The sequence below is a fragment of the Vulpes vulpes genome, chromosome 5 (genome assembly GCF_048418805.1).
Source record: "Vulpes vulpes isolate BD-2025 chromosome 5, VulVul3, whole genome shotgun sequence".
NCBI lineage: Eukaryota > Metazoa > Chordata > Mammalia > Carnivora > Canidae > Vulpes > Vulpes vulpes.
In genome coordinates, this window is record NC_132784.1 from 65723173 (window position 1) to 66239763 (window position 516591).

The following is a 516591-nucleotide window of genomic DNA, read 5'->3' on the forward strand; positions in this document are numbered from 1 at the left end:
GGTACCCCCCCCCCATCTCTTACTGGAAAAAATCCCAGGACCTTAATACTGCTTTCTAAATACAAAGTGGTGGAGTAAAGTCCAGTTTGTCCTCACCCTGCTGTGCACTTGAAATGCCAGCGTCCCTCTATTTGCATCTCCTGAGAAGTTCAAGCTCTTGCACACCTCGGAAACCTCACACTGCTCTTCCCTCCGCCCACTTCCCAGACACCTTTCAGTTCACAGTTTAGAGGACACCCCCCCAGAAAAACCATCCCTTACCCACCCCCACTGACCCTGGCTGGGCTAGCTGCCACTGCTGCTATACTCCTAGATGCCTGGCTCCTGAACTTCCTCTCACACTGGGCTGCAATTTCCTTTTCACTTGTGGCTGTCTTCCAGTAAGCCAGGAACTGGTCAGGGCAGGGATCCTATTGTCCTGCTCGCTGTCACTTCCTCGGCACCTAGCACAGTGCCCTGCTACACGTAATACCTACTTAATAGGTGTTTGTTGAATGACTTAATGACTCCTTTGGCATGCCCTGGCTTGGGCGTGATGTCACCCAACTTTCATTTAATGCATAACATCACTTTCTAGAATGATAAATAGTATGACTATGGCCAGTCATGGTCATGGCAGAAGAATCTTAGAAATGTCTGCTGTGGTTGACCCAAGCCCCCTACCTATGTCTATGGGAGGTCACATACCCATGCTCCCACATGCATTTCATCTCCTGAAAGGTCTGAGGCTGAATGAATTAAAAATAGGGATTTCTATCAGCAAAGGCAGTGGACTTTTCTTAGATTCGGGTTTCCAGAGATCCACACTGGCCTTTGTGGGAAATAATCATCTTCCTCAAAGTTTGCTCTCTGGACCCTGGAGTCACCTGAAAAGTGTCTAGGGAAGAGGGTGACTAGTTTTCTCAGCAGAGTGAGGCAAGAGAGCATAATTATAATTAATGGTGCAGGGCGGGGGGAGGAGAGAGGAATATTTAAGGCATACCTTTGTTACCTTGGGCAATTCTCACAACCCTGGAAAACAAATATTCCAAGTGAGGAAATTGAAACCAAGACAGAGGAATTGAGAGGACCCCATGAGAGAAAAAGCTGATTTTTTTTTCTTTTCTCCTTTCCATACTTCTATGCATGCACCCCTGCCTGACACTGCCTTTTGTATGTCCTCTGGGTGAAGATCAAGGAGTCAATGATAATATCTTTGGAGTCTTCCAGCACAATAGATAATATCTAAGGAGTTACTGGGTAAGGTCATAAACTTCTCCAAGACCCCTGACTCTAAACACCTTGCCACCTAGATCCCTGGCTCCAGGGCATATGTGACTTATAGAGGACACCTGAGCACTCATCCTTGTTCTACCAGTTCCTGGATACCTGAGAGGACGTGTACACCAAACCACCATCAATAAAAACTCCAGACCCCTAAACAAAGATTCATGCTTCTTTCCTTTCAGAGTCTCATGGACACTCCATTTGTATCTGTTCTCTCTGTATCTTCAGTGAACTCTGCCTTCACCTCTTGCTGGCTCATGTTTGATTTCCATTCTATGTGAAGTCAAGGACTCACTTGGCTGGTCCTGCAGGAGCCCGCCTTTGGGTCCTTGGACCTGGTCTATCTGCATCAAAACCAGGGGCATGCCAACATTCAGAAGCTGAATAGGAAAGAAGGAGGCAGCTGTGGAGACTGGGAAGAAGTGGACATTGAGCAGGGAGGAAGGCTGAGAAGATGATGTCAAAGAAGAGAGTGTATTTCAAGGAAGAGGAAGTGGCTGACTGTGTCGAATGCCACAGGACCTTTGGATTGGGTGACATGTAAGTCATTGGAGACCTCACTGAGTGGTAAGTTGAGGGAGGATATGAAAAATGTGGACAATGGCTGGAGACAAGGATGTCAAGAAGTTTTGCCATGGAGGAGTAGAGAAACAAGGTGATAACTAGCCAGAGAACAGGCATTGGGACAGTAATTTTTAAGATGGCAAATACTAGAGCATGCTTATGGGTTGGTGTGAATGGCCAAATGGAAAGGAATATATTGAAGATTCAGGAGAAAGAGGAGAGAATTGCAGGAGCAAAGAGATTGGAAGGTGAGGGGTAACAAATACTTGTTATCTGTTACTGTGTGAAACATTACTGCAAAATGAATGGCCCAGGCTACAGTGTCCTGGGAGGCTGGCCTGGGGAAGATCTGCTTGGAAACTCAGTGTTCAGGTCCAGGCTGAGGCCTCAGTTGTTTGCTGTCTGATGGCTATGAGTTGCCCTCAAGGTTTGACAATGTTGGGCTTTACCAACATGACCACTTGCTTCCTCCAAAGCCAGCAAGGGAAAGTGAGGATGTTACAATCTTGTGTGAAATAACCACGTACACATAGTCACATATCACCTCTGCCATGCTCCGTGGTATACTCCATTGGTTTTAGAAGCAAGCCACAGATCCCTCTCACACCCAAGGGGAGGGGGGAATGTGGTGTCTCTCCCTATCAAATAGGGCCCCCAAGTGTGGGGCAACTAATGGTGTAGAAGCCAGGGTGCACAGTAAAAGAATTCAACCCAAGGCTGAACAAAGGAGATAACACTTTATTGAATATGGCAAGGGAGTGGAGGAGAGGACAGCAAAGCAGAGACAGCCACGAGGCAGTGGTTGATGGTCGCATTTAAAGGACGCAGGTGAGGAGGTATGGGGACTTTCTCTCTTGGTAACTGTGTCTGATTGTAAGTAGCCCATTGGTCAGTTGAAGCCTATGGATATTTTGAGGTAGGTCGCCTATAGAGCCAGTTCTTATTCAGCTCATTGGTTGGTCGGTGGGGGTCGCGGTGGGCCCTTTCTACATTCTTTTGCTTAAGCCTCTTGCCTAAAAGTGGCCTCTACAAGGGAGACTACACCAAGATGTGGATACCAGGAGGTTGGGATCATGGGGGTCACCTTAGTGTCTGCCTGCCACAGGCATTTCCCAGAAGAGTGCCTGGTGCACAAAAATATTAACCACAGTAAAAATAATGGCTAACATTTAGCAAGCACTAACTACATGTGAGGCCTCAATGTCCTTGCCACATTCGTGCATTAGCACAACAGCCCCATGAGACAGGAAATACAGGCAACAAGAGAATCCGTAACTTCCCCAAGTTGCAGAAATAGTAACTAAGGGAAGCAGAGTTTGAATCCAGTTCTTTTTTTTTTCCCCAGAGATTTTATTTATTTATTCATTCATTCATTCATGACACAGAGAGAAGGCAGAGACATAGGCAGGGTCCTCACAGGGAACCCGATGTGGGACTCAATGCCAGAACTCTGGGATCACACCCAGAGCCAAAGGCAGATGCTCAACCGCTGAGGCACCCAGGAGTCCCTGAATCCAGTTATTTTTTTTTTTTTTAAGATTTATTTATTTATTCAGAGAGAGAGGCAGAGACACAGGCAGAGGGAGAAGCAGGCTCCATGCAGGCAGCCTGACGTGGGACTCCATCCCAGGCCTCCAGGATCACACCCCGGGCTGCAGGCGGCGCTAAACCGCTGCGCCACCGGGGCTGCCCCCTGAATCCAGTTCTAATACCAACAAAGATTCTCCTTCTCAAACTGGCCTCTGCGGATCCCCCAGGGCCATTGAAAGCCGGAGCCAAAAGGGAAGCATTGTTCATCCAAGCCAGCCAAATAGACTAAGGTCTTGGTCACCAGGAGACAGAGTAGTGGGGGAGAGAGGGGGAAGAGTTGACAGAGCAAGATCCCAGGTTGTGCTTCAGGAAGTCCAGGTAAGGAGTTTGGAATATGGTGAATTTTAGGAGTACTCATGTTTGAAAAAGTCTGCCTTTGTACATCACTTTCTACACTAAGATGAAGTTCATTTTAAATTTATGTTTTAAATAAATAAATAAATAAATTTATGTTTTATTGGGTATGCCCCCAAAATATTTGAGATGGTGTGTAATATTTGCAGCACCTTTTAGGACCTGAGTTTTCAGTGAAATAGCAGCTGCTAAAAAAAAAGAAAAGGAAGGAAGGAAAGAAAGGAAGGAAGGAAGGAAGGAAAAGAAAAGAGAAAGAAGGAAGAAAGAAAGAAAGAAGAGAGAAAAGAAAGAAGGAAAAGAACAGAAAAGAACAGAAAGAAAGAAGAAAGAAAGAAAGAAGAAAGAAAAGAAAGAAAGAGAAGAAAGAAAGAAAGAAAGAAGAAAGAAAGAAAAGAAAGAGAAAGAAAGAAAGAAAGAAAGAAAAAGAAAGAAAGAAAGAAAGAAAGAAAGAAAGAAAGAAAGAAAGAAAGAAAGAAAGAAAGAAAGAAATAGCAGCTACTTGCAGCTCATTCCTAAATACCAGCCTAAGGAGTTTATTTCACTCTCTCCTGCCACTGGGGTCTGAGAAGGTCTGCACCATTTACACTGAAGCAAGTGCTGCCTAGAAATGAAAATATCTAGGAGACGGAGCAATATCTAAGTCATGGCCGGATGGAACTGACCTTTCTGGGGACAAGGGAGCAAACAGCAGGGTTTCCTTCTGCAAATGCTGACCTGATTTATGAGAATGATGATTAACAGCTCTATGGTCTGAATACATTCCAGAACCCTCAGACCCATCTCCTGACTTTTGAGAATGGAGGACGCCTCATAAAAATTTTACCTAGTAAAGTGAGACATTTCAGCTTTTAAAGCCTCGGTTCTCCATGGTAACAGAATCTTCTGGGACTGGGAGACAGAAGACAGTGACACGGGATTAGAAGAGAGGACAGGATCCCAGGCTGTAGAGTCAGATTGACTTATGTGGATCCATTCTAATTCCGGTTCTGCCACTTCAGACTGGCTCTGTGACTACGAGCAAGTTACTTCACCTCTCTGAGTCTTTTTGTAAAAATAGGAAGATAGAAATACACCTCATTTATGATGAGGAAGCAGAAGGCAGACTGAGGGCAAAGATCAAACTGACACCCCACCCACCACCCACCCCCAGGTAGGATATGTGGGACACCTCTCAGGCGCTCCTGGCTGTCCTAATGCTAAGGGATGGAAAAACATGGTTAACCAATAGAAATCATAGTCCAGCAAGACCTTTGTCTCCCTCAGTTTACAAATGTAGTGATTTACAAGAAAAAAACATTTTTATCAATAAACTAACTTCCAGGGGCACTGGGTGGCTCAGTGGTTTGAGCGTCTGCCTTTGGCTCAGGTTGTGATCCGAGAGTCTTGGGATTGAGTCCTGCATCAGGTTCCCCATGGGAAGCCTGCTTCTCCCTCTGCCTATGTCTCTGCCTCTCTCTGTGTGTCTTTCATGAGTAAATAAATAAAATCTAAAACAAACAAAAAAAACTAACTTCCAGAAGGAAACTCCCAACTGTCTTAACACTAATGCTTTGCCTGAGGGAGAAACAACCTTAACTTGACAATGGCAAGACCTCCAATATTTTGTAGCATACAAAAATTCTTTTGAAAATCTCCCTTTTTAGGGCACCTGGGTGGCTCAGTCAGTTAAGCATCTGCCTTCAGCTCAATCCCAGGATTCTAAGTTAGAGCCTTGAATCTGGCTTCCCGCTCATCAGAGAGCCTGCTTCTCATTCTCCCTCTGCCCCTGCTCATGTGCTCTCACTCACTCTCTCTTAAATAAATCAATAAAATTAAGAAAGAAAAGAAAACCTCACTTTTTCCCTACCCCCAACTCCCAAGTATATAATCAGTCACCCCTCACAACCCTGGGGCAGCAGCTCTTTCTGCCCACAGGCCCTATCCCTGTGCTTTAATCAAACCACCATTTTGCATCAAAGACATCTCAAGACTTCTTTTCCTGGCCATGGGCCCAGGACCTCACCCCACCAAACCTCACCTATATTTCATTTTTTTTAATGATTTTTTATTTATTTAAAACCACACATAGAAAATAAATCTTGAATTATTGAATATCAGAAATAGTTATAAGCTCTGAAGATAACATAGAAAACAAGATAGAAAATAGATAATTCATAGTCTTCTCACCTATATTTCAAAACTATATTATCTATCACATCAGTTCTAACCTTCCAGAAAACAAAAACAAAAACAAAAACCACTTGCAGAATCTTAAAGGGAGGGATGAGAAGTTAAGAGTGTGGAAACCCAAGTGTTTGGGAGGGGCCCTGAAAAAGGTAGACCAACAAAGCAAAGCGTGGGCATTTGGGCTTTTACCATACCAGAGGTCTCAGAGGGAAATCTACTGTCCCTGGAAATTTGGAGTTGGAAATTTGTAGGGGTGTTTTTGGTTATCACATTGATGGGGCTCATCTTGTCCTTAGCAGACAGGGATCAGAGATTCCTAATGTCCTTTAATGTTTGGGACAGACCCACATCACCAAGAATTGTCCCATGTCCTTTTTTTTTTTTTTTTAAGATTTTATTTATTTATTCACGAGAATACAGAGAGAGAGAGAGAGACAGGCAGAGACAAAGGCAGAGGGAGAAGCAAGCTCCATGCAGGGAGCCTGACGTGGGACTCGATCCTGGGTCTCCAGGATCACCCCTCGGCTGTAGGAGGCGCTAAACCGCTGAGCCACCGGGGCTGCCCGAATTGTCCCATGTCCTATGCAACTTCCTAATGTCCCACTGGTCATTTATGTAAGTGGAAAAAATTGTTTATAATTACCTGCACGAAGTACCTTAACTCTGTTATATGTGTAAACACAGTTTTAGTATATACTGAATTATTCAAGAATGCTACTGAAGTGTAAATCAAGAGAATTTTCCTAGCACAAGTACGGAGCTTTACAAGGAGCATATACCATTTCAGGAGATTGTGTCTCTGTAGGCAACAAGCCTGAATCAGTCTATTTGGAGCCACTCAGTCCACAATGATGGCTTCAGTTATATCTTCTCACGTGATCTGGACTGAGCATGTACATGTGGAAATGCAGATTTCTATAGCACAAATTACTTTCACTTTATTTTCCCTTGATTTTTAAAATTACGTGGGTAGGTGGGATACTATCTATTTCATTTCACCCCTCCCCTGCTTGTGCACATGCTCTCTCTGACACCTGGGTGGCTCAGCGGTTGAGCCTCTGCCTTTGGCTCGGGGCATGTTCCCGGGGTGCGGAGATCGAGTTCTGCATCTGGTTTCCTGCATGGGGCCTGCTTCTCCCTCTGCCTGTGTATCTGCCTCTCTCTGTGTGTATCTTTCATAAATAAATAAATAAATAAATAAATAAATAAATAAATAAATTTCATTCATTTAACAAACATAGACCAAATGCCTGTCATGCATTAGGCAGTATATAGATGCCAGGGATGTCGACGGGGCATTGCAAAATATTTGTTGTTAAATGGCCTGTTGGTTCTGACACAGTTGAGATTCACTGGTCGTCTAAGCTGACTCCTACACACATCTGAGACACATCTTTTCACCTCTCTGAGCCTCGGCGTCCTTGCCGACTGAATGAGATGATGCAGCCTCTCACATGTGCCTGCTGAATGGTAGCTGTGGAACACAGTCACTATGTAAATCTATTTCTGTATGGCACAGGTATACTAAAAGCCTTTTATATTTCTTAAATAAATCCTCAAACCCCATTGTCTAGATCTATCTGTATTTTGAGGCTTCTCCTCTCCCTCTCAGCTCTAAGATGTCTAGAATCCTCAGGGATTTATTCAGTCCGAAAAAGCGAGTGATAGGGACCGCGTGCGAGGCCCTGGCTATGGGCGGACCTCACCCCACACCACTGAGGGGCCTGGAGTCTCGGGCTGCCGTTGTGACTCACCACCGCCACACGATGGCGCTGTTGGAGTTTGGTCCTGGACATTCCGAGTGTCGAGATCCCAAGAGACGCTATCCTTATGCTGGCTCACCTCCTACGCAGCCACTGTCTTCCAAAGCATAATCGCTAAGCCAGGGAGGCAAAAACCAAAGAAACAAGTGCCTTTGCATTGTCTGCTCCCTCAGGAGAGATTTGTGCTCTGTAGAGGTCACACTCTTTCCCAACTGTCCAGTCTCTGCCTAAATGCTATTTCTTCAGAGTAGGACCACTGCATCTAAAGGAGCCCCCTCTGTCTCAGAACATTCTACACCTTTCAGCACTTGTCATAACTTGTCAGCACTCCTTATTTGTTTATTCCCACTGGACTGCAAACTTCTGAGAGCAGGGATCTTGACTGTCTCATTCCCTTCTGTTTGTTTGTTTTAAAGATTTTGTTTATTCATGAGAGACAGAGAAAGGCAGAGACATAGGCAGAGGGAGAAGCAGGCTCCCTGTGGGGAGCCTGATGCAGGACTTGATCCCAGGACCTTAGGATCATGACCTGAGAGGAAGGCAGACGCTGAACCATCGAGCTACCCAGGTGTCCCTCCCCTCTGTTTTTTATCCCCGATGTTTCTGACCCTTGGGGCCATTTTCCCCATCAGACACCATAGGCTTCTGAGCTGTCCAGGGCCTGTGAAAATGTTAAAGTCTAGAAAAAAATTTTTACTGAATCCAAAGTTTTTTTTTAATAAAAAAATTGCTATCTATTTAACTAAATGCCTATAGAATAAGTCATTGTTGAACTTGCTATTCATAAATATTTTGGTATAACTGAGAAGGATTTTTGAGTTATAATTTCTCAACCCAAGACCATTTGGAGTATACAGGATGACTGCTTAAAAACGTCACAGCAAATTGTAATTTAAACAAGCTAATTGAAGTCAGAAAATTTCAAAAGCAAAACTGTAACACTCCTTTCAGAAAATTTTTGCAGCAAAGTATTATTTAATATGGGACATAGGTACATTTGGTCATATGTGACAAGATATAAGGTGGGAAACTAAGACCAACAAGGGTCTTGGGTCAAAACGATGATGAAGCCTTGACTCAGTGGATTTGCCCTAGTATTTGTTGAATGCCTGGATGGACGGACAGATGGATGGATGGAGATTCTGAGCTCCAGGTCTTGAGCCCAAACTCTTTACCTGGAGGTGAATTTATCTCAGAGACCATCTCTCAGCCTCAAGTGAGCAGCTATGATCCACCTCCAGGTCTCCCTGGTTGAATCATCAGGCTGAGGGTTAGGGTACTGACCTTTCATGCCTCCACCCCTAAGTGCTCCAAATCTTCATGCATAAATTAATTCATATCCTCCCTGCTTTGTGGCCCAAATCTCAGCAGCTTTGGAGAGAATCTCAAAAGATTCCTGTTACACCCTAATCCCTGAATCACCTTAACTCACTGTTGTGTAACTACAGTCATCCAATCACAGTGATAATAATGCATAGCTAGTGCTTACTCTGTGCCCTGTGCTACATCCTTCAAAGGAATTACTTTTTAACTTAAAAAGGTCATCTCCAGGTGATCTGGGGCCTTCAGACCTAGAAGGAGAGGCTGGCATCTTAAGGACTTCCTCAACAGAAACCACTTAAATCTCTGCTTTAGTTAGCCAGCCAGCAAGTTGTTATTTTGGAGGATCTGGTCAAATGAGGTATAGCAATTTAAAATGTGAAACTAGACCCAAGTCTAGGCCAGTACCACCATTTGGGGGGGGGGGGGAGCAAGCATGGGAGTCTGTGTGCAAGGGCTGTAAGAAACCAGTTTGTCCAAGGAAACCCAGCATCTGACAGCATGGTAGGATCATAGGCCCAGCTGTCCAGAGGTGGTGTGGGGTTGGCTGGCGTAGAGACTCTCCTGGGGTGGGTGAATACAGACTTGTGGGAAATGACAGTCACTTGGCCTCCATCTGCTGGGGAGAAGCACAGAGCACACCCATCCCCTAGATGGTCCAGACTCTGGTCCAGAGCCTTGGGGTTGGGTTCCCTTGCATGCCCATGGTGTACCCCTCACCCCTCCCTGGGAAGTGCTCTCCTGCCATACTCTTCCCTGTCCCAGTCCTCAGGGTGGCTCCAAACTCCAGGCAGCAATCTCCTTCCCCAGGGGCCAAATCTTGGTCCTCAGCAGGTATCATTCTATAAACATTTCCAAATAACACCTAAGCCAGTCCTGTGCTCCAGGGAGAGCTCTGTTGTCATCAGAGCCTAGCTCCTCTGAGCTCGTGGACTCTGAGATTCTGAGAGATTAATTTGTCTAAGGTCTCTAGCAAAGCTCCCCTAGAGCCTCTGTTCTCTTTCTTTTTTCTAAGATTTTATTTATTCATTCATTCATGAGAGATACACAGAGAGATGCAGAGACACAGGCAGAGGGAGAAGCAGGCTCCCTGCAGGGAACCTGATGCGGGACTCCATCCCAGGACCCCGGGGATCATGACCTGAGCCAAAGGCAGATGCTCAACCACTGAGGTGCCCCTAGAGCCTGTGTTCTTGCCCTGAATCATGCTATCTACCCTGGAACCCAACTGTGGGTGCCTCTATGCATCTCTAAAGCAGGGACTGATGTTGATGTGACAGGGATTATTGTGAAGAACAAAAGAGTTCATGCCTGTAACACCAGAACAGAGCCTGGCATGTAATAAACCCTTCAAAACATTAATTGTTGTTTTGTGACTCCCTCACACTTTTGTAACTTTTTTTTTAGATTTATTTATTTGAGAGAGAGAGAGAGAGAGAGAGAGAGAGAGAGTTCACAAGCAGGGGAAGGGGCAGAGGGAGAAGGAGAAGCAAGCTCCCTGTTAATCAGGGAGCCTGACACTGGGCTCCATCCCAGGACCCTGGGATCATGACCTGAGTCAAAGATAGAAGCTTAGGGACGCCTGGGTGGCTCAGCAGTTGAGTGTCTGCCTTTGGCTCAGAGCATGGTACTGGTCCCGGTCCCGGGAACGAGTCCCATGTTGGGCTCCCTGTGGGGATCCTGCTTCTCTCTCTGTCTGTGTCTCTGCCTCTCTCTGTGTGTCTCTCATGAATAAATAAATAAAATCTAAAAAAACAAAAAACAGAAGCTTAACTGACTGAGCCACCCAGGTGCCCTTGTGAGCAGCTTTTATTGACTTGTTTACAGAGATGGAGCAGGTCAAGCTGGAGCGGACCTTGGAGATGATCCACAACCACCCTTTCAGTTGACATGTAAACCAAGAGAAGGGATCTGCCGACGTTCTGAAATAGCAGACCTAGAAATAAGATGCAGGTCACTGCCTTCAAGGAAGGTTGGCTATGCAAAAAGAGTATGAGCCCTAAATTTAGGGGATCCTTGTGAGCATTAAAGGAGAGGATTATGGGAAACTCCCTACTTGGCACAGTGACTTATCCAGCACATAGTTGATACTCCGTAAGGTTGGTTTTTCTTCTTCCCTCAAACACCAGTACTCTAATCTTTTCACAGAGTTCAGAGGTAAGAGCTGACATAAATTAGGAGACTGGAGAACAGCTGGGAGGGGAGGCACAGTGGGTAGTGGGGGCCTCTGGACAGCCAATAGGTACTAGGCCCTGGCAAAGGTAAGTGGGCACCAATGTCAAAAAAAACCTTCTGGTGTCTCGTTCTCCCCCCACTCCCTCATGTAGTAACAGAAGGACACAGGCTCTGGGGTCATCCAATCTCTACCAGTTTTTTTTTGTTACAACTTTACTGAGATATAATTCACATACCATATGAGTCATCCACTTAAAGTATATAACTTGGGCCACGTGGGTGGCTTAGTTGGATAAATATCTGCCTTCTGCTCAGGTCATCATCCCGAGTCAGGCTCCCTGCTCAGCAGGGAACCTGCTTGCCCTTTCCCTCTGCCCTTTACCCTCACTCATGCTCTCTTTCTTTTGCTCTGCTCTCTCTCTCAAATAAATAAAATCTTTGGGGTGCCTGGGTAGCTCAGTCAGTTAAGCATCTTTCTTAGACTCAGGTCATGATCCCAGGGTCCTGATTGAGCTCCACATCAAGCTCCCTGCTCAGCGTGCTTCTCCCTCTCCTGCTCACCCTGCTTGTGCTCCCTCTTTCTCTGTCAAATAAATAAATAAAATATTTTAAAAAGTATATAATTCAATGGTTTTTAGGATATTCTCAGAATTGTGCAACCATCATCACAATCCATTTTAGAACATTTCCATCATTCCAAAATTAGCCCATTAGTAGTCATTCCCCACTTTCTCTGTCTTCCCCTAGCCCTCAGCTAATACTAATCTACTTTTTCTCTCTATGAATTTGCTCATTCTGGATATTTCATGTAAGTGGAATTATACAATATGTGTCCTTTTGTGCCTGGCTCCTTTCGCTGATCATCATGTCTTCCAGGTTCATCCATTATATAGTATGTATCAGTCGCCATGGCTTTTTATTGCTGGATAGCATTTGATTGCATAGAGACACTCCATTATGGATAATGCTGCCATGAACATTCATGTGCAAATTTTTGTGCAGACGTATATTTTCATTTCCCTTGGGTGTATCCCTACAAGTTGGAATTGCTGGGTCATGTGATAACTCCGTGTTTAACAGTTTGGGGAACTGCCAGATAATTTTCCACAGCGACTGCCCAGCTTTACATTCCCACCCGCAGTGTATGAGGGTTCCAGTTTCTTCACATTTTTGTCAACACTTGCTGTTGTCTCTTTATTATTGTAGCCATCCTGTTTGTGAAATAGTTTCTCTCTTTTTAAATTTTTAATTAAAAATTAAAAAAAAAGATTTTATTTATTCATGAGAGACACACAGAGAGAGGCAGAGACATGGGCCAGCCCCATGGGCAGGCCTGGGGCTGCAGGGACATGGGCCGCAGCTTTGAGGTCCCGGCGTGAGCCGCAGCTTTGAGGTCCCCGCGTGGTGGCCCGCGGGGTGGGGGCGGGCGCTCTGGAACACTCTGGGATTCTGCGCTGGCGTGACTTTGTGAGTTTCTTTTTTTATTTACTTATTTTTATTTTTTTAAATTTATGATAGTTACACAGAGAGAGAGAGAGGCAGAGACACAGACAGAGGGAGAAGCAGGCTCCATGCATCGGGAGCCTGACGTGGTACTCGATCCCAGGTCTCCAGGATCGCGCCCTGGACCAAAGGCAGGTGCCAAACTGCTGTGCCACCCAGGGATCCCCACCTTGTGAGTTTCTGATGATGGTTTTGTCGTTTCCACGTTTCTCATTTCCCCTCTGCTCCCCTGGTTCCCGTTCCACTGTGGGGCTTGTTGGCAAAGTCCTGTGGGCCCAGGCTCCCCATGTGGTGCCCGCCGAAGACACCGTCACCTGCAAGCTGCTCCATTGCACCTGCCTGCCTGGGGCCTGCGTCGGCAGGTGCCAGCTTCTGGGGGCTGTGCAGACACCATCCCCACCTCGACCTAGGAAAGGTCAGGGCTGAGCCATCACTAACTTTGGAGAAAATGTGGGTTTGCTTTTTAAAGAAGTCCTATATCTAGTCCTATATATCAGACCTCTAATGCATTTCTTTCCGAGGAAGCGGTTTGTTGGGTGCAGGAGGGCTGAGGCCCACGGAGGACCCCGCACCAGCCCCGCCAGCTCAGCGATGCTGGCGCCTTCTTGTTGATTTTTAAACCACATGCTATGATGATGAATAAACTGATTTATTTTCTACCATTATTGAACATTAGGACAAATAAAAACACAAAACACAGACAAAAAAAAAAAAAAAAAAAGGGAGCCCGATGTGAGACTCGATCCAGGGTCTCCCGGATCATGCCCTGAGCCAAAGGCAGACGCTCAACTGCTGAGCCACCCAGGCGTCCCTTCTCTTTCTCTTTTTAAAAAATATTTATTTATTTATTCATGAGAGACACAGAGAGAGGTAGAGATACAGGCAGAGGGAGAAGCAGGCTCCCTGCAGGGAACCTGATGTGGGACTTGATCCCAGGATCCCAGGATCCCAGGATCCCAGGATCACGCGCTGAGCCAAAGGCAGATGCTCAACCTCTGAGCCACCCAGGCATCTGGTGAAATGGTTTCTCATTGTAATTTTGATTTGCATTTCTCAAATGAATAATGACACTGAACATCATTTTATGTGTTTATTGGCCACTTGTATCTCTTCTTTGGAGAAATTTTCTCAAACTGCTTTACCTATTTAAAACTTGGGTTGTCAGGCAGCCCCGGTGGCGCAGTGGTTTAGCGCCGCCTGCAGCCCAGGGTGTGATCCGGAAGACCCTGGATTGAGTCCCACATCGGGCTCCCGGCATGGAGCCTGCTTCTCCCTCTGCCTGTGTCTCTGCCTCTCTCTCTGTCTCTATGAATGAATAAATAAAATCTTAAAAAAAAAAAAAAAACTTGGGTTGTATATTTATTATTGAGTTGTAAGAGGTTTTTTTTTTTTTAAGATTTATTTACTTATTTTTATTTATGTTAGAGAGAGAGAGAAAGAGGCAGAGACACAGGCAGAGGGAGAAGCAGGCTCCATGCTGGGAGCCCGACGTGGGACTCCGGGATCGCGCCCTGGGCCAAAGGCAGGCGCCAAACCGCTGAGCCACCCAGGGATCCCGTTTTTTGTTTTTTAAAAATATATTCTAGATACAATTCCTTTAGCAGGTATGTAATTTGCAAATATTCCCTATTCTGTAAGTTTTGTTTCACTCATCACCCCATCTTACCCTAATTACCTCCCAAGGCCCCACCTCCAAATATGAGCACATTGAGGGTTAGAGCTTCAATATGAGTCTGAGGAGAACATAAACATTTAATGTACAGCAATGTCTAACTCAGTGGTATTAGGTATTAAGTGAACTTCATATTTAGTAATTAATAGTGTTTAAAAAGTGCAGCCTTGGTAAAATTTTAAATCAATCATTTTTCTAGACATTTTAGGTCCCAGATTGATACTTTCAGTCTAAAATAGCCTAGAAAGTTACAGTTTGGGGTGTGAGGAGCTACAGAAGACATATGTGGATAAGCACACTATTTAAAGAGGATTCCTATGTTTAGCAAAATCTGTCAGTGTATGAAAAAAATATTTGCCTCTGGATCTCCACTCAGATGCCCGAAGGCACCTCAAACTTAACCTTTTGAGGGCTCAACTCATCATCTTCCCTCATTCTTGTTCCACCCCACTCCCACAAAACCCTCCATCCTCCCATTTCAAGAAGGGCTCCACCAGAGGCCCAAGCTAGAAACATTTAACTGACTTGAGCCACCCAAGGACACCACCTGTCTATATTGTTTTTGTGGTATCATGGAGATGGTCAGGGGGCATTTGCTGAGGAATACATGGCTTCCCACCACCTACACAATAAAGCCCAAACTCCACCTGGCCCTGCCTCCCCCTCCAGCCTCACTCTTTTCCAGGAATTTTATTTTTTTTTAAAGATTTTATTTATTCATGAGAATACACAGAGAGGGGAGAGAGGCAGAGACACAGGCAGAGGGAGAGGGAGAAGCAGGCTCCACACGGGGAACCTGATGCGGGACTCGATCCCGGGTCTCCAGGATCAGGCCCTGGGCTGAAGGCAGTGCTAAACTGCTGAGCCACTCGGGCTGCCCCCCTCCCCTTTTTTAAAGATTTTATTTTCCAGGAACTTTAAAGGCTGTTAATACCAATGTTCTTGTGCTTCCTCCACATACATCACGCTTATGATCCATACTTTTGTTCATTCTAGACTTAGAAAGTTCTCTTCTCCTTTGCTACCATGTGCCTGACAACTCCTGCTCAACTTTATAGAAACTAGATCCTGTGTAGGTGTGGCTCTCCCTTACCACTATTCTCCCAGGTCTGTTGAATGCCCTTTTTGTGGGATCCCACTGTGCCTTTACTTGCTACATTATTGAAATTATCTTCCCCACTAAGCTTTAAACTCCTCAGCAACGGGACTGGGGCTCTCTGTTTTCCTTCCATTTCCTACCTCCCTCCACAGACAGAGCACCGGCCCTTGGGAGAGGCTTAGGCAAAGTGCTCTAGATCTGAAAGAATAATGCCAAGAGCCTCAGAGTCACTTCTGGAATCAAGGTGGCTGAGAGCCTGATTTCCTCAGGGCACAGGCAATAATGAAAGTCAAAAATTTGATCATATATGGCTTCATCCTGCAGGCCTTAACTGGGCAGACTTGTTTTCTGTATTTTATGATAAGAAACAGTACAGTGGTTAAGAGCGTGTACTTCAGAGTCACACCACTGGGTCTGAATTCAGACTACCATGTTCCTAGTTGTGTGACCTTGGGCAAGTCATATAACCACTCTGTGCCTCGGTTTCCTCATCTGGACCTTGAAATGATAGTCATACCTATCTCATTGCATTGCCATGAGGATTAAGTGAATTACTGTGTGTAAAGTGTTTAGAACTGAGTCTAGTGCTTAATAATCACTACATGGATATTAGCTAATCTGATTTAAATTGGCTTTTTTTTTCTTTTTTAAAGATTTATTTATCCATTTTGGAGAGAGAGAGAGAGCACAGCAAGGAGGGTCAAAGGGAAAGGAGAGAATCCCAAACAGACTCCCTGCTGACCTCAGAGCCCAGTGCAGGGCTTGATCCCACAACCATGAGATCATGACTGGAGCTAAAATCAAGACTTGGGGGGATCCCTGGGTGGCTCAGAGGTTTGGCATCTGCCTTCGGCCCAGAGCGTGGTCCTGGAGTCCCAGGATTGAGTCCCGAGTCCCGCATCAGGCTCCCTGCAGGGGCCTGCTTCTCCCACTACCTGTGTCTCTGCCTCTCTCTCTCTCTCTGTCTCTCATGAGTAAATAAATAAAATCGTTAAAAAAAAAAAATCAAGATTTAGATGCTTAACCAACTGAGTCACCCAGGTGCCCTTCTTTCTTTTTTTAAGTAGACTCCATGCACAGGGTGGAGCCCTTTAAACTGCCTTTTAAAATAAGCTTTAACAGCAAGTCAACATGAAGGAAAGTGTTTGGTAAATGATAGGACAAGGAAAAGGTGGACCAAACGCCCAAAGCCTCAGGACGAAGAGGAGTGGGGCTGTAGGCTTAGCGGAAACACCTGCGCTCAAATCTGGTCCCCAGCAACACCTGTAGTCTTCAGCCCTTGGTTTCAGCTCTCAGCTTCTCAGCTTCCCAGTGTGGCCAGATCACCCAAAAGCCAATCTGTCTATCCAGAACATAGATGATCAATTTTTTTCTTTTAAGCTGCAGTTTTACCTCTGGCTTTATCCTTGACATTTTATAAACAGATATTACTGATAAAACAACCCTTCCCCCACTTCTACTGCCCTTGCCCCAGCAACTGCCCAGTTCCCTGATCCAACATGTCCCCCAGCCCCTACCATCCTTACGACTGCCTTTGTCCTCATGTCTGCCCCTTTTCTGCTTCAAACAAACCAAAAATACAAATAGGGACTTGAGACACTTTCTGCTAAGACATTATTTGCCTTTTCTACCCTCACTCTTTCCTTAGTAGTTTTCCAGAGGCTACATGACCTCTGATATTGTCACAGATGTAAGCAGAAACAGGTAGGAGAATCCAGCTATCTCTCATTAAGCCAGACATTTAAAACATTTGCAAAACAGTAAAACTGCTTCACTATGTTTTTTGTTTTGGAAGAGTTACATCTCATAAAAATACGTTATTTCGGTTTATAGTGAGATTGTTAATTTAGATAATAAATATATATTTAAAAATGCAAATGATGAGCCATCCTTTTAATGTAACAAAGAGATGAGATTTTTCAGCTTTCATGGGCTTGGTCCCTGCTGCTGCCTGGGCAGCAAAAGGGCTGCAGCAAATCATCCCAGCCAAATTGAAAGTATTTATATGTCTGATGGCTTCTGGCAGGCACAAAACTAAAATGTCTACAAAAATTCTCAGAAATTTAGATAACTGATTTTCATCCCGTTACCCTAGAGTCCAGTTTCCCTAGAAGGAGGTAATATAATAATGCCTTCTCTTGCTTTGCAAGATTGGTGTGAGGCTTAAATTCTTTTTTTTTTTTTTTTTTTTTAATTTATTTTATTTATTTTTTTTTTAATTTATTTATGATAGTCACAGAGAGAGAAAGAGAGGCAGAGACACAGGCGGAGGGAGAAGCAGGCTCCATGCACCGGGAGCCCGATGTGGGATTCGATCCCGGGTCTCCAGGATCGCGCCCTGGGCCAAAGGCAGGCGCCAAACCGCTGCGCCACCCAGGGATCCCTGGTGTGAGGCTTAAATGAAATAACACCCTGGGGTGTCTAAGTGGCTCAGTTGGTTAAGCATCCAACTCTTGATTTCAGCTCAGGTCATGATCCCAGGGTCCTGGGATCAAGCCCCACGTTGGGCTCCATACTGAGTGTGTAGTCTGCTTGTGATTATCTCTGTCTCTGCCTCCACTCACGCTCACTCTCTCAAATAAGATCTTTTAAAACAATGAAATAATATCCTTAAAGCACCTGAGCATAACACTTGGCAAATGGTTCTCAGCACAGATGAGTTTGCCAAAATGGAGTCAGTAGCCTCTGGCTGCTGCATGGAGGCTTGGCAAGGAGCAAGGACCCCCACTGCAGCCAGATAGCTAGGGCCAAGGATTTGAAGTCCCCAGACCTGAGTTTAAGTCGGGAATCCACCACTTCAGGAGCAAGTTATATTCAACTGATTCTCACCTGAATGAATGTGAAAAGCACTTTATAGGGGATGCCTGGGTAGTTCAGCGGTTGAGTGTCTGCCTTCAGCTCGGGGGATGATACTGGAGTCTTGGGATAGAGTCCCGCATCAGGCTCCCTGCATGAAGCCTGCTTCTCCCTCTGCCTGGGTCTCTGCCTCTCTCTGTCTCTCATGAATAAATAAAATCTTAAAAAAAAAAAAGCACTTCATAAACTTCACCTCTTCCCCTTGCTTTGCCCCACCCGCACTGTCCACCTTGCTTTTCTGGAACACTCCAGGCACCTGCCTTCCATAGGGCTTTATAGCAGGTGTCAAGGAAGGAATCCCCACTGCCCACGGGTCTTGCTTCTTTCCTCCATCAAGCCTTTGCTCAAACCTTCCCTTCTCAGAGAGGCCTGCACTGACCATCCTAATTAAAACGATATCCCTCAGCCTTTGTTTCCTTTCCCTACTCTTTTTGTCTGCAGTACTTATTACCTTCTAACATTTTATTATTCAGCATGCTTAGGTACTATGTCTATGGTTTATGGTCTGTTTCTCCTGAGTAATGAAGATGTTTATGAGGGGTAGAGATCTTTGTTTTGTTCAGTGATATAAATCAAACATAATTCACGTAGTAGGTGTTCAATTAAGTATTTGCTGAATTAGGGAATGGAAAATACACAAGAACTGGTGACAATTGCTTCCCCCAGGGAGAGGAACTGGGATGTGTGAGGTAGAGATGGGAAGAAGACTTCCTTTTCAGTATACATCCTTGTATTCTTTGTACCATGTGCTTATGTTAACTCGTAAAAATATAATACAAATTTTTAGCTCTACCAACAGGATCCAAGAAGCGGAAGTGAGAGCCTGGACCTAACCCCTTCATCTTATGATGGTCCAGGTACAAAGCAGTTAGGTAATTTGTCTGAGGTTACAAAGCCAGGATTTAAATCTGTATCTCCTAACTCCAGAGCCTTAGCTTTTTTTTTTTTTTTTTAATGAGAGAGAGAGAGAGACAGAGACAGAGACACAGAGACGCAGGCAGTGGGAGCAGGCTCCATGCAGGGAGCCCGATGCGGGACTTGATCCTGGGACCTCAGGACCACGCCCTGGGCCGAAGGCAGGCGCTAAACCGCTGAGTCACCCAGGTGTCCCTAGAGCCTTAGCTCTTAAGCATCATGCCATAGAACCTCTTGATTTGGGACTCTAATCAGCCAATTTAAATGTAGTTGATAAATGCTAAACTGAGGTGTTTCAAAGGTGAAGGTTTGCCTCTGACATTTCCCATTACAATAAACTCCTACAGATGGTCTCAGTTTTTTGGATGTATGAGATTTTGGCTACATTGTGCATGGCTTGAAATAAATGGCAATATTGGGCTTCTGAGCTTGGAGATTCTTTTATGAGAACTTTACAGTCAAAATAAAGTATTAATCTTAGTCGTTGGTAGTTGGAGGCACAATGTTCCTGAATCCTGCAATCCCAGATAATTTGTCTTCTAAAGTAGTCAAGAGGTCTGAAGGATCTGCTAGGTGTTTGGGGGTGAGGGAGGGATTTGAGGGCACAGAGTAATAGGAGTATTCCCAGGAGTTATTGAAGGCTGGATGCTGAGCTTCTTGAACAGCCCTGGCTGGTGGGAGGCCTTCTGACCCTGTGTCAGGTGGTGGACCCGTTGCTGCTGCTGTAGCCAGTACAGCATCTCCACCTTGTCATGCTTCATCTTATCCAGGTATCGCCTCCCCTTGAAGGTCACTGGCTCACCAAAGATTAATTCAATTTCCTTCAGGAGGGAAACCAAAGGAGCCTGCACCAGATTGATCTTCCTGTGTAGACGGTTGCGGAACTGATTCTCCTCCAGGAAGCTACCCAGGCCCATGTTAGTCTTTTGGAAGAAGCGGTTGGGGTCAGAGGCTTGTCGCTCAAACAATTCTAGTCTCCCCAGCAACATTTCCCGCAGCTGAATGGGCTTCAGGACTTGCTCCCAGGCACTCACTAATGAAGGCAGCTGACTCAGACGGGCATTGGAGCTGTACTTGATGACCATGTCTAGCCGGTCCTTGTCAGGGACCTCAAGCATGGACCACAAGTGCTCCAGACGCTTCTGCAGGTTCAGGATTTTGTAAGGTTCTCCCAGGAGGCTGGTCCTCTTAATTCCTAGCCTGTGCCTTAGCACTGTGTTCCAATCCCACTCTCCTGGCACAAAGTCTGGCTCTTCATCTTCCAGCAAGGGAGGTGGGTATTGAATCTTTAGGGACTCTTTGACAGGGCCTATGGCCTCCCCAGGACCTTCCTCTTCATACATTTGGAAGATGACATGAAGAAAATCTGTCTCCTGGTTGGTGAGGTACTTGAAATAGTCACCCACAGACAGGGTGGTTTTCCACCAGTTCATCCATGAGGCTTTGTTTGACCACTTCTCCCAGCCTTTGTTTGCTTGGAGTGATGTGAGGGAGATTATCTTCTCAGAGGAGGGCTGTAAAATGTTTGTTCTCTGGGAATAAAATCCTGCTAACTTGGGATTGATGACGCGATACTGTTTTTCTTGATGTAGAAAGGCTGAGGACAGGAAGGTCGACCAGTCTTTATTGGCTGCAGGCTCAACCAGGGGTCCCTGGTCAAAAGAGAAGTGGTCAGCAGAGACACGGCTCATCAGCTCCTTGTAGACCTCACTGATGTTATTGCTAACAAAGCAACCAATATCCATTTCCTCGATAAGTTTGGGTTCTAGTTCACCAGCCAGGTGGTTGTATAGGACTCCAGCCCCATCAACATGGAAGGAATCCAAAAAGTTTCTCTCAGAGACCTGCACAGCAGCTGCCTGAACCACAGCCTGATTCTTTAGCTTCAAACTAACAGTCACTGGCTGTGGTTGAAGAGGAATGGATTTGAGGCATTGGGGGCCCCACTGCCCAGTGGCTTCTTCCTCTTCAAGGCTTTTTAACGTTCTCTGCAGTTCCAGCATGTGATGTGCTGCAGCTGGGCGGCGGGTCAGGGCTCCCAGGAGCAGGGGCAGGCCCGAATCCAATGGTAAGTATTGAGTCCTCTCCAATTTCGTGTTCTTTATCATCTGCTTCAGGTCTTCAGCCACCATGTCCCCTGCCAGCTCTGTTTTGTTTCCTGGAACCAGAACCAACGGGGTTATGGGGCGAGAGGGGAGTGGAGGAAGGCCCAGCTCATCTGCCAGCTTCCAGCCCTCACGTAGGGAGGGCATGGATTGGCCTCTCTGTTGTTGGGAGTAGAAGGGCAAGTGGGAAGAGGTGGAAGGAGCCTGGCTGGTGGGAGTCACCGAGTATTTGGGCAGTGACACAATCTGTGTGGAGCTGAAGTCGCTTTCTCTCTTCTTCTGCATGGAGGACAGCCACTGGAGAGGCTTTTTCCTCTTCAGCTGGGGGGTAGACTTCACTTCCTTCACTGGATCCAGTTCAGGCTCATTGAGAAACTCCCGTGGGCGGCTAAGTTGGATGAGGTAGTTTAGGTTGAGGCTGCAGCTTGGTGCTTGGGCGAAGCTGGTGCTGTGAAGCCATTGAAAAGGGAAAAGCTTGAAAGCCCCAGGAGGGCCTACTGGGCGCAGCTTATGCTTGCCACCGTGGGCCTGTTCTATCTTCAGTAGGGTGAGGAAGTCGGCAAACAGGGAACGGTAGACCTCAGGACTGGTAAGAAAGATTGTGCAGTCCCTGGCGAGGCCAGCGGTCAAACGCGTGAATGTGGCTGACTCAGTGAAGACTCCGCTGGTGGTGGACATGGTCTTCAGGAGGTGCAGGTATCGTAAGAAGAGCTGCTCGCTGCTGAGCAGTACGTATACCTGGAGCCGCTTCCGCAGTCTCTGGTTGTCCAAATGGCTCAGACTAGGTTCAGTGGGAGGCTCCTGCCAGCTGCACTTTAACTCGTTCAGGATGACCTCAATGAAACGGAGTCGGCCTTTGGTAGGCACCGGCACCGACAGCCCACTGTTGGCCAGCCGCTTGGCCACTTGACGGCACAGCGACGCCACCGTCAGCCGTGAGACTGGCAACGGCAACAGCATCGGGACCTCCGGCGGGAGGGGCTTCTGAGATTCTGGGCACGTCGCCTTGCGGGGGAAGAGCGACAGCGGACACAGCAACCGGTGGTAAAACCGCTGGAGGTCGGGTTCCGGTTTGGTAGGCTCCATCTTAGCGCGGCGCGGGAGGGCTGAGTCAAAGACGCCAAGAGGTTACTAAGGCAACCAGGCGCCGGATGGTCCGAGTGCGCCTGCGCAGCCAGTGCCTCCCAAAGAGTGACGTAAGAGGGGAGGGCGTGACGTGCGCGCGCACCAGGAGGCTGAGCAAAGTGTGGCTTTCGAAGCTCCGCCTCCCCGCGACGGAGTTAGGGGTTTGCCCCACACTACCTCAGCGCCGCGGCAGTTCAGGTCCTCGGGCTGGTGACGGGGTCCGGGATGGCTTCGGACTCCGAGGACCGCGGGACCGCCTGCACGGTGAGGGTCGAGGCCTCGTGTGGGAGCCTCTCTGGGCAGAGAGCCTCGGCCCCTAGGATGATTGTTAACGCAGGAAAAAGGGAAGGAGTAGGCACCTGGGGCGGGGCCTGGGGCCTCCGCGGGAAAGGGTGCGAGATTAGCAGAGTCCTTGGCGTTACTTTGGGGAGTTGGGGGATTGGACCTGAAACGATCACGACTGATAATGAGGGCACTTGAGAATGGGTCACATGAGAGAGAGAGAGATTTGCCCTCTCCAGGCTTTTTGGGGTGGTCATAGGGGAGGTGAAACAGGGTCACGCAAGGTAGGGGGTCCCCTAGACTCTCATCAGCCTGTCCCTGCCGGCCTTGCAGCTGGAGTTCACAGTGCAGATGACCTGTCAGAGCTGCGTGGACGCGGTGCGCACGTCCCTGCAAGGGGTGGCAGGTAAGAGCCAAAAACTTGTGCAGACAGTCTGGAAGCCTCTAGAAGGAGCGGCAAATCTCTTAGAACAACACCACTGTCATTTACAGATGTAGAAATTGAAACCCAGAGATAGAAAGGAAATGTCCTCAGAATCACACAGGGACCCAGAGACAGAGTCTAGATCTGAAGCCTGCCTTGCCAGCGCTCTCTACAGGCTCTGACACACTGGGACCTCTCCGGCACCCAGGGAGTGAGGAGCTAGGCTGAGTATAGAAAGCCCCACCTACGGAGGGAGTTCCCGGATAGCAAGCAGCTTTTGCTTGCGAAACAGCATAATCTTGACAAAGCAAACAGCAGCCCTGGCCATGTTCCATCCTAGGCAGCTCCCAATTCTTATAAGCCAGCTAACTGGTCTGGAGGTGACCTTGCACAATCAGAAATAACTGAGAAGGCAGAACTACCAGCATGGCACTGGGAATTGGCCTCCTTTGATTCCGTTAAATATTTGTCCAGGCCTTCAGCAGGTATGGACTATAGACTGAGGGCTTTTTAGGGAGAAGGGTTCACAGGTGTTTCCGACACAGTCCCTGCCCTCAGGTGACGATGAGCATGCAAGCATTGCTCATGGAAGAGCAGTTCTTGAAGGATATGAGATGAGATAGGTTCTAAGGACAGAACCTTAGATCAGGACAGTGGTGGCACTTGTCCCGTACAAGGGAGCAGTAGTGAATAAGGGTATGTGCCCTAGAGTCAGACTGCATTGAAATCCCTTCTTTGCCGCTTAATGGTGCTTAGATTTCTTTCTCTCTCTCTCTCTCTCTCTCTCTCTTTTTTTTTTTTTTTTTTGTGCTTAGATTTCATGCATGTTGCTATTTTTGCCTTTTTCTTCAGTGTTTAAATGGGCATGATAATGGAAGCTACTCTGGAGGATTGTCATGAAGCGTGAGTTGGTTAATATGTGTGTAAAGCACTTTAGAAACTTCTTTGGCATGTAGTGAGAGCTCACTAAATTTTAGAAATTATGAGGAAGGACTATAGGTAGCAGTCTGGGCAGAGGCATTTGGGGACAGATATTGAAGCAGAGAGAGACAGACAGAGATTTGCCCTCTCCAGGAGGCCTGGGACTTTGGGGAAGAGGGTTCCTACTCTTCTAGGAATAAATGGGAGGAGCTCCCAGCCCAAGGCCAACTTCGTTGAACTCTTATCACTCAGCTTAGAGTTCCCTGTGGCCTTATGTTTTCTTTCTTACCGGGCTTTGAGCTAAGCAAGGGCTGGCCTGACCACACTCTGCACAAGCCACCCTGAACCTTGCTCACCTGGGCAGAGCCAGCCTTTTTCTTGGTTCAGATGCTGTTCTAGAGTTCAGGAAGTGCACAGTTACAAGGAGCTGCCCCCTGGGTCCCTCTCACTGGAGGAGCAAAGAATCAGCTCCTAGGAGACCCTAGAACAGGAACCCACCTGTGTGGAAATCAGTCCATCAGAAAGTCTTGTCTTATATGCTGTATATATAAAATATACTCAGAATTTAGCCTCTCTTTTTCCATACTTTGGCCTTCACATAAATCCAAGCCACCTTACTTCTTCCTGACCCACACGAGAACCTCATCTGTGGGCTTCCCATTGCCTCTGTTGCCTCCTCCAATGGTTTTTCCATATAAAAGCTAATGTGATTTTTAAAATCATACCTTAGATTATATCACTGCTCTGCTCATTTAAGGTTTTAATAACCCTCTGAAGTAGGTAGTATTATCTCCATTTACAGATGAGGTAACTGAATAGAAAACTCAACAGAAAGATTGAGTAGCTTGTCTAAGGCTATACAGCTTGTATGTAACAGACTCTGTGTGACAGACTCATGATTTCAACTCCAGAGTCCACACTATACATTGTGCCTTTTCCCAGTGGCCTCCCATTGCATTAAAATTAAAATGCAGATTCTTTCCCTTTGGGCTTTGTTTGCCTAGTCTCCGTTTATAGCTTCCTCTCTTACTATTCTGTTTACTCCCTGCTTTAGTCACACTGGCCTTCTCTTAGAACATGTCAGTGCTGTTCCCTCTGCTGGAATGCCCTTACCTTACATTCAGGTCTTTGCTTAGAAGCTCAGAGAGACCTTCTTTGACCAGCCTACGTGGGGGCCCCATTTGTTTCCTAATCCTATTTCATCGATCACACCTTTCAGTATTTGAACCTTTTTTTTTTTTTCCTTTTTAAAGATTTTATATATTTATTCATGAGAGACAGAGGCAGAGACATAGGCAGAGGGAAAAGCAGGCTCTTCTGGGGAGCCTGAACCCAGAATCATGACCTGAGCCAAAGGCAGATGCTCAACCACTGAGCCACCCAGGTGCCCCTTTGAACCTCTCTTGTGTGTGTATTTGACTTTTGTATTTCTACATCAGAGTACATACTATTTCATAGGACAGGGATGTTGCCTGACTTGTCTACTCTGCTTCCACTGCCTGGAACATGGCATGTGATGGGTACTTAGTGTATGCTTGTTAAATGAGGTGAGCAAGCAAAGTTTCTCATACTATGTGGTTCACTGGGCCTTGGGAGCCCCTGAAAATCAGCCTTGGGGGTTCAAGCTTACTTTCTTGGGGCAAAAGTACTGAGTGTCAGTTTTTGGGTTGGACAGGCTGCCTTCCAAACTTTGTGACCTCAAGCCAGGTGTGTCACCCTCTCACCTCATTTCTGGCAGCCCTCTAGGATAGACAGAGGCATTTGTCTGCCAGATGAGAACCATATCATCACCCTGATGTGTGTAAGGCAGAGCACAGCTCTTGGCATCTCCTGGAGGGTCAGACCAACAAGAGTTCCCCCATCATCCTCCCTTTATCCTTTTTGCAGCCACCAACATCCAGAGGTATCCCTATGTTGACCCAGAGCTCCCAATGCTCCATAGGTTGCCTGGTGGCTCAAGATAAAATTTTGTGTGAAGTGAGGACCGATTGGATAACATGGAGGGTTTTCGTCTCACAGAATCACCCTGTACTTGCCAGAGAGGGGCTATGTGTGTTTATCTGATGTCTTACAAATTCTGCCCCTCCCCCAACAGTATCACTGCTGCTACAGGGGATCTGACGAAACAAGCCTGTGGAAGCTTTTGTAACCATATACCAGATATTCCTGTCTTTCAGATGCCACCTGCCCCTAATAGCATTTCCCAGTTTTGCCTTGTTTTAAGCCAGAAGAAATCCGAACCTTTCCCATACCTTGGGGATTGTTATTCCAGTCTCTGCCTGGTGGTTAATCCAGGCATAGTCTGGCTTCTCTGTTGCTCTACAGGGTAAAGCCCAAGGGAGCCATGGGCAGTCTAGAAGGCAAAGGTAAGACCATTTCATGCTGTTGACATGGTGCCCTATAGAACGGAACACTACACTGACTGTTGGTGATGCCTTCATCTTTGGTTTCCCTCCCCTGTATTCTTTTTTTTTTTTTTTTTTTTTTAAGATTTATTTATTCATTCATGAGAGACACAGAGAGACAGAGAGGCAGAGACACAGGCAGAGGGAGAAGCAGGCTCTTTGCAGGAGCCCAATGTGGGACTTGATCCCGGGTCTCCCAGGATCAGGCCCTGGGCTGCAGGCGGCGCTAAACTGCTGAGCCACGGGGGCATCCCAAAGGCATGCTGGGCATGGAAGAGGTCAGGGTCATGGAGGAGGCCAGCGTCAGGAAAAGCACTGGTCCTTGTGCTCAGGGAGCTAGCAGGCTTGATGGCCCTCAAAGGTGAGCATGTGTCAGAATCATCCTGCCGTCTGTGTGCACACAGGTTGACACTGGGGATTTGGAGGGCAATTGAGACATGTAACTTTTTTTTTTTTTTTAAAGGTTTTATTTATTTATTCATGATAGACAGAGAGAGAGAGAGAGAGAGGCAGAGACACAGGCAGAGGAAGAAGCAGGCTCCATGCCCGGCAGCCCGATGTGGGATTCGATCCTGGGTCTCCAGGATCGCGCCCTGGGCCAAAGGCAGGCGCTAAACCGCTGCGCCACCCAGGGATCCCCGAGACATGTAACTTTTGAACCTGACCGTTGCAGAGCACACGGGGCCCCTGCACTCACAGAGGGTTGTCATTATTACAGCATGAGTTACTCGGGGAAGAGGAAGCTTCTATAGGAGGGCACAGGAGGGGTCCCAACCAGCCTGGAGGGTAGGGGCTGCTTTTCAGGGTGAGCAGGGTCTGGGTAGGCTCCAGAGCTAGGCTGCCTGAGATGATTTCCAGTTCCACAATTTACCACACTGTGCCTTTGAGCAAGGTTCTTAAATCTCTCTCTGCCTCAATTTTCTCATCTGTAATATAGGGACAGTAGTACCCACCTCACAGGTTTACTTGGGTGTCTAATGAGCTAATATGGGTAAAGTGCAAAAAAGCCCCCAGTGCACCAGCAGTAGATGTTAGCTCTCATGATGATGGGGATAGCTCACCCCTCCCTATTTTGGATGTGCGTAACAGCATTATTGGCATATAATTCAAATATAAAATATATCCTATTTAAGTGTAGAATTCAGTGGTGGTTAAAATGTTCAGAGTTGTGCAGCCATCACCCCTATCACTTGTACATTTCAGCCCCTCACCTGTGTTGGACATTGCATCCACAAAGGCATCATGTAATATGTGGTCTTTTGTGAGTGGCACTCACTTAAAATCATATTTTCAGAGTGCTTCCCTGTGGTAGCATCACGAGCAGTTCATTCCCTATCTTTTTATGGCTGAGAAATAATGGATACACATTTTCTTTATCCTTTTATCAGTTGAATTTGGGTTATTTTCACCTTTTGGCTATCATGAATAATGGACTGTTTTATTTTATTTTTTTAAAGACTTTATTTATTTGACAGAGAAAGATAGCATAAGCCGGGGGAACAGGAGAGGGAGAGAGAGAAGCAGGCTCCCCACTGAGCAGGGAGCCCAATGTGGGGCTCAATTCCAGGACCCTGGGATCATGACCTGAGCCAAGACGCTTCACTGACTGAGCCACCCAGGTGCCCCAATAATGGACTATTCATTGATGGCCCATTTTTATAAAAATATCTTAAAATAATTATCTATGTTTCTTAGTATGGGACATGATAAGGAAAAACAATAATCCTGGGGGTAAGGTGGCCTTCTCCTCCTTTTATTTATAAAGATACAGGCTCAGAGAGGTTGAGGGCCTCACACACCCAGAATGCGACTTCTGAGCTTGCCTCTAGCCACAGGAAGGTTGGCGAAGATGAGAATGGGAAATTAAACATTCTGTACCTCTCTTCTCTGCTCCCAGCACAGGGGTGTCGGCCCTCTGCTGCCTTTCCCCCTCTCTTTCCCTCCAGGCATCCAGAGTGTGAAAGTGCAGTTGGAAAACCAGATGGTCCTGGTGCAGACCACCCTGCCCAGCCAAGAGGTGCAGGCCCTTCTGGAAAGCACAGGGCGGCAGGCAGTACTCAAGGGCATGGGCAGTGGCCTCCTGCGTGAGTAGCTACTCTGGTCCTGGCCCGGGCCTCTCTGGGAGGGAGGTGGCCTGGAGCTGGTACACATCTAAACCATAGGATTTGGGGACTTGGAGTTTGAGTGGTTTTGGGGAAGGCATGAAAGTTATGCAGAGCTCTCTCCTTGCTCTTTCTGAGCTGATGAAGGTGTGGGGCTAGCTGAGGTGGCGAGCCAGCCTGGGTATCTGATACCTTGCAGAGAATCTGGGAGCAGCAGTTGCCATTCTGGAGGGCCCTGGTCCCGTGCAAGGGGTGGTGCGCTTCCTACAGCTGACCCCTGAACGCTGCCTCATCGAGGGGACTATCGATGGCCTGGAGCCTGGGCTGCATGGACTCCATGTCCATCAGTTTGGAGACCTCACCGGGAACTGCAACAGGTGAGTCATACGTAACTTCCCCTATGGCGTCTTCATCCCTGTACTCGTGCACCCAAGATTCAGCCACCTGCACACACTTTGATGCTTGGTCCTCATGGGTACTGTGATGCACAAATATGTTGGCCCTGCCTATAGACGAGGAAACTGAGGCTTAGAGGGTTCAATGACTTGTCAGAGGCCCCAAGGCATATGAATGGTGGGGTGGGATTTGAACTCAAATCTGACCTTCATGCTCCTGCTCATAGCCACTTTATTGCCTCTGAGGTGGAAGCAACTCATAGACACAGAAGGACTGGTCCCCGTGTCACAGTGTTTGTCGTGCTGTGATGCAGTTTGTTGCTTACTCATCTGTGTCTCCCCTGAAAGCTTATTGAGGGCAGGACCCACATCTGATTCTTCTTCATGCCCTCAACCTAAAGCCTGGTGCAGAGCGAGTCTGTTTGTTGAGTGAGTGAATGAAATAAATATAGTTAAAGTGAGAGAGTGGGTCGGCTGACCTAGGAGCCAGTGTCTTCCTGCCTACCTGCTACCTTTTCTTCTTAGCTGCGGGGATCACTTTAACCCTGATGGAGCATCTCACGGGGGCCCTAAGGACTCTGACCGGGTAAGTAACCATCTGGGTGAGGCGTAGGCTACTACAAGAGGGCCCCAAGCCTCAGGCAGGGGAGGCCATTCCTAGGGCCTTAGCATGAGATTCCTTTTCAGTGAGGTCCTCTCGCTTTATTTTGTTCTGTTTAGAAACATTAACCCTTTCTGTGGTCATGGCCTGCCCCCTAGGGGCTCACAGTCCTGTGGGGAAGATCCCTGAGAACCCTGTGGTTGCAGGGCAGTGAGATGATCCTTGCAGGAGCCTGCAGGGAGCCCAGAGTAAGCAGTGACCCAGCCTGAGCCCAAGCACATGGGCAGCGGGAGAAAGCTTCCTGGAGAAGCTGAAGGTGTGGAAGTGGAAGATCTTATCTGAACTAAAAAGGCAGTTCCTAAAAAAAAAAAAAAAAAAAAAAAAAAAAAAAAAAAAGGCAGTTCCTGATGGTACAGCTCCTGGCCTGGAGTTTCACTTTTCACCAGAGAATTGTTTCCCTGTCAGCAGTGAGTTGCATGCTGCCTTGGTTTTTTTTGCTTCTCTGAGTACTACTTGTTCTGTTACTTCACATTTTGCTGTACTGTAACTCAGTGCTTTCCTTAGGTAAAATTAGTTACTTTTAATGTTTTGATCCATCACAGAATGTTTCAAATGTTCCAAAGTACAGAAACTTGTCCCAAGCTCCTGTGTCCCTATCACCCACTTTCTTTCTTTTTTTTTTTTTTTTTTTTTTAAGATTTTATTTATTTATTCATGAGAGACTCACAGAGAGAGAGGCATAGACACAGGCAGAGGGAGAAGCAGGCTCCATGCAGGGAGCCCGATGTGGGACTCGATCCAAGGTCTCCAGGATCAGACCCCGGGCTGAACCACTATCACCCACTTTCAACAGTAACCCAACTTATGGCCAATCCTGTCTCATCTATACCTCCTGCCTTTCTCTACTATTATTTTAAAGCAAATAAAAAAAAAATAAAGCAAATCAAGATAACATTTCATGTAATTAAGGTAGAGGGTTTTTTGACAAGAAACCCAGTATTGCCACAGAGAATGGAAAACCAGGACTTGTAGCCATAAGAGCAGGCTCATTTTTAAAGTGGAGGCCAAATAAATGGTAGTAGAGTTCTGCTGGATTTTGGCCTGCAAGGTCTGGGGATTAAGGAAGGCCCTCATCGTCGTTGTCATTTTGTCATTGTCATTGTCATCGTCTTCTTCTCCTCCTCCTTCTCCTCCTTCTCCTTTTAAGATTTATTTATTTATTTGAGAGAGAGAGAGAGAATGAGCACAGGGGAGGGACAGAGGGAGAGGGAGAATCTCCAGCAGACTCCTTGCTGGGCACCGAACCCACGACCCTGAGATCATGACCTGAGCCCCCAAAACTGAGAGTCAGATGCTGAACTGACTCAGCCACCCAGGCGCCCCTGTGGTACATGTTTCTTACTTTATGTGCCTGATTTTTTTTTGGACTTTTGATAGCTCTGTCACATTGCCAATGGTCAGAAGTTTGACTCCTTTCCCCTCTCACCCTGGGAAGTTGGAGAAGGGTTTTTGTTGGGTCCCCTGTGCAGTGCTGTGTTTGTACTCAGTGTAGCAACAATTTATTGCTATGTGTCAAATTACTCCAACCTTGGGGTTTTAAAAAAATAAGAATTCATCATCTCAGTTTGCTCTGGAGCAGGAACCTGGATGCAGCATAGCTGGGGGCCCTTTGCTTAGGGTCACTGTAATCAAGGTGTTGGCTGGGGCTGCAGTCATCTCAAGGCTCATGTTGTGGTTGGCAGGCCTCAAGTCCTCTCTGGCTGTTGGCCAGGGACATCAGTCCTTTGGCACATGGGCCTCTTCATAGGGTGGCTCACAACATAGCAGCTAGTTTTCCCTCATAGCAAGTGCATGAGAGAGGGCATCTAAGACTGAGCCAAACTGTTCTCTTTTTGTAGCCTAGTCTAGCAAGTGACACTAGGTCCAGCCCACCCTCAGTGGAGGAGCACACAAGGATGTAAATACAGGGAAGGTGCATCATGGAGGCTGTTGTCCTCATGGAGCCCTGAAAGGTGCTGCACAGAAATTAAGCAGGTGAAGAACAGAGAGTGAGAATGTCAGGCACAGCAGAGAAAACTCCTTAGGCAGAGCCCCTGAGGCATGAACCAGCAAGGAGCATTCAGGAACTGGTAGCACTGTGTCTCTTATGCAGTAGAGATCAGAAAGGTAAGAGACTGCCTTGCCACCTGTGCCTTGGCCTGCTGTGGCCCGGGCCCCTCTCGGGGCAAGAAACTAGAAGGGGCTGGAGCCAGCTGCTCTACTGTACCCAAGTCCTTGACAGAGGTAGAGGAAGACTTGAGTAACATCTGGACTGTCAAGGCCACCTGTGATGGCTGACAAGTTCCTTTGGGATTTCTCCATCTGCTTTTGCCCAGTTGGAAGTGCATTCAGTGTGGGGATTTACGCCAGAGCTTGGTTGTCCCTTTGCACATCTAAATAGTCTCCAAGCCGCCTTCTCTTCTCTTGCCTCCCCCCCCCAGTCCTGCCTATTCATGCACTGTGCTAGAGGGATTGCTCCAAAGCACAGAGTAACCATGGGATGCCCCTGTCCACAGCCGTTTTTGGTTCTCCGGTGCCGGAGGGTATATAGGCCCAGCCCAGCCTCTTGGTGTGACATTCAGGGCCCTGCAGTCCAGTTCCATCTGTCCGAGTGCAGGGGAGGGAGTAGACCATGCTCCTGCGTCACTCCTCTGAGCCACACTGCCAGGCTGCTCACTCCCTCAGCACAGTCCTCAAGATGTTCCTCAAGGCTCAGTATCGCCTCCCCTGCCTTGATCTTTCTACCATAAAGGCTACCAATGCAGGGTAACAAAACGCCAGGTGTAAGCAACAGATTTCTCTCTGGAAAACAAGATAAAGTAGATGTGGCGCTTCTTGCCGCTTCTCAGCCCCATCACATAGGGGCATCACCCATGTGCATCAGCCCACACTGGTACAGGCACTTGTTTCTGCCTAAAATATCCAATCAGAGACTATTTATTTGCACAGATGTGGGTCTCTGTGACATTCCAGTAAGATCCAGTCATCAGAAAACCTACTTACTGCTATACTTAGTGTGCGTTTCATAATCACTGGTCTGTTCTATGTCTATCTCCCCACCATGCTCCCAGCTCCTTGAGGGTGGAGACTGCATGTGCTCCCGACCCCCGTGCCAGTGGAGTAGGTCTGATGTACAAGATGCTCAGTAGATGTGTTAGGACATTTTGTATTACTTTAAAAGGGGGAAGGGAGAACAGAGGCCGAGCCAGCTTCTAGGGGGTGGGACAGGTCCCTTGCTCCTTGTGTTTCTTTCTGTTCCTGGAGGCTAGGAGTCAGGGAGGGATGCTGGCTGCTTCCTGTGGTCAGGAAGCCAAGTCTAGCCAACTTAAGCCCAGGGGAATTGTAGATTGCCAAGGGCTTAGTGTCAACAAGAGGTTGGAGAACTGAGCTAGCTTCTGAGGCTGAGATGCAGGGAGGGCAATAGCCTTGCAGAGGAAACAGTCTGGTCCAGTGGGCATTATTTCCTAGGAAGGGTGTTTCTGTCCAGGATTTCAGTTCCTGGGCCCGTTCCTTGTGTCCTAGGCCATCCCTTTATCCTACCACACTGTACCCAGAGGAAGACATTGATATTTGGGGGAAGGGGAATTAGATCCTGGGAAGCTAGAAGTCAGCAGCTGTGTCTCACGTGGCCCTCTTCTCTCCCTTGGGTCTCATTGTAGCACCGTGGGGACCTGGGGAATGTCCATGCTGGCGCTGATGGCCGAGCCATCTTCAGGATAGAGGATGAGCAGCTAAAGGTAAGCTGGAAAAAAAAAAAGTGGGGACCTCTCCTAACAGATCTACTGTCTGAGGCTGTTTTCTGCCCTCATAGGTATGGGATGTGATTGGCCGAAGCCTGGTCATTGATGAAGGAGAAGATGATCTGGGCCTGGGTGGCCATCCCTTATCCAAGGTCACAGGAAACTCAGGAGAGAGGTACGTGATGCCACCTGCAGCAGGAGGCTCTGCTTTGCCAATGTGGTGCATGGGCAACTCCAGGGGAGCCCAAACCAGTGCCCAGAGCCCACTCCTGACCACATGTTCTTCCTCAGGTTGGCGTGTGGCATCATCGCACGCTCTGCTGGCCTTTTCCAGAACCCTAAGCAGATCTGCTCCTGTGATGGCCTTACCATCTGGGAGGAGCGAGGCCGGCCCATTGCTGGTGAGGGACGAAAGGAGCCAGCCAAGCCCCCTGCCCACCTCTGAACATGGCCTCAGCTTCGGGTTTGTTCTCCCAGCTGAGCACTGTCTACTTCCAGAGAGAGGGGAGGGAGGCCCTGCTTGCCCAGTCCTAGGAGGACTTGGGTACAGGGTGTGAAGGTTGCTGTGATGTTCCCTTGCAAATTAAAGTTTTATTTTCCTACAGAACTTTGGGTTTTGTCCGTGTCCCAATGTCTCTCTATGGGCTTTGTGAACACAGGCCTTCTGCTTCTCCTGTTCTTGTGAGCCACCTTTGGCTTTGGAGCCAAACAAAACTGGATTCAAATCTGTGTACCTACTGAGGGCAGCCTCCTCATCAAGATCACAGGCAGGGACACAGCACTCATATCTCTGCCAGAGAAGATCCTGTTTTAGTTTCTCCCCATGGTTGGGCTTGTAATATGGGAATATGGGAGGTGGCCCTCTTCTCCCTGCCTTGTCAACTGAGTCTCAGAAAACACCTGTCTGCTGAGAAGAGGGAAGAAGAGGCAGATGCTCAGGGGGAATCTAAGAGTTGTTTGATAATGTCAGACGCCCCAGAGAGCCCACTCTGGGCCTTTCCTGTGGCTAGCCACTCCCTGACCTGGGGTTTAAGAGGCACTCCTCGATTTTCCTAGTGCATCCCCTCCTCCTGCTTTTAAAATTAATTTGGCTTTAGTTGATTTTTTTTCTTATTCATAATAATCTTAATTAATCTAATATGTAAAGTGTTCAGTGCAGGACCTGGCACACAGGAAGTTAAGGGAACAGTGGCTCTGCTTCTGAGGCCAAATGGGGCTCCTGGAGGCTGCCCCAGCTAAGCCCCCCTCTCCAGGGATGGCTGGTATCCAGGGACTAATGTGTGGGGCCAGGGATTCTGGGCCTCCCCACTTACCATTTTGTGCCCCCGTCCTGACCCTCCGCTGGACTTTGTTATGCTTGCTCATCCATGACAAAACTGCTTTTATAACCCAGTGGGCTGTCAGAATACAAAGTTTGCCACTTACTTTGTCTGCTTGGAATCTGGCAGGTGATTTTACAGATAGCTGACCTTGCTAAGATGTGCCTGGCTCTGCTCCCATTCCATAAGCCTTGTCTGGGTCTCCCTGCAGGCTGCTGGCTCTGCATCTAGCCCTAGCCCTTGGACCCTGCTCTTTCTTGCCAAGCCTATACTGGTTGCTTTCCAGCTCCCTTGATTCCTGGGAACCAAACCCCTTTTAAGCATAGGGCCTGGGCTGTCTCCCCCAGATCAGTACAGGAACTCCTCTTGGACTCTGCCCAGAGCCAGCCCCTGACCTTCTGTCACCTGAGTCTGGAATGATAGCTGGGTTTAACCCTTTTATGGCCAAACCTCTTATCAAACCCCACCACTCTGTTTCCACATTCCCATTAGCTTTTCTCTCTTTTAAACTCTTGACTGTGTAATTTTTGTTTTTTAAGATTTTATTTTTAAGTTATTTCTCCACACAATGTTGGGCTTGAACTTACAGCCCCAAGATCAAGAGTCCCATGCTCCACCGATTGAGCCAGCCAGGTGCCCTTTAACTGTGTAGTTTTTAAACTTTGGTTTTAAACCACAGAACACTGTTCAAACATCTTGAAGGCCCAGCTGTGAACCAAATGTGGAACTGCAGCCAGAGATGTCTAGCCCTGATTAAGGACTTCCCAAAAGTCCTGGGCTCCTGGGAGCATAGTTCGAAAAGCTTTGCCAAGTTTAGTCATTTTTGTGTTATCTTTCAATCTCTGCCATGTCCACAAACCGATTTGTGCTGTCATTTACCAAATACTTAAAATTTATTCACTTTTAAAACTAATTAAAAATGAAATTTTTATGATATTAGCTAACCCATATAATGATTATTAGAGTGTGGGGCTCTTTTCTGAACACTGTGCAGTGATTTATGTAATCCTCAAGATAGGGGCAGCCTGGGTGGCTCAGCGGTTTAGTGCCGCCTTCAGCCAAGGGCCTGCCTGATCCTGGAGACCCGGGATCAAGTCCCATGTCAGGTTCCCTGAATGGAGCCTGCTTCTCCCTCTGCCTGTGTCTGCCTTTCTCTCTGTATGTCTCTCATGAATAAATAAATAAAATCTTAAAAAAAAATCCTTAAAATAATACTACACCAGGGATGGCTGGATGGCTCAGTGGTGAGCCCCTGCCTTTGGCTCAGGGCCTGATCCTGGATTCCCAGAATTGAGTCCTGCATCGGGCTCCTTGCATGGAGCCTGCCTCTACTCCCTCTGCCTGTGTCTCTGCCTCTCTTTCTGTGTCTCTCATGAATGAATAAATAAAATCTTAAAAAAATAATACTACACGGTAGCTTCTGTTATTATCCCATGTTACAGATGAGGAAGCTGAAGCACAAAGTGGTTATATAACTTCCCCAAGGTCACACAGCCAGTAATGTGGCAGCGTCTAAGTTCAGACCCATGTGGTCTGGCTCTGGTGTATACTCTTAACCACCCTATTGGTTCTCATTGTAAAATATAGAAAGTAAGATTCATTTGTCATAAATAGAAATTTGCTAGAAAAAGAACATACATACATAGCTATTAAAATAAAAATTACTCATCCACAAACTGCCCAAAAATGGTGTGTAACTCCTGGTTTTACATTGCACTTCAGGGAACCCAGACACTTTGTTTTGTTTCTCATTCTGTCCGCCCCCATTTGTTATTTTTCCTCTGCTGCAGATGCTTTTCCATTGGTGCCCAGCACCCAGCCTCATACCCATGTCTTAGGGACTTGTCTCTCCTTTCCCTCTCCTCTCTGGGTTTCCCCCTCCTGGCATTCCATTCTGCAATGCAGCCTGGGATTCCATACTGTGGGTTTGTAGAGCTGTGAACATTTGAGGAAACTTCTGTTTTCCCAAGTAGGAGACCTCCCTGGCTGAGTCCTGAAGGAGGGGCCCAACTGGAGTATCCTTTTCAGAGTAGTGGCAGAGCCTCTTAAGGACTCCTGGCTGCTGGTGGAGGTCCTTGGAAGAGATGGGACTGTTTCCAAAGGCAGGTGCAACTCTGACTCCTGAAAATCCTTTTCCCTGTTCCTGTACTCTATGTTCTTCAGTGGCTCTCAAGTGGGGACCCCTGTCCCTGGACCAGCAGCATGAGCATCACTTGGAAAGTTTTGCAAGGCAACTCCTTGGGCTTTGCTCCAGACTCATCGAATCAGAAACTTTGTGGGTAAAGCCTGGAAATCTGTTTTAAAAGCCTTCTAGGTGATTCTGAAGCACACTAAAGTTTGAGAACAACTGGTCTCATCTTTTAAAAAATGGTTAGCTCAGGGCCTGGTGCCCTCTCAGAGCATCGTGTCTGCCTGCCATTCCCTATCCTCGTGTAGGAGCAGAGTCCACGACCATCCTCCAGGCCCCAAAAACCTTTCCTAAAATTTATTTATTTGTTGTTATTTATTTATTTTGTATTTTAAAGATTTTAATTTATTCGTGAGAGACACAGAAAGAAAGGCAGAGACATAGGCAGAGGGAGAAGCAGGCTCCCTGTGGGGAGCCTGATGCGGGACTTGATCCCAGGACCCTGGGATCACAACCTGAGCCAAAGGCAGACGCTTAACCACTGACCCACCCAGGGGTCCCTAAAGTAACTCATTTAAATCTTAGTTGAATTTCCTTTAAATTCAAATGATAAAACTCATTATTCTGTTTACAAATCTAGTAAAGTAAGAACTATTATTTTTACCCTTTTTTTTTTTTTTTTGATAAAACTGAGGTTGGATACATCAGACTCCCTTATATAATCACATCCATTTGCAACTTAAGTTCCCTCAAAGTTTTAAAATTGTATTTGTATATCTAATTTTCTTTCTTTTTTTTTTTAAGATTTTATTTATTCATAAAAGACACACAGAGAGAGACAGAGAGACAGAGACATAGTCAGAGAGAAGCAGGCTCCATGCAGGGAGCCTGATATGGGACTCAATCCCAGGACTCCAGGATCATGCCCTGGGCCAAAGGCAGGTGCTCAACCACTGAGCCACCCAGGCATCCCTGTGTATCTAATTTTCTTAAATATCACAGATGCCTGGACTGAAGGTAAAGCTTCACAACATACTTTTATCTTAAATTCATAAATACAGTGAAGCTATTCTGTTGCTTATAGAATTTAAAAAAGTATATATTTTAGCTAAAAATCGCAACCCAAAAATCAGTTTTTAGAAACTTTTTCTTGGGCACCCTGGGTGGCTCAGCGGTTTAGTGCTGCCTTCAGCCCAGGACCTGATCCTGGAGACCCCGGATCGAGTCCCACGGTGGGCTACCTGCATGGAGCCTGCTTCTCCCTCTGCCTGTGTCTCTGCCTCTCTCTCTCTCTCTCTCTCTCTCTCTGTCGCTCATGACGTTATATAAAGTAGTCTACAAATTTTCCAAAAGATTCCAGGCCAATTATGATCCTTAAGCAATAACCTAATTAAAATGGATATCCACCATCCAAAAAAAAAGAAAGAAAGAAAGAAAGAAACTTTTTCTTTTGAAATTAACAAAAAAATTGCAATGTGGATGAACCTTAAACATTCTTCTAAGTGAAAGAAGCCATCTATTTGTATGGTTCTGTTTGAAATGTCTTGAAGAGGCAAATCTGGAGTCAGAAAGATTTGTGGTCACCAGGGTCTAGGGGAAGGAAGGAATGGGGAGCTAATGAGTACAGGGTTGCTTTTTTGGGGTGATTAAAATGTTCCAGAATTAAATGGTGGTCATGGTTGCCCAACATATGAATATACTAAAACCCATTGAATTGTACATTAAAAAGGTGAATTTTATGGTATATGAGTTATATCTCCATATTTAAAAATAATTTACAGGGCAGCCTGGTGGCTCAGCAGTTTAACGCCGCCTTCAGCCCAGGGCGTGATCCTGGAGACCTGGGATTGAGTCCCACGTTGGGCTCCCTGCATGGAGCCTACTTCTCCCTCTGCCTGTGTCTCTGCCTCTCTCTCTCTCTCTCTCTGTTTCTCATAAATAAATAAATAAATAAATAAATAAATAAATAAATAAATAAATAAATAAATATCATTTGCATAAGATAGAGAGCTCACCATCTCGTCACCAAGCTTTTTCTTTCTTTCTTCTTTCTCTTTCTTTCTTTCTTTCTTTCTTTCTTTCTTTCTTTCTTTCTTTCTTCCTTCCTTCCTTCCTTCCTTTCTTTTCTTTCTTTCCTTTCCTTTTCTTTTCTTTTCTTTTCTTTTCTTTTCTTCTTTCATCTTTCTTTCTTTCTTTCTTTCTTTCTTTCTTTCTTTCTTTCTTTCTTTCTTTCTTTCTTTCTTTCTTTCTTTCTAGGTTTTATTTATTATGAAAGACACACATAGGCAGAGACATAGGCAGAGGGAGAAGCAGGCTCCCCACTGGGAGCCTGATGTGGGGCTGGATCCCAGGATCCTGGGATCACAACCTGAGCCAAAGGCAGATGCTCAACTACTGAGCCACCCACATGCCCCACCAAGCTTTTTCTTTTTTTTTTTTAAGCTTTTTCTAATGTTAGTTTATGTAAGTATAGTGCAGTTATCAAGCCCAGTTAATTAACATTGACATAAGACTAGTAACTAAACTGCAGACCTTTCTCAAGTTTTGCCAGCTTTATTGCTAATGATCACTTTCTGGTTTTAGATCTAATCCTGGATGGTACATTGCTTTTAGCTGTCCCATCTCCCTGGTCTCCTATCTGCAGCAGTTTCTCAGACTTTGTCTTCACTTTCTTGGCTTGATACTTTAACGAGTCCTGGTCAGTATTTTGTAGGTTGTCCTGAATTGGGTTTGTCTACGTATTCTTGTGGTTAGGTTGAGGTTATGTCTTTTTGGCTTGAATACCACAGAAGTGAAGTTGTGCCTTTCTCAGTACATTGTGTTGATATATCTTATTACTGCTGGGGTTTAATGTAATCATTTGGTTAGGGTGGGGTCTTCTGAGTTTTTCCACTGTAATCATAACATTTTCCCCTTTGCAGCTAGTAAATATCTTGTGGATACCTGCTACCTGGAGACCAAGTAAATATTCTGTTTCTCATCAAACATTTGCCTGCTGGTTTTATTTTTTTTAAAAGATTTTATTTATTTATTCGTGACAGACACACACACACACACACACACACACAGGCAGAGACACAGGCAGAGGGAGAAGCAGACTCCATGCAGGGAGCCGGCATGGGACTCGATCCCGGGTCCCCAGGATCACCCCCTGGGCTGAAGGCGGCACTAAACCACTGGGCCACTGGGGCTGCCCTGCCTACTGGTTTTAGCATCTAAAGTAATTTTACTGGGGGTGGTGGTGGGCGCCTAGGTAGTGCAGTTGATTAGGCGTGCAACTCATGGTTTTGGCTCCAGTCATGATCTCAGGATCTTGAGATCGAGCCCCTCATTGGTTTCCACATTTAGTGCAGAGTCTGCTTTAGATTCTCTCTCTCCTTTCCCTTCTGCCCCTCCACCCACATTTTCACACTCTCTGAAATAAATAAAAACCAATAAAATTTTAAAAATTATTTTTTATTATGACAAAATATAAAATTTACTATTTTTTAAAAGATTTTATTTATTTATTCATAGAGATGCAGAGAGAGAGAGAGAGAGGCAGAGACACAGGCAGAGGGAGAAGCAGGCTCCATGCAGAGAGCCTGAGGTGGGACTCCATCCAGGGTCTCCAGATCACGCCCTGGGCTGCAGGTGGCAGTAAGCCGCTGCGCCACCGGGGCTGCCCTAAAATTTACTATTTTAATCTTTTTTTCTTTAAAGTGAGAGCGTGCGCCCCCCAGCAAGTGGTGGTGGGGGAGAGGGAGAGGGAGGGCTTGATCTCACGACCCTGAGATCATGACCTGAGCCAAAATCAAGAGTGGGACACTTAAGCCATTGAGCCTCCCAGGTACCCCTATTTTAACCATTTTTAAATGTATATTTTTGTGACTAACCTACAGTCATATTGTTGTGCAACCAACACCATCATTCATCTCCATCTTATCTTCCTAATCTGAACTCTGTTCCTGTTAGGGATGCCTGGGTGGCTCAGTTAGTTAAGCATCTGCCTTCAGTTCAGGTCATGATCCTAGTGTCCTGGGATCAAGCCCCTAGTGCCTTGCTTAGCCACAAAAATATACACTTGCTCCTGTTGTGGGGCATGGAGCCTGTATAAGATTCTCTTCTCTCCCCCTCCCTTTGCCCCTCCCCCTGCTCTTGCTTGTTCTAAGTCCCTCAAATAAATGAAACTCTGTCCATGTTAAACACCAACTTCCCCTCCCCCTCCCCCAGCACCTGGCAACTACCATTCTAGAGTCTTTCTCTATGAATTTGACTATTCTAGGGACCTCATGTAAATGGAATCATACAATATTTGTACTGCTGTGATTGGCCCATAAAATCAGTTTCTTAATTACACCTTCTAAATGAGAAAACTGAAACTGATCTGTCAGATTCTCCAATATGTCAACATTTCTTTAACATTACACATACTTTAAATGCCAAATATATTCAGATTTCCCCAAATATGACAAAAATCTACTTGTGAGCTTAAAAATATTACCACTATGGGTTTCATTTATTTCAGCATGGTTGTTTCTAATTCTGTATTTTCCCAGTATTGAGATAGATTACCCACTAAAGGGACACTTTTTTGGCTGAAAAGAAGTTGGGGTTACAGTCCCCAGGACAAGGGCTGCTCACCTCTGGAGCCGCAGGTGTCAAGGACAATTCTCCTTGTGCAATACATGTACCTGCTGTCTATTCTTCTTTGTAAGTATTGCTGTGGTAACAGGGAACTCCAAGGCCAATCCCTACAGATGGCATTGGCTTTACAAACTATGGTCCCTAATTTTAGATTGAGCCTGGAAGGTATGTTTTCATGATCTCTTAATTTTATTTTTATTTTTTTAAGATTTTATTTATTTATTCATGAGAGACACACAGAGAGAGAGAGAGAGCCAAGATCACACCCTAGGCTGAAGGTGGTGCTAAACCGCTGAGCCACCTGGGCTTCCCATGATCTCTTAATTTTATTACCTGATTTAAGCAATAAAAATTACATAAACTGCCTCCCCATCCCCACACTTGTAGTTTTTTTCTCAATTTCATAAAAAATTAAACCCAAGTAGGGATGCCTGGGTGGTTCAGCAGTTTGAGCACCTCCTTTCGGCCCAGGGCGTGATCCTGGAGTCCCGGGATCAAGTCCTATATTGGGCTCCCTGCATGGAGCCTGCTTCTCTCTCTGCCTGTGTCTCTGCCTCATTCTCTCATGAATAAATAAAATCTTAAAAAAAAAATTAAACCCAAGTAATCTATTACAAGTTGGCTTTTATTTTTCTTTCTTTTCTTTTCCCTTTTTTTTTTTTTTTGGCCATAATCCTAGAGACATTCTAAAGACAGATTTTTTTCTGGCTCTGAAAATGTATTTATCACAAAGAAGCGTCTTTACATAATGAATAAATTCTTTGCTAGTGTTATCAACACTGCATTTATGTTCTATATATGGCCATGCTTAATAATCATTCTTACTCATGCATATACCCAGGAAAATGTAATAGCAATGAGCTGGGCTTTGGGTCCAGATCCCAGGTCTACTGCTTTCTAGCTATGTGACTTTGTCTTCTCTGCGAAATGGGGATTATAATGGGCCAATCTCATGGGCCTACTATGATAATCAAGTAAGATTGCCTGAGCAAAGAACAGTACCTGGCAAATTTAGTAACTGTTCAGTGTTAACTATTACTATTTTGTTATTCACTCACTTGTTCATTCATTCATTCATTCATTCATTCATTCATTCAGGACTTAAGAACCTGCAACTATCTCAGGAAGCTTTCTGCTGCTGCTTAGCTACATAAGGAAGTAGAATTTAAGTAAGAACTTTCCCACATCTTTCTCATCACTTTATTCTGTGCTTTTTAGCACAAAATAGGTCAGCAGAATGTAAATGCTCTCCAACTTTATCCTATTTGATAACAAACTTAGTACTTTTTAAAAAAGATTTTATTTATTTATTTAAAAGAGGGAGAGAGGGATCCCTGGGTGGCGCAGCGGTTTGGCGCCTGCCTTTGGCCCAGGGCGCGGTCCTGGAGAGCCGGGATCGAATCCCACATCGGGCTCCCGGTGCATGGAGCCTGCTTCTCCCTCTGCCTGTGTCTCTGCCTCTCTCTCTCTCTCTCTCTCTCTGTGACTATCATAAATAAATAAAATTTAAAAAAAAAATTTAAAAGAGGGAGAGAGAGAGAGAGAGTGTGTGTGTGTGTGTGTAAAAGTGTGTTGGGGTTGGGGAGGGGCAGAGGCAGAGGGAGAAGCAGACTCCCTGCTGATCTGGGAGGGACTCCAGACTCCAACCCAGGACCCTGAGATCATGACCTGAGCCAAAGTCAGCAACTTAGCTGACTGTGCCACCCAGGCACCCCTTCACAAAAGGTACTTTAAATTTTATTTTATTTTTAATGTTATTTTTTACAGAGGGAGAGAGAGCGGGGAGGGACAGAGGGAAGAGAAGAGAGAAAGAGAGAGAGAGAGAGAGACTCTTAAGCAGGTTCCATGCCCAGTGCAGAGCCAACATGGGGCATGATCTCAAAACCCTGAGATCATGACCTGAGCTGAAATCAAGAGTCAGATGTTTAACTGACTGCACCACCCAGGCGCCCCTAACTTTTAGTTTTATTTTTATCTAAGTAATATATGTATACAATGTAAAAAGTCAAATAGTACTATTAGGTTTATGATGAAAACATCACCCCCTGTCTCATCTCTTCTGAAATCCAGTTCCTCGAGGCAACTGCATTCAACTCCCTTGGCCAGTTCTTTTGGGATTTACTTCCATATTTTTAGGCAACATGACGTATTGCTGTTTCTTATTTGCAATCTTGCTGTTGTCTGTTGTCTATATTAGGATGAATTCTGCAAGTGATGAGAGTTCTGACTAGTAGCGGCCAGAGCAATAAAGCTGTTCTAATTATCTCGTAAGACAAGTAGACTCTTTTGGTTGCATGGGTAAGCCTCCTTTCCTCACATGCTAACACATAACAAGGTCAGGGTGGATAGCAGGAAGAAGGAGGTGAAAGGGAAAAAGCTCTTGTCCTTTATTAGGGAAGAACATCTATGGAACACCATGTAAATCCATGCTGTGAAATTGCCTTCTGTGTTGTTAAGAAAATATAATTTATGATGATTAGATTTCTGTGGCTGCTGTAACAAATTACCACAAACTGGGTGGCTTAAGACAACAGAACTTCATCCTCTTATAGTTCTTGAGGTCAGAAGTTCAAAATTACTATCACTGAGCAGAAATTAAGGTGTCAGTGGGGCCACAGTCTCTCCAGAGGCTCTTGGAAAATACTCATTCCTTACCTCTTCCAATTTATGGTGATGGCTGGCATTCCTTGGCTGTGGCCACACCACTCCAATTTTCAAGGCCCAAATCTTCAGATCTCTCTCTGCTCTGTCTTCCCAATACTTTCTCTATTTATCTGTGCCAAATATCCCTCTGCTTCCCTCTTATAAGCATACATGTGCTTGTATTTAAGGCCTACTTGAATAATCCAGGATAATCTATCCATCTCAAGATCCTTAACTTAATCTGCAAAGACCACTTTTCCAAATAAGGTAACATTTCCAGAAGCCAGGAATTAGGACCTAATACCTTTGACCTATTAGAATGACCTATTAAACCAAAGAACTTTTGGGTTGTTAATATAATTAACAGAGGCAAAAGTCATGAGTAAATTTGGGCTCTTTTCTCTCCATTACAGAATTTCTAACATGTCCTTCCATTCACTCTAAAGAGATAGGGCTTTTGCTATCAGATTGCTTTATTACAGAAATGAATTTTTACCCAAACTTAGCTTGTTTGAGACTTTGAGAGCTTGAGGGAAATTATTCTGGTTGTGATGATACTGAGTGAGTGTGGGGGTAGATGGGGACAGAGGGTGTTCTGGCATTTAATGGGGGAAGGCTAGGTACCCTTGCCAACCTGCAATGTGCAGGATAGTCTGGCATAATGAAGAATTAACTGTCCCATAACCTGCACAACTTTCAAATGTCTTACCAGATATCCTTGTAGGTGAAAAACATGTTTATAATTAGAACCTAATTTATTTAGCATATTTATTATTGGATTTATAAACAAAGTATTTTAGGTACAGTCTTACTATACACTGATTTATCCTGTTCTTTGTTTGGTTTAGAATATTACTAAGAGTTGTTCACCATTTTGGAGAATGATATTGCCAGTGATGGTGGCACTAGTACTATTGGAGTTGCTGATGCAATAGCTCTGTATCAGTCTACATTTGCAGCTGACCAGAAGACATTTTGTTATAAATATTTCATATTATATATATTATTTTATTAGAAATGTCTTTCCTTTTGGTTCTCCTTTTTATTACAGTTAAGGTCATTTGGGGCAGCAGTGATGGGCTAGGTATATCACTGGTATTACCATGTGGGGAGAGATGACACAGCAGGGCAAGTCTAGCATTGTTAGCAGAGAAACAGGTCTATTTTTTTTTCAACTTTTTAAAGAAGATTTTATTTTTTTTTATTTGACAGACAGCAAGAGAGAGCACAAGCAGGAGGAGCAGCAGAGGGTAGAGGGAGAGGCAGGCTCTCTGCTAAGCAGGGAGCTCAATATGGGGCAGGGTCCCAGGACCCTGGGATCATGATCCAAGCCGCAGGTGCTTAACTGACTGAGCCACCCAGGCACCCCAGAGAAACAGATCTAATTGTGGGCTTGAAGCATGGCAAAAACAGAGGGAGGCAATTTTTATTTTTGCCTTTAAACACACAGGACATTATGACTCTAATTGAATGTTGTTCCAGAAACTAGAAGAACACCTGGCAGATGGTAGGTGCTTAATAAAATTCTAGTTGGGATACTATGAGTTCTTTTTATTTGACGTATCATAGAATTATATAACAAACTCTTCTAATTGCTCCATTTATTGAGCTTACTATATACTCATATTTTATCATACCCCATTTAATGCTCAGAATGACCTTGTGCTTCATAGGTCTTTACCAAGAGAAATTAAAGCTCTTGTTTGTACAAATACTTGTATGCCAGCTTTAGTCATAATTTCCAAAAATTGGAAGCAGTCCAGATGTCCTTCAACTTGGGAATAGAAAAACAAACTGTGGTACATCCAGACAATGTTGATCATTGATAAAAAGGAACTAACTACTGATACAGGCAAGGACATTTATGAATATCAGATGCATTAGGCTAAGTGAAAGAAGCTAGACTCAAAAAGCTGTATACCCTATGACTCCATTTGTGTAACAATTTGGAAAAGACAAAACTATAATGAAAGATGAACAGATCATTGTCTCCCAGGACCTGAGATTTGAGGGGAGGTTGACTGCAAAGGAACAGCATAAGAAAACTTCGAGATGATGTAACTGTCTTTATCTCAATTGTGGTAGTGTTTCTGTGACTTTATGTGTTGTCAAAACCCAACACAAAAGAGGTTGTCAGTATATGTAAAGTATACTTTAATTAAAACAAAAAAAAACCAAACCAAAACAAAACAAAACAAAAAACCCCCATAAAACCCAGCAATTTCCCTTTTGAATATACACCCAAAAGAAGTGAAAGCAGGGACTCAAATAGTTATTTGTATACCTGTTTTTATAGCAGCATTATTCACAGTACCCAAAGTTGGAAGAAACCCAAATGTCCACTGCCGGGTGAATGGAGAAACAAAATGTAGTATATACATACAATGAAACAGTATTCAGCATTAAAAAGGTAGTTCTAGGGCAGCCCGGGTGGCTCAGCCGTTTAACACCGCCGCCTTCCGCCCAGGGCCAGGCGATCCTGGAGACCCGGGATCGGGTGAGTCCCATGTCAGTCTCCCTGCATGAAGCCTGCTTCTCCCTTTGCCTCTCTGTCTCTCTGTCTCTCTGTCTCTCTCTCTCTCTCTCTCTCATGAATAAATAAATAAAATCTTAAAAAAAAATAAAAAGGAAGTTCTGATACATACTATAGCATGGATGAACCCAGAAGACGTTATGCTAAGTGAAATAAGCCAATCACAAAAGGACACATATGATTTCACTTATACGAGGAACTTAGGGCAGTCACATTCATACAGGTGGAAGGAGAATGGTGGTTGCTGGGTGTGGAGGGGAGGAGGGAATGGGAAATTAGAGTTTAATAAGTACCAATTTTCACTTGGGAAAGATGAAAAAGTTTTGGAGATAGTGTGGTGGTGGTTGCACAACAATGTGAATGTACTTTATGTCGCAGACTCTATCCTCAAAAAGAGTTATAATGGTAGATTTGATGTTATGTGTATTTTTACTGCAAACACACAACTTGTTCAAAGAGAAAACAAGGGGCACCTGGGTGGCTCAGTCAGTTAAGCATCTGACTCCATCTCAGCTCAGATCTTGATCTTTCAGGGTAGTGAGTTCAAGCCCTAGGGTGGGCATGGAGCCTACTAACTAACTGACCAAATAAATAAACAAATAAGGAAACAAAACCCCAAAATCCTTGTAGGAAAGCCAGCTTTTTAAGATTTTATTTATTTATTCATGAGAGACACAGAGTGAGAGAGGCAGAGACACAGGCAGAGGGAGAAGCAGGCTCCATGCAGGGAGGCCAACGTGGGACTCGATCCTGGGTCTCCAGGATCACACCCTGGGCAAAAGGCAGGTGCTAAACCTCTGAGCCACCCAGGCTGCCCAATGGTGGGCTATTTTAAAAAATCAGATACATCACCAACATTGAAGTTCTGCTTTTACAAAGGACATCTCTTCAGGATCTGAAGGCCATTTCAGGAGGAACGCTAAACCTGCAGTAGCCAATATGGCAGCCGCTGGCCACATGTGGCTACCAAACACTTGAAATGTAGCTAATCCAAACTGAGATGTAAGTGCCGTTATTGTACAATACACAATGAATTTCTTTCTTTCTTTCTTTCTTTTTTATAGAGATTTTATTTATTTATTCATCAGAGATACACAGAGCGAGAGAGAGAGGCGGAGACACAGGCAGAGGGAGAGGGAGAAGCAGGCTCCATGCACTGGGAGCCCGATGTGGGATTCGATCCCGGGTCTCCAGGATCGCGCCCTGGGCCAAAGGCAGGCGCCAAACCGCTGCGCCACCCAGGGATCCCCCCACAATGAATTTCAAAGACTTAGTACAAGAAAAATAATGTAAAATATTAATAATTTTATATATTGGTTATGTGTTGATAGTTTTTTAGCTAGGTTACAAATATTGTTAAAATTAATTTTACTTGTTTTTCTTTTTAAAGTGGATAGCAGGGGGGCATCTGGGTGGCTCAGTGGTTGAGCATCTGCCTTTGGCTCAGGTCATGATCCTAGGGTCCTGTGATTGAGTCCTGCACCGGGCTCCCTGTGGGGAGCCTACTTCTCTCTACCTGTCTCTGCCTCTCTTTCTGTGTCTCTCATAAATAAATAAATAAATAAAATCTTTAGAAAAAAATGAAGTGGATAGCAGAAAAATTAAAAGCACATATGGATTTTACATTATTTTTGTTTCACAGTGTTCTGACTCTACACCCTACCAGCAATATAGGAACAAACATGGAACTGCCCCACAATACCCTTAAAATGGCTGTGCTTGCTGGGTAGCCAGAGACCTGCTGAACCCAGTCTGGGAATACTGCCAGCAGTTAGGATTTGCAGAGATATTAGAGTACTATCAAAATGATGTCCCACTTTTCTTCCTTAAGATGCACTTTTTTAATTGTAAAAGAATTGGATTCTCACTGTTAAAAGTCTTATGATATGGAAAAGTGTAAAACAAATTAAACCCTATTTCATCCATAGCCAATGTTATTTCTCTGCTGAAAAAACATGCACCTATGTGGAGGATTTTTCCCCCTATAGCTTAGAAAGATGTAACATTATACAATTACATTGTATTTTTCCCTCTTAAATTATGGTCATCCTTCCATATCAATAAATTCTTTATTTTTAAGATTTTATTTATTTACTCATGAGACACACAGAGAGAGAGGCAGAGACACAGGAAGAGGGAGAAGCAGGCTCCATGCAAGGAGCCTGATGGTGAACTTGATCCCAGGATCACACCCTGAGCTGATGGCAGATGTTCAACCGCCAAGCCACCCAGATGTCCCCATATCAATAAATTCTGAACTGCTTTTAGTAGCAACATAATATTACATCTTTTTTAAGGTTTTGTTTTTATTATTTTTTAGGATTTTACTTTTAAGTAATCTCTGTACCCAACGTAGGACTCAAACCCACAACCCCGAGATCAAGAGTTGCATGCTCCACTAACTGAGCCAGCCAGATGCCCTCGTAATATTCCATCTTAAGGAATATTCCACCTTATTCCACCTTATTCCCTTATTTACAGACATTTAGGTTGCTTCCACTGCTTGGTACTACAACAATGCTACAATAAGTAAGTTTATATAAATATTCTTATTAATGAGTTTTTTTGTAGACTAGATTTCCAAAGTAGGATTACTATGTTAAGGAATCACCACACTGAAACTTTCAATATTGCCAAAATAGTTCCCAAGAAGGATGTAGAGTTTACACTGTCATCAGCATTATGCATGTGCTTCTCTCACACCCTTATCACCAATAGATATAAATCTGTTTTTTCCATTTTTTTCAAATTCAAGAGTGAAAAATGTTCTTATTTTCTTAGGAAATTGTATTTCCTTGGCTACCAATGAAGTTTCTTGTTTATTAGCCATTTACACTTCCTTTCCTATAAAATGGCCAGTTCGTATCATTGGCCCATTTATTTCATCTTTTTTATATCAATTTATAAGAGTTCTTTCTACAGTACAGATATTAACTTTTTAGACTCCCAAACTTCTATCTTCAGCTCAGACCTCTGTCTTGAACTCCACACACATATTTAATTGTCCATTGTATCTCCACTTGGGTGACTTAGAGGCATTTCAAACTTACCATATCCCAAACTGAATTTCTGATCTTTCACAGAAAATCTGTTTCTCCCACAATGTTCCCCATCTCACTAAATAGCAATTCCATACTTCCAAGTTGCTCACTGTCATCTTTCTTTTTCTCACAACTCACAACCAGTTGCATATTGTGTTAGCTCTAGTGTCCAAGTACATCCAGATCTGACTACTTCCTCTGAATTCTACTGGAGCCACCCTGATCCATGTTACTATCATCTTTCTCCTGGATTCTAGCTATAGTATTCTGAACAAACAACTGTTTTCCATTGGTTTTCACTCATTTTAATAGCAGCCAAAATGATTATTTATAAAACTGTGGAAGATAAGCCATATCAGATGAGCCCCCAGCCCTGCCCTCTGCCCTCCACAGATTTCCAGCCTCACTTAGAAGTAAAAGCCAGAGTTTTTTTCATGAATGTTGTACTTTGTCCAATGCTTTATCTGTCCCTCTTGAAATAATCATGTGCTTCTTATCTTTTATCTTTTTTTTAAATATTTATTTATTTATGATAGACACACACAGAGAGAGAGAGAGAGGCAGAGACACAGGAGGAGGGAGAAGCAGGCTCCATGCCGGGAGCCTGATGTGGGATTCGATCCCCGGACTCCTGGATCGCGGCCTGGGCCAAAGGCAGGCGCTAAACTGCTGAGCCACCCAGGGATCCCCTCTTATCCTTTATCTAACGGATGTGATGTATCACATTGACTGATTTGTGAATAGTGAACCAACCATTCATAGAAAACCCAGAAATAAACCCATAATCATATAGTGAATTAATCTTTGACAAATCAGGGAAGAATACCCAATGGAAAAAAGTCTCTTCAACAAATGGTGTTGGGAAAACTGAACTGCAACATGCAAAAGAATGAAACTGGGCCACTTTCTTACACCATACACAATAATAAATTCAAAATGGAGTTAAGACCTAAATGAGGCCTGAAGCCATGAAGATCCTAGAGGAGAACATAGGCAGTAACTTCTCTGGCATCAGCCAGAGCAACTTGTTACTAGATAGGTCCCCTGAGGCAATGGCTATAAAAGCAAAAATAAACTATTGGACTACATTTAAATAAAAAGCTTCTGCATAACAAAGTAAACATCAACAAGACTAAAAGGTAACCAATGGAATGGGAGATGTTTGCAAATGACATATATGATAAGGAGTTAGTATCCAACATATATAAAGAACTTACACAACTCAACACCCCAAAACCAATCTAATTAAAAAATGGGCAGGAGACATGAACAGACATTTCTCCAAAGAAGACATACAGATGGCCAATAGATGTGTGAAAAGATACTCATCATCACTTATCATCAGGCAAATGCAAATCAAAAACACCATCACCTCACACCTGTCAGAATGGCTAAAATCAACAATACAAGAAACAATAGGTGTTGGCAAGAATGTGAAGAGAGGGGAACCCTCTTGCACTGTTAGTGGGAATGCAAAGTGGGGCGGCCACTGTGGAAAGCAGAATGGACTTTCTTCAAAAACTTAAAAATAGGGGATCCCTGGGTGGTTCAGTGGTTTAGCACCTGATGATGGATAAAGAAATTGTGAGATAGATATATAAATCTGTCTATGGAGCCATACTGGCACTTTGCTGTTATATGCTATTACGTATATATATGTTCCAACATAATGTATATATAATGAAATATTATTCAGAATGAAATCTTGCCATTTGCAACATCATAGATGGATCTAGAGAGTATAAGGCTAAGCAAAATAAGCCAGTCAGAGGAAGACAAATACCATATGATTTCACTCGTGTGGAATTTAAGAAACAAAATGAAAGAGCAAAGGGAAAAAAAAAGACAAATCAAGAAACATTTTTGGGGCAGCTGGGTGGCTCAGTGGTTTAGCGCTGCCTTCGGCGCAGGGCGTGATCCCGGAGACCTGGGATTGAGTCTCACATCCGGCTCCCTGCGTGGAGCTTGCTTCTCCCTCTGCCTGTGTCTCTGCCTCTCTCTGTCTCTCATGAATAAATAAATTATTAAAAAAAAAAAAAACAACCCACACACACTTTTTTTTTTTTTTTTTTAAGAGGGAGAAAGAGAGAAGGGGGTGGGGAGGGGCAGAATCTTAAGCGGGCTCCATGCCATGGAACCCGATATGGGGCTCCATCTCTCACAATCCTGAGATCATGACCTAAGTTGAAATCAAGTTGGACACTTGACTGAGCCACCCAGGCACCCAAAGAAAAAAACTTAACTATAGAGAACAAACTGGTGGTTACCAGAGGGGAGGTAGGTGGGGAATTGGTTATATAGGTGAAGAGAATTAAGGAGTGCACTGATGTGATATGTACTTGGGTGAGGTATGGAATTGTTGAATAAAACAAACACTTAAAAAAAAGTGAAAGCCCGTCATTTCATTGATCCACAGTGTGCTACAACCTCACCCTACATCCTCATGCTCTTTATTTACTCTGTTATAGTTTCCAGCCATACTGGCACTTTGTTATTCCTTGAACAGGCAGACATACTCTTGCCCCAGGACTTTTTGACTTGTACTTTCTGGCTGGAATGATTCCCCTTAGGATGGCTTGCTTGCGCTGTCATTTCAAATCTTTAGCACCGTCTTTTAATTTTTACTTTTTAAATTTTTGATAAAATACCCACACCCAGCACGGATCCCAAAGCAGGGCTCCAACTCAACCCTGAGACCCAGATCTGAGCGGAGATCAACAGTCCGTAGCCCAAAAAATGAACCACCCAGGCTCCCCTAACACCATCGAATAGTCTATATGTTTTACTTGTTTGTTATGTTTCTCTTCACCATAGTATAAGCTACAAGGACAGGATTTTTGACATTTTTTGTTCACTGCTATATCTTTGGTGCTGCCCATTTGGTAGGTGCTCAATAGAACTAGTAGAATGAACATGTAGGTAAATATTTTCCTGAATTTGTCACATGTATTTATGTTTTTGATGTCTTCTGCCGTGCAAAATATTTTTATTTACGTACATCCGTTGGTTTTGATTTTTTTTTTTTTAAGGCTCAACATTTGATCCCTCAGAGACTGTTCTTCTGACCTAACATTGTTTCATTAAACTTTCTATTGTGTAAAATGTCAAATCCACACAAGAGTGATCTCATTATTCCTCTCTTGGAAATTCCATAAAAGCAAATATGAAACTCTGATTTTTCAGTCTCCATCCTCTGCCACGGATCTCAGCAACATCAGGGAATGTATTTCCAAAGAATGAATTAACAGCACGAAGGTGCTCCTGGGCAGATGCCTCTCAGGCCCTCAGACAGCCCAGCATGGTCCCGGGGGCGTCAGTTTGCTGACTGAAGGCGGCTGTTCTGGTTTCTTCCGTCAGGCCCGACCCTCCCACGGACGCGCTGCGCTCCCTGCTATCACCAGGTTTGGCTTAGGCTGCCAGGTGGGAGGAGTTCTGACTTCCGACTGAACAAAGTTTTTCCTTGGGCCCGCAGATCCCGGCCCCACCCGGGCCAGAGGCCGTCTCACCGACTAGGCCTCTCGGCCGCCGACACTCCCCGCGCTTGTTCCCCCCTCTCCAACCCTCCTCTTCCCCCTCCCCCCGGCAGTGGCGGTTGGTCGCGCGCCGTCGTCCCTTTCCCGCCCCCTCTGCTAACGAGCGGGCTCCAGACCCTCTGGGATTGGCTGCGCCTGAGTGCATCTTCCTTCAGCCTCTCTGATTGGCAGAAGGACGCGCGGGATATGGGCTCCGATTGGCTAGGCCAGAGCGCCTGCGCGGCGGGGTTCTCGGTCGCCAGCCATTCCTGGGGAGGACTGCCGGCCGGTCGGACGTCTCGCCTGTCGCTGGAGGAGAGGTCCTGGCTCTCCGGGAAGGCGGCTGCGGCGGCAAAATGAAGATATTCGTGGGAAACGTCGATGGGGCGGATACAACGCCAGAGGAGCTAGCAGCCCTTTTCGCGCCCTACGGCACGGTCATGAGCTGCGCCGTCATGAAACAGTTCGCCTTCGTGCACATGCGCGAGAACGCAGGCGCGCTGCGCGCCATCGAGGCCCTGCACGGCCACGAGCTGCGGCCGGGGCGCGCACTCGTGGTGGAGATGTCGCGCCCACGGCCTCTTAACACTTGGAAGATTTTCGTGGGCAATGTGTCGGCTGCGTGCACGAGCCAGGAATTGCGCAGCCTGTTCGAGCGCCGCGGACGCGTCATCGAGTGTGACGTGGTGAAAGGTAACGCGGGGGCGCGCGGGGGCGGGGGCGCGGGCGCGCTCTGGGCACTCAGCTTGTTAGCCACGCCCCTTTCCCGGGGGTCGGTCACCGCGCGGTTGGGGCGGGTGGGGAAGTCCGCGGGAGCGAGGCCGGAGGTGTTGGGGGCGCGTTGGGTAGTCACCCTCCTCCCCTGCGGTCCAGGCACTATTCTCCAGATGGGAGGAAGCGGCTCTGGGTGGGTTCGGCGGCCACTGTGAGCCGAGCTACGGGGCCGGGGACGCGCCTGAGAGACTTGCGAGTGTACCGGGGGCGCGCCTTCCACTGGTCTCCTGGGCCTGGCACCGAGCGGAAATTGGGAAGTGACGGGCACAAGCCGGATCATGGAACGGGGAAGATTTCGCCACTTCCCCCCTTCCTCTCCAGACGTCGGTCAGAGCAAGGGAAGAGGGAAAAGGTGGGGGCTGATGCCCCAAGGCCACCCTCGTGTTCCCTCCCGATGAATGCTCCCGAGCGGAAGGTAACGGGGCCCTTGGACATTTCTCGGGCTGGGATCTTCTAGCTTTGTGTGGCATGGGTCTACTCATGGGTATAGTTACTCGTGGGTATAGGAGGGGCCCCTTCCGAATCATTTTGGCCTTTAAGTATCGTTAGGTGGGTTAGGCGTGGCAACGCTGTTTTCCAAGTCCCACAAACTAGGCTCGATTTTACATCTATGAACTGGGAACCTGGACCTTTTGAATGTGGAAGGAGGCTTGTTTTATGAAAGCCTCTTTTCCATAACCTTTACTTGCCAGCCCATGTCCTTGGGGCAGTGTTCTTTTATAAGCTTGGTGATTTTGCAAGGGGGCATATACTCTGGCTGAGGGTGACATGGAGAGGCACGTGTGAGAGGTCTTGGTTAAACATGGGCAAAACAGGTTTACTTGCTAATCGTCTTTGCTGGAGTAGTCTAATCCTTAGGTAGATCCCTAGTTTGCCTTTTCTTGAAGAAATATGTATCACTGTGACTTAGGCCCAACTTCTTTTTGGGACCCAGTTGACCTTTTTTATAGTCTAGGTTTCTATCCTGTAAGCTCTTTTTCTTTTATGTTGTCAAGGTTCGGTGGGATAGCCCTTTTGTATATGTGGCCTTTTTCGGTTTCTCTTGGGAACAGATCAGAGTTAACTTTGCCATCTTCAAGGATGTAACCTGGGGGAGCATCTGATGTCCTACTCCTGGTGCTGGATTCATACCTGCTCTTACTCTGAAAAGTTTTGGTGATAGGAAATGGTGCAGGTGCTTATTTCCACCAAGACACTTGATTTGCTGTCCTGGATGAGCGTATCTTTTGAGCTATTCCTTGTCCTTTCTGAAACTGGGAAAGTGTAAGGGGTTGCAGGCTCCACTACTAGGAGCAATTCCTTGTTCTGCATTAATACTGCATTCTGTTTTCCTTAATTCAGGTTATACAAGTCTACGAATATCCAGAATGCAGGCTTTGCTCTGAGGCAGGCTATGTTGTACATTGATTTTTGCTTTTGTTTAGAGTTAGAATAGGAGGGACTTCAGATTGGGCATCTGGCCAGGAAATGGATAAGGGTACATGACTCACTATGAGAATTCTGTGTTTAATTGACTTACCACATTTTTTTTGTGGTTCTCAGGCATGATGACTACTAGATTGGGAATCTAGAAATTAGCACCTAAGGGGACAGTCTCCATGGAACTCATTGGTCAAGATGCTTGTTTTCAGCTGGTGGACAAACCAAAAATTTCCTTGGATTCGCTCTGGTCTGAGACCAAGTGACAGTGGTGGGAAGGGTGAAGTGTATAACTGCATGTGGTTTATAGAACTCCTGGCTGACACTTAGTGAGAAAGCGAAAGTTTTGACTATTTTATCCTTTTGTAAACATTCAGTTAGTGGAAATGTGTTAACTTCATCAGGGAGTAGTGGTTAGCTGTTATTTGTAGTTACCCTGATAAGTAACAGAAGTCCTGACACTCTGACGTCAGACTCTGGGAAAGATTTGACTGTCATTTCCTTCACTGATGCTTTTCTGTCTCTCTGGGGTGAAAGAAAGTGAGATTTTTAAGTTGGGAATGTAGCAGAAGAGACTGGCTCTGGCTTTATAAACACTCATTTCTTGGGTTGAGAATGGGCATTCGATAATCAAGTCTTCTGGTATTGGCTGTCAGGTCTTTGAAAAGCACAGAAGCTTGGGGTTGCACAGGACAACCAGTTCTGTTTTATTTCACAGTGGAAAAACATAGTTGCTTGGTTACCCCTGAGGTGTAGATATGATTTGATTTAAAGAGCAAAAATCTCCATAGCAACTGGATTGTAACTACTTTCCATGGTTACATTCTATTGGGTGTTCAAAGATGAAGTAGGAGAGTTGCTGACAGCTTTAGGAACCATTTAGGCTTCAGGAGAGGTCTGAAAGGCAGAAGAGGAAACTGTTTCCTCTATTTTTTGTAGGCGGCCGTTTTTCCCTGTTGTACACAAATCTGTAGTTTAGAGATTTCTACTTCCCTCAGGATAGGAAAACTCATTTTTCTGGATTCTCTTGATGCTAGAAGAATTGTGATGCTGCCAGACCAGTAGGTGATCTGTGTAAAACATTGCTTGCTTTTTTGCCTTTAAATGCAGGGGATTTCTCCCAGAGGTTACTGTTTCTTGAACTAGCTCTCCAGGCAGGTGGGTTTCTGGAGTCTCTAGATTTCTGGTTTTTCATCATCCTAGGATTAATTGGGTTCCTGGGCATCTTTGATAGGGCTAGGTCTTGGTTTGGCTGCTGGCTTAGCCCTGATGTGATTAGATTAGCTGGACAATCAAGTCATACTACTCTTTACTGTTTGGCTTAGGAACTCTTTGATGTAAATTGGTTATAATTGTATCTAATGGCTTTTTAAAAAGCCAGTTATAAAAATCAGTGATATAATTCATATGGGCAGTCAGTTGAATCATACATGTGAAATCTCCGTTTTCAAACTTCAACTTGGTTTCTTAACAAAACCTAGCTAAGTAGAGAGTAGACAGTGGGATGTCCTGTTGCTCTTACAAACCCTTTGAAGTTGTTGTTGGCTGTTTTTCCCTAGCTTGTTCTAGTCTCAGGAATCTGTGGATGGGTTAGCCAGGACTGTAATATCATTCATTAATACTCTCTCATAGTGTTTGAAGATTTTTTTTTTTTTCCATTTCCCTAATCTGCCGACAGGCTTCTGTTTTCTGCTTGGCACTGTATTCTCTGGAGGGTCAGCTCAGTCTCTTGCTTTTATTTTTTTAGTCTCTGCTTTTAAAGAGTCTCTGATCACTAGTATCTGTTTTTAGCTACCTCTACCCAAAGTGGTGGTGAGAGACCATAGGACAGTTCTAATATCCTGTGGCTAATCCAAAAGGAACACTTTGCCTTAATTGGTAGGTAAGAAATCAGATTCTGACCATGGAGGTATGAGGGCTGAGAGTTGGGATGGTTTATTTTGTTCTTTCATCATCTCTGGCAGGTTCTAAGCTTGCACATACAAATGGTATGGTAGCTGTTATTTTTTATTATTACGGATGAAGGATAATACTCTGTAGGGAGAGAAGCCTATGGTTATTCCTAGGATTGAGTAATCATAATTCTTTATCATTATTATATAGCTATTTATATTTAACGAGGCACTTTTATTTTCTTATTTGAACCTCCTAACTGAGGTGGGTAGGACAGATTTGGCAAGTCAGTAACATCTGGATCTGTAACAGGCTTTTAAGTGCCTAACTCAGTATTCTTTGGCTATATCATACTTATGATTTGTACCTGTTGATTATATTTTTATTTTCATTTGTATGAGAGGCAGGTTGATGGCATTGCCTCACACTGAGAAAAATAACTTGCTCTCAGAGCAGCTAGGGAGGGCATCCTGATAGGAAAATTTCTAGAAATTCAGACACTTATTTCAAGGCTATGTAAAAGGATTTCTTATCTTCAAGAATAGAATCTTAGTAATTTCATCCAGTTAGTTTTTTGTTTCCTAAACTGATGTGTGAGAGATGGGGTCCTGGTACTTGGTACTTAAATAGCCATGGGGTCGGATGGGTTAAAGTGCATGGCCTTATTTCCCATGAGCGTGATCTTGTCATTGTTTTTCAGATCCTGCTTGCACCATTGTGGTTTGTGAATTTGGACACGAATAAGAATTTCTTCCTACTCCTCCCCTTTCTAAAGTTGTCTCCTTCTGTATGGGAGATGAGTAGGACTTTGAGATCCCAGCATCCTATCTTAAGTCTGTATCCCACCACAGCTCATTCAGATCCTAAATGAGGACCTCAAGGGTAACCTGCTTAGCAGAACCTGCAATTGTAGCTTCTCATCTTGAAGCTAGGAAACCAGATCTTTCCTGTAAATAGTCTGCTCTGTGAACAGGAATCCAAGGGGTAAGGTATATATATTTCTGTCCCTTGAAGAGGAACAAGTAGAGGATATGACATAGCCTAGGGTAGGGGGCTTAGGCCTGAATTCAGCCAAGAGGCTCAGTTTCCATTCCCACACCTCAGTGACTTACGTGAGCTCCAGCTGCACCTGTTCTCAGTTTAAATTTCTAGTTATCTTACACAGTCATGCCTTATATATTGATTTCTCAGGGATAGACTGGTGTAGTGAAGGGGCACAGAAGAACTGGAATTCTGTTCCTGGCTCTAATAAGTTTTGATCTAGGGCCATATAAATCCTCTGAGCATGTTTGTACACCTGTAAAATGGAGATAATGATCCTTTGCTTTGCCTGTCTTAGGATTATTGTGAGGCCCAAATGAAGGCCTGTGCATGGAAATCCTTTGAAAATGAAAGTACTTAGAGAAAGGGAGATGACATTGGAAGCATTTAATGAACTGTGCATTTCAGTCTAGCTTTCTTGCTTTAATTGGACCCTGGGCTGAGACATGGGTCATGCCAAGACATAATTGGTCATTTCCAGTATTTCAGAGTTATGGTTCAAAGGTGAGCAGTAGTGTTTGGTGACCTTGGGCTAGAGAACACTAAGTAATCGAGTGATCCAAGAACCCTTTCTGTGTTTTGTCTGGTGGTTTACACTTACAGGAGCTGGGAAGATTTTTATCCTGTGTTAGAGTTCATCTTTGCTCTTCTCTCCAGAAAGTTGGGTGAGGTAGCAGGGGGAAGGGGAGAATGGGGAGAAGGCCATAGGGAAAGGTGATGCTTGGGACAGTTGGAAGCTTTGTTATGTGGGAACCATGTTTTATGACATACTCCTGGAGAGGAGGGTTTAGAGGCCTGGAGGTAGCTGGCAACAGCTGGGTGCTGTTGTGTGTCCAGTTTGGGACCCATCAGGTAGCATGCCCTGCCCCCCTAATTGCTAACCCTCTGTCTGCTGCTTTATCAGACTACGCGTTTGTTCACATGGAGAAGGAAGCAGATGCCAAAGCCGCCATCGCGCAGCTCAACGGCAAAGAAGTGAAGGGCAAGCGCATCAACGTGGAACTCTCAACCAAGGGTCAGAAGAAGGGGCCTGGCCTGGCTATCCAGTCTGGGGACAAGACCAAGAAACCAGGGGCTGGGGATACGGCATTCCCTGGAACTGGTGGCTTCTCTGCCACCTTCGACTACCAGCAGGCTTTTGGCAACAGCACTGGTGGCTTTGATGGGCAAGCCCGTCAGCCCACACCACCCTTCTTTGGTCGCGACCGCAGCCCCCTGCGCCGTTCACCTCCCCGAGCCTCCTATGTGGCTCCTCTGACGGCCCAGCCAGCCACCTACCGGGCCCAGCCCTCAGTGTCACTGGGAGCTGCCTACAGGGCCCAGCCTTCTGCCTCTTTGGGTGTCGGCTATCGGACTCAGCCCATGACAGCCCAGGCAGCCTCTTACCGCGCTCAGCCCTCTGTCTCCCTTGGGGCTCCATACAGGGGCCAGCTGGCTAGCCCTAGCTCCCAGTCTGCCGCAGCTTCCTCGCTTGGTCCATATGGTGGAGCCCAGCCCTCAGCCTCAGCTCTCTCCTCCTATGGGGGTCAGCCAGCTGCGGCTTCCTCGCTCAACTCCTATGGGGCTCAGGGTTCCTCCCTTGCCTCCTATGGTAACCAGCCATCATCTTATGGCGCGCAGGCTGCCTCTTCCTATGGGGTTCGTGCGGCTGCCTCCTCCTACAACACCCAGGGAGCAGCTTCCTCCCTAGGCTCTTATGGGGCCCAGGCAGCCTCCTATGGGGCCCAGTCTGCAGCCTCCTCACTAGCTTATGGGGCCCAGGCAGCTTCTTACAATGCCCAGCCCTCGGCCTCTTACAATGCCCAGTCTGCCCCATATGCTGCACAACAGGCTGCTTCTTACTCTTCCCAGCCGGCTGCCTATGTGGCGCAGCCAGCTACAGCTGCTGCCTATGCCAGCCAACCAGCCGCCTATGCTGCACAAGCCACTACCCCGATGGCTGGCTCCTATGGGGCCCAGCCGGTTGTTCAGACCCAGCTGAATAGTTATGGGGCTCAAGCATCAATGGGCCTGTCAGGCTCCTATGGGGCTCAGTCAGCTGCTGCGGCCACTGGCTCCTATGGTGCTGCAGCTGCCTACGGGGCCCAGCCTTCTGCCACCCTGGCAGCTCCATACCGCACTCAGTCGTCAGCCTCATTGGCTGCTTCCTATGCTGCCCAGCAGCATCCCCAGGCTGCTGCCTCCTACCGTGGCCAGCCGGGCAATGCCTACGATGGGGCAGGTCAGCCGTCTGCAGCCTACCTGTCCATGTCCCAGGGGGCCGTTGCCAACGCCAACAGCACCCCGCCGCCCTATGAGCGTACCCGCCTCTCCCCACCCCGGGCCAGCTACGACGATCCCTACAAAAAGGCTGTCGCCATGTCGAAAAGGTACTGTATGCCCCCCCGCCTCTGCCCCCAGCTGGGGCTTAGGGCAAGGGGCTGAGGTTGGCAGGGGAGGGAAACTGGAGCCATTGGCCCCTCCCTTGGTCTTCTCTACTCCCATGGGATGTCCAAAGGTCGAGGGGGTTGATGTCTGTGAACTTTTCTGGTCACCAGGGTTCAGGTGGAGCATTAGTGCTCAGCCTGGGGTGGTGCCAGCTAGTCAGGCTGGGAAAAGTGTCACCTGTCTAGGCTAGCCCAAGTGCCATTGGAGCTACTGCCTGCAGGATTGTGGCCCATAGCCTTTCCCACCGTCTCAAGGATCCTTAAGCCTGTCATGTGGTTGTCCTGGCTTTGGTGGGGTGGGTTTGAAAGAGTAGTCCCTTTGGCACTCACTGGCTGAAGGCAAGGTGTATGAGGTGCGTCCACTCTTTGGGGAAGTTGGGGACCTTGCTTTCGTCCGCCGTTCTGTTGATAAACAACCAAGGTCTTTCTGTGCGGGGCCCAGGGGGGATAGTTTGTTTGTGATTTGGGAATATAGACCAAAATCCACCTTGGCCAGTTGAGAAGGGAGGGCTTCAGTGGTGGGCTTGGTTTCCCACTGAGTTGAACCAGGCTTGATTTCTTGCCCTGGATAGGGTGATGAGCCTTCTGACAAAATCTTGTTTGTTGGAGACCAATCTGATCACACCCTCCCTATCCCCATTGGCATCTCCCCCATGCCCACCTGGAGCCCTCCCCTCAATTGTCTCATTCACCAACTGTCTTCTTCTCTCGACTAGGTATGGTTCCGACCGGCGTTTAGCCGAGCTCTCTGATTACCGCCGTTTATCAGAGTCGCAGCTTTCGTTCCGCCGCTCGCCGACAAAGTCCTCGCTGGATTACCGTCGCCTGCCCGATGCCCATTCCGATTACGCACGCTATTCGGGCTCCTATAATGATTACCTGCGGGCAGCTCAGATGCACTCTGGCTACCAGCGCCGCATGTAGGGCCATCCTGGGATGGGGCACCACGGGGGGGAAGGAGAGGAAAGGTGGGGTAGGGTGCAGACCCAGGTTATAACCACTGGCCCATACCTCTCCTGTTTGCGGTTTTTCATCCCCTCTACCCTGTGGGCCTTCCCCAGGAGATGATCCTTTTGAGTGTTCGGCAGTAACCTTTGTTCCTTCGCCTCAGCAGCAAATCTTGCTACTGGCTCTAGATCTGCGGTTTCCCCTCTCCCCTGCCTCCCATCTCCCAGGATGGGAATTTCTTTTATGTTTTTATTTTTTCCTGGCTCCCTTTTATTTTTGTGCGCGATATTTAAGGTCGTCTGGATGGGGAAGCAACCTGCAGCTGAGAGGTCGGCGGCGCCTTTTTCTTTTTAGATGTGAGGGAGGCCAGGAAAGGGTTAGCTTAACCATTTCCTATGCGCCAAGCTGTGCCAGCAGTCCAGGGGGCCCTGACTTTGTTCCTCTATAGACTGTGTTGAGACTGAGTTCCTGTCGGGACAGTCGGTTGGTATATGTCCAAATCCCTACTGACCCCCTGATGTTCTAGCTGATGCTGAGTGGCACAGTCCCACATCCCCATCTCCCCAAGTAGGTGGTGTTAGAAAACCTTGATTTTTTTTTTCCCTTTTGTATGGACTACAAATAAAACTTGGGGCAATTTGCAGTTTGGAAACCTGGTTGTCATTGTCTTGATTGCACTCAGTTTCAGAGGAGCCAGTTTGACATCCAGGAAGACATGACAGCTAAAAGGAAGGCAGCTGGAGAACCCCAGGGCAGATGAGGAAAGGGGTTTGAATGTGGGAATTAGTGATTTCCCTGCTGCCCAAAGGCATTTAGGTCATCGTTGTCCTACTAGTCTGCCATCTTTAGGACTGGAGAGTCCAGACCAAGTTGCTTGGACTTCTCAGCCCTTAACTTGAATTGATCACACCAAGTAAATTTATTGCCCATTTTCCCCTAACTTATCTCCAGTTCGAAAACAACCTGTGCTCCAGTAGGGTGGTCCTGGGGTATGGCTTCTCAAGTGAGAAGTGGGGAAATAGGCTGCTTTGGTGCTTACAGGCTAGTCTCCAGGCAGTGGGCTTGAGTGAGTGTTGGAGCTGGGACCCAGAGGGGAGCCAGTAATGGGGTAGGGGTGATTTCAGTGTCTGGTACTTCCCTGTGGTTAGAGAAAGGAGGAACAGGGACAGTTGGAAGCAGGTATGGGGGATCTGGCAATATACCTGGTATTTCGCCTGTTGAACATCACCATGGAGCGTCCTTCCTGTGTCCTGTCAACTTCTACCATCGTAGTGCCGAGACTCACTTCCCCTATCTCCATTTGTCAAGGTTTCCAGATGTTTTCTTGCTGGGTTTATATCTGAAGGTGACCTCACACTGGGAAAGGGGTGAGGTACAAGCATAACCCAAGTGGGGATGCTGGGTTAGAGGGAGGAATTGAAGAATCTTTCTATATTTTTATTCTGGGACTGGTGGGTGGGGTGGGTGTGTTGAGAGGACCTGGCAGGGGGGTGGGGTTCAGGCAATTCCAGGCAGGGACAAGATGGAGGCTTGGGCTTACTAATAGTGAATGGAAGAAGACTGGTTGGGTAGGAACATAATGATGTTCCTTTGGGCATGGGGACTTAACAGAGATTCGATTTGGGAGTTTGCTGGGGCAAGGTGATTTGGGGCAGTTATATGTGTCAATCAAGTGGAGTTCAGGTGGGTTTTTTTCTGCCTCTCTTACTGGCTTCTCGTGAATTTGCCTGATTCAGAGTAGCTTGCCCCAGATGTTTTCTTTCCTCTGCCCAGTGGGCAAAAGCCTATGATCTTTATAACCATGAACTCTTGTGGATGCTAATTGGGGTAATTTCAGAGGGTTACTGGGGTCATAGCTCTTTTCCTTGTTTCTCTTTCTGCTCACTGCTTTGCCTCCAGGTGCATTGCTGTTCCTTTTCATTTCTTTACAGGACTGTGGGGGGAGTTCGATAGGTTTCTTGTCACTTTTCTGCAGGGAGGGTGGGGTGATCTGAGGGCCAAGCTAACCAGCTTAGCTCTGGTTATTACTCTGGAAAATACAGGGTTGGTTGATTGCAGGGCTGTGATTGTGGCCTGTATATTTGTAATATTTGTCATGTGGCTTTCTCTCTTCCTTTTTCTCCAGTGAGGGTTCTGCCACTACTCCAATCCCACGGTTCCTGTGGAAAAAAAAAAAAACTTAATGTGCTCTTGAGGCCAGTGTTGATGTGCTTTATTGCAGCCCAAGTTCTTCAGAGTGACCTGGCCTAGATGATCACTAACTGCCTGTCATCCTTAGGTCCTGATACCCTTTCTGCCTCAGCCCTCAGGGTTTTCGTTGTTTAAGCAGAAGAGTCTACAAAGCGAAATCATTTGTCATTCTCTTCTTCTTGCAGATTGTTTTAAAATTCCCTTTGTCCTCTTTTATTTAAATTATGCCACCTGTGTTAATCCTGTAGCCCACTCCTTATACCTGGCTTTCTGTGGACTTCTAAGTTCTGGGTCCTGTAACCTGAGATGGTTGGGTTGAGTGAATGGGAAGACAGATATTTAATGTGTGTTTGGGGAGAAGAGGGTGGGGAATATGGGCTCCCAGTGTCCTTCAGATTTTTGCACTTCTGCATCTCTCACCTCTACAACTTGGCCTTCATTGGAGAAATTTAAGATGATTTATTCCTGGAACAAGATCACATAGAGGCTTCTAGCCTTGTCAGCCTGCTCTCTTCTGAGGTTTGGACTTTGTTTCAAATTCTGTCTGGGGTAAGCCTGGGGCTCGATCCCTTGTATTGGAGATAATGGGACTGGCACTGACTGGTCAGCCTCTGGGTAGGCTGCATTTCTAGTAATGCCCATCAGTTAAGCTCTGCCAATGTCTGTGCACAGACTGCTTATTCTCTAGTCATTTTGTCCCATCAAGCCATGTAAGCTGACCATAATAGGGGATGACTGAGGTCATAATGAAAATACATTTCTTAGATTTATGGACTATTATGTGATAGAAGGTTGGGTAATAGAGAAGGTAAGATGGAGAGCAGGTGATGGCAGCCTGGATTGCTCAGTTGGTTAAGTGTCTGCCTTTGGCTCTTTCATGATCCCGGGGTTCTGGGATTAAGCCCCAAGCCAGGCTCCCTGATGAGCGGGGAGTCTGCTTCTCTCTCTGTCTCTACCGCCCCCCCTTCTTCCTGCTCATGGTCTCGTTCTCTCAAATAAATAAAATCTTTAAAAACGTGTGGAAAGCAGGTGAAAAACTTTATAGTTACTTTTAGAGAGATCATAAGTGGTAGAACCTAGAGTTTTCCAGAAAAAAAGTTCTTAAAATTATTTCAAGTATAGCTCTAAGTCCTTTGAAATACTGTGTGTCAGTAATACTGGAAATATAGTGTTCAAGTAGCTGAGCCCTTGCGCTACTTATAATAGGCAGGACCTACTTCAATGAACTAGTTAGAGTTAATAAACAATGCTAGGGTAGTGGAAGATAAGGAAGAGGCAGCTCCACTAGTTAAAACTTTATGGAGATGGAATTTGTTTGGAAAATTGACTTGGCACAGAAAGAATGACTAGTGGTGTTGGCTCTAAAGTCACAGGTTTCCTGAGTTTGAATTGTCACTACTTAGCTGTGTGATTTTGGACATGTCAGGAACTTTCGTTTTTTATCTATAAAATGAAGGTAATTGCTAACATTTATTGAACACTTGCTAAATGACCACTGTTAAAAGTGCTTTTCACAAAGGAATTACATTTGCTCTTCATTGCAGCCCAAATGCCAATTATTTTGAAACCTCTTTTATAAATAGGGAAATTGAGGCTATAGGTTAAGTAACTTAAGATCATATGGTTAGAAAGTAGATCAAGGGATTGAAGCAGTATTTTGAATCGAATTATTCAGGACTTTGCTTGTAATCATTATAATACTGTGGAAGGATCAAATAAGAACACGGAACAAGTGTAGGACCTTATATATAGCCAGTGCTTATTAAAAATGCTAGCTATCTCATAGAGTTAGAACATTCTGAGGAGATTGGGGTGGCCTAGTGGAGCACATCCGAGCAAAGGACTTTGATGTAGCTGTGAGTGCAGCACATATGAATAACAATGAAGCAGTGTATTTTTAAATGAGTGGTACCTAGGAGTGAAGTTGGCCATGGACCACACCAGTTTTTGTAACCTCCAGTCTCCAGCAACACTTCAGTGTCCTGAGATCAGATTCTCCTTGAGTATAGAAAAGAAAGGTATGAGGATAGGGAAAAGACGGTAAGGGGAGGGTAAGCGAGTATAGCTGGCAGTGGGATTGGAGGTTTAGAAAGCCTGCTTGACTGGCCTAGTCAAGGCAGGCCAGTTTGAACATCCCTGGCAAATACTGGTTTTTAATTTGAACTCTTAACTAAAACAGTAACTCATTTCTGGACAGGAGCCAGAGTTATTAATGTGTATAAATTATATATATTCACCCACAAGGGTGTGAAAGTAATAGATTGTTTATTCACATTTGAATGGTTTTCACTGACATCAGTGTTTCCTTCCTAAATTTGGATTTTCCCCTCATTTCCCTTTCAAGAGTCCAGGCTTCAGGCACTTGTCTTTTCAAAATCTACAGTCAGAATGTATATTTATGCTTGGCTATGACATACAGCTTTCTAGATGACTTTGGACAAATCACTTTAACTTTTAGGTGCTTGGCAACCTGATCAACAAACTAAGAAATCTCCCAAATGACATCTAAAGTGTTCTGGACAAGGTGTTTTTAAAACACTGCATTCAATCCTATTTTGGATTGTTGGGTTGGTAAGGTTAGAGGTTTTGGACCATATGTCTTTAATTTATAAGCCTTAATGGTTTTTAAGAAACAAATATTAAGCTTCTTTAGTACTCAGTAAAATAGAGTTGGATAGGTGAACATCATGGAGGTGGTTGAACTACACAGATCTTTCTACGTAAAGCATTTTGCAGCATTTGTCAAGCTGGTAATCTTGGTAATCAAAAGCTGTAGTGTAGGTTACCCCCCTGGCTTTTGGGCACCTGCTTTTTCTGTTTAGGGAGACTGGAAAGTGTAATAGGTGATAAGGGTAAACATGTTTGATTTTAGAACTAAGTGTCCATGGTCTTAGCTGATATTGACTGAAAATCCAAAAGTATTTCTCCTTTTGGTTTCTAAGAAGTCTTGCATTCATTCCCCCCCCCATGTTAAGTCAACAAATAATTGAGTACCTACCATGTTCCAGGTGCAGTTCTAACACTGAGGATAGAGAAGGGAAGAAGAAAAAGTCCCTGCCCTTGCACAAGTATTGATGGGGGAGGGGGGTAAGAGGTAGGAGAACAAAATGGAATGAACACATAGGATTTCAAGTGGTGGTAAGTATTTGGAAAAATAACATGAAGTCATGGGATGAAGTTTCAAGGTAGGGTTGGAGTAGGAGGGATGTTTTTGGATGGGGTGGTCACCGAAGTACCTGGAGAAAGAATATTCCAGTCTAAATGAACTTGAACCAAAAGGCCAGTGTACTGGAGCATGGTTGGGGTTTGGAGTGTGTGGGGTGGAACAATGTGTTGGGGGTGGGTTTGTTTAAGAAATTGGGAGATTCTGGCAAGAACCAGATCAGATAGGGTGAGTTTGAAAATTCCAATTTTAGTGGGTTTTAAGGAGCAGGAGGGGATGATTGAATGCATTTATTCAGTTGGATGAGCTTGCAAAATGAAACAAATATAACTCCATCTTAAAGGCTTTCAGAAGGTAAATAATTAGATTGAGGGTGGGGTGGGGTGGGGTGGGGGCTGTGGTCTGCAAATCGGCATAGATTGTGATCCTGAGATTTATATTCCCAGTCCTCTCCCCTTTGGACCTGGAGAGATTCTTATAGAGTGAGTGGATCTCATCTGCTTTGGTATTTTGGAAGAAAGTTATCTCCAGGGCTGTTGGGACACACAAAATTTGGAAGATCAAACTGAAAGGAGCTGAGAGGATTTCTATACCAGATGCATTTCCCTGCAGATTGAGTGGTGACCCTCACCTGATGGCTGGCCACCTCAAAAGGGCACACACAGCTGACTAACATGGAATTGATTTTCATCACTGATTATATGGCCGTTACTCAGTCTCAGAGTATCAGCATCCACAATGAAAATGGACCAAGATTAGTGACCACCACATCTGTAAATCATATTTCGATGATTTTAGGTCCTTTGCTCTTCCCACCCTAGAATAAGTCTTGACCAGTTTTTTCACCATTTGATTCCTGAGTCCTGTCCGGTTTTAAAATTCATTTCCATAACTTTGACTCCTCCTCTTTATGGCCCCCACCCCCTTTTCTGGGGCTGCTTTGGACGGTCGTATATTATCTCTACTCATGATCCCTTCCTCATAGATAATTCACTGCTTTTTAAGTTCTTTAATCTATCCCCCCCCCCCCCAACTCCCTCCTCAAAAGCTGCCTCGCAGAAAAGGGTCATTGCTTTGCTCACTGAATATGGGATTACATGAAGATCCAAAGGATGAGAAAGAAAATGTGATGAGGGAAACACGCTCCGGAGAATGCTGTTTTGATTGTATTTTGTTTATAGATTGATGTGACTAGGCTTTTTTAAGGTCCGTTCTAGGAGTTTAAACCTACAGCTCTGGCTGATGGTGCCCAATAAAATAAAACAAAAAACTTTGCTGCTCCAGTTTTTTCTCAGGGCGGGGTGGGGGCGTTTTCAATATCCAAGGTCATACAGAGAAGCCGTTTCTTCATTTTGGACCCACCCCGGGAGGCTGGTTCCGCGCGGGAGCTGGTCTCAGCGCCTCCTGAGTAACGCAACTTCCAACCGGGCCAACTTCGGGGCCGTTATAACCTAGTTGAAGCTGCGCCCATTAACCGTTTCCAGAGATCCTTTCACCACCTATGACCGTAGTTTGATTTTGGGGGAGCTCCGGGACTCCTAGGGCTACGGTGTGGATTCTTGGGCAAAGGACGAGGTTGGTTTTTCAGGTGGGGACGCTTCGTTATTTTTCTTACCTGGCGTTGGGGTCTGCGTAAACTATCGTTCGTAGCATCCTGGCTGCGAGGGGGTGGTGGTTGGGGAGTGGAGAAATTCGGAGAAGGCAGAATGGAGCGGGGGATACTGTCAGAATATGCACGTGTCGGTGGCAAAACGTGGAAGCTTCACAAAATTGGCGCCATGAAACTAAAGACCGCCGCACCGGAGCTCCTGCCTGCTCCGCCTAATGGCGGGCCGCACCCCGCCGGCAAAGCCCACGTTTGTAGTTCCTCCCTCACGCCAATCTCTTGTCCAATCACTGGCTTCGGCTTCGCGAGATAGGCGCTCATTGGCATTCGTATAAAAGCTCCGGGGTTACTGACGTTTCCACCTCTTCCCGGCCTCTCAGGTAATTGGCGTTGGTGGTAACCAATCAGGAAGAGGATCTGCGGGAACGCCTGCCTTTAACTTAACTGAGCAGCCAATCCGGTGGTACACTCACCTCCCCTTCTACCCAGAGTCACTGCTGCGGCCGCCGCCATTTTAGCGTTTTGTCAGAAGCGTCTGCGCCGCGAGGAAGAGCCCCTGCTGATTTCGGTGCGGGTGAGAGACTGAGCCCCTCCACTGTTTTTTTTTTTTTTTTTTTCCCCGTTAAATCTTATCTCACTCCTTTGGGCTTCAGGGGTATCCTAGTGGGTTCGCGGCCTCTGCACCCGTCTCTCAGAGCCGACCTCGGTCCTGGGCATTGCGCGGTAAGCCTGAGGCGGCCCTTCCCCCACGACCTCCCCCGAGAATACCCTGCTTTCTCCCCACCTTGCCCTCTATCCGACTTGGCTCGGTTTCCTGCTTTTGAAGTTTCCATAGAGATAACCGCGCTTTCCTTAGACTCAGGAAAATTGAAACCCTTTTCGAGAATTTCTTGGGCACTGAGACGTTGTCTGGCTGATGAGTCTGAAGCCCCCTTTTTTGGCCACGCATTTCTCCGTTCTGCAGGAGCTCTTAGGATGGCACCTCGGGAGAGGCGTTCCCCACTCCTGCACTTCCTGTACTGCTCTCATGCCTTACTCTCTGTCCCGAATTGCCCGTTCACTGCTTCCAAAGAAAACCCTAAAACGTAGCTATTCCAAGGCCCACTTTTCCGGAAATGGTGGCCACTCGGTTGCGAGAGAAAGAGCTAATTGATAATTTCAGTAGTCAGTTCAGCCAGCCAGTAGTTAGACATTCGTTTTCTGACCTCCCAGTGGGTAGAGAAGCCCAGTATTCCTAGCCTTGCATGTATGTTCTTATTTTCGTTAGAAGCTTTTCAACTCTTCTCAAATCCTTTGTGTACTGAGGTGAGGACATTTCTGTTATAGACCTCATCTTATTCTTAGGGATTCTACAGCTGGTACTGTTGCAGGCCTCCTTATTCCCACCTCCCTTTGATTTTTGTGTGAAGGTGGGTGTGTAAGAGAGAAGGAAGACTGGAAATGTTTGCTAGAGTCAAAGGAGATTGTAGGTTTTGGGGTTTTTTTGTTTTGTTTTTAAGCTGATGTGAGCCTTAGGTCTTTTGTTAGAAAAAAATTTTTTTTCATGCAGGCTGCATCGAGATGGTTAAGCTGTTCATTGGAAACCTGCCCCGGGAGGCCACAGAGCAGGAGATCCGCTCACTCTTCGAGCAGTATGGGAAGGTGCTGGAGTGTGACATCATTAAGAACTACGGCTTTGTGCACATAGAGGACAAGACGGCAGCCGAGGATGCCATTCGCAACCTGCACCACTACAAGCTGCACGGGGTGAATATCAATGTGGAAGCCAGCAAGAATAAGAGCAAAACCTCCACAAAGTTACATGTGGGCAACATCAGTCCCACCTGTACCAACAAAGAGCTTCGGGCCAAGTTTGAGGAGTATGGTCCAGTCATCGAATGTGACATCGTGAAAGATTATGCCTTCGTACACATGGAGCGGGCAGAGGATGCAGTGGAGGCCATCAGGGGCCTTGACAACACAGAGTTTCAAGGTGAACCACCCTCTTTGGGAAGAGGGTTGAACACAGGCTATGTGCAGAAAATAGGTTGGATTAGTAAGGGTGGGGGTTTAGGGTATAGATGCAGCTGTTGGTGTTGATGGTGAAGCATTGTGGGTGATGGACTTAAAATGGAGAATTCATGGGATTTAAAGGCTTTACCTTAGGGCAGTGTCTGCACCACATGGCTTTAGTTTGGAACTCCTGAGGCTTTTATGCCTGTTAGCACAGAAATCTTTTCCTTTGATTTCCCTAGTTAGCTTTTTTTTTTTTTTCTCACCTTTTCTTATAAGTAGGTTCATTCTGAATTTATTGTCTCAGCCCAGTATCAGCATTATGCTTTATTTTACATTTGAAGAACCTGGCAGAAGAACTGTTCTAAGCAACACTTTTGGGAGCAGAATCCCTGTTAAGCTTCCCCTTAAACCTCATCCCAACTCATAATCTCCCAGTAAAGATAACTAGTCATTAAATAGCTAGTTTTTAGATAAATGGTGTCTTTAAAGGGCTATTGCTCTTATTATGCTTCTACCAAGATGTTCTGTTTTGACAGTAAGGCCACTCCAGAATAAAGGTCTGATTTTAGAAGTTTCTGAGGAGAAAGATACTGGGGGGCGATAATGGCAATGCCTTTTTACTATTTTAGAGGGTGGACTCTTAACATCTTTGGTGAATACAGCACTTAGATGGGTGTTAACCTTAGAGCCTTGGTTAGGTTATTAGTGTGTCTGGAGGGCAGCATGAATGATGGTATGGATTGTCACTTTATTTGGAAGGTTTTATGTTTTCTTGGTTTAAGATCTGAGCTCCTATGGCAAGAGTGGCAGTCGGGAAGGGTGAGTGTGGTAACCATGGTGAGTTGCTATCTATTCTCCCACCCCAACCCCTCCTTCCCCCTTTGTGTCCTCAGTATCAATAAAGCCTTTTCCCTTTGGTTGTTAACTGTATTCAGGTTAAGAGGTACTCCCACAACTCCTTGCTACATTTTTAAAGTATATTCCAACCTTTTTAGCCCAGACAAGGTAGTTATTGCTTCTTTTCCTGAATACTGCTCTTAAGAGTCATTGCTGCTGTTTCTCTTAAATTGAACCTTTCTTAGAGCTGGAGGTCCGATCATCATTCCCCCAAGTAATGGGTGCGTTGTGTCATGGGTATTGCTGCGCATTATTAAAGAAAAGTGTCCCCAGTCTCTCAGGTCTAGTTTGTTTTCCTTTTTTAATTGGTAAGTTGAGAATTATTTGCTGTCAGCAACTTAATTGGGGTCAAAGGCTGCTTTTGTGGAGGGTTTATGATGAGATACCTAATTTTTGGACACACTTCTCCACCTTAACCAAGTCATAGAATGGGTGCTGTGTCTTTTTGTAGCAGTTACATATGTAAGGGGAGGTCAGTGTGTACCGATTCAGGACAACTTGTCCTTATGGTGTAACTCAGGGCTATGAACCTTAGGGTCTCTGGTGCTATTTATGCTTATTTATATTTTCTTTTTTTTTTAATTTTTATTTATTTATGATAGTCACAGAGAGAGAGAGACAGAGACACAGGCAGAGGGAGAAGCAGGCTCCATGCACCGGGAGCCCGATGTGGGATTCGATCCCGTGTCTCCAGGATCGCGCCCTGGGCCAAAGGCGGGCGCCAAACCGCTGCGCCACCCAGGGATCCCGCTTATTTATATTTTCACTATATTTCTTATTATTAGTCGTTCTCCTTAGTTCTATTCAGTAGAGTTCTTTGTACGTGAAGTAGCAGAATTTATTAAAATGGTCTTCTATATCCTTTCGCTTTTCAGTGTTGGGTGTATTCTCCATTATTTGCTCATTTAAAAGACACCAGTTATATATGTTTTTAAAGACTTAGTTTCTTTTTCTAGCTTTGGAATAGATAATATCCTCAATCAGGGTGTTAATGACCTTATATCATGAATGTGCAAGGTTAAGTTCCTTGGTTGCACTTGTTTTGCTCTGGTTTCGTTAGGTGCCAAAATGGTCCCGTGGGCAAATGCCAGAGGGACATGTGAGCACTTTAAAATCTTTAAGTACTTAATTGTGAATCTTAGCTCCTAACCTGCAATCTATTTACACTTACCAGATGCAGTATTTACAAGAGATTTTTGGGGGTAGTTTGATCCTTCCAACCTCTTTTCCCTTTCCTAGCTTGCTAGGACTTTAATTTTGCTTGTGAAATTGTTTATTTACCGATTTCTGTAATGTTGGTTGAGTAGGTGACCTGTTGACTCTCTTGTACTTCTGACCATTCACTTTGATACCTGCATGTTTGGGTACATCATAGCCAATTGCCTTGGAAGTTTTTGCTGGAATTTTGCATACTGATAAATTGGTAGATCATGTTAGCTGGAAATTGTTCCTGTGAAAAGATTTAAACCTTAAACTTTTTTTTTTTTAAAGATTTTATTTATTCGTGAGAGACAGAGGTAGAGGGAGAAGCAGGCTCTCTGCAGAGACTCGATCCCGGACCCTGGGATCATGCCCTTGAATCAAAGGCAGACACTCAACTGTTGAGCCACCCAGGCATCCCAAACCTTAAACTTGCTGAAAAATTTCTTTTAAGTTTTTCGGAAGTAATACTTTTTATTTCCAGAATACAAACTAATTTTCAGCAGAAGATAATAGTAACTGTATTCTTAGGCTCTCTGGATCCCTAGTTTAAGGAGAAAAAGTACTTTAATCTTGTTAAAGTGAATGCTCTGATACCCTAATATTACTGGTTATTCTCCATTTTTCTCATATCCCTTCCCCTTTTTCTTCCATGATTTTCATAATCTTTCTAAAAATTCAGGCATCTTGTGAATTACCTGTCCTGTTCCTTAGGAGGTTACTAAAGTTAGCTCTCAGATTGAAAAGAATCTTTGGTGGATTGAATATCAAGACCAGCAATTTTAAGGACTCCATTAACAGGGGAGGCAGTCCTTCAATGAGTATTTATTGTCCCTTCCCCCATTTCATGAGTGTTTTTCCCAGAAATCTTGAAATTTGCCCATCACACTCAGTCACAGTTCATGTCTGGGTCATATTCTCCATCACTGGTAACTTTAGGGTCTTAACTCTCTTTGATTTTGGGGTGGGGAACTGAGGGATTGGCCTTTGCATTGTTCTGCTTAATGAAATCAGTCTTGGTAGTGAAGATGGGAAATGTCAGAATCTTGTGGAGCACTCTTAACTAGTTTCTTTTGACAGTGGGCCATTGTTAGGGGTAGTTTTTGTCTGCAGTTATCTGGCAAAAGATGAAGTTGCTGGTTTTGGGGCACAAGCATTAAACTAGTGTTAGAGCTGAAACATTTCATCTAATTGATCTTTGCCTGAAATCACGTCATTATAATGAATTTGCATAGTATTTTTTTTTTCTTTAATCTTTTGGCAATGAGTCCTGCATTAGAGTTGTCTAGGTAAAGCCATTGCTATGACCAGTGTCTGGGGTAGGGGCGGGGGCTATGACTAAGAGTGATAGCAACCCTTCTTGCGTCTGTTTCTTCAAGGCAAACGAATGCACGTGCAGTTGTCCACCAGCCGGCTTAGGACTGCGCCCGGGATGGGAGACCAGAGCGGCTGCTATCGGTGCGGGAAAGAGGGGCACTGGTCCAAAGAGTGTCCGATAGATCGTTCGGGCCGAGTGGCAGACTTTACCGAGCAATATAATGAGCAATATGGAGCAGTGCGTACACCTTACACCATGAGCTATGGGGATTCGTTGTATTACAACAACGCGTACGGAGCGCTCGATGCCTACTACAAGCGCTGCCGTGCTGCCCGGTCCTATGAGGCAGTGGCGGCTGCAGCTGCCTCTGCGTATAATTACGCAGAGCAGACCCTGTCCCAGCTGCCACAAGTCCAGAACACAGCCATGGCCAGTCACCTCACCTCCACCTCTCTCGATCCCTACGATAGACACCTGTTGCCGACCTCAGGAGCTGCTGCTGCTACAGCTGCTGCTGCTGCAGCAGCCGCTGCTGCTGTTACTGCAGCTTCCACTTCATATTACGGGCGGGATCGGAGCCCCCTGCGTCGCGCTACAGCCCCAGTCCCCACTGTTGGAGAGGGCTACGGTTACGGGCATGAGAGTGAGTTGTCCCAAGCTTCGGCGGCCGCGCGGAATTCCCTGTACGACATGGCCCGGTATGAGCGGGAGCAGTATGCGGATCGGGCGCGGTATTCAGCCTTTTAAGGCTTGAGGTGAGAGCGGTGGGGTGTCCCCTGTTCTGGTTTTGCCATCCCTCCTAAAGGCTCCAGTTAGGTTGCCCTGCTTGCTTGCTTTTGCTGGGTTAGGGTAGGGTTACTATCATGGTTCACAGGCTAGGGATAAGTCCTTAACTACCTAACTTTTTGAAATACATAAACATCCTTAGCCCTCATGGCTATTTTTCCAGGGCTCCTAGTAGTGGGAGTCAATCTGATGCTATTTATCCCTGGAAAAACAAAGAATGGTGTGATGAATCTTGGGTCACACTTATGTGCTGTAATTAAACTGAACCTGGGACCCATATATTCAGACTGAGGTGTGCTGTTTCTCAGAGCCTTTGTTGAAATTCCTAGGTGTGCGACATTATTAAGGTTTGCAGCTTACTGTTCTGCTTCGTGCCATATGAAAGGTCGGTTATGACCTATAGTAATATAAATTTGATAATTAGTTAACTAGTCATCACTGCTTGGGTCCCAGTTACTATGAAGACTACCCAGTGGCATCATCTTAATCTTGAAGCAGCGTTTTTCTCACGTTCCTGAACAATTCACTCCCTATGAGCTTTATAGAAAAACTCTTTGAAGTTAAGTTGGGACAGAGAGAAGAAAAGGTATCTTAATTTATAAAGCTTTCAACAAGGAGTCTGGGGCATAGACTCAAATTCAACTTCACTCAGCTCAGATTCATTCCCTGAATATAGAGTGTCCACTCCATTGCTCTGTCTTTGAATCTGTCCTATAAGAGCCTGTTTACTTTGTTCAATTTTTTTTTAAACTGTCCCACAGTGTTATGGTGGACATCTCTCCACTTCTTCAAGGTTTATGGTAATACAAATCTGCCATCAACAGCAGGGGTGAGAGATTTGCCTTAAGCAGATCACTCCCTTCATCTTCCCACTAATTACGGGCATTTAATACTCTTGAACCACCAGCTCTACCTTGAGTCCTCTGGCTTTTTCCTCTACTATACATTTTGAGCCTCATGATCCATTGGCTCTACCTGAGTATATTCTTTCTGATGCTTGCCAGCTTTGGGCTCCAGGTGTTTGAGTTTGCTGCTGTATTAAAGGGTGATTCTCAATGCCCTTTGTTTTGGGTAGACCCCAGTTTGTCCTAGACGTTACCTTTGATCCATAATTCAGTAGTGACAGTGTGAATGATACTCTGTTATCTTTCAGTTAAGGCAGAAGGTATGTGAGTTGCCCAGGATTATTGGGTAGGAAATCACTGATAGGGCTGGGAAAGTAACTTGAATGACTTGATATGTAGCTTACACAAGTCCTCCACTACATTCTTTTAATTTCTTCCCTAGGCAGAGTTGGATACCTGTTCAATTGATGCTGCTTTTTCCTAGACCTTTAATCATTTTTAACTTGGACCTTGGCAGTAAACCGAGTTTCAAACATGCTTTTGACTTTTAGACCAGAGAGCTAATTGGAACTTTTCTTTTTTTTCTGCCCTTCAGTGATAATTTGTGATGTGGAAATAACCTTTTCTGAGGAATGGTGATTTTAACATCAAGAGAAATGCATTATCTTTGGTTACTGTCATGAAAAAGTATTTGCTATTTAATTTAGAGAAAGGCCCCAGCCTGGGATTGCTTGACCTTCCCAGTTACTTTCTGACCTCCAAACTCTTTTCATTTTTAGAGGTTATTGTGTATACTGGGGATGGGTATAAGTAAACTTAAAAGGAGTGTCAAGTTACCAGACTTCATAAAGATATTCTTTGAAGTTTTAAGTAGGAAAGCCCTTTTGAGCTTTGCTGTAAAGCCCCTGTATTGTGCTCTCTTTCAGGTGGGATGTGTGTGGGCTGAAATTCCGAGCTGCGGTTGTGCATGAGAATACACCCTTCGTGGTACCCCGTCTCCGGGACGTTCTCGGCTCTGTACGTTCAGTCCCTCAGGAACCGTGGACCTTAATTTACCTTGCTAAGTTCAGACCACCTCTTCCTTTCCTCCCTCCTGCCCATTTTCCTGTTCTTCCTGTTCTTCAGTACTTCTGTAGTTTCCCATTTATGTTCTCTTCTCCCAGCAGGCCTCATTGTGTGCAGAAACTGGTGGGGGTTGTGCTGTCTCCCCGCCTCCTGCTTCCCGTGGGTATTGGACTTGGGAATGACCTTGATGAGAGTGTCACTGCTCCTGAGTCTTTTTGGCCCAAAGGCTTGTGGCGGGTAGACACATAGAGTTGGATAACTTTTTTTTTTTTTTCCAGTGAAATAAATGGTTTTTCAACTTAGGGTATGTGTGCTTTGAGAGAGTTCTTGCTTGGGCTTGTGTCTGGATTCTTTATTTGTCCCTGGAAGAGAAGGGGAATATAAAAAGTTTGACATTCAGCTCTGGGTGAACATCGCTGCAATTACTTTTATTGTAGATAGGACCTAACAGGCACCAAAGGAAAAAAAGATCGTGTGCGGAAGAACTCAGGCAGGTAGTCTTATTCCAGTAAAAACTACTTTTATTGTAGATAGGACTTAACAGGTGCCAGAGGGAAAAAAAGATCGTGTGTGGAAGAAGAACGCAGGCAGGTAGTCTTACTCCAGTAAAGTCTTCCCCCTGTTCGTACACCTTTGTAATAAAACCAACTTACTTACTAGTGGTTTTGAGATGGAAGTTTTTTCCTGTTTGTGAAGCCATTATCATGTACCTCTTATCATTCCAACCACCCAGTCAGTACATTTAGCTTGATTTATTGCCAAGATAGAGTTCTAGGAAAAGGAATCAGAGGATAGGAGGTCAGCTTCCATTTTTCATGCCATATGGAAAAATAAAGTTGTGGCTCTGTTAGTATTCTGCTGCTGCTTTAGGCCAGTAAAGTAACACTTTTTGATGCCGTTTACCATCTGTTTCTATACCTCTCCCCAAATACAAATCCGAAGTGCTCAATGGTAGCACTAGCACTTCATTAACTTGTACTTAGAGTCTTTAGAATGATAGGCACAGGAAGAGGACCCAGCAGCGAGCTTTTAGAGTATTTAATAATGAGCATAGGGATGAATACAAGGAAGAGCCCTGTCTCTTAGTTCCATGCTTCTATCAAAACAGACCGTCTTCCAGATCTTTTTTTTGTCTGTACCTTGTTTCCAGTTTTAACATTACATATAGTAGGGTATTTTCTAGAACCATTCATTCAACAAATAGCACCTACTGTGTATGCCTTTATGAAAGGTGGGTTATGGTAAAGGGAGATAAAAAGGATCTGGTTTTTAGTTGGGTGATTTCTCAGATTTTTCTTAAGGCTTCTATCTGACTGGTTCTAATTCATAGATGGCTAAGATGGGAATAGTTATGTATATAACTTGTAATTTACTGAATGTTCTGTTGAAACCCTGTGATTGGTTATGTATGTGTTATTTAATGCTCCAAGCAGCCATTTTTCTGTCCATTGCAAGTTTTATTCCTCTTATCCTCAAAATACAAATAATTGCTGAACATATAGGCTGTGTTTGATTGAGAAGTCTAGTGATGTAGAGTAGTTCCAGGAAAACTATTGGTGGAAATAAGGTGACTAAGGATGAAAAGTTATTAGCTCCTACAGATAGGAAGTGGTCAGTAATGAAGATTATGAGTAAAGTTTGGTTACTTTCCTTGCATTTGGCTTTATCTTCCTTGGCTGGGTTGGATTTCTGCCAGTGCCACTTCTTGGAGGGTGGTGCCTACTTTGATCCCCCTTTCTCTGAAAAGGTGGACCCATCACTCTTTGGCACTTTTCATTGGTACACCCCTTGGTCTAATAGGTGGAGTTGGCAAGTTTCAAAAGGTGGAGACTGACAGTATTCATTGCTTCAGCAAATGATTTGATACTCTGCAAGGTATTGTTGTAGGTGCTGGGTATAGTTGGGTATAGTTCTGGAGCCTAAGTGTGTGGGGAGGACAAAATAATGTCAAATAGAGACTTATTTAGATGAGAGTAGTGGGAGGAGGCTTTTCTGACGTGATGGTATGTCAGTAGATTAGATATGGAAATAATGTATTTTTGCTTTATAAAACAGGCTGGTTAAAATTTTTAAAAGGAGTCATTTCTGCTTTGAGAGCATGGTCTCCCTGTATGTAATAGATAACCTAAGCAGTTTTTCATGACTCAGAATCTGGGCTAGGTTAATGCTACATTCCTGCTGTGCTTTGTAATTATTGTTAAAAGGCAAAACACTATTAAAAACAGTGGAAAGTGGATTCTAAAACTATTTAAATTGGACTTGCTGATATTTCAACATTAAGATTTTGGAATTAGTGTTTAAGCTTCCGATCAAGTGTATCTTGAGTTGAGGCAACAGTCTGCTCTGTGTAACGGACAGAATTAGACTGTTGTTGGTTAGCTCAGGAGTTCTGGGGTAGTTTAAGAGTAATGCTTTCATATACTGATTTTTTTGTAGGCTTCCACCATTTCTTCTGTTCAGTAAAGGGTGCTTAGCATCCTCTTGAGAGCTGATTTTGTAGTTCATGAAGTATTTTTTTTTTTTATTTTTTTTCAATTTTTATTTATTTATGATAGTCACACAGAGAGAGAGAGAGAGAGAGAGAGAGAGAGGCAGAGACAGAGGCAGAGGGAGAAGCAGGCTCCATGCACCGGGAACCCGATGTGGGATTCGATTCCGGGTCTTCCGGATCGCGCCCTGGGCCAAAGGCAGACGCCAAACCGCTGCGCCACCCAGGGATCCCGTTCATGAAGTATTTAACTAGTTGCCTACTGTAAGTACACATGTGGAGAATACAAAGATAACTGTCCCCACCTTGCCTCTGCAAGCAGCTTTCTGTTTAGGCCTTGGATGTGTAGATGATTGGATCACTCACTGGAAGGTTGGAGTGGAATGGTCCCAGTATTCTGTAGTGTTGGCATCTGGCACAGATCTGACCCATCTAATTCTGGATGGGTCAGAGGACTTAGGAAAGCTGTTTTTAGGGTAATACTGGGGTTTGATTTGGTGTTATACCAAAAGTTTGTTAACTTAGAGTTCTTCCAGGCATCAAACTTGGAGTTGTTTTGGATGAATGCCAAATTAAGCCAGACTCCTTAGCCCAGAGCTACCTCAGTACTAAAAGGCTCTAGGTAGAGCATTAGCATTATGCTATTAAGTACTGTTGCAAACAACTGGAGTGAAGTGTACTCAGTACTGATGTTTTCTCTGTGGTCTCACGCTGAGTCAAAAAATTGCCAGAATAATGACAGTGGGAAGTCCCCTGAGTACTTTGCTGTGGGTTTGGAGAACAGTATAGTCTATATTGAAGCAAAGCAAAGTAGTTATAGAAGGGAATGTCTCCCAAGACAGAATTTAAGAATTCCTGTATTTTAATACTTATGAAATTTTTGGTTCATTTGAAGAGTGCAGAGCTGAATTCCTAAGTGCGTAGAAATTAAATGAAAAAACTTAAAGTGTTTTACCAAAACTTTAAAATGGAATTATGGGGCTCAACCTAGTCGAGATCATGGCAGCACTGAATATTTAGTAAAAGAATTGTCAACTAACTAAATTGGGAGAATGGGAAAGTATGGATGGGGGAGTGATGGGATGTGTAAGAGCAAAACTTATTACATAATAGAAATTAACAATTTTTTTAAAGTGGTAAATGGAGAATATTGACCAACTTGAGTCCCATAAAGGTAAGAACAGCTAAAAAGTTGTTATATCTGGGGAAGATGAAGCTAGAGACTTGAAAGCCTTATACTATTTGTTAAACCATGTTCACGGGTTATTTTGATAAAAAATAAAAGTTGGGGATGTCTGGGTGTTTCAGTGGTTGAGCGTCTGCCTTCTACTCAGGTCGTGATCCTGGGGTCCTGGGATCCTGCTTCTTTCTTTGCTAAGGTCTCTCTGCCTGCTCTGTCTCTCATGAATAAATAAAATCTTAAAGTTTTGTCATGCTAACAGCTCTTTTCTGTTTAAGCCTGAGATGATGTCTAATCAATCAGTGAACCTTTTAAACTAATAAGAACAGTTTACTGTTCTACAGTGATACGTAAAGTAATAAAGTAATATGACTTTATTAACAAGTAAATAGCATCTCTGAGATACGAGGTGGGGATGGTGCTAGCAGTCTATCAAGGAGGTAAGACACCAAAGAAGGAAGTGCTTAGCTGTTGGTAAGTAAACCTTAAAAGCTGAATTGAGCATTTTATTACTGCTCCTGTTTTGTCTAATTTGTCAGTGCCAACAGGGGAAAACTTAGTACTCTTTTTCTTTGTCCTCCAGGGCTCGTTCTTTAAGGGCTGAGCCTGCTGGTTTCATTCAGTCCTATCCAACATGTTGAATTGTTCCTACTCCATTTTGTAGTGAGATGAGAACTCTTAATTTCACTATGTAAGAAATGTTAAAACCAGATGTGAGAGTCTGGAGCTTCCTTATATAGAACTTCCAGACTTAACTATCATCCAGGCTGCTGCAAGAGGAAGGGAGATAGTTTTTACCTGCTGGCTTGAGCTGGAGTAGGGTCTTCTGATTTATTTATAGAGTTGAAATGGTTTGAAGAGCAGGTTTTAGTAGTGAACAAAGAGGTTTTTCCTGGAAAGCCTGGGAACTAAGATGCCAAAAAAAATGTTTACTGTAGAGTTTCCCTATGGTACCATCTATAAAATGCAAGGCCCGGTGAAGACTGGGAACTAGATTTCAAATATACACCTCAATTTCGAAAGAAAAAAGTTTTATGGAATGAAACTAATATGAGGTTTTAGGATTATGATTTAATCAATTCATTTTCCTCGTGTTTTTTAATATCTGAAATTTGCATTTTGATATCCATAGTTTAATTAGCACCTTGGTTTTAGTGATATGTAAAGTAATAATGCAACTTAAAGTCAGTGACATTTTGTATTAAATGAAATATGGTTATACTGCATGAACGCAAGTGTATCTGTAAGCTATATATATATATATATTTATATATATATTTTAAGACTTTATTCATGAGAGAGAGAGAGGCAGAGACACACAGGTAGAGGGAGAAGCAGGCTTCACCCTGGGAGCCCGATGTGGGACTTGATCCCGGGACTCCAGGATCACGCCCTGGGTTGAAGGCAGGCACTAAACCGCTGAGCCACCCAGGAATCCCCTGTAAGCTATATTCTTAAAGGTGGAATGGCATTTTGCGTTTTGGTACAGGTCAGATTGTTCTCAAAAGTTACTACAGTTGAGGAGCACCTTGGATGGCTCAGTCCATTAACGCATCTGGTTCTTGGTTTTGGCTCAGGTTATGATCCCGGGGTTCTGGGATTGAGCACGGCATTGGGCTCCATGCTGAACGAGTCTGCTCAGGATTCTTGCTCTCCTTCACCTTTTGCCCCTCCTTAGGGATCCCTGGGTGGCGCAGCGGTTTAGCGCCTGCCCTTGGCCCAGGGTGCGATCCTGGAGACCCGGGATCGAATCCCACGTCGGGCTCCCGGTGCATGGAGCCTGCTTCTCCCTCTGCCTATGTCTCTGCCTCCTTCTCTCTCCCTCTCCCTCTCCCTCTCTCTCTCTCTCTCTCTCATAAATAAATAAATAAAAAATTAAAAAAAAAAGAATCCTTAAAAAAAAGTTATTACGGTTTGTATCCCAACAAGTTATGAAAATCTTTCCTTAAATCCTAATCCAGTGTATGTGTTTGTCTTTTCCAACCTAATAGTGTAAAATGATAGCTTATAAATTTAGTATCTATTTATATGAGTGAGGTAGATCATCTTTATATTTTTAACAGTCATTTGTATTTCCGTTTTTTTTTTTTTAATTTTTTATTTATTTATGATAGTCACACACACAGAGAGAGAGAGAGAGGCAGAGACACAGGCAGAGGGAGAAGCAGGCTCCATGCACTGGGAGCCCGACGTGGGATTCGATCCCGGGTCTCCAGGATCGCGCCCTGGGCCAAAGGCAGGCAGGCGCTAAACCGCTGCGCCGCCCAGGGATCCCTATTTCCATTTTTTTGTATCCTTAGTCCTTACCTTTCTAAAATCCAGTATTGGTTTTATTTGTGGAAGCAATGTATAAATTAAGGAAATTAATTTGGTGATCTGAGTTGCTAGTGTTTTTTCCAGTTTGTCATTTCATGATGATTTTGCCATGTAGAAAAATTAAATGTGTGGTAATTGAATTTCCAGCCTTTTCTTCTAGCACTTGAGGATTTTGCATCATACTTGGGATTTCTGCACTTGAAGAAAGTAAGAAAATTCTTTTTTTTCCAGGTATTTTTATGGTTTCATTTTTTAAGTTTTGATTTTTTTTCTTTAAGATTTATTTATTTATTAATTCAGAGAGAGAGGCAGAGACACAGGCAGAGGGAGAAGCAGGCTCCATGCAGGGAGCCCGGCATGGGACTCGATCCTGGGTCTCCAGGATCACACCCTGGGCTGCAGGCGGTGCTAAACTGCTGCGCCACCGTGGCTGCCCTAAGTTTAGAATTTTAATCTACTTGGAATTTGTTATAAAGTGTGAGGTAAATCTCTAACCTTTTTTTTTTCTAGATGGTCACTCAGTTGGGGAACAAATAGAAACAAATCTCAATTTAATTGCAGTGGAACAAAAAGGGATGAAAATGATGCTATTTGAACATCATATCTCCTGTTCTGATTATAAGAAGGAAACAAATTTAGCACCCTTTTTGAAGAAAGCGGAATGAATAGGACATTGGATACCTCCTACCTACTCTTATAAGCCCCTGTTTATGCAGGGAGGAACTACTGCCTTAGATTAATTATTAAATCGTAGTCTCTAGGGGTTGGCCGGTGGCAAAATCAACTCTTGTGACTCTATGCTTAGAGTGCTTAAAGTATGTAGTCTTTACTTTATGGAGTGTTAATCAGATTGGTTGCAGTTGGCATGCCTGGCATGCCTGTCCTTCAGGATTCATTCAGTAGTAGTCAACCTACAGAACTTGATGAAGAACTGGTGTTGCTCCCCAGTCCATTTGTGGCAATGCCCAGGGGCTTCCCTATCAGATTTGGGCCTACAGGGACTTGCCTTGGCTTGTAATCATGATGGATGAGACTGATTTTTCTCTCGTAACTGTTTCTTCTGTTATTACACTGTTCGTAGCTCTGAGAGAAAGCCTGCATACCAATTTAGGGACAGACATGTAAGTTTTAACCCCTTAACTTTAGAAATTTTCTTTGGCAAATTATACTCACTGGCAATCTAAGAATTTACTTGGAGTATTTAAAATGTTCTCATATTTGGTGAAAGGGCTTATTTGATTTGGCTGCTCAAGTTCCACCTGTGTATTGGTATGTTTGGCTTAGTCTTCTATTCACTTTGTTAGGAGCCTGATGTGGGACTCAATCCCAGGACCACACTCTGAGCTTAAAGGCAGACACTCAACCACTGAGCCACCCAGGTGTCCCAATAAAACAGTTTCTTGAAAGAAATTTCCTTTTGGCTTTAGTGTTGGATATCTTTTAAGAAGTGGAAGTGAATAAGAAATCTGGCAATATTTTCCCCCTTCACCAAGGGGGAATGGGTAAATCACATCAGTGGTGTACCAACTGATGTGGAAGGGTGTCTTGGTTTTCTTTGGTTTGGAGACAGTCCTTCCAAAATGCCAGCCTCTTTAATTTTTAAAAATTCACTCACTTTTCTTATGTTAGCTATCTTGTGTCTTTCTTTTTTTTTTTTTTTTAATTTATTCATGAGAGAGACAGAGGCAGAGGGAGAAGCAGGCTCCATGCAGGGAGACTGATGTGGGACTCGATACCAGGACCACAGGATCAGGCCCTGAGCCAAAGGCAGATACCCAACTCCTGAGCCACCCAGGTGGTCCCATCTTGTGTCTTTCCAGATTGCTTTCTTCAAAGTTTCAATCCTCTGATCCCACTGGAACTTCTGATTCATTGATCCAACTTTTCATTGTCCCTCACCCTCTTATATTCTCACTTCTTTCCCCAACTTGAAAAACATACCAGTCATTATCATTTCTTTGTCTACATCATTTTCTTTACAAGCCCTGGGGCTCCTCAGTCCCCCAGCATCATCATACACACTTGGCAGTAAGTACTGCGTCCCAGGTCATATCCAGTTCATCTGTTCACAGTCATTTGATTGATGAGGCTGAAGGTGATGGAGGAAAACAGTTTCAGTGACTGATCCCACTTTGAATGATCATAAGCCTGACTTGTGTAGACTATGGTTCTGCCAAGAGATCAGGAGGAGTACAGTTCCCTAGTCCGTTGCTGTCTCTTTCACTTCCTCTCTTAGGCTCACTCAGCTACTGGCCTACTTCATTCTTACTGAGAAAACAATCAGAAGGGAATTCAGCCTTCTCATGACACCTGTTACTCTCTAGCATCTGCAGCCACATCACATTCCCTCTGGTTAGTTTTTTTACCTAGGGCCAGTGCCCTACTTAACACCTTAGGGCCAGCTTGCTGCTGCAGTTCTTTGCTTCTTATATCTGGTTTTCCTGTTTATTGAATCAGTCTTACTAGCATTATATTGTTATTCCCACTAAAAACTTTCCTTGCTCGTTAACACCACTTCATTTCTGCTGGTTTTTTTTTTTTTTTTTTTCTTTTAAGATTTATTCATGAGAGACAGGCAGAAGAGAGAAGCAGGCTCCCTGCGAGGAGCTGGATAGGGAACTCGATCCCAGGACCCCGGGATCACCACCTGAGCCAAAGGCAGATGCGCAGCCACTGGGACACCAAGGTACCCCTCTTCACTCTGTTTTGTAGCGAAACTCTTCAAAGGCATTTTCTATGGTTTCTGTCTCCAATTAATTGCCTTCCATTTTCTCTTAAGCCCTTTTTATTTATTTATTTTTTAAAAAGATTTTATCTGACATGGAGTGAGCAAGTGAGCAGTGGGCAGAGGGAGAAGGAGACGGACAAGTAGACTCCCTGCTGAGCAGGGAGCCCAACGCGGGGCTCCATCCCAAGATTCCAGGCAGATGTTAAACTGACTGAGCCACCCACGTGCCCTGTCTTAAACCCTCTTTAATCAGATGTTCACTTCTACCATTCCACAGAAAAATTGCTTGTGATTTTATGTTGCTAAGTCACGTGGTCAATTTTTTTTTTAACTGAAAAGATGAAGGCTTCTTGTTCATGTCACATGCCCATTGTGGTGGTGTGGTGGTTCCTCTTTGTATTAGTTCTCATGACTCAAGGATTAACAGTGAACATAGTGAATTGGGTGTTAGAAATAGCTTTGTATTAAAAAAAGGGAAGAGTTGAATATAGAGTGTTAGGAGAGCTAGAGTAATGTATGTATGTGCAGATTACTGTGATAAATAGGGCGCCAAGCTTTATTGAGAAACTTGAGATTTGAGCAGATTTGAATGAGATAAGAGCCAAACAGACTTCTAGTATTCTAAGCGGAGAGAACAGCTTGAGTAAGGGCCCCAAGGTGGGATTGTAGCTGGCCTGTTTTAACAGGCTGGTAGGGGGAAGAATGGAGTGACTGGGAGAGAGTAGTAGGAGAGGAGGTTAGATCCTTAAATGATGGGGTAGTTCACGTAGGTCTGTTTGGCCTTTACTCTTGAAATAGTATTGTTTTTAAGCAGGGGAGTATGGTGTGCTGCACCTTTTATAAAGAAGAAAAAAATGGCTTTACTGAGGTACTCTTTCCTTTTTTTTTTTTTTTTTTTAAGATTTTATTTATTCATGAGAGAGAGAGAGAGGCAGAGACACAGGCAGAGGGAGAAGCAGGCCATGCATGGAGCCTGATTGGGGACTCCATCCTGAGACTCCAGGATCACACCCTGGCCTGAAGGCAGCGCTAAACTGAGTACCAGGTGTCTCTAGGTACTCATGTCCATGAAATAAGAGTACAGGTTTTTTAAGAGTACAGTTTGACACATTGATAAATCACAAGATGAACATTTTTTGGGGTCCCAACAAGGCCCAGCAGCCCCAGGAGGTAGAGCCCCAGAGATGGGCCAGTCTGGCCTCCAAAAGGCCCTGTGCTGATTTGCAGTTAATCCCTTCAACCTCTGGTCCTTATCTACTTCTATCGTTGGTATTAGTATTTTGACAGAGTTGATTACTTTCTGTTCCTGAACAATTAATTTGACTTCCAGGACATAACACCTGGTTTTTCTACCTTTTCAATTTCCTCTGCTAGTTTTTTCTCTTTCTGACCTCTTGATGTTAGAGGCTCCATAGTTCAGCTCTGAGTCTTTAGTAATCCTGTGGATTCAGATGCCATGTGAATATTCCCAAGTTCAATCTCTGGTCCAAGGCTTCCAAATTTCAGATTAATATCCTGTTTGATATTTTGATATCAAAAATTTGATATTTTTGCTTGAGCATCTGATATTTCAAAACTTGTGTAAATTTGATCTTCTGACAGGTATCCTCTTCCACAATCACTCCTCTTATACCCTTCCCTCATCTCAGTTGATGGAGACTCCATCCTTCAGTTATCCTGGCCAAGCTGGATTATACTCAGATTCAGTCCATTAGGAATCTTGCTGGTTTTACTTTTCACAGTCTTCCAGACTTTTGGCCCTCTAGTAAGAGCCACTGTCCTCTCTTACCTGTATTTCTTAAAGTTCTTTCCCAGTTGGTCTCACTGCTTCTACATCATCTACTGTCTTCACAATACAGCAACCAGAATGCTCCTTTTTAAAATTTTATTATTGCCATTATTTGATTTTAAGTAGGCTCCATGCCCAATGTGGGGCTTGAACTTAAAACTCAGAGATCAAGAGTTCCATGCTCTATTGACTGAGCTATGCAAGTTCCCCTTAGAGTGATGCATTTATTTATTTACTTTATTTTAAAAAGATTTTTATTTGTTCATGAGAGAGAGAGGCAGAGACACAGGCAGAGAGACAAATAGGCTCCATGCTGGGAGCCCAACCATGGGACATGATCCTGGGACTCCAGAATCATGCCCTGAGCCAAAGGGAGGTACTCAACCACTGAGACACCCAGGTGTCCTGAGTGATGCTTTTAAAATGGAAATCACATAATGTCTTAGACCCCACCCCTTTAATCCCCCTACTGCAGCTAGAGGCTCTTCCTTTCTTTTTTTTTTTTCTTTTTTTTTTTTAATTTTTATTTATGATAGTCACAGAGAGAGAGAGAGAGAGAGAGGCAGAGACACAGCCAGAGGGAGAAGCAGGCTCCATGCACCGGGAGCCCGATGTGGGATTCGATCCTGGGTCTCCAGGATCGCGCCCTGGGCCAAAGGCAGGCGCCAAACCACTGCGCCACCCAGGGATCCCGAGGCTCTTCCTTTCAAATTTAGAATCCAGTGCAAAGCTTGTAAAGTCCTGCATGATCTGCCCTACTCATCTTTGAGTACTCTTTGTCCTACTCCTTGTCCTACTCCTTTGCTCCCTTGGCTTCATCCATACCATATGCTGAACATTTTACAGCCAGGCCCCTTCTCCCTTAGCGTTTACATTGGTGGTTCTCTAGATATTCCTTATAATCCTCCCATTTTTGTAAATGGCAGATTTGGGTTTTCAAGGTGAAAAGGAAGCTGGTAAGTTTTCAGGGCAGTAAAAATGAAGCTAGGGGCTGTATTCTCTCTTTTTCTCCATGCTCATTTTAGTGGTATTGCCAATTCCCTTGGCCTTACCTACCATCTGTATTCTGAAGATTCCCAAATGTTCATCTCCAGCTCCCTACTTTGTTCTCTGTGCTCAAGCAGGCTGTCCACAAGGCAATGGAAGTTTGAGATTTGAATTTATTCCTATGGTTTCCTATAATTTGGATAACTGCTGGTCTCTCCAGAAAGGTATATGGAATTTTTGAGGACAGTCAGTGGTCCTTAGTACATGCTTTTGAAATTCTGTGGCTATTCCTTGGTCTAGAGGGAAGGGATCAGAAAAGATGAGAAAAACTTAATTCTCACAAGTGGTGGTGGGGAAAGACTTCTTGATGTTGCTATTGAAACATTGGTTGGGTTTTTTTATGTGCCAGAAATGTGCTGAGGTCTTCATGTGAAGTCACCATACCCCTTCCTTTCTTTTTGTTTCTTTTAATTCTCTGTGTATATTACCTACGGTGGATGCCAAATCTGGAGGTCTCCAGAATTCTGGACCCTCTTCAATTTATACTCTTTCTGGGTCAGTAGTTCTCAATCACTGGTGATTTTCGCTCCTTGTTCCCCACCCTCTGCTGGGATGTTTGGTAGTGTGAAGTTTTTACTTGTCTCAACTGGGGGGATGCTACTGGCATGTAGTGTAGAGTCCAGGGATGCTGCCACGCATCCTACAATGCACAGGGAAGAATTCCAATTCCTTATCACAAAGAATTACCTAGCCCCAGATGTCAGAAGTGCCAAGGTTGAAACCCTGTTCTAGGCAATTTTAATCAATTCATTTCGTTTTGCATTTACTAACTAAAGTTGTGCTCTCCAGTAGGATAGCCACAGACCTATAGGGTTCTGTGAGTATGAAATTCCCATGGAGTTTCAAAAGCCTAGTACGAAAAATAATGTGAGACATTCATGTTTAAATGATCATTATATCAAATTATATGAAATAATATATTGGATCTATTGGGTTAAATAAAATAATTTTACCTGTTTCTTTTTACTTTTCTAAATGTGGCTATTAGAGTTTTTCAAATTACAGTTGACCCTTGAACAATATGCATTTGAACTGTGTGGATTCATCTATATGTGGGTTTCTTCCAGTAAATACAGTGTAATGCTATAAATGTGTTTTCTCGTCCATATGACTTTAATATTTTCCTAGCTTTATTGTAAGGATACAGTATATAATATGTAAAACATACAGTATGTATTAACTGTTTCATGTTATCAGGCTTCCAGTCAACAGTAAGCTATTAGTGAAGTTTTTTGGGAATCAAAAGTTATATGTGGCTTTTTGGCTACACTGAAGGTCGGTGCCCTGACCTCCATATTGTTCAATATGTAGGGTCAACTACATATGTAGCTTGCATTTGTGGCTCACATTATATTTTTGTTGGATTATGCTGATCTGGATGCTGAAGACTGAAATTTACTTCTCTTGTCCTAGACCTGTCTTCTGTGCTCAAAGTTCAAGGATCCAGAGACCCACATAGAGTTCTTTCTTGGCTGTCTTTTTTTAAGATTTATTTTTTAAGAATTTATTTGTTTTAAAGATTTTATTTATTTGAGAGCACAAATAGGGGAGCAGCAGGCAGAGGGAAAGGGAGCAGGTTCTTCACTGAGCAGGGAGCCTGATGGGGGGCTTGATCCCAGGACCCTGGGATCACAACCTGAGCCAAAGGCAGATGGTCAACCATTGAGCCACCCAGGTGTGTCGTCTCCCCCCCCCCCCCTTAAGATTTATTTTTAGGGAGAGCATGTGCAAGTTGGGGGAGGGGCAGATGGGGAGAGAATCTTCAAGCAGAATCCCCCCCACCCCATCATAGAGCCCAAAGGAGGGGACACCTTGATTCCAGGACCCCAAGATCATGACCTGAGCCAAAATCAACCAAAGCTCAACCAAGTTAGCCACCCAGATGCCCTTTCACCCATCTTTTTCTAACCACACTGCCCTGCCTTTCAGGTCCTAGTTCACCAAACACTCCCTCCCTCAGGTCCTTCTTCTATTTGGAAGGATTTTCCCCCTTGGCCACTTTTGGGCTAATTTCTTATCCTTAAGATCTTAGCTTCAAGTCCTCCTAGTAGACACCCCCTCCCATTTTTCCTTACCCATGTATTTGGTACTTAACCCACTATTTTGCTTATTTAACATTTTCTTCACAAAACTGAAAGGGGATCAAGGAATTTTCCCCCATGCCAGGCAACAGTGCCTGATACATAATAGGCATTTAATAATAAGTATATATGTAAACTATCATTTGAATTATGTGTTCCTCTGGAGAACATAATACCTTCTGCCCTTGCCCCCATCCATTCATTGCCTTAGCAGTCCTAGTCATTCAAGAAATGAGTGTCCTCATAGAACCAGGCCCTGGGGGTAGGATCAGAGGATTGGTGGATGAACACTTCTAGGGCTGGAGTTGTGCCCCATCTCATAAAACAGAGAAAGTAGAACTGTTAGATGTGGGCCCTTTGGCTTTGAGATTTGATGATCCCTAAGGGCTGAGTAAGTGGGTTTATCTTTAGGTCTTATAACTGGGTAAGAAAGAGCAGAAGTGGGGGATCCCTGGGTGGCACAGCGGTTTGACGCCTGCCTTTGGCCCAGGGCGCGGTCCTGGAGATCCGGGATCGAATCCCATGTCGGGCTCCCAGTGCACGGAGCCTGCTTCTCCCTCTGCTTGTGTCTCTGCCTCTCTCTCTCTCTCTCTGTGTGACTATCATAAATAAATAAAAATTAAAAAAAAAAAAAGAGCAGAAGTGGTAAGTTGGAATCCTTGAAGGACTAGAGAGTGTGATGTCCGCTCTCCTTCCTCTACCTTTTTTATTTTTTAAAGATTTTATTTATATATTCATAGAGACACACAGAGAGGCAGAGACACAGAGGGAGGAGAAGCAGGCTCCACACAGGGAGTTCGAAGTGGGACTCGATCCCAGGTCTCCAGGATCACGCCCCGGGCTGCAGGCAGCGCCAAACCGCTGCACCACCAGGGCTGCCCATTCCTTTACCTTTTGATAGTTTGTCATCATAGATTTGTGTCCTTGAGTCCATCTACTGTATTAATTGGTGAGCTCCAGAGGGTGGAAATCTTCTCTTGCTTGCCCAACATTACAGTTCATCGGTGATAGGAATGGCCAGTTGAGTGTTTTTTTTTTTTTTTTTTTTTTTTCGATTTTATTTGAGAGAGAGCGCATGAGCCTGAGCAGGGGGAGGGACAGAGGGAGAGGGAGAAGCAGACTCCTTGCTGAGCAGGGAGTCCAATGCGGGGCATGATCCCAGAACTCTAGGATCATGACCTGAGCCAACTGAACCACTCAGGTGCCCCTAGTTGAAGGCTTTACATTTACTTCAAACAGCTCTTAATAGAAAAGTTATTTTATGATGAAACAGGCTCAGAGAGGTTAAGTAGCATGCCCAAGGCACAGAAAAGGCTTGCTTTTCAGTTCTGGACTCCAGTTCCAGAGCCTGAATTTCAGCCTTTAGTAAGTGTGCTGAGGCTCATGGCAGCACGAGCTCTATCTCCCCTTGGGGTTCTGGCTTCCTTGTGGGGCCCAGGAATCTGTGCCTGTCTAATGAAGCCTGGCTTGCCCAGCCCTTTTTAATGCAGTGTGATTCCAGATGGGAAGCATACCAGCACCAGTGTGATTCCCACAGTATTGGCCAGTTGCCTTGGATGACCTTGTTTCAAATTCTTCATTGTGTGTGAGGAGAGGTACAGTTCACACAGCCACTGAAGTATCCTGGCCACACCTCAACATGGAGGGAGTATGATACCTTTGGTGGGGAAAGCCCCTTTCCCTAACCACTCATTTTCCTAATTCACATGGCCACTGCCCTGCTTCAGAGACACAAGAGCCAAGGGCAGTGCAGGACCACCATTACTGTGGCAGTCAGGTTCACCTTGCCAAATGAAGAAGCTTATTAAAAACCTTCCATTGAAAAAAAAAAAAAAAACCTTCCATTGTATCTCCTCCATGTAGATAGAGTTTTCCCTAAGACTGCTGGATCCCTTTGCCAGCTGCTCCTCTCCAGTAACTTCTTACTGTGGCTTTCTGCTGTAGAGAACAAGCACTAGGTATCAGAAAGCTTTCCCTCAGCATGTGTTTGTTGTTGGTGGGGGGTGTTGGGGAGGGGTGGCCCAAGTCATTTAAACTTTTAAACCTCTATTGCTTTAATTACCAGGGCAGCCAAGAATGCTACCTCGTGGGGTTCTTGTGGACTAGCAGAGATGTTGGATAAATCAGATCTGAAGGGCCCTTGTATAGTTTGAATTTGGCTGGGATCTTTAAAGGACTTGGAAAACTAAGGCACTACTGATTTAAATAATCTCACCAGACTTTAGCTTCTTCCTCTGTTCCTGGGGCTAATCTGACATTTCTGGTACTTCAGTTCTCTTCAGCAGGAGAACATAGCCCAGATCTTAAAAGCCCTGAAGACGGGTTATTCTGACAAGTTGACAGCTTTTCCTAGTAATGCATTTTTATCTCTCTTTTCCTCCGAAATCTCCTAGGGCAGGAGACTGTTTGAGGACTACATTTGTGAGACAAATCCTGACAAGCCATGAAGTCCATCCTGGGCAAGCTGCTTCCTCTCTTTTTGGGCTGCCTTGTAGCCTCACAACCCTTTTTTGCTTTTCAGGCAAGCTCTGCACAGTGCATTGAGTGCTGAAGACCTGGTATCTTTTGTGACACATTGTCTATCTCTACAAGGCTGCCACTGACCTAAAAGGTGGAACAAAGCTTGGGCTATAGTAGGACTTCTGCCAAGTAGAAGCTGTGGCAGGTCTGTGTCTCCCTTACCACCCCAGGGAAGATGTTGCAGTAGAACCCAGGGAGTTCTCAAATACCACCTAGGGGAATCTGGATGCTTTTTTTTCTGGGCATCAATATTTAAATCAGGCTAGGATTTATTTTGCTTTGTACTTGAAGTGTCTTACTGTGCTGCTGCTGTGTTTGGGTCTTGCTTGGGCGGATGCTCAGAATCCCACCTCAAATAGTGGACTGCTCAGGAAGAAATTCATGGAAATGGAAGACCTGGGATGTTCTTCATTCCCATCCCCCACCCTGAAGCTGGGCCAGGGATATCCCCTTGGCCTTCATTATCCCTCCATTTTCCCTGTCTCTGTAAACTGGAAAGTTTGTTTCAAAGGGGAGAGGTCTTTTCTTTCTTTCCTCCTTTTTTTTTTTTTAATTATTCATGAGAGAGACAGAGAGAGAGAGAGGGGCAGAGACATAGGTCAAGGGAGAAGCAGGCTCCTTGTGGGGAGCCCGATATGGGACTCAATCCCAGGACCCTGGGATCATGACTTGAACCACTGAGCCACTCAGGTGCTCCAAGGGGAGAGGTCTTAAGTAAGGCACAAAGAATAAGCAGTAAAGTTTTGGTAGAACCACATAAATAATTGCCCTTCTCTGAACTCACACAATGCTTTTACGTTTCTCCTAACAATTAACATTTTTGTCATACCATCCTCTCAGCTGAGACCTTATCTCATCTCCCCTGCCCCTCAGCGGTGCCTTGTGCAAAGCCCTTAGGGCCTGGCGAACAACAGGTGTTAAGCAAATGTTAGGGTAGGAGGGGTTCATGCAATTATTTATGGGTTGATTAATCTCAGGGATTTAAACCCTACCCCTTTGGACTATCCCTAGAATCACATGCCTTTATGAATGAATGATCCTTTTCTTGTCTATAGGGTATTTTTTTTTCCCTTTAAAAGGTCACTTTTTTTTTTTTTTGGCTTCATCATTAGGTGAGAGACCTCTGTTAAATATCCCATAAATTTCACATTTATATTGCTATTCATTTTTTTTTTCCTTTCCAGAGTGATCTTTTAAGTGAATTGGATTCTTAAAGAGGTTGATTCTGTTACCCCCAAACTTAAAACTGCTTAATGGCTTCCAGTTAGTCTTTTTTTTTTTTTTTTAATTTTTTTTAAAATTATTTATTTATGATAGTCACAGAGAGAGAGAGAGAGAGGCAGAGACACAGGCAGAGGGAGAAGCAGGCTCCATGCACCGGGAGCCCGATGTGGGATTCGATCCCGGGTCTCCAGGATCGCGCCCTGGGCCAAAGGCAGGCGCCGAACCGCTGCGCCACCCAGGGATCCCCTCCAGTTAGTCTTTTAAGGTGAAGGTGAAATTCCTAACACAGCCTTATAAGGCTCTAATGAACTGTCCCTGTAACTTAACCTCTTCACATGCCTACTGCAGTTTATTCCTGCCACAGAACTCCCTTTCTGGTTCCTCATGGATGCCATGGTCTTCTTGATCAGGGGCTTTCATTCTCACTTGGACTATAACTGCCCCATTCCCTGTCCACCAAAGTCAGTCACTACTGTTTTCATAGCATCCTGTACTTGACCCTCCATGGTACATATCAGAGATGTAATTAAGGTTTGTTTCTCTGTTAGGAACCACATAGGCCTTCGTTCATCACCCAAATCTTGGCTCATAGTAGGAATTCAAATCGTTGATGAATGAATTCAGGAGCTTCTAGCATTTTGAGAGGCCTCATGGGACTCTGAAATGGTCTATCATGAAACTTGGTCTTGCGAATAAAAGGGATTTATGCTCACAACATGCAATTTCTCATGGTATTTTTTAAAATAAATTTATTTATTCATGAGAGACACAGAGAGAGAGACAGGGAGAAAGAGGGAGAAGCAGGCTCCATGCAGGGAGCCCGATGTGGGACTCGATCCGGGGTCTCCAGGATCATGCCCTGGGCTGAAGGCGGTGCTAAACTGCTGAGCCACCCGGGCTGCCCAATTTCTCATGGTATTAATGGAGATTTAGAAATAAATACATTTGTTCCTACTCAACAGTTCTTTTTTTAAAGATTTTGTTTATTCTTGAGAGACATAGAAGCAGAGACACAGGCAGAGGGAGAAGCAGGCTCCATGCAGGGAGCCTGACATGGGACTCAATCCTGGGACTCCAGGATCCCGCACCTAGGCTGAAGGTGGTGCTAAACTGCTGAGCCACCGGGGTTGCCCTCCACAGTCCTCTTACATTGGCTGAAAATTAACCCCTTTCCCAGTGTTAACCTGTTTTTGGGGGGGAATGAAAGGATTTTTTTTTTTTGAAAGGGTTTCTTTTTTTTTTTTTTAAAGATTTGAGAGAGAATGAACAGGGGGAGAGGGTGAGGGAGAAGCAGACACCCTGGTGAGCAGGGAAGCTTATGTAGGGCTTGATTTAGGACCCTGTGATCATGACCTGAGCTGAAGGCAGACACTTAACCCACTGAGCCACCCACGTGCCCCATGTAAGTTTTTTTTTTTTTTTTAATTTTTTTTTTTTTTTTTTTTTTTTATGATAGTCACAGATTGAGAGAGAGAGAGAGAGAGAGAGGCAGAGACACAGGCAGAGGGAGAAACAGGCTCCATGCACCGGGAGCCCAACGTGGGATTCGATCCCGGGTCTCCAGGATCGCACCCTGGGCCAAAGGCAGGCGCCAAACCGCTGCGCCACCCAGGGATCCCCCCATGTAAGTTTTTAAGGGAAAAATATTTTGTAGGATTCTCTAAGGTTTTTTCCTTGCTCATAAGGGAACTTATTTTGCCATCTAAACTGCTGTCCAGTATAATAGCCACTAGCTACATACTGTGACTAAAAAAGTTTCTCAGCTTCACTAGCCACATATAAGTACTATTTAATTGCTACATGTAGCTAATAGCTATCAATTGAGGACAGCACATATCTAGAACTCTTCCAACATTGCCAAGTTTTATTGGAGAGAGCTGATGTGGAACTGTTCTGTAGACTACTTTATCTTGCCAGCAAGACAGGAATCAAAGTATGTTAAACTTACATTAAAAGTGCTCATGTGCCTGTGAGCATGAGCGTGCACACACCCCCACCGAAGAGGACTTGAGATTTTGGTGAGGCCAACAAAACATGTACATATTTCTTTATTCTGCCTGGTGCCTGGTACATCAATTATAAGGGAATCCCAGTACCTCTGCCTTTTCCTTCATGTAAAAGAGCCCTGCCTTTTTAGGGAATATTGAAGCTAACATGGGCCTTGTGTACTTTTAACCTCTTCAGACTGTTGTATCCTAATCCCCCAAAACCAGGAAAAATTTTGCTTCACTTGGGTTAGATTTTTTTTTTTAAGTGGGCTTCAAGCCCAGCATGGAACCCATTGTGGAGCTTGAACTCACGACCCTGAGATCAAGACCTGAGCTGAGATGGAGACTTGGATGCTTGACTGAGCCACCTAGAAACCCCTGTCAGGATTATTTTAAATAGAAAATATGTGAGGGAGGGGCATCTGGGTGGCTCAGTGGTTGAGCATCTATCTGCCTTTGGCTCAAGCTCCAGGGGAGTCCCACATTGGGCTCCCCACAGGGAGCCTACTTCTCCCTCTATGTCTCTCTCTCTCTCTCATGAATAAATAAATAAAATCTTTAAAAATAATTTAAAAAATACGAGGAAAATGCTAAAAAATTAGATTAAAATTCACAGTCAGAATTTACACATGAGCATTTCCACATAGGTTTCAATACAGAAAGCTTAAGTAGGATTGAGTCTGTCACTAATCTTGCTTTTATGGAGACCTAAGCCATGATAAAATATAATGTTCATTAATCTTAAAAAAAATTCCATTAGACACATTTAATTGCAGGATGTTGTTACTGCTAATCATTAATACCCCACTTTTCTGCTAAAAATATGACATGTTCTTCTTTGATGTCTCATAATGGTTATTCATTTTAGCCATAGTCTAAACCTAGCAAAATACTAGCACCACAGGAAGTGAGACCTCTTTAAGTAGTTCATAAGAGAATTTAATTGAACTTGTACTATGAAGTCATTGTTCATTGAATCAACCTGATAGGTCCATAGCAATATTGCAGTTTACCTTTTTCCTGATACCGGGGTTTTAACCTGGGTTTGCTAGCCTCTAAAGTGGAAAGAGTAGCTTTGATTATTTAGAAATTAACTAAGATTCTATTAATTAATAGAATTAAGGAACCTGACGAGCAGTAGCATACTTATCAATGTCTCAAGATTCTGGATAACTTTTCTCTACCCATTGTTGAGGCCATATTACTTAGACCTCACTAAATCCTTCCTATTACATCTAAATTTCAGGCATCTACTCATTTGAATTTTGTAGTTTGAGCACTACTAAGAATGAACCAGAAAATACTTGGTAAAGAACAGTCAACAAACCCAAAAAAAGGTACTTAAGTGTTAGAAACGTTTATTTGTCAAAATATTTAAAAAAAAAAAAGTGGGAGGAGTGAAGTTAAAACAAGGCTAAATTTCAGCTAATGCTGTACCACGATCACAGGTCAGACATAAAACAAAACAAACAAAACAACAACCCCCACCCCCAAAACCCCAATGGTCCTAGCAGTTTCAGAAGATTAGCTTCAATGTTAGAGTCCAGAGCTAACAGAAGAGTAAAAGGTCTCTTGCCACTACATGGTCATTTTAAAGGGAAAGGAGATGTTGCAGGTAGACAGGGAGAAGGGTTCAATTCCTAAGGAAAGCAAGATAAGAGGGGGTTCCACTGAACACGAAAAAGGGGATGCCAGCATAATCCTTACCTAGGGCTGCTCAGAGGCTGAGAATATAAGGAATGGAGTGAAAGGCTACAGAGACTAGTATCAAGAGGAAAGAAAAGTCAACTTAGAAGAATTAAATTAAGAAAGAAAACATAGTTGGTCACAAACTCCTTTGTTTACTGAAACATGAAGCAATGGAAACATCCCGGCAAGGGGGACCGCGCGGAGCAAGTTCTCATATATGACCGCAGCCCGAGGGTTCAGTCCGCAATTATCCTACCTGAAAGAGAGCACAACACAAGAGGCTTACACAATGCCTGGAGAGCAGCTTGGTTCCGAGTACAAGGGCCCTGGTCCCGTCCTGTATTCCAGGGGGAAAAGAACAAAGAACAAAACAAAACCAAGTCAGACTGGATCAAACTTATATCATATAATTACCAAGGAATCTACTTATAGCTACATATAAGAAGCAATCTATCTGCAAGACTGCTGTGTTGGTGATAAGATATATCTTTCTCATGTTCTAATCCATCTTTTAAGCAAGACAACCTCTGTCTTTTAGACAAGACAACCTCTGTGATACAAGGGTACTGTCCTTGCAACAAAGGGCAGACACATACTATAAAAAACCATAATTTAATTTTTTGCATCCAGAAAAAAGCAGATGATGTCAAGATCTCAAATATGGCCAACTGCACTACTCTAAATTTGTTTCATTTTATTCTTCCATAGTAAACAAGGTTTCAGAAATGACAATCAAAGGGTATCAGGGAACAGTTCAGTCACCCTCCAATATACCTACATGTCATACTGTCACAGATTTAGAGCCATAACTCCAGTAGTTCCCCTACTTGGTCAAACCTCCCTTACCAAATCAAAAGAAGAAATCCTAAAATTCTCTAATTCTTCCACTGATGATGGGAACTCCAGACACCAATGGCTGGGGGATAAAAGAAGTTAACTCACACCAAGTTCCTCTACTTATTACAGACAAAGGGCCAAATCTTGGTCTTGATCTGTACCAACCGACTTCAAAAGTTGTGACGTTCTTGAATCAGTTCTGCTAGGGTGAGACCCAAATTCAGATCCCCAACAGTTCTGGAGTATTTCATCCTGGCAGCCTCATTAACATCAGGCTCCTGGGACTGCAACCAACTCAGGGTTATTCAGTCCATTTGAGGTTCACACCTGGAAGGTAAGTTTCTTTAAAAGTCATCACTAAAAAGAGGTTAGTTGAACAACCACTGCTTGCAGTCAAAATTCACTTTAAAATACCTTAGTGATAAGCTACAATATACTAATTTAACTATAAAACACATTTGAGGAAAACAGAAGTTATCTGGTAGATACCACCTTTAGAGAAATATCCCACTTCGTGGTAGATCCAGCTGCATTAAAAATAAAAATTAAGGCAAACTACACAAGCTGATTAAGATTATGTACTTCATGCACATGAAGACACACTGCTACACAATGGTCTTAGGAGATCCGTTTTTGTCATAGTCATATAGGATATAATTTATCACAGGTTCAAACCATTATTTGCTTCTCACTACATATAAGGGCAAATTCCCATTGTTTCATTTTCTTCTATACGTATATACCAATGGGATAAGTTAGGAACCCTGGAAACTGTTCAACAGCCCTCCCAATTCAAGTGATGCTCAATTTCAAGATACAAGGAAAACCGTGAGAATAGAAAGTTGTCATGATGCCATTTCCACTGGGATGAAATTTATCTAGAAAATCCTACTAATTATTCTTGCCATTCCAACATCTTTGGTATACATTTTTCTGAAGTAGGAAAAATTAAATTTCTGGGGTTATCACCAGTGGGATTTTATACATTTGGAAATTACCTGTTTTATCTAGTTCCTTATGTGTTCCCCTTTAACAAAAACCAAAACAAAAGTTGCTGGAAGAAATGAGAAGTGTTTGGGGCTCTGAATGTTAGTAACAGGCTATGCAGAAATATGGCTTCAAGAGCTCATGCATAAGGTGTTCTGGACTACTAATAAGGAAAGGTCTCCATGGGATAGTGGCACCAAAACATTTTGCTTTCAAGTGTCTTAGAACCAAACACCTATAGCTTATTGGACTTTATTTGGCTTATAGATCTACTATATTAGTTTCCTCTGATAAAGGCTAATGACCTAAGTAGTTATATTAGCAAGTGAGAAGTCTAAAGTTGTAGTTAAAATTCTCACTGTGACATTCATTATTAACTCCAGGACCCGTATTCTTCTGCTTACATCGCGACTTTTCCAGTGAAGAGAGTTCTGGAGTCTGCCAAGGCTGAGTGAATTCTGACTACCTCTAAATTATCAGATGACTTCAAAGTACTTAACTCTCTAAGCCTTCATTCTTTTCTCTGTAAAAGAGAAAATATTTTAAAGGCTTACTGTGTAGATTAAATAATATAATGTACAAAGAGGGCACTCAACAAGTGTTCTCTTAACTATGTGTCTGTAACCCAAATTGCTTTATTAAATAATATCCTCACTAACTGAGTTTGTTGTTATTCTCTGAAGGAACAAGCTGGTTGGAGTCATAGACTAAAAAAACCTCAACAGGCCAAATGAACCTCTGGCCTAAGCTAGAGAAATACTTCACACTAATATGTAAATTTTTACTTCTTAGATACTGTCCTGACAGCAAACAGGTGGCTTTAGCCTCCTCTGTGCAGCACTGACCTCTTTCAAGGTAACTATAGAGTCTTAACCACACCCACCCCACTCTCACCTCCAGTTTTTAAAAGGCTGAGTACCGCGCTCGGTCCACATACTGCTCCCGCTCATACCGGGCCATGTCATACAGAGAATTCCGTGCAGCTGCTGAAGCCTGAGACAGCTCACTCTCTGGCCCATAACCGTAGCCCTCTCCAACTGTGGGGAGCACAGCTGCAGCACGACGCAGGGGGCTCCTGTCCCTTCCATAATAGGAGGAAGTGTTGGCAGCGGCAGCAGCCATAGCAGCCGAAGTGGCAGCAGCACCTGAGTTCGGCAACAGGTGTCTGTCGTAGGGATCAACAGAAGTGGAGTTGAGGTGACTGGTCACAGCTGTGCTCTGGACTTGAGGCAGATGGGACATGGACTGCTCCGCGTAGTTGTACGCAGAAGCTGCTGCTGCCGCTGCCACTGCCTCATAAGAGCGGACCCGGTAACGCTTATAGTAGTCGAGTGCTCCATATGCATCGTTGTAATACATGGATTCCCCGTAGCCCATGGTGTAAGGCGTGCGCACTGCTCCATACTGTTCGTTATACTGCTCGGTAAAGTCCGCCACACGACCTGTACGATCTACTGGACACTCTTTTGACCAGTGCCCCTCTTTCCCACACCGATAGCAGCCACTCTGGTCTCCCATCCCAGGGGCAGTCCGAAGTCGGCTTGTGGATAACTGCACGTGCATCCTTTTGCCTTGAGGAAATAGATGTAAGAAGACTTATTATAACTCGCTGGCATTCTTTAATCCTCCCAAAATCAAAGTTAACTAGTTAGCATAAGACACACATACATACACACACTCCTGCAACCTATTTCAGCAATCCCCTCCAAAAGAAGTCAGAGTGAAGGTTTAATACAGATGAGAGAAAATTTGAATCCTCAGAGACCAGTCAATACTTTCTACTTTTATCAGGTAGCTTGATTCCCTGCTACTTCTGTCTCCACAACTTTCCCTTCCTTCCTCTAGCCCCCAACACAGAAACTGAAAAACTTCCCACTGCTAATACTGATTATAACTGTAAAGATTCAAGACCTGCCAATTTTCCCAAATAGCCAACAAAACCTCAGTTATGCCAGATTTGAAAAGTATCTTACCGACCTCTCACTGATTTACTCAGGGCAATGATTATAACTGTAATGATTCAAGACCTGCCAATTTTCCCAAATAGCCAACAAAACCTCAGTTATGCCAGATTTGAAAAGTATCTTACCGACCTCTCACTGATTTACTCAGGGCAATATAGGGCCTCAGCAGTTACTGTAGCTTAAAAACCACGGCAATCTTCTGTTCATCTTGTTTCCTCCAGCCATTTTTGCAGGTGTCACCAAAAGGCTATGTTGGATACACAAATCCTACCTGGCTCATCATCTGCTTCACCTTAGTACCTCTAGGAGTTATGTGACTCTCCAGATTTCAACCCCCCACCCATGTTTTTCAGCAAGGGCGAATCCGTGCCTACTGTGGAAAGAAAACTTGACCAAGGTCTCTCAACAGCAAGAATTAGATATTGAAGCAGTACTGATTTCTTAGAGACAGTGTGTTCCCAAATCATTCAGCATTTCATCCAGCCATGTAGCTCACAATTCTTCATAGGGGATTATCTACTTGTTAGAAAAATGCATCATTTGCCTAAAAGCCTCTGGGCATCCATACAAACAACACCCATTCTTCAGGAAATGGCCAGCACTACAAACAGCTAAGAGAAGAAACAATCTTTGCCTTGGGCTTGTGTACCAGCAAGCCCAGGGGCCCTTACTGATGAAAGCATCCAAGGTCTTTAAAAGCAGTTTGAGGAAAGGAATATTCTTGGCAGTATTTAGTCCCAAACTGCCTAAGACTTTGGAGATCAAGTCAGTATTTCTCAAAATGTAGCCAAAAGGCAGCCATTACAGATGCAGAGAACAGGGGTTTCACATCACTCTTAAGGGCTGCTCAGAACAAATCCCCCCTCCGCAATCAGCAAGTTGCTCTCTCTTTAACAGACCTTGTTCTGGATGCAGCTATGCGATAGGAGGCCTCGTGCTCCACCATCCTGTTGGAAACAGCCCGATTCAGGACGGCAGCCAGAACAGCGCCATGCACTGACCCTGAGAGGGGAGTGGGTTAGTGCAGTAATATCACTTTAGTCAAACTCCGTTCTGCCCAATGTCTAAGATTCCTACCACCCCAGTTTCTAGTAGTTGTCACCTCCAACTTAAAACCCTTTCTTTAGCAGAACAAAGATGCTCAGGTTTTTACTTCCCAGCTGCGAGCAGAGAGGGAGCATCCACCATCACCACCGATAGTCAACAATACCAAATGGCAGTAATTCTCTGCAGCATTTAGCTACCCGTTGTTTTCAGAGATTTAAATACTCCTAACTCTAAGAAGTTATTAAGGACCACATGCTAACTATGCTTAGAACAGAAACACATTTTTTGCCCCAGTTTATATCCCAAATGTAGAGCTCCCTGATTTAGACTGGAAGACTAAGTTACTTGGTTTTCAAACATGCATGGTGACATTAACCTATGTGATAGACACAAACTGCTTCCATTCTGAAGTCGGAATAACCATGTCAATCTAAAAAGCCAATTCAGAGACCTAAAAGTACATTTTTTTTTTTTAAAGTACATTTTTTAAAAATTTCAATTTAATTTGCTTTTTACTTTTATAGATTCTGGCCCTGGTTTTTTCTTTTTTTGAGAAACAAAACCCAGTGATTTTTCCTTGATATTTGTTACTACATCCAATCTTCATTCCTGTTTTATTGAAAAAACTCTTAAGTTTATAAACATCTATGTTTATAAGATGTTTATAATCTACCTCTGTAGCAGCTGTAAAAAAGATTCAGGTAAAAAAAAATTTTTTTAAGTAGAACTAAAAATTAAGTAAATTCTTGGCAATAGAAGAAGTAATAGAAGTAATAGAAGTAATAGAAGTATTTTTGCCACACAAAAATTTCCAAAGATTGTAACTAGGTTTTTAATTTAAATCCCCTGAAGTTATTAGAACTGAAAAATACTGTGCTTCTATTACCTTAAGGAACCAGGGCAAAGAAAATTGAAAGGTTAAATTCTACCACTTTGCTACACTTGGAGAGGCCAAAAGCTTAAAGATTTTATGAGACCTCCAAAGTTACTGAAATACACTGCCAACATTTCCCAGAAAACTAGCCTAATAGAAGTGTTTTCTTTTGAAAGCTGGAACAGAAGAGATTATTAAAAATACTGAGAGATGGGCAGCTTGGGTCCTAAGTGCTGAGCTCCTCTCATGTGCCAGGATCCAGAGAAGGCTGGGGGTGTAGCTAATCCACAACAGCACTCCAGTTTAGTGCCCATTTACATATGGGGAGAAACAAGACACCTGAACTCTTATAACCATTCCCAACTCATTTGCTTGAACTGTTACTTAGGAACAGCTTTTTGAGTTAGGGTCTTCCAATGCAAACTGTTTGCTAATTCAACAGTGGTTCAGTTCACTGCTGCTTGTGGAGAGGAAACAGGTCTTGAAAGACCCAGGTTAACTCAGGTTCTGCTGCTTCCTTTTATAAGTCATAAATGCAGAAGCCTAAAGGCACTATTAATAAATGTTCAAAAGATGTTCAAAGTGGCACTCTTAAAGGCCACCTTTGGTAGGAACCGACTAAAAAGGCTTTATTGACAAATGTGATCAATTGGTATCTAGATTATATTTTCTGTAAAACTGCAATATATATCCCATGCTAAACTTTCTCTTGTCATCTGGAAAAAAACAGAGCTGGTTATAAAAATGTCTGTATGTGTAACTCAGAGTAGAGTGCTTTCTTCAGAGTAGATAGGCTAAAAACATGAAAACCAAATAAAGGATTCTTTTCCAATGATGACATTTTAAAGAATTTCATGGATCACTATTACTCAAACACCCACTCCTAGAATAATCAGACTTGCTTTATTAAAACACGCACTCTTCCCAAGCCAACTCCCCCAATTAAATGACTTATGCATGCATGCTTTTGCCCTTATCTTTTTATTCAATTGTATATTAAAAAGGTAAGGACGTGCAGTATTACATTACCAGGACATCTTTGCAGTTTGTACCCGACTTTAATTGCAAATCTTTTTACATTTTGTTACCTGTCAAGAGAAAATCCCTATTTTCCCTCCACACACTGTCCATTCATGATCCCATCTCTATCAAGTGAAAATTAAGAATATTCTTAAAGCTGTATGAAGTGCAACAGCTTTTCAAAATAATAAAAGAAAAATATAAGTAAGAGACGTAAGTGAGAAAAGCTATCACATTTTAAATAAACATCTAACCATAATAGAAACACACTCATTGTTCCAAACAACACTCACCTTTCATCATATAGTGCTTACTGTCAATACACTTTCACATCTATTACCTCATTCTAGCCTCACTACCATCCTGTAGGAGGTACTGCAGGGATCACTAATTCTATTTTATAAGTGGGGAAAATGAAGCACAGAGAGATTAAAACACTTGTCCAAAGTCACACAATTAGTTAATGGTAGCAAGTTATCTATGATTTTACCCTCTGCTTTAGAGAGGAGCTAAAGGTCAAGACGCCACTGGCTGAGGCCAGAGAGATCTGACACACTATTTGCAATCTACAGTACTTGCAAACTTTCTTACCCTTTTCTGTTCAACTTTTCTTCTTCTCCCATTTCTTTTGTTTTCTAGGTTTAGCAGAGAACACTTAAGTACTTCTCAATAAACCTTTTAGTGGCACTCAGAAAAAATAGTGTTAACTTATGAACCTGAGAAGTGGCTATAAACGTGTGGGTCAAGATGATACTGTCAGCAAAAAACCTGTAGAACAGCGCTGTCCAACAGAACTTTCTAAGATGATGGAAACGTTCTGTATCTATACTAATAAAGTCACAAATAGTCTCATGTAACTTCTGAGTGCTTCAAATGTGTACAATACAACTGGAAAACTCAAAATTTATTTAATAGCCACATGTTGTCTAAGGGCTAATATTACACAGTGGCAGAGTCTTCAGATAACCTTGAGGTATTAATGATAACCTTTGTACCTTTATAATTGGTAAAATTATACAATACACTCCATGCCACCTTTACTGGAACCTTTCAGAAGCAGGACCATCATTTCATTCAATATAGTCTTTAAATTTTTTTCTTTTTTTACATTAGGGTTAAATAATAGTAGGTGGAGAAGAGTCCAATGGCATGGGTTTTGGCCCTGCCTGTATAGTTCACAGACTGAACAAATTTGAGCATTCAAAAGTTACTTCCCCAAATTCAGGTTCACCATTCAGGTTTATAATATAGAGATCCCTCTAGATGTCTCTGTCCCTCTTTCCCACAACAACCTATCACACAAAGCAGTAAAGAGAGAGTATAAACCCTAATCATTTAAACTCTCAAATATAAAGCTTCCTGGTCATAACAAAAGCAGGAGGTAATCCACAGACTTTTATCCCCACTTCTTTGAGGTACTTATTTGCCCAGGCAGATTAAACTTCCCACAGCACTCAAATGAATGAAGACTATGGGATAAAGTAACCCAGTTTGTGACTCTACACAGTTGTTGAGGAACATTTTGGCAAATAAATCAGAAAAGGGAGTGTTTGCTTCTCCCAAGAGTAAACTGTGCTTAAATGTGGTAAACATGCAATCTTTCTATTATATCCAGTTAAAATAGAAAGGAAACCACCACCCTGACAGCCGCCTGGTCCTGTGTTCTTGTCTCTGTCTTGACGTAGACCCCACTACTCTGCCACCCAGACCCCAGAGCAGTTCACCTTGAAACTCTGTGTTGTCAAGGCCCCTGATGGCCTCCACTGCATCCTCTGCCCGCTCCATGTGTACGAAGGCATAATCTTTCACGATGTCACATTCGATGACTGGACCATACTCCTCAAACTTGGCCCGAAGCTCTTGGTTTGTACAGGTGGGACTGATGTTGCCCACATGTAACTTGGTTGAGGCTTTGCTCTTATTCTTGCTGGCCTCCACGTTGATGTTCACCCCGTGCAGCTTGTAGTGGTGCAGGTTGCGAATGGCATCCTCCGCGGCCGTCTTGTCCTCTATGTGCACAAAGCCATAGTTCTTAATGATGTCACACTCCAGCACCTTTCCATACTGCTCGAAGAGTGAGCGGATCTCCTGCTCTGTGGCCTCCCGGGGCAGGTTTCCGATGAACAGCTTCACCATCCTGATAAGCGCCTGGGAGAGAAGAAATAAGATTTCCAAAAGTTAAGGGTGGAGTGGGAAATTTCAGTGCATTGCATTTTGGTCTAATCCTCCAAAGAAGTTCTTGGCACCTTCAAGATTCAAGATCTCACATAAACGTTCTTATTTTTTTTTTTTTTCTTAATAGGAAGAAAAGGTTTGTACATAAGAGGCAGTGTGAGGTGTGTGACACCCAAACAGGAGGTCAGGGTCAGCATGCACTGCACCGTCTATTATCTCCGTGAAATGAGACGCATTTAAATAACAGAGTTGGCTGTTTTATGTCTTAAAATACTCTTTTTGGGGTGCAGGAAAGAGAAGAGCTCAAGAAGGGGGCAAGACACATATTTTGAATGTCCCTGATAACGAGGTTTTGGAGGGAAATCGCTGTACCTCTCCTCCGTGCGGTATTACCCTCAAAAATACTCCAAGAATAAAGAGGCTTCCTCGGCCCCATCCCAGACCCTCAACGACCCAACCTCCAGCTCTTTCGCCCCAACAAAGACTCGACCCGACCCCTGCCCCGCCCCCTCCGGAGACCCGGCCCCGCCTCCTCCCGTTGTCTTCAACGGACCTCCCGCAGCAAGAGAAACCCAAACCGTGGGCCGGCCCCGTCCGCTAGAGGCCCAGCCCGGCCGGCCCTCGGGCTCCCCGCACACCCCCACAAGACCCCCTCGCACCTCCGGGTGGCGGCGGCGGTGGCGGCGGCTCCCGCGTCAGAGAGAACCCTACAAAATGGCGACGGCCGCTCGAGCCTCGGCGCGACCGGGCCCTACCTCGCGCGCCAGCTCACGCACGCGCGAGTGCGCGCTGCCTCCTTCCCCTCCCCCTCGCGGGAGCCGGGCGACCAATCCCGCGGCCGCATACAAATGGCCGCCCCAGGCTAGGCTCCCAGCCGCCTCGGCACGGGGGCGGGGCCAGCTGGTGACGGCGCCGCGGAGCCGAGGTCAGCCCGCCCCCAGTCCCGGCTGGCCAATCAGTACCCTGGAAGCGGGGGTGTCGGGGCTCAAGCGTCATAAGGACTCCGGGCGCAACCACTACCGTGGTGTAATCAGAATCCCGGGGAGTTGCTAACCATCACAATGGATCGTGCTATTGGGCCAGTCAGGGCGGGAGGGTAGCTGATGACAAAGGGTTATCTCGCTGGGTCCTCTAAACGGGGGCTTTCTTAGCTGGCTGGCCAGCCTCTCTGGGAGCTTGGGTCAACATTTTAGAAACACAGAAGAGCCGCATTTTCAGCAAACGTAGTCAATTTTTGTAGAGCTTTAAATATAACGATATTTTTCGCTGCAAGCATGTTATTCACTGGTGAGAAAATAGAACCAAAGATGGCAGAGCTGGGATAGTTCTAAGAAGCATTGTATCCTGGCTACATTTATCGGTCACATCTTGTTTGTGCATGGATATATATGGGCTGTTTCTCTCTCTCTTGTTAGAGTATTAGCTCTAATTGTGTGTTCCTCACAGTTCCTGGTCCGTGGTGACTATCCCAAAGGAATACTTAGTGCAGACGCCCAGAGAAGTTCCTTGTTTAGGGCGGGGCGGGGGGACTGGGATGAGGAAGCGTCTCCAAATCCACACCAGCTGCTGGAGGTCTAGGCAACCTGGGCTCCAGGCACTTTCTAGCGTTCAAAATTCAGCTGTGGTCCACGGGCGCCTCCTAGTGGCAAAAGAAAAGCTATTAGATGGGTTACTGTCACCCTTGAACAAAGAAGGGACGTGTATAGAGATGGATGGACCCAGCTTATCTCTGAGTGGAGTATGCCAGGGTGGTTGTCAATCACCTTCTTCATTGTGGTGGCTCCATAGAAGCTTCTCTGATACCATCAGGCACAAATTCCCCAGGCTGCCCTCTTCCTCCCTAGCTACTTTGATATTTCTTTCACTGAATTTGTTTGGTTTCCCAGCCATTTCAGAAGAGGCACTGTCCTTGCAATTTTAATACAATTCATGATTTCTCCCACCTAATTCTATCTACCTCTCCCCTTCCTCCCCTTGGTCATTTCCAGTTTCTCTCTACACCTAGATTTTTAAAACACGTATAGGGACCTCCTCACCCATTTCTAAAAGAGCTTTCACTCATCGTCACTATTACTGTTTTCTATCTTGGGTTCCTTGCCTTTGTTCCAGGCCGGACTTCTTTGCAAAAGGAGTCTGAACCTGTGATGCCCACCTTCATACACTGTGTTTTGGGTTCTGCCCACCTCTCCCAATTCCCCAAATTTTCTGAGCTCATCAAAACTAATGTCCTTTTAACAGTTTTCACCCTTCTAAAGCTTTCATTTTGTTCACTATCCATTTTCTCCCCTGTGTTTTTATGCTGTTCCTTCTCATTGTTGACTGCATGGTTCCATCTCCTTCCTCCCATCTATTTCCCTACCCTTATCTATCCCCTTTGATCTCACCTCCCCTTATAGGCAACCATTCTGATAAGCTTAATGTGTATTATGCTTGTGTTCTTGCCAGACATTTCTTTTCAGTGTGCATTTGCTTTATCCATTTTTAAAAATGTTTTATTGTGGAAATTTTCAAAAAAGTCATATACAGAGAATGTCATGATAAACTTTTATGGACCCTTTACCCAGCATTGGCAGTTATCAACATTCTGCTGACCTTATTTATTCCCTGTACTTTTTTTTGGCTGGAGGCTTCTTTCTTTCTTTCTTCTTTCTTCTTTCTTTTCTTTTCTTTTCTTTCTTTCTTCTTTCTTTCTTTCTTTCTTTCTTTTTTTCTTTCTTTCTTTCTTTTCTTTCTTTTCTTCTTCTTTCTTTCTTTCTTTCTCTCTTTCTTTCTTTCTTTTCTTTCTTCTTTCTTTTCTTTCTTTTTCTTTCTTTTCTTCTTTCTTCTTTCTTTCTTTCTCTTTCTTTCTTTTTTTCTTTCTTTTCTTTCTTTCTTTCTTTCTTTCTTTCTTTCTTTCTTTCTTTCTTTCTTTCTTTCTTTTTTCTTCTTTCTTTCTGTCAGAGAGAGCACTAGCAGGGGGAGAGGCAGGCAGGAGAAGCCTGCTCCCCATGATCTGAGCTGAAGGTAGGCACTTAACCGACTGAGCCACCCAGGAGCCCCAACTGGAGTTTTTAAAAGCAAATCCCAGGCATAATGTCATTTCACCTATGAGGACTTCACCATCTACCTCTAATTAAAACATCAGGACTATGCTAATATTATCTAATCTATATTAAAATTTCCCCTAGATTGTTGCAAATGTGTCTTTTTGCAGTTTTTAAAAAAGACTTTATTTAATTATTTGATAGAGCATAAGCAAGGGGAGTGGCAGAGGGAGAGGGAAGAAGCCGACTCCTGGATGGGCAGGGAGACCAATGTAGGGCTCAATTCCAGGACCCGGAGGTTATGACCTGAGCCAAAGGCGGACGCTTAACTGACCAAGCCACTCAAGTGACCCTGTAGTTGGTTTCTTCTAATGCGGATCTAAACAAGGTTCATTGATTTCTTATATGGGTAAATTATCTAAATGTTTATGCAAATTGTGTTGCATGGCTCATTGTTTTAGTTTTTTCACTAAGCACCTGTGTTGCTGTGTGCTCTCTTACCACTGGGTAAACTCCCTACTGTGCAACCACCATATTTTACCTATCTGACTCTACGTATAGGAGACTCATGTTGCCTCCAACTCCCCACCACTATAAACAAATTTTATAAACAAATTTTAAATGCCATTAAAAACATCAACAAATTGTTGATGTTACAATTAACATCGTTGATTATATGTGCCCTACTGGATCCCTGTGAGAAACAGGGGTGGGGAGTGCATATAAATCCAGAGTGGAATTGCTAGGTTGCTGGATCATAGGGTATACGTGGAACTAACTTTAAGTAGTGCCAGAGTATTCTCTGGAGAAACCATACCCTCCCACCCACAGCACGTGAGGGGTTCTCTATATCAATGATTCTGCCACTGTTGGACGCTGTCCAGTTTTCTAATTTCTATGAGTCTAATAGGTATAAAGTGATATAGTGCTATTGCTTTAAGGATCTCTTCTCTGAATTTCCTGTTCATATCTTTTGTCATCTTTCTTAGTAGGTTGCAATCTCCTCTTTGTTGTTGATTTGCAGGATTTTCTTGTATATTCTACACATGGATCTTTTACTGGTTTCAAATATTTTGTCATTCCACTAAATTATTAACTTTGTCCATGGTGTCCTTCATTGGAAGAGAAATTCTTTTTTATGGAATCTAATATTTGTCTTAAAGTTTGTGCTTTTTCAGTTTTGTATAAGATAACCATTTCTACACCCCTGAATGACAAATATATTCTCCTACATTTTCCTCTATTAACAGTCATGTTTTTACTGTTCACATTTAGGTCTGTAGTCAATTTAAAGCACTGCCATCCTGGGGCACTTGACTAGCTCAGTAGATGGAACATGTGACTCTCAATCTTGGGGTTGCGAGTTTGATCCCCACACTGGGTATAGAGATGTTAAGAAGATAAACAAAAGCAGTGCTGTCCAAACAGAAATATAAAAGGTCATCCATCTATGTAATTTAAAATTTCCCAGTAAAGACATTTAAAAAGTAAAATGAAACAGCTAAAGTTCATTTTAATACTTTCAAAACCCAATAAAGCTAAAATATTTCAACATATAATCAATATAAAAAGTATTAATAAAATATTTTGAATTCTTTTTCTCCTCTTCAGTTTTTTTTTTAAAGATTTTATTTATTCATGAGAGACAGAGAGGCAGAAACACAGGCAGAGGGAGAAGCAGGCTCCCCGCAAGGAGCCTGATGCAGGACCCGATCCCAGATTCCGGAATCATGCCCTGAGCCAAAGGCAGACGCTCAACTGTTGAGCCACCCAGGCATCCAGTCCTCTTCAGTTTTTGAAGTTGGTGAGCATTTCACACTTAAAGCACTCTTCACTTTGGACTGGCCACATTTCAAGTGCTCAGTAGCCACATATGGCTCATGGCTACTGTCATGGACAGTGCAGATCTAGAGTTCACCCTCAGAGGCAGTGTTTGATAAGAAGGCAGATACATATTTGTCCAAATAATCTAAGTTTAGCTGTCCATATTTCTCATTACTGTGGTAACTGTGTATACTGTATTTTTGTGCTCTAATCTATCTTGTATCCCTCACTGCTCTATTTCATTAAGTTTCTTTCTGGAATTTTTCTTCCACTCATATCTGAAGGTGTCTCTTAAGATTTATTTCCTGATCTTATTTCTATTTATCCTTTCTGTCTTGCCACCTAGATGATGCTCAAACCACATCTTCATGACTTCCCCATTCACAGTGATTGACCGCATCCTGCAAGACTGCTGTATTTTGCTGCCCTATTTTCATTCAACTTTTACATGTTAAAACGAGCAGTTCTTCATTAATTTCTTACTCCCATATAAACTTCCTTTCTAAAATTTCCCATTATTGCTTCCCTTCCTAACTTCTGTGCTTGCCACATTGGAGTTGTAAATACCCTGCTTCCCTGAGGACTCTAAAATGTATGACTTTTTCTTCCTTCACACAGTGGAGATTTTACAGTTGTACCTGAGAGGAACAAGGGAAGGTTGTAGTGCTGATGTATTATTCTATTTAGTCCCACAACAGATTGTTCCAGTTAACATTTGTCCAACATGTTTACCATGTAACACTTCTAAAGTTGCTTTTCTTAAGAGAAAGAGAATTATTCTGTGGGCTGTTTGGTCTACCAGATCTCATGTTTGGAGACCATTCTGGGGCTGTGTTGTGCTACTCCCAGGCCTGCACATACCTGACCCTGCCTTAGTCATGGCTGATGATGGTCAGGGGTCTACTCAGCCAGGGCTCTTGGCCAATTATACTAAGGATAGGGCTGCTTAGGGAGGGATTGGGGAGGTGGGTAAAATAGGTGAATCAGATTAAGGTGTGCTCCTAAGGAGCACTGGGTGATGTATGGAAGTGTTGAATCACTATATTGTATGCCTAAAACTAATATAACACTGTATGCTAACTATACTGGAATTGAAAGCAAAAAAATTACAGATAGGGCTGTTTCTCTGGAAAGATCTTCTCTGAGCCTTGAAATGGTTGGTCGTGTATTTATGGGAAACAATGAAAGAACAAAGATTTTCTTGTAGGAGACCACCAAGGCAATACCCTGATGTTTCCAATTGCCAAGCCAGAGAAAAGGGAGAAAGCTACCCACCCCTTTTTTATACTTCACCAGATCTATAATATATTCTGTTGTGTTTGTGTGTGTTTATACACTTTGGATGTACCTTGTGGCTTTCCAGGTGATGCCATCTTATTGGTCGGTGGATCGGGGACCTTGCAACTTAACTGACCTCTGTCTGAACTCCCTTGATCCTCTCTATTCAGGAGGAGACAGAAGATGGGGTCAGTAATCACCCCCATGCGCTCCCTCCCTCTCCACTCTTGGGCTGAGCAGCGGCCGAGACTTGCTTGTGGCTTGAATTATTGAATTATCTTTCATTTTTGAAAATAGTCAAGAGAGTCATGAGTAAAGAAAGTTGTGTACCAGGGAAGTAGTTGTTCACTGCCTTTTAACATGAACAGTGCTTTTTAACATCATCCTGACCCATGGTGAACTTCTTTGGTCTAAAAAGAGGCTTGTCCTCTGTCAGCCCAGCAAACTGGAGGTCATTATCATGGGGAAATGAGACCAGGGGTAGGGAGGCTCTCAAAATAATATGGTTCTTTGAGGGCTTAGAGGCTGGAGGGGGAGGGAGGGTGCAGAGTGGAAACCTGACATACAGGAGGCCAGAGCCAGAGGCAAGAATGTGGGGATAGGCAGGGAGGCTTGTGGTCAGGAAAGCAAAAGACACCCAGAAGCAGTAAGAGAAGCTGAGCTGTTTAATCACCTCCTTGGCCAGACTCAAGGCTGTGGCTGCCCCTGAACAACTCACACCTGGAAGCCACTGAGCATCGCTAGAGATGGAGTGGCCACTTGAGTCAGAAGATGAGTTAGCATGGGAAGGGGAAACTTGGGCATCTCTGACTGGGTCATCTGGCAGTCCTGCCCCCGGGTCCTGCTTCAGCTCTTAGAGGTTCCTGGCTGGTCCCCAGGGGCAAGGAACCAAAGGGCGTGCCCTGGCTGTGGGGAGAGAATGACCTGAGGCAGGGCAGCCATTCCCACATGGACTATGTCGAGGTGCAGCGCTGTCCGCACCAGGGTGAGGGTTGGGGTGGAGGGCTCGGGGGGAGACGAAAGAAGTTGGGAGATGGGAGTGGAATTGGGGGTTGCCTGGGTCCCACCACCAGTCTGTAATTAAATAGCAGAAGAGGAGCATTGCCTTTGGGAACACTGACTTATCCCCCGAGACAGTTCCTGGTGATGGGCTGACCTTGGCAACAGACCCTAGCAGCAGGCAGTTGTCCTGCCAAGAGGGTGGTCCCTGTTGACAGTCCCTGGCAGTTTCCTGAATAGAGGGAAGAAGCTGGCCTGGGAGTCTTGCCCCCAACTACTTGCTCTTCTTGAAAAAGCTGAAGCGTTTTTCTCTCTCTCGTTCTCTGCCATCCTTGCTGCGAAGTACAACAGGCCCCTCAGCCCCGACCGGTGATACTGGGGGCATGGTCATGGCCCGGGTCATGCCCCGCGTGGCACTGGGCACCGCTGGCTCTTCAGGCTCTCCAGAGGCAGAGGACGCGGTGGCAATGGCAGCATTCACCACCCGCAGCCATGAGCTCATCTCTGCCTGCAGAGGGCACAGAGAGACAAGTGGTCAGCTTCATGGCAGCTGTACTGAAGCTGTACTGAAGCTGGAAAGCCTACGAGAACAGGCAGACAAGTGACTGGACTACTTCACCTCACTGGAGAAAAAGACCCCTTTTAAGATGGGGAACAGGTTTTTATGTGGCTTTCACAAACATCCAGGTGGCACATCATGAGCTATCTGATCACGAAGAATGAAACACTTCATCAAGGAAAAAGGAGAGGAAAGAAAGTGAATCTGTGACTGGAATGTTCTGGGAATGGCACAGAGAGATGGGAGCGTAGGAGGAGAAGGAGCCAGCTCACCTCATCCTTGGCCTGGAATAAATATTCTTTTCCATCCTGTAAGCTGTTGGGAGAAAGAGAAACCTCAGGGCAGGGCTGAGAAGCTGGAATGGCTATAGCAGAGCTGAGGAGAGCTCAGTTATCACCCTGAGACCAGGCTGCAGAACATGCCGCTCCAGCTCTCAGCGCCAGACCAGACATGTCCTGCACATTCTTCAGATTCCCAAACCCTTCCTGTTTGGCTGCTGAGGACCACAGCGAGCTCACCCCCACCTCAGGCCACGCCTCCTGCTCTGGCTGCTCACTAGCAGGTTGGGGCAGGCCCCTGGAGGTCTCCCAGCAGCAGGGGGGTACCAGCACCCCACCTTCAGGTTTTCTACCCAGGATAATTTTTTTGCTGGATGTTGTCAGCGGTCAGGCCTGCATCTGGGAGCCCCAGATCCCCTTACTGTGGATCCCAACCAAAACCCCTATACCTCTCCTTCATCTCTATCACTGGCCCCTCATGCCCAGCCCTCTAACTCTGTTCCCTCAGTTCCTAGCTCATGGCTCCCCCTACTTTGGGTGGCCTCTATCTCCCCTCCCATACCGAGGGCACCTTCCATTCCTACCCCAGCTTGAAGACATGTTTGCGCTTTCGATAATCAAAGGCGACGCTGCCTTGAGCCCTGGCCAGGCTGACAGGCACCTCTCCGTGGTATGGCACTCCCATGCTGGCTGCCTTTGAGTCCTTATAAAAGCCGAGGCTCCCACGCCGCAGGACGCAGTACACATTTTGCCAAGACCTGGGAGGGCCCATGGTGCCGGTGAGATGGGTGACTGGTCTTTGAGGTGCCTGGAGCCCTGGGAGTACCTCGGGTGTCCGAGGACTTCCAGGGCTGTTCCTGTTTCTGAGCTCGTCTTTACCCGTTGCTGACCCTCACCTGACGCCTACTCTTCTCCTGGGTCCTCCCCCTTTCCCAGAGGACCCTCCTCCTTACAGGGCACCTCTTCCCTGAGGTTCCAGGGAAGCCTCTTCAGAAGGCAGCAATGGGAGAGGCCACCAGTACTGTGTGGCCAGGACCAGTACCTGTTAGCAGCTTTCTTGCCAAAGGCCTCCATCTCCTGTTTGCGACACAGCATCCCCTCCATCTGCTCCTGGGCAGAGAGCTCAGGGCCTCGCGGGGGCAAAGTGGCAACACGGGCTGACTCGGAGGACCTGCTCTGGGGCATCACAGGAGGGGCTGGGCCCCGCGTCCGGGTCTGCTTCTCTCCTCGTGGCCCATTGGCTTCGTCTCCTGTGCCAGACCCCTGTGAGGAAAGTGAGGAATGGTGTCAGTGTCACAGGAGAAGATGGGAGATCCCTAGCCTGAATGTCATAAAGCCAAAAGTCCAAAAGCTGGTTTTCCCACCCCCACATTTCCTTTGGGCCCCTGCCCTCTCCTCTGCCTAGTATCACCACTACCTGGCTCCCACCCTCTTCATTCCTTCATCTCTGGGTTATTAACACCCACACCTCTGGGAGAAACTCACAGGTCCTTCTGGGAAGCTGCTCTGCTCAAGTCTCTGTTGTTCCAGCAGGGGCTACAAGGATAAGAAGCTGTAAGAAGATGTGCAAGGTGGGAGCTGAGATTCTGATGGGGGTGCACAGGGGAGCAGGGGGTGACCTGTGGGGACTCGGCATCTGTGCAGACTCCATTAACACTGGCCTGCTGCGTGGGTGGCCGGGGGTGGGTTCTGGAACAGCAGAGAGAGAGACACAGAATGTTAGGTCTGGGATTGCTCATACTCAGCCTCTTCCTCCTTCCCTGAGCGTCCCAGCTCTTACCTGTCCCAGGTGGCATCGGGGGCTGTCTGGCTGTCCACCAGGTCCCCTTCAGGCCGACAGGCTGTGGGCTCTGGAGCAGGGGGCTGTTTCCTCCGTTCCTCCTCCTCCTTCTTTCTTTTCCGTTCTTGCTCCTGCTCCTCCAGCTGTCAAAACATTCTGGGATCAGAGCATAGAAGGTCTCATTTAAGAGGACCAGGGCACTGGGGAAAGCTGAAATGCCTCAGCTCTAGCCTGATGAAACACAAAGGATGGAAAATATAATTCCAAAAGAAGGTGGGGATTTAGAGGCAATGGAGGAGATAGCGTCTCTTAGTGTCACCCAGGGCAGGTGGGGGGACTGATGGCTCCTGAAGCTGCGGTGACAATGGGTACTCTTGGCCCACATCTGGGAGATGTTGGCGCAGAGGGAAGAGAAGACACATCTTCTTCAAGCAGGAGTACCGGCCTGGGCAGTGGGAGGGAGCAGGCAGTCCTGCGGTCCTGTAGCCCTCACCGCTGTGAGCTTCTCCAGTGCGCTGAAACGCTCCTCCCAGGCCACTGCTGACTTCTGGAAGGCCTCATGCCGCTTGATGAGGCTCTCAACTTCATCGACTGTGCAACCCAGCTCAGCACTTCGCACCAGTGGCTCTTGGCTGCACAGCCAGGCCTCTGCCATACCTGCGTCTCTCCCAAATACAAGCACCTCCAAAACTGCAGGGGTTCGGGAGGGGTCACAGAGAAATGGCAGGTCAGAGCATCAGCAGGGCACTGTAGCCACAGTCCTTCAAGAACAGAGACATGGAGGAAGCTACTGCCCCAGAGCAGGAGCACAGGGCAGAGCCAGGCAGTGCCAAGGGTGGGCAACCTTGAGTTCCATGCCCAGGCTTCTTGGTCTTATGTACTCTGGAAACTCCAGTGTATGAGACCCCCAGCCCCTTCTCCCGAGGCCTGGTGCCCACAGCCAGCTCCCTGGCCCCCAGGGCAGCTCACCAAGCTGGAGCCAGTCCATCTTTTCCTGCCACTTGTCTGCTGTCTCCTGGCGCCGGGCCTGCAGCTGAGACAGCTTCTCTGATATCTGGGGGGCAGAGACGTGAGTTAGCACCCAGTGGGACCTTTCCAGGGTCCCTGGAGGACTCACACAAGGAACTGGTGACTTCTGATTTCAGGAGGCAGATGGTTCTGGAGAAGAGTTGGAATGGGGAAATCCCTGAACAGCACTGAGGGGGAAGAGGTTTCTACAAAGGAAGAAAGAAAGGAAGGAGGGAGACTCATCCTCCCCTGTGAGGATGGCCTGGCTGCACCCACACCTCACCCACCTCCTCAGCTGCATAGTGGTTCCTGGCAAGCAGCCCCTGCCCCATGTCGATGCATGAGGAGAAGCGGTCGGCCCTGGCCTCTATCTCTGCCTTGATGCCTTGATGATTCTTGATGACCAGGTCTGCGGAGGACACATCCCTGGGGGGGACAGAGACCATATTACTGCTGCTCACAACCCTGCCCCAGCCACCAGTCCACAACCCTTGGAGGCTGCTGAGCACCATGGGCCTCACCGGGGCCGCTCCTGAGCATCCATCTGCAGGTTCACCCCATCCATCCACAGCATCAGCTCCCGAACAGCTTTGAAGAAGCGGAACTTGTCCGTGGTGTCCAGTAGCAGCTGGCGGCGGGCAGCAGAGCTTCCTTGAAGCTGGGTCCAGGCCTCGGCCACAGCCTGCATGTGACGGCCGATCTCCTCAGCCTTGTCTCCAGCATAGGCCTTCTGGAGTCGGTGGCCATCATCCTGTACCTGCTGGACCTGCGGGGCCCCAGCTCAGAGTGAGGCACAGCTGGGGGGACTCCGAGGAGCTGGAGTCTCCCCAGTCCTGGTTTCTGTTCTCTATCTCCTGTCGGTTTCATCCATCAGAGAAGCAGGAGGCAGAGCAGGGGGTGGGGTGCTGGGAAAAATGAAGGCTGGTGGCCAGCCTAAGCCTTGTCATACCCTTCCCTGCTAGGTCTCAACATGGGGCCTGCAGAGTCTAGGGGAGCAAGCCTTTAAAGGGACTACTGGCCAGTTGAGCTTTCAGAGGACTGTCCAGGACACACGAGACCTCAAAGACTGCTGGAATGAGATTTTCAGCCAAGAAGGGGTAGTGGCTGATTGGGTTTAAATGATTGGAGGAAGAATCTACAATTGCTCAGTATAGGTCTAGAGCTAAGCTGGGTGGGACCGCAGGCAGATTTCAGTACAATTTGAAGACTCTAGTCATTAGGACCATCTGGAAATGTAGGGGGCCCTCGAGAAGTCTGGTCACTAAAGGTGTGGATGCTGTGGCTGGATATTCCTTGGCCAGAGATGTCACCCTGGAACCACTCTAACCTCATCCCTGAGTGTCCCTCCAGGATGGCATCCTCCTAGCATTTCTGAGTGCTCCCCCAAACTGTTTCCCGCAAAGTCTCCCCCTAGCCAGCCCCCATACCACCGTCTGTGGGTCAGACCTGGGCACTGAGGGCCTGGATGTCGTGCTCGAAGGCACAGTGTCGGCGCTGCAGGGCTTCGGCTGCATTGAGATCCCGGCCGGTCCCGTCTGGAAGTTGCTGCTGTTTGTGCTGCACCCGTGCCAGGGCTTGGCGGGCCCCGTGCAGGAAGCGCTGCAGCTCATGTGCCGCTGCCAGCACCTGACCCCGAGTGTCTAGCAGCTCAAGCAAGTCTGCCCAGGCCTCATTGAGACTGTCCTTCCATTCAGCCACAGTGGCCCGGGCGGCATGGCCCCCAGCAATGAGACCGTTGGCCAGGGTATTGGCACCATCCACACGCTCCTGACCGATGGTACTCGTGTCCCGGGAAAACTCTCGGAATTTGTCCCGGAGCATCTGGAGGAGGAAACAGTCACATGGACTGGATGGTGCTGTGATGCCGATGGATGCGGTCCCTGCCTGATGGGGGAGTCTTCTTGCCCCAGACCGAGAACCCACTTCTCTCCCTGGGCCATGTGGGCCAAAACAGGTTTCTTCCATTTACCCCAGATGTGACTGATGCCCCCGGCCCCTGGCCAAAACACTGGTCTTCAGACAAGGATACCCTAACTGTGGTTCATATATCTACACGAATAATGACAGTCCAAGCCCCCAAACTGTGCAAGGGAACCTTAAGTTCCCTGTGTTGGAAAAGAATGATTGGAAATTTTCTTTTTGCCCACGTCTCCAAGCAGCCCCATGACCTCCTTTCCGCACAGTTGTTCAAATACCCAAGGACAGCTCCCGCTCAGCCTGCTCTTGTGCCCCCCCTTGCCGGGGCCCTGGCCTCCCACTGGGTCCCCTACTCCTCCCAGAGCTGCTCTGCCCCTGGCGTCCACCCCACACTCACGGTCACGTGCTCGTAGTCCTGGCCTAGCTCATGGGATGCTGCCACCACCTCGCGCTCCTGGATCCACTGCTCCAGGTCGTCTAGCTCGCGTCGGAGCTGGCACAGCCGCAGGTGCTCCTGCAGGCGCTCCCGCCGCTCTCCAGCCAGCTCTTTGAGGCTGGCATATAGCTTGTCTACTTGGGCTTGGCGGATCGAAATCCGTGTGCTGCAGGAGCAGGGGAGGTACTGCAGGACTTAGGATGCCGTGCTGGGATCCCTAGCCTATTCCATAGAGTCCTGCCCCTCGGGCCCCGCAACTACTTGCCAGGTCTCTGCCTCTCCAGCTCTCTAGACATCTGTGTACAACGTGTTGTACCAAAGGCTCCACAGTCCCTGCACCACCCCAGAACCGGCTCCCATCTCCCCCAGGGGCTGTTCCACTCTCTGTTGCCTACTATATTCACCTCTCTGGGTGGTTGTGGTCAATCATGTCTTGGCTGCTGACTGCCAGCTGGTGGATGGTCTGAGCATAGTCAGCCAGGGCTTGCTCCAGCACCTGATGCTTCTTTACCTCTGCTTGGGCGCTGAGCTCGTCCTGGGGATGACAGTGGGCATTGGGCAGTAGGGCAGGGGTGGGGGTGGGGAGCAGCAGCCACACAGCCTGAGCTCTGCCCTGCCGCTCACCTTGGCTTTCTCCTGGCCCATCATGTGTAACTCCTGCTCGCCCATCCAGGCCTCTGCCTCGGCGGCATCGCGGTAGAACTGCTGGGCCCGCAGGGCCTCCTCCAGCCGCTTGCCTCGAAGCTCCAGCTCACGGCTCAGGTGTTTCCACATCTCTTGCAGCTCAGCCAGCTCCGGGCCTGCCGCTGCTGCGCCCACAGCACGCTGCCGCTCTGTTAGGTCTGCGATCCGAGGCTCATGGCCCTGTATCTCCTTCTGCAGGGTCTGTCCCCAACAGCAGATGAGGACAGTCTGACAGGGGACCCCTCATCCTACCCTCCCCCTTACACCCACTCAACATCCGGCCCCTCAGTTCACACTTCTCTTTCTTCCCTATTCCTCCTCCCATGTCCTTCCCTGGCCTAAGGTTGTCATGGTGACACCCCTTCGATCCACCTGATCTGCTACAATGGAAACCCACCCTCCAGCAGTGAGGGCAGGCCAACCACTGATGGGTAGGATCACACACAGCCTCAAGGGAAGCCAGAGAAACCTCAGGTTTTAAAAGAAAAAACAAACTTCTGAGTCTGGGAGGCTCTTGAGATCTTTTCTTTTGCCTTTAGCTTCAGCCTCACCTGGTTTTTCTTCATGAGAAGCTGGACACTGGGCAGGTCCTTGCCATGTTCCATGGAGCTAGCCATGGGTAGCCGCTCTGTCACCCACAACTGGATGAGAGAGAGGGGGGTCAGTGGAGATCCAGAGGGCAAAGCAAGAGTAGGAATAGACAATGGGGAGGCCTGGGGTGAGAGGTTTTCTAGGGCTCCTGGAACATGTGTGCTGGGAATAGTCATCTCTATTGATGGGGTGAAGGGACCTAGGGGGCATCCCCAAGAATCCCTTGAGGGTCTACTTTCAGTGCCAAAGGGAAGAGAAAACAGACCACTGCTGGCATCTCCCCAGCCTCCAGGAGGGAGACTGGAAAGCAAATGTCAGGGAGTGATTTGCCATGATCACAACTCTACCCCATCCTGATTGGTGACTCACAATCTCATCCTCCACATCCCGGTGGAACTGGTGCTGCTCACGAGAGGCTTGTAGGCGCTGACAGCGCTCCTTCATGGGCTGGCACAGGGCTCGGAACTTCTCCTCCACAGCCCTGGAGGTCCTCTCAACCTCCCCCGCACCCTGGTCCTCCTGGGCCAGTGCTGTCGCCTGGGCCTGGATAGCCTCCACCTCCTTCTCTCGCACAGCCATTTCCCGTTCCAGCATCTGTGACCCAGGAGGAAGGAGACGTCATCAGCGCGCAGCTGCCTTCGAACTCAGAGGAGACTCCAGTCTTTATGAGCCAATCAAGATTTCTTATCCCTGGGGTTTGCCTTAGGGAGAGCATATCCTCATGGCCTACCTCAGTGGATCTCAAACTTTAATATATATAAGAGTCCAGGGGGGTGTGATAGCCAGGCCAGTTATCAGTTTACTGTCTCTCGGTCCCAAATTCAGATGTACCTAGGTTCAGGTACATCTTAGCCTGTTTGAGACATTGCAACTGAACCCTGTCAAGGGTTCATTGCCAGCTGGTGCAATGCCAGGCCTTGTGAGTAGAGGACACTAGAAGGACACCACAATCCAGGAGAGTGGAAGGTGCTATTTATGGTTCCAGTGTGCCGTTCTTCCTGCTCCTGAGGTAAAACTGCCCATGGTGTGCAGGAAATCCAGTGGCTCTCACCCTCTGGCAAGTTTTGCTGACATCCCAGTGGCAACTTCCTACAGGTCAGTTTTGGCCTGCCAGCTTTAGACCTACTTGGTCCCATGATACCCCAGCAAAGTTCTATAGCATCCAGCAGGCCTCGGCCCTCTTCAGTGAGGTCCTGAAACTCAACCTTGGGGTTGGGTGGGGGGAGGGTATCTTGTTCCTCCTGGGGTACCCATCCTCAGCCCTAGAGGTAGTAGCTGATCCCTACATTTGCTATTTCTGTGCTCTTTACAGCAGGGATCAGCAAAGCCTGCTTGTTTTTGTAAATATAGTTTTATTAGCAATAGCCACACCTATTACATATAATTTTACACATCGCCTATGGCTGCTTTTACCCTACAAGAACAGAGTTGAATAGTTGTAACAGATTGTATGGCCTACAAAGGCTGAAATGCTACTGTCTGGCCCTTTGTAGAAAAATGTTTTCTGGTCTCTGCTTTCAATTTCTCTTTAGCCTTTTGGTAGTTAAACACCTTTTACTGATTGATACTTTTTATTAAATTTTCCTTGTTCAAGTTAAAGTATGGGTTCTGTCTCCTGACTACTTTGACTGATACACACTCCTAGAGGTGCTGCTACGGTGGCCCACGGACATGGCCTTGAGAAATACCAGTAAAGATGTTGTCTGGGAGACCTCAGAATGACCTCCCCAACCCTAAGAGCTACAGACCCCCTACTCCTTTCTGCTGCAGTTCAGCAGCCCCATCCCAGGCCCACCGGGCACCTGTTGCTTCTTGAGCAGGATGTTGACACTGGTGAGGTCCTTGCCATAGTCGTCAGAGTGTAGCTGGGCCTGCAGGCTCTCCAGCCAGCTCTCCAGGGCTGAGCAGCTCTGGGCAAACAGCTCAGCTCGGTTGGCATCGAAGAGGCTGCGGGCCTTGGCTTGAGTGGTGCTCTCCAGCCTGTCCCAGCGCTTGTGGAGGTCCTCTAGCTTCTCGGACACCAGGGCTTTCAGCTCAGGCTTCTCAAGGGTCAGTTCCCGCCCCTCCTGGGAGGTGGGATGAAGAAGGTGGCAGTGTCAGAATTAGGTACCACTGAATTTTACGGGTCAGTGGCAGACCAGGGGCTAAAAAGTGCCCTGCAGGAACCTGAGGTGTAGGCATTAATTCCAAGTTCTTGTGTACTCTCCACAGCACACTTTTCTCAAAGGTTCCCCCCTACTCTAAACTGACTCCCCCATCCCTCCAATGCAGAGTCCACCCTACTTGTTCAAGCCCCAGCTCAAATCTCATTTCAACCACAGAGAAGCCACAGAGACCTTTCCTATTTGGGGCTCCCTCACACCTATGGCTTCTGGGGTGATGCCACACATGGTCTTGTGTATTTGCCATCCTCTCTTGTTTTTCAGCAAGTCATCCCTCACCTGAGTTATGTACATACGCAAGTCCCACACGTTCTCCTCACTCCTGGCCTTTTGTTTGAGGGCTTTTGTTGCCAGGGAGATGAGGGAAGCATGGTCTCTTGACCTGTATGCCAGGCAGACTGGGAGTGCCTGACACTTACTGCCCCAGGAAGCAGCCCTCAACCAGTGACAGGCTGGGAGCTGGAGGACAAATGCTCTGTATCCTCATGCCTTGGTTGAGATGTCACTGATGCATGTTCTACACAGTCTCCCATGGTGCCTCATTAGGACTGAGTGCCAGTTGCTCACTGGGGTGCCTGGCATGGCAGTGTAACCATTATTGAACGCCTTGCCTTTCCATCCCAGCTTCCCACTTCCGTACTGGTGTTTTCTTTTTCTTTTTTCTTTTTTCTTTTTTTTTAAGATTTTATTTATTTATTCATGAGAGAGAGAGAGAGAGAGAGAGAGAGAGAGAGAAGGCACAGACACAGGCAGAGGGAGAAGCAGGCCCCGTGCAGGGAACCCAACGTGGGACTCGATCCTGGGTCTCTAGGATCAGGCCCTGGACCCAAGGCAGCGCTAAACCGCTGGGCCACCCGGGCTGCCCCGTACTGGTGTTTTCTATGGCCATCGCTCATAGGTAGGTGACCTGCACTGAAAACCTTGCTTCAGGGTCTGCTTCTAGGAGAACACAAGCCAAGGCGCTGCCTTGAGGCCATTTTGGGTATGGCTGCCAGGATGAAGAAGGTCAGAGTCTAACACTGCTTGGGTAACTTCAGGAACCTTTAGCACAATCCATGTGTCAATGTACAGTCCTTACATGTGATCAAGGCTTGTCCTGACCTGCCCGATCAGGCTTTTCCCACTATTCCTTCCTTTCCACATTCTGTGTTCCTGCCAGACTGACTTACCCCCTTGTTCCCATATAGGCACCTTGGGTTTCCTGTTTGCTCTGTTTGCCCTACCCAGAAACATCTTTCCTCTACTATCTCTGCTTGTCAAATCCTACTCATCCTCCATGGACTGCTCTGGAGGCTCCTGCCTCTAGGATTCCTGTACCTCCTCCTCTCATTGTAAAAAAGTTTTGTTGGCACATAGCTTTACTGGCACATACAGAGGAGGGCCCAGACTTTATCAAGCCCTCTCTTGCTGCATTTGTCATATTCTGCTTTGGATGTAATTTAGGTATTTGCAGATCTGTCTCATTCCCTGGCTGTCGTGTCTGTCATTCCTCAAGGGTGGAGCTCACAATGGAATTGCCTTCATTTCCCTCTCAGTGACTCATCCAATGCTTTCCATATAGTAGCACCAAGTAAGTATTTGCTGAACAAATGGAAACACTGGATATACCCTGGTCTCCTCCTCTCCTCAACTGTCATGCCCTTGAGGGAAGGAAAGTGTCTTTTTATGTGCCTCGCAGTACCTACCAGAGTGCTGAGCACACAGATTGTCACCTGGGGAATACTTACTGAGTTGAAATAAAGTTTCACCTATGCTCAGCTCCACAGGAAGTGGTGGGTTTGGTGACCAAGGACCAGGAACAATAAGACTCAAGAGCAAGGGTTGGCAAACTGTGCTCTGCGGAGCAAATACGGCCCCCACTTGTTTTTATAAATAAAGTTTTATTGGAACGCAGCTACACTCAATCATTATGTATTCTCTATGGCTGCTTTTGCACTACAATGGCAGAATTGAACAGTCATAGCAGAAACTGTATGGCCCATAAAGCTGAAAATATTTACCATCTGGCCCTTTGCAGAAGTTTGCTGATGCCTGCTGAAAAGTGTCCTTCTGCTCTGGACACAGGGATAATTATGGTGTTGGCCCAAAGCAGCAGTCTGGCGCCCTATTAATTTGTACTTGCCCAAGGTTCTGTAGTTACTGTCTCATAGTCCTAAGACTTTTGTTCCCCAGACTATAAGTTTCCATCTTGGAGGTTTGGCACTAAAGACTCCATGACCTCTAGCCCTGAAAGAACCAGAGCCTGAAGCCAGGGTCCTCCCCTGCACTGTGGCCAGGATCCTGTCCAGGGGAGCCTCTAGGGCTCTCTTTTTGCTGCTAATTTCACATCACTCACCTTATCTACCTTGTCCAACCAGTCTTTGTTGGCAGCCAGCTCAGCCATGAATGCCTGGTGCTTCTGCCACTTCGTGTGCAGGTTGCGGGCCTCATCGTAGGACACATCCTGGGCTGTCAGCATCTTCTCATCAATCCAGAGCTTCAGCTGAGTCAAGCATAGAGCAAGGATGAGAAGGGCAGAGAGCACTGCATATGCAGTGAAGCATAAGGGGGTGAAGCAAGCGAGGGGAATGGTGGATGTGGGGAGAAGCCATGCAAGGGTCCACTTAAGTAATACTACAACAGACTTATTCTATGCTCAGAAAGCTGGGGCATGTTAGTAAAGGGATGGCTAGGGAATGTCGAAGGGGACATGGAGGAACCAAGAGCCTCACCTCGTGACAGTCTTGTAGGAAATGTTGCTGCTCGCGGTTGTCCCGAAGACGGCCCAAAAGCTGCTGCACTGCTTCTTGATTCTTCTTGTGTCTGTAATGACAGTCCCTCGTGAGACCCGTGAACCTGCTGTCAAAGGGTTATTACCCTCTAACTAACCGAGAAAGCCACACAGGAATTCTGGTATCCAGCAATCAACTATGCCAGTGGACTTCGTCTCCCCTGGCATGGGGGAGGCTCAGCTCCCCAGCTCATGGCTTAGTCCCATTCTGACCACTAAGTTTTTCCTCTACTTTTTGTCAGTCCCCATCGCCATCCATCTGCCCATGCTGCACTATCCAGCTGCTTCATCAGTAAAACAGGCCACACTGTTCTCACTCACTTCCCTGTCGGAGCTCTCCTCTACCCGCTGTGTTTATCATACCTCCTCTCAATGGAGTCGGCCTTCTCCTGGATCTTCTCGGCATGGATGTTGCCCTCAGACACCAGCTGGCGTCCAGCCTCCAGCAGGCCGCGGATCCGCTCTCCATTGGCATCCATGGTGCTCATGAAATCTTCCAGTTTTTTTATGGCGGCATCAGCAGCTTGGAGTGTCCCCGGCATCTCCGTGTGGGACAAAACATATTCCTGTGTGGGAGGAGAGCACTTGTCCACCTTTCAGAAGGGATCTACCATATTGGACATGAAGGCCAGCTGAGGATGGGAGAATGGACGGTCTGGCTCTGAAGACAACATGTGGGGGGTGGGAATAGGGTAGGGGGGTGCTTGATTATCTGCAGGCTCACAAAGTAACAAGAGAGCTGGGCAAGAGGACCTTAACAGCCCAAACCCTGTTCCCTCTTCCTCCTGGGCACTGATTTGATTTAACAGTTATATGACAGGTCAGGTTTTCTATTTCTTCTCAAGTCAGTTATATTTACACCTCTTTAAAAAACATTCTGTTAAAAAAAAAAAAGGGCGAGGGGGATCCCTAGGTGGCTCAGTGGTTTAGCTCCTGCCTTCAGCCCAGGGCGTGATCCCGGAGTCCCAGAGTCCTGGGATTGAGTCCCACATCGGGCTCCCTGCATGGAGCCTGCTTCTCCCTCTGCCTGTGTCTCTGCCTCTCTCTCTCTCTCTCTGTCTCTTGTGAATAAATAAAATCTTTAAAAAATAAAAATAAAAATAAAAAAACATTCTGTTAAATCCATTTATTTTTTAAAGTAAGCTCTACACTCAACATGGACCTTAAATTCATGACCCTGAGATCAAGAGTCACATGTTCTACTGACTGAGCCAGGCACCTTTATCTTTTTTTTTTTTTACACCCTTATTTTTCTAATATGTTCTCCCAGTCCACCAGTCCATCTTGGTTCCTCAATTGCCCGCTGCCATTCCCTCCCCATCCATCTCTGTCCTCCACACTTCCCTGTCCCTGGTTCCCTCTTCTTCCTGGGTGGGACTGCGTGTCCCTGGGCTCTCACCTGGCTGCTGAGCACGCCCTCGGCCTGGCGAGCATCCCGCAGGAAGCCTTGGAAGCCGTGGGCCTGGGCCAGCCGGCCTTGCCGGCTCTCCCACATGCGGCCCAGCTCCTCCCAGCCGGTTCCCAGGGCTTCGAGTCGCTGCCTTAGGAAGAGGCACTGCGGATCAGCCTGGTCCCGGGTCACCTCCTCACCCAGGGCCCGCAGCCGGCTGTACTCGCCCCGGGCCCGCTCCACCTCTCCCCGCAGGGCTGCATGTTGGGCCAGGAGGGCCTCTGCCTCAGGCAGGGTGGCTGGCCCTTCTTCAGAGGCCACAGAGGTCTGCGTGCGACCGAGCCATGCCTGGAAGTCATCTAAGCTGCGCAGGAAGTCCTGCAGCCGCCGCGCCTCACCCAGTGACTCTTCTCGGCGTCGCATGGTGGCCCGTAGGTCTTCCCAGCCAGCTTGTACCTCTCCAAGCCGGGCATTGATGGCAGGGGCTTGGGCAGGGTGGCCAGTGGCCAGGGCATTTGCCTCTCGAGTCAGCTCGCCCACCCGGGCGGCGATGGCCTCCAGGTCCCTCTCGGTGCCGGCCAGCTTCCGCTGCAGTGCCAGCACCCCAGCTAGGTCGTTGCCCAGGCCCTGGGTGGACTCGATGACCTTGGTCTTCTCTCTCATCCAGGCCTGGGTCTCTGTGCACTCTAAGTGGTAGTTCTGGATGCTCAGGGCTGACATCAGGGCTGCCTTCTTGCCGTCTGCCAGGGTCCGAAACTGCTGCCACCTGAGAGTGGAGGGAGGGTCTGGTGTCCGGAGATGCTCAGTTTCCCTGCGCTGTCCAGGTATGTATGGAAGCTTCTTCCCTGCCTCCCCCTTCTCTGGTATATTCTACCACCTGCTTCTACTGTTAAAGAGGCTGCTCCCTGCTCATTCTCCCTTGACTCCTTGATTACTCCCTGTCTAGGTACAAGCCTTTTTGGACTACCCCCTTTTGTTTCTTTCCTCATTTCCCACCTTTGCCCCCATAACGTATTCCAGACAGCCTGCTTTCCCTGTTTTTAGTCTCCATACATGCCCTGGAAAACTTCCTTCTGGCTGCCATCCCTGCATCCTTTTTAGGTTACCCTCCCCAGCCCCACCTGTGGTTGAGCTGCTTCTGGGTATTGACAATGCTGTCCTTGCCCGGGGGGCTGGCTTTCAGCAACTGCTCTGCAATGTCATTTACAGCAGTAATCCGTGCTGCGAGGGCGTTCATCTCAGGCTCCAGGGTCTCGAACCTGAGCAGGTAGAAGAGGCGGCCATGAATCACAGGAGCCGTGATGCACCAGCCCTCCTCCCCTAGAGGCCTAGGGAAACACCTCTCTGTCAACGTGAGGCTGATTGGTAGGAGCCTCTGCACATCTTAAACTTGTAAGGTTTAAGATCCCTTGTAAGGTCTACGGGATCTTAAACCCTTAAATCCATTGGGAGCCCCAACTCCCCCCAGACAAGTAGAAAAACAACCATCTCTTGAGTTAACTCAAGAAGATGGTGGAAGTTTAATATTAGGAACAGTTCCACAAGCCAGACTCATTCCTGGCCCAGCGCCCTATTCTTTATCAGAACCTCCCTATTCCTCCTGGGATTGACCTCTTAGCTGCCTACCTGGGACCCATCCTACTACCATGTGCTAAAAATGAATTGGTGACCAAAAATATTTGAGCAATGAGCATGTGAAGTATAACTTCTGTGATATTCTCACAGTTGGCATATGCTTTCTGTAAGGGCCAGATAGCAAATATTTTAGGCTGTGTGGGCCATAAGGTCCCTGTCATGAGTATTTAGCTCTGCTGTTGTGGTGCAGAAGCAGCCAGGGATGATATGTAAATGAATGAGCCTGGCTCTGTCCCAATAAGGATTTAAAAAAAAAAAAAAAAAAAAAAGGCAGCAGACTGGATTTGCCCCAGAACTATAGTTTGTTGATGCCTGTCACAGTATATCTTGAAAACTTAAAAAAAAAAAAAAAACTTTATATTTTTAAAACCACCAGGAAATTTGACTGTAGAACGAGTAATAGATGATATCAAGGAATCAATGATATCAAGGAATCACTAATTTTGTTCTATGCGATAATTAATGGTATTGTGGTTCTATAAGAAAAATGTCCTTTCTAAGTGATTTTAATATGCTTCATTCTGTAAATAAAGCAACTTTATGAGGTTAATCAGCGTATCTGTCTAAAGGTTTATAACATCAAAGCCTCAGCTATTTTTTTTTTTAATTTTTTTTTTTTTTAATTTTTATTTATTTATGATAGTCACAGAGAGAGAGAGAGAGGCAGAGACACAGGCGGAGGGAGAAGCAGGCTCCATGCACCGGGAGCCGGATGTGGGATTCGATCCCGGGTCTCCAGGATCGCGCCCTGGGCCAAAGGCAGGCGCCAAACCGCTGCGCCACCCAGGGATCCCCAGCCTCAGCTATTTTAAGTCCACACACACAATTAAAAAATGATTTACTATACTTGAGAATACTTCATATTTCTTAGAGGATGCATCCTAGAGAATATAGAAGTTAGATGGTAATATGCTGGATTTGCTAATTTTTAAAATGAAAAATGATCAAATTATAGCAAAATACTGACAATTACTGAATCCAGATGCTGAGTATATAGGAGCTTGTTGTATCTTTTCTCCTTTTGAGTATGTTTAACATTTTTCATTAAAGCAAGAAAAAAAAAAACAACAACAGTCAACTGTTAAGACTCAAAGGGTTGTAGCAAGAGCAGGCAGGCAGTTGTTGGCAGGGCCCACCACCCATACAAAACTCCCCCATTCCTCCCCACCCCAGGGAGTCTGCAGGGCGCCTACCTTTGCTGCACCACCTCCAGATCTTCCAGGCGCTCAGGCAGGGCCAGCCCATTAAGCCACTGCTCCTTCTCCTCCACCCACAGCCCACAGGCCCCTGCCTCGCTGAGCATGGTGTAGAGTGCCAGGGCTGCTTCCAGGGCCCGTGCTCGTTCGCCTGCCCGGGCCTGCAGCTCCTTATAGTGCCGCTCCAGGGTAGGCACCCGGCCCTGCACCTCTGGTGTGCGGCTCAGTGCAGCAGGCAGGGCCACAGCCTGATCCCGCAGGGCATCCAGGGCTGGCCGGTGGCTTCGGATCTCCTCCTCCAGGGCCCGATGCTGTCGGGCCAGGGCCTGTGTGGAGAACTCATCATGCCCCAGTTCGGGGCTGGACACGAGGCGCAGTGCGTCCACCAGCCAGGCCTCCATGTCATTGGCATCTGCCTGGAACTGGTAGAGACTGGCGGCCTGGGCAAGCCGCTGGGCGCGTTCCTCTGCCAGAGCCTCCAACCGCTCCCACTGGGCCTGCAGCTCAGCCATGCGGGTGGCAGCCTGGCGGGCTCCTGGATGGCCCTCTGCGACTAACTGCTGGCCCTGTTCCAGTGTAAGCTTCAAGGGCCCCTGGCGGCCGCTCATCTCACCCCGCAGGGCTGTGTGTTTGTTGAGCAGGCGGAGGACGCCAGTCAGGTCCCGGCCAGTTTCTGCTGAAGCCAGCAGATGCTGCTGCTCCCGAACCCAGGCCTCGGCCTCACCCACCTCCCAGAGGAACCGCCAGAGGCGCCGGGACTCCTCCAAACGGGCCCGTCGGGCCGCTGCTAACTCACACAGTGCCTCATAGCTCTGCTCCAGGGAAGCCACCCGCTCTGTCACCAGCTGCGGGTCGCATGGTTTGTACTCTGAAAAGTTCAGGGTGGAGGGTTGAGCACCGTAACCCAGCCATCCTGCTGCCCCTTACCTACTCCTGGCAATGAATCTCCACCGGCTCCTTAGGCCTCCCTCCCTAATGCTGTCACCTACCATCCACCCATCATCCTTCCTGTCCTCAGTTTTCCCAGTCTGGCTGCTTCAGTTCTCAATGTTCTCCTTCCTAGCACCACCACCCACCCACCCCACCCCGCTCCCCAGCTCCTTCCCCCAGTGTTCACCTTTCCCTGGGTCACAGAAGCGTAGCGCAGAGGCACTGACAGCCCGCACCCTCTCAGCCTGCACAGCGATGTCTGCTTCTACCAGCTCGTGCAGCTGAAGCAGGTCCTCCACTCCAGCGAGATGCTTGCCCAGGTCCTGAGACTGCAGCCGGCCCTGCCAAGACAGCCGACATGCCTGTGTCCCTTGGAGGTCCCCCAGGTTCCCTCCTCACTGAGTTTCTTTCAGCCCCATCACACACCTGGGCTAACTTGGCTCCCTTTCCCTGGATCTGCTGCACCTTCCAATCTCCAGGTGCTGCACCTCCCAACCTCCAGATGAGCACACCTGCTCCTGTCTGGCAGCCTGCACTCACACGTGCAGTGACACCCCAGTTCTGTCCTGGCACCCCGGCCACTTTGTACTTAGCCCCTCCCCTCCTGTGGAACCACTGATTCTCTTACTAAATCTTGCTCCTGAAATCTCCATTCTGACTTATCTTCTCGGCCTCAGAATTACCACGGTTCAGTCTCCAGCATATCCAACGTCTCTCCTGACCCACCCCTACCCCCATTCTGGGCCGAGATCACCGCACAGACTCTAACTGGCCCCTCAACCTCTACTCTGGCTCTCCATGATTCTCCTTCACATCGTGGTCACATGTCTCTCCTTTCCAAACCTTCTGATCGCTCTCAGTGCTCCATGTGACTCTGAACAAGGACCCAAACCCCTGAGCAGGCCCAGAAGGCCCTGGGTGAGCTGGCTGCTCCCACCTTTACTTCATCCACTGCCTTTCCTGTTTGTGCAGTACTACTGGCCCTCCCGCCTATGCTGAACACAGCATGCCTATGCAGGCCCAGAGCTGTTCCTTCTTCCCGAGACATTCCCTGCTCACATCTCCCCACGCTGGCTCCCTGTGTTAGTCTGCATTTTCTCAGAGGCCTTCCTGGATCACTTCACCATGGGGCCCTGTTCAGTTTCTTGTAGGCTTTAAGTCTGTCTGCTATTTTGTTTTTTGATAAGCCCACGGGTTTCCTCGTCAGCGCCCTCCTGCTAGAATTTGAGCCCTGCAAGCACAGGGCCCTGTTTGCTCTGTGTATCTGAACTGGGATCAGGGCCCTGCACTGAGACTACTGCCACCAAGATGCGCCAAGGGAATGAAAATCCCCCCAGTTGCACTCCCACAGTCCTGTTTGTCTTCACCCCCTCATCCCGCGTTACCTTCATCTCTTCCATCCAGTCCATGAGGTAGAGCAGGTCCTGAAACACCTTCTGCAGCTCAAGGTTGAGGAGGAGCCGCTCCCGCCGGGCTGCCACCATCTGCCGCAGGAAGTCCCAGAGCCGCGCCACGTTGTGCTGGCGTGCCGCAATGCGCTTGATGTCATGATAGCGCTCAGCGGCCAGCTCTGCGGCCACCGCATCCACGGCTTGCACCCGGCCACTGTAGGCCACGATGTCCGTCTCAATGGCCTCGTGCTTCCGCACTGCTGCCTCGACGGCTGCCAGTTCCAGCCCAAAGTTGTCCTGGAGCAGAGAGCCGGCCAGGGAAGTGGAGGAGCTCAGGCACCCTCTCTGCCTGTTTGCCCCTTCTCTCCAGAGAGCTTCCGCTGCATGATGCCAACTCCACAAGGTGGCTCTGTTTCCTCTCTACCCTGTCCCATCCTGTCTCACTAACCCTTTCTCCTGTTCAAGCCTCTGGCCCCTGGTTCCAGGAACTCTTGGTCTTCTGATCTGTATGATGGAATTCTCATTTCATTAGCTTTCTGTCTTGCCAGGCACCTAATCTACCGCTCTCTCCTATTTCTCCTGCCTGTCCTGCACAGGCCAAGAGCCCCCCATGTTCTACCTGGGACACAAGGCGCTGGTTCTCGCTCAGCCAGGTCTCCCGCATGGCGGCTTTGCGGTCGAAGCGGGCGGCCAGCTGTTCCAGCTTCTCCTGGCGGATCAGCTCAGTGCGCAGGGCCAGCTCACGCTCATGCTCAGCTTTCTCCAGCCGCTCCCAAGCCTATGAGGTGAGGACAGGATTGGTACTAAAGAATTGGGCTCAGGAAGTGAGGGTGGGGAGGGGTCACGGGGACCGGGGCATGCGATTAGTCCCAGGGAAGTCTAGTGGATCTGTGGAATGTGGTCAGTTAAGACGCTAGTGCATGGAAGTATGAGACATGGACAGCATGAGGGCCATGGAGCCATGTGAAAGCACACCTGCTTCTAGGTGAGGACTGGAGGGGGACAGGGAATGATGGAAACCACTGGATTTGTTTGTTGGGGGGGGTGAACCCTATTACTTCTATTAATCTTCAAACATTGTGGAAAAATATAAAATATAAGCAGAGAGTGAATTGGGGGCGTGTTGTACAAGATAAAGAACTGGGCTATAACTTTATCATGTGCACTTGCATGGGGAGACAAATGGAGGAGGAAGGGGGAGGGCAGTGGGCAGCCAGGACAAGTGCTCCAGGTGGGGTGGCAGGGGCTGGGGCCAAGGACAGGACATTGGTAGGGCGGGAAGGGAGGCTGTGCACCTTGTTGATGTCAGAGATGAGCCGGCCCTCGCGAGGTGTGTAGACCTTCTGATTGTTGGCTCGCAGCTTGCTCTGGATGGTGAAGAGCAGAACTTCCAAGTTCCCCTTCTCGGTGAACCTGAGTCAGGAGGTCGGGTTTGGGTCAAAGTCAAAGGTCATAGAGGCACAGGGGCTCTACGTTTCAAAACGAAGCTTCCTGTGTTGCTTTTCTTCTCATCAAAGCAATATACATAGTCTCAGTGCAAAAGCCAGAAAATACTGGCAGGCATGAAGAATATACTTTTAAAACAAATGAAAACCAGACAGAAACAACCAGTTACACTTTGGCATGCATGTTGTTGTTGTTGTTCTTCTCCTTCTTTTTTTATTTTTTTATTTTTATTTTTACACAGATGGGATTATTTCAGAACCACAGCTGACATTTGCCAAGGACTCACCCATCACGAGCCAGGCCCTGCTCTCATTTGGTTCTCTGTTATCTGCATTCTCTTATTACCTCATTTTCCAGATAAGAAAACGGAGGCTTGGAGCGGCTAAATAAGATGCCCAATGCTTACAACTGCTTGATGGCAGAGCAAGGATTTGAACTCAGGTACTTTGAATCTGAACACTTAGTCATTTGCTCCCTGCTGTCTACAAATAAGCAATTTTTAAGACTGCTTTTTCATTTCTGTTTCATGAACATCTTTTTTATGTCAGTAAGTGTAGTTCTTCAACATTATTTTCAGCGGCTCTCCTGTGACTTATTTTTCTTTTACCAAGGTCAGGTTAGGGAACATCCTGGAAGCTATGTTTTCGTTCAGTGCCCAGAAGAGGGCTTTCTGGATCAAAGGGCACACCTCAAATCATTCTTGGAATATGTAGGAACAGATGTTTTCTGGATTAGTATTACTTTTGGAGCTGAAACATATTAACTCCAAAAGAGCTCAATAATAAGCAAACAGAAGTTTTAGCATGTACTATATAGAACTGCCTACTGGCAATTCCAGACTTGAAAAAAGTCCACTTCTAAAACAGGTGAACAGTGAGAACCTTGGCAGTGCGCACATCACCAGCCATGCTCCCGAGTCACTGATTGTGACCTGCCTGTCAGATCCAATCCCCCTGTCCCTAAGCTGGGATTGGGTTCTGGGACGCCCGGCCAGTAATCTTGTCTGAGTGAATTGCACTGACCCTACATACCATAGTAAGCATTTCCACACGATGAATTTTTTTTTTTTTTTTTATGATAGTCACAGAGAGAGAGAGAGAGAGGTGTAGAGACATAGGCAGAGGGAGAAGCAGGCTCCATGCACCGGGAGCCTGACGTGGGATTCGATCCCGGGTCTCCAGGATCACGCCCTGGGCCAAAGGCAGGCGCTAAACCGCTGCGCCACCCAGGGATCCCCATGAATTTTTTTTTTTTAATGGATCATCATTTAAAAAGTTTATCTTGGGATTGCTTCTGGCACTTTGAGCTGGGGGAAATGAGCGTTCACTGCATTTACATACTGCCAAATTTCCCTCCCCAAAGGCCACTCTAATTTAGGCTGCTTCTCCCACAAGCATGGCTCAGGGCAGGCATGCCGCAGCAGGAAGTGGTCCAAGGGCACCTACTTGGGTGGCTTCTCTACCGTGCGATAGGAATTGAAGGACTGCAGCTGGTTCTGGACCCCGCTCAGAGAGTTGGCCAGCTGCCGGTCATTGAGGGTCACAATTGTTTGCTCAATCCACTGCAACAGCTCTGAGGCCAGGGACTCATACTTTTCCACTAGGCGCTCTGCCTCCATGGCATGGTCCAGCACCTGCAAGACAGAGACAAGGGGGTCCTGCCATGGGGTCCCTGGCCCACCCTACAGCTCTACCCTGTCTCTGCTTTTGGGGGGGGGAAGACCCCACCAGGCCAGATCTTTGCTTCAACCACCCCACAGTGGGGAGTACCTTGCCAATCCTTTTGCCTTCCACAGCCAGGGCCTTCATCTTGGAGAAGTAGTGATAATAAGTAGCCACATAAGTAATGATTGATTTCTCATCTGGTTGGTCCACATTCACATCTGAGAAAAAGGGCCACTCGGGTCAGGCATTTATGTTTGGAGATTTGAAACCTGCCTCCCAGGAATACACCTGCAACTTGAATCACTCACCCCGAATCCCAGGGCCTCCCACCTCTGCCCTCCAAGATTGACATCTTTCAACTCTTAGTGCAAAATGACAAATAAATCATTTGGACTAAAAGGACATGAAAAAGCTATGTTTTTTATTCCCTTAGAAACAAGCAGAAGACAAAATGCAGAAGCCCAAAGAGGCTTTTTACCAGTGTTTCCAATGGAGACCAAAATTTGCTATTTAGGGGAAGAAAGGCAAAAAAAGAAACAGTATTCCCATTTGGGGATAGATCTTGTACTTATGGGCTGGGTAGATGTCTAAGAAATCAGTGGATTAAGGGTCAGCAAGATGGAAGATACAAACTAAGCTTCCTAACACCAGGATGTTCAGAGGGACGGGCCCAGTGAGCCCTAGCAATTCTCAGGGCTGTGTCAGGGCAACGGTCATGGCTGTTGCTGACCTCAATCCCAAAGTTCAGGTATGAGTCCAAGGAGGTGAGGGTCCTTCAGGCAAGTCAGCTTCTACCACAAAGACCAAGGCTGGAGCTCTATATGCCTTGGGTTCTCTTAATTAGGCAGATTCCATCCTACCTACAGGGGAGACTATGGGACTGGAAGCCCTTGTGACCACTTCACAAAGCCCACAGGCAAGGAGGACCCATTGAAATCCCTTCATGAAGCTACAGGATACTTCACTTTACTTAAATGTTCTTCATCAGAGCTGTGCTTCTCAAATGCTTTCCCAGGAACCTATGTCTACCCTGCTTCCACCACTAGTTAACTAATATTTGTTACTCTGGACTGAGATGGTGCTACGGTAGGATGGAAAACAGATAACTGAGACCCAAGTCTGCCCAGTGAGCTTAGGAAGAAGCATTTCCCATGCGGAAGCCCCATGGCCCTTCTCCGCCTCCCTTTTGTGGTAGCTCCAAGTCTTGTCTGTCAGAGACGTGGCTAAGGACACAGGTCTGGAGTTTGGATTTCTGCTCCACCAGCTGTATGACCTTGGGACAGTCACTTAACCCCGTGATAGGTACCCATCTCCTCTTCCATAAACTGAAGACAACGATGGCACCGATTTCAAGGGGGTGTTGTGAGGATTCGGAGCATGTCGAGTGCAGCTCCAGGTACAAAATAAGAGCCCAGCGGCCACTGCCAGTCTTACCAGCATTAAGATCAGAACCCCAGAAGCCAGTCAGCAGGGCTCTGCTGACCATAAGGCCAGAGCTGGGTGAGAGCTCAGGATCATGCAGCTTATTTAGGACCCTAGAATTTTAGAATAAGAAGGGCTCTTAGAGGGATGCCTGGGTGGCTCAGCGGTTGAGCGTCTGCCTTTGGCCCAGAGCATGATCCTGGGGTCCTGGGATGGAGTCCCACATCGGGCTCCCTGTGAGGAGCCTGCTTCTCTCTCTGCCTGTGTCTCTGCCTTTCTCTCTGTGTCTCTCATGAATAAATAAATAAAATCTTTAAAAAAAAGGGGGGGGGCTCCTAGAGACCACATAGACCAATCTTCTCATTTTAGAGATAAGGAAAATGAGCCACAGAGAGGCTAAGTAACTGGGTTTAAGTCAGAGAGCTGCTCCATGATGGGGCTGGCATAGAACCACATTTCAGGGCTCTCTCTGCCACAGGGCTGCCCCCTTCCTAATTTTTTTGGGGACCGATATAATTTTTGTACCATAAAATTCACCCTGTAAAGCATACTATTCATCAGTTTTAAGTATATTAACAAGGCTGTATAGCACTTATCATGATCTATTCCAGAACATTGTCATCAGCCCCAAAGGAAACCCCCTACCCATTAGCAGTCCAGTCACCTCTCCGCCCTCCACCCTCAGCCCCTGGCACCTACTCATCTCCCTTCTGTCTCTATCCCACAGCAGCTTCTTTACATCACTTTGCCCCACCTTCAGGATCCAGCAGCTTCGTGAGCCCCAGCTCCTTCTCAGCCAGATTGAAAGCATTTTGCAGATTGTAGTGTGCGTTGCACTTCTTCAGCGACTCAAAATCCAGCAGATCTGGCCTGTACAGAGGGAATATAGAAAGTATCAACAGCACATAAGCTCCTAAAGAAGAAAAGTAAAGTCACCCCTGTGTTTATCCCTGTCACCAGCTCCATTTTGTCTAGAACCAGGCAATCCAAACCCACACCCACTGCTCCCCAACCCTCTGGCTCCCATCACTGTCCTTTATGTAGCGTGGTGCCCCCACATCCCAACTCTTGTCTGGATGTTCACTCCTCATAACTGCTGTGTAGTCCATCTCATGGCTCGTCTATGCATCTATGCACCCCTAGGCCATGAACCCATCCAGCAGGAGCTCAGGCAGGCTCGCTAACCCAGCTCACCGGTGCTTATGCACAATGGCATTAAAGGCCAGCCCATCTCTCCAGCTGGTGGTGAAGTTGTGCACGTTGACATTGGGATACCTATAAATAGAGACCAGGAAAAATAGTGAGTAGGGCCCAGCCCTGGTCTGCGACTCAAGGATGGATCCCCAGCTGGTGCTTCTGGGAGACCATCCCTCCTTTACCGCACAGCTTTGGTGCCTCCAACCCTCCAAGGCCACGGTCCCTGGGCAGCCTCACCCTGCGGTCTTCATCTGGCACCACAGCAGTAGGGCATCCTTGGCTGACTTCTTCTCCTTGTTGTCTTCTGTTTCCACACTGATGTCTTGGATCTAAGAAGGAAAGATGGAAGGTCCTCACTCGCTAAACAGGGGCTTCTGGAGTTACTGAACATACTCAGCAGTACACAGCAGGAACTTTAGGTTCCTGTAATAGGGGTGCAGGGGTGCAGGGTCTGGAATAGTGACCACAAAACATCAGTTCAAAAGGATTTGAGGCAGCAGAATGGGTCAGAAGTCAGAAGAGTGGAAGTGTCTCAAAGCAAAGGATGATGGATGGCTCCTTGGAGTGGGGAACTGTGTGGAGGGGTGAGTGCTTCCTGAGAGCTGGGTTTCAAAGGGGGCGCTGATGGAGCTCTCTCAGGGCTGGGAGGAGCAGAAGAGGTTACACCCAGGGAGTCAGGGGACAACTGGAATGTGATGGTATCAGGACGTTGGGTTGCCTATGCTCAGAGCGTAAGAAGCAGTAGGGGGACTGTTTTAGGGAGGCAAGCAGAGTTTGAGGCAGAGGAGTGGAGCAATGAGCAGGCGGTGAAGGTCCAATGTGTAATATCTCCAGTCCCCTGTGGACCAACATGCGGCCCTACTACATGTGGCCAGGTAACAGACCAGGCCACAGGGAACCTGCCACAGAAGTGTGACAATACCCACACTGATCTCTATCCCATTTAAGGAGGAGGGTCCCCTGATCTGGTGCCTGGATATCACAGCAACCACAAACTGCTATACCATGTATAGCATGTTTTTATCGATCATGACGTGTACAGCACTGAGGCATGAAGCACTTGCACTGAGGTGTGAAGCACACTCTGCATGGCGCTGTGCCAGGTACCTGGAATCGAAGGATGATGGTCCAGACCAGCCCAAGGGTCAGACGGTGGTTTCCGTCCACGATGTCATGGGAGCCCATATTTTCCAAGTGTACTTTCTGCTCCTTCAGGAACTGCAGAGCCTTGTCCACATTCTCCAGGCAGTGGATCCGCATGCGGCCTTTTGTGGGCTTTGGCTGTTGAGGGATAGGAGACATGACAACATGGGGCCCTGTGGGCCCCCTCCTCCTTCCCTCTCAGCCTTCCCAGGGCCCTGCTTTGCACACCTTCCCCATCTCCTCCACCCCCATCCCCACCTGCAGGAGCACAGAAGCAGCCCTCAAGGCTGGGCCAAAGTTCACACAGCCAAAGCTGAGGTTCCAGAGGTGGCTTGGGCAGATTAAGATTCCCAAGGGAATTAATTGCACCCTGAGTGGGTGGGAAAGGAAATGTTTTGAATGGGGCCACTGTTTCTGTCTCCGTGAAGCAATGCTCCTATTTAATCCACGCAGCAAAACCTCTCAGAATGAAACCATCCTCTGACTAGAGGGCAGCCAACTACTTTCCGCTCTGTGCTGTCACTCTTCTCTCTGAGGGCGCCTCCCAGCTTGTCCCCTCAACCACTGTTTCTCGGGCTCCCTCCTCCCTCTGTGACCACAGCTCACCAGTGTCTCTCCCGAGAGCACCTCAAGGAGCCTCAGGAGGTTACGTCCATCCCGGAGGTCGCTGTACAGGTCTCCCACCCGGCATGTCACCCGGGCCAGGTGCGAGTTCACCCACTTGGTGAAGGTTTTCTTCTGCACGGCTTCCCGCTCATCTGTGGCGGCAACATGGGGTCATTTCTGTCCTTCAAGTACAGTTCACCTGCTTCTAAACACCAGTGGATGGGGTTGGGGGCCTGGGGGAGATGCTGAAGACCCCAGAAGTGAGGTCCGGGAAGGAGGATTGGAAGGAAGATGCCTGAGATGAAAATCTCTAACTTAAAAAGCAGGGAATAAAGAAATTGGAATGAGCTCATAAGGGTAAAAATATAAATGAGCAAATGGGCTTCGAGAAGAAAGGATGAGAGAAGTTAGAAGCAGTGAGACATGAGGGGAAGGCTTGGGATTTGGGATCGGGGATGCTCTGTAACAGTGGAGGAACACTGTTACTTAACCAGAGCCTCATGTTTTCATCTATAAACCAGGCATACTACTTGACTTTCTACTTCAACGCGTGACTGTGTTGATTAAACAAGACTATGTACGTAAGATGCCTGGCACACATGATGAGTTACTCCTTGATGAGTTACAGTTATCCAGGCATGATCTAACCTGAAGGAAAGACCCAGAGCTGCTCAGGAGCAGCAGGAGGTGTGGCTGTTCTCTTCGCTGTTGGACAGGGCGTGGACTTAAATTACACCAGCAGCTCTTCCAAGTGGTCATTAGAAGGACACGACATTATAGAGGCTCTAAGCCTCCTTGAGTCAGCTTGCTCTCCTGGGATAATTTAAAGGAAAGATGGGCTCCTCTATTTGTGGGGTGGGTTCATTCAATTGGCTGCAATGGGATTCAGTCCTAGGACATCAACATTCCAATGCTAAGAAGGAAAAGAATCTTGAAAGTTGGGAATAGGGAAATCACTGAGCCTAAGAAACACAGTGGGGAGTAAAACAGGCAGAGTTAGGCACAGATCTCAAGGACAGGGAGAAATGGCTTGCTGCCCGGTCTGGTCCGTTGCATAGGAGAAGCTGCTGATGAGTGCATGCTTTTTAGGTTCCACAGAAAAATTAAGATTTTAGACATTATAAATGACAAAGTGAGGGAAGAGGCTCAGGCCATCAGAAGCTGCTCTGGCCACTCGAATTTCTGTTTTCCCCAGAGAAGCCTAGTGTGATGCCCAAACCCAAGTGGCTGGAGTCTGAAGAGTCACTTTTGTTTCCCTTCTGGGCAACAGCATCTCAGAAATCAAAAAGACTCGTCCCTGAATTTCACATTCCTATGCACCTCACCCATTAAACATAATGACACACCCACGTCTACTCCTGTCTCTCTTACCTCCAACCCCTGAACCTGAGCGAACCTTGGGGTCCTGACAACTGCACTGGCAGGGCCCTGCTCTGTGGGCTTCCCTCCTTTCAGGGTCTATGTGCCCTGCCTGAGCTGGGGATTGCCCAGATCATCCTCCATCACTGGATCGTGAAGACTGCCCTGATGCCAGGGGCACAGGGGTGAGGCCATTTTGGCCCACAGGTAGAATAAGAGGAAGATGTAGAATCAGTGGCAGCTAGGAGGAAACTGGGCAAAGCCAAGGACCAGAGATAAAGCATAGCTTTACAGGGTGTCCACAACATCCACAGGCGCCTCCCTCCAAAAGAAACCCCACAGTGGGTCCCAGGAATACACTGAAATATTGGTGCCAGGATGAACATACACCTGCTCTGCACCTGAACCTGTCTGCACCAACTCTCTCTGACACAGTCCCTGGTTTCTACACACACACACTGCTCCTTCCACACCTTTAGACACCTACTCAGAAACCCAGGGCAACAGGGACAAGCCCTGGGTTGCTTGGCTTAACAGCTGTCCCAGCAGGCGCTTCATCTCCAAATCCTCCGCGGTGACAGCCTCCCCGTGCGCTGACCTGGGCGCTGCCACCACGCTCACTGTCCCTGCTTCCAGGGGGCCCGAGCCTTTCCCCACTCTGTCAGCACCCATGAGGCATTTTCTGGCCTCTGGTAATTAATTATTCCCCTTGCACACTGTCTCCCAACACTCCGCGGGGGCTCCCCCGTCCGGCCCCGGATGGCCGCTCACCTTGAAGCTGCTTGAAGCGGCCTTCCAGCACGCTGGCGTACTGAGCGGGGTTGATGAAGGCGGCCGGCGACGGCAGGAGGCCCCCCGGGCTCTGAGCCCCTTCCACCGCCTCATAGTAAAAGTCGCCCGCCCCATTGAGGCCGGGCCCGTGCGCCCGGCTCACCCCGTTACCATTCATGCCGCCCGCTGCCTCTCACGCGGCCGGGGGCCCGGCGTCCATGCCCTGCCCGTGTCGGGGGCCACGGGTCCGCTCCCCCTCCCGGAGCCCCGGGGTCCCGAGCGTGTGGGCTGCCGCCGGGGGGTCGGCTCCAAGGCGGGGAACGGGTCGCGGAGCCGGGGGAACCGCGTGCCGGCCGGCCGAGCGCCCGAGCTCCGGGGCCAGTCGGCAGAGCACACCTGGCTGCGGCGAGAGGAGGCGGAGGCGGCTCCCGACAAACAGGTCGGACGGAGTCGGGAAGGGGGGAGGGGGCGGGGGCGGGGGCGGGGCCGGCGGCGGCGGCGGGCCGGGCCCTGCGGAGCGAGCGCCGAACTGCCCGCGCCCTGCAGACCCGCCCCTCCGGCCCCCGAAGCTGCCCCGCGCGGGCCCCGACGCAAACGCCCGCTTCCCGAAGGCTTGCAGGTGTGACAAGGATGGCCCATCTTGGGGTGACGCTGGGAGGTCCACCTTCGGGACGTGAGCTTTGTTCCCCAGCTCGGAGAGCAGAGAAAAGAGAAATCCTTGAGGCAAAACCAGCTCAGAAGGTGCCGGCCACCATACCAGGCGGTTGCTTAAATACTCTTTTATCTGTGAAATAGGTGATCGAATCTTCCCTACTTGTTTGTCAGCACTTGCAGTTCCGGCCTCTTTCCTGCCACTTGGTTCACCGAGCCCTCCTCAGACAGGCCATTCCTGGCCCCCAGTACAACCCACTGCTGGGACATCTGCCACATTCTCTTCCAACCCCTCTCTGGGCTTCAGCTCATGTCCCTTATGGCCTACTCCTGCCTCTCTCCTGTCTTCATTCAGTATTTATTTGGCATCTACTGGTGCAAGGCGTAGTGCTAAGTTAAGTCCGTACAGAGAAGCCTCTTCCGGAGAGCCAGTTTGCTGGTGGAGAAATGACAGCTCAAGGTGGCATGTGTCATGTGTGCACAGACATGGTGACAGTCCTGGGTATCATGTGGCATGTGCACACAGACAACATGACAGTTCTAGGGTCAACATGCATCCCAAACCAGGCTATCAGGGAAACGTTTCCTCAGAGAGGTGACATTGTCCACAACCCACTCTTCTGTCTTCTCTCATCTATAGAAACACTGATATGATTGTTTCACAATCCAGCCTAAAGACTCAATCGGAAGGGCAGAGAGGTCCTGGAGAAAATACATGACAAGGGGTTCCCACAGCTAAGGCCACCACACAAGGGTCCTCAGATGCTGGGCTGCCTGAGAGGAATTACCTGGAGAGCTTTTTAAAAATCCTGATGTCTGGACCATAGGTCCAAAGATCCTAATTCAATGTGTCTAGGAGTCTGTATTTGGAAGTCTGTATTTGTAAAAATGTCCCTGGGTGATCCTGTAAAGACTGCTGCCTGGTTTGGGAACCACCCCCTCAGTGTCTCCCTACTTCTAGAAGGCCACCCACTCATTCCGGGGGCACTGCTTCCAATGGGGAGGAGCAGTTGTGGTCTCTCCCACTCACTGGGCTGGGGGGACAGCAGGTCGGTGGAAGAGACAAGGGTGGGACACGGAGGAGGGAAGCCAGACGGGGCGGGTGGCCTTAGGGTGTGTGGGTGATTCAGCCCCACGCCAGCCGCTGGTGGTGTCAGGTGGCAGCTGTACTCTTGTTGCCATGACAACTCCTCCCCAGAACGCAGGGAGGCCCGTCAGACGGGTTTGTTTGTGCTCAGAAAAGCTGAGGGAAGAGCCCAGGCCTGAGGGTAGGGCAGGGGCCGAGGTGGGTTGAGAGCAAACTCGGGAGAATGGGCGGCTGCAGAAACCAGCAGCGGGTGGAGGGAACTCGCTTCAGGGAACAGGTACATTTAATAAAGGGAGGAACAGGCAGCAGGTGGAAGGAACAGGTGGGGAGGGAGCGGGGAGGATAATGGGCAGGGAGGGAGAACAGGTGTGAGAGGTGACAGAGAAAACCAAGGAAGACCCAACAAGGGGATGAAAGGTAAGGGAGGGGTGGGTGGAGATGGCAGGGACTAAGTATGAAAGAGTCAAGGACCATGACTCAGGACATAGAAGAGCAGAGCTGAGCCCTCTGCTCGGGGGAAGGGAAGCTGGGGAACATTCTGGATTGTATGAACTTTATTCTTGGCACTGGAATTGGGGACCAGGAGCTTGCGGGGGTAACGTGGGTCAGCTGGCAGCTTAGAGAGAAAGTTGGTCTTCCCACAAAGTTGGAGGACCCTCCCTGACAAGCTTATCTTCCCAGACTCCAAGCATGTCCTCTGGCCCTCCCCGGACCTCACCTGCCAGGGCCTTAATTCGAGACCTCTCAAAGAGGCGGGCTGAGCTGCTGTCATTGTCCCAGTCCGAGTCAGGCAGGTCCCAGCGGTTGTTGATGTCGCTGTACTGGCCCTGGATCTCCAAGCTGTCGAAGTCTGTGGGTGACAGGGTGCTGCTCATGGTGGCAGGTGGCCTCCTGCTCCTGCAAGGGGGAACATGGCTGGTGAGGGGCATCTCAGGACCACTGAGTCCACTACTCACTGTGTCCTTCTCTCCTCTTGCCCTAGATCTGCTTCGCTCTCCTGAGGGCCAAAGGCTGAGACTGGTTCATCAATGGAGATCAGCCTTAGTGGGAGAAGGGAAGCCATGGTGGGGAAGTAGAGGGACAGGACACCAAGAGATAAATGTGGAGTGAGACAGAAAGGCAGGAGTGCCTCAAAGTGCTGTGGCAGAGAGGAAGAGCTGCAGAGACGGACAGTGAGCAAAGCTGGGAGCTAAAAGTGTTAACGATGGCCAACAAATGGCATGGCTCAGGACAGCAGTGCACAAGCCAGGGTAACACACAAGCAGATGTGGGACCCCATGAGCAATAAATGAGTATAAACTTTGATTTCGTGGTTCCACAAACTGTTCGGAGCTCCCACGCCACACGAGACAATTTCCTATCCCCAGGAGGTGATTTGAGATGAAAAGACCCTAATCCTGCTCTCGAGCTAAGATGCATTTATAATACACCAGGAAGCTTGTGATGCACTTAGGTAAGTATAGACAAAGTGCCCAGGAATTGAGAGGAGGACACAGTATGGTTCTCCCTCCTTTGCTTCCTTTTGTTTCTCACAGGGAATAAGGGAATACCTAATAGGTGCTAGATAAATGTCAGCTATGAGGGGGAACCCTGGGTGGCTCAGCGGTTTGGCGCCTGCCTGGGTGTGATCCTGGAGACCCAGGATTGAGTCCCGCATTGGGCTCCCGGCATGGAGCCTGCTTCTCCCTCTGCCTGTGTCTCTGCCTCTCTCTGTCTATGTCTATCATAAATGAATAAATAAATAAATCTTTAAAAAAATGTCAGCTATGATATGTGTCCCTACTATGTACATGCATCGCCTAAGGGGGCAATCACACCCCCAAAGGGGCAAGGGTTCACTGACCAGGAAACTGCACCTCTTAAGTCATGGTTCAAGGTCACGCAGCTGGAAGGGGCAGAGTTGAATTTTAAAGAGAGGTTCTTTCTGACTTTGGGGAACAAGCTCTTAATCATAACATTTACATGTGCCTCAAATCTCCTGGAGCCCTTCAGAGCTCCCTGGGACAGATCAGCATCCATGGCTCCTTTCTAGGGCCCAGGCTACTGAAATTAGGACCACACATGCTTGCCAGCACTACTCATGACTCTACATTATGCAAACTTTGTCCTTCTCAAAACTAACAAATGAATTTTAGATTAGCTGCTAGGGATTTTTAAAAACCCTCTACTGTCCACAGTTCTCATGTAATTCACCATTCAGCAGCCATTCAAGGGAATGGAGGGGGCCCAGTCTGTAACTTTATTAGAATCTCAATTCTAATTTTCTAATTTTCCTAGCACCTCTAATTTCTAATTTTCCTAGCACCTCTCAAACACAAAGACATTTTAGTCGTTGTGTAGACATAGCTACTTCCTAGGGTGGAGGCTATCATCTTGGCAGTCTCTGGCTCTGGAAGGATGGACAGGAGAACCTCGTGTGTAGTTTGGGAAAAAAGGAAGGGATGGGTGGTGAGTTGTGGGAGGGTAGGAAGGTGTGTTCCCTGGCACACAAAAGCAGAGCTTGGCTTCTGTCATTAGCTGGTTCCATGAAGCTGAACCTGACCCTGACCCCCAGGAAGCCAGGATTGTCCGCCCCTCCCCTTTCTTTCAAAGAGAAAGCAGGCACAAGTTTCCCTGGGAGTAGCATTAATGAGGGGTGAGGGAACTAAGGTCTAAGGTTCCTAAATTGGGCTTTGCATTCCCTGTAATAGGAAAAAGAGCTTAATTTCCACTAGCCTGGGACACGTTTCTCATTTTAAAATCCATCATTTCTTTTAATCCCCAACAGATTCTTTGAATTTACTCTGTAAATATTTATATAAAAATAAATTCTAGGGCAGAATTCAGTCACCCTGAGCAGAGTGCTGTGGGCAAGGTGTGACCTGAACTAGAGTCATCTAATATAGGCAGGCACTGAACAGGGAAGCAGCCCAAGCCCCAGGACCTGTACTAATTCCATTTCTCTCAGCCCTTCAGGTCCAGGCTTCCTCACCAGTAGCCAGCTCACACTTCGCTCTGGGATTGACATTTCCAGTACTTTCTCTCTACATAGACCTCCCTGCAGAAACACCTACTTATAATGCCCTCCAGCCTTCTGTTTCCATGACCCTTTTGCCTTTTATTAGGAGTCACAGACCTACTAAATCCTGCCCCCAAGACTATGGCCAATAAGCTGTTAAAATATAACTGATTTGGGGGTGTTTGTGTGGCTCAGTCAAGAGTCACAGAGCATGTGGCTCTTGATCTTGAGGTCATGAGTTCAAGCACCATGTTGGGCATAGAGGTTTCTTTATAAATACAATTGAATAATAATAATAACTGATTGATTTTGGATTCCTTTGGGTGGGCCTGCACTTTCCAGTTCTCTACAGGCCCCGCCATTCCCTTTCCTTTCCCTCCTAGCCATGTCACATATTTTTCTTACTTCCCTGGGCTCTGAAAGCCTCTGAGGTTTTCATTTTTTTTTTAAGATTTTTTAAATTTATTATTTATTCAGAGAGAGAGAGAGAGAGAGAGAGAGAGAGAGAGAGGCAGAGACACAGGCAGAGGGAGAAGCAAGCTCCATGCCGGGAGCCCGATGCAGGACTAGATCCCGGGACTCCAGGATTGAGCCCCGGGCCAAAGGCAGGCGCCAAACCGGGGAGCCACCCAGGGATCCCCACTCTGAGGTTTTCAAATCCTGCTTGCCTGACCCCGTCTCCAAACCACTGTGTCTCCCTGGGGCCCCATCAACTGCACAAAACCTAAATACATCTTAATCTGGCTTCCTTTTGGTGATCCAACCTGGTCCTCCTCTATGGGGACCCAGGCATGGAATCTAGACCTCCCAGTGAGGTCTGGCTGTTAGATCCTCTCCATAATTTTGAGGAGAAGGTATGGAGTAGGAATCTCCCCTCCTCCCAAATAGAAATTCAGCTACTTAAATGCTCCTTTGGCTAAACTGAGTTTTGACACATGTGCTTTGTGTCCTGAATTTCCAGGGATGCTGTCATACAGGTAAGGAACCAGGGTGGCACGGTGTCCTTAGGTCATGGATCTCTCTATAGGACCACATGTTGGGACTCCAAGGAGTTTGTTTCCATGGACTTGCATGTGAATGATGCTCTCTGGTGTTGTTTAGTGTGGTGGTTCTGCGGGGCTCTGAATTTTGGTTTTCACATATCTGGGCTCTGCAGTCCTTTTGGGTGATACTCTGTGTTCTCTATTCTCTGCTGCTATCTCTAGATTCCTATAGTTTTCTATGGAGTTTCTTTACATAGATCCTGCTCTATGTCATTCCTTACCTATGATCTGGGTCTCCAGATCATATTTCTTTAGCGTGCCTGTCCACCAGCCTCATGACCCCCTGTCTCTCTGTACGCTGGAGAATCCTCAACCTTATTCTTCCCCATGGATTCCCAACTCTGGCAATAGGATGGCACAGCAGCTAATCCAGATTACAGTTTCACCAGCACCTTATTCTTAGCCACTGACCTCAAGGCCAGGCCCAAGTAGCTTACATTGTTTGTTCATGCTAGAATAAAGCCAACTCCCACCAGCTGCAAGCTTGGGGTCCTGCTAGATTCTCCACCTAAAGTGCTGCTGGATACAGACTCTGCTCAGCCACGTGAGGATCCTCAAGAGCAGCTGTCCCACTTCCCGTTTCCTCCCGTTTTAGCTGGCATGTAAGGCTAGAAATCCTATCCTGGGCTAGAGCCTGTCTTTTACCCTAATTCCTCCTCTGGCCACATCCCTCTCCTGATTAATTCTTTACCTAGCTCCAAGAGTGTTGACAGTTCCCTCGTCTGCGCTCCCACAGCACTTGGAGAGCAGCTAGTATTTGCCCCCATCACATTGTATTACGCTTAGTTGTTTATGTGTCTCTCTGCTTGCTCCACTTTTAACCCATTGAGGACAAGGGCCGTGTCCTACTCATGTTTGTCTTTTCCAAGCCCAGTACAATAGGTATTCAGTAAAGAAAGAATGAATGACTCAACCATAATTCTTTTTTTCTTGCTTCTTCTTCTTCTTCTTCTTCTTCTTCTTCTTCTTCTTCTTCTTCTTCTTCTTCTTCTTCTTCTTCTTTTGGCCAGCAAATTGATTCTTAGAGCCGGAGAAGAACTCAAGGAAAGAATAAAATGGGATTGGAGAATACCCTCTGCTGGAAGACTCTCTGGGTTAAACCCTCAATTCAGGATCCAGGATTCTCAAACTTGCATGAATTACAATTACCTGGAGAGCTATTAAAATACAGACCACTGGGCCCTGCCCCCCCCCCCCCCCAGGGTTTCTGATTCAGCAGATCTGGGGTGGGGCTCATAAATTTGCATTTCTTTTTTTTTTTAATTTTTTTAAATTTTTTTATTATTTATGATAGTCACAGAGAGAGAGAGAGAGAGAGAGAGAGAGAGAGAGAGAGAGGCAGAGACATAGGCAGAGGGAGAGGGAGAAGCAGGCTCCATGCACCGGGAGCCCGACGTGGGATTCGATCCTGGGTCTCCAGGATCGCGCCCTGGGCCAAAGGCAGGCGCTAAACCACTAGCGCCACCCAGGGATCCCAAATTTGCATTTCTAACTAGTTCCCAGAGGATATTAAAGTAGTGTTTTGGGGATGACACTTTGAGGGCACAGTTGTCCAAAGATGAGGAGGAGTAGAGTTGGTTAGAGGAGCAATGAGGATTGAAGAGACACAAAGTTTCAGGGGTGAGTGTGACTGGAGGTTAGCTTCTGGGGGGGGGGTTTCAGGCTCTATCCAATGCTAAGCTCAAATATAGCTTCTCTGAGAGACCCCAAGACCCACGAAGAGCCAGAAGCCTCAGGCAATGAGAGAGGAAATGAAGATGGAGTGTACTCTAGATCTAATGAGACAAATAGAGCTGCTGGTCCGACAGGCAAATCACAGATGTGCGGAAGAAGGAAAGGAGGATGGCGGAGACGCTATGGGGAGGCGGGGGGGGGGGGGGGGGGGGCAGAATTGAACAAATGACAGCAGGATGAATAACAGATGAGAAGAAATGGGGACCTTGGCCAAATAAAAATCTTTTTTGATTCAAAGTATGAGTGATTGGCAGAGACGTAAAAGGAAAAAGAGATCACAAACTCAGGGCAACTAGGAGGGCATAAGAAAGATGCACCCAGGGCAATCAGAGACCCCTGTGGAGAAACAAAACCCTAACCCATATTCCTCAAGGCTGAATTCCTGGTGAAACGCAGCGACTCTCCTCCAGCGAACTTAAAGACTAGGCTGAAGAGTGGCACTGAATTTTTGTTTGATCTTCTTTGCAATCCTCCACTCAGGGCAGAATTATTCGGACTAATTTTCACTCCCTTGCTGTGCCTCTCCCCCAAGCCTGTAATGGCCGGGTTACATCAGTTTTTGCAAGGGACAAATCCAAGATCCATATTAACTTTTTCCTCTTCGGAATTGGCCAAGAGATTGTCCAGCACCCGAAGCCAAGCCCCATACTTGGAACTCAACGCTGGCCCTTTCCACCTTCAAGGAAAACTGGTTTGTGGATACCCTGCCCATACCTGCCTGAACCGACCGGCTCTCCAGCACTAGAACTGTGGCTGCTCGAGGGCGAAACAACCCACGGAGACCAAATGCAGCAGGTTCGGAAAGGGACAAGCCCGCAGCGCGGCCGAGCATGCGACGCCATGGGCCGATGGGGGCAAGTCGTTCGGCGCCAGAGTGGACAGTAAATGCCCCACCCCACGGTGGAACACCCCAGCGGGGAGGCCTTGCCCACTAGTTCTGTGCGGGGCCGACTCTAAGCCAGCCGTCCAGGTGTCCCGGCCACAGAAACACCTTACACCGCTCCTTCCCCACCCCCTTCGCCCTCAGCTCGTGTTCTGGTCACCACCGCCAGCCGTGTCCCCTGTCACACACGCACTGTGAGGAAGCATAAAGGAGAGCACGGAGCAGCTACCGAAGCGGCGAGGAGGAGCCCCGTCGGCTCCGGAGGGAAGCCCCCAGCAAGCCCCCGAGAGGCAGCGGGGCGCTCGCACGCGCGGGGCACACACCGCGGAGCGTGTCCGCAGCACCTGGACCAGCGCCGGCCGCTCGGCGGAGGAGCGTCGGCCACCGGAACAGCGGCGCTGTCAGACACGCTCGGAGCACCGCCGGCCCGATGCCTCGCCGCGTCCGTCAACCTCAACTCCTGCAAGACTCTTCTCTCCAATCCGGAAAGGCCCGCGTTCCCCACGCCTCGACCCTCACCCCCGGTACCTGGGTGGCTGGCACATGACTCTCCATCCTGTCCCCGGGAGCTGGCGGAAGCGCGGGCCCGGCGCCGCATCCTCCCTCCCGGGCTCTCCCGGCGGGCCCGACCTCGACCCCTGCCCCAACCCCGCCGCCCGCACGCGGCCGCACAAAGCGCGCCGCCCCGCCGCCGGGACAAAGCGGGCCCGGGCGCCGGCACCTACCTTGGTGCGGAGCGCCGGCCGGGCGGGCGGGAGTGCGGCGGGCGGGGGCGCACCGGTGGTCGCGGCGCCCGCAGCCTGGCCGCGAGGGGCGGTTGCGGGCGGCGGCGGGTGGCCGGGCGGCGGCGGGGCGCTCGGCTAGCGGCTGCGGGCGCTGTCACGGGGCGCGAGCGGCGCGGGGGGCGCGCGGGGCCGGCGGCGGCGGGGCGCGTGGCGGCGCGCGGGCGCGAGCGGCGGGACTGCGGCGCGCGGAAGGAGGACAATAGCCTCCCCCTGCCGCAGGCCGCCGGCTCCCGCGGGAGGCCCGAGACCATCTGGAGCCGGCGGCCCCGCGGGGCTCTGGGCGGGGCCCGAATCACCCCCTCCCCGCCCGGCGCCATGGCAACCGCGGCCCCTCTCGGTTCTCCGCGCTGCTCCCCGGCCCGGGGTCGCTGACCTTCCCCCGGGCGAACTCGGTGGCGGTTCTGCTGCCGGCTCCCGACCCCCGCCACCTTCCGCGTGGGTGCCCCCGATAATGCCGCCTTCCGGTCACCCCGGGCCACCGGGTACCCCCCACACAGCTTGCGGGGCTCGGGCTCCGCAGATTGAGCACCCCCACCTTTGTCCCCACTCCTCCTTTCCTCCCAAATCTATCCCTGAGACACACAATCCTTCCTTCAACGGCACTCACCGCCCGGAGGGTTTCCCCAAATTCAGCCTCTGTTTCCTTTTCAAATTTTCATCTGTGGGCACCTCCAGTTCATCTCCCTTTAAGCAATGCTTTCATCCATCCCTTCTCTCGAGCATCCTTCTTCAGGCAGGTAGGCCAGCTCTCTTTCCCAAAGCGTCTCCATGGTCTACGTGGTGGAGATTCGCCTGCTCGCAGATCAGATTCTCAGAATAGTCATCACTGCAGCTTCTCTCTGCTCCTTCTCAGCTCCTCTCATTTATCAACCAGGAGAATTCCGTCCTACTCACTGTCTTAAAAGGGAGTGGGGGTGGGGATGGACAGTTCTAGGCCTGGCACAGCTGGGTTTCTCCTTGGTTTAGTAGCATCTGAGTGGTTGCAAGGTCTTAGGTCATTAAGCAAGGTGAACTGCTATCTGCTTGAGAGAAAAGAATTATGCTCTAATAATAATAAAGTTATAAAGTGCCAGCTGCACTTTAAAAATGCATTATCCAAAAAAAAAAAAAAAGCATAATCCCATGTGACACCCCCCACCCCCCCACCCCACACTCCAGCTCTGAGAGGTAGGTTCTGTTCTTCCAGACTAAGAGGCTAGGCTTGGAGATGCACAGCAAAAACAGATTGGGCTTTGTACAGAGCAATCAGAATTTACCCATTAGATTGTGCTGTCTCTGATGATGCAGGCGTGTTTCCACCTGGGAAATGCCTGAAATGGCCAACTAAGGGCAATGTGAAGGATAGGGTTTGCGTGAATTACTGGGTTTAAGGTTTTATTTATTTATGGGTAATGGAATTGTAGGATTTTGCTCCTTTCTGAAAAGGTACACCTACTGAAACCAATTTGTAAGTGATTGAAGTACTTTTCAGTTAGGATTTTGGCGAGGTGAAATCATTTGTTTTAAACTTATTTGAAAACATTTCCAAGGGAGAAAAAAAAAAAAAAGATCTGCTACCAGTCCTGTCTGGTTGTATCATCTCACCTATCTGGCCTTGGTTTTCCTAGTTTATAAAATGGGTTGGAAGGGATATCAGGGAGTTGCACTAAAAGGTGACCTTGAACTTCTCTTCTAGGTCTGATAGTCTGATTTCACCACCGGACTGGAAATTGATCTTCTGAGGTGTACCTCACTAGTAGCTACAGTTCAGGGTTATTTATTACTTATTTTTTAACAGTCGCTCTTCAGGCAATGGAGTCAGAGAAGGGAGAGTATAAACTACGACTGTTCCCAAGGGTAAGAGTGAGTGTGTTCAGGGGGAAGGGAGCAATGAGGTATGTTTTTGGTCATCAAGGAGCCTTGGCCAGGGATGTTAAAGCTGATGGGATGAGAATCAGCTCATCTGCCAAGGAGCCAGAACACCCAACCGACTACTGCTCTACTGCTATGGGAACCAAGGGTCTCAACAACAGCTATTGGATTGTGACCCAATTAGGAGACAAGAATATTAAGTCTATGGTCAGCATACTAATAAGATCTTTTATATAGTATTTCCTATTTTTAGCATTTCATAATCCTTTAAAAAGCCTTGTAGGGTAATGGGTAGCCTGGGTGGCTCAGTGGTTTAGTACCACCTTTGGCCCAGGGTGTGATCCTGGAGACCTGGGATGGAGTCCCACGTCGGGCTCCCTGCATGGAGCCTGCTTCTCCCTCTGCCTCTCTCTCTCTGTGTCTCTCATGAATAAATAAATAAAATCTTTTTTAAAAAGCCTTGTAGGATAAACATTATCATTCTCATTTTCTTGATGAGCACACTGCTCTTCAGACACCTAAGTGAATGCCCAAGTTCAGAGTTAGTTCATGGTGGGGACATCAGGTCTTCCAATTCCTAATATGTTCTTTCCCTTCTGCTAGAGAGAGTGTAGCAGAGTGGTTAAAAGCATCAGTTTTGGAATCAGACTCTTTGGCTTTAAAAGTAGTTTTGCTGCCTACTTGCTGTTGACCTGGGGCAAGTTGCTTAACCTCTCTGGGATTCAGGTTCCTTACCTACAGAATGATATCATAGGTGGGGATCAGATGTGTGATTGCAGGTGCCTGACACATAGAAAGCTCTCAACCAGTGTCAGCCATTATTATTTTAGGAGAGTATCATTTTACCATACTATTTCCCAATTTGGGGAGGAAGCATGCTCAATAAAGAGAACAGTGAGATGGCTGGTCTCAGTTGTTTTGGAAACTTATTATTTTCTCTGTAGTATGTCAGTATAGTCAATGATGGAGGGGAAAAATGTCTTCTTCCTTTTTACATGATTTGCAACAGTGAATGGAAGGAAATCCACAGAGTGTGCTGAGCTGCTCTGGAGAATCCAGATTTGCTACTCATGTTACCAAGATTAGTGGAAAGTCCTGCCCCCAAACCTCCAGACCTAGTCCAGGGTTCATCTTTCATCCTGTACCATGGAAGAGATGTCTCTCCTGTCTGAGACTGATTCTTCTGGCTCCTACATGAAGTGCCATCCCCTCCAGCAGTCTCATGACTCCCAGTCATTCTGGTGAGTTCCCTCTCTTCTGGGTCCTTCTCATCAGCATTTGAACATGCGCCAAGTATCTGCTAGCTTAAAAAACAAGTGAGAGACCCTGATCCTCCTCTGCTCATGATATTCTTGAGTGATTTGAATGCATTGGCTCTACTACCTTGCTTCTCCTTTAGCCAAACATTCATTTAAAAACTATCTGACTTAGGAGCTCGTAGGTGGCGCAGTCCGTTGAAGGTCCATCTCTTGGTTTCGGTTCAGGTCATGATCTCAGGGGTTGAGCCCTGTATCAGGCTCCACACTCCAGAGTCTGCTTGAGATTCTCTCTTTCCCTCTCCCTCTGTTCCTCCCTCACACACTCTCTCTCTCAAATAAATTAATCTTTTAAAAAAATTAAACGAAAACTATCTGGCTTATGTGTCAGGCACTGTGCTGGGATCTGGGGATCTAATGATGAGTAACATGGACAGTCTCTATTTTCTTGGAGCTTATATTCTGGTAGGGTTGACAGACATTAATAAAATAACCCCCTTAGATATATAATTACAAAGTATAACGAATGAAAAGTTCAGGATGCTAGGTAAGAATTTAACAGAGCGTCATAATCTAGTTGGGGGGGGGCCGTGTCAAAGGGGACCTCCCTCAGATCATTTGAGCTGTGATCTGAAACATGACAAGTGTTAACTAGCCTGAGAATAGAGGATAATAGTAGTGGTAACTAACACTAATTGGGGATTATGTTTCTAACACTTTATGCATATCATTTCATTTCATTCTTATGAAAACTCTGACAAGTGAGTATTAACTTTATTCCACAGAAGAGAAAAATGGAGGCATAGAGAGATGAAATGTCTTGCCCAGGGTCATTTAACCAGGCTGGGGTGGAGCTGGGATTTCTAGACCAGACGTCTGACACTTGAACCATGTTCGTAGCTACAGAGACACAAGAGCATGTGGATGACAGGCTTGAAGCAGCAGGGCACATGGTGTGTGTAAGAAATGGAGAGAAGGGTAATGGGAGGGAAAATAGAGGGCAAGAGGGAATATGTGCTGAATTCTGGCTGGGGAAAATAGGCAAGGGCTTGATCATGCAGGGGTTTCTAGGTCCTTTAAAGAATTTTGGTTTTCACCCTGGGAGCCCTGGGAAACTATCGAAGGATTTGAAGCCATGGAGTGAAGTGATCCACTGTGTATTTTTTTTTAAGATTTTATTTATTTATTTGAGAGAGGGAGCAAGAGCCCAAGCATGCAAAGCAGGGGGAGAAGCAGAGGCAGAAGGAGAAGTAGGGTCCCCACTAAACAGGGAGCCCTATGCGGGGCTCGATTCTAGGACTCTGAGATCCAGGAGTCTGGAATCATGACCTGAGCAGAGGACAAATAACCCTCTGAGCCACCCAGGCACCCCTCTACTGTGTATTTTTAAAAGATTACTCCAGCTGCTATGGGGGGGAATAGAGGAGTGTGCATGTTGATGTGAGAAACCAGTTGAGAAGACCGGATTTGGGTGAAGAGAGTGTAGGTCTCAGAACCTGCTGGGTTTGTGATACCTTTGGCCCAATCAAGTGGACATACTGAGGGGTCAAGTGCATCTGGGTGCACAGCTCAGAATGGAGACTTGGACTTCGATACACATCTGGAAAGCATCAGTGCAGAGCCAGATGGTGAGTGAAGGAGACGGATGGGCACTGATGCAATTGATTTAGTCCAATGCAATATAACTTCTATTTCTCTGTAGCTACTTTCAACAAGGTCCTCAGGAATCCTCTTGCTAAATCCAGTGTTAATTTACAATTGCCTCCTTACTATTCCTCTTGGCAGTGGTTGATTTTAATTATGCCTGCCTCTTGGGATTTTCTTCTTTTGGTTTATGGTTGCCACAGTCCTGGTTTTCCTTCAACCCCTGTGGTCCCTCCCTTATTTCTTTTGTGAGTTCCTTTCTGCTCATCACTTAATTGTGTTGTTGCCATTGGTAATAGTGTTTTGTTCTAGGCTCTTTCCTAATTCTATGCATTCTTCCTGGGCCTCTTTATCTACCGCTCTGCAGCCAGAGCATCTTTTTTTTTTTTTTTTTAATCATTTAAAGATTTTTATTTTTTATTTATTCATGAAAGACACAAAGAGAGAGGCAGCGATAGAGGCAGAGGGAGAAGCAGGCTCCCTTTCCAGGACCCTGGGATCACGACCTAAGCCAAAGGCAGATGCTCAACCACTGAGCCACCCAGGTGCCCAGAAAGCATCTTTCTAATACAACATTCTGACAAGTCTCTCCTCTGTGGAAACCCCTTCAGTGGCTCCCCAATGCCTTTGCGGGTAAAGCCCAGAGTTCTTACGGAGTTGACACACCCCATTTACCTCTCTACCCTCATTGCTCACCACTCCTCTTTTGACGCTCTATGTCCTGACATAAGGAATCTGTTGGAGCTTTCCCAATGTTTGTGGGATTTTGAACATCGTATTCTCTTTGTGGGAAATTCTTCCTTTTCCATTCACCTAGGATTGATTTACTGGTCTGTTGGGTCTAAATTTAGGTGTCACTTCCTCCAAAAAGCATTCTCTGGGCTCCAAGTCTGGGACAGGGGCCTTCTGACAGAACTCCATGTGACTGTTACTGCCCATTGGTTGTGTTCCTTCTTAGATTATGAACTCTGTGAGAAAAGGGAGCACATTCATTTCACAGTTGTGTTCCTAGTAGAGCAGACATGTAGATATCTGTGCAACATTTTAATGAATGACCGAAAGGACTTTGGGAGAGAAGGGGATTTCTTTTTGTAAAAGGATAAAACTAGATGTTTTCATATCAAACAATGTGTTTCTGTTTCTTTTACCCTGAATCTATCATTAAGTAGCAGCAAGTGCTTTCTAGATGCAGTATCCTCTGCATAGGGATGACACAGAAAGATCAGGGTCAAAGTCTTGGGCTTTTGAATTCTTAACCAGACCTTTTTTTTTTTTAAAAAAAAGATTTTATTTATTTATTCATGAGAGAGACAGAGAGAGAGAGAGAGAGAGAGAGGCAGAGACAGAAGCAGGCTCCATGCAGGGAGCTCGATGTGGGACTCGATCCCGGGACTCCAAGGTCACGTCCTGAGTAGAAGGCGGGCGCCAAACCACTGAGCCACCCAGGGATCCCCTTAACCAGACCTTTTAAAATCAAATACAGAGAAGATGTTCTTTTATTGTTCCTCCAAGTTTTTATTTAATTCCAGTTAGTTAACCTACAGTGTAATATTAGTTTCAGGTGTAAAATTTAGTGATTCAACACATACAACGCCCAGGGCTCATCATAACAAGTGCCCTCCTTAATACCCTTCACCCATCTAGCCCATCCCCTACCCACCTCCCCTCTAATAGCCATCAGTTTGTTCTCTATATAGTTAAGAGTCTGTTTCTTTGCCTGGGTGGCTCAGTGGTTGAGCATCTGCCTTCAGCTCAGAGCATGATCCCGGAGTCCAGGAATTGAGCCCCGCATCAGGCTCCCTGCAGGGAGCCTGCTTCTCTCCTTCTGCCTATGTCTCTGCCTCTCTGTGTGTCTCTCGTGAAAAAATAAATAAAATCTTTAAAAAAATGAACATGGGGGAAATAAAAGAGAGGCAAACCAAGAAACAGACTCTTTTTTTTTTTTTTAAGATTTTATTTATTCATTCACGAGAGACACACAGAGAAGCAGAGACATAGGCAGAAGGAGAGAAGCAGGCTCCCTGCAGGGAGCCTGATGACCAGGACTCTAGGATCATGCCCTGGGCTGAAGGCAGGTACTAAACCACTGAGCCACCCAGGGATCTCCTCCCCCATATTCATTTGTTTTGTTTCTTAAATTCCACAAATGAGTGAAATCATTTCCATAATTTGGCTATTATAGATAATGCTGCTATAAATATCAGAGTGCCTGTATCCCTTCGAATCAGTATTTTTGTATCCTTTGGATAAATACCTAGTAGTGCAATTGCTGGATTGAGAGTAGTTCTATTTTCAACTTTTTGAGGAACCTCCATACTGTTTTCCAGAGTGGCTGCACCAGTTTGCGTTCCCACCAACAACAGTGCACAAGGGTTCCTCTTTCTCCGCATCCTCGCTAACACCTATTGTTTCCTGTGTTGCAGAAATGTTCTTGAAAGCTCCAGTCTCTAAATTGTTCTTGAGAGGGATTTTTTTAAAGATTTCATTTATTTATTTGGGTGAGGGAGGGGCATGGAAATAGAGGGAAAGGGAGAGGACAAAGTAGGCTCCCTTTTGAGCAGGGAGCCCAATGCAGGACTCCATCCCAGGACCCTGAGATCATGACCTGAGCTGAAGGCAGATACTTGACCAACTGAGCCACCCAGGCACAATGAGAAGGATTTTTTTTCTTCAGAAGTTTCTCTTGAAATATCAAGAGGCAGAATCTGATAAACCTAAAGCTTAGAGTTTGTGCCATTAACAGGTGAAATGGGAAGGACATGTGAGTTTTTCCCCACACAGAAATATAATCCTTTCTGAGCCTGAAGCAGAATTGGGAAAAGACTGGAAAAAGAAGGGAAAAGAGTTTAGATGCATCTTTGGGCTCTGCCTTCTGTGCTCACCACAAACAACAGTAGACAAAAGAGGCTTATGTTCCATTCTGATCCTAGAACTCTGAGAAGACAAAGCATTTCAAAGTACCCTGTGCTAACAAGGGACAGCTACCACAGAGTAGAAGTGGCATTGTCACCTCTGGAGGCAAAGTAGGTCTTAGATAAATTGAATTTCTTCATTACCTACAGCCTTCTCACTCCTTAAACCTGAGTCTATTTGACTTGACATTTGGGGGAAATTTGAAAAGTTACTTGGTGCCCAGCTCCTGAGAGGAGTGTAACGATGAGCTGAGAGCCCAGTGACTGTGGGGATTGCTGTGGAGTGGCAGGTGAACCCCACAGTAGAGGCTGAGGGCTGCATGGCTCAAGCCAGGAGCCAGTTGGAGACTCAGGAGTACTAGGAAGAGCTGAGATAGGAGCCACTGAGCTCCTCATAAAGGAATCACTGTCTCTTTCTAATCTATACACCAGGGAACACTGTAGCAGGTACAGTGGCGATGGAGTCCAATGGCCAAGACCAAGTGAGGCAAAAGCAACAGAAGATGGCACTTGACCTTGGTACCCTTCCCTGATGTCAGAATGATATGTGAACCCCCAACTGGAACATTGTCAGGAGAAAGAAACAGTTGAAGTTTAAAACTTGGAAAGATTGAGTTGTCTGGAATTGGCAAAGTTATTTTTCTGCCATTAGTAGAAATGGGGGCTGTAGAGCTAGGTTAAGAAATAAGGAAAATTGCACATGTCCTCACCTGGGTCTGTGACTTGAGATTATAAACAAGCCTGGTGTACAAAGTCAAGGTCAGAAAGGTGGACTTGCAAGGAAAGTCCACCTTGTGCCTTACAAGGACTGACCTAATTTCCTGATGACTGTGGACCAGGAGGCTTGTATAACACCAGCTGGGGACAGGATTTGCAAAGAATGATCATGTATTTGAAAGCAAAAGTCTGCAGATGAACCAAGATAAAGTCTCAGGTCAAACAGGGTGTTCTGATGCTGGGGATGGTGGAGAAGGGGAACAGAGGACAGAAGAGTACTACCTGGAGCTCCCTTATATAGTGTAGAAAAGTCTGAGGTTCTAGGAGTCTTGAGGGGTGCATTCTGAGCTGAACAATGTTATGCGTGCATACTGTTGGTGACTAAACTGGAGAAACTGAAACTGATTTGAGGACATAGAAGTATTACATCCATTTATCTTTGTCCATTTTGGATTCAAAACAGCAGTTTATTTATGGACCATCCCTCCCCAACTATTTTTAACTTGCAAATCTAAGCACCATTAAAAATTGGACCTAAAAACACATTTGAATGATTTCAACCTGTCTAGGAGCAGACTGGTTGATGATGATTCCACCACTTTTGATTTCACCTGTCCGTAACGAACCACTTCCTTCTTCTAAGAAGCTGATACCACAAAGCCCTGAGAATACACAAATCCTTTGAAAAAGTGTCTGATCACACCCACCTGCCTGAAATAAATTTTGGCAGCATCTGCTTCATCCTAACAGCTGAAGGGAAGTCTTTGGAGTTCCTTGATCAAATTGCACTGAGAAATGTGAGTTGTGTGGGAAACCTACGAAGAGTAGATTTTTGGGTGCCAGAACCCAAAATGAGTAGACTTAGTGTACATCTTTGAAGCTGTAAACATTTTAGGTCAGTTTTCTGTATTGCAGCCTAATTCTCTGATGTGGAGATCCACAGCTACGTAGCCAGTCATTTCAATTATTATTGGCATCTGAAACTTCCTCATGGTTAAGACATAAGACTCTGGAGTCTTATGGCCTTGTTGGAATTCAGGCCCAACATTTTCTTTCTTTCTTTCTTTCTTTCTTTCTTTCTTTCTTTCTTTCTTTCTTTCTTTCTTTCTTTCTTTCTTTTGTTCTTCCTTTCTTTCTTTAAGATTTTATTTATTTATTTATTCATGAGAGACACACAGAGAGAGAGAGAGAGAGAGGGGCAGAGGAAGAAGCAGGCTCCATGCAGGGAGCCCGATGTGGGACTCAGTCGCGGAACTCCAGGATCATGCCCTGGGCCGAAGGCAGGCGCTAAACCGCTGAGCCACTCAGGGATCCCAACATTTTCTAATTGTGTGACCTTGTATCGGTTATTTAACTTCTCTAAACCTTGGTGTCCTCATCTGTAAATAGGGGATGAATTTATTTTTTAATTTAATTTTTAAAAAATATTTTATTTATTTATTTATGAGAGACACAGAGAGAGGGGTAGAAACATAGGCAGAGGGAGAAGCAGGCTCCCTGTGGGGAGCCTGATGTAGACTCCATCCCAGGTGGTGGTAGTGGGATGGCAGACGTTCAACCATGAGTCACCCAGACTTCCCAATAGGGGATAATTTTAAAGGAGTTATGGTAAGAAATTAACTAATGCATGACAAGCACAAATTAGTACTCAATAAATATTAGCTATTGCTATTATCATGATTTTACTTGTTTTGTATGCATACAGATCTTGCCTTAAGTAAAATATAACATATAAAAATCGAGATTTGCATAAAAGTTTAATGGGGGAGGTTCTTCACATCACAACAAAGTTCTTCAGTCTATGAAAGAACGGATAACAGGGTTTCTTTTAGACAGTCGGCTTCTCAGTGTGTCTAAAACAATTTGATTTACACACAGCTAGGTTTACACAATGAGTTTGGAACATAGCTAGTATACAAAGCCCAGGACATCTGTAAGACAATCATCCAGGCCAGGTCTGAAACACTGTGACAAGTTAACAATAACAATCCTGGGTATTCCTCTCTGTCCTTTATACAGGGATTAGATGACTTCTCTGTGGTTTCAAAGTGCAGAGGTGGGACCAATGGGTGGAAGATGCAGTGGGGGAGTTTTAGTTCAATATAATGAGAAACTCCTTACCAAACCACTGCTTGTCCAGAACTGGAATGGGTTGCTTCTGAGGTGGCAAATTTCTCAACATGAGGTATTCAAGTAAAAGCAAGATATCAACTTGTCAGGACTGTTGGAATGAGTATTACATGAAATGGGGAGGTGAATTAGGGCAGTGTTTCACAACCCTAAGTACATCAGATATATTGTGCAAACTAGATCAGTTCTCTACCTTGGATACCAGAAAGGGGTTGAGGAAGGAGGTACAAAGAGGCTGTTCAGGAGGAGGGTTGGGGATAAAGGAAATGAATTGGAAAAAAAATACTACTTCTCTGGTTGGGAAATACTAGATTAAATGACTTCTAAGATTTCCTCTAAAGATTCTAGGGGCATGTGGCTAGCTCAGTTGGTAGAGCATGCAACTCTTGATCTCTGGGTTGAAAGTTCAGAGCCCCAAGTTGGGTGGAGAGATTACTTAAAATACAAAAACAAATCTTAAAAAAAAGATTCTAAGACTCTCAAATTGTTTCACAGATTTTTTTTTAAAACTATATTCCTGGGATAATTTTCCCATTTTAGTTGAGGAAAACTGGAACATAACACCAAAAGTAAGTGATAAAACAGGAAAAGAATCCAGACATCCTCACCATTTTAGAATTTTGATTCCACAGCCTCTTTTCAGCTGGTGAGAAGGGAAGTTGAAGAAACAGAAGATAATAGAGGTAATGCTAGAATGGATGAAATCAAGTCAACCTCATTGATCAGTGGAAAACCAGCTCCACGAAGACTGCATATTACTAGCTTTAAAGACTCCATACACCAGCATGCCTGGCAGAGTCCTTAGAGTACTATAATCAGATGAAGACCGAACTAAGACTACATGTGGAGCCAGTGTCCTCTTTTTCCCAGAATCTTTTTCCCAGTTAGCCTATTTGTCTTTCAAATAAAGTTGATCATCTGGCCTTTGGATCAATAGGTTTCCTCAATCATACAGGACCAGATTACACTGCTTTTTCCATTACCAAAGCTTCTATGCCACAAAGAATGCCTCCTACACAGTGGACATCAGCTAAGACATCCAACCCTGCCTAGAGAGAAAGTTAAAAGCCAATCAGAGAGTAGAACAAGCTTTGTGATATAGATTTTATTGGTTATCAGGGAAGAGTAGGAATTACACATTAACAGAGATGGAATGAAATCTCCCCAGTTGGCCTAGGAACTTACTACTGATGGATGAGGAATCAGACTCTGTACGGGGGTGGGGTTAGGGGGTTGGGGGGAGGGATTGTCAGCTTGGAAAACCAGGAAGCTATCTAAGAAGTTGAGGAAGAAAACAGGGAAAAGTGGTGAAGAAAATAATACTCCATCTATACAAACTCTAGTATTGTCTTGGGGGAGAATCTTTCTTTTGCCCATAAGTCTTAGAATGAGGAAGGACAAATGCTGTAGTCCAAGAATTGGTACAAAAGTTGGCACCACTATGGCCTCTAGTGCTCCCGAAACCTAACATACCTCTGTGAGAACATCCCTGTCTGACCCCAGATAGGAAAGCAGAGAGGGAGGTGAGTAGCGAAGCTGCCCCAGATTCTGTGCTCCAGGTGGAGAAGGCCTCAAGAAGGTGAAGGGATGAGCTAATCTGAGCTTCCTGGCCCCATTTCCAAGGATGTGATTAGTGGAGAGGCACCTGGGACTTGCTCCATTTCAGGAAACCCGGTTATGGGAACTGGTGGGGGACAGACTTGGCTCAGGACCCGAGAGAAGCAGTTAACCCTTTCCTATTGCGTGTATGGGAAACAGCCTCTTTTAGTAGTTTCCCAGGGGGAAAGAAACTTCTCAAATGGATTTAGTTTTGCATCAGTCTGATAAAGGAGACCTCAGGAATATTTTCCATTTCAGTTCCTATGGTCTATCTTTTCAGGGCTTTTGAATGCTCTAAGGGAGCCTGAGCACAAGGTAGACCTAAGAGGTGTCTAGGAATGACATACACAGAGAGGGCACATTTAAAAGGGAAAGACAGCTCAGCAGTTCCTAAAATGTCAAATGTCACTGTTGACCTGGCAGCATTTCTTAGATTTCTGGTTCCACTTTAACCCTTGGGTTTGGGTCAGAACCAACCTGGGGCTCTTTAGACAGGGTCTCTTCTATCCAGAGGATTTCTTCTCAGAATATGCAGGATATTCAAAGCAGACATGCAACACTATTCTAAATACTGAGGTGGGTGCATAAATGTCTGCATATTAAGGAGAATTAATATGCCACTAAGTCCAAGGACTGGGGATAACTGGCCCCCTGAAGACACTAATAATAAGACCCTGAACACCAGGGCTAAAAATGTCCAGAGCAGCATCCCAAAGCTCCTTGGCTGACCTGGTTGACTAAAGTGACCTTAACTTTGGAACTCAAATTTCTTCCTCGATTGAAGGTAATTGGTAACCTCTACGGTCCCTTATGACTCTGACATTCTACTTCTCTGAGGATGGGATCTGAGTAAAAACAATTTTAATAATGCAGAGTCCAATAGTATATTAGTTACCAGACCCCCAAGCAGGATGGGGCACATATTGAAGGGTTAGGAGCTTCCGTTCATTCAAACCTTAGTTTGTGGGAGAGGAGGGCATCTAAGTTCATTGATTCCTTACTTTTTGAATGGAGGGACTGGCTTTATATGGTAGAGTTAATGTTCCTATACCACAGACCTCAGACAAGCAATCACATCCAAGTAGGAGATGCGCCGGGGAGCAGAAAGAAGTGTTAAGAGATGGTTGTTTCAGATTCTGGCCCTACCATTTACAACTCACTGTCATACAACCTCTTCTTGGAACCTCATCTTCATTCTTTATAAAACAAGGATAACACCTTCCATACAATACTGGGAGGATGACTTAAAACAGATAAGATAAAGTGAAGACCACTTAGCACAGAGTAGATGCCCACCAAACGTCAAGTCCGCATCAAACTTTGTCTAAAGGGGGCACCTGGCTGGCTCAGCCAGTTGAGTGTGGGACTCCTGATCTCAGAGTCATGGGTTCAAGCCCCATGTTGGGCATGGAGCCTACCTAAACAAACAAACAACACCACGTTGCTTAACTAAAAGGGTTTATACTATGGAAGTCCTGATGGCAGGCCTTCATATCAAAGGCTCCCCTTCTCACTTCTGCCCACATCCAGTATGGAAGGTGGCTGTGTCCCTGGCCTCTGTTAGATTTCCTCTGACTCTAGGATGGTGTTGGGTACTCCACTGCATGTTTATCCCTGAAGCTCACTCCAAGACCAAGAGCTGGAAGCCAGGACAACCAATTCATCTGAGGTACTTCTACATTTCCAACTGTTCCTCCACCCTTCATTCCCAATGCCACTCTCAATGTGGGGCATTTCCTGCTGAGCCAGAACTCTCTATGGGAAATATTTTTGAAGAGCCATCCTCAGCGCCTTGATTCCTCACTGATGGAGAGTGAATATAGTAAGGATCTCACAAGACAGTTGTGAGAGTGAAAAAACTTGTGTAAAGAGCCAGTGGTGTCAGACAACATGAAGTCATTCAATAAATGTTAGCTCCCTTCTCCTTGGCAACTCCTTTGCCTAAAAGGAACACCGGAGAGAGAAGACAGTGAAAGGGAGAGGTAGGCTCCAATGATTCCCCTAATGCCAGCTTTCTTATCAAGTCTGAGATGGTTTTATGATGAATTTTCCAGAAATAAAAGCTACCTTTCTCCAGTAGGTCTACCTGTGAGCAACTGTGCTGGAGAAGGTGGTCAAAGGCACTGGCCATGGACTGGCCAAGGCTATGATTCAGATCTTAGCAGACACTTCTCTGGAGTAGCACCAAGGTTGTGTACTGGGTGGGCACTCTGCCAGCTCCCCCATCTGTTCTGTCCAATCCTGGCTTCTTGGAGTTGGGGTGGAAGAATTTTCCCTGAAGGAAAGCAGCCAACACCCTGCCCCACCCTTCTCCTTGGGCAACTCTTTGCTACACAAGAATCTCTCTCACCTGTTTTCTTTCAGCTGCCTGGGGAACCAGCTGCCAGACTATCAGTTTGGGCTCAAGCCCCGCTCACCACGTCCCTCCCTGAACCTGCCCGAAGTCCAGCAGCTGGTCTGGAGTAATATCTTCCTTCCAGCTGGGAACACACTGAAAACCCCAGAGCTTGTTGAGTCAGCTGAAGCCCGTGAAAACCAGCTCCTGCCGTTGGCATATTTAGTGCAGAGCCAAACGTGGGGCAGGGCGTTCCAGGTCCTGCCTGGGGCTGGCCAGGCACTTTGGGATTAGGCTGGGGACATGCTTGGAGGCAGTTGCCAGGTAAAATACAGGATGCCTAGTTTTGAATTTCAGATGAGTGAATAACTTTTTGGTATACTTAAGTCCCAAGTATTTCAAGGGATATTCGTAGCTTAAAAACATTTTTTTAAAATCTGAAATTCAGTTTTAGCTGGCCGTCCTGTATTTTTATTTGCTAAATCTGGGAATCAGAGGCAGGTCTAGGGCACCTGGGGCAGCCCCGGCAGGAGGTGAGGCCGCGGGGGAGTCAAGAACAGGCTTGGGGATCTCGCACCGGGCCTCAGCAGCTCCTCCCGGCTGAGGGCTGCACCTCGCCGGGACTGTGGGAAAGTCTCTTTCCAGAGGAAGGAGAGTCTTCGCCTGGCCTGGTTCCCGCAGCCACCAGCCTCAGTCGCAGCCCGCAGGCTCTCCTCAGCCCGGCGGCCCGCCCATCCGTCCGCCCACAACCCTCGCGGCTCCGGGCACCTCCCCACCGCTCCGGGCAAGCCCTGGCTGCTCGCGGCCTGGGGGTGGTGCGGCGTGAAGTGCGCACGCGCGGTGGGCCAGGGGGCGGGGCGCGCGTGCGCGCGCGCGTGCGGGAAGAACTCTGCGCTGCCTGGCGTGGGCGCCGGCGGAGGTCGACGTCCCAGCGGGCAGCAGGTGGTGGGCGTCGCTGCTGTTGCCCCCGCGCCATGGAAGGGGCGGCCGTGGCAGTATGCGAGGTGATGCCAGGGAGGAGAGAAGGCCGAGAAGGACCCTCTGAGGAGGGTTTCGTGAGCGAACCGCAAAGTTTGGGGAGAGGGGTCTGGTGGTGCCTGAGGTGGGAATGGGGTGATTCGGCGGAAGCTCGCTGGCCCCACACGGTGCTGTGAGGAGCAGATGAGGGACAGCGCCTCAGTTGGGGGAACGCCTCATTTCACAGCCCAGAAGAGCGAGGCCCCAGAAGCTGAAGTGTTTGCTAGGCGTCCGCGGACACCCAGGTCAGGGCCGGGGAAACCAGCCTGGAGTGAAGGGGGCCTCTCCCCAGGGCGGAGGGGGTGCGCAGGAAAGACTACTGGGCCGCCTCGGGCGCAAGGCGAGGCCAGGGCGGGCGAAGTAGGAGAGAGGCAGACTCGTGTGGCGTGGGGCGCGTGCCTGGGTCTGGGTGGTGGAAGGTGGTGCAGAGGCCTCCCCCTCGGCCTCTACCACCCCGCGCGGGCCCGGGAACTTTCCTGCTCTGGAAAGTGGGATGGGGCGTCCGGTGCCGCCACGCTGCGTGAGTTCACCCATGGCAGCACCCTCAGAGCCGCCACCTGCTCACATTCTTAACCCTTGGTCTTGTAAGGGGTACTAGACAGTATATGTGCTGCCGAAGCGAGCACAAGGGGTACTAGACAGAACAGAACCACAGGCCTCACGGGGTTGACCTGACGGCACCTGAGCGTTCGCCCGGTCCTCTTGCCTTCAAGGCCTTATCCTCCAAGTTGAAGGATTCGATTTTACAGACGGAGGCTAGGCTAGAACCCAGAGCTTCTGACTCCCAGGCCAGTGTTGTTTTCCCACTTGCAATCTACGGATAAAGCCACTGCGGGAAGATCTTAACAGAGGGGAGGGAGCGCACTAAGTCAGAGGCTGTGTGAAGGAAAGTGCTGGATTGTAGAAATGTCTGGAAGCCATTCTTATAAACTTGGGTACAAATTAGGATCTTCATTCCCAAGTTCTCTGAGATCTCCTCGCCTTAAAAGAGGTAGTAATTTTCCCTATGATACTTTAGTGGGGAAGTGAGAGTGTGCTTTTATAAATAGTGGAATTAAATACAGAATATTTTTAATAATAAATTTATTTTTATTGGTGTTCAATTTGCCAACATACAGAATAACACCCAGTGCTCATCCCGTCATGTGCCCCCCCCCTCAGTGCCCGTCACCCATTCACTCCCACCCCCTGCCCTCCTCCCCTTCCATCACCCCTAGTTCGTTTCCCAGAGTTAGGAGTCTTTATGTTCTGTCTCCCCTTGTGATATTTCCTACCCATTTCTTCTCCCTTCCCTTCTATTCCCTTTCACTATTATTTATATTCCCCAAATAAATGAGAACATTTAATGTTTGTCCTTCTCTGATTGACTTATTTCACTCAGCAGTTCCATCCACGTTGAAGCAAATGGTGGGTATTTGTCATTTCTAATGGCTGAGTAATATTCCATTGTATACATAAACCACATCTTCTTTTTTTTTTTTTTTTTAAATTTATGATGGACATAGAGAGAGAGACACAGGAGGAGGGAGAAGCAGGCTCCATGCCGGGAGCCAGACGCGGGACTCCATCGCGGGACTCCAGGATCGCGCCCTGGGCCAAAGGCAGGCGCTAAACCGCTGAGCCACCCAAACCACATCTTCTTTATCCATTCATCTTTCTTTTTTTTTTTTAATTTTTATTTATTTATGATAGTCATACAGAGAGAGAGAGAGGCAGAGACACAGGCAGAGGGAGAAGTAGGCTCCATGCACCGGGAGCCTGACGTGGGATTCGATCCCGGGTCTCCAGGATCGCGCCCTGGGCCAAAGGCAGGCGCCAAACCACTGCGCCACCCAGGGATCCCTCCATTCATCTTTCGATGGACACTGAGGCTCCTTCCACAGTTGAGCTATTGTGGATATTGCTGCTAGAAACATCAGGGTGCAGGTGTCCCGGCGTTTCACTGCATCTGTATCTTTGGGGTAAATCCCCAGCAGTGCAATTGCTGGGTCGTAGGGCAGGTCTATTTTTAACTCTTTGAGGAACCTCCACACAGTTTTCCAGAGTGGCTGCACCATTTCAAATTCCCACCGACAGTGTAAGAGGGTTCCCTTTTCTCCGCATCCTCTCCAACATTTGTGGTTTCCTGCCTTGTTATTTTTCCCCATTCTCACTGGTGTGAGGTGGTATCTCATTGTGGCTTTGATTTGTATTGCCCTGATGGCCAGTGATGCAGAGCATTTTCTCATGTGCTTGTTGGCCATGTCTATGTCTTCCTATGTGAGATTTCTGTTCATGTCTTTTGCCCATTTCATGATTGGATCGTTTGTTTCTTTGGTGTTGAGTTTAATAAGTTCTTTATAGATCTTGGAAACTAGCCCTTTATCTGATATGTCATTTGCAAATATCTTCTCCCATTCATAGGTTGTCTTTTAGTTTTGTTGACTGTATCCTTTGCTGTGCAAAAGCTTCTTATCTTGATGAAATCCAATAGTTCATTTTTGCTTTTGTTTCTTTTGCCTTTGTGGATGTATCTTGCAAGAAGTTACTGTGGCCGAGTTCAAAAAGGGTGTTGCCTGTGTTCTCCTCTAGGATTTTGGGGGAATTTTGTCTCACATTTAGATCTTTCATCCATTTTGAATTTATCTTTGTGTATGGTGAAAGAGAGTGGTCTATTTTCATTCTTCTGCATGTGGATGTCCAATTTTCCCAGCACCATCTATTGAAGAGACTGTCTTCCAGTGGATAGTCTTTCCTCCTTTATTGAATATTAGTTGACCATAAAGTTGAGGGTCCACTTCTGGATTCTCTATTCTGTTCCATTTATCTATGTGCTTGCATTGTTTTTGAGGTGGGATGTCTTGATGACCACAGCTTCGTAGTACAACCTGAAATCTGGCATTGTGATGCCCCCAGCTATGGTTTTCTTTTTTAAAATTCGGGGTCTTTTCTGATTCCACACAAATCTTAAAATAATTTGTTCTAACTCTCTGAAGAAAGTCCATGATATTTTGATAGGGACTGCATTAAACGTGTAAATTGCCCTGGGTAACATTCACATTTTCACAATATTAATTCTGCCAATCCGTGAGCATGGAATATTTTTCCATCTCTTTGTGTCTTCCTCAATTTCTTTCAGAAGTGTTCTATAGTTTTTAGGGTATAGATCCTTTCCCTCTTTGGTTAGGTTTATTCCTAGGTATCTTATCTTATGCTTTTGGGTGCAATTGTAAATGGGATTGATTCCTTAATTTCTCTTTCTTCAGTCTCATTGTTAGTGTATAGAAATGCCACTGACTTCTGGGCATTGATTTTGTATCCTACCAAGCTGCCAAATTGCTGTATGAGTTCTAGCAATCTTGGGGTGGAGTCTTTTGGGTTTTCTATGTAGAGTATCATGTCATCGGCGAAGAAGGAGAGTTTGACTTCTTTGCCAATTTGAATGCCTTTAATGTCTTTTTGTTGTCTGATTGCTGAGGCAAGGACTTCCAGTACTATGTTGAATAGCAGTGGTGAGAGTGGACATCCCTGTCTTGTTCCTGATCTTAGGGGAAAGGCTCCCAGTGCTTCCCCATTGAGAATTATATTTGCTGTGGGCTTTTCGTAGATGGCTTTTAAGATGTTGAGGAATGTTCCCTCTATCCCTACACTCTGAAGAGTTTTGATCAGGAATGGATGCTATATTTTGTCAAATGCTTTCTCTGCATCTAATGGGAGGATCATATGGTTCTTGGTTTTTCTCTTGCTGATATGATGAATCACATTGATTGTTTTATGAGTGTTGAACCAGCCTTGTGTCCCGGGAATAAATCCTACTTGGTCATGGTGAATAATTTTCTTAATGTATTGTTGGATTCTATTGGCTAGTATCTTGCTGAGAATTTTTGCATCCATGTTCATCAGGGATATTGGTCTATAATTCTCTTTTTTTGGTGGGGTCTTTGGTTTTGGAATTAAGGTGATGCTGGCCTCATAGAACGAATTTGGAAGTACTCCATCTCTTTCTATCTTTCCGAACAGCTTTAGTAGAATAGGTATGGTTTCTTCTTTGAATGTTTGATAGAATTCCCCTGGGAAGCCATCTGGCCCTGGACTCTTGTGTCTTGGGAGGTTTTTGATGACTGCTTCAATTTCCTCCCTGGTTATTGGCCTGTTCAGGTTTTGTGTTTCTTCCTGTTCTAGTTTTGTGGCTTTCCAGGAATACGTCCATTTCTTCTAGATTGCCTAATTTATTGGCGTATAGCTGTTCATAATATATTTTTAAAATCGTTTGTATTTCCTTGGTGTTGGTAGTGATCTCTCCTTTCTCATTCATGATTTTATTTGAGTCTTCTCTCTCTTCTTTTTAATAAGGTTGACTAATGGTTTATCTATCTTATTAATTCTTTCAAAGAACCAACTCCTGGTTTTGTTGATCTGTTCCACAGTTCTTCTGGTCTCAATTTCGTTGAGTTCTGCTCGAATCTTTATTAACTCTCTTCTTCTGCTGGGTGTAGGATCTATTTGCTGTTTTTTCTCTAGCTCCTTTAGGTGTAAGGTTAGCTTTTGTATTTGAGTTCTTCCCAGTTTTTGAATGGATGCTTGTATTGTGATGTATTTCCCCCTCAGGACTGCTTTTGCTGCATCCCAAAGATTTTGAACAGTTGTATCTTCATTCTCATTAGTTTCCATGAATCTTTTTAATTCTTCCTTAATTTCTTGGTTGACCCTTTCATCTTTTAGCAGGATGGTCCTTAACCTCCACGTGTTTGAAGTCCTTCCAAACTTCTTGTTGTGATTTAGTTCTAATTTCAAGGCATTATGGTCTGAGAATATGCAAGGGACGATCCTAATCTTTTGGTATCAGTTCAGACCCGATTTATGACCCAGTATGTGGTCTATTCTGGAGAAAGTTCCATGTGCACTTGAGAAGAATGTGTATTCAGTTGAGTTTGGATGTAAAGTTCTGTAGATATCTGTGAAATCCATCTGGTCCAGTGTATCATTTAAGCTCTCGTTTCTTTGGAAATGTTGTGTTTAGAAGACCTATCGAGTGTAGAAAGCGCTAGATTGAAGTCACCAAGTATAAGTGTATTATTATCTAAGTATATCTTAACTTTGGTTATTAATTGATTGATATATTTGGCAGCTCCCTAAATACAGAATATTTTAAATTTGTCTCCTCAAGATTGAATGTTTTATCTGGACAGTTGAAACCTGTTCAACTTAAAATATTGTGTGCAGTCTTAACTGCTTATAAACTTACTAGAAATAAAAGCGAATGTCTGTTAAGCATTTACTATTATTATCTATGCCAGGCACCGTGTTAAGCATTTTGCTCTTATTTTGTTTACATTTAGCAGTAGCCATATGTGGTAGTTTTGTCCTCATTTTCGTAAATGAGGAAGCTGAGGTAGAGAGGAGTTAAATAATTTCCCCAAGATCACATAGCACATCAGAGACTCAAACCCAGACATCTGGCTCCAAAGCCAGTGCTTTCAACTAGTATTCTGATCCTCAGAAAGGATGATTTAATGAAAAATAAAGATGATTCATAACCAGATGCCATTCTTATTCATAATCTTCATATTGGCTTTTACTTGGGGGAGGAAAAAAGAAACAGGGAAAACAAACTCCCACATAAGTTTTTTGAATTATTATTTCCAGATAAACCTACCTTTTATTTATTTTTTAATAATTTTATTTATTCAAGAGAGAAACAGAGAGGCAGAGAACAGGCAGAGAGAGAAGCAGGCTCCATGCAGGGAGCCCCATGAGGGCTCGATTGCAGGACTCCAGGATCACCCCCTGGGCCTAAGATAGACAGACGTTCAACCGCTAAGCCACCCAGGCTTCCCGAACCTACCCTTTAAATAAAGCAATTTATTGTCTCCATTTCCTGTCGTACTGAGTATTGTGTTAATTTCTTATGTCTCCTTTCTTATGTCACTTTCCTAGTTCCTTCTTTTGTTTAGACACAGTGCTTTGTTCTGAATAGATGTAAATCTGACATTTTGCAAGCAAGAATACTATTTTTTGGAAATTAGGATTGTTAATTCAACTGTCATAAATTTATTACCACCATGATTTCTAAAGATTTGTTTCCTTTGAATTCTGCCCTTTTCAGATTTTGAAATATTTAATAATTCACTGGAAGTGTGAAACAGCAGGAGTATCAAAGGGAACGTTGCTAGAACGACAGCTAGTGATTTCCATGGAAGCATTAAATTCTGAGCACCAGGCAAATACTCTTCATTGTGTAACAACTAGTAAGTAGGGGAAGAAATAATTGATTTTCTGTCTTTGTTATGATTTGTTATAATTAAAATTTTCAGTTAGTCATAATCTTTTATCATGTTATCACTCCAGGGTTACTGAATAGTTAAAAAACTTAAATAATTATGTAATAAGTATCTGGTGATAGATTTACAAATGTGTTCTACAAAACTCTTTTCAGAGGAATAATTTACTGGCTTAAGAATTCTTAGAAACAATCTCCTTCTTGCTCTTGGTTTTAACCTCCTCTTTCACAGCATATTTATATTACATTGAATTTTATCTCCTTTTATATGTCCAGACTTTGGTAGTTAGAAGAGAGCCAAAAAATAAAGGAAAAGAAGGAAAATGACAAATGGTGCATACTTTAGTAATTGTAATTTGCAATTAGTTTGAAAATAAACCTTTTTCACTTGACACTTATTCTCTCGTTTTTGCCTACACCCTTGAGGGAAGCTGATGCATTGAGTGGCCCTGGAACAACTTATTGTCTTGAACTTTGGAAGTGATCCTTTTTTGTTTGGTTACTTGTGTGTGTGTGTGTGTGTGTGTGTGTGTGTGTGTGTGTGTGTGAAAGAGAGAGAGAGAAGAGAGTGTATCTGTCTGTAGGTTTACTGAAGGATACTGTGGGATGAAGTTATCTTGTCAGCCTTAGAGGAGTCACCCTGAGTCCCAGTTGAGACTGAATAGTACTTTAGGCTCTATAAGACATTATCTCACTGAACTGAAATGCCCTGTCTTCCCTTTGGGTATCTAGCAATATATCCTTGAGAGAGATATGATAGGCTGGTTTGCTGTTACTGTGCATGAACTCTACTCTGACTGGACAGAGTTCCCACCATTCATAAGAAAGTTTTGGTTAAGGGATCCCTGGGTGGTGCAGCGATTTGGCGCCTGCCTTTGGCCCAGGGCACGATCGTGGAGACCCGGGATCGAATCCCACATTGGGCTCCCGGTGCATGGAGCCTGCTTCTCCCTCTGCCTGTGTCTCTGCCTCTCTCTCTCTCTCTCTGTGACTATCATAAATAAATAAAAATTTAAAAAAAATTTAAAATAAAAAAAAGAAAGTTTTGGTTATGATGGCTAGGGTGATGTTGGTCTGTATATGGTTATTAGTTTATGCATTGATTCTAATCCAATAAACTGACTAAGGTAGCAGGATTGATTTCACTCAAAGCAGAGGACTTGACCACAGTAGCTTTTGGCAAGAGATCCAGTTCCATAGACATTTTGAGCCAAATGGACTTCTTCAGCCCATGTGAAATATAGGGGCCTCTCTCTTCTCTTTATTGTCTTTATTGTCTCTGATCTTTATGTAATAATTTTCATATTTTTTGTAGAAGGAAGGGAAATACATGCTTATCATAAAACATTCCAACATTACAGAAATATTTTATGGAAAATGAGACTTTCTAGTAATTTCATCCCTTGAGATAATAATTACTTTTTAAAAGATTTTAAAAATTTATTTATTTGGCAGAGAGAGAGTGCATACAAGCTGGGGGAGCAGGAAAGGGAGAAGCAGGTTCCCTGCTCAGCAGGGATGCGGGGCTCATTCCCAGGACCCTGGAATCATGACCTGAGCCGAAGGCAGATGGTTAACCAACTGAGCCACCCAGATGCTTCCTCTTTTTTTTATTTTTAATTTTTATTTATTTATTTATTTATTTATTTATTTATTTATTTATTTATGATAGTCTCTCACACACACACACACACACACACACACACACACACACACACACAGGCAGAGACACAGGCAGAGGGAGAAGCAGGCTCCATGCACCGGGAGCCCGACGTGGGATTCGATCCCGGGTCTCCAGGATCGCGCCCTGGGCCAAAGGCAGGTGCTAAACCGCTGCGCCACCCAGGGATCCCAGCTTCCTCTTAAGATAACTATTAATTAATGTTCGATATATATTCTGTTATATTTTTCTAGGCATAAATTTGTTGCCTCTCATCAGGCAGAGAAAAAGCCAGATTTTACAAGTGTTCTAGGATGGAGGAGTAAGAGAGATAACTCAGCATTCAGTCTTTATGTTCATTCAGGCCAGTTATTTTTAATACAACTTTGGTCCTCAACTGGAAAACTCATGCTTCTTCTTTTCAAAGAATAACCCTTCTGGGGCGCCTGGGTGGCTCAATGGTTGAGCATGTGCCTTTGGCTCAGGTCATGATCCTGGGGTCCTGGGATCAAGTTCTGCATCAGCTCCCCACAGGGAGCCTACTTCTCCCTCTGCCTATGCCTCTGCCTCTCTCTGTTTCTCATGAATGAATAAATAAAATCTTTTTTTTTATCTTTTTTTTTTGAGGTTTCTTTTTTTATTTATTTATTTTTATTTATTTATTTATTTATTTATTAAATATTTTTTTCTTAATTTTTATTTATTTATGGTAGTCACAGAGAGAGAGAGAGAGGCAGAAACATAGGCAGAGGGAGAAGCGGGCAGAGGAAGCACCAGGAGCCCGACGTGGGATTCGATCCCGGGTCTCCCAGGATCGCGCCCTGGGCCAAAGGCAGGCGCCAAACCGCTGCGCCACCCAGGGATCCCTATTTTTATTTTTTTAATTAATTTTTATTGGTGTTCAATTTACCAACATACAGAAAAACACCCAGTGCTCATCCCGTCAAGTGTCCACCTCAGTGCCCGTCACCCATTCCCCTCCAACACCCGCCCTCCTCCCCTTCCACCACCCCTAGTTCGTTTCCCCGAATTATGAGTCTTTATGTTCTGTCTCCCTTCCTGATATTTCCCAACATTTCTTTTCCCTTCCTTTATATTCCCTTTCACTATTATTTATATTCCCCAAATGAATGAGAACATATACTGTTTGTCCTTCTCTGATTGACTTATTTCACTCAGCTCATGAATGAATAAATAAAATCTTAAAAGAATAACCCTTCCTTCTCCCCCACCAAGGTTAGGAAGGTGACCATAGAATGCTGAGTGGAGAAAAGAATCTAAAGACCTGACTACTTACGGCAGCCCTGGTGGCACAGCGGTTTAGCGCCGCCTGCGGCCCAGGGCATGATCCTGGAATGAGTCCCGCGTGGGGCTCTCTGCAAGGGGCCTGCTTTCCCTCTGCCTGTGTCTCTGCCTCTCATTCTCTCTCTGTGTCTCTATGAATAAATAAATAAAATCTTTAAAAAAAATAAAGACCTGACTACTTAAATTCATTTTTTTTTCTTAAATTCATTTTTTAAACTAACTCTCCTTATTTTAGCTCCCTCCCTACCCCTACTTCTATAAGTTCGTGATTCTGTCATTCCTGAGTCTTTTGGGGATTTTGTTGCATTATTCATGTGTTGTTTTTTGGCCGTTCCATTTTCTGAATTTAAAATTATTTTTTTTGAAGATTTTATTCATTTGAGAGAGAGTGAGAATGAGAGGAAGAGCACAGAGGGGGGAGCATACTCTCGGCCGAGCAGAGAGCCTGATGCGGGGCTCAATCCTAAGACCTTGAGATCAGGACCTGAACCAAAGGCAGATGCTTAACCAACTGAGCCACCCAGGTGCCCTCCTTTTCTGGATTATAATTTGATTTTTAAGGTCCCCTGAATCCTTTCCCTCTAGTCCTTCTGATTTTCAGTTTCTAGAATTTTACTATACTCATCTTTGTCTCTTCTCTATCCTCATGGGTTTGTTCCTCTAAAAAATAACCCTCTTCTATTGTCTTACTGCCATTTCAGGAGGAGGTAGTAAAGATAATGTGTATGTTCAATCTGCCATCTTTACTTGAATGTATGAAATGGTGTGTTTGGTCTGTAATCTCTGATGATGAAAAACCATATATTAGTTATTTAGGGCTGCTGTAACAAAGTACCACAAACATAAAATAAATTTATTTCCTCACAGGTATGGAGGCCAGAAGTACAAAATCAAGGTCTAAATAGGGTTGATTCCTTCTGGAGACTCTGAGGGAGGAATCAATTCCATGCCTCTCTCTTTGCCTTTGGTAGTTGCTAGCAAGTCCTTGGTGTTGGCTTGTAGGCATATCACTACAGTCTCTGCCTCTGCCTTCATGAAATACGCTCCACTGTGTTTATATGTTTCTGTCTTCACACAGCCTTCTTTTTTTAAATTTTTATTTATTTTTATTTATTTATGATAGTTACACACACAGAGAGAGAGAGAGGCAGAGACACAGGCAGAGGGAGAAGCAGGCTCCATGCACTGGGAGCCTGATGTGGGATTCAATCCCCGGTCTCCAGGATCATGCCCTGGGCCAAAGGCAGGCACTAAACCGCTGCGCCACCCAGGGATCCCCTTCACACAGCCTTCTTAGTTAAAAGGACAACAATTGGATTTAGGTCCACTCTAACCAGTATGACCTCATCTTAACTTGTTTACATTTGTGAAGACCCTATTTCCAAATAAAGTCATATTCACAAGTAGCAGGACTTAGTTCTTCAAAATCTCTTTTAGAAGCACAAAATTCAACTCAAAACACACCCACAAATATTATTATTTGAATGATCCATTAAGAGAAACTGAGAAGTCACTATATAGTTTTTCCATCAATAATTGTTGAAGTCGGGATCCCTGGGTGGCACAGCAGTTTGGCGCCTGCCTTTGGCCCAGGGCGCGATCCTGGAGACCTGGGATTGAATCCCACGTTGGGCTCCCGGTGCATGGAGCCTGCTTCTCCCTCTGCCTGTGTCTCTGCTTCTCTCTCTCTCTCTGTGACTATCATAAATAAATAAAAAATTAAGAAAAAAATAATTGTTGAAGTCTTTAAATATATTATTTATTGCAGTGTTTTTCAAAGTGTGCTACGGTCAGTTTATGAGTTATGAGGAAGGAATTATGTAGTCATCTAAATTTGGGAAATTCTGGTTAAAATCAAATGAGGGCTGAGCATTAGACTCTTGATTTCAGTTCAGGTGGTGATCTCAGGTTGTGTGAGATTGAGCCCTGTGTTGGACTCTGCACTGGGTGTGGAACCTGCTTAAGATTCTCTCTCTGCTGCTGCCAACTCCCCCACTTCTCTGTCTCAAAAAATAATCAGATGAGTTTCATTATATGTTCTCAGAACCTTAGCTATGCCAGTGTAGACTGAATCTTCAAAAATGGACTATAGTATACAGCATTTCCCAAACATATTAGATCTTGTAGCTCTTTTTAAAAATATATCATCTTCTCTTCAGAAAGAATTTTGGGGAATGCTGTTGCTTTAAAAATATGTGCTTTACAAATAAGCCTCTACTGTTATCTTTGCATTTGAAGGATAGCACTTTAGTACAGAAACATTAGAAAGAGAGTTGAGAATTAGGGACTAAAAGGGGTGTGGAGCAGGCAGGATAATTGTTCTCTGAGTATATTCACCAAAAGTGACCCACTTTCAACAATTGTTGATATGGTCCTTGTTAAAATTTAAAAAGGATGTTTGAAGAAACAGTGTGACATATGCAATTGAGAAACATCATAAACACACTGTGAGATGTATAGGTTGTATTTTTTTTTATTATTGTTCATCTCCTCACTAATCACTAGGGCGGGCCTGCCACTCCACCTGCCATCTCTGTCCCAGTGACCCACTCTCCTTAAGTTAGAACCAGTGTATGCCTGTGAGGAATGTTAAGAAAAAAGAGATGATTGTCTTTTTTTTTTTTTAGATTTATTTATTTATTTGAGAGCAACAGAGAGCACAGAGGCAGAGGGAGAAACAGGTTCCCTGCAAAGTAGGGAGCCCCGTGGGGGGCTCAATCCCAGGACCCCAGGACCATGACCGGAGCTGAAGGCAGACACTTAACTGGCTGAGCCACCCAGTTGCCCCGAGATGATTGTCTTTTATTGAATGTTCTGTGCTACTTGGGCTCAGGCCTTTTGAAATACCATTTGTCTAGAATCATTCAAAATCTGGAAACCTAAAGCACTGCTCTAATAGCATTTTAGTAGAACTTTTTGTGATGATAGAAATGTTCTATATTTGTGCTGTTTGGTACAGTAACCATTAGCCACACTTGGCTAATGACCACTTGAAATATGGCTAGTGTGACTGAGGAATCTTATTTTTAATTTAAGTTAGCTAAGTTTAAATTTAAATAGCCACATATATCTAATGGTTATTGTATTTGGAGAGCACACTTTTAGATAATGGTGTTGCCTCTCACTGTAGTTCAGTTATTCTCAACCTTTTCTCCCTGCCTGAAGAATACACATTTCTGGAGGGATATACACATTTTCATTGGTTCCTGTGGCACTTATTCTTAGATTCTTAACTGTGGGTTAACCCTGTGGGGGAGAGATGTTCAATTTAGTAAGTCTCCAGGTGGTTCTGATCTTTTTTCCCTCTTAGGTCCCTACTTCCTTCCTCACCCTCTTACCCTGGAGAATCATTGCTTTAGGGCCACCTGGCTGGCTCAGTCAGTTGAGCATGTGACTCTTGATCTCAGGATTGTGAGTTTGAACCCCACATTGGTGGTAGAGTTTACTTAAAAAAAAAAAAACAATTAAGGGGCACCTGGGCGGCTCAGTGGTTGAGCATCTGCCTTTGGCTTAGGTCGTGATCCCGGGGTCCTGGGATCAAGTCCCACATGGGGCTCTCTGGGGAGAGCCTACTTCTCCCTCTGCCTGTGTCTCTGCCTCTCTCTCTCTCTCTCTGCCTCTCATGAACAAATGAATAGAAAAATCTTAAAAAAAAAAAAAAAGACTGTTGCTTTTAGTGTTCTGATATTCAGACTTCTAACTCTAGGTGTGGAAAATTCTTACCTGATAGTCTTAATATTTTCTGTTAGAGAGTAAATTGTTTAAAAGGGCCAAAATTTTTAATTGACTCTTATACTGGAATATGGGTTACTGACAAGTTTTCTGATTACAGACTACAGTTTGCAGTCTTCATATAATCCCTTTCTCTCAGGAGTAGTACTACCTAAAGAAGCAGTCGTGGTATTGGATATAGGTGAAAAGACTTGCCATTTAGTTCTCATCTCTAAGAAGTTATTCTGCTCCCTGAGAGTCATTGTAGCCTCATAATGCTTCTTTGGTGCCTCCATTTTCAGTAAACTCATTACAGAGTGGTTACCTTTTAATGTTCTGTATCTATAAACAGTGTTTTTAGGCTCCCATTGGGTTCTTTAGATAAAATCTGTTTGTGATATTTCTTTGTATTCTCTTTCTTACAGTTGCTTCTGCAGGAAGCATTTATGATGGTTTGGTTCTCAGGAAGTTCCTAAAAGGTAAATAAAGAATTACTTTACTTTCACAAGATTAAATCTTTTCCTGGCAGTGAATTTGGTATTTTCTGAAACAGACTAACTGAAAGATAGCATTGTCAGATATAGCAAATAAAAATACAGGATGCCCACTTAAATTTTAATTTCAGATAAACGATGAGTAATTTTGTAGTGTAAGTATGTTCCATACAATATTTTATCCTGTATTTTATCTGGCAATCCTACTGAAAGATGATCTATAAAATACAGATCTATAAAACATAGCCTCTTTGAATACTCTGTATACAACCTCAGGCAAAATTGTCACGTATATAAAATGAAATTTTTGGTAAAGTATTTGTTTCTATCTACCTCAAAGAAATAATGTGTGAAGGAGGCCTTTATAAATTGTTTTGTTGAATATTAATACTGTACTCCATACGCCAAAGTTGGTATGGTTTAGGTGACCTTGGTTTTAGTTCTTTCCTTTGATTTGAGAATAATCCTAAAGGACATACACATATTTAAGGAGATCAAAATGATCTGGGAACTTGTGCTTTTAAACTTATCTTCTGTAGTTGTGTGGTTTGTAGAGTATCCAATGGGCCTGTCTTTTCCTAATGCGTAATTTACAAATTTCACTAAATAATTTTTAAAAGAAACCTCCAGTTAAATTTGGAACATAGATTGTGGTTTTTTCTTTTTTTTAGATTGTGATGTTTTATCTTTATGTTTGTCATTACTTTAAAAAATGTGCTATGTGTAAAATATGGAAACAATAAAAAACTACATCAGAGCAGTGTAATGTTATAAATGTTTATGAAATATATTACCATTGGACTATTTATTTATTTTACCATTGGACTTTTAAAAAGATGGCAGTGTTTCTTGGTGCTTTCTAAAATGCAGTCAATTAAAAATTTTACTTAGATCCACATTCCCAGTAACTCAATTACTACATAAAAGTACCTTCCTCTATCTTGGTGATATCAAAGAAGAAGAAGAAACTATATTTACAATTCACAACATGTCTAAAGACATAAACATATAGGAAATAATTTTCCCTTTTGGAACTTCTTTTTTGAAGTAATTTTAATTTTTAATTATTATTTGTTAAAGTTTTTATTTAGGTTCCAGTTAACATACAGTGTAATATTAGTTTCAGGTGTACAATTTAGTGATTTAGCACTTACATATAACTCTCAGTGCTCATCACACTAAGTGCACTTCTTAAGCCTCATCACCTTTTTTACTTATTCTCCCTCCCACCTCCACCTCTCCTCTAGTAACCATCAGTTTGTTCTCTTCTTGTTCTCTTCATTCTGTTTCTTGGTTTGCTTCTCTCTCTCTTTTCCCCTGTGTTCATTTGTTTTACTTCTTAAATTCCACATATGAGTGAAATCATAGGTATTTGTTCTTCTCTGACTTACTTTGCTTAGCATAATACACTCTATCTCCATCCACATCATTGTAAATGGCAAGATTTCATTCCTTTTTATGACTAATATTCCATTGTGTATATATTATATTATGTAATATTATATATCACGTGTATATTATAGATATTTCACATCTTTTTTTTTTTTTCACATCTTTTTTTTTAAAGATTTTTTTAAAGATTTTATTTATCTACTCATGAGACACAGACAGAGAGAGAGGCAGAGACACAGGCAGAGCGAGAAGCAGGCTCCACGCAAGGAGCCCAATGTGGGACTCGATCCCAGAACCCCAGGATCACCCCCCGGGCCGAAGGCAGGCGCTAAACCGCTGAGCCACCCAGGTGCCCTATATTTCACATCTTTATACATTCATCAGTTAGTGGACATCTGGGCTGTTTCCATAATTTGGCTGATGTAGACAATGCTGCTATAAACATTTGGGTGCGTATATTCCTTTGAATTAGTATTTTTGTATATTTTGGGTAAATACCCAGTAGTGCAGTGGCTGGATCATAGGGTAGCTCTATTTTTAACTTTTTGAAGAACCTTCATACTGTTTTCCAGAATGGCTGTACCTGTATGCTGAAGTAATTTTTAGTTTAAGCATGGGGATTTAAAAGTGTTTGCTTGCCAAACTAAGGGTTATCAGGCATATTTTCCTTAGCCTTTGGAATTGTTTTGGCCCTCTGAATCTACTTTCCAGTAGTCTGTATCCTAGATTCTTTTTTTTTTTTAAGATTTTATTTATTCATTTGACAGAGAGCGAGCGAGCACAAGCAGGAGGATTGGCAGGCAGAGGAAGAGGGAGAAGCAGGCTCCCCGCTGAGCAGGGATTCCCCCCCCCCCCCCACTCACACACATGTGGGGCTGGATCCCAGGACTCTGGGACCACCTGAGCCAAAGGCAGATATTTAACCAACTGAACCATTGACATGTCTCCCAACTCTTTAGATTCTTCTTGGTGTGTATACATTGAAAGCAGGAATTGTGGAGGAAAACTAATAGCTCCATAATAGATATTCTGTGGGAGCTTGGGTAGAATGTTCTCCCTGTGGTAATCATTGTAATGTTGCTTTATTGAGCATTAACTATACATTGAGCCTTGTGCTTGACATGGAGGGGTTACAGAGGTGATCATGACAGATTTGGTTTCTCCCCTTATGCCCATACTTAAGATAACTTTTTTTTTTTTTTAAGATTTTACTGATTTATTCATGAAAGAGAGAGGGGCAGAGACACAGACAGAGGGAGAAGCAGGCTCCTTGCATGAAGCCTGATGCAGGACTCAATCCCCACACCAGGATCACGCCCTGAGCCAAAGGACGCTCAACCACTGAGCCACCCAGGGGTCTCCATACTTAAGATATCTTAATTATTTAATTCTGCTACCTGCTAAAGCCTGTTTAAAATATAGGGAGAAAAAAAATAAAATAAAATATAGGGAGAATCAGCTTATTGTCCTGGAGAGTTTGTTCTGTTTCTAAGACTTTTGGGTAACATGAATCCAGCTTTAAGAATCATGAGTTGACTGCCTCAAATCCATCTAATCTATTTTTTAAAAGATTTTATTTATTTATTTGAGACAGAGCACAAGAGAGCACAAACCTGGGGGAGGGGTAGTCAGAGGAAGAGGGAGAAGCAAACTCCCCACCAAGCAGGGAGCTCAACATAGGGCTCGATCCCAGGACCCTGGGATCATGACCCGAACCGAAGGCAGTCGCCTAACTGAGCCACTCAGGTGCCCCCATCTAATCTATTTATCAATCTTTAGTTCTCTGCTTTTTTGAATTCTGTCCTTTGGATGATGCGAAGAATGGAAAGATCATTCCTCACGCCACTTCTCTAGTTAATATGTGTGAAAGTGGTTTGAAAGGAGTGAAAATCCATATAAATAACAGGGAGTATATTATTATTAGCGCCAGGGAGGAGATAGGAATATTTCTTGCAACATAACTTACCATGCCTGTACAATTAGTGATCAGATTGTAGAAAACACTATTTCTTCAATTTTATAAAGGATTTTATTTATTCATTCATGAGAGACACAGAGAGAAAGAGAGGCAGAGACACAGGAGAGGGAGAAGCGGGCTCCATGCAGGGAGCCCGAAGTGGGACTAGATCCTGTCTCCAGGATCACACCTTGGGCTGAAGGCAGCGCTAAATGGCTGAGCCACCCAGGCTGCCCTATTTCTTCAATTAATATTTGTGAAAGTGCTTTGACAAAAGTGAAAAACTATGCAAGTACAAGGAAGTGGTTTTATTATCACTGTCAATACCTGGAGAGAAGGTATTGAGTTGAATTTAGATTATGGAATAACCCCCTGTTTATTATGCTAATACAAACTTTAGACAATTTGTGTCCTGGTAAGTTAGTTTTAACTTTAATTATTTTAAAAGCTTGCAGCAATTTTAAACTATTTATTTAATCTGTTTTAATGTCCTTGTGATAAAGTGCAGGTGGTTAACTTTTTGTACAAAGAGGAATTACTGCATATCAAGTACACAATTAAAATTGAGTCATCTGGGCAGCCCTGGTGGCTTAGTGGTTTAGCGCCGCCTTTGGCCCAGGGTGTGATTCTGGAGACCTGGGATTGAGTCCCACATTGGGCTCCCTGCTTGGAGCCTGCTTCTCCCTCTGCCTGTGTCTCTGCCTCTCTCTCTGTCTCTCATGAATAAAAAAATAAAATATTTTTTAAAAAATTGAGTCATTTGCTCATGGTCAGTCATATTTAGTAGCCAACTTCAGCCTGTTTTCTCTCCAGGCGTTTGTTTGTTTGTTTGTTTATTTATTTATATTTTATTTATTTATTCATGAGAGACAGGGAAAGAGGCAGAGACATAGGAGGAGGGAGAAGCAGGCTCCTGGGAGCCTGATGCAGGACTCAATCCCTGCCCTGGAGGATCACGCCCTGAGCTGAAGGCCGCTCAGCTGCTGAGCCACTGAGACATCCCTCTCCAGGCTTATAGTACTAACCTTCAGTCAATAATATTACTTATTTTTACTAATCAGTAATAAAAATAACTCAGTGAAATTCACAAAGGAAATTGTCCAAGTTTAAGATTTAAATCCCTTAGCAACCTGGTTTATGCACCATTAATTATGCCTTTATTACTATGGTTATTTATTTAGCATTCCTATAACATTATTAACAAACTGCTTTAAATTGGTCTGTTTGCAAATCTTTACACTGTTTAATTAGCTTCATTAGGAAGTCTCTGGTGGCTGATTCATTAACCATTGGATTTCCAGGTGTTAAAAATATACTTATTTTTACAAAATTAATAGTATGCCTCTGAATTTACTTTAACTATGTTCTCTTTATTGCTTGGTTTATGTCTCTCCCTGCCTAAAATAAGATCTGACCCCTCTTTGGGGGTACTATGCTGTTGTATAGCCATCCAGCTTCAGTTTTCTTTACTCTTCAGTCTCTTCTATCAGGATCCTATCAAGGTACGTTTTCTCTGGATCTGGAATACTTCAGATCAATTTGTATACAAACAGGCTCTTATTTCTGGGTGTTTTATTTATGTTGGATTAATAAATAGTGACCAATATTTTACTCCCTCTCTAATTGTTTATGTTCTCTTTTTGCTCACTTTTTTCTCTGGTTCCTAACTATTCATACTTTTGTCCTTTGTCCAGAAAACCTTTAATTGAACATCTGCTTTGAAACAGGAAGTCATAGGGAGAGATAGCTCTGAAAATAAAATATAATGTGATAAATGCTGTATGAAGATATGCATATTCAGGGTGCTTCTTTGGTAGCCCAGAGGATATTCCTTAAAGTTCAGTCACCAATATGCCTTTCATCCCTTCATTATTCTGTATTATAATACTATATTTACTTCAGATAGCTTTTCTACTTTTAAAGTTTTAGTATTTTGTGCTGATGAGACTTAAGTTTTTTCTTCTCTATCACTAACATGTTTCCAGGTTTGACTATCAATTAGACTATTCCATTTGAAGGTTCCTTTGAAATCTATGTGCTGGGGACGCCTGGGTGGCTTGGTGGTTGGGCTTCTGCCTTCGGCTCAAGGCATGATCCTGGAGGTCCTGCATCAGGCTCCCTGCATGGAGCCTGAGCCTGCTTCTCCCTCTGCCTGTGTCTCTGCCTCTCTCTCTCTCTCTCTCTCTCTCTCTCATGAATAAATAAATAAAATCTTAAAAAAAGAAATATATGTGTAACATATCTAAAATGGGTTTCATTTTCTTGCAGCTAACTTGCTCTGTAATTTCTCCAATTCTTTCAATGATACTAACATTCATAATTTTCAAGGCTTATAAATTTTGAGGGTTTTTTTAGGATCCTCTTTTTTCTTTTTTCCATTATCTAATCTTATTTAATTTTTGTTAATTCTTCTTTTAGTGTTTATAATTATTATTTGTTCAGCTATATATTAATTTAAACATATATTTAAGTTCCTGCTTTGATGACTCTCAATTGCTTATTAGGATAAGACACCCCCCCGCAGCCCGGGTGGCTCAGCAGTGTAGCGCCACCTTCAGCCCAGGGCCTGATCCTGGAGACCTGGGATTGAGTCCCACATCGGGCTCCCTGCGTGGAGCCTGCTTTTCCCTCTGCCTGTGTCTCTGCCTGTCTCTCTCTGTGTCTCTCATGAATAAATAAATTAAATCTTTTTTTTTAATAGTAAGCCACTGGTTATTTTTAATTTATTTTTATTTATTTATTTATGATAGTCACACAGAGAGAGATGAGAGAGAGGCAGAGACACAGGCAGAGGGAGAAGCAGGCTCCATGCACCAGGAGCCTGACGTGGGACTCGATCCTGGGTCTCCAGGATCGCGCCCTGGGCCAAAGGCAGGCGCTAAACCGCTGCGCCACCCAGGGATCCCAATAAAATCTTTTTTTTTTTTTTAAAAAAAAGGTTAAGACATCTCAGACCAGATATGAGGTCTTCTGTCAATTAGAATAACTTCTGTACTTTGAAGGATGATGCCCATTAAGATAGATAAATTCTTACATGTTTAAAAATTCTCATTTGTTCCTATTAATATATGTACTATTATTCTTCATGATATGCTTATCCATTTATTAAAAAATTAATTTTATATGCATATATATAAACATATATATCTATTTATCCATTTATAATAGAACTACTTCTATTTTAAATACCTATTATAAATACCTGAAGTGTGATGGTTTTAGTTTGTCCATCTTGCCTGGATCTAGATGCTAGTTCTTACCATCCTTACTCTAGTGAGCAAAAGAAGAAAAAAAAAGGTAGAAGAGAGTGGTAAGATGGGGGAATATGAAAAAGGCTATATTTATAGGTCCCTATTTTGCTGTTTCTTTCTTGTTTCTTCCGTTCATATTATTTTGATTTCTTTTTCTTTTTATCTTTTATTCTCTTTTTATCTCTTCCTTATTCCCATGTTTATTGACATAATTTAACACTTTTGTAAGATATAGTTTGGCCAATCACATTCAGATGTATTTCCCAGGTCAGAAAATTTACAGCCTTTTATTTTTCCTCTTCAAAAGACTAGATAAGAATAACAGCCTTTGAAAGTAGGGAAGACAGCTGTGCTATTGATGTATGGTTATATGATTATGATAGTCTAGTTTTTGCCTCTTCTCTGTACTCCACCCTTTTGCCATTAGGGAGACTTTACAAAAAAGTTTAGTTTAATTTTGTCCTTTTTGTTAATTTGTGAAAGGAAGTGAGGAGTCATGGTTTTTGTTTGTTAGAGAGATTGATGGGTCCAGTCTTGCTCATCACTGAGTGAGAAATTTGCAATGGTGAACTCTTGGATGTCTGACTAAATACATACTTTCAAATCTGAGATTCTTGTATTCAAAGATTAAATATCTATTATAATTTTATATTTTACAAGATCAGCAACTCTAAGGCTCAGTACTCACCCAACACTTTCTCTCCAGGAGCTCGTTTTTGTAAACATGATTTCATTCATTCTCCAGAAGTAGGTCAAATTTACATGTTACCACAATTTCTTTTTCCAAGATGAGGAAACTGAGCTTTACCTCAGCCTGATATATTAAATTTAGTGGTAAGGGAAGAGTTTGTGGACTCATAGGTCATTGGTTACCCTGTGAGTCCACATTAAATCCAAACTTTTGATATGTTTTAAATAGTCTCTTGCTATGAAATTTGCATAACATGTGGCAAGACTTCAAAAAGAAAAGATTGATTAAACATCAAGAGAAGTTAAAATAAATGAATTTATTGGGATGCTTCACTAGCTCAATCTGTGGAACATGTGACTCTTGATCTTGAGGATGTGAGTATGAGCCCCACACTGGGTGTAGAGATTACTTAAAAAACTAAAATAAGATCTTTAAAAAAATGAATGAAATTTGTCTTCTTTTGCTTCCTTAATATTTCTTTACTTTTTTCCCTGTTAAATGTATCTAATCATACTTCACTATTGAGAATATGTTTAAGATTTGATGTGAGAGGAGACCCCTGAGTGGCTTAGTGGTTGAGAGTCTTCCTTTGGCTCAAGGCCTGATCCTGGAGTCTAGGGATTGAGTCCACATTGGGCTCCCCACGGGGAGCCTACTTCTCCCTCTGCCTATGTCTCTCTCTCTGTCTCTGTCTCTGTCTCTCCTGAATAAATGAATAACATCTTAAAAAGATTTGATGTGAAGGGAAAGGGAATGGAAAGGACATGAATCTTGACATGTTTCTCTTCCTTCTGAGCTTGAGTAGATAGAAGAGGAAGAAAAGGACAGCTTTTTTTTCTTTTTAGATTTATTTATTTATTCATGAAACACACACACAGAGAGAGAGAGGCAGAGACACAGAGGGAGAAGCAGGCTCCCTGTGGGGAGCCTGATGTGGGACTCCATCCCAGGACTCCGGGATCATGCCCTGAGCTGAGGGCAGACGCTCAACCACTGAGCCACCCAGGCATCCCATGGACAGCTCTTCGTATCAGAGATCCTGGGAGTTGGCTCCTACTTCAGGCGAGTGGCTTTTATTCGGTAGTGGGAGCTAGCCTGCATTGTATCTGCTTTGGCTTAAAATCCTTGAACTGTTGTTACCCCTCATTGGGTAATCAACTAGATGCTTAATTGGTCCAGCTCTGGCCTCTTGGGTTACCATATCCTTTTCATCTCCATAGCAGACAATGTTAGCTGCTTATAGCAGTGAATTTGACTGGTATGGGAAGAAGGACATTTTGAATAATGTTTCCGGAGTAGACTTTATGGTTACCCATTTAGCACATTTTATTTTATTTTATTTTATTTTCATTTAGCACATTTTAAAGAGTCATATGACACTATAGATAAAAGTTAACTCAAAATGGATCAAAGAGGGCAGCTCGGGTGATTCAGTGGTTTGGTGCCGTCTTTGGCCCAGGGCCTGATCCTGGAGACCCGGGATCGAGTCCCATGTCGGGCTCCCTGCGTGGAGCCTGCTTCTCCCTTTGCCTGTGTCTCTGCCTCTCTCTCTCTCTCTGTGTCTCTCATGAATAAATAAATAAAATCTTTAAAAAAATGGATCAAAGACCTATATCTAAGAGCTAAAACTATAAAATTCTTATAAGAAAATATAGATGTAAATCTTCATAGATAAGACATTTAAAGCATGAGCAGCCAAAGGAAAAATAAATAAATTGGACTTCATCAATATTAAAAACCTTTGTATTTCAAAGAACATTATCAAAGTGAAGAGACAATTTTGTGACGTGATGGACGTGTTAGCTCAGGCAAAGGTGGTAATCATTTTGGAACATATAAGTATCAGATTTATAGGTTGTACACTATAACTTTACACAATGCTATATATCAATTATACCTCAATAAAACTGGGGAAAAAGGAAAAAAACTTAGAAAAAAACCTATAAAATTGGAGAAAATATTTGCAAATTATGTATCTGATAGGAGTCTAACATCCAGAGTACAAAAACAACTTTTATAACTCAACATTAAAAAGACAACTAATTTTAAAATAGGCAAAGGATCTGAATAGACATTTGTTACGAATTGAATGTATGTGTCCTCCCCAAATTCCTATGTTGAAGCCCTAATCCCCAATACAGGGGTATTTGGAGATGAAGCCTTTGGGAAGTAATTAGGGTTAGACTAGGTCATGAAGGTGGGGCCTTTATGATGGGATTAGTGGTTTTATAAAAAGATGAAGAAAGAAATATCTCTCCAAGTGTACCCTTCCAGGAAAAGTCATGTGAGGAGACAATGAGAAGGCAGCTTTTGCAAGCCATGAAGAGAGCTCTCACCAGGAACTGAATTGCTGGCACCCTGATACCGAACTTTTCAGCCTTCAAAATTGTATGAAGTAAATTTCCATTGCTTAGGCCACCCAGTTTGTGGTATTTTGTTATGGCAGCCTGAGTAGGACAACATTTATCCATGTAAATGGCTAATATTCAACATCATGGTTTTTAGGGAAATGCAAATCAAAACCATAATGAGGTACTACTTGATACCCACTAGTAGTACTGTAATAAAAAAAATATTGGCAAGGATATAGAGAATTGAGTTCCTCATACTTTGATGGTGGTGTAAAATGGTACAGCTACTTTGGAAGTTCCTTGAAAAGTTAGAATTATCTTCACTCAGAAATGTCTAAACAAAATCTAATGCACTAATATTTATGGCAGCATCATTCCTAATAGCCCCAAATTGAAAACAACACAAGTGTCCATCAATTAATATTATTCAGTCAAAAAGAATGAGGTCTTGATATATATTACAACATGGATGAAAATTGGAAATATGCTAAGTGAAAGAAGCTGTATACAGAAGGCTGCACATTCTATGATTCCATTTATATGAAATGTCTGCAATAGGCAACTCCATAGAGGCACATCCAAAGGAGATTAGTGGGAGGATGGAGGAATGGGGAGTTACTATTAATGGATATGAGTTTTCTTCTTGGAGTAATAAAAATGTTTTGGAATTAGATAGTGATGATGGTTGTATAATGTTGTGAATATACGGAAAGGCACTTAAAATAGTGAAATTTATGGTGTGAATTATATTTCAGGTTTAAAATAAATCTGCCCAATGTTAGCAGCACTATCCCACAGTAGTCAAAATATGGAAAGAGCCCAAATGTCCATTGGCTGATGAATGACAAAGGTGTATACACATACGTGCCACACACACACACACACACGAGAGTATTAGCCACCAAAAAGAATGAAATCTTGCTATTTGCAACAAGATGGATGGAACTAGAGTGTATTATGCTAAGTGAAATAAGTTAGAGAAAGACAAACTTTGATTTTACTAATGGAAATTAAGAAACAGAACATGAACATAGGGAAAGGGAAGAAAAAATAAGGTAAAAATAGATGGAGGCAAACCATAAGACACTCTTAACTATAGGGAACAAAGGGTTGCTGGAAGGTAGGTGGATAGGTGGATGGGAGTAAATGAGTGATGGGAATTGAGGAGGGCACTTGTTGGAATGAGCACTGGGTATTATATACAAGTGATGAATCACTAAATTCTGCCCCTGAAACTAATACTACACTATATGTTAACTAGCTTGAATTTATTTATTTATTTTTAATTTTTAAAAAATATTTTATTTATTCATGAGAGAGGGAGAGAGGTAGAGACATAGGCAGAGGGAGAAGCAGGCTCCATGCAGGGACCCAGTGTGGGACTCCAACCCCGGGACTCCAGGTTCACGCCCTGAGCCGAAGGCAGATGCTTAACCACTGAGCGTCTCAGGCATCCCAACTAGCTTGAATTTAAATAAAATCTTGAAAAAAAAAAAAAGAGAAAGAAAGAAGTTGTTACATGGAATTGAAGTTTTTTGAACTCTCATCTTCCCCTTTCCTTCTCTCTTCTTTATATTGCCACCCCTTCTGGCCTCCCTGCCCACAGTTAATTAACCATTTGGCACAGTGTAATCCCCTGCTGCCTTGACTTTCTATCTTTCCTTTCTTATAGTCTTCAAGCTTAGATAATCCCCACTATTTGCTTTATTTATTCTTATTTCCAAGCAGCCAAATGTTGCTAGTACAAATCGTAACAGTGGGAATTTGGTACACTATAAATTTAAGCAGAATTTCTAAATTTATTAGGGTTGTCCAAAAAGTATTCTTTTATTTATTCTTTATTTTTTTTAATGTTTTATTTATTTATTTGAGAGAAAGAGAGAGGCAGAGACACAGGCAGAGGGGGAAGCAGGCTCCATGCAGGGAGCCCGACGTGGGACTCGATCCCAGGTCTCCAGGATCACACCCCAGGCTGCAGGCGGTACCAAACCGCTGTGCCACCAGGGCTGCCCATTTTATTTATTCTTTAATCGTTATTATCCTTTTATATAATTCCATTAGTATATGCTCCAACCTACCTGTACGCATTTAAACAAATTTACCTTCTGTTTTACTTAAAAAGATTGAGGTTGTCCAAGTGGTATTTCTTTAAATTCTCTTTGTAACTTAAATTTGAAATACTAAGTTGTAATGAAAAGATCTGTCTGTTATTAGCTCCGTGGCCTTAGATGAATCAGTCTTATGGCAACTACTTCACCATCTCTAGTATATCTTTTCAGAAGTTTGACTATATGTCGGGGATTCCTGGGTGGCTCAGCGGTTTAGCGCCTGCCTTTGGCACAGGGCATGATCTTGGAGTCCCGGGATCGAGTCCCGGGATTGAGTCCCACGTTGGACTCCCTGCACGGAGCCTACTTTTCCCTCTCCCTCTGCCTGTGTCTCTGCCTCTCTCTGTCTCTGTGTCTCTCATGAATAAATAAATAAAATCTTAAAAAAAAGTTTGACTATATGTGGAACTTAATTTGTAATTGTCTTATTATAAAATGCTCTTCTATTACAGGGAAGTACTTTTGATTGAGTAGGTACAAGATGTTTATAAAAAAAACTTCCCTACAAAAAAGTCACAAACTTATCTAAATGTCTACACTAAATGTTTACAGTCAGCATTAAGATGTAGAATAAATATTGGGACGCCTAGGTGGTTCAGTTGGTTAAGCACCTGCCTTCAGCTCAGGTCATGATTAAGCCCTAGGTCTGGCTCACTGCTCAGTGGGGAGTCTGCTTTTCCCTCTCCCCTTCCCCTGCTTGTGTTTTTTCTCTCTCTCATAAATAAATCTTCAAAAAAAAAAAAAAAAGATGCGGAATAAATGTTAAAGAATATGGGTTGTAGTCCTGACTCTGACATTAACTATTTGGTGTGATTTTGGTTATCTTGATCTTTTTTGTACTTGGGGTTCTTGGAATTTAAAATGTAGGGATTTGCTGTATAAAAAACTTTCAAAATCCAGTTTTAAAATTCTGCCTTATATCTCTGTACCTTAGTTTTCTGATATATAAAATGAAAAATGTGGTGTCTGTCACAGGTAGCTTTAATTTTATAATAAGAAAGCAATTTGAAAAAGTATAAAGTACCATGTAAATGAGCATGAGTAATATTCTGTATTTCCAGAAGTATTTCTCATTTCATAAAAAGGATAAATGTGCTATTTCTCTGGACTCTGTTATCTTCCTGTTGAACCTAGGTCACATCAGTTTTTGCTATATAAATCTTTGCCTCTGTTATACTGGCTTCTTTGTCCTATGTGCAAAAGTTACCAAATCTTTTCCAGTCTTAAAAAAAGAAGGAATTAAGATAATTAATTCTCAATCCTACTGTTTTTCTCCTTTCTTACATAAATTTCTTAAGGGAACAATCTCTACTCTCTGCTCTTACCTATTCTTGTTCACTCAATTCCCTAGTCCCTTATAAATTGACTCTTCACTCTAAGCATTCCATTGAATTAAAGTTATATGTTTATTGTAGAACTGTAGTAAAATATAAAGAAAAAGCAAAAATTATAAGTCTACCATTCAGAGAGAATTTTTTTAAACATTTTGATGGTTTTTTCTTCCAATCTTTTTTTTTTTTTTTTAGAGAGAGAGAGAGAGAACATCCATGTGCGTGATGGGGAGGAAGAGGTGGAGAGGGAGAGAGAATCTTAATTAAGCAGGCTCCATGCCCAGTGTGGAGCCTTATGCAAGGCTTGATCTCATGACCTGAGCTGAAATAAAGAGATGCTCAACCGACCTAGACACCCAGGCACTCCTCTAATCTTTTTTATAGTAGTAATTACACACAAGCCCGGACAGTTTATCAAACATATCTAATATGTTTTTTAAACAAAGTTATGATCTATATGTAGAGCCTTATAACATACGTTTTTTCTATTCTTAATATTATATTGTGAACATTTTCAATTACTTTTAAAAATTGCTCAACATAATATCTTATTCTGGATTTTTGTATTTTTCATCATGTTTTGTATACAGTAGGTAATCAAAAGTTATTTGTCGCATAAATTGGTTAAAAAGCAGAGAAATTTAGACTAAGAGCATACAGATGACTGTACAATTTAGCCATTCTGGTTAGCCATTTACCAGCTTTGTGATTATAGACAAGTTATATAACACTGTGTCTCAGTTTTATCATTTGTAAAGTGAGAATAATAACACTTAGGGTTGTTCGGAAGATTAAAATTGAAAAAATATTTAAAATAATTTCAAAGCACCAAGAATGTAGAAGGTGCTCAAGGCTTCTGGTTATGCCTTAAACCACTCCATCTTTCTTCTCTATATTGCCAGCCAAGATCAATTCCCTAATCTTCATATCTTTTCTCTATACAGCAATCTGAGTAATCATTAAGAAATATAAATGTATTATGTTATTCTCCTACTTAATACCCATTATGCTTTCCATTGCAACTTAGAAAAATCTATATCTTCTCATCGTAAACTGAAAGATTGAATGATCAGACTCATTTCTGCCTCTCCAAACCTTATCTCAGACAATTCTTTTCTCAGTTCACTTGTTCTTCAACCACATTGGCCACATTTCTGTTCCTTAATACACACTAAACTCTTTCTCATCTCTGAGTCTTTGTACTTGTTCCTTTACCTATAATGTTCTTCCCCTAGTTTTTCATGTGGCTGGTTGGTTCACTTCATTTCTATTTCTCAACTCAAATGTCACCTCCTCAGAAGCCTTCCTTGACTACCCTATTTAAAGTTTATTTCTTTCACTGCACCTATTACCTTCTGTAGGAATCTTGTAGGGTTTGTTGTTTTGGTATTTGTTTACTTATTGTCTTTTTCATTTGGAATGTAAACTCCATGAGGTGAGGGGTATAGTTTGCCTCAATCATCCATATGGGGGCACCTGGGTGTCTCAGTGGTTAAGCATCTGCCTTTGGCTCTGGGTGTGATCCTGGAGTCCTGGCATGGAGTCCCACATTGGGCTCTCTGCATGGAGCCTGCTTCTCCCTCTGTCTGTGCCTCTGCCTCTCTCTCTCTCTCTCTCTCTCTCTCTCTGTGTGTGTGTGTGTGTGTGTGTGCCTCTCATTAATAAATAAAGTTAAAAAAAAAGAATTTAGTGTTTCATCACTTACATATAACCCAGTGCTCATCAGAACAAATGCCTTCCTTAATACCCATCATCCGTCTAGCTTATCCTCCACCGACCTCCCTCTATCAACCCTCAGTTTGTTCTTTATAGTTAAGTTTATCTGTATTTTAGAATCTACTTGTCAATATCTACAAAAGCCTGCTGGGATTTTGACTGAGATTGTATTGCACTGATAGCTCAGTTTGGGGGAGAATTAAATATCTAACTTAGCAATATTCAGTGTTCTGATACATGAACATGGTATATCTATCCATTTCTTAGGTCATTAATTTCTCTAAGTGTTTTATAGTTTTCAATGTATAGGTATTGTATCTTTTTGGTCAGGTTTAACATTAAGTGTTTAATATTTTGTTGGTATTATAAATGATATTTTTGAAAATTTTAATTTCCAGTTGTACATTGGTAATATTTGAAATACAGTAGATTAAAAATTGTCTCAGCCTTGCTAAACTGTTAGTTCTGGTAGCTTTTTTGTAGCTTCCATAGGATTTTCTACATGAGAATCATAGCATCTGCAACTAAAGAGAATTTTATTTCTTCCTTTCCAGTCTGGATACCTTTTATTTATTTTTTTCTTGCCTTAGTGAACTGGCTAGATCCTCTAGGGACAATGTTGAATATATGTGATGAGTTCAGACACCCTCATCTTGCTCCTGACCTTAGAGGGAAATCAGTTTTTCACCATTAAGTATGCAGATTATCTATTTTTCTTTGAGCAAATGTGGATAGTTTGTGTCTTTCAGGGAATTTGTCCATTTTGTCTAAGTGTTTAATTTATTGGCATAAAACTGTTCATAATACACCCTTATTATTTTTCCAAACTTTGTAGAATCTCTGGCAATATCCCCTCTCTCACTCCTGGTATTGGTAATTTATAGCTGTTCATTCTCTCCTTCCCTCCCTCTCTCCCTTACCTTAATCTGTCTGGCAAGAATCAAGTTCTTTTTGTTATATTCTGTTTAATTGATTTTCACTCTGATCTTTTATTCTTTCCTTTCTTCTGTTTGCTTTGGATCTCATTTGTTCTTCTGTTGCTAGTTTTTTGAAAGTGGAAGCTGCAATTATTGATTTGACACCATTCTTTTCTATGCTGAATCATGACATTATTTAATAGTTCTAAAGTTTCAAAATTGTATTTAATTATTAAATTATTACAATTAGTCTGGAGCTTATTTTGATTTATGGTACAAGTTAGGAATATAATTAAATCTTTTGTTTCCCCCAATAATTTGTATTCCTATTCTATCATGTAGCAAGTACATATATATACCCTGTTTCTGGATGCCCTGGCCTTTGTGTCTGTCCCTGGGCCAGTATCCTAGAGTCTTATTTCTTAATGCTTTAGAGTAAATCTTTCTATGTAATAAGGCAAATCCTTCCCCCTAATTGTTATTTTTTTAGAATTATCTTTGGTTTTTAAAACTGTTACTCTTGCCTATGGATTTTATAATTTAAGTTTTATGAAAACTCTTGTGATCTTGATTAGTATTATACTGTCTTTATAGATTAATTTGGTAGGCAGTATTTTTATAGTATTAAGTGTTTCTATAAGTTGATATAGATTGTCATTTATTTAGATCTTCTCTTTAAAAATGTTACTTAATTTTTTTAAGTTTTGTATTTTCTTAAATAACCTCTACCCCCCAACATGGGGCTCAAACTCATAACTCTGAAATCAAGAGTCATATGCTCCTCTGACTGAGCCAGCCAGGTGTCCCAAAAATGTTACTTAATTTTAATTGTCACAACCAGGAGGTAGGCACTATCATTTCCAATGTAAGGATTCTGTAGGAAAATAAGGAGCTTCCCCAAGAGTGCATGGCTAGTAAAGCCAAAGTTGGCCTGATTCCAGAGACCATTTTGCTAGATTTTATAATTTATTCAAAATATTTTCTCCCCATGGGAGAATTACACTTCTTGTCCCATTAATAAGTTGGGTGGTAGAACTTGCATAGGCGAATGAAATAAGTAGAGATGATATGTGCCATCTCCCAGGAGAAGCTTTAAGGGTCAATATGTTTTGGTCTTAGCTCCTCTTTTTCCTGCTTTTCATCCGCTTCTAAGGTATCTGAGATGGAAGATACGCATTTAGCCTAGATCCTGTTCTGCAGTGGTTCTTTTTTGCATTTACCTGGAGTCCTGCAACCTCTTAGCTGGTTTCTTAATTCTTACAGAGGCAACTTGGTATTGTTAAGGCAGTATCTCCAGGGGGAAGCAAGGGCCTGGGACTTCCTCTTCTGCCATTTTGCCAATGACACTCCTAATTAGATCCTATTTTATAATAACATGGTAATTCTTCTCATAACAATCTTAGGCATATTTTGTTATATTTATCCCTGGTGTCTTAATTTTTGCTGCCAGTTGTGAGTGGTATTCATTGTTTCAACACTGCTGAATTGAACTGTTAATAGTTATGGTAGTTATCTGTAGATTCTCTTGGATTCTTCATATGGGCAATCAAAGCATCTCTAAATTATGACAATATTGTCTTTTCCTTTCTTCTATGGCTTACTTCTTTTCCTTGTCATATTGCATTGGATAGAACAGTACTAGTACTGGTTAGAAGAGTAAAGGTGCTATTAGGTATCTGTGACTTGGCCTTTCTTTAATGAGATTACTGAAAATTTCCCCATTGAGTACATTTACTGTAGTTTATGGCAGTTGTTCCTTGTCAGGTTGAGGGATTTCTCATCTTAATTTGCCAGTAGTGTTTGTTATGAATGAGTGTTGTATTTTCTAAAGTGCTTTTTCTATATTTTGGGGGATTATGATATGGTTTTAAAAATCTATTAATATGATGACTTATAGTGGTAGTCCTTCTGATGAAACATCCTTGCAGTTCCATCACAATTTGATCATGAAGTTTTTATATACCCTGGATTTATTTTTTTTAAGATTTTATTCATTTGTTCATGAGAGGCAGAGAGAGGCAGAGACATAGATAGACATAGGGAGAAGCAAACTCCCTGCAGTGAGCCCGATGCCAGACTCAATTCAACTTGTTTTCTATGATGATTTGATGATGTTTGGTTTAAATTTTCTGTTTCTCCCAGAGTCAATTTTGTAGTTATATAGATTTCTTTATTTTTTATTTATATATTTTTTAGAGCAAGAGAGGGGCAAGGAAGGAGGAGGGAGAGAATCTTAGGCAGACTCCACACCCAGTGCAGAGCCTCATGTGGGGTTGGATCTCACAACCTTGAGATCATGACCTGAGCCAAAATCAAGAGTCAGAACCTTAACCGTCTGAGACATCCGGGTACATTGCGATTCATATATATCTTTAAAAGAATACACAGATACACACAAATTATTTCTTACTCCCTTTCAATCATTCATCCAGTACATATTTTTTGTGTTAGGCATTTCATCTTAGTTTTCAAATTATGTGAAGTTATTAATAGTACTTTTTATGATTTAAAAACATTTGCATTCTTATCTCTTTGGGGTTTCTTATGTTATTGTTTTTTGCCTTTTTCTTAATGGTGGTGATGATAACACTAATTGCAGACATTTCATTTTAAACGTGAAGAGGCTAAGTAACTTGTTTAAAGTCACAGAGCTAGTAAGTGATTGAGTGGGATACTTGAACCTAGACAGACTGGCTCCAGAGGTTGTCTTAACCACCATGACATAGTGTTTTGGTTTACTCTACAGTATACTGTTTTGCCGGAGGTTTGCTTACTATGTTAGCTTTTCAGATAACTCTCATTTATCCTGAATGAATGAACAGATAATTTCTCTCTTTTGACAACTTCTTACTTTACTCTTAAACCACAAGTTGAGGAAATCTATAACCTGTATCACATTTGGTGGTCGAGTCATTCTGGTTGTGTGAAGAGGCAGGTGTAGGTTTGGAAAAAATTATCAAGTTTTTTCTCCCTCTATTCTAAGTTTATATACTTTTGGTTTGGGAACCAGTAGTAGTATGAGACTCAGGTGCTTATTCCATTGTTAGAGACTTGCGTGATTATTCTTTTCTGAGTGGTTTACTTGGCTGGATGAGCCTACTGAATATGCAACAATGGCTACTAGTCTCTGCTTTTTTTTTGAGGGAGTGAATGAAGGTTTGACACATTTCTGAAAGGTTGCTGATCCTCCATTAAAATGTTCTGCTTTCTATTTCTTTCTCTAAAGCATGTCTGGGGTTGTTTTATAATGTGGAAATAATTAGCCAATTTAACTAATGACATCAAGCCACAGAGCCAGCCAAAGAACTTTTCATCTTTTGGCTTAATTAGCTTCATTCTTTAAAATGCTTGATACTGCTGCTTTATTTACTGGTACATTATTTGCAAGCATTATGAGAAAGCTATGTTAAAGGGCAGGAGTCAGGCCAAGTAAGATGGAATAGTTACTGGTTTGCTGAGTCTCTTGGAAAAATAAAACAACATGCAGCCAGATCTCAACTTTTGCTACCATCAAATAAATTTTATTTATTTATTTATTTATTTATTTATTTATTTATTTATTTATTTATATTTCTTTTTCAAATTATTTTTTAAAAGGAACTTTCTGTTAAAGAGAAGCAATATTACCCATTTTAGAATATTGGAAACAAGAGAAAAGGAAAACACTTCTTGCACAATAAATGTTGGCATTTTATTATATTCTCTGCAAACTCCTCTCCCACATATTTTTAATATAGTTGTAATCACAATATATACACAGTTTTGTGCTATTAGTTTTTTTTAACTTAACATGTAAGCATTTTTTCATGTTATGACATAGTCTTTTAAGTCCTTATTTTTTTAAAGATTTTTATTTATTTATCCATGAGAGACAGAAAGAGAGAGAGAGAGAAAGAGAGAGAGAGGCAGAGACACAGGCAGAGACAGAAGCAGGCTCCATCCAGGGAGCCCGACATGGGACTCGATCCCGGAACTCCAGGATCATGCCCTGGGCTGAAGGCAGGCGCTAAACTGCTGAGCCACCCAGGGATCCCCATAGGTCCTTATTTTTAATGGATAAATTGTCCATCATAAGATATTGTAAGTTAACCATTTTAATATTTTTAGGCATTTAAGTTTTTTCCTCCATTTTTATGAATAGCAGTGTATTGCAGTGGTTAGGAAGCCATAGGTGTGTCCTTGAACAAGTTATTTGATATTTTGAAAGAACCTACCTCATAGGGATCCCTGGGTGGCGCAGCGGTTTGGCGCCTGCCTTTGGCCCAGGGTGCGATCCTGGAGAACCGGGATCGAATCCCACGTCAGGCTCCCGGTGCATGGAGCCTGCTTCTCTCCCTCTGCCTATGTCTCTGCCTCTCTCTCTCTGTGACTATAATAAATAAATAAAAAAAATTAAAAAAAAAAAAGAACCTACCTCATAAAGTTGTTTTGAGGATTAAATGAGGTAATACACATGATGCATGTAGCATGGTGGTTATTCTGAGTACATAGTCCTTAGTAAGTCCTAATGTCACTGGGATGAGTATCTTAATGCATATAGCTTTTTTTTTTTTTTACTTAATTGAGAAATTTAGAGCGAATTTCTCTTTTTTTTTTTTAAGATTTTTAAAATTTATTCATGATAGACACAGAGAGCGAGAGAGGCAGAGACACAGGCAGAGGGAGAAGCAGGCTCCATGCAGGGAACCCGATGCGGGACTCAATCCTGGGACTCTGGGACCATGCCCTCCTGGGCCGAAGGCAGGTGCCACCCAGGTGTCCCTAGGGCTAATTTCCTAAAGTAGAATTAACTTGATCAAAGTATGTATATTTTTATGATTCCTGAAATTGCTTTTAAAAAAGTTGTGTCAGGGCACTTGGATGGCTCAGTGGTTGAGTGTCTGCCTTTGGCTCAGGGTCCTAGGATTAAGTCTGTAATCCCAGGGTCCTAGGGTTAAGTCCTGCATCGGGCTCCCCAGAGGGAGCTTGCTTCTCCCTCTGCCTATGTCTCTGCCTCTCCTTGTCTCTCATGAATGAATAAGTAAAATCTTTAAAAAACAAAAAGTTGTGTCATGTAATGTAGCATTTGTAAGTGAAAGTAACAACTTTCCATAATTTGCCAGCATTGGGAATTTCAATTGCTTAAAATATTTTAGCTAATTTACTAGTTAATGAAATGGTGTATAATTTTTTTAAGGTTAAAGTTTATTTATTTATTTATTTATTTATTTATTTATTTATTTATTTATTTATTTATGATAGTCACACAGAGAGAGAGAGAGGCAGAGACACAGGCAGAGGGAGAAGCAGGCTCCATGCACTAGGAACCCGACGTGGGATTCGATCCCGGGTCTCCAGGATCGCGCCCTGGGCCAAAGACAGGCGCCAAACCGCTGCACCACCCAGGGATCCCAAATGGTGTATAATTTTAATTTCCATTTGTTTGAAACTTTTTATAAGTGTTTACTATCTGCACCGTAGAATAAATTTGGTTTAGAATAAAGAAATAAATAAATTTAGAATAAATAAATAACAATTGCTATGATCTGAATATTTGTGTTTCCCCAAACATTCATGTGTTGGGATCCTAATGCTCAGTGTGATAGTATTAGGAGATAGGGATCTTTGGGAAATGCTTAGGCATGTGGATGGAACCCCCGCAAATGGAATTAATACCTTTATAACAGACTTCACAGAGCTTTCTTATATCCTTATGCCACATGAAAATGCAATGAGAAGTCTGGAACCTAAAAGAGAGCCCAGAACCCAACAAAACTGGGGCCCTCATCTTGGACTTCCAGCCTCCAGAACTGTTTGTTTGTTTTGCTCCAAACTTTCTGAAAGGATTTTTCTTTTTTTCTTTTTTTAAAGATTTTTAATTTATTTATTTATGAGAGACGCAGAGATGCAGAGACATAGGCAGAGGGAGAAGCAGACTACATGCTGGGAGCCTGATGTGGGACTTAATCTCAGGACCCTGGGATCACAACCTGAGCCAGATAGACACTGAGCCACTGTGCCACCTAGGTGTCCCTCTGAAAGGATTTCTTGAATTAAATCACCTATTGTGGGGAAGCTAACAGGAAACTAAATGGCATCAATTCTCTTTATTGAAAAAAATATATAAGAAAAAAGATACTTTGATTTCTCCATACCTTTTATTCCTACTCAAAAAGGAATAATTTTTTTGCATATTAATTACCGTATATAGAAACTATAAACTTTGTACCTAATAGTTGGTAGGATCTACTAAGGTACAAAGTAAAAAAAAGTGTAAGATCTATATGAGGAAATCTATAAAGCTTTGATGAAAGATATCAAAGAAGAACTAAATAAGTGGAAGGGATGTTCCATGTCATGGATAGGAAGATTCAATATTGGCATGATGTCAGTTCTTCCCAACTTGATGTATAGATCCAGTACGATCCCAATCATATTCTCAGCAAGTTATTTTATGAATATTGACAGACTGATCCTAAAGTTTATATGTAGAGGCAAAAGACCCAGAATAGCTAACGCAGTGTTAGAGGAGAAGAACAGTCAGAGAACTGGCACTACTCAACTTCAAGACTTACTATAAAGCTGCAGTACCCAGGACACTGTGGTGTTGGTGAAAAAATAGACAAATAGATCAATGGAATAGGATAGGGGTCCTGGGGGACCTGGGTGGCTCAGTAAGTTAAGTGTCTCCTCCTGGAGTCCCGAGATCAAGGCCCACGTAGAGCTCCCTGCTCAGTGGGGAGTCTGCTCTACCTCCCTCCACTCCTTTCTCACTCTCTCTTATTCTCTCTCAAATAAATAAATAAATCTTAAATTAAAAAATAATAAGGAGCCCAGAAATAGAGCCCAGAACAAAAGAGAGAGCCCGCAAAAATATGGTCAACTTACCTTTTTTTAAAAAAAAAGTTATTTGGGGGTAGCCTGGCTGGCTCAGCGGTTTAGTGCCACCTTCAGCCCAGGGCCTGATCCTGGAGTCCCAGGATCGAGTCCCACGTCAGGCTCCCTGCATGGAGCCTGCTTCTCCCTCTGCCTGTGTCTCTGCCTCTCTCTCTCTCTCTCTCTCTGTGTGTGTGTCTCTCATGGATGAATAAATAAAAAATCTTAAAAAAAATATTTGTTTATTCATAAGAGACACGGAGAGAGAGGCAGAGGGAGAGGCAGGCGCCCTGTGGGGAGCCTGATGCGGGATTTGATCCTGGGACCCCAGGATGATCAACCACTGGGCCACCCAGGTGCCCCTAGTCAACTGATCTTTGACAAAGGAGTACAGATACTACAATGGAGCAAAGGTAGTCTGTTCAACAAATGGTACTGGAACAACTGGATATCCACATGCAAAAACATGGATCTAGATAGATATTACACCTTTATAAAAATTAGCTCAAAATGGATCATAAATGTAAATGTAAAACACAAAACTATAGAACTCCTAAAAGAAAACATAGGAGAAAATGTAGATGACCTTGGATGTAGAGATGACTTTTTAGATACAACAACAAAGGTATGATCCATAAAAGAAATAATTGATAAGCTGGGACTTATTAAAATTAAAAAGTTCTGCTCTGTGGAAGATAATGCCGAGAGAATGAGAAGGCAAGTCACAGACTGGGAAGTAATACTTGCAAACGACACATCTGATAAAGGATTGCTATCCCAAATATACAAAGAAATCTTAAAACTCAACAGGAAGAAGACAACCCAGTTAAAAAATGGGCAGAAGACCTGGATAGGCATCTTACCAAAGATGAACAGATTGCAAGTAAACACATGAAAAGATGCTCTATACTATATATTAGGGAATTGCAAATGAAAACAACAATGAGATATCACTACACACCTGTTAGAATAGCCAAAACCCAGAACACTGTTGCCAAATGCTTAGCAAAGATAGAACAATGGAACTCTCATTCATTGTTGGAGCCACTTTGGAAAGCAGTTTGGCAGTTTCTTACACATAGTATGATCCAGTAATCATGCTCTTTGGTATTTATCCAAATAAATTGAAAACTTATGTCCACAATAAAGCTCTTACATGGATGTGTTAGCAGCTTTCTTTGCCAAAATTTGGAAGCAATTAAGATATCCTTCAATAGGTAAGTAGTTAGATAAACTTGTGTACCTGGATAATAGATTATTATTCAGCACTATAAAGAGATGAGCTATCAAGCCATAAAAATATATAGATGAAACTTAAGTGCATGTTACTAAGTAAAAAAAACAAACAAACGCCAATCCCAAAAGGCTACAAACTGCATAATTCCAAGTATAGAATACTGTGGAAGAGGCAAAACTATGGAGACAATAAAAGGATTCAGGATTCATGGTTGTCCGTGGTTGGGAGGAAGGAGTGATGAATAGGGAAAGTGTCAAAGATTTTCAGGGCAGTGAACTTTTCTCTATAATATCATAATGGTGGATATATAACATTATACATTGGACAAAAACCATAGAATGAATAACACCAGTAATGAATCCTAAGTGAATCCCATGGCCTTCTGGTAATAATAATATATCAATTGGTTTATTAGCTTCAGTGATGATGACAAATGTACCATTGTGGTATTGGAAGTTGACAGTGGGGGAGGATGTGTTTGTATGGGGATAAGGATATATGAGAATTCTCTGTACCTTCCCTCAATTTTTTCCCTCAGAACTGCTCTAAAAAATAAAGGTTATTAATTTTTAAATTTTTAATTCTGATGTAATTAGCATACAGTGTTACTATCAGTTTCAGGTATACAGTATAGTGATTTAACAATTCTATAAATTAGTCAGTGCTCGTCATAAGAGTACTCTTAATCCTCTCCACCAATTTAACCCTTTCCTCCACCCACCTCCCTTCTGATAATCATCAGGTTTTTATATTTAAGAATCTGTTTTTTTCTCTTTTTTCTTTGTGCATTTGTTTTGTTTCTTAAATTCCACATATGAGTGAGATCATATGGTAATTGTCTTTCTTAGTCTTAGCACTTAGCATTATAGCCTCTAGGATTTTTTTAAAGATTTTATTTATTTATTTATGAGAGACACAGAGAGAGAGGGGCAGAGACAGAGGCAGAGAGAAAAGCAGGCTCTATGCAGGGAGCCCGACGTGGGACTCAATCCTGGGACCGCGAGATCGTGCCCTGAGCTGAGGGCAGATAGATGCTCAATGGCTGAACCACCCAGGTGTTCCTATACTCTCTAGAGTTATCCATGTTGTTGCAAATGTCAGTATTTCATTTTTTGTTATGGTTGAGTAACATTCCATTGTATATATATACCACACCTTCTTTATTTATTCATCTAACAATGGACTCTTGGGTTCCTTCCATATCTTGGCTATTGTAAATAATGCTACAATAAGCATAAAGGTCCACAGATCTTTTTGGATTAGTGCTTTTGTTTTCTTTGGATAAATAGTGGAATTACTGGATAATATGGTAATTCTATCTTTAATTTTTTGAAGAAAGTGGTCTGTATTGTTTTCCACGGTGGCTGCACTAATTGGCATTCCCATCAGCAGTGCACGAGAGTTCCTTTTTCTCCACATCCTGTCAACATTTATTTCTTGTGTGTTTTATTTTGGCCATTCTGACAGGTGTGAAGTGATTATCTTACTGTCTTTGGATTTGCATTTGCTTGATGATGAGTGATATTGAACATCTTTTCATATGTCTGTTGACCATCTAAATGCCTTCTTTGGAGAAATACCTGTGCATGTCTTCTGGCTGCTATTTAGTTGGATTATTTATTTTTTGAGTGTTGAGTTAAGTTCTTTATATGTGTTGGATACTAGCCCTTTATTGGTTGTGTCATTTGCAAATATCTTCTCCCATTCAATAGTTGTCTTTATTTAGTTTTGTTGATTGACTCTTTTGCTGTGCAGAAACTTTTTATTTTGATATAGTCCCAATAGTTAATTTTTTGCTTTTGTTTCCCTTGCCTTAGGAGACATACCTAGAAAAATATGGCTATGGCTGATGTCAGAGAAATTACTGCCTGTACTCTCTTCTAGAGTTTTTATGGTTTCAGGCTCTTAACCTGTTTTGAGTTTACTTTTGTGTATGGTGTAAGAAAGTGGTCCAGTTTCACTTTTCACATGTAACTGTCCAGTTTTCCCAACACCATTAGTTGAAGAGACTGTCTTTTTCCCATTGCATATTCTTGCCTCCTCTGTTGAAGATTAAACAACTCCATTTAATCATTGGTTTATTTCTGGGCTTTCTATTCCATTCAGTTGATCCATGTTGTCTATTTTGTGCCAGTACCATACTGGTTTGATTACTACAGCTTTGTAACATAACTTGAAGTCTGGAATTGTGATAAAACAAATTCTGAATTTCTTTTTCTTTTTCTTTTTTTTTTTTTTTTTCAAGATTGCTTTGGCTATTCAGGGCCTTTTGTGGTTCCATGCAAATTTTAGCATTATTTGTTCCAGTTCTGTGAAAAATGCCTATGGTATTTTGATAGAGAGTGCATTAAATCTGTAGATTGCTTTTCATAGAATGGACATTTTAACAATGTTCTCTGAGTCCATGAGCATGAAATCTTTCCATTTGTGTCATATTCCATTTCTTTCATCAATGTTTTATATAGTTTTCAGAGAGTAGGTCTTTCATCTCCTTGGTTAAGTTTATTCCTGTATGTTTTATTATTTTTGTGACTGTTTTCTTAATTTCTCCTTCTACTATTTCATTATTATTATTATATAGAAATGCAGTAGATTTTTATATACTGATTTTTGTATCCTGTAACCTTTATCAGTTCTAGTAGTTTTGTAGTGAAGTCTTTAGGGTTTTATATATATATATTATGTCAGCTGCAAATAGAGTAAGTTTTACTCCTTCCTTACCAGTTTGGATGCCTTTGTTGTTTTTGTTGTTCTTGTTGTTGTTGATGATGATCTTGTTTTGGTATTAGGGAAATGCTGGCTTCATAGAATTAATTTGGAAGCTTTCCTTCCTCCTCTATTTTGGAGTAGTTTGAGAAGAATAGGTTTTATTTTTTTCACATTTTAAAATTTAAACTCAATTTGTCAACATATAATATAACGCCCAGTGCTCATCCCATCAAGTGCCCTCAGTGCCCATCACCCAGTTACCCCATCCCCTCACCCACCTCCCCTTCTGTAACCCTTTTGTTTGTTTCTGTAACCTTTTTGTTGTTTTTTGTTTGTTTGTTTGTTTCCCGGAATTAGGAGTCTCTCATGGTTTATCTTCCTCTCTAATTTTTCCCACTCAGTTCCCCTCCTTTCCCTTATAATCCCTTTCACTATTCCTTATATACCACATTTGAGTGAAATCATATGATGATTGTCCTTCTCTGATTGACTTACTTCACTCAGCATAATACCCTCCAGTTCCATCCACATCAGAGCAAATGGTGGGTATTCGTCTCTTCTGATGGCTGAATAATAGGATTTAAATGTTTGGTAGAATTCACCTGTGAAGCCCTCTGGTCCTGGACATTTGTTTTTTGGGAGTTTTTTGATTACTGATTCAATTTCATTGCTGATAATCAGCCTGTTAAATTTTCTTTTTCTTCCTGATTTAGTTTTGGGAGGTTTTGAATTTAAATGGAATTTATCCATTTCTTTTAAGTTGTATAATTTGTTGACATGTAATTTTTCATCACATTTTCTTATAATATTTTGTATTTTTGTGCTGTTGGTTGTTATTTCTCCTCTTTCATTTCTGATTTTGTTTGAGTCCTCTTTCTCTCTCTCCCTTTTGGTAAGTCTGGCTAAAGTCTCATCTATTTCCTTGATCTTTTCAAAAAACCAACTCTGGGTTCCATTGATCTTATTTATTTATTTATTTATTTATTTATTTCTCTTTCACTTATTTCTTTTTTTTTTTTAATTTTTATTTATTTATGATAGTCACAGAGAGAGAGAGAGAGGCAGAGACACAGGCAGAGGGAGAAGCAGGCTCCATGCACCGGGAGCCTGACATGGGATTCGATCCCGGGTCTCCAGGATCGCGCCCTGGGCCAAAGGCAGGCGCCAAACCGCTGCGCCACCCAGGGATCCCTTTTTTTTTTTTTAATTTTTATTTATTTATCTTTCACTTATTTCTGCTCTAATCTTTATTATTTCCTTCCTTCTCCTGGTTTTGTGTTCTGCTTGTTCTTCTTTTTGTAGTTCCTTTAGGTATAAGGAGGTTAGGATGTTCATTTGAGATTTTTCTTGCTTCTTGAATATATCTGTATTGCTATAAACTTCCCTCCTAGAACAGCTTTTGCTGTATTCAAAGATTTTGGACTGTTGTGTTTTCATTTTCATTTGTCTCCATATATATTTTTATTGCTTCTTTGATTTCTTGGTTGACCCACTGATTGCTTAGTAGCATGTTATTTAACCTCCATGTAGTTGTGTTCTTTTCAGATTTTCTTGTGGTTGATTTCTAGTTTCATAGGATTGTGATTAAAAAAAAAAGGTGCATGGTATGACTTAAGTCTTCTTGGATTTGCTGTAATTGTTTTGTGCCTACCATGTAATCTCTTCTGGAGAATGTTCCATGCGCATTTGAAAAGAATATGTATTCTGTTGTTTTAGGATGGAATGTGTGGAATATTTCTGTTAGATCCATCTAGTGCAATGTGTCATTCAAAGCCACTGTTTCCTTGTTGATTTTCTGTTTGGATGATTTATCCATAGATGTAAATGTGATGTTAAAGTCCCCTGCTATTACTGTATTACTATTGGTTACTTCCCTTTATGTTTGTTATTAGCTGCTTTATGTATTCTGGTGCTCCCATGTTGGGTGCATAAATATTTGTAATTGTTACGTATTTTGTTGGATTGTTCCCTTTATGGTCATAGAGTGTCCTTCTTTGTCTCTTGTTGCAGTCTTGTTTAAAGTCTATTTTGTTTGATAGAAATAGTACTACTATGGCTTTTTTTTTCACTTCCATTTGCATGATAAATGTTTTTCTGTCCTTGTACTTTCAATCTGCTTATGTCTTTAGATCTGAAATGAGTCTCTTTTAGGCCCAAAAGTCTTGCTTTTTTGTCTATTCTGTCACCCTATGTCTTTTTTAAAAAAGATTTTATTTATTTATTTAGAGCATGAATGGGGGAGAAGAGGAGAGAGAGAATCTCAAGCAGACTTCACACTCAGTACAGAGCCCAATAAGGGGCTTGATCCCAGGACCCCAAGATCGTGACGTGAGCTGAAATCAAGAGTCAGACGCTTAACTGACTGAACCACCGAGGCACTTCACTATATGTCTTTCTTTTGATTGGGGTCCATTTATATTCAGAGTGGTTATTGATTCGTATGTAGTTATTGCCATTTTGTTCCTTTTATGGTTGTTTTTGTAGTTCTCTGTTGTTTCTTCTCTTGCTCTCTTCTCTTATGGTTTGCTTGTTTTCTTTAGTGATATGCTTCAATTTCTTTCTCTTATTTTTTATATATATAATTCCAGTTTTTGATTTGTGGTTACCATTAGGTTTATATATAACATCTTATGCATATAGCAGTCTATATTAAGTTGATGGTCACTTAAGTTTAAATCCATCCTAAAAGTACTAAATTTTTACTCCTTTCCTCCTTCCCTATGCATTTTAGGTATATGGTGTCACATTCTTTTATTTTGTGAACTTCTTGACTTGTTTTTATACATACACTTAATTTTACTGCTTTGGTGCTTCCTACTTTTCTTACTCCTGCTTATGATCTTTCCTTTTTTTAAAAAAATTTTTATTTATTTATGATAGTCATACAGAGAGAGAGAAACAGGCAGAGACACAGGCAGAGGGAGAAGCAGGCTCCATGCACCAGGAGCCTGATGTGGGATTTGATCCCGGGTCTCCAGGATCGCGCCCTGGGCCAAAGGCAGGCGCCAAACCGCTGCGCCACCCAGGGATCCCTGATCTTTCCACTAAAAGAGTCACCTTTAACATTTTTTGTAGACCTGGTTTAGTGATGATGAATTCCTTTAGCCTTTGGAAAACTCTGTCTCTCTATTCTGAATGATAGTTTTGCTGGATAGAGTATTCTTGGTTGTGGGGTTTTTTTTTTTCTTTTAGCACTTTGAATATGTCATGCCACTTTCTTCTGGTCTGAAAAGTTTCTGCTGAAAAATCAGCTGATAGCCTTATGTGATTTCTCTTGTGTGTAACTGTTTTATCTTGCTGCTTTTAATATTCTCTATCACTACTTTTTGCCATTTTGTTTACTATGTCTTGTGTGGACTCCCTTGGGTTGATTTTGTGATGGGGGGGCGGGGCTCTCTGTGCGTCCTGGATCTGGATTTCAGATCCTCCTCAGGTTCAGGAAGCTTTCAATTATCATTTCTTCAAATAAGTTCTGTCCCCTTTTCTCTCTCTTTTCCTTCTAGGATCCCTGTAATGCAAATGTTATTATGTTTGATGGTGTTGCTGAGTTCCCTTAAGCCTATTTTCATTTTTCTTGCTCTCTTCTCTTTCTTTCTCTCCTGTTCAGCTCTATTGGTTTCCATTACTCTTCCTCTAGGTCACTGATCAATTCTTCTATTTACTCTAGTCTACTATTTATTCACTCTAGTATATTTTAAATCTCAGTTATTGAGTTCTTTGCCACTGACTGGTTCTTTTTTTGTGTTTCTGTCTCTTTCCTGAGGGACTTATTGAAATCCTCTATTCTTTTCTCAAGTCCACTAAGTGTCTTTATGACCATTATTTTAAATTCTCTATCAGGTATATTACTTATTTCCATTTTATTTAGCTCTTTGCTGTGATTTTGTCCTGTTATTTAATTTGGGACATATTCTTATATATCCTCATTTTGTCTAACTCTCTGTGTCTGTTTCTGTGTGTTAGGAAAGTCAACTATGTCCCTTGCTCTTGAAATTAGTGGCCTTATAGAGAAGAGGTCTTGTAGTGCCCTGCAGTGCAATGTTCACTGTTCGCCAGAACCTGGCACTTCAAGGGTGTCCCCTATGTATATTGCGTGTGCCCTACTGTTGTTGCTGAGCTGTATTTGCCTTCAGTCAAGTCTTCTTCGATGGTTCTCTTTGCCTGTTGTAGGCAGGGTTTGGTCCCTGTGTTGTTAGTGGACAAGAGTGGAGCCACCTTGGGCTTGAGTTAAATCTGATCAGGTATTTGCCAGAGCTGTGGTAGCACTGAACTGTAGGGTGCTTTCCTTATGTTGTCCTGAGAAGTTTTCACTGGTAGATGGGGCCTGCAGTCAGACTAGATGTCTGCCCATTGCTGGGGCTGCAGTCAGACTGATGTGTGTGACTATCTTCCCCTCTTCTTGGGATGTCACTTTGGAATTGTGCTAGCCCCTCTAAGGGCTGCTCGTACACTGCTAGTGTTGTGGTACCATTCTGGATGGGCTCCTGCCAATTGGAGAGGATGTGTCCACAGGAGAATGCAGTTGCAGGGCCCATGGTGTCAGCAAAGTCTGCTGGTCTGCTGAAGGAGGGGACCTGCAACCTCTGTGGAAAACTCCTGCCCAGTCCAGGATGGAGGAGGGGATTTCAGCAGGAGAACCCTGGGAGTGAAGCATGCAGCAAGCTAGGTGGAAAGTGTTTGCTCTGCACTGGTTCTTGTAGGGGTCTCTATATCTAAGCTGGGTCTCTATATCTTGCAGGGGTCTCTATATCTAAGTTAGGGGAGGGAAATGGTGCCTGCCAGCTCTTTTATTCTTTTGTTTTTAAAGATTTTTTATTTATTTATCCATGAGAGACAGAGAGAGAGAGAGAGAGAGAGAGAGAGAGAGAGAGAGGCAGAGACACAGGCAAGGGAGAAGGAGGCTCCATGCAGAGAGCCTGACATGGGACTCGATCCCTGGTCTCCACGGTCACGCCCTGGGCGGAAGGCAGCAGTTAGCCCTGGTCTCCACGGTCACGCCCTGGGCGGAAGGCAGCACTAAACTGCCGAGCCACCCAGACTGCCCCTCTTTTTATTCTTAAAAAAAACTATTTTATTTATTTATTTGACAGATAAAGAGAGAGAAACCGCGAGCACAAGCAGGGGGAACAGCAGAGGGAGAGGGAGAAGCAGGCTTTCTACTGAGCAGAAAGCCCAATGTAGGGCTCAATCCCAGCACCCCAGGATCGTGACCCAAGCTAGCTGAAGGCAGATGCTTAACTGACTGAGCCACCCAGGCACTCCTCTTTTTTTTTTTTTTTTTTTAGAAGATTTTATTTATTTATTTGAGAGAGAGAGCATGAGTTGGGGAAGAGGCAGAGGCAGAGCAAGAGGGAGAAGCAAACTCTCAGCTGAGCAGGGAGCCTGCTTCTCTCTCCTGACACAGGGCTTAATCCCAGGATCCTGAGATCATGACCTGAGCCAAAGTCAAACATATAACCTACTGAGACCCCCAGATGCCCCCCAGCTCTTTTATTCTTGGAGAAGTCTCAAGTGTTTTTTCAAACTGCTGTTTCAATGCTTATCTCAGCAGGTCTATTGTTGTACTGTGTGTGTCTTTAAGGATGGGAACTCAGTTTCCTATCCCTTCCAGCTCTCCCAGAGCTCAGCTACTGATTTTTAAAGTTCCGGGTATTAAACCCACAGATTGTAAGAACTTGTGAAGTTAGGACCCTATGATTTTCAAAGCCAAATGTTATGTTGGTTTTGTCTTCCTGGCACGGGTGCCCTGTGCCTGGGTTGCCTGGGGTGTGTAGTGTGGGATCTTCTCTCTCTCCTCTCTATGCCCTGGCATCTCTCCCTCCCATGGGTAGATAGCCCTCTGGGTCATTTTGGCTCCTGACTGTGTTTCTGCCCTTCCTACCCTCTTTGATGTGGCCTCTTCTCTAGATTTAGCTGTCTGTGCTACCAGTGTTCAGGTCATTTATATATTATAGCTGAGTTGTTTACGCTGTGTTTATCTAGGTATATCTGTGGGACAAGGTAAGCCTAGGATCCTCCTACTCTGCACTCTTACCCAGAAGTCTCCAAGGGCTGTTAATTTTTTTTATTATTATTTATTTATGATAGTCACAGAGAGAGAGAGAGAGAGGCAGAGACACAGGCAGAGGGAGAAGCAGGCTCCATGCACCGGGAGCCCGATGTGGGACTCGATCCCGGGTCTCCAGGATCGCGCCCTGGGCCAAAGGCAGGCGCCGAACCGCTGCACCACCCAGGGATCCCAGTTAATTTTTTTTTAAAACAGGGAAAATGAAAGGGTGCCTTGGGTGGCTCAGTTGGTTGAGTATCCAACTCTTGATCTCATTCAAGTCTTGATCTCAAGCTCCATGCTGGGTGTGGAGCCTACTTAAAAAACAAAGGATACCTGGGTGGCTCAGTCTGTTAAGCATTCAACTCTTGATTTCTGCTCAGGTCATGATCTCAGGGTTGTGAGATCAAACCCCAGGTCAGGCTCTGCACTCAGCAGGGAGTCTGCTTGAGATTCTCTCCCTCTGTCCTTCCCCCACTCACACACTCTTTCTACACACTCTCTCTCAAAAAACAAGTATAAGTAAAATCTTTAAATCAAAATGACAATAAAACACAGGGAAAATATATGGAAATGAAAAGGACCTAGGATAACTAAAACAAACTTGAAAAAGAACATTATTGGAGGACTTAACCTACCCTACTTTCTATAAAGCTACGGTAAGGCGGCCCCAGTGGCGCAGCAGTTTAGCGCCGCCTGCGGCCCGGGGTGTGATCCTGGGGATCTGGGATCAAGTCCCACGTCGGGCTCCCTGCATGGAGCCTGCTTCTCTCTCTGCCTGTGTCTCTGCCTCTCTCTCTTTATGAATAAATAAATACATTTTTTAAAAAAAAAATAAAGCTACAATAATTAAGATAGTGTTGAAATGGCATAAAGACAGACAGAGAGCAGCCCAGGTGGCTCAGCGGTTTAGCACCGCCTTCAGTCCAGGGCCTGATCCTGGAGACCCAGGACCGAGTCCTACATCAGGCTCCTTGCACAGAGCCTGCTTCTCCCTCTACTTGTGTCTCTGCCTCTCTCTCTCTCTCTCTCTCTCTCTCTCTCTCTCTGCCTCTCATGAATAAATAAATTTTTAAAAAATCTTAAAAAAAAAAAAAAGAACAGTGAGAAAGAATAGAGTCCAGAAACAGGCCCATACTTACAGGCCCATACTTGATAAAAGCACCAAAACAATCCAATGAGGAACAGTTTTTAAATTGAGGTATAATTGATGTTTAATATTATATTAATTTTAGGTATACAACAATGATTTGATGTTTGTATACATTGTGAAATGATTACTACAGTAAGTCTAGTTAACATCCATCACCATATATAGATACAAATTTTTTTCTTATGATGATAACTTTTAAGATCTATTCTTTTTTTTTTTTCGATCCTGGATCCCAGGATCACGCCCTGAGCGAAAGGCAGACGCTCAACCTCTGAGCCACTCAGGCATCCCTTAAGATCTATTCTTTTGGCAACTCTCAAATGAGCAGTAAGGACATGAAAGTACATATGAGTACAATATTAACTAGTCACCATGGTGTACATTACATTCCCTTATTTATTTTATAACTGAAAGGTTGTATCTTTTGACTCCCTTTACTCCTCTATCCACCCCCTCCTGGGAACTACCAGTCTGTTTTCCATATCTGTAAGCTCATTTTTTTTTAAAGATAGATTTGTTTGTTTGTTTATTTATTTATTTATGATAGACATAGAGAGAGAGGCAGAGACACAGGCAGAGGGAGAAGCAGGCTCCATGCAGGGAGCCCGACGCGGGACTTGATCCTGGGACTCCAGGATCGCACCCCGGGCCAAAGGCAGGCGCCAAACCACTGAGCCACCCAGGGATCCCCATTTTTTTCTTTTTTAAAAAAGATTTTATTTATTTGAAAGAGAGCATGCACAAGTGGTGGGGCGAGGCAGAGGGAGAGGGAGAAGCAGTTTCCCGCTGAGCAGGGAGCCTGACTCAGGGCTCAATCTCAGGACCCTGGGATCATGACCTGAGCCAAAGGTAGATGCTTAACCTACCGAGCTACCCAGGCACCTTGCATTTTTTTCTTTTAGATTTCACACATAAGTGAGATCATACGGCATTTGTTTTTTTCTCTCTGACTTCACTTAGCATAATGCCCTCAAGGTTCATCTGTGTCATCACTACTGGCAAGATTTCATTTTTCTAAAGACTGAATAATATTGCATTATATATATCTTATTATATATGCACATTATGTATATATACATACAATAGAATATTATCCCATTTATATATATATATATGCAATATGGAATATTATCCACATTTTCTTTATCCACTCATCCACTAGTGGAAACTTAGGCTGTTTCCATATTTTGACTATTGTAAATAATGCTGCAGTGAACATGTGTATGCATATAACTTTTCAAATTAATGTTTTTGTTGTTTTTAGATAAATACCCAGAAGTAGAATTGCTGGATCATATGGTAGTTACATTGTTAATTTTTTTTTCATAGTGCCTGCACCAATTTACATTCTTATCAACAATGTACAAGGGTTCACTTTTCTTTACATCCACACCAACACTTTATTATTTCTTATCTTTTTGATAGTAGCCATTTTGTGAGGTGATATTGTGGTTTTGATTTGCATTTTCCTGATGATTAGTGACATTGAGCATCTTTTCATACATCTATTAGCCATCTGTATGTCTTTGGAAAAATGTTTATTTATATCCTTTGTATTTATTTATTAAAAATTTTTTAAAAGATTTTATTTATTTATTCATAGAGACACACACAGAGAGAGGCAGAGACACAGGCAGAGGAAGAAGCAGGCTCCATGCAGAGAGCCCGATGTGGGACTCGATCCAGGGTCTCCAGGATCACGCCCTGGGCTGCAGGTGGCGCTAAACCGCTTGCGCCACTGGGACTGCCCTATTCATTAAATTTTTTATTTATTTATTCATGAGAGACACACACAGAGAGAGGCAGAGACACAAGTAGAGGGAGATGCAGGCTCCCTCCAGGGAGCCTGGTGTGGGATTCGATCCCAGTACCCCAGGATCATGACCTGAGCCAAAGGTAGACAGACCCTCAACCACTGAGCCACTCAGGTGCCCCACCTGTGTCCATTTTTATTTTTATTTTTTTTTAATGATGGTTCTTTAGACTCATCATGCTTCTTTTTTTAAATTTTTATTTATTTATTTATGATAGTCACACAGAGAGAGAGAGAGAGTGTGAGAGGCAGAGACACAGGCAGAGGGAGAAGCAGGCTCCATGCAGGGAGCCCGATGCGGGACTCGATCCTGGGTCTCCAGGATCACGCCCCAGGCTGCAGGCGGCGCTAAACCGCTGTGCCACCGGGGCTGCCCCAATTTTACCAGTTTTTCTACTTACATTCTTTTTCAGTTTCTGGATCCATTACAGGATCTCACTTAGCATTTAGTTGTTATGTTTTATTAATCTCTTTCAATTTGTGACAGTTTCTCAGTCTTCCTTTTTCTTTCATGACCTTGATACTTTTGAAGAATATTTGTCAGTTATTTTATAGCTTGTGTGATATGTTCTTATATTAGATTGAATGTTATATTGTTGGAAACAATGCCCCCAAGATAATGTATCCATTTCAGTGTACCATATGAAGGAACTGATGATGTTGATGTTTTTATTAGTAAAGCTGACCTTGATTATTTGTTTGAGGGGTTATCTGCCAGATTTTTCCAAGTAGAGTTACTTCTTGTAGGTTTTAAATATTTAGGGGAAATACTATAAGACTTTGCAAGTACCCTGTTTTTCCTTAAATGTTCGTCCACTAATTTAGTATTCATTGGTAGATCTTGCCTTCAGCAATTATTACTCTTGTGTTATTGTGATTTCATATGTCCTCATTTCTTCTTATTTTTTGTCCTCATTTCTTCTATATTTATTTATTGAAATTTGTAAGCAAGAGCTTACACCTTGGGCTCCCGGTGCATGGAGCCTGCTTCTCCCTCTGCCTGTGTCTCTGCCTCTCTCTCTCTCTCTGTGTGACTATCATAAATAAATAAAAAAAAATTAAAAAAAAAAGAGCTTACACCTTCTTCACCTTTTTATTAACCCAGTTATTTCTATCAGAATAAACTTGTGGATATTTATTTTATTTGGGGTGTTATATAATTCAATACTATTTTCTACTCTGAGTATTTTCAGATGTTATCATTCTAAGATGTTATTCTTTTGCTTTAAACTGTTAGTTGTAGGTTAGGAAAAATATGAGAAAAAATTATCTTTTGTATTTACTCATTTATTTCTGGTGCTCTTCATTTCTTCGTTCCTTCTGGATTTTCTTCTTCAGCCTAAAGAACATCCTTTAGCATTTCTTGTAGTACAAGTCTTCTGCCAACAAGTTATTTAATCTTCTGTTTGTCTAAAAATGTCTGTATCTTACCCTCATTTTATTTTTTGTATTTAAAAAGATTTTATTTATCTATTTGACAGAGAGAGTACAAGCAGGGGGAGCAACAGGCAGAGGGGGAGGGAGAAGCAGGCTACCTACTGAGCAGGGACCCCAGTGTGGGGCTAGATCCCAGGAGCCTGGGATCATGACCTGAGCCAAAGGCAGATGCTTAACTGACTGAGCCACCCAGGTGCCCTTTACCTTCATTTTAAAAGAATGTTTCATTGGATTTGAAATTTTAGGTTGACAGCGTTTTAAAAGATGTCACTCCATTGTCTTCTGGCCTCGACTGTTTCTCAGAAGAAGTCAGTGTAATTCATATTATAGTTGCTCTGTATGTATTATGTGCGTTTCCCCCCAGCTTGTTTCAAGATTCTCTATTTATCTTTTTTTTTTAAATCACTTTGACCATTATGTACTTAGGTGTGATTTTCTTTGCATTTATCCTGCTTGGGGTTTGCTGAGTTTTTCACATCTTAATATTTTTCATCAAATTAAACAAAAATTATCCATGAGTTTTTCATATTTTTCTGTCCTATTCTACTTTCTTTTCTTTCTGGAACTCCGGTTATACATATCTGTAACTGGTTGATATTGTTCTATCTATAGATTTCTATAGATTTCTAAGATTCCATTTTTCTTCAATCTCTTTTCCTCTGTTGTTCAGATTGGATAATTTTTGTTGTCTCCTATAATTTTACTGATTTTTTTTCATATCTAATCTATTAAAACTGTCCAGAAATTTCTTCATTTATTGAACTTTTCAGTTAGAGAATTTCCATTTGGTTTTTTTTTTTTTTACAGTGTATACTTCTCTGCTGATATTTCGTATCAGTTGACTTATTTAAACTACCTTTGTCTTTTAACATTTTAATAATAGTATGTGCTTTAAAGCTTCTCCTAAATGTAACATTAACAGGCTTGTTTTTGATTGCTTTTTTTTCTTTGCATGTCTAGTAAATCCTTAATTTTATATTGGGTACTGTGTTCATATATTATATTCTGTTTTATCTCTGGAGAGTGTTGATTTTTATTCTAGCAGGCAGTTCTAGTAGGCTAATCACCTTAACCTTGTGTTAGCTTGTTGTACATTTTATAGAATTGATATGTAGAAACCAAGTCATTTTCCAAACTCTTTTAACTTGATACTACTAAACCTCCATACTGTCTCCTCTGTAGATCTTAAGATTTGGAGTTTTAAGGCTTGGAGTCTTAAGATCTACAGAGGAGGGGTAGATGGTTTTTTGTTTTTTTTTTATAGGGTAGATCAAGAGCAGGTTTTCATCCACAAATTGTTGTTGGGTTTTGTTTTTTGTTTGTTTTTTGTTTTTAAATTCTTTTTTTTAGAAGATTTTGTTTATTATCGAGAGACACAAAGAGAAAGAGAGGCAGAGACACAAACAGAGGGAGAGGCAGGCTTCTGCAAGGAGCCAGATGTGGGACTTGATCCCGGGACTCTGGGATCACACCCTGGGCTGAAGAGGCGCTAAACTGCTGCCCAAGCTGCCCAAGCCTTACCTTTTTTTTGGCATCTTAGCTAGACATCATCAGTTTTATCAAGGTCTCTCCATTCTGATTGGACTTGAAGGCCAACATTTTCCAGTACTGCTTGACCGCTGGTATTCCAATCTCCATTGCAACTGCTGTCTGGGAGATTTTATATAATCCCACCTGTACATGCATAGTCCAGCTTTTGACCAAGGACTCATGGGGACCTCCCACACAGACTTTCGGTACCCACTTCTGTAGAAGTTCCTCCCCTCCAGTGCACCCTACTAGATTCCAGGTACTTCTGCAACTCTGAACTCTGTTCTGTGTCTCCTCAATTTACTGGAACCACTGTAGTGTAGGGCTCTAGGTCCCTGCTAGTGGATGAGAAAATTTCCATAGGCAGATATCCAGGGCAATTGTAGGTTCACTTCAGGAATTTGCCTTCTGTCAGGGATCACATACCTGTGCTCTTATCCAGTTCCTGAAAACAACTGACTCATATGTTTTACTCAATTTTATAGTAGCCTTTGGTGGGAGGGCTGATTTGGTACCTGTTATTTCATCATTGCTGGAAAGAGAAGTTCCAATATATTGTTTTGATGTATGTTTACATTGCCACATGATTGAAATGTTTCTACTTTAACAGTTGAAGAGTTGCATGAAGAGATAGTTTGATATTGTTGATGATATAATTCATTCTTCCTTATCACCACTATCTCAGCAAAAAGGTGCAAATTTCTTTTTAAGATTTTTTTTTATTTATTTGAGAAAGAGAGAGAAAAAACATGAGCAAGGAGAGAGGCAGAGGGAGAAGCAGACTCCCCACTGAGCAGGAAGCTTGATGCAGGGCTTGATCCCAGGACCCTAGGATCATGACCTGAGTCAAAGGCAGATGCTTAGCTGACTGAGCCACCCAGTTGCCCCCAAAAGGTGCAAATTTAAAGTCATTTTTAAGTGGTTATATTGATTTATTTGGTTTATTTAGGTCTTTTTCATCAAGAGCTTGTAGAACATAAATATTTACAGTTTCTCATTCTTTAATGGTAATTTGATTTTCCTAAAAGTCCAGATTGAAAGTTAAAATTTTTCTGGTCTTTGACAATAGTACTTAATTTTATCTTCTGGCTTCTAGTGTTGCTGATGAGAAGTCTAATTCATGCTTCTTTGGGATAATTTCCTTCTCTTTTGTAGTTTCAACAGTTTTCTCTTTATCTTTGTTATTCTGGGTTTCATTGTGATATGTTCTGCTGTGTGACTTTTTTCGTGCCTCTTTTTTTTTTTTTTTTCCGTGCCTCTTTTTTAAAAGAAATTTATCCTGCTTGACATTTGGTACATTTATTCAAATAGTACTTAATTTGATAATTCTCAGTAATTATTTATTCTGGATCTGTTAATATCCAAATATTTCTTATTTAAAATTTTTATGTTTATGTCTTTTTAAAATCCTTAATATCTTTGTGGATTTGCCATTTTGGACATTAAATATAAATGAAATAATACAATATGTAGCCTTTTGTGCCTGGCTTCTTTCATTAAGCATTATGTTTTCCAGACTCATCTGTCTTATAGCATGTAACAATAATTTATTTTTGTGGCTGAAGAATATCACATATTTTGTTAATCTGTATATTATTGATGGACATTGGGTTGTTTCCACTTTTGCCTGCTATGAATTGTGCTGCTATGAAAGATTCAGGTACTACCTTTTCCTTTAAGTGTGTTCTTTTACAGCCACTAATATGCCTTCTGTAACATTTTCATTTCAAATACTGTATCTTTAATTTCCAAGATTTATAACAGGGTTCCCCCCCCCTTAATCTTTCTGTTTAATTGATGGCAGTATATTATTTTTTGAAAAACTTTATTGAGTATAGTTGACACACAGTGTTATATTAGTTTCATGTATACAGTATAGTGATTGAACATGTGTATATGTTATGCCATGCTCAGCTCAATGTAGCTGTCACCATACAACAGTATTACAACATCATTGACTATACTCGCTAAGCTGTAACCTTTTATTCTCATGACCTGTTCATTCCGTACCAGAAACCTGTAACTGTTACTCTGTACCACCCATTTTGCCCATCTCCCATCCCCCTCCCCTCTAGCAACCATCAGTTTGTTCTGTTATGTATAGGTCTGATTGTTTTGTTTGCTTGTTTATTTATATGTTTTGTTTCTTAGATTCCACTTATAAGTGAAATTCGTATGGTATTTGTCTTTCTCAGTCTAACTTATTTCACTTAGCAGAATACCATTCGTGTTGTCTACAAATAGATATGATTTTTTTAAACACTACATTTTATTTATTTATTTATTTATTTATTTATTTATTTATTTTAGAAGAGAATTTTTTTTCTTTCTTTCTTTTTTTTTTTTAAGATTTTATTTATTTATTCATGAGAGAGAACGGCAGAGACACAGGCAAAGGGAGAAGCAGGCTCCATGCAGGGAGCCTGATGTGGGACTCGATCCCGGGACTCCGGGATCACGCCCTGGGCCAAAGGCAGGCGCTAAACCGCTGAGCTACCCGGGGATCCCAGATATGATTTTTATGGCTGTGTAATCTTCCACTGTGTGTGTGTGTGTGCTTGTACCACATCTTCTTGTTCATTCATCTATCAATGGGCACTTCCCTATTTTGGCTGTTGTAAATAATCCTGCAATAAACATAGGGGTACATATATTTTTTGAATTAATTTTTCCCTTTTCTTTATATAAATACCCATTAGTCGAATTATTGGATCATATGGAAGTTCTATTTTAAATTTTTTGAGGAAACTCCATACTATTTTCGACAGTGGCTATACCAGTTTACTTTCCCACAAACAGTGCATGACAGTTCCTTTGTATCCATATTCCTGGTTGGTAACTTTTAGTTAAGAGTTAATTGTCCATCATCTATTTGTTTTGAACACATCCTGCATTGACAGGTTTCCAGTAGGGGGTTTTCTGTTGCTGAGCCATGTACATGTATATGTATATATATTTATGTTTATTTATATGGCAAAGCTTAATCTTATATTTACATATATGGGATTATACATATATACATATATAGGGTTATATATGTATATGTACATATATATGTATATGTATATATGTATAGGATTAAATCCTATATAATGTAATATAAATCCTATATAATATAGTATTAAATTTTGCTTAAGTGGCAAGATACAATGCGTTTACATCTTAAGAAATTATATAGTTCTGAATCTTATTTCCACTTATATGACATAGCTCTAAGGCCCTCAACCTGCATCATTGATGCTCTCACTAGCATCACTTGGCTCTAACCAACTCTCTGGTAGGCAGATGGCAAATCTCTGGCCTCTGTTCATGTTTGTTTAGATCTCCTATGTGTGGCCTGTATGGATCTTGTTCTTAAACCTATGGCTGTTGCAGTATTAGCCCCATATTTTTTCCCTAGTTCAAACCCCAAATATGGTGTGCATTTTCGGTCCATACCTACTATTATAGATTCTCTCTCTTTTTCCTTTCTGAAGATGAGGGAAATTTACCTCTCCATTTCTGATCTATAAGGATTTGTCTCTCTTTCTCACCGTGCTATGTATTTATTACGTTTTAAAAACACCTGTTTTAATAGGTGATGGGGATTAAGGAGTGCACTTGTAATGAGCACTGAGTGCTGTATGGAAGGGTTGAATCTATATTATACACCTGAAACTAATATTATGCTGTGTGTTAACTAGAATCGAAATAAAAACTTTAAAATATCTGTTTTATCATTTTATGTGTTTGGGAAGATGCAGTTTCAACATATGCTCAATTTACCTTGAAATAGAAGACTTTTATTTAGTTTTATTGTTCTACTTTTCATATTTAACTCTAGTCAATCCATCTGGACTTTGTGTGTGTGTGTGTGTGTCTGTGTATGAAGTGAGGCAATTGAAATTGATTTCCCTCAAATCACTACATATTTTATTTAAATTCTTATTAAGATTTCTGCAGAATTTAGTTATTAACAAGGCTTCTTCTCACATATCTACACGTTTTCCCCATTCTGCATTGTATCAATGCTTCAAAGACAAAATAAGATTCAGGAACAAATTTTATATTTCACAGAAAGGTAATTTAGTCACAGTAAAAAGAAAGTCACCTTAGGTCAGTAAGTTGGTCACTGATAAAACTGAAGATTGATGCAAGGCATCTTGGTTCAGTGCCAAGTTCACTAAACTTCAGTGTAGCGTAACCTTGCAGCCATATTATTCCATGCTTTATGACTGAATACACTTGAAAAACAAATAAGAGTAAGAAAAATACTACCCATTAAGAATGATAGCTAGTACTTGATCTTGTTCATACTTTTTGAGATGGTTAAAGCTTTATTAGATATGTAATATGAATGCTGTAGGAGAAAGTTGCACTATTAGGATGTATTTTGTAAATAGGTTTTTAAAGTTGAATTCTTGTATAATATCAATATTGTCAACCTCATTTACAAGTTAGAGCTTGCAGTCTCTGCAAGCTATCTTTATTCATTTGTAGTTCTCTATTTTAATAGTACTGTAGAGGAGAAATAAGGGATAGCATTTTATAAAATGGGAGATTTGTTTTTTTCCTTTATAATATGAGTGCCAAGGTACAGAAGGGAAGAACCATGATGCAAATTTTGATGATGCAGGACCCACTGGCGCTTTGTGGAAAGATAGTTCTAAGTCTACATATGTAACTATACCAAGTAGTTAATTTATGAATTAAAATATCAATAGTTTGCTTTACTTTGTTAAAGACTGCTTTATTAATAAACATACTGTGTTAGGTAACTGCCTGAGAGGGTCATTCTTGAATTTCTCTGCTTTAGTTCTAAATTAGCTCACTTTGTGTTTATTAAATAAGTTATTTTATTAAAAAATACAAGAATATAAGTTAGAGTTATCAGTGCTGAAGATTTCTGGCTTTGGACATGACCTTGTGGAAATTAACTGAAAATACAAATTGATTTAGCAAATGTGAAAAATTGAAAACCTGAGATTAAGAGTCTTAACCCCATAAAGTAATTCTAAATGTTTAAGCAATTTGCTGATGCATAGCCATTTCCAGTCATATTTTAAATTTTGCAGATAATCTTTTCATCAGGGAAATGCCTTCTTGGCTCATCAGTTTAATAAACAATTCCAGAAACTCTGGTGCTTATCCAAACTGCTTTTTCTTTTTGTCGCCATTTCTTCTCACACAGAAATACAATCTATATTGCCTGGATTCTCTGCAAAGCTGAATTGGTCTTCAGAGGAACCCAGCTCTTCTCAGGACATATCAGGGGTAACAAGATTCCAGATGATTTTTGAGGCAGGTTTTGTTGTGGTTCTATAAATTACAGATGTCTCAATTCTTATTTTTCTACAAATCTAGTAATGGTAAAGAAAAACCTAGGTACATCATAGTTCCAAGTTAAAATGAAATAAGTCATTTGTTCCTGAACTTCTCTGTACAGATTTTAAAACACTTGGTAGCTTTCAAAATATTGGTATTTGTGTTCCGCTCCAAGAGATTATGATTTTATTGGTCTGGGGTGTTGGATTGGTTTGCTCAGTTGCCATAAAAAACAAACTATGAATTGGGTAAACAACAGAAACTTACTTCCTCATACTCTTGGAGGCTAGAAGTTTAAGATTAAAGTGGCTTGTCATTGTTTCCTCATATGGCCTTTCCTCTGTATATCGAGAGAGAGAGCTTTCTGGAGTTTCCTCTTCTTATAAGGACTAGTGTTCTATCAGATTAGGGTTCCACGCTTATGAACTCATTTAACTTTAATTAAATATCTTTAAGGCCCTATCCCCAAGTACATTCACATAGGAAGCTAGGGCTTCAGTGTGTGAAATTTGGGAGACACAATTCAGTTCATACTGATGCAGCCTGGGCTTTGGGATATTTTTGAAATCCTAGATGGAAAAAAATCCCAGATGGTTCCTAATGTGCAGATAAATTTAAGAACCACCGAAACAAGCAGTCGTTTGAATTTGGATCTCCTGAAAAAGAAAATAAAAATGGATTCTCAGTGCAGATCCTATTTGGATAATTTTTATTAGGTTGGCTTAAAGATCTTTATTGATTTATTTGTAGCACAGATTTATAAGAGTGACAGTTGAGTTCTCCATTCTCTTTAACAATTCTCTGATCCCTTATCTTTCTTTCCTTTGAGTTTGTGGAAACATAAGGAATTAGAGTGCTTTAAACATTCTCCGAAGAAGCATTTGGGAGGCTTTTCTTCATGTTTGGACAATTATATGTTTCTTCTTGAAGGAAATGGGTGCAGTATTATGACAATAGATATCTTTGGTTGTGCCTTATCTTCTTTAGGGGAATGATGGGTAAACAATCTAGAGCAATTAATGGTTAGTCAGCTCTGAAACTATTAATGTCAAGTAGCAATAAAAAAAAAGTTTTTTTTCAGTGAACCAAGAAAAGCAGTTCTAGAAAAGGAGATCATGTGTTTTACCAGTCTAAACTGATCTTTTTTTTGTATATTTTTTTATTGGAGTTCGATTTGCCAACATATAGTATAACTCCCAGTGCTCATCCCGTCAAGTGCCCCCCTCAGTGCCTGTCACCCAGTCACCCCAACCCCCTGCCCACCTCCCCTTCCACTACCCCTTGTTCATTTCCCAGAGTTAGGAGTCTCTCATGTTCTGTCACCCTCTCTGATATTTCCCACTCATTTTCTTTCCTTTCCCCTTTAATCCCTTTCACTATTTTTTATATTCCCCGAATGAATGAAACCATACAATGTTTGTCCTTCTCCGATTGACTTACTTCACTTAGCATGATACCCTCCAGTTCTATCCACGTTGAAGCAAATGGTGGGTATTCGTCATTTCTAATGGCTGAGTAATACTCATTGTATATATAGACCACATCTTCTTTAATTTTTATCCCTAACTTTTATATATATTATTTAAGCCTCCTGACAACTCTGTGAAGTAGATAGAACAGGGATTATCTCCCCGTTTTACAGATACAAGAAAACTAAGATTCAGAGAATTCAATGGACTTCTTCACGGTCATATGAAAGTTAAGTGACAGAATAAGAATTTGAACTAAAATCTTACTCATTTTAATCAGGTCTGTTTGAATATATATTCACTGACACAGAAATATATATTCTGTGTTTGTTCAAGTCAGCCTCACTGTGGTAGATGTTGAAAGTACAGAGTCCCAAGATACATTATTTGATTCCAAGTTCCTAAAGGAAAAGATAAACAAGCAAACATATAATTACAATACAATGTAATATGTGTCATGATAGAGTAGGGTGTATAACATAGAAGAAGGTACCTAATGCAGTGGGAAGTGGCCAAGGGGTCTTGATGAGACTGAAAACAGATTTTCTGGGCATAACGGGTTCAGAGACTTGAAAGAATAGGAATTTGTCTTCAGACTGATAAAGTTTGTCTTATTGTTTCCCTCAGGAAAATTTAGAACACAAATAATTTTTTTTTAATTTTTTTTTTAATTTTTTATTTATTTATGATAGTCACAGAGAGATAGAGAGAGAGGCAGAGACACAGGCAGAGGGAGAAGCAGGCTCCATGCACCGGGAGCCCGACGTGGGATTCGATCCCGGGTCTCCAGGATCGCGCCCTGGGCCAAAGGCAGGCGCCAAACCACTGCGCCACCCAGGGATCCCGAACATAAATAATTTGACTTAATCATGATAGCCACTGTTAACATCTTGGTGTGCATCTTTTCACATAAGAATGAGGCATTTCAGTTTCAGGTTTTTAGAATGGTACAGTTCCAAACCATGGCCATGGAAATAGGTGGCTGGAAATGCGTGGATGTCAAGGTCGTTGGAGTTGAAGAGGTCAGGAAATTGTGAGATTAAGTTGTTGCTTAGACAGGCCATCTACTTGGATGTGGAAGTCAGCCCAGCTGATGGCAGGTCTTAAGGTACAGAGGAAATACGAGCTCAGTGCCTGTAGTCAGCTGGCGATAGATGAGGAGCAGCAAAGAACAGTATGACCTCAGAATAGGACCAAGAGTTCCCTGAAAGCATTTGTTCCATTACATCTCATTGTCTCTAGTACCTTGCAGCTATTTAAAAGATATTTGAATGAAGAGAGTGAGAAGAGAAGAAAGGGAGATTGTGAACAACTTATATACCTCAAATGGGGAGAAGGATCAAGTATCAAGGTTCATAGTGGAGGCAAGTCAGTGGAGACATCCATGAAAAAACTATAATAGATGATCCACTGATTTGGACATGCAAGGAGAGCTAATCGCAGGGAATACTGAAGCTTCATTTAGAAGAGATGCAAGGTCTTGTGTTTATGCTCAGACTTAGCCTTGAATCCTGGGGTCCATTGGGCAGGGTAACATGTCCCTCCAAAAATAGTTTGGTTTTACAAGATCTTGAGACTTTACCCATTTTTATATTTATTTTTGCCATAGTACTAAATAATAAAATTTATAGAGATACACATGTATACCTACAAACGTATCTTCATATTTGCCTATCTCTATTTCTTTATATCTATTTAACTAGAGGCAAGAAGAGACAGAGGCAGTGATTGACTTTTCTCTAGACAGTTATATAGGGCCCATGAAAACCTAGGTTCAGTTTGAAAATATAAAACAGCTCAAATTATCTGTGATACATTTAGATTTACACTTAAAGGTGAAGGCTGGAACATATGATTCAATAGTGATTTCTACTGCCCAGGGCTGGCAGCATCTATGTTTTCCTAATAACACTTAAGTAAGTTCCCTGCTTCTATATGTATGTCAAGATGGGGTACTAGGTTTCTAATACCCAACTCTAAAAGGCTGTAAAAGACCTTGTAGATATACACACATACATTTTGTTCATTCTCTCTCTCTCTCTCTCAGTAATTTATGAGTAGATTTTAAAAGGAGCTATTTACTTCATGTTAACTATCCTCTGCTGGTGTGATATTAGATCACTTTATCTGCCAGTCCTTCTTGTTTTTTTCTTTAGCATCTCTTATATATGTAAATCATAGTACTTTTCATACTGTCATATAAATTATTTATTTGCCTTTTGGTTTACTTAACTGTGAACTCTTCAAACTCAGAGGTTGTTTTATTTACCTCTGTAAGCTCAGGTACATGATAAACTCCATTAAGTGTCTTGAGTGGCTAATTCAGTAGTTTGCATAAGTATTGCCTATCAGGCTCCATAAAAGTAATGATAGATTACATAATGTCCAATTCACCAACCTATATGCACAGATAATGAATTATCTTGGAGCAACAGTATTGCGTAGTGGAATGTGGGGTTTGAATTTAGTCAGATCTAGGTTTGAATTCCAGTTCGGCCACTTAACTAGCTATGTGTGACCTTGGACAAATTAAACAGCTTATTTAGTCTCATTATTCTCATAAATAAAATGGGAATATTTCCTGCTTGCATATAAACTGTTTGGCATGTAGCAGGTGTTCAGTAAGTGGTAGCTCTCATCATTATTAATTCTAGACTCTCTGGTAGCTACTGAAGGAATCTTTAGTTACTTGGTTTACTTACTGCTATATATAATTAGCCCTTTCTGTGATGTACCCTATAATAACCAAAGCTACAGAAGTTTGAAACTGTTCCAAGAAGTTGTTTTGGAAGTGCTAAGTACAAAAAATGCTTTGAAGAGATCATTGCTTTTCTATTATTTGAACATTTTATAATAAAGTTATTTTTTAAGTTATTTTTTTAAGTAGCCTCCCCACCCAGCATGTAGCACAACCCAAGGCTTGAACTCACAACCCTGAGATCAAAACTTGAGCAGAGAACTGAGCCACCCAGGCGTCCCATAGTAAAATTTTTTAAATGAAGGATGTGGCTGTGAGGTGTATGCTGCAGCTACTGTTTAATCACCACTATTTACATATATGAATAATCCTAAATCTGTTTCCAGAATTTTATAATAATACCCATCCATTTTTCTGATATTTTTGTAATGATTCTATAATAATTTAATTTTCCCCACTCATTGCATAATTCTTTTTTTTTAAAGATTTTATTTATTTATTCATGAGAATACACAGAGAGGAGAGAGAGAGAGGCAGAGACACAGGCAGAGGGAGAAGCAGGCTCCATGCAGGGATCCTGACGTGGGACTCGATCCCGGGTCTCCAGGATCACGCCCTGAGCTGTAGGCGGCGCTAAACCACTGAGCCACCGGGGCTGCCCGCATTGCATAATTCTTGATCTCATTTTCAGTGTACTTAGAAAAAGTATTACAATAATTTATTCTTTCCATTTCTTCTTCATTGTGTTATGATATTTTGAGGTCTGGGACGATTTTTTTCTTTTTAATACTTTAAAAAAATTTTTTTAAATTATTTATTTACGATAGTCACAGAGAGAGAGAGAGAGAGAGAGAGAGAGAGAGAGAGAGGCAGAGACACAGGCAGAGGGAGAAGCAGGCTCCATGCACCAGGAGCCCGACGTGGGATTCGATCCCGGGTCTCCAGGATCACGCCCTGGGCCAAAGGCAGGCGCCAAACCGCTGCACCACCCAGGGATCCTCGATTTTTTTCTTTAACATGTACCTACATGGGTCTGTATTCTCTGAGCCACCAATAAGAACTTACTGATTTTTTACTCTATTTCTTCTTCTCATTTTCCTAGACTTTTCCACTTTCTAGAAGACTCCTTCTAACTTTGGTTTTAGGGACACTGTATTAAATATAGTGAGCCATTCTAGGAAAGTGGTTAATACTAAAGCTTTGGAGCCAGATCAGGTAACCTTAAGAAAATTGTTTGATCTCTTTGAGACTATATTTTTTCATCCATAAAATGTGGGTTTTAAGTATCTAATAGGGCTTTTGTGAGGGGTGAATGAGGTGATATAAGTAGGATATGTTAGCTCCATTTCTGGACTAGAGAAAGCTTTCATTAGATTATAAATTTTTATTATATTTGTAGGGAGGTATCTGAGTATATTGGAAAGAGCATGGACAATTGGTGTTAGACATATAGGGTCCGATCCTGGCTCTATCACTGAACAGCTTGAGTAACTTTAGGCAAGTTGCTTAATTTCTCTGAATCTCATTAAAGAAAAAAAAGCTACAGAGACGCCTGGGTGGCTCAGTGGTTGAGCTTCTGCCTTCAGTTCTGCCTGGGCCTGGGGATCGAGTCCTGCATCAGGCTCCCTGCAAGGAGCTTGCTTCTCCCCCTGTCTGTGTCTGTGCCTCTCTCTCTGTCTCATGAATAAATAAATAAGATATTTTTTTAAAACTACAAAGAAAGGATAGTAATATCTGCTTCCAGGATTGTTATGAAGTAATAAGAGGTATAACACTTGCACAATGCTTGCTACATAGTAGGCATTCAACAAGTGATATCTACTATTGTTGCCATGTATAATGTATACTTTCACATTATTACTTGATCCTTTTTTTTAAAGATTTTTAAAATTTATTCATGAGAGAGACACAGAGAGAAGCAGAGACATAGGCAGAGGGAGAAGCAGGCCCCAAGCAGGGACCCTGATGCTGGGACTAGACCTCGAGACTCCAGGATCACTCCCTGAGCTGAAAGCAGACGCTGAACCACTGAGCCACCAAGATGTCCCTCTTTGATCCTTAAAACAATTCTGTGAAGTAGAATGGGTCACTTTTATCCCTGTTTTACAGATTAGTAAATAAATCCCAGAACAATTAAGTGATTTTTTTTTCTTGGTTACTTAAATAATTTATACAGAGCCAGTACTGGAACACATGTCTTCTGACTTGTGAATTTTTTTGCTTTACAACTTTTCCTAAAAAATAAGTGTTTAGATAAATAGATTGATGTTGAAAAATAGGTTCTTTTTAGTTGTCTGCTCCTTTCACTCCATTTTTAAAAAATATTTTATTTATTTATGAGAGACACAGAGAGAGAGAGAGAGAAGCAGGCTCCATGCAGGGAGCCTGACGTGAGACTCGATCCCAGGTCTCCAGGATCACACCCCAGGCTGAAGGCGGCACTAAACCGCTGAGCCACGGGGCTGCCCCCTTTCACTCCCTTCTTAATACAGATCAACTCACATCAGGATGGTAGAGCAAGATAGAGTTATTCTTAGCTCTGATCTGAATTACTGTTAAATTTATTCCAAAAGTTAGTTCTGATATTGTGGATTTTCCTCTGATCTTTGTTCATGTATCTCCTGAAGTTCCATGAAATAGTTTAAACTGGGCAGCCCCGGTAGCGCAGCGGTTTAGCGCCGCCTGCAGCCCAGGGCGTGATCTTGGAGACTTGGGATCGAGTCCCATGTTGGGCTCACTGCATGGAGCCCACTTCTCTCTCTGCCTCTCTCTCTCTCTGAATGAATGAATAAATAAATCTTAAAAGAAAAAAGAAAAGAAAAGAAAAGAAATAGTTTAAACCAAGGGGCCTCTGGGTGGCTCAGTCGTTAAGCCTCTGTCTTTGGCTCAGGTCGTGATCCCAGGGCCCTGGGATCTAGCCCCATGTCAGGCTTCCAGCTTGGCCGGCAGTCTGCTTCTTCCTCTGCCTCTGCCCTTTCCCCTGTTCATGTGTGTTTTTTCTTGCTCTTTCACGCACTCTCAAACAAATAAATAAAATCTTAAAAAAAAAGAAAGAAATAGTTTAACCTGAGAAATGACAGCTATTAGATTGCCTTTTGCATGGGTCGCCTGGGTGGCTCAGCAGTTTGGTGTCTGCCTTTGGCCCAGGGTGTGATCCCAGAGTCCTGGGGTCGAGTCCTGCATCGGGTTCCCTGCATGGAGCCTGCTTCTCCTTCTACCTATGTCTCTGCCTCTCTCTGTCTCTCATGAATAAATAAATAAAATCTTAAAAAAAGATTGCCTTTTGTGTACAAGTTTTAGACCCTTGGGTGTCTGAAAAGCTTTCTGAGGGGTAAGTTACCTTTAAAGGAAGAAATACCATTATTTATTAAAAAGATTTATTTTATTATTTTAGAGAGGCAGGGAAGGGCAGAAGTAGAAGGAGAGAGAATATTAAGTGGACTTTGAGCAGAGCTCCACATGGGGCTCAGTCTCACCACTTTGAGATCATGACCTGAGCTGAAACCAGGAGTCTGATACTTAACCCTCTGTGCCACCCATGTGCCTAAGAGATACTATAATTTAACTCATTTGTACTCTTGGGTTTGTGTATGTGTAGTGGATATTTTTGTTGTGTTGTTACAGGTTAATGAAAAGCCCAGAACTTTGATGACAGATAGTCTGGTGATAAAGAATTTTTTACATAAAATTGTCATGGTACACCCTAAGGTAAGCTGTTCTTTTGCACAGTAATGCTTCTTTTGTCATATGATTTCAGGAGATTTCTACTCTGCAGGACATGGAAGGATATGGTTGGTCCTCTTTCTTTTCATGATAATGATTACAGCTTTTAATATTGAATTGATTTGATTTCTGTGTCCCTAACATGGTGTTGATGTTGGTCATGTGACATAGGTGAGAGCCCTTGGATTTAGAGCTTCCTTTGGGTTGTTTTTACTTCCTTACTGTTTTATAGTATCAGTTTAGATATATTTTTTTCCTCTGTACTTCATTATCCTATTAAACTTGGATAATAAACCTTGCTGACTATCACCTTCTTTTCCAAAGTGACTTAGAAGAGCAAATCAGGAAATTTTGATAAAGTACTTCAAACTTTAGAGAGCTATCATTTTTATTATTTCTATAGTTAGATATATTTATAGGGGTGCACAACATTAAGTATGCTATATAATTTCTCCTTTTTTTTCTTGCTAGCTTTCTACTTTTTCTGTCGTCAGCAGGATTCAATGCTTAATTATGCCAGTCACTATTCTGAGTGCTTTCCACACACACACTCATTCACTCACCCCATGCAACAGCCCTTGTGAAGTAGGTTTTATCATCATTATTCCCATTTTACAGTTGAGGAAACTATGGTACAGAAGTTAAATAACTTGCATAGTCAGGATTCAAATGCAGACAGTCTGGCTCCAGAGTCCCTTATTACCCATTACGTTATATAGAAAGAAAAATGTAAGTCAAAGGTAGGAAATAACTAGAACAGTGAAATAAATTGAAGGGAGGACATAAAAGTCAGGGGCCAGGGAAGAAAAAGCAAAGAAAAAAGCATGGAATTTTCTACATACAAAAACAATGGAAAAAAAGAGAGAATAATTGATAGTTCCTTTAAGAGGGAAAACACATAACATTGGGTGAAGAACAGAGAACAAAAGGTAGGATCTCCTGATAATCTATGACCACTTGGAATGAAGTACAGGACTTAATATATTTAAGATGCAGAATTTGAGCACAGACAAATGTTAATTGTGTTAATTATGTTATGTTTAGGAAAAGTACAGGTGAAAAAAAAGAGATATAAAGAATATCTTCCCCTCTGGAATTTAAGTATAGAAGTTTTTGATTTATGTCCTGGTTCATGTTAAATCTCATACCATTTATTTTGCAGATTAGATTTAATTTTAGTGTAAAAGTGAATGGAGTCCTTTCCATGGAAATCTTTTGGTAAGTTCTTAAATCCATGGCTTAAGTTTATGCCATGGCTTTATAGTTTTTCTCAGTCATTATTGTCCTATTTCTAGTAGCTTCACAGTTTGACCTTTTTTAAAGATTTGTTTGTTTTAGAGACAGTGCACATGGGGGGGAGGGGCAGAGGGAGAGAAAAACCCAAGCAGACTCCACTCTGAGTGCAGAGCCTGATGCAGAGCTCCATGAAAGGCTCGATCTCATGACCCTGAGATGATGACCTGAGCTGAAATCAAGAGTCAGGTGCTCAACCACCCAGGTGCCCCACGGTTTGGCTTTTTGACCCAAAGTCACTCTGAAACTAATTTTCTGAGACCCCCACATTTTCTTATTCTATGTTAGCTTTTAATAAGCAAGTAAATTCATCTAAACACTTCATGTCTTTCCCTCTCACTAGAGTGGGTGATCTTAAAAGTTGCCATTTTCCCCTTGGTTATTTGGTTATTGAATTCTAGTAATCTCTGGAGGAGGGGTGTGTGGTAGTCATGGTCCAAGATTTGTATCAGGTAAAGATTGATTTTAGAATCTCTGAAATACGGCTTAGCTTTTCTTTGCTTTGCAGGACAAAGAATGAACCCACTTTGAACCTGTCGAATGGAATTTCTCTTGTTATAAGCTATCGGCATTATGTGAGGTGAAGGGTTAAAAGCATTATTGTCCCTTTCCATGTTTTAATCTCCTATTAAAAGTATGAATGTGGGGAAAAAAAAGTATGATTGTGGGTAGAAATTGAAAGTAGCCTCACTCGTCATTTCCTAGTGCCAGGTGTCAGATTTTCTGTCAGAAAAGTAGAAGTAAAACTTTGAAATTATTTGTATTAAAAGCTCTTATTATTTCTGGCTCCTTGAATAATATTCTAATTAACCCAAGGACATATGCCTTCTATTTTCCATGTCACATTTTCTTCTGTAAATGAAATAAAACAAACCCTGCTAATTTCAATCTTATTTGTATATGAGAAGAAAAGAATAACTTTATTTTTTTTAAAGATCTTAGTTAGTTATTCATGAGACACAGAGAGAGAGAGAGAGAGAGAGAGAGGCAGAGACACAGGTAGAGGGAGAAGCAGGCTCCATGAAAGGAGCCCAACATGGGACTCGATCCCAGGACCCCAAGATCATACCCTGGGCTGAAGGCAAGCACTCAACCACTGAGCCACCCAGGGATCCCCAAGAGGAATGACTTTAGATGGTTACTTGAACTCTTGGCTAGAAAGATACTGTGAACACAAAGGAATTCTTTGTATGTTATTTTTTTGTGCACCAGCATTTTGCATATGTTTGGAAATCATCTACCTCCACCTTCTTCAGACTACAAAAAAAATTCTAGGAGAAGATGGTAAATAAATAGAATAGAACCCTCTGCCTTGCCTTCCTGTGCTATCCACCTACCTCAGAATCCAAAGTGAACACGCATTATGGCAAGAAAAAACTAATTATTAAGTCCAACTAATTTATTATTTATTCAGTAGTTTTCGACTCCATTTGTATGTCTTAAATCAGAACTGATAGTCATAGGATCTTAAGGCTTGAAGAGATTGCCCATGGCTTTTTAGTCTGTTTTTTGTTTTGTTTGTTTGTTTGTTTGTTTTCCTCTTACCCAGAATTACACTTCAAAGTAGAATTTAAAAAAGTTTTAGAAAAAAAATAAATAATTTTTAGTTATGCAGGAAACAAAGCCCCACCCCCTTATCTTTCTTTAGTAGGCCTCTACTGTCATACAGTCCTTACAAGAAGACAGCTCATTATCATAGATTTACTGAAAAAGTTTAAGCCTCTGAGCCAGTATTTGTGGACATATTTTCCTGGATGACCTGATCAATTTAAAGAGAGGAAAAGGTTCATTAATATTTCTTTCTGTTTAGAAAAGAGCTGTTGGAAAGGAAGCAAATATCAAATTTCACTGAGTTCTAGCAGAGAAAGATGTCCTAATTTTTTCTTATTACTCTTATCAAACAGTGACCTCAGATTCCTTCAGGGGAAGGTGTAGCATGTGTGAAAACAGATCTAAGTAGCAGGAGCTAGTTTTAGGCCATTGTGATTCAGAGACCCCTCCACCCCTACCCTCACCATGCTAATCTTTGATCTTGGAAACTTATGCTCAGAACCATAGAGTAATTTTAATGAAGGAAATACACTTTAGAGAATATAAAACTGCATTAGTGGCAGCAAACTCAGGAGCCATGACATCATTCCTGAAAGGGCAATTTGTCTACTCTTTCTATTGCTTGTGATTCCTTGAATGAGATACAAGTTGCTTATTCCAATAAAACTGATATGGTGGGTTATATGGTTACACATATGTTAGAAATATCTAAGGAATTTTATTTTATTTTTTTTTAATATCTAAGGAATTTTAAATGCCCTTTAAAATAATCTGGATGTGGGGCCTAATTTATTTATTGATTGATTGATTGATTGATTGATTGATTATTTAAATAATCTGTACATTCACGGTGGGGACTTGAACTCAAAACTCCAAGATTGAGTTGTACACACCACTGACTGAGCCAGCCAGGTGCCCCATAGTGGAGCCTACTTTAAAAACAAAAAAGAAAAAAAGAAAGAAAATAATTTCTTAAAAGCAAGAAAAGCTAAATTTATCTAACCTGTTTTTTGACAGTAGACCAAAATTTGGTACAGCTGAATTACTCTGCAGCAGAATCCATCCTGTGTTAGGACATCCAGTAATACTTTTCATCCCTGATGACATGGCTGGCATGGGCTTCTTGGGAGAGCTGATACTGACTCCAGCTGCTGCTCTGTGTCCCTGCCCCAAGGTCTTTTCCAACCAGCTGAATAGAATTTCTTCAGTTTCCATATCCTTTTGATTATAGAGTACATAAAATCTTCTCTCTTTTTTTAAGATTTTATTTATTTATTCATGAGAGACACACAAAGAGAGGCAGGCAGAGACAGAGGCAGAGGGAGAAGCAGACTCTTTGCAGGGAGCTGGATGTGGGATTCAATCCCAGGACCACAGGATCACACCCTGAGCCGAAGGCAGAAGTTTAACCACTGAGCCACCCAGGTGTCCCAGATGTCCCAAGTCCATCAAATCTTCAAATTAGTTGCCTTGAAAAATGAAAATTTTTAAGATTTTATTTATTTATTTGAAAGAGAGAGATAGTGAGTGAGGGTGGGGAAGCAGAGGGAGAGGGACAAGCAGACTCTGAGCTGAGCATAGAACCTGATGCAGGGTTCTATCTCACAACCCTGAGGTTATGACCTGAGCTGAAATTAAGAGTTGGACATTTAACTGAGCTACCCAGGTGCCCCCCAAAATGAATTTTTATATCTCAGTTCTAGAAAAGCCTTAGCATTATGAACTCTGCCTAGAAGCCAGTATGATTTGTATAAAAACAAAAATCTAGTATGAAAGCCGAGCTTTAGAAGTTTAAAAAAAAAACGGAATACTTTAAAATGTACCATATGTGCCACATGCTTTTCATATAATTTAGTATGATTGAAGCATGGAATGAATGGTGCAAGCAGGAAAGATGAGAGTTGAATATGGCAGCTATTGCGTGCCACACTAAGGAGTGTGAACTTCATTGTCTAAGGAGTAGGAAACCATTGGATGTTTTAGGAGTCTCAAGCAGCATCATACAGTGGGGTATGATGAGAGAGGAGGAGAAGTCAGTAATCACTAAGTAAATAAGTAAGTGACCTGGGCAAGAGATAATCCTTACCTGAGTTAAAAGTATGATGAGCATGGAAAAGAGTGACTTTTCACTCAAAGGAATCAGTGTAACAAGGCAATCAATTCATTATTAGGGTAGGGAGAGATTAGGGGCAGGGAATGGCCAAAGTTGATGTAAATATTTCTACATCCAGAATAGGCAAACCATAGAGATAGAAAGTAGATGGAAGGGGATTTGGGGGGGAGGTGATAAAAATGTTCTAAAATTGATGGTGGTGATGATTGCACAACTTTTTGAATATACTACAACACATTTAACTGTGCACATTAAGTGGATGAATTGTATGTTATGTGATATGTTTAAATCTCAGTAAACTGTTTAAAAACATTTCCACAGATGGCTGATAGAATAATAATACTGTCAATAAGATGCAGATCATAAGATCATAAATGGCAGATTTGGAAGGTAAAGAGGATTAGCTTCACTTTAAACATGTTAAGTTTATGGTTCCTACAGCACATCTCTTGAAAATAGCAAGAGCTGAATAGAAATTTTGGTCTGGAATTTTGAAGTGTTTAGATTTAGTTCTAAATTTTAGAGCCTCAGCATTTTCCCTAAATACAGTATAGTGCTATGGTTAGAGCATGGCACAAGAGTGTAAATACTGGATTTACCAGTATTGGTAAATTGCCTATGCCTTTATGCAGCTTGCTCAACCAGCCTAAGTTTTTATTTCATCAGCTTTAAGACAGAGTTAATAATACTTTGTATATTTATTTATTTCCCCTTGCAAAGGTTTTATTGTTGTTAATGGCTGTTCTTTTGAGATTTGTTTGTTTGTTTTAGGATTGATTATATACTAATCTATGTGAAGCTCCTAGCAGTCTGCCTAACACATAATAAAAATTCAATAAATATCAGGTATTATTGTTATATGATTGAAGCTATAAGAGTAAGTGAAGTTATAGTAGAGTAAAAAGAATAAGAACAGAAGAAGGGCAAGGTCATAGTATGATAAATGTCAGCTGAAAATATCTTTAGGGAGGAGGAAGGAGCGGGATGGTGATAAAGACTATGCAAGGAAAAAAAAAAGACTATGCAAGGACTTTTGGATTTTAAAATCTTAATATCTAGGTCATATAGAAGAGTATAAAGTAAAATATAAAAGTTTCTCCTTCCCCCTCGTTCCATTCCCCCCAAGAGAATAAGGCACATTTTTCTATCCTCTTGAAGTTTACACTTAATGGGACATTTTAATAAATAGATGTCAGGTAGTGATAAGTACAGTAAAGATAAAGCAGAAAAGAGATAATAGGGAAATTATTTTGAATATTATTGTCAGTGAAGACTCTAGGGAGGTGATGTTTTAGTGAAAAGAAAGAGAGCTAACAGAAAACTCTGGTAGGATTTCAGTTTCTGAAAATGGCAAACTAGGTAATTTAAACCCACCCTCCCATTGAGGACAAGTACTGGATTAAATGTTAAAATATCATAAAAGAATTTTAGAGGGCAGCCCTGGTGGCGCAGGGGTTTAGCGCTGCCTGCAGCCAAGGGCGTGATCCTAGAGACTGTGGATCGAGTCCCATGTCTGGCTCTCTGCGTGGGGCCTGCTTCTCCCTCTGCCTGTGTCTCTGCGCCTCTCTCTCTCTGCATCTCTATGAATAAATAATAAATCCTTAAAAAAAGAAAAAAGAATTTTAGAGCTAGTGAATAGGGAAGAATTTCTGGGCCATCATAGGAGAAAACAGGAATTACAGAAAGCTTGGGCCCAGCACTGGGGGCTACTTTTGCCCTGAGGTCATTTGCAAATTAGAGCAAGCAGCCAAGAAGCTAAAATGCACTTCTGAATGCATGTAGGACAAGAAGGCCAAAGAGTTTACGGCCTGCTGAGCTGGGGTGCTGTTAAAAGCACCTCTTGTTTTGGGCAGGGATAACTAAAAGGTTACACTTTAAGGAGTAAGGTGAACCCGAAATAAACCATCCTTCAAGTGAACTGCATGTAGTTTTTGGGTCATCTTAGGAAGGCTAGAATATCTTAGACTTTCAAATTGGATTAAGATGATTCTAGATTTCTGATTCTCCCAGATGGCCTTGTAGAAACAAACAAAAATTCTTCCTAGAGGAAGATAACCACATCTGTGCTTCAAATTATTTAACAAATACTTTCTCAAAGTGTCTAGCTTATGTGCATCTCTCTCTCTCTCTCTCTCTCTCTCTTCTCTGTCACAACACACACACCCCACACCTAGGCTAAAGAGCGGATAAGGTAACATGAACAAGAGCTCGCAAAACAAAAGCAACAGAAGCACCCACTGGAACTCCAGATATCGGTAATAGCAGACACTGATTTTTAAAATAAAAAATTATGTTTACTATGCTTATGGAATTGAAAACCAACTGTAAAAATCCTGTCAGGAAACTGTAAACTATAAAATGTGACATAATTTTTAAAAGAACCAAGCAAATTGTAGAACCAAAATATATAGTAACCAATATTGAAATTAAATAGATTTAATAACAGATTAGATACAGTATAAGTCAGTTTGTGAAGTAAAAGATAATGATAGCAAAAACTTAATAAAATAAAGCAAAGAGAGAGAAAACTATGGAAAATACAGAAGAGAGGTTAACAGATGAGAAGAAACAGTGAGGCCATTTAATGTACATTTAATCCATGTCCCAATGGAGAAGAGAGAAAATGTGGCAGAACGTCTTTGAAGAATTAATGCCTAAAGCAACTAAAACAGATTTCAGATCTTAATAATCAAGCAGGATAAACTAAAAGATACCTATACCTGTAAAAAATAAAGAATAAGGAGAAAAATCAGCTAAGGAAGATGGATTTTCTTCAAAAGAGAAACAAATTGACAGCTAACTTCCCCATACCAACAGGATGTAGTAGTCTTAATAGTGTTAATATCCTGAAATTAAAAATATCACCACACTAGAATCCCATACCCAATAAAAGTATTTCTCAAGATAAAAGATAATGAACATACCTATATACATTAATGTCATAATTCATACAGTAAGAAAAATTCAGCTGACTTTAGAACATTTTTTTCTTTTTTAAGATTTTGTTTATTTGACAGAGAGCGAAAACACAAGCATGGGAGGGGCAAAGGGAGAGGAAGAAGCAGGCTCCCCACTGAGCAGGGAGCCTGATACAGGGCTGGATCCCAGGATTCTGTGGTCTTGGCCTGAGTGGAGGGCAGATGCTTAATAAGCTGTGAGCCACCCAGGTGCCCCAGAACATAATGTTTTGACATATATTCTTGGTGGGATATATTCTAAGGATGAAGTGGATTGTATAAGCACTCTTGAAATTCATTTAGTGGTCTTTATTCTTACTAATAACATTGGCATTGTACTGAAATTACTGTATGCATACTTATAAAGCAAGTAATTATGATAACATAGTTGGAAACCAAAATTTTTAGCATAAGACTGCAGATATATGAGTATAAATTCAAAGCAATATTTTTTTATTTTAAAATAAAAAAATTTTAAGTAATCTTAAAGTGGAACTGAAGATACCAATGTATACTTCCAAGTTTCCTGACTTTTGAAATTATGTATTTCTTAGCGCTATCTGCTAAACAAACAACAAACAAACAAACTTAGGAGCAATGAGCACTCCTAGTACCCAGAATGTATTCTCTAATTGTCTTTGCTCACTAAAAAGGTGGAATGACTGATTCCAGGCCTAAAGTAGAAATGTACAGGATGAGCCTGAATATCTTGTGCTGAGCCAGAAAGCAAAGACGCTATCAAAGTCCATGAGATCATGTCAGAGGATTTCAGAAATTCTACTTCCAGCCGTGAACAGATAACAGGGACTGGATCCAGTCTCCTACCTTGAACAACTAAAAAAATGGACAAATTATATAAAAAACAGTACAGGACAGTGGGTCTAGAGAGAGAGGAGAAACAAACCCTGTATTACCTAGAGAGAAGTTCACAAGGAGGGTATACACAACTAGACTCTAGAGGATATCTCTGAGTTGAGAAGACAAAGTTTATGGAGGTCCAGGCAGCTAGAACTGTAAGAGACAAATTTACAGAGAGTGCTCCAGACAGAGGAGAATTCCTGGAGTACACACAGAGCTGGGGATGGATTCTGTTCCTACCAGGCAGTATTTAAAACCTCATATTTCATAAAGCATCAGTTGGGAGTGCTAAGAACAGTTTGACTGAATATAATGGAGAAGTTAGCCCTAGTGTGTAGGCTACCCTGGTCCCACCTAACAAAGCTTAAAAGTAAGATCCAAAAGCCTCACACTGTTCCCAGGTAACTTTATAGTATCCTAGAAAAAAGTTCAGGAACATTTATAGGAATACAAAAATGTCCTGCATTCAACCAATTAAACTTTACTATGCTGGACATCCAATAAAAAATTATATAGCATGCAAATAAGCAGGAAAATAGGACCCATAATAAAAGAAAGAAAAATCAGTCAATGAGAACTGCCCAGAAATTATACAGGTGATAGGATTGGTAAATAAGAATATTAAGACAGGTATAACTATATCCACATATTCAAGAAGTGAGAGGAAAAAATTGAACATATTAAGTAAAGACACAAATGATATAACAAACACCCAAAATAGGGGCATCTTGGTGTTCAGTGGTTGACTGCCTGCCTTTGGCTCAGGTCTCAATCCCGGGGTCCTGGGATTGAGTCCTGCATTGGGCTCCCCACAGGGAGACTGCTTCTCTCTCTGCCTGTATCTCTGCTTCTCTCTCTGTGTCTCTCATGAATAAATAAGTAAAAATCTTAAAACAAACACCCAAATAAATATCTAAATATAGAAATTACAATTTTTAGGATAAAAATACACTAGATGAGGTTAGTGGCAGATGTACACATTGCAGAAGAAAAGATTAGTCAACTTAAAGACAACAATAGAAACTAAAATGAAACAAACATACTAAAAAAGTAAACAAGGCTTTTCTGAACTTGGGATAACATCTCATGGCCTCATTTGGTGACATATAATTGGATTCCTACAGAGAGGGAGGGCAAATAAAATATTTGAGGAAATACTGTCCCCCAAATTTCCAAATTTGATGAAAAGTATAAACCTGCAGATCCAAGAAGATCAACAAACTTTAAACATAAGAAACATGAATAAAATTATATCAAGACACATTTATAATCAAATTGGTTAAGGCCAATAATGAAGAACCTTAAAAGCGGCTAGAGGTAAAAGGACATATTAACATACTGAGGAACAAAGAGAGGAATTACCTCAGATTTCTCACTGGAAACTAGGAGAAAGTGAAGCAATGTTTTTATTTTATTTTTTGTTTTTTTAAGGGCACAGGAGCAGGGGTGGAGGGGTAAAGGGAAATGGAGAATCTTTTTTATTTTTTAAGATTTATTTATTTATTTTAGAGAGGGAGAAACCAGGAGGGGCAGGGAAAGGGAGAGAGAGAATCTCCAGCAAACTCCCCGCTGAGTGTAGAACCCAGCACAGGGCTCCATCTTAGGACCCTGAGATCATGACCTGAGCTGAAATTAAGAATCAGACACTTAGCTGACTGAACCACACAGATGCCTGAAGCAACATTTGTAAAATAATACAAGAAAAGAAAACTTAACCTGGATTCTATATCAAGAGAAAATATTTTTAAAAAATGAAGGCAAAATAAAGAATTTTTCAGATGTACAAAAGATTTCATCACCAGCAGATCTATATTATAAGAAATGTTAAATGCTCAGGCAAAAGGAAAATGATTGTTATAATGTCTATTATAATATCATTTAAGGTAGACAGGATAAACTAAAAGTTTATACTATAAAGCCTAAAGCAATCCCTAAGTTACTACAACAAAGAATTGTAACTAAGAAGTCCAAAAAGGGGATAAGATGGAATTTTAAAAAACACCCAGTCCAAAATAGAAACCCAAAAATAGAAAAGAGGGAAATATAAGGAACAAATAAATGCAAAACACTTAACAAGATGGTAGGCTAAACCTAACCATACCAGTATTTATATGTAATAGTTTCAACAACCCAATTAAAAGACATTCACACATTTTGACTCTTCAAACACCCCACTCTTCCTGAGTTTGCAGTGCATCAAAGCTCCCTTGGCTCTAAACAGTAAATGTATTGGCCTTAGCTCCTGTGTAAATGTCTTAGATTTCTGATAGAGACTTCATTTATGGGTACTGTCTCCCTTTGTCCTGCTGTGACTTACCCAGTACCTACTGGGTAAGGATTTTAATCTTCACACTTAATACTTCATGTTTACCCAATTTTTAAAAAGATTTTATTTATTTATTTATTTATTTATTTATTTATTTATTTATGTATTTATTTATTTATGAGAGAGAGAGAGGCAGAGACATAGGCAGAGAAAGAAGTAGGCTCATGTGGGGAGCCTGATGTGGGACTCAATCCCGGGACTCCAGGATCACACCCTGGGCTGAAGGCAGACGCTTAACCACTGAACCACCCAGGCATTCCTCATGTTTACCCTATAAAAAGAGGATGAAACAAAAAAAAGATAAAGGAAAATATATTTCTTGTTTCTTTAGCCTTGGTTCAGGGGATAAAAAGGGTTAAGTATTCTTAACTGGATAATTTTGCCCCCAGAGGACATTTGGGAATATTGGGGGGACATTTTTGACTTTCATGACTCGGGGTGCTACTGGCACCTAGTGGGAAGAGGCCAGGGATACTGCTCACCATCCTACAGTGCACAGGACAGCCCCTACAATAAAAAATTATCTGGCCCAAAGTGCCAGTAGTGCTAAGGTGGAGAAACCCTGGGTTAAAGGGCGAGCGAGGGTTGTAGTGAAATCAAGAGAAGGAAAGCATTTTAGAGGCCTGACCCCCTTGGTCTTGGTTTAGAGAAAATGCTTAGGGAAGATAAGGAATTTATCTTTTTTTTAATTTATTTTTTTAAAGATTTTTATTTATTTATTTATTCATGAGAGACAGAGAGAGAGGCAAAGACACAGGCAGATGGAGAAGCAGGCTCTCCACAGGAGCCCAATGTGAGACCCGAGCCCTGAGTCAAAGGCAGATGCTCAACCGCTGAGCCACCCAGTTGTCCCAGGACAAGGAATTTCCTTCTTTATCTGAATACACTCAAATACTTCCTGAAAGATATTTCTTTGTATATACTTCTAGCATGTATCATGCCATATTTTACTAATTTTTATATATATCTCCAATACTATAAATATGATAACTTGAAGGTAGATATTAAATCTAATATTCATCTTTGTGTCCTCTGAACTTAGTATAGTGTTTAGTCTGTAGTACCACAAAAAACCTATGATGAAATGAGTAGGATGAAAAAATAAACTAATTGTACCAATACTATACCTGTAACACACTCTTAAACCCAGATTAAATTTCTAGGGAGGGCAGCCCCGGTGGCGCAGTGGTTTAGCGCCTCCTGCAGCCCGGGGTGTGATCCTGGAGACCCGGGATCGAGTCCCACATTGGGCTCCCTGCATGGAGCCTGCTTCTCCCTCTGCCTGTGACTCTGCCCCTCTCTCTCTCTCTGAATAAATAAAAAATATAATCTTAAAAATAAAAAATTAAAAAACAATAAAATAAATTTCTAGGGATTCTAGAGGATCTATCTCTGGTGCCTCGCACCTACATTCAATGTGGAAAGGCTTAATATATAATCCTCTAGCACCCTAGTTTATTTCTAGGAGTGTGAACCAGGTCAGTGTTATGTTTGTTTTATGCAAATGAATACATAGTCATAAAAAACTAAAATCTAATACTTTTCTTTAGCAACTATACATATTTCTGTATGGACCTTCAGGTCTGCCTCTGGTATTGCCAAGTCAGGAGCAGCCAAATACTACTGTCTTCAAAGATATCTGTTATTTCATTGACTGGAAGAAATACCACTTGTGTATGGTGCCCAATTTGGATCTCAGTTTGGATAGAGGTATATTTCCCTCTCTTTTCACAGGAATAAAGAAACCTGGAGAATATCAGAGAAATGCAAGGAAATATAAATTGTGTACAAAAACAATGGGACATGGTGATCCGATGGCTTAGGTTGGGGGCTGCTGGTAGGTTGGGGGCTGCTGGTAGGTTGGGGACTTAGGTTGGGGGCTGCTGGTATGAAGTCCACGACAGGTCAGTAGGCAAAGCTGCATTAGAGCCTAAGTATTTTGGCATTACATATTTATGCTGGTTTTCCTCTCACTTCCTCTACAGCCTCCTCTCTTCCTGGACCTCTTGATATAGTCAAGTAGAAAACTTTATCTTGTAAGAACTTGTTCAGAAGGTTTCTGTTGTATCTTAATCTGTCACTCTGGGGTTTTAGAAGGGTTACTAACATCATTGAAATACTGTGGAAGAGAAATATCTCCTAATGACATAAAAAATGCACATAAAATTACTTTAAAAGATTAAAACACCATATAAATACAAAGCAGGGGTATAAACCATGTAGTAATGAACCTAGGAAACTAGCTGTAGTTTTCATGTAAAGCCTAACCACATTAACTTTGAATCATGCTGAGAGTTGGACACTTAATAACTGAACCAAAAAGTAAAACAGGAAAGTAGGAATATGAAACCATGAGGTGATATTTAGGAGGTTTACAGTCTTGAGCTTGATGACCATTAGCTAGAATCCTTTGAAATTTAGAAGGTAGTCTGGTAAACTGGATCCTGAGGAAGGTGACCAGTGAGGAAGAGGCATTCTAGAGCTGTGACTGGTATGAGAAGACTGAAGCCTCCTGGGATGGAGAAGTATATCAGAGAATGATAGAATCTTCTCTGAGAAGGAAGCCTCAGAGTAAGGATTTTTTTTTTTTATTGAGTTGGTAGTTGTTACGGAGTGTGCAATGAATGTGTACGGAGTGTGTGTGTCTTTAAATAGGGTCTGTAGGGGGCGGAGCAAGATGGTGGAAGAGCTGGGTCCCCAAGTCACCTGTCCCCACCAACTTACCTAGATAACTTTCAAATCATCCTGAAAACCTATGAATTCGGCCTGAGATTTAAAGAGAGAACAGCTAGAACGCTACAGAGAGAAGAGTTTGTGCTTCTAACAAGTACAACTCATTTTTAACCACTCTGCACTGAGCAAAATGATTAGAAAGAACCCACACAAAAGAAAGAATCAGAAACAGTATTCTCTCACAGAGTTACAGAATTTGGATTACAATTCGATGTCAGAAAGCCAGTTCAGAAGCACAATTATAAAGCTACTGGTGGCTCTGGAAAAAAGCATAAAGGATTCAAGAGACTTCATGACTGCAGAATTTAAATCTAATCAGGCTGAAATGAAAAATCAATTAAATGAGATGCAATCCAAACTGGAGTCCTAACAATGAGGGTTAATGAAGTAGAAGAAAGAGTGAGTGACATAGAAGACAAGTTGATGGCAAGGAAGGAAGCTGAGGAAAAAAGAGAAAAACAATTAAAAGACCATGAGGAAAGGCTAAGGTAAATAAATGACAGCCTCAGAAGGAAAAATCTACCTTTAATTGGGGTTCCAGAGGGCTCCGAAAAGGACAGAGGACCGGAAAGTGTATTTGAACAAATTATAGCTGAGAACTTCCCTAACGTGGGGAGGGAAACAGGCATTCAGATCCAGGAGATAGATACCCCCGCCCCCCTAAAATCAATGAATAGGGTCTATAGAAGTGAGTTTTTTGGGGAAGAAAGAATGCCTGATCTTAACAGGTAGGATGTCCTGCCATTAGAATTTTTGAATCTCTACTCTAAGGCTCTCTATGTTTCCTTTTCTTTTCTTTTTCTTTTTTTTATGTTTCCTTTTCTCATTCATTTTTATTTTCATGCTTTGTCAGTTCCTTTCATTTTTTGCCAATTTGTGATGCCTGAACTTGCTCAGTTAACTTTGGAAATAAGTAATATAGAAAATGTCCCTTCACCTCTTTCCCTCCCTCATTACTCTCAAGGACAGAACCAGAATCCACTTGGAGATATTCTCCATATGGATCTGGGTGGAATTTAGGACTATCATTATTGTATTCTAAAGGATCAAGGTGCTAAAAAGTGACTGTAGGGCATCAGATTACTTGGGAATACAAATATTACATAGTAATGTGGTTAAGAATGCAGACTTTGAGTCTAAAATCAGTTCCATCATGTCAGACAATGTATTTAACCTATTTGTACCTCTTATCTGTAAAGTGACCTAAGAATAGGTCCTATGACACAGTGCTGTTGTGAAGTCTAAATGTTTAGATAGTTCATGTGAAGAGTTTAACATAGTAAGTGTCATGTAGTAAGCATTTAATACAAATTAGCTGTTGTCCTTATCATTACTCAAACTTGACTCTGACCTCTTGCCTTTTGTTTAATTTAAAGATTTTGTTTATTTATTTGAAAGAGATAACAGGGAGAGCACAACCAGGGGGAGGGACAGAGGGAGAAGAAGAAACAGGCTCCCCGCTGAGTAGGGAGCCCAATGGGGGCTCAATCCCAGGACACTGGGATCAGGACCTGAGCCAAAAGCCTAACTGACTGAGTCACCCAGGCACCGCTGACCTCTTGCCTCTTACTAGCGATAGCTATCTGAGAAAGTTGTACGGGGAATGAATAAATGTATTAATGTTTCCCAGTAAATTCTAAGGAGTGCTGTTTGGTTTGCATTTTGCACACCCAGTTGTTATTTTTATGTTCCTTCTGTGAGTCGCTATTATTTGCTTCCATCATATGGATAGAGAAACAGGTTCAGGAGGAGAAGGGAGTGTTCAAATTTCAATCTGTCTCACATCCTTCTTTGTTTGAGACATAGGTTCTTTATTCACTTATCATTCTGAGGGCTTTACTTATCTTAGACTACAGTGTAATATCTTGTCCTCTAGATTTGGTGCTTCCAGATGTGAGTTATCAGGTGGAATCCAGTGAGAGAGATCAGTCTCAGAATATGGACTCCCAGGGACAAACTCTGCTGCTTTTTCTCTTTGTGGATTTTCAGAGTGGATTTCCAGTCCAGCAAACAGAACTATGGAGTAGGTATAGGGGCTGCTAGTTTGGGTGTGCTTAAATGTTAAGAGAGTAAAGAAAGGGAGACTATATATGATGCACATAATCTGAATTACATATATTTCTGTAGAATAATGAATTTTAATGAAAAACCTTGCTTAAATAAGTTAAACAAATGATATGATCTATGGAAAAGGTTTGTATCTTGAAACATCACTTAAATGATGACATTCCCAGATTTAATTGGCCAGATATCAGTGTATACTTCCTATAATGCTCTCTACAGTCTGTTACTTCAGATGAGTGGTTCTCAACCTTAGCTGCATGATATATACCTGGGGAACTTCTAAGAAATGCTCAGACCTCACCCCCAGGGATTATGATTTCCTTGGCCTGAGGCAAGACTCAGATATCAGTACGTTTTTAAAGCTCAGGCCTGAGAACTGTCCACCACATTATTGCTTTTCCAGGTGGAATCAAGAAATGTTATTGGCCTTACTTGGCCTTGATGCAGCATCTCAACTACAATATAAGGAGGTATGGGAGTATATTGGTGTGAATGACTTTATGTGATTGCCTCATAAACCTCTGGAAATTGTCCTTGCTTAAGATAACTTGTTTAACTTGTTTTTGTTATCAAAAAGGTTCTGTTTAGTGGTCCATGAGTCAGAATCACCTGCAGTATTTGAAAATGTGCTGAGTCAAGGATTAACTCAGTATTTTGTTATAATGTAAAAATATGGTATGGCTCAAGAATCTGCATTTTTAGCAAGATTCTCAGGTAATTTATAAATATAGTAAAGTTTGAAAAACACTGAGTATGAGCAGGATTTGGCTTGTGCATTTTAATCCAATAAGCCCTGAGATATAAATTTAAGTTTTTCTTTTTTTTAAAGATTTTATTTATCTATTTGAGAGAGAGCAGGGAGGAGAGGGGGAGATGGAGAAGCAGACTCCCTGATGAGCAGGGAACCCAATACAGGGCTCCATTCCAGGGCTGCATCCCAGGGTGCCATCCCTGGGATCATGATCTGGACTGAAGGTAAACACTTAACTGAGCCACTCAGGTACCCCAAATTTAAGTGTTTCTCAATGCCCTCCTAAACTTAGAGGGAAGTAAGTAGCAAGAAGTGGAGCTTACAAATATCTAAAGAAAGGCTCATAAGCCTCCCTTTTGATGCTTCTGATATATTCCTGTGTTCTTTCTCTGTGAGCCAGTGTTTTTTCTTGGGACTCTACTCCAGCCATTCCAGTGCTGTTTGATGTGGCCTGCTCCTACTGAATCATGAGATAAATGAGACAGCTTATATCCCCAGATCAGAAGAGCTCATGTTGACTGGTGCCAGCTATTTATTGAACAAACTGTTGTCAGCTGTGGAGTTCTTCCTACTGCCTTCCTTCTATGCTTCTCCAGTCTTTTCCCAGTATTATATATTGTTTAGGCAAGAAGCGCACTGCTTTCCTGGGCTCTGGCTTACAACTCTTTATTTGAAGAGCTATTGTTGGCTGTTGCTCCGCTGTTCCATTCATCAAGGCCATAGAATGGGAGCATAGGAGAGACCCAAACTGGGGCATCTCGGTGGTTCAGTGGTTGAGCATCTGTCTACCTTTGGCTCAGGTTGTAATCCCAGGGTCCTGGGATCAAGTTCCACATCAGGCTCCCCACAGGGAGCCTGCTTCTCCCTCTGCCTATATCTCTGCCTGTCTCTCTCTGTGTCTCTCATGAATAAATAAAATCTTAAAAAAGAGAGAGAGAGAGAGAAGAAGAAGAAGAGACCCAAACTAATGAGGCTTCCATCGGGGAGGACAAAATGAGGATGCCTAGGGTTGTTACTTGGCCTGCACTCAAGTGGACAGAGGCTGATAAGAGAAGCCTCTTAGTATAGTGGATATGACTTTAGGGTGAAGTCAACAAAGCTGGGTTTAATTTTAGTTCTGCTACCAAATTCCTTGGTGATTTTTGGGAAACAAGTCACAAACATCATCTGATCTTCCTTTTTCATATATTTAACATGAAATTGTTAGACTAGATGCTACAAAGTCCCTTCCAAGTCTAAAGACCCTCTTAAGACTTAAGATATACTATCTTTCAGCAGGGTTTTTTTTTGTTGGTTCTTTTTGGTTTGGGTTTTGGGTTTTTTTTTGAGGTCTGCTAGAGGGAATTATCACATTCAGTCTTCCCTAGGATGACATAAAGTCTGACACCATTTTCTGATTCCTATTGAACACGCCTAAAGAACTCCAATTCCTAAAAATAAAAAAGTGTTTTCTGTCATTTTTGTAGTACTGTGATAGTTTATACATCTGTTTGGTTTGACCCTATAGCATTTCAGGTAATTACACTCAATATTGGACTAAATAGAAGTTCATCACTGCATTAAAAAGCATACTAACTTTTAAAAAAAGGTTTATTTATTTGAGAAAGAGTGGGGGAGGGAACATAGGGGGAGAGGCAGAGAGAGAGAAAAAAAAAACCTAAAACAGCCTCCCCACTGAGAATACAGCCCAGTGACAATGATGCTGGGCTTGATCCAGAACCCCGAGATCATGACCTGAGCCAAAATCAAGAGCCAACCACTCTACCAATTGAGCCACCCATGCACCCTCATTCTCTGTATCTTTTCAAATTTCCTTACACATCTGGTAGTTTAGGACTAGCCTTTGAAAAAGGATGTATGGTAAAGGTAGGTAGATATAAATATATGGTTAGAGATACAGTAATTTTATCTTTTTTTCCCTTATCCTTTCTCATATCCTTGAAAGCTTTCTCTAGAGCTACTTTTAGGAAACAGATTGTGCAGAACTACAGTCTGTTTCCATGTGTCTTAAAAAAATCACTTAACTGGCCTCCTGCCCACCTTGTCATGGTAACTTTTCTATGATTAACTCATTATTTTGCTACAACGTTAAAGGCATCTGGTAGTATCAGCAGTTTTAGGGGAACAAACTTGTAGCTTTTTAATTAAATGTCTGCTTTCTAAAGGGGTCTAACTGATTTCTTGAAGCTATTCTTAGCACCAAACTATAGAAAACAGTAATCCATATGATAGCATCATAGCAATAGTGATATTTTCCCTTTGAATATTGCAATATACATTTCAAAACACTTCATAGATACTATCTGAGTTTGTCTGCATGACATGCCTGTTAAAGCAGGTGGTATAAAGCCAATTTTAGTTTTGAAGTGAGAAAAGTGAGGGGACTTGGTCACCAATAAGTGGTAGAATTCACTCTAGAATCTATGTTCTTCAGACCCCTTTGAGTAGACCACATTTTACATTCCTTTCTGGGAAAGCATCATGGTGCCTTGGGGTAGAAAAGGTACCTTCTGGTTTGCATTTTTAATGCAGCCCTGAGAAAACCAGCCAGCTGTAGGCTGCTTCACCGTAGTGCCTTTGAACAGACTATGTAGGAGAGAATAGAAAAAACACTGAAAAAGGAAGAGTTAATTAAATATTTTCTTGGGATCCCTGGGTGGCTCAGCAGTTGAGCACCTGCCTTCGGTGCAGGGCATGATACTGGAGTCCCGGGATCGAGTCCCACATCAGGCTCCCTGCACGGAGCCTGCTTCTCCCTCTGCCTGTGTCTCTGCCTCTCTCTCTCTCTATCTCTCATGAATAAATAAATAAAACCTTTAAAAAAAAGAAAGAAAAATATTTTCTCAAGTATAAAGTGAAATTGTCTTCCTATGTCTGTTGCCTCTGGGTCATCAGTGCTAGCCTATTGTTAGATGACATATTTTGCCTATCACTCTTACCTGTTAGCTTTTCTGCTGAGCAGTAGTGCCTATGGTTACTTTACAGAAATAGCCCCCATTTTAAAAGACCTTATACAAGCAGTCTCAGAGTCATCTTTGTGAGTGTTAACTTTTTCTGTATCACAGCATACATGAAAGGATTGAGACCTTGATGATAACAGTGGCTCATCACAACAGTGATGCTCACACAGGAATGGATAAACACACTCTCCAGGAGGCTTTTCCTCTTCCTCCTTCTCCTATCCTTTGAGAGTCACCAGTATCATTTTTTATAGTATGTGGTATATATTTCTGTTTCTGATATGAATTAAACAAGATCCCTTGCTTGTTTCTTCAAAAATAATGTCAACCTTCACATTGATTTTCGAAGCTTTCTTTCATTTGTAAGTGGAACTCGGTGGGTTTGAAAGTTGCTGGGTTAGTGGTTTTGGTTTTGTTTTCATCTAAAAAAGTAATTATTTGTGGATAGGCAAAAGTGGCCTCTTGTTCCTAGAGACTTTGACTCATAGCACATAACAGCAGTCTTGAAGTGGCCATTCTCACTCAAGGTTACCAATATTTTTCCTTTCCTTAGGAGTCTACACGTTGCTCACTGCTCATCTCAGTACCATCCTCACAGAGAGCCACAGTGTAGTGCAAGATTCCATCCAGGTTGCTGTGGACCAGGCCTTGGAGCAACATTACCAGGCTAAGGTAATAAGAGATTCATTACTTGTTTTCTCCTACTGTCTCTAAGAAAAAAGAACTAGAGAATATGACAAAGCCTAAGAGCCCTCCCTTAATGCCTCTTCCTCTTTTGTCACCTTGGCTGATCCTTACACTGCCTCTTGCCTAGGAACTCAAGCTTTAACTTAGGATATGTCACTGTAACCAGTCTTATCTCCTAATAGATGAATTTGAGTAAATGGGGACAAAATAATATAGAAAAATGACTAATAATGAGCCTCTTCCTTATCTGTCTATCTTCCCTTCCCACATATACTTCTGGAACTACTGCTTCACTAAATCTTACATTCTTCCCTCATTTCCTAATGCTTTCTAACATCACTTTCTCTTCCTATATGACTTTCTGATTTCTTCTGTCCTGTGTACTTTTGGCAGCATATTGCTTAACTTCATATGGCCCCCTTTTCAGGGAAATAACAACCACACTAAGAGAGTAAAGTTGTCCTTTATATGGTGTGATCTCACTAAGTATTGTTGATAGAGGGGGAAGAGTTGTTGAAATTCTGCTCCTACTGAAATCTTTAATTCCTTTGGGATTCTCTGAACCAGCAGCTTGGGATTATTATAAACAGTCATCTCTCCTTACTTGTTATATTTCTTAGGATCATCAGAAATTGCAGGCCTCACTCTCAGTGGCTGTAAATTCCATCATGAGTATCGTGACTGGAAGCACCAGCAGTAGCTTCCGAAAGATCTGTCTCCAGACTCTTCAAGTTAGTAGGAAATTGGGGCTGCTTAATACTGCCAGAATTTTAATGATATTATACTACCTATCATAGGAATATGTTCAGAGTTTTTAGAAACATTATTTCATTTTCTCATACTGTGATCCTACATAGTATAGGCCTGTGGTCTTTTAAGAAATATTTATTGAATGGATAGTATATGTATACTATTTTATAAATGAGAAAATAAGTTACCTAAAATTTCTACTTGCTTTAGGTCACAAACTAGTTACAGTTAGAGCTAAGACTAGATCAGTGATTCCCAGTTCTCTGTTGAAGAATGTTTTGTTACCTCATGGTGACAGAAAACATTGGAAGTAACTGAGTAGCCTTATGTATTACACATATTTGGCAGTATGGAATAGTGTAACAATTGAGATCAAAGACCTAAGTTCAATTCTTGGCTTATTTACTAACTGGCTATGTGGACTCAAGCCTGTACTTAATTTCTCTGAGCTTCATCTATACATTGGAAAAAATAATAGTACCTCAGAGGGTTATTACAAGGGTGAGGGCTAAGTGTGAACATGCATAGCACATGGTAGGTACTGAATAAATATTAGTTTCTTTCTTACCTTTAAGGAATGTGTGCTGACCAGTTGGTATTATCAGTGGGGTGACCCATTCATTCCATATCTTTTGCTTTATTTTTTTTGTACTTTTTTCTTGAAAAATAGTATGATACATTCAAAATTTAAAATAGCTAATATTTGGGATCCCTGGGTGGCGCAGTGGTTTGGTGCCTGCCTTTGGCCAGGGCACGATCCTGGAGACCCGGGATCGAATCCCACGTTGGGCTCCTGGTGCATGGAGCCTGCTTCTCTCTCTGCCTGTGTCTCTGCCCCTCTCTCTCTCTCTCTCTGTGTGACTATCATAAATAAATAAAAAAATTTAAAAAAGATAAAATAGCTAATATTTATCACTGTAATTTAAAATTTTTGCATATTATCTCATATAAGTTATGTTGGATAGTTGTAACCAAAATATTCTATATTCGTATATAATTTGACATTTCCCTGCCATTTCAACTGTCTTAGAATTTGTATTAGTTACCTAATTCCACTGCACTGGTTTAATCTAATTTAATGAACCGTTTCCCTAATGATAGGCATTTAAGTTGCTTATATTCTTTTTGCCATTATAAATAATATTGCAGTTAATACCTCTGTGTGATAACTTGCCTCTTCTGAATTATTTCCCAGAATAAATCTCTATAAGTGGAATTACTAGGTCTAAGAGTATAACATCTTTATAATCTAGTGCATCCTGCAGCTTCAGCTTTCTGGATAATGTGGATAGCACAGGGTCAATAAGAATGCTGTGTTGGCATTCCTAAGGTCAGCCCTAACTTTTGTATTAACAAGCCATGAGATCTTAGATGGGTCATTTCTTCTCTTTGGATTCAGTTTTCTCATCTATATAATTAGTATGTTGTATTAGATGATTACTCTTGTCCCCTTAAACTCTAATATCCTGTTATTCTATACTAAAAAGTAGAGGTTATTACCCATTCCTATGGATGATATTATCTTCTTCCTTTCTTCCCTAAAAGACTTCTGAGGAAAAGTTCTTATATCAGCCTTAGTTGAATATAGCGGAACCTCTGCTCTCTTGGAACTTGTTTTAGAAGAAAGAAATTTATATAACCCCTTTATGAACAGATGGATCTCTGGAATATATATTTCCTATAGAGATAAGAGAACAAAGGCCTTATGTGAAGGATCTTGCTTAAGTAACAGTAATTGGAAGACATAGGAGCCACAACTACCTGTCTCATGCCAAGTATCCCAGTATCACAGGCCTTCTCTCTACTTCTCCTGTATCCATAGGAATTAAGGAAACTCCTAATACAATATATGAAGGATGTCAGTGGGTTGCCTTCCTATTTGTCTCATCCTCTTCTCGTATCCTATGGATACCCTCCTTTTGGTTGCCAGTACTGGAATTCAGCGTGTTCCATCTCTGGCCTATTCTAGGCAGCTGACACTCAAGAGTTTGGGACCAAACTGAATAAATCATTTCATGAGATCACCTGGCATCGATATCTTCCCTGCTGCTCATGTGAGATGAAGCAGGTAAGTATAAAGTATTAATCAGTACTTTGGTGGAAATCTTCCATATTGATGTGTGAGAACTCTGTATACAGGGTGGTTAGGTGCAGGTACTTTAGATTGCACAATCTGAGATTAGTTTTTCAGCAAGAAAGACTGTGGTTTAAGAAAATTTTATAGAATATAGTATTACACAGAGGTCAAGAGCATGGCTATATGTTGCTCGAATTCCATTTCTGCCACTAATTAGTTGTGTGGTATTGTGGAAGCTATTTAATCTTTCTAAGCCTTAGTTTCTTTATAAGTAAAATAGGAATAATGCATACCTAAAGTGATTGTTGGAGGTTTGAATAAAATATTTCTATCAACTAGAGAGGAAAGGTTTGTACTTTATGGAGCATCAGGTAGGATACTAAGAAGAGACTTGCCTTGGGAATGGAGAAAAATTAAACCTCTGCCAAATAAACACTCCTCTGCTTAAAAACAGAAGCAAGACATAGATCAAGTTGTTTCCAAGTAATTCAATAGCATCACAAAACAAAGGTCAAGAATATTTATAGAAGTATTAGAAATATCCAGCAACCACCAAGGTAATACTCACAGTGCTTTGCATCCAAACAGTATTAACAGGTATGCTGAGAAGCAGGACTATACAACCCACAGTGAAGAGAAAACTTAATCAGTTGATTAATTATTGAATCAAAACTGATCCAGAACTGACAGAGAAGATAGAATTAGTAGACAAAGACAATAAAAGAGTTGTTATTATAACTGTATTCCATATGTTCTAGAGGAAAGACTGAACATATTAAGTAGATATGTGGAAGGTATAAAAAAAAGACCCAAAACTAACTGTCAAGATGAAAATTATGATGTCTCTGAGGTGGAAATTAGACTGGATCATATGAATGGCCCATTGTACACCTAAGGAGAAACACATAACAATAGAAAAACTTTGAAATGAAATAGATCTAAAATAGTTATTGGGATGCCTGGGTGCCTCAGCGGTTGAGCATCTGCCTTTGGCTCAGGATGTGATCCCGGGGTCCAGGGATTAAGTCTCCTATTGGGCTCACTGCAGGGAGCCTGCTTCTCACTCTGCCTATGTCTCTGCTTCTCTCTGTGTCTCTCATGAATAAATGAATAAAACCTTTTAAAAAAATAATAGGGGCCCCTGGGTAGCTTGGTCAGTTAAGCATCTGACTCTTGATTTCAGCTCAGGTTGTGATATCAGGGTCATGAGATTGAACCCTGCATTGGGCTCCATGCTTAGTGCAGAGTCTGGTTAAGATTCTCTCCCTCTCCCTTCTACCTCCCCACCCCCTGCTTGCACATGTGCTTGTTATCTCTACCTCTCAAAAAAAAAATTAATTAAAAGGGTAAGATTTCTTTCCAAATAATGATAATAAAGCATAGAACATCTGTGACTTATCGGACAGCTTCAGGTAGCCTAAATATATGTATAATTGGGGAATCTGAAGAAAAAATGGAGGCAGAAAATATATTTGGAGAAATAATGGCTGAAATTTTTCCAAATTTGATGGAATCTATAAATGCACAGATCTAAGAATTTTAAACACCAAGCCCATAAAACAAAACTGCACCAAGACACATCATAATTAAATTGGTTAAAACCGGTGATAAAGAAAAAATCTTGAAAACAAATGGTTGGGGAAAGCTATTTACAAGGAAACAAAGATAAGGATTACAGAAAATTTCTCATCAGAAACAGTATAAGCTAGAAGAAAATGGAGCAACATCTTTACAGTACTGAAGAAAAAACCTTCAACCTAGGATTCTTTACCTAACAAGAATATCTTTAAAAGAAAAATGATGAAGGACTCCTGGGTGGCTCAGTGGTTGAGCATTTGCCTTTAGCTCAGGGCGTGATCCCTGGGTCCTGGGATAGAGTCCATCATCGGGCTCCCTGCCAGGAGTCTGCTTTTCCCTCTGCCTCTCACTCTCTCTCTCTCTCTTATGAATAAATAAATATTAAAAATAAATAAAGTAGGGCAGCCCTGGTGGCTCAGCGGTTTAGTGCTGCCTTCAGCCCAGGGCCTGGTCCTGGAGACCTGGGATCGAGTCCCACGTCTGGCTCCCTGCATGGAGCCTGCTTCTCCCTCTGCCTGTGTCTCTGCCTCTCTCTCTGTGTGTGTGCCTTTCATGAATAAATAAATAAAATCTTTTAAAAATAAATAAATAAATAAATAAATAAATAAATAAATAAATAAATAAATTAAAAAAACGATGCAATAAGGACTTATTCTGACATACAAGAATTAAAAGAATTCAGATGAGAAATGTAAAGGAAGTCCTTCAAACAGAAGAAAAGTGATACCATCTGGAAACCTGATTCTATACAAAGGAATGAAGAGTACTGAAAATGGTGACTACATGGATAAATATAAAATTTAATTAAATCTCTTTAATACGTAATTAACCCTTTAAAGCAAAAATAGCAATAATGTATTATGAGATTTATAAGCTATGGTAAAGTAAAATGTTTGACGACAACAACAGCACAAAAACCAGGAGGAGAGAAGTGGAAATATATTGTTGTAAGGACTTATACTGTGGAGTGGTGTAATATTACCTGAAGGTAGACTGGTAAGTTAAAGATGAAAGGAACCATCAGAAATAATACAATAATACAGGTATTGAGCCACGAAAGTAGATAAAATGGAGTCGTAAAAAGTATTCAACTCAAAAGACACATATGGTTAAAGGACCACTATCCAAAAACTCACAATAAAAAAAATTTAAAACAGGCACCTTAACAGACACCTCACCAAAGAAGACATAAGATGACAAATAAGCACATGAAAAGATGCTCCACATCATATGCCATCAGAGAAATTCAAATTAAAACAATAAGATCCCTTGATCAATGACCAAAATCCAGAACACTAACACCACCAAATGCTGGCAAAGATGTGGAACAATAGGAACTCTCATTCATTGCTGATAGGAATGCAAGATGATACAACTACTTTGGAAGAGTTTGGTAGTTTCTTAAAAAACTAAACATACTCTTACCATGTGATCAATAATCATGCTCCTTGGTATTTATCCAAAGGAGTTAACATTTGTGTTCACATGGAAACATGAACACAGACGTTTATAGCAGCTTTCTTAATAATTGCCAAACTTGGCAGCAACCAAGATGTCCTTCAGCAGGTGAATGAATAAATAAACTTTGGCACATCCAGACAATGGAATATTATCTTGCACTAAGAAATAATGAACCATCAAGCCATGAAAACACACAGAGGAAGCTTGAAGGCATATTATTAAATAAAAGAAGTCAATATGAAAAGGTTACACACTTAATGATTCCAAGCATATGATATTCTAGAAAAGGCAAAACTATGGAGACAGTAAAAAAAAAAAAAAAAAAAAAAAAAAAACGCAGTGGTTTCTAGGAGTTAGAGGAAAAGGAGGAATTAATATACAAAGCACAGAGGACTTTTAGGGCTGTGAAACTACTCTGATTCTGTAATAGCGGATACATTTGCTCAAAGCCATAGAACATATAACACTAAGTAAACTCTAATGTAAACTATGGGCTTTGAATGATAATGATGTGTCAATGAAGGTTTATTGTTTGTAACAAATGTACCATTTGGATGGGGGATGTTGATAATAGGAGAGTCTATACCTATCGGGCAGAGGGCATATTATTTTTAAAAATAATCAAAAAGAGGGCAGAAAAAAAAAGAGAACAAAGTACAGATGAGAAATAGAAAACAATTAGCAAGATAATATATGTAAATTCAGCTATATCAGTTATATTAAATGTAAAGGGCCTTTACAACTATTTACATGAAAAGGCAGAGATTGTTAGATTAAGTAAAAGCAAGAGCCAACTATATGTTGCCTATAAGAATCCCACTTTAAAATAAAGACTGGGTGTTATACTATATGTTGGGAAATCGAACTTCAATTAAAAAAATAATTTAAAAAATAAAGACAGAAATAGATTCAACATGTAAAAGATGGAAAAAGATAATACCATGCTTAAGATATATATCATGGTATATCACTAATCAAAAGAGCACTAAGAAGGGTACCTGGCTGGCTCAGCTGGTAGAGCATGCAACTCTTGATTTCAGGATTTTAAGTTTGAGCCCCATGTTGAGTGTAGAGATTACTTAAAAATAAGCTTAAAAAAAGCACTTGAAGAGGCTATAAAGTAGATTTCAGAGCAAAGAATATTACTAGGGATAGAGAGGGTCATTTCATAATGATGAATACAATACAATGTAATGAAAATAATAGCCCCAAACATTCATGAAACTTTTGAGAAAACTTTATTTTTTTTTTAAAGATTTTATTTATATTGGGCAGCCCGGGTGGCTCAGCGGTGTAGTGCCGCCTTCAGCCCAGAGCCTGATCCTGGAGACCCAGGATGGAGTCCCACATCAGGCTCCCTGCATGCAGCCTGCTTCTCCAACTCTGCCTATGTCTCTGCCTCTCTCTCTCTGTCTCTCATGAATAAATAAATAAAATCTTTAAAAATCCATGCAGGATGCCTGTTGTGGGACTCGATCCCGGAATTCCAGGGTCACATCCTGAGCTGAAGACAGACGCTTAACTGCTTAGCCACCCAGGTGTCCCTTGAGAGAACTCTAAAAGAAACGAAAAAAACTGATGGAATTATAAGGAGAAGTAGACAAATCCCCTATTATATTTGGAGATTTCAGTATACTTCTATTAACAATTGGTAGAACAAGTAGATAGAAAATCAGTAATAAGACTTCTATGGAAGTCTTAAATAACACAATGAATTAACTTGACCTAACTGATAATCATAAAACACTCCACCCAACCACAGCAGAATATCCTTTTCAAGTACAAAAGGGACATTTAACAAGATAGACCCTATTCTGAGCCATTAAATACATCTCAATAAACTTAAAAGGATTCAAGTCATACAAAGTATGTTTTTGACTACAGTAGGAATTAAGTAAAATCAGTGACAGAAAGATATCTAGAAAATTCCAAATATTTTGAAATTAAGTAACACACAAATAACCCATGGATCAAACGCAAAATCAAAAGAAGAATTAGAAAAATAATTTAAATGGAAATGCAAGTTATCAAAATCTGTGAGCTGTCTCTAAAGCAGTACTTAGAGGGAAAAATGCCTATGTTAGGAAAGAAAAAGGTCCCAAATCAATGATCTCAGCTTCCAACTTAAACTAGAACAAGAAGAGTAATTAAACAGAAGAAATTAAATAATAAAGTCAGAGTGGAAGAGAATAAAAAAGAAAACAGAAGAACAGTAAGGAAGAATCAATGAAACTTAAAGGTGGTTCATTGAGAAGATTATAAAATTGATAAACATTTAGCCAGACTAATCAGAATAAAAGAGAAAAGATACAATTTTCTATTACAGAAATTAGAGAAATAACATCAGATATTAAAAAGATCATCAGAGACAATTATGAACAATGTTACTTCAGTAATTTTGACAACTTAGATTAAATGGACAAATTCCTTGAAGAACAGAAATTACTAAAGTTCATTCAAAAAGAAATAGCTTTAGGAGCGCCTGGGTGGCTCCATTAGTTAGGCATCTGCCTTTGACTCAGGTCATGATCCCAGAGCCCACATCAGGCTCCCTGCTCAGTGATGAGTCTGCTTCTCCCTCTTCCTTCTCTTCCTTCCCCTCTGTCTTTCTTCCTGCTCGTTCTCTCTCTCTCTCTCTCTCTCTCTCTCTCTCTTTCAAATAAACAAACAAATAAATCATTAAAGAGAAGAAGAAATAGAGCGCTATATATGTGGCAGTTCTGTCTATTAAAGAGATTGAATTTTTAGTTTAAAACCTTACCAGAATATTGAAAATACTTTTTTTTTAAAGATTTATTTATTTATTTATGATAGACACACACAGAGAGAGAGAGAGAGAGAGGCAGAGACACAGGCAGAGGGAGAAGCAGGCTCCATGATGGGAGCCTGACGTGGGACTCGATCCTGGGACCCCAGGATCGCGCCTTGGGCCAAAGGCAGGCGCCAAACCACTGAGCCATCCAGGGATCCCCCTGAAAATACTTTAAAACTCTCAAAACCTAAACATAAGAAAACAACCAACTTTTAAAATGGGCACTAGATTTGAACACACATTTCACAAAAGAAGATACACAAACAGCAAATAAACATATAAGAAAGATGCTTAACATTATTAGTCATTAGGGAAAATGCAAGTCAGAAGCACAATTTCACACCTACTTGGAATAAAAAGACTGACCACACCAGGTATTGGCAAGGATGTGGACGAACTGGAATTCTTATACCCTATTTGTAGGAATAAAAAGCGGTATAACTCTGGAGAGTAGTTTGGCAGTTTCTTTTCTTTTCTTTTCTTTTTTAAAGATTTTATTTATTCATTCATGAGAGATGCAGAGACACAGGCAGAGGGAGAAGCAGGCTCTGTGCAGGGAGCCTGACATGGGACTCGATCCCGGGTCTCCAGGATCAGGCCCAGGGCTGAAGGCGGCACTAAACTGCTGAGCCACCAGGGCTGCCCAGTTTGGCAGTTTCTTAAAAATTTACGTCATATGATCCAGCTATTCTACTCCTAAGTATTAACCCAAGAGAAATGAAAGCATATGTGCACACAAAAATTTATATACTAATGTTCATGGCACCTCTGTCGTATAACCCCAAACTGGAAACAACCCAGTGTCCACAGGTAAATGGATAAATAAATGGTTCATTCAATGGAATACTACTTGGCAATAAAAGGAATGAACTGTTGATATGCACAATAGCATGAATGAATCTCTAGGTAGCCATGCTGAATGAAAAACCTTGAAATATTGGATCAGGTGTGATAGCATCCAGGGGAAAAAAGCACTTACAATACACGAGTATGTACTGTTTGCATTTATATAAAATTTTTTCAAAATACTAAGTAATCTTTAGTTACAGATCAGTGTTTGCTTAAAGATGGGAAGTATAACAGTAAGAAGGAGGGTGCCTGGGTGGCTCAGTCAGTTGAGTGTCTGTCTTCAGCTCAGGTGATGATCCTGGAGTCCTGGGATGGAGTCCCACATAGCATCAGGCTCCCTGCTTAGCACCTCCCCCACTCATGCACTCTCCCTATCTCTCTCAAATAAATAAATAATCTTTAAAAAAGTTGGAGGAAATGATCATGAAGGTCAGAGGAAACTTTTGAGGGTGATGGATATGTTTGTTATCGTGATTGGGATGATGGTTTCACAAATATGTATATGTGCCAAAACTTAACTTAATTGTACATCTCACATAAATGCAGTTTATTGTAAGTAAGTTATATTCCAATAAAGTTGCTATAAAAAATTACACTGTTTCTGACAGCATAATAGGGCCTTTTGCACTTCTACTTCTCTCCCTCTCCTACTTTAGTTTGCCTGTTTGGCGAAGTTTAGGTGTCCAGACACTCAAGGATCACAGCATCTCATCGATTTGCTTATCCTCCTCTGGTTTGTAGTCAGAAAAGCTAGAGGACAGGAGTGAATCCCCGTAAATGCTCCCTTCACCACACCTTTTATGTACCTTCTAGGAAGCACTTTAGCATGCATCCACCATTCCAGCAAGAGTGGTTTCCCTGCAACTTGGAAAGCTGTTGTCCCTAACTTGAACAAACAAATTTCCACAAACTTTAAGGCTTAAAAACACCAAAATTTATTATCTCACAGCTCTGGAGTTTAGAAGTCTGAAATCAGGAGCACCTGGGTGGCTCAGTTGGTTAGCCTTTGGACTCTTTTTTTAACACTTTTTTTTTAAGATTTTATTATTTATTAATGAGAGACACAGAGAGAGAGGCAGAGACACAGGCAGAGGGAGAAGCAGGCTCCATGCAGGGAGCCCGATGTGGGATTCAATCCCCAGTCCCCAGGATCATGCCCTAGGCTGAAGACAGTGCTAAACCGCTAAGCCCCGCCCCACCCAGGCTGCCCTAGCCATTGGACTCTTGATCTCACTTGAGGTCTTGATCTCAAGCCCAGCATGGAGCCTACTTAAAAAAATAAAATAAAAAAGATGAAATCCGAAATCAAAGTTTTAGGAGAACCATGCTTCCTCCAAAGGCTCTAAGGATCCTTCCATTCCCCTTCCAACTTCTGGTGGCTCCAGATATTCCTTGACTTACAGCCACAACACTTCAGTCTGTGCCTCCATCTTCACATGGCCCTTTTTTCCTATGTCTGTCAGATTTCCGTCTGCCTCTTTTATAAGGATACCTGTCATTGGATTTAGGGCCTACTCTAAATTCATGATGGTCTTATCTTGAGATTCTTAATTACTTTTGAAAAGACCCTTTTTTCCAAATGAGGTCACATTTATAGGTTCTGGGGGTCAAGGCTTGGACATTCCTTTTTGGGCGTCTCACTACATTCACTACAGCTATCCACACCTTTCGATTTCTAGGGATGGGTTCAGGGTAAGCATGTGCCATTATCATAGGACCTAGGATGTATGTGGGTAGGATCCAGAAGTGTTCAGCCTGTGAAGACCTTTTGCTTGAGCCTTTCTGATAGCACAGTGAGAACTCATAAGGAAATGATATGACCTCTTTTGCCCCATTCTGTTGCCATAGTGATGGCTCATAGCCTCAGGGCTATTTATAGCCCAATTAATTTGGCAGATGGCTAGTGAACTCAAGGTCTTATCCAGTAGTCATAGGTCTTGGAAGAAAGGAACATTTGTTGAATCCTTAATCTGTGCCAAGATTTCCACTTTAATACTACAAAGATCCTAAAAAAAAAGGTTGTAGTTTCCCATTTTATAGATGACTAAACTGGTTAGAGAATTTTCCTGATTGGCTCAGAATCACATAGTCAGCAAATGGCAAGGCTAGGCTCTCCTGGTACCAAAGCCTAGTAACCTTATTACCACATAAGACTGGTATAGGAATGTTCCACACCATATAGCCCAGGGAAGATGGGTGATCAGAGGCACTCATGAGCAGAACCTGTCTGCACTCAAGATCATTAGTTTCCCTCTGGTGAGGTCTTTTTTTTTTTTTTTTTTTAAGTGATAAATAACTTGGTAGTGGCACAAGAGTGGCACCCAGTGGCTTAGCTAAAAACTACAAGATCAATGATGAAAGGTCAAGTTCTTTTACCTCTAGACCAGTCCCAGTTTCCATTTTTAAACAGAATAGAATAGTTGACCTCTTGAATAATAGAGAATAAAACCATCCATTATATTTTTGTTATATGGTTTTATTAAATGGATATTACATGATTTATGGAGTAGAAAAAATGAGAAAATATGTATTTAGGTTTATAGAATATATTTAGGAAAATGCCATTCCAGGAGTGGAGATTTATAGCCTGGGTGTGAGAACATAAGACAGTGGGCCATGAAAGAGCAGACTAGACAGTTCTCCAGGGCTAGTGTCATAGATGTGCATAGCGGCTAAGAACATAAACCCATAATAAACAGGAGCAGTAACAGGGAGGTAGTTTTGTCAGGAAAGGTATTGTTTCTCTGGAGGAGTAGACCAGAATTAAATATCTCACAGTGTTAAATCCCAGGAGGTATGAAGATAGGGTTGTCTCATCTGGGGGAACTGATGAAGGGTGTGCAAGAAGTCCTCTAGGGCTGAGAGCTTTATATCTGAGTGTGGGTTATTTCCTTGGTGATACCAGCTTCAGGGTAGTAGAAGGATTTGTCTAGTACATGAGACTTTCCAGGCAAGAATGAAGTAAAAGAGTCAAGCTTTCTCTCAAAGAAGAAAAAAATTGTCTGGAAGTTTTCTTAGTACTGTTTTTTTTTTTTTTTTCCCACACCATTAGGGCTATCTTTACTCTTCTTTGTTCCTTGGAATGTACTTAGAAGTTGAGACTTGATTTAGTAAAGAATTCATGATAATTTTTTATTGAGTTGCAATTCACATACCATAAAATCTACCCTTTTAAAAAAGATTTTATTTATTCATTTGAAAGAGGAGGATAGAAAGCATGAGCAGGGGGAGGGGCAGAGGTAGAGAGGGAGGCAGTCTCCCCACTGGGCAACAAGTCTGACCTGGAACTCTGATCCCAGCACCCTGAGATCATGACCTGAGCTGAAGGCAGATGCTTCACCGACTGAGTCACCTAGATGCCCCCAAACCTACCTTTTTAAAAAAGATTTTTTTATTCATGAGAGACAGGAAGAGATAGGCAGAGACATGGCAGAGAGAGAAGCAGGCTCCATGCAGGGAGCCCAACATGGGACTCCATCCCGGGTCCCCAGGATCATGCCCTGGGCTGAAGGCGGCACTAAACTGCTGAGCCACCCAGGCTGCCCTACCATTTAAAATTGTACAGTTCAGTGACTTTAAGTATATTCATTGTGTTATGTAGCATTCACCACTAAATTCCACAATATCCCCATCATGCCAAAAAGAAACCATGTACCTATTTGTAGTCAGTCTCAATTCCCCTTTCTACCATCCCCTGGCAACCACCAGTCTGCTTTCTGTCTCCATGGATTTGCCTATATGGGTATTTCATGTAAATAGAATCACATAATAGGTAGTCTTTTGTGTCTGACTTCTTTCACTAAGCAAAATGTTTTCAAGATTCATCCATGGTTAAAAAAAAAAAAAGATTCATTCATCCATGGTGTAGCATGTGACAATGCTTAATTCCTTTTTATGGTTGGATAATATCCTTTTGTATGGATATACCACATTTTTTCTATCCATTCATCAGTTGACGGGCATTGTGTTACTTGCACCTTTTGGCAATTATGAATAATGCTGTGAACACTTATGGGTGGACATATGTTTGTAATTTTGGTTATATATCTAATAGTAGAATTGCTGGGTTATATGATAACTCTGTTTAACTTTTTTCTTTTTTTAAAAGATTTTTAAAAAAATTTCATTCACTTTTTTTTATAATTTTTATTTATTTATGATAGTCACACACACAGAGAGAGAGAGAGGCAGAGACATAGGCAGAGGGAGAAGCAGACTCCATGCACCGGGAGCCCGATGTGGGATTCGATCCCGGGTCTCCAGGATGGCTCTCTGGGCCAAAGGCAGGCGCCAAACTGCTGCGCCACCCAGGGATCCCTCATTCACTTTTTTAAAGATTTTATTTATTCATGAGTGAGAGAGAAAATAAGAAACATAGGCAAAAGGAGAAGCAGGCTCCATGCAGAGAGCCTGATGTGGGATTTAATCCTAGGACCCCAGGATCACAACCTAAGCCAAAAGTAGACCACTGAGCCATGGGGTGCCCCTCTTTTTAAAAGATTTTAAGTAATTTCTGTACCCAACATGGGGCTCGAATTCACAACCCTGAGATCACAAGCCACACAGCTTACCAGCTGAGCCAGCCAGGTGCCTCACTATGTTTTAACTTTTTGAGGAACTTTTTAAAAGATTTCATTCATTTATTTGACAGAGCGTGAGAGCACATAAGCAGGGGGAGCAGCAGGCAGAGGGAGAGGGAGAAGGAGGTTCCTCGCTGAGCAGGGCGCCTAATGCGGGGCTCAATCCCAGGACCCCAGAATCATGACCCCAGCTGAAGGCAGCCGCTTAACCAGCTGAGCCACTCGGGTGCCCCCTTTTGAGGAACTTTTAAACTCTTTGCTAAACTGGCCACTTTACTTTCCCACCAGCAATGTGTAACAAATGGTTTCAGTTTTTCCACATCTTCATGGTATTGTCTATTATTACTGTTATTCTATTTACTTGTTTTATTACTATTATTATTACCACCACCATCCTAGTGGGTGTAAAGCTGTTTTGATTTGCATTTCCCTAATGAATAATGATGTTGAGCATCCTTTTGTGGGCGTATTGACCATTTGTATCTCTTCTTTGGAGAAAGGTCTCCAAATCTGATAACCATTTTTAATTAGGCTATTATTTTATTGGTGCCTGAGACTGCAGGTGCCAGGCACTATTGTTGAAGTATAAGAGTTCTTTATTCTGGATTCAACACAATTGAATCAGATACAATTTGCAAATATTTTCTCCCATTCCTGTGGGTTGAATTTCTTTATAGTGCCCTTTGAAGCACAAAAGTTTTTAATTTTGATGAAGAGGATGTCTATTTTTATGTACTTGTGTTCTTGAAAAACCAGAAGCTAGAATTGGGTTCTGATCTTAGTAAGAAATTTTGTTTCTCTGTCCAAATTGAACCAAGAGTGGCAAGGCTTTGAAAGGCAACAGAGGACCACAAAATGTACCCTGTGGTTTCCCAGGTTTGACCTCGGTCTGTTATAGTTTGAGTACTTACCTATGCAAGACACCATGCTAGCTGTAAAGGGATGCAGGCACAGTGAACCTTACCCTTCAAGGAATTTAAAGTATGGAAAATAGGGTGCCTTGGGTGGCTCTGTCAGTTAAGTGTTTGACTTTCTTTTTTAATTTTTATTTATGATAGTCACACACACACAAAGAGAGAGAGAGAGAGAGAGAGAGAGGCAGAGACATAGGCAGAGGGAGAAGCAGGCTCCATGCACTGGGAGCCCGACGTGTGGGATTCGATCCCGGATCTCCAGGATCGCGCCCTGGGCCAAAGGCAGGCGCTAAACTGCTGCGCCACCCAGGGATCCCCTTTTTTTTTAAAGAGTTTATTTATTCATGAGAGACAGAGAGAGGCAGAGACACAGGCAGAGGGAGAAGCAGGCTCTATGCAGGGAGCCCGACATGGGACTCAATCCTGGGACTTCAGGATCACACCCTGAGCTAAAGGCAGCACTAAACCGCTGAGCACCCAAGCGTCCCTAAGTATTTGACTCTTTATTTCAGCTCAGGTCATGATCTCAGGGTCCTGGGATCAAGACCTACATCAGGCTCCACACTGGGTATGAAGTCGGCTTGAGGTTCTGCCCCCCACCAACCCCGCTTGGGAGTTCTCTCTACACACACACACACACACACACACACACACACACTTTTTTTTTTTTTTTTTTTTTAGAAATAATGTGGAAAACAGGCAGATAAAAATGATAAACAAGGGCAGGCAGTGCATCTTCAGAGCCAAAGGAGCAGGGTAGTTGGTAAACAAGTGACCAGAGTGCAGAGGAAGAAGGAAATGCCTAAAGTGCCTGGGATGAGCTGCAAATGCTCTGACAAGAGGAAGCCTTGATTAGGGCGGGGTAGGGGGACTCCCATGAACCAAGAGGAAGTAGAGTTCCAGGTAAGGGAGGATAGCCCTGTGAGTTCTACAAGCTACCAGGCACTCTCTCTCACTGGGGCTTGTTCATGTTCCTACAAAACTCACTTAGTACTTCTGATTTTTAAAACAGCTACTCCCAGAGAAAAATGCAGAGCAGAGCACAGAGGATGCACATGAAAACAGCAGCCCTGAGCAACTTGCAGGTAAGGCTTCAGCTTTTCAGGTGAATCCAGACCAACACTCAGAAGTAAAAAATGTTGACTTCAAGCTTTCAAGCTACACCTTCCTCTACAGCAAAATCCTGAGATTTAGTTGGCTCCCACCACCACTTTGGGTGTTCCCGGACAGCGGTGGGGGAAGGGCATTCCCTCCCCAAAGCTGGTATGATAGAACTAGAAATTTCTCATAAATTTTGTGCAGTTAAAGATAGTGGCACATGAAGGGGCAGGTCCCTGAATTCAGCTGGTTCCTTTGTGTCTTTTCTCCATCATTACTGCTGGTACTGCAGCTCTCCCTAATTTTGGTTACTCCTCTGGGGCTCTGGAGGCTACTCCTGGGCACAGAGCACCACCTCAACTTTGATGTATATTACAGGGAGTTGTTGCGTGTGATGTTGGTGATTATATTGGTCTTTCCACCCTCCCTCCAACACTTACACAGTGGCAGAAGGTGTGTATATGGCTGGAAATAATCACAGCCACTGGTGCCTGAGCCTGAGAGTCCAGGTGTCAGGCACTATTCGGAGGTTTTCATTATTTTTAAAAAGATTTATTTTGGAGGGAAAATGTGAGCATGAGCACATGGGGGGGGGGCAGAGAAATTTAAGCAGACTCCCCACTGAGCACAAAGCCCAATGTGGGGCTCAATCTCATGACTCTGAGATCATGACCAGAGCTGAAATCAAGAATCAGACGCTTAACTGAGCCACCAACGTGCCCCAATTCTGAGCTTTTAAAATGGAGTAATGCTCTTAATTCTCAAAACAATCCTATGAGGTAGTGTTACTATTCTTATTTTATAGATAAGGAAACTATTGTCAGCAAAATTACTGGAGGTCACGCAGGGAGTAAGTGGAGAGCCAGAGTTCAAACCCACGTGGCCTAGCTCCAATCTGTCTTCACACAGCCAAGACTACCAGGGATGCATTGTCAAAACTATGTGGACTTGAGGGAATTTGGGGACTGATTCTAGCATCCATACTTTGTTGGTAAAATTCCTCTTTCCAGGGTCACAACTACAACATGCTGCATGTTGTCCAGACTAGGCCTAAGAGGTGTTCCTGAATCATTTTGTCAGTTGAACCTTGTTTTAAATGTGGTAGGGGCTGTTGCTACTGAAAAGAACTCTGCAGTGAAGGCTTGTATAAAGCAAAGAATCTATTTTTATACAGATTTGGAGATTTAAAAGAATGGATGTATACCACATACAATTCAGTATTTATGCAGCAAAGAGTAAAAAAATACTTTTTTAAAAGGAAGAACTTAGTATTTTATCCAGCACCTGCTGTGGACCCAGGGGAGGGGATGCTAAACTTGTCCACAGTGACCACTGTGACAATGGCCCCCTTTCACAAGAGACCACCCAGGCTCAGAGGTTGCTTTGCAGGAAAATAATTTCATATGCTGTCTCTATGTACAATATAAGCCTTAAAACCTAGGCATTTATAATCTGGTAGAACCACTGGAAGACTGCTTGAGCTGCTCTGCTTTACAAAGCTGCAGCTCTAGTCACCATCAATTCTATGTCCCATGTCCCCACAGTTCTGCTAAAGAAAATAAGTTAGATGATGCCACCATGCATCCATGGTCTGTTCACTCAGGAGCCTTTAGCCATCAGTCCTTTACATCATCTTCCTCGCCTTCTTGTCAGCGGCTACTCCATTCTTTAAAATATCTACCCAGCCTCTGCCTACTGACTTCGTGCCCAAACTATGTCAGTGTGGCATTAGCCCTATTGCTTTCTCAGGACTTACTTGCATCACCACCATTTCTGCACCTTTAGTTTCTCTTCCGAGTTCTGTCCCCTCAGCAGGGCAATCCCTTGTTACTTAAAGAGGAAATATCCCGTGATCTTGAACTACTTTTTCTCTCCATCACATCTCAGCCATGGTTCTCAAAAAAGCAAGCTGTTTCCTCTCCTTTTTTCCTCCCATTCTCTAATTCTTCTTTTAAAAAAGTTTATTTGAGAAACACACAAGTGAGAGAGAGCATGAGGTGGAGGAGGGGCAGAAAGAGAGGAAGAAGCAGGCACCCTGCTGAGCAGGGAGCTCAATGCAAGACTTGATCTCATGACTCTGGGATCATGACTTGAGCTGAAGGCTTAACCGACTGAGCCACCCAGGTGCCCCCCAACTTCTAATTCCAACCCAGGCACTTGCTTTCTCTGTGGCCTCTGCACTGCAAGGTCTCGTTTGGGAAGACTTCCTAAGTACCAAATTGTATATTTATTTTTACTGTGCCTGAACTATTTATAGAATTCATTCAGCACTGTAAGACTGTGACTCACCTCATTCTCCCCTCTGATCTTTCAACTTAGCTTCCTTTGGCCACCCCTCAGCAGTGCTTGTATAGCACTCCTTCCCTAGCTGCTCTCTTCTATCCCAGGCATTGAACCTTGCTCTGGGCTCAAGACTTTCCAGTTGGCATGAACAGCCCAGGCCTCTCTTGAGTGCCAGGTGGGAGATAAATCTGCTTACTAGGCAGCTTCATGTGGAGGTCCCACTGGTACCTCTGTGAGGATTAATAGCACCACTTCCCATCCAGTTTTTCACATCTAAAATGAGATTCATTCAAGATGCCACTCATTCTCATGTATTACACCTAGTCTCGCACCAAGGCCTGTTGATTTGGCCTCAGTTGACCCCTAGGGGTGCCTGTGTCCATTCTTGCTGCCTTCACTGTCCTGAGGTTTTGAGGACTTTCTCTTTTTTGTCTCTCCTTTTTCTTTCTCCTTCTCTCTTCCTCTTTTTCTTTTTCTCCTTTTCTTTCCTTTTTCTCTCTCCTTTCTCTCCTCTCTCCTTTCTTTCCCTTTCTCTTTTTTTTGCTCTCTCCTCTTTCTCCTTTCTTTTTCTTTCTCTTCCCCCTCCTTCCTCTTTCTTTCTGATTTGAGAGAGCGAGAGAGTAGAAGAGCATGTGCCTGCATATGCCCAAACACGCAGTGGGGAGGAGCAGAAGGTGAGGCAGAGTCTTAAGCAGACTCCAAACTGAGCACAGAGCCCCATGTGAGGCTTGATCTCATGACTCAGATTAAGAACTGAGCTGAAACCAAGAGTCGGATGCTCAATTGATTGTACCACCTAGGCATCCCAAGGTCTTCCTATTTCTAATTTGACACTAAGCTACACCTTTGACATAATAATCACTCTAAAATAGAAAATTAAAATCTCCAGTGCTTATTAAAATTCTTCAGTTTCCTACAGATAAAAATCGTTTTCTTAGTCTTCGGATTCCTACTAACCCCTTCAGATTCATCTCCTAGGGACCCCCCCCCCCCATTTTGCATTTTATGCAGGATACTAATTAATGCCTTTGGGTATTTGCCTTTCTGCCTGGAATTCCTTTCCTTTCCCTTGTTGGTCTGGCCTATTTCTCTTCCTTTAAAACCCAGCTCTGAAGGGATCCCTGGGTGGCGCAGCGGTTTGGCGCCTGCCTTTGGCCCAGGGCGCGATCCTGGAAACCCCGGATCGAATTCCACGTCGGGCTCCCAGGGCATGGAGCCTGCTTCTCCCTCTGCCTGTGTCTCTGCCTCTCTCTCTCTCTGTGACTATCATAAATAAATCAAAAACAAAAAAACAAAAACCCAGCTCTGAGGGCAGCCCCTGTGGCGCAGCGGTTTAGCGCCGCCTGCAGCCTGGGGTGTGATCCTGGAGGCCTGGGATCGAGTCCCGCATCCGGCTCCCCTGCATGGAGCCTGTTTCTCCCTCCTCCTGTATCTCTGCCTCTCTCTCTATCATAAATAAATAAATCTTTAAAAAACAAAACAGCTCTGACTTCTCCTCAGGGAAACCTTCACCTCTAGGAATGGTTAGCAGCTTTATTCTATGTTCTATCCCTGGGCTTCATACACACTTCTGCATCCCTCCTGGCATTTGCTAGCTTCACCCAGGGAACACCTCATTGAGCTACATTCCCAGGACCTGCTCAAAAAGAATCTATGGATCCTAACTCACTTTAAATCTGCACACGTGCATCAGTTAATAGTAGGGAGAATGCCACTGGGCATTGCTCAAAGCACTGTGAGTTATGAAGGGAGAGGTGATGCTGGCTTTCAGGCAAGGAGGTCACAGCGTGGCAGGGAGGAGCTGGTTAGTGCAGACTCCACGAGGAATCTGTATGCAGATGAATTGAGTGGATGCGAGCCCCAAGTAAAACTGAAACGATTCTGCAGTCTCAGCCTTAATTCCCAGAGCTGCCAGGTTTTGATTGAGACCTGTTTGAAAGGAATTTGAGGTGGGAGGGCTAAGAGGGGGGACCAGCTCCTCCCTCTCTCCTGCCTTTGGTGTCTTTCTAGCACAGGGTCGCGGGCGCAAGGTAAGTGGGCTTGTTTTCGTCTAGGGACCGGCGGGCAAGTGGAAAACAAGACACTCAAAAGGGGCAGCCTGCCGCGGGGCATGAAGGAGACGCGGACCTTCCCCTCTGCCAAGGCCTCGAGGCAGTCAGAGGCCGCCGCGTGCCGCACGGAGCCCACAAGGGCAGGGACCTCCCCGACATCTGGCGGGAGCAGGGAGAGTCCCGGGGGCGGCCTGGAGGTAACCGGGCGAGGGCCGCGCAGGGGAGGGAAGAAACGGCCGCTGTCGACGGGTCCTCATCCCGGGCTCCCTTTCCTCCCGCAGGACTCGCTCTGGCTGCAGGAGGTCTCCAATCTGTCCGAGTGGCTGAACCCCGGCCCTGGGCGCTAAGCTGGGGTGCCCTCCCGGCGCTTCCACAGCTGCCGGGCGGCTGTTCGGGCCGCGTGCTGTCTGTTGTTCAATAAACCAGCTCTGTGTGCGCCGCATCTGTTTCACTGTTGGGGGCGAGGGCGGGGGCTGGGTGCCCGCGCTGCCCGATGACGTCACTCGCACGTCCGGCAGGGCGCGGGTCGAGCGGCGGCGGGATCGCGTCATTGGTGCGCGCCGCGGGTCCGGGCGCGATGGCGGCGCTGGGCGGGGATGGGCTGCGCCTGCTGTCGGTATCGCGGCCGGAGCGGCAACCCGAGTCGGCGGCCCTGGGCGGTCCAGGCCCTGGGCTGTGCTGCTGGGTGTCAGTGTTCTCCTGTCTCAGCCTCGCCTGCTCCTACGTGGGCAGCCTCTACGTCTGGAAGAGCGAGCTGCCCAGGTGCGGGGGCTGCGCGCGCGGCCAGAACCCGCGCCTCCGCGAGGCGGGGCTGTGGGCGGAGCTTGGGCGAAGTGGGGGCGGGGCCGCGCTGTCCAGAGTCTGTGGGCCCCCAGAACTTACTGCTCCCTCCGTAGGGACCACCCTGCCGTTATCAAGCGGCGCTTCACTAGCGTCCTGGTGGTGTCCAGTCTCTCGCCCCTCTGCGTGCTACTTTGGAGAGAACTCACAGGCATCCAGGTGCGAAGGAGGCGGGGCAGAGGGCAAGAGGGGGAGGATCTCAGGGGTCTTTTAGAAGAGTGCAAGACTGATGCCTCCTTTCCTGTGGCTCAGCCAGGCACATCCCTGCTCACCCTGATGGGCTTCAGGCTGGAGGGCATTTTCCCAGCGGCACTGCTGCCCTTGCTGCTGACCATGGTGAGTGCTCGTTTTATTTTTCTCGTTATTAGCATGATGTTCCTGTCCATGGCCTTTTTTTTTTTTTATCCTCATTGTGCCTATCTTTTGACTGATGGGCAACATAAATTGTGGATGGTCCTTGGCTGTTGGTTATACATGGGTGGGAGATCTTCGCTCAGAACAGGAAGCTTGAAATCTCATGAGGCTTTTGCTGGGCAAGGGTAGTGGATTTTGGCTTAAGCCTTTCCTTTGATCGCTTGTTTTTCTATTCCCAGATCCTTTTCCTGGGCCCACTGATGCAGCTCTCTATGGATTGTCCATGTGACCTGGCAGATGGCTTGAAGGTTGTCTTAGGTGAGTCCTTAGGGCTTAGGGAGAAAGTAGGCACAGGCAGCCCAGCACAGTGGAGCAAGAGAATAAGTGGGCTCATGGTGAGACTTAGATTTGAGATGTATGAGTTACTCTTCGTTTCCTTATCAGTAAGATGGGAGCATGTAGCAGACAGCCTGTAAGAGTTGCTTTGACAGGCCCCTAGGAATCCCCAGCAGTACTTTGTGTGGACTGATGAAAGTTGCTTTCTCTTTTAATATTTGGCTTTTTCAAACCAGAGCTGGTCTTGAGTTATGATTTTGATGTTTCCAGAATTTACTACCAGAATACCCTGCCTTAGCTACTAATACTTTTCCTTTCAGCCCTCTTAAAACATTGTTTTAGCTTTGTGTGATAACAAAGCTTGACTCTTTATCTGTTCTCAGGAGCATTGATGCCTAATCTGAGTTTGGCTAAGGAAAGATTGTGGGAGAGGGACCCTTGGGGACTCTAGGATCTTTTTGTTCTATAGCTAGTCACTAATTCTTGGTCCTGAATCCCCCCACCTTCAGCCCCTCGCTCCTGGGCCCGCTGCCTCACAGACATGCGTTGGCTGCGGAACCAAGTGATCGCACCCCTGACAGAGGAACTGGTATTCCGGGCCTGCATGCTGCCCATGTTAGCACCATGCACGGGCCTGGGCCCTGCCGTGTTCACCTGCCCACTCTTCTTTGGAGTTGGTGAGTTTGTCTAACCTGGTCCTTTTGAGATGTTCCCAGCATGAGAGCCAAAAATGGGGTTTGGAGCAAGGGCGTGGCCTATAAAGCAGGCATGAGGAATGTGACATGGTTCTTGCCTTTCTCGCAGCCCATTTTCACCACATTTTTGAACAGCTTCGTTTCCGCCAGAGCAGTGTGGGGAGCATCTTCTTGTCTGCAGGTGAGTCCTAGAAAGCTTGCTTGGGGCAGTCCTGGGTTGGGGTGTGTAAGGGTGTCCCCAATAGCCATTCTGGAGGAAGACTTGGGGACAGAGGGCTCTAGTACTGGAAGGGCCCCTGCCGTGGGAGTTGGGGTGTAGAGGACAGCCATAGGTGCTGGGGCAGGCAGCCACTGCCCTCAGGGGGAAGGGGATGTCTCTGGCTGATGGGTGTGCAGTGTTGGGGCAGAAGAGCATACAGGTGTGGTCACTCGAGGCCTCCCCGTCTCCAGCGTTCCAGTTCTCCTACACAGCTGTCTTCGGTGCCTACACTGCTTTCCTCTTCATCCGCACAGGTTGGTCCTCAGTCTCTCACGGGTCCCCCTGGGGGCTCAGGGGTCCACAGGAGAGGGTGGGAGAATGGGAATGCTGTGTTTGTTGTAGGAGTGACAAGCTTCTTCTGCTTTGGTCTTTGAGACAGACAGAGCCAGGGCTTTTGGTCTGGTGAGGTCTGAGAGGTGGAAGGGAGCAGGGGCCATATGGTGTGTGTGGGTAGTCCTTGATCTATTTCAGGGATATGGGTGATTAGCCCTGGGAGGTGGTGGGGATGCTCCATAAGCTGCTCTGTCTCCCCTCCGTAGGACACCTGATTGGGCCAGTTCTTTGCCACTCCTTCTGCAATTACATGGGCTTTCCTGCTGTATGTGCGGCCCTGGAGCATCCGCAGAGACGGCCCCTGCTGGCAGGCTATGCTCTGGGTGTGGGACTCTTCCTGCTTCTGCTCCAGCCCCTCACGGACCCCAAACTCTACGGCAGCCTTCCCCTTTGTGTGCTTTTGGAGCGAGCAGGGGACTCAGAGGCTCCCTTGTGCTCCTGACCCATGCTCCTGTACATGCTCCTATGAACTCTCACGGGCTCCCCAGCCCCTCCCCATCAAGGGGTACTGCAGAGGGGAGGAGCTGGCTGGGGTCCCCGAGATCTCAGGAATTTTTGTAGGGGATTGAAGCCAGAGCTAGTTGAATCCCAGGGACCAAGAGAAAGGAGCAGATATCCAAAGGGTGCAGCCCTTCTCCAAAGGAGGTTGAGGAGCAGCTGGGAGGGGACAAGGGGCAGGTCCTAGGAGCCGTGCACTCCCTTCCTCACTTTGGACTGCTGCTTTTCTGAGCTCCTCTGCCCCCTTCTGCCTCTGAAAAGCTGCTCGGGGGTGGAATTTATAAAATCCCTCCCCCCAACTTCCCAGGGTTTTCTCATTGTCTTTTTGCATCAGGACTTTGTATTGAGATATTAAAGAGATTTAACTTGGGTAACATGGCCTTGGACCTTTGGGAATCGATCTACTTGGGGTCTTGTGAGTGTGCCTGCCACCTGTCTTGGCTACCTTGTACACTACCCTCTGGGAAGTTCAGCCTGGTAGACATAGTTCCCTGAAGTAAAGGATAGAATGGGGTCCTCTGGCTGCCTTGGGTCTGTAGCTTTCTCCTCTCTTAGCCACACCCCAACTCCTAGCACAGGTGGGCCTGGGACTGCAGGTGCCAGGTGTGAGCTCAGCACAACCTAGCACCTGTGTCTTGGCTACCAGAGTCAGGGAATGAAACCTAGGCCCGGACCCCAGTGATGGAACCTCCAGCCTCCAAAGGGTAGAGGGTTGACTGTGGGGCCTCCACCAGGACCTGCCCAAAGTCTACCAGCCTCAGGTTGCACAAGCAAGAATAAACATTCAAAATGGTAAAGGAACCAGCTCAGAGTCACCTGGGAGTAGAAGCTTTTCTGCTTGGACCTCTGCCACTGTGCTGCTAGTCTGGTCCCTAGAGGAGCTCAGAGCAAAGGCTGCAGCCCTGAGAGTAGCAAGGACCCTGCTGAGCAGCACTGGAACTCAGGGTTCTTTCTTAGAACTCTCTAGTTCCTTCCTCTTGATTTTAGAATGGTTTCCATGTTTTTATTACCCTGCCCCTGGGTCTTTACTTTTTTAAAAGAATATTATACTCTCAGTTCTCACTCAAAACTGAAGGAGGCTGTCCCTAGTCTCATCCCCTGAGGCTGGTGGTTGAAAGGAAATGGAAGTGCAGTCGCTCCCCAGGGTACCCCCAATTTGGCTGTGACTACACTACATGCACCTGGATCTAAAAGGTCATCATGATAGTCACACACCTACCTTGCTATGGAGAGCTTTCTTGTCTTCCACCTGTGTAGCATCTGTTGGGGAGGTAGAGGGGGTGAGCATGGGCCTGTTTTAGAGTGTATCTTTGGGATCTTGAAGTCCAAAGAGGAGAAAGCCCAAAACCACCCGCAAAGAGCACTGTGCTGGCAGGGTGCTGGGGGTGAACTGCCTGCCTGGTTCCCCGGAGATTGTGCTCTACCTCTTCTTCATGCTCCTGCTCAGGAATTACCTAGCACCCCTATTTCTTCACCTTCCCTGTGGAGTTTGGGGGTGGGCAGCAGTACAGTGATGCACGCAGGGTTGCTGTCCTGCAGGTGAGGGATTCTCCCTAAGGCTTAGGAATAGGAATGGGCAGGATTAGATCTGGAGACTCAATCCAGTGCTCCTACTAACCTCCCACTAAAATCCTCACCCACAGGTTCCCACATCCAAGGGTTTTGCCCACCTCCTAGATGTTGGTGCCTGTTTGCATCCAGTCCTGAACTAATGGGGTGGTAGGTTTTCCCTGGTTTTAGGAAGTAAAGCAGTATGGTTGGGAAGCAACTCCACTGACAGCTTGAATATGAATGCTCTGCCTCTTACTAGCTGTGGAGTCCTGGACAAGTTATTTAACCTTCCTAGGACTCCATTTCTCTGTCCATAAAATGGATAACTGATGCCTTGAGTTAATGGGTGTTAAATGCTTATAATAGCCGAAGCTCTCAGTACAGCTAACTAATTCTGTTAGGGTGTGTATACCATAGGCACTCTGTAGTGGCTGAAACCAAGGCCACTATTCTACTCTCCAAGGAGTTAGATAAACTAACCTGCCCTTGCTATGGGGAGTCCCAGTAGGCAGCCCTGCCCCTCTGCTGAGTGGCGCAGGGTGGGGGGTTGGGGTACTGCAGAGGACCCAGCATAGAGGGCAGGGGAAGCCAGTTTTATTGAGCGAAGTTCTCAGGACTTGGAGCCTAGATCTCCCCCTACGAGGTAGCACCCCTAACCTGCTCCCCTGGGTCTTAGGCCCACCTACACACCATCACCTGCAGTCTCCAACAAGGAGAGGAATCTTGTTTGGCAAGAGATGACTATGTGAGCAGCTGTCCAGCAGGGAAAGACAAATGGCTGGAGGAAAGGAATGTGCCACAGCAGGCAGTGTTTCTCCTGCCACAAGCAGCTGAGGACAGGAGCTCCAGGGCTAAGCCTTTCTGCTCTCAGGCATGGGCTGGCCTGGGCCTGCCCTGGCAGCACAGTGTCTATTGAAGGCTTGGGGTGGGGACGGCCAGGCTGCCAATCTGGGGCAAGATCACTCAATCTCCAGGATGAGGTCATCGCCCTCCAGTGTCATGTCTGTGGTTACGTGGACCTTGCGGACAGTGCCCTCCATGGGTGAAGTCACCACAGTCTCCATCTTCATGGCACTGAGCACACAGAGGGGCTGGCCCTTGGCCACCTTGGCTCCAGCTGCCACCTTGATGTCTATCACCTTCCCAGGCATGGGTGCCCCAATCTGGCCCTTCACATCCTTCAGGGCCTTGGGGTGGAAGTGCATTTCCTGTAGACAAGACAAGAGGGGGAGAGACATGAGGCATCGGCCCTACCTGTCCCTACCACCTGGCTGGCCCTAGGAGGGGCTGTACCTTCATGGCCTGAGTGTCCTTGACCAGAATGGACCGCAGCTGTCCATTGAGCTCAAAGAAGACCTGCCTCTGGCCAGCCCGGTTCAGGTCACTTATGGCCAGAGCCTTGATGTGCAGTGTCTTGCCCCGCTCCAGCTCCACCTGCAAGGAGGGCACAGAGACTCAGAGCCAGGGGTCAGGGGCAATAAAACACACCAAGTCTGGGTAGAGCAGCCCCCCAACCCAGTCCCAGGCAAGTCCCTCAACCCTGGATCTCAGCTCTTCACTTGTGAAGGCCTAGCCTCCTCATCTCAAGGGTTTTTTGGGCACCGACAGCTTGTGAGGCAAGGTGACAGCCAAGCCAAAGCCTGGAGCTCTAGATGTGCTAGTGTTCTTAGGGATGCAGGGGTAGGGCTGAGGGGGGGAGTGTAGATAGGGGCCAGAGCTACTCACCTCAAACTCCTCTGCAATTTTGGGTCCCTGCAGGAAGAGGCGGGTATTGAGGCTATCCAGGGGGCCAAAGGTAGCTGTGAAGTCCTTGAAGTGGGCAAAGACGTCTGGATATATGGCTGCTGAGAGCACATCTTCTGGGGTCACCTCCTCCCCATGCCGTTCAGTCAGCTCCTTCTCCAGCAGCTGCAGATCCAGTGGGGGGAGGGAGGCTCCAGGCCGCCCTTCTACCCTTGGCAGGTCCTTTAGCACCTGGGGAGCAAAGCAGAGGGTCAGGCCTGATGCCTGCACCCAGTCTCCACCCTCAGGCTATGCTGGGCCTTCCTACCTTAGAGCGAAGGGGCTCAGGGAACCCCCCGTGGGGAATGCCAATGTAGCCCTGCAGGAACTCCACCACGGAACGGGGGAAGGACAATTCTTCTGCCTGGGCTTCAGCCTCTGCCCGGCTCAGCCCATTCTGTACCATGAACTGGGCCAGGTCCCCCACGATCTTGGAGGACGGGGTCACCTGAGAAGAAAAGCCCCAGGTTGGGATGCTTGGCATCTTATGGAGGCCCAGAGGCAGGGATAAGAGCACTGGGCCTAGCTCACCTTGATGAGATCGCCCAGCATCTGGTTGGCCTCCACATAGGCCTTCTTGACTTCCTTGAACTTGGAGCCCAGCCCCATGCTGTGTGCCTGGAAGTGCAGATTGGTGTACTGGCCCCCTGGGATCTCGTTCTCATACACATCCGAATTGCCAGACTTCATGGTGGCCGTGCAGTCAAAGGCCGCATACAATCCCCGGGCCCCCTCCCAGTACTCACTGTAGTCAAACACACGTTCCAGGGGCACCCCTGCAGGAAGGCCAGGAGAATATGCTAAGTTCCCAGGTGTTCCTCCTCCCAGGACCCCAGAGCCAGCTTAGGTCCCATCTTGGATGTGGGTGATGGAAGACAAAGTCAGGAAAGCTCATCTGGATTCAAGCATAGGCCAGACTCTACTAGAACTAATAAGGTTCACAGCTGCAAGGGAAGTGGCCATGGACTCCCGCTGTTCTTACCTGTGTCCAGGGGAGTCCCTCGGGTGCAGGCCACCAGGGCCCCCATGCTGGGCTGTGAAGTCATCCCGGACATGGAGTCCGATGCCACATCTACCACATCAGCCCCAGCCTGGGCACAGGCCAACATAGCTGCCACACCTGCCCCTGATGTGTCATGGGTGTGGATGTGCAGTGGAAGGTCGGGGAACCGGTCCCTGAGGGAGCTGACCAGCATGGTGCAGGCTGTAGGCTTTAGCAGCCCTGCCATGTCCTGGGGCAAGAAGGAAAGAAAAAGGCTGGTAAGGAGGGGGTGTGATGGGGAGACAGGCTGGGGGTGCGGTGGGGAGGAGAGATGAGTAAGGGGCAAGGGGGAATCCCAGGGTGGGGGGAAGGTCCAGGCACCTTGATACACAGGATATGGGTGCCAGCTCGCACCAGCTCTTCCGCCAAGCCCATGTAGTACTGCAATGAGTATTTGGTGCGGTTGGGGTCGGCCACGTCACCAGTGTAGGAGATGGCAGCCTCCACCACGCCACCAGCATTGCCTGCAGCCTCCATGCCCAGTAGCAGATTTGGCATGTAGTTGAGGGAGTCAAAAACCCGGAAGACGTCCATGCCATTCTCCTTGGCTACCTCACAGAACCTGAGTGGGTAGGAGAGCGCATCCTTCCGATAAGGGTCAACACCATCCCACCCCCTCCTGCACATCCCTCTCTGGCTCTGGCCTGGCAGGGGGAGTGGCACCCCAAGGTGGAAAAGGCCTTCTCTGGGGCAACCTGGCTGGGCAGAGCCACCCTAGGGGCATTGGGCATCCAGCAGAGCTGCCCTGCCCTAGTCATGTACAGTACAGTTCAGTCGGCCCAGGTCAGAAAAATCAGCTGGGGAGTCTTTGCAAGAGTGGCAGTCTGAGGGAAAAGGAGCCCTGAACAAAGGAGTCCTGAGGTCTCCACTGCCCCTGTGAGCTAGAAGTCCTTCCAGTTCTTCTATGATTCTGCACTCCCTGAAATTTCCAGATAGCCGCCCTTGCTGGGTACAGCTAGGAGGCTTGGTGTCAAGCCCTCCATGGGGACCACAGGCCATCTCACTGTGGCCCAACACCCAACCACGCAGTACAGTGCCCACCCGACCCCAGGCTCACTTGAACACCACATTGTCAGGGTAGTTGGTGTAGCCCACAGCATTGGCCCCCCGCAGCAGCATCTGAAACGGGATGTTGGGGATGAGCTCCCGGAGCTCCTGCAGCCGCCGCCAGGGGCACTCATACAGAAAGCGCATGGCAACATCAAACGTGGCTCCTGCACAGGGACCGAGAAGTCCAGGTCAGCCCCTTGCTTCCCTGGGACTCCACCACACCCTGCAGCTCTGCAGCCTAAGCCTCCAGCCCTCGAACCATCCTGTACATCTTCAAGATCTCTCTCAGTCCTATCCCAATCCTTGAAGACTTCCCTTTGCTACTCACTCAGGGTAGCTCAGGATCAGTGACCTCTGTGCCCCCTTTCACCTGCCACCAAGTCTCTGTGCTGTAACTAACAGGCTGGTGGCCGCTCTCTGACCTTGAGCATACCAGGGTCTCAGCTCTGCGACCTCATGCCCAGCACCAGGCCTGCCCAGAGTGGGCACCAGTCATTGCTGAACAAATGAACACCATGCCTTGTTCACTTCTCACTGGTTTCCTTGATGTTAACATCTCCAGCTTCTGGAGTGGCCAGTGGCCACACTGGATACCCAGTGCCTTTCAGGTGCTGTCCCACATTCCCGCCCTCTTCCAGCCTACCTCCCCAGTTCTCTATGCTGAAGAGCTTGCTGAAGTTGTGGGCAACGTAGGGGGCAATCTTTTTGAGATCATGGGTTCGCACACGAGTGGCCAGCAGCGACTGGTGGGCATCTCTGAAGGTTGTGTCCATGAGCAGCAGCCCCTGGTGGTTCCTCACAGCTCGAGCAAAGCCCTCAGGGCCCTCCCGCAGCAGGATGTCTCTGAAACCAGCTGGGGGTGGGCCTAGGGCAGAACTGGGCATCAGCACTCATCCTTCGGGCAACAACCTCCTCTTTGCGTCCCCAAGTTGGCAGAAGGAATCTCACCTACCTATGGGCACCACAGGGACAACAGGGTCCGTGGGGCTGGGGCTGGCCTTGACAGGGATTGGGGTGGTTGGTCCGTTCACCATGACATGACCTAGGAAGAGAGTGGGTAGTGGGGTCAGGACAGGCTGGGGAGTGTCTGAGGGCAGGAATAACAGTAGATGGGCCTGAGGATAAGGGGTTCCTCCAGGATCCCCACTCCTCCAGCTGGCCCCTGTCCTCTCCAAAGCCAGGGCCTCCTGGCTCCAGGCAGTGGGAACCTACTGAGGGCTGTGTGGGCAGACGAGGGGGCACCTCTAAGATCAGGAGCAAGGAAGGTGGGCAAGGTGGGAGAGTGAAGCAGAGGAGGTGGGGTGCAGGACCAAAATGAGGGCAGGGACAGTGGGTGCTAGGAAGCTCTTCTAGACAGGGGCCAGGAGGGGAGAGCAGGGCAGTCTGGGGGCCAGACCGAGGTAGTGCAGCAGCTTCTGAGCCCGGTTCTGCGCAGGCCGCAGCTGGAAAAGCTCCGGGTTCTCATCGATGAACTGGGTGTCCACGGTGCCTGCCAGGAACTGCTGGTTGTTGAGCACATTCTGCAGGAAGGGGATGTTGGTCTGCAGGATAGAGGTGGGTGGGAGGGTGTCATGATGTAGCAGGGATGGGGAGAGAGGAGGCTGAAGGGGCCAGCGTGGGCCAGCATAGCTCCCCCACGTTCCCCAGGATACTAGGCTGAGGTCTGAGGCCTCCCTGTGGGATAACCTCCTCACCCACCCCCTATTCTGGCAGAGTCCTGTAAGTTGTTAGGGGGCTGAGTCCACTTCCTCCCCTCTTGCCCACTCCAGAGCATATGCTGAATCAGCTCCTCCTTCCTAAGGGATCTGGAAATAAGCATCTCCCCTTCACACAACCTAGAAACTTGGTCAGGCCTTTCCCACAGCACCATGACAAAGTAGCTATGCTCACCTTCCCAGCCATGCTTCTTGACAGATGTCCCCTACCTTTAGCAACCCCCTTTCCTGCAACCTCTCACTCCCCACAGCTACACTTTGGTACCCTTGCTAAGATCCCTCCTTGTGGCTATCTCCTGTGGGCTCTTTCCCACCCTTCACTTGCTAATAGCTCCCACCTGGACCTTCTCACCCTGGGCTTCCAAGACCTCTTGCTCTCCTCCCCAGTCCCCACTGGGGGCTCCTTTAACCCCTGCAGGATGGAGTTCTCAGAGCTGTCACTGGGCCTCCTCCTCACACAGCACATTCTCCCTGGGTGGCCTCATCCTGGGCTTCCAGCTTCAGAGCCAAGACCCTAAAGTAGAAATGCCTCCTGGACACCTCTCCTTGCGTGGCCCTCACCCACCTCGTCAAGTCCAAAGTCAGCTTCCTTCACCCAGTCCTCCTCTGCCTTCTGCTGAGTGCCTCACTGTACATCCAGTTACCCAAACCTACACTCCATCGCCCCCAAAACCCACTCCTGTGTCACTGGTCAAGCCAGATGGCTCTACCATGGCCATCTCTAGACTCTATGACCCCTTGTTTCCAGGTCATGCCTTCTGCCACACTTCCAAGTCATGGCCACCTCCAGCCTTGCCAAAGTTGCCTTGTGTTCTCATGCCTCCACTCCTTTGTGCCTGCCTGGGAAGCTCTTCCTGGCAGTCTGAACTTGAAGGCCTTCATCTGTACCTCCCCCTTTTTAGTAGGCTTCTGTGGGGTCAGCTGTTGGAAAGTGCCTCCCTAGGCCTCAGCTTTTGCATGTCTGCCTTCTTCCTACACTTGGGAGCCCTGGGAGCATTGTGCTGCCTTGGGTATCTATATCTGCCCGTTTTGTACACAAGATCCCTCATTTCTGCTCATTAACTTATTGGATAACAGCATGAAGCTGGAGCGGTCCAAGTCCAACCTAGAGGCCACACGGGGGCCTGGAAGCCGGCACACAGAGATGTCCCGTGACTACCAGGCCACGTGGGTGGGATTCCAGCATGCAATGTGCCTGTGACCACACGGCTGTCACTTCAGATAAGGCACCTCCATGTCACCCATTCATGACCTCTGTTGGCAACTTCAACAGGGACTCCAGGCCCTGCATGGGCTGAGGAGCCCTGCTGCTACTCAGAAATTCTACCTGCCCCCCCCCCCCCCACATTGGGCTGTCACCTGGAGGCCCAGATGGGAAGGTTGTCTCCCCCACAGTCATTGCAGACCCAGCCAACATTGCCTCATGCCACTGGTGTGACAGATCTGCCTATCTGTCCCTGAAACTAGTGGCTGCCCCTCCTAAAAAAGAGATGGAAACATTTCAACTGGACCAAAGCATGGCATCTGAAGAGATAAACTCAATTAAGCCATCTAAAGAACCTGGAACCGCACAGGGATAAGAGGCATTCTCAGAGGCCTCCCCTCTTCCACCCTACATTTCCCATTTGTAGGCCCCCCCTCCCCCTTTGTAACTCTGTGGGGGATGGGTGGTCCTTATGTACTGTGAGCTGGATGCCAGCAGGAACCAGGCCCATCTGGTTCCTCAAGTACCCTAACTCCCAGCACAGAGCCGCTTGTGATGGATGCTAGTAGATTTGTATGTTTAGAATGAAACATCTGGAAGGTGAAATGAGGAACAAAGATAGCCCATGCTACTGAGCACCAGAGTGGACCTGGGCTGGAATTCAGTGCTTTCATTTTACAAATCCAACAGCTGGGGCCCATGGGGTGGCAACAGTTAAGAACAGCTTCCAGCTGACAGGTGGCTGCGCCCCTCACGGGCCACATCTCTACTCTCGGCCTTAGGAGGTAAGTGTATGTGCAATTAATACCCCTTGGCCAAGACGGGTAGTGTTTCAGTGGTTAAATAACTTGCCCAAGGTTACCTACTCTACCAGGCAGAATCAGAATTCCATGTTTCCCAGGGGGCTGGCCTACCCGGCCCCTAGGAATCATGTCTGAAAGGAAGGGAAAGGGACGGGAGTCGGGGGTGTCCAGGTGGCCTAAGGACTAGAAGATACTTGGAGAAAGTGGTGACTTCCCCTGTTTCCCAACGGCCGAAGGGCGCAACCTGGGTCCGAGCACTCAGCGCGCCCACCCAAGCCCCGACGACCGGAGGCAGGAAGCGAGGAAGCGGGGATCTCAACCCCCAGCGGGAGCCCTTTCTCGCAGCCCAGACGAGCTCACCCTGGGCCGCTCTCCCAGAGAAACGGCCCGACCGGGGCAGAAGGGGGAGGGAGGGGCTGCCGGCTCGGCGAGGACCACTGACGCACAGCTTCAAACGGCGTGCCACCGCCGGCCTGCTGGGAAACGGCGCCGCGCAGACCAATCGGGCCGGAGGCAGAGACCGGTTGGCTCCCGAGCGTGCCGGGCGGGGCAGGGAGCCCGGGAAGGGAAGGGAGGGGCGGGGCACGGCGCCAGCCGGGAGGCCGAGCCCTCTCTGCCCCACCCCGCAGCAGGCCTGCCGGGGGCGTCGCCCCAGCCCCTCACCCCCACCCCAGGCCCCTTGCCTGTTGGGGACCCTCCACGTGACTCGGTGATGCAGAACGGTTATGACCTTCAGCGTGTGTCTGTGAGGGTCCCAACAACAGTGCGGGTTTGCGCCCGGCCCTGTCTGTGGGTGCGGGGACTTGTGGGTGTGTGGGCATGTGTGGGTGTGCTGGGGAGGGTGCCCAGCGACATGTGACACAGGCTCCCGTCTCTGGGAGATGGTGAAGGGGCCCGCGAGCTGGCGCTTTGTCTGGCTGTCTGCAGAGTGACGGTTCGCGCGGCGGCGGCGGGCGCCCGTGCGGTGCAGGATGCCGGGGCGCCAGGGTGGCCGGGGGCGCGCGCGCCTGTGCCAGGGTGAGTGCGCTGCGGCAGCGCCGGGGGACTGCGCGGCGGGCCCGCGCCGGCCCGGGCCTCGGGCGTGACCAGGAGCCACCCGTGGGCGCTGCAGTGGCCGCGTGTCCCCGTGACCTCGGGAGCCAGCCGGCCCGGGTGGATCCCGGTGCGCCCCTCCCTGTCCGCCCTCCACGTGCGTGTCCGCGGAGCGCGTGCTCGCCGGCGCGCACCCGCCTGCCTGTCGCCGCCACCGCCGCCGCGAGCCGCCGGGAAAAGGTGCCGGGAACCGAGTGAGCCGGGGCCGCGGGCCCGAGCGCCATGGGCAGGAGGGCGCGCGGCGGGCGGCCGGTCAGCCCCTGGCCTCGCCCCCGCGGGAGAGCGGCCTGGAGTCGGCGGGGGCTGGCCAGGCCCGCGGGGAGGCCGGCCCGCGCCCCCTGAGCTACAGACACCAGGTGAGGGGGCCGCCGGGGCACAGCAGCGGTGGATGGCCAGGGAGGGGCGACGGGAGGGGCTTGGGGGGGCGCCTTCCCCGGCGGGGGAGGGGATGGCGCGGAGGGAGGGGGCTGGCGGTTCCTGGAGACGCCAGAGAAAGGAAGTTCCGGGACCCTCCCTGCTCTAGTGTCCACCTCCGCTTCCTGCCTCATGCTGCACCCCATCCCCAGAGCCAGGACCCCCCTACCGGCTTGGGAAATGTGACCTTTACTCTGGGGGGGGGGCCTGGCCCTGCAGGCCCCGGCCTTCTTTCAGCCCTGGGGGGCCCCTTGGGCCTCTGACCCTGACCCCCACGTGGGCCAGACTCTGGAAGCTGGCCCTTGGGACTGGGCCACCGGCACAGCCAACACCTGTCCCAGCCCCACCTGTGCCTGGGGCCCTGGCCCTTCCCTACAGGGCACTCACCATGGCCCCGCCACTCCTGCTGCTGCTGCTGGCCAGTGGAGCGGCCGCCTGCCCCCTGCCCTGTGTCTGCCAGAACCTTTCCGAATCGCTCAGCACCCTCTGTGCCCACCGAGGCCTGCTGTTTGTGCCACCCAACGTGGACCGGCGCACAGTGGAGTTGCGGCTGGCTGACAACTTCATCCAGGCCTTGGGGCCACCAGACTTTCGAAACATGACAGGGTTGGTGGACCTGACGCTGTCCCGAAACGCCATCACCCGCATCGGGGCCCGCGCTTTTGGGGACCTGGAAAGCCTGCGCTCCCTGCACCTGGATGGCAACAGGCTGGTGGAGCTGGGCGCCGGCAGCCTACGGGGCCCTGTCAACCTGCAGCACCTCATCCTCAGTGGCAACCAGCTGGGCCGCATCTCACCTGGGGCCTTCGATGACTTCCTGGACAGCCTAGAGGACCTGGATTTGTCCTACAACAACCTGCGGCAGGTACCCTGGGCCGGAATCGGTGCCATGCCTGCCCTGCACACCCTCAACCTGGACCACAACCTCATCGATGCACTGCCCCCGGGTGCCTTTGCACAGCTCGGCCAGCTCTCCCGTCTTGACCTTACCTCCAACCGCCTGGCCACGCTGGCACCCGACCCGCTCTTTTCCCGGGGGCGCGACGCAGAGGCCTCGCCTGCCCCCCTGGTGCTGAGCTTCAGCGGGAACCCCCTGCACTGCAACTGCGAGCTGCTGTGGCTGCGGCGGCTGGCCCGGCCTGACGACCTAGAGACGTGCGCCTCCCCTCCAGGCCTGGCTGGTCGCTACTTCTGGGCAGTGCCCGAGGGCGAGTTCTCCTGTGAGCCTCCGCTCATTGCCCGCCACACACAGCGCCTCTGGGTGCTGGAGGGCCAGCGGGCCACGCTGCGGTGCCGGGCCCTTGGCGACCCTGCGCCCACCATGCACTGGGTTGGCCCCGATGACCGGCTGGTTGGCAACTCCTCTCGAGCCCGGGCCTTCCCCAACGGGACCCTGGAGATTGGGGTGACAGGATCTGGGGACGCGGGGGGCTACACGTGCATTGCCACCAACCCTGCTGGTGAGGCCACAGCCCACGTAGAGCTACGAGTGCTGGCCCTGCCCCATGGTGGGAATGGCAGCACTGAGGGGGGCCGCCCTGGGCCCTCGGACATTGCTGCCTCAGCCCGCACCGCTGCTGAGGGCGAGGGGACACTCGAGTCTGAGCCGGCTGTGCAGGTGACGGAGGTGACTGCCACCTCAGGGCTTGTGAGCTGGGGGCCAGGGCGGCCAGCAGACCCCGTGTGGATGTTCCAAATCCAGTACAACAGCAGCGAGGACGAGACCCTCATCTACCGGTGAGGATGCACTTTGCAGCCCGCAGCCCCTGCTTCACTCCCAGTTGCCCCTCCTCACCCCTCCCGGGACTCAGCCACCTCCATTCACCCCTCCTCAGCTTCTGAGCTGCCTGCAGGGAGAGAGGAGGGGCAGGCACCAGGGAGAGGTGGGAAGTGCCCCATGAAGTCTCTTGGTGTGGCTGAGCAAGTACAGGCTTCCTGGCATCTGGTCTCTGCATTTAAGCACACCAGCCTGGGCCACACATACGTGTGGTCTTTCTGGCTCTGACAACGTGACTCTCCACCACCTCCCTGGCTTGCCCTGGGCTTGTGCATCAACACATATGCCTGCCTGTCCCCTTGCACTGTCCAGCTGCACACATGCATGCCTGTCTTGGCTTTTCTGCCTTCTTGAGTAAACAGACAAGGCCCATGTGGTCCTAGGGGAGAGGAGTGATCTGAGCTGGACCTGGGAGCATGCAGTGAAGGTGGGAGGTGTGCAGTGAAGGGGTGTAAGCTGGGGCCAGAGCCTGGACCCAGGCTCTGATCACCCACCCTTGCCCACAGGATCGTCCCAGCCTCCAGCCACCACTTCCTGCTGAAGCACCTAGTCCCTGGTGCCGACTATGACCTCTGCCTGCTGGCCCTGTCACCTGCCGCTGGACCTTCCGACCTCACAGCCACGAGGCTGCTGGGCTGTGCCCACTTCTCCACGCTACCGGCTGCACCCCTGTGCCACGCCCTGCAGGCCCATGTGCTGGGCGGGACCCTGACCGTGGCCGTGGGGGGTGTGCTGGTGGCTGCCTTACTGGTCTTCACTGTGGCCTTGCTGGTTCGGGGCCGGGGGGCCGGGAATGGCCGCCTCCCCCTCAAGCTCAGCCACGTCCAATCCCAGACCAATGGAGGCCCCAGCCCCACGCCCAAGGCCCACCCGCCACGAAGCCCACCACCTCGGCCCCAACGCAGCTGCTCCCTGGACCTGGGAGACGCCAGCGGGTGCTACGGTTATGCCAGGCGCCTTGGAGGGGCCTGGGCCCGGAGGAGCCACTCCGTGCATGGGGGGCTGCTTGGGGCTGGGTGCCGGGGGGTGGGGGGCAGCATGGAGCAGCTGGAGGAGAGTGTGGTGTGATGGGAAGGGAGTCAGCCCAGGGTGGGCTGGGGAAGGGGCAGAGGGCATGGGGTGGGCAGCTGCGGGGCCTGGTGGGTCAGCGTTGCCTGGGAGTCTCTCCTGATTTTACCCTTGGTACCTCAGGCTCCCTTTGTACTTGGCAGGACGGGGGGCCCTATCCCTGGTTCTGGCCTCCAGACCCGTGTTCCTCCAACAGGTGCTCACAGCCACCAAGGCAGGGGCTGCAGCCACCAAGCGGAAGTCTTGTTTTTCTTTATAATAAAATTGTTGGGTACACCTCAGTGCTAGCCTGTCTCATCCTGCTAGGCTCCCTGAGAGTGGAGGGGAACGCATGGGCCAGTAGAGGCACACAGGACAGGGTCAGGCCTGGGGCTGCTAGCCCCATAGAGGTGGCCCAAACAGCCTGGGGTGTGTGCCCTCATCCTCATCTGTCTAATGGCCAAGTGCTTGGGGCTGGTACCTCCTGTCCCAAGTGAGCTGGACCAGCACCTAGAGAAGGGGAAGGGCTGTGACTGAGCCTCTGGGCCCTGGGCTTATGTCTGTGAGGGAAGAAAATACCCCTTCCTGGCAGGACATGGAGGGGATTGACATCCTCATGGAGGCATGGATGTCATGGTACACAGAGTGGCAACAGGGGCACAGGGGATGTGGCACAGCCCTTCAGGGCAAAGGGACCTTCTCTGGTAACAGTCTTTTTAACTCAGTAGGAAGGCCCCCATGGCTTCCATCAGGGACAACCTCTTTCACCGTCTCTCAGGGCATCTTCTGGATTTGTAAAATGTTATCCTGGAGGGATTGGAATACGCTTGGAATCCCACTGCCCTATCAGCCCAAGACCTTCTGGAAGGTTCATCAGTGCTAGAGGCCCTGAGCTCCCAGCTGCTCCACTGATGCCCTCCACTCCCCATCCTGTGGCTTTGCTCTGGGCTTATCTTGAAAGACTGAGTCAAACCCTTGCTGGACACTGGAGGGGTAAACACTAGGAAGGGGGTGCCCACACCCACAGGGCCATTGCCCTGCTTCTGTTCCCCACCCCAAGGAGCTGGAGTTTGGGGGGAGTGGGCATGCCCTGCTCTGCCTCCTCTCGACCCAAGACCCCTGCCAGCCTCTGGCCCCGGGCACAGGCTCTGCCAGCCTTTGAACAATCACAGCTCCAAGTGTCAGCTGAAGGAAATCCGTGCTCCAGACACAAATACTTGCAGATGTGTGGCTCTCCGCTGGGCTAGGTGCAACCAGATGCTTTAAGAACATGCAGGTGCCTGGGCCCCAGTGAGGCACCCCACAGCCTATAAAGGTGCCCAGGTTGTGGCAGCCACAGTACATGTGCCAAGGGGTGCATGGACATTTCTCTGAGGCCCACCAGGGTTCTAATGGGCAGCCCCTAGGAAAACTGGAACAACAGGTGTGTGTGTGCACATGTGTGCTAGCCAAGCTCACACAATTGTGGGTTTGCACGGTGTTGACATATGTGCGCTTGTCCTCCCAGCCCCAGAACACATACCTGGGTGTGGCTCAAGAGAGATCCTGGTTTAATTAAATGAAACGAGGTCCTAAACAGAATAGCAGGAGAGCATGGGCCCTCTAAGGGGCTGTAGGGTGAAGGCAGAGGTGGCACAGGACAGAGGGGAGGGAGGGCCCATGGTGTGTAAGATGAGAAGGTGCAAGGTGCTGCAAGGTGCTGGGTGCGGGAGGCTCTAGAGGTGGCATGAGCCAGCGGCCTAGTCAGGGTGCACATTTGGGGAGGACTCTGGTGCCCCAAGGAACCAGAAACACGTGTCCCAAGGCTTCCTCCTTGTCAGCCACAAGGCTCTGGTCTCCCTTCTCCGCCCTCAGGGCTCTCAGACACTAGGTGTGCAGGAGCCTGCCAGCTGTAGGGCAGGTGAAAGGCCCAGTGGCCCAGGGGCACAAGCACAAGGGCCAGCCGGGCTTACCAGTAAGAATAAGAGCCACAAAGGCAGGCAGGCAGGGCCACGATGCATACTAGCCACCCGGCCCCCAAAGCACCCCTAAGACACCATATGGGGAAACCTAAGGCCCCTCAGAGAGCAGCACATTGAACACATGATGCCACAACACGTCTCTGTACTTGTGCAGAGAATAGCCCCCAGACCAGGAGCCCCGAGGCTTCCCACAGAAGTGCACAGAGATGCCCCAACACCCAGGGAACAGCCATTCCCTCTAAGGTGGGCCAAGGGCCTGAGGAGAGATGGCTGACCAAGCCCTGACCCCACAGGTATGCTTCCTCCCTCCTTCCACACCACATGCTTCGAGAGGCTTCTGCACCTACCAGGGCTCCTGCCAGGACACACCACATAGCCAGACCAGCAGGTGAGAGGACAGTATGCCCTGACCTCACCAGCCGAGCCTGGACCCCAGGCAGGACTGGAGGCAGCCGAGAGGAGAAGGTGACACAAGGGGGACATCAGCCAGCACCTCAGCACACACACCCTGCGCCTCTGTGCAGGGCAGGCCAGAGAGGGCATCCTCTGCGTTGGGCGCCATCCTTTGGGCACTCCCAGGAGAGGCTGAGGGCTGGTCTGCCCAGAAACCACCCCCATGGTTGGGCCGGGTGGCACAGTCCACTGAGGGCAGAGCCCTCCTTCCTGCTCTTGTGCCGCAGAGTGTCTGCTGGCAGCATCTGCCCAGGGGATGCCCACATATATGGAGGCAGTGCTGGCCCTCAAGGCCAAGGCAGTATGTGGCTGTGGCTTCATCTCTAGCTACAGAGGGGGCACCGAGGGGCTGACGAGCATCTCAGGTCCTTGCCTGACAGCTGGGCTAGGAACGCCCTGAGGATGGGCAATGTGCCCCACTCTGCCCTTGCTCAGGCCTCCCAGCTGCAGCCTCCCTTCCTCGCTGTCCCAAAAGCACCAACATGATGCTGGTGCCAGGCCAGGGGATGGGAGCTGTGAGGGCAGACAAGGGTTTCATTTTATGCCCAGTGACCTCATCCACACAGGCTTGTGCTCTCACCCAGGGTTTTCCTGGGACTCAGAATTCCTGAGAGCTTGTTCAAAACTGGGGTCTCTACCCCAACATGCGGGATCAGAATTTCCAGAAGGAGGCCTACAATATGTGGATTGAACACAGACTCCATGTGATCTCACCTAAGAAGGGCAAGAAGGAGTGTGGGGCTCCCCGGAACAAGTCTCCTGTCTCTGGCCGAGAGTCCCCTGAGCATCTGATGCCGAGGCCTACTCCCAGGAGGCTGAGGGGCCTGGCACCAGCAGAGGCAGAGCGATTGGGAGAGTCCCCGTGCAGCAGAGGGACAGAACTGAGCGGGACTGTGAGCGACTAGAAAGCAGGCAAAGCATACAGCCTCTCTCACCTTTACACCTCGGACTCGGAACTCCGCAAGGGCTCTGCTCATCTTGGTGGCGGCCGTGGGGTGGTCTTTGCCATGAGCAATGACTTTGACGAGCAGGGAGTCATAGTGCGGGGAGATGACAGCTCCTTGGAAGGCAGATGCATTATCCAGGCGGATGCCCATGCCCTCTCCGCTCCGGAACACCTGTGGGCACAGGTGAGCAGGGTCAGGAACTGGGTCTTAAGCAGGAGTCAAGATGTGCCCCACCCCCACCCCAGGCTGGACAAGGGCGGATGTGGCAGGGGGCTGTTCCTAGCATAGGTGCACCAACTCTGGCTTGTGAAGTTCTGCCTAGTTTTCGCCAACAAAGCCAGGGGTGTACTGCGTGCTCTGGGTGCCAGTAACTGCTTCCTTCTCCCTGAGAGCTGGCAGGGGAAGAGGAAAGAGGGGGAACAGGGGAGCCCCTGCTCTTCCCAGTCCCAGGGCTATACGCCCAGAGCTCAGGGCTGACACAGAGCTCAGCAGAGCACAGACAGGGGCCCTGGGCAGGCAGGAGCCAAAGCCCCCAACCTCCCACCCGCCTTCCTGCCTAACCCTCTTGCCTTTCAAATTCATTCATCCCACAGCATTTGTGGGCACCAGGGTGAGCAGCTAAAAGAGGGTCCCTGTCCACAGGGGGCTCCCAGCCTGCTGGGCAAGGCCGTAGACAAACGTACAAATTCAGATTAGTGACAGGGACACTGCAGGGCATGAGCAGGCCAAGAAGGGAAGGCAAGCTGAGGTGTTTTGTTTTAACATATACAGTGAAATGATGAGGAAGGCCTCGGTGTCCCCTCACTTCCCCTTCCTTCAAAAGGGGAGAATGGAAGGGACAAGGAGGAGAGGCAGAGGAAAAGCTGAGAATGGCAAGAGGGGCTGGATGCAGAGTTCTTGGGAGAACAGGTGCATACTCGCATGCGAGAGAGGGAAGCAGGGCAGAAGAGGACGGGTCCCAGAGGCAGATTTGGGGGGTGAAGGGGGGGTTCCAAGTCCAAGCCTGGACAGAGACAGGGTCCTGGGGGGACAGGGGTTTAGGATGTCTGGGGTAACTGGTACACACATGAACATCTGTGATGAGAACAGGGGTGAGTTCCTGCAGGGAGAGCCTTCACCTGGGGCCAGGGGACCCCTGTGAGGCACCAGTGAGGTAGGAGGATGGGGAGTGGGAGGGACAGCCCAAGGGGCTTGGGACACCCACTGCACCATGTTTCCGCTTCTAAGGGACACAGGCCTGTGTTCGATAAAAAGGAACTTAATAAAATATTTAAGGGTGAACACTCAGCTGTGAGCAGGAACTGTCAGCTAAAAATATTCTGTGGTAAACCAGGCTCAGAGGAGCCAGGCCTTGGAAGTGGAGGTGCAGGAAGGCAGTGGCGCGTCGCAGGGCTGCCCCTTCCCCGCTGAGGGCAGAGAAGTCAGGGGCGGGCCCACTAGACAGCGCTCCAGCCTTAGCACTTGCCCCCACCTATGGACTTGAATTGTTCCAGAAATGGAATTCCAGTGGCAGCTGTCTCAGGACTCCCAGAATTCTGCAACTTTCAGAATCCAGATATTCCCTTTCCCTTCCCACATCACTTGTTTCTCAGAAGCCCAGTATTTGTCTCAAAATCATCCTGGGCTTCTCCCTGGACCAGAACCTGAGCTCTCGCACATGTCCCACTTCCTTGGAGGCTCAGACCAGATGGGGAGGCAGTAAACCTGCAGAGCTGGGAGCAGCGCTGCTGATGTGCAGGTTCAAGAGGTATTCTTAGCCAGCATGAGCTAGAGGGCCAGGAAACAGGCACCCCAGCAGTTCAGAGGGCTCCTGCCCCAAGCAGATCCAGAGGCTGGGAGTGGGGAGGGAAGGCGTGTGGATGGGGGGCTGTCTGTGCTGAGAAAAGAGAGGGCGTGTGGGAGATACTCCTGGGGCAGAGGCATGGCAGGTCCACCTCCACAGCTGGCCATCTAGCCACTGGTGGCCCAAGCCTGCCTCTTCCCTGCCCTCCACAATTTCCCTGACTCCCTCATTCATCCTTTAATGGGCCCCTCCACTGGGACCCACTGGCCTATCCCCTCCACTGGGACAACTGGGCCCCAATTCTTTGCAGTAATCCTTGGGTTCTGCCTTGCCAACCACAAAGGACAGAGGCTACTACTCTGTCTTTGGGCTCTCGTAAGAAGCCAAAGTCCAGGGCCTGGGCTTCGTTTCTGGGGAGCTTACATTTGGCTCCACCTAACCGGTCTGCTCCCTGTTCTGCACAATTCACTCACTGGTTTCTTCGTCTGTGTTCATGGCAATCTCCCCCTGGAAGGCTCTCCCTTATTTTTGGACAGAGCCTGGCTCCTGTGTACCCTAAGCCAACCAAAGCGAGGGTTCTTACTCCCTGCCGGGCCCACAGGAGGGTCTTCCCACCCAGACCATGCCGGTGCATGCTCCGAATGCTGGCCTACCTCGATACGGCCAGTGTCGGGCTGGAAGCTGCGTGCAGGGTCCTCGGTGGTGACCCGGCACTGAATGGCACAACCGTTGATTCGGATATTCTCCTGCCGCAGGCCCAGGTCAGGCAGGCTCCGGCCCTCAGCCACATGGATCTGGGCGTGAACCAGATCCACACTGCAGGGGGGTTAGGGAGAAGGGGAGCATGAGGCAGGGGATGGATGGGGAGGGTGATCCCCATCCCTGCCTGCCAGCTCTTCATTCATGAGCTGGGGCAGCAGGATCCTTCCACCCAGACCTATGGCCCCTGCCTGGGCCCATGGGGGCTGGGAACTCTGGGCAGTGTGAGTAAGAAGAGGGCAGCTGGAGGGGGGGCCAGCTGAAATATCTACATATTTCATAGAGTCCCTCCCACCAAACGATGCCTCCCCATACTCTGCCCTAACCTCTCCTAGGGTCTCTCCATCCTCCCACCTCCCCCGACCCAACCTTGGTGAAGCCTGATTTGAAGGCTCAACTGCTCATGCTGAGAGTGGTAGGTACTACGCCCTGATGGGGGGAGGGGAGGGAGTTGGTGGGAGAGCAGGGTTGTGAGGGCTGTAGGGAGAGGCTGTGAGGGGACATGATTCGGTGAGAGTGCCTTCCGCCCAGGAGGTGTGTCAAGGCTGGGCTCCTGCCTGAGACCCCAACCTAAAGAAGATCTCAGTGCACAAAGCTCTCCAAATGTGCATGATTTTATAAGCTCAGCCTCACTGACTGCCATGCTCCTAAGGACAGTGACAAATCCAAGTGGAACAGCTATTACAAAAAAAACAAACTCAGGGTCATAAATGTATTGTCACTGAGGCTTGTGGCAGGGATAGCCTGTAAACGGCACTGGAAGATCTTCTCCCAGGTCCTGTACTTGCCACTAAAGCATTTCATGGGAGTGACAATGACTACCGGGCGTCCCTATGTCCATGTACCACGGGCTTAATTAAGGCTGTGTTCTTTTCCAGCCTGTGCTCCACAGTGATACTCTGAATCTGTCATTCCCATCAGAGGAGGAGCCTGAGGGTCAGAGAGGCTGCAGCTCACCCAAGCTTTGCGTGGCCAGTGACCAGGGAGGAACCTGCACCCTGGTCTGTGTTGGACACAAAACCCCTACTCCAGAGCAAGCACAGGCTTCCATCCTTAACAGAGCAGGCTTGTGGCAGGCCCAAGATTGACAGTGAGTTTATAGTGGCACAATGGGGCAAAGTCTCATGGAGTCAGAATCTGAAGCTGGAGCGGCCACCTCAATTCAGCCTTTACCTCAAGAGAACAAGGCGTCTGGAGGCCTGTGTGTGCCTGCTGGGCAAAGGCAGGCGCCCCCACAGCATCCTCAATCTCAGGTGGGGGTCAGGGGAGGAACAAACTGTCAGAAAAGTTCCAGCGTGAGATGTGCTGGCCCAAAGCCAAGGCTTCACACTTAAATGGCTCAAAATATGATCCTGAAACAACTGAATGGTTTATAAAAGGAGATTTTTTAAAGGTCTGTACTCAGTGCTTGTGGAGCACAAACTGATACAAGCAATCTGGAAACCTGATTAGGCTTTGCTTGAGTAACTGCACTGTAAGAGTCTATCCCCACCCTTCAGGGGCGAAGGAAAAGATTTAAAATAGACACAAAAATGGTGTGACCACCCTTTACGAGCCACAAAAACCAGAAACGATCTGACCCGCTAGCAATGGAGGGCCATTTTGGGAAGTCATGAAACACACATCTACAGTTCTAGAAAGACTACTGGCCTGGAGGATGCCTTCAACTAATACTAATTTTAAAAGTAGAAGAGGAACTCTACACATAACATCTCAATTGTGTCAAAATACGTATATAGTAAAATAAAAATGGAACAAAACCAGGAGAGTTAGGGTCGACACTGACAATTCTGCTGGGCTGGCAACTCTCTTGACCTGAGCTTCCACTCCTCATCTGAAATATGGAAGGATTAGACTTTCCTCTGGGGCACTAGCCCCAGCCTCCTCAGCAGCCTGGTTCTGAAAGTGGGGCTCTGAATCGTTTTTTTATTTGCTCCTTCATTTTTATGATAAGCATATGATGCTTTTCTTTCTTTTGTTTTTAGAGAGAATCTTAAGCAGGCTCCAGGGCCCCATCCCACAGCCCTGAGATCATGACCTGAGACAAAATCGAGAGTCAGCTGCTTACCTGACTGAGCCACCCAGGTACCCCACATGTAATGCTTTTCTAATAATTTTTGTAAAAAGTACCTAGATCCTTAACTGCTCTCTACCACAGTGGGGGGTGGGCCGAGTCCCCACTAAATGCCCCCCCCAATATGTGGATTTTATGGGAAACCTGGAAGCTGCCCCGCCCTCAGAAGTGCCCCGCCCCTGAAGCCCCACCCACTCACTCGGTGATCTCCTCGGTGACTGTGTGCTCCACCTGCAGGCGAGAGTTGACCTCGATGAAGTAGTGCCTGCCATGCCGGTCCACCAGGAACTCCACCGTGCCTGCGTTCTCGTAGCCCACCTGTGGGGCGGCCGTGTCAGCAAGACATCAATCAGCAGGGTGGGACCGATTGGGCCCTGACTGGGCCCTGACAGCCACTCTGGCTCAGCCACAACCATTGGCCGGTTCCAGAAAGAACAGACTGCACTCCCAGCCTCAACAGCCCTGCCCCTAGGGCAAGTGCCTGCAGCTCACGCCCCTCCCTTCCTCCTTGGGCTGAAGGGGCTGAAGTCCCAGCCTCTGGCGACTGCACCCAGCTTCTCTGAGGCAACAAGTCAGGAGCTGCCACTGGCAGCTGCACTCAGAACCCTCCCCAGTGGACAGGCCCCACCACGCACCCCAGTCTCTGCTGGACCTTCTCATTCTCAGAGGGTTTTCAGAAAGTTCCCCTCTGCTCTACGCATCACCAGGACCTCTGACCATGACCCAAAGAGGTGTCCTCTGAGAGGAACCAGCAGTGATGATCCTTCTAATACAAAATTCAACCCTCTTTCCAGTCTCACTCTTGTCCTGCCAGAACCACAAAGTAGACTTCAGTGAGCTCCCTCAGACCTGTTACAGAAGGACACACTGCCTAAGCCAATGAATTAGACCCAATTCCAGGTAAGATTACTCATATGAAATAACCCAAATGGCAACTCTAAATTAGATCCTAACCAAGCCTTATATTAACTGTGTCTGAAGCTTCCCTGTGAGTGCTGACCCTCTCTTTCAGCTGGGGAAGGTCATAGAATCATCTGCTGCCCGAAAGGTCTGAGGGGGCCAGGCTCTGCAAGGAGAGCAGCACCCGGGGACCCACCTGGGTGCCGAAGAAGGCAGATTTGAGAAGATGCTCTCATTCGGGGCCCTGGGAAGGGAGGTAGAGGTGGGGGCAGGATACTCCGACTCTGAGAGGGGGTGGGTTCAGGAGGGCCCAGAAGAACAGAGGGGGGGCCCCCTGCTACAGGCCTGGCCACGGCAGGTGCTCTCCTGGGCAGGCCTGGGGGCAGGTCACTGTTGGGGAACCACCTGCCATCTCCTACCTCCACGCCCCAGTAGAGCAAAGACTGGCAGGAGGAGGAGGACCTGAGGATTCGATGGGTGGCAATAAAGGTGATGCAGGGGCCAGTCAAGAATGAATGATAGGAAATGCCTTAGTAATGTTTCTTAATCTTGACAGAATCCACTGGATCTCATTCCTTTTGTTTCAGGAGTGAGGCAGTGCCACACAGAGCTCCATCTGTGCAGAGGGAGTGGCTGGAAACCTCTTTCCCTTCCTCTTCTCAGCCTTTCTGGACTCCAAGCTTGGTCTCTGGGCCTGGCACCTCTGCTCTCACACAGCGAGGATCCAAATCCCATGTTAGCGCTTTCTCTTCCCCAGACAGTCCTCACCTCTGTCTACCAGAGCCAGTCACTTGGGGCCTCCCTGCTCCCTAGCAGATTGTCCACATGTGGACATGACTACTGGCTACGAGGCCTAAGCTGGCAGGAGTTCAGAGGAAGCCACAGGTACAGGCTCCTTATCTCCATGAAGGAGACTGTCCCAGAAGGCCCCTGCCCTTCACCTGCTTAGCAAGTTTGACAGAGTCACTGGTGAGCCGTGTCCGAAGCGGGGGATCCAGGTGGGCTGCAGGAGCAATCTCAACCACTTTCTGGTGCCGCCGTTGGATGGAACAGTCTCGCTCATAGAGGTGCAGAATATTCCCGTACTGGTCTCCTACAGTGAAAGGTAAGCTGGCCTCAGTGTCTCCTGGGACCTAAACACTTCCTAAATACCCACCAATCCCATATAGCCTCCTGGGGCCAATCCATGCTTGCCCCCGGCAGTTGGGGCAGTCAGGAGGGAAACGGTCAGCACCAAGGCCTGGGCCCTGACCAGTCCAGCCTCCATGGCTGGCCTTCCCAGGGGAGGTTCTTCCTGAGGGGTGGCTCCTGGACACCAGCTGTGGTGAGCCCAGAAAGATCAAGCCCACTTGGCTCCTGCCTCGTGTGGTGGCCCCGTGAACGCCCCCACTCACCCAGGATCTGCACCTCGATGTGGCGTGGCTTCTCAATGAACTTCTCCACAAACAGCGCCCCATTCCCAAAGGCGGCCAGGGCCTCCGAGTAGGCCCGGTTATAGCTTTCCTCCAGCTCCTGAGAGGGCAGGCAAGCTGAGCAGACACTGGGCCCTGTAGCTCAGCCTCACCCTCTGCGGGACCCCCGCCCACTCTGGGAACCCCAGGCTCTGTTCTGCAGGTGGCCTCACAGGCCAGCGGGGCTCCCTGCTCTGCTCCCAGCCCTGGGCTTCTGCTCACCTCATAACTGTGCACGACCCTCATGCCACGCCCCCCACCTCCATAGGCGGCCTTGAAGATAATGGGGAAGCCATAGGTGTTAGAGAATTCATGGGCCTCATGCAAGGAAGTGATGGGGGCATCTGTGCCAGGGACCACAGGGACACCTGTAGGGAGAGAGGCATGTGGGTCCTCTGTAACAGGCTGGAATCTCTGCCCGAACCCATCAGACCCTCCTTAGACAGCCCCTCTCGAGCTGTGCGGGCCACAGTTGCTTGTCCACCACATGTACCTGCAGCAATGGCGATGGCCCGGGCCTCCACCTTATCGCCCATCTTGCGGACCACCTCAGGACTCGGCCCAATAAACCGAACCCCTGCATCCTGGCAGGCTTGGGCAAAGTCTGCTCGCTCTGACAGGAACCCGTAGCCAGGGTGCACTGCATCCACATTGTTTTCCTGGGGGCAGGAGCAGTCAGAGGCATGCAGCATCTCTCAAAATCTCTCACACAGGTCCAGCCCAAAACCTGTGGCTCAAGCATCTCCCCCCAACTTCATCTGGTCGGTCCATCCATCCATCCATCCATCCATTCATTCATTGATTCATTTACCCAGTCCCCTATTCACAGACACTTACTATGGGCTGCCCTGGGTGGGGGGAAGGCACAGGACTCAGGCCTAGCCCAGCCCAGCTCACCTTGGCCACCTTGATGATGTCTGGGATGTGCAGATAGGCCTGCACTGGGGCAAGGCCGCGGCCGATGAGGTAGGCTTCATCTGCTTTCTGCCGGTGCATCTGGCCTGTGTCCTGCTCCGAGTAGACAGCTACAGTGCGGATGCCCAGCTCTGTGCAGGCCCGGAACACACGGATAGCAATCTCACCTTGGAGGGAGGGGGCAACGGGACCAGATGTTAGATTCCTGGGCCCTTAACAGAAGCAGAAGGGGAGTGGAGAGCTGGTGCGCAGGGCTAGCGCAGAACAGAAACACTAAGGTTGGGCTAGACACGTGGCTCCTCTTGCTGGCCCCAAGGGCACTCACCTCTGTTGGCCACCATAACTTTCTTGATGGGCTTGTACTCCAGGCGCCGGACATTTGGGGAGGCAGCGGGGGCAGTGGAGCTTCGGTGGATACCCAGGAGCCTCAGGCCCCCACGGACAGTTTGGAACTTCAGCATCTGGGAAGTCAGAGCTGGGTTAGAGCAGCTTCGGCAAAGAGGGTCTCCCAGGAAGAATGAGGGTCCTACCCCACCCTGCCATTGTAGCGGCCCCACATGAAAGCCAGCACCTCACCCTCCTCAATTCCCAGCCACACCCAACATTCCCTTGGGGGCCAACTGGCTGTAGGGAAGGGAAAAAGCCAAACCCAAACAGAACCCAATCTCACCCTAGCACTCTAATAACTTTCACAACACTCCAAGCTCTTAAAGCAATTGTGGGGACCAAGCAGAGACCCTGAGTGCCCTCAGTGTGCACACTGTCAGAGCCCCCTTCAATGCCTTCTGTGAGGCCCAGCGGCCTGGGTTTTAGGACCTGTCCACACCACACTGGCCCCTGTGTCCTTCCAGAAGGGTTCCACCTGGCCAGGCAATGAGGGTAATGACAGATCTCTCGAGGAGCCAACCTGCATCACCGTGCCCTCTCAGGAAGCCACACCTCTGTCAGACTTTAGAAGCAAGGACTTGTTCACACAGTGGCAGAAGCCTCCTTTTCTACCAAGGGTTAAAGTGCACTGAACTTCAGATATCACCGCATTATCTCCCCCTCACGGATCCACCAGCAGCCCAAGACTCTGAGATCTGCTTCAGATAACGGGCCCACTAGCCCAAACTACCACACAGGATTAAGTCAAGAAGAGGCAAAGCACTCCTTTAGAACAAGGGCGGCAACAGAGCAGTAAATAGGTGGTTAATAAACCATGAGCAGTTTCACTTCACCAGAAATCACCAGGGACAAAAGAGAACAGGGAGGTGCCACTTTGCCTATTAAATTAGCAACAGTGTTGTAAAACAATCAGATTTAGTGCTGGTAAGGCCTAGGGAGACAGACACACAAGGTGAGGTCTGGATATCAGGGCAGCTCTCTGGAAAGCTCTCTGGAAATACTATCAAGAACCTTTGAAATATTTATGCCCCTTGGCCCAGTGGTTACCATTCTAGGAATCCAACACAAGGAAATATTATTCTAAAATGGGAACCAAGATGGATGCAGAAAGATGTTCAAAACAGCATTATTTACAATAGAAAATAATTAGAAGCCACTTAAAGATCCAACAATAGGGCATCTATACAGACATTATAAAATCATTAAGAATGACTATTTGCACAGCTCTATTTATAAGGGAAATGCTTATAATGTGATGCTACAGAAATTAAAAAAGGTAAATAATACGATTTCATGAAGCTTTTTTTAGGTGAGGAAAAGAACTAGAAGGAGCTCTGTCAGACAGCATGTCACTCATTCCTGTATTCTAGAATTGGTGCAGTGTTGTTCTTTTCCTTCTCTATCTTCTCCAGATAGTCTATATCTTCTCCACTAGGGGTGTATTATTTACAATTAGCACTAAGAAGGCATATACGGAAGGGGGAGGAAGATCTTTGCAGAAAAAAAAGGTAAGGAGAGCGCCTGAATTGTCTCCCTGGGGGAGGTAAAGGACTCAGCATTTGTCCTGTGAAACCACAGGCAGCAAGGCTGAGCCCCCTCTACCTCACACAGTGGGGCCACCTCACCTTCCTCATCTCTTGGTTAACGAGACGGCTATGGGTCTTCCTCACCTGTGTACAGATGAGCAGCCTCACAGCTGAGGGCCAGTGGTACCAAGATTCTCAAACCTCCAGAAGTTTCAACTATTTTCCAGGGAGGCCAAGCTTTTCTCCCACCTGGGTGGGTTTGCTCCTGCTACCACTTAGGCACTTACCTATCATCTTGTGTGTAAACACCCCCTTCTACTCCTGCTCCCTTTTCCAAATACAGAAAGGGATCACTGGAGGCTGTGTGGAAGGTGGGCATCAAGTGCCTCTCAGCTCACAGCTAGGAAAAGAGGGAGCCTGAAACACCCACGCAGGCCTCAGAGCTCATTCCACCATGACTGATCTTCACAGATGCTGCCCCCCCGCCTCTGGGCTGGGACAGAAGCCTCCAAATGCTGCTGAACCCGCATCCAAGCAGATCAAGCCCTGGGGTACAGCAGAGAGCCAGGCAGAAGTTCACAGAGAAGAAAGATAGATCAGGGCCCTCTCCCTGAAGTCAGAGCACTGGGGAAAGGAATGCAGAGAGCAGCCCCATCCAGCCACTGGTGGCCCAGCGTGCAAGCCTGGAGTCCATAGGCCTGGGTCTGCCCCAGCTGAGATCCAGGCTCCCAAGACCTCATGTCCTCATCTGTGAAACTGGACACCACCACCCCCAACCTCTGTGGGTCATCCTGGGGGCCAATGGGCCCGTGCCCTGAGTATGGCAGGACTGCTGAGACACTAGCACTTGCTTCCCAGAAGAGAACAGGAGCAAGAAGGTACTCCATCTCCATGCAGCCCCACACAACCCACATTCCTGCGCACACTCCGCAGCACCAGGGCCCGCCACCCCAGTGTGCCTGGCCCATGCTCTCCCCACAGCACTCACCCTGCAACAGCCAGGCACCCAACAGCTGCTTCTGCCCAGGGAGGCCGTGGACAGCTGGCTGCTCTGCCTGAGGTCACTGGCACTGGGATACAAAGGCCTCAGGCACTAGAGTGCTGGAAGCCTGGGTCGTGGCCAAGACTGAAATCAGGGGAAGGGGCGTCCCCAGTGGCTCTGGGCCTGAAGCAAGGGGAGGCAGGGAGGTCCAGTCATGAAGGTAGCAGGTGACTCACAGCCTGCCCTGACCCCCTGGGACCAGGAAAGATTGCAAGGGAGGTGGTCTGAGGCAGGCTACCAGCCAGCAGACAGACAGCAGGCAGCCAAGACTGATTTAGGACCTGCTGCCACTTGGGGTTAAAGGCACAGAAACATCAGTGAGCAAGGAGAGCGGGGTCTGGGAGGCTAGGAGGGCGGGGCTCGTGTGGCTGACAAAGGACACAGGTCATGCTGCCCCGCAGAACCCAGGTAGAGCTGAGTCACACATGACCCCGACCCCCCACCCCTCCTGCCCACCAATGCTAGGCTTGGGACAGAAGCACACAGAGATGAACTAAAATGTCACCTCAGGGGGATCCCTGAGTGGCTCAGTGGTTTATCGCCACCTTCAGCTCAGGGTGTGATCCTGGAGACCCAGGATCGAGTCCTGCATCGGGCTCCTTGTGTGGCATGGAGCCTGCTTCTCCCACTGCCTGTGTCTCTGTCTCTGTCTCTCTCTGTGTGTGTCTCTCATGAATAAATAAATAAAATCTTAAAAAAAAATGTCACCTCATTCCCATAACATGTCCACCCTTCCTAGAACTTGGCTAACTCAGTACCCAGCCTCTCCCCTTGTCAAATCCCACTCTCCTCCTAGACCTGAAACCCAGGGGTGTGGGGGTCAGGTGCCTGGTGCTTCCTGAGACCTTTCCAGAATCAATTACAGTTGAGGGAAACCTGCAGGACAGAGGTAGGTTGCCTCACAGAGCCCTCTCTTCCGGGAAGTAGGACATTTGTGGGTCATGTGTGAGAGTCCACTCATGGTATGTTGAGTTTGAGGGATGGGCCAAAGGGAGGCACTGAAGGGAGGTGCTGAGTGGGCAGATTCTACTGCTCCCTGAATCTTGCCCCATCTCCTAACCCTGGAGGGAGGAGAGGCCCTGTGCAGTGCTGGGTGGGGGTGGGGGTACAGGGGGTGCTGTGGAGGCAGGAAGCCATGCTGCTGGAGGCTGGCGAGATCTACTGGTAGAAGTGGAGTCCCTGAGATGGGAGCAGAGGGCAGTGGGGAGGTCTCCAAGCACCAAACTCCTTTCCCACAGCCCTCCTAGAGGGGCTGCCTCTGACATTAAATGGGGCCCCTTGCTCAGAGATCAAGCCCTGGCATCGTGGAGTCACCTGAGTGCCAGCCTCTCCCCACAGTGGCACTTTCCCAAAAACAGCCTCTGGAGTGCCAGCCTTCCCTCAGACACTGTTCCAAGTGGCATCCTCGTCATCCTCACACTAGGGCAGAGAACACCCAAAGGTGCTGGTCACAGGGGAGTGGTGTGGGGTTGGGGCCAGGCTCCCACCGTGGGTTTTGGTTAGTGGATGGTAACCACGAAATCCTCAAACTCATTGACAATCTGGCTAAGAATCTCCCTTAAAATCTCCAAGGGCCTCGTTAACCAAAACTGGCATCTTGGAAAGCTCTCATATTGTTGCATTATGACCTTCCCTGATCCTGCCTGATAGAGCTGGAACCCTTCAGCCAGCGAGGCTGCTTTCCCGGACAGCACAGCCTTGCTGGCTGGATCTCCTCAGGAGAGGCAAGGCTGCTCAGATGCTATCAGAGCAAAGAGCCTCTGGTTATCTGCCCCAGGCACACCATGTTGCCTTGCTCCATGCTGATGATGTGTATGGGTGAAAATCTTCCCTAACATCAGCGATGGGGAAAGAAATAGTAAGAGAAAAGCAACCACTGTCACCTGCAGATCCCTTACCCTGGTTTCCTCTCCAGAGAGCTGACAGTCCCAGAGAGGCCTGTTTGCTATTTTTTGCAAATGCCAGCTGACAGATCTCTTTCCTTGGCCTTGGGTTGTACATTAGAGACAGGGAATAAGACGGCTTTGACTCTCACTTGGGACATGTAAACAACGCCTTGCCGGCAAGCGTGAGGCAGAATGAAGCAGGGAGTGTCTGAACACCTGCTTTCTCCCTGCTGCCTCTCAGTGTGACTCCACACTTTCTACTTCTCCCTGAGCTTCGATTTCTCCTCCAACACTGGATCAATAAGCTCAGCATTCTCCTTCGAGAAGGCAGTGATAACAATCAAGTCAGGATGGTGCCTACAACAACCCGTGGAAGGAGGGAGGGGAAAGGTGTGGACACCTTCTCCCCAATCTCGATGATCTGCCCACTTTGCTTCTAGGACATCCGATGCTCACCAAGCTCTGCCTACATGCCAGGCTGGTGCTGGCGGGTAGGGACACATGCTGACCAGCACACCGAGCAGTGCCTCTACTCTTTACCAGGTAACTGAGCTACGCATGGGATGTTCTGCAAGTACTAACTCAGGTATCTCTTACAATTCCTTATCATTCCCTTGTATGGATAAGGAATCCAGTGTAGTGGTATTACAGAACACCCCAGGTCACCTAGCAGGGCTGGTTTAGAGCCCAATTTGTACACTGCACTCTGAAGCAGGAGCTCTGATCCATGAGGGCATTTGGAGTCATCACAACTAAAGGAGTAAGTTGTGGCTTTCATCAAAAGTACAGCATGACAGGTACTTGGAAACCAAAAACCAAAAATCACAGTCTTGATAAAAACTGTGTCACTGGTCTGAACTTGCAGCAGGGCCCCCAGGGGCACTCTGCCACTTCCCACCAGGGAGCCGGCCAGCAGTGCCAGCCTTCATGTGTTCCTGGTAAGCTACGGCAGCTTCAATTTGTCCAATAAATAGTCAAAATGGCACTAGAAGTCCCACCACTTCAGACCTTGACTACATCTCCCAGGCTGCCTCTTGCAGCAAGGAGCAGCACAAAATTCTGCTGTCAGGCCACTGTTGTCCAAATTTTGGTCCACACAATACGGCCACTGTGCTAAGGGTGGGTGTACTCTCAGCCAGAGGAGCCCTGCTGGGACCAGGCTAAGGCAGCCACCTGCATGGTCACTGTGGCCAAGCATCAGGCCCTGGAATGCTCCTTCTTCAAGCATCTGTACTGCTTCCACCCTAAATATCCCTGGTCTTCACATGGCATCTCCTACAGCCTTAGGGGGCAGCTGTGGGCAGGAGGCTCACTAGAAGGGAGAGCCGTGGCTCTGCTTTGGGGGTGCCTGGCTGATGGCAGTTTTGGAAGCCCTCAGTCTGGACTGCCCGCCACTCGTTCCCAAGCCCCTCAGCAAATCCACATCAGAGGTATGTAGGGGGACAGCGAGAAGAGGTGAGAAGGAAGAACAGATCAGAAACAGGCCCCAGGAATCTCCAAATGAACTATAAAGACTCCCGTATATCTACTCCCCCGACCCTCCCCAGCACCAGCACCCCAACCAGGCTCCTTCCCCGGCCCCCAGCTGGCCTCCGCAGGGCCAGTAAAAGCAGGTCAAAACCAGAAGGAAAGAGTTCTTGGCAGAGGATTCCAGCCATGGCAAAAGCAGGTCTCTGGTGGATGGGGCTGCTCTTGGGGAGCTTTCTCTCCAGGCAGCTCTTGCACTGTCCTAAACGTGTCCAAGAGGGGGCCTCTGGGCTGGTGGCCAGCAGGGACAGATGAAAGGAAAGGACTCAGCCGGTATCAAAGAGCCTAAGAGAGGCCTGACTAGGGCTAGGATGTCTGGGTAGGGGGAGCTGAAGGGAGGACACAAAAACAGTGAAGGAGACAGACAAAGTAGAAAGAGCAAGAATACCAAAGTCAGAGACAGGAGTGGAAACAGCATGTGGCCCAGGGCAGCACAGCCGGCTGCTGCCCTAAGTGGCCACAAGGGTTCAGAGACACACCAGCATGGCCCCACAGGCCCCTCCTGCTCCCCTGGCCCTCTGATTTCAGGCAGCAGGCACAGGGGAGAGGGTGGGGCAGCCACACCAGGACAAATGGTGCTGTGTGAGCTGCTGGGATGTGTAGGCAGGGGGACGTAGCAGGCTCAGAGAAAGGAGGCAAGGAAGGGGTCTGGTCCTGCAGGGAAGGACAAGACTGAGGAGGGGGCAACTGGCACAGCAGCGGCTGCCCTGTCCCAGCCTTTTTCAAGGACAGGGAGCCTTGCAGGGCGAACAGTGCCCCCTGGTGCAAAAGGAGAGCTACTGCTGACCTGCGCATGCTCGCCTAGGTACCAGTTTGTCAGAAGGCCACTGGCCCTGAGTGCTCTGAGTCCTTTAGGACTCACTCAGAAGTCAATCCTGGACACCCACCTCCTCAGTGAGCTTGAACCTCCCTGGAAAAGCTCTGTCATTGTCCTTGCCACACCCCACTGTCTTCCTGTCTATGGAGGATGTCTATAAGGTCCTCCATGGCACAGCTGTCCATGGCAAGAAGCACTTCATGTCCTAATGATTCGTTGACCCATCTCATGAGTCACTGTGAGGACCTTGGGGATGGGATCCTCAGTTTATTTTGTCTTCTGTTGACTTCCTAGAACTCTGTACTGTGCCCGACACCGTGACTCAATGTCTGGGGAACAAATGAACAAACCAATGAATGAATCCTCCAGATCACACAAGCTTCCAGAAATATTATGGTATGCTAATGCAAAGGGTTATGACCCCTGCTAGGAGCAGCACACACAAGTTAGTGGGGCATACAACACAGATTAGAGCCCAAAGGGTTGATAAGGAAGTTTAGTTAAAAGGGCAAGGTCAGCAAAAAGCACCTCCCAGATGGAAGGTGGGAACCAGGAGGGCTGAGCAAGGTGCTCAACACTAAAGACTCCATTCTGGATGGCGGCTGGATAGGAAGACAGGTACCAGAAGGCAGCAGGGATGCAGGTAGTCCCGGAAGCTCCTTGATCCCTTCACGGGATACCACCCCAGCTGGAGAGTCACATAGGACCTCCTCCCCCACTTGCTCACCCAGTTCACTCCAGCCCCAAGGTGGCAGGAAAGTGAATGTCGGTGTATGGAATGAACTGTGTTCCTCAAGGAACTGTGTTCCTTCTACTCCTTGGAAGTCCCAACCCCAGGCCTCAGAATGTGATCTTAGTGGGAAACAAAGTCTTTGCAGGGGTAATCAGTGAAAATGAAGCCCCTGGGGTGGCCCTAATACAATATGCTTGGTGTCCTTATAAAAAGGAGATATTCTGACACAGAGAAAGACAAAGAGAGGGAAGATCATGTAATGACACACAGGGAGAAGACAGCCATATGTCCAGAAAAATTCATCTACAAGGATTGCTAGAAAGTACCAGGAGTCAGAAGATAAGTAAGGACCCCTATGGCTTTGGGAGGAAGCACATGTCCTGCCAACACCTTTAGACTTCTGGCCTCCAGAAGTGTGAGATAATAAATCTTTGTTATGAGTTCTGGGGACTTTGCTATGGCAGCCCTAAGAAAACACATGCCCAGGTTCCCCACTAATGACCAGGACGTACAGAGACTCTAAAACCAAGGACCAGGTTGGGGGGCACAGGCTGATAAAAATGACCCCTTCTTTTATCTGCTCAGGTTGACACAGGCCACAGCAGGGCCTTCAGAACAGGGAGCTATTTAGGATTGTGATCAGTGATCCCTCCAGGGAAGGCCGAGTGGGAGGCAGCAAACACGAGCAGTGAGCAGCGCTAGCACGAGCACCAGCTGCATGAAGAGCAGGCAGCCAGCAGGAAGCCCTCCTGAAGAACACCAGGACTGAAGCATCCAGGACAAGGAAGCACGGGGAGGCAATTTGGGCATGAGGCAGCTGGAGCAAAGGCCAAGGAGCAAACAGCCTAGTGGATGTACACTGAGGCCAGAGGCAGGAATGAAGGTGCTCAGGAAGAGGCCAAGGGCAGACACCTGGACTCTGACAGCAAGGGGCAGGGACCAGATCCCCCGGGTCAGGAGGTGCCATCCAAGAAACCAGGCAGGGGAGAAGAGTGCTGCAATTCAGCGGGACCACTCTGGCCATCCTGAGGAAGGTGGATGTGAGGAGGAAAGATGAGAGGGTGGAAGACAACTGAGGAAGACATTCTAACATAGGCAAGAAACAACAGGAACCCAGAAACGCAGCAGCGGCAGTACCTCCAGCACCTCTTAAAGGATAGTGGCCACAAGTAAGGATGACTCATGACTCTTGTTTGAAAAGTGGGGATGAATAGCGGTAACATCAAGTTAAAGAACACAGAAGTGGCTGTAGGTAGAGAGCAGCAAAGAAGAGCAACACCCACAGCCCTCATAAGGGCTACCTGGTCCTGAGTCCCCTGTGGTCACACACAGCCCCCCCACCAACCCCACAACAGTTCCTGTGCCCTGAGAGCACGGGTCTAGAGGCGCAGGAAGTGAGACCCAGGCAGGCTAGATGATGCTGTCTCCAGCCATCAGGCTCTGGAGAGGCTCCACCTGGGGTGGGGACAGGCAGCAGAGACAGCCTGTGAAGCCCTTGAGTCCCGCCATGCCCAGGTTTTCCAACCTGCATCCACGTCAGCCTTCAGCATGAATGGACAGCCAAGATCACCAGCTATTTGAGCTCACCCCAAATCCACCAAAACAAATGGAGAATAAAAAACAAGAAACTCTCAGAAGAGTAATATGGAGAGCAGATAGTTAGAAAAAAAACTATAATTAATCTCAGAGAAGTAAGAGAAGCTATTGCATTGAGAGGCGGCAGCTATTTTAAAGGCAGGAGAAAGAGCTCTAGGAAATTAAAAATAGAGTTTCAGACATTTTTAACGATAATAAATAGAAGAATGAGAAGACAGTTAAGGACATCGCCCAGAGAGCAGAACAGGAAGACTGGCACATAGCAGTCCCAGGGCTGAGGACGTGCAGTGGTGGTGAGGGTGCTTGGAGATGCCAGTGTGACGCTGCGAGTCCCACCTGGCAAGGGGACCCAGTGGTATCCAACAGCTTCCTGCAGAGTTTGCTGGCACCACTGTCACAAATCATCACAGACTTGGTGGCATAAAACAACAAAGGTATATTCTGTTTTAGAGGCCAGAAATTCAGCATCCAAATGGTCCAAATGGAGATGCTGGGAAGGCTACACTCCTTGCAGAGGCTCGGGAGGGGGTGTCCTACCCCATGGCACCCTGCTTGTAGCACCTGGACACCTCTGCTTATGGCCATATCCCTCTGGTCTTGGCCTCTGTGGGCACTTGGCCTTCCCTGACATGTGTACTCTCCCACCTCTATCTCCCAAGGACACATGGGACGGCATTAAAGGGTCCCTGGATAATCTGGGGTCATCCCCACGTCAAGGTCCTCTACTTCATCACCTCCACAAAAACTCTCTTTTAGGGGTACCTGGGTAGTTCAGTGGTTGAGAGTCTGCCTTTGGCTCAGGTCATGATCCCAGGGTTCTGGGATCGAGTCCCATATCGGGCTCCCCGCAGGGAATCTGCTTCTCCCTCTGCCTATATCTCTGCCTCTCTGTGTCTCTTATGAATAAGTAAAATCTTTAAAAACAACAACAATAACAACAACAAACAAAAATAAAAAAACTTTTTTCATTAGAAGGTGCCATTTACAGGTTCCAGGGACGAGGACCTGGAGATCTTTGGGGGCACTCATCCAGGCTACTATGCTTCCAAAAAGGAGACTGAGAAGGGCACGTTAGAGTCTTCAACAGTGACACTGAGCCAGAAGCTACTTCTGAGGGAAGATGTCCTCCAAGCTACAACTCTCCACCTGGTTAGACTACCAGTCAAATGTGGGGGCAAAATAAAGACCCTTTTCAGGCACACCCAGCAAAGGCAAGTTCACATCCCAGGAGCCTGTTGGCCTGGGAAGCTCCTGGGGAGAGGCACTAACAAGACAAGGGAGTAAACCAAGATGTCGAATGCAGGAGCCAGCAGAGAAAAGAAGCAAGGGGACATCTAGGGAAAGTGATGACAGAGAACCACTGCCCTGGACAACAGCAGAAGTGGGAAAGCTCCCAAGGGTGGGGGTGGGGAAGGCTCCAGGGGAGGGGAGGGAAGTCAGGGAGTTAAGTAAACAACTAAAAAAAAAAAAAAAAAAAAAAAGGCTAGATTGCCTGAAGTCCCTGAAAGAATGGAGAGGGGATAGCAATTTACAATTTAGGGATGAAGAATGAGGCAAATAGTAACTCCAGGAAACTGAGAAGGTATACAAGAAAATGTTACCATGTATACACTTGGAAGTTCTCAAGTATGACTATTAATACTTGATTTTAATGATGTGCAAACTGAAAATGTACTTAAAAATGGTTACCTAACCAGGAAAAGTGGGTACAGGCAGAGGGCTTAGGCAGAGGTAAAAGCAAGCAAAATCTTCCATAGCAGGAGCCCAGCAATCAAAAGTCCTGTGTAAATAGGGTTGTCAGCAGCTAGGAGTAAAGAGTTTGTCTTTAGGGAGACAATCAAAGAGGGCAGGTCAGATAGGGGACTGAGGGAGTTTTTATAGGCCTCATGACATAATTTGACTACCCCAAGTGTCCACATGTATTATTATGATAAAATTACAGTTAAAGTTAACAAAAGGAAACAGTTCCTACAAGCAGTTCCAATTTCTCTCGCTGTTCTTCCAATCCCATCCCTCACCCCTTTCCTCCTCCCCTGATCCCTAGGTGTTACCATAAGCCAGTTGCTGGGGTGCTCCCCCTTTATAGATTTTACACTGATTAGATAGATATGTGCCCAGAAAACATACACCTGTATTTCAATTTTTCCATAAATTATATACTGTCATTTTTTTAACTCAGTTTTTTCACCCAACATATTTGGAATCTATCTACATTGATACAAGTCGATCTAGCTCATTAATTTTAATGGCTTTATAACAGTATACATATCACAGCTCATCCATGCCCAAATGAGGGACACAGAGGTTGTCTCCAAATTTTAGCTATCAAACACTGTATATTGATTGGCAAATGGATCATTGTTGAAACTGGGGGACAGAGACATGAAACTCATTGTACTATTTGTTCCATTTTTATGGATGTTTGGAAACAACCATAATAATATCAATTAAAATGTTAAAAACGAATAACCTTGAATCCATGTACAAAATGTGCAGGAATTTCTCCAGGGCCTACACATGGAATTGGAACTGCTGCCCCAGATGGCAGACACATTTTACCGTTTTTTTTTTTTTTTTTTTTTTTTTTTGAGAGAGAGAGAATGTGTGCACCAGTGGAGAGGGCAGAGGCAGAGGGAGAGAGAGAATCCCAAGCAGGCCCCACATTCAGTACAGACCCTGATGCTGGGCTTGATCCCACGACCCTGAGATCATGATCTGAAATCAACACTCGGAAGCTCAACTGACTGAGCCACCCAGGTGCCCCCAGCTGGCGCATTTTAAATGTCAATACTGTGATGCCTATGATTGAGTGCCTGCCTTTGGCTCAGGTTGTAATCCTGCAGTCCTGGGATCGAGTCTCCACAGGGAGCCTGCTTCTGCCTATGTCTTCTGTGCCTCTCTGTGTGTCTCTCATGAATAAATAAATAAAAATAAACAAATAAATAATAAATGTCAATACTGCCAAATAGCTCTCTAAAGCAGTTGTCCCAATACTTCACACAGCTACCAGAAGCACAGCAGAATTTCTATTTCCCCAAACCTCTGCTAACTCTTCTACTGTTAGATTTTGATTTTCGTCAATCTCATAGGTAGAAAATTATTTCTCTGATTATTAGTAAAGTTGGATATTTTCTCAAGATTGTTGAGATTATTTTTAGATTTTCTTTTTTATGAATTGCCTGTTCATATCATTTGCCCCTTTTTCTAATGGACTGGTTGTCTTTTCTTTACTGAGTTGTATTAAGTCTTTATGTATTTTAGATATGAACCATTCTCCATTATACACACAGCAGGGGGATCCCTGGGTGGCGCAGTGGTTTGGTGCCTGCCTTTGGCCCAGGGCGCGATCCTGGAGACCCGGGATCGAATCCCACGTCGGGCTCCCGGTGCATGGAGCCTGCTTCTCCCTCTGCCTGTGTCTCTACCTCTCCCTCTCTCTCTCTGTGACTATCATAAAGAAATAAAAATTTTAAAAAAATACACACAGCAGGCTTTGTTCCACATGACAGAGTACTTAGTCCTACAAAGAGGAGAGGGAGAGAAGAGACAGTAAGAGACAGCAAGCCCAGGGAGGGTGCCCCTGGTACAGGTGAAAGACTGACGTGGAAGTCGATAGAGAATGCCTCCCTCCTCTGAAACCAAAGTACCTACATTTGCTGGAACAGTCCCAGTGGAAATATGCCAGTGCCTAGCCACAGGCAGGACGCAGTGGCACCTGACACACTGAGCAGGCCACAGCCTGAAATGACCAGTAGCTCTTGGACTCTGGCTCTTCAGGCTGAGGAGCCCAGAGACATCACATTCCAGGAGGCACAACCAGAAGAGCAGCAGCAGAAGGAAGATAAATTTGCAGATGGCAGGGCATCCTGTTCATATCCAAACTCCCTGTTAGCAGCAGCTGTTCCAAGAACCAGGAATAATTAGTCCAAGTTGCATCAGAGACGACTGATATTTAACTTTAAGAAAAATGTCTGGCCAGTCAGATCAGCAAAAGATACAGATTAGACAAAGCAGTGGTATTTCCCTCTGAGGGGGCTTTTAAAAGAATTGAGACAGTTTTCTGAATGAATGGTTTAGGTCAAGTGACTCTTCTGGAATAGCAAAATGTTAGAATGATTGTATGAGAATTCTTGAATTTTGGTTGTGATTATCCACAGAAAATGGGGAAGCAAAGCAGTTTTCTACCTGTATTTTGGCATATTCCTACAAAACGTTGTTTTAATATTCTTTCTTTAGAGGAAAAAAAAAGCAAAAGTGAAGTATGTTTGGAGTTTAGATATTTATTTATTTATTTATTTATTTATTTATTTATTTATTTATTTATTTATTTAAAGATTTTGTTTATTTATTCATGAGAGACACATACACAGAGAGAGAGGCAAAGACACAGGCAGAGAGAGAAGCAGGCTCCATGCAGGGAGCCCGACATGGGACTCGATCCCAGGACTCCAGGATCACAGCCTAGGCCAAAGGCAGATGCTAAACCGCTAAGCCACCCAGGGATCCCCTAGATATTTATTAAGTATGTTTTACTTTACAGTGTACCATGGATCAGAGACCTGCAGCCCACAGCACAACCTGGCCAGAACCGTGAGCAGCAAGATCACTTACCTCAATCTCTTCCCACACTCGTGACTTCATTCTCACCCAACATAAAACTAGCTGAGGGCTGCCATTCAGTTAAAATCTGATGTTCTTTTAAAAGAACATTCAGTTCTAAAATCTGAAATCTTTTAAAAGATGTTTTAAATCTTTAAAAAAAATAAAATAAAATGTGATTTTCGGATAAATAGTACTTTTTTTTCAAAGTGTGAGTATATACCATGCAGTATTTATTGGGGTATATTACAAAAAATTTTTTTTTAAAGATTTATTTATTCATGAGAAACACAGAGAGAGAGAGAGATAGGCAGAGACACAGGCAGAGGGAGAAGCAGGCTCCATGCAAGGAGCCCGACGTGGGACTCGATCCCGGGTCTCCAGGATCACACCCTGGGCTGCAGGCGGTGCTAAACCGCTGCGCCACCGGGGCTGCCCGGTATATTACAAAATTATTTGTTGTTTATCCAAAAGCTAAATTTAACTAGGCATCTTGTATTTTATCTGTATTTTACCCCAACACGGCAGTGGTGCTGAGGGCCAACTGGGTGTGAGGAGGAAAGAAACATGGGAAGAGAATTCTCAGATGCTGGCATACAGGGCAGGGCTAACACCAGTTAATATCCCAGGGTTCCACTGCCTGGCTTCAGATCAGGGCTGCACCAAGCCCATTGACTCTGGGTAAACTGTTTAACCTCGGACATTAATTTCTTTGTCATAGTGACACCAACAGCACATAAACAGCAACAACTGCTTGTAAAGCATTTGGTTCAGTACCTGGCACATAAGCAGCCTTTATTATAACTGTCAGCCTCTAGCATTAGAAGCTGGACTGTGGGGCTGGCCCTGCTTCTGATGGGCAGACGTGGTGGGGGAAGGGCTGTGAAGGGAGAGGCCCAGTCGGGGCTGGGGCTGTGCCATGATGGACTCCGTCTATGGTGACAACACGCTGAAGCATGCCTCGACCCCAACAAGACACCATGAGAAACAGGGTCTGCCTGCCCAGCTGCAACATGTCGCTGAGGACCCCCCGCGAGCCACACAACACAGATGCGGCTCACTCCTGCTGGCTCCCACTGGCTCCTGGACTCTGCTTCTGTCCAACTCTGTGGTCAGTGTCATCACACCAGGAGCTACAATCGGCCACAGTGGGCAGACGTAGACTAGAAATTTGCAAACTCAGTGATCAGGGCCCTTTCCTTACCTCTCAGACAGCCACTGAAAGAGAACCCAGATGGCTCGAGTATCCCACCTTGACACAGAGACAGGCAGGGGGGTGGCTGCGTGAATGGCGCCCCTTCTCCATTTTCTTTTTGGCTACAGAACCCAAATAAAGAGGCCTCTGTTTCTTTTGTAAAAGCCTGATGTACAAGTGCCTAATGCAGTTAAAACATGAGGGTGAGCTAGGAAAGAAATTAATTTGGCACTCTCCATGTCTTAAGGAAGTTCAGAAGCCATTCCGCAACACCAATTAACCTGTGAGAATATCAAACTAGAGATTCTTTTGATAATCTCATTTAACAACACAAAAATTATTCTTTTGTTTTCTAAGGGACTGATTTCTTTGTTCACATCCTGACACCCTGTCTCCCCCTCCTTCCCTCTTAACCAATACAGGCATTTGCAAGTTGAAGTGTGAGGATTTAAAATAATAGCTGTTGGATATAGATGCGAAATGTCAATTCTACAACAGAACTACCTCCCCACCCTCTTCCTGCTCTCCCAAATGACACACACACCTCAAAACCCAAACTCAACACTTCTTCCTGTCTTCCATCTGCCCAGGAACCAGGGCTTCAGTTTGGGGAGCATCTTCAGCTTTTCCCTCTCCCTCACCCACCATCTAGTCAAGGAGGCCTGTCAGTTCTCTTAAAGCCTCATGTTCTTCTTCCTTTCATTTCCAAGAACATACCCTAGATCATCTCTTTCATGCTACTTCAACTAGTGCAAAAGGCTCCTAACCATTGCCAACCATTACTCTCGGTTAGCTTTAGCTACCAATCTGCACTATACACTAGTGGTAGTTAGCACCCCAAATATAGGCCTTATTTCACTCTCCTCCTCTCCCCACCCCCCCACCCCCACCCACAGGTAAGCTCTCCCTCCTGCTGGCCCTTTCCTCATCAGCACAACCTGCCTTTCCAGCCTGATTGCCCATCAGTCCTCAGCCTCCTGAATCTTGTAACTCCAGCCAAACTGCCTCCTCCTTGTTCCCGAAGAATCCACGTACTCTCCATCTCCCTTGGAGCAGTCTTCCCCAGGATGCCTCCCCTGAACACCCTTCTCCTTGTGCTGATCTGTGCAAAGCCTCCTGTGGCTGGGTTATGCATCTCATTTTCCTTTCTCCTAAAATCACAGCAAAACTTGAATGAAGAGTTTTTTGTGGTCATATTTAAAGCTCTAAAGCCCCGAGGACAGAGAGAGCAGGAGAGGAGACCACAGCCACACAACCTGGAAACTGAAAGGCAGCTGATATCTGATCTCAGGTCATCTATCTGGTGGTGGGGAAGGCTGGGGTTTCTCCACGGAATCCATGGAAGGCTAGGAAGCAATGGCTCTGGGGCCCCTGGGACTGGGCTGAGCTGCTCCTCTCATGTCTAGAGACTACTCACCTCTTCTGCCCTCTCCTGAAGAACAGACATTTAGTCTCTGGAGAGGGCAAAACCTAGGGTCTACATTGGTGGATGTGAGGCACAGTCAAGGGCCTGGCTATCTGGTCAAAAAGGGTGGTGGAAGGTTCAGTCAACCTCCGCATGCTGTTGCCTTATCCTCCTCTGCTCCCACAACACAGCAGCCCATCCTTCCCTCCTTGGAGACCTGACCTTCTCAAGGGGGAAGACCTCAGGATATTGACACTGAGGGCCCCCAACAAAGGGCACACATATCACCTACTGTGCAGCTTGGGAACCGGACTCCCAGGCAGCTTTTAGTCCCTGGGAGCAATCATGAGCAGGCCACCAAAGGTCACTGGGCAGCAGAAGACAGAGGCCCTAAAAGGTAGAGACCAAAAGAAAGCAGCAGAAAAATGCAACTGGGAGGAAATAGCCTGTGCAAGGGAAAAAAGGCAAACACACATTAATATCCTCAGAGAAGTCAGGAAAGACTACAGTACCAGCAAATCAACAGGCAACTATGCACAGATTGTTAAAGGCCCATTCAGAGAGCAACCAGAGCTCTTGGAAATTAAAAATATGATGGGAGAAATAAATAAACAAATCAATAGAAGGGCTGGAAGACAAGATAGAGGAGGCCTCCTAGAAACGGAAGCAGAAAGACAAACAGAAAATGGGCTTGAGATGAGAGCAAAAAGAATCAGAGGGCTGGTCCAAGCACTCCACTGACAGGAGTCTCAGAGAGAGAGAACAGAAAAAAACAAAGGGGTTACAGTAAACTCAAGAAACTCCCTGCACAGGAACACGTTTCCACGGAAGGACACACCAAGAGCCAACAAGATGGATGAACCCCAGACCCACACCAGGCGTGTTGTGAAATTTCAGGTCCTATGAGTTTTCAGAAAAGGAGGAAAAGGGAGAAGGACAAAAAATCAGACATCAGCAAAGTTTAGGATTTCTCAACAGCAACTCAGGAGGCCAGAAAAGTATAAAGTGATCCTTCAAAATTGCAAAGGGAAAACTATTTCAAACCTGAAACTCCATATCTAGCTGAACTATCAGTTATGTGTACAGGTGAAATAAAGACAGGGGCTGCCCAGCTGACCTCCCTGGCACTCGGCACTCCTTCTCAGGAAGCTACTATGGACAAGCTCCACCAAAACAAGGCAGTGGCCAGGTCAGAAATACAGCAGGAACTACAATGAGAGGTGGCAGGAAGACCCCAGAGCATAGGCCACATAAGGAGAGGGGGTGTCCTTGCTGGGGAAGGCAAAGGCCAGACAGGACCCCCTCCATGGACACCCCTGTCTCTAGGGGACCTGAAGGAAAGCAGTGGCAGCGTTTCTACTGATGGGACCCATGGTGAGTCTGGCTGAACACAACTGTGAGGCAGGGAGGCAGCATGAATGACACCTTAGCCTGAGCCTTCCATCCTGGTGCACCAGCAGGGGAAGAAGCCAAACCTGCCCCACTCACAGGAGTTCTGCTATAGAGACATACAGTTGCTCTGATGAGTGTAGAATATTCCTAAAAGCAGACTCGAGGTGCGGGTAACAGCAGGTGCCTCTGGAGAAAAGACGTGAGGAAAACGTCTATCTTTCACCGCTTACCCCTCTGACTCGACAACATGTGATTGATTATTCAAAATATGAAGTAAGGGATCCCTGGGTGGCGCAGTGGTTTGGTGCTTGCCTTTGGCCCAGGGCGCGATCCTGGAGACCCGGGATCGAATCCCACATCGGGCTCCCGGTGCATGGAGCCTGTTTCTCCCTCTGCCTATGTGTCTCTGCCTCTCTCTCTGTCTCTCTGTGACTATCATAAATAAATAAAAATTAAAAAAAAATATATGAAGTAAATACAATATATGACAAAGAGATCCACCCACTCTCAAGACCCCTCCCATAAGGAGTCGTCCCTGGCTCCCCACCCATGTCCCAGACATGGCCAGGGAAGGCTCTGGTGTCTTCCTGCTTCTCACTGAGCACCAGGTAGCTAGTGCTGGCTGAGGCTGGACCTCCAGCTCTTTTGTGGTCAGATCTCACTCATCTTTGAACTTGCTCCAAGAGCTCTGCGGCGGCGGGGGGGCTTTCATTTTCTGCTCATTGGATGCCAGGCTTCCTCTAGCTTGCTTAATTCACACCACAATCGCAGGGGATCACCCCTCACTATACTGATAGGAAAAATCAGCCTCAGGAGGACCCACAGGGAGAAGCCAACTCAAAAATCACCAAGCCTATCCAAATCCAGAACCCCATTTTTCACAAGAGTACCCAGGTTAGTGCCTGATTCACAGTAGGGTTCCAGAACTTTTAAACTAAACCAAAATGCAAGTTGGGTTGGAATTAAAATTTTCCAGGGGATCTTCCCATGCTCTGAGATCCAGAAAAAGAGGCAGAAGGTGCTCAGTGGCAGGTAGCACCTCCGCCCCCAGGACAGCCAGCATCAGCCATTACAAAACAGTAGGAGTTTCCTCAGGAAGTCACAGACTTAGCCTACTGGATTACCCCCTGGGGGACAGGTCTGCGTGGGTTGTTTTAAACACCTTTATTGAGGTTGAATTCACACACCAGACAGTTCACACACTGAAGTACAATTCAGTGGCATTCAGTCAATGGAGCTGTGCGTCCATCACCAGAATCAATTCTAGAACATGTTCACATCCCTTAGCTGTCATCACCCCCACCTCTCACCAAGTTGTCTCTCTTTCTGGATTTGCGTATTCTGGATGTTTCGTATAAAAGGAATACAAAGGTTCTTCATGTCTGGCTTTTTTTCCATTGACACAAGGTATCCGAGGTTCTTCCATGTGGCAGCGACTGCCAAGTCCTATCCCACTATAGAGACAGACCATGTTTTACTCACCTGTTCATGAGCTGATGGACATCCGGGTTGTTCCCACATTTTGGCTATTAGGAACAAGCTGCTATGAGCATGTCTGTGCAGGTTTTTGGGTGTACCTGTGTTTCATCCCTCAGCTAGGTACACGTTGCTAGGTCCTGGTGACTCTATGTTTAACTGCTTGAGGGACTGCCAGACAGTGTTCCACAGCAGCGGCTCCATTTTATATCCCACCAGTTCCTCCACATCCTCACCAGCCTCTGCTACTGTCTTTCTTTTTAAGTAGCTGTCCTAGAGGGGACAAAGTTGTACCTCCTGTAGTTTTCATGTGTTTACTGGCCATCTGTCTATCTTCTTTGGAAAAATGTCTATTCAGATCCCTTGTTGTTTTTATTTTTTTTTTTAAAGTTTTTTTCCCACCATTTTTTGTTAAGATTTTATGTTTTATTTATTTATATTTTTATTTTATTTATTTATATTTATTAGTTAGTTAGTTTGTTTGTTTGTTTATTTATTTATCTGTAATGAGATACAGAGAGAGAGAAAGGCAGAAGACTTAGGCAGAGGAAGAAGCCGGCTCCAGGCAAGAAGCCTGATGTGAGACTTGATCCTGGAACTCCAGCATCATGCCCTTAACCAAAGGCAGACACTCAACTGCTGAACCACCCAGGCATCCCAAGGTTTAATTTATTTGAGAGAGAGAGAGAGAGAGAGAGAGAACTCGTGAGCACAAGTGGGATGGGGGCGGGGGGGCAGACAGAGGTGGAGGGACAAGCAGACTCCCTGATAGACACAGGGCTTGATTCATGACTCTGTCATGAAAAACAGGGACTCTGGATTTTTAAGGTGGATTATTTGTCTATTTTACTGTTGAGTTATAAGAATTCCTTAAATATTCTAGATAAAAGTTTTAGATAGAAGTTCCCTATCATATATAAGATTTGCAAAAATTTTCTCCCATTCTTTGCATTGCATTGCCTTTTTGCTTGACAGTGTCCTTAGCTGCTACAGAAGTTTTTAATATTGATGAAGTCTGATTGATCTATTTTTTATTTTATTGCTTGTGTTTTTGCTGTCGTAGCTAAGAAACCACTATCTACCCCAACATCACAAAGATTTATGATTATGTTTCCTTCTGAAAGTTTTATAGTTTTAGCTCTTGCATTCAGGTCTTTGATCCATTTTGATTTTTGTCTGTGGTGTAAGGTAGGTGTCCAATTTCATTCTTTGGCATGTGGACATCTAGTTGTTCCAGCACCATTTGTTGAAAAGGCGATTCCTTCCCCATTAAACTGTCTTGGCACCCTTGTCAAAAATCAATTGACTATAAGTGTGAGGATTTACTTCTGGACTCTCAATTCTATTCCATTGATCTATATGTCTGTCTTTATGCCAGCACCACACTGTCTTGATTATTGTAGCTTTGTACAGAGTTCTGAAATCAGAAAGTGTGAGTCCTCCGACTGTGCTCTTTTCCAAAATTATTTCGGCTGTCTGCTTCTCTTGCATTTCCATGGGGACTCTAGGATCATCTTGTCAGTTTCTGCAAATAAAGGCAGCTGAGATTGTGAGTGACCCTGCATTGAATCTGTGGATCATTTGGAGGAGTACTGCTATTTTAACAGTATTAAGTCTCCTGATCCATGAACATGGGGAATCCATTTATTTAGGTATTCTTACATTTTTGTCAACAACGTTTTATGCTGTTATAGGTTTTATATTTCTTTCGTTAAATTTATTCATAAGAATTTTATTCTTCTTGATGCTATTCTATATGACACTATTTTCATTTTCAATTTGCTCACTGCTACTATATAGAAATGCAATTGATTTTTGTATATTGATCTTATGTCCTGCAACCCTGCTGAACTCTTTTATTCATTTTAATGGGTTTTTAGTGGATTCCTTAGGTTTTCCTACACAAGATCATGTCAGCTGCAAATAAAGATACTTTACTTATTTTTTTTCCAATCCATATGCGTTTCGTTTCATATCTCTCCTAACTGCCCCGATGAACAAATTTTAAACTGGTGACTGATAGGCAGGCTGGGAAACCGGGGCTCCAAAATGGCGGATCACCCCGCCAACCCTCTCCAAGATGGTGGACTTTCCCCGCCACTTTCACTGCGGCCTCCAGGTCACCACCAGGAAACTGAAATTTTCCACCCAGGAACTTCACAATTGGGAACTGTCCATCACGGGCTTCTCCCACCCCATAACCTCCATACCTTACCTAATATGGACAATCCTATGTCCTGCCTCAACCCGATAAAAGGACCCTGCCAACTTCCTCCCAGCGGGACTTCCCCTCCCCGACACCCCCCCCCCCCCCCCATGAGTCTTGGAACCTCGCAGAGGGTGCTTGCAATAAAGTTCATCTCTTGGATCCACTTGCCTTGTAGCCTCTTTTCTTACCACCGTCGAGGGGAGCAACTTTACAGTGACTACTTTTGATTTGGAGGTAGTACCTTCCCAAAAAATAGCAGCTGCTCTGACCCACAGGAGGCCAGAGCCCTCATTCCTCTGCTTGTCATGCCTGTTGAGTAGATGTCTCCACACAGATTTGGCCTTTAGGAGAGGCTTCCTGGTTGGTTAGGCTCTGCTCACCTCCCCACATCCCTCTGCTCTGTGCCCAGGGAATCTGAGACCTGTGAAAGACTCCCTTTGCAGGCTGGTTTCCTGCATGCATGTTCAGCCATGGGGAGGCACAAGCAGGAGAGGAGGGTGGAGGAGAGCATGGGTGTATCTTCCTCACTCTCTATGGGGTTAGGTGCCAATACGGACTGGAGGTGTGTCCTGCCACTATGACAGTCCCTGCTGGGCACTCCTGCCTCCATGTTTCCAACCATCCCTAGAGTCTAGAGGAAACACTGTTTCCTCTCCCAACCTGGAAGTAATGGCTTCCTACTGCTGTCTGTCCTGAGTGCCTCGACTGCCCTGGTTCAGCACCTGATTTGCTTTGCCTGATTAATTCAATTTCACAGAATCAGTGTGTGACCTCCACTATACCTGGCCAGCCCTTACCGCTCTTCTGTTAGATACCACCACCACCCCCAAAATACCCCTATGGGAGGACAGGTAGAACCTGGCTCACTAGAAAACTTGGTTCTCTGGGTAAACACTCACCAGAGTGTCCAACTATGAGTCAAGGAGACAGTGAGGAAAATCAAAGGCAAAGTGCTTCAATTCCTAGAGGAAAGAAAGTAAACAGCAACCCAGACAGGATACGACCTTGAGGCTGCTGCACTTGCTCCCTCTGTTCTTGACCCCAGAAAAATACATCTCTGTGACCCCCTGATCTGACCTTTCACCCTCTGCTTTGGAATTTGAGCACAAAAACTGGACTAGAGGCCTTTCCAAGACAGAGTTGTAGGCACTCGCTATTGTTGGTTTCATCCTCATGACCACAGCCACGTAGCAAAGTGTCAGAACCATAGATAATGCCTGGGCTTGCTACTGGGTGCCAGCCACTGCATTAAGTGCTTCACATCATTCCATTTAATCATCCAAAACCTTGTCTGGCAGGAGTTATGGCCCCAGCTTTGTAAGTAAGGAAACAGAAAATCAGGATAAATAGCTTAGCTATGGCTTCCAAGCCCAAAGGCACCCATACCCCAGTCTGCCTGTCACCGAAACTGTGCCTCACTCAGGGCACTAATTCCCAGGGGCCTCCTGTGGCTCCCATCCCAGCTAGGTTATTAGTTACCACTCTCTCCCTTTCCTGCTTATCAATCTGCAACTATTTTTCCACAACCATCACACTCGCCCCAGCCATACCTGGGCATTCCATCACTGTGTGAAGAGCCTCCTCCCCCCTCTAACCTGGATCAGCGTCACACTTGTGTCACCCTCTCTTCCCTTGCAGGCTAACTGTGCTCCGTCACAGAGGTGGGAGCCTGACTGAGTACGCAGCTGATTGGAGCAGACAGAACCTTCCCCTAGGATGTTCTGGAACTCGGCAGAAGTGACCAGAGGCTCCCAGTGGCCTTTACCCTGCTGTGCACGCCCTGGGAAGGGAGAGCATGGTGTCTGCCAGGAACTCTGGCAGCTCCAACCCTTCACCTACTGAGCAGGTTCTGATTCGCTGAGACTCACACTTATGCTCTCCTGATAGCAGGGGATATGCTCATCTGAATATACTTTCTCCGGGGATCCCTGGGTGGCTCAGTGGTTTGGCATCTGCCTTTGGCCCAGGGTGTTATCCTGGGGTCCCGAGATCGAGTCCCACATCGGGGTCCCTGCATGGAGCCTGTTTCTCCATCTGCCTATGTCTCTTCTTCTCTCTCTGTCTCTGTGTCTCTCATGAATAGATAAAATCTTGAAAAAAAAAATATACTTTCTCCTCAGTGTTGAGAAATTCGATTGAGAATTCCCTGGGAAGAAAAACACATCCCAGCTAAGAACTTCAGCCTTCATGAGGGACGGGCTTTCAGGACCTAAGATAGTAAGTGAATTACCAAAGTCCCAGGCAACAGACTACCTTTCTTATCTTCTTAGTCCCAAATCAAAGGGACATCCCAACCCACTCCAGGAAGTCTCCTCATGGCCACCCATCCTGCATCTGAGGGAAGAGGTCATATGTTATAATAGTTATGAAAACAACAATTAATTACAGCTGTATGTGTCTGTATAGTGCCAGACCGCTGGACGAGGTCATCTCCTAACACTTAGGAGGTGAGTTTTGTTTCATTTGACAGTTTTATTGAGCTGTTAATCTATGTACTGTAATTACATTCAACAGCAATATACCTCTGGCTCTCTGCCATTTATAAGGTACTTTAAGAGATACTCTCAGGGATCCCTGGGTGGTTCAGCAGTTTAGCACCTGCCTTCGGCCCAGGGTGTGGTCCTGGAGTCCCGGGATCGAGTCCCGAGTTGGGATCCCTGCATGGAGCCTGCTTCTGTCTCTGTCACTCTCTCTGCCTCTCTCTCTCTCTCTCTCTCGAATAAATAAATACAATCTTAAAAAGAGAGAGAGAGAGATACTGTCATTTGCTACTAACAGCAACCTTGCCTCAAAGGAAGGGCAGGCATTACCTCAATTTTACAGACAAGGAAAATGGAGCTTTTTCCAGGCCCATCTGCTGACCCCCATCACTTCTTGAACTCCTTGCTGCTGCCTGACATCACAGTGTTCTTTCAAGCAGCTCACTGTGTCAACAGTCCCAGGAGCTGGGGCTTGGAAGGATAAAGGGGAAAGCAGCCAGACCCTTTTGCTCCCCCTCCCCCACCCCACCACTGTGAGGTCAGGCAGGAGAAGCTTTGAAGAAGTGGAGGTGGGGGCCAGATGCTGCTGTAATTCCATGGAAAGGGCAAAGTCTTTGAGTCAGAAAAGTTAGGTTCAAATTCTAGCTTTGCCACCGGCTCGTCAAATGACCTTGGGGATCACTCTGCCTCTCTGCACTTGTGTGATATAGTGATAACAGAATTATTGAATTTGGTTTTCCTCCCTGGTTCCTGGAACAGAGCTCCTAAAACCCTCTGAATTTCTTGATTGGTAGGAGAGAAGGGAGCAACTTTTCTTATTTATAGTAAGCCCTTTTCAACCACACCTGACTTTATACTAAAGTAGTGATGCTTGGTGGGCTCCTAGATGGCTTCAGGGTGAGGCTGCTTGCCAGAGGAACCAACCACATGAGTAGAATGATGGAACTTCCAGCTTCACTTCCACTTGGAGGGATGAGGGACCAGAGATTGAGTTAATCACCAATGGCCAATGATTTGACCAACTGTGCCTACATAATGGAACCTGCATAAAAACACCAAACAGTGAGGCTCAGGGAGCTTCCAGGATGGTGAACACATCCACATGCCAAGAGGATGGTGCACCTCAATCCATGGGGACAGAAGCTCCTACACTCAGAACTCTCCCAGACATCACCTATGTATTTCTTAATCTGGCTGTCTATCTGTATCCTTTACAATAAGCTGGTAATAGTAAAGAAAGCAGTTTTCTGAGTTCTGCGAACAGTTCTAAAAAATTATCAAATCTGAGGAGAGGATTACGGTCATTTCCAATTTATAGCTGGGTGGTCAGAGGTCCAGAAGGCCAAGTTTTATGCAGTGTCCCCTGTCTTGTGGGACTGAGCCCTTCACCCATGGGGTCTGCACTAACTCTGGGTAGTGTCAGAACTGAATTGAATTGAAGGATATCCTTTGGCATCTGCAGAGAACTGAAGAATTGGTTGGTGTGAGGGAAAAACCCACATATTTGGTGTCAAAGGTATTATGAATAAAAAACAGTTTGGCACCTGTTAATCCATCAATGAAACAGCCTGATCCCCCAGCACAGATGGCTGACAATTTAGCAACCTGCCACATGAGAAACCTCAGATTGACCCTCTTTGGTTTCGTAAACTAGAAGCCATAGTATGTATTCCAAGTACTAGGATTAGATTTCACACAATTGGAGCCATCATATGTCTATTGAGAACCCATAAGACACACACTTGAGGGACAGAGGATCACGTAACAAATGCAGGGCCTCTCCCTTCATTAAACTTTGTCTGGTAAGGAGACAAGACTACCACACTTGAAATGTAAGGGATATTAAACAGCCAGCATAGCAAAGGAACCACTTGGGGGAAAAGGGAAATTGGAGAAGGATAAAGCAGCTGAGAAGAGCTACATAAGTGGCATGGAGGGGACACTGGATGGGGATCCACCCCAGAGGCCTCAGCAGAGGGGGGCAGCACCTGGCCACAAGACATCAGCACCCGCTTGCTTGGCATGGACCAGTGGGGGAGGGAAGAACAGGGAGATAGCCTCTTCCTGTGAGCATGGTCTTGCCTGATTAGAGTCAGGGTTGGGTGACACCAAGTGGATGCTGATCAGGTGAGAAGTCTGGTATGGAACCAAAAAAAGATGAAACTGGAGAGATTTAGTGAAATGACAGGCAGAGAAAGTGTTCATTCATTCATTCATTCATTCATTCACTCAATAGTGACAGCCTTTGCAACATGCCAGGTATCGTTAGGCACTGGAGATAACAGCAAGAGAGAAGAGGTCCCTGCCTTCAGGAAATTTGCTGCTTTCTTCTAGCCAGGAGCAGACCAAGTCTGCAAATGAGATCATTCCAGACCCAGCCCTTCAGATTAGTAAGCACCGATGGTCTTACTAATGGGATGATTGGTCTCCCTCTGAGTCACCCAACAGGAAAGAAAGTCTAGAAGCCACACCCTTCCATCCCTGGTCCAGAACACCAGGAGAAAAGGCACATTTCTTACCAACTTCTGCAAATGTTAAGCAAAGGGAGATGTAGGTCCTCCTTCTCACCTGTTCCTTGAAACACACACACACACACACACACAGTTACTCCCTTCTTGAATCTTTATCCCATGACCTGGAGAATCTAGCCTGCTGCAGTAAGAGATAACCAGGAGCCATCTGATGCCCTTAGTTTCTCCTCCACTGGAACCAAGGGAAAGGTTTTCTTCTAAGCAAAAGTTTTCTCCCTTTACACCTGAGCAACAGGTCCTGCTCAAATGCCAGAGATTCGTTCTCCTGAAAACTGGGTAGTTTCGTGCTTTCCCTTCACTGTTCTCTAGGACATAATCACAAACTCACCTCCTGAAGAGATCTGATCTTGGCCCTTCTACTTCCCAGATTCCTAAAGGAGAGCCAGGCCTCCCTGTTCTGCAGCTCCAGAGCATCAAGGCCCATTCTGGCCAAGGAACTAGAGCACAGCACATGTGGGCTCCCGAGCCCTGGCCTGGTGCTGTTCTCAGAGCAGACCCTTCCCCTGACCACTTGCCACATCACCATTTCCACAAGGGGCCCTAGTCAAGGGAACCACATGGCCTTTCCCCCAACTTCATCACCACATAAAGGCACTCTGGCCCAGAGCTCTGGACCCATGGCACATCTTCCTCTGTCCCCAAGGTCTCAGGCAGAATCCATTTTCATTGTCATGTAGGGTTTGTCCACTTTGAGCTCCTTCGTCAAATACCTATACCTGACCAGAGCTGTCCCCACAGGCCTGTGAGCAATGATCCAGCACACTCGTCCCCTGGATTCCTGTCTCCAATGACTGTTCCCAGAGTCCCTCTGCCATCTTCTTAAGTAAAAATAGACTGCCAAGCTCCAAAGGAAGAGAAACAATAACCACACTGCATACACACCCCCACCCAGGACAGTACCCGGGACTGTTGAGAGGTGGGTCCTCTTACCGTGGCAGCTGGTCTGCAGAGTCCCAGAGAGGCCATGGTGTTCCTGGTACCGGAATACCCAAATCTAGGCCCTCTGCCCGCTTCTTGTTTATAACTGACTTTCTAGATTAAGCCTCTGTCAATGACTTTCTAAACTATCCCCTTCCTACAGCTCAGAGGAGAGAGAGCTGCTTGTGAGCCAATCTCTGGCTCAGGAATAGACCTTGAACAGCTTGTTTGAGGGAAGGGAAAAAACAAAACCAGGTCAGGGGTGAGCTTGGAGAGGGCGGTCAGAACTACTGCCTACAGGTTAGCAGGAAGGATTAAAGGGCAATGGTGTTTGGCTTTTACAAAGGAAAGAGGGACAGGGACAGGAGAGCCAACCAGGTGAGAGAGCTTCTGGCCTAAGGAAAGGAGCAGAGGCTTTGACAGAAGAAAAAATGAGGACTCTGAGGTCCTACTTCTCTTCCTGCTGAGACCTCAATAAGTCTCAAGTTGTCCCCCTGAGATCTGGAGATATCCTGGTCCTTTATGCCCTGGGGCCAGGAGACAGGCTTCCTCACAAGGGCACATGGTACCTAGTGGCTCTTGTGAGCACTTGGCCTGGTCTGACTTCATTAGCAAGGTTTTTAAATGCTTAAATATAATATTAAACCCACTCAGATCAGGGCACCTGGGTGGTTCAGTGGTTGAGCATCTGCTTTTGGCTCAGGTCATCATCCCAAAGTCCTGGGATCGAGTCCTGTATCAGGCTCCCCACAGGAAGCCTGCTTCTCCCCCTGCCTATGTCTCTGCCTTTTTCTGTGTGTCTCTCATGAATAAAGAAATAAAATCTTTAAAAAAAAAAAAAAAAACCACTCAGATCAATACATTGAACATAGTGTTATCCCAGAGACCACTCTAGTCCAGAACAGGGATAGAGTGCCTACCCCCTGGATGCCACCCCGCTATCACCAAAATAAAAATCAGCAGTGGCTTAACTCGGATAAGAGTGCTTGGAGGAAGCACAGTCAATAACTCACTATTCTATCTTTGCTTAGCTTCCTGAACCCAAGATTAATTAGTCAGAGACACCTTCCCTGCTTCTGAGTGCTCAATCCTAGACCAGGCAGGTGGCATCCAGAGAAGTGGGAAGGATGATCCTGCTAATGAAATGTGGGCAGCACGCCTGACCTGGGAAGAGGTTCTAAGTCAGGTGGAAGTCTGAATGTCAGGAGTCTCTGGGAGACCCACAAGTTAAATGCAAACTCAGCATGGGAGGGAACCTGCTTACTCCTCTTGGATCCAGGCCCTCACCCTGCACAGGTACTGTTCCCCCTTTGCCTATAGCTTTCTCCAGAGCTGACAACAAGCAGCTTTATTTTTTTTTTAAAGATTTTATTTATTTATTCATGAGAGACACACACACACACACACAGAGGCAGAGACACAGGCAGAGAAGTAGGCTCCACACAGGGAGCCTGATGCAGGACTTGATCCTAGGTCTCCAGGATCACACCCTGGGCTGAAGGCAGAGCTAAACCGCTGAGCCACCAGGGCTGCCCCAACAAGCAGCTTTCTGCCTCCTCTCTAGTCCATCAAGGAAGGGGGCTAACCTCTAATAAACCCTGACAAAGGCAGGCAACTGCAGATCCCCGAGGTGGCCAGTGACACTCCAGAAGGGCCCTGCCCAGGAACAGTAAGAGTAAGAGGGTCTGCTGGAATGCCGAAGTAGGAAACCACAGAGGCTCCCTGCATACAATGCTCTGGCTTCTGAGCTGGGGAGGGCCTTGTCCTCCCCCTGGCATCAGGTCAAGCACCCAGGATGGCTACCCCAGCTGAAGGTAGAACAGTGCCACATCCACCTTGAGACTGGCTACCTAGCTGATGGGCCTGCTGAGAGGGTGAGCCAGAGGGAGCAGCTGGCTTCAGGCTGGCACACACGCCTCAGCCTCATCCAGGGGCAGGGCCAAGAGCAAGATTGGTCTGAGGGACATTTCTTAGAGATCTTAGTCCAGCACTTGCACACACCTTACCTCAATCTCCCTACACCACAGGGATGAAGACAGGATAGGAACATTTATTCCCCCCTGAAAAAGGGGAGCAGAGACCCTCCTAACATAAGGGCAGAAACAGGTCCTACGACTAGACAGTTGGAGACTACCTGGGGAAAGGCACAAACTATTGGTGAGTGGCCGAAATCAGGAAAGATAGGACTGCCTTCACCAAATACTTAGTATGCTGGCAACACGGGTTACAGAGTGGGGGTGACACTTGCTGCTCATGAGGACGAGTGGGCATGAGAGAAGAACAGGGCTTTGCTGTGAGATGCACCTGGGGTGGGTCGTAGCTCTGTTCTGTGTGTGTGACCCTGGGCAGGTCCCTTAACCTCCAAGTTTCATTTTGGTCATTGGTAAATGGAGATTGACAACCCATACCTTGTAGAGTTATTTGTGGGGGGTCAATGGATCTGATTACGATGATCAGGCAGCTTCAACTTCCAACTGTTCCCAATTTTTCTCATAAAAGTAGAACCTTCTTTATGAGAGAATAGGGTAGATGAGAAGGAGAAATATATCCTAACATTCTACTGTTTCTCCAACTTTTGTTAAATCTCCCAGCATTGAGGAACTCAACAAAAGAAGCACGAGAGTAAGGGGAAAAATTAGTAATGGAACCGGCTCCGTTAGATGATTAGGTACATGCCCTCCTTTATCTGTAAGCTCCTGGACATTCACAGGCATCACAGAGGTGCCATGAAATCTGGTACCTATCTCCCCATAGCACCCAGGTCAAGACAAGATCAAGGAAGCAAGTAACCTAGCTTTGAGTGGGGATAGTCCCAGGGGCAGAGTCCTGTGTTCTGAGAGCTGAGAGGACCCAGGCTGCCCTAGGTTTGGTCGGAGGGGGTCAGGGAGAACTTTCAGTGGTACTGATGCTACTCCCCATGGAACGCTTTTCATGGGCCCCACCTGCCTCTGCACATGCTTCATTTCTAGCACACAGAGATCAGGCCAAAGACCAGGAACCTTTAGAACAGGTGTCTACTCATCCAGATTAGAAGCTGCCTGAGAATGGGGCAGCCTGGGTGGCTCAGCGGTTCAGCACCGCCTTCAGCCCAGGGCGTGACCCTGGAGACCTGGGATCGAGTTCCATGTCTGTCTCCCTGCATGGAGCCTGCTTCTCCCTCTGCCTGTGTCTCTGCCTCTGTGTGTGTGTGTGTGTGTGTGTGTGTCTCATGGATAAATAAAAATCTTAAAAAAAAAAAAAATAGAAGCTGCCTGAGCTTTGGCCCAGGTCTTCCGAAGCTCTGCCTGCAGTAGACACTTCACAGGCTATAACCGGACCACAGCAGGGATACCATCACTGCCAGCAGTAGCACCTTGTTTTCCGTTTAGCACAGTGCAGCCTGCCCAGCTGTCTCTAAGGCAGTGGGGATGCAGAATGATGGAGGAAGAGGGGTGGTCCTTGCCCTCAAGGCACTCAGGGTCAGGGAAGACTAGACACATATAGAAATGAAATGAATTGCTCAGCTCAGCAGTGACTACAGTAAACAATACCACACTGTATATTTGAAAGTTGCTAAGGGAGTAGATCTTCAAAGTTCTCATCACAAGAAAAACATAAAAAAAAAAAAAAAAAGAAAAACAAATATATACCTGTGTGGTGATGGATATTAACTAGACAATATGATTGTATCACAATACATACACAGTGAATCATTGCCTTTTATACTTGAAAGTAATACTCTCAATTATACATCAATAAAAAAAGGAAAGGGGTGCCTGGGTGGCTCAGTTGGCTAAGCATCTGCCTTTGGCTCAGGTCATGATCCTGCAGTCCTAGGATCAAGCCTGGGTTGGGCTCCCTACTCAATAGGGAGTCTGCTTCTCCCTCCCCCTCTGCTCCTCCCCCTGCTTGTGTTCTCACTCTTGCTCACTCTCTCTCTCTCTCACAAATAAATAAATAAATAAATAAATAAATAAATAAATAAATCTTTAAAAAATAAATCAAGGGGAAAAAAATGCCAAATTAAGTGTGGTTGATACTATCAGATAGAAATAAGTAGATAGGATGACGGCCTAAGCGGCAGGTGTCAGCTCTAAGCTAATGGTAAAGGGGGAATCGAGGACCAAGAAGGGTATCACAGGAGGGAGCCTGAAAGATGAGAAGAGGGACAGGTGGTCTGGAGGAAAAGGATGAAGGGCAGGCATTCAGGAAGAGGGAGCAGTGTGATAGGGACACCACCTGGCTTTGCGTGTTCACAGCCATGCACAGCTTGGCATGGCTGGGCAGCAGGTGCCAGAACAAGGCTGGGGAGTAAGGCAAGCTTACTGCATCAAAGAGAAACATAATCATCTGTGCCACTGCTTTCAATCTAAGAAGAATATCCAGCATCAAAAACTGCACCAATTAACTTTCTAGACAGTTGTAAAATACTGCCAAGGCCACCAATGACTACTACTTCATAGTTGTTTTCTTACTGTAGAAAAACAGAAATGGGGATAGAGAGTAAGGGTCTGGCTCAGTTAAACCAATGGCAAAGATATTCAACGCTGTTCTGGTTCATGGGTCACTCCGATGTGGAAACGACACTGTAGACCCAGGGTATAACAGACCAGATGTCCAAGACACCAAGAAGGAACCATATCTGTCTGTGCTCTGCTCTGGAGGTAGAGAGGCAGCCAACAAGAGGCAGAGCTTGCATCTCTCCCATGCCTTTTGTCTCACAGCAGCAGGACAGCTGGACCCCTCTAATGGCCTTGTCCCCCTTTCTTCTATATCACCCCACATCCAGCCACAAAGGCAGTGAGGTTCTATGACTTCTATGGGGCAAAGCAGCTGGTAGAATGTCTTTCATTTATTCAAAAAACTTATAAGGAATAGCTGTCGGGTAATGAAAATGATGCCAAGTGCTCTGGAGAAGCAAAGAGGGAGAAAGCAGCAAGGAGCAGCAAGCCAATCATTTTGAGATACCAGTTCCAGGCCAATGAGCAAAGGCTTCTGGATTGATTCAATTCAAACCTGATGTTGATGACCCTCACAGTTTCCCCCCACAAAGCCCCCATTCCCTCCTTCCTCCCCACACCTTCCTTCATTAAGCACCATACCTGGAGCTTTTGGAACAGCGTTGAACATGTAACTCACTTTTTGATTGGGAGTTTCCATGACTCTTTGAACTTTCACCTCCTGGTCTATAAAATGCAGAGGGATCTGAGTCATCTTGTGGAGCTGCTCTGAGAACTTAATTAGGTTACATATTTTGGAAATACTTAGGAGAGTCTGGCACATTAAAGATGTCCAGGAAAAAAAAAAAAAAAGATGTCCAGAAAAGTGACCCCAATGGTCAGCCATTGTGATATCAACCTTATTCCTTCTCTTCCCTTCATACCCTGGGGCTCAATATGAGAGGTAGAGACACAACCACTGGTGGGGGGCGGAGGGCAAGAACAGAATGTCAGGGGTGGCTGGGTGACTCAGTCCGTTAAGTGTCTGCCTTTGGCTCAGGTCATGGTCTTAGAGTCCTGAGATTGAGCCCCATATAGGGCTCCCTCTTCCTCTGCCCCTCCCCCACAACCATCCTCAGCTCGTGCTCACATGCACACGCATGTTCTCTCTCTCTCTCTCTCAAAAAAAAAAAAAAAAAAGTAGAGTGTCAGTCCTATGCAGGATGATGCCTGGAAAGAGGAATGGGCTCTGAATCAGAAAAACCCTGATCCTACCTCTGCTACCACTAATCAATGTTGTGCCAAGAAACAAGTCACCTTGCACTCGGGCTGCAGTTTCTTCAACTACTAGGCCAGGGACAATAAGACCATGCCTCCTTCACAAGGGCAGTGTGAACAAAAAGTAAACAAGAAAATCTCTACTCTGTGCACTGTGCTACCAAAATGCCAGGCCCTATGGAGAAGTCTAGTTGAGGAGGAGGGAGGAATTAAACAACAAAGTTAAATCAATATACAGTAAGACAAGCATGAAAAGAATAAAACACCAAGGAACAAATTTAACAAAAGAAGTGCAAGACTGGTACACTGAAAACTACAAAATATCATTGAAAAAATTTGAAGATCTAAACAAAAAGAAAGCCATCTCATGTTCATGGATCAGAGACTGAACATTGTTAAGATAGTAATATTCCCCCAAAATGATTCAATACAAATCCTAACAAAAATTTCAGCTTACTTTATTTATAGAAATTGACAAGATGATCCTAAAATCCATAAGGGAATACAAAGGAACCAGAACAACCAAGAGAATCTTGAAAAAGAACACAGTGGGAGGATTCATATTTGCCAATTCCAAAACTCATTAGGAAGCTACAATAATCAAGATGGTGTGGTACTGGCATAGGGATAGACACATATATCAATGGAATAGACTTGAGAGCCCTTAAGACCCTCATAGTTACAGTCAATTGATCTTCAACAGGGTGCCAAAAACAATTCAGCAATGATGCTATAACAACTGGATAGCTACAAGCAAAAGAATGAAGTTGGACCCCTAACTCACACCATTTATAGACATTCACACAAAATGGATGAGACTTAAATGCACGGGCTAAAACTATAAAGCTTTTAGGATAAAATATAAATTTCTGTGGCCTTGGTTTCTTAGCTATGACAGAAGATATATAAGCAACCAAAGAAAAACAGATAAATTGATTTCATCAAAATAAAAAAACTTTTGTATTCTCAAGGACACCAAAGAGAAAAGACAACTACACAGAATGGCAGAAAGTTTTTACAAATTAAGTAATCTTCTAAAGGTTTAATATCCAGGGATCCCTGGGTGGTGCAGCAGTTTGGCGCCTGCCTTTGGCCCAGGGCACGATCCTGGAGACCCGGGATCGAATCCCACGTCGGGCTCCCAGTGCATGGAGCCTGCTTCTCCCTCTGCCTGTGTCTCTGCCTCTCTCTCTCTCTCTCTCTCTCTCTGTGTGACTATCATAAATAAATAAAAATTTTAAAAAAATTAAAAAAAATAAATAAAGGTTTAATACCCAGAATATATATTTTTTAAAAACCCTCTTACACCTCAAACACAAAAATACAAACAACTTCATTAAAAATAGGGAGGAGATTTGAACAGATATTTCTCCAAAGACATACAAATGGCCAATACATACATGAAGAGATGCTCAATGTCATTAGGAAAATGCAAATCAAAACCACAATGAGATAAACTTCACACCTACTAGGGTAGCTATAATCAACAAGACAGATAACCACAAGTATTAGTGGTGATACAGAGAAAACGGAACCCTCAAACACTCCTGATGGGAATATAAAATGATGCAGTGGCAGCCCGGGTGGCTCAGCAGTTTAGTGCCACCTTCGGCCCAGGGCCTGATCCTGGAGACCCAGGGTCAAGTCCCACAATGGGGTCCCTGCATGGAGCCTGCTTCTCCCTCTGCCTGTGTCTCTGCCTCTCTCTCTCTGTGTCTCTCATAAATAAAATAAAAAATAAAATAAAATAAATTTTAAAAAATGATGCAGCCACTTCAGAAAATGTTTGGAGTTCCTCAAATGATTAAATACTGAGTTACCATATGACCCAGCTCCTAGATAGATACACAAGAGAAATGAAAATTTATGTCTACACAAAATGTGTACACAGAGGATCACAGTAGCATTGTTCATAATAACCAAAAAGTAGAAATAAGCTAAATGTCCAGTTGGTGAATAAACAAAATGTGGTATATCCATATAATGGAATATTATTCAGCCAAAGGAAAAAAAATGATGTACTATTACTTGTGACAAAGTGGGTGAGCTTGAAAACATCCTAATTGAAAAAAAGCCAGACACAAAAGGTCACATACTATGTGACTCCATTTATATGAAATGTCTGGAATAGGCCAAACCACAGAGACAGAAAGTATATTAGTGGTTGCCAGGGGCTAGAAGAGGGGTGAGTAACAGAGAGTGACTGCTGATGGACATAGTGTTTCCTTCTGGGGTAAGGAGTATGTTCTGGAATAGTGGTGTTGGTTAGACAACACTACATATACTAAAACCACTGAATTATATACTTTTTTAAAAGGGTGAATTTTACAGTATGTGAATTATATCCCAAATAAAGCTATCATAAAAATGAATTTTTAAAACTAATGTATATTTGGATGCCGAGGTGACTTGGTGGTTGGGCATCTGCCTTTAGCTCAGGGCGTGATCCCTGGGTCTGGGATCGGGTCCTGCATCGGGCTCCCTGCATGGAGCCTGCTTCTCCCTCTGCCTGTGTCTCTGCCACTCTCTTTGTGTCTCTCATGAATAAATAAAATCTTTATAAAAATAAAAATAAAAAATAAAAGTAACGTATGTTAAAGCTTGAAAAGTTAAAATCCGGGCAGCCCAGGGGGCTCAACAGTTTAGCGCCACCTTCAGCCCAGGGCCTGATCCTGGAGACCTGGAATCGAGTCCCATGTCAGGTTCCCTACATGGAGCCTCCTTCTCCCTCTGCCTGTGTCTCTGCCTATGTCTCTGCCTCTCTCTCTCTCTCTCTCTCGAATAAAAAAATATTTTAAAAAAAAGTTAAAATCCTCACACAAATAAAAATTCTATATGCTTGCTTTTTAACCACCAATCAGAAGCCTATATCCTCCCTGACCTCAGAGAGTCTTCTAGTAAGGGGAAGAGAGCTTTCTGTGGGCAAAGCAAATTCAGTGCTGGGTTACTCTGGGATGTGGTACCCTCATTTATATTGATTAGTGTTTTAAAATAATAATAAATATATTACAGGTTAACAAATACTTTTCATAAAACACAACTATATTTTTAAAAACACTGAGGAGAGTGATATTATTTTACATTTTTGCAAATCTCCTTAATGTCCAGCTTAATAGAAGATACTGGATTCTCATATCTGTGCTTCTACATTCAATCTGTGGTAGTAAATGATGCTCATGAAGAAAATGTGGACAACTCCCCCCAATATGTATTAGCAAAAAGAAGGAATATATATGTGTATATATATATATTAAGGGAGGAATATTTTAGTAGCCATTTCAGACAATGGTGGATACTCCTGTTTAATACACCAAAACTTGACCAAAAGTTATTAATGATAACGTGAAATAGGAAACCCTATGAGCCTTAATGTACTCTGTTATGTTAAAATCCACTGGCCTATCTTGAAAAAATAAATGGGCCTTATACCAAACATAATTTTGTAACCTTACATACCACTCTGGTCATTTGTAAACATACTGGTTCACTGAGTTATGCTGATGCTCAAGATGGGGACACATTTTATAATAAAATGCCAAGATATCACATGTGTGATACTACCACCAATATCATCAGGAAAGTCTAAGGACTGAAAAGCTGCCCAGCTCAAGATGTTAGATAAAAGCTTTCCAAAATTCTAATTGTGGCTTGACAGCTCCATGATCATCAGCAATAAATGCTATTAGTTATTTTCTTTGAAGCAACAGGTTCACTACTCCATTTTTTGAGAAAAAATCTATCGAATACCCAACTCTGAACAACCACAATTGCCAGTTGTTCTTTCAAGTAAAAACAACATTCCCTGAAAAAGGTGACTATTCAGCTGGCTAGCCAAACCACCTCAGAAGCACCTGTCCTCATGCTACCCAGTGTAGTTCAGCATGCAGAGTAACTCCCCATCTCACCACACAGGGTATGAAGGACATGTACACATGCATAGAGTTAATGAAATGAATGTTTTTCTTGCTTTGTCAAGGCCACTCTTAAGTGAAGCTGGCTCTTTGGAACAGCAAACTTGTGGAGGTGAAGGGCTCCATGCCTGCCGGATAGTCTGCTGCCACTGTCCTGACTCCTGCAAAGGAACCAGTTTTGCCCACCTCTGCTTTTGCACCATCAATGCAAATGTCAACATAGTGAAACAGACAAAGAACCTCTTGGTATCATTATGAAAATTATTCTGACTCGGGGACTCCCTTGAAAGGGTTTTAAGGACCCCACTTGAAGAGATATTTGTCTAGGAGACCACTCCCTGCAGACTGGGAGAAAGGAAAACCTTTAAAATATAACAGACTTCTTCACGTGGTGACGTAAGGAGAGGCGTCAGGGGTGAGCAGAAAATGAGACATGACCCCTGTTCTGAGTCAGGGCAGGAGGCTGACTCAATGCCCTTTAACTGACAGTCTGAAAGGGCCCAGGAGTTTGTGCAGAAAAGATGGCTTGCTGTGGTTTCAAAATCTTACAAACAAGCTCCCTGTCTTTTCGCTCTCTGACCCCACTCCACCTTTCCATTCCTTTGACCTCAACATAAAAGGGGCACCTTCAATTCCTGGGATGGTTCTCCCGTTTCCACACCAAAGAGGGCAAAGTGGTAAACTTATGCAAGTTGGAGGAGAGCAAGAAGGCTAAAAGAAAGGAGAGCTGCAAACCCCATCCTCTCCTGTGGCCCAGCCATCCCCAGCCCCGGCTTGCCCCACATTCCTACTACATTCCCTTCCTGCCAAGTCAGGGCCGGCCTAGATCCCTGCCAACTAGCTCCTTGGTTCAGTGTGAACAAAGGGGGAGGGGAGGTCTCCCCACTTGTCCTTCTGCCACAGCTCAAGTCTGCTGGTAGGGAAGGCCCCTGCTCTCAGCACCTCTGTTCTCAGCTCCCATCCTACAGCAACTAACACAAGACCCCACGTTGGCTCAAAGCCCTATCCTCCCAGGATATTCAGTAGAACTATGTGAAGTCAGAGTGGGAATGGATTTCTCATCCAAGATGTGATGGTTGCAACAGCAGCAGCAGAAAAGCCAGGGCCTGAGAGTTCAAATGCAGAAAACAAAGTGCCATTCAGGCCCCCAGAGACTAACAATAGGCCCTTATCCTGGTGTCTGGTATAAGCCAAGAGCTGTTAAGCAGAGCTGGAGTGCCCAGTGGGTAGTCCTGGGGCAGGTCTGCCCCTAGGATGTGGGGGGCCCCTGGCAACTATTTTAGGGGGATAACCTCATCTATATAAAAAACTTGAGTCACTCATGCTTAGCACCGTCAGCACCATCTGGCTGGCCCAATCTCACATGATCCTACAAAAGAAATACTATGACCACCAGTAGGGCCACCCTCCTGGAACTGGGCCCAGACATGGGACCCCGGAACAACCTCTTAGGACATCTGGTTGTCCCTGTACAAGGCAGAGTTGAGAGCATCCCAGAGGGGCGATGTGGATCCCACCCAGGGTTAGGAATGGCCAGCAAGAACGGCACTGGAGGGGGATACAGAAGACTCACAGGGAGGTACCCCACACGTGGGGCCCCCTGCGGACCACACATGCCTGGCCTAAAGGTGGCAACAACTCTTGGATGCAGCCACAGTGGTGGGCTTGAAGGGTTAAAGGACTGCCTTCAAGAAAAGGCTAGGAACTTGGAGCTGGGGTGCTGCTTGTCTCCCAGCCACCAAGCACCCGGGCGACCCAGATATGGCTCAATCTCCCCGCCCTGCACTCATCCCTGCCCAGCTCTTTCAGTGAGGGCAACAGGTAAGAGGCCAGGAAGTAGAACCTAAGAAGACTTGAATTCTCTGTGGAGAGGACTGCTGAGCCTGGGCCACAGTACATGCTCAATAAATGTGAGGAAAGCAGCCCGTATCCACAAACTGATGATCTGCTGCCAGGCAAGAAAGCATTTAATTCAACTTGAAACAGATCCTGGCCCCCAAGGGCATTTCTGCCATCACCTCAGTGACCCCACAGGGGCTGGTCAAGAGTAGTGTCACCAGAGGTCCTAGGCCACACCAGTGGAAAGGGGCTCACCAGGTCTGCAGGTAGCCCCAGGAACCTAATCTTAGCTAGGGACTCAGGGCAGGTGAGGGGAGCACAGTGGCTGCCACAGCTCCTCCCACCCTCCCCTCCAGTTGACGGAGAGTTGAGCTGGAGTCCCTAAAAACTGCCTGCTGTGTAGGCAGATAACCACGTGGCGGCCCGCCCAGTTACGGTGCTCCCCTTCCCCACCACGCTTTTCTTCCTAGGACTTATCACAGCTGTAATTAAACAGTCACTGGCTTTCTGCCGATCTGCTCTGATGCCAGGCAACCAGGCCTTCATCCTTCTGGTTCCCTGTTGTGTGTCTCCAACAGGTAGCATGAGGCTCATAACATGAGTACTCAATAATTAGTTGGGGGTGCTTGCAAGTCTCTCTCAGCTACACAGTGGCCCTGAAGGTGAGCACCAGCTGCAGACCACGTGACCAGTGAGGCCATGTCCAGTGACTACAGAGACCAAGGACCATTCAGCCCAGCCCACTATCTCCTCTTAGCAATGGGCAGGCCAGGTTCACGGCTATGGACAGAGGCCTATTCTGCTTGTTGCCAAGCAGTTTTCTATGTGTGGTCCGTGTTCCTCACAAGGTGAAATAGAGCCCTACCTCCTGAGTGACATGGTTAGCTGGATGCAGCAAGGAACTCACCCCACTGCCAGGCCCAAGACCACAGATTATTCATCTTGGCATCCCAAACCTAGCCAAACAGGAAACCAAGCAGGCACTGGGTAAATCTCTGTGGAAGTAATAAGCACTTAAGGGAGAAACCTAGCATTGCAGACTCTCCAGGGGATTTGGTGGCAGAATACCTGGGTCCCAGGCCTGGTTCTTTGTGACCATCTGCATATTGGAGCCCCCGGCCCCCTCAGAACATAGGTGAGCGTGCTGTGCTTGCCGTGCGGGTTTCCTGAGTTGGCCTTCACCTGCCTGGGATAAGAAGGATAAGGAGAATTGATAAGCTAAGAAAAGAGGTCAAATCTGAAATTCCACAACTAAGCTCTAGGGAAAACTGGAACCAGGCCTGGAGGGCTGATTGTAGGTTATAGCAGCTAATGTGTCTGTTGTGTGTACATTGCTCTCAAGCTGTGTCTGCTATGTGTTTGCCTTAGCTAGGCCTAAGCTTAATCTTTTTTTTTTTTTTTGAGATTTATTTATTTATTCATGAGAGACAGAGAGAGAAAGAAAGGTAGAGGGAGAGGCAGGCAGGCTCCCTGCAGGAGCCAATGGGGGACTCGATCCCAGGACTCCGGGATCATGCCCTGAGCCAAAGGCAGATGCTCAACCGCTGAGCCACCCAGGTGTCCCAGCTTAGAGTAATCTAACACCTAAATAAATGCATGTCAACTGCTGAGACGGATGTAAGTCACCAAAGAGGGGAAAGGGCCTCAAAAACTGTTCATTCTTGTGTAAAAAGACAGAGATTATTTTTTGCCTAGACGTGGATGGCCTGGGACAGCGGCACACACAGCCAACAGAAGGCTGTGGCAAAGGTCTCTGGAAGGCCCAGGAGGGCCTCCAGCTACTAGAAGGGAAGAAACTGGAATCCTCTCAGCTCTCTAAGTTATACATGTTTTTATCCCTCTGGAACACCCCCCATCCACTGCAAAACCTTGACTCAAAATGCCCAAGTCCCTTTCCAGGCAGCAGCCTGTGAGCTCTCTAGGTGGTAAGGGAAACAAATGAAATCCTCTTTCCTCCTCCTAAATCATTTTGCATTAAAGGAAAAGTCACGTGAAGGCAATCAGAATTCGTTTCTACTGGCAGCTCCTGCAGAAGGGAGGTGAGCAAACCACCAAGCCTCATGTCTACTTTTATTATTTTTATTATTTTTTATTTTTTAGATTTTTTATTTTTATTTATTTATTCATGAGAGACACAGAGATAGGCAGAGACACAGGCAGAGGGAGAAGCAGGCTCCTCACAGGCAGCCCGATGTGGGACTCAATCCCTGGACCCGGGATCACACCCTGAGCCAAAGGCAGACGCTCAACTGCTGAGCCACCCAGGCATCCCTCATGTCTACTTTTAATGTCTCTTTTGGGGGGTGTGGGTGGAAAGATGAGAGGTGAAGGAATAAATAAATAGAATGAATAAAATGTTTCTCCACCCTCTAAGCCTCCGGATGTTCTGTTCACCCTAGCCTCAAAGCAGAGCCCCACTCGAGTGGAAGCCTGCAACACTTCTGTCTTCTTTCTGAAGATTACTCTATCCAGAAGTGCCTCTAACGTGGGAGCTCAGGGAGGAGACAGACCAAGCCCCACAAGCCTACAGGCCCATATGAGCCTTCAGTGCCCACATAAGCCAGAGGGTTTCAGGAGAAACCCTGGAAAAGACTCAGTCCTGGCACCATGGGCCCAAGGGGACTGCCTCAAGCCATGTCTCAAGCCATCAGGTTGGTCTCAAAGGGTAAAATGAATGAAGAAAACTTTTCTATTTTCAAATTCCCCCTTCACTCACATCCTTAAAGAGCATCTTTTCGGAACTTGAGGGAGAGGCTTCCTGTGTGCTATCAGAGGCTCCCCTGAGATCTCCAGTTGCTGACAAGCTGTGAAGGAACAGAAGCTATTGCTTCCAGGGAAAGGGTGGAGGATCAGGGTAGTGACAACACTGGAATAGGCTCTAGGCCAGAGGCAATGAATGGGCCAATCCCGAGGATCTGTGCTAGGAATAGCAAACAAATAGAAAAAGAGGGAGAGGGGGCTCTAACTCCCAATGCTGAGACAAAAATGAGGCCTGGCAGTAAGGGGCCTGGCCCAGGCTCCCCCTCTGAATGAGGTCAGAATCAAAATCTAGGCCTCAACTCCTTGGGGAAGAGATACCGTATTACTCAGGAGGAACATGAGTTTATAAAACAGGCATCAGGGGGATCCCTGGGTGGCGCAGTGGTTTAGCACCTGCCTTTGGCCCAGGGCGCAATCCTGGAGACCCGGGATCGAATCCCACGTCGGGCTCCCGGTGCATGGAGCCTGCTTCTCCCTCTGCCTATGTCTCTGCCTCTCTCTCTCTCTCTCTCTCTCTCTGTGACTATCATAAAAAAAAAAAAAAAATACTTAAAAAAATGTATAAAACAGGCATCAGGTCAAAGGCACATCAGTGACCCAAACTTCTGCAAGATAATGTTTGATATGTCAGATACAACCTTGAGAATGCCGGTTACCACAATGCCTGACACCAAATGCTCATCAAATGTATATGTGGATGAATGGATTCAGAATAATGCTGGTTCGATCTGGAGTACTCAGAGTAGCAGAGGCAGAGAGATGGTGCTTATGCAAGTAAAATGGAGCAAAGAGGATTACTTTACCATGGACCCAGAATATGTCATGCCTCTAATTGGGGCATAGAAGGAGGGGGAAGGGAGAAGGGGGAAGCCAGGGAGATGTGTTCTCAGATTCCACACGCCAACAAGACAGACCTCAGCTGTCACAGCAGACACCCTGAAGAAAGGTGCCAAGCTATTCATCCATAGGGCCATTGGCTCCAGAACTTGCCATATGAGGCTGGAAGAAATACAGGAGACAAGAGAAATGGCGTGTACCTAGACCAGGTGAAATGTTTGGCCTGTCTTCCAGAAACCTGTTGCAGCTTCAGAAAGTACAAATGGCCAACTCTCGGCAATGGTTTCCTGTCAACTCCAGGCTCTCAAAAGCACCCCTCCATCTTCACTGTGCCCTCCTCCAAGCAGCCTTACCTGGGAATCTCTTCCCTCCACACAGAAGAACTATGACCTCCTGAGGGAATGGCATTTGGGCCTAGACTCACATTTGTTCAGTGCAGAGAAATGTGATGCAGGGTGGCCAACACAAGATGCCTTACTGGGTCGGTGGCTTGACTGCCCCCAATTGCATCCACTCATACACGTGCCTCCACTGTATCATAAGGAAGACAACGCCCTCTCACTAGGGCATCAAGAAGTGTGGCAACAACCTTGCTACACACTCAACTATTCGCTAAAAAAAACCTCCTCCTTTACATCTCTTCAAATCTTTGGGCAGGCTTATCTTTTTCTTCACTACAGCCTAAAGCAGCAGTATTGTACAGAGGAAATCGAAGAAAAATGAAACAGAGGCCAAGGAAAATTTTGTCAAACAGAGATGAACCAAGATGTTCTGAGCAAAGAATCCTGCTTCCACACCCTGGGCATCATGTCAGATGCCAGCAGTGGAGGAAAAATAAAAGGAAGGAAAGCTTTGCAAAGGACACCACAGAAATGGACAAAGAGAAAACCCAGGCCAAAGAAATGAGTGAATGCACGGCCTTCTCGCAGAGGGTTCTGTCTTGTTCTGTTGGCAGCAGTACAGCAGCAGGGCCAGGGGCACGGTTTGGATGTTAGGGCAGAGAGAAGAGTCTCTGCTGCTCCATCCCTGGACTACTTGGGGCAAGTAGATCACTCTCAGGAGTCTCAGTTTCCTCAAGGTAACGCTTTTGACCTCCAGAAGAGACCACAGTGGAGCAGAATAAATGTAGCTGCCGTTATGACTTTGCTATTGATCTCTATTATATACATTTAGTTTTAAATGAGGGAGGTGGGGAATCAACCAGCAGATACAAAACCACCCAAGAACTCTCCTCTCATTTTTCCCACACTTTGGAACGCTCCCTGAGAATTTCAGACTGACAAGGCTCTACAAAGAGAAAGCTGCCTACCCCCTACATGATTCACAAAGGGGCTCCTTCCCTAGCCCCCAGCTCAGTTACACAGCAAAAAGGAGACTCAGCATCTTCCTCATTACAATTCCTCTGTGCTTGTGAATGAAGCTGTGGGTCCTTTGTCTGCATAAAGCCCACCCAGCATCTACAGTCTACAGTCACAGAATAGACTTTCTGAAAAAGTAAGGGGATTTCCGACAGTCCTAATTTAAATCAGAGTGGAGAGGTGCTTCAAATCTAAATAAACAGAATAATGACAAGAAAGATAAAGAAACAGCTACAGACAGATGTACTTTCATTCAACAATCTCCTTCCTCAACCTAAGATAAAAAATTCTTTCAGTCTTCCTAGCGTCAACTAGGAAAAACAGTAGCCACCAGCTCTGCTGGATGTGCATCCATAACTCCAGGAAGGAGTGCCTGCTTATCCTGTGCTTTCTTATCTCTGATCCACATCCCTTCATGGCTGCGGGTGACATGTGCATGAGTTGTTTGCTGTCCACGGGAGCTGAGGGCCACTGGCCTGTCCATCACTGAGAAGGCCTGTTACTTTTGGCCTATATACCTTCTCCCTGATGAACTGTCCTGCCCAAGTTTGCTGTTAGCTATAAAGGGGGTTTCAAAGAAGGACACAAGGAGTATGCAAACATCCTCATGGGAAAATAACTCCCAAGAGAAAAGCAAGGTACAAGTCAGTAACATTAGCTTCGTAAGTAGACAGTAGCCTATCACTACTGCCATGTCTCCCCTCACTCAAGGTTGCTGAGCCATGAATGCAGCAGAGAAAAGGGACCAGATACCACTGAGCAGCAAGAAGGCAGCCTAGTGAACATCTCTGCCACACACAAAGGGAAAGGAAGAAGTCTTAGAAGTCTACCACTTCCTTTCCACAAAAGAGCCATGTCATAGAGGAAGGTTTTAAATGGGTCACAGAAAAGCACACTGTGTCAAGATTCAGAAAATCATGAGGCCAAAAGAGAGAAAAAGAAAGAGAGAAAAGTTAGGAATTAAGGAGGTGTTGACTTGGCAGAACAAATGGCGAACACTATTTATTCTTTCTTCCTATTTGCAAACAAGACAGACATGATCCTTGGACAAAAGGACAATGGCATCCTAGGCTCCTATCTCAGAGAAGGTGTCTAAGAAGCTATGTGGAAAGAAGTGATCGAAGCCAAACTAATTCAAGATGCAGAGAATATAATAAAAAGAATGACAGGGCAGCAAGATTAAATAAAAAGAAGAAGCTCCTTTGCAGATTTGGAATTGTCTGGAGGCTCCTAAAAGCTAAAGGCCACAGTTCAGGGAAGACCATTATCTGAATCTTACTTACAATTACCAAATATTACCTTTGTGATCAGAAAAGCCAAGCACATGGGACACCTGGGTGGCTCAGTGGTTGAGCGTCTGCCTTCAGTTCAGGGTGTGACCCTGGGGTCTCAGGATCAAATCCCACATCAGGCTCCCTGTGAGGAGTCTGCTTCTCCCTCTGCCTGTGTCTCTGCCTCTCTCTCTGTGTTTCTCAGGAATAAATAAATAAAATCTTAAAAAAAAAAAAAAAGCCAAGCACACTATATTCTCTCTGGAAAAAATATATACATAGCTCACAAATGTAAAATGTAAAGCTCCTACTGAAGGGCACATAATTTAAGAGATATTATCTTTTTTGAAACAATCTTGAACAAAAGGTAATTATAGCCAATCTGCAATTGCCCACACTAATGAAATGGGAATGGCAAGCATAAGCAATTTTACAAATGTTTCTAGAGTACCTCTGAAAGGCCTGGCATAGTGTAGGAAGCAGAATTTTTTTTAAATGATCAAATCATGGTAAATTGATAGGCCCAGGGACTAGGTACATGATCAATTAGACATGTTTGGCACGTGGGCCTAAAAAACATACACATAGTGGTTACAAGTATATACAAAGTGTATAGGTGCGCTGACAAGGAGTAGAAGAAAATCTAACATTAAGCCTTCAGTCTACAACTTTACTTTTTTTTTTTAGGTTTTTCCCCATCATTTTAGTATTTTAAAGTGCACAATTCAGTGGATTTTAGTACTTCACAATGTTGTGCAGTCATCACCACTAATCCAGAACATTTTTCTCTCCCCAAAAAGAAACCCAGTATGATTTTTTTTAAAGATTTAATTATTTATTTGAGGGAGAGGCACAGGGGGAGGGGCAGAGACAGAGGGAGAGAGAGAATCCTAAGCAGGCTCCACACCCAGAGCAGAGCCTGACACGGGGATCAATCCCATGATCCATGAGATCATGACCTGGGCAAAAACCAAGAGTCAGATGCTTAATTGACTGAGCCACCCAGTCACCCCAGAAACCCAGTACTATTAACAGTCACTCCCCACTCCCTCATCCCCCCACCCCCACCTCGGCCTTAGCAACTATCAATCTACCTTGCTTCTATGACTTTGCCTACTTGGACATTTCCTATAAAGTCCATATACTACATAGCCTTTAGCACAAGCTTCTTTCACGGAGTCTAAAGTTTTCAAGGCTCATCCATGCTGCAGCATGTATCATTCCTTTTTATGGCTGAATAACATTCCGTTTCATGGATATACCATATTTTATCTATCAGTTGATAAAATTTGGGTTGTTTCTACTTTTCGGCTGTTACGAATAATGCTGCTATGAACATTCATGCATATGTGACTGTTTAAATATATAATTTTTAATCATCCAGGCTGGCCTCCCTAGTTATGCTTTAATTAGTCAGGGACTTGAACCCAATAGTCTAGACTCCAGAGCTTGACTCCCAGTCACACCACTGGACTCCTCTTCATTCCTATGCTCTGATATGGAAGGTAACAGCAGCCCAGAAATGTGATAGATGGCAGAAGAAAGCTGCAGAAATTTGAAAGTCACTGTTGACAATCTATATACATGAAGCACTTAGCTGCAGGGTCAGAAATCCACCTAACTGAATGTACTCCTTCCTGTCTTCATAGACCAATAGAAGGGAGATTATAGATAATCAATGGAAAACTCTATAAATTGACCTTTTGAATCCTATAGTAAAACACACTGCTGTAAAGTTAAATGGGACAAGGAGAACGACAAGCAGACAAGCACTTAGCCCCCAATACACAACATGCTTCCTGTAAAAGTTCGTTTTCTCATGCAAAAAAGAAAAGAACAAAAGGGCACCCAGGTGGCTCAGGGGTTAGGTGTCTGCCTTCACCTCAGGTCATGATCCCAGAGTCCTGGGATCAAGCCCCGCATCGGACTCCCAGGTCAGTGGGGAATCTGCTTCTCCTCCTACTCATGTGCACACTCTCTCTTGCTCTCTCTTCTCAAATAAAATCTTAAAAAAACAAAAACAAAAACAGAATTTAGAGGGCTAACTTTGGGTTTTACTCTCCCTACTTGGAAGGGCTAGATGAAGTCGAACCTACTGAAGGTTAGAGAGTGGTAATAAAGGCAGGAAATCAGACCACGGGAAACAAGCAATGTTTAAAGAATCAAGACTAAGAGAAAAAAGAAAAATATGTAAAGAATAGGAGAAATTCACGTGAAGGAAAAGGAAGGGAAGAAAATCTAAGACAATAAAAACACATAGAAGAATTTATGTCTAAACTGGCCCAGACAGGGCCACCCTATCCCTGGGTGGCTCAGTGGTTGAGAGTCTGCCTTTGGCTTGAGTGTGTCCCGGGGTCCTGGGATTGAATCCTGTATTGGGCTCCCCACAGGGAGCCTGCTTCTCCCTCTGCCTATGTCTCTGCCTCTCTCCGTGTCTCTCATGAACAAATAAATAATGACTAAGAAAGAAAGAAAGAGGCCCAGACAACACACTAATGGTGTGTGATGAGCATAACACGACAGGCAGATAAAAGGGACTAAAGAGAACAAAGACCCAGGAGCAGGGGCAGAACCACTGAAGAGGTTCATCCTCCCAGGGGTACCTGGGTGACTCAGTAGTTGAGCGTCTGCCTTTGGCTTGGGGAGTGATTGAGTCCCACATCGGACTCTTCACGGGGAGCCTGCTTCTCACTCTGCCTTTGTCTCTGCCTCTCTGTGTCTCTCATGAATAAATCAAATCTTAAAAAAAAAGAAAAAAGAAGTTCATCCTCCAAAATGTGTAGGCAAAGTAGTCACTGAATGAAGTCACGTATGAAAGTACATTGGAGATGGTAAAGTACTACAAAAAGATGATAATCTGTATGTATACAAAATAATAAGTAGGAGGATGCTGGGAAGATGGCAGAGTATGAAATATCAGGAATCTGACTTCCCTCCTAGACAACTACACTGGTAGAATCTTCTGAAGTAACTATTTTGGAATTCTGGAGTCTACTGGAGTCTGTTGAAGTCTGAAGTCTGCAATTTCCATGGGAAGTCTTGGGGGGTAAGCTGCAGTTAATTCCTGTCTATTTTGGCTTTTAGCACAATAGCCTCTGTGTAGCCCCACCTCCTAGCCACAAGGCAGGCACATGTTCCTAGAACAGGATGCACCCAATATGTGGGAGCCAGGGCAAAAAGGACCTTGACTTTCAAATACTGATCATCTGTGCTCTGATCATAAATTGCTGCTTCTGATCACAGAGGTGAGAAGCCATGGTTGCTGTGCTTCCCTCCACGGTTGCAAGCCCCCTCACCCTCCAGTTGAAGTGACTGCTGGGGGATTTTGAGAACATGTACAACTGCATATGCGAAATTGGAAAGTGACTATGCGCTCTGGGAAGATGCACAGAAAACACCTAAAAAGACCTTACACATACACCTCAGGCTGATCCTTGGCAGAGGCAGCCTACAATAATCATTTTTAAAAACAACAAACAAAAAGAGCAAACCCTAAGATGGAGTTTCACACTTTTGGAATCAAATGCTCAGTGGTCAGCAACAAAAAAATCAGGAGGTGTACAAAGAAACGGAAAAGTATGGTCCATTCAAAGGAAAAAATATAAACTGTCCCTGAGAAAAACCTAATGCAGATCTACTAGATAAAAACTTTAAAACAACTGTCAAAGATTTTCAAAGAACTAAAGAGAGATATGGAAAAGGTCAAGAGAATTATGTGGAAAAATCAATAAAGATATAAAAAAAAAAAACTAAAAAGAAATAAAAAAGAAATTCTAAAGTTGAGGGACACCTGAGTGGCTCAGTGTTTGGCTCAGGTTGTGATCCCCAGATCCTGGAATCAAGTCCCCCATCAGGCTCCCCAGAGAGAGAAACCTGCTTCTCCCTCTGCCTATGTCTCTGCCTCTCTATGTCTCTCATGAATAAATAAATAAAATCTTAAAAAAAAGAAATTCTAAAGCTGAAAACTACAATACCTGAAATGAGAAATTCACTACAGCAATTCAAAGGCAGATTTGAGGAGGCAGAAGAAAGAATCCATGAACTTGAAGACAAGACAATGGAAATTACCAAATGTGAGGAAAGAAAGAAAAATGACTAAAGAAAAGTGAACAAACAGAGCATAAGGAAGGCTACTGTAGGGTTGTCAAGCACACCAATATACGTACTGTAGGAGCCCAAAAGGAAAAGAGAGAATATCTGAAGAAATAATCCCCTCCCCCCCGCAAAAAAGGAATAATCCCAAATTTGATGAAAACCATGAATATAAGCATCCAAGAAGCTTAACAAATCCCAAGGAATATGAAGTCCAAGAGACCCACACAGATAACATAAAATTTAATAAATTAATTAGTTTAATCTAAAACATAAAAATTTTTAAAAAGAGATTCACACAAAGACACCTTATAATCAAATTTTCAAAGGACAAAATCAAAGAGAATCTTGAAAACAGCGAGAAGCAAATTGTCACAAACAGGGATCTTCAACAAGATATTTAGCAGATTTGTCATCAGAAATATTGGAGGCCAAAAAGCAGTGAGGCAATATATTCAAAGTGCTAAAAGAAAAAAAAAAAAACTATCATGGGCAGCCCCGGTGGCACAGCGGTTTAATGCCGCCTGCAGCCCAGGGCATGATCCTGGAGACCCTGGATCAAGTCCCACGTTGGGCTCTCTGCATGATGCCTGCCTCTCCCTCTGCCTGTGTCTCTGCCTCTCTCTCTCTAGCTGTGTCTCTATGAATAAATAAATAAAATCTTTTTTTTTAATTTTTATTTATTTATGATAGTCACACAGAGAGAGAGAGGGAGGCAGAGACACAGGCAGAGGGAGAAGCAGGCTCCATGCACCGGGAGCCCAACATGGGATTCGATCCCGGGTCTCCAGGATCGCGCCCTGGGCCAAAGGCAGGCGCCAAACCGCTGCGCCACCCAGGGATCCCCAAATAAATAAAATCTTTAGGAAAAAAAAAAAAACTATCAACCACAAATCCAGTATCTAGCAAAACTGTCCTTCAAAAGTGAGGAAGAAATTAAGGTATCCAAACAAAAGGGGACAGGGAATCTTGCCCTGCAAGATACGTTCAAGGAAATCATGCAAAATTATATGAATAGGTACTAGATAGTAATTCAAAGCCACGCACAGAAATAAAGATCTCAATAAAGGTAATTACATGGGCAATTATAAAAGCTAGTATTATTGCAACAATGCTTTATGATTATACTTTTTGTTTTCTACATTATTTAAGAGACTTAAATATTTGAAGAAAAAAACAATTACTAGTGTAAACACTAGTATTACTACAACTTTAATTTATAACTTCAAATCTTCTCTACATAATTTAGAAAACTAATGCATGGGGATCCCTGGGTGGCGCAGCAGTTTGGCGCCTGCCTTTGGCCCAGGGCGCGATCCTGGAGACCTGGGATCGAGTCCCACATCGGGCTCCCAGTGCATGGAGCCTGCTTCTCCCTCTGCCTGTGTCTCTGCCTCTCTCTCTCTCTCTCTCTCTGTGACTATCATAAATAAATTTTTTTAAAAAATTAAAAAAAAAAGAAAACTAATGCATTTAAAAGAATTATTAGTTTATATTTTGGGGCACACAACATACAAAGATATAGTCTTGTAATATCAACAACTGAAAAGAGTGGGGACAGAGCTATAAAAGGGCAGTCTGTATATTATTTAAGTTAAAATGGTACAAGTGAAAATTAGACTGTTATAACTTTAGGACATTAAAAGTAATCCTCATAGTAACTATAAAGAAAAAGCTATAGAATACACACAAAATATAGAAATGAGAAAAGATTTAAACATTTCACTACAAAAAAAATCAACTGAACACAAAAGAAAAATAATGCAGTTAAATAAAGGACAAAAAACTACAGGGCATATAGAAAACAACACAATGACAGAAGTAAGTCCTTCCTTATCAGTAATTTCTTTAAATGTAAATGGAGTAAACTCTGCAAACAAAAGACATAGATTGGCATAATGGATTGAAAACACATTGTCTACAAGAGAATTACCTGAAATCCAAAGACACAAACTGGCTCAAAGTGACAGGATGGAGAAAGATACTCTGTGCAAATAGTAACCAAAAGGTTACTATTAGCAGGGTGGCCATACTAGTATCGAACAAAATAGATTCTAAATTAAAAACATCACAAGAGACAAATATATATTAACAAAGGATTCAACACAGCAAGAAAATATAACAATTATAAATACAATTGATCATCAACTGACAAAATTGAAGAGAGAAATAAACAGTTCTACACTAATAGTTGGAAACTTCAATACCCCTCAAAATAATGGATAGAACAACCAGACAGAAGAGGACTTAGAGAACATAATAAACCAACTAGATCTAACATATATAGAATACTACCCAACAACAGAATACACATTCTTCTCAAGTGCACATGGACATTTTCCAGGAGAGATCATACATTAGGCCACAAATTAAATTCTGATTAAAAAGATAGCTATCATCCAAATATCTTCTCTGATCACAATGGGATAAAGTTAGAAATCAATAAAAGGAAAAGGAAAATTCAGAAATTTGTGAAATTTAACAACACATTTTTAAATCACCAATGGACCAAAGAAGAAATCACAAGGGGGAGGGGAGGAGAGGAGAGGAAGAAAGAAAGAAAAAGAAAAAAAGAAAATAGAAGAAAGAAAGAAAGAAAGAAAGAAAGAAAGAAAGACAGAAGAAAGAAAGAAAGAAAGAAAGAAAGAAAGAAAGAAAGAAAGAAAGAAAAAAAAGAGAAAGAACTCAAATCAACAACCTAATTTTACAACTTAAGGAACTAGAAAAAGAACAAACTAAACTCAGTAGAAGGAAGGAAATAATAAAAATTAAGAACAGAGATAAATGGAATAGAGAATAGAAAAAATTTTTAAAAATCAAAAGTTAATTCTTAGATTCACAAAATTGATGAAAGGGTAACTAGATAGACTAAGACAAAAAGAGAAAAGACCCAAATTACTAAAATGAGAAATAAAAGTGGGGATATTCTACTGATTCTACAGAAATAAAAAGGGCTATGTAATAACTATAAACAATTATACATGACAAATTGGATACCCTAAATAAAATGGACACATTCCTAGAAACACAAAACCTACCAAGACTAAATCATGAAGAAATAGAAAAATCTGGAGTATCTGTGACTAGTAAAGAGACTGAATCATTAATCAAAGTTTCCCAACAAAGAAAAGCCCTGGACCTGATGGCTTCACTGGTGAATTCTACCAAGTATTTAAAGATGAACTAATACCAATCCTTCTCAAACTTTTTTTTTTTTTTTCTTCTCAAATTTTTACAAAAATTGAAGAGGAGAGAGCATTTCCTAACTCATTCTATGAGGCCAACAGAACCTCGATACAAAAACCAGATAAAGACACCTATAAGAAAACTAGATCAATATCCCTTAGGGACACTGATACAAACAAAAACCCTCAAAAAACAAAACAAAACAAAACCAACAAACAGAATTCAGCAGCATATTATAAGGATTATTCACTCCACCTTATTGGAATTTATTCCTGGGATGCACAAGTTCCATATATGAAAATAAATCCATGTAATAGGCCACATCAACAAAATGATGGAGGAAAAAAAACAATTGATCATCTCAATTGATGCAGAAAAAATATTTAACAAAATCCAACATCCTTTCAGGATATGAACATTCAATGAAACAGGAATAAAAAGAAACTACCTCCACATAATTAAAGCTATATATGAAAAACCCACAGCAAACATAATACTCAATGGTCAAAGACTGAAAGCTTTTCCTCTAAGATCAGGAACAAGGCAAGGATGCTTGCCCACTTTTGCCACCGCTGTTCAACATGGTACTGGAAGTTCTAACCAGAGCAATTATGCAATAAAAAGAAATCAAAAACATACAATTTAGAAAGAAGGAAGTAAAGTTATCTCTGTTTGCAGAGGATATGATCTTATATGTAGAAAACACAAAAGATACCACAAAAATGCTATTAGGATAAATAAATTCAGCTAGGTAGCAGGATACAAAGCAAACACAAAAGTCAGTTGCTTTACACATGAGCAATGAACAATCTGAAAAGAAAATTACAAAGACAATTTCATTTACAATAGCCTCAAAAGAACAAAATACTTAGGAATTAACTTAATCAAGAAGGTAAAAAACTTGTACAATAAAAACTACAACACATTGCTGAAAGAAATTAGAGAAAACATAAATGAAAACATCCTGTGTTCATGGTTTGGAAGACTTAATATGGTTAAAATGTCAGTATTACCCTACGTGTTCTACAGATTCAATATAATTCCTAACAAAATCCTAATGACTATTTTTTTTTCAAAAATAGAAAAATCCATCCTAAAATTAATACAGAATCTCAAGGGACCCCAAATAGCTAAAATAATCTTGAAAAACAAAAAGAATAAAACTGGAGGACTGACACTTAATGATTTTAAAACCTACCACAAAGCCACAGTAATCAAAATAGTGTGGTACTGGCATAAAGACAGACATATAGACAATGGAATAGAAGTGAGAGCCCAGAATTAAACTCACATATATGAGCAAAGGATTTTCGACAAAGATGCCAAGTCCACTGCACAGGGAAAGGATAGTCTTTTCAACAAATGGTGCTAGGAAAACAACATCTTCATGCAAAAGAATGAAGCTGGACCCTTACCTAACACCAGATGCAAAGGTTAACTCAAAATGGATCAAGGACCTAAATGTAAGTCCCCAAACAATAAAACCCTTAGAAGGAAACATGAAAAAAGCTTCATGCCATTAGTCTTGGCAATGATTTCTTGGATATAACACCAAAAGCACAGGTAAGAAAAGAAAAAATAGACAAATCAGACTCCATGAAAATGTTTATATTTTGTACAAGACAATATTCCCAGAGTAAAAAAGCAACCTACAGAATGGAAGAAATACTTACAAGTAATATATCCAATAAAGGACTGATATGCAGAATAGATAGGACTCCTAAAACTCAACAACAAAACAACCCAGTTCAAAAATGTGCAAAGGACCTGATCAGACATTTCTCCAAAAAAGACCACTAAGCATATGAAAAGACAAAGTATAATGGTGGTTTCCAGGGCGGGGAGACATATGGGAAGGGAGAATTGAGACATATGGGAGGGGAGAATTGAAGTTATCGATTAATGGAAACAGAGTTTCACTTTTACAAGATGAAAAAAGTTATGGGGTTGGATGGTGGTGACAGCTGCACAACAGTGTGAATATACTTAATACCACTGACCTTTACATTTAAATATGATTAAGATGGCAAATTTCATGTTCTGTGTATTTTACCACAATAAGAAAAAAAGGAAAAATAAAATAAGTAGCTTCTTCAGTATCCAGACAATAGATGGACCTTATAAAAATGGGTTTTTATGGGCAGCCTGGGTGGCTCAGCAGTTTAGCACAGCCTTCAGCCCGGGGTGTGATCCTGGAGACCCGGGATCGAGTTCCATGTCAGGTTCCCAGCATGGAGCCTGCTTCTCCCTCTGCCTGTGTCTCTGTCTCTCTCTCTCTCTCTGTGCCTCTCATGAATAAATAAGTAAAATCTTTTTTTTTAAATGTGTTTTTAAATTTAATTTTTTGAGAGAAAGTGTGGGGAGGTGCAGAGGGAAAGAGAGAGAGAGGGAGAGAAAAAGAGTATCAAGCAGGCTCCATGACCAGCATGGAGCCAGATGCAGGGCTTGATCTCACATCCCTGAGATCACGACTTGAGCTAACTGCCACCCAGGCACCACAAAAAAAGGTTTAAAACAAAAGATCAATTTGGCAGCAGTAGAATGACAATGGGATATTCACACAGTCTCCACAGGAATGCAAAAATGTGAAAATTATGGAGAATTTCAGAAATCAAAAGGGCAAAATACTTGGAAAAGCAACTATGCAAAAGCAGGAATCTGCAACCAGAGACAAGGGGGACCAGAGTTTAAAATGGGATCATACCATTTTAAAAGTCCATTAAGGCAGGTATCAATAATTGCCTGTGTGTTATTCCTGCTCTCTAAGCAACCCTAGCTGTGTAGTGAGTGCCAGAGTAGACCTAGCCCTCAGCCAGACTTACTTGATACAGATGGGCCAACCACAGGCCTTTAAAATGAGAAGGGCAGACCCCAGGGATTCTATCTTCCATTACAAATTCAAAGTACCTTCCAGGACAAATCAATGGCAAATAAGTTTAAAATGAGTGAGTCAGGGACGCCTGGGTGGCTCAGCGGTTGGACAGTTGCCTTCAGCTCGTGTCATGATCCCAGGATCTGGAATCGAGTCCTGCATCGGGGTCCTGCGAAGAGCCTGCTTCTTCCATTGCCTGTGTCTCTCTGCCTGTCTCTCTCTGTATCTCTCATGAATAAATAAATAAATTAATTAATTAATTAATTAAAATAAAATAAAATAAAATAAAATAAAATAAGTCAGATTTCCAGGTTCGACCCAATCATCAAAGTACTACAGCTCTGGGGGAGTGACCCAAACCATATCCATAACATCACTGTGATGCTGGTGGTCTTATTTTCAAGTGTTAAAGCCAAAGACCCATGAGAATGGGAGCCATATCCTAGGGATGAAAGGATCTTGCCTCAAAAGCACTACTTTAAAGTTAAACAAGAATTTTTCTAGCTGGGTCAGATAAACACTGATGAAAAATCGAAACAACAGGCCCCAAATGGAATCACTTGTGCCAAGCCCCACATCAGTAAGCCAAGATTTAATACCAAACCTAGTTGCAGGTTCCACCTCTCCCGGAAATGTAATCTTAAACCACTCAATCTGGACTTTTCTTTGTCAGCAGTAGTGAGGTATCTATCTGCCAAATAGACCCCATTCCATCCCCCAAAGAAAGGTGAGGTAATCTGTTCTTTCCTTGTTCCTGCACCTTTTGCCCATTTTGTATAGCTCTTTAGAGCTCCTTTCTACTTGCTAGATGAGATGCTGCTCGAGTCAAGAGCCACAAAATAAAACCAACTAAATCCTCAAATTTACTCAGTTGAATTTTGAGTTTGTTTTTTTTAATTCATGACTCCTGCAGATAATAACTAAAAATGCTGAACAAATACCTGTATATATTTCTTAATTGTTTTTTCATTAAAAAAAAAACTTGATTTTTAAAAATCTTCTTAAAAGTGTTGACAAGCTAGCAAGAAAATAAGGAACACTCAGATCAAAATCTAAGTGGAGGAAGAAACCAGGAGAGACAAACACTGAAGCCTTTGCCCTGAGGGCATCTACAGAACCAGATGATCCTTCAAAGCTTCAACAAACACAAGGGCACAGCTCAGAGCCCACACAGGGTGGGGAGTCTATAGAGGTCTTAACACAGATGCAGCTGGGACTTTGAAAGGATACTCTTTTTGCATGAGAGTGAACCAGAAATAAACCTATCTACCTCCTCACTGGCAAGAGGTATCTGAAAAAAAAAAAAAAAGTGTCTTAATCCCTGTTACTGAACAGTTGGAGAACAACAACCCCCCACACACACAAAAAAGTTGTAGTTACAACCCCCTCCTTTTGTAGTTACAAACAGCCCTCAAAGATTTGCAGTCCAAATTCCTACCACATGGGTGATCAGAAAACATTGCTCTAATACTGCTGATGGGAAGAAGGGTAAATTATCACAACCATGTTGGAAAAATTTCCCGTAAGCTAGAAGGGTCAGACATGCCAGCAATTCCACTCCTAACGTATTCCCTGGTGAAACTTGTGCTCATGTATACCAGGAACCATGGACAAGAATATTCACAGCAGTGCTGTTCTTCAGAGCAAAAACATCAAAGTAGACCAAAGGCTTCTTGGCAGGGGAAAGGATCAATACGCTGTAGTGCATTCATATAGTGGAAAGTTACAGAACAGTGAAAATGAAGGGAGCTAGGTGCATCCACATGGACACATCACAGACACAATACTGAGTGAGTCAGAGGTCTACAGTATGACTCCATGTCTAGATGTTCAAAAATAGGCAAAACTAGACAGTAAGTTATTTAGAGATTGGTCACAGGTGGTTAAAACTCTTGAGAAAATCAAGAGACAGGGTGCTTGGGTAGCTCAGTCTGTCAAGACGCCGACTCTTGGATTTCGGCTCAGGCCATTATCTCAAGGTCATGAGATCGAGTCCTGCTTCTGGGTCCACACTCAGTGGGGGTCTGTTTGAGATTCTCTAAGTAAATAAATCTTTTTTTAAGATTTTATTTATTTATTTATTCACGAGAGACACAAAGAGAGGGGCAGACATAAGTAGGAGAAGCAGGCTCCTCACAGGGAGCCCCATGCGGGACTCGATCCCCAGATCCAGGATCATGCCTTAAGCCAAAGGCAGACACTCAACCACTGAGCTACCCAGGTGCCCCTAAGTAAATAAAATTAAAAAAAAAAAAAAAAAGAAAAAGAAAATCAAGAGAATGATTATTACAGAATAGCTGCTATGGGGGTAAGGCTCTTCAATTGGGGTGTGGGGCTATACATAGGAGATTTATATGGTCCTAGCCTTTTTGTTCCTTAACCTGAGGGATGGAAACATAGGTGTTCATTATTTTGTTTTGACGTGTGTGTGTGTGTGTGTGTCTATGTTTTAAATACCTCTTCTATGTGATATATTTTGTGGTAAACATATGGCAAAAAAAAAAAAAAGAAGGAAAGAAAGAAACTATGGAACGTTATGCAGGTATTAAAGAGTGAAGCTGACATCTGTACTGATATGGGAAGATTTCTAAAACACAATGATAGATGAAAACAGCATGGAGCAGAGAGTGTAGGAGGAAAAAAGAAAAGAAATAGATTTATATTTTAAACAGACCCATCATCTCTAAAAGGATAGACAAGATACTTTAACCAGAGGTGGCTTCTAGGGAGCAGAACAGCGTTACAAGGAAAAAAAGAACAAAACAAGGCTTTTATATATGTCAAGTCCAAGTCTTTTATATATGTCAAGTCCAACCAAGTATTACTCAGCTAAAATACATACTTTTTTCTTTTTTTTTTTTTTTTTTTTTTTTAAGTTAAGGCCTAACCCTTTGATTTACCACTTGGTAAATTTGTTGTAAGACTATTAGGTTCAGCCTTCTGCGCTCAGGGATCGGGGTCTGCTGTCTCAGTCCCTAAAACCCAATGAAGTCCAATAACAGGTACAAAAAAAAAAAGACTTAGGTTCATGGGTAGTGCCTCTAGGGCCACTGCCTGGGCCACACCTGGGCATTCTTTGACTCATCCATAGCTGTTCCACCAGACCTGTTTCCAGGATGGAAGGCACATCATCATCCCAAAGATTTCACTGCAAGGGTCCACCAGCCCATCCAAGCCCAGAATCCCACAAGGACCTGATGATATTATAATATAATAAATATGAATTTGGCCCTTATTCTCAGGTTTCTGGCATAAAAAGTTCTAAAACCCTTGGAATTTCCTGAGTGACAGGAGAGAGGCATCTTTTGTTATTCACAAGCCCTTTTCAGCCCCACCCTTAGGCCTTTAGGAATGGGAGAGGGGCTAAAGCTTGAGTTAATCACCAATGACCAATCATGTTTATGTTATGAAACCTCCATAAACACCCTAAACAACAGAGTTCAGAGAGCTTCAAGTAGACATCCCCCCAGCTCCACGAAGACAGAAGTTCCTGTGCTCAGGATACTTCTGGACTTTACCCAAAGTACTCCTTCATCTGGCTGTTCGTTTGTATCCTTCATAATAAATAAGTCAGTAAACATAAGTAAAGTGTCTCCCTGGGTTCTGTGAGCCATTATAGTAAATTATCAAACCCAAGGAAATCGTCTTGGGAGCCCCCCTATTTACAGCCAGTCGGTCAGAAGTACAGATGGCAGCCTGGCACTTGTGACTGGCGTCTGAACTGGAGGTAATCTTGTGCAATTGAGCCGTCAACCCATGGAGTCTGCACTAACTCCATGTGGTTAGTGTCAGAACTCAAACTGTAGGACACTCAGTTAGTATCAGAGAGTCAGAAACCTGGTTGGTGTTAGGAAAAAACACCAAACATTTAGTGTCTACAGTGCTGTGGTTAAACACCACGAGAGATCTTTGAATGGGAACCTATCAATGACTGGAACCTTGCGTGTACTCTGCTTGGCTGGCTGATCTGGGACAAAAATCTCAGAAAAACAGTGGCTCCTGTGGGAAATGTCCTCCTGGGACCATAAATCTGCTAGGAATGGCTGTATTTGCCCTCTGCCCTAGATAGACCCTTCATCTGCTTCCTGGGGAATAAAACCTCTTTAAGCTATATTCTCGCCTTTCGGAGAAGCGAGCTAGGATAGAGAAGAAAACAGACTCAGAGTTGTAAAAACAACAGAGAAGTCGGCTGCAGGATTAGACTCAGAGCTTTGCTTAGAAGGGAAAGCATACCATCCCCTCACTGGTGACCAGTCTCAATGTATTGACTTCCCCTGTCCTCAGCAGGTGCCCTACCTGTCTGTTCTGCTCACCAAATACCATTCCAAAGCCCCAGCACATGAAACATGAAAACAAAGCAGTTGGAAGAACAGAAACCAGAGTTATAAATGCATATTCTGAGTGTGCTAGGAGGAAGGATCCTCCTCTCCAAAATGCCTCCCTCACCTCACATTTTTACAAAAAAAAAAAAAAAAAAAAAGTAAAAAAGTAAACCATTCAAATTTAACCTCCACAAATACACTGTTTTGCTTAGACTAAGTCCCAGTGCTGGCAGGCAGTTTCAGCTTCCACCTGCCCTGCCTTGGAAGTAAAGGGAAAGCTCCAAGTACCTGGAAGCGGTTCCTCCTGCCAGTCCACCTAACCAAGCAGCAAGGGGCTCTGGGAGGCTCACCAGGCAGACGATATGCGGTCTCTCACCCAGACACTGTCAGTAGCACCTGCTCTAAGAGGGAGAAAAGGAACAGTCCTATGAGGCAACAGTTAGAAAGATTCAGGAATTAAGAGGACTCTGCTTGATCTCTCTCTAGATGTTTTCTCCAGATACGTCTTCAGACTAGCTGCTCTGGTCTCAAGCAAACTCAATTTTCTCAGGAAATTGTGAGTTAGGCTTAACAGCCCAGTCCAAACACCGCATTCCATTCCAATTCCCTATTTCTATGCCTGTCCAGTTAGTCTCTTCAGCTTGAGGAATGAGGATGCTTTCCCAGCTCTGCATCTCAAGGTGGAGGCAGAGTTGAAAATTCGTGCTAAGTCCTTTCTGCACTCCACCCATGGTAACCTTTCTTCTCTAGCACTCTGTATTTGCTTCTTCCTGCCCATTGCCACCTGATCCAGTCCATGCGTACATCAGGGATGTCTGAGTCACAACGACTGCCTCTCAGAGCTGGTCTCCCACCCTGACGACCTGCCTCTCCCCATTCTGGGCCAGTCACCACGCTACTTCCAGAAGAGTTTTTCAAAACCCCATTCATCTGTGGGTGGTTGTCTGCTCAAGCATCTCAGAGGTTTCTCATTTCTCAGATCCCAGCAGGCTGCTGGGCATCACAGAAAGAATTCCCCCAACAGGAGCCATTCTTTCAACAAGTTTCCTAAGCACAGAGTCCTGTGGGTTCAGCAGTGAACCTAACAGGCACAAATCTCCATCCTCACAGGGCTTCCATCATCTTCCTCCCACCAGTGAGGGTGGGGCATCACCCTTCCCAATGCATGGCTCTTGTTATCATCATGACTTTTCTCCATGTGCCACCACCTGGATGCTGTCCTCTCCTCTCTGTAGAGGTGGCTTTTAGGCAAACAGGCTTGAGCGATGGAATGTAGAAAGGGCCCACAGGCCCTTCTGGTGACTCACCTCAAAATATCCATAGGCCCTAACTAACCAATGGGTTACTTGCAACCACAGCTTGGCATAGTTACCAAAAAAGGGAGAATTCCAACAGCCCCTAACCAATGCCTCGCTGCATCTCTGCTCTGCTGCCCTGTCCTCTGCTACCTTGCTGCATTCTATAAAGTGCTATCTCCTTTGTTCTGCCTCGAACAAATCCTTTTACCACCCAGCCTCCACCCCACATCTGGAGGCCTTCCTCTGATGGGGAGAGATTCCCCCACTTAGGCACCACACTCTCTGCCAGCCTAAATATGACCCCCTTGTCTCTGGGACAGCTCTCCCAAGAAGTCCCTCCTGTGTGGCCACCCACCTGACACAGTCCCCCTCAAAGTGCAGGCCTCCCACCTCCTGTCTTCCACTCTATAACATGTTCCCCCTGTGGCTCCTATCCACTAGCACCATCAACACAGCCACTATGATGATGTGTCTGCTGGGTGCCACTTTAAAAAGTGATTTCGTTTAATTCCCCCAACGGCCCTGTGAGGATGGTTTCACTGCCTCTATTTTATAGATGAGGAAACCAAGCCTCCCAGGAGTTCAGGAAACTACCAGAGTGACAGGACTGGTAAAGGGCCAAACCCAAACTCCACTCCTGACTGCCTGACTCCAGAGCCCTGCTCTTAACCACTTCTCTGGGAACTGCCTGCATTGGGCAGCTCACCTGACAGAAGCAGCCCTCAGGGGGGAGGAGTTATAATGCTTCCTCCTTAACAGGCACTACTTGAGCGAGCCTGTATTTTGCCCCAGCACACGCATGCATTTTCTCTCCCGAGCCATGGGATACACAACCAAAGGCAAGGGCCACAGCATTGTCAGATCCTCCTATAGCCCTACAGTATTTAGTAAAGAGCAATGCCTGCCACAGATGCACAGCAAACACCTGAGGAAAGAACAATTTCTTGGAACACCTCACAATCATAACCTTTGCCTTTCTCAAACCATTCAACTGTGAAACATCTGTAGGCTTAGGTCATGGGGAATGTATTCTGCCAAATATTCAACTGCCGTTACTATCAGAGATAAAAAGGGAGGGAAAGGGAAATATGAATTGGGTCAGTAAAAACACAAACAGTGGCTTTGCAAACCAGCTGGAAAAGAACAGTCGAAAGCCTGGCAGGTGGAGCAAAACCTTCAAGTCTTGTAGAGATGGCCCTGCCTTTGGCCTTATGGCAGGGAGGAGCCCCCAGCCCTGAGTGAAGGCTCCCGGTTGGCCAAAGTCCAGTGACAACAAATGGCTCCTATGGGAGGAGCTGCAAACCCCCATGAAGAGTTGATGAACTAAAGTAGGAAAGACTGAGTTTCGGAGTGATCTCTTCAGCCCTTACACTGTGACACGGCCACATCACATTCTAATCCTGTGTGACAGCAGGAAGGTCTCAATGCCAGGAGTTAAGTTGTTGCTTTCAAAGCTTCCTGGCAGAGCTGGCTGAGTCACTGAACCCCTCCAATCTCTGATCTATCATTCATAAACAGTGAAACCATGATCCTGACCAGTGTCTGTGAGGACTATCCAATGAAATGATGAAACTGTAAAGTGCTGTACATATATGAGGAGTGTTACCAAGAGAAACAATAGAACATCAGCAGATGATGTTCCATGGTATCCTGGGAAGTGCTGATCATGATTAGCCCCCAATATTTGGTGAAACCTGATGACTAATGGTCAGGGGAGAAGCTGCCACTATTAGGTTACAGCAACTGTTCTATTTTTCAAAACTTTCTTTTTTTCTGTATTGTAATTCCATTCTGCTATCCACAAGCAGTCAGTAAAATTTTGTAAAATGTCCAGTAATATTTTTAAATGCTGTTTTTCAAAGTTATTAAACTGGTTAGTCTGCATGTTTCAGGCAAAATGGTATAATAACCCTTAGACAGGGAGAATGAGATGACACACACAAGAGTGGATAGACAGCTGACCAAAGAAGGAAGCAACCCAGACAGGTTTCATTCATTTAACAAATATTTTGGGGGGCCTATTACGTTCTAGGTTTGGTAGAACACAGAATAAGCATTCCTTAGGTATTTCTAGAAATACTTCGGGAGGGGAACATGGTAAAAGACAGACTTCTTGCAGAATAAGTGTGAAAAGACCTCAAGTAATTGTTATTTAAGGATTAAACTGATATGTTGTCCCTGATGACAGAAGAGATCCAAGCTCTCTCAGACTCAAACGTCAAATACATTGAAAGTTTGCCTCTCCGTACCTGTGTTCATCCCACTGCCTCTGACCTCTGTGGTTTGCAGGGAGAAATGAGCTCTTAATCTTATCAAAGATTCCTTGTTTGTGATGAGTTGCTTAAGTGCTGCTTTAAAGATTCTTTATGAGATGCCTAAATGTGGCTTTCTTTGAGTTTCCCTATTTGGAGTTTGCTGAGCCTCTTGGGTACGTAAATTACTGTTTTTCATCAAATTTAGGAAGCTTTTGGCCATTATTTCTTCAAATATTTGTTCTGCCCCTTTCTCTCCATCCTCTCCTGCTAGGACTCATTATGTACACACTTTACCAGAAAGCCACAGGGATGCCTGGCTGGCTTAGTGGGTAGAATGTGCGACTCTTGGTCTTGAGGTTGAGTTCAAGCCCCATCTACTCAACCTAAGTAGAGCTTACTTTAAAATGGAAATGGAGAGCAGCCCGGGTGGCTCAGCCAGGGCAGCCTGGGTGGCTCAGGGGTTTAGCGCCGCCTTTGGCCCAGGGCCTGATCCTGGAGACCCAGGATCAAGTCACACGTTGGGCTTCCTGCGTGTTGCCTGCTTCTCCCTCTGCCTCTCTCTCTCTCACTCTGTGTGACTCACTCTCACTCTCACTCATGAATAAATAAATAAAATATTTTTAAAAAATAAATAATAATAATTGCAGTTTCAAATTCTCTAGGATTGGAATCTTAAACCAATCAATCTAGAATATGCTGGTCAGCACCAAAGAGGTAATCTGTCTTCTGGGTCTTACCATCCCCCAGAGAAAGATAACGTAATCCATCTAATAAGATCACCTAAGGTAAGGTGACTGATCTGGAACAATTTCTTCTTTTATTCTGCTAATAACTCCTTGCCTCACCCACCCCCTCCTATAAATACCTTCTTTTAAATACCTGGTACCACTCCTCAGAGCTCTCCTCTACTTGCTAGTTGGGATGCTGCCAGATTCATGAATCATTTAATAAAGCCAATGAGATCTTCCAATTTACTGTTGAATTTTTGTTGTGTAATAATGCTGATAGGCTTGATGGTGTTGTGCAGGTGTCTGAGGCTCTGTTCATTTTCCTTCATTCTTGCTCCCTTCCGTTCCTCTGAATGGATAATCTCAATGACCCATCTTCAAGTTCACAGATTCTTCTGCCTGCTTTATTCGGCTATTAAGACCCTCTAGTGAGTTCTTCATTTTAGCTATTGTATTTTTCAACTCCCGAACTTCTTTCTGGTTCTTTTTTTAGTAATTTTAAGATTTTTTTAAAATTTATTCATCAAAGACAGAGAGAGAGAGGCAGAGACACAGGCAGAGGGAGAGGGAGAGAAGCAGGCTCCATGCAGGGAGCCTGACATGGGACTTGATCCCGGGTCTCCAGGATCATACCCCAGGCCGAAGGCGGCGCCAAACTGCTGGGCTACGGGGGCTGCCCTTTTTTTTTTTTTTTTTTTTTTTTATAATTTCTATCATTTCTATTTGCTGAGGCACTGTTCTCATACTTAGTTTTTTAGACATGTTTTAACATAGCTGATTTAAAGTCTTTATAAAAGTCCAACATCTGAGCTTCCTTGAATACAGTTTCCTTTGGCAGCTTTTCCTATGCATGTGCCATTCTCTGTTTCTTTGCAGAACTCATAATTTCTGTGGAAAATAAGATTTAGTCATTTCTCTTGAGTAAATGTTCCTTGGATTGCTGCAAGCCTTTAATTTCCAGAGTTCTGAAAAAGATTATTTTTACAATTTTTGCCAATTTTTTTCATTTCTTTAGAGAGAAGCATCTTTTAAGAAGTCTTTATTCCACTATTCCCCAGGAATCTATATCTTGTATGGCACTTAGAAAGTGGTTTTCATCCCCCTAAACAATTTGTTGGAGAACTGAGGTAAAAGAGAGGAAGTCTGATAATTAAACACTATCCCTGATCTTATGTCCCACATAGTATTATAAATTACACCCTTCTATTTCTTTTTTGTGGAGGCCAAGAAAAATTAAGGCCATCCCACCTAAAGTTTAGCATTAGCACAAGTACAGCCATCTTAGGCCCCTGTGAATAAGAGCTGAACTTTATGGGAAAAACTGCAGAATGTCCTCAATGTCCTCGGCAGGTAATCCCATATCAGAAAGACAACAGAGCCCATGCCCATGGTAGAAAGTCTCATATACGAATGAGAACAGGGGATCCCTGGGTGGCGCAGCAGTTTAGCGCCTGCCTTTGGCCCAGGGCGCGATCCTGGAGACCCGGGATCGAATCCCACGTCGGGCTCCCGGTGCATGGAGCCTGCTTCTCCCTCTGCCTATGTCTCTGCCTCTCTCTCTCTCTCTCTCTCTGTATGACTATCATAGGTAAATTAAAAAAAAATTAAAAAAAAAAAAAAAAGAATGAGAACAGAGCTCAATGCCCTTGAAAGCCCCACATCAGAATGTACACAGAACTTGGAGAAATTCTTCCACCCCTTCTGAAAATCCCCTAGACCAGCCTATAAAAAACCCAGCTGTAACCCACTTCAAGGTCCAAGTCCCTGCTCCGCTGTGTCGGGCACACTTGGACGCAAGCTCGAGCTTGCTAATAAACGCTCGTGCACTTGCATCGGTGTCGGCTCCGTGGTGGTTTCTCGGATTCACACAACATTTTTAAAGCTGATTATTCAAAATTAAAAGACACAGCAAAACAAAACAATTTAAACACATAATTTTATAATTCCAGCATCCAGGAAAAAAATGTTGGTATAGCATTTCAAAATAACCAAAAAGATGTTATACATTCTGTTTTATAATATACCTTTCTCAAATAAACACATCTTGTTCTAGGGTAACAAATTTAGAGCAACAGTTTGATTAGGGTACATGGGCTATTTTTAAAGCTGCATTATATAGACATTGAACAGACTGCATATGTAACAATACTTTTTGATGTACATTTTGGTTTCCCATTTTCTTTTTTTTTTCCTTTTTAAAGATTTATTTTTAAGTAATCTCTACACCCAGTGTAGGGCTCAAACTCCCAACCTCAAGATCAAGAGTTGCATGCTCCACCAACTGAGCCAGCCAGGTGCCCCAGTTTCCCATTTTCTGCTATAAAAATGCTGATCTGAACAGCCCAGTTTGTGTGCTTGCCCCATTATACTTTAGGTTACATATCTAGAACTGGAATTGCTATGTCAAGTGCTGTTTATTTACATTAAGTTTTAGGTGTGATCTTCTATATATCCTCTGCCATTTATGTCCTGCCCCACGGTGGAGCACATCTTCCTCCCTCTCTGAACAGAGATTCTGCTAACTCAGTGATTCACTGCCATCATCAATATACTCTTTATTATCACACAGTGCTGCTTCACCACCTGAAGGGGAATCTCAGAGCCAAAGGTAAAGACTGTATTTCAGACTGCAGAGCGGAAATCTAAGACAGTCCCCCACTCAAATTTCCTTTTCTTGGAACTCCACAGACCTTCATTCTTACTCACGTGGGGTGACGTCAGCATTGGCCATCACAGGAGAGGTCAGGCTGCATTAATAATTTTCAACCAGGTCCCACTAATCACCCACAAGTTTCCTGAGGCCCCACCTAGTGACCAGGATGGGAATGCAAGTCCACATCCATTTATCACCTAACATCAAATCTATAAATAGAATTTGATGGTAATGGCCCCTCCAAAGAGATTGGTAGCTCTCCACTGTAAGGTCGGGAAAAGCCAGGGTTCTTAATATTTCCAGGAAGGTGAACTGAAGAAAAGGAAAAAGGCAGGCATGGGTTCTTGGTACCAGGATTTCTTGGTAATCAAGCCTGACCAGAAATCACCAGTCTCTGAAGTACCAGATTCCCTTTCTCTTCATTTGAGAAGATGTAAGAAATGGAAGCCGGGGGGATGGTTAGGGGATAGAATGTTAGACCTAGACTCCGAAGACCAAGACTCAAATTTTCGCACTGCTGGGTCACTGACCTGATTTTACAGCTATTCCTTGGTCTAACAAAGCCTTGGAAGTACACAGAATCTCAACTCCACCTATTTCGTACTTTAATTCCACCTATTTTGTGACCATAGTATATGAGAAATGAAGCCTTAAATAGGCTAATTGAATCTAGTGATCCAGTCATATAGTATGGCAGCCTGGGTGGTAAAGTGCAGAGTTTCATGGGAAGAGGATTAGATAATGTGATGCTTCAATCTGGGACATATGGGCTGCGAGACTATCCCCATTTGGGGGCAAAACAGCAATGAATCAGGGCTCTGCCTAGCAGTTGGACTGAAAGAAAAAGAACTAATTTTATCCTGGCTAGGATCTCTTGAGTTATAAAGAAATATCATCTAGTTGAGAAACTCCTCAAGTTGTTTAGGAAAGTAACTTACTACAGTTTGAAATCACAGCATGATTTCTTTGTTAGGCAAGATTCTCTAATTCCAGGAAGATAAAGCATTAAGAATAAATATGCCCAAGAAAATAAAAACCACAGTATTTATAGTTTTGTGTTAAGAAATCTGTATGTTGGGATCCCTGGGTGGCGCAGCGGTTTGGCGCCTGCCTTTGGCCCAGGGCGCGATCCTGGAGACACGGGATCGAATCCCACATCGGGCTCCCGGTGCATGGAGCCTGCTTCTCCCTCTGCCTGTGTCTCTGCCTCTCTCTCTCTCTCTCTCTCTCTATGTGACTATCATATCATAAATAAATAAAAAAAAAAGAGAGAGAAAAAAAAAAAAGAAAAGAAAAGAAAAGAAATCTGTATGTTATTGGGACGCCTGGGTGGCTCAGCAGTTGAGCGTCTGCCTTTGGCTCAGGGCGTGATCCCAGAGTCCTGGGATCAAGTCCCACATCGGGCTCCCTGCATGGAGCCTGCTTCTCCTTCTGCCTGTATCTTTGCCTCTATCTCTCTGTATCTCTCATGAATAAATAAATAAAATCAAGAAAAGAAAAGAAAAGAAAAGAAAAGAAAAGAAAAGAAAAGAAAAGAAAAGAAAAGAAAAGAAAAGAAAAGAAAAGAAAAGAAAAAGAAATCTGTACATATCTATTATTCTATGTACTTTAATTCAAGGGAATTCAGTCTGTTCAGAATAACGAGTTAGTCTCAAGATTCCCAATTAACATATGTAACTGAGTAATTGGTTCAGACACAATTTTAAGCAGGAATTTTATTAAGTTTAAAATTAGTATGGCAGATGACAAATAAGCTCAAATATGCCCAACATCAATAGTGACAAAAGAAATTCACACTGGAACCACAAAACATGAATACACATCTTTTAGAATGCCTAAAATGTAAAAGACTGACCATATCCAGTATCAGTGAGGTGTGGAGAGCCTGGAGCTCTCATACACAGCTGGTGGGAATGTAAAATGGTACAGCCACTTTGGAAGAAGGTTGGGCAAGTTCAAGTTACACACATGCCTACCATATGATCTAGCCACTCCACTCTTACATGTCTACCCAAGAGAAAAGGAAAGATATCCACACAAAGACTTGTACACAAACATTTATAACAGCTTTATTTAGAACCACCAAAACCTGGAAAATGAGTGAAACAACCAACAACAGGTGAATGGATAATAAACACACTGTGGGGTACCCACATAATGGAATACTACTCTGAAGCAAAAGGGAAAGAACTACGGATGGATGCAACAACATGGACAAACCTCAAAAAATTATGCAGAGTGAAAGAAGCCAAACCAAAAAGGATACATACTCTCTGATTCCACTAATGTAAAATTCCAAAAGATGTCAACTAATCTACAGTAACAGAAAGCAATTTAGTGATTACTTGGGGCTGGGGGAAGCAGAAAGGGGTGGGAGGGAAGAACTACCAAGGGGCATGAGGACATATGGGAGGTGATGAATGTGTTCATTATCTTTTTTTTTTTTAAAGATTTATTTATTTATTTATTTATTTATTTATTTATTTATTTATTTATTTATGATAGACATAGAGAGAGAGAGAGGCAGAGACACAGGAGGAGGGAGAAGCAGGCTCCATGCTGGGAGCCCGATGCGGGACTCGATCCCAGGACTCCAGGATCGTGCCCTGGGCCACAGGCAGGTGCTAAACCGCTGAGCCACCCAGGGATCCCCGATGTGTTTATTATCTTAAGTGTGGTTAAGGTTTCACAAGAGTATACATATGTGAAAACATACACTGTACACTAAAGATGTGCAATTTATGTTAAATACACCTCAATAAAGTGAGTAGAATAGCTTTCAAGTGGTAAAACATAAGAATGTTTAAGAAAATTTGTCAGCTTAATTTATTAGATTTACAGGAATTATTTAAGCATTAGGGATATTTGTTAAGCAGACAATGGAAGCATTAAAATAATTAAAGAAAGTTGAATGTAATTTATAAATTCAAGTTATAATTTTCTTTTTTTTAATTTTTTTTATAAATTTTTTTTTAATTTTTATTTATTTATGATAGTCACACAGAGAGAGAGAGAGAAAGAGAGGCAGAGACACAGGCAGAGGGAGAAGCAGGCTCCATGCACCGGGAGCCCGACATGGGATTCGATCCCGGGTCTCCAGGATCACGCCCTGGGCCAAAGGCAGGCGCTAAACCGCTGCGCCACCCAGGGATCCCCAAGTGACAATTTTCAAATGAGTTAAGTTTGCAAATGGAATCAAGTATTAATCAGAAAGTCCCTTCAGGGATCCCCGGGGCCTGCATCACAAACCTCACCCTGACATTCCAGTCACCTAAAACTCACCAAATCACTTAGTCTGACCTTCAGTTTCCTCATCCATAAGAGAGGAATCCAGAATAAACAATACATTTATTATTAGTGATTTCATGTTAATAAATTTCATACTGGTAAACAGCACATTAGTAAAAGCAGTGATATGCAAATACAAATAATCAGCAGTAGGATATCACTTCAGAGAAATAGCCTTTCCCAGACCCCTGGCTGACTAAGGACAGACATGTGAAAGGTGCCACACGTATCCTCAGAGACTAAGCATGACTCAGCACAGACAGATCATGGAATTTTACCCAAGGCCTCAGCCAGGGATGAATGTCTATGGGGAGGGGAGCTGCCACATGTGGAGTTTGGCCCCATTCCCACACAGCTGGTGGAAATGTACTTAGAGCAGTCTTGGATACCCACCCACCCCCACCCCCTTCTCTGGCCTGCAGGCAAATCAGGATAAGGAGCTGCGGACAGCAGCAACAAGGGGCTGCTGGGACGACCTCAGTTACACCTACCGGCATTCTGCTTAAAAAAAAACAAAAAACCAACAACATCCCACATCCCCCTCCCTCCAGGATCACCAAGGAGACAGCAAAGGAGAAGAACAGGGCGGCCACCTCCCATGGCAGTCTTAGTTCCAGTAACTAATAAGCAAAACTCCAGGGACTCAGCAGGGACTTGGGGATGAAGTGCCAGACAAGCCTTAACAAATCAGATGAGCTGGTAAAAGGCAGCCCTTCTTGGCAACTAATTTTCCCTTGCTACTGATGGATTTGAGGGAAGATATACAAGAAAAGAAGACACTCTTAAAAGGGGGGGGAGGGGGTCAGAATCTGGGATACTGCTAATCAGCCTTCTCTGGGCCCCAGTTTCTCAGCTCCATAAGATAGGTGGTTTGGGGCCTTCACCCAACTTTCGCACCTCTCCTCAAAGGGATGCAAGTAAGAGCAATAACATTCAACTCTGTCAACCAAGAACAGAAAGAGAAGAGCAAACAGAGAACAGGGCAGTGGAACCTTTATGGAGTAGAGTCCATCAAAAATTCATACCCATCTGCCTTTACTCCACCTGGTTCGCATATAATGAGTTTTTTTTTTTTTATAAGTAGGCTCTACACCCAATGTGGGGCTTGAATTCACAACCCTAAGGTCAAGAGTCACATGCTGAGCCAGCCAGGTACCCTACTCCACCTGCTTTTCAAAGCAAATGCAATCCTAGAGTGGAAAATGGTCCAAGACATAGGACTAGAGAGGATCATGGGAACATATCAGAAAGCAGGACAACTTCTAAGTCATGAAGGGTCACCTGAGAAGAACTCCTGCACAATGGGTGGAAACCCAAGAAAAATCCCAACACAAAGGAATCTCCACTCTGAGCACAGAACCTGAGCCATGGGGAAAGTTGTCCCTGGGCCACAATGTCCCCAGGGCCCCCAGCTACAAAATGAGGATAATAACTGGCCTGCCTCTGGATGTACAAAGAGCAACATTATTGGTGTCTGAAATACAGGGGGAATGCTAGACAGAGCGCAAGGACCGTGCCCAGCTAGGATGTTCATGTGGATTAGCAGCAGGAAATAGTACTGGATCGTTAGGTGTACTCTGCCTAGAGGGCCTCGACATTAGGCTGAGATGCACCCTGATCAGTGCATCAGGGGAAACCTGTGTGAGAGAAGCAGCTGGTTATATATGACAGTGCTGCCTGAGCACTACATGGGAGAAGGTCCAACTGCACCCCCTGGTCCCCTTATCATTTTGACTCCCAAAGCCTGAGTGTCATTGTCTGGAAACATGTGTCAGGTGTTTTTACAGCCAGCTGACAGAGCCACCTCCCAGATCCAGCTTCACACTTCCCAGAGTCCCCCACTGCCCAGCCGTCTGTTCTACTCATTGACTCAAGGGGTCTTCCCAGGAGGTGCCCAGCTCTAAACATGCTTCTTGTGGTCCTGGGAAGCCTCACCAGCATCCCAAGCCACACACACTTCCAGAAGTCAGGCCTCCTGCTGAGGCTGCTGGCTACCAACTGTGGCTGGCAGGGAGCCAGATGTCACTTTCCTATGTAAACCAAGAGAGAGATCAAGTACAGATGACAGTCACTTGGCCTTTTTTTTTTTTTTTTAATTGAACTCGATAACTGATGTTCTAGGACTGCTAACATCTACAACTGCTCCTGAAGAAGACCCACACACATCCCACCGACCTGGATTCAGGCACGGACTTACCCTCAGTGTTCTGTCAGTTCTCAGAAAGCAGCTGCTATCTAAAGTAAAAGAAAAAAGAAGTGTTATCTTCATTTCTCTGAGCATTCCCCCAAAGAACCTAGGAGTGGCAAGAACATAGATTTAGAACCCAGAGAGATACCTGTTGCTTTGCTTCCATCTTAGGGACTTGGGACAGCGGTGGGGGTTGGGAGCCCAGGACAGCACAGGGCTGAGAGCACCCTGGTTCTTTTTTTTTTTTTTTAAGATTTTATTTATTTATTCATGATAGACACAGAGAGAGAGACAGAGACATAGACAGAGGGAGAAGCAGGCTCCATGCAGAGAACCTGATGCAGGACTTGATCGCAGGACCCCGGGGTCACGACCTGAGCCAAAGGCAGATGCTCAACCACCAAGACACGCAGGTGTCCCAAGCACCCTGGCTCTTATCCAACTGTCTGGGCCCCACCCTTGACGCTCAGTCACCCATTCCCATAACCACTCAAAGCCTGTTTCCTCGTCTGTGAAATGGGAATGGTAACAGCATCCAGCTCATAGAGTTCCCAGTGAGGTAACACAGACAAAGCACTGGCACCAAGCCTGGTACAAAGGATGCTCTCAGACATTAGCCAACGTGCTTATTAGTAAGAAGCATTAAAGTAAGACCTTTCCTAGCACCCACTACATAAGAACAAGAAGTTCTAGAAATTTGTATTGTTTTATCTGAAGTGCTTTCTCTTCCTGCCCACCTCCAGCCAGCCCAGGCCCACTTTCTGGCAGAGCTGTCTCTAATCCTTCAGGAGTTACTTCCTCCCCTTTGGATTCTCTGAGCCTGGTTCCTATCTCACTAAGCAACCTGACACTAATTAAGAACTGTCTTACGTGACCTGAGAGCTGATAGGTCTCCTCTTTCCGTTTCCTCAGATCTTTTCCTGCAGAGATAATACACACACACACACACACACACACACACACACGAGAGCACACCCCTTGTTTAGATCCATGGAAGCCCATAATTTTTCAGATTTCTACAGACTTTTTCAGTTTTTTTGTTTGTTTTTAAAGATTTTATTTATTAAAAAAAAACAAAAAACAAAAAAAAAAAGATTTTATTTATTTATTTGAGAGAGAGAGAATGAGTAAGAGCAGAGGGAGGAGAAACAGACTACCCACTGAGCATGGAGGCCTACAGAGAGCCAATCCCAGGACCCCCTGAGATCATGACTGGAGCCAAAGTCATACACTTAACCAACTGAACCACCCAGACACCCCTTGTTTTAGAAAGGCCACATCTGGGGGATCCCTGGGTGGCGCAGCGGTTTGGCGCCTGCCTTTGGCCCAGGGCGCGATCCTGGAGACCCGGGATCGAATCCCACATCAGGCTCCCGGTGCATGGAGCCTGCTTCTCCCTCCGCCTGTGTCTCTGCCTCTCTCTCTCTCTCTCTGTGACTATCATAAATAAATAAAAAAAATTAAAAAAAAAAAAAAAAAAAAAAAAAAGAAAGGCCACATCTGTCTGTCAGCTCTAGCCACTGGTCAGTAAAGAGCAAAATGGAGACAAAGGCCAGCAAGCCATCAAATGTACTGAATCCATGTTCTAAGAAGATCAGTTGCCTTGATAGATTATTTCAAGGCTAGAAATGAATGTTTGAGGCATTAAGTTCAATAAAATATTTATCGAGCACGTATCTTGCACGAGGCAGCCTGCCAGAAGGCACAGGCTCTGTTCCCCAAAGGCCCAAGAGCAAGTTGTTGAGGGCTAGCAAATAGAGGATGAAAACGAAGGGGCACCTGGGTGGCTCAGTTGGTTAAGTGTCTGCCTTTGGCTCAGGTCATGATCCTAGGGTCCTGGGATCGAGCCCCACATTGGGCTCCCTGCTCAGTGGGGACTCTGATTCTCCCTCTGCCTCTGCTGCTCTCTCTCAAACAAATAAATAAAATCTTCAGGAAAGAAAGAAAAGAAAAGAAAGAAAATGGGGTCATGTTTGAGAGGGAGTCAAGGAGACTCCAAGCCTGGTGGCTTGGGGTGGACATGTAAATGAGGGCCTAATGGCACTTTTGCTGTAGAGTTGTTGTCATGATCACATGAAGTGATACATGGGGAGAGGGGCCTTGCAAGGCCCCCTGCCACCATACAGTTACAGTAACAGCACCATAAAGGTTGGCTTTTATTGTTAATAACAATAATTATTAGTTATCATTACTGTTATTAAAAGAGAGCCCACTTCCAACTGAACAGACTTGGCAAGACTTAATACTGTAAGAAAGACTGAATCTTGACAAATAATTTCACTTTGATTGGACAAGGTACGAGGAAAAGCCCTGCAGAAAACAAGGTCACCAAGGAACAAGAATGGGGAAAGGACACTAAAAAGAAAGTCTGGGATGACAGCAAGCAGTCTTAGACGAGGGGTGAGGCAGAAGAGGGTACCTGAACAGGTGTCAAATGGGAGAAAAAGCCCAGAGATGGCCTCACATCTTTTCATTGAGTAGGGAAGAGGAAATGGTTCTTCTTTCCATCATTTCCCTGTCCCTTATGGTGTTCTACTCCTTTGGCAGTTCGGCAACATGTCTAAAACCAAGACTAGAAGCAGCTAGGGCAGAGACCAAGGAGTGGTCAGTCAGGCCCAGGTGAGGTTTCAGAGTAAGCAGGCAAAATGGCCCACTTCTGCAAAGGAGGTCTCTGGCGAGAGAGTAGCCCCCAAACAGGCACACTTTCTGGATGTGAGGGGTAGGGGCCCCCTCAGAAGAGGGTCAGATGCTGTTGGGAGGCAGCCAAAAAGAAGGCCCACACTAATCCTCAAGAACATCTACTTGAGGCATCCTGCTCATGCAGAAGAGTGCTAGCGATAAGATTTACATGGTCTGGGGTCTGCCCAGGCCTTCCTCCCAGATGCACAGCCCTGTGACAGTCATCCATGCAGCATCCAAATGGTACTCCCTTCCTGGTTCCCCCAACTTCCGCCCTTCCTTCCTCATTGGTTTCCAATTTGTGCCATTTCCAGTAATTCACCTGAAACATTTGTCAACAGCACTAACAGAACACAGGGCAGAGGTATACGGGGAACTGCAATTTGGAAAGACCTGGGTCTGAGATCCACCCTGCCATGGTCCCAGGGCCTCTGTGAGTAGTGCTGGGAGGACTGGAACCTAGCACCATACGTGGGGTACTGGAGTGCCAGATGTGAAACAAGGAGAAAGCAAAGAGCAGGACAAAAATGGGCAAGTGGCCTGTATTCATAAACCAAAGGTAGCAGGGGTCCAAGAGGCTACAGCCACCAGGGCAAACCTTCCTGAAGGACGATCTTGGAAGTGAGTACTGGCACAGAGGGTCCATCAGGCTGGAGTAGGCCTTGGGAGAGAGAGTAGGAAAGAAGGCACAGAGGGGACATTGGGACAAATTGTGGAAACTTTCAGTGGCAATCTAATTCAATTCAACAAACAGACAGATATTGGGCAACAATTGTGAACAAAGCCACTTCCAGCAGGGCAGCCATTTAGAAACACAAGATGCTTGCCCACAAGTTGCTCACTACAACACACACACAACCTGTAGCTCAGGCCTGCTGCTGGGCCCTGGGCACCCAACCAAGCACCCTGGCACCTGTGGAACCCAATCTCACTTCTGGCTTTTCTGCACCTAGGCAAGTGCCCTCACCTTTTATATCTCCTAGAGAAGCCTCTTCTAAGTGCCAGACCAAACTTCTATCCAACTGGAAAGCACTACTTCCCCCACATTCTCCTCCCATCTTCCTCAACCTTTCTCTGGCGGGTTCTAATGCGTATAGCTCACCTCTCCTCCATGACAAAACCTGGACTGCTCAAATCCAAGCACTGCTTCTTCACCGTGGGCTCCAGTGGAATTGAAGGAGATTCACGACTCATCTCCTCCATAAAGCCTGCCCCAGTCCAGCCCCAGCCAGCCCATTTCTTCTCTCCCTGGCCTTAGTGTGTGGTTTGCCCTGATTTGTGGGCCTTTACTGAATTTCCTCTTCCATGTCCCCCTAGAGGCCATACCTCACCCACACTGGGTTCTCTACAAATACTTGTGGCATGTACACTCACGGCTTAGTTCTGCTTCTATTTCTCTCCCCAGTTTGCCAGCAGTCCTGGGGCAAGAATTAACTTCACCTCCCAAGTATCTCAATGCCCAGTCTAGGGCTCCCAACAGGGTAGACGTGCAAAAGAATGGGATGGAGAGTTCCTGAATTAGGATGGTGAAGATGATGAATGGACAAACAGAAGAGCTCCCACTGTGAGCAACTACACATGTCCAGCACATCCACCCTCACCGAAAGTGTCTGCATCACCGGCAGGGGAAGGGTGGCATGGAGAAGCCGGGGATGCTGTTAGGAGGGAAGGCAAGGACTTCTTGGTAAAGACACTGAGAAGCTCTAACTGTGATCTCGCAAACACCGGCACCTCTTGGAGCCTTGGCTTTCTCAGCTGCAGAATGGGGACAATGGGCCCTGGCCTACTCCCTCTCACAAAACATTTTGATTTGTAGGGCTTTCAGAGCTGCCGGGAACCTAGGGACTTGGCCTAACCCCAGCATTTAGGAGATGAGGAAAGAGCTTGTCAGAGGTGAAACAACTCAAAAGTACACAAAACAAGTTCGGCTGGAAAGAACCTGCCACGGCAGGTCCTCTAAGCCTGCCCTGTGCTCCTGATTCCGTGCCCAGGAGGGCACTTCCAGGACCACCTGCTGCTCCTCACCGCCCGAGGCCAGTGCACTTTGTAAACTGCTCCAGCCTGTTAGAATAACGGGCTGAGTGCAGCCCCACCTCCTCCTCACTGAGCAGCCTCGGGCCAATCACTGCTTTGCCTCTAAAACGAATGCCAGACCGGATTATTACAAGAATCCCTACAGCAGGCGGAGTGCAGGCACTTGGAACACAGAAAACCCTCGCCTGGCACGCCACAGCTTCCTTCAGGGCTGAACAACTTCCAGCGTTAGGCTCCCGATTCTGACAGACTTGGGTTCGAATCCACAGGGACCTCTCGCCCGGGGCATCCGGGGGTTCCGTGCATCAGTTTCTCCATCTGCAAAATGGGCTCGAGGGCAGGAATAAGGCCGCCGGCGACCGCCAGGGACGCGAAGCTGACGAGGCCCGGCTGCGCCCGCGCGGACGGACACCGGCGGAGAGGCGGGACGGGGTCTGGGCGAAGGGTCCCGGGAGCTCTCGCGCGCCGTGAGGCGGGTGAAGGCGGGCCCGCGCCGGCCGCCCCGCGGGAGGGGGAGGGGGAGGGGGAAGGGAGGGGGAAGGGAGGGGCGGCGCACGTCGCGTCGCGCACCGCCCGCCGCCGTCTCCTCCAGCCGTCACTCGTGGAGACCGCACCGCCTTGGCGCGCACGACCCTTACATAAGCGTCCCCCACGGCGGCGCTGGCGCACGCCCACAGGCTCCGACCCGTCGCGAGGAGAGGAAGGTGCGCAGCGCCGCCGGCACTCACCTCCTCGCCTCCGCCGCAAGTCGTCGCCACCGTCTCTACCGCCGCTGCCTCCACTGACAGGGAACAGCTGCGGTCTCCGCGCAACCGAACTTGCTGCAGTCCTGGCCCCGCCTTACGGACTTCTTATTGGCTCAGACAGCCCAACCCCTCCTGTTATTGGGCAATGACGACCGTCACTCACCGCTCCCGGCTCAGGACTCCTCCCTACCTCCCGCCTACCCGTCACGTTTAAGCCTTGGCGCCCCACGTCGGCTCCGCCCCTCGCGTCGCCGGCGGGCCCCTGGATTGGTGAGGAGGCTGGGAGAGCCAGCCCCTGGCGCACCACCGCCTACTCCCTTGCCTTTAGAGCCCCACGTGGGCCGCGGCGCCGGGGCCTCCGCCCGCAATAGGCGGAAGTAACCGGGTTCCGGCACGCTGTGATTGGCTATCGGCGGGGGTGGGGACGTGCGATTCATTCACCCGAGTAGCACGTGTCTCCCAAAGCCGCAAGCAAAACAGATCGCACCGAGACCGGGAGATCCCGGCTGGACGCGGATGGAAGGAGTGGACGGGGCAGAGGGCGGAGGAAAAGCGTTTGTGGAGCGGGCAGGAGGAAGGAGATGGCAGTTGTACCACAAGAGTGATCGAGATTGTGTCGGTTAGCTGGGGTGGGGGCGAGGGGGCGATGAGCAGGAGTCCATCTCTGTGTGACCTTGGACAAGCAACCTCACCGCTCTGAGCCTCAGTTTCTTAACCTGCAAATCGAGCCCCCTGGGGACCTAGAAGGTCTAGAAGGCCTGATTAAACAGAAAGCTTCATAAACTAGGCTCTGTACCAGCCAAGGGGATATGGAAATGACCAAAACGAAGCAAAATCTCTGCTTTATAGTGAGAGAAAAGACAGACGATAAACAAAATGTAGGGTACATCGTGTGGTACTCAGGACATGGAGGAAAAATAACCTCCCTCCAGACAGTAGGGAGGATCAAGGACTATGAGAACATCTTGTTAACTAGAAATTGCTTATTGAGCATGGAGAAATATTTACAACTCCATTCTCTGTTGTGTCTGTTAATGTTTGTCTCTCCCAACTTTCTTGTCCTTCCTTCCACCTATTGGCTGAACTTCAACATAGGTCAATCCAATACAGTTATTTTAGTAGCAGAAAAAGGATTAAAATCCTAATTCTCCAGATCCACCTATTCATTCAATTAACAATTCATTTGACTCTGGGATGCCTGGGTGGCTCAGTGATTGAAGTGATCTGCCTTCAGCTCAGGTCCTGATCCTGGGGTCCTCCAATGGGATTGAGTCCTGCACCGGTTTCCCACAGGGAGCCTGCTTCTCCCTCTGCCTATGTCTCTGCCTCTGTGTGTCTCTCTCATGAATAAATAAATATAATGTTTTTAAAAATTCATTTGATTGTGCACCTACTATGATCCTTGTGCTATGCCAGGACGCTACTGTGAAAAGACATAGCCCCTGGCATCACATCATAGAGCTCATATTCTATTAGACGTCCAAGTCCTATGACTCTTTCTACCTCAGAACTTTATGCCAGAAAGCATTAAAGCTGTGTGATCTTGGGCAGAGCCCCTCCCTCTCTGGATTGAATTTCTTCTTAACAGCGGTTGGGCTTGATGGACACTGAGTCCCTATTACATGGTTGTCCCTATTACTATTCTTCTAGCATGCTTACCTTGTGATTTTGACACCTGCCTCTATCTTCTCTCCCCTACTGTGTACATGTAAGATGCAGACCCTGGTGTCCCTCAGGAAAGACAAGGGTCCTTCTCTACAGTTGGCCATGCTATAGATGCTGCGACATGTCAGCTCAGTCCTGGCTGGTCCCTGTGAACCTATGGGTCTGGAGCAAAGGTTGGGTGACTCCAGCCAGGTTCAGGTGGTCCCCACACCACCAGGTAAAGGTCTGAATGAAGAAACTAATTGAGAACTAGAAAATGGACTGCTGTGAACCAAAAAAGTATGGATTTTGGACAGTTAGCTCAGGCATATAAATTATCTAGTTCAAATGAGATTAGGAAACAAGATACTTCTCCATCTGGCCTCTGTCCTACCCTCAGGCTGATTTCCCCAGAAAGACAAAGTTAGAAGGTGTATTCCATCCCAGATAGAGAAAACTGCCCAGACAAAACCCTGGGTGGAGAGCCACAGTAGCTAGAGACAGCATCTCTCTGTTTGGGCTTCCATACCTCTACTGATAGAATCTCCTTGGGACAGGGTGCTGGCTAGTGGGAAACAGATTCCTGAGCCCCACTCCATGGTTCTTACGCATATTGATCACCAATATGACCAGCAGAATACCACCTGGGTCTATTTTTGTTGGATGAAATCCCTGCATTGAATTGCTAGTTTAAGAAGCTCTCCAAATGGTTCTAATGTGGGTCAGTGTTGAGAACCACTAATAGACCAAGAGAAGTTACTCTCTTGACTTCCTGATAATAAGACCCTCCCTGGGGCTCTTTAAAAACAAAACTGATGGGGCACCTCGGTGGCTCAGTTGGTTAAGCAACCAACTCTTGATTTCGGCTCAGGTCACTATATCAGGGTCATGCTTGTCCCTCCCATGCACCCCCCACCCCACCCCACCCCACCCCGCCCACAACATGCATGCACGTGTGCGTGTGTGCGTGCGCGGGCAGGCGCGCAAGCGCATTCTCTCTCTCTCTCAAGTGAATAAACAAAGTCTTTAAAAAGCAAAAACAAAACAGATGGCCGACTCCCTGGTCCCTGATTTGTAAGGGTTCAGTAAGTCTGGTGGCCGGGCACAAGAATCTTTTTCTCTGCCTATCAAAAGCCCCCAACTGGGATCCCTGGGTGGCGCAGCGGTTTGGCGCCTGCCTTTGGCCCAGGGCGCGATCCTGGAGACCTGGGATCGAATCCCACGTCGGGCTCCCGGTGCATGGAGCCTCCTTCTCCCTCTGCCTGTGTCTCTGCCTCTCTCTCTCTCTCTGTGTGACTATCATAAATAAATAAAAATTAAAAAAAAAAAAGCCCCCAACTGATTCTTTTTTTCTGTTTTAAGATTTATTTGTCCAGAGAGAACAAAGAGGGGGAGGGGCAGAGGGAAGGAGATAAGCAGACACCCCACTGAGCACGGAGCCTAACATGGGACTCCATCCTAGGACCCTGAGATCAGGACCTGAGCCAAAGTCAGACACTTAACCTACTGAGCCACCCAGGTGCCTCTTTTTTTTTTTTTTTTTTTTCACCCAGGTGCCTCTTAAGCTCAACTGATTCTTGAAGCTACAGAGAGTTTGGGAAACTTCGCTGAGTTCCTAGGGGGCTATAGGGGAAGGTGATGTGGGAGAGATAGGCTGAGATCAGCCTGAGAATGCTAATGAGGAGTCTAGCTCTGGTGTTTAGGGCCCAGGCAGCATAGTTCTGTTAAGAGAGTGTGGTCTAGGGGCAGCTGCAAAGCAGTTTATGGGCTCCTGTTAAACTAGGATTATGTCTGCCTTATTGCTTCTTAGTATCAATCACTTTCTGGAAGTTTCTTGGTTTGTTTCTTGCTTCTATTCTTGGTTTGTTTCTTGCTTCTATTCTCCCAACCCCTTCTCATATTTGAATGTTACCACTACAAGAGCTGAATCTGGCACAAAATAGATGCTTAATAAGAGTCAGCAAATGGGGATCCCTGGGTGGCGCAGCGGTTTGGCGCGTGCCTTTGGCCCAGGGCGCGATCCTGGAGGCCCGGGATCGAATCCCACGTCGGGCTCCCGGTGCATGGAGCCTGCTTCTCCCTCTGCCTGTGTCTCTGCCTCTCTCTCTATATATATGACTATCATAAAAAAAAAAAAAAAAAAGAGTCAGCAAATGAAGGAATGGGAGTCATCAGCCCACTTTTAGTGGTTAAAACCAAGAGAGGGAATAAGACAGCCCCTGAGGCTGAGTAGAGTCCACCAATAGAGAAGGCACCACATTTAAGAGGAAGGGAAGAGGGATCCCTGGGTGGCGCAGCGGTTCGGCGCCTGCCTTTGGCCCAGGGCGCGATCCTGGAGACCCGGGATCTAGTCCCACGTCGGGCTCCCGGTGCATGGAGCCTGCTTCTCCCTCTGCCTGTGTCTCTGCCTCTCTCTCTCTCTCTCTCTCTCTCTCTCTGTATGACTATCATAAATAAATAATAAAAAAAAAAAAAGAGGAAGGGAAGAGTTAAAAAGAGGGCAAGGGCTGGCAGGAAGAGCAAATTCTGAGGGGGGGTGGGCATCTCCAGGGCCCCAGACTGGAAAGGAGGACTGAATGGCAAGAGACAATGAGTACATTCACTCTGCACCCATTTTGGCAACATGCAATAGAAAAAGGAGCTACTTGCCCCACCCTCAAGCTGCTCCTAGACCAGATGGGGAGATACACCTCAAAGCATATGATTTCAAAATAGTTTGTGCTGTGCTAGAGAAAATGGCCAGAGTGCTATAGAAATCCAAAGAGGGTGTCACTGACCCCATGAGAGGGATGTGGAAGGCTTCCTGGAGGGGGCAATACCTATCTATGCTAAGTCAATAGATAGATAGATAGATAGATAGATAGATAGATAGATAGGCAGGCAGATAGAGAAAAGTTGAGAACTTATTGGGTAAATTTACTGATAAAAAGAATCCTAGGGGATCCCTGGGTGGTGCAGCGGTTTGGCGCCTGCCTTTGGCCCAGGGCGCGATCCTGGAGGCCCGGGATCAAATCCCACGTCGGGCTCCCGGTGCATGGAGCCTGCTTCTCCCTCTGCCTGTGTCTCTGCCTTGTCTCTGCCTCTCTCTCTCTGTATGACTATCATAAATAAATAATTAAAAAAATTTTTAAAAGAAAATAAAAAGAATCCTATACACAGCCTAAACAAAGACAGGGAGGCATGATAGGATCAAGGCATGGAAGGGGTCAGTGGGGACCCACTAACAAGTTCAGGAAGCATTGCCTGAGGGGAAGCTGTGGGGAAGTCCAAGAATAGTTAGAACTCAGGAAGCTTGGATAAGCAGAAGCACCCAGGTGGATGAGGACTCCCAGACAAAACCATGGACCCCTCAAACACTAACAGCCACCATGAACCCACCTCTCCATGTTGATAGTTCAGAAGGCTGGCTTTGCCCTGAGGATCTCACAAGGACAAACCAGATATCCCAGATCCTCTGTCCAGGGAGACAAAAGAAAGTCATTTTTTAAAAAAATTAACCAAATTCTGGCAACTGGAACCTCAGATAGCTTGTCTGCTGGCAATACCTTAGGGTTAAATCCTTAATGATGGAAAAAGGAGGCAAGAAGAATGCACAAAATAGTCCTTTTCCACAGGTTAGATAGTGTGTCTTCTAAGCAACATAGAGCCCCCAGTGCATGTGTTGGGGATACAGGTGGTTCAAGAGTTTTCCTCCCTGCAGGTCCTCAGGGATCCAGGTTGCTCCACCATAAACACTGTTAACTCATGCTGTACCTTGTGATAATGAGGAAAAGATGCTCATCTGGCATCATCCTAGTGGTGAGATCCTTCTTAGGACAGCAGCAGAGTCATGTCAGCATGTGACTGAGCTGGCAAAGCATGGGTTGGATTGCAGTCCCAGTTTGCCAAGAGTGGTTTGTGGAAACTGAACATCTGTGTGAGATTGCCCTGGACCCTTGCCGTGGCCACCCAAATACAGTTTTGGAATTGGGGGAAACTAAAGCCCAATGCCTCACCATTGCAATCTCTAAGCTGTTAACCCTGTATGTAGACCTCCTACTCCTAGGGACCCACCCTGTCTTTTTGGTCTCCTTTGACTCTGGCTAATCAGTCCACTGACCCTGTGAAGCCCATGCCATCATGGGATCTCTAACAAGACAGTCAGACCTTCTACCCGCCAAGGTGGGCCTTGGTCTAGCAAATTCCAGCCCCAGCACTTCAGGCCCGAACTAAGGCTGTTGCTCACAAGGCAGAGAAGGATCAGATCCCACTCTGAGCCACAGCTCCTCTGATTCTTCTGCTGAGGCTCAGAGAAAGGAATTGAGTTCTCTCTGGATTACATAGCTAGTCAGGGGCAGGGGCAGGGCCAGGACCAGACCTCCAGTCTCTTGATCCCCAAGCTGTAGTCTTTTTGCTCCAATGGCTGCCTTGGGGGAAAAGAGAAGGCAAGAATGTGCAGAATTCAGATTTCAAAGGAAGGGCTTTGGTTTGCAATCTAAGTCCTATAATCACAGACCTCAAAGGCAAAAGGGCCTTGAGCAATTATGTTTCCAGGATTTCCCCTAAGAAATAGATCACTTAGGGCATGATTGTATACACAACTTCTCAAGCCCCTGTGGGGACCTGTTCATGCAGGGGGCTTGTGACGGGACTAGCAACTGGTTTTTTGTTTGTTTGTTTGTTTGTTTTGTTTTGTTTTGTTTTGTTTTTTTTAACAAGGGAAGTTTTGGATGCTCCAGCTGGACCCACTCATTTTACAGATGAGGAAATAGGCTCACACAATAGGAGAAGGGACAGGCTCACCATCAATTGTCATCAGGGCCTGCATATTTGAAAAACTGCGAGAGGGACGCCTGGGTGGCTCAGCAGTTGAGCGTCTGCCTTTGGTTCAGGACATGATCCTGGAGTCCCCCTATCAAGTCCTGCATCAGGCTTCCTGCATGGAGCCTGCTTCTCCTTCGACCTTGTCTCTACCTCTGTGTGTGTGTGTGTGTGTGTGTGTGTGTGTGTGTGTGTGATGAATAAATAAATAAATAAAATCTATTAAAAAAAAAAAAGAAAGAAAAAGAAAAACTGCGAGAGCACCTATATTATCAGCTCCAGGACCTTATACCAATTGATCCCAATTGCTTTGGGTTTTTTTTATTTTATTTTTATTTTTTTAAAGATGTTTATTTATTTATTCATAGAGACACAGCTAGAGAGAGAGGCAGAGGGAGAAGCAGGCACCATGCAGGGAGCCTGATGTGGGACTCGATCCCGGGTCTCCAGGATCACGCCCTAGGCTGCAGGCGGCGCTAAACCACTGCGCCACCGGGGCTGCCCTGCTTTGTTTTTTTTTTTTTAAGATTTTATTTATTTATTCATGAGAGACACAGAGAGAGGCAGAGACATAGGCAGAGGGAGAAGCAAGCTCCTTGCAGGGAGCCTGATGCGAGACTTGATCCCAGGACCCTGGGATCATGCCCTGAGTCAAAGGCAGACACTCAACCACTGAGCCACTCAGGCATCCCCATCCCAATTGTTTTGTATGTAATGTAGAAATAATCCTCCCCTGGTTTCTTGGGACCACATAAAGGAAGCCCTACGCACAATACCTGGCACAAAACGGGTGCTCAGAACATGGGAGCTTTTTTTTTTTTTTTTTAAGATTTTATTTGTTTATTCATGAGAGACACAGAGAGAGGCAGAGACATAGGCAGAGGGAGAAGCAGGCTCCCTGCAGGGAGCCCAAAGCGGGACTCCAGGATCATGCCCTGAGCCGAAGGGAGGCGCTCAACCACTGAGCCACCCAGGTGTCCCATGGGAGCTTTTATAATCAACTTTATAATAATCTTTCTTTCCCTTTGTTTGATTTCTCCAAGCGGTAATGCAGCCAAAGTCGGGCATTGAACCTGATAGCCTGCATTCTGGCTTCCTGGAGGGAAATGAAAACCAAAACAGTGGACACATCTGGTACTATTATTCCAAAGTAAAAAAAAAAACTAGTTCCCCAAAATGTACTGTATAATAACTGCTGCTCAAGCAAAGAGATTTTCCCTATCCCCAAACCAGATGTGGTCTCCCATTCTCTTTCCTGCACTCTCAGCACTTGGCGTCTGTTTTAAGGTGCCTTCCTTTATGTATATGAGAATCCCTCCTTTTCCCGGGACAATGATTCTACCCTTTTCTCCTTGGCCTTACTCTAGGCATCATCAAAAAAAGTCTTGCCTGCAGTGTGTAGATGTGGATTAATTTCATTGGCTCACTAATAAAAAGGAATATCTAGATGGCCTGCCTCCATTCGCAGCCTTCCCGTATCTCTAAGTCCCGGATCCCACTTCAGGAAAGAGATACCAAGTCTTTCATTAATTTCACGGCACATTATTTTCCCCCATTTTAACCTCTCTGAAATGGACTGCATTTTCCAATGAATGAGCAGTGAGTATTCTTTCTTTTTTTCTTTTTTCTTTTTTTTAAGATTTTATTTATTTATTTATTTGAGAGAGAGAGAGAGAGAGAGCACAAGGCAGGGTGGGGGGAAATATCATGACCTGAGCCTTAGGCAGACACTTAACCCACTAAGCTACCCAGACACCTTGCGTATTCTTTCTTAATGGTGTATGAATTAATGCTACCTTTCCATCAACACCACCTTAGGTTTGATTAAATAAGGTATTTTCCCCCACTTTGTAGCTGAGAAATTATAGGCACACGAGGTTAAGCCACTTACTCAAAGTACAGAGCTAGCACACAGAAGTGCCAGGCTCCAAACTCAGACAGTGCGAACGCTTAAAATACAGATCTGGGGCCCTTAGGTGGCTCAGTTGGTCCAGCATCTGTCTCTTCATTTCAGCTCAGATTGTGATCTCAGGGTCTTGGGATCCAGCCCTTAGTCTGGCTCCATCCTCAGCAGGGAGTCTAAACGTGGGGGATTTCTCTCCCTCTCCCTTTGCCCCTCCCCCTGCTCGTGCTGGTTTGTGAGTGCACATGCTCTCTCTCTGTGTCTCTCAAATAAATAAATCTTTTTTTTAATAATAAATAATGAATTTTTTAAAATAATAAAATTCAGGTGGGTAAGCACCTCCATGATGACCCCCAGTGATCCCCCCCTCCTGGTGTTCAAACACTGTGAGGATTCCTCCCTGGAGGGCAGACTGGACCTGGTGACTCACTTAGGAGGGACAGAACACTGGTAAAAGTGATGGGAGGTCGCTTCTGAGACTGAGCTCCCCAAAGACTCTGGCTTCTGCCTGCCAACCATCTTTGCCCTCTCATTTGCCGGCTCCAATTGAAGCCAGCCACCATGATGTGAGCTGCCTCTTGGATGAGACCCATAAGGCAACAGCCAAAAATCAACAAGGAAACTGAAGCTCTTAGACCCTCAGGCCCTCCATCTACAAGGAACTGAGTCCTGCTAACAACCCAGAGTGACCTTGGAAGTAGATTCCTCCCAGCTGACCCTTGAGATGGCTGCAGGTTCCTGATTGGGCCAGGCCTGGATTCCTGCCCCTTGGAAACCAGGAGGTGGTACATGAATGTTGCTTTTAGTCACTAAGTTTGGGGGTAATTTTTTAAGGCAACAATAGACAATTAATAGTCTCCAATATTTAGGACAAAATATTTACTGCATTGTGTCCTGAGAACACAGAGATGAAAAGCCTTCAAGGGACACCCAGTATCAGGAGGAAAGGCATATGTATGTGGTTGCTGCTACTGTGTTTATTGAGTGGGCTGGGGAGGGGCTGCCTCCCTAACCCTTGCAGGGAGGAGAGGCAGGCTTCCAGAGGAGGTATCACTGAGCACAGCAGTGTCTGGAAAGGCAAGAGCTTCCCAGGGAAGGAAGGAGGGCATACATCTGCTTCTTGTCCTCCATGGATTTGGGAAATGGTAGGATTACACACTTGGCAGGAGGGTATTAGGCAGCTCTATGCTTGACACAAGCGTGAGTGATTCACCCCAGCACGTCCCAGAAGTCTGAGTCAGCAAATTGTTCCTGGCACAGGCTTCAGCAAGAGCAGGGGTTTGAGCCCACGCAAACTGGGTGAGGGTGGTGAAGGTTATAGAATGGCTTTGCTGCCTTTCAGCCAGAACCAGGGCTGCCCTGTGGGTCAGACATTAGAGGTGTGGTCAGGCTGGGAGTAAAGAGGCTTATGTGCTGGTCACAGTCCAACTTTGGGACAGACTGGGGCAGGAGATCAGGCCCTCCTTCTCCTTTCTCTTCTTTGCTCTGGTCCTGCCTTAGTTCCTCTGGCTGGGAGATGAGCCTGGAGGGTATCACAAGACCCTTTGCCCAGGGAAGGCCTAGCAACCCTGAGAGAGGAAACAGAGCAAGGCCAGGCCTGGGGAGAGGTCTGGGACGAGCCAAGAGTTGCAGGCAGCGCTTCCCTGACTCCAGACAGGGGGATTTGTGCAGCAGCCCAAAAATAAAGGAAGACTCCTGGCTCTGGGTCCTATGTCAACCACCAATACCGGAGCAGGGCAGTAGAGTGGTTGAAGCATGGGATCTAAGGCCAGGCTGACTGAGGAGCGAGTCCCAGGTTTGCCTCTTACTGAATGTGTTCTCAGGCCAGGTGCTTCATCTCTCAGCCTCTGTTTCTTGATCCTTGAAATGGGAATAACAATGTTCACCTCAGGACTATCATGAGGTTGAAATGCAGTGCTGGGGGGCAGCAGGGGCAGGGGTTAGCCCCAGAATGAGGAAAAATACCCATAAAATAGTAGTTAAAAAAAGAATGGCCAGATGTGTGAGGTCCCTTTCAGCCCTCAAATTATATGATTCTGGGTACCTGTTGGTCCAGCCCAAGTGCCTCTCTCTTTCTCTTGTCTTGGGAGAAAGAGCTGCTGCTGTTAGTCTGGCTTTTACACATTCATGATTTCATTGGGTTTTCACAGCACCCCATTTTGGAGCTGACAAGATGGAGCAGGAAGGGGAAGGGATTAATCTAGGCTAATGAATAATTTCCGGTTGCAGTCAAATAGCTAGGAACATAACATTTACCATTTAGCCATTTTAATGTATAATTAGGTAGGGTTACATATATTGTTGTTCAAACAGTCTCCAGGATTTTTTCTTTTCTTTTCTTTTTAAAGATATTCTTTATTTATTCATGAGAGACACACAGAGAGAGGCAGAGACACAGGCAGAGGGATAAGCCGGCTCCCTCTGAGGAGCCTGATGCAGAATCTGATCCCAGAACCCTGGGATCAGGCCCTGAGCCAAAGGCAGACACTCGACCACTGAGCCACCCAGGTGCCCCCAGGACTTTTTCATCTTGCCAGACTGAAGCTCTATAGCCATTGTACTGGCCATTCCCCACCCCTGCCCCTGGCAATCATGGGGCTACTTTCTGTTTCTGTGATTTTGACTCTTCTATTTTATGTTGGAGCTGTCCTGTTTCTTTCTTTCTTTTTAAATTTTTTTCTTTTTAAATTTAATTTTAAAATTTTAATAAAACTTTTTATTTTTTTAGGACATACAGTTGGCAGGATCTGTTCATGCAACTTGGCCAGCAGCTGGGGCATTTCCACCCTTGGTGTTGCTGGTGTAAATGACTTGAGTCTATGCTTTGAAGCCAGTTTAATAAGTCCTTTGCTGAGATCCTGGGGAGGGGGCTTCCCTGGCCAGGGGACCTTGAATCTTCTCTCAGAGACAACAGCTGGGGTTCTATGCTTGTAGTTGAGAACTTCAGTTTGTCCTATGTCACTCTGTCACACATTGAGCATGCCCCCAACCATGCCTTTGGGCCCCTTCTTTTGGGCCTTGCCCCCAGATTTGCTCACTAGGTCTTTGTCTTTCTTGGCTGACTTTCAGGCATCTCTCTTCTTGTCATCCTTGGGAGGCATTGTGAAGCTCAGAGATAGGTGGCCACCCTGGCAGCCTCGCTAAGATGTCGGACAAAAAAAAAAAGAAAAAAAAAATAGAGCTATCCTGTTTCTTAAAGGCACATCTCTGCTTTGCTGTTGAGCCATCTGTTCTCAGCATCAACAGAATGAATTTGGACAGCCAGGGCTGCAGGACTTCGGGGGGGCCAAGCACTTCAGGGGTGGAGAGATCAGAGAAGGCTGCCTAGAAGAGGAGGGGAAGGAGGAGGAGGAGGAAGAGGAGGAGGAGGAGGGGAGGAGCAAGAGGAAGAGACCTGTACCCCTTGCCCTAGAAGGCAAAGAGAGGCAGTGGTGACGCTGACTCAGAGATGCTTGAACCCTGTGGCCTGCTCTTTGGTTTATGATGGCCACCTCAGCAGTACCAACCTTTGCCCCCCAAGTGAGTTCCCATCACGTGGGTGGAGACTCCAGGCCATCTCAGAAGCCACTGGCCTGCCGAAGGGCTGTAGCAGTCCTGTGCTTGCAGCCTCAAGAACCATGGGGCCAGGGCCACGCAGCCAGTCCTTGCGAGGGCCACAGTCCTCCTACAGCAAGCTCCAGGAGCCCTGGGGGAAGCCTCTAGAGAGCCGACTGCACCGGGTGCTGAGCCTCAGACAGGGGCAAGAGAAGTCCAGGCCCTCAAACAGAGGACCAGAAAGGCTGGACACACCCGGTCAGGAGGGGCTGCCAGGGGGCCTGGAGGACACAGAGCAGCTGATCCAAGCCCAGCAAGGAGACAGCCGGCGGTGGCTGAAGCAGTATCAACAGGTTTGGCTGAGGGTTGTTGGATGGAGGAGCACTACAGGGGGAGGGTGGGGATTCCATAGAAAGGGATCCAAGGTAGCAAAGGCTCAGAAGTAGAAACATATAAGGCCAAGGACCAAGAAGACAACAGAGCTGTCTGGAGGTGAGGCTGGAAAGAGAGGTGTCCAGGCATCATATTTCAGAGGGCCCTAAATGCATTTGGAATTTATCCCACAAGCACTGGGGAGTCATGGAAGGTTTTACAGCAGGCTAGTGATGTGGTCAGAGCTGTTTTAAAATGATTAATCGGGCAATATGTTGGATGGGTGGATTTTGCTACAGTAGAGGAGATCAGCCAATAAAACTTCCCCAGGTTTGCCTCTTGTGTTCCTCTGACCCAGCAAAGGGGGCATCCTGACCCCCTTGGTGGGAGCAGCTGGCTCCTGGCCCTGCCTCCTTCTTCTTCTTTTTTTTTTTTTTTTTGCCTCCTTCTAGGAGAAAAATTTCCCAGTGAGCAGAGCTCTTGTCTTTGGGGTCTAGCACCACCTGGTGGCTATAGGTGGAAAATACCTGAAGCCTACCGAGCAGCTGTGAGACAGGGACCCTGATTCTCCCCCTCCTCTGTCTTCCAACAGATAAGGAGAAGGTGGAAGAGCTTTGTCTCCAGCTTCCCTAGTGTGACCTTGAGCCAGCCAGCCTCCCCACAGCCCTCTCTGGGCACCAGCAGCTAAGGATATTGAAAGTGGTATTGGCCCTTGCTGCACCCAGGTCAGATGGCCATGTCTATTGACCTACATCTTCCTGGCCCTCTGGACCCTTCTGCCGTGGACTGCTCCTGTCTTCCTTACACAGTGCACCAAGGCCTCTGCCACCAGCTCACCCCTTGGCCCTGGCCCTCCACTCCAAGACTGGCTCTCAACAAAGACCTCAGAAGGGCAAGAAGAAGGGGGCTCAGCTGTTTCTTGGTGGATTCTGCCCTGTGGGCGTGGAGGCACCCCTGGACAGTGACATGTATGAAGGCCTTAGAAGCCTGCCTAGAAATAGGAGTGTTGATACCCCTGACCCCACACAAGACCAGTCATGAACTTCCAGGACAGAGCTCAGTGAAGCCAGACCTATGGCTGAGAGGCTCTTTACCTGCCCACACCCCTACCCCTGCCATCCCCTGCCTGCCAGCAGCTAGTGGTAGGCAAGGCTTGGGTCTCCCTCCCTGACAGTGAGCTCCCCAAGGGCAAGGACAGTCAGGGCAGTCATCGGTACTGGAGCCCTGTAGCTGAAAGGCCCAGACCTGGATATGCTCACTTGTATCCTCAGTGTCCCAATGAAGGAAGCAAGGGAAGCTTTCCCTCCCTGTGTGACAGAGGTGGAAACTGAAGCCCAGAGCAAGGAAAGAATTCTTGTTTTTGGCACCTCCGGCCCCACCCCCACCCAGTTCCCAACCTTGGGGCTGAACATAGGAATAAAAATGCTGAGCTGATGTCAACAATTTGCCTAGTGATTAACTCGTCTAACAGGGGAAAGCTTGGCTCAGGGTTTGCCAGAATGGTGGAGCAGGGACACCATAGGCAGGTCACCCATGGGTCCCCAGGAGGCTGGTTCCTTCTTGCCACTTCTCTTGACCTCATTCCATGGAGGTTTGCCACCTCCTCCTGTGCTGACCTCCAGTCAGCTTTGGGAGATCCACTTTGCCTTTGTGCTCACCTTCATGAGGCCCAGAAAGAGCACAGGCTCATCCAAGGCCACACAGAAGGGAGGGTCTTACCCCAAAAAACCTGAGCATTTTGAGAGGCACTGGCATTTCTTGTGGGGTCCCCAGGGCTCTCGTGGCTCAAGCAGACTCAAGGTCAAAGGTGAGAGGGCAGCTACAAGCATCCTAGTGTAAGGTCTGTCCTGGGATGATGGGGAGACCCGAGAGTTCAACTAGACAGAAGGGAGTTTCCCTGTTTCCGCAGAGCCCAGAACCCTGGCAGGACTATTGGGAAAAAAGGAGGGTCCTGGGTAAATCATGTCCCAGAGAGACACTGGGATCAGAGACCTGGGTTCCTGGCTTGGAAGCTGGACTCTGGGAGCTGACCAGAAGCTTCCAGCCCAACTAGTCACAAACTTTAGATGCCCACTGCTCTGTTGCCTTCTGCAGTAGCCTTTTGGGTGTCTCTGTGGGAACTCCAGGCTCCAGGAAGCACAATCTGAGTCTAAAGCTCCTGCAAACCCTCTGGATGTCTGGAAGAGGAAACTGAGGCCCAGAATGTGAAGGTATCGTCATCACCCTCTAGGTCTCAGCCCTTGAGGCTCCTGGAAGCCTCTGTGTCCCCCAGGATTTTCTAGCCCAACTCTTTGCTGTTCTTTTTTTTTTTTAAGATTTATTTTTATTTATTTATGATAGTCACAGAGAGAGAGAGAGAGAGAGAGAGAGAGAGAGGCAGAGACACAGGCAGAGGGAGAAGCAGTCTCCATGCTGGGAGCCCGACACGGGACTCGATCCTGGGACTCCAGGATCGCGCCCTGGGCCAAAGGCAGGCACGAAACCACTGAGCCGCCCAGGGATCCCCTCTTTGCTGTTCTCTTACTCACCATGCTCTGTGACCAGTTTGTTCAGTTAGTAGCTTTTGTCATCCACAAGACAGAAGGTTCCATGGAGACCTGGCCTGCTCACCACCAGGACCCCAGTGCCTGGTTCAGAACCCAGCCCATACTAGGTACTCAATAAGCTGTTGTTGAGTGAATGAGGCACTGGCCCAAGGTCACCCAGTAAGTTGATGCCTGGGTGGGCCTATAGCTCACCGGTCTGGGGGCTTCCACTCAGGCAGAACAGTTCTACCTCAGCCTTACCGGCAACTCCATCATCAAGGAGCACATATCTGGGGCCCTTGGCAGAGGCCTTCAACAAATCATGCACACACTCTGATAGGTTGCTTCCAAAGGTGGCCTCAGCCCTCCATCCTATGGTTCATGCCCTCTTGTGTTGTATCTTTGCCACACCTCCCACCCAGAGAAGTATTTTATTTTCCCTCCCCTTTCATCTGGGTGGGCCCTGTGACCTGCTTGGACTAACTGAATGCAGTGGAAATAATGTTCTGGGTCTTCTAAGTTTGGGCCTTGAGAAGCTTTCCAGCTTCTGTTTCTGGCCTCTTAGAAGCCAGCTGCCATGTAGAGGAGTCCAGGTGATCCTGCCTCTAAAGTCACCCCTAAATAGGTATGTCCGTATTCTAATCCCCAGAACGTGTGAATTTTTCCTGATACAGAAAAAAGATATTTGCAGATACAATTAAACTAAGGATCTTGGGATGAGGTGATCATCTTGTATAATCTGGGTGGGAGGGGCCTAACTCCAACATGAAGCTTCCTTAGAAAGATGCACAAAGGAAAAGATGTAGAGGACGAGGCCATGTGAAGGGGGAGGCAGAGAGTGGATTGAAGTGACCACAAGCCAAGGTTGTACCCAGCCACCAGTAGCCACCGATAGAGTCAGGAAGGATTCTCCCCTGGACCCTCAAGCATCCCAATCTCAGACTTCTGGCCTCCAACACCAATAAATTCCTGTTGCTTTAAGCCACAGAATTTGGGGAATTGGTACAGGACCCCCAGGAAACTAAAACAGTGTGTTTGTGTGATTCTACTTGGCAGAGACTGGCCAGATGGCTAGGCAACATTTCCCAGACTTCCTTGCAACCTAGTATGGCTGTGTGGCCAAGCTCTTGTAAGTAGAATATGAATGGAAGTGGCATGTGTCGCCCTTCCAGACCCAGCCACTAAGCCTCCCCGTCCAGCCCTCAATGCTTCCCTCCTCACTCACAGGCCCACCCAGTGCAAAGGGTCTAAGGGGGCTTTGAGGCTAGTGGATAGTGATAACCCCAAAGCAGAGCCTCTTGTCTCCCATCTGGACTGTGAAGTGGATGCAAAATAGGTCTTGGTTGTGTGGAGCCTCTGATTTGGAGCTGCTTGTTATAGCTGCAAGTCTATCCCAACTATTTCATGTCAGCTCTGTGTGATTCCTTGGGGACTAGAAACTCCCAGAAAGGACAATTCTCTTTTTGCTCACTATGAACAGCTCACCTTGGACCGTGTCTGCCTTGTTGTAGGTGCTCAGGAAACAGTTGCTGAATTACTGAGTGCTCAGCAGCCAGACCTAGCATGTGAGCAGGAATTAGCCAGGCGGAGGGAGGGAGTAACTGTTCCAGGTGGAGGGAGTGGCCTGGAAGGTCTAGAGTGAACACAATGCATCTGGGAGGTTGACCATTTGAACCAAACCATTTGAATGGTCTATGAAAGAACAGAGGTCCCTGGGCAGCCCGGATGTCTCAGTAGTTTAGTGCTGACCTCAGTCCAGGGCGTGATCCTGGAAACCTGGGATCGAGTCCCACATCGGGTTCCCTGCATGGAGCCTGCTTCTCCCTCTGCCTGTGTCTATGCCTCTCTCTCTGTGTCTCTCATGAATAAATAAATAAAATATTAAAAAAAAAAAAAAAAAAGAACAGAGGTCCCTGGCTCGGGCTTTGGACATACGTGTTGCCTCCCCCGAGCACCTCCCCAGATGTGCCCTCTGCAGGCCTTGCTTGTCTTGGTTTTGTTTGCACATGAAGACTTCACTCTCGTGGCATGGACAGGCCCCTGGGAGGACCCCTGGGCCTCAGGTCAGGCTCTGGGACTGCCACTCATACACTCATGCCCCTGGGGCTTCAGTTTTATCATCTGTCAAAGAGAGAGAATAACCTTGCTTTGCTACCCTTTGGGGTGGGGTGAGGTGACAGGAGGAAGCATAGGTATCACTGGGATGGAGCTGGGAGCTGGGCTGGAGCCTCGGCAGGGGCTTGGGTTCAAACAGGGTGAGAAAGAGAAAGAGGGGGTCTAAGGTTGCTTCCAGGTGGGCCAGCAAGCAAGCCAGCAAGCAAGCAGACCTCGGAGGACGTTGCCGACATTGTGGGTCTGAATGGAAGGAGGTGGCTCCCTTGGAGGCCTCCAAGATATGCATGGTAGCGGTGACCTGTGTGGAGAAATGACCCAGCCAGCACAAAAGCTCCAGGCTCTCTAAGGGCCAGCATGAGCCCAAAGATCACATAGAGACCTGTGTTCTGTATCTGATGCCCACAAGGGCAGAGCCTCCCAGGCCTTTCCCCTGCCTTTCCCCTGCCGGCTTCCCCTGCTGAGAGCCAGGAGCTATAGGAGTCTGACACCCTTCAACCCACTGCCTGCTCAACATCCTACCCCTCCGTGCATGCTTCCAGAACAGGAGAGCTCGTGGTTTATCAAGTCTTGCTCCTTCCATGTGACTTCTGCCCTCAGGCTCACAGTCCTGCTTGAGAGGGGGACAGATGAGCAGACAGACAGATGGCCAGCTGCTCTGTTTCAATGCAGAATGGAGTAGGAGCTCATGAGGCCGATCAAGCAGGAGGCCCCGAGTCCTGAACCAGTGCACACTCTGGGCTTGGCTGGACATCTTCCCCAGCTTCCTGCAGCCTGCAGCCATGCTGGATGGGAAGAGGTTGTCCTCTGGGGAAGGAAGAAGGAGGGCAGATCCTGTAGGTGGAATGGGGCCACTTGGTTGTACTAAGGGGGAAGGCAGCAGGGCAGGCGGGAAACATCGTGTCCCCAAGCACCTCTCAGAGCAAGCACAGCCAACCCAGCTGCAAGGGCACTCAGAGCAGTTTGGTCTCATCTGTTCAATAAATACAAAACTGGTCCCTCCTCACAAGGTTGTTTTATTTCTTCCACATTAATGCATGTAAAGCCTTTGGAGCATTTGGTCCTCAGTTCTTTTTTTTTTTTTTTTTTTTTTAAGATTTTATCTATTTATTCATGAGAGACACAGAGAGAGAGGCAGAGATACAGGCAGAGGGAGAAGCAGGCTCTCTGTGAGGAGCCTGATATGGGACTTGATTCCAGGACCCCAGGATCACAACCTGAGCCAAAGGCAGATGCTCAACCACTGAGCCACCCAGGCATCCCTGGTCCTCAGTTCTTAATAGCCAGGTCCAGAACATTCACCTTATGTGACCCTGGGTGGGTCCCTTCTCTGAGCCTCAGCAGCCTCCCCTGGGAAATGGGGGTGCTAATAATAGCATCAGACTTGCAGTTTGTTGGGGACGAGATGGGCCGAGGCACACATGCACTGACCCAGGGCCAATGCACAGAAGTGCCCATTCAGTGAGAACCTCAGGAAGCCTGGCGCTCAAAGCCCAATGTGTCCTCAGCTCACCTTGGCCTGGCCGGGCCTTGGCAGGGCCGTGGGCATTGGAATCCAGGAAAGTGGGCCCAGCCGCAGACCAGACAGCTGCCCCCAGGCCTCCCAGGACACTGTCTGTCCTCTAGCATCAATGCAGACATGGCGTGGGAAGAAGGCCTCTCCTCACCCTGCACTGTCTGTGGTTGTCGCTGAACCTCCCTGCCCCACTCCCCACAAGGCCCAATCTCCCTTCTCTGAGCTCGACACAAGCAGTTAGTTCAGCCAACACTCAGAGCCCTGCTCTGGTAGAGACTTCAGACAGGATAACATGCACAGCCCCTGGAATTCCCCACGGTGACAAACACATAAATGAACCTGCATTCCAGGAGGTGGCTCAGGGAGTGGGTGTGCCCAGAGAAGGGTGAGGTTAGCTCTTGCAGGGTGGGTGTCAGAGAAGGCTTTTTGAGGACCGGAGAGCAGAGCAAGTTTGCTTGCCCACAGTGGAAGGTTGGGAAGGGCGTGCCAGGCAGAGGGAAGAGCATGGGCAAGGACATGGGGATGTGGCATAGCTGGAGTGTGAGGAGATCCAGGCATACCTCATTCAGTTTTCCTGGGGAATGAGTAGGAGTGGGGAAGGCAAGGACAGGTCCACAGGGGACAAGGCTCAAAGGACGGGATGGAACTTCACCCAGGGAGCTGTCACAGGGTTTTCAGTAACAAAGGAAGAAAGATAGCTTAAAGATTCCCTGTGACCACTCCAGCCCAGAGTGTGGTGGGAACCCTCTGGGAGGAGTGCAGATGAATTGTGTTGCCATTTTACAAATGAGAGTTTTGAGGCCCCGATGGTGAGATGACCCGGGCTGAGCGCTCTATATTTCACATCCTATCTCACCTGTTAGGCCTAGGTCCCCACATGCACCTTGACTTAGCTCCACCTTCTGTCTTCTTTCCTCTGCTGGATTCCACCATCTCAGCTAGTAGCTCCTAGCAGGAGGGGTGCTTGGCCCTCCCCTTCCCAGGGCAGGCTTCAGCCCTGAGAGCGGGGGGTGGATGAGTGGGTAAGGATGGGTGCCAAGGGTCCCCTGCCTACAGGTCTGGGCCCCTGCTTCTGCCCTTGGCACTGGACACCCTCTCAATCTTTCCACATCTTCCTCTTACTTCCGTTCTCACCTCTACCCTGGAGGCAAGTAACCCACCTCTGCATCTTTGCTGGCACAATTGCTGCCTCTCAGAATACAGACATCAGACACAGTGACTAGGTAGTGTGCATATCATAAATATCCATAGGCTATGGATGATTGGAAGGCTAGAATCCAAAACTGTTCCCAATGTCTGCCCCTGCACCTTCCTACAGCAGAAGGGCACCGGGGATTAGTTCTATGGGGAGCTTAAGTGAGCTGGAGCCTGCCCAGTGGGCTCCCTGCAGCCAGTGGAGTCCCTGAGAGAGGACACTCCTCCTGGTCAGATTTCCCAGGTGCTCCACAATAGAGACTGTATTCCTGGAATGGGGGCTGGGGCAGCCTATTCCCAACCAAGAATCCTGGATCTTCAGAGACATCAAGAAGGGATTTGGTTGCTTGGCTCAAGGGGCTCAGTTACCCATTTGCTCACTCGTCATGTGACCTCTGGGAAATCCTCCATCTTTTCGGGGTTTTACCTTTTTTTAAATCTGGAAAATGAAAGGATTGGATGGTTTTCCACGTACAGCTCTTTCTGTTTCAATTAACAAGAAACTCAACCCAAACTAGTTTAAGGGAGAAAAGAATATGTTGGTATACATAACTGAAAAGTTTAGACATAGACTGGCTTCAGGTACAGCTTGCTCGGGGGCTCAAAGCCATCCTTAGTACCTGCATTATCTCCCTCTCCCTTTCTCCATCTCTCTCTCAGATTAATTCTCACTTCATGATCTCCTCATGGATCTGCAACAGCTCCCAGCCCTTATATCCAAAAGCCCAGGGGATCCCTGGGTGGCGCAGCGGTTTGGCGCCTGCCTTTGGCCCAGGGCGCGATCCTGGAGACCCGGGATCGAGTCCCACGTCGGGCTCCCGGTGCATGGAGCCTGCTTCTTCCTCTGCCTGTGTCTCTGCCTCTCTCTCTCTGTGTGTGACTATCATAAATAAATAAAAATTTAAAAAAAAAAAAAAAAGCCCACAGGGAAAGAATGCTTATCTCTCTCCACAGGCTCATCCTTGAACCAGTCACTGTGACAGGTAATGTAAGGCTCTGACTGGTCAGGTCTGAGTTGTCTTCCTGGGAATCACATGGGACAGGATGAATTCTCCAACTCAAACATAAAGCTTTTATAGGAAATAGTCAATTTCCCAAGGTCACACAGTCCCCCCCCCCCCCCCGCCCCGGTGTAACACAGCCCCCACCCCCTTACATGTCCCAAACCTTTTCCCAGTCATCTGGTCCCGCCTGACAACTCCAAGCTTTCCATAGGCAGGACCAGAAAGCTTGTTGCTCAGCATATCAGTCAGAGTCCACCAGAGAAACAGAACCAGTGTGAGACATATATACATACAGATTTACTATAGAAATTGTTTCATTAAGAGGCTAACTGCAGACCCAGTAGAGCTAATAGAGTAAGTTCCAGTCCAAGTCTGGATCTAAGTCCAAAGCCTGTAGGAAACCAATGTCCCAGCTCAAAGACAGGTGGGCAGAGAGAGTGAATTCTGCCTCACTCCACATTTTGTTCTTTTCATACCTTGAACTGATCAGATGAGGCCCACCCACACTGGGGAGAGCAAGCTGTACTAAGTCTACCAGTTCAAATGTTAATCTCATCCGGAAACATCCTCACAGATGCACTCTGAATAATGTTTAATCAAATGTCTGGGCCTTCCATAGCCCAATCAAATTATGCATGAAATTAACCTTTACAGCTTATCCCCCACTCTCCCCATGCCACTTCCACTAGCTAATCTTGTTGGCCTCATCTTCAAAGTTCATCCAAATTCTGAGAACTTGCCTTCCATTTTAGTATCAAAGCCCTGAGCTAAGTCACCATCCCCTCTCATTAGGACTATGTCTGTGCTTTCCTATCTGGTAGCCCACTTCCAACTCAGCCCCTTGCCATCTACTTTCCACGTTTGTCCAGGGTTATGACTCTAAAGCTAAAGTCAGATCCTAGCATTCTTCTCAAAACTCAGAAATGGCTTCCCTGCTTATGCACTTCAAATCTCATGGCATACACCACCCAACACCATCTGGCTACCTTTCCAACCTCATCAGAGGTCTCCCCTCACCTTTTCTCTCAGCTGCGATCACAACAATCTCCTTGTTGCTCCTTAAGCATATTGACACACTATCCCACCTCAGGGCTTTTACATTTACTGTTCACTCCACCTGCAAAGTTTTCCTGCAATACCTACCTTACTTCCTTGCAATCTGTTTTTTGTTGTTGTTGTTGTTGTTGTTTTTTAAGATTTTCTTTATTTATTCATGAGAGACACAGAGAGAGTGAGGCAGAGACACAGGCAGGGGGAGAAGCAGGCTCCATGCAGGGAGCCTGATGTGGGACTTGATTCTGGGACCTCAGGATCACAACCTGAGCCAAAGGCAGATGCTCAACCACTGAGCCACCCAGGCGTCCCTCAATCTTGGCTTATTGATTGCCTCATCACAGAGGAATTTCCTGACTTTGCTAATTTAAAACAACTCTCCTCTTCTCATCCTTCCTCTCTGCACCTTACCCACTTATTCTGGCCAACATATTTTCTTACTCCTATTCTCTCTGCCATTAGAAATTCAGCTTTATGAGTCAGGAACTTTTTTTTTTTTTTCCCCAGCAAAAGTGGCTCAACTTTATTACAGGGAAGCTAGGGAGGAGCGGGGCAAGTGAGGGTCTCTGTCAGGAACTGCCATCACAGAGCAGGACTGCCAGGCCCCAGGTCTCTCTGGAAGGCAGGAGAGGATAAGCGTCCTGCTCCCTTTGGTCCATCATGGGCTCAGGGGTCCAGGCCCTCACTTCTTGGGGCCGAGGTAGGAGACGGCCTTTCCTGTTTTCTCCAGGGTCTCCAGCAGAATGTCCACGCTGTGCTCAGAGTTGATGCAGACCCAGACCTTCTTGTTGGGCAGGTCAATGTCAAACTCAACTACTCCCAGCTTGTTGAGCACCCGACTGACCGCGTTAGAGCATCCTTCACAGGTCATGGCCACAGAGAACTCGTGCTTCGGCATGACTGTGGATGGCGGGTGGTGGTGGTGGTGGTGGTGGTGGTGGTGGTGGCGGTGGCGGTGGCAGTGGCGGTGGCGGCGGCAGCGCTTCGACCGGCTCAGAGCGCTGGCTCGGCGGTGTTTCCGGGGCTGGGCGCCCGGGAGGGCTGCCCCTCCCGCCAGGCCCCGCGCCACCGGCCCGCCCGCCACGAGTCAGGAACTTTATATTCCTTCTGTCCTGCTGTCCCCCCAATACATTATGCATAGTAGGTGCTCAATTAATAGTTGTTGATGGGGACACCTGGGTAAAATGAAAATGGAATGGGAGAAAATATATGCAAATCTATCTCTGATAAGGGATTGATATTCAAAATGCATAAAGAACTCGTGCAGCTCGATAGCAAAAACACAATATCTTTTTTTAAATTTTTATTTATTTATGATAGTCACAGAGAGAGAGAGAGAGAGAGAGGCAGAGACACAGGCAGAGGGAGAAGCAGGCTCCATGCACCGGGAGCCCAACGTGGGATTTGATTCCGGGTCTCCAGGATCGCGCCCTGGGCCAAAGGCAGGCGCTAAACCGCTGTGCCACCCAGGGATCCCTCTTTTTTTTTTTTTTTTTTTTGATAAAAACACAATCTCATTAAAAAATGGGCAGAGGATCTGAATCAATTTTTTTCCCAGAGAAGACATACAGATGCCCAAGAGGTACAAGAAAAGCTGCTGGACATCACCCATTGTCTGGGCAATGCAAATCAAAACCCCAATGAAGGGGTGCCTGGCTGGCTCAATTGGTTGGGCATCTGCCTTCAGCTCAAGTCATCCTGGGGTCCTGGGATGGAGCCCCGGGTTGGATTCTCAGCTCAGTGGGGAGTCTGCTTCTCCCTCTGCCCCTCTCCCCCACCCATGCTCTTTCTCTCACTCCCTGTCTCTCTCTCTCAAATAAATAAATAAAGGCTTAAAAAAACCCACCACAATAAGATGTCACCTCACACTTATTGGCAATGGCTGTTAGCAAAAAGAAAAGAAATAAATGTTGGCAATGATGTGGAGAAAAGGGAACTCACTACCTTACTCAGCCTCAGAGTTGTTAGTGGGAATCTTCTCTGGATCCCACTTCTCTGGGTGAGTGGTAGATCATCTTTTGCTATTCATAATAAGCCCCCTTTCAACCACACTCCAAGTTTGTGCTAACTAGGAGACATGGAAGCTGGGGGAAGAGTTGGTTGTCAGAGGAAAAGGCCCTGTGATCAGACGGTTGGAATTTCCAGTTGCACCTCTGGACCTCTGGGGCAGAAGGGGGCTGGAGATTGAGTTAAATCATCAATGGCGAATGATTTAATCAATTGTCTTATGTAATGGAGCCTCCTTAAAAATTCTAAACAATGGGATTCAGGGAACTTCCTGGTTGGTGAACACACCAAGGTACTGGAAGGGGTGGTTCTCCTGGAGAGGGCATGGAATCTCCACATCCCTTCCACATACTTTGCCCCAAGCTTCTCTTCCATTTGGCTGTTCATCTGTATCCCTTATTATATCTTCAGCAATAAACTGGCAAACAGAATGTTTCCCTGAGTTCTCTGAGCCTTTCCAGCAAACTATTGAATTTGAAAAGGAGGTCTGGGAACCCCTGATTTATAGCTGGTCAATCAGAAGCAGGTAACAACCATGACTAGCCTTTTTTTTTTTTTTTTTTTTTTTTAGATTTTATTTATTTATTCATGAGAGACACAAAGAAGCAGGCTCCCTGCAGGGAACCAACCTGATGCAGGACTCAATCCCAGACCCAGGATCATGCCCTGAGCAGAAGGCAGACGCTGAGCCATCCAGCATTGCTCTGTGATTGGCTTCTAAAATGGAGACAATGTTGTAGAATTGAACCTATTGCCTTGGGGTCTATGCTAAATCCAAGTGGTTAGTGTGAGAACCGAATTGTAGGGCACCTAGTTGGTATCGAAAGTTGGTGGATTGTTGAATGTGAGGGAAAATCCACACGTTTGGTGTCAGAAGTGTTGTGAATATAGAGAGAAACTGCTTTTCTTTTAGATGGTTGTGAGAGCTCTCCGGAGACACAAGTGGAAGCATTTGGGGGTGAAGGAGCATAACACTTGTACCCCATTCTCAAATAATGTGTATATAGGTGTGGGTATAAATGTATGTGTATGTGTGAATGACAACTCAAGGTGAAGGTGTATCATCCTTGCAACTTTCCACAGGTCTGAATTTTTTCCAAAATAAGAATTTTTTAAAGTAAAGCAATATGATAACTTTGCAAAAGGAGAGGCAATCGGATAGTATGTGTCTCCTGATGGAAGAAACAGTACCACCTATGAAACAATCTTGCCAAAAAATAAAAGTTGAGCCTGCATCTTATTATACTTCTAGATCCAACTCCGAATTTACAAGATCCCCTTGGGAACAGAGAAACATGTTATATTACACCACAGGGCTGCAATCAACAAAATCCAGGCTATAGTGATCCCTAAAGGACAGGCCAAGTTTTTTTTCAAAAAAGAAGTTGTAAAGAAAACAAGAGAGATGAAAGGGACCTCTAGAGTAAAAGAAACCTAACACATTAGCCGATCACAGTGTATTAACTTTATTTGGATACTAATTTAAACTTTTTTCTTTTAAGGAAATTCTTTAGGAAATATTTGGCACTTTGAATGTTGACCAGACAATTTGATGGTGTTACAGAACTATTCCTGGGAGGCGGGCATGAAAACTATACTATTATATTAACGAAAAACTCCTCATCCTTTAGATTATTCTTGCTTTTTGTGGATGAAATTATGCATCATCTGGGATTTGCTTTAAAGGTGAAGGATATGGACAGGAATGCAGATGAAGCAAGAGCAGCCCTGAATTGAAGCAGGGGGAGTGGAGAACTACTACAGCTATTACATTTGTTGATGTTGATGGTGGAGATGCCCCCACAGGGCAGGTTTCCACACAGCAAAGGACACGTGCCATCCTTAGGACAACCGAAGACCCAGAATCTGACCCCTGGAGGGGCAGAAGCCAGGTGGGATGTTTGGAGTTCCAGCCAGGACCAGCTGAGGTGGGAAGGAACACTTATCTCTGTATATTTAGAAATTTGTAGGCGGTGTTTATTTGTTGCAAAGTCTGGGTCCCTTCCCCTGTGGGTGCTAGAAGCCGCAGCGGCCAAAGGACGCGCACTGGAGGCAGCTCAGGAGGGGGTGGCTTGGGGTGGAGCTGAGGGCAGGGCAGGCTCCCTGGCTGAGAACTAGCTGCTGATTCACTGGGGTCAGAGGTGGCCTGGCAGTGGGAGGGCCTGGGCAAGGCCACCGACCCACTGCGGGGGCTCAGATAAGCACCATCTCTCTGGACCTTGGTTTCTACACTTGAGCAGTTATGTCCAGGGGCGCCTGGCTGGCTCCATCAGAAGAGCATGTGACTCTTGATCTGGAGTTCAAGCCCCACACTGGGTGTAGAGATTACTAAAAATAAATACATTTTACTTTTTTTTTTTAAGATTTTGTTTTTGTTTATTTATTCGAGAGAGAGATGACAAGCAGGCGGAGGGGTACAGGGAGAAGCAGACTCCCTGCTGAGCAGGGAGCTCAATGAGGATTCAATCCAGGACCCCAGGATCATGACCTGAACTGAAGGCAGACACTTAACCAACTGAGTCACCCAGGTGCCCCTAAAGAAACTTAAAAAAACAAAAGACAGTTACATCCAGTGTCAGACAGACCCAGGTATAAATCCTGACTTTGCCACCTGGGCTGGCTCTGCTGTGACTCATGGCAGGCAGACTCCACTTTCTTTCTACAAAATGGACACAATAAAGGGACCAACATTATGGGTTGTCCTCAGGGGTCAGTGAGACAGGTGTGGAAGTTCTTAGCCCAGGGTTCGATGCTTCAAGGGCACTCACTACATCAGACCTGCTGGTGCCCCTGATGCTGTCCCCTGATGAAGATCCTTCCAGCTCTAAAGAGACAGAATATGCAAACCTTCTGTCTGAAAAGACCATAAAAAAAGACTCTATAAACATGGTTAACACACAGGAGACAGAGGAATAAAGGAAGGAGATTAAAGGAAGGAGTGGAAGGAGATTCCACTTAACAGTGGAAAATCTGCTAAATACTACCTCAGTCAGGGCGGCATCAACAATGATGAGAGATATGACAAACATGGCACTTAACCTCTGTTGTCTTCCCCCCAAAGCCCGTGGACCCCACCTAATCATGAGCAAATGGACAAATCCTAATTGAGAAACATTCTACAAAATACTAACCAGTTGCCCTCAAAAGTGCCAAGGTCATTAAACACACACATGCAAACACATGGAAAGTCTTAGAAACTGTCACAGTCAAGAGGAAACTAAGGGGCGCCTGGTGGCTCAGTAGGTTAAGCATCTGACTCTTTTTTTTAAAGGATTCTTAAAAAATATTTTATTCATTTATTCACGAGAGACATAGAGAGAGAGGCAGAGACATAGGCAGAGGGAGAAGCAGGCTCCTCACAGGGCATTCAACATGTGCTAGCCTCACCCTCAATCCCAGGACCCCAGTATCATGACCTGAGCCAAAGGCAGACAGACGCTCAACCACTGAGCCAACCCAGGTGCCCCAGCATCTGACTCTTGATTTCAGCTCAGGTCATGATCTCAGGATCTTGGGATCGAGCCCCACATTAGGCTCTGCACTCAGAATGGAGTCTCCTTGAGGATTCTCTCTCCCCTCCCCCTTCTTCTGCTCCTCCTCCAACTCTCTCTCCCTCTCTCTTCCTCTATCTCTAAAATAAATAAATAAATCTTAAAAAAGAGAGAGAGAGAGAGAGAGAGAGAGACTGTTGCTTAAGAAGATACAGGGAAAAAAAAAAAAAGAAGATACAGGGAAACTAAAGGTAACATGGCCTCCTGGATGGATCCTGGGACAGAAGGAATGCCTTAGAAAGGAAAGACATCTGGAAAAGTTCAGGCTTTAGTTAATAATAATGTGCAAATATTGGCTAATTAATTGTGATAATTGTGCTATATTAATTAACATTGAGGTGTTAATAGAGAAACCTGGGTGTGGAGTATGTGGGAATTCTGTTCGACCTTCACAAATTCACTGTAAGCCTAAAACTATGCTACATTAAAGAGTCTCAAAAGAGGGGCACCTGGGTGGCTCAGTGGTTGAGCGTCTGCTTTTGGCTCCAGTGATGATCCCGGAGTCCTGGGATTGGGTCTCATATCAGGCTCCCCTTGGGAGCCTTCTTCTCCCTCTGCTTCTCTCCCTGTTTCTCCTTCTGCCTATTTCTCTGCCTCTCTCTGTGTGTCTGTCATGAATAAATAAATAAAATCTTTATTTTTAAAAATTTTAAAAAGATTTCAGGGGAGGGGAGCCTGAACTCCAGGATGACGCCCTGAGCCAAAAGTAGAGCTTAACCACTGAGCCATCTAGGCGTCCCAATAAATAAAATCTTAAAAAAAAAAAAAAAAAGTATCAAAAGAGAAAAAAAGACAAGAGACAGCGTGGGAGAAAAATATGCAAACGTCTAAAACAAGATTTGTGGCCACAATACAAAGGAGCTACCAGATATAGGCAAAGGAAGGAAACAGGAAAATTCACAGAAGACAAACAGATCAGTACTCATGTGAAGATGCCCTATGACACTGTAACCAGAGAGATACAGATTAAAACAAGAGTGAACCACTATCTTCTCACCTGACAAGAAATTGATGGTGTTCAGTATTGATGAGGACACAGCGAAATAGTCAGTGTCTGCAGGAATATGAACTGGTGTAATCTCCAGAGGAGGCAATTTGGAAGTAAATTTTAAAAATTAGTACACATACCCTGTGTGTTTGTTGCGGCATTACTAGTAATAATCAAAACTAGAAACAGCCTTGGTCCATCAATAGGAGACTACAATGCTCCCATAAAATAAAATACTCTGCAATAGGGCAAGAACATGAGGTCGGCCTTTTGCACAAATAGTACAATAATCACAGGTAACACTGTGGCATTCACCTTCACCATGTGCTAGCCTCACCCTCAATGTTATTTTCACAGCTCTGAGTTAATCGCTATTGTTTTTTTTTTTTTTAAAGATTTATTTATTCATGCATGAGAGACACACAGAGAAAGAGAGGCAGAGGCACAAGCAGAGGGAGAAGCAGGCTGCATGCAGGGAGCCCAACGTGGGACTCGATCCTGTGTCTCCAGGATCAGGCCCCAGGCCAAAGGCGGCACCAAACTGCTGAGCCACCTGGGCTGCCCGTTAATAGCTATTGTTAGCGATTTTTATAGATAAGAAAATTGAGTCACTGAGAGATCAAGGAACTTTCCCAAGGTTATACACGTAGTGAATAGCAGAGTGAGGATTTGAACCCAGGCAAACTGGCTTGAAACAGCAAAAATAACAGCAAAATATATATGTATACACCCAAATGTGTGTGCATATATGTATATGCAAATACATAAACAAACATCTGATAAATGAACTCTTTTTTAGAGGGTATCCCATAGCACCAGCCAAGAGGGTCCTCAGCTTCATGCAGGGTAGAAAACAAATGTGAGCCAAGAGGAAGTGAGAGCAGAGTTTATTGAAAACATAGAGTACAGACAGAGACAGAGCATCTGGGAGACCCAGAAAGGAAGAGTGAGTTTTGCCTTGGCCTATGGCCTGAGGTTTTATAGAGGATTGTGGTCTGGTACATGTGTCTTCTCAGGCATCCAGGAATAAAGATGGGTATTTAGGTGTCCTCCACAAGTCACTTAGGCCCTGGAGCTAGGAGTCTCGGTGATTAGTCAGTGGTCTTCGAAAACTGTTTATAACAACCCTGCCCAGTCACTCCTTAGATGTTATCTGCTGTGCTGGAAGACTCCAAAGGAATCATTAAACCCTTGACCTCTACAGGAGGACACACATTATCTGTTCTACAACACATGCATGAGATGGAAAGGTAGGGCTAGTAAGAACAAAAGCAGGAAAGGGCCAAAAAAGCAGTTTTTCATGGGGTCCCTTTAGTTTCTCTGTCTCAGCTGCTCTGAGTTTCAAAGTACAGTGAATATCCTCCTTTAGCCAATATCAAAAATATAAGGCAAATTTTCCCCAAGACTACAAAGCCTAAGTGTCATGGAAAGTGCCCAGTGCTAAATTGGCAGTATTAGGATTTTGCTGCCATTGAGCAGAATCGTGGGCAAAGGGAGCTGAGTCTAGTTATTACAGAGTTAGAAATTCGGGTGTTCATACCAACTTTTGTGTTTCAAATCTTAAACGGCAGCCATTTGTTTGATGTTTCACACCGTGATAGAGTTTCTGTAATTAAAAAAAATTTAATGAATGTATTTCTTTATTTTTAAGATTTTATTTATTTATTCATGAGAGAGAGGCAGGGATATAGGCAGAGGGAGAAGCAGGCTCCCTGCAGGGAGCCTAATGCAGGACTCGATCCCAGGACCCCACCATCACAACCTGAGCCAAAGGCAGATGCTCACCACTGAGCCACCCAGGTGCCCCTAATGAATGTATATCTTGATCATGACTATCAAATAAAAAGCAAAACGGACCAAAGGCCGTGAGGTTGTCCAGGGCCTTTAGCAGCTCTACTATTTTGCTTTTGTTGTTGTTGTAAAATTTATTTTGTTTTTTTAAAAGATTTTATTTATTTATTCATGAGAGATACAGAGAGAGAGAGAAGCAGAGACACAGGCAGAGGGAGAAGCAGGCTCGATGCAGGGAGCCTGACATGGGATTCGATCCCGGGACTCCAGGATCACGTCCTGGGCCAAAGGCAGGCACTAAACCGTTGAGCCACCCAGGGATCCCCCAAGATTTATTTATTTTATTTATTTATTTATTCATGAGCAACACAGAGAGAGAGAGAGAGAGAGAGAGAGAGGCAGAGACACAGGCAGAGGGAGAAGCAGGCTCCATGCAGGGAGCCCAACGTTGGACTCAATCCTGGGTCTCCAGGATCACGGCCTAGACTGCAGGCGGCACCAAACTGGGGTGCGCCACTCGGGCTGCCCCCCCCCCCCAAGATTTATTTGTTTTGAAAGAGAGAGAGAGCTCACATGCAGGGGACAGGGGCATGGGGAGAGGAAGTGAGAGAATCTCAAGCAGACTCAGCACTGTGTGCAAAGCCCGACTCAGGGCTCCATCCCATGACCCTGAGATCATGACCTGAGCCACAATCAAGAGTCAGACACTTAACTAATTGAACTATCCAGGCACCCCAAGGCAGCTCTAGTTTCTTAAAGCCAAATGATGAAGAACTCAAAAGATTTTTTTAATCGTTTTTTTAAAAAATTTATTCATGAGAGACACACAGAAAGAAGCAGAGACATAGGCAGAGGGAGAAACAGGTTCCCTTCAGGAAGCCTGATATGGGACTTGATCCCAGGACCCTGGGATCACGACTTGAGCCAAAGGCTCAGCTGAGCTACCTAGGCATCCCAAACCCAAAAGATTCTTCCCCCATTTGAACTAGAAGCAGCCAGCTCCCTCTCTCTCCCTGCAGATGGTCCTCACTGCACACCCAGGTAATGATCATAAAGGGACTGAGAAGGGGACCAAAGGTGACAAGACTAAGCCCCACCTTCAAAGAACACCTTACCATTTCTTGCACCCATTCTGTGCCAACCCTGTGTGAGGCATCAGGGTGACGATGGTGACAAGAGTCCCTATCATCAGAAAGAGACCAGGGAGCCCAAGAGGCACAAAATTAGCCATCATGATAGATTTCGGGTATCCCTACTGGGCGGTGGCCCAACACAGTGCAGGTGGTTAAAGAATTCACCCAAGGCATAACCAAAGAAATAGAAGTTTATTGAATCTGCTGCAAGATGCAGCGGGCAGGACAGCAAAGGGGAGACGGTCTGGTCAGGGAGCCAGTTATAGGGCACAGTGAGGGAGTATGGGGATGTATGGAATTTCCTCTTTTTTTGATAACTGTGTCTGGGTTGTCAATGGCCCAGGGGTCAGTTAGGGCCTAGGGCTTGATGGTTGCTGTGGGCCCTCTGCCTTGTTCAAGTTTCCATTGCTCAAGCCTATTGCCTAAAAGCAGCCTCTACAATAGGTTTGGTGGGAGCTCAAATGGGGTGAGATAAGACACACAGGAGGGTGGGGCACCTGAGTGGCTCAGTAGTTGACCATCTGCCTTTGGCTCAGGTCATGATCCTGGAGTCCCAGGATTGAGTCCCGCATAGGGCTCCCCATAGGGAGCCTGCTTCTCCCTCTGCCTGTGTCTCTGCCTTTCTCTCTGTGTTTCTTGTGGATAAATAAATAAAATCTTAAAAAATAATAAAAGACACACAGGGGCGCCATGGGAGGTGGGCAGAAACAATATGCAGGATGAGGATGGGTCATGACAAGTTCTGAAGATTGAGCATGAGTTTGGCAGTCATGGAAAACACCAGTCAGGCAGCCCCAAAGGTCCCTGAAGGGGTGTGAGTGCTCTTTACCCCAGACGGTTGTGTGAGATAAAGTCGGGGGAGACAGGGTTGAACAGGGTGCTACCCAGGGTGAAGACTCCAAGGCTGAGAACAAAAACCAGAGGTCCACCCCAAGGGACAGTGCCACCTGGTAGATCCAAGGGGCAGGCATGAGTCTGTGCATGAGATGCAAGCACAGGGGCCAGGAGCCTAGACAGTTGGTGTTACGGACTGGATTGTATCCTCTCCAAATGCATATGTTCAAGCTTAACCTCCAATGTGACTGTATTTGGAGACTGGGCCTTTGGAGAAGTAATTGAGGTCAAATGAGGTTGTAAGGGCAGGGCCCTAATCAGATAAGACTGGTTTCCATTTGAGAGAACAACACACCAAAGAGCACTTTCTCTCTTCCTGGGCACCTAGAGGAAAAAGGTCGTTTGAGGACGAAGTGGAAAGTGGCCCTCTACAAGCCAAGAAGAGAGGTCTCACCAGAAACGGACTTTGCCAGCACCTGGATCTTGGGCTTCTGAACTCCCTATGAGAGAACCAGTTCCTGTGGTGTAAGCCCCCCAGTCTAGGGTATTTTGTTATGGCAGCCCAAGCCTACTAAGACGCTCAGGTGAGGCAAAGAGAGGAGGACTGGGTACACAGTTTACAGGGCTTTATGCAAAATATAAGTGCTGAGTCTTTTTGCAGAAATTATTGTGAATTTCAAGGTGGCAACAGCAGAGCATTCAACCGTGCATAGGCTGTACACCCACGAAGACAGCCCTGAGGACGGTCTAGGGTGGAGGCCTTGAACTACTCCATGGGTGAGGAGTCTGTGCACCGCACACTGGGGGCCTCACGTAGGCTCGTGCACGAAGATGGGTACACGCAACCCAATCAGAAAGCAAGCAAAAGAATGCGGTTGGACTTTAAACTGCGTTGCACAGAAGTGCTGTAAACACAGTAAGAGTGAGGAATTCTGCAAAGAAGCGTGAGGGTGAGAAACAAGCAGGCTGGCAGCTGGGGACACCTTCTGGGTGACGTCAACATTCTTCACCCTTCCCCTCACTCTCGGAAAGCAGGTGTGTGGGCCCAGCTTGGACCACGTGACAGCACCACCTGCCAAACTGGATTGGAGAAGGGTGGATCACCTGATCCGCGCCAGCCAATCAGCGCTGACTCCAGAGAAAGCGGCACAGGTGGGATTCTAGGTGCTGTTGACCCGGGAGCCCTGGGCGGCCTTTCTCCTGGGTGAGGGGGCTGCAGAGAAGGAAGGCGGGGTCGGAGCCACAGAGGGAAGCCATTAGGGTCCATGACAGTCTCCCTCTCCCCAGCTCCTTGTCCTTTATGGACATCTGGCTGCATTGCCCGGGCTCCTTGAGACACAGCATGTGTTTGAGACACCCCCCCTTCTGCTTCAGCGAGCTTGAGTGGGCTGCTATGACTTGCTGGGGTGGGACAGGGCTCCCAGAGGAGCTGGGTTTCCAGGGATGAGCAGGAAATGGGAAGTGGATGACATGGTGTGAGAGTGGGGTTCCTGATGGGTGCTCTGCCGAGAGCTTCCTTCACACTCCCTCAGGTTTGCTATTTTTACCCAGAGCGCTCTCAGTTCCCAAGTGAGAGGCAATGGAGAAGGAAGAATGGATTTATTAAAAGACTGGATTTGGATCAAACTGTTTCTCTTCATTTCTGAGGGGGAACATTTCCTTTCTGATCCTGAAGAAGTCCCTCTTCATTTGATTTTCTCCTGTGGGTCCTTTAAGTCATCTGTTCATTCATCAACTCCTTGCTCTTCCACTTCCTGTTTTTCCTCATCATTGTTATTGCTACTGCTATTACTAGTCATTTGTTTGAATCTCACCTCTGCTACCTGCTATTGTTTGCTCTTGGTCACATTTCTCCTTTCTTCCTTGCTTATGTGTGTGTGTGTGTGTGTGTGTGTGTGTGTGTGTGTGTGTGTGTGTGTATTGTATATATGTGCACAAATAACATGGACACTATATATATTTCATATATATAAAATCATTTGATTTATTCTCCTACCAGGTAAAAGTAAAGACCACACTTAAGTACGATCAAATTGTAGGAGCATCAAACACATAAGCTCCCTCCCATCAGGTCTCATTTATAATTTGTCAGAAACCACTCTTTCTTTAAAAATAACTCCTTTATGGGGCACCTGAGTGCCTCAGTCTGTTAAGCATCTGAGTCAGGTCATAATCTCAGGGTCCTGAGATGGAGCCCCATATTGGGCTCTGCACTTCCCAGGGAGTCTGCTTGAGATTCTCTCCCTCTGCTCCTACTCCCACTTGTAGGCATCCATGCCCCCCCCCTCAGTCTCTCAAATAACTTTTTTTTTTAATTTTAAGATTTTATTTACTTATTCATGAGAGACACAGAGAGAGGCAGAGACAGGAAAACCAGGCTCCATGCAAGGAGCCCAATATGGGACTCGATCCCGGCACCCCGGGATCACACCCAGAGCCAAAGGCAGACGCTCAACCACTGAGCCACCCAGGAATCCCTCTCAAATAAATTTTTAAATATTTAAAAAGTCCTTTTTTCCAGCATTATTGAGATATAATTGACTTATAACATTGTGTATGTTTAAGGTATACAATGCATTGATTTAATACACTTAAATATTGCAAAATGATCTATCCCACCAGATAACACCTCCATCACATCACATGATTATATTTCTTTTTTGTGATGAGAACATTTAAGATTTTCTCTTGCAGCAACTTTGAAGTGTATAGTACAGTGTTATTGACTGTAGTCACCATGCTATACATTACATACTCAGCAGTTATTCATCCATAACTGGAAATTTATACCCTTTGACCAACATCTCCCCAACTCCCCCACCCTGCCCCAGTAATCACCACTCTACTCTGTATATCTGAGTCTAGCTATTTTAATTCCATAAGTGAGACCATATGTTGTCTTTCTCTGATTTATTTCACTCAGTGTAATGTCCTCAAGTTCCCTCCATGTTGTCACAAATGGCAAAATTTCTTTCTTCTCCATTGTATTTGCCCTCTACATCTTCTTTAATCATTCATCTGTTGGTGGACACTTAGGTTATTGCCGTATCTTGTTGGCCACACTTAACCTCTCTATACCTCAGTTTCTCAATAAGCACTGTAGGGGCTGATAAAGGAATTTGCATCGTGGGAGCGTTTGGGAATCAAAACATGTAACACACTGAGAACTGTGCCTGCCACTGAAAGCCCTCATAATTGTGGGTTCTTGATTTTTAAAATACTAACAAAGCACCTGCTGCATGCTGGGCCAAAAGAGATATCTGAGAAATGATACTTGCTCTTCAGTTGGCCAGCATCCTGTAGACACAGGCACAGAAAGAAATACTTTTGGGGCACCTGCATGTCTCAGATAGTTAAGCTTCAGACTCCTGATTTTGGTCAGGTCATGATCTCAAGGTCATGAGATTGAGCCCAGCATGGAGCCAGCTTATGACTCTCTCTCCCTCACCCTCTGTACCCACCCCCACCAAAAAAACAAAAAAACAAAAAAGAAAGAAAAGAAAAGAAAAAGAAATACTTTCATGACAGACTTTATATGTTGATAGGCTAAAAGGAAGGTACTGTGGGAAAGGAGAATGGCTGAATTATCAGGACAGTTCTAAGAGGCATTGCAGAAGAAGGTTTTGGAGGATGAAGAGGAGTTTTATATGGAGAGAAGCAGATAAAAGGCACTCCAGGCAAAAAGGAATTGCATTGAGCAAAAGCCTGGAGGCAAGAAAGGCTTTGGTGTGTTTGGGGAATAGTAAGGTATTGTGGCTGAAATTTAAAATGAATAGCCCGAGGGACAGAAAGGACCAGATAAGAAGCTGAAGATAGGGGTGAGAAAATGCCGCAAAAATATCTGACCTGATTTCTGGCTTCCCAAGACATTAAGAGAAAATATTTTGCCACTTCCCAGGCTAGAAAAAGAAAAAACAGAGTCTTGGGACGCCTGAGTGGTTCAGCACTTGAGCATCTCCCTTCGGCTCACACCGTGATCCTGGAGTTTCATGATCAAGTCCCACATCGGGTTCCCTGTGAGGAGCCTACTTCTCCCTCTACCTGTGTCTCTGCCTCTCTCTGTGTCTCTCATGAATAAATAAATAAAATCTTAAAAAAAAATAAAAAAGAAGAAGAAGAAGCAGAGTCTTAAGAATTATTCAGAAGAAGAATCTTTAGTCATTCATTTTTCCCCCCATGGAAGCATCCAGGTCAACCCTATTCCAGGGTACCTCGAGGGGGAGGGTGTGGCATGATTTCTGCAGCTAGCCACCTTGCCCAAATCCGGGTTCCATCTCTATTGTGCTGGGTCCTAAGGCCTGGGTAGGACAGATTAGAGCCAAAAGGAGTATCAGAGTTTAGACTGTAGGCATCGCGATGGAGCTGATGTTGCACAGTGCCAAGCCCCGCCCCAAATCCTAGGTCCCCTAGCCCACTTCCTGGGCTCATTCCCTTCATCTTGTCAGGACTGTTCTGGCTCTGCATTAGCTGCTTGCCCAGCACCCTGCTGGTGACACCTGCTGCCACCTCCAAATGCTTTTTGTGGCTGCCTTGCATCCTGCTTGTGCCTATGAGGTCCTGACACCCTATCCTGGACATTCTGGGATGGAGGGTAGCCTCAGCTATCACTCAGCACCTGGGGAAGGGTTAGGAGGTACATTCCTATTGTTCTTTTGCCCTATTTTAACAGGGGCTGTTGGCAATGGTGCCACACTTTTTTGGTCTTCCCCCCCAAACATGCTGAGCCAAAGGAATTCCAGGCTTAGGGTAGTAGGGAAAGGATTTGGGGGCCAGGGTCATTTAAGGCTTTCCTAAGGCCCCAGGTTCTTCTTCTCCTCAAGGCCTCATCCCATAACACATCACACAAAATGTATCCACATGTCACAGTAAAGAGGATTCTTTGTCATACTATATTGAGGTACATTTTACTGGTTGGCAAAATATTTGTGCATGATCAAATAGCAACTTTGGTTTTCTTTTCTTAGTTTGAAGGCAATAATTTTTCCAGGTGTCAGTGTTACAGGCCCTTGCAAACTGGATCGGAAACACTGGCTTGTCTTTGAAGAGTCTCCCACAGAGGTCCCCCAATCCCTTGGCCCTCTGGTAGCCTCCTGCTCTGAGCCCCACATGTCCCCTATCACAATCCCACCCTTCATGACAAACCTACAAATCAACATTCTCATTAGGTATGAGGGACTTGTCTCCCAGTCCAGCCCAGGCATACTGCAGGTGCTTAATGAATGGGCCTCAATTCTCTGCTCATGAAACTGTTCCTCCTCCATCAGGGCCTGGAGATTGAAAGAGCCTTAGTCTGCAGGACAGACCTGACCTTGTGCCCCACCCTTCCTGGGAGCTGCCCCTCCATCTCACCACTCCTTACAGTAAGCCTGTGAGATAGAAAGGATGAGGAGTGCCCATTGTACAGATGAGAAAACTGAGGTTCTCAGGTGGGGTCACTGGTAGCAAGAAACCAGCTGCAAAAAGCAGATGGAGCCCCAGTTACTAGTTATGTCAGCAGCTAAACTAACAGTAGAGACAAAGTCTCAGAGTTAGGCTGTGATCAGGAGAAGAGCAAGGTGCCTGGAAGAGCACAGGCCAGGGGTCAGGGCCAGGAGAAGGCAGGGGGAGGCCCAGGCCCAGGGAAGGAAGCCCCAAGGTTGGATGGGTCAGCAGGCTGGAGCCTTGGAACTGAAGCCCAGAAACTCCAGATCTGCCCCTCACCCACTTACCGCACTCATCCCAGCAAAAAGATTCCTTTGGATGTGCATTTATACTCTTAAAGTCCAAATTACTGGGACACATCAGGCCCTGCTTGGCCCCTGCCACAGCCCCATCTTGTTCCATTCCCTTCTGCAAGTAAATTTCATCCCCTCAACAAATATTTACAGGTCGCCTCCCAGGTGCTGGACACGCAGGGTTATCAGCTCAGTTCCTCTCCCTGCTTTCAAGGAGCTTATGGCTCAGTTTCCTCTGCTTGGAATGCCTTCCCCTACCACCTGTGCCTGGCCAATGCCTGGTCATCTTTTAGGCCTTAGCTTAAAGGTCACCTCCTCCAGGAAGCCCTTCCCCCTCAGATTGGGTGAGCCACATTCCTTTGCACTCCCACCATGCTCTATGCTTCTTCATCACATTGTCTTGTACCTGCTTGGTTACAAGTTAGCTGCCTCTCCCACACTGTGAGCCTCAAGAGGATAGGGTCTATCTCATTCATGGGCCTTTAGACTAGCCTTCGTCTGAAAATGTGGGTATTTAACATGCCAGCAGGTGAACGGGGCAAAACAGCCTTGAAATCACCACAGGATCTGGTTTCCCCATTGGCCATGAAATGGTAATAAGAGCCATCACTCACAGAGCCACACCCCAGATTCTAACTTGTCTAAGAAGGCAGCCATGGTTGCTTTGCAGTTTGAGCAAACTGAGGCACAGAGAAGGTAAAAAACTTATCCAAACTCCCAAAGTGACTCTGGCACTTACCTAAGCTTCTGAGGGTTATGGAGAAGATTAGCAGATGCCAGATACTTAGTGTGAAAGTAGGTGCATGCTTAAAAGTGGCTACAGTGGATGTTCCTCAAGGAGAGGGGATTCTTGGGGCAGAACTTGAGGCTTTGAGGTCCAGGAGAGTCAGCTTTTCCTTTGGGAGGTGGAAGCAAGAATCCACCTGTTTTTCCCGAGTTCTAGGCCTCAAGGGATGGCATCCATGTCTCCACAGGTGACGGGCTGCGGAGTCTGGAAGTAAAGGGGGTGTGGGTGACTTGAGCCTAAGTAATTCAGGGTGATAGAGTCACTGAGTGGGGAGGATAGAAGGAACGGTCCAGCCAGGCAATGTGTAGGGTGTCAGGATGGAAAGAGTCCCTCAGAGACCACCTGTAACAAGCCATACCCAGTGCTGAGTTCTGTACCAGGCACTCTTGGTTTGCTTTCCTTTGATGGGGATGCTTTCAGTTTGAGAGACTCTGACCATGAGAAAGTGCTTGTTTATGCTGAACTGACATCTGCTTCCCAAAGCTGCTTCTGACAGGTGGTGCTCAAGGCCCACTTGGATCACACCTTCCTTTTCTCCCTGCAGCCCTTCCGGGAGCTGAGTAAGCCATCCAGACCTTTCTGGTTTTCAGCCAAGATTCCTGCCTCTTTCTGCTTTGCCCCAACCCTGACATTCAAGGGCCTTCAGGCCCTGGGTCCATCTCCTTCACAACCCCCCCCCGCCCCAGGCTCCTGGCCCACAACCTCCCTCCCTGGACCAAGGCCCCACCAGCCAGTTAGCTGGGTGCTGAGCACACCAAATGGTCATGCCTGGGACCCTCCTCACCTATGAGGTCCTCCTGTGTCCCATCTCTTCCCTGTGAGGTTACAGGCTGATGTCAAGTGTGGCCTTGGCTGAGAAGTCTCCTCTGACCTCCAAGTCAGGGCCTCTCTGTCCCCAGACTCCCATGGCACTCTGCCCAGTACACTGGCACAGGTTGGGGTTCATGCCAGCTGTATTAGGTTTCTGGGGCTGCTGTAACAAATTACCACAAACTTGGCATTAAAACAACAGAAGTCAATTCTCTCACAGTTCTGGAAGCTGGAAAGTTTGAAATCAAGGTGATGGCAAGGCTGGTTCCCTCTGGGGAGAATAAAGCAAGCCTCAAAGCTTGAGGGAAAATGTTTTCCAAGCCTCTCTCCAGGTTTTGGTGGCCACCAACAGCCCAGGCTTGGGCTTCTATGTCCAGCCTCTGCACCATCTTCACACACCTGCGTCTCTGCATCTGTAATCTTCCTCTCTTTTCTTAGAAGGCCCCTAGCCATTGGATTTAGTGCTCACTCAATATCCAAGGTGAGATCCTTAATTACCTCAGCAAAGACCTGATTTCTAAATAAGGTTACATTCATAGGTATTGGGAGCTAGGACTCAGATATATCTTTGAGAGCGAGGGGGAACACAATTTATCCAGCTACACCATGCCACCAGCCTAGGAGCATTCAGGGATCAGGAACAGTATCTCCTTTGTCTCTCCATCCCTGTGGAAAATGCTTGTTGAGAGAGCATTATTGACTGACTCAGTGACTGGGAATCCAGTGTGCCCAGAGCAGGTGCCTGGGGGGTGCTAAAGGTTAAGCAAATGGAATGGGAGGGCCAGAGACACTATGGGATAGCTTCCCTGCCCCCCCAGCCCCAGCTTCTCTGGAGAGGGCTAGAGAAGGGGCCCCTGCCAGCCTGCCCTCTGGTTCTACTGAAGCTGAGCTATGAACAACAGCATGTCCCCAGAAACTGGGACATAGTGGGAATCTGGGGCCTTGTGGGTGAGACCCAGGCTGGAAAATAAAGGATGAGGGATTGTGGGGTGGGGGGAGGTGGTGGTGGTGGATGCCAGGCTGGTCGCACCACTCTTTTCACCTGAATGGAGGCAGCAACAAGGTTTGGCTGAGGACACAGATAGACCCAGGTGTCCTGTCCTGCCCTCCACAGGTATCTGGGCCCTTGTGGCCTCCCACCTCCCACACTGGTGTTTTCCTGGCAGCTGGGAATGCCAAAGATGTGAGCAGAGGTAATATGAGGACAATCCTAGCCTGGTGAATGTAGGCCCTAAGAGCTGATGGGCATGGGGGGTAAGGGAGGAGTCACAGCAACCTGGGCCTCTGAGCCACAAAGGCAAGTGGACAGAGAGACATTCATCAGGAGGACTGTGAGACAGGCCTCCCTGGGCACATCCTGAGTGTGCCCACCTTGCCTTACATCCAGAGCTGCAGTTTTCACTTGAATTTCCTCTGCCCTAATGCCAGTGGCAGCACCCCCCGCCCCTAGACCAAGGGGTTCTGAGCTTGAGGCAGTCTGGGTGTCTTGTGGGTGCAGATGCAAATAGTCCTTGGCATGGAGGGTTACAACAGAGAAACTAGGAGAACAAGTCCTGCCTCCCAAAAGACACTTGCATCTCCAGGCCCTTCCTAGTCTGAGTCCCAGCCCCTTGGCCTCATACTCTCTGCATCCCAGTGGGCAACTCTCCAAGGAGCCGTGCTGGATACAGCTGCTCGGGGAGCCACTGTCTTATCCTGCTGTGGAGGAGGGAGGCATGCAGGATTGGGCACAGTGGGTGCCCTCGGGTGATGGTACCATGGGATCCCCACCTGGGAGCAAAGGGAAGCAAAGGGGCTCCTTGGAGAGAGGGGGTTCAGGATTTGAAACCTAGGCTCTAGGGCTCTATGTGGACAGTGCTTTGGGTTTTCCTGGACTTGGGTTCTCTGCCAACAAAAAGAGTCAATTACAGCATCAGCCTGGTGGAATTAAATGAGGTAATGAATATAAAGAGGGTTTGAAACAGGTCTGACAGATCCCAGCTATTGTGGCTTTCACTACTGGAATCCCTTCATGTTTGGATTCTTATAAAGTTCCTCCCTATATGTGACCAGAAAAACTATGAACACAAGAGCATCCAGTTGCTCTTTCCTCCCTTGCTGGATCTCAAGGGGGAAAGGGGGACCGGAGAAGTCAGGGAAGGCCAGGCCGGATCTCCCTGGGAAGCTGGGGAGCTCGTAGTTGGAGAGAAATACCCTCTGCACAAAGGGGCAGCATGAGGGTAGAGAGTGGGAGAGCCCAAGCAGAAAGCCAGGTAGAGAGAAATCTGGGGAGCAGCAGGCATGGGTAAGAGAAGGTAGGAGGAATGAGTTTTTTGCTGAGCATTATGAATGCATTTCTTTGGCATTTTTTAGAGAGACTTCTGGAAAAATATAAATAACTTTTCAACCATTTCAGATGCTAGACTAGTGTTTCTTGAAATGCGTAAGTCAGAGTCTCCAAGTAGCATATATTATCAAAAAAGAGCATCACACAATCTCCCCAAGGCAAGCTTGTTCTGGAACTACACTCTATTTTATGAGCCTCATGGATGGCAGAGCAGGAATGATAGCATCTTTTCTTCCTAACTGCTTGTTGTGCCCCCAAGATAGACCCTAAATCTGTCTATTCTTCTTCCTGATAAAACTCTGTTCCAAGCTCTCATCCTCTCTGCTCAAATCCCGCAAGCTTCCAAACTCCTGCCCATCCCCATTCTACTGGGAAGCCAGAAAAGGAGTCATGAAAACTGACATCAGATCATGGTGGCCCGTGCTCCTATCACCCTAGATCTGCCATGGCCCATCTTGCTGACTCATCTCTCCTCTCCACTGCCTAAAGCCCCCGGGTCCTCTGTTTGCCCTGTTCACCAGGCTCCCTGTTGCTTCAGGGCCTTGACATTGGCTGTTTCCTCTGCCTGTCCTGTCCTATCATGGTTGGTCTAACTCAAATGTCACCTTCAAAGAAGCCTTCCTTGACCAATTAGCCACTCTCTGTCATGTCACCCTGCTTTATTGTCTTCATTACAGTTATCAAAATCTGGAAGCGGGGGATCCCTGGGTGGCGCAGCGGTTCGGCGCCTGCCTTTGGCCCAGGGCGTGATCCTGGAGACCCGGGATCGAATCCCACATCGGGCTCCCGGTGCATGGAGCCTGCTTCTCCCTCTGCCTGTGTCTCTGCCTCTCTCTCTCTCTCTCTCTCTCTCTCTCTCTGTGACTATCATAAATAAATAATTTAAAAAAATTTAAAAAAAAAATCTGGAAGCATCTTGTTTCCTTATTGGTTTGCTCATTTACCTCTATCTTGCCCACCAGAGTATAAGCCCCAGGGGGCAGGGCCATGTCTGCCTCCTCCATGGTTATGTCCACCTTGCAGGACAGGAAGGCCCTTGGCTGGCTCTCCCTTTCCTGGGTCCAGGATGGAGGCAAGTAGAGGAGAAGGCAGGGAGCCCCTGGGCAGAGCACAAGCCATACTCATCACTTGCTATGCTGAGTAACATGATCCCAGGATGGCAAAGTATGGGAAAGTGAGGTTTCCATCTTCCTGCTCCAAGATCTCTAAGAGCTGCAAGCTGATGAGGAGGTAGAAAGAAAAGGCCAGGTCTGGAGTCCCAGTCCCCCAGAAAGTATGTGCTGGAGGGGCAGCCAACAGAATCTTGGGACCAATTCACACTCAAGCCAGCCCTCCTCCCAGACCCGTCCCCAGAAGGCATTGTGCCCCCCCACTCCTCACTCCTGCTGCTGGCCTTCCCAAAACTGGCTACTCAAGACCCACCTGAGTGCATTAGCTTCCTATTGCTGCTATAACAAATTAACACAGAATCATGGCTGAAATGCATTCTCTTACAGTTCTCAAGGTCAGGAATCTGAGATGGGTCTTACAGGCCTAGAATCAAGATCTCATCAGAGTTAGTTCCTTCTGGAAGCTTGAGGGGAGAGTCCATTTCCTTGTTTTTGTCCTATGTCTAGAGGCTGTCCTCATTCCTTGGCTCACAGCCCCTCATCACACGGCCTTTTGTCCCTTCCCTATTCTCTGACCCTGGCCCTCCTGCCTCCCTCCCATGAAGACCCTTGCAATTACACTGGGCTCATGGTGATCATCCATGACCCTTCACTTAATCACGCATGCAACATGCAATCCCCCCCCCTTTTTTTAAAGGTTTAATTCATTCATTCATTCATTCATTCATTCATTCATTCATGAGAGATACAGAGAGAGGCAGAGACACAGGCAGAGGGAGAAGCGGGCTCCCCATGGGGAGCTTGATGTGGGACTCAATCCCAGGACCCCAGGACCACACCCAGATCTGAAGGCAGATGCTCAACCACCGAGCCACTCAGGTGTCCCGCAATTCCCTTTTACAATATGAGGTAACATTCATGGTTTGAGGGACAAGGAAGTAAACATCTTTGGAGAGCCATTTCTCAACTACAATCTGGGCACACCAAAAAACAGACCTCAATGGTTTGAATCTCAAACTATTTCCCCAGAACCCCAGGAATGGGGTGAAGGAAGCTCAGGTTTCAACAGGAACAGATCCCTTTGATTTGTTTCATAAAGAAAGAAAGGGTTTGGGGCATAATGTTCGAAAAACACTCAAATGACTGTGAGAGCCTAAAGATTAACCCTTCTACTTCAGTGGCCTGGTGTCCCTGCTGTAGAGAATCCCTCCCCTCTGCCAGCTCTGCCCTCTTCTCAGCTGCTTACTCTGCACATCTCCCACCCTCCAACATCCAGCCTACTGCACCCACCGAGACCCAGGGGCCTCTGGGGTCCCTGCTGGTCTCCCCAGGCTGCCCTCACACCTCAGACCAGCACCGTAGTTTATCATGGCAAAAATGAGATTGAGGTTAGAGAGGCCATGAAAGGAGTGGAGTGTGCCCAAGAGGGCACCAGGGGTGGGTAGCCTGGGAATGGGGTGGGGAGGTGCCACGTACCCTAAAGGACCTGGGTTTTGGGGGTGGGGTAGGGACAGAGTGTACCACACACCCCACTTGCTGTTAATTCATGGCATGACTCCTCTCCTGCTCTCTGAGCCTCAGTTCCCCTATCTGCCCTGGAGTGTTACAGAATGAGTGAGAAAAGAAGAAGCTTTGGCATGCCTGGGTGGCTCAGTGGTTGGGTGTCTGCCGTCAGCCCAGGGCATGATCCTGGAGACCCGGGATCGAGTCCAGCATCAGGCTTCCTGCATGGAGCCTGCTTCTCCCTCTGCCTCTGCCTATGTCTATGCCTCTCTCTCTCTCTGTCTCTCATGAATGAATAAATAAAATCTTTACCTAAAAAAAAGAAAAGAAAAGAAAAGAAAAGAAAAGAAAAGAAAAGAAAAGAAAAGAAAAGAAAAGAAGAGGCATGAATCCAGCCAACCAATCTGGGGGGCTCTGGCAGGGACCCCAGCACCTCTACATTGTCCATGCCCTGGTGGGCTGCTCTGTGCCCTTCATCTTGAGACCTGTTATCTCTGATGGCCTGACTCCTTCATCTTCGGAGAGGCTCAGCCTTAACGCCCCTGGGCCTGAGCTCTGAGGCCAGGCAGATGTGAACTTAAATTCCCACTATGGGCAGGTGGCTTCCCTCCTGAGCTCAATGCCTTCATCTATAAAATGGGGATGAACCCCACAAGGCTGGGGGGGCATTAAATGATCACATGTACATGCTTGCATACAGCAAGCCCTCAGCAGGTAAGAACTGCTACTATTACCTGCCTGCCCCCCACATTTTCTTTGAAGTAATAATACAGAACTGGAATTCATATAATGCTTGACTTTGTGCAAAGTTCTTTCTTGGCTGTTACACCACGTAATCCTCACAACAGTTGGTCATTTTGGGGCCGATGATCCCAGGTTATGGAAGGGGGTGGGATAACTGAGACCAAGCACAGAGAACTTTCCAGAACTCACAGGTAGAACTGGAAGTTTCTTCTGAGGTGCCCTTGGCTTCTGGGGTAGGGGTGGGAGGGAGTCTGAAGAGCTGTGATTTATTTACATAACAAACATTTATTGAGTACCTGCTATGTGCCAGGCACTGTACCAGATAGGCTATAAGGAAGAAGATAGGCAAAATTGTCAAGGTGTAGAATTAAAGCAGAGACTCTGGAGCCAGGTTGCCTGGGTTCAAACCCCGGCTTTGCCACTTTTCAGCTGTGTGGCCATGAGCAAATTACATAACCTCTCTGAGTCCCAGTTGCCTCAACTGTAAAATAGGCCTAAGAATAATATAACCCCATGGGGTTAGGGTGGGGACTCAGTGCCTTAATATAATGTTAGAAGAGCACTTGGCAAATAGTAAGTGTGCCATGTGTTTGTGATTATTAATCTAGTGGGGGACACAGAAAATTAACTGTAAACAAATAAATAAAAGATTATAGCTGGTTATACAATTTTATACAAATATACTAATATACAATTTGTACAATTTTATACAAATTATACAAATATAATTGCAGATTATAGCTGGTGTTTTAAGGAAATAAACGACATGCTGTGGGTGGAGGACTCTCTGTGGGGTAGTCAGAAGGGCCTCTCGGTGACTGCTTCAGGGTGATGTTTAGGGGAATAGAGGAAGCAGCCTTGGCAAGAGCAGGGAAAGTGCTTTCCAGGCAGAGGGACCAGCAAGTCAGAATCCCTGAGGTGGAAAATGACTTGGCAGGTGTCAGGAACACCAGAAGGCCTATGAGGTGGGAGATGGGAGGGGTGAGGAGGAGGATGGCATGGCAGGTTAGAGCAGCCAGCAGGGCCGTATGGACCACAGAAAGGAGTTTGGCTTTTATTCCAGTATGGTGGGCAGCCTCTGTTTTTATGTACAGAAGCAGGTCGTGTGTGCAGAAACTCATACAAATTGTAAGATTCTGGGAATTTTCATAAAGTGAACACACCTAGGAGCCAATGCTGAGATTAAAGCCAGGACATGAGCAGCACCCCAGAATCCCTCCCCTCCCCCAACCACCCCCATGGTAAGTACCATTCTGACTGATAACAACAGAGAGTTTTGCCTGTTTTTTTGAACTTTCTATACATGGAATCATACAGCACGTGTTCTTCTGGTCTGGCTTCTTTCACTCAACACTTATAAGCACCATTCACCATACCCTGGTGGTATTTATTCATCCCCCTTGTTGCAGGTAGTACTTTTTTCTCTCCCTTTGCTGTGCATCTGCCATGTGACACGATGCCATGCATCATGCCTGATGCATTTACATACCTGACTGTTGTAGTTCCTGACACTGGAGCACCAGGCTCCCGCTTTTCTGTTCACATAGGGGTTTTTTTTACATGAAATCTACAAGATCTCCTTTCAAGCTCATTCCAGTTCCTGCATCAGCCTGGGGCGGTGACACCAGAACTAGATGAGCCTTGACTTCAGCTTTCTGCAGCTCCCATAGAAGCCCACATCAAAGTTGCCCTTTTATGTGCTGATGGTGTATCTTAACTCACCACTCCCTGCCATTCTTCTGGCTTTGGTGTCCTCGCATGGAAAATGGGCTCAATCATTCCAAAGCTGCAGGTGGCTGTGAAGATCCAGTTAAATGAGAAGTGGCAGTGAGAGCCCACAGCCCAGTGCCCAGGCCCTACCTCCAAGGCTCATAATGAATTCCCTTCCTCCGTTTTCTTACAGAGCCAGAAAATAAGTGGAAAGCGAGGGCGCCCCCTCTGGGTGCGAGTGAAACTGCATCCCTGGCTCCCTAGGGTCAGGCCTTCTAGGCTAATGAAATGTACCCTCCCCACAAAGCTAGCACAGACCCAGCTCCTACTGAGAAGGCAGTGCCCACAGGTTGCTCTCAGTTCCGAAGGCCCAGAGGGTAGATGATCCAAGAACCACTGCTGCCTTTTTTTTAATTATTTTTTTTAATTTTTTATTTATTTATGATAGTCACAGAGAGAGAGAGAGAGAGAGAGAGAGAGAGAGGCAAGAGACATAGGCGGAAGGAGAAGCAGGCTCCATGCACCGGGAGCCCGATGTGGGATTCGATCCCGGGTCTCCAGGATCGCGCCCTGGGCCAAAGGCAGGCGCCAAACCGCTGCGCCACCCAGGGTTCCCCACTGCTGTCTTTACACACTTCTCTGCCACTTGCGATCCTCTCCCCTCTTCACCTCATCCCAGATTCTCCAAGTCCTCCTAAAGGAGTTCCCAGGTTCACAGCAGGCCTGTTCTCGTGATCGCTGTGCCCACAGCAGGTGGTATCTTCCTACACACACACCAGCCCCTCCTGAAGCGTGTGTGCCTCCCTGCCAGACTGTGAAGCTAGGGTGGGACCTGTCCCCCTGTTCCGGGAACATGGAGGATCGCCCACACCTGGCACTCTGCCTAGAGTCCAGCGGGGGCGTCATAAATATCTCCTGAATGATTCATTCATCCCTTTGGGAGAGAAAGCACGACCTCTAAGAGGTTAAGAGCATGGGCTTTGAAGTTGCACAGACGTAGGTTCAAGTCTTGGCTCTGATCTTTGGCTCTGTGACCTTGGGAAGGTCACTGCACCTCACTGAGGCTTGTTTCTCTATGCAAAAAATGGTGTGACCACGACCCCATTGGGTCGTTGTGAGGATTTATTGAGATAATGTTGGCCTGGCCAAAAGCCCAATTATGGTGGGAGAGGTAATTATTCATTCAGAGAGGGGGAAACCTCCTGCTGTTCCACCTGCTTTCTCACCGGTTTCCAGGAGGTCCGCAGTATCAGGCCCGTTTTACAGAAAAAGAAACTGAAGCCCAGAAGGGAAGAGGATAACCTGCAGGCTGAAGCTAGAACACGGGCCTGCGGACTCTGCGTCCAGTGCTCCGCCCGCCTCTCAGAACCCCTGATGAGCCCATCCCCACCCCACCCTCGTCCCCCGACCTGGGACTGTGGGGCTGGGCTCGGCCTCGGACGGCTTTCCGGGACTGCGGGGTGCGCTTTGGCTCTTGGGCTCAGACAGCGGAAGCGGCGCGTGGCTCCCGGGAGCGGAGAGAGCGCTCGGGGTTGTCACTTTAAATTAAAGAGAGAGCGGGAGGGGGGCGGGCGAGCGCGAGGGAGCGCGCGGCGGGCTCCTGGGAGCGTGCCCGGACTGCGGCGCAGCTCCATTCTGCCGCCCCGGCCCGGCCGAGCCCCCGGCCCGCGCCGCGCTTCTCCGAGGCGGCCGCCGGGCGACACTGCAGAGGTGGCGTTGCTGGCGACGGCAGGGCGAGGCGCCGGTGCGTGCGCGCTGCAGGAGACCGGCCGGGAGCCGGGAGCCGGGAGCCGGGAGCCGGGAGCCAGAGCCGGGAGCCAGAGCCGGAGCGGAGAGGCGGCCCCTCCGCGGAGCCTGGGTGAGTAGCACCCGGCCGCCCCCGCGCAGCCCCGGGAACCGGTCCCGCGCACAGGCGCACGTAGCGCCCCCTCCCAGCTCCCCGGACCCCGGCCTCCGCGCGCTCTGCACACCCGCGCCTGGTTTGCACGCGTACGCCGGGCACAACACGCAGGACGCCCTTCCCCGGCCCGGCCACTCCGCGCACTGCGCATCGCCTCGCGCCCCACGCGCCCGTCCCGCGTGTGCACACACGCGACTCACCCGGCCATTTACACGCCTCCCCGGCGCCCGCGCTACCCGAGCGCCCCTCACTTTCACACTCAGCATCCCGACTGTCCCCACTGCCCCTGCCCCACCTCACACCCTTTCCGACCCTTCCAGGTCAGTCCCCCACACTCTGGTCCCCATATACCCTGAGGGTTCCCGTGGCAGGGGCGCTGGGTCTTCAGGAAACGCTCCAACCTGATCCAATCCGGAGACGCATGTCGCACCCCATCGCTGGGAGGCCCCGGGAGCTCGGGGAAAGGATCCTCAGCCCCGTCCAGTGTCACTGGCCTGGGCGTGGGGCTTTCCAGGGGCTCCTGGGAACCTTTGATACCTCTGCTCTTTGGAAGAGGAAGCTTGCCCGGTCTCAGCCTCGGACTGTAGACTTGGGCTGACAAGGGGAGGGTGGGAATGGGGAACATGGGGATTTGGAGCCAGGGCTGTGGGTGGAAGAGCCCTGAACCAGCCATCCTAGTGACCCCTCTTCCAGGGCTGCAGAACATCTGTGTGCCCCCCTCCTCAGCCAGTGAGGCCACCCCAGAGTGACTTGGAAACCTTCATCTAGGAATGTCAGTCCCTTCTCCAAGCTGGAGGGATGGTGGGGGAGACAGGTTTGGAGAGCAGTAGCAGTTGTGCTTCTTACTAGAAATGGAGAAACTGAGGCTCAGAACCAACAAGAGTTCTAGCCAAGTAAACTCAGCCAGTCTGGAGAAGGGTACCCAAGACAAGTACCCAAGCCCCCCACCTCCCCATTCTAAAATCCAAAACCTTCCCCTGGCTTGGGAGAATAGAGGTTCCCAGTCCAGGGTGCAAGCTTGGACTCTGCCTCTTGTCAGCTCTGGTGACCCTGGGCAAGTCATTTCCTGCACATCAGTTTGTTTGTCTGTTTGGTTGGTTTTTTACCAATACAATAGGCAGAGTAGCAGCCCCCCCTCAGAGAGTAGCAGGGAAAACCTGATGAAATAAAAGATGACGAGTCCTTGGTACAGTGCCTGGCCTATGGTAGGTGCCCAGTAAACAGCAGCCACCACCACCCTAGCTAGCCTGTACTGTGGTTTCTGTGGCTTTAGGGGGATGGTAGCAGAATATGGTAATTTCAGGGATTGGAGGAGAGCACTTGAAAAAGATTCCAAACCTAAAAATCCTAAAGAGGTTCACAGCCTGGGAGGTCAGGGACTGCCCTGTACCCACACCCTAATCCTTCCTATCACCTGATGACCGCAGGGTGAGGGGGGTGGACAGTGGACACCTTGCTGGCCACAGATGTGATATGGGGACACAGTGAGCAAGGAAATGGGGTCGGGGGAGCAGAGATACAGGGCCCCTTTCCCCTGAAGAGGCACAAAATTCCTGGAAAGCCATTTCTCTGATTAGCTCAGGAGGGGGCCTCCACTGTGGTCAGATTCCAGCAAGGCCAGTGACAGTTCTTCCCACCCACCTCCACCCCCGAAAGGCCTGGTCAGGAGGTGGCATCATGGCCAAGAGCCCAGGCCCAGATCCATCATACCCTGGCGCCAATCCCAGTTTGCTACTCAAATACTGAGTGACCTGGGGCTCTGGCTCCCTCATCTATAAAATGGGGACCCATTTATCCAGTCAAGCATCATGTCTGTATTGTGTGCCTAGTCCAAGCTTGGCACCATGCTGAGCATTTAGCATATATTGTGTGTAATGCTTACAACAGTAGGTAGGTATTGCCAGGTAGGTATAATTAAGTCTGGATTTGAACCTAGAGCTGTTTCAAATGAGCAAGCTCCATGCAGTTTCAGGTTCTGGGGTTTGGGGCCAGAATGAATAGACTGGATGGGAAAGGATGCCAGAGAAGGGGACATGGATTGAGGAGCTCGAGTGTGAGTTTGCGGCAGCTCTGGCTCATTCCTGTGTGTCAGAAGCTCAGGGAACCTCTACTCATAGGCTGCACTGGCCTCCCAATGTGCCTTGTCAGCATCCGGTTGCAAACTGAAGCCACAGCCTCTCTCCCTGGTGGACCTCCAGGCTGGCAGTGGGAGCCTGCTGAATTGTAGTCAATGAGATGGAGTCAGGGGGTCTCAGGGATAGTGAGTAAAGCCATTAAGAAGGGCACTTGCTGCAGAGCCAGCTCTAGCTCAGTCTCAGCTCCTTGCTTACTGGTTGGATAACCTTGGACAACTTCACTGCCTTTCTCTGAGCCTCATTTTCTTCCTCTATGGAGTGAGGTTAATAATAGAATGTGCCCCCATTGTAGTCTTGGGGAAGGTGATGGAGAAGATGCACATGAAATTCTCGGGGGCTGTGGCTATGAATGGAAGACACTGGACCAGGCAGGAGGCATGGCTGCTAGGACCAGCTCTACCACTGTTGGCTGTGTGACTTTACCTTTCCAAACCTCTCATAGCTCATCCTAAAGCCTGCTTACCAGGCTTATGAATGGAGATGCTCCAGGGACCAGGAGGTTCTGAAAGTGAATGGAGGGATGGGAGGCACCAGGCCTGAAGAACAAATGCCCTGTCCAAAGGGACAGAACCTCTTCAGTTTCCAGATTTGGCTATTTTTGCAGGGGTGTGGGAAGACAGACCCACTATCCCCCAGATCTTCTAACTTTTAAAGCAAAGCTGTAAATACGGCTTTTTTGTTTTTTTTTTAAGAAATCTATTTTTAATGGGAAATTTCCCAATTTTTAACTGTTGGCAACTCCCTTTAATTTAAGTCAAAACATATCTGCAGGCTGGCAGTGCTGCCCACACAATTCTGCTCAACCTAGGGGTTAGTTAGAGCACCCTTGGGCTGATTGTCAGGCCAGTAATCACAGCAGCTAATATTTACCAAGTCAGACTGCACTTACTTCTTATTCTACCCTCCTGGCGCCCTGCTAAGGCAGTCATGAGCCCCATTTTACAGATGGGTAACTGAGGCTCAGAGCTAGTGAGGGTGCAGATCTGGGATTCAGAGCTGTGCTTAGGCTACCTTTCCCCTTCCCTGCCCCAGTTTTCTCCTCCCTCCATTCAGGCAGACATGGTCTGGTTTCTGCCACTTCTCTGGGGATCACTCCCAGAACTTGGAGCTTGGGTGTGCCTAGAGTCATTCACAGGCTCACAGAAATCACAGCTCCTAGGGGGATTATAATGAGGGGTGTGGGGAAAGTGTGCAGTGTGATAGTCTGGGGTCTGAGCTGAACCAGCCTCAGAGGGCTGGGGGCCCCTCAACGGCTCTAGGTCTGATATGGCAGACATTGGGTTCCGTCCTATACCATGTGTGCTTGCCATAGGGGTGTACCCAGCCCACGCCAGTGTGCTGTTGGCACTGGCTGTCCCAGTGCAGCCTCATTCTGGAAGTCAGCTTGTGCCAAGTGAGCAGGAAAGAAAGCTGATGGCATTATTGGATTCCCAGCAAGGCAGAGGTAGGCTGTGACATTTGTGTTCACCTTAACGTGTGTGTTAGTGTGTCCAGACCCTGTTCTGCCAGGAACTAGGGCCACCTTGGACTTGTCCACAGGGACCAATTTGGCCTACATGATCTTAGGAAAGTTTTGAAACCATATGCCCGTCTGCAGTAAAGCACAGAAGTTAGGAGTGTGGAGCCAGATGGCCTGAGTAGACTGGTTTCTTAGCTGTGTGGCCTGGGACATATGATTTTACCTTTGGGCCTCAAGACTCTCCTCTGCAAGCCAAAAATGATAATAGTACCTACCTCCTGGGGTCGTTAGAGGATTAAATGAGGTAATATATATGCAGAATGCTTAGACTCACACTCTCAGGCATAAGGAGTGCTCAGCAAAGCTAACTGTCATAAAAGATCTGCAGCCCAGGGTCACAGGAATGAGCTTCCCATCCTAGTCAGCATAGGTGAAGCCTCCCTAGTTAGCATCTCCCTTCCATCACCATGAAAGACCAACATCTCAGAGGATCATCATCAGGATAGCTGACCACCAACAGCTTTGCCCCAGGGCTCTGACCTGCCATTTCTCAAGGTCTCCTGCCCTAACTTCTCAGCTCTAGAGCCACAGATTGGAGAGAACCCCAGGATTCAGGAAAATCTTTACCCTCTGATTTGACCCCAGTCCCCAAGGGAGCCCATAGAATACTTCAAGGGTTGTGAACAAGTTAGCCAAGCCACAGTCCAGGAGCTTTTTACCCTGTGCCTAAACAGTGTTTACATTTTTTGTGAATTGGTTACAACATTTAAAAATCAAGAAACTGGGGAAACCTGGGTGGCTCAGTGGTTGAGCGTCTGCCTTTGGCTCAGGGCATGATCCCGGAGTCCTGGGATCGAGTCCCACGTCGGGCTCCCTGCAGGGAGCCTGCTTTTCCCTCTGCCTGTGTCTCTGCCTCTCTCTGTGTGTGTCCCTCATGAATAAATAAATAAAATATTTTTTAAAAAAATCAAGAAACTGGGCACCTGGATGGCTCAGTGATTGAGAATCTGCCTTTGGCTCAGGGCATGATCCCGGGTCCTGGGATCAAGTCCCACATCAGGCTCCCCATGGAGAGCCTGCTTCTCCCTCTGCCTGTATCTCTGCCTCTCATGAATAAATAAAATATTTAAAATATATTTACATATATTTTTAAAAATAAATAAAAATCAAGAAATTGTACATTACAAAATCCAGGTATCTGGCTTTTCTTTAAAAAGCTAGAAGAGGGCAGCCCGGGTGGCTCAGCAGTTTAGTGCCACCTCAGCCCAGGGCCTGATCCTGGAGACCTGGGATCGAGTCCCACGTCGGGCTCCCTGCATGGAGCCTGCTTCTCCCTCTGCCTGTGTCTCTGCCTCTCTCTCTCTCTCTCTCTCTCCCTCTCTGTGTGTGTATCTCTCATGAATAAATAAATAAAATCTTTAAAAAAAATAAAAAGCTAGAAGATATGTAAATAGATAAAATAAACTGCCAGAAGATTGGGGCATCTGGCTGGCTCAGTCCCTAGAACATGCAGCTCTTGATCTCAGGGTTGTAGGTTTGAGCGCCTATAGAGGTTGTTTAAATATTTTAAAAATAAAATCTTAAAACCAGAAGATCCAGCAATGCTAGGTTGGCATTCCTTCGGGAACAGAAAAGCAGCAACCCTTGGGTGGGCAAGCACTCTGCAGTTTACACCCTGATCTGTTTGCAGCCACCCCTGTAGGGGCGCTGGCTATCCTGTCCTCCTGTGTCCCTGGAGCTGAGGCAGATAGGGTTATCCCAGTCTCCCTTTTCCATTCCCTTAGCGCATGTCTGTGAGACAAATTTACTTCTCAGCAACAATAAAACTATGAGTAGTCACCTGGGTTCAGGTAATGGCTTGTATGACTCCCAGACCTTTCTAGAAAAACTGAATCAGACCTTCAGCATTCATAAAACTTGGAATTGGAGGGTGGGGTGAGAAGGAAACCATCCTGAGCAGTGAAAGGCCTGGTAATAGGATATTGCAGAAATGCAGCCTTTCCTTTGCAATTAGAACAAAAGCTCATGAAGTGAGGCTTAGCAAACACCCCAAGGTCCCATGGTAATGAATCGCAAAGAATCAAAGAATTCTTGTCTGTAGGATGTTGGTAGGATGGAAATGAGGTAGGGGTGCCAGATTTAGCAAATGTAAATGCAGGATGCCCAGGAACTTTCAAGTTTCAGACAAACAATGATTTTTTTTTTTTTTTTTAGTATAAACATGTCCCATACACTATTTGGGACATACTTGTACTAAAAACGAATCAAATTCAAATGTCACTGGGCATCCTGTGTTTTATCTAGCACCATAGAAATTAAGGTGGTCTTAGGGTGGTTGAAAAGAGCTTTAAACACCTTTTTTTTTTCACCATTTTTTTTTTAAATGCCATTTAAAGGGTGCCTGGGTGGCTCAGTTGGTTTAGTGTCTGCCTTCAGCTCAGGTCATGATCCTGGGGTCCCAGGACTGAGTCCTACATCAGCCCCCCCCCCCCCTCAGTGGGAAGTCTGCTTCTCCCTCTGACCCTCCCCCTTCTTGTGCTCTTTCTCTCTCTCAAATAAACAAAATTTCTTTAAAAGTAATTTAAAAGCCACCTACCTTTAGCTGAGCTCTCCTCACAGGTAAATGTGAGCTCTGGACTGGCCCCTGGGCATCAGGAAGGTCAAGGAGTAGGATGAGGGTTGGTGGCCCTCCAGAGCCCTCTCTGCTGACTCTTTTCCGTTCCAGGGCCAGCTGCTGCAGCGGGCATCATGGCCATGGATGTGTCAGAATACCAGCTAAGCGGTGAGTCCCAGCAGAAGTGTGTCATCTCACAGACCCTCCCACCAGGCCTGGGGTAGGGGGGGCATCAGTAGGATGCCAGTAAGTACCCTATTTTACCAGTAAGGAAAGTGGCTTGCCCAAGACCACACAGCCTTGGAGACACCAGGCTGGGACCAGTCTGAGGTCTCTTCATCCTTCTGCTCCAGTGGCTCTTTCCTGTGGAACCACCTCCCTACAGTTGACCGAAGGGGTCCCCCAGGAGGCTCATGTCTGACTGCCCCCTAAGGAGGAACCATGAATGGAATCCACTTTACAAGAGGCCATTCCTGGAGCTTGTCAAGTAGCCAAGTGAGAAGAGCCCCAGGAAGGTTGATGTCAGAGCCACGGGACAATAAGCTCAGAGATGGCCCAGTCCCCAGATGGCAAATACCTGGGAAGCAGCTCTGACCTTCCCCATGTGTGCCCTGGGGGGCGCTGAGCTTGGGAACTGCGAGAGTAACCACTCTCCACCTAATGGTGGGTGTTGTCGGATCTGAAATATACTTGCCCTCTTGTCTCATAGGTTCCCCTCCCCAATTACAGATGGGAGAATGGGGGCTCAGCACAGGACGTGAACCCAGGTCTCTCGACTCCCAGGCCAGTGCTCCCCATCATTCCAGCTGCTCCCCTAGCACAGCCCCCCACCAGCCCAGGGCTGAGCTGAAGGGTGGGCCAGGGACCACCTTTCCCAGCCCCCAGCCAGGGAGTCTCACTTTTCACTCACAGGCCCACAGGCCTTGGTCCAGGATCTATGAAATGGCCTTGGACAAATGATGAAACCTCTCTGGGCTTCCACTTACTCATCTGCGAAACGGGGGCGGTGGAATCTCTGGGAAGATTGAGTGACGGAACTTCCAAAAAGTGCCAACTCAAACCATTGTGCATGCCCTTTCCTTTGCCCAGAGTCCTTCCCTGCCTCTGCGTGGCTAAGCCCTCGAGACTGGTGTGGAAGTCCTAGGCGTAGATCTGGAGCTAGACTGTCAGCGAGTATCTCCTCTGTCCCTCAGCTTCCGAGGGCTCAGTGGTTAATATACAGTCAAGTGCTGGAATGGGGCCTGGCAAATAGTAAACAGTAAAGGAAGCCTCCTTTACTCCACCGCCTCCTCCTCCTTCTCATTTCTGGCCCCAGCTGAGACTTCACTTCCCTTGGGAATTCTTCCCATACCACCTGAGTCTGGTAGTCAATAAAATGAATAAATGAATGAGCATTAATAGTCATCATTTTGTGTCACTTTCCTGAGGCTTTTCCTCTCGTGCCCCCTTTTTTTCTGCCAGCCAGGACTCTGGCTTCAGTGCCTCAGCACCCCCTGGGATCCTCACTCTTCGGAGAGCCTGACTCTGCTGTGCCACATTGCGTTGCCCATCATCTGCTGGGACCTCAGACCCCATGCCCACCCACTGGCCCATCCCTGTGACCACCCAGGCAAGCCCTGCTGGGAGCCAGCAGAGATGCATCCTGGCCGGGGCCCCTCGTATGTGCAACTCACACTGCAGTTTACCAGGCCCATTCCCAGGCCACCCCTTAATTCCCAGGCCACCAGACTCTCAGAACTTTCCTGCCTCGGCAGGGCTTGCCTGGGGCCCTCTGTACATCTCTGTTGTGGTTTTGGTTTAACTCACAAATTACATTCTGTCAACAGAGGTCAGGAGAAAACAGGGTTTGCTCACAGCCCCTCCATCCCAATTTCCCATTCGTCCCTGGTCCCGCCCAGCCCTTGTCCAGAGGCTGTGATTTTTATGTTAAAGTTGTATGGTTATACCATGCTGTGGATTCTTTCTTTTCTTTTTTCCTTTTAACAATGCCCAAAATGTTTTCCTGCTTTGCCACAGTGACATCCTAATGACCTCAATTATCAAAGGCTAGTGATATTCCCTTCCGAATCAGCACCACCTGCACCCACTGACCCCTTTAGGCTGTTTCCAGATTTCTGCTGTTATAAATACAGCCTCAGTGACTCACACCAGATATAAAACTTCCTGGAATTTTTTCCGCAAGATAAATTCTCCAGGGCGGGACTGCTGGTGGGGGATGTGTGGTCATCTCCATTCTCCGGACGAGGAGGCTCAAGCTCAGGCTGGCTAGATGGCAGCCAGGCTCTGCATTTCTTACCCTGTGGCCTTGGGCCAATGGCTGGGCATGCTCTCTAGCCTCTCCCAGCCTCAGCTCTCCTCCTCTAACAAATGGAGATAGGGACCTCATAGGGTACTTAGTGCTGGCTAAATGCCAGGGCTATGGGCTGAGCCCTGCCCTTCTCTGGAGTGAGTTAGTGTTGTGGATTCTGGCTAGAGTTGTCTGGGCTCAGGAGAGCTGGGGCAGGTTGAGGTCTCCCATTGCCAGAGGGGCTGCCACTGCTTCATGATACCTTTGCAACCCCGCTTTGGGGGAGTGGTGGCAAGGAGCTCCCCAGACCCAAATGCCCCACTCCATCTCTCCCACTGGACACTCTGAGTGCTCCGGGCTTTGTACAACCCTTCCTCTTCTTGCCCTAGACTCCTTGTCCTTGGTTCCTTGTCCTGGCACATGTTTTGCTCCTCCTTTGTATCTCAGTTCAGATGTCTCTCCTCCAGGAAACCCTCCTGGACTGTTCTCATCACTCTGTTTTACCTACCTATTTGCCTATTCACTTCATCCCTAGACTGTGAGCTACTTAAGGATAGGGAGCGGGCCTGGGCCTGACTCCTTCACCAGGGTGCATGTACATAGTAGGTGTTCAACAGATGTGCAGTGATAAATCTCTACCCCTAAAGTGCCCTCCTCACCCCTTTCCACCCAGCTTCTGTGGAACTGTACTGAGTGGAGGCTAGGTGGGGTAGTGGTTACTCCAGCTTGGTCTGAGGTCTGGCTGCCAGAGTTGGAAACCCAGTATCACCCCTTCCTGGCTCTGTGACCTTGGACAAGGTCTTTATCCTTTGTGTATCTCAGTTTTCCCATTTGAATTGGGTATAGAGGCAGCACTGAGAAAGGTCTAGAGAATTATATTTACCAACAGAAGGTCACTTCTGCTAGGTGAGAGCTCACCCAACACAGTTGAGGGGACAGTTAATTAACATGTCTAGGGACAGTGAGGCTCAGATAGGGAAAGTTCTTTACTTATCATTGGAGAGAAAGCATGTGAGCATCTGGATTTGTCCCCAAGCCCTGCACAGTGTAAAAACTACCTCTTATCTCTGGCTCAGACTTCTGAGATAAAATTCACATACCGTACAATTTACCCACTTAAGGCATACAGTTCAGTGGATTTAAGATATTTTGTACCCATCAACACTATTGACGTTAAGAATATATATGTATTCATTATCCTCCAAATAACCTGTATTCTGCATTGCCCCCTAATTCCCCCCAGCCCCAGACAATCGCTAATCAACTTTCTATCTGTATAGATTTGCCTATTCTAGATGTTTCATATAAATAGAATCATATGATGTGGGTTTGGGTGTCTGGCTTCTCTCACTTACTTGGCATGATGTGTTCAAGTTCATCTGTGTACCATGTAACATGTACCAGTATCTTTATGTTGCCAAATTATATTACATTGTATGAATGGTCTACATTTTATTTATCCACCCATCAGTTGATGGACATTGGTTTGTTCTAGATCAGGTTGAGGCAAAAACGATGTCATTTCTTTTTCTCCCCAAACTCCCTTCCTTTTTTTCCCCCAGACCTCAAAAAGTTGTTTTGTTTATCTGGAAGGAAGAGATCTTTTGAAGGTATAATGACAGAGAATTCAAAAGAGGGAAGCATAACCCTATTTGTTTAACCATTTTCACAGCTCTTCATCTGATCTAGCCAAGTGTCCCCACCACCATCCTATTCTGGTAGAAATGTATGCTTTTGTAGAAAAGGGGATAGAAACAGAAATCCCAGGGTACATATGTCGTATTCAATGCTGGATCCCCTAGCACCTAGCACTGAGCCTGGCGCATAATAGCTACTCAGTAAATATTTGTTCATGAGTAAATAAGTCAGTGCTGAACTACCTGCTTCTTGGGTGGGAGTCTATAACTACTGAGGGACCTTAGAGCCTACTAATGACAGGCTGCCCTTGCCTTGCAGTAATCAAGAGCCCTCCTGGCTGGGAGGTGGGTGTCTACACTGCTGGGGCCCTGGCACTGCTGGGAATTGCAGCTGTGAGCCTGTGGAAGCTCTGGACATCGGGGAACTTCCCCAGCCCATCCCCATTCCCAAACTACGACTACAGATACCTCCAGCAGAAATATGGGGAGACCTACGCAGAGGCCAAGCAGAAGGTGAGGCTTCCACTCTTTGGAGATGGCCTCTCCCCGACCAACCCTCTGTATTCCCTTGCTCTCTCTTGGTTAACTTCTTGCTGTGAACAGGACCCTTGTGCTCCTCCATGTCTCCAACATAGCCCAGTGCTGTGAAACAGGTGAATACTTGGTGAGAAAATGAAGGTTTTCAGTTTTAAAAACCATCCTGTGAAAAATACAGGAAAATACAAATAAAAGAATCCTCTCCTCAGATGCCACTACCCAGAGGCTGTATTAATACTGTTAACTGTATTTTAACTACTTACATTTTGATTGATTTCTTTCCAATGCTTTTAATCTATCTTCCAGTCCTTTTTCCATGCATAGTTTTTTTATGAGTGTCATTTCTATGTAAAATTTTATACCCTGCCCTTTTTATCTCACAGCTAAAGCATTTTCCTATATTGTTGAGCCCCCATCATAAAACATCATTTTTTCTAAGATTTATTCATTTACTTTGGGGTGGGACAGGGAGTGGGGGGGAGGTAGAGGGAGAGGGAAAGTCTAGCTTCTCTCACTTACTTGGCATGATGTGTTTTAATATCTAATATATTTTTTTAAAGATTTTATTCATTTGAGGGGCACCTGGGTGGCTCAGTGGTTGAGTATCTGCCTTTAGCTCAAGTCATGCTCCCCGGGTCCTGGGATCAAGTCCTGCATCAGGCTCTCCATGAGGAGTCTGCTTCTCCCTCTGCCTGTCTCTGCCTCTCTTTGTATTTTTCTCATGAATAAATAAAAAAAATTTTTTAAAGATTTTATTCATTTGAGAGAGAGAGAGAGAGAGAACACAAGCAGAAAAGAGGCAGAGGGAGAGGGAGAAGCAGACTCCCTCTCGATCCCAGGATGCTGGGATTATGACCTGAGCTGAAGGCAGACGCTTAACCAACTGAACCACCCAGGCACCCCAGGGAGAGAGAATCTTAAGCAGACTCTGTGGTGAGCACAGAGCCTGATTCAGAGCTTGATCTCACGACCCTGAGATCATGACCTGAGTCAAAACCAAGAGTCAGACGCTTAATTGACTGAGCCACCCAGGTGCCCCAGAAACATCATTTTAATGGCTGTGACAGATTCCTTTTTATGTATGTGCCATGATTTACTAAATGCCATTATAAATAATGCAGTGAATGTTTTATATGTAAAACTTTGTCTTCATTTGGGATTATATACTTTGAGTGGATGCCCAGATGTGGAATTACTATATCAGGGAGTACGAACATTTTTAGGGCTCTAAATATATAATACTGAATGTTTCATCGTTAGACACTTGGCAGAGAATTTTTCTAACATCATTTAGCATTCCAGAGAGCACAGCCAGAATCAGTTACCAGTAGGGGCCCCACACGCTCACTCATTTGGGGTGTAGGGGGGACTATCTCCCATTCTGTTGGGGGGACTGTAAATAGGCATAACTTTTCCAAAGAGCATTTTGGCAACGTGCGTCAACAGCTTTCAAAAGGACCATATTCTCAGAGCTAGGATTTTAAGAAAGCTATTTGATGTTGTGTTATTTATATTTATGAAAAGTAAGAAACAACATAAATGTCCAACAGTGGAGGGGGATAGTAAAGTAAATCACCCCAATCCACTTGATGACAGATTGCGGCCCCCTTAAAAAGTATGGTAATGAAGACAGTGTGGCAGCATGATAGATGCTTCTGGTACAAAGGCTTTTGTTTTCTCAAATCCTGAGGTCAATTTGGAGAAAATCTTGAATATTAGGGCACATGTTACCCAGCATGGAAAACTTCTACTTGTGTAAATATTTTGGTAAACATTCCTCAAGGCTGCTCAGTCCTCTGTCGAGGAGCTCTACTCAAGTATTCTTACCCGTTCCCCTTCTGCTGGAAACTTAGATTGTTAACTACTCCCCCCCCCTTTTAAAAAAGATTTTATTTATTTATTAGAGACACGCACAGAGAGAGAGAGAGAGAGAGGCAGAGACACAGGCAGAGGGAGAAGCAGGCTCCATGCAAGGAGCCTGACTCAGGACCCAATCTCAGGTCCCCAGGATCATGCCCCAGGCCGAAGGTGGCACTAAACCACTAAGCCACCAGGGCTGCCCTACTTTCCCTTTTAATAGACATCACTGTAGTGAACATTTTTATGTATGGAATTCAGTCCATGTCACTAAACATTTTGAGACAATGTTTGAGACATTCTTTCCTTGTGGTTAGGGAGAGAAAACGGAGTAACATAAAATAGCATTAAGCAAGGACCTTCCTGGGGTCCCTGGGTGGCTCAGTGGTTGAGCGTCTGCCTTCAGCTCAGGGCATGATCCCTGGGTCCTGGGATCGAGTCCCACATCGGGCTCCCTACAGGGAGCCTGCTTCTCCCTCTGCCTATGTCTCTGCCTCTCTCTCTCTGTATGTGTCTTTCATGAATAAATAAATAAAATCTTAAAAAATAAAATAAAAGTAAACAGGACTTTCCTACGGCTCCTGGGTGGCTCAGTCGGTTGCGCATTGGACTCTTGGTTTTGGCCCAGGTCCTGGTCCCATGGGTCAAGAGATGGAGGTCCGCAGTGGGCTCCACATTCACTGGGAGTCTGCTTAGATGTTCTCTCCCTCTGCTCCTCCCCCTACTTGTGCTCTCCTCTCTCTCCTCCTCTCTCTCAAGAACATAAATAAATCTTTTAAAAAGACAAAAACAAACAAAAATAAGGAACTTCCTAACTAAGGCATATACACTGTTTCTGTGAAAGAGGAACTAGAGGTGCCTTGAATGAACAGGACTCACAAGGCCATGCACTTGCGATGCTCTCGTGTCCCTTTCTCTCACCCCCAGAGGGTGCCTGCCTGGAACACCCAGCGGGCCAGCACACGGGGACCACACAGTCGCAAAGGCAGCCTCAGCATTGAGGACACCTTTGAGAGCATCAGTGAGCTGGGGCCCCTGGAGCTGATGGGTCGGGAGCTGGACCTGGCCCCCTTTGGGACCCTCCACAAGTCCCAGTCGGCGGACTCCCTGAACTCCATCTCCTCTGTGAGCAACACCTTCGGGCAGGACTTCACGCTGGGCCAGGTGGAGGTGAGCATGGACTACGATGCGGCCTCCCACACCCTCCACGTGGCCGTGCTGCAGGGCAAGGACCTCCTGGAGCGGGAAGAAGCTGGCTTCGAGTCCTGCTTCATGCGTGTCAGCCTGCTGCCGGATGAGCAGATTGTGGGCATCTCCCGGGTAAGTGGGGGCCGGGGCAGGGATGTGCTCTGGGCTCTCAGGAGTCCTCCCCAGGCAGGCAAGTGGGTCTGCAGGGCCAGGCTGGATGTAAGGAGGGTGCTGCAGGGCAGCTTTGGATGCTAATCCCAGAGGACAAGGTGCCACCAACCCTAGGAGCCACATCATGCGAAGTTCTGGGCAACCCTACAATGTGAACCCAGGGTGGGGTAATTGTCCATTTCCACCTATCCTCTGGGTCAACTGAGGGTCCTGGCAAGAAGGGGATGACACATTCAGGTTGGTTAATTTGGGAAGATCTTAATAACAGGACTGTTGACAATGGTGTGGGTGGTGTGGGTAAGGGGCGCCTGAGTGGCTCAGGTAATTAAGCATCTGACTCTTGATTTTGGCTCAGGTCATGATCTTGGGGTCCTGGGATCGAGACCCATGTTGGGCTCCATGCTCAGGGAAGAGTCTGCTTGAGATTCTCTATCTCTCTCTGCCTCTCCCCCCACTTTCACCCTCTCTCTCTCTCTCTCTAAAATAAATATTTTTTTAAAAAAGAAAACAATGGCGGGATGTAGGGCGACCTCAGAGATGGAGTGGCACCCTCTTCTGAAGGGATAAGGGGAAGAGGAGGCTACTGGACCTAAAAGGAGAGAGGCATGTGGAGAGGCCACCTTAATAAATGCTGTGCCTTTTGGTCAAAGGACATGATGTAGTCAGACTACAGCAGTACTGCAGAAAAGGACCTAGGGAATAAGCACCCCAGCTCCCTCTACCTCTGGTTTCTCTTGAGTGACCCACACAGTCTGACTCTACCAGAAGCCAGAGGCCAAGGGAGCCTGTTAGTCAGCCAATGGAGGTCAGTCCCTGGGGTCAAGAGTAGGGTGGGGAGGGCAAGGGGAGACACCTAGCACCCTCCCACGTCAGGCTATTCCTTGCAGATCCCTCTAGCTTGCCAAGAGGGAACAGAACCTTCAAGAGACACACTTTCCTCCAGGCTGGATTAGGGGGGAAAGGGGTCCAGATGCCATAACTGGGGGTTCTCTGAAGCAGACAAGTTTGACACCCTGTGGCCTCTTACTGGAGCAGGAGGAGCCTGAGGGCCTGCAGGACCAAGCAGTTTCTGACTCCTCAGAAACCCACCTGTGTCGAATCACTCTTACCATGCTGAAATTGGCTGACCCTCAGTGGTGGACACTGTCATCCCTCTCTGACCCTCTCGGTCCCCCTTACTCTAGGATGGTCAGCAACTGACCATAGACTGGTGCATGTGGGCCCAAGAAAAGCAGTCCAGTGGGGGATGAGGCTCAGGACCCTAAAACCTCACTGTCTGGATTCAAATATCAGTTTCCCACTTCCTAGCAGCATGACCTTGGATAAGTCATGTAAGCTCTCTGTCGGGAGAAGGTTTCCCCATCTGTCAAATGGGCACCATAATCCTTGAGGAGGGGATATAATAATATATGCAAAGTCCTGGGGCGCCTGGGTGCCTCTATCAGTCAAGCATCTGCCTTCAGCTCAGTTCATGATCCCAGCGTCCTGGGATGGGGCCCCATGTTGGGCTCCCTGTTCAGCAGGGGGTCTGGTTCTCCTGACCTACCCCCCCACTCATGCTCTCTCTCTTTATCTTGCTCAGATAAATAAATAAAATCTTAAAAATATATATGCAAAGTCCTCAGCCCCGTCCCTGGTAAGCACTCAATTAGGTTGTATCTCTGGACCATGAAGTGTCCCTATTGAGCCTGGATCCACACTGCCTATGCCCTGGACTGCCTAGAAGATCCTGGGTGGTTCTGGACACCTTCCTTGAGGAGGGACATTATAGACAGGAACCACAACAACCTTATGTATGCTGAGAACCTGGTTCACAGAGTCCATAATCTGTGATCCTCTCATTAGCCCCAGTGGGATGGACCGAGGGCATCTTACAGATGAAGAGGCTCAGGAAGGTGCTTTGCCCAACACAATCCCAGCAAGTGAGCAGGAGATCCAGGACTTGGTTCTGGGGTTCCCATTTTCCTCCATCCATGTGCTCATAAAGCACAACATACAGAGAGTGTGGATGGTCAGGGAGCCCAAGCCCCTGTGGGCAAGGGACAGCAAAGTGGAGGGAGAGATGGGCCTGGAGGATCATGAGAACCCTGAATGCCAAGGTCAAGATCAGGGGGTAGACTTTATTCCACAGGAGAAGGAGTCCTTGAAGCAGGGAACTGGGTGGGGAACGTCGCTCCCAGGGAGCTGTGGAAGAGACGCCTTGCCACAATCAGGCAGTGACCAAAGAGTGTGCTTCAATGAGCCTGGAGGTGTTGGCGGATTTATTCCCAAGAAAGCAGGCATCTTAGCATCACTGCCCAGCTAATCCCAGCAAGTAGGTGGCTGCCCCAGGCTGGGCATCTCCCCGCACGCCCCCCCGGCTTCAGGCAAGGTGCCAGGGATGGAGAGCTCCTGTCTAAATATTGCCAGGCAGTGACTAAAGCAGCCCCCAACGGAAGGGGGGGCGTGCCCGCCAGTGCACCTTTCCAGGGGGCCTGCCCACGGCTTCCTGGGAAGAGGCCAGAGGCGCCCACCAGGCAGGACTGGACTTGGAAGCAGAGTCTGCCCAGCCTTGCCTCGTCACTCCATCAGTGTGTCCACCCCACAGCATTCAGACCATCCTGGGCCAGGCTCTGCGGGGGCTGGGGCATCAGCAGCTCCCAACCCTATGATTACCTATACTTGCTTCATGCCTGGCTCACAGCTGGACGTGAACACACACAAGAAGGAGACCGGTTCGGCCAGGACATCACGAAAGTTCTACGGAGCCATGGGCACTGAGGGTGGGAATTGGTATCAGATTATAGAAGTTTCAAATGCCAGGCCACCAGATTGGCCACCACTGAGAGGAAGCTGGCTCAGTCGGTAGAGCACATGACTCTTGATCTCAGGGTCTCAAGTTCAAGCCCCACGGTGGGCATGGAGCCTACTTAAAAAAAAAAAAAAAAAAAAAAAAGAGTCCTCAAGGCTGAGCCGGCAAAGGAAGAATTGGCATTGAGGTTGTGGGGGCAGCAGAGCCAGGACTCTCAGCCAGGCCTCCAGACTGGACAGCGCTCTCTCTCCACCATGGCCCCATGAGTCCCTGGCTGCCACCCCAGGGAGGGTGGCACACCACGTCCCTCTCTCTCTGCAGATCCAGAGGAATGCGTATTCCATCTTCTTCGATGAGAAGTTCTCCATCCCCCTGGACCCTGTGGCCCTGGAGGAGAAGAGCCTGCGGTTCTCTGTGTTTGGCATTGATGAGGATGAGCGGAACGTCAGCACAGGGGTGGTGGAGCTGAAACTTTCTGTGCTGGACCTCCCGCTGCAGCCCTTTGGCGGCTGGCTCTACTTACAAGACCAGAACAAGGTCAGTGCACCCATGAGGACAGGGTCACATACATACCTCTCAGGGGCTAGGGGACTCCACTGTCCTCCACAGCAGCTTAAACCCTGACATGGCCTGAGCCACGGTCAAGGGAACTCAGTTTACCACAGGAAATAAAAATGTTCCAACTACTGTTCACTGCTCCTCTACCGCTCCCACCACCAAAACTTCAGAAGCTCTGCTCCTAGAGGGTTTCTGTTGGGGAAGTACTCTGGCAGTAAAGGGAGTTATCTCAGAGGCTGAGCTGCAGCTCACCTTTCTAAGTATAGCAGTGCTTGGGGAGCATCACTGTTAATTAAGCAAATGATCTACCAGTCCTAGTCCACTTGGACCTCGATGTGCTGCTACCATGGATGTTTTCCCTGGACTGGAGTAAGGGACCCTAACAGCATTTTGTTGCTACATTTGACAGGCCACCTCAGATCCTCCTTCCAAGGACCCACACCTGGTAGGAGGGAGGGATGGTGCACACCTCATGGAATGGGGGAGTAGTGTTCCTTTCTCAATCCCACCAGCCTGGTGCTGGTGTCAGGGCAAGAGAAACAGCTACTGGGTGGAGAAGGAAGCTTCTGCCTTTCCCTGGGCCCCTCAAGTCCAGGGGGCAGAAGCCCTCTGAGCTGCTCACATGTCCTCCAGGCTGCGGACGCTGTGGGCGAGATCCTGCTCTCCCTTAGCTACCTCCCTACAGCTGAGCGCCTCACTGTGGTGGTGGTGAAAGCCAAGAATCTCATCTGGACCAATGACAAGACCACAGCAGGTAAGGCCCTGCTGGAGGCCTGGCTCCTTCACGTGACTGCTGGGAGCTGTGGCCCAGTTGCTAAAGCCGGGGGCATCTGGAAGCATGGCACTAGGCCCCTCACCCCCAGCCTTGGCTGAGCTCAGGAGCCATGCACAGTGGAGAAGTTGAGAGCAGCAGAGGGTGGCAGGGAACCCCTGTGAGGGACAGACGATGTCTGAGAGCAGAAGGCTGAGGCACTGGGAAGAAACCAAGGTGGACACCCACTTCCCAGAACTAGAATTCATGGCGGAGGCTCTATTCCCAGGAGTTGGACTACATCCCAGATCCCAAACAGGGTGACCAGAATGGCGTGGGTGCCAGGCAGGACCTGATGCCCCCAGTCTAACAGGAGCAGACCTGAAAACAGAGTGCCAGGGCACCTGACCTACTGGGAGCCTGGGGGGCACCCAGGGTCCAGGCAGGTATAGCAAAGACACCCAGTGGGCGGAGGATGACAAGCAGAGAGGGACTTGTTATTTCAGAGTCATGCTCCATTGAGCGGGTGCAGGGGGTGACTCAGGGCTGACGTCTGTGCTCATTATAGAATGAGAAGTGATGGGTCTGCTGGCACCGACAAGCACCACAGGAAGGGACTGTGTGTGTGGGCCAGGAGGCAGGCTGCCCAAGCCCAAAGCCCACCTCTTCTCCTGACTCATATGTGAGCCTCAGTTTTCTCATCTGTAAAATAGGAGAGAAATAAAGGCCCCCTGGCAGGATGGCAGAGGATGACAGCAGCGGTGAAGGTGGGAGGCATTTGGAGCTGGCAGGCCACTAGGGCTGGGCAGGGCTATGGCAAGGGAGGGTGGCACTGACCCTGACCCCCACCTCTCACCGGCCCACAGACCCCTTCGTCAAGGTGTACCTGCTTCAGGATGGGAGGAAGATGAGCAAAAAGAAGACAGCCGTGAAGAGGGATGACCCCAACCCGGTGTTCAATGAGGCCATGATCTTCTCTGTCCCAGCCATCGTGCTCCAGGTGAGGGAGACATGGCTCAGGGGCCTGGAGCCACTCTGGCCTCACTTCTCAGGGCTCCCACAGGTGGCAATGGTTTGCCTTAAGCCCTGACTTTTCTAGTGGAGAGGTATTTACGGAACACCCACTAGGTACCAGCCCTAGGGTGAGTGCTGCTTCCGTGGTGCTCACAAGGGACAGGTAGAAAGTCCCCAGGCAATCCTGATCCACCAAGAGCATGCCTGACTTTGGCGGTCAGCAGAGGCTTTTGCAGGAGGGCTGAGCTAAGCCGAGATCTGGGAGAAGACAGTTCCCACTAGAAGGAGCTACAAAGGCCAGGAGGTGAGCCAGGGCTAACCCAAGGACCCATAGTTCTGGCCCTAAATCTCCGGAGACTCTACCTGCAGAGGCTCTGTTGAGCTCCCCACACTTGCATGGCTTTCCAAAAGTCATGGGCCCCAGGCAAACCCCCCCTTCCTGGCACAGATATCACAGACCAAGCATGGGGGGTAACAGAGGATGTGGCCTGTAACACACCAGTGGCCCCACTGGCATGTCTCAGAGGATGGGGAGCTTACCACCTCCCCTCACTACCTCCTTCCATCCTTGGGCATTCCTGACAGTGAGAAATCCCTTTTGTGCCTTGAGCTGAAATCTGCCCCTGAATCATGGGGCTATCCAGAACCCACCTAATCTGATACCCTATCTGAATTTGAAAGCCCAGAACTCTGCCTCACACTGAGAGTTTCCAATACAGACAAACATCCCAGCATCTCTGATTGGCTCTGGGTGTTGTTGCCCTGTCCTGCCACCCTTGTGGGACAGACTGTCCATCTGTCCCCTCTTTCCCCTGGGTGGTCATAGTGCTACCGCTCCACAGCCTCCAAGGGCGGGAGACCTCTTGGGACCAGGGAGAAGGTCGAGGAGGTGAAAGGAGGAGGAGGAGGAAGAGGGAAGTCAAGCTGAGTTTTAGTTGAAGTGCAATCACTTTGATCTCAAGCACATTCTTTCCCTTCCTCATCCATGAGTCTAACATGTGATTATATTAGGAATAATGAGATGTCTAAAATGCTCTGTGTGCAGGCACTGTTCTAAGCACTTGACACATTTTAACTCCTTTTGTTCCCAGAACAGGTAGGAACTAAATTACCAAGTCACGGATAGGGAGCTAAGGTAGGAAGTTCAGCCCAAGTCACTGCCCCAGGTCACATAGCAAGGCAGGTGGTGAGGCCAGTGTTTGCAATTGACAATCCAGTGCTGTCACTCTGTAGGGAGACAGCAGCAGAAGCCTGCGGGGATAAGGATTCAGGGGGCCACACCCGGCTACCTCTGGGGGCCTGGCACTTGTACACAGCAGCCTGGAGGACCCCTGGCACACCCCGTGTAGTCCCCAGTACCCATGTTATTTCCTCCCCAGGACCTGTCTCTCCGTGTGACAGTGGCTGAGAGCAGCAGCGACGGCCGAGGGGACAACGTGGGCCATGTCATCATTGGGCCATCAGCCAGTGGCATGGGCACCACACACTGGAACCAGATGCTGGCCACACTGCGCAGGCCTGTGTCCATGTGGCACCCGGTTCGGCGAAACTAGCAGCTGGCAAAACGGGCCAGGGTGGGCACAGAGCTGTCTTGGGGCCTGGCACAAGCTCAGCTCTGATGCGCCTCCATAGTCCAGCGGGAGCCATGAATGCTGGGGTCCCCCACTGGAGCCCCCACGAGCCATCTTGGTCCTTCTGTCCAGACTGCAGTGGAGGAGTGGGCCTGGCCAAGTGTCTAGGGACCCAGGGCTTCCTCCCACTGAGGACCAGCTGTGGCTGGGCCACACTCCAGGAAAGGCCCTGGCACTGGCCCACTGTGCTCTCATTTTGAAATTCCCAATAGGCCTGTCTCTGGGCCTGGGGCATTGGGGCTTGGTCTCTTAGGGCTCTCCACACCCCACCTCTGCTGGGATGCCAGTGCTAAGCTGGGTCATATACCGAAACTGAGTGAGTATTGGGGCCAGACACTGTGCTAAACACCAGCAGACATGACATGAATGGGATGCAACCCTTAGGATGTCTGGAAGACAAGACGCCCCCCCCCCCCCCCCCCCCCCCGCCCTGGGGATCTGCTTTGTGCTGAATGCAGACTTGGGAGAGCTCTGGGGGCCATGAGGACAAGATGAGAGCCATGCCCTGAGGTGTCCCAGCCAGCCAGCCTAAGCAAGGCAGGGACATGAAGTACCCTGTCACAGACTGTCCTCAGCCTACTACAGTGGACACGAGGGCCTTTCTCTGGGCAGAAGTGACCAGGAGACTAGGCGAAGCAGAGGCCTACAGGTGGACACTGGCTTCAGTGTCACACTCTATGAAATCTACTCCCTTGAACAATAACCTTGCAAGGCCCAGAGGTCCAAAGAGGCCCAAAGCCAGGTCCTTGTGTTCAGTCCCAACTGAATTAGGCATTGGCTCTGTGGTGTTTGTTGGGTACCTCCAGGCCAGGCTCTGTTGGAAAGAGAGGGGCCTCAGTCTAGGGACAGCTGGCAGGCAGCAGGACAGCCAGAACACAGACTGCAGGGGGTCTGTCGGGGAGGCCTTTGTGGGCCTTGGAGGAAGGGCCCAGCCAGAACAGGGGCAGTGAGGGGAAGGCAAGGGGCATCCAGATTGAGGGCAGGGTAGAGAGGCAGGTTTGAATGCCGGACTGGGAAGGAGGTGGCATTGGGTGTCCTAGGTCGAATTCCAGAAGCAGACCCTGAGGTTCTCAGGCAAGGGGTTGATGGGGAAGGGGCCTGGTAGCCCTCTGGAGAAAACTGTCGGAGAGAGAGGGAAGCCGTGGAACAGGGGCCGAAGCTAAGCAACCTGTGGCTTCCAGAGTGTCTAGCTCTAGCCTGGTGGCCTGAGGAGCATCCCAGAGGGGCCCTGCCCAGGAGCAAAGGGGCTGGACTGTTTCACCTCTACAGGGCTTTGGCTACCACCCAACCCCAGCTGGAGGAAGAGCAAGCATATCTTCCAGTTGTCACTGGCTAAGGCAGCTCCCATCTGCCAAAAGCAGATGGAGGAGAAGCAGGCAGCTGGGGAGTGGGTGCCAGTTCATGCGGGGGAGGGCATGCAGCAGCCTCTGCTTCCTGGGGCCATCACCCACAGGTCAGAGCATGGCCTCTCAGGAGGGCTGCTTCTGACCCCAGTGAGCTCTGGAGACCCAGGCCCAACCAGTTACCCCCACTGATGCTGGGAGAGCCCAGGGTGGTCATGGACTGGAGGTGTCTCCCCACCTGACACAGCTGTGGCCCAGCCCTGTGGCCAGCACCAGGAGGTCTGCCTGCCCCAGCACAGAGTCCATGGGCACAGCTGGTGAGCCTCTGCATCCCAGGAGACCACAGACTCTTTCCACCCTAGTGACTATGCAATACAGGCCATTTACACCCACCTTCTCTTCCCCCTCTTTCCCTCCCTCTAACTGCATGAAATGTGGACTGTGTACTTGGGATGGGCGTGGTAGGGACAGAGACTGCTGACTGGAATTATTCTAGAACCAAAATAAAGCTGGGGCAGGAAGGAGGGAGCTTCTGGGGAGCCTTGCTCAGCCCCAAATCACCTTCATCTCTTCTGCAGGAATCACGGACTTGGGTCTCTGTGTGGGTTGCTCTGAGTGGATTGCCCTGCTTCTGGGTACCCAGAGGAAAAGGAAGCCGCTGTCTGGCTGGGGAAACCATCACATGGACCAATGCCATCAGACAGCTTGGGAAGCTCTAAGAAGGGGCCCTGAGCCAGGCCTGGTGGAGAGGATGGCAGTAGGAGATACCATGGATGGTGTCGCTGAGCTGGCTTCAGGGCAAAAAGAACCATAAGATTGGAAAAGATGGATAAGGCCAAAAATAGCACTCTTGGAAGAGGAAACAATACACAAAAGGGCAGGAGTGGGCATAAAGTTAGCCAATTTGTCAACTTCTCTAGAGCGAATTTGGGGGAGGCTGAGAAGAAGGGAGCCAAAAGAAAGGCCAAGAGGGGAGAAGGGTCATACAAGTTCAGTTGGCTTGATGCCAACCTGCAACCCTGAAACCCTACCTACCTACTGTTGTCATCCCCCTATTTGGCAGATATGAAAACTGAAGCTCAGAGAGGTTAGATAACTCACCAAAGATCACACAGCCAGAAAGCCTCAGACCTGGGATTCAAGCTCCAGCTGTGTGGCTCCAAAGGTCATGCTCTTAACCATAAGGCTACACTGCCCCCTTCCCCAACTCCTCCAGGTGGGGCTGAGGGGCAGCCTAGAAGCCCCTCTGGATCCCAGGCTGCTCTAGTTTCTCCCTCCCCTGCCCTGGAAGATCACAGTAAGTGTAGGAGGATGATCTAGTGGGAATTACCAGCAGCCCCTAGGAGGCCTGACTGTGAAGACTCCCCCATGTACCCCACCAATACTGGACAGACAGAGGGAACCAGTAAGATAGGAATCACAAAAAAGTGAACACCAGGGAAGGGCTTCTGGAGGAGGTGGAAGCCTGAGCACTAGCCTTGCAGTGCAGAGAGGACTGTACACACAGAGGAGGGAGACGGGCCCCCAGGCAGGGGGACAACTTGGTGTCATATGTGTCTGGGGAATGTGTGCATCTTCAGCTGAGGCTGGAGAGGCCACGTGGGGCTGAGCTGGGGAGGCTTCATGTCCAAGATGAAGCCAAATGTCCTGGTCCTGCTGGTGGTAAGGAGCCATGGAGGGGTCCTGGGCCTGGTCAGAGGAGCAGGTCAGAGGGAGGGAGGAAGGGGACCTTCTGAGCAGCTTTAGAAGTGATGAGGAGGGGGATCCCTGGGTGGCGCAGCGGTTTGGCGCCTGCCTTTGACCCAGGGCGCGATCCTGGAGACCCGGGATCGAATCCCACGTCTGGCTCCCGGTGCATGGAGCCTGCTTCTCCCTCTGCCTGTGTCTCTGCCTCTCTCTCTCTCTCTCTGTGTGACTATCATAAATAAAAAAAAAAAAAAAAAAAAAAAATTATAAAAAAAAAAAAAAAGAAGTGATGAGGAGGGACACCAGCCAGCGCTGCTCTTGGTTAGTGAGGAGCAGTGTAGTGTAAGTTGCCCTTAGGTTTCAGGCTCACTGAGCATAGTCCAAATGGCCCTACTGCCATCTCTTTCTGCCTAGTCCCCTTCCCCAATGTCCCCTCCCAGCCCAAGGGCCATGGGCCTGCCTCGAGGGTTCCGGGCCCCCTTCATCAGGGAGGCTTCAGGGATAGGCTGAGCCACACCCCAGAGGACAGATATGGAGGCCATATCTGACCACACTGGGCCACACCTGCGTGTATGGAGCAAGGTGAGCCACTGTAGCGCCCACAGCCCACTGCCACTCAGACCTTCACTTCCTCTCCTGCCTCAGCCCTAGCCCTCAAGAGGATGGCGCAGGGAGCAGAGCAGCCACATGGCGGCAGCAGAGACTCGGCTGGGGCCACAGGGGACTCCTGGCCTCAGGGAGTATGGGGTCTGAGGGTCAAAAATGCAGCAAGGGGACCAAGGCCAGGAGACGATGGAGCCGATGGAGGCTAGAGGATGGTCACCTGCCTGCTGCCCCTACCATCACATCGTGTGCTGTATTTTCCCCAATGCGGTCTTTTGTTCCTTTTTTGTGTCTCCAGCTTGTTTATTCTCTTGAATCTTCCTTCCTTTCTCCTCTTTGTCCAACCAGGGTGTCCAACCAGACGTAACACCCTGAGCCACAGCTGGATGCCAGCCTGGGGTAGGCACTTCTATCTGGGGGCGTAGAGGTCTGCCTTGCTCCCTGCCCTTTAAGTGCTCTAGGCTTGGCTGGGGGCTAGGAGATCCTGCCTGGCCACCTGCATCCTGAGTTGAGGATTCCACATCAGGCCAGGGGCTGGCCTGGCCACTTCTGATATTCTGGGGTCTGCAAAGCAGTTGCCCACTGCGCGGGGTGGCAAGAGAACTCTGGGCTTTGCACCAGTAGGGCCTCAAGGGACAGAGTCACCCACAAGCCTTCAGGGATAGACCCCCACGGAAAACAGTAAAATAGTAAATGGTACCTGGGCCAGGCAGACTGTGACCTGGGTCACCTCCAAAATAAACCCCAGAAAAACTGCTGTCCAGGGCCTGCCTATGTCTGACATTCAGGAAAATCCTCTGCCAACCAGAGGAGACTCCCCTCACCCAATGTCTGCTGGGATATAATATCAGGAGATCTGGGGCCAAATCCCGACTCTAAGTCTAACTCGTCTGAGACAAGCCACTGCCTTTCTCTGAGCCTCAGTTCCCAAACCTGTAGAATGAAGCAGATCACTTGCTCTGCCTGTGTCACAGGTAGTCTGTCAGTCTGACGGCTGAATGGAATAATGCATATGACGTGTGATATCAGGAGAGAGCCCTGCTGTGTGGCTAGACCTGGGTTCAAATTCAAGTTCTGCCTCTTATAGTCTATAGATCTTAGATAAGAACTTAACCTCTCTGCCCCTTATGCTCCTCATCCACCTGCTAGGGGACAGTGCGGGCACAGTTAGCCACCCATTAATGGGCACTGTTATTCTTAGGAAATGTTCAGTGAAACTGTAAGGCATGGCATACCTCAAGGATGTCATTATAATGATTATCCCTATAGCAACCAAGGCCAAACGCCTCTGCCTGACTTTCAGCTCCCTCCACCTCCGGTCTGGCCCCACCTGCCTCGTAGCCTTGTCACCCAAAGCCTGATGACAGCAGCAGTGGGGAGAAGAGAGGATGACAAGGCTGACAGCTGATTGTTGGGGGACAGGGCCCCTCCCCACCACTCCTTGGGGTGGGGAGCCCTACTCCGTGGCTATACACCCAATTCAGTGCCAAGTCATTGCTCAGCCCTTTGGCAGTTTCGGGGAGGAAAGAGCACCTAAAGGGTGGGGATGTCATGAGATATTCCCTCGAGGCATCCAGATGAGGCTCCATTCCTCTTGCCAACTGTGGCCCCAGCTGTGCTTAGAATAGGAGTCAGGGGTCTAGGCTCTGCCTCTTTGCAATGGGGACAGTGACTCCTGCCCCAGCTGCCTCTTTCGTCCACAGTGAAGTTCAACACGGGTTGAGGTGTTTTTCCACCTGCCCAGCTTTGAACTCCACAAGGGATGATGTCATGACATGGGAGGGTGTGTGAAACCCAAAAACTACCTTCTGTTCCTTGGAGCTTCACTAAAAACGCTCAGTCAAGGATCTGGGAAGAGCCTTGTGCCCATTTTCGAAAGATTTCAATTCAGTTCAGTTCTGTATTTATTCCCAGCACCAAAGTGCTCCACAATCCAGGCCCTGTTTGAACCTCAGCCTCTCCTAGCACCAGCTTCCCGACCTGCCCTCCCTCACTTTCCATCACAGAGAAGGACCACAGCACCCCAGCAAAGTACCCCCCCTTGCCTCCATACTTTGCATGTGCTGCTCCCTCAGTTTGGACCATCTTACTCCCTCCTCCATTTGACTGTTTCACTTTTTCTTCAAGGCTCTGGTCCTCTCTTCAGAAGGGTTTCCTGACCCCTACCCCTCACCCCAGGTAAGGAGCCCTTCTTCCCTACTCCTGTCCCACTCCCTGTCCCCACCTCTGTTGTAGCTCTTACCACACCAATGTCCTGCCTGTCCCCCATTCTTGGTGTGGGCTTCTCAAGATAGGGACCTCGTCTGGAATGGTTCAGGGTCCCCAGGCCCTCAGGCATTGGTGTTGGTTAAATAGTAAGGATCACTAACAGTGTCACCAACAGTGCACCAGACCCTGCTCTGAGCACATTTTTTTAGCACATTTTTTAAAAAAGATTTTATCCATTTTTTCATGAGAGACACAGAGAGAGGGGCAGAGACATAGACAGAGGGAGAAGCAGGCTTCCTGTGGGGAGCCTGCTGTGGGACTCCATCCCAGCACCCCAGGATCATGCTCAGAGCCAAAGGCAGACACTGAACCACTGAGCCACCCAGATGCCCCTGCTCTGAGCACTTTATAGGTGGAAGGTTCCCTCATATTCCTTAGATTATGCCCCAGCCAAAGGTGAGACTGGTGGTCACCCACCCACCTGCGTTGAAACTTCCTGGTGCTGGCTGGGGCAGGGCAGGCCAGACTGGCAGGGCCAGCAACTGACCCATAAGGGCATGCCCGGGTCACCCCGTTCCCACCTGGCCTGAAACATCTGGAGGGAGGATTGTGGTTTTTTTTTTGGGGGGGGGGTTCACATTCATTCCTCCACGCATTCATTCATTCATCCAAAGTCACTGGCTTTTTTAGGGCCCACCTGTGCTCGGCACCAGGAACCCAGTTCTTATCCCTACAGAGCTGGCAGGCGCCCCTGGCCGACCCCCACCTCCTCCTTCTTCCCAGAGGAAGTGGCCCAGGTCTTCCCCTTTCCCTGTCCACCCTCCCCCTACACACTGTCACACTGTCATCGTCCGGCTCCTGGTCATCTCCCCATCGGACCCGGTGCCCTCCCGAGGACGCAGGCCGCGTGTGGGACCCCCTCGCGTGCCCCCGGCGCCCGCACTCGGTAGGGGCCCGAGACGGGTCCCCGAGTGGCCGAGCCGGACGCGGACGGACTGGCCCGCCGGGCCGCTCGCCCTGCCCCGGGCCCTCACCTGGCCCCGCGCCCCCGCCCCCCGCCGCGCCGCGCGCACTTCCTCCCGCCGCCCCGCCCCTTCCACATTCCTGCCCCGCCGCGAGCCGCCCGCCCGCCGCCCGCCGCCCGCCGCCCGCGCGATGAAGGCGGCCCAGGCCGAGGGCGCCGAGGCGCCGGCGGGCGCGCGGTCCGTCAAGGTGGTCCTGGTGGGCGACGGCGGCTGCGGGAAGACGTCGCTGCTGATGGTCTTCGCCCAGGGGGCCTTCCCCGAGGTGAGTGCCAGCCCCCGCCGGTCCGGCGCTCCCGACCCGGCCTCGCACGGCCTCCCAAGGGGTCTCCCAGCGCAGCGGGGATCCAGAGGCGGTTCTTGCTCCGTAGTCGGGAGCGAGATTTGTAAAGTGACAGGAATGGCACCTACCTGGAATCGTTAGCTCGGGGACTGACTTAGTAACCTGGGGACCCCGCAGATCCTGAGAGCACTTGGTGGTACAGCATGGCTAGGAGGGACCGAGGACACTGGAGCCAGACTTGCCTGGGCTCACATCGTGGCTTTGCCACTGAAAGCTGTGTGCCTCGGACAAATCCCCTACCCTCTCTGTGCCTCTTTTTTCTTTGCTTTTCTTTTTTAAGATTTTATTTGTTCATGAGAAACACAAGCAGAGGAGAAGCCGGCTCCATGCAAGGAGCCCGATGCAGAACTCAATCTCAAACCCTGGGATCGGGGGATCCCTGGGTGGTGCAGCGGTTCGGCGCCTGCCTTTGGCCCAGGGCGCGATCCTGGAGACCCGGATCTAATCCCACGTCGGGCTCCCCGTGCATGGAGCCTGCTTCTCCCTCTGCCTGTGTCTCTGCCTCTCTCTCTCTCTCTCTCTGTGACTATCATAAATAAATAAAAAAATTAAAAAAAAAAAAAAAAAAAAAAACCCTGGGATCATCCCTGAGCGGAAGGCAGTGCTCACCACTGAGCCACTCAGGTGTCCTTCCTGCCTGTTTTCTCAGCCACATAATAGGAATAAGGATGGTGCCCACCTTCCAGAGTCATTGTGAAGAGTTAATACAAGTCAAGGGCTCAGCTCTGAGCTTACAGCAGAAGGACTCACTGAAGTTTCGCAAACATCTTTTCACCAGCTGTTGTGCATACAGCGGTCATGTGGTGGGCTCTGTCTTGGAGAGTCAGAGCACACCAGAGTCAAGTCAGATAACTTGGTTGGCAGCTCAGCTCTCCTCTAACAAACTGTGTGTCCCTCTGTACCTTGCTTAACCTCTCTGAGCCTCCCATTTCCTCACACAACGTCAGAGGGCGGGAGACCTGAGAGTGGTAGTGAGGTGGAATTAGGTAAGGCTAAGAGACAGCATGTGTTTACCTGGCATGTCCTGGACGCCCTGGGCACATTACCTGTCAGTCCTTGGCTGGTGTGCTCAAACTGCCCAGGCGGGCTCGCAGGCACCACGATAGGGGCTGGGCCCCTTTACCTTGCCACCTCTCAGTCTAGTTTTGGGAGTCTGTGGGTTTGCTTCCAGGGTCTCTTCTCCTTCATGCCTGTCACATCATCCTCCAAACCTCTGAGCTTGTGCAGACCCTGGGGAGTCCGATGGGGGAGGCAGGAGAGACCAGGCCTGGTAACAGTGTGAGACCTCCCTCTCCACTGTGGCAGCATCCAGCCAACTCTTGCTTTGTGGTTTATGAAGCTGACATCACCTCCTCTGGCCAGTCACATTTTTTCTTAAGTTGGATAGGCCAAGTTTCTGGGCCCTCAGATGCTGCACATGGGAACCCGACAATTATGGCATGGTGGGAAGAGTGCCACAGAGGGACCAGGCCAGCCAGGGTCCAGGAGACCGGCTGGGAGAGGTGTCCTGGGATGGCAAGGCTCATCCTGATTCCAGAGAGGCTGGAACATGGAAACAGGCATCTGGAAGTTGATGGAATGTGTGTTTTGAAGGACAAGCTGGAGCTGGCCAGGGGAAGGGAGGGCATGCTTATTACCAGGGAGATGGACTTGACTTTGTCTGGGCTCTTCATCTTTTTGGGGACCCCTCTACCTCCAGGTACAAGAAAGAGCTCTTTTTTTAAAAGAATCACAAAGTCCAGGCTCCAGAAAGGCCTCATTTTACAGGAGGGAAAACTGAAGCCTGAGAAACAGCCTTGCCCTGGGATGCAGGGACCAGGAGTGGCAGTGTAGGTCAAGAGCCCAGATCTCCCCACCCTTGACCAGGACACTCTATGATCCCTAGTACTCTACCTGCCATACCAACCTTCTGCTCCTACTCCTACACTCCTCCTCCTGGCAGGCCTCCAAGCTCAGGGAACCAGCAGCTAGAATACAGAGTCCCCCCAAAGAGCTGGGATTGAAGGGATCTGAGTGACCCTTATCTGGCTGTGGCCCAGCCTCAGTTCAGAGCAGGGGAGCAGAGTAGAGAGAGCTCCTAAGGTAGAGGGAAGTCCAGGCGGGACACCAGCCTCTGCTTGGTCTTTGCTGACATTTGGGTCCACAACCATTCCAAAGTCCAGGGGTCCCACAGAAGGGTGGGAGCAGGAGCAGGCAGGGAATACCAGCCCTACCTTCCAGAACCAGCTCAGTTCCTCCTGGTCACATAGGAACTCAGGGTGTGAAACCCCTGACTCTCCTTTCTTGAACTATGTTCTCCTATCCTGTAATGATCTGTCTATGAGCCCCATGAGGCCAGACACAAGCCTGAGTCACCTCTGCCTTGGTCTAGGTCAGACCTGCCCTGCCTTTCTGGCTAAGGATAGCTCAACAGATAAGATTAGGCACTTACTGGTCAGAGTGACCCTGCCTAGTGGTTCAAAGAACACAACAGAATGTATAGACAAAGTCTATGGCAGGGAGGGTTGTGAGCAGGGAGTCATAGGAGCAACCCAGCCCCTTAGTCTGGAATAGGGCTTTCCTGCCCACTCCTGATACCAGTGGCTAAGAGAGTTGGTGACCTCAGGAGAGCAAATGGCTTGGAACAGAGCCTGGCCTCTTGAGCCAGGAAGACTGGCCTCCATTCTTAGCCAGCTGTCCAGTGTGTCACCCTGGGAAAGTCATTTCCCTGCTCTGTCCTCATCCCTAACCCTAACCCTAACCCTAACCCTAACCCTAACCCTAACCCTAACCCTAACCCTCTCCATCAGGAGAATGGAGATAGTGCTAACTTCCCAAGGTTACAGGGATCAGACACAGTACAGGTAGAGGGCCATGCACAGTAGATCCCTAGAAAATGTGGATGACAGTGTCATCTCCACAGATGTTTGCAAAATGCTGACACATGTCTCCCAAGAGCTTCGTGGCAAGCTGCCCTCCACCTCAGATCAGGAGGGGTCCTGCCAAAGGGGAGTGGGTAAGTGGAAGCTCAGCAGGTGTCAGTCCCTTCCACGGTGACAGGCTAGGGCAGGGCACACCACCTGTAGGGATGGACGGCAGTTGGCATGTACACTGCCCCTGGTGACCAGCTTTCTAACCAGTGAGCATCTGTGCTGGGCCTCACCTGCCAGCCAGTCTCTCCTATCACACTGTAAAGGGCCACTCTTCTCCTTTAACCAGTGAGGGGACAGGCCCAAGGTTACACAGCTGGTGAGGGCCAGAGCCAGTTCTAAGCCAGGAACATCTGATCCCAAAGCCAGTATTCTAGCCACCATGTCTCCTGCCAGGCAAAGGACCTGAGAGGAGAGGCCTGGGCAGGCAGGTGCTGGGTAGGTAGATGGAACCCTCGTCTGTACCTACTAATAGAGAGAGTGACAGCTGGCTAGAGTCCAGGGCGGATTGAGCCCCTATCCCAGGGCCATCCTCGACTTCTCTATCTGCCCACTCCGGGACTCACCTTTTCTCCCACCCTCCCCCTGTACCTTCCACAGTGGTCACAGAGGACCACACTGACACACCAGGAGCCCAGGGGCTGACTGTGAGTGCCAGTGGGCAGGCCGGCAGGCAGACAGGCTTGAAATCCTCCTGAGTCAGGGCAGGTGTGGGCCCCATCTGGTATAGGAAATGGGGAGGACAAGGGCTCCCCATGCTGCCACCCCACTGACCAACCCTGAGCAAGTGAGCGAGCCCTGGGGACCAGGCTGTAGCTGGTCCAGCATGCCACTCCAGCAAAGGGCTTTTGTTTGTGATAGAGTTTTGAAAACCTTCTCACTTGTTGCTCAGACCCTATGTGTACAAGTTCCCCCTTCTCATTCCTGCATTTTGTCTGCATACAAAACCCATCCTGTTTCCATTCATTCAGCCTTTATGAAGATGGAGTACACTCAGGCTCTAGGCCTGAAGTGGAGGGGCTTGTGGCCTGAGTGACTTCCTCCTGATACCAGAGAGGGAAAATAAGAAAGGCAGAAATGGAGAGGATGTGGGAAAGGATCCAGCAAGGCGTCCTGGGGAAGGTGGCACAGGGCAGGGGTCTTGGTTGGATTATGAGAGGTTGGGAGGCCCAGGGACCCCCAAAAGCTACAGGCTCCCCAGAGCAAAATAAGAAAGGCAGAAATGGAGAAGATATGGGAAGGGATCCAGCAAGGGATCCTGGGGAAGGTGGCATGGGGCAGGGGTCTTGGTTGATTATGAGAGGTTGGGAGGCCCAGGGACCCCCAAAAGCTACAAGCTCCCCAGAGCAGATAGCAAGTCTTGTTTATTACTTGATCTCCAGTATCCAGGACCAGAGAAAGTGCTTTTTACTGAATAAATTATGAATGAATGAATGAATGAATGAATGAACAATCAAACAAACAAATGTAGGTTAATGTCATGCTAGGAGGAGGGGACAGCATGAAGGAAGGTTCAGAAATGGAACAGTCCCCCATCCAGGGGGACAAAGATAAAAATAACAGTAGCCGTCATGTGTAGAGTGCTTATTTTGTGCCAGGCTCTGCACAGAGCTTCTCACTGAATCCTTACAGCAACACACTGCAGTAGGTACTTTTAATATTCCCACTTTACAGTTGAGAAGGCCAGGGAGATGCAGTGCCATGCTGGGGCAGAGAGCTAGGAGGCAGGAGGCGGCAGCTCTAGGCCTCCCTCAACCCCGCTGGCTACCTACTTCCCAGAAACTCCCTCGACTGTCAGACTCCGAAGAGGGGCGGTGCTGCAGGCGTCTGAGGGCTCTGGCCTGGGCACTGGGGCCCACCCTGCTTCAGAAGCTGTCCTCACAGCCTGCACCTCACCCCCTTCTTCCTCAGAGCTACACCCCCACTGTGTTTGAGCGGCTCACCGTGAATCTGCAAATGAAAGGCAAACCCTTGAACCTCCAGATCTGGGACACAGCAGGTGGGTGTGCGGTGTGGGGGGGGGGGGCACAGGAGGGGCTGGGCAGGGGGAGGAGCCCCACGTGCCCAGGAGCCAAGCCCTACTCCCTTCTGAACCATGGTCAACCAATCTCCAAGGGACAGGTGTTGGCCAGGATTAGGGTCCCTGGGAACCTGAAGCTTCTTTACTTCTGCGCCTGTGTCTGTCTGCTGCCTCCTTCAACCAACAGAGGGTAGCCAGCAATGCCCTGGAGACAAGGGGGGATCCAGAGCTCTCTTCTTTCGAGGGGTGAACTATTCCTGGTCTCCTAGGCATTCTACCCTGGCTTTGGCTTCTTCTTCTTTTTTTTTTTTTTTAAGATTTTATTTATTTATTCATGAGAGACAGAGATAGAGAGAGAGAGAGAGAGAGAGAGAGAGAGAGAGAGAGGCAGAGACACAGGCAGAGGGAGAAGCAGATTCCCTGCAAGGAGCCCAATGTGGGACTCCATCCTGGGGCTCCAGGATCACACCCTGAGCCTCAGGCGGCGCTAAACCGCTGCACCACCGCCACCGGGGCTGCCCCTGGCTTTGGCTTCTGTAGGATCTACCTGACCTTAACTTGACCTCTGCCCTCCAGCTTCCTGACCTTACCTACATAGGGTTCAGTCAAATCCACCCCAGAGCTGAAAGCTAACCCCAGGGTATCCTAGCAGCCCCCATACTGGGTTAAGATGCCTTTGTCCAGGGTACTACCTGCTTCTAACTCCTCACCACCCAAGCCCAGGGCAAAACAGGCTTCTGACCAATGGCCTCAGTCCCTGTAGGCTGGGCCTCTGCCTTCCTTGTCCCCTACTCCTTCCAGAACAGGGCTATCTCAGCAAGTAGTCTCACCCAGACCAGGGCTAACACATCCCACGGGCAAGCCAGGGGGAAGTGTTCACGTGGAATGGCCACCTAAACACCATGAGGCACACAAGCAGGCCCTGACCCAGGCTCAGATGACCTCCCTGATCTTGGGGGAGATCTGAAGGGAGTGATCACCCCCACTCTACCCAGGGCAAGTTGACTATGATCGCCTGCGGCCCCTGTTCTACCCTGATGCCAGTGTCCTGCTCCTCTGCTTCGATGTCACCAGCCCACCCAGCTTTGACAACATCTTTAACCGGGTAGGTACTGGGGGATTGGGGAGGTACAGCCCTTATAGCCAGGCCTGGATGACATCAAGTCCAGCAACTTTGGTGTGTATATGGGGAAACAGAAGACCAGAGCAGGGGCAGCAACTTGCCAGAGGTTCCATAGAGATTCAGTGGCAGAGTTTGGACTCAGAATGCCATGGCTCTTTCCATCGTGATACCTACCTGAGGATGCTGGGTGACCCAGAGGCCCCAGCATCTCCCCAGGCTGGGCCTGCCTGAGGTTGCATGCATGGTCAGCTTCCGGCAGCTCTGTGTGACTGCTAGCTTTCAGCAGCCTCCCAAGATGCCCTCCAACCCCCCCCCCCCCCCCCCCCCGGTATGTCAGGGATTCCCAAGGCTGCTCACTGCTCACAGGTGTCATGGACATAGTCCCTTGAGTTGTTCTGCTCCTACACCACTGCTCCAGGGCCTCCCTGTGAGTGGCATGCAAACTGTGCACCAGGATTCCTCAGAGTGCAACTCGTGACAGCATTAGCAACATTAATCACAGCAATGACAGTAATATTTATTGAGAACTTACCTTGTACCAAACACTGTTCTGGGCACTTAGACACATTCACTCATCTATTCCTGGTAACCTGATGGAGCCAATCGTAGTATTATCCCCAGACTGAGAGTGGGAGAAACATTTTGACCAGAGCAAGTAGAATGTGGACTTGCCACCTTCCAAGATGAGAAGGAGCAAGTGGGGGATGAGGTGAGAAATGAAGGCCTGTTAGACATCTCAGGGGAAGGCCAGGTAGGCATGGAGGTCTGAGTGCAGCTTCCAGGAGAGGGCCAGGCCTGGCTGGGCAGATCCATTTAGGAACTGCTGGTGGGGAAGAGCCTTGAACTTGAGAAAGTCACCTGGAGAGAACCAAGAGAGCAGAGTCCTAGGGCAAAGTGCCAACTAGGTTATAGAAGAGGGAGAGATCCTTGCCTGGTGCCAGGACTCAGGCAGGATAAAGACTGAGTATTCACTGTTAGATCAAACAAAGTGAAATCACAGTGAAGACCATTCTCAAGCACAGTTTTCTGGAGGGGTTAGAGTATGGGGAGTCAGCCCAGGATCCCACTTGGGCCTCATCTGGCTCCAGAAGCCAGGCAGTTTGATGCTGGTTTTTTCTGAGCAGACCAACTGAGTAGACATGCATTCTGGAAATACAAATTCCCTGTCTCCAGATTCTAGACTCTCCAGTTGTTGTCCAGGCCCTGGAGCCTCACATTCCAAAGAGCAGCTGACACAGAATAGGAGTGGTCCCTCCACCAGGCAAACAGCTGCTCCAACCATTTTGCAAACTGCTTTATTTTTAAAGGATGACTTATTTCTTTATATATTTCACCCAGTTGGGAGGCAGTCTTGGGGGCCCTTACCTTGCAGAGTGGCAGGATTCTAGCCTATGTGGGTGCAGGGCTCTGGGCCCCAACCCTGGGCTCAAATCTTGCCACTTCCAGTTGTATGATCAAGGCCAAGTTATATAGACTCTCTGAGCCTCAGTCACTGCATCTGTGCAATGGGATTGACGATAGAACTTGCTTCGTAGCGACTTGGGGGAATTGATGAGTTCATAATGTAAAGTCTTAGAGCCCAGCACAGAGTAGTAATTCTCCCTAAATGTTGGCTGCACTGATTATCTTTGCTAGAATCTGCCTGGGGAGCAAGAGGGTGGCCCTTTCTCCCCATATGCAGAAAGGGACAGCATCCAGATGGCTAACACACAGCCCCACACTGCCACCCTCCCCACAGTGGTATCCAGAGGTGAACCACTTCTGCAAGGAGGTGCCCATCGTTGTTGTGGGCTGCAAGACTGACCTGCGCAAGGACAAGTCACTGCTGAAGAAGCTACGGAAAAATAGGTTGGAGCCTGTGACCTACCACAGGGTAGGAAACCCAGCCCAGGGGTGAGGGTAGGTCCTGAGAGGGGGAGCTTCTGGGTATGCTGATCCCGTCCAACCTCTGAGCAGCTCAAGGCATCCAGCACACTCAGAGGGGTGGGTCAGGGTAGGGGTCATCTTGGAATGGTTGGGCTTAGAAGTGGCACCTAGAATACTCTCAAAGTTTCTGCCTATGAAAGGCAGAGTAAGTGATGTGCCCATTCAGATAATCCTACCCACCTGCTTCACAGATAGGGACCCTGAGGCCTGGAAAGGAACCCTAGTTCTTTAGTCTACAGGCCCCTCTGTGCTACATGCCTAGGAGGTAGATTAGTTGGTACCTTGAGAGGCAGGGACCCATCCTGGAACTGAGGCAGGAAATCCAGTGAAACCATGAGACTGCTTGGTCAAGCCAGGGGGCAGGAGATGTGGGTGTCCTAGAAAAACTTGCCTTACAGTTTGGTCCTGGAGATACCCTAGGACAGCCAAGAGAGCTGTGGGGAGGCAGGATGTGAAGCCATGCAGAGGTCTCCGCCTCAACATAGCCCTATCTACTCTCTCTGTTAGGGCCAGGAGATGGCGAGGTCTGTGGGTGCAGTGGCCTACCTCGAGTGCTCGGCCCTGCTCCAAGAAAACGTCCACGCGGTCTTCCAGGAGGCAGCCAAGGTAGCCCTCAGTAGCCGCAGTCGCAACTTCTGGAGGAGGCTTACCCAGACCTTTTGTGTGGTGATCTGACATCCTGAGGCCCTCTCTGTCCCAACCACCCCAGCAGCACAGGAAAGAGCTGGGCATTGAGCTGCCCACTCGGCCGGGCTGGACCCAGTCCCCAGACCGTGATCACCGTACTACACCTCAAACAGATGGACACTACCAAGGCCGGGTCCCCAACCCTGGGGCTTCGATCCCTGGACTAGAGCATAACCCCCCTGAGGCCTGAGGAAGGGGGTTCCAGAGCCTGTCAGCCCTGTGGAGGGCTCATCCTGGAGTCCTTTACAATGACTACCAGACTCCCCGCTCCCAGCCTGGACCACACATCCAGAAGAGCCTGTTCAAGCCTGGCGCCACCTCGCTGCTGTCACAGGGCTGCATGTTCAGGAACAGGCAGTCCTAGGACCAGGGCCAGAACACACACCCTGCCCCTCCTCTCCCCACCCCTGCCCATCCAGTAGTGACCGTAACAACTAAAACATCACTTGTCAGTTATGTCATGCGCTTTGCTTTACACACATGTTCCACAGCAGATGAGAGTCCACCACATGTAGGCACTGGAGTGGGACTACCTGGATCCAAGCCTGGCTTTATCACTTTAGGACCTCGGGCAAATTACTTGAACCCTCTGTGCCTTGGTATCCCCATCTGTGAAATGGGACCAATCATAGATTATGTCATGGAGCCTTTAATGAGTAAGAACATCATGAGACACATGCAAACTGCTTAGCAGGTGCCTGGCCCACAGTAAGTGCTCACAAAAGGTTCACAAGTGTTATTTTTATGTATGATAAATATATAATATTGCATAGATGTAATATACTGAATAATATTATATTAGGGTTTTCCAGAGAAACAGAACCATGTACAGCCAATAGGATGTGTATATATAGAGAGAGAAATTGTAAGGAATTGGCTCACAGGAGCACAGGGGCTGGCAAGTCTAAAACCTGTAGGGCAGGCTGGAGATTCAGGTCAGTTGATGTCGCAGTCTTGAATCTGAGTTCTGCAGGGCAGCAGGCTGGATACTCAGGCTTTCTGTGCTGCTGACTTGAGCCAGAATTCCTTCGTCAAGAAACCTGTCATTTCTCTTAAGGTCTTCAACTGATTGGATAAGGCCCACCCACAAAGAACCAGCCACAAAAACGCACTCCTTCAGTTTCATTAAAATCAGTTCAGGGGCACCTGGGTGGCTCAGTGGCTGAGTGTCTACCTTCAGCTCAGGTCGATCCCAGGGTCCTGTGATCAAGTCCTGCATCGGCTTCCCACAGGGAGCCTGCTTCTCCCTCTGCCTGTGTCTCTGCCTCCCTCTCTATCTTTCATGAATAAATACCTAAAATCGAAAGAAAGAAAGAAAGAAAGAAAGAAAGAAAGAAAGAAAGAAAGAAAGAAAGAAAGAAAGAAAGAAAGAAAAGAAAGAAAGAAAGAAAAGGAAGGAGAAAGAAAGAAAGAAGAAAAGGAAAAAAAAGTAGTTCCAGGGTGACACCTGGGTGGCTCAGTCAGTTGAGTGACCAACTCTTGATTTTGGCTCAGGTCATGATCTCAGGCTCATGAGATCGGGGCCCACATTGGGCTCTGGGCTCAATGGAGAAGTCTGCTTCTCTCCCTCATTTTCTCCTCCCCCCCCCCCCCCCATGCACACATGCTCTTTCTCTCTCAAATAAATAAATAAATCTTTGGCTCAGTCAGTTAAGCATTTGCCTTCAGCTCAGGTCATGATCCCAGAGTCCTAGGATCGAGCCCCACATAGGGCTCCCTGCTCAGTGGAGGAGTCTGCTTCTCCCTCTCCCTCTGCCCCTGCCCCCAACTCATGCTTGCGCTCTCTCGCTCTCTCTCTCTCTCTCAAATAAATAAAGTCTTAAAAGAGTAAGAGGGTACCTGGTGGCTAAGTTGGTTGAGCATCTGATTCTTGATTACAGCTCAGGTCATGATCTCAGGGTTGTGGTATCGAGCCCTACGTCAGGGAGGTGGAAAGTCTGCTTGGGATTCTCTCCCTCTCCATCTGCCCCTCCCCATACTCATGCTCTCTCTCTCTTTAACTCTCTCAAATAAATAAAATCTTAAAAACAAGAAAAGAAAAGAAAAACAGCTCAAAGGAGGGACACTTGGGTGGCTCAGCCAGTTAAATCCAACTCTTGGTTTCGGCTCCAGCCATGGTCTCAGGGTGGTGGGATTGAGCCCTGCACTGAGCTCCATGTTCAGCATGGAATCTGCTGGAAATTCTTTCCCTCTCCTCCTCCTCTGCTCCTCCCCTGCCCCCACTCACTGGCACATGCACTCACACTCTTTCTCCCTCTCTTAAAGTTAAAACAGCTCAAGGGAGGGACCACTTCATAGGCCACGTGGCTGGCTCAATTGGTAGAGCATGGGACTTTTGATCTCAGGGTTGTGAGTTCAAGCACCATGTTGAGTGTAGAGATTTCTTAAAAATAAACCTTTAAAAAAATTTTTAAAGAAAAGAAGACAAAGATAAACAGCACAAGGAAGAGACTGCTTGTGCCAGGTGAGGGCTCATGCCTTGGGTTACAGAGCTGAACTGAGACAGGTGAAATGGTGTTATTGGCCTGCTCCAGAAACCCCATGTGGGTTATAGGCTCCACTCCAGGGTTTTACTATAAACTGCTCAGGAATGGGAAATAACTTTTCCTGGCCTAGATTTCTAGCCTGATTGCTCCTCCCTGTCAAGCATACACCATGCCCAGGATGTTCCCTATTCTCCCCTTTCTGCCCTCCCCAAGCCCAACTCAGACAGCTCTCTAATTTCCCAAAATATATATTCCTTGAGCCCTGAGAGTAATGTTGCTATGATGCTTTTCACAGTGAACTCCTTGCACATCTGTCTTCTTGCACTAGATCTCAACTTCCGTGAACTCAGGATCCTTATTTGCTTCATCTCTTTTTGTCCCTGGCCCCTAATTGAGGATGTGGCTTGGCCTTGTTGGCACTGAGTGTTGCATCTCTGGAGTCAGTAGCAGATCTGGGTTCAGATGTCAGTTCTGCCATTTTCCTTAGCTATGTGATTTTTTAAGAGTTACAGTCTTCGAACTTCAATATCCCATCTGGCAAATAGGGACAATCATATCCATCCTACAGGGCTGCTGTGGGAAAATCGACTTTACTTGTCAGGTGCCTAGTATAGTGCCAGCCAGAAAGAAGGATGCAGGAACCATGGGAAGGATTTGCAAGAAGAATAGCTGGGCTGGACAGAATGTCCTATACTTGAGGGTGAGATGCTGAACAAGAGATCGGGAGACACAGGTGCTGGCATGGGCTCCTTCCCTGAGATAACCAGGGACTGAGTCATCTATTCCTTAGCCTGGTGTCTCAGGAGCTCTCTGGTGTGCCGCACACTATGACAAGGGCTAGGGATATTACACAGGGAACCATGGTCTGTGCCCCCCAAAGCCAGGTGTGTTTGCAATACCCTGGAAGAAGCACAGAGGAGGGGTCCCAACCATTTGTCACCAGGTGGCATGGTCCTGTGTATCTCCCCACTGGATCACCAGGTCCCCAAGAGCACAGACTGGGTTTCCTGGAATCCCCTGTGCTTCAAGGTATCTGGAGAGAAGAGGATCATGGGTGAGTATGGGGGATGATATGCCCCATCATGGTGACCTGAGAGCCCAAGATGCTGTGTCAAGTCTTGCAAGGCAGGCAGGACAAAGGGATGTGGAGCCAAGGGGGCTGACAGAATGAACAAGAGGGTAGGAGGAGTGATGTGCTTGGTCCTGGGAGGGTCTCTGTCTTCTCACCTGACAAATGGGAGGAATAAGTTCCAGTCCTTGCCTTTTATTTCTTATGAGTGTTCTATCGGGAATGAGAAGATTAGATAAACAGGTTTAATGATTAAATTTGTGTGTCAACTTGATTAGGTCATGTTTCCCAGTGGTTTGGCCAAACACTAGCCTAGATGCTGCCTCAAAGGCATTTTGTAAATGTAATTGACATTTGAATCAGTAGGCTTTGAGTGGAGCAGGTGACCCTGTGTCATGTGGGTGGGCCTCATCCAATCAGTGGAAGGCCTTAAAGGACAGGATTCCTGGTCACGTGGCCAGAGGGAAGACTGAAGTTTGACTCAACCCTCCCTGAATCTCACCCAGGATGCATGCAAGGAGGTCAAAGTCAGAGAAGAACTACTCTCTGAGCTGAGGGGAAGCAAGATGGGGGTTAGGAAGATGGAAGATACAGTGGTGTGCAGGGAAGGGGCTTCTGGGGCCACTGAATAGGGGGGAAGTGGGCACATGCCCATCCTCATGGTGCCCCGCAGGGGAGCAGCTGAGTCAGGAATACACATGTGCTTTCTCTCTGCCCCACGCTGCCTGTGGCTGCCCTCTTTTACTTTCTTCAAGAGCTTGTCACCGTGTGGCACGGTCCTGTGGGTCTCCCCACTGGACTGCCAGCTCCCCAAAGCACAGCCCAGGTTTGTTAAAATCCCCTGTAACTCCAGACAGTGCCCAGCATATAGAAAGCACTAGAGAGATACACATTGCATGAATTGAGGTTCACACCAGGTCCTGCCTGGGTTACCACGTCAACTCCCCACCTTCCTCCTCATCCCCGCAGGCACAGCCGTGCTCCAAAGCACTGATCCAGTCTCATTACATCACCTTGAGCCTCCTGCCGCCTCTCAACCCAGGGAAGGTCGTCCAGCTTCCCCAGCTGGGGACTTGGGCTCTCCTGTACCTGGCAGCCACCCTGCTCTGCCCTGTCTCACACCCTGATGCCCAGCCACACCGGGGAGTACCATGGACCAGTCCTAGCCTCCAATCCTTTGCTCAGGCTCTTGGCCCACCTCATCATGCCCTTCCTCCCCATCACTGCCAGTTCAAATCCTCCTCCATCCCTAGATCCTTCAGAGTCCAGCTTGGACGCCACATTCATTCATTGCCCAGGAAGTCTGTGGACCCCATCAAGCAAGCACCCCATAGGGTCCGTGGTCTTTGCGCAGCCCCTTGGCCAAGGAACTGGGCTTTGCTTCCCTGCTGTGCAAACAGCTGGATTGGGCTCCTTAAGACGACAGTCTGGTGGTGGGCCAGGCAGGATGGATGGCCGGAAGAGCAGGGGTGGGAGTCGGAGACCAGTTCGGCTGCTGCAGGCATCCAGACACGACAGAGAAACAAGCCCGCACAGGTCAAGGCTGGGTGACTTCTGGCCGCGAAGCCCAGGCGGTGGCATGGTGGACCGACCGAGGGAAGGGTGGGGATGCTGAAGGTGAGGGAAGAATGCAGGCCCCACCCCTGCGTGAGAAACTTGGAGAAGGCCAGCCCCTTGCCCGGTGGGTGGTGACCCTGGGAGAAGGCACGGCCTTCCCAGGTGTCGCAGGAGGACACAGTGAGTGGCAGCCCTTGCAGATGCCTGGCTGAAGACAGGGTTGTCATTATGGGCTGTTCTCCTCCTCCTCAGCTGCCAAGGCCCCCTCTTTCAATTCCCTACACCCTCTCCGGGCAGGGCGGGGGCCAGACTAGTGGGAGCCAGGGGAAGACACAGCCCAGAGGCCAGCAGGGGCCAGAAACCACAGACCACAGTGTCTTCATTTCTCCATACCGCCTCCATCAGCCTTGGGGTTGTCTGCTGGGAAGGCAAGGGGGCGTGGGGACCCCGAGTCACCTCCTCCAGAACAGGCCACTCCCTGGCATCCTTGGGCGGGAGGGTGCGGCACACTCGGTGAGTCACGAAGCTTCCCTCTCTCGCTCCGCCTGTGCGGTGCCCTGAGCCCCACGTCTGGGTGCCGGGGGCGGGAGGGTGGGGAGGAGGGTGGCCAGATCACCCGACTCTGGGCCACTCTCTTGGTTTTCTCTGGCCTCCTTCGGCTCCTGGGGGCCTTTCCTTTGGAGGATGAGAATTCATGGCCCCCAGGAAGTCATCTCCAAGCCACTGGAGAGGGAAGCAACGAAGCCTGAGAGCAGAGGGGTAGCGAGACCCACAAGGAGTGGGACAGCTGACTGGCCACCCCACGTTCTAGGACTTGATCTCCAACAAAATGCTTCCCTTAGCAGATTGGATTTGGCCATCCTCCAAGGGGAGGCAGGAGGATGGGCTGGAATTTCCTGGGGGGCTCAGCAGTGGAAACACCAAGCCTGGTCCAGTGCCGATCATAGGGCAGACACTCAATGTGTTTGATTAGGAAATACATATTGGCTGTCTACCCTGTGGGGTCCCTGTTCTAGATACTGAACACCAAGCGGGGGCTGGGGGTGGGAATGAGCAGAATTTGGTCCTTGCCTTCCAAGCCACCATACTCCATCCTCCTTGGGAGTTCCAGTGTGGACACAACCAGTGGGGGAGGGAACATCTGACATTCATTTGCAGCCTGCTTGTGCCATTGAGATAAACAGGAGGGGAGCTGGGGTTGGGGTGGGGATGTTGTTGAATGAAAGACACACACAAAGAGTTCTCCCTTCCCACCCACAAATCTGAAACAGTTGTTCTAGGATGCGTGCTCCTATCTGCCCACCAGAAAAGCATCACAGAGTGCTGTCTGGCCAGGTACCATAGGTGACATTCTGCACATCCTCACTTCAGAGAGGAGGAAACAGTTTCAGAAAGTTAAAGAGTTGCACCAAAAGCAGTGAATGTTTGGAGCGCCTGGGTGGCTCAGTTTGTTGAGCATCTATCTGCCCTTGGCTCAGGTCATGATATCATGGTCCTACGACCAAGTCCCACATCGGGCCCCCTGCTCAGTGGGGAGCCTGCTTCTCTCTCTGCCTCTACCCCTGGTTTGTATGCTTTCTCTCTCTCAAATAAGTAAATAAAATATATATATTTTAAAGCAGTGAATATTAGAGCAGGGCTCCTGGACACAGGAAGGGACTCCCAGCCCAGGCTCCTTACCTCCCCTTGGCATTGGGCAGGAGGCTGGACCTCGACCAGCAGAGGGCAGCAGGGTCCAAGGAGAGATGCCTCCCCCTGGACAGGGGAGGCTGGCAGGAGGCCCAGGAGTGGACACCTGTCCCATCGCCCCCACCTGGGGCACTGTGGGGCACCACCTTACTCCCAGCAGCCGCCACCAAACTAACCATGCCCATTCCAACATTTTATGGAAGAAAAAGTAGGTTCAGAGTGGCCAGGTGACTTGACCATTCAGCAAATCTGGGTGGACTTAAAGTGAAAATCATGCTAGGGTTCTAGCGTCAGAATCTAGGCTTAGACTCTCAGCCCAGCACTTATGCTTCACAGGATTACGGTCAAGCGTGTGGGCTGGAGTGAGATCAAAGAAGGCCATCCACCGAAGCATTTTTTATGGGGCCACGTAGCCCAGGCTTGCTTAATTTCCTCTGTGCTACACCTGGGGAAGCAGACGGGGTCTCGGCCCCTGACTTCCTCTCCCTTGACTCTACCCTAGAATTTATAACATAGTTGTCGGAAATGATCAAAATACTTCAGAACTTCAAGGAACCCAAGGGAGCGCTCCCAGAAAGGAAGGCACTGTGGGCTGGCACTGGGCGGGGGGGGGGGGGGGGGGGGGGGGGGCGTGCCCCACGTGACCAGAGTATCCTGGGGGGGTCTGGTGGGAGGAGGGAAGGGAGGAAGGGGAGTATCTGGCGGACCTTGGCATCCTTCCTGCTGGAGAATGAGCCCAGGTGGAGACCCAGACCCTGTGATGGAGGCGGGAGGGTGCTGGGAAAGGTTGGTGGAGTGGAGACTGTCTTCTTCCAATGCTCCCACCCACCTGATGAAAGTACTTTATCATGTGACAAAGGGCTGCCTCCACAGGGCAGGGCTTCCCGCTGGCCCATCCCTCAACCTCAGACACCCAGGGCTCCCCAACTCTTTTCAATTCCCCACCCCTAAATAGAAAAGAATGTTAGACACTGTTGTCCCCGACCTTGTGCCTAGATTCATGGTGTGCAACCTCCCATTCACCTCACCTTTATTTTTGCCCCTAGCCCGGGCCCGGGACCACCCTGACCACTGGGTGCAGGGGAGGATGTAAATGCCCCCGTGGTCCAGTGGTGATTTGCAGGACACATCATGAAAAGCTTCTCTTTCTGGTCTCGCTGTCCCCACTTCTTCCTCCTGCTTCCTGGGATCTCCTCCCCAAGTAGTTTTTCTGTTTCCTGAAGTTGTTGTATTTGTTTGTTTTGCTTGCGTATTCATTCATGCACTCTACCATCCTTTCCTGAGCACCACCCAGCCCAGTCCCTGGACTGCCCCCCCGACCCCCGGTTTCTTGATTCTGTGTGCAGCTTTAAGGGGAGACAGCACTCCTTCCTCTCTGGAAGCTGGACCACCCAATGGACCCTAACTCTGTCCTTAACCTGGCAACTAGGACATCACCAATATTGACTCCTCCTGCTGTCCCTCCTGCACTTAAGACTTTGAACCTGGAGAAGACAAAAAGGAACATTTAAATTCATTCTGGTGACATGAGCAATATTTTTTTGTCTTTAACAAGTATATAGAGCTCACTACCGGCCATACTCATTCAGTCCTCATAACCACCACACAAGGTAGGAATAGTGTCAGCAGCCCCATTTAATAAATGGGGAAAACAAGGGTCAAAGAGGTTAGGAAACTTGTCCAAGGTCACAAGCCAGCAAGTGACAGGTCCAGGATTTGAACCTGGGCTAGATGTGTGCATGGTGCAGGCAGTGGGCAGGGGTGGCCCGCCCAGGGCCAGCACTCAGGCTGTCACCTGGTCTGTAGGGATCTGTTCCCCTGGCTTCACCCTGAGAGTGACCAGACAGCCTTGCCTTAAGGCCCTTTCTGAAGAAATGAACCAGCCTCTTCCTAGGTCCACGGCCTCTGAAGAGCTCTGAGTGGTTGAGATCCCATATTAAAGGAAAAATTGGAAAACATTAGAAGACGTCCTAGAATCAAATTCTCTGCATCATGGTCAACCAAAACAACTGTTGATAATTTGTATATTTTCTTTTCCTCTTTTTTCTATGAAAACACACATAGTTGTAATCACACCATTATACATTTTTTTCATGATACAATTTTGAATTCTGCTTTTTTTTCAAAATTTTAGCCTAAGACAAAAACAAAAACAAACAAACAAACAAATTTTAGCCTAAACATTCTTTTATTCCAAACAGCTTGTGAATATCATTAAAATTTTTATTTTGGAATAATCTTAGATTTAAACAAGAACTACAAAAATAGTCGAAGTCCCCATAAACCCTTCACCGGGCTTCCCCTAATGTTAACATTCATTTATCAAAACTAAGAAATTAACATAATTAGCGAATATCATTTTTAGTGGCTGCATATTATTTCCTCTAGTGAATATTCTAAAAAGTTTTTTTAAAACCTATCGGCTGCTGTACATTTATTTGCATTGTTTCTAGTTTTACAGATAGGAAAGCTTATTTCAGGGATGCCTGGGTGGCTCAGTGATTAAGCGTCTGCCTTGGACTCAGGGCATGATCCCGGAACTCCGGGATTGAGTCCCACATTGGGCTCTCTGCATGGGCCCTGCTTCTCCCTCTGCTTATGTCTCTGCCTCTCTCTGTGTCTCTCATGAATAAATAAATAAAATCTTTTTTTTAAAAAGGAAAGTGAAATGAAAATTATAAGAAAGTATATTCAAAAACAAGTGCCGAGGGATCCCTGGGTGGCTCAGAGGTTTAGCACCTGCCTTTGGCCCAGGGCGCAATTCTGGAGTTCCGGAATCGAGTCCCACGTCGGGCTCCCGGCATGGAGCCTGCTTCTCCCTCTGCCTGTGTCTCTGCCTCTCTCTCTCTCTCTCTCTCTCTCTATGTCTATCATAAATAAATCTTAAAAAAAAAAAAAAAAAAGTTCTTTATTTTTTTAAAAGATTATTCAAAAAACAAGTTCTATTTAAATAGTAGCCCCGCTAGATCAGTAGCATGTATTAACTACTCAGTGGCCCATGCCTCCTCCACGCACACTACACACCTAGATGCTCAGATAAGGAGAAAGGTTATAGGGGGCCCAAGGTCACATAGGGCTGGTAGAGACACGGTTTACGTTTTCCTGCCTCTAAATCCCAGGCTGACTGGCTATTCTCTACATGAAACTTTATTGAAGTGCTAGCATGGCTTTTATTCAGAACTGATTTGGTGGGTTTTTGTTGTTTTTAATTCATGAGAGACACAGAGAGAGGCAGAGACATAGGCAGGGGGAGAAGCACGGAGCCAGATGTGGGACTCAATCCCAGGATTCTGGGATTATAACCTGAGCCAGAGGGAGACCCTCAACTTCTAAGCCACCCAGGTGCCCCTTATTTGGAATTGTTAAAGGGAGTCTAGGAATCAGTAAACTAGAGAAGAAAGGTTTTAGAGAAGGAAAAATTCTGGCTTTCTCCCTGACATTTTTGGTTTAGATCAGTGGGTGGGGCCTCGGCTTCCTGCTCTGTAAAGTGGTAATAGTACCTCCCTTGGCGCTCCACCTTGATGGTTGCAATAGATCTTGTATGGGAGGACTTAACACAGCACCTCATGAGTGCCCTGCAGATGGGAGCCTAGTGGGTGTTCCAGGGAGGCCACTCTGTCCTTAGTGATGGCCCTGCAGCAAAGAGCCAGCCTGGAGGGCAATTCTGCTGCAGACCTTGCAGGGGCTGCTAAAGGGCCTTTGGGGGCAGGGGAGGAGATGGAAGGGAGTGTTGTTCCTCACCTCCCACCACTCCAGTCTGGCGGAACCTCTTAGGACTCACCTCAAGCACCTGCTTTAGTGGATCTATTCACTACCAGCTCAATTAATATTCCCAATGACCCTATCAAGGTGGGTGCTCTTAACACAGATGCAGAAAGGATAAGACCCCCTGAGATTTGAACCCAGGAAATCCATGTCTCAATCGCTACACCTCACTGGCCCTTCCTGCCCACAAAGACCTTCGAGGTGTTCCCTCCACACACCCTGGCCTGCTGAGCACCCTGCCTGCCCCTCAACTCCTCAGTTCAGATGGCCACGTCCAGTTCTCCACCACCCAGCAAAGAGATGGAGGAAGTGTTTGAGGCAGGCAAAGCAGGTGTACCGCAGAAGAAAAAGAAAAGGCGAAGATAGGAGAGAAGGCAGAGACAGAGAGAGGGGAGAAAAAAAAGAACAATTTTGGAATAGTTTGATTTTTATATTAGAAATTAATCAAAGTGCTTTACCTTTGAGATCTTCCTCCTCTATACCCATAGCCCTCATTTATTTTTTATTTTGTTTTTTTTTTTAAGATGTTATATATTTATTCGTAAGAGACACAGAGAGACAGAGACACAAGCAGAGGGAGAAGCAGGCTCCCTGCGGGGAGCTTGACGTGGAACTTGATCCCCAGAACCTGAGATCACACCCTGAGCCGAAGGCAGATGCTCAACCGCTGAGCCACCCAGGCATTCCACCCCCCTTTTTAAAGATTTTTATTTACTTAATTGACAAAGTGAGAGCACAAGCAGCAGGGAGGGTCAGAGGTAGAGGGAGAAGCAGAATCTGTGCTGACCAGGGAACCTGACACACGACTCCATCCCAGGATCCTGGAATCATGACCTGAGCCAAAGGCAGAAAACCAACTGAACCACGCAGGCACCCCTTTTATTTTATTTTTTAAAAAATAGGGACACCTGGGTGGCTCAGCGGTTGGGCGCCTGCCTTCAGCTCAGGTCGTGATCCTGGAGTCCCGGATTCGAGACCTGCATCAGGCTCCCTGCGGGGAGCCTGCTTCTCCCTCTGCCTGTGTCTCTTCCTCTCTCTCAGTCTGTCTTTCTCATGAATAAATAAATCTTTTTAAAAAAAATTTTTTTAATTAAAAAATATATTTTTATTTTTTTAAGATTTATTTATTTATTTTTAGTTATGATAGACACACAGAGAGAGAGAAAGAGGCAGAGACACAGGAGGAGGGAGAAGCAGGCTCCACGCAGGGAGCCCGACGAGGGACTCGATCCCCGGACTCCAGGATCACGCCCTGGGCCGAAGGCAAGCACTAAACCGCTGAGCCACCTAGGGATTCCCCCAAAAATATATTTTTAAAGTAATCTCTACACCTAATGTGGGACTCAAACCCACAACCCCAAGATTGAGTCCACATGTTCCACCAACTGAGCCCCTATTTAATTAGGAGAAAAACATTGGACAAACTCCACCTGAGGGACATTCTACGAACTACCTGTCAGGTCCTCCTCAAAACTGACAAGGTCATCAAAAACAAGTGAAATCTAAGAAACTATCACAGCCCAGAGGAGCCTAATGAGACGTGACTGCCAAATGCAATGTCGTGTCCTGGATGGGATCCTGGCACAAAAAAGGTCATTAGGTAAAAAGTAAGGAAATCTACATAAGGTATGGACTTCAATTAATAATGTATTAATGGGGATCCCTGGGTGGCTCAGTGGTTTGGCGCCTGCCTTTGGCCCAGGATGTGATCCTGGAGTCCCGGGATCGAGTCCCACGTCGGGCTCCCTGCATGGAGCCTGCTTCTCCCTCCTCCTGTGTCTCTGCCTCTTTCTCTCTCGCTATGTGTCTATCATAAATAAATAAATCTTTTTTAAAATAATGTATCAATATTCACGGACACCTAAGCATCTGCCTTCCAGCCCAGGGTGTGATCCTGGAGTCCCAGGATTGGGTCCCACATCGGGCTTCCCACAGGGAGCCTGCTTCTCCGTCTGCCTATGTCTTTGCCTCTCTCTCTCTGTGTGTCTCTCATGAATAAACAAAATCTAAAAAAATAATAACGTATCAATATTCATTCATTACTAGGATTGTCTGGTTGGCTCAGTCAGTAGAGAGGGACTCTCAAGGTCATGAGTTCATGCCCCATGTTGGGTATGAAGCCTACTTAAAAAAAACAAACTAAAACAAAACATTGGTTCATTACATTGTAACAAATGTACCAGGATGGGATGCCTGGTGGCCAGCAGTTGAGCATCTGCCTTTGGCTCAGGTCCTGGGATCAAGTTCCACCGAGTCCCACATCGGGCTCCCTGCTCCTGCTCAGCGGGGAATATGCTTGTTCCTCTCCCTTTGTCCCGTCCCCCCCCCCCCCCGCCCCCGCTCATTCTCTCTCTCTCTCATTCTCTCTCTCAAATAAGTAAAATCTTTTAGGAAAAAAAAAAAAAACATTTACAAAATTAATCCAAGTAGTCACCAGGAGAAATCTTGTATTGATTGGACATCCTATTATGGGTGCTGGGGTGAGGGCCTCATGGTCTTTCAGCTGAGAGCCTCTAAAGATGCTGTCAGAGCTGGAACCCTCTGTGCCACGACTGGTGTCTAGATGGCAAAGTCGCAGGGGTTTAGCGACATCCCCCCATGGCCTCCCTCTGAGGCCTTTAATGCTCATTAAATGCTGGTGGGCTATCTAAGCTTGAAGTGTCCCACCTCCAGGCCAGGACAGATAAATGGGTGCAATTCACGCTGACTTGTGAAATTCAAGTTCCAAACTGAAGCAGAGACCTGAAAGAGTCAGGGGAGACCTCCTGAGGGTTAAACAAACAGAAGCTGGCTGCTGACAATAGAAATGTAAACAGCCCCTAATGGGCTTGCTCACACGGTTTCACTCTCAGACCAGACGTATCTGCCCAAGCCCAAGTTCCCTGACCCCAGGAGTCTGGGGAAGCCAGGACACAGCAGTCAATCATTCCGTTTCAAACCAGATCTAAGTACTTTGTCTCAGACAAACTCAATTCGGAGCCCCAGGGCCTGATCCCACCCCTGAGCTGACAGCCAGCCCTAAGGACCCCTAGTTGTCAGGACCCAGGACAGCCCTCCTAAGGTCTTTGGGCTGTGGGCAGAACAGCTCCCAGGGCCCATCCAAGCTCACTGGCCCCTCTTTCCACCCCTCTGCTGGCCCCGTCAGCAGAAAGGATTAGGACAGGTATTAAAACCCTGCCTGGGGGGCAGCCCTGGTGGCTCAGTGGTTTAGCGCCGCCTTCAGCCCAGGGTGTGATCCTGGAGACCCAGGATTGAGTCCCACATTGGGCTCCCTGCATAGAGCCTGCTTCTCCCTCTGCCTGTGTCTCTGCCCCTCTCGTTCTGTGTGTCTCTCATGAATAAATAAAATCTTTTTAAAAGAATAAAAAAATAATAAAACCCTGCCTGGGGATGTCTGGGTGGGTCAGCGGTTTAGCACCACCTTTGGCCCGGAGTGTGATCCTGGAGCCCCGGGATCGAGTCCCACATCAGGCTTCCTGCATGGAGCCTACTTCTCTTCCTCTGCCTGTGTCTCTGACTCTCTCTCTCTGTCTGTCTGTGTGTCTCTCAGAAATAAATAAAATCTTAAAATAAAATAAAAGCCTGCCGGGAGGGGTGGAGACTGCAAGGCCTGTGTCAGGGAGGCTGAGCAGCTGGGGCACAAAGCACAGCTGTCCACTGGTCAGCGGGGGCCCTGAACCCCTGCACTCACTAGGCCCGAGCCCCTCTAAGCCTTTGGTCGCAGTTTTACTTGGTGCAGCCTCACAAGGGCAGTGGCCTGTGGTCACCTGTGCATGGGACTGGGCCCTGGAAGGGAGGGTTGCGGTGGTAAGGGAAGAATTTCAGGTTGAGCTGAGCCAGGCAGGGGGACCCTGGAGAATTTTTGCATCTGGGCTGAGAGTAGAGCAGGGCAAAGCAAGAACCACAGGCAGGATGGAGGATGCCTAAGTGTATATTCAGGTTGAAAACTAGTCAGGGGGATCCCTGGGTGGCGCAGCGGTTTGGCGCCTGCCTTTGGCCCAGGGCGCGATCCTGGAGACCCGGGATCGAATCCCACGTCGGGCTCCCGGTGCATGGAGCCTGCTTCTCCCTCTGCCTGTATCTCTGCGCCTCTCTCTCTCTGTGACTATCATAAATAAAAAAAATAAAAAAAAAATTAAAAAAAAAAAAAAGAAAACTAGTCAGGGTCAGGATTGAGGCTCTTCACCTAAGGAGCAAAGAAAGGCCCAGCTCGTGCCCCCAACCTGGCTCCCTTCCCCTAAAGCTGCTCTGTCAGCTCCCACCAAGTACACACCTGACACCTAGCACGTCAGCATCACTCAGAGCTGTGGGCAAGCCCCAGGACAGATCTCCCCTTGGGAAGGAACCCTGGCCCCACAGTCATGTATCCATTTTTTACGAGAGGCTCTGTCCTAGTCCCACAGGCTGCCCTGACTCCTGCAGACTTGGCCACCCTGCCTGCCACAACTCCCTCCTCTCTTGCCCTGGGAGGCCAGCTTCTGCCCCAGTAGGATCTCCCAGTGGGAGCCTGCTGGGACCCAAGGGAGACTGGGCATTGCTGTACCTGTGAGCATGTAGTAGCCTTCCTGAAGCAGGGCCTTCCTCTGCTGTCTGCCCTTGGCTGCAGCCCCTGCACAAACCCAGCCTACCTGGCCACAACTGCCGAGGGAAATACAGAAAAGGCACCTTAGGGGTGCCTGGCTGGCTCAGTATGTGGAGCATGTGACTCTTGATCTTGGGCTTGTGAGTTCAAGCCTCACTTTGGGTATAGAGATTGCTTAAAAACAAAAAAAAAAAAAATCAGAAAGAAAGAGAAAGAAAGAAAGAAAGAAAGAAAGAAAGAAAGAAAGAAAGAAAGAAAGAAAAAGGAAGGAAGGAAGGAAGGAAGGAAGGAAGGAAGGAAGGAAGGAAGGAAGGAAGGAAGAAAGGAAAGAAAGAAAGAAAGAAAGAAAGAAAGAAAGAAAGAAAGAAAGAAAGAAAGAAAGAAAGAAAGAAAAAGAAAGGCACCTTAGCCTCTGGCTTGGACTCTCAGAAGTGAACAGAACTTCAATTTAACACACTTGACAAGCCCACCTTTGGGAACCTCAAGACGAAATAAAGCTTGAATTGTGCACTCCAAAGTACCTCCAGAAGGGCACCCTGAGAGGAGCAGCTCTTTATCTGGTGCATCACCACAGTACCCAAAGAGCCACAGCGTCACCCAGGCACAGCTAAGCTGTGATGGCTCAGGGCTTCGTCCAAAAGGATCGCTGTCTTCAGACTTGTCACAAGACTATGAGCCCCCAGGCCCCATCTGGGCCCCTGAGAACACATCGCTGCCAGCTGCTGCCTGAAACTCAATGTCCTTATGCAAACATAGGTCAAAGAGGACAATGGACATGGGGTATTTTCTGGCTGATGATTCTAGCACTGCAGCTCATTTGTGTTAACCAGAACCTGCTGAACCTTGCAAAGAGAGAGGAAGGGGCATGAGTCATGGGCAGGCCTGACTGCTGGCCATGGAGGAGGCAGGTGGCCTGGGCCTGGGTGCTGAGTGGGTTGGAGCCGGCAGGCAGGAGGGAGGTGTGTGTGGATACGGGAGGAAGGGCTTGCCTTTCCATGGCAGGATCAGGCCACACTACTCTCTGCTTCCCATGTCCTCCTCCATTCCCAGGCTGCTGTCACGCCCAGCCACAGCAGCTGTCATCTCCCTCCATCATTTATTGTGGCTCTTTGATCACTTCCACTGGATTGTGATACTGTTTGAGAGAAAGGGCCAAATCTTCCTCACCCTTTGCAAACCTAGTGCTCTCCAGCACCTGACACAGTGACTCCCATCTTGGCTGGCAGCAGGGCCAGTCCTTCTTCTACCTTGCAGTGCCCCCCCCCCCCCCCCCGCTGTGCAGGGAAATTTCTTCCCCACTATGTTCCTGCACTCACTCAGGCCTGGCCATCAAGTTCACTTTCCTGGGAGAAGCCCTCTGCAGCCATCTGAGCAGCCAGCAGCCCTCTGAGAGTTTCCCAGGTCCTGGGATCTAGCCACATCTGGCTCCCTGCTCAGTGGGGAGCCTGCTTCTCCCTTTGCTCCTCCCCCTGCTTGTGTTCTCTCTCTCACTCACTCACTCTCTCTCAAATAAATAAAATCTTAAAAAAAAAAAAAGAGCAGGAACACGACTTCACCTGTATTGTTTTTGTTTTTCAACGTATTTATCTAAGCAATCTCTACACCCATTGTGGGGCTTGGACTCATGACCCAGAGATCAAAAGTCACATGCTCTACCAACAGAGCCAGTCAGGCACCCCAATAAAAGTTCTTAGGGCATCTCTGGCAGCCACTGAAGGCTGGGGAGGCCTGTGAGATGCTGCTACCTGGCAGGCCTCCACTCTCCTTGCCTCATTCCTCCCTGCTTTCTAAGCCAACCAGGCTGTCCACACTCAGGCTGGCTCCTCCTGGGGTGGGGACCATGGCATAGCAGGTTCTTTTTCCAGATGGACTTCCTTTACCACAGCTACCAGTTCAAATTCAAAACCCATCATGCCTAAAAAGCCTGAGTGAAGAACATGACGCAAGTCTGAGGATGTTTTCTCTCTCAGAAACTGACTGCTCTCCTCTGATGCCCACTGTCCCTGTCACAGCGCTCTCAGAGAACCCAGAGAACTCTCCCTCCACTGCAATCCACGGCCCCGATGCCAGAAGCTTCTGCGCTAGCCTGCCCATGGCTCCTCGGCTGCCCACATTCTGTCTCTGCCCGAGGGCTACTTAAGCTGCTAACTCTGCACATACGGAAGATATGAAAGTGCTGGGGAGCTCATGGTCTCTGGAGGCCATGTCAACCAATGACAGATGGCTGCTGGTGGGTAAATGAAGCTTTGAGGCCTGTTCTCTGCTGTGTCTCAGAGGCCCCAGCCAGGCTCCTGTGACCCACTGTCATATCTTGCCTGATGATACAACTTTGGCTAGCCACCTTCTCTTCCTTGTCTTATGTTCTGACTTCCCTATTAGGACTTCTAGGACCACTACCCACATAAACTACTTGCATTTGAATCCTTGGTTTGGGTTTTGCTTTCAGATAAACTCAGACTAGGAAATGCTCACTTGCTTACCCTTAAGACCAGAAACATGTCACACTTGTCCTTCTATCCCCCGTACCTAACCTAGCACACAGTATCTGGCACATAGGAAATTAAAACGGTGAACCAACCTGTGGTTTTTCTGAATTATGTTTTGGACTCCACATCCACAGAGGAATCTGACAGCATTATCAACCTTTAGTCAACAGGATTGGACTCTCAGATTTAGTTGGAGTTCTTGGTCACAAGCAAGAGATACAAACTCCAGCTAACCAAAGCAGAGAGTAATGTAATTGCAGGTTTTTTTTTTGTGTGTGTGTGTGTATGCTGGCGGAGGAGGCTCTCAGAACTCACTGGGGGCTGAAGAAACACGTTTGGGTTGGTGGGAAGCCAGGGAGCTTCGCCTGGCTCAGGAGCAACATCCTGAAAGAATCTGCTGGGTCAAACGTAAGTCACAAGCCACACACACGCACACGCACACACACACGCACACACACCACCCGCCAAGACTGCATCAGATGAGGTGGAGGAGGGCTGGCCCCTTCAACTTCCACAGAAAGAAGACACCATACTCTCCCTTGAGACCACACATGAGGCCTCTCGAACCCTTTTGAGTAGAGTTGGTTGAGGACCACCAAAAAATGCAGTATTCATCAGCCTCTCTTCATGCTTTTACTCCCACTCTCAGGGTGAAGCTTAGACTATATTAGTCACTGCCACCCTCCTCATTCCATGCCCTCTGCCACATACTGGTCTTTCTCTGCCTAGTTTCCACTCCTCTTCTCATTCCTCCATCACTGCCTCAGTCTACTGTGTGGCCGCCAGCCCTCCCCATTATCAGCCTCTGGCGACTGCCGACCTGGTGCCCAGCGCTGGTGCCTGATGCTTGCCCTATCTCTTGCCTATAGGACACCACCCTTTCTAGTGCTTCTTGTGGCTGCCAGCATCCATCCTGGGCTAAACTCACCAGCACCTCCTCAGGCCCCTTGCCTTCCATCGCCACCGCCTGCCCTGCTGGCTGGGCCTTCCTGACAAAGTCACTCGAAGGCCTCTTCCATCATTTCATCCCATTTGAGTCTTCACTCTGATGCCAATATTTGGTGTCTGGGATGTTCTCCTCTGACAGTTATTTTACAAATTCCACCTCTTCCCTGGCAAGCCCTCTAGTTGGTACCTGTGCTGTCTGCCCCTACACAGCGTCCTACTCTCACATTCATTACCTTCACCAGCATCAATAAGGAGATGGCTGTTTTCAAGACTGATTCTGGACACAGAATCAGATTCTGGACACAGTGGAGGAAACCAGCATTCGTAAGCCCCAGTCTTCAGGGGGCTTATCCCCAGGAAAGAGAATGAGACATACTCAATGGAGATTTTTAAAACCCAAAAGATCATGCAATAAATGCCAAACCAAGTGAGTGGTTTACAGCGCTTTGGGAATCCACAGGGGCAGCAGGGAAGGCCTGATGTGCATGTCCAGGGGCAGAGGAGAGCCCAGGGAGGAGGGAGCCAGTTTGGAGGGGAGGATCATGCAGGAGACCTCTTTCCTCATGAGAGACTGCAGGGGAAGTGCCAACAGTGAAGCTGCCAGCCAAGCAGTCCAGGAAGGTCAGGGTTGTAGGAGCCATAGGAGTCAATCCCCTCTAGATGATACTTGAAGTTAGGAGACCAAATGAAGACTGGGAGGGAAGGAAGAGCTAAGGGCTGAGAGCCATGCCTTGCAAAAAAGTCCAAGGGCAATGGTGGGAGAGGAGAGCTGAGCCCAAGGGAGGCAAAAACACCTGTTTATTGGTTTGCTAGGCCATCGTGGTCTGCTTTGGACTCTCCCAAACTCTCCTTCCTCACCAACCTCTGGCATGACTAGTGGTCACAGGAGATAGGCCTCCTGCAAGCACCCTACTGCTTCCCAGATCCACCCCCTTCTGCCTCCAAGGCAGTTAAGAGTGGTGAGACATAGCTTCTGTCAGAAAGAAAGGAATTGGAGTTCTAACACCTATCACACCGCCTTCTCCATTCCCAAGACAATTCCAGGGGTTTCCAGGTGTAACCTGCATCAATTTCTTGCCCCCACATCCTCCAAATAATCTCTGTGCAGCCTTTCCAGGTTCAGAGGAAGGTCTCTTGTCTCAGCTAGACCTAATCTCAGGGCCAGGCCACCCTGGCTGGCTGTTCCACACAAAGAACCTCTTTCTCTATTCCTTCTTTATTTCCAGGTTCCATCTCAAAGCTCTCTCTCTACTGTCCCCTTGCAGGCCACACACAAGCTTGTTTCCTTCCCATCGCAACTTCTCCCTCTTTGCCTCCCCAATCCTGTCTTCCTTTTCTCTTGTCTTCATAGCCAAGTCACAAGAGGGAAGAGTGTACCCTTGCCACCTTTTCTTCCCATTTGTGCTGGGCTCATCATATTCTGACTCCACCCCCATCTGCACAGACACTATTGTCAAAGGTGATGTCATAATGGTTCCCCATCCAGGGACAGGCTTCCAGCTGCATCTTTCCCCTTGATCCCTCCCTCCTGCTTGACATTCTCTTCCACGCTGCTTTCCTTCTTTGGGTTCTCCCTCTCTGGTCTTTCCTTCTCAGCTGTTTTCATGGGCTCCTCTTCCTTTGCTGGATACCTCTACAGTGATTCTGTCTTGAAGCAATAACCGAGCAACTTCAAAGAGCCAGACACAGTCCTCCTAGACCTATCCCCTCAGTTCTGGTCTCCTCCACTTTGTGGGCCATCTTCTTCCGCCCATGGTCTGGGTGCAGAGTCGTCTCCATTCCAGCCCTGGTTGAGCTCCAGTCTCATCCCATCCTACTGGCCCTGCCCCTGCTTCTCCTGGATTCCCCACTTCAGGTGGGAGTGGCAGAGCAAATACAACAGAGGTAGAAGCACAGCAGTAACCCCTCCCTCTGCCTCACTTCCCACTCAGTCTGTGTCACCAGATCCTGTGGAGTTGCCTTCTACCTCTCCTTTCTCCTCTCCATACCAGATGTACTACTTGAGGCCATAGCCTCAAATTCTTTCAAACTGATAGAACACCTGAATTTCTCTCTCCAGCATTCTGCTTTTGCATGAGAGTTCTTGACCTTCTCATCCCCTTGCGTCCATGACCACCATGGGCTGCCCCTGCCCTGAGAGTATATTCCCAGCTTGTGGCAAGCTCTGTGTGACCCAGCCTGGCCACTCTGACTTCATCTCATACCACTCTTCATCTCAGCCGCTCTGGTCTGCTGCTGAGTACATGAATGCCTATTCTCACCAAGGGCTTTTGCTCAAGCAGTTACCTTTCCCGGGAATGTTCCTTTTGATTATGTGATCTTAAATCCAATGTCACCTCCTCAGAGAAGCCTTCCTAATTTCTTTATAGAGTTTTCCTAATATATAATTTGCCGTGGTTCTACTGATTAACTGTAAGCTCAGTTTTATTTCACAAACTTGTATAGCACTTACTGTGTTCTAGCCACTTGTGAGGAGGGACCCCACCCAATTTTACAGATGAGGAAACTGAAACTCTAAGAGCTCTGTGGCTTGAGCAAAGTGACATATTCGCTGCACGATGCAGCTGGACTGGGAATGCAGACAGTGCATTTCCAGGGTCCCTGCAGGACTACACAACACATTGTCTCTTGGATCAGCCACTTGCCTGTCATGTCCATGGTATTCCCAGGGCCTACAGCAGTGCCTGCTACCTAGTAGATACTCAGTAAATATCTGCTGCCTTGATGACCAAACACCTGCTGGGATCCAAGGGAGACTGCAGGTCACTGTGCCCCATCTGCTTGCTGAATATGGTAGGAGAGGTCCTCTAGGATAGAATTTCCCCACCTCTGCTGGTTCAGTTTCTTTTTTTTTTTTATTTATTTTTATTTTTTTTTTGGTTCAGCCTTTGTTAGCTGTCCTGCTACGTCCTTCCTCCATTGTCTTCTTGGTTAACATCAAAACCCCAGTTGCTTTTTTTTTTTTAAAGATTTTATTTATTTACTCATGAAGGACACAGAGAGAGAGGGGCAGAGACATAGGTATAGAGAGAAGCAGGCCCCATGCAAGGAGCCCGATGTAGGACTCGATCCAGGGATTCCAGGATCATGCCCTGGGCCAAAGGCAGATGCTCAACCGCTGAGCCACCCAGGTGTCCCCAGACCCCAGTAACTTTCAAGTATCACCTCCTCCAAAAAGACTTCCCTGACTGGGCACCCCTCCCCCCACAGCAGAATTGGCCCCTCCCACTTTTGTGCCCTCACAGTATCATGTACAGACCATGTATGTATCCTGCATAGACTTGATGTTCATGATGGCACTGTCCAAGTTAATACCTGAGGTACATATAGTTATTATTAGAGCCTTTCACTCTTTAAAAAGGTCTCAGTTTAGAGGATAATTTATACGGTCATTTGACAACCCCCCCCCCCCCCCCCCCCGGCCCAACACAACGTGGTCATGTGCACATTCATGTTGCAATCAACCCCAGTGCCAAGTATGGTGTCCTGCACAGGCTGGTGCTCTTTCTGGGGAGGGAACACATGAATGATGATGATCTGATGATTAAATTGCCATCAATTTGAGTAGTAGTAGAAAAATCAGCTATCAGAAGACATGGTTTATAGTTCCAATTTCATGACTAAACTAGCCGCATGACCTTGGCTAAGCTGTTTAACATCTTTGGGTTTCAGACTGCCAGTTTTTAAAATGAGCGGGTTGGATTAAATGACCTCCAAGCTCCATGCCAGCTCTAAGGTTCTGTGATTCAATGCTAATGTCCCCTAATAGATGAGGGCCTCACAGATTATTAGGAAGAAGTTAGCACAGCACCAAGTAAATGCATCAGGAAGTTCTGGGAGAGAGAAAAGTATTGCTGCAGCTCCTCAAGTATGTGGGAAGTGCTTCTACTTCTGCTTCCAGCCCCGCCATACTGTTGTCCATCTATGCAGGATGACAGTTTTGAAGTAGCTGGGTTTTTTTTTCTTTTCTCTTTAAACTGTGAGCTCCTTGAGGTCAAGGTCCAAGTTTTATATTTTAAATCTTGAGGACCCAGCAGGTAGTTAAAAACTGGCATGTATTTTGTGGTAGATGATGCTAATGGTCATACAGAGATCCAGTCAAACGTGAGACAGTGGGTGGCAGGTTTCATCAGAAGCACATTAGAGAATGAAGAGACAGTATTGGGAATTAGGGGCATTGTTCTCTTATCAATAGCAGCCAAATTATATGCCGGTGTATTAAGGAGCAACTTAAATGCATATAGAAAGAAATATGGTCCCTTCAGGAGGAATAATGTGGATTCAGAAAAAGGAAGACCTTGCAGATTCTATATTTATCTTCTAGTAAGCTGGATTTGTGAATTTGATTTGCCCAACTTTCTGAATTGGTTGACTATAAAAATGCATAAAATATAGGAAATAGTAAATACGTACTAAATACTGAAATGAAACAGAAATTGCTTAAATATATTATAGAAAATACCAACATTTTTGCAAAGCATAAGGCTTCACCAATACAAACATATTCATTAAAAACAAAGGCATTGGTAAATCTTGCATCAGTTTCAATAATAAAGGCTAAGGCATACACATAGAGTGTCTCCCACTTTTCTCATACCAATAAAATTATACAGGAATAGAAATTTTACTAAGAATATGCAACTCACCAACAAGAAGATAATTAGATCAATGGTAGAAGAAGAACTAGTAATTGTGACAAAATCAAAACATGGCCCCCAAGCTGTGTGGCAAATCAAGTATAATTGCAAAAAATACAACATGAAAATCTCCCCTTAAATGCAGTCAATATTTTCTTGTGGTTCCCCCAGAGAGTGCAAAAATAGATTTAGCCAGAAAGAAAAAGACAACTGAATACATTTCAGAGTTTAAATATTTAGCAAGCATTTTGGGGAAAAAAAAGATCGTCATTTTAGAATTATACACTTCAAATATTACAATATAATTAAAGAGGCATTTTGAAAAAAAAGTTGACTAGAGATATTAAGTTAATAGTATCACATCAAAAGCTATACTCCCAGGTACTGGAGGTGGTAGCGATAAATGGAGCAGGAAGACTGGATCATAAGAGAGACTGGAATAAAGATGGTGAAGCACATGGCCCAAGAATTGCATCCTTACTTCATGGCTGGGCTTGCTCTAGGTTCCATGAGTTCTATTCCATCTGAAGTGACAGCGCAGGAATAGTTCACCTGCAACAACTGCTGTCACATCAACCCTCTGTTCCAGAAGCCATGTGCCTCTCTTACTCTATCCAAATTTAAAACTACCTGCAAGGGTTCAGAGCCTTCTAGTCTTCCAACTCCTGTCTCTCAAAAGCGTTACTACACTGCTTTATTGTTGCGTCAATAAACCCGGACGAACGAGTGCCTGCTATGCCTGGCGCTATTTTAGGAACTGGGGGTGCAGCAATGAAAATGAACAAAATGTGCAAAGTTTCCTATCCCCCAGGGCCCACATCCAAGTGAAATTCTCTTTCCAGATTCTGTTGTCTACATGGTCTTCTGGTGATTGACTGTGATGATGATTGTTCTGTAAGCCATGTCATATCTTTTTTTTTTTTTTTTTAAGATTTTATTTATTTATTCATGAGCAATACAGAGAAAGAGAGAGGCAGAGACACAGGCAGAGGGAGAAGCAGGCTGCATGCAGGGAGCCTAATGTGGGACTCGATCCCACGACTCCAGGATCACACTGTGGGCTGAAGGCAGGCGCTAAACCTCTGAGCCACCCAGGGATCCCCCACCATGTCACATCTTCACGATATGTCCTCTATGATGTGAAGTCTTCAAGAGTAAAAAGCCAGGCTTTCTAAATTTTCAAATCTCTTGTCTCCATCTAAGCATTCAATGTAGAGTTGGGCACAAGGTACTCAGTAACATGACAAATCTTTTGTGTAAGAAAAAAAAAAAAAAGAAATGAGAAAAAATAGGAGAACCAGCAATCCTGTCTAAATGTGTTGTCTTCTAGCTTCCATAGGGTGTTCATGTGCATTAGTCCATTTGATTCTACAATAATCCCAGCAGGAAACAGGGCAGGAGTCATTTTCTCTGTTTTTTTTTTTTTTTTTAAGATTTTTAAAATTTACTTATTCGTGAAAGACACACACAGAGAGAGGAAGAGAGACACAGGCAGAGGGAGAAGCAGGCTCCATGCAGGGAGCCCGATGTGGGACTTGATCCCGGGGCTCTGGGATTACGCCCTGGGCAGTAAGGCAGACGCTCAACTTCTGAGCCACCCAGGTGTCCCACTCTGTTTTATTAAGAAGAGAACAGGGTTCCTATTAGGTTAAGGGCCTGGGCCCATCTTGAAGAAGAAGATGGACAAAGATCAGACCCACTGGGCAGATCCAGGGGCAAGCCTAAATGTTTAGGCAACTAGCCCCTTGGGGATGTGGCTGCAGCACTGTCAACTGTCAGGAGTTTAGCCAGTTAACAAGCATAAGGTTGCAAATAGACCCGGAAACCTTGGGGTGCCAGAAACAGCCCCCAACAAAGCACAGGTGTAGTGAGGCACAGGGCTTGGCATCTTTCAAGATCCACTCTTGGAAAAGGCAGGGAGTCAGTTCTCCCTTTTAGAAGTGGAAGTGAGGGTGGCTTGGCCCTGAGGCAAAGCAAGGCTGCTAAAAGGTGGCTAGAAAAGAGCAGGTGGATCCCAGATGCTGCTGTAGCTGCCCCAAAAGCCAAAGTCAACCCCGCAAGTCAAGAGAGGCAGGTCCACACAAAGGCAGGCTATATGCCCAGAAAAAAATGGCAGCAAGGAGGCAGTGAGCCAGGGAGGGCTGTGGTCTGGTAGTCCTACAGAAGGGATCAACCATGTTCCATGAAACTTACAAGACTCTCATGTGCTGTTCATGTTCAATGATATGACAATCTTCAGGGCATTTCTGGCTTCCTTCTTTTCTCCTGATCAATTCAGATTTTACTTTCATACTCAAAAGAAAACTTTTTATCCCTTAAAACTCAAAATCACCCAGCACTCAGTTTTTTCTCTCCTAAGGTTGACACAGTGAGTATGGGATACTGATTTTGGAAGGTTTTCTGATGCATACAAATGTGACCTGGCTCCTGCCTTGAAGGAACTTATAGCCTAGTGGAAGGAGGTGGAGGGAGATGTTTAATAAAACAAGAGAGCATGTGATTAACTGCCCCAAATGGATGGGTAAGGGGAAATGGGCAAGCAAGTTCTGCTCTGCTGAGGATACAGTAGGTGACAACAGAGCTGGGAGAGAGGAACGGACACAGCAGGTGAGGAGTTGGCAGAGTGATGGAAAGAAAGAAACCTCAGGAGTGGGGTGATGATGAGAGGTAGATAGAATTCAGAAAAGAGGAAAATAGAGATTAGAAACATCAGGGGCGGGGAGGAGAGAAAGGCTAGGCCCCAGAAAGGGAAAGAGGAGAAGCAGCTCTAAGTGACTACTTACACTCCACATCAATTTGCCTAAATAATGAAGCATCTTTAAAACTTTCCTTAAAACTAGAGGTCAGAGACATAGTAAATGCTCATAATTGGAGGCTATTATGTGCCAGACATTGAGCTTTAAGACATTATTCGAGAGTCAGGCATTCTCTCACTTCATTAGATGAAAAATGGAGGCTTTGAGTTCATTAGGATCAAATAAATAGCAGAGTAGACCTGTAGTTTCTGATGTCAAAGCTTTTTAACCACTGGTTATGCTACCTCACAGGGTAGCATAGGAAAGGAACTTCTCTATTTTGATTTAGACTTCCACTGTTTGGGACAGCCCTATTTTCTCCTTAACATTTAAGGGGTGCAGAGAAATTAGAAATAGTTTAACTTGGTTGGCAAGACTCTGCAGTTCTTCCACCCAGTAAAATCTCCCAAAAGAAGTGAGTGATCTGGATTTTGACTCTTAGAATTTGTTGGGTCTCAGCTTTGCTCAAGAAGACAGAGATTTAGGGTGCCTGGATGGCTCAGTTGGTTGTGTCTGCCTTTGGCTCAGTTCATGATGGAACTCACATTGGGCTCCCTGCTTAGTGGGAAGCCTGCTTTTCCCTCTCCCTCTGCCTGCCACTCCCCTTGCTTGTGCTCTAATAAATAAATAAAATTTTTTAAAAAGCAGAGATTTGTTAATATCTTATTGAAGTGCCAGCTTATTCCAGCCAGGGATCTTACCCTCAATGTTTCTAGAAGGCACCTTTCTTTCCTTCTTCTCATTTACCACTCTGTATCCACCATCTCCCTGCAGCTATAGTTGAAGTCATACAGTTCATAGTTCTAGTGCCTGTCTTGGGGAATCACCAAGCTTTATTATTGAAAATGTCTCTTTTAGGGCAAAGCAGTGAGCCTCAAAATACACCCTTCCAATTGTGATTTTGGGGGCATCACTGCCATCTATCTCTCATCTTTCCACGTACATCTGCTTTCAAATATTAACAAAGATTGCTTGTGGAAAATGCATTGTGTATATCTGTTTAAACACTATTTTCATGCCACCTCCTCCATGCAGACTTAGTTTTTAACTGGAAAAAAGGTGGTTGCAATTTGACAAACCTTTACTTACTTGCAGTTCTGTTCAAAGTCTTACTGTTATTGTTCTTAGAGCCTTCTTGTGTTTCCATCCAGGGTACCTACCTGGGTTAAATCTGTAGGTGGCATCAGCTGAAGAACAGCAACTCACTCAGAGTTGAGGATTAGTTACTTAAGGGGTTCGGGATATTAAGAAAAAGGGCAAGACACATTGAGCTACTTCAAGAACTCCTCCTTTTCTTTGCCCCCAAGTATCCCACGGATTATTAAGACAGGTGGGAAGTAAATAAAGGCATGTATTTTGCAAATAGCAATGAGGCCTAATACTTGCTTAATCTGACTGACAATGACAAAAGTCTTTCTCTTCCACTTAAAACAAGCTGCTGCCTTTTTCTATACCTACAGATAGCCAGTTGCCTCTAGGACCATATTGGGTAAAGCTGGTGTGAAACACTGCTTCTTTTAAAATATATTTTACTGTAGTCTGAAAGACTTTAAAAGGCTGTAGTTCTGATAAGGTTTTGATGAAGATCTTCACATCAGTGTTCCTGAAAATCTAAGAAGTCTGAACAAAACTAGTATCAGAACAAAGCATATTTCCCAGTGACTGGAATGCAAGAGGGTCCGACCATAATAACAAATCATTTTTTTAAAGTTTTTAATTCCAGTTTACATACAGTGTAAATGCGTTTCAGGTGTACATACAGTGATTCTACAGTTCCATACACCACCGGGGGCTCATCACAAGTGCATTAATGAACCATTTTTGTGGTTGGGAGTGTTGCAGTCCGCTATTGCAGAGAGCTGGACTCCTCTCTGTTCAAGTAATCAGGCAAGCTGTTTAACCTTTCTATACTTAAGTTATCTTTAAAATGAATACAATACTACCAGAAACATTAGCTTGACTCCCAAGGATGCTGTCAAACAAAGTAGAGAAGGACTTTAAAATTCCCCACGTATTCATGTAGAAAAACATCCCATAGTAATAAATAATACCTTGGGTGTCCATAATAATGCCTTTACCCTAGAGTTCAAACCTTGATAGAAACAGGAGCTGTCGTTATTTCAACTGTCCTTCTCGATCGTCTTCCTAAAAGAGTTGAAGGTTGTGGATAAAAGTTACATGATTCACTCCATGTTCTACCCCCCCCCCCCCCCCCCCCCCCGCCCCGGCATTCCCCCATCCCAGGATCAGAGGTTAAAGAGTAGGAAGGCAGGGGAAAAAGATCTGTGTGACACTTCTCAGTAAGAGTGTAGCGAAGCCAAGCGTCCACCCGGATGCCTAACGCCCAAACCACGGTCCTTTATGGGATTTATAATTTAAACGGGCCCCAAAGCACGAGATTGGCTGGGGAAATGCCCTGATCGCGGTTGAGCTGCTCGCATGGCATTGCTCAGATACCTCTGGCCGGGCTCCGTCGACGTCCCCAGCCGGCTAGCCCGTCGGGCAGCTGTCGAGCCGCGGGAGCCCGTTCGTGGGCAGGGCCGGCGCGGCTCGGGCGGCCGCTGCCCCGTCGCTGACCCTCGCGCGAAGCTGCGCGCACCGAGAGGAGACATCTTCCCAGCCGGGCCTCCCGCGCCCGCCGCAGCCCGGGGCGGCGGGGTCGGCCCGGGGAGTGGTGGCGACCCGCACACCCCTCCGTGGGGGGCGCCCCGACTCGCCGGGGGCGGGGTCACGTCCCACCCAGGGCGCCGGGGGCACCGGCGCTGCGGAAACCTGAGCGTGGACGAGGAGCGGGGGCTTGCAGGGCCACCTCCCCGGGGGCCTCGGGCCCGCAGTGGGCGCGCCAGCCGCCGCCGCCCCCGGGCCGTCGCGGAGACCACTCCCGTGCCTGGTACCTGTGGACGCCCTTGTCAAGCGCCTGCAGCCCCCCCGGGGGAGAGCCAAGCCCAGGACAGACATGCTACTCCCGTTTCCTGCCCCTTCGGAGCGGCGAGGAGTGGGTGAGGCGGGGCCGAGCCGCTACACCGAGGAGCCCCCCGAGTCGTGGGCGAACCGGCCCCGCGGCGGGGGCGCTGGGGCCTGCCTGGGGATGGCGGGCAGGCCGCCCTCGGCCCACCGGCTGGCGGGCAAGGGGAGGGCAGCTAGGGGGAAGGCGCCCCTTCCGTGCGCCCCCTCGCCCTGGGCAGGCCCGAACACGGCGCAGAGGTCGGACCGGCCCGGCCCAGCTGCCTGACCCCGGGAGACCCCGCTTTGAGGCGGGCAACGGCTGCTCTGGCCCAGGCCACCCGGCCTTCAGGTTGTGATCGTGACGCGCCAACTGGGGCAAAGGGCGGTTGAAGGGGAACGGGGCGCTTCTCCTTACTGCTTGGGGGCGTTGTTGTGCTTTGTGGGGGGCCGGGGGGGGTCGCCACCCTCCCGGGAGAGGTGGGGGAGGGCCGCCGGCGCAGCTGGCCGGCGAGGGGCGGGGTCACAGAGGCGAAATGTGTGTGTTCGAGCGAGGGCGTGTGGGAAGGGAGGGCGCGCGGAGGAGGATCCTAGCCAGCGCGCAGGCGCGAGCGGCGGGTCGGTCCCAAGCCCAGGAAGAAGGCCCTGGGGGGAGCGGGGGCGGTGGGCCGGCGGGAGGGCGGGCAGGCTGACGTGAAGGGGGGCGGGGAGCCGCGTCGGCGTCTCTGGGCGCGGGCGATTCGAGGCCGACGCATCCGCGCGTGCGCGCGCCGCGGAGTGTCCGCGTTAGAGAGGAGTGACGCGTGCGCGTTCACGTGCGCCCGGGAGAGCGGTAAGAAACTAAGGGAGGCTTGAAGGGGGGTGGGGGTGGAGGCGAGCCGGAGGAGGGGTGGGGGGGCGGCGCCTGCGCAGTGCGCCGCGGAGAGCTGTGTGTATGTGAGAGTCTGACGGGTTCAAAATGGCGGCGGCTGCTTCAGCGGCTCCTCCTGTGTGAGGGAAACAACACCCCTCCCCGGCGGCAGCGGCGGCGGCGGCGGCGGCTGCGGCTCGCAGAGCACCTTCCCAGCGGCTGGGCCTGTCGCCGCTCCGTCTATCCTGGGCAGGGGGCGCTCCGGGAGGAGGGGCAACGCCAGGGGGCCCATCCCCCGGAATCCCTTCTCTGCGACTGGGGAGTAGCCGGGGGCTCGTCCTGCAGCGCGGAGCTCGGGCTGAGGGGGAGACGCGAGGGGAGCCCGGGCCCCCAGCCCGGCGCGCCGCGCCGCTCCCGCCCTCTCCGCCCCCCGGGGCCAGGGCCCGCGTTCCGGGGGGCCGGGGCGGCGCGGGGAGCCTCGGGCCGGCCGGTCTCAGCTGATCGGCCGCCGCTCCTGGGCTCCGGAGGCGGCCGGGCGGCTGCTCGCGGAGAGCACGGCGAAGAGGGCGCTCCCCGCGTCCGAGGCTGGCCCGGGGTTCGGACTCGGGCTGCTGACCGCTGGCCCGGGGGAGGCGGGGGCGCCCCGGGGGAGGCGCCGAGGGGTCGCGCTCCCCTCTCCTGACGCCTCCGACTCCCGGTCTCCGAAGCCTGAAGAGGAGGTTTGATTCAGCAACTGTTTCCTCTTTTCCGGGTCGCTGTGACCCTCTCTGGATACTGGGTTGATCCACGGGAAAAAAACGAAGACGACGTTTGGGATTTAATTTTTCCTCTCAGTTTTTGGAATCTTTTACTTCTCACTTGGACAAGAACTCACGAGCAAAATCCCCGGTGAGATTCCCCCTCCTACCGCCCCCCCCCCCTGGAAGTTTGGTTCACCGTGTTATCTAAAGTCTTAATGTAAAGTTTCTATTTCTTTTTCCGATGGGTGAACCATTGAAGCGCCTTTCCTTGGGGGAGCCCGGCGAGATTTGCTATTTTCCCTCTTCGGCCCTGGCTGCATTCGGTCCCCGGCGGTCCTTGCCCAGGGGGTGCAAACACGGCTTCTTTCCCTCCCGACTTGGGACTAGGGCTTCCTCTAGGAGGGCTCTGCCACGAACTGCTCTTGCAAACTGTGTCATTGGGTCCTCTGGTCTTGTAGCAGTTTTGAAAGGATGCTAATAACGTGGCTGTAATGTAGTTGCAAAAAAGAAAAAAAAAAACACCCTGCATTCCCTATGGAAGCCATTATTCTTGAGAATATTTAGAAAAAAGGAAAACCTTTCTTGGTATTATGGATTGACTGTCGCGCAAACCAGTCTTAATTTTTGGAAAAGATGTCTTTTACTTATTTCTGGATAGGTTCGTTTAGTTTATTACTTTATCCAAAAAGATCTAATGGAATTTTGTCCCTGATTTGCAACTCTCTTGAATTTGTTCAAGAGTTGTACACATCTTGTTGGGGTGGAGTGTTGGTTTGGGAATGAAAAGATCCAGGGAGTCTAGGAAGGAAAGTGGCGATTGTGTACGGCTTTATTAGAGGGGTATGGGAAATTGTTTTGGAATCTTTCTTTAAATCCAGACTTCTTGTCTTTTTTAAATACAGTCTGCCCCCTTTTTCTTTAGTTTCTAATATCAGTGAGCAAGAATGAGTTTGATTGGGATCCGGATTTGTTTAGTGCCTGCTTCACCTGGTCAGCTCTCTACAGATAAAAATCCTCCCCCTTCCTTTTTTTTTTTTTTTTTTTTTTTGCTACTGCTGCCATCAAGGGGGGGGGGGGGCTTATTGTAATCCTGTGGGGAGAAACAGTGGTGTGGCCCATCCACAAGGAACTGAAACCAACATCATCTCCTTTTGCCTAGGCCTCTGACTGTTGTAATGTGATTAACGTGTGTCATGGCATGGAACCACTTGCCCCAGAGCACAGGGGTCCCAGACTGATGAAGAGGAAACTGATTTGTCAGAGAGCCTTTAACTTAAATATTTCTTAAATCTTTCTGTGAAAAGAAAGCTTGAGTTTGGGGCTGAGTTCTCATCTCTGCTTGTATCATTATTCTTTAGTGTTGCAACCTGGTTCCTAAGGAGGAAGAGGAAGGCAGCCCTGGAGTGGTTTCTTTACAGTAATTTAAACAAGAGTGAGAGATGGAACCCGAAGAAGAAAGGATTCGTTACAGCCAGAGATTGGTTAGTATTTTATTCTCTTTCTCTCTCTCTCTCTCTCTTTCTCTCTCTCTCTCTCTCTCTTTTTTTTTTTTTCCAATTTTGAAGCACAGTAACTATTTTGTTTCCATTTGTGAACCTACTGTGATTAAAACTTTTCAGGTGGCTTTTCTGTATACCAGAGGATAGAAAGTGTATTAATATCTCATTTGGTTTTTAGGCCAAGCACTAAGGGCCTTAATGTTTATCCTGTTTGGAAATAGACTTATATGTAGCCTTAATTTCTATAGAAACCATTGTAAATCAAAGGATTTTGTGGATTACAAAATGGCAGGGATTACTAATTTTGCAATACTGACATTGTAATAAATCTGATTAATTTAGATTAGAATGTAAATTTTAGGGGCAAAACTGAGGAAGGATAGTTCTGTGTCATTTTTGTAGATTATGGTATGTCAGAATTTGTGGCTTTGAGCTGGAGAGTAGAGCTGTGGATTTTTTTTAAATTTTTAACACAAGTAACACTGATAGGTTTAGAGAGTTGGTGGGGATTGATTGAGAAAAGGTAGACTACTGAAAGTTCTGTATTTTATAGGTTGGGAAGGAAGTATGAGATACATCTTGTTGAAAGAAATTTTTACTTAGTAATGATTTGGAGGGAATTTGCTTATATGTGCATATGAATACTTGCTCCTTTAAGCCCTGCTTTCCTCTCAGTGTTTCCCTATTGAAGTTTAAGAATTTGATTTTTGTTTTCCCTAGTCAAAGATAAGTTTATTAATATTCTCACCATATATTCATTTCAGAAATTTGAATGTGTCTGTAGAGTAAGGTATAAGGAAAGCCAAAGAATTGTCAGTATTATTTGAAATTTGGTGGATTGAGAGGAATTTATGATGGTTTTCTTTGGCTTTGTATTTAAGACTGAGTTTGGAGAAAAATGAGTGATTCTGTAATCACTTTCTGATGATCTCTGCTCTTTTTGAGAAAAGGCTACTTTTTGAAAATGTGACTGTTAGAAAGGTGTGGAGTGCATTGGCAAGTATATCCAGTAGGCATATGTTCTGGCAAGCCTTATTTCAGAGATTTGCCTCATCTCCCAATGTATGTATTGAGGATATAGTTCTTTGAGAAATAAACTACAGTTCTTTAACTTTAAGAAACTGTATGTCAGTAGTGAAATTTTGTATGCTTAGGATTTATTTTTGTTTTGACATTTGTTAAATTAAACTTTGGGAACATAGGGCAGCCCAAGTAGCTCAGCAGTTTAGCACCGCCTTTGGCCCCCGGGGTGTGATCCTGGAGACTTGGGATCGAGTCCCATGTCAGGCTGCGGGGAGCCTGCTTCTCCCTCTGCCTCTGTCTCTGCCTCCCTCTCTCTCTCTCTCTCTCTCTCTCTCTCTCTCAGTGTCTCTCATTAATAAATAAATAAAATCTTAAAAAAATATAAAAATAAAAATAAAATAAACTTTGGGAGCATAGAAGAAAGAGGATGCTGCAAAATTCTCTTCCCAGGTGGTTATTCCCAGCTATGTGGGGAATCATTTTTATCATGTCAGGCTTGTAGAATTGTTGAGCTGTTACATAAATACCTGAGGGATCTTGGATCTTGGGATCCAGTCTTTCAAAGGAAGAGCCTTTCAGTCAGCTAGAAGAAGTTCACATTTTTTAACAAGGTAGGGAGATAGTGGTAAGGAGATCCAAGGAATCTGTAACTTTTATCCTGGTAAGATTTTTCTTTTTTTGTAAAGTGCTGCCTGTTGCACATATTAACCCTTTGCATATCTAGCATATTTTTTCTTTTGGTTCATGTGCTATTGTAGCGGTGTTGTATTAGAAAGTGCATTAGATATTTGGAGGGATCTTTCCGTAACTTAGAATTTTGGGTAATAATTCTGAAATTTAGGGTGAGTGATGTCTGTTTTCCTTTCTAAGATTACATGACAAAATCAAATCTGAAGTGTAAATTTCTTCTATAACATAACTTTTGATATGAGAGCATATTGGCAGCTCATTTGAGTGACAAGTTTGCCTACCAAACTTTTAATGTCTCTGTAGTGAGTCTTCATATTTCATTGATTAAGTTAGATGTCATTTGAGGAATTTTAAGACTACCATAACGGCTAATTTTTATAGTAGTTAACTACCTTTTTTAACACTGTGTCTTTAAAGTAGGTCAAAGTGTAGAATTTACTTTTGTAGTTATTGGCCATAGAATTTAAAGTTTGAAAGACACAAATGACAGGTTTACTTACTTGGCTTAGTGATTAAAATTTGTGTGGTTTCATACAATATATATTTGTCAAATTGAATTAATTATGTAGTATACTGATTGTAGCATTATTAAATGTTACTTTCATGTTGTTTTAGGGGACAATACCTAAATGGTCATCCCTCTTTGATATACCTCCAAAATTACCTCCCGAGATAGAACAGTACCAGTATTAAAAGCCTGAGTCCAGACTTATTTTGGAATGAAGTTTTTTGTATTCATGACATTTTACTAATTTTAAGGAAAAAAAAGTTGTATTCTTACTAGTAAGAATATTATTAAAATTGATTAAGTCATTTTAATGCTTCATACTATAACATAACTATGACATAACTATTTCAAGTGCACAGGCTAAATTTGGTAAATTTTGTTATGTTTATATCATCTTTGTGACAAGTCATTTTTTAAAGTCAGAAATAGCTAGTTAAAAATTGGCTTGCCTTGTGCTAACCCATTTACTATTACATAGAGAAGAGAATTGTACCTTTGAAGATGGTGTATATGTGGAGATTTGGGATGTAAGCTCTGCTTTATGGAATTAGAATGCTTGTTTTGCAGCATGTGAAATGAACAGTGTTTGACTATTCTTAAGCAAGACATAGTTTTGTTTTATTTTTTAATGAAAAGGTTCGTAGTTTTATGTATAGGTTCCTCGAAGAAGGGCAGATCTCTAAGGCAAGTTGATATACCTAAAAAGGGTATTTACATAAGAGGGATAGAAGCTTCAGTTTCAGTGATGGGTGTTATTTGGTTGTCCTGAGGTAAAGATGATTTATTTCAGTCTTTCTAGTAAATTTAAATGGAGGACCTTATTGAGAAATGTTGACAAATACTAAAGATAGATCTTCTTTTTTTCTTCATTTGATTTCAGGAGTTCGACAATTAGAGTAGTTTTAGATGTTTATTTCTGTCCATGTGTGTTTATTTATAGGGAATGTTCAGCACAATAGCTTACAGTTCCTTCATCTAAAATGTTAAATCCTTAGCAGTTATAGTTGATGATCTTTTAGGTTTTTGAAATCATACCAATCCTGAGTAATCCTTATTGCATAGAAATCAAGGACAAAATAACATGTATCTAAATGCTTACATAAACATTTCTATGCTATGTAATATTGTTTTAACCTGGGATTTTAAAAAAATTTTTATTGGAAAAGATGACCTTTGTTATATATTTTAACATGATACGTTATGATATGTCCCTCAACTTGTATGTATAACATATTGTACATATCATTACATTTAGTATGGAAAAAAATTATTAGCTCCTGCCAAAGGCAATTGTAGAAACAAATGGACAACTAAATCAATGTAAAAGAAAATGAAGACAATATACTTCAGGGTAAAAGAACTTCTATAACTTGAATATTTTTTCTTTTGAATTCACCTAAGTCTAGTAGTGTTCTCTGAAGGAAGAGATGTTGATTTTCTTGAGAATTCAGTTTGCTTGTCAATCTTGATGATGAGATTAAGAGATTTTCTAAAGGATGTTGTTACACTACTGGATGTTCAATATTGTTAATATTCCTTACATATGATTTTCTTTGAAATAGCTAAATCATTTATTTTTTGTAAGAAACGAGGTGCACTGAAGCCCTAATGATGTTCTTACCATTCTTTGGGGTTACCCTTAAAAATTGTCTTTGCAGATTCAGCAATTACCAGATTATTCCTTTTACAGACAGTCCCACTCTGAATGACCTCACTCTCAATAAGGTCTTTCTGACCAGGAATGGACTAGGCGAAATAAAATCCTATTTTAAGCCATTTTTCCCCTAGCATGAAAGTGTCATATTGTTAACAACTGGGAAAAAGGTATAAATGGTCTAAATTGTTGAATTTGCTTATTTATAATTATTTCATTAGACTTAACCTTCAATCTGTGATAGTGGAGGAGTTACACTGTTCTGAGTGTTGTAGCCTCCTTCCTGATGGTGTAGGAAAAACTTGTTGCCCGTTTTTGGGTGATTCAAAATGCAGATAATGAGGGAGCTAATTCTTTATTATGCATTAATCTTTCACAATGAGCTACATTTTGGGGGCCCATAATGAGAACTGTATTTAAGTCTTATCATTCTCTCTTGTTTTATTTTGCTGAGCACTAATTATTATCATACTTGTTTGTTTTGTTTGCATGTATCTCTCCATTGGAGTGTAAGCTCCTTGAGAGTTGGGACTTCGTTTTGTTTATGGTATATGGCTGGATGCTTCAATAGTGTCTGACACATAGAAAGTGTTCAGTAAGTAGCCTTAAAAAAAGAGAAAGTATTCAGTCTACAACACAAAGTGCATGACAAGTATCTGTTGATATTGTTGAAAGCCCTGATAAATACTTTTTTTTGCTACCAGTTTTCTTGAGAGTTAGCAATAAGCCACTGGAATGGAGAAGAGTATGGTATCTAGGGATGAGCAAAATATCTGGGTATTAGGTTTTGCAGTATAGACAGAACCAGAAGCTTTAAGCTGTGACCAAAAAAAAAAAAAAAAAAAAAGTATGCTTAGCACACATGCCAGATGAACACATTATCTGGGCCATTAAAACAAATGAAAAAAAGTCTAGTTAACTTCAAAAGCTCAGTCTGAATTTTAAGTTCTACTTCTAATCCTGTCCTAAATCTTCTCTTTCAAGATTTTTGGTGCCTTTTAGACAATCTTAAAGTTGTGAAGTTGAAAGTGATGGTGTTTGTGTTATTCTCAAGCTCTAGTTTTGGCCAGTAAGCTAAAGAATTGATGTATTTACTGTATACCATATAGAGAGACATGCCATTATTTTATGTCCTTTAAAATATTTTTCTTGGGGTGCCTGAGTGACTCAGTTGGTTAAGTGGCTGACTCCTGGTTTCAGCTCTGGGTTGTGACATCAGCACGGAATTGGCTTGTCCGTGTCCCCCCCCCCCCCCCCAGTCTGTCCGTCCCCACTCTCTAAAATAAATAAACAAAATCTTAAAAAAATTTTTTTTTTCTTCTTGGTAAATGGACATTCTTGACTAGGTCTCATTAATTTACTCTGTGTAATTTCATTTTTGAAATAATGCTATGTTGTTGCATTGTGCTTTTGCATCAACAAATGTTAGAATTCAGTAAGTATTTATGTGCCAGGTACTAGGGTAGGTTCTTTCATACACATTACCTTATTTAATGCTCAAAACTGGCCTATAAATTAGATGGTATAATTTTAAACTTTAATTTTTTTTTATTATGGAAATGGAACTTTTAGCCTGTGACTTGCCGGAAATCACAAAGTTGTTAAGGAGTGGAACCAGACCTTTAACCCCGTGTTTCTTGTGTTATTTCATACAGAAAACAAATGATACTCACTCCTGTTGTAGGAATTTGCAGGCTGAGTCCTTTCTCTTTTTTTGAGGCTCTTTTTGCTACTTTTAAAATTTCTTCCCTTATGGATGTCTGCTTAACATCCTAAATGATATAGCTACAAATATCTGACAGCCAGTGTTTCATCATGTTTAGAAAAAGGTGGCACATTCTTTTTGTGAACTTTGAACTTATCACTTGATCTAGTAAAACAGCAGTATTTGTGCAGTTTGTGTATATGTCAAGCTTTTTATTTATGCATGTCACTCATATCATTGTTTTCTGTTTTAAATTTTAGGTTCTTGGGGGTTTTCTCTATCTGTGAGTACTTGGTAAAAACTTAAACCATAAAGATAAAAGGCAGCAGATAGTGACCAAGCGAGTGGTTTTGGCAAATACAGTGGTGAAGGCCTCCTTCAGGTAGGTAGAGAAGAGGAGGGAAGAGGGTGGCCTTGTAGGAGGTAAAGACAGCATAAGCTTTATTATGGAATGGGATGCTTATAAGGCCTATTCTGAGGATGACTGTTAGATTCATAGGACTAAAGTAGAAGATTTATTTTGGGAGGCACTGTTGATAATGTTGGGAACACATTTTAAACAATTATGAAGGTCAGGTATTGAAAATAGCCATTGGAAATTATGGTTTGTTTTTAATCAAATAGTAATTTGATCCAATCGGTGTTTTAGGAGTAATATTTTTACAGTTTCAGGTCAGGCATGTGCTCAAAGAATACTGAAATAAGTTATCTCTTAAGGTAATTAGGTATCTGATCTCTAGGGCAGTGGTTCTTGAAGTGTGGTTCCCTCTCCAGCAGTATTAGTATTATCTGGGTACCTGGGAACATGTTAGAAATGCACATTTGGGGACCCTGCCCTGTATTTACTAAATCAGAAACTCTGGAAGTTGGGCCCAGCAATCTGTGTTGCAACAAGCCAGGTGATTTCGATACATGCAGAAGTTTGAGAGCCACTGTTCTGGGGTATAGTTAGTTGAAATGGAAAGGAAGGAAAAGTGCAGGACTGACAGAACTTGGTGACTGATGGATAGCAGCATGTTATGATGGAAAAGAGTACTCCATTGAGGATCATGAGTGTTGAGTCCAGTATCAACTTTATCACCAGCTGTTTTGAACAAGAGAACTGACATGTCATGGAAGGAGTTCTACTTAGTGATTTCTGAGGTTTTTGGAGGCAAATGAAGAATTAAGGTGGACTTTAGGATTAAGTCTAGATTATCAGAAAGATCAGGAGGGATTTTTGAAAGGGAGTGGAGAGAACATTGGGTGGATGTTTTAGGAAAGTGGAACAGATTCTTAAAGCAGGGGTTCTCAGCAGGGACCCCCTTGGGATATTTGGCAATATATGGAGATATGTTTGATTGTCAGAGTAGGAGAGTACTACTGGTATTCTAGTGAGTAGAGGCTAAGGATGCTACTGAAGGTATCCTAATTAGAATACTAAACAGGTCAACCCCCCAAAGCCAAGAATTATTTATTTATTGATTTTTAATAATATTATTTATTTATTTATTCATAAGAGACCGAGACAGGCAGAGACATAGGCAGAGAGAGAAACAGGTTCCATGCAGGGAGCCTGACATGGGACTCGATCCCAGGACTCCAGGACCATGCCCTGGGCTGAAGGCAGGCACCAAACCACTGAGCCATCCAGGGATCCCCTAGCCGGGAGTTACTGAGTCAAAAATGTCCATTGGGGGAAAAAAATGTCCACTGTATGAGATTGAAAATACCTGTTTATTTTTTAAAAAAAGATTTTATTTATTCATTCATGAGAGACACAGAGAGAGGGGCAGAGACATAGGCAGAGGAGAAGCAGGCTCCATGCAGGGAGCCTGATGTGGGACTTGATCCTTGGACTCCAGGATCATGCCCTGAGCCAAAGGCATAGACGTTTAACCACTGAACCACTCAGCTGTCCCGAAAATCCCTGTTTAAAAAGAAATACCCAGAGGTGCTGAGTGGCTCAGTTGGTTAAGCTTCTGCCTTTGGCTTAGGTCATGATCCCAGGGCCCTGGGATGGAGCCCTGCATCAGGCTCGCTGCTCAGTGGGAAGTCTGCTTCTCCCTCTTACTCTGCTGCTCCCCCTGCTTGTGCTCTCTCTGTGTAAAATAAATGGGTAAAATCTTAAAAGAGGATAGGTAGATAGACTCCGTAGATAGGTTCTGTGAATGTTTCCATCCTGATTTTCTGCTGTTAATCTTAAAGTTTTTTGTTTGTTTTTAATTTTAGAGTTTTAAGTCTAATACAGAATATCTCAAATGTGCTCTCAGATTCCATTTCCCAGGGCTTTGCCCAAAGTAAGCATAAAATGTTTTTTGTTGCTGTCAAATTTTCACAAAACTAAATGGTTATGGAAAATCCTCAACCCAGGTGCAGATTTATTACTCCTTTTAACTTATCCTAAGGTCAACTTACTTGGATAACCAAAGTAAGTATTCACTGTATTGAGATCAATAATTAAGTTAGAACAAGAAACTTCCTTTTGATACTCTCTCTCACAGATAGAAAAATGAGATAAAAGCTGTGGTATTGATGTGAGCAAATATTGGAATATAATGAATTGCCCTGTAGCTCGATACCCTATGATCATGTTTTTAAAAGATTTTTATTTATTTATTTGAGAGAGAGAGAGAGAGAGCTCACAGAGGGAGAGAAGCAGACTCACCACTAAACAGGAGCCCAGAACACTGAGATCATGCATAACCTGACCCGAAGGCAGACACTTAACCTACTGAGCCACCCAGGTACCCCTGTTCTATGATCATTCTCTCTTTTTTTTTTTTTTAAGGATTTATTTATTTATTAATGAGAGACTTAGGGAGAGAGGCAGAGGCATAGGCAGAAGCAGGCTCCTTTCAGGGAGCCTGATGTGGGGACTCAATCCCAGGACGCTGGGAACACGACCTGAGCCAAAGGCAGATGCTCAACCACTGAGCCACCCAGGTGCCCCTCCTATGATCATTCTTAAGAGAGCACTTCATGAGCTGGTTGTGGCCCTCTGTGAATTTAATGTAGCCTCAACTTTAATCCATCTCTTTATATCCTTGGATCACAGAAGTTAGGAACTCTGTCCTCTCAGGGCAGTAATCTAGCTAACACACTCTTTGCTTCTGACAGTGACCTCAAGAGAATGTAGATTCATAAATATAGTGGTGATTTATAGTACTTTTACAGTTTCCAATGTACTTCTCTGTTGATTATATCTTCTGATCATCATAATTCCGGAGGGTTACCAGAACTTGAGGATGGTGCTACAACTCCAGATGTGGCATCCACATATCTTAATCTGTCTGAAAGATGCCCTTGGAGTCGTGTGGTGAATTAACAAAAAAATGGTGAGCCTTTTTGGGTGAATAAGATAAAAAAAGTCACCCTGTATATATATGTGTGTGTGTGTGTGTGTGTGTGTGTGTGTGTGTGTATTAAGATTTTATTTACTTATTCAGGAGAGAGACAGAGAGAGGCAAAGGCACAGGCAGAGGGAGAAGCAGGCTCCATGCAGGGAGCCTGACATGGGACTCGATCCCGGGTCTGCAGGATCCCACCCTGGGCTGAAGGTGGCACTAAAGCTCTGAGCCACCAGGGCTGCCCAACACCCTGTATATTTGAAACAAGGTAGGAAAAAGCCTAATCTGATGGATAATAGCACACATTAACTGAATGTATACCATGTGCCTCCTACTTGCAGTTTATACATATTGACTAACTTCTCGGCAACCCTTTGACATAGGTCCTATGATTCCCATTTTCTAGTTTGGAAACTGAGGCATAGTGCAATTAAGTAACTTGTCTGAGGTTATCCAGTTAAGAAGAGTCAGAATTCAAAGCAGGCAGTCTGGCTCCCAAGGCTTCTAAGCTATATTGCCTCTTTTTCAACTTTGTTGGAGGACAGTTTGTATATGTTTTACTGATGAACTTTGGTGTTCCCCAGGTAATCTTTTCTCATTCAGGAGATTCATTCGCATAAATGTTTGTTCAGTGCTTACACTGTGGCAGCTACTATAAGTAAATATAGGCTGCAGTGAGAATATATGATAGAGTGACGTAATCTAAACTTCAGGAGTGGGGAGGAGGCATCAGAGAACATTTTCTCTGAGAAAGTTTTTAAAACTAAGACCTAAAGAATGAGTAAGAGATAACCAGGCAAAAAGGAAATGATTAGCATATGTGGTTGGAAGGAATCTGACCTATTGGAAGAATCTACCAACCACCAAAAAGGCTAGTGAAACTGCTGAGAAATAAGTACAGGAGAGAGTTAAAATCTTGACAAGGTAGTCAAGAGTCAGGTCAAGTAGGGCTTTATTCTGAAGACAGTGGAAAGGCACATGTTTAGCAGAGGAGTAATATGCGTGGACTAATAACAGCTGCAGTATAAAGAAAGGATCAGGGAGGGAGAGAGAATGGATTTGGTGATGCCAATTAGGAGGCTATCACAGTGGTTTAGGTAAGATACAATGGAAATATGGTTGAGAATACAGATAGTGGTATTAGGGAGGGTTTGAAAAGTATTTAGAAAACAGAATCACAGGATTGGTTCCTTGGATGTGTGGGAGGGTGACTTTAAGGGGGTTCATGTAAGCATGACTCTCAAGGTTTTCTCATGTGAATGACTTGTGATGTCCTTTTATTGAGATAGGGCACACTGAGGAAAAGCAGGTCTGGAGATTGAGGGGATTGAGCATAAAGCTCACTTTTGAGCAAGTTTGGTCAGATTGGATGTGAGGTATCTCTAGAACTGTTGAATAGGTAACGGGCTGTGGTTCTGGGCTACAGGAATGGCTTTTTGGCATACACCTGTGTCTTGTTGGCATACATGTGCATAAATAAAGTTGGGTAGACATAGGGTAGCTTACAAAGGGAGTGAAGGAGGGCCGGGGGTATGAGGAAAATCAAGAGAGTAGTGGTATCTTAGAAGCCAGAGGATTGTGATGCTTACTGTTTATCAAGCACTGTGTTAAGTGTTAATACGTTTTTACTCATTTAATGCTTGTAACTATGAAGTAGGTGCTTTTATTATCTCAGTTTTATAGATCAGGAAAGCTCCATAAGATGGAGCTATATTATATAATTTGTCCAAGACCACCAGATAACAACTGGAGAGGTTATTGGTTTTTTTTTTTTTTTTTTTTTTTTTTGGTTATTGGTTTTTGAGCCCAGGTTTGTCCAGTTCCAGGTGGTATTCTTAAACATTTCATGCTGATGGTGTTAAAAAAGAGGAAGGGTATAGTCAGCTGATACGGATGCCACCCAGAGGCTGAGTATATTGAAGATGGAGATTTTCATTGGATTTGGCAACATAGAGGTGATTTTAAACTGGAGTTTCGGTGGCAATTTGGAGCAGAAGACATTCTTCAAAATAAATGTGAGGTTAAATTGAGACAGTGAATGAAGAGAAGTGTAGAGAAGTTTGGCTGTGAAGAGAGAAGGGGAGCAGGTCATAGTTACAAGTTAAAGTGCTGGATCCAGAGAAGGTTCTCTTATGTTTTTGTTATGTTTTAAGATGGAAGAGACCACTGTATTTTTTTTGTTAATGGTGCTATCATCTATTATTCTTTCTTGTGTTATCCTTCATATTTAATCAGTAGCTATTACCTGATGGATTTCTCATATTCATCTTTATGCCACTCCAACAGTTTGGACTCTTAGTCTAGACTATTGTAGTCACCTCTTCCTTGGATTTTTTTTGGGGGAGGGTGGGTATCTTTACCATTGTTTCTTAATGTTGTGTTTCTCAGGTTCTTTTTTTTTTTTTTAGATTTTATTTATTTATTCATGAGAGATAGACACACACACACACACACACACACACACAGAGGCAGAGGCAGAGAGAGAAGCAGGCTCCACGCAGGGACCCGATGCAGGACTTGATCCTGGGACCCAGACCCCAGGATCATGCCCTGGGCCGAAGGCAGGCGCTAAACCACTGAGCCACCGAGGGATCCCCATGTTTCTCAGGTTCTGATCATGTTCTTATCCTCTGTAAATTCTGTAAAGTCAGTGGTGTGGAATGGACACTGGACTTTGGTTCATGGTACCTGGCTTTGAATTTCAGTTTATTTATTTATTTATTTTTTAATTTTTATTTATTTATGATAGTCACACACACAGAGAGAGAGAGGCAGAGACACAGGCAGAGGGAGAAGCAGGCTCCATGCACCGGGAGCCTGACATGGGATTCGATCCCGGGTCTCCAGGATCGCGCCCTGGGCCAAAGGCAGGCGCCAAACCGCTGCGCCACCCAGGGATCCCTGAATTTCAGTTTATTAAGCTTAACTTTGATGAACTTAATTTTTTTTTGACACTTTAAAAAATTTTATTACCTTAACTTTACCCCTAACATGGGGCTCAAACTTAAAACCTGGAGATCAGGAGTCCTGTATGTTTTACTGACTGAGCCAGCCAGGTCTTCTATGAACTTTAATTTTTCATGTGTGGATTAGTGAAAATAAAACTTAATTTTTGGAACTTGATTATAAGTGCTTGGTTAAATTGAAGGGTTTTGCCATTGTAGGCACAAACTTCTTCGCCTGATATTCAGGCCCCAATTAACTACTACAGTCTTATTAGGTACTCTTAATTCATGTATGTTCCAGCCAAACCAAACCAAGCTACCTTCTTGTTTTTTTCCACACACTTGTGTTGTCTCCTTGTCCCTACCATAGTTCTCATCTTCTAAACCCTATTTGCAATATTGTTTCCTTAGTCCTGTGTATTGAAGGAAACTTCTTTCCTAAATCCTCATAATTTTTCCTCCTACCTCTTATGGTGTCTAACTGGATACAAAATAGAAAGTTTAATTATGTCTATGTTATATGCTCCATGAGGACAAGGCAGGACTTCCCTGGCACACACATAGCATAATATTGTTTACGTCATTGAGACTCACATTGCTGGTTGGTTAACTGGTTAACTTTTCATGAAGACAAAGTATAATGTAATAAAATTAATCTACTCTATTCTGAGGTTGAGTGCTGACAGTTATTAGAAGAATGTTTAGAATAGAACCAAAGAGAAGGGAAGCCAAGGAACAAAAATTTGCCATATGTTGTTCTGGTCATTAGAGAAAGGAGAAACAAGCTACTTATTTCTTGAGACCATCTAGTTACCCTTGCTTTTTTTTTTTTTTTTTTAATATTTTATTTATTTATTTATGAGAGAAGCAGAGACATAGACAGAGGGAGAAGCAGCCTCCCCACAGGGATCCCACTGTGGGACTTGATCCCAGGACCCTGGGATCACGACCTGAGTCAAAGGCAGATGCTCAGCCACTGAGCCACCCAGGTGTCTGTACCCTTGCTCTTATACTATGTTCACTGGGCTACTTTCATAATTAGTTTGGTTCCCCTGTTGATATTGGGAAATGGGTTTCCTGGATAATAGGCATGAGTATTTGTCGGTGCTAGGCATTGTGAGGAAGTTAATTGAAAGTCCTTTTGCCAAGTTGAGTAGTAGCCTACCAAGATTCCTCCTTTGAACTTTCAGGAGACAAAATGTCCACTTAACAGAATAGTGTCTACAAACACTCTATGTGCAAAGGTTTGAACATGGTATATAGAATGGTAAGGTACCATTTTCCAGACCCTTTTCTTAGGGAAGCATTTTCTTGACCATATCTTCCAGTTATAAATTCTCTGTAGTATAAAATATTTCTTATGCATAACACCTGTCAAAATTGCAACTTTATATTTACTTGAATTGTTTGATTGTTTCCCTTTCAGATTGTAAGTATCATTATAGGCTGCTAGATGCCTTTTCTCTCTGTTTTATCCCCATGCTTGGTATAGTGTCTGGCCCATAGTAGGTACTAGGTGATTTTTTTTTTTTCTGTGAATGTGCATCTCTAAAATGCTCTCCCTCCAACCCCATTCTATCTTCTTGGTAAGCTCCTAATTATCCTCCAAGCCCATAGATATTCTTCTCTTGAGTTCTCCTCAGTCCTGAGGCACTTTATTTGCATTTCTGTTGTGGGACCAGTCATGTGTTAAAATTATTTGACCATGAGTCTCTTTCCATCCAGCTGGAGTAGACATCTTTAAGACAAGGATCGTGTCTTAATTTAAGTGTTCAGAAAAGTGTTGAATTGAACAAAATGTGTTGTGCACTTTCTAAAATACATAAATTTGTAGAACATAAAAATTGAACCCTAACAATGGAAAGAACCTTAGATTGGTAATCAGAAAGACTCTCCAAGCTTTATTTTATTCATCTGCAGGTCTTTCTCAATTCTAATACTTTAAACTGGTTGTTTTCTTTTTCTTTTTTTTTTTTTTAAGATTTTTAAAATTTATTCATGAGAGATACAGAGAGAGAGAGAGAGAGGCAGAGACACAGGCCGAGGGAGAAGCAGGCTCCCTGCAGGGAACCCGATATGGGGGGACTCAATCCTGGAACTCCAGGATCATGTCCTGAGCCGAATGCAGATATTCAACCACTGGGCCACCCAGACGTCCCTAAATGAGTTGTTTTCAAAGATGACCACATCATCTGGGAGCTTGTTAGCATTGCAGAGTCTCAGGTCCAGCTCCAAACGTACTGAATCAGAAACTCTGGGAGTTTAAATTATTTTTAAGAGAGACACAGAGACACATGCAGAGGAAGAAGCAGGCTCCATGCAGGGAGTCCGACATGGACTCGATCCCAGGTCTCCAGGATCAGGCCCTGGGCTGAAGGCAGCGCTAAACCCCTAAGCCACCCGGGCTGCCCTAATTTTATTTACTTTAGTTCTTGCAAAGCTAACATACAGCATTAAATTAGTTTCAGGTGTATAATATAGTGATTACCAAGAAGCTTTCTTAGCAGTAAATGTTTGCCTCTGTTACCTGCAACAGGTTATTGTGGACTGAAAAGTGCTTATTGTTGTTATTCCTTGACTTCCTGTAAAGGGAGTTGTATACTTTACTGATAGGATCCATATAATAGCTTATCTCAGATGTATATTTTGTGCTTGGCACCATGCTAAGTGCTTCAGATGTGGCCCACTTAGACCATTGTTGTTTTGGCTTAATACCTTGAGTTTAAATTTACTTTGTTAAATAGAGGGAATCTTTTAGAAATGGAATTTCTGAAAAGAACTCCTTTTAAGATACAGTGTTGCTGCCTGGTTGGATGCTTCCAGGATTTAGTAAACAGTATCATTTGTTCCATTTATAATTTCTGTACCATTAGTTATAACACATCTCAGACTTTGTAAATTGAAGAAGCCTATTTTTTTTAGTTTTTCCTTAAATGGAAGTTACTTCCTTTTTTTTTAATTATTATAATTACCTTTCTCCACATTTTTTCTATCTTTTAACTATTTCTTAGTGTGGTTGTCAAAACTGTTAAGAATTATCATAAGCTCAGAAGTTTTGTTCTTTTGGTTTTGTGCTCATTTATTTATTCAACAAACCTTGTCGGGCGTACTTTTGGTGTTTAAAGAATGTACTGGGTATACAGAAATGAGTTGTCTTGTACCCTGTTCTCATAGTCTGATAAGAGCCATATAAACAAATAATTATGCTATACTGTGATAAATGAAATTTAGAAGGTACAAAGTACAGAAGCAAGAGAAAGGAGGGAATGACTGAGGAAGAAATTCAAAGAAGAGGAACCAGCAAGTCCAGAGGCAAATATGTTTGAAACAAGCGTTACAAGTTCAAGACAGCATTGCCAGAAGTTGAATGTTACTGGAACATAAGAATGGGAGGGAATCGGAGAGGTGAAGAGTCAGTCAGGTAAAGTTGTATATACTTTATGCAATTGGTAATGGGAAGACATTAAAAGAAGTGTAAACATGGGGGAGGCTTGATCATATTTCTTATTTTTTAGAGACAGAACGAGTGAGTCATGAGGAAGGGCAAAAGGAGACGGAGAGAGAGTCTAATGCAGACTTTGAGTGTGGAGCCTGATACAGGGCTCAGTCTCATGACCCTGAGATTATGACCTGAGCTGAAACCAAGAGTCAGACACTTAACTGTACCACCCAAGCACCCCGATCATATTTCTGTTTTAGAAACTTCACTGTTGGATTTTGTTGTGGAGGATAGACTGGTGAAGGAAGAATTGCAGAGGCAAGGGAATGAAATAAGAATCTAATAGTTCAGAAAGAAATGATAACTAGAGGTTTGGTACCAAGAGTAGAGGTGGAGGCTAGACTGAATCAAGTTTTCTGGCATAGAGTTGATGGGACTTGGTGATCTCATCAGATGTTCTGGGAGAGGAGGATAACTCTCAGGTTCTTGTTTTGAGTCCTAGGTTGATAGGTAGTGCCATTGGCTAAGAGAGAATACCATGGTTTTATACAAAGGTAAGAATATAATTTGGGTGGGGATCCCTGGGTGGCTCAGTGGTTTAGTGCCTGCCGTCAGCCCAGGGTGTGATCCTGGGGTCCTGGGATCGAGTCTAGCATAAGGCTCCCTGCATGAAGCCTGCTTGCTTCTCTCTCTCTGCCTGTCTCTGCCTCTCTTTCTGTGTGTCTCTCATGAATGAATGAATAAAATCTTAATATATATATATATTTTTTTATTTTTTTAAAAAAGATTTATTTATTTGAGAGAGAGAAAGTCCCAAGCAGCCTCTACACTGAGTGTGGAGCCCAATGTGGGGCTCAGTCTCATGATCCTAAGATCATGACCAAAGCTGAAACCAAGAGTTGGAGGGTCAACTGACTGTGCCATTTAGATGCCTGCAATGTTGATTTTTTTTTTTTTTTTTTTTAAGATTTGTTTGAGAAAGAGTACATAAGGGGAGAGGGAGAGAGCAAATCCTCCAGCAGACTTCTCACTGAGTGAGGAGCCCAACTCAGATCTTGATCCCAGGACCCTGAGATCATGGCCTGAGCCAAAACTAAGTCAGCCCCTTAACCAACTGAGCTACAGAGTCAGCCTCTTCACCAACTGAGCTATGCAGGTGCATAATTTTGATTTTTTTTAATGTTAATCTTTATGTCTATGGTGTAGTATATTTTATTCACCAATTATTGAGTGTACTTTATGAAAAACTCTACCCAGAGATTCTTGGCTAGTGTCATGAGGTAGCATAATAGATTTAGGTGACTTTTTGTTGGGCAAAATTAGTTGAGAAACCATTTTATTTTAATTACTATATGAATTACTTAATTTTTTCTAGGCCTTTTTACCTGACACTTGTCCAAGTCTGAGGCTAATCATATAACATTCATTCACTTGGCTTGTGAGCTTTCTCAATTTATCTCCCTTTGTTCACAGTGTTACACCAAGTTGTCCTCTATGTCGTTTATAAAGATATTAGGAACTGCCCCAAACATGTTATGGAGGACACAAACATTTGGGGAGATCCATTTTCTTTTGTACTTTATTAATTTTTTTTTTTTTTTTTACCAATTCTTCATCTGTGACACAAAATTGTTCCAGATTCTAGATTTTAAAAATTTGGGGGGTCACCTGGTTTGTTCAGTTGGTAGACCATGTAATCTCAGGATTATGACTTTGAGCCCCAGATTGGGCGTAGAGTTTAATTTTATAAAATCATTGTAAAAATTTTATTTTATTTATTTATTTTTTGTAAAAATTTTATACAGAGCCTTGTTAAGTGTTTTTGTAATTCTGAACACATTATTATTATTTTTTTAGTTTCTCCCTTTATGGAGTCCATGTGGCCATTATAATAGCACATTCAAGAAAGCCCCACTTGGTACTTGTGCCATCTTAAGTCAAGTTGGAATTTTGTACCACTGGGTACAAAGAGCCAGAGAACTCCACTGGGTAAAAGTAGAATAGGAATTTCTAATGCCATGGTCAAATGTACATAGTGGTTTTAGATGAAGGAAGGTAGCACATCTCTATGCCTCTCAGCCTTCCCTGTGTAAGAACAGCCTTTTCTCATTTTTCATAGGTTTAGAGTTTTCTAATCACCTAGCTATATCTCTTCATTTGGTGGACTCATCTGAAAACTGAAACCTATTGGCTAAAATTTCTCAGTCTTGTTCTATGTAATAATTACTTGAATGTGTATACCTGCTCATATTAATAAAATTCATTGGCTTCTGCTAAATCTCTAATGGGACTAGAATGGCAAGCAGACACATGTCCATTTGAACCAAAATCTGTTCATTTCACAAGCATCTGATAAGTTCATTGCCACAGGACTTTAAACCAGAAGCATTGGGGATTTACCCCAAAGATTCAGATGCAATGAAACGTCGGGACACCTGCACCCCGATGTTTCTATCAGCAATGGCCATAATAGCCAAACTGTGGAAGGAGCCTCGGTGTCCATCGAAAGATGAATGGATAAAGAAGATGTGGTTTATGTATACAATGGAATATTACTCAGCAATTAGAAACGACAAATACCCACCATTTGCTTCAACGTGGATGGAACTGGAGGGTATTATGCTGAGTGAAATAAGTCAATCGGAGAAGGACAAACAGTGTATGTTCTCATTCATTTGGGGAATATGAATAATAGTGAAAGGGAATATAAAGGAAGGGAAAAGAAATGTTGGGAAATATCAGGAAGGGAGACAGAACATAAAGACTCCTAACTCGGGGAAACGAACCAGGGGTGGTGGAGGGGGAGGAGGGCGGGTGTTGGAGGGGAATGGGTGACGGGCACTGAGGTGGACACTTGACGGGATGAGCACTGGGTGTTTTTCTGTATGTTGGTAAATTGAACACCAATAAAAATTAATTAAAAAATAAAATAAAATAAACCAGAAGCACTGGCTTAGCTGTGAAATAGTTTCTATTCAGTTTCTGAAAAGACCTTCCTTTGGGTATAAATGCTTTTTTATATGCTATTAAATTCTAAAAATACTTTATTGGCTAATTGTACTAAGGGATTAATTGATATTAAAAGGGCTCCTCGAATTGTAATTAAATACAGGGATAATACAAAGGACTTGAGAAAAATTCAGATAGGATTTTCCCATGGGTAAAATTTTACTTTTTTCCATACTGATCAGTCTTTCGGAATGTAAAAGTGATGACTCTCCCACAATTTATTAATGTTTTTGCTTTCTTCCCTCAACTTTGATAGAATGTGTTTTTTTTTTTTTTTTAAGATTTATTTATTTATGATAGAGAGACAGAGAGAGAGGCAGAGACACAGGCGGAGGGAGAAGCAGGCTCCATGCCGGGAGCCCGATTGGAACTCGATCCCGGGACTCCAGGATCGTGCCCTGGGCCAAAGGCAGGCACCAAACTGCTGAGCCACCCGGGGATTCCCCTGATAGAATGTTTTTAAGAGGATTCCCCCCACTCTAGTGATAGAAGTTATATATGCTAGTTGTGAAAAATACATTAGAAAGACACTCATGATCCCACACTTAACCAGCATATCTTCTAGTTGTTCCCATACATAAAAGTATTTTTATGTAGCTAAGATTATGCTTGATATTTTATTTTATTTTTTATTTTTTTTAAAGACTTTATTTATTCATGAGAGAGAGATACAGAGAGAGAGGCAGATAAACAGGCAGAGAGAGAAAAGCAGGCTCCATGCAGGGAGCCTGATGTGGGACTTGATCCCGGGCCTCCAGGATTATGCCCTGGGCCAAAGGCAGGCGCCAAACCGCTGAGCCACCCTGGCATCCCTAATTTTATATCTAAGTTTATCACTATCATTTCCATGTCACTAAAAAGTCTTGTGAAAGTTTACACCATGGCCGCCTCTAGTTTATTTGCTCATTTTTCTGTTATTGGGCTTTGGGTTATATTCATTTTGAGGGGGGCATTCAAAATGAAAACAAAGTGAACTTAATCATATATTTGTTTTTCTATGTTTCTTTTTTCTTTCTTTTTTTTTTTTTTTAAGATTTATTTATTCATGAGAGACAGAGAGAGAGAGAGGCAGAGACACAGGCAGAGGAAGAAGCAGGCTCCTCACAGGGAGCCCGATGCGGGACTCCCAGATCCTGGGATCACGACTTGAGCCGAAGGCAGATGCTCAACCACTGAGCCACCCAGGTGTCCCTGTTTTTCTGTCTCTTAGTATATCCTTATCATTCCTTAGAAGTATAGTAATTGAGGTTATAAACATTAAAAAACTTATGAAAATGTTTAAACATACACAAAGTAAGCAATAGTATGATGAACTGTGTACTTCTCACCAACTGCAGAAATTATTAACATGAGGAACTCTTCTTTCATTTGTATCCTCCACTCTCTCTCCGTTATTTTAATTAATAAAATAATCTGCCCAGATAGGGAGGGCACCTGGATGGCTCAGTTGGTTAAGCATCTGCTTTTGGCTTAGGTTATGATCTTGGGTCCTGGGATCGAGCCCCAAGTTGGGCTGTCTGCTCAGCATGGAGTCTGCTTCTCTCCCTACCCCACTCATGCACATGCTCTCTCTCTCTCTCTCAAATAAAATCTTTTAGAAAAATCCCAGATGGGGTTATTTATTTCATCTGTAAACACTTTAGTTCTATATATATTAAGTTTTTAGTAAATAGTAAAAGCAAAAATTACTGTTTGTGAATAGGAATAATGCGAATACAGAAAAGAACATAAAACATAAATTTTTAAAGAGATAATTTATTTATTTATTCATGAGAGAGAGAGAGAGAGAGAGAGGCAGAGGGAGAAGCAGGCTCCCTGCAGGGAGCCTGATGCAGGACTTGATCCCAGGACCCCAGGATCACAACCTGAGCCAAAGGCAGATGCTCAACCACCGAGCCACCCACGTGCCCCAAAATATAAATTTATTATAATTCAGTGAGTGATCAGAAAATGAACATCCTTATAACTATCACGCACGCAGTCAAGATTGGAATTGCCACCACCTTAGAAGCTTCCTCATGCCTCTCCCAATCACTAGTTTGTTTTTTTTACCCATTAAGGACTTCTAACATTGTAATTTAGTTTTGATTTTGAGGTTTGAAGAAATGGAATAGTATAGTATGTATTCTTTTTTTTTTCTGGTTTGTTTTACGTGATATTATGAGGTTCATCATGTTGCTCTGTAATATAAAGACTTCAAAAGCATAGCCACATTACCAGTATCACAGTAAAATTTTTTTGTTAAGATTTTAAGTTACCTGTACACCCAATGTGCGGTTTGAACTTAAAACCCCAAGATCTAGAGCCACATGCTCTGCCGACTGAGCCAGCCAGGTGCCCCTGAATAATTTCTTAATATTTTTATTCAGATTTCCCTAATTTTTTTTTTTTTATTTATGATAGTCATACAGAGAGAGAGAGAGAGAGAGAGAGAGGCAGAGACACAGGCAGAGGGAGAAGCAGGCTCCATGCACCAGGAGCCCGACGTGGGATTCGATCCCGGGTCTCCAGGATCGCGCCCTGGGCTAAAGGCAGGCGCTAAACCGCTGCGCCACCCAGGGATCCCCCTAATTTTTTTTTTTAAGTGGTTGGTTGTCTTCAGACAAAGTTCATTCACATGTTTGTTTGTTTGTTTTAAGATTTTATTTATTTATTCATGATCTACATAGAGAGAGAGAGGCAGAGACACAGGCAGAGGGAGAAGCAGGCTCCATGCCAGGAGCCTGATGCGGAACTCGATCCTG

At 46.0% G+C, this 516591-nt stretch overlaps 14 protein-coding genes, 1 long non-coding RNA gene and 2 pseudogenes across 68 annotated transcripts in view; 11 read left to right on the plus strand and 6 right to left on the minus strand.

Annotated features, from left to right (window-relative positions):
• Nucleotides 1–19664: 19664 nt before the first annotated feature.
• On the minus strand, nucleotides 19665–22455 carry CCDC87 (coiled-coil domain containing 87). Its single transcript, XM_026003946.2, has one exon. It carries the CDS (start codon nucleotides 22432–22434, stop codon nucleotides 19813–19815), a length of 2622 nt encoding a protein of 873 aa, XP_025859731.1. The 5' UTR covers nucleotides 22435–22455; the 3' UTR covers nucleotides 19665–19812.
• Nucleotides 22456–22524: 69 nt separating this feature from the next.
• Nucleotides 22525–33989, plus strand: CCS (copper chaperone for superoxide dismutase). Of its 2 annotated transcripts, none has more exons than XM_026004344.2 (8): nucleotides 22525–22737; nucleotides 23089–23161; nucleotides 28452–28589; nucleotides 28807–28984; nucleotides 29528–29588; nucleotides 33302–33379; nucleotides 33454–33557; nucleotides 33674–33989. In XM_026004344.2, the coding sequence occupies exons 1-8, from the start codon at nucleotides 22699–22701 to the stop codon at nucleotides 33825–33827; spliced, it is 825 nt and encodes a 274-aa protein (XP_025860129.1). In that variant the 5' UTR covers nucleotides 22525–22698; the 3' UTR covers nucleotides 33828–33989. The 2 variants fall into 2 exon arrangements, with proteins under 2 accessions (XP_025860129.1, XP_072614558.1); XM_072758457.1 differs by having other exon boundaries at nucleotides 22565–22737; nucleotides 23995–28589.
• A 19417-nt stretch (nucleotides 33990–53406) lies between these two features.
• RBM14 (RNA binding motif protein 14) lies at nucleotides 53407–69163 on the plus strand. 2 transcript variants are annotated; one of them, XM_026004334.2, is made up of 3 exons: nucleotides 53407–53877; nucleotides 59216–60680; nucleotides 61454–62337. In XM_026004334.2, exons 1-3 carry the CDS (start codon nucleotides 53541–53543, stop codon nucleotides 61659–61661), a joined length of 2010 nt encoding a protein of 669 aa, XP_025860119.1. In that variant the 5' UTR covers nucleotides 53407–53540; the 3' UTR covers nucleotides 61662–62337. The 2 variants fall into 2 exon arrangements, with proteins under 2 accessions (XP_025860119.1, XP_025860120.1); XM_026004335.2 differs by lacking the exons at nucleotides 59216–60680; nucleotides 61454–62337 and adding an exon at nucleotides 69025–69163 and having other exon boundaries at nucleotides 53423–53877.
• RBM4 (RNA binding motif protein 4) lies at nucleotides 69078–100282 on the plus strand. 9 transcript variants are annotated; one of them, XM_072758459.1, is made up of 5 exons: nucleotides 69122–69218; nucleotides 69298–69367; nucleotides 70194–70616; nucleotides 74116–74809; nucleotides 76612–77052. In XM_072758459.1, the coding sequence occupies exons 3-4, from the start codon at nucleotides 70205–70207 to the stop codon at nucleotides 74799–74801; spliced, it is 1098 nt and encodes a 365-aa protein (XP_072614560.1). In that variant the 5' UTR covers nucleotides 69122–69218; nucleotides 69298–69367; nucleotides 70194–70204; the 3' UTR covers nucleotides 74802–74809; nucleotides 76612–77052. The 9 variants fall into 9 exon arrangements, 8 of the variants coding, with proteins under 8 accessions (XP_025860121.1, XP_025860122.1, XP_025860125.1 ...); XM_072758460.1 differs by having other exon boundaries at nucleotides 69168–69212; XM_026004336.2 differs by lacking the exon at nucleotides 69298–69367 and having other exon boundaries at nucleotides 69078–69218.
• RBM4B (RNA binding motif protein 4B) lies at nucleotides 97453–107612 on the minus strand. Of its 9 annotated transcripts, XR_012001642.1 has the most exons (6): nucleotides 107364–107554; nucleotides 106254–106677; nucleotides 102488–102590; nucleotides 100519–101195; nucleotides 98803–98964; nucleotides 97453–98137 (listed from the first exon to the last, which is right to left on the minus strand). XR_012001642.1 is itself a non-coding variant. In XM_026004342.2 (4 exons), the coding sequence occupies exons 2-3, from the start codon at nucleotides 106663–106665 to the stop codon at nucleotides 100528–100530; spliced, it is 1080 nt and encodes a 359-aa protein (XP_025860127.1). In that variant the 5' UTR covers nucleotides 106666–106677; nucleotides 107364–107612; the 3' UTR covers nucleotides 97453–98056; nucleotides 100519–100527. The 9 variants fall into 9 exon arrangements, 4 of the variants coding, with proteins under 4 accessions (XP_025860127.1, XP_025860126.1, XP_072614565.1 ...); XR_003235837.2 differs by lacking the exon at nucleotides 102488–102590 and having other exon boundaries at nucleotides 107364–107588; XR_012001643.1 differs by lacking the exon at nucleotides 98803–98964 and having other exon boundaries at nucleotides 97453–98056.
• A 5864-nt stretch (nucleotides 107613–113476) lies between these two features.
• SPTBN2 (spectrin beta, non-erythrocytic 2) lies at nucleotides 113477–152656 on the minus strand. 5 transcript variants are annotated; one of them, XM_026004333.2, is made up of 38 exons: nucleotides 152601–152656; nucleotides 151952–152363; nucleotides 144620–144798; nucleotides 140034–140185; nucleotides 139392–139565; nucleotides 138522–138613; nucleotides 138282–138362; nucleotides 137842–137957; nucleotides 135771–135883; nucleotides 135447–135634; nucleotides 133851–133968; nucleotides 133175–133333; nucleotides 132550–132852; nucleotides 131352–131505; nucleotides 130232–131102; nucleotides 128525–128662; nucleotides 127413–128169; nucleotides 126377–126579; nucleotides 125955–126045; nucleotides 125579–125725; nucleotides 122884–123147; nucleotides 121451–121675; nucleotides 121042–121131; nucleotides 120431–120691; nucleotides 120211–120341; nucleotides 119768–119972; nucleotides 118900–119274; nucleotides 117975–118219; nucleotides 117741–117879; nucleotides 117415–117499; nucleotides 116939–117135; nucleotides 116446–116588; nucleotides 116285–116354; nucleotides 116151–116201; nucleotides 115708–115928; nucleotides 115250–115423; nucleotides 114660–114702; nucleotides 113477–114336 (listed from the first exon to the last, which is right to left on the minus strand). In XM_026004333.2, exons 3-38 carry the CDS (start codon nucleotides 144774–144776, stop codon nucleotides 114103–114105), a joined length of 7167 nt encoding a protein of 2388 aa, XP_025860118.2. In that variant the 5' UTR covers nucleotides 144777–144798; nucleotides 151952–152363; nucleotides 152601–152656; the 3' UTR covers nucleotides 113477–114102. The 5 variants fall into 5 exon arrangements, with proteins under 5 accessions (XP_025860118.2, XP_072614568.1, XP_072614567.1 ...); XM_072758467.1 differs by lacking the exon at nucleotides 152601–152656 and having other exon boundaries at nucleotides 121451–121562; nucleotides 123116–123147; nucleotides 151952–152547; XM_072758466.1 differs by lacking the exons at nucleotides 151952–152363; nucleotides 152601–152656 and adding an exon at nucleotides 151285–151431.
• A 13984-nt stretch (nucleotides 152657–166640) lies between these two features.
• On the plus strand, nucleotides 166641–273110 carry TOP6BL (TOP6B like initiator of meiotic double strand breaks). Of its 3 annotated transcripts, none has more exons than XM_072758491.1 (16): nucleotides 166641–166792; nucleotides 168311–168406; nucleotides 172891–173032; nucleotides 180166–180219; nucleotides 223899–223981; nucleotides 231824–231907; nucleotides 233085–233140; nucleotides 233724–233795; nucleotides 235784–235979; nucleotides 244580–244730; nucleotides 247630–247776; nucleotides 252082–252200; nucleotides 254935–255033; nucleotides 268249–268321; nucleotides 272672–272865; nucleotides 272950–273110. In XM_072758491.1, exons 1-16 carry the CDS (start codon nucleotides 166763–166765, stop codon nucleotides 273013–273015), a joined length of 1662 nt encoding a protein of 553 aa, XP_072614592.1. In that variant the 5' UTR covers nucleotides 166641–166762; the 3' UTR covers nucleotides 273016–273110. The 3 variants fall into 3 exon arrangements, with proteins under 3 accessions (XP_072614592.1, XP_072614591.1, XP_072614593.1); XM_072758490.1 differs by lacking the exon at nucleotides 168311–168406 and adding an exon at nucleotides 252836–252946 and having other exon boundaries at nucleotides 166653–166792; XM_072758492.1 differs by lacking the exon at nucleotides 247630–247776 and having other exon boundaries at nucleotides 166653–166792; nucleotides 223899–224008.
• Nucleotides 273090–276357, plus strand: RCE1 (Ras converting CAAX endopeptidase 1). 3 transcript variants are annotated; one of them, XM_026004330.2, is made up of 8 exons: nucleotides 273090–273430; nucleotides 273565–273667; nucleotides 273761–273844; nucleotides 274102–274180; nucleotides 274708–274875; nucleotides 275003–275074; nucleotides 275344–275406; nucleotides 275692–276357. In XM_026004330.2, exons 1-8 carry the CDS (start codon nucleotides 273162–273164, stop codon nucleotides 275925–275927), a joined length of 1074 nt encoding a protein of 357 aa, XP_025860115.1. In that variant the 5' UTR covers nucleotides 273090–273161; the 3' UTR covers nucleotides 275928–276357. The 3 variants fall into 3 exon arrangements, with proteins under 3 accessions (XP_025860115.1, XP_025860116.1, XP_072614594.1); XM_072758493.1 differs by having other exon boundaries at nucleotides 273207–273430; nucleotides 273765–273844; XM_026004331.2 differs by lacking the exon at nucleotides 275344–275406.
• A 1751-nt stretch (nucleotides 276358–278108) lies between these two features.
• On the minus strand, nucleotides 278109–378788 carry PC (pyruvate carboxylase). Of its 22 annotated transcripts, XM_072758482.1 has the most exons (25): nucleotides 378418–378554; nucleotides 372986–373023; nucleotides 360855–360967; nucleotides 340937–341054; nucleotides 313869–314115; nucleotides 301029–301164; nucleotides 300686–300870; nucleotides 300282–300447; nucleotides 300011–300156; nucleotides 299732–299849; nucleotides 299279–299430; nucleotides 297637–297755; nucleotides 295258–295420; nucleotides 292810–292992; nucleotides 282805–282949; nucleotides 282361–282450; nucleotides 282052–282273; nucleotides 281416–281572; nucleotides 280680–280920; nucleotides 280299–280548; nucleotides 279848–280092; nucleotides 279585–279764; nucleotides 279260–279508; nucleotides 278828–278968; nucleotides 278109–278742 (listed from the first exon to the last, which is right to left on the minus strand). In XM_072758482.1, exons 6-25 carry the CDS (start codon nucleotides 301162–301164, stop codon nucleotides 278494–278496), a joined length of 3537 nt encoding a protein of 1178 aa, XP_072614583.1. In that variant the 5' UTR covers nucleotides 313869–314115; nucleotides 340937–341054; nucleotides 360855–360967; nucleotides 372986–373023; nucleotides 378418–378554; the 3' UTR covers nucleotides 278109–278493. The 22 variants fall into 22 exon arrangements, with proteins under 22 accessions (XP_072614583.1, XP_072614578.1, XP_072614577.1 ...); XM_072758477.1 differs by lacking the exon at nucleotides 360855–360967; XM_072758476.1 differs by lacking the exon at nucleotides 313869–314115 and having other exon boundaries at nucleotides 360855–360962.
• On the plus strand, nucleotides 286450–289762 carry LRFN4 (leucine rich repeat and fibronectin type III domain containing 4). The gene is made up of 3 exons (XM_026004326.2): nucleotides 286450–286578; nucleotides 287015–288373; nucleotides 288920–289762. Exons 2-3 carry the CDS (start codon nucleotides 287025–287027, stop codon nucleotides 289479–289481), a joined length of 1911 nt encoding a protein of 636 aa, XP_025860111.1. The 5' UTR covers nucleotides 286450–286578; nucleotides 287015–287024; the 3' UTR covers nucleotides 289482–289762.
• LOC140599030 (uncharacterized) lies at nucleotides 297675–304360 on the plus strand. Its single transcript, XR_012001644.1, has 2 exons — nucleotides 297675–298337; nucleotides 298925–304360. It is a non-coding gene; the product is annotated as an uncharacterized lncRNA (long non-coding RNA).
• A 10745-nt stretch (nucleotides 378789–389533) lies between the features above and the next one.
• LOC112923981 (small ribosomal subunit protein eS25 pseudogene) lies at nucleotides 389534–389883 on the minus strand (annotated as a pseudogene).
• Nucleotides 389884–390292: 409 nt separating this feature from the next.
• Nucleotides 390293–392131, plus strand: C5H11orf86 (chromosome 5 C11orf86 homolog). The gene is made up of 2 exons (XM_026003898.2): nucleotides 390293–390669; nucleotides 391281–392131. Exons 1-2 carry the CDS (start codon nucleotides 390400–390402, stop codon nucleotides 391374–391376), a joined length of 366 nt encoding a protein of 121 aa, XP_025859683.1. The 5' UTR covers nucleotides 390293–390399; the 3' UTR covers nucleotides 391377–392131.
• Nucleotides 392132–400600: 8469 nt separating this feature from the next.
• Nucleotides 400601–401012, minus strand: LOC112924024 (copper transport protein ATOX1 pseudogene; annotated as a pseudogene).
• Nucleotides 401013–426292: 25280 nt separating this feature from the next.
• SYT12 (synaptotagmin 12) lies at nucleotides 426293–449538 on the plus strand. Its single transcript, XM_026004321.2, has 8 exons — nucleotides 426293–426957; nucleotides 433319–433375; nucleotides 437451–437644; nucleotides 440453–440845; nucleotides 443997–444212; nucleotides 444867–444987; nucleotides 445851–445984; nucleotides 447378–449538. The coding sequence occupies exons 1-8, from the start codon at nucleotides 426474–426476 to the stop codon at nucleotides 447549–447551; spliced, it is 1773 nt and encodes a 590-aa protein (XP_025860106.2). The 5' UTR covers nucleotides 426293–426473; the 3' UTR covers nucleotides 447552–449538.
• A 5041-nt stretch (nucleotides 449539–454579) lies between these two features.
• Nucleotides 454580–465326, plus strand: RHOD (ras homolog family member D). Its single transcript, XM_072758517.1, has 5 exons — nucleotides 454580–454756; nucleotides 459655–459742; nucleotides 460759–460868; nucleotides 462625–462759; nucleotides 463320–465326. The coding sequence occupies exons 1-5, from the start codon at nucleotides 454625–454627 to the stop codon at nucleotides 463485–463487; spliced, it is 633 nt and encodes a 210-aa protein (XP_072614618.1). The 5' UTR covers nucleotides 454580–454624; the 3' UTR covers nucleotides 463488–465326.
• Nucleotides 454617–516591, plus strand: part of KDM2A (lysine demethylase 2A) — a 153093-nt gene continuing 91118 nt past the window's right edge. Inside the window, exons 1-2 of one of the 7 annotated variants that reach the window (XM_026004312.2) lie at nucleotides 454617–454756; nucleotides 495405–495527. In XM_026004312.2, the coding sequence (XP_025860097.1) occupies nucleotides 495486–495527 (42 nt within the window). In that variant the 5' untranslated portion in view covers nucleotides 454617–454756; nucleotides 495405–495485. Of the gene's footprint in view, nucleotides 454757–492746; nucleotides 492809–493212; nucleotides 493289–494054; nucleotides 494195–495404; nucleotides 495528–501403; nucleotides 501508–503734; nucleotides 503852–510797; nucleotides 510821–516591 lie in introns of those variants that run through there. The other 6 variants (XM_026004313.2, XM_026004314.2, XM_026004311.2 and 3 more) reach the window with 6 other exon arrangements.

Excerpts from the sequence above, each read along its gene's own strand:
- RBM4 (XM_026004336.2), top strand. The coding sequence starts at position 70,205 with ATGGTTAAGCTGTTCATTGGAAACCTGCCCCGGGAGGCCACAGAGCAG. Across the intron at positions 70,617-74,115 it reads TGACAACACAGAGTTTCAAG|GCAAACGAATGCACGTGCAG; the intron begins GTGAACCACCCT and ends TGTTTCTTCAAG.
- LRFN4 (XM_026004326.2), top strand. The coding sequence starts at position 287,025 with ATGGCCCCGCCACTCCTGCTGCTGCTGCTGGCCAGTGGAGCGGCCGCC. Across the intron at positions 288,374-288,919 it reads GACGAGACCCTCATCTACCG|GATCGTCCCAGCCTCCAGCC; the intron begins GTGAGGATGCAC and ends CCTTGCCCACAG.
- C5H11orf86 (XM_026003898.2), top strand. The coding sequence starts at position 390,400 with ATGGGGCCAGGGCCACGCAGCCAGTCCTTGCGAGGGCCACAGTCCTCC. Across the intron at positions 390,670-391,280 it reads GGCTGAAGCAGTATCAACAG|ATAAGGAGAAGGTGGAAGAG; the intron begins GTTTGGCTGAGG and ends GTCTTCCAACAG.
- RCE1 (XM_026004330.2), top strand. The coding sequence starts at position 273,162 with ATGACGTCACTCGCACGTCCGGCAGGGCGCGGGTCGAGCGGCGGCGGG. Across the intron at positions 274,181-274,707 it reads TGGCTTGAAGGTTGTCTTAG|CCCCTCGCTCCTGGGCCCGC; the intron begins GTGAGTCCTTAG and ends CCCCACCTTCAG. Across the intron at positions 275,407-275,691 it reads TTTCCTCTTCATCCGCACAG|GACACCTGATTGGGCCAGTT; the intron begins GTTGGTCCTCAG and ends TCCCCTCCGTAG.
- RBM14 (XM_026004334.2), top strand. The coding sequence starts at position 53,541 with ATGAAGATATTCGTGGGAAACGTCGATGGGGCGGATACAACGCCAGAG. Across the intron at positions 53,878-59,215 it reads CGAGTGTGACGTGGTGAAAG|ACTACGCGTTTGTTCACATG; the intron begins GTAACGCGGGGG and ends CTGCTTTATCAG. Across the intron at positions 60,681-61,453 it reads GCTGTCGCCATGTCGAAAAG|GTATGGTTCCGACCGGCGTT; the intron begins GTACTGTATGCC and ends TCTCTCGACTAG.
- PC (XM_072758470.1), bottom strand. The coding sequence starts at position 328,470 with ATGGCCTCTCTGGGACTCTGCAGACCAGCTGCCACG. Across the intron at positions 280,921-281,415 it reads CCTGACAATGTGGTGTTCAA|GTTCTGTGAGGTAGCCAAGG; the intron begins GTGAGCCTGGGG and ends CTACCCACTCAG. Across the intron at positions 280,093-280,298 it reads AGGGACTCCCCTGGACACAG|GGGTGCCCCTGGAACGTGTG; the intron begins GTAAGAACAGCG and ends GCCTTCCTGCAG.
- SPTBN2 (XM_072758469.1), bottom strand. Across the intron at positions 123,148-125,578 it reads GGTTGGACAAGGTAGATAAG|GAGGGGCGGGAACTGACCCT; the intron begins GTGAGTGATGTG and ends CCCACCTCCCAG. Across the intron at positions 117,500-117,740 it reads ACCACTATGCAGCTGAGGAG|ATATCAGAGAAGCTGTCTCA; the intron begins GTGGGTGAGGTG and ends TCTGCCCCCCAG.
- TOP6BL (XM_072758490.1), top strand. The coding sequence starts at position 166,763 with ATGGAAGGGGCGGCCGTGGCAGTATGCGAG. Across the intron at positions 223,982-231,823 it reads CTTCTCAGGACATATCAGGG|GTTAATGAAAAGCCCAGAAC; the intron begins GTAACAAGATTC and ends GTGTTGTTACAG. Across the intron at positions 233,141-233,723 it reads CTTTCCATGGAAATCTTTTG|GACAAAGAATGAACCCACTT; the intron begins GTAAGTTCTTAA and ends TTTGCTTTGCAG.
- RHOD (XM_072758517.1), top strand. The coding sequence starts at position 454,625 with ATGAAGGCGGCCCAGGCCGAGGGCGCCGAGGCGCCGGCGGGCGCGCGG. Across the intron at positions 454,757-459,654 it reads CCCAGGGGGCCTTCCCCGAG|AGCTACACCCCCACTGTGTT; the intron begins GTGAGTGCCAGC and ends CTTCTTCCTCAG. Across the intron at positions 462,760-463,319 it reads AGCCTGTGACCTACCACAGG|GGCCAGGAGATGGCGAGGTC; the intron begins GTAGGAAACCCA and ends TCTCTCTGTTAG.
- CCDC87 (XM_026003946.2), bottom strand. The coding sequence starts at position 22,434 with ATGGAGCCTACCAAACCGGAACCCGACCTCCAGCGGTTTTACCACCGG.
- RBM4B (XM_026004342.2), bottom strand. The coding sequence starts at position 106,665 with ATGGTGAAGCTGTTCATCGGAAACCTGCCCCGGGAGGCCACAGAGCAG. Across the intron at positions 101,196-106,253 it reads TGACAACACAGAGTTTCAAG|GCAAAAGGATGCACGTGCAG; the intron begins GTGAACTGCTCT and ends TATTTCCTCAAG.
- SYT12 (XM_026004321.2), top strand. The coding sequence starts at position 426,474 with ATGAGCCCATCCCCACCCCACCCTCGTCCCCCGACCTGGGACTGTGGG. Across the intron at positions 426,958-433,318 it reads GGCCCCTCCGCGGAGCCTGG|GGCCAGCTGCTGCAGCGGGC; the intron begins GTGAGTAGCACC and ends TTTCCGTTCCAG. Across the intron at positions 440,846-443,996 it reads AGATTGTGGGCATCTCCCGG|ATCCAGAGGAATGCGTATTC; the intron begins GTAAGTGGGGGC and ends CTCTCTCTGCAG.
- CCS (XM_026004344.2), top strand. The coding sequence starts at position 22,699 with ATGGCTTCGGACTCCGAGGACCGCGGGACCGCCTGCACG. Across the intron at positions 23,162-28,451 it reads GTCCCTGCAAGGGGTGGCAG|GCATCCAGAGTGTGAAAGTG; the intron begins GTAAGAGCCAAA and ends CTTTCCCTCCAG. Across the intron at positions 33,380-33,453 it reads TAGAGGATGAGCAGCTAAAG|GTATGGGATGTGATTGGCCG; the intron begins GTAAGCTGGAAA and ends CTGCCCTCATAG.